General features: G+C 43.4%; 5 protein-coding genes across 10 annotated transcripts; 4 read left to right on the top strand and 1 right to left on the bottom strand.

Moving 5' to 3' along the window:
* The first annotated feature begins 74,461 nt into the window (after positions 1 to 74,461).
* On the top strand, positions 74,462 to 195,190 carry PIK3AP1 (phosphoinositide-3-kinase adaptor protein 1). 2 transcript variants are annotated; one of them, XM_070781277.1, is made up of 17 exons: positions 74,462 to 74,789; positions 84,900 to 85,316; positions 132,722 to 132,861; positions 138,094 to 138,238; positions 140,016 to 140,158; positions 140,677 to 140,809; positions 143,616 to 143,812; positions 146,682 to 146,871; positions 161,073 to 161,168; positions 166,943 to 167,134; positions 169,377 to 169,442; positions 171,832 to 172,037; positions 175,033 to 175,105; positions 179,845 to 180,000; positions 184,870 to 184,940; positions 186,139 to 186,257; positions 193,875 to 195,190. In XM_070781277.1, the coding sequence occupies exons 1-17, from the start codon at positions 74,477 to 74,479 to the stop codon at positions 193,930 to 193,932; spliced, it is 2,715 nt and encodes a 904-aa protein (XP_070637378.1). In that variant the 5' UTR covers positions 74,462 to 74,476; the 3' UTR covers positions 193,933 to 195,190. The 2 variants fall into 2 exon arrangements, with proteins under 2 accessions (XP_070637378.1, XP_070637379.1); XM_070781278.1 differs by lacking the exon at positions 169,377 to 169,442.
* Positions 195,191 to 201,616: 6,426 nt separating this feature from the next.
* Positions 201,617 to 260,636, top strand: TM9SF3 (transmembrane 9 superfamily member 3). The gene is made up of 15 exons (XM_070781279.1): positions 201,617 to 201,873; positions 210,975 to 211,170; positions 223,892 to 224,014; positions 226,814 to 226,974; positions 227,987 to 228,064; positions 231,119 to 231,250; positions 233,433 to 233,599; positions 238,416 to 238,510; positions 240,038 to 240,168; positions 248,829 to 248,968; positions 251,802 to 251,870; positions 254,719 to 254,865; positions 255,317 to 255,400; positions 255,528 to 255,604; positions 259,276 to 260,636. Exons 1-15 carry the CDS (start codon positions 201,778 to 201,780, stop codon positions 259,341 to 259,343), a joined length of 1,764 nt encoding a protein of 587 aa, XP_070637380.1. The 5' UTR covers positions 201,617 to 201,777; the 3' UTR covers positions 259,344 to 260,636.
* A 496-nt stretch (positions 260,637 to 261,132) lies between these two features.
* TLL2 (tolloid like 2) lies at positions 261,133 to 412,656 on the top strand. Its single transcript, XM_019953203.2, has 21 exons — positions 261,133 to 268,263; positions 306,724 to 306,834; positions 334,996 to 335,073; positions 350,107 to 350,262; positions 351,909 to 352,026; positions 357,543 to 357,721; positions 358,692 to 358,797; positions 367,281 to 367,405; positions 369,998 to 370,113; positions 376,025 to 376,127; positions 384,032 to 384,148; positions 385,314 to 385,459; positions 386,184 to 386,379; positions 395,066 to 395,191; positions 395,914 to 396,074; positions 396,728 to 396,908; positions 398,712 to 398,837; positions 400,870 to 400,997; positions 403,841 to 404,054; positions 407,129 to 407,379; positions 409,376 to 412,656. Exons 1-21 carry the CDS (start codon positions 268,074 to 268,076, stop codon positions 409,508 to 409,510), a joined length of 3,063 nt encoding a protein of 1,020 aa, XP_019808762.2. The 5' UTR covers positions 261,133 to 268,073; the 3' UTR covers positions 409,511 to 412,656.
* A 2,592-nt stretch (positions 412,657 to 415,248) lies between these two features.
* On the top strand, positions 415,249 to 429,884 carry OPALIN (oligodendrocytic myelin paranodal and inner loop protein). Of its 5 annotated transcripts, none has more exons than XM_070780585.1 (7): positions 415,249 to 415,733; positions 419,868 to 419,903; positions 423,296 to 423,400; positions 423,775 to 423,810; positions 424,943 to 425,062; positions 426,708 to 426,764; positions 428,101 to 429,884. In XM_070780585.1, the coding sequence occupies exons 1-7, from the start codon at positions 415,731 to 415,733 to the stop codon at positions 428,275 to 428,277; spliced, it is 534 nt and encodes a 177-aa protein (XP_070636686.1). In that variant the 5' UTR covers positions 415,249 to 415,730; the 3' UTR covers positions 428,278 to 429,884. The 5 variants fall into 5 exon arrangements, with proteins under 5 accessions (XP_070636686.1, XP_070636685.1, XP_019844123.2 ...); XM_070780584.1 differs by having other exon boundaries at positions 419,868 to 419,930; XM_019988564.2 differs by lacking the exon at positions 423,296 to 423,400 and having other exon boundaries at positions 415,271 to 415,733; positions 419,868 to 419,930.
* A 6,724-nt stretch (positions 429,885 to 436,608) lies between these two features.
* DNTT (DNA nucleotidylexotransferase) lies at positions 436,609 to 469,315 on the bottom strand. The gene is made up of 11 exons (XM_019988567.2): positions 469,113 to 469,315; positions 458,685 to 458,859; positions 457,883 to 458,011; positions 456,459 to 456,629; positions 455,127 to 455,198; positions 453,796 to 453,919; positions 450,986 to 451,118; positions 449,623 to 449,728; positions 444,327 to 444,572; positions 438,842 to 438,925; positions 436,609 to 436,980 (listed from the first exon to the last, which is right to left on the bottom strand). Exons 1-11 carry the CDS (start codon positions 469,313 to 469,315, stop codon positions 436,894 to 436,896), a joined length of 1,530 nt encoding a protein of 509 aa, XP_019844126.2. The 3' UTR covers positions 436,609 to 436,893.
* Positions 469,316 to 503,850: the final 34,535 nt, after the last annotated feature.

Genomic DNA, 503,850 nt, shown 5'->3' with positions numbered 1-503,850 from the left:
AAAGCATCGAAGTCATTAATTATAAATATGATTTGTCCACTTATCTTATGGTTTTGGTTTCACATGACCAGAAATTGTTGCTAGATATTGTGTATAAAGGACCATGACCATATTGTGCTCTAATGACGTTATCTTGCATCATAGAGGATTCATCCTTTCATTTGTTGGTCTGATAGAGGAGGTGGCTAATCATCTCATTTCAGTCTGGGACTGAGTGTTGACAGTAGGGAGGGTACAGTGAAAATAGATTACAGTTTTACTTAGACTCAGCCTATCTCTGATTTATTCTTTCCTAGGGAAGACCTTCCAGAGCTTTAATGAGAAACAAGAGTTTGTTTTCTCTGAGGTTTTCTACAGATTAAGTTCTGACTTAAAAGGTTTTGAGGAGGGCATAGCAACCCACTCCAGTATTCTTGCCTGGAGAATCCCCATGGACAGAGGAGCCTGGCAGACTACAGTCCATGGAGTCACAAAGAGTCAGACATGACTGAGTGACTAAGCACTAAAAGGTTTTCAGCTTCTGGTATTCAGTCTCCTACACCAAGCAACTTTAAAATTTGGCACATATCTTAAGGGGATGTGGAGACTAGATATCTCCATTTGACTCCTGAAATGTTCTTGTTCAGTCGCCCAGTCGTGTCCGACTCTTTATGATCCTATGAACTCCAGCGCACCAGTCCTCCCTGTCCCTCACCATCTCCTGGAGTTTGCCCAATTTCATGTTCATTGCATCAGTAATGCCATCCAGCCATCTCATCCTCTGATGCCCTCTTCTCCTTCTGCCCTCAATCTTTCTCAGCATCGGGGACTTTTCCAGTGAGTTGTCTGTTGGTATCAAACGACCAAAAGAGTAGAGTTTCAGCTTTAGCATTAGTCCTTCCAGCGAATATTCAGGGTTGATATCCCTTAAGATTGACTGGTTTGATCTCTTTGCTGTCCAAGGGATTTTCAGGAGTCTTTTCCAGCACCACAGTTCGAGGGCATCAATTCTTTGGTGTTCTGCCTTTATGATCCAACTCTCACAACCATGTGTGACCACTGGAAAGACCTTCAGACCTGGGGGACTCATCTTTTGGTGTCATATCTTTTTGGCCTTTTATATAGTTCATGAGATTCTCACAGCAAGTATACTGGTTTGCCATTCCTTCCTCCAGCACTCTCTGCTATGACCCATCTGTCTTGAGTGGCCCTGCACGGCATGGCTCATAGCTTCATTGACTTATGCAGGCCCCTTTGCCATGAGAAGGCAGTGATCTGTGAAGTGTTGTCTCCTTTGGCTCTACATATATACCAACATCTCTGCTGATTTACTTGTTCCCTGCCCTAAGACCCCTGTCCCAGGGCCAACCCTAGATGCTTCAGTTCAGTTCAGTCACTCAGTCGTGTCTGACTCTTTACAACCCATGAACTGCAGCAGACCAGGTTTTCCCATCCATCACCAACTCCCAGAGCTTGCTCAAACTCATGTCCGTTGAGTCGGTGATGCCATCCAATTATCTCATCATCTGTCATCCCCTTCTCCTCCTGCCTTCAGTCTTTCCCAGAATCAGGGTCTTTTCCAATGAGTCAGGTCTTTGCATCAGGTGGCCAAAGTATTTATTGGAGCTTCAGCTTCAGCATCAGTCCTTCCAATGAATATTCAGGACTGATTTTCTTTAGATCTTTACGATTTTCTTGTTTGATCTCCTTGAAGTCCAGGGGATTCTCAAGGGTCTTCTCCAACACCACAGTTCAAAAGCATCAATTCCTGGATGCTTAGCCTACAGCTATAATCAGTAAATATCTCCAGGGTAAATATATCTACAGATCCTCAGTGTAATTCCTCCCTCCCTCCAAGGCCCTCAACTCCTACACATTGTAGTTTCACTCCCCTGTTACTGGTGGATACCGTGCTGTGCTTTCTTTTCAAATTTATATCTAGAAAAACTACTCAGATGCATACTTTACCTTGTTTATTGTGATTTTACTGTTGATTATATATCATCAATGTTCAGATGCATATTTCACATTATTTACTGTTGTCACACGAGTGTATGTTCCTCGGTTCTTTGTCTCGTCACAACAAAGATTTGGAGCAACGGACATTATTTAGAAGATAGCAGGAGAATCCAAGACTCGAAGAGAAGAGAGTGGAGTGCGTGGGGAGGGAGGGAGGGAGAGAGAGAGAAAGAGTGCAGGCACGCGGGAGAGAGAGTCCATGAGAAAGCGCTTTGGCTCCTCCTTTTATATGTTTTTTCCTCCACCTGGGCCTGCCCTATGTAAATTGGGCTTAGCCAGGAGTGCTGTTTGTTTTGCCTGAAGTCTTCACTCTGGTCCTCAGACCTTCCTTTGCCCTTCCTTGTCTTTTAGCCACCGCCATTTTGGACTCCTTTTCCCTATTCTACCTACCTAACATTTGGTAGTCCTGAATAGGTATCTGAGATCTCCCAGGGGCTCACAGGTGTATCGAGTGTCCTCTGTTTTCTTCCATGGCTTGACTCATGAGTAGTGAATCCAGGAGTCATGTCCTGGTACCTTGACTGCTGTGGGGGTAGAAAGTAATACAGGGTAGGGGCCCTTCCATGTGGGCTGGAGTTGAGCCTTTGGGGACCCATCTTTCCAGACTTTAATTAGGACTTGAGTCCCTGGAGCATATAGTGGTAACTCTTTAGAATCTTTTGGGTCCTGGTTCATACCCTACAAGCATATATCCTGTTGGAATTGCCCAGTGGCCATGGTATAAGACTGGAGGGTCTGAACCTCTGGATCTAGAAGAGGGCATTGACATAAACAAAAGGTCTCCCATATAGCATCTCATAAGGACTAAGACCAACCTGTTCCTTAGGGGCAATGGGGGTGCAGAGGAGAGCTATTGGTAAAGCCTCCTTCCATCCCAGGGACTCTCCTGGATTATCTTTTTTTAAGAATTGATTGGCTCTTTCTACTTTTCCTGAAGATTGAGGCCTCCAGGCACAATGGAGATAATAAGTAATGCCCAATGCTTTCGAGACTCCTTGGGTGACCTTAGAAGTAAATGATGTCCCACTGTCACTTTGTAATGACCTGGGCAGACCAAATCTTGAAATGATTTCATGGAGCAGTTTTTTTACACCTCACAACCTTTCGAAGACAGATCCCTAGGCAGGTCAAGGCGTGATGATCTCCTGGGACCCCCCGGACTGGAGTTTGGGCAGCCCCAAGATCTCCAGTGTGACCAATGCTGGGTAGAATTAAGAGGTTTGTAACTCATTGCTAGTTTGCTCACCGTGGGCGGGAATAGATATGATGTAAGTTCATCCTACCCAGAACTGTTGCAACCTAAGAGCCAGGCATCCCTGGGTCAGGATGCACATCCCCAGGCAGGTCGAAGCATGACCGCCTCACAAGAATTGGGTCCCTGGGCAGGTCGAGGCGTGATGACCTCCTGGGACCCCTGGGACTAGAGGGTCCCCGAACAGGTTGAGGCGTGACAACCTTTCTAAGACTGATCCCTAGGCAGGTCAAGGCGTGATGACCTCCTGGGATCCCCCGGACTGGAGTTTGGGCGTCCCCAAGATCTCCAGTGTGACCAGTATTGGGTAGGATTAGGGGTTGGATATTATAGAGTATTTCCCTCCCAAGGCCAGCTATTTTCTGGTTGTCTCTCCAGAAGATTGTAGAGGCAGCCTTGTGGGTCTGGATGGGGCTCAGGAAAAGAGCATGAAACAGGAGAGAAGGAGGCAGAGCACAACCTTTGAAAGAATGACATAGCATAAGGGTATAATGTAAACCAATTAAAATCAATTGGATCCAAGATGACAAGTCAAATTCAAGTAAACCTTAATCCCCAATCTATAAGACAACAGACACCCAGAGGTGGCAGGGCAGCTCCAAGGCACAAGGTCAAAAGAGGGAGGAGTGGGTGGTTCCCCAATGGCTGGGATGATCCTCTCACTCATTAGCATATGAATTCCATCCCCTCACAAAACCTAGCCCGGCCTAATACCATGGCCCCAGCCCTTGCCCTTGGCAATGGTTCACACCCTGAAGAGTGGCTTCTCTCTGGATCCTAACAAATCCACCTCTTATCGCTTTGTCTCTCAATGAATTTTTGCATCAGAGCCTGAGTTTCATTAGTTTTGGCCGGGCTTGAGTCCCAGGAGAGAGCTGAAGGACAGGAGGAAAAAGCTGTGGGAAAAACATGCCAAGGAATCCCTTTCAAAGCCCGCTGGAAAATTTGCTAAATATCTGACCGGTGCTCAGTTTCATTGGTCTGATGCTTGGCACAGAGAAGAGAAAGGACAGAAGAACCACCCCCACCCCCCACCCCCCGCCGCCTTGTGTAACAGCTACTGGGGCTCAGCAGATAGCGCCTCTGGGACATGCTGAGGAGTAGCCTCTCCAGAGTCCCTCAGTTGTGCCCCTGCCGCCCGCCTTTTTGTCGGAGGTTCGAGGAAACAAACGGGAGATTGTAAAGGTCCCTCCAGCCATAGGAGCGAGGACCTCTTACCTTCACCGGAGGTCTTCTGGAATCTGAGACTGGGTCGCATGAGCTTTCTGCTGAGTTCGTTTTTCGCTGTCCCGGTTTCCAGCACAATGGGCCTTCCCCTGCGCTGGGTTTCTTCACCTTCCACTTCTAGTGCGGGAGCTTCGCTGAGTTGGTCTCCTGCTGTGCTTGGCCTCTGCGTGGAAGAGGTTGTTTCAGCCAGGTTAAATCTGAGTCAGGGCACCATAGATGTTACGCGAGTGTATGTTCCTCGGTTCTTTGTCTCCTCACAACAAAGATTTGGAGCAACGGACATTAAAGCCCTCGCCGCGTCACAGCTCTCGGGTCTTGGACAAACCGTGCTACAGCTCTTAGGCAAGTCAGTGTTACAGCTCCATTTTATTTAGAAGATAGCAGGAGAATCCAAGACTCGAAGAGAAGAGAGTGGAGGAGTGCGTGGGGAGGGAGAAAGAAAGAAAGAGCGCGGGCACGCGGGAGAGAGAGTCCGTGAGAAAGCACTTTGGCTCCTCCTTTTATATGTTTTTTCCTCCATGTGGGCCTGCCCTGTGCAAATTGGGCTTAGCCAGGAGTGCTGTTTGTTCTGCCTGAAGTCTTCACTCTGGTCCTTGGACCTTCTTTTGACCTTCCTTGTCTTTTAGCCACCACCATTTTGGACTCCTTTTCCCTATTCTACCTACCTAACACTGTTACTATCCCCAAAGGCACATAATTTTTCAAAAAACAAAAACAAAAACATGCAGCCGTTTTCAGGACTTTGACTTCTGTCAGTATGGAAAAGTGTTTGTCACTCAGTTGTATCTGACTCTTTGCAACCTCACGAACTGTAGCCCACCAGGCTCCTCTGTGCATAGAGTTTTCCAGGCAAGAATACTGGAGTGGGCTGCCAATTCCATCTCCAGGGTATCTTCCCAATCCAGGGATCAAACCCAGGTCTCCTGCATTGCAGGAGGATTCTTTACCCACCAAGCTACCAGGGAAGCCCTGTGAATATGGGAAGGTAGATAATATAAAAAACCTGTTACTCCAAAGCAAGGAGATTCTGGAAGAGGTTAATTTTTTTTAAGGTATTACAGGACTTTCAATAAATAAAGAAATTCTTCAAGTAACCCCTAGTAAAATGTATCCTGAAACTGTAACAGGAGGGAAGGGGGCAGGGCACAACCTTCAAAAGAATGATAAACCCTGAGGACATGACATAAATTGATTAGAACCAAATAGGTCTAAAATGGCAGACTAGTTGACTTCCAGTAGACTTTTAAATTTTTTTTTTAATCACTTGATTTTTTTTTTCATCAAAAGTCTTTCCCAACCTCATAACTTTATCTGGAAAATAAATCAAGCAATTGTCAATGTAGCTATAAACACTTAACTTCAAAATTTCTATCACAAAGTTCCAGTGGATATAAACGTTAGAATAAAACATTTTTTAAATAATGTGCTTCTAAAAACTAAGCTTTTCATGGACTTCCTCTAGACCTTGAGTCTCAGTATATGCTCATGGTAACACATCAGCAAGCTTCATGGCACACCCACTGCACCATGACAGTTTCAAGGCTGACAATAAAGGTGATTATCACTTTGTCTCTCACTAAATTCTTCTGCAATGAGACATCAAGAACCTGAACTTAAGTCCTGAGACCAGGTGTGTGATCTCAGTTAAAAGACCACAGATTCAAGTCCCAGTCTGTTACAGGGTTTCAAAACCAGAATGGGAATGTGAGTAGCAAGGTGCCAGGAGATTGGTGTTGATATATGTCTACATTTATCCTTGGTAAAGTGTATATATATATGTGTGTGTGTGTGTGTGTGTGTTCTGTTCTGTGCTAAGTTGCTTCAGTCATGTCCAACTTTTTGCAACCGTATGGACTGTAGCCTGTCAGGCTCCTCTGTTCATGGGATTCCCCAGGCAAGAATACTGGAGTGGGTTGTCATAAATATAAGCCATACACACATATATGGCTTCCCTGGAGCCTCAGATGATAAAGAATCTGCCTGTAATGCAGGAGACCCGGGTTTGATCCCTGAGTCTGGAAGATCCCCTGGAGAAGGGAATGGCAACCCAATCCAGTATTCTTGCCTGGAGAATTCCATGGACATAGGAGCCTAACAGGCTATACTCTATGGGGTTGCAAAGAGTCATACACGACTGAACGAACAACACTTTCACACTTTCACACACACATATATATGGTGTATCAGTATGTCAACTGATCAGAGACCAAACCTGGACTAGTTCCAAATACACTTCTTGAAACTGAGATTCTTAAATAAGAAAAAAAAAAAAGCTTAAGTACTATCCCAAGATGGTAGTGTAACAGGAGGGAAGGGGGAAGGGCACGACTTTTGAAAGAATGACAGCCCAAGGACACAGCATAAGCCAGTTAGAATCAACTGGGTCCAAGATGGCAGACAAGTCAGCTTCAACTAGACCTTGATCCTCAATCAGCAAGCTAAATGACACACCAGAGGCACCATGACAATTCCAAGGCACTGTCAAAAGACCAAGGGGTGGGTGATGGCCCAATTCCTGGAAATCTCCATCCCTTCCTCAAAATAGTTGAAATAATCCTCCCACTCATTAGTTTATAACCATGCCACATTTCAGGGTCACCAGATTCACCCTCTGCAATGGCTCACACTCTGAATTTGAATAAACCCATTTCTTACCTATCACTTTGTCTCTCACTGAATTCTTTATGCGATGAGACATTAAGAACCTGAACTCCATTAGGTCCTGAAGCCAGGTAGCAAGGGTTTTGCTGCTGCTGCTGCTGCTGCTAAGTCGCTTCAGTCGTGTCCGACTCTGTGTGACCCCATAGACAGCAGCCCACCAGGCTCCCCCGTCCCTGGGATTCTCCAGGCAAGAACACTGAAGTGGGTTCCATTTCCTTCTCCAATGCATGAAAGTGAAAAGTGAAAGTGAAGTCGCTCAGTCGTGTCCGACTCTTAGTGACCCCATGGACTGTAGCCTACCAGGCTCCTCCGTCCATGGGATTTTCCAGGCAAGAGTACTGGCTGGGTTCAATTCACAGTGTATGGGTTCAAGTCTCAATCTGAGGTAAATGGTTTCAGTAGTCCTGTTTGCTTGTAGTAGAAGCATCAAAAAACCCCCAGTTTAGGCCTGTAGGATCCCCAAAGATAAATACATATGACTGGACAATCAGAGATTAATAAACATGAGGAAAAAAGCTACTATGATCATGACCCAGAAAAAAAACAAAACAGATTTGGACCTCTGTGGTCTTCAAATATTGGAATTACAAAATCAAAATATAAAATAACTTTGTATAAAATACTGGAAGAAAGTTTAAAATGAAATTACAAAACTGATCAAGAAACAAGAGACTGGGAATTTATGAAATAAAAATAAATAATATATTTGAAAATAAAAAATATAATTGTTGACATTTTAAAACTTCAGAAAGCCATGGATTAAATAGCAGCTTAGACATGGATGAAAAAAATACAGTGAAAGTTGGAGCTAAATAAATTACCCAGAGGTAATACAGGAAAACAAGGAGATGGATTATTAAAGTGTGATTGGGAGACAAAGAAAATAAAATAATAAACTTAGTTTATGGATTTCTAGGAGATAAATTGATGAGAATAGAAATAAATATTTGATGAGTTAATGGATAATAATTTTTCAATTCTGATGAAGGCTGTAAATCCATAAATATCCAAAACATGATTTATAGCAAGCTTGATATAAAGAAATCTGGACCTAGACACTTTATTTAAAACTCTAGAACACAAAGGTTAAAATATTTTAAAACAGCTTAAGAGAAAAAAAATTATCTATAAATGATAATTTGACTGACTGCAGATTTCACAACTCCGGTTAGAAAACATTTTTTGATAATATCTTCAGTGTGCCAAAAGAACATAATTGTCAACCTAGAATTAACTGTTCATTCCAAATTATGTTCAACAAAAGAAACTACAAGCCCAAAATGGAGTCACTTGTGCTAAACCTCAAGACTTAATGCTGCTCAGTTTCCCAGTCATATCTGACTCTCTGTGACCCTGTGAACTGCAGTATGCCAGGCCTCTCTGTCCCTCACCATCTCTTGAAGTTTGCCCAAGGTCATATCCATTGCCTCAATGGTGCCATCCAGCCATCTCATCCTCTGACACCCTCTTCTCCTTCTGCCCTCAATCTTTCCCAGCATCAGGGGCTTTTCCAACAGGTCCGCTGTTCACATCAGATAATCAAAATACTGGAGTTTCAACTTCAGTATCAGTCCTTCTAATGAGTGTTCAGGGTTGATTTGATTGACTGGTTTGATCTCCTTGCTGTCCAAGGGACTCTCAGGAGTCTTGTCCAGCACCACAGTTCAAAGGCATCAATTCTTCTGCACTCCACCTTCTTTGTAGTCCAGCTCTCACAACCCTATGTGACCACTAGGAAGACCATTGCCTTGACTTACGGACCTTTGTTGGCAGAGTAATGTCTCCGCTTTTAAACACACTGTCTAGGTTTGTCATAGCTTTCCTGCCAAGAAGCAAACATCTTCTGATTTCATGGCTGCAGTCACCATCTGCAGTGATTTTAGAGCCCCAAAAGAGGAAACCTATCACTACTTCCACCTTTTCCCCTCTATTTGCCATGGAGCTGGATGCCATGGTCTTAGTTTATGGTTTTTTGGTTTTTTAATTTTATTTTATTTTTAAACTTTACATAATTGTATTAGTTTTGCCAAATATCGAAATGAATCCACCACAGGTATACATGTGTTCCCCATCCTGAACCCTCCTCCCTCCTCCCTCCCCATACCATCCCTCTGGGTTGTTCCAATGCACTAGCCCCAAGCATCCAGCATCGTGCATCGAACCTGGACTGGCAACTCGTTTCTTACATGATATTTTACATGTTTCAATGTCATTCTCCCAAATCTTCCCACCCTCTCCCTCTCCCACAGAGTCCATAAGACTGTTCTATACATCAGTGTCTCTTTTGCTGTCTCGTACAAAGGGTTATTGTTACCATCTTTCTAAATTCCATATATATGCGTTAGTATACTGTATTTATGTTTTTCCTTCTGGCTTACTTCACTCTGTATAATAGACTCCAGTTTCATCCACCTCATTAGAACTGATTCAAATGTATTCTTTTTAATGGCTGAGTAATACTCCATTGTGTATATGTACCACAGCTTTCTTATCCATTCATCTGCTGATGGACATCTAGGTTGCTTCCATGTCCTGGATATTATAAACAGTGCTGCGATGAACATTGGGGTACACGTGTCTCTTTCCCTTCTGGTTTCCTCAGTGTGTATGCCCAGCAGTGGGATTGCTGGATCATAAGGCAGTTCTATTTCCAGTTTTTTAAGGAATCTCCACACTGTTCTCCATAGTGGCTGTACTAGTTTGCATTCCCACCAACAGTGTAAGAGGGTTCCCTTTTCTCCACACCCTCTCCAGCATTTATTATTTGTAGACTTTTGGATGGCAGCCATTCTGAGGTTTTTTAAAATATTTAGTTTTAAGCTGGCTTTTTTCACTCTCCTTCACCCTCATCAAGAGGCTCTTTAGTTCCTCTTTGCTTCCTGCCATTGTGGTGGTATCATCCGAATATCTAAGTTTGTTGATGTTTCTCCTGCCTATCTTGATCCCAGCTTGTAACTCAATTCAGCCTCGAATTTCTCATGATGTGCTCAGCGTATAGATTAAGACTTATAACCTATTCTAATTGTAGTTTCACCCTCTCCCAGGAGCAGCCTTTTAAACAAAGCAGTATGGAATTTCCTGGTCAGCACTAGGCAGGTAATCTGCCTAAGATTTCCTGCCTCCCCCTAACCTTGTCTGAAGTAATCCACTCTTTTAAATCCTTGTCCCACCTCTTGCTGTCTCTGAAAACCTTCCATTTTGTACATCTCCTAACAATGCTTTTCTACATGCTGAATGGGATGCTGCTTAATTCATGAATCATCTAATGAAACCAATTATGCCTTCAAACTGAGTCAAATTTCTGTTCTTTAACAGTATGAGGGCAGAGTACACTATGTTGAGATTGTTATCTGAGGGAATCTGCCCCAGTGGACCTTCACCAAAAGAGCTTCTAAAAAATGACTTCAGGAAGAAGAAAGATTGTCTCAGTACAAAGACCTGAGATCCAAAGGGTAACAGTGAGCAAGTGAAAAGTGAAAGTGTTAGTTGCTCAGTCGTGTCCGACTCCTTGCGACCCCATGGAGCCCACCAGGCTCCTCTGTCTATGGGATTTCCCAGGCAAGAATAACTGAGTGGGTTGCCATTCCCTTTTCCAGGGGATCTTCCCGACTCAATGATCAAACCCATGTCTCCCGCATTGCAGGCAGATTCTTTACTGTCTGAGCCACCAGGGAAGCCCAGGTAAACCTAAATAAACATTATTTATATGAAGTTAAGCTGTTATACAATTTGTGTGTTTTTTAAAGGACTCAGTGAAAATAGTGGAAAACAATTATGAATTAAGAGTGGAGCATTTAGAGGTCTTCTAAAGACTTTGTACTGTTCAGCAGAGGAGCAGATATGAACTATAAGTAAGTAAGTGAAGTCGCTCAGTCGTGTCCGACTCTTTGCGACCCCATGGACTGCAGCCTACCAGGCTCCTCTGTCCATGGGATTTTCCAGGCAATAGTACTGGAGTGGATTGCCATTTCCTTCTCCAGCGGATCTTCCTGACCCAGGGATTGAACCTGGGTCTACTTTTCGAGAATAACTAGTAAAAGAATGGAAATAAAATGTAGACCTTAAAAACTTGTAGAGAAGTGAACTGAAATTAAAAAAATACAAACAAAACTACTTTCATGATTTTTAAAGGAAAAAACTGAGGAAAGAAAATAATTGAAAAAATAAAACATATTCAACCAAAAGGTAGACAACAGAAAAAAAAATAGATGGATCAATAAGCGCAATAAATGTAATCAGACTAAAATTCCAGTTAAAATTCAGAGATAGTCAGATTGAACAAAAAAAAGAAATGTCCAAGTTTTCCAGGTCGGACTATAATGGAGCAACAGATATTAGACTTACTCTCCCATCATATACAACTATAAAATTGGCAAAATGCCTGAAACAACTGTTTTTAGATACTGACCAACAAGCAGTGCTTATGTGTGACTTTCAAGGAAATAGAAATATATGAGGTGAGAGCCATATTCAACCCAACTGTCTGGGCACACTTTCCAAATTGTGGTGCAGGGAAGTAGAGCCAAAACGGACCACAGAGATCTTGCAGAGCTGAGGAGGCAGGAATCAGAATTCCAGACCATTGTGGAGGCTATAATTTGTGAGGCAAGTGGAAGACAGGAGAGATCTGCATTTAAAAGGTAGTTCAAAAATATGCAAAAGGATTCCCTTATTGGAAATCAAGTCTTCGTTTGAATGCCAAACTGCGTGTATACAGGAAAGCATCCAGAAGGCCTGCAAGAAAGCAGCTACCAGTGGGTTGTGAGAACAGAGACCCTTGGGTCGCAGCATGCTGGCAGAGTAGTTAGAGTTCTGATCAGAGAACCTTACCTTAATGTAAACTCAGGCCTTAAGATTGGATTTCTTAAACACATGCCTTAGGCACAGGGCTTTTTCACCTGTAGGATAAAGGGTCTCTAAAAGGGTTAAAAAAAAAAGTTGTGATCAAATCAAACTAATCCCAAGTAAATTAACTTATTTTCAGGAAAAAAAATAGTGTACATTTTTTAAAGGGAGACAACAATATTCAGCTGCTCTACAACGTAACATCTGTAATGTACAACATTCAATAAACTCTGCATGTTATGAGAAAGAGGAGAATATGATAAACCCCTAAGAGAGACAGACAAAAAATAGAAACATATCCAGAGATGGCAGAGATTTTTAAAAGACTTCAAAATAGCTATCATAAATATGTGAACTCCTTGAGGGTAAAAACCATCCCTTCTCCCAAGGCAAGGGAGGGTAGGGGCTAAGAGTATATGCTTTGCTGTTAAGTATATGCCTGGGTTCAAATCTCATATCTGACATGTGTTAATTACAGAAAATTTGGAAAGGTATTTAAGTTGTCTAAGCCCTAGTTTACTTAATCTTAAAATGGGAAAAAGAATATCTTCCTTACAGAATTATCCTAGGATTAAGTGGAATAATGTACAGGCATGCTAAGTTGCTTCAGTCATGTCTTACTCTTTGCAATCCTTTGGACTGTAGCCCACCAGCCTCCTCTGACCATGGGATTCTCCAGTCCAGAATATTGGAATGGGTTGCCATATCCTTTTCCAGGGAATCTTCCCAACCCAGGGATTAAACCCAAGTCGCTTATGTTTCCTGCATTGGCAAGGGTTCTGTACCACTAGCACCAGCTGGGAAAGTGGGATAATGTACCAGGAGTAACTTAAACAGAAACAAGAGCTCTGTAAGGGTAAGGGCTAAGAGCAATACTTACCTATTATTACTCATTACACAGCACAAACTGGATTATTTTAGGTGTCTAATATTATGAATGAGAAAAGGCTATCAAGTCCAATGGCACTCATGTCTGGTCTGAATGTTGGAAACCAGCTGGGGTAGGATTAGTGAGCATTAGTTGTCAAATCCACTCATAGCATTGAGCAACTGGCCAAGTGGAGAAGGAGAGAGGAGCACCTGTGGTCTAGCCCCTTGGGATGAGAAGACAGCCGAGAACACTCTGAGTTGAATCGAGTACTCACATTTCAGGGGCCACTTTAGGGAGAACTGAGGACCAAACAGTGCCTGGCCCAGCCGAAAGCACCTTGTTTATCTGCCACTCTCTGTTACTGATTAACAGTAGCTTCCCCTCTTGCCACACCCTTTTGCTCAAACACAATTAAATTTTAAAATAACATGACTTTGGGAAGAACTGTTCAAAGTGCAGGTACCTGGTCTATGAATGAGAGTTGGTTGGGCGTAGCTGGGAATCAGAAAACACTTTGTACCTGTTTACTTTGACAAAGAATCAGATCCAAGTTCTCTCCCTGTAGGAAACGTGGAGTAAAACAGGGAGCTTTTAGACCTGGGTTTGGAAATCTGTTTAAAACCCCAAATGTGTGATCACAACCTGATCACGTAGAATCAGGATTTCTTGTGTTACAAACATTGACCCCCCAAGGAACCTCTTTTGGCCATGCCCAGGAAACATCTGAAACTCAGAGCTTGAGAAGGGTTGTGAGGGGACCACTCGAGTTTTAATCTGGGCTTTACCACTAGCTTCCTGTGCATGTTTTCTGATCTTCTGGGTCTTGGAGATAGAACAACTAGATCATAATTTCCCAAAGTATCTCCCTAGGATGTTAACAGGGGATAGAGAAAAAGCAGTTCTGTTAACCAGTATTTCCCAAACTGTCATGTGAACCACTGGAGTTAGATGAGTTGACTTCAGGAGGCTTCCCTGGTGGCTCAGATGGTAAAGAACCTGCCTGCAATGCAATAGACCCGGGTTCCATCCCTGGGTCAGGAAGATTCCCTGGAGGAGGGAATGGCAACCCACTCCAGTATTCTTGGACAGAATATCCGTGGACAGGAGGGCTCCTCTGGAACTCCATGAGGTCACAAAGAGTTGGACGCAACCGAGCTACTTTCACTTTCACTTGGTTGAAATTAACATTTTTTTTTCTAATTAATTTTGGCAAATGATCCTAATTTTCCATTTGTAATAATGATATAGAAGTGCTTTAGAATGTTCCTTTTAAAATGTGAGTGGATTTAAAGGAAAAGATTAAATCAATAACTATAAATTGTAGGTATGGCAAAGACTGTGAAGGTGGTACACAAATGACTGAAATTTGAGGAAAGTTCTGTCAAATCAGATAAAATTGGTTTATTTGTTGCGGGACTTTGCAGAGATTTTATCATGTTGATAGAAATTTTGCCTCTTCAAGAAGGGAATTGGCATTTAGCACTTCTTTAACTCATTTGACTATAGAAACCTTCTTTTCTTTAAAATAACAACCTCTTGTTACACTTATGTTCTGGAAATTTCACTTCAACAAATGTTTATGAGAAATTCTGAGACAGTTTTATTAAACTTGACCATTTTAGGATTTTGGGTCCTCTACATTTGATAGAAAGTCTTAGAAGAAAGTACAGGAATAGAGCTAGAAATGGTCATTTAAGAAGGTTTATACAGTAGTCAAAAGCACGTTAGCCCCAAGTGCAATGTGCTATCCTGGATTGGGTGCTGAAGCAGAAAAAGGACATTAGTTGGAAAAGACTAGTGAAGTCTAACTGGGATTTTAGTTAATACTAGTGACATAGTTTTACCACCAAGTCTGGTAACATTCCCTACTCACTCCATTGCCTGGTCTCACAGTGCTCAGCATCAAAGTACAAAGTCTAAGCTAAGAAAGAGGAATCACGTTCCTCACTAACCCTCAGTGAGATCCATGTACCTTTCCTGGTACCAAATTTAGCCCAGGAAGAAGATCCAGGCAGCAGTGAAGAAATGGGCATTTTTCACACTCTTCTACATTCTGATCTCGGAGAAGGCAATGGCAACTCACTCCAGTGTTCTTGCCTGGAGAATCCCAGGGACGGGGGAGCCTGGTGGGCTGCCGTCTGTGGGGTCGCACAGAGTCAGACACAACTGAAGTGACTTAGCAGCTACATTCTGATCTAGCTGCTCAGCCCTCCCAGTCACAGCCTAGCCCCTTCAACATTCTTCAACTTCGAACTAAAATCAGGGCCAAAGTCCCCTTGGGGCCAGAGAGGGTAAATTTCTTCAGACCAAGGACTTGAGTGTGCTTACCCATCTAACTGCAGAGTGCTGCAGGCAGTCAGACTGTGGCCATAAAATCCTCAGCAGGTGTTGGTGGACAAGGCAGATAGATTGGGAGAGGAATGTTCTGGCTGAGGGAGGCTGTGAGTATATAATTCTGCTAACCCTCCCCACAGCCTTTGTCTAGATGATAAATGGGTGGAGACAAGAAAGGAGTAACCATTTCTTCCATGTACAGACAGACACTGGCATTTATTGCCAGCTTATCACAAAAGTCTACAAGTTATTATATTTCACAGCAAACAGTTATTGGAGGGACGAAAGGAAAGCAAGACCCAAGAGAAACTGAAAGGGAGATAAGCCTTAATAAAAACAACAAAAGCATTACATGAAGGGCCTCTCATAATCACTTGTCTTATTAGAGAATCCTGATCCACCCACATCGTTAACACAGAATCTTTAGGATAAATTTTTAATTTCATTGATCCTAATTAACATGAATATATGTAATGCATGAGACTGTCCTCAGGGCAGTGGCAATGGGGTGGGAAGGAAGGACAGGACAGTGAAAAGACCTGGCTTGGAAAATAATTTCACGAATCTTTTCCAGCTGGTTAGAGAAATGCTAAAAAAATTTTATTTTTATTTTTTGGCCACAGGATACAGGATCTTTGCTCCTGGATTAGGGGCTGAAACTGTGCCCTACCCACACCCTTGGAAGTGAAAGTGCAGAGTAGACTGCACTGCCAGGGGATTCCCTATTGCTTCTTTACATATTAATTTCTTTCTAGTTATCTTAGCTAACACATTTATTAATTTCAAAACTCTTGATCAATTCTTTTTAGTTTTCTAGCACTGAAACTGCATGATTTACAAATAATGATTTTTTAAAAATACATTTTTTTCTAATACACATTTATTTTTACTTACTTATTTGGCTGCACCAGTTCTTTGTTTTGGCATGAGAACTCTTAGCTGTGGCTCATGGGATCTAGTTCCCTGACCAGGGATTGAACCTGGGCCCCCCTTGCATTGGGAGCATGGAGTCTTAGCCACTGGACAACTAGGGAAGTTCCTACAAATAATTTTGGTTTCCTCCTTTTGTTGTTCATTCCTCTCATTTCTATTTCATATCTTACTGCATTAGGAAGGATTTTTGAGGCAGTAGGTAATGATAATATTAATACTCAGTTCAGTTCAGTTCAGTTGCTCAGTCGTGTCCGACTCTTAGTGACCCCATGAATCGCAGCACGCCAGGCCTCCCTGTCCATCACCAACTCCCGGAATTCACTCAGACTCACGTCCATTGAGTCAGTGATGCCATCCAGTCATCTCATCCTCTGTCGTCCCCTTCTCCTCTTGCCCCCAATCCCTCCCAGCATCAGAGTCTTTTCCAATGAGTCAACTCTTTGCATGAGGTGGCCAAAGTACTGGGGTTTCAGCTTTAGTATCATTCCTTCCAAAGAAATCCCAGGGCTAATCTCCTTCCGAATGGACTGGTTGGACCTCCTTGCAGTCCAAGGGACTCTCAAGAGTCTTCTCCAACACCACAGTTCAAAAGCATCAATTCTTCGGCGCTCAGCTTTCTTCACAGTCCAACTCTCACATCCACACATGACCACAGGAAAAACCATAGCCTTGACTAGACGGACCTTTGTTGGCAAAGTAATGTCTCTGCTTTTGAATATGCTATCTAGGTTGGACATAACTTTCCTTCCAAGGAGTAAGCGTCTTTTAATTTCATGGCTGCAGTCACCATCTGCAGTGATTTTGGAGCCCCCAAAAATAAAGTCTGACACTGTTTCCACTGTTTCCCCATCTATTTCCCATGAAGTGATGGGGCCGGATGCCATGATCTTTGTTTTCTGAATGTTGAGCTTTAAGCCAACTTTTTCACTCTCCACTTTCATCAAGAGGCTTTTTAGTTCCTCTTCACTTTCTAAGTATCATTATTTTAGAAAGAGTGCCTCTCATATTACTCTTTTAATTGTGTTTCGTTTGGGTTAATTGCTCTTTATCATAGCATTACCATTTCCCCCCACATACTAATTCATCTCTTCTCTGGCAATTTAACTCCTACCCATTCTACAAAGATCATCTGAAATCCCATTACTCTGTACAAAAGCACATATAAATGAACACCAAGCTAATCTTAAAGTAGTTTTTTGGACTTTACAAAGAACTTTCATATACAGATTCTTATTTGATGCTCTTGACAGATCATTGAGTAGGTATTGTTAAGACTCTCATTTTAGATATAAAAAAGTTCACTCTGTGAGTGGCTGAGCAACTGGCTCTAGGACATTAGCTGACTACAATTTTGTGTTTTCTCTCTTCAGTACCACCTTGCCCTGTTGCTGAAGAACTTTCTCCAACATCCTCCTCAGTCTCTGTACTTACTGTGCTCCTTTTCCACCCCTCCCAACTGCCATATAGGTTCTGTAACTGGATTTATCCTCTCTCTGAGAAGGGTGCTCTAGGGTTCATGACATGCATAAGGTACACTTCCCTTCCACCTGAGGCACTGGTGATACCAAGGTGAAAGAGTCAATAAAGACTGAGTTAGAAAAGATATATATTTATATATTTTACATCCCAAGGAATTGCAAGAGCTGATGCAGTCCAAACAATCACAAACAACTTGTTAAACAAGTTATTGAAAAGCATCTTTCAGACTCAGTAAAAGTCAACAGGCTTGGCTCGAAGTTCACTCACTCAGTCATGTCCCACTCTTTGCAACCACATGGACTTCCAGGAAGCATGCCAGGCTTCCTTGTCCTTCAGCATCTCCCAGACCGTGCTCAATTGAGTCAGTGATGCCATCCAACCGTCTCATCCTCTGTTGTCCCCTTCTCCTCCTACCTTCAATCTTTCCCAGCATCAGGGTCTTTTCAATAAGGAACTGGGGTAGCAGTGGGAAATCTCAGGTTATCGTTGCTCATCCATTCACTTTTGCTCAGAAATGTAAATATCTGAAAAAAAAATTTTTCAGCAGTTGTTTATAAAGTTGAACTTAGTTGGCCATCCTATCAATGATTGATCTTGGACTAGAAGAAGGGTAAAGATGTGGTGTGGGAGGGATGGTGATAGTCCTGCCCTTGCCAATCTCACAGACCTGAAATAAGAAAGTGTCAGGGACAGTTCTTCCAATCTGTAGTGAGCAGCAAAGTATTATTTCAATCTTCTGATATATGGATTATCTTCCAGCTAGACTATGAGCTCTTTGAGCTTGCGTGTCTTATCTTGTTCCCCTATTTACCTCTTTAATCAAACACCTATCACACTAAAGAAGACTGTTGTAGTAAATGTGCACCATTTTTATTTATTATGGTAAAATATACATAACATAAAATTTACCATTTGAACCACTTTTAAGTATACTGTTCAATGGCATTAAGTACATTCACATTATTGAGTACTCATCACCCCTATTCATCTCCACAAATTTCACATCATCCCAAAATGAAACTCTAAACACGTTAAAATATAACTTCCTATTCTCCCCTTCCCCAGTCCCGAATAACTACCATTCTATTTTCTGCCTCTATGAATTTGACTATTCTAAGTACCCCATACAAGTGAAACCATACAACATTTGTCATTTTGTGTCTGGCTTATTTCACTTGATGTCTTCAAGGTTCATCCATGTTGTATATTTTTAAAATAAATAAACTCATTTTATTCCATACCTCCCAATCTTGGCCATAAGTGCAGACTAGAATGGAATTCCGAAGGAGGAAGGCAGAAAGCCTTAGAGGTTTTAGGGGAGGAGAATAGAAAGGTAAATAAGGCCCGGTGCTCTCTAGACCAGGAAACAGTGGACCAAGGGTGAGGAGAGGGTATGTAGCGGGACCGGGTAATGGGAAGGAAGGGAATAATCCAGAGGAAGTTGGGTCACTCCTGCTTCTCACCAGGAAATCCCCCTGGATCAACTTCCAAAGCTGTCATTAGATCAGGAGTTCTTAACCCTGGGATCTATGAACCCCTAGGAGATTCATGAATGGACTTTAGGGGTATGCTTGCCAAGAGTATATGTAATTATTCTGAGCATATATATATTTGGGGGGACAAGGTTTATAAATACAGTAGATCCTTAAAGTCATAGAAGCTGAGAACTATTGTGCCAGAGGAACACATTGTCCTTCTTTACATTCAAAATTGTTGAAGGGTGGGCCAGTCAGAGAAACTCGTTTCCTTTGATTGTCCCTGAGACAAACTGAGAGTGTTTTGAAGAAGAATCTTTACTATGTAAATAATGCAAACAACAGCAGAATCTCATAAATCCAAGAAAAGAAACTATTTTACAGTGCTATTTGTCTGATGGTAGATCAATTAAAGTCCAGTCATAGATGAAAATGATCACCAAGACTTAAGAACTTTATGTCTGCTTGTGATTCTCTAATTCTCATCTTTTATCGCTACTTTGTTTTTCTTTCCTGATAAGAATTGCTGTCTCTTGAGGGAGGCTTGGCTACCTGATAGGAACTCTGAGGCCAATAAATGAGAAAGCGGTTCTCCCATACGGGACCACCTATATCTCCAGGTGTTTTCTGAACACTGTTTTTGTTCAGTTGCTAAGTTGTGTCCAACTCTTTGCAACTTCCATGGACTGCAGCACACCAGGCTTCCCTGTCCATCACTGACTTCCAGAGCTTTTCTCAAACTCATGTTCATTGAGTCGATGATGCCATCCAACCATCTCATCCTCTGTTGTCCCCCTTCTCCTCCTGCCCTCAACCTTTCCCAGCATCAAGGTCTTTTCCAGTGAGTCGGCTCTTCGCATCAGGTGGCCAAAGTATTGAAGCTTCTGCTTCAGCATCAATCCTTCCAGTGAATATTCAGGGTTGATTTCCTCCAGGATTTACTAGTGTGATCTCCTTGCTGTCCAAGGGACTCCCAAGAGTCTTCTTCAGCACCACAGTTCAAAAACATCAGTTCTTCAGTGCTCAGCCTTCCTTATAGTCCAACTCTCACATCCACACATGACTGCTGGAAAAAACCACAGCTTTGACTATTCAGACCTTTGTCAGCAAAGTGATGTCTCTGTTTTTTAACACACTGTCTAGGTTGGTCATATCTTTTCTTCCAAAGAGCAAGCATCTTTTAATTTCATGGCTGCAGTCACCATCTGCAGGGGTTTTGGAGCCAAGAAAATAAAATCTTCCACTGTTTCCATTTTCCCCCATCTGTTTACTATTAAGTCATGGGACCAGATGCCATGATCTTAGTTTTTTAAATGTAGAGTTTGAAGCCAGCTTTTTCACTCTCCTCTTTCACTTTAATCAAGAGGCTCTTTAGTTCCTCTTCCTTTTCTGCCATTAAGGTAGTATCATCTGCATATCTGAGGTTGTTGATATTTTTCCCGGCAATCTTGATTCCAGCTTGTGATTCCTTCAGCCTGGCATTTCACATGATGTATTCTGCATATAAGTTAAATAAGCAGGGTGACAATACACAGCCTTGACATACTCCTTTCCCAATTTTGAACCACTCCATTGTTCCATGCCCAGTTCTAACTATTGTTTTCTTGACTTTCGTACAGGTTTCTCAGGAGGCAGGTAAGGTGGTCTGGTATTCCAGTCTCTTTAAGAATTTTCCACAGTTTGTTGTGATCCACACAGTCAAAGGCTTTAGTGTAGTCAATGAAACAAAAGTAGATGTTTTTCTAGAACTCTCTTGCTTTTTCTATGATCCAACGGATGTTGGCAATTTGATCTCTGATTCCTCTGCCTTTTCTAAATCCAGCTTGTACATCTAGAAGTTCTCAGTTCATGTACTGTTGAAGCCTAGCCTGAAGGATTTTGAGCATTACCTTGCTAACATGTGAAATTAGCACAATTGAGCATTGACTTTTCAGAATCTCACTGTTGTAGGTGCTGCCAAGGATACTGAACTTCTTTGTAAAGACACTGCAAATTCAGGATGAATTTCTAAGGTGGACTCTACCAACCAACATACCTGGGGTCCATCATTGGTATTTATAATAGGAGATTACAAGTGTATAAGTCTTATCATTCTAGTGGATATGATTACATGAGATCAAATCATAGAGGTAAAGATAAATTACGCTACGCTACGCTAAGTCACTTCAGTCGTGTCCGACCCTATGCGACCCCACAGACGGCAGCCCACCAGGCTCCTCCGTCCCTGGGATTCTCCAGGCAAGAACACTGGAGTGGGTTGCCATTTCCTTCTCCAATGCATGAAAGTGAAAAGTGAAAGTGAAGTCGCTTAGTCGTGTCTGACTCTTAGCGACCCCATGGACTGTAGCCTACCAGGCTCCTCCATCCATGGGATTTTCCAGGCAAGAGTACTGGAGTGGGGTGCCATTGCCTTCTCCAAAAGATAGATTAAGAACTGTCAAAAATCCAGAAATAGTAAAATTAAAACCACCAGATCAGTAAGATAGTATTTGATAAGTTTATTGTGCGTATAACAACAGTTTGCAAACCAGGAGCTTTCAAATACAAAACTGATATGAAGCTCAGAAGTTGTAAAATGATTAGCCTCCAATTAAAATAAAAAAATAAAATAAATGAAAGCTGACACACACAAAAAAGCTCAGAAGCATGACCTTACAGGATGCTTTATAAAGTGAAAATGAGGAAGTACCTTAAGCTTTGCCTTGATTGGTTACTGCAATCAGGGAGTTTCCAGATGGTAGGGGATTGGTTAAAAGTAATTATTTTATACCACTTTGAGGAAGATGACTTAAGTTTCTATTATGATTATCCAAGACATTTACAAGAAATAACCTACATTTCACTTATGTTCATGATTTAGTTTTTCTTACATGGCTCAGGAAATTTTCAAGTTTGGCTTCCATGTTTTATACTTTAACAGAAGAAAAGGAATGTTCTTTTGTAAGTATTTCTAGTACTTAGAAGTATTTCTAGTATGTTCTTTTAGAAGTATTTCTCTTAAACTTAACAATAAATTGTCCTTCTTGACTAAAAAAATTTTTTTAATTGAAGTATTTAGGACCAGCCATTTCAGGTCAGTATATTCTTTCCTCTGAGGACTACTGACGAAACAATGGCAAGTCATTTGTGTCTAGATCTTTTCTTCATTATTTGTGCAGACCAAAATCTAACTTTACTAAATCTCATCCTTAGTATTAATTCATGTTACAATTAATAAAAGATACTCACCTTATTTTAATTTTAGATCTAGACTGTGATTTCCCTAGGGAATTTGAAAACATTTTGATTCCTCAAAAGCATTCACAAGAAGAGGATCGCTTCATTTCGATGTTGGGTAAAACTAATACAATATTGTAAAGTTTAAAAATAAAATAAAATTTAAAAAAATTTAAAAAAAAGAAAAAAAGAAGAGGATCGCTTTTGGGACTATTTCCATAGGTAGCTAATCCCAGACGTTTTATATTGGTTCTCTTAACTTTAGATTTCTAGATATACATTTTCCTGCTTATAATTAAATTTTAGGGGTACATTTATTTGTTTTTTTGCCTCCTGTAAACTGTCTTTACCTAAAATTACAGTTTTAAAATATTATTAATTTTAATTATATTGAAATTACTAAATGAATTATAATAAAATTATTATTTAAAATGCTAATTAATAATTAAAATATTGTTTTTTTTTTAATTTAGTTTTTATTCTAAAGGTCTATGTTCTCATTGTAGACAGTTTAGAAAAAGATAGAAAAGTTGAAGAAAGAAAAGTGGAAAAAAGTGAAAGTTGCTCAGTTTTGTCCGACTTTTTGAGACCCAATGGACTATACAGTCCATGGAATTCTCCAGGCCAGAATACTGGAGTGGGTAGCTGTCCCCTTCTCCTGGGGATCTTCCCAACCCAGGGACTGAACCCAGGTCTCCCGCATTACAGGTGGATTCTTTACCTGCTGAGCCAGCAGGGGAGCCAAGTAAACCACTGAATCTACCATTAAGAACAAAGGCACACTTAATATATATTTGGGGGTGTATTTTGTCTCTTTTTTTTTCTCCTTGAGACAATGCTAAATATTTAATTTTATATTCTGATTGGTTCAACTGTCAGGAAAAGTCATAAGACTTTGACATGGGGGGAGAAAGGGAAAAGAAAAAATGATGACTTAATGTCCTGTTTGTCCCAAGTCTCTGCTAACCAGTAACAAGACAAAGGACTCTGGTCCATAGATACGCAAATGATTTCTGTTGGGTGGAGGGACAAAGGACTCCAAAATTCCCAAGTAGCTTTGTTATCTATTTGTAAATTCTTTAAAGTATTCCTGATTGACCTATTCCTGCGGGATTCTTTGAATTCTCTTTGGAACTGATTATAACTTACTGTTTTCTCATTAATTAATAAGTTGAGTTAAACTCTTGATGGGTGTTAAAGTCTCTTGAAAGATGCTGCCAAGCTGCATTCCGGTAAGAGATGCTTCTATCAGCAATGGTGGTGAGATTACTCTTCATTAAACTCTCACCAACATTTAACATTAGTGAAACTGTGTAACTCAGATTGGGATTTAAACTCATGTGCCATGACTCGAACCCAGCCAAAACCCAGACTGAGACTTGAATACCTGGTCTTTTAACTGAGAAGGACACACTTGGCTTCAGGACTTAATGAAGCTCAGGTTCTTAATATCTCATCACAGAAAAAAATTCACTGAGAGGCAAAGAGATAGCTAAGGAGTGGATTTATTTAAAGAGAAACACACTCCACAGATAAGGACTGTGGGCCATCTCAAAAAGTGAGAGTGGCCCAGGACAGGGATTGTCAGGTTTTGGGGTGTGGGAGGAGACTCTTGAGAGTCCCCTGGACAGCAAAGAGATCAAATCAGTGAATCCTAAAGGAAATCAACCCTGAATATTCATTGGAAAGATTGATGCTAAAGCTGAAACTCCACTATTTTGGCCACCTGATGTGAAGAGCCTATTCATTGGAAAAGACCCTGAGAGATAGTGAAGACCAGGGAAGCCTGGCCTTCTGCAGTCCTTGGGGTCGCAAAGAGTTGGACTTGACAGTGACTGAACAACAAAAAATCTCATAGGCTAATGAGTGGGCTTGAACCAGATGTTTCAGCTGGTTTTAGAAAAGGCAGAGAAACCAGAGATCAAATTGCCAACATCCACTGGATCATGGGAAAAGCAAGAGAGTTCCAGAAAAACATCTATTTCTGCTTTATTGACTGTGCCAAAGCCTTTGACTGTGTGGATCACAACTGTGGAAAATTCTGAAAGAGATGGGAATACCAGACCACCTGACCTGCCTCTTGAGAAACCTCTATGCAGCTCAGGAAGCAACAGTTAGAACTGGACATGGAACAGACTGGTTCCAAATAGGAAGAGGAATACATCAAGGTGACATATTGTCACCCTGCTTATTTAACTTCTATGCAGAGTACATCATGAGAAACGCTGGGCTGGAAGAAACACAAGCTGGAATCAAGATTGCCAGGAAAAATATCAATAACCTCAGATATACAGATGACACCACCCTTATGGCAGAAAGTGAAGACCTAAAAAGCCTCTTGATAAAGGTGAAAGAGGAGAGTGAAAAAGTTGGCTTAAAGCTCAACATTCAGAAAACTAAGATCATGGCATTCAGTCCCATCACTTCATGGCAAATAGATGGGGAAACAGTGGAAACAGTGTCAGACTTTATTTTTTTGGGCTCCACAATCACTGCAGATGGTGATTGTAGCCATGAAATTAAAAGACGCTTACTCCTTGGCAGGAAAGTTATGACCAACCTAGATAGCATATTGAAAAGCAGAGACAATACTTTGCCAACAAAGGTCCGTCTAGTCAAGGCTATGGTTTTTCCAGTAGTCATGTATGGATGTGAGAGTCAGACTGTGAAGAAAGCTGAGCGCCGAAGAATTGATGCTTTTGAGCTGTGGTGTTGGAGAAGACTCTTGAGAGTCCCTTGGACTGCAAGGAGATCCAGCCAGTCCATCCTAAAGGAGATCAGTCCTGGGTGTTCACTGGAGGGACTGATGCTAAAGCTGAAACTCCAGTACTTTGGCCACCTCATGTGAAGAGTTCATTCATTGGAAAAGAGTCTGATTCTGGTATATATGGAATTTAGAAAGATGGCAACAATAACCCTTTGTATATGAGACAGCAAAAGAGACACTGATGTGTAGAACAGTCTTTTGGACTCTGTGGGTGGGATGATTTGGGAGAATGGCATTGAAGCATGTATAATATCATACATAAAATGAGTTGCCAGTCCAGGTTCGATGAACGATACTGGATACTTGGGGCTGGTGCACTGGGACGACCCAGAGGGATGGTGCGGGGAGGGAGGAGGGTTCAGGATGGGGAGCATGTGTATACCTGTGGCGGATTCATGTTGATATGTGGCAAAACCAATACAATATTGTAAAGTTAAAAAATAAAATAAAAGAAAGAAATTAAAAAAAAAAGAGTCTGATGCTGGGAGGGATTGGGGGCAGGAGGAGGGGAGGAGAAGGGGACGACAGAGGATGAGATGGGTGGATGGCATCACCAACTCAATGGACATGAGTTTCAGTGAACTCCGGGAGATGGTGATGGACAGGGAGGCCTGGCATGCTGCGATTCATGGGGTCGCAAAGAGTAGGACACGACTGAGCGACTGAACTGAACTAAACTGAATGAGTGGGAAGCGTTTTCCAGCTATTTCAGGGAAGGGGTGGGGATTTCTAGGAATTGTGGTACTGCCCACTTTTTGAATGTTATGGTCAGCCTTGAAACTGCCATGGTGCCTGTGGGTATGTCATTTAGCTTGCTGATGTGTTACAATGAGCAGTTTACTAAGGCTCAAGGTCTAGTGGAAGTTGATTTGTCTGCCATCTTGGACCTACTCTGTTCTAATCAGTTTATATCATGTCCTTGGGCTATGTCATTCTTTTAAAGATTGTGCCTTGCCCAGTTTCCTCTTGTTTCATTAGCATTTAAAAGTTTTGAGAGGTTAATAACAAGGTACACAAAGTACAACAGTTTCTTCACATTCCTGCCAATGCTTGTTAATTTCGGGGTCTTTTTTTTTTTTTTGGTGGGGGGAGTGATTTTGAGTTGCATTTCTCTAATGATTAGTGATGTTGAGTGTTTTTTATATGCTTGTTGACAATTTGTATATCATCTTTGGAGAAATGTCTGTTCAAGTCCTTTTCCCATTTTTAATATTGGATTTTCTGTTTTGGTGTTGCTGATGTCGAGTTATAGGAGTTCTGTTTATATTCTGGATACTAAGAGCTTATCAGCAGTATGATTTACAAATATTTTCTCCCCATCTGTAGGTAACTCTGTTGAATGTATCCTTTGATGCACAGAAGTTTTCAATTTGATGTAGTAGCATTTAGACAAACAGTATCTTGAATTATCTCTATTTACTTCTACTGTGAGGTTGAATTATTTTAATGTTTACACTGAAGTCACATTTTACCCAAAATTTGGGTTCTAAAAGTTAACTGCTAATGCAAAAAAAAAAACCAATATTTCTTTCTCTACCATTAATTTTTAAAAAAATGCTGATACCCTGTAAAGTGATCTTAAAACCCACTAATGGATCATAACCCATAGTTTGAAAACACCATCTTAACTCATCCATAAAATATTAATAGTATCTTCTGTAGCTGATACTATCAGTTTCTCTGACTCTTTATCAGTGTTTCTCTGTGGGTCATAATTTATTCCGCCATTTGTTTCTTGAAGACAAAGTCATCCTAACCCACTTTATAAGACCATCTGAACAAGGGTCTGCATTGCCCATGACATACACTCATAACAGGGAATAATAGAATTGAATCATCTGCCTCTCTTTTATCTTGAGCATTGACAATCAATCAGATTTCAAACTTAACTATGATTTGAACCTACTGAATTTGTTAATTCTAATTCCAAATTTAGATTAAATTGTATTTTTGTGTATTTTGACCATTTAATCTTTGAGGACTTCTAAATTTTTCTTATTCCTATTTTATAAGCTTCTCCTATTATACACCATAACTACTGAGAGACTGAGTATACAAATAGACAATAAAACAAACAAACAAAAAATAGACAATAGCCAGGCCAGGTATGACAATAGAATTCTGTTTTACATCCTCTGTAGTGGCCAGTCCAGGCCACCAAACCAGAACTTCTGTAGAAAGTGACCCAGGGCCATCAAGAGTTGAACAAGGACTATTAGTTTTCCTTTTTCCTGTTTGTTTCTTCTCCCCAATTTCCAACTCAGGACCAACCAGAGAAAGCCAAATATACTCCCCAAACGAATCTCGTAAGATACCCTGCTTCTAGTTAGTCTGCCTCCAGCTTCTCTGTGACGAAAGTCTCATCAAAGCACACCTTAAGCTTTTTATTTTTTCACCATAAGGCTTTCCCCACTCCCGAGACACTTTGAATCTCTGCCAAAAACATGTGGTGGTGATGACTTCTTTGCTCAGTAAAGCTCTGAGTCCTCATTTGAATAGGTTTTTATTTCCACATTGCATTTATTTCTACACAGCAAATTGTTTTCACATTTGGTTGTTTATCTTTATTTTTAAAATAATGTTATGGTTTTAATATCCTTTTGACATATATGATTTAAATTTTTTATGTAATCAGATCTATTCAGTGCCTCAGTGGTGAGACTTTTCATTGCGCTTTTGCTTGGCAAATCCTTCCCAAAGAATGTAGAATATATAAAGGTGACCTTAGGGTGATTTTCAGAGGGTTTAAATGCGTTTGTATGTTTTGGCTAATTTTTACAAGTTATGATTGTTTTATAGGAAGTTCCTCAGAGATCTTCATGTCACCATGATAAAAATGTTTCTCAGGAAATGCTCCTTTGCATTTTGCTTATTTCATTTAGTGAAATATCCTGGAAATCACTTTATATCAGTTCTTCCTCATTCTTTTTACAGTAGCAAAGTACTTCACTGTGTGAATATGCCATAATTTATTCAAACACTCGCTTATGTAGGGGAATTTAGGTTGTTTCCAATCTCTTGCAATTGCAAACAATACTGCAGTGAACAACCTTTTCATATTGATGGAGGTGTAAATTCAGGGTAGATTCCTAGAGTGGCATTGCTAGGACAAAAGGTAAGTACATATGTATTTTGTCAGATATTGGCAAGTTCCCCTGTAAAAGGATTGCACCAATTTTGATTTCTATCCGTGATGTGTGAGAGTACCAGTTTCCCCACAGCCTTATCAACAGAATGTGCTGTCATTTCACATTTCCCCCCACATTTTCCCAATCTAATAGGTGACAAATGATATATCATTGTAGCTTCAATTTGCACTTCCCTAATTATAAGTGAGCCTGAACATCTTTACATACTTTAAAGACCATTTGTAGATCTTTTTGTGAAGTATCAGTTCATATCTTTCTCCCTCTGGTTTTTGTTTTTAATCAAGTTTTTGGTCCTTTATTCCTCAATTTAAGAGTTGAGTCCTTTATCTGTAATGCATGTTGCAAATATTTTCTCCCAGTTGATCAATTATCCTCTTACTTTGTTTATGGTGTTCTTTGTTTTTTTCCATTCAAAAGTTTATTTTATGTAGTTGAATTTATCAATCTTTTCTTTTATTATTCTTGGATCTTAAATCAGTTTGATAGCTTTCTCCCATACTTAGGTTAAAAAGAAATATAACCATATTTTTTTTCTAGTAGGTAAAGTGTTTCTTTTTCTCATTTAGATATTTGATTGGGTTGAAGTTTTTTCTCATCCATCAATGAGGTATGGAATTTTATTTTTCCAAAAGGTTCCTGGATTTCCTCATATCATTTATTTATCCCAGTGATTTCAGATGCCACTTTTGTTGTATACAAAAAAGTTTTCATATCTACTAGAATTTCTTTCTGGAATTTCTGTTCAACTCTGCTGTCAAGCTATTTGTACCAATTGCTTTAATTATAGTGGCTTTATTGCATGCTTTAAGGTCTGGTAGGTTTAGGTCCCCCTTTTATTTCTTTTTCAGTTTTTTTTTTTTTTTAATGTTTATTTATTTTTGTCTGTGCTGGGTGTTCATTGCTGTACTTGGACTTTCTCTAGTTGCAAAGATGGGGGCTACTCGCGGCAGTGCGTGGGCTTTTCTGTTGCAGTGGCTTCTCCTGTTGCAGAGTACAGGCTCCAGGGTGCACAGGCTTCAGTAGTCATGGCACGTGGGCTCAGTAGTTGAGGCTCTTGGGATCCAGAGCGCAGGCTCATTAGTTACATTCACTAACTAGGGAAGATCAGATCAGATCAGATCAGTCACTCAGTTGTGTCCGACTCTTTGCTACTCCATGAATCGCAGCACGCCAGGCCTCCCTGTCCATCACCAACTCCCGGAGATCACTCAGACTCACGTCCATCGAGTCAGTGATGCCATCCACCCATCTCATCCTCTGTCGTCCCCTTCTCCTCTTGCCCCCAATCCCTCCCAGCATCAGAGTCTTTTACAATGAGTCCACTCTTCACATGAGGTGGCCAAAGTACTGGAGTTTCAGCTTTAGCATCATTCCTTCCAAAGAAATCCCAGGGCTAATCTCCTTCAGAATGGACTGGTCGGATCTCCTTGCAGTCCAAGGGACTCTCAAGAGTCTTCTCCAACACCACAGTTCAAAAGCATCAGTTCTTCGGCGCTCAGCCTTCTTCACAGTCCAACTCTCACATCCATACATGACCACAGGAAAAACCATAGCCTTGACTAGACGAACCTTTGTTGGCAAAGTAATGTCTCTGCTTTTGAATATGCTATCTAGGTTGGACATAACTTTCCTTCCAAGGAGTAAGCGTCTTTTAATTTCATGGCTGCAAAACTTACTCCAAAAAGTATTTAGAGTGGAAGTCCCTTCCATGCCACAAACCAAAATTCTTTATTTTCTGATAAAAATGATATGGTTCTTAAAGTTAACTGAGTTTATGGATTTTGAAGGAGAGTTGTGATTTGGTAGGCCTGAGAAGGAAATGGCAACACACTCCAGTGTTCCTGCCTGGAGAATCCCAGGGATGAGGGAGCCTGGTGGGTGCCGTCTATTGGGTCGCACAAAGTCGGACACGATTGAAGCGACTTAGCAGCAGTACCAGCAGGCCTGAGATCTTATCTGTAGAAATGGGAGCCCTGTCTCAGCTGGGAAGGGGATGGTTCACCCAACAGTGCACAGTGCCACCTAGTGGTCAGCCTCCACCAGACCGCTCTTTCTTCTGCGAGATCTGTGACCTCGGAGAAGTAGCTGGACAAAAGGGCAAAACCTCTTAGGAATGATCTGTAACAAAGTCCAGTGGCGACTGACACATATGTACATCCTTTCTGGTTTTTGAGGTCTTGCCTCCCTTAGCTGACACTGTTCTGGTCTGCACCGTAGGACAACCTGGTGGATCTGTGTTTCCTTTCTGGACTGTGTTGCCTTCTTTCTTTATGTGAATCAAAATCTCCTCCTAAAGTTTCCTGTGATACTTCCTCTTTTCTTACTTGCAAGTAAAGAAGGAAATAAAATGAAAGGCTTTATTTTGAAATGAGAGTTCATGTTATTAGAGAGTGCTTAGTTATAAGATTCATTTGGCAGAAGTGAAATGCAATATAGACTGCATAATTAGGTTCCAAAACAAGCAGCAGAATCAGCAAAGAATATGAGAACATTAATTTTTTTCTTGCTATTTTTTTTTCTTGAATTGTGAAAACTGCATTAAAATTTTGCAAAGTGGAAGAAGGAGCTTCACTTCTGTCACTTATTACTATGAGCAGGCTTCTAGTGCTACTGCTTCTGATTCGTGTGGTTTCACGCCTTCATTCAGCAGCTGGTGATATAATTAATACCATTTGCTTGGAAATACAGTCAATGAACCAAAAAAAAAAAAGTAAGGTGTGAAAGTACAATTGCCTAATTGATTACTTAAAATGATTTCTTTGTCAGAGTGACCAAGAGCGTCTATTACTCAACAGCATTAGACATTAGCAATATTTTCCATTTTCCCTATCTTACAGGCTATAGTGATGACTAGGTATATGAGTGTGTCTTGCTTTTTTGGGGGGTAAGAAGTGCATTTATTCAGAGAGAAGCACACTCCACAAACAGTGTGGGCCATCTCAGACGGCAAGTGCGGTGGCTGAGTGTGTCTTTCTTGTATTACCTCTGAGGATGAACATTTCATAAATTGACTATTTATAGTCCTCTTTTTTAAAATTTTTGTTCCTAGTCTTTGTCCATTTTTCAGTTTGCTTATTTACATATTTTGTTCTTATTAATTGGAAAGAATTATTCACAGTAATGTTTACACTTTTTTGTATCTTACCAGTTTCTTTCCCAGTCTCTTCATTTATCTTTGGGCTTTGTTTATGGTGTTTGAAATGTTAATGTGGTTGAATCCATAAATTTTCTTTTTATGATGTCTAAGTTTTCAGTCTTTCTTAAAAGGACCAACTCCATTGTAAGGTTAAACGAATGTTATCTTTTATTTTCTCCTATTTTAATTGTTCTTTTTTAATTTGCATCTTTAATTTCTATGGAATTTATTGTTATAGTGCAAAGCAAGGTTCCAACTTAAATTTCTTCCAGATAGAGAACCATATCACCCCCTGCTTTTTCCAGACAGAGTAGAAATTGCCCTAATCCTCTTGGAAAACAAGCTCACCCAAACTACTTAAGTTTAAAATGCACATACCATTTTAGAAAAAAAATCAGTGAAACCAAGAGTTGGTTTTTTAAAAAAGGAAGTAAAAATTGTCAAACCCTTAGCTAGGCCAATAAGGAGAGACGGAAGATTCAAATAAATAAAATAAGAAATGAAAGGGGAGAAGTTACAACTGATGCCACAGAAATGAAAAGATCATAAGAGACTACTACGAACAATTGTAACAAAGTGGATAACCTAGAAGCAATGGATGCATTCCTAGAAACATACAAAACTGAATCATGAAGAAATAGGAAATCTGAATAGGTCTATAAGAAGCATAGAGATTGCATTAGTAGCTAAAATCCTCCCAACAGAGAAAAGTGCAATATCAGATGATTTCACTGATGAATCCTGCTGCTGCTGCTAAGTCGCTTCAGTCGTATCCGACTCTGTGCGACCCTAGAGACCGCAGCCCGCCAGGTTCCGCCATCCCTGGGATTCTCCAGGCAAGAACACTGGAGTGGGTTGCCATTTCCTTCTCTAATGCATGAAAGTAAAAAGTGAAAGTGAAGTCGCTCAGTTGCGTCCGACTCCCAGCGACCCCACGGACCGCAGCCCACCAGGCTCCTCCATCCGTGGGATTTTCTAGGCAATAGTACTGGAGTGGGTTGCTATTGCCTTCTCCGATGAATCCTACCAAGTGCTTAAAGAAGAATTAACACCAGTTGTTCTCAATCCCTTCCACAGACTAGAAGAGGGAACACTTCTTTTTTTTTTTTTTTTTAATCACCCCATTATATATTCTTTTTTTTTTCTTTTTTTTTTAAAATTTTATTTTATTTTTAAACTTTACAATATTGTACTGGTTTTGCCAAATATCGAAATGAATCCTCCACAGGTATACATGCGTTCCCCATCCTGAACCCTCCTCCCTCCTCCCTCCCCTCCCTCGCCAGTCCAGGTTCGATGCATAAGGGATGCTTGGGGCTGGTGCACTGGGACGACCCAGAGGGATGGTATGGAGAGGGAACACTTCTAAACTCATTTTACAAGGTCAGTTTTACTTTGATACCAAAGCCACACGAAGATACCACTAGAAAACTATAGGCCAATAGCTCTGATAACTATAGATGTAAAAATCCTCAACAAAATATTAGCACACTGAATCTAACAGCTCATACACCATGACCAAGTGGGAAGCAAGGATGAGATGCAAGAATGGTTCAACATATGAAAATAAATTAATATATGATACACCACATTAAATATAATAAAGGATAAAAATCACATGGTCATCTCAATAGATACAGAAAAAGCATTTGATAAAATTCAATACCGTTTCATGGTTAAAAAAAAAAAAAAAAACTTTCAACAAACTAGGAGTTTGGGAATGGAAGGAAAGTACTTTGACATAATAAAGTCAAAATATGGAAAATTCACAGCTAACATCATACTCAGCTGTGAAAGGATAGGAAACATGAACAATACAATGGTTGTTCTAAGCCATTACTTTTGGGGATGTTCTGTGATAGGTACAGCAATAGATAAATGACACAGATAAATAGATAAATGTAGCTACTTGGGCAACTTTTGGGACTACAGTTAAGTTTATTTGGGAGATAATGGATATTACCTGTGGAAGTGGGTCATTCTTGATTAGACCACAGTTGTCTGGGCTGTGATCTGTGATACAGACAGGGAAAAGTCTTTGGTAGTACTGATAAGCCCACTGGGGGAGGTCTTCCAAATTGGGAAGGGTGAATTTCGACCAATCATGAGAGGGTTTGAGGGATTAAGTTAGTTTTAATATGATTGTAAAAAATAAAAAAATGTGATGTTTCTTGCACTCAAGTGTTACAGAGAAAATGCAAATAGGATTACATAAACCTGTTTATATATGCAATATTTATTATATTAGATGGTCTCTTTAATTTCTTCTTTTTGCTTCAAAACTTCGTATAGAGTATAATTTTAAGCAGCACTAGCTCACAAGGCAAAGAAGCCTATTCAGTCTTCACTTTTGTGGCAGAAATGTCACTGTTTCTTCATCTCTTTCTTTTCTAAATAAAAGGGTGTCTATTTATTTATTTTACATCCAGTGAGATTATATTGAATTTTAAACTTGTTAACAACAAAACAAGTCAGGGAAGAAGAAGAGGCATGGAAGGGAATTGTGTTGTTTTCCTTTTTCTGCCCCTATTCATTGAGCTTCTGAACTCTGAACACAGAGGCATAGAGAGTGAGCTAGTTCCAGTTCCAGTTCAGTCGCTCAGTCTTGTCCGACTCTTTGCGACCCCATGAACCACAGCACTCCAGGCCTCCCTGTCCATCATCAACTCCCGGGGTCCACCCAAACCCATGCCCATTGAGTCAGTGATGCCATTCAGCCATCTCATCCTCTATTGTCCCCTTCTCCTCCTGCCCTCAATCTTTCCCAGCATCAGGGTCTTTTCAAATGAGTCAGCTCTTCCCATCAGATGGCCAAAGTATTGGAGTTTCAGCTTCAACATCAGTCCTTCCAATGAACACCCAGGACTGATCTCCTTCAGGATGGACTGGTTGGATCTCCTTGCAGTCCAAGGGACTCTCAAGAGTCTTCTCCAACACCACAGTTCAAAAGCATCAATTCTTTGGCGCTCAGCTTTCTTTATAGTCCAACTCTCACATCCATACATGACCACTGGAAAAACCATAGCCTTGATTAGACGGACCTTTGTTGGCAATGTCTCTGCTTTTCAATATATATCTAGGTTGGTCATAACTTTCCTTCCAAGGAGTAAGCGTCTTTTAATTTCATGGCTGCAATCACCATCTGCAGTGATTTTGGAGCCCAAAAAATAAAGTCAGCCACTGTTCCCACTGTTTCCCCATCTATTTGCCATGAAGTGATAGGACCAGATGCCATGATCTTCGTTTTCTGAATGTTGAGCTTTAAGCCAACTTTTTCGCTCTCCACTTTCACTTTCATCAAGAGGCTTTTTAGTTCCTCTTCACTTTCTGCCATAATGGTGGTGTCACCTGCATATCTGAGGTTATTGATATTTCTCCCAGCAATCTTGATTCCAGCTTGTGCTTCTTCCAGCCCAGCGTTTCTCATGATGTACTCTGCATAGAAGTTAAATAAGCAGGGTGACAATATACACCCTTGACGTACTCCTTTTCCTATTTGGAACCAGTCTGTTGTTCCATGTCCAGTTCTGACTGTTGCTTCCTGACCTGCATACAGGTTTCTCAAGAGGCAGGTCAGGTGGTCTGGTATTCCCATCTCTTTCAGAATTTTCCACAATTTATTATGATCCACACAGTCAAAGGCTTTGGCATAGTCAATAAAGCAGAAATAGATGTTTTCCCGGAACTCTTTTGCTTTTTGCATGATCCAGCGGATGTTGGCAATTTGATCTCTGGTTCCTCTGCCTTTTCTAAAACCAGCTTGAACATCTGAAAGTTCACAGTTCACGTATTGCTGAAGCCTGGCTTGGAGAATTTTGAGCATCACTTTTCTAGCGTGTGAGATGAGTGCAATTATGCGGTAGTTTGAGCATTCTTTGAGATTGCCTTTCTTTGGGATTGGAATGAAAACTGACCTTTTCCAGTCCAGTGGCCACTGCTGAGTTTTCCAAATTTGCTGGCATATTGAGTGCAGCACTTTCACAGCATCATCTTTTAGGATTTGAAATAGCTCAACTGGAATTCCATCACCTCCACCAGCTTTGTTCGTAGTGATGCTTTCTAAGGCCCACTTGATTTCACATTCCAAGATGTCTGGCTCTTGGTGAGTGTGAGTGATCGCATCCTTGTGATTATCTGGTTTGTGAAGATCTTTTTTTGTGAGCCAATTCAGTGGCTTCATAATTTTTTACTTTCTTACTAAGCTGTTTGTTACTTTTAACATTGTACCCAGGTTTTTCTGTTCATCCTTAGTGGACATGTAGTCTAAATTACCTAGTGTTCTAACCTTGCTTTTATGAACAGTCCCCACTTCGTTGAACATAGGGACTTGTTTGCCATTCATCTATACCCATATCTCACTGGCAGGGTGATTCTAAAATACTTAACACTGATTTGATAGATGTACAACCATCAGAATAGATGCTGTTTCAGTGTTGGAGTGGGATGCTGGCAGCCCCTGGCTCTGCCAGACATCACTCCTGTAGGTGGACCATCACGGAAAGATCCAGGGGTTCCTGAGGAAGGGATGGCAAAGGCCCTTGGAAGGACTGGGCAGTGATTATTGATGAACTGTTGAGTAAAGCTGTTTTCACTTTCATGTACTGCCTTAGTTTCCCTAGAAAGAAAATTCTGAGACTAAGGACATGTATGCAGGTGGTTACTCTGAAAGGTGATTCCAGAGAGCAGGAGTGAGGGACTAGGGAGACTGGCTGGGCAAGGAGGGAAAGTCAAGCCAGTTGCATTGGTCACTGCTGTGGGCAACTGTGTCCTGATTTCAACAGGAACTTCTGAATGTGCCTGCAACTGACCAGCCAACGGAGAAGTGTTTTTAAATCTTCATCCATCGACTCCCATTAAGCATTGGCAGAGGGTTGGTTGCCCCAATGGGTCATAATGCGCTTTGCACCTCTGGGTTGTACACAAGCAAGTATCAAGTATGCTCATGTAGGCATCCCATACCAGCACATTGGAGAAGCACTTCGGGAGTCAGGGGAGATGGGCAGTGCATACTTGGGCCGAGGCATGGCCAAGGAGGCAGGCTGAAGCCAACGTGGAATCGTGTCCCTGAACAATAGCTGGGGTTGAAGGCAAGACCAAGAGAATACGAGGACATTTATGTACACAGGGGCCCAACACTTTTGCATTCCTCTGAAAAATCTTGTTTTCTGCAAAACTGAACTGTACGAATAATAGGGCTTATGGGCAAAATGAGGTTAGAGGCAGATCACTTCAAATGTTTAAATGGAATGCTAATAAAAATAGTAGTTTGCATATAAGGAGATAACCTGGATGCCCGGACATGCATCTTGGTGTGGCTGGAGGCTGTCACAATGGATAATTTCTAATGCACAATATGTTAGAGTGGGAAAATGCTGGCAATACTGTACTTAGAGCTGGCCCAGCAGCTGCTGAAACAGTGCAGATGGCAGTGGGCTCTGAGTGCTGCTCACCTGGATCCAGGAGGCAGCACAACCTGGCCTGGAGCTGGGGAAAGGGGCTCAGTTTTAATTTTCCTAAAGAACAGCTGAGAGGCTCATGGAGTTCATTGTAGCGATGGAGCCGGGGGCTTCCTGCTTTCCTGATGGTCGTAATTTTCCTCCGTTAGTGAGCTGGCACCCTTCCAGAAGTATGCATTCTAGCAGAACGAATGTATACCAGTGTGTCACTGAACACCACTGTGATGCATACTGGCTAAATATTGGCCAACTTCACTGTGCCTGTGGGCATCAGCTCACACCGTGTTGGTGCTACACTTCGTCATTTGTCAGATGCTGAGCCGTTATCCATTTGGGTTTATAAGTACATTACCATCTGTGGCTCCTTGCATGCCATTCTGGCTCCTGTTCACTGGCAGGTGTTACTCTGGACAACCTATTTACTAACTAACCTCTTTGACTTTATGTGTAAGCCCCACGTTCCCATGGGAATGCCCCCATTACCCTCGTGACTGCCCCGTTAGAATCCCTGATGGATGTGGCCAAGTGCTTAGATTACACTTCCTTCTCCTGGTTCTTATTCACCCATCATATACACATGAACACAGGCTATGTATAAACTGTTGAGATTAAAAAGAAAACTAATAAAAAAGAGTTGGTCATTTATCACAACTAGGGGAAAACAACCAGTTTTTGAGCTATTGAAGGAATAAAAAGATTATGATAGTAAAAGTGATGAACTACTTTAATTAATTGCTATGCAGTAAACATTTTTTTTTTTTTTGCATTATCTCCTCTAAGGCTCATAAGACTCTATGAGCTCAGTGCCATTGCAAGTGGTATCTGGTCCTTGTAGATGGGAAGAGGTATTTGAGAGACTAAGTAATCTGTCCAGTCACTCACAGTGGCAGAGCAAGAACAGGAATGGTGGAATTTAAATTTATACACTTTTAACTATCCTTTTCTACCTTCTAACATAGATAAATGAATAAATAATGCGGAAAAAGTTGAATGATTAGGACATAGTAAAAGTGAAGAAGATCTAAGTACAAAATAGAAAAGATCGGAGGAAACAGTTCCAGCAGATATGAAGTATTAACAACTGTGTGTGAATGAGAGTATCAGGAAGTCAGTTACAACTGGACAAGGACATAGGCAACATACAGAAGAGAGAGCAAAAGTTTTAAATAAGTGGCACACTTTTCAACAGTGCTGGAAATCATGAACATGAAAATGGAAATTATCACTATGTGTAACTTGCATCAAGAAACTTGACTTTTTTGAAAACAAAATCTGACATAAATGAGGCTATGGAGAAATTTTCATAACTCATGGCATTGTAAATTGGTAGGCTTGTATGGTGTAAAAATTTAACAGTATACACTGAGGGTAATAAACATGTAAACTTCCCATTCCACATTTCACATATTCCCAGGGGTTTGCTTTGAGAAAATAATTTGATAGGAAGAGGAGTTCAATTGTTTAAAAATGTTTTATTACAAATTTTACCAAGCAAAAAAGAGGAAATATCTTCGATGTCAACACTAGAGAAATGGGTGTCGATTATGTCATTTCTACATGATGGAACAATACAGATTTTAAAGATAAGACTCATGATGAGAAGACTACTTTTGAAAAATCAAATTAAAAAGTAGAACACAAATTTGTATGCATATACAAATGATGTTACTTCATCAAATGAAAGTAGAACACAAATTTCTTACGCACAAAAATTGTGATTACAGCTCTGTGAGAACCATGCATATGGAGCAGGAAAAAAAGTTGTCCGTCTAAAGAGCTGGAGACTGACACTTCCTTGACGGTCCAGTGGTTAAGAATCTAGGGGACATGGGTTCCATGCCTAGTCGGGGAACTAGGATCCCAGGTGATGAAGGGCAAGTAAGCCAGAGTGCCACAACTAGAGAAAGCCTGAGCACTGAAATGAAGAACCTGCTTGCTACAATGAAGACCCAGCACAACCAAAAATTAAGAAAAATAAATTAGAATAACAACATTTTTTAAGCTGGAGACAGAAATCTTCAGAATGTGAGATATCTTGCTTTGCCAAATACTTTGGTAGACCCTCATGGTTGTAGTCATCTAGAACTTCATGGTGGCCTGGATTAGAGTGAGATAAGTAATATAGTGTTGTGCTTTACAATAAATAAATATGAATTTTTAATTTCCTGGGACAAGGGAAGGGGGAAGGGGAGGAGTGGGTAGAGGCTGGTGGAGATGAAGACTAAGATCAGAGAAAGAAAAACAGACAAAAGGATGAGAAAAAGTGGCCCATTAAATTGTTCTAGGAACAACCATGAAACAGGAGTGCAAGAGGCAGCTAGGGAGAGGCAAAAAACAAGAAAAGTATCTGCAGAAAGCAGGCAAATTTGAGATAATCAAGAGGTGGACCTTTGGGTTACACAGATGAAATGTGGAAGATAAGATAAAGTACTAGAATACAACTACACTTTTAACTGTTTTTATGTACTCATTTGGGAATACACCATACTCTGATGAAAAGAACAGCATTATAGAAAATTTTAGCTTTTAGTATGTCAAGTCTACTCAAAAGATTTTTTCATGAATTTCTTGGCTGTTCTCTCACTTTGCAGACCTTGGTTCTTTCTTACATGTTCTTATTTGCTTTCATTCCTTACTACCCCAGCACAGCACTGACTCAAACCAGTAATGGAATCGTACAGGAAGCTCAGAAACGAATTTAAAGTGTATATTCCAAGCTAATATAGCAAAGTTGTTATTTTATATCAGTGGAGAAAGTATGATTATGGCTAGCATAATTGACCCTTCATCTGGAGAAAACAAAGAGACTCTCTACTTCATGCTCTATACTAAAGTAAATTCAAAGCAAGTAAAGATGCAAGAGTCAGAAAAAGAAAACTTTTGAAAATAGCGTAGAAGACAATTTATCAAACCTTGTGGATGATGGTAGAGACTGTGTTAAGCAAAATAGAATCCAAGCCTATAAAAATGGTTTCTATGAAAAAATAAACTATAGACAAGAGTCAATAGATGGTGATGGATGGGGGAAATCATTTGCACACATATTATAGACAAAGGATTAATATCCCTAGTGTTTGACAAGTTCCTGGGTGGCTCAGTGGTAAAGAATCTGCCTGCCACTTTACCATTCTTGGTAAAGAATTGAGATGTGAGTTCGATCCCTGGGTTGGGAAGATCTCCTGAAAAAGGAAATGGCAACCCCCTCCAGTATTCTTGCCTGGGAAATCCCGTGGACAGAGGAGCCTGGCAGGCTACGGTCCCTGGGGTCGCAAAGAGTCAGACACTTAGCGACTAAGCAACAACAACATCAGTTGATAGGGAGTGAACACACGCCCAGTAGAAAAAGGATGCTGTGCTGGCCTTGCTGTCTGGTCCTCAGATCTGTTCTCCGCCCTGAGAGGATGCTCTGTGGATCTGCATCACTGGGGATCCTTGCTGGCTGTCTAGTTCATTAGGTTTGACCAATGGGCAAAACCAGTAAAAGATTTAAGGGCTGAAAGAGAAAAAAAGTCAGGATGTTTCTCCTTTCTGGTGATATGTTTCTGGCATGAGTGAAATGCTTCCACCCCAGGAGCTCCTACAGGACATCTTTTCCTTCATGGTAAGTACTCACTGGGTTTAGTGGGTAACACTAGTTCCTTGTCTTGTCCTTATGGCTTTGGGAGGAAGCAACAGATCCCCTCCACTTCATTTCTGGGTGTCTCACCAGCTCTTCATCTTTTATTTACCCTCTTAGTTCTGCCCTCAGCTCTGTTAGTAAGGCCTTCATTACAACTCCTTCATTTGAACCATCCCAGATGAATTCGGTTTCCTGCTGGGATCCTAACAGATACATAGGTAAATCAGGAATACACAGAAGAGGAAATTAAAATCATCAATAAAGAGGATGATTTAAATAGCCTCAACCTCACTTATACTCAGAGAAATTCAAATTTAAGTGACATGGGCAAAAAATAAGATCATTAATGATAACATGACGGAATGAGGACTCTCATTTATTGCTGATGAATGTACAACTTAGCATTACATCATTTGGGGGGAGTAATTTGTCAATATACATTAAGATTAAAGGGCTTCCCTAGTGGCTCAAGACAGTAAAGAATCTACCTGCAATGCAAGAGACCTGGGTTTGATCCCTGGATCAGAATGATCCCTGGAGAAGGGAATGGCTACCCATAAAATTTCACACATCCTTTGACTCATTTTGGGCAATTCATCCTCAGAAACAAAAGTTGTAGGAAGCCAGGAATCTATCAACAAGCATGTTCACTAAAGAAACTTTTTGGGTATAGAAAGGTGAACTTGACTCACCAATACAGGAGTATTGAAGATAGTACATTATAACTGTACAATGAGATATTAGGTTGGCTGCTATTAAAGCAAATTGGATATAAATTTATTGACTTGAAAGTTCATCATGAAATAAACATGTTGCAGTGCATGCATGCTAAGTCGCTTCAGTTGAGCACTGTCTATAGTCTGCATGGGGAAAGTGAAAGTGCTATTCTGTCAGTGATGTCTGACTCTTTGTTACCCCATGGACTATAGCCCGCCAGGCTCCTCTGTCCACAGATTTCTCCAGGAAAGAATATCGAGTGGATAGCCATTCCCTTCTCCAGGGGAATCTTCCTGACCCAGGGATAGAACTTGGGTCTCCTGCATTGCAGGTGGATTCTTTACCATCTGAGCCACCAGTCTGTGTGGTAGAGATGATTAAATGTCCCCCCCAACGCCCAAGATCCCTTCTTCCCCCTTCTTTTCCTTTGGTAACAGAATCTCTAAATTTTAACCAGGCATGCTTGATCAGCTAAATACTGTCTTTCTAAGCCTCCTTTGCAGTTAGTTGGTTTTAAATTATGGCCAAAGGAGAATGATTAGAAGTGATCTTTCCTTCTTTGAGAATCTGTTCTTAAAAGGAAAGGACCACCACCCTTTCCCCTTCCTGTTGCCTGGAATACAGACATGGTGTGAACCACCTTGGATAATATGGTTGAAACAACCCCCAAGGACGGTGGAGTTGAAAGATGTAAGAAGCTTGGATTCCAAGTTGACTTCCCAGAACAGAACCACCTCACCAGTTTTGGACTACCCACCTTGGGCCTGATACTCAAAAGAGAAGCAAATTCCCATCTTGTTTAAGCCACAGATATGTTGATCTATATTATAGGAGCAGAATCAGAATCCTAGCTCAAAATAATTTAATTTCTGTAAAAAAAAATAGTAAAGCCCTTGCATATATGTAAATATGGAGCTTAGAGAAAGATATGAAAAGATGCATACCAACCTTTTACCTTGGTAACATAGAAAGTGGTTTGGAATAGAGTTAGGGATAATGCACTTTGTCTCTATGGAAGGACACAAAATTCTTTCAACTGTGTTCTAGAGAAGCTTTCAGGTTGCAAGGAGACTCCAGTGAAATGAAAGGAACTTTAATATAAGGATTACAGAAAGGTCCAATAGAATCTAAAATCAGGAACTCAAGTACAGCTGCGCTCATGGGAATTGGAAAGTAGTCAGGAACCACGTCTGGTCTCCGCTTCTCTCTGTGGTCTTCTCCATCCTCCTCCCTTCTGCACACATGCTTGTCCATTGTCCAAAAATAGTTCCACTTTGGCAATGTCTTCATCAGTGGTCCTTGGTCCACCAGCATCAGAATTTCTTGAAGCTTGTTAGAAATACCAATCCTTGTGCCCCAATCCAGACCTAGCCAATTGCAAGCTCTGCAGTCTGTATTTTAACAAGCTCTTTGGGTGATTGTCAGGCACATTAAAATTAGAGAACCACTGGTCTAGATAACGTTTCACCTCTAAGCCCTAAACTCAGTGGGCAATAGATGTTGCTTAATGTAAAAAGGAGAGACTCTTAATAGGCTCAGTTTATCTTTTTTTTTTTTTAAACCATGTCACACAAATGATAGGTCACTGGCTGGTTGATGGATTGTGTCAGGCATCTGTCCTTACTCCAATCAGTCTTTGAGAGGGGTCAGGCTTACAATGTAATGCTTATTGTGTTACTGTACATTTGAAAAGTACAATTTTTTTTTGCCATTATAGATATTACTAATAATGAATATCTTCAGACATACACACATGTGTATCTTCACACAGACATGCACGTTCACAGGATAAAAAATAATGCATAATTTTATGGCTGTGTATTATTTTCTACCCCCATTAGAAATATGACATTATACCAGAGAGCTAGCATCAAATATTATAATTAACTTATTTTTGCTTCTTAGTTAACTGTGTCATTTAAAAAATAAAACAAGAATATGTTGTTTTATTAATAAAAGGGAGGGGGGATTCACAGTGAGTCAGAGGAGAGGTTCATTTCAGAGAGGCACTGCCTGTGTTGTGAGAAGCAAATCTGTGAAAAGCACATAGCTGAAGGAAGGAGAAAGGGTTCATGGAGTGATGTTGAGCAGGGGTCTTGGAAAGAATGCAAGACAGGAGATAAGATGGTTGGATGGCATTACCGACTCAATGGACATAAATCTGAGCAATCTCTGGGAGATGGTGAAGGACAGGGAAGCCTGGCGTGCTACAGTACATGGGTCACAAACAGTCCAACACTGAGCAACTGAACAACTGAAGACTGAGCAAGACTGAGCAACTGAACAACAAAAAGACTGAGCAAGACTGAGCAACTGAACAACAAAAAAGCATATAAATAAATGTAATGGCTTTTTAATCTTAATTTTGTTTACTTGTCAAGACTTAAAAATGAAAAAAATTATGCATTTGAATATCTGGGTTTAGTGATACTTTTTTTCTAATTGCATTTTGAGTTGAGAAAGTTACCAGTCCTTCAAAGAGCTAATGAATACTCCATTCTCATTTCTCTTTTGGTTTGTTTAATATGATTATTAAATTTAACACTTCAATTGATCTGGAGTATCTTTTTGCAGTGTGTTGTAAGATATGGGTCTGACTTAATTTCATCCCTCAATTACTGATTATTCTAGCACTATTCATTAAAGAATAGGCCAAAGCCTTTGACTGTGTGGATCACAAGAAATTGTGGAAAATTCTGAAAGAGATGGGAATACCAGACCACCTGACCTGCCTCTTGAGAAATCTGTATGCAGGTCAGGAAGCAACAGTTAGAACTGGACATGGAACAACAGACTGGTTCCAAATAGGAAAAGGAGTACGTCAAGGGTGTATATTGTCACCCTGCTGATTTAACTTATATTCAGAGTATATCATGAGAAACCCTGGGCTGGGGGAAGCACAAGCTGGAATCAAGATTGCCAGGAGAACTATCAATAACCCCAGACATGCAGATGACACCACCCTTATGGCAGAAAGTGAAGAAGAACTAAAAAGCCTCTAGATGAAAGTGAAAGAAGAGAGTGAAAACATTGGCTTAAAGCTCAACATTCATAAAACTAAGATCATGGCATTCAGTCCCATCACTTCATGGCAAATAGATGGAGAAACAGTGGAAACAGTGTCACACTTTATTTTGGGGGGCTCCAAAATGACTGCAGATGGTGACTGCAGCCATGAAATTAAAAGACTCTTACTCCTTGGGAGAAAAGATATGACCAACCTTGAAAGCGTATTAAAATGCAGAGACATTATTTTGCCAACAAAGGTCTGTCTAATCAAGGCTATGGTTTTTCCAGTAGTCATGTATGGATGTGAGAGTTGGACTAGAAAGAAAGCTGAACACCAAAGAATTGACGCTTTTGAACTATGGTGTTGGAGAAGACTCTTGAGAGTCCCTGGACTGCAAGGAGATCCAACCAGTCAGTCCTAAAGGAAATCAGTCCTGAATATTCACTGGAAGGACTGATGTTGAAGCTGAAACTCCAATACTTTGGCCACCTGATGTGAAGAGCTGACTCATTTGAAAAAACCTGGATGCTGGGAAAGATTGAAGATGGGAGGAGAAGGGGACGACAGAAGATGAGGTGGTTGGATGGCATCACTGAGTCAATGGATATGAATTTGAGTAAACTCTGGGAGCTGGTGATCGACAGGGAGGCCTGGTGTGCTGCAGTCCATGGGGTCGAAAAGAGTCGGACATGACTGAGTGACTGAACTGAACTGAATTAATTCATTAAAGAAAGAGTCCTCACCCAGGAATTTTAAAAAGCTTACAGTATCATATAATGTCTTTATGTTTAGCTGAGTCTATTTCCAGACTCTCATCTTTGTTCACTGCTGTATGTTGATTTTCTTTTTCTTTTCTTTTTGCCAGTAATGTATTATATTCCTTCTTGCTTTTGTTAGATAATCTTCCTACTTATAAAAGTAATTATCCAAGGGACTCAAGACAGAATCCTATTATAAAATTTTGGATATTTGGGGGGTGAATATTTAATATATAACAAATCTATATAATATTAATAATATGTACATTTAGCAGATAAAATCACTAATTTTTATTAGTATAAAATAGTACATATCCTTTGTAAAGTTTTTATTAAAATTTTATTGAGATATAATTTGGATGTAATACAGTTGACCTGTTTAATGGCTTTTAGCTCCACAGTCAGTTTTAGAACATTTTTATTATCCCCCAAAGAAACCTCATATCCCTTAGCTGTCGCTTCCCACCCTGCCCTCCATTTCCCCCAACCTGGGCAAGACCAATCTACTTTCTGTCATATTCTGAACTTTCCATATAAATGGAATCATATAATATGTGACTGGCTTTCAGAGATCATTTGTATTGCAACACATGTCAATATTTCATTTATTTTTATTGACTAACAGTAATCTACTATAAAGGATATAATACATTTTATTTATTTACTCATCAGTTGATGGACATTTGGTTTATTTCTACTTTTTGGCTATTATATTTTTAAAAATTAATTATTATTGAAGTCCTGTTGATTTTTAAGCTTGTGCTAAATTCTGCTGTGCAGCAAAGTGAATCAGTTGTATGTATACATATGTGTGTGCTGTGTTAAGTTGCTTCAGTTGTGTCTGACTCTGTGTGACGCTATGGATTATAGCCCACCACGCTTCTCTATCCATGGGATTCTCCAGGCAAGAATACTGGAGTGGTGTGGCATGGGCTTCTCCAGGGGATCTTCCCCACCCAGGGATCGAAGTTGAATCTCTTACATCCTTACATCTCGTGCAATGACAGGTGGGTTTTTTACCACTATGCCATCTGGGAAGCCCTATATATATCCACTCTTGTTTAGATTCTATTCCATATAGGTCATCATGGAGTATTGAGTAGCACAGTTCCCTGTGCTATACAGTAGGTTCTTATTAGTTATTTATTTTATATTAGGAATATGTATATGTCAATCCCAGTCTCCCAATTTATCCCTTTCCTACTTCCCTCCTTGGTAACTATAAGCTTGTTTTCTATATCCATGACAATTGTTTTCATTGTCATTGAAATGAAATAAGATTCATTGTTTCATAAATAGGTTCATTGCAATTCGTTTTGTAAATAAGTCCATTTGCACCATTTTTTTTTTTTAGTTTCCACATATTAGCAGTATCACATGATATTTGTGTTTCTCCGTGTGACTTCCTTCTGGGGAATTATAAACAATGCTGCCTGAACATGTGTGGATTTTTTTTGTGCGGACATTCGCCTTCATTTGTCTTGAGAAGACACCCAAGAGTAGAGTTGCTTGTTCATATTGTAAAGTTTTTATAATATAGAATTATATGAAGTGAAAGTCATCTGATACCCTTCCAACCTCCTCCACCCTCCAAATGAACCAAGTACTTTAACATTTGGTATCATATCTTTTTTTTCTAAGTGTATGTACCCCCTTTTCTTCCTTGTTTTAATATTCTTCTTATACTTTCTTTTTAAAATTTTACTTTATCCTTTCCTTTTCCTCCCTGCTCCCTCTCTTTAACAAGAATGGGAAAGGACTCAATAGAGGAATAACCAGGGGCAAAGCCCTCCATGCAGGCTGTCCATTATTGAGAATGTGAGCCTCACTCTCCCACTACTCAACAGTTCCTCTCTGTACCTCCATAGGAAATAACCGTTGCTCAGAGTGAAATCATTGCATGTAGCAGAAGAGACACTCATGGACAACTCTTAATCTTCATCACCACCCTCTGTCCTGTCCCTGCTAGTGTCAGGTTAAGGTGGGGAGTGGGGCTTGCAAAGCACAGTTGATATTTATCAAGAAAAACAAAACCATTGCATATTCATTATATTGCAGTAATAAGACCCTTTACAGTTATCTGTAATCTCTCACCAATCCTAATAGATTTTAGTTGACTCTTGGGTTTTCTAAGAATACAATTATATCTCTGACAAACAGCTTCTATTTTTCTTTTCCTATATTTTCCCTCACTCTGCTTGTTACACCAGAACGATGGTTCTCTATTCCATCATACTTGTAACAAAAATTATGCAACAACATCTTTACTAATCTGAAATTAGTAAACATCTGAATTCATGGGTACTAATCTCATGATTTCTAAACATCAATATATGTCATAATGTAAAGGAGAAAGAAAGGATAATTAGTTTATAATAAGATAGTAGTATTTCAATATGTAAAAGTTTGGCACACAAATACACCAACAGTCATAACAAAGTTGCAGATGCCTCTATCTATGAACATTATTACTGGGAATGTGACAATTACACATTTGTATAAACACAGACATGGCATATTCAGATACCTATAGTGGTGACAGGAAACAGCAACCCACTCCAGTATTCATGCCTGGAAAATCCCATGGACCAAGGAGCCTGGTGGGCTACAATCCATGGGGTCGCAAAGAGTTGGACACTACTGAGCGACTTCTGTGTGTGTTCTGTATAGTGGTGACAAGGTTTTTCTAAATAGTCAACAACTCAGAAAAACTTGAAAAAAAAAACGAAAGTATAATACTCCATCAAATTATGTTGTAGTTTTATTCCTGGAAAATTTTCATTACATGTTGTTGTTGTTTAGGCACTAAGTCGTGTCCAACTCTTTGCAACCCCATGGACTGTAGCCCACCAGACTTCTCTGTCTGTGGGATTTCCCAGGCAAGAATACTGCAGTAGGTTGCCATTTCCTTCTCCAAGGGATCTTCCCAACTCAAGGATCGAACCTGCATCTCCTGCATTGGCAGGCGGATTCTTTACCATTGAGCCACCAGAGAAGCTCCTCATTATATGTTAAGTCCTTGAAAAAAATGCCTTGTGTTTATATATACAGATGTATGAAACAAAGTAGCAGGACATGAGAAAGTTGTGTGGAATGTGGGGCAGTTTTTTGGTCTGTAGAACTGTTCTTGTATTGCAAATATCTAGTATCTGGGGTTCCTACCCAATGTTTACATTATCATACCCCCCCCACCCCGATCATTATGTTAACCAAATATGCTACCTCATTCTTCCCTCACATTTCCTAGGATGTATATGTATATGGCTCTCCTAGGATGAGTCCCAGTGATGCCTTTAGAAAGATCCTCCAATGCAATGGCACTTGTAATTGAAATATTTTCTTCGTCAGATGAATAATCTTTATCCGGTCAAGGAAGTTTGCTATTACTAGTTTCTACTTGTGTTTTTGTATCTGGAATGTGAGTTTTAACTCGTATTAAATATTTATTTAGTGCTTATTGAGGTGGTCTTGGAGTTATATTCCCTTATGAATAGAATGATTTATATTAACAACTTTTCTATTATCCGTCTCACAGTTTTAATATAAATTACAATATGTTAAAGTAGCTGGAAAGTTAAAACTTCTGGGTTTCATTTGCTTTTATATTTTTCTTTAAAATATTTGCCTACATACTTTGTTTTTCAATCAACTTTTGGAGGAATAATTTGCATACAATGAAATCCATTTATTTAAAGTACACAGTTTAATGGATTTTGACAAATGTATATACCCATGAAATCACCACCATAGTTGAGATTAAAATATTTCCATCATTTTTCTTATGTCCTCCTATCATCAGTTTCCTTCTACCTTTAACCCCAGGCATCTACGGATTGCTTTCTGTCGATATAGATTAAATTGATTTCTTAGAGTTTCACATAAATGGAATCATACAGTATGTACCCCTATGTCTGACCTCTTTCATTCAGCATGTTTCTGAGGTTCATTCATGCTTTGTGTATATCCTTTTATAGTTTTGTGTATCTCCTTTTAAAAAGGAATAGTTTATTCCTTCTTACTGATGATTAATATTCTATAATTTTATCTGATTAACATTTGGATTGTCTCCAGCTTGAGCTATTATAAATAAAGCTGCTATAAACATTCATGTGAAGGTTTCCCCGGCGGCTCAGCAGTAAAAATCTGCCTGCAATGCAGGAGACTTAGGTTTGATCCCTGGGTCAGGAAGAACCCCTGGACTAGGAAGGGCAATCCACTCTAGTATTCTTGTCTGGGAAATCCCATGGACAGAGGAGCCTGGAGGGCTACAGTCCGTGAGGTCACAAAGAGGCAGACACAACTGAGCACACACGCACGCATTCGTGTACAAATCTGCATGTGAACGTGGGTTTTCCTTTATCTGTGGCTGGAATGACTGGCTCCTGTGGTGTTTAACTTTATAAGAAGCTGCCAAACTGCTTTCAAAATGGTTTGAAATGCTATATTCCCATCAGTAATATTGATTAATGGAGAAAGAAATGGAAATCCACTCCAGTATTCTTGCCTGAAAATTTTCATGGACAGAGGAGCCTGGTGGGTTATAGTCCACGGAGTAGCAAAGAGTCGGCCGCTACTAAGCACACAGCACACACACGCACAATATTGATTAGAGCCTAATTCTTGCTTTCAAGCAGGTCTCCATGCCCAGGATGGAGTCTAGTCTACCCTTTCTCAATCCTTGTCATTCTGTGGATAAGCGGATGCCTAAATTTGAGGGAGGAAAGAAGAGGGAAGGGCGGGGAAGGTGTGGGGTCACAGTGTGGGTGTGCTGAGTTGCACAGTAGCCCCATTGGTGGGCACTGCCGGGGCATCTATCTTCTCAGACAATGTGGCAATGACTCCAGATTCTCACCTTGGGACTTGATTCAGCAAGTGCTGGACAAAGATAAATACTACAGGGGAAGAGGAAGTCAATAGAAAGGGCCCACTGTCATGTACGTGAATGACCCTTTGTGCTTGTTTTTTATAGAATGGGAATCCTCAGCCTCTTTCTTTTTTTCGCTGTCAGAGAAATGTGCTTGCTTAATTGCATCCCCTCCCCCAGCCCTTCACCATATTCCCAGCCAAAGAGGAACCAAAAGTTCTGCTGTCGAAAGGGGAAGACAAGGTAAAGTGACTGTCCCCAGACAGTAAAAACTCACATAAAGCTAATTCTCAGTTTACACAGCCCCAAGCAGCTTCAGTCACTAGGTCTGCAGGACATAGGTCTTCCAGTCGTTAGACAAATCGGCCGTGGTGGTTGTGTACCATTATTTCATCCGAGTTTTTCTGGCATTTTGGGCAGCTGCAGGCTGTGTCTTGCTAAGTCATCTCAGTGTTACTGAGATGTTAAGTGGGCACGGAATGCACTGATGGATACCCAATCAGAAGGACTTGTCCAACTGCAGCAGCAGCTTAGCTGTCACTCCGGCACAGATGGCCTCAGCTGCAGAGAGTTGCCTTGTCCCAGGGCGTGCCTTCCCAGGCTGGCCCGCTGATAGTGGGGGTGCAGAGGTTGCTGAAGCCCAGGTCTTTGGGACCAGCAAGGCATGGGGCAATTCTGATGGTCTGGTTAACTCTGGAGCTCCAGTTAACTGAGTTAACTGGTTGGCTGAGGCTATCCAAAATCTTTTTTTTTTTTTCTTTAATACTTTATTTATTGACTGGCCTGGGTCTTTGTTGCTACATGTGGGCTTTCTCTAGTTGTGGTGCGTGGGCTTCTTATTGTGATGGCTTCTCTTGTTGCAGAGCAGGGGCTTCAAGATGCTTGGGCTTCCGTAGTTGCAGCATGCGGGCTCAGTATCTGCAGCTCTGGGGCTCAGTAGTTGTGGGACATTGGCTTAGTTACCCTGCGGCAGGTGGAATCTTCCCAGAGAAGGGATCAAATCTCTGTCCCCTGCACTGGGAGGTGGATTCTTAACCACTGGACCATGAGGGAAGTCCAAGGCTGTCCAAGATCTTGACTTCTTCTGTCCACTCTTGCTCCTGCCTTCCTTCCTTTCCACAGATGTTACTTCCAAGAGCACTTCCTAGTAAGCATTTGGCACCCTAAAGTCTGTCTCAGAGTCTGCTTCCTGAGAACACACCTGGAGCAATGATTTAGTAAAAAGTACAATGGCAACCCACTCCAGTACTCTTGCTTAGAGAATCCAACGGATGGAGGAGCCTGGTAGGCTGCAGTCCATGGGGTCGCTGAGAGTTGGACACGACTGAGCGACTTCACTTTCAGGCATTGGAGAAGGCAATGGCAACCCACTCCAGTGTTCTTGCCTGGAGAGTCCCAGGGACGGGGGAGCCTGTTGGGCTGCCATCTATGGGGTCGCACAGAGTTGGACATGACTGAAGCGACTTAGCAGCAGCAGTAGCAGCAAGCTGTGAATTTGTATGAACCTATTTGTGCAATGAATGAATATATACTTCAGTTCAGTTCAGTTCAGTCGCTCAGTTGTGTCTGACTCTTTGTGACCCCATGCACCACAGCACACCTGGCCTCCCTGTTCATCACCAACTGCTGGAGTCTACCCAAACCCATGTCCATTGAGTCGGTGAATATATACTTACAAATGCACAAAAAATTTGTGGAATCATACTGAAAATACTGTTAACAATACCTACCTCCACAGACAAGTGCTAGGATCTTTGGGGAGTGGAGAGGTTTTACTTTATACTCTTTACTATAAGCATGAATTTCTTTTTCTTATATAATTAAAAAAAATCTTTAATTTTAAAGAGACATTGGATTGCAATATTCAGAGTTGTCACAGCTACCATTTGGGGAACACCTTCACTCCCTATACATTAGGATGCATTCTCTAACCCTCTCAGCAATGTGGGGAGGTGAGTTTCATTATCATGCCATTTTACAGAGGAGGAAGCTGAACTTCAAAGGTGCCAAATGACTGGTCCAGGAGCATCTGTCACCCAGCAGTGGAGACAGAATAGAATCAGGCTCACCTATCAAAGTTCAGGCACTTTCTGAGCTCAATCAGGGTGCGTGTCCTTCTGCCAGTTCAAATGGTAACCTCTCTTCTACGGGGACAGTGTGGTGTGATGGAAAGAACAACGAACTGGCAGTTGAGTCGAGCTTCTGGTCCTGTCACTATCATTAGTGACCTCTGAGGCATTTACTGTCTCGGTGCTGCACTTATCTATAAAAACTCAAAAGGCAGTTTGGTGTAGAGAAGAGATCTAAGGGCCACTGGGTTTGACAGAGCTGAGTCCTGCTAGTTACTGTGTGATTTTTAACAAGTTATTTAACCTTTCTGAGCCTCAGTTTTCGATTCTCTAAAGCAGAGAAAATGGTCTGCAAGTCTCAGGGTTGTTATGAGAGTTAAACAAGGTAATGTAACAGCACTTAATATATTGCAGACACTCAAGAAAAAATTTTCTCCTCCTTGGAATGTAACCTTTGGTCCTTACAGTAAAGAAAAAAAATTGTCCATAGATTTAGCATAAGCAGCAACACTTAGTTTGGCAAAGAAAATATATTTAATGTATGTGAGAGAACTGGTTTGGGATTCTTTTGTAGATTAGCCGAACAAAGGAACCATTTTTCTCCTGACCATTGTTTAACCTCATAAGCTCCAGGAGTGAAACATCTCTGAGGGGGATGGGCTACCTTGGATGGGAACAAGAAGGGCAAGAGATTCCACTCAGAAAGTGTGAAGGGAGAAAAATCATTCCCTAGATTTGGGGAGAGTGGTGCTGTCATGGATTCAATGGTGCCCCTGAAAGGTATGCCCACGTCATGGCCCCTGAAACCTGTGAGTGTGACCTACTTGGGCAAAAAGGTGTATGCAGATGTGATGTCAAGGTGACATCATCCTGAATTACCCAGTGGACCCTAAATCCAATCTCAAGTGTCCTCAAGAGAGATGTGGAAGAGAGACAAAGGGACAAAAAGTCCATGTGAAGATGGAGATGGAGATCTGGGTTACGCAGCCTACATGCAACTCCTGGAACCACCAGGAGACGGAAGAGGCAGGATTGTCCTCCAGCCCTTCAAGGGGTCTTGACTCTGAGAACACCTAGACTTCAGACCCTGCTCAAACCTTGATTTTGGACTTTTGATCTCCTGAACTGTAAGGATGAATTTCTGTTGTTTTAAGCTCCTCAGATTGGGGTAATTTATCACAGCAGCCACAGGAAACAAATCCAAATGCAAAATAAGCTTTTAGTGCCAAATCTGGGAAAAGAATCAAGGTTAAAAGACATCCCCAAAAGGACCTATTTGACTAAATATTTAGGGTTAAGGAGTAAGAATCAGATGTCATCTAGATGACATGTTGACCCTCTGAAACTAAGTCAGATGAAGAAGGAAGTAGACTGGTGGAACCGCAAGGAGTTAAGGGCAGAAAACAGAAGAGGCCGTGTTTCATGAAGTGAGAGTCACATCATTTCAGATCCTGACCCAATAATGGCAGAATGGATTCTCCAAACACTGGGAAATCCGATAAGGGCATATAGAGATGTGACCATGTTCCTGCTAGGATAAAAAATATATATGTATCATAGGAGATGTTCAAGAAGCACGAAGGGTTTCCTTTCAAGGAGCCAATGAGTAGTGTCACGTGCTTTCCTCAAAGTCAAAGGTGTGAGAGGAGCAACCGACTGATCTCTAGAGAAAGATCTCATGGAGAAATGCATCAAAGAGAAAGGGTGTGAAAACAACCTAAATGTCCAACGCCAGAGGGCTAGCTAAGGGACGGCATGGCCACACAATGGGACACAATGCAGTCACTAAAGACAAGGCTTCTGATCAATAGTCACTCAAATGAAAGATGTTCAAGGCATATTAAGTGCAGAGAGCAAGCGATAAAACAGTAGGTACAATATATCCTCTTCTCATGTGAAGATAACAGTACCTGCCTTGTGGGGGTGCTATAAGAATTTAATTAATATATGTAATGGGCTGAGGAGTACCTGGAACTTTGTAGACGCCATACATCATGACAATTATTATACTAGCATCATTTCTTTCTAGTATTCAGGTCCATAATTCTGACCTCTGGGGGTGTTTTGGAATTTAGAGTTTTTCAGATTTTACAAAGGTGCTCAATTATAGAACACATTCAGTCTGTTTGAGGCAGCAACCAGACCTGTTAATCTTTCTGCAGTGAAGCATAACTCTTCATACTAATTGGGATAAGTAAAGACTGTAAACAGCACTACTTCCATTTGGATTAGGCTGCATAGCCAGATTTGCCGCAAACATAAAGAACAAAAGCAAAAAGGTTTTACCTTCTGAATCATAGATGAGGGGTTGTAAGCCTGTGTTTCACATGGGCATCAGGAAAACAAATGCTGTTGCTGGTTGATGGCATTACAGACCGTTTTTATTTTCACTTTTGACTTAGTCATGTTTTAAATTTTTCTGAAATTAAAATTTATTATGTTGCTATAGTTTCCTAAATTTTAATCTATTTTGATAAACATAACACAGGAGGAATAATGCATGGACCTCAAAAGGATCTTAGTCAATACCAGGCTCACAATTCTCATTTTTGCCCTTAAGAAAATATTTTTCTGGTGAAAGTGGAACACTTAAGTAGATGGAATGGAGTTTTCAAATCCTTTTCTTGGGCCTTTAAGCCAATCCCAGCCAACAGTCAATATCCTGGAAGATCAAGCCCCCAGGAATCTTAATTTAACCAGGGCTTACCAAATGTCTGCTGCTAAGTATGTACTTGTTTTATATTAAAAGGTAAAACAACAACAGCAACAGACTGGAAGAGAATCGTGAGAATGTGGGAGGGAAGAGGGAAGTCTGTGTGGACAGTGTCAAAGGAATAAAGGAAAAAGGAGCTGGTGAGGCAGAGTTCTCTTCCCTGCCTTCTGAGGAAGGGATAGGAGGGGTTTCAGTGGAGCAAGGAAGCAGGCAGAGGGACAGTGAGTGAGAAGCAGAGAAGAGTGAACTGTGTCAAGAGCCAGGAAGGAGGTGTAGGTAGTTGAGCAAAGCTGTGGTCCAGCGAAGCGGGGTGAGGTTGCTGCTGGAGGCTGACTTTGCAGCTGAGGAGACGACAGGGCCCCAAGGGGAAGTGTCCATGTTAGAAGGTCTGCAGAGGCCCTGCTGGGTCCTACAGACAGTAGAACTGGGGCCCTTTCCTGCCCAGCTACTTGGGCGCTTGAACAATTTGAGGACGGAAATTACAAAATCAGGAGGAAATTTCAATGAGTGTATGTAGAATTTTCTAGTGGCTGAGAATTTCTTAGAGTGAAAAACTAGGAATGTGAAAAATATATGTATAAGATTTTAAATAATATGCTGTATTTCTATATAATATATAAGATTGGATTGCTGATTGTAGAGGGACTTTTGCCAGAAGGATGGGCAGCCTTGAAAAATGAAGTGACCCTAAGCCAATGGAAATCCCAGAAGGAGAGGGATGCAAAGCACCTGCAGAAAATCTAAACAGAAATGGAGCTTTTGATTAGGCAAGTCATGGCACAAACGTCAAAGACACTGAAAGTTATCAATCAAGAAAGTCAAATATGACTAAACTGTGAAGGGGAAGAGAGAGGGAGACAGACATGTTTAAATAATAATGGGAAAGAACCGAAATTCCCTGGCAATTCAGTACACTTTCACTACCAAGGGTTAGGGTTCAATCCCTGGTCAGGGAACTAAGATCCTGAAAGTCATGCAGCATGGTCAAAAGAAAAAAGGACAGCCTGTCTGAGAGGAAGAATCTGAAGATGGAGGAGACACAAAGACCCACAATCATCTTGTTTGATGATGATGATGATGATGATGGCTTATCCCAATGTTTTATCCCTGACTATGTATCAGAAAATTTGTTATGTTTTTAAAGTAATTTTAGAAATCTTTCCATGATGGAGATTTTCACAATCACAGACCTAACAAATGTTAACATTTTGCCAATCTTGTTTCCTCTAATAAATAAATAAACAGGACCAAGGGATTGGAAAGTTCATATAAAACTATATTTCTGGGACATAAAATACATTTTAACAAATTTTAAAAAATAGAAATCATATAGAAGTATGCCCTCAGTCCACAGTGGATTTAAGCTAGAAATCAGTACAGAGAGACAGGAAAATTTGGATTGGAAAAAATTGGATTGGAAAAAATTGGATTGGAAAATTCCAATATATTTGGAGATTAAATAATGTACTTCTAAGTAATGCCTGGGTTAAAAAAGAAATGTCAAGAGAAATTTAAAAAACATGCTGAACTAAATGAAAACAAAAATACATCTTACCAAAATTTGTGAGTTGTAGCAAAAAGAGGGCTTAAAGGCAAATTATAGCATTATATGTATATATTAGAAAAGAAGCAAGATATTCCACCTTATAAAATTAGAGGAAGTAAAGAAATGTTAGCCTAAAGCAACCAGAAAGAAAGAAAAAATGTAAAAGCAAACATTAATGCCCTTGAAGACAGAAAAGCAATAGAGAAAAATTAATGGAAAAAAAAAATCCTGTCTTTTGAAAAAAATCAATAAAAATGATAAACCTCTTGCCAGGTCAAGTTTTAAAAAAAAAGCTAGAGAAGACACAAAAAATGAATATCAGAAATGGAAAAGGAGTCATCTCTACTAGACATTGAAAGAATAAAAGGATATTATTAAAAAAGAACAAACTCGGTACCCACAAATTTGCTACCTTAGATGAAATAGACAAATGCATTGAAAGACAGAAACTACAAAAATTCATACAAGGAGAAGTAGCTAATATAAACAGACCTATAGCTATTAAAGAAATTGGATCGATAACTAGTAACCTTCCAAAACAGAAAACACCAGACCCATGTGGGTTCTCTGGCGAACTCTGCCAAACATTTAAAAAATAAATGATACCCATTCTATATAATCTCCTCCAGAAAATAGAAGTAGAGGGGACACATCTTAACTCATTGTAAGATTCCAGCATAACCCTAATGCCAAAGCCAGATAAATATAAGAAAACTATGAACCAATATCTCTTATTAATGTAGATGTAAAAGTCCTCAACAAGATATTAGCAAATCAAACTCAACAATGTATACAAAATTATACATCACAACACAGTGGGATTTATTCCAAGCATACCAGCCTGGCTCAACATTAAAAAAATCAATTAATGTAACACATCACATCAACAGGCTAAAAAGAAAAAAACGTATGACTATGTCAGTAGGTGAAGGAACAGCATTTGACAAAATCTAATTCTCATTCATTATAAAAACCCTCAGAAAACTAAGACCAGAAGAGAACTTTCTCAAGTTAATAAAGAACATCTACAAAAATTTACAGCATTTTCTCTTTTTTTGGCCCTGCTATGTGGCTTGCAGGATCTCAGTATCCAGACCAGGGATTGAATCTGGGACCACAGAAGTTAGAGTGCAGAGTTCTAACCACTGAATTGCCAGGGAATTCTCAAGCTAGCATCACTCTAATGATGAGAAAATAGATGTTTTTCCCCTATGACTAGGAACAAAGCAAAGATGTTCCCTCTTACCACTCTTATTAAATATTTTACTGAAACTCCTAGATAACACAAAAAGATAATAAAAGGAAGTAAAAGGTATACAGATTGGTAAGGAAGAAATAAAACTGTTTTTGCTCACAGATGACATGCTTGTCTATGTAGAAAGTCCCAAAGAATTGACACAAAAACTCCTAGAACTAATAAGCTATAATAATAGCAAGATTCCAAGATAAAAGGTCCATTGCTTTCCTATATATAGCAATGAACAATTGGAATTTGAAATGAAAAACACAGTATCATTTACCTTAGCACTGAAAGAAAGAGAAATTCTTAGATGTAAACCTAACAAAAATATACATAATCTACATGAGGAAAACTACAAAACTTGATGAAAGAAATCAAGTGAAAGTGAGTCTCTCAGTCGTGTCCAACTCTTTGTGACTCCATGGACTGTAGCCCACCAGACTCCTCTGTCCATAGAATTCTTCAGGCAAGAATACTGGAATGGGTTGCCATGCCCTCCTCCAGGAGATCTTCCCAACCCAGGGATTGAACACAGGTCTCCCACATTGCAGGTGGATTCTTTACTGTCTGAGCCACCTGGGAAGCCCAAGAATATCTGGAATGGGTAGCCTGTCCCTTCTCCAGGGGATTTTCCTGATCCAGGGATAGAACTGGGGTATCCTGCATTGCAGGCAGATTCTTTACCAGTTGAGCTACCAGGAAAGAAATCAAAGAAGAGCTTAAAAAATGGAGAAATGTTTCATGTTCATGAATAGGAAGACTCAATACTGTTAAGATATCAATTCTTCCTAAACTGATTTATAGATTCAATTTAATCCCAGTCAAAATTCCAGCAAGTTTGTGTGTGTGTGTGTGTGTGTGTGTGGATAGCAACAGATTTATTTTAAAGTTTATGTAGAAAAGCACAAGACTGAGAATAGGCAGTTCAGTGCTGAAAAAAGACCAAAGTTGGAGAACTGACAAGACTTACTTTAATGTTACAAGAATCAAGATGAGGTGGTATTGACAAAAGAATAGACAAATAGATCAATAGAACAGAGTAGATAGTCCAAACATAGACTGACACAAATATAGTCAATTGATCTTTGACAAAGGGGAACAGGTAATTCAACGGAGAAAGGACAGTCTTTTCAACAAATTGTGATGGAAAATTGGAACTTCATACGCAAGAAAATGAATTTAGACACAGATCTAACACATTTCACAGAAATTAACTCAAAATGAATCACAGACATAGCTGTAAACCAAAAAAACTAAAATTTCTAGGCAATAATATAGGGGAGAATCTAGGTCCCCACAGGATTAGCTATTACTTTTTCAATACAACACTAAAAGCATAAAACACAAAAGAAAAAATTGATTAAACAGTCTTTATTAAAATAAAAAAAATTTACAAAAGACATTTCAGAGAATAGAAAGACAAGGTACAGGTTGAGAGGAAATGTTTTCAAACACCTATCTGATAAAAGACTTGTATACAAAATATAAAATACAAAAACAACTCTTAAAACTCAACAATAAGAAAACAACCTGATTGAAAAAATGGGCAAAAGATCTGAACAGACACTCCACACAGATGACAAACATATGAAGTGATACTGAACATCATACCTATATCATTCAGTTCAGTTCAGTCACTTAGTCGTGTCCGACTGTCTGCGACCCCATGAATCGCAGCACGCCAGGCCTCCCTGTCCATCACCATCTCTCGGAGTTCACTCAAACTCACGTCCACTGAGTCGGTGATGCCATCCAGCCATCTCGTCCTCTGTTGTTCCCTTCTCCTCCTGCCCCCAATCCCTCCCAGCATCAGAGTCTTTTCCAATGAGTCAACTCTTCACATGAGGTGGCCAAAGTACTGGAGTTTCAGCTTTAGCATCATTCCTTCCAAAGAAATCCCAGGGCTGATCTCCTTCAGGATGGACTGGTCGGATCTCCTTGCAGTCCAAGGGACTCTCAAGAGTCTTCTCCAACACCACAGTTCAAAAGCATCAATTCTTCGGCGCTCAGCTTTCTTCACAGTCCGACTTTCACATCCATACATGACCACTGGAAAAACCATAGCCTTGACTAGATGGACCTTTGTTGGCAAAGTAGTGTCTCTGCTTTTCAATATGCTATCTAGGTTGGTCATAACTTTTCTTCCAAGGAGTAAGCGTCTTTTAGTTTCATGGCTGCAGTCACCATCTGCAGTGATTTTGGAGCGCTCCGCCCGCAAAAAAAAAGAGTCTGATACTGTTTCCCCATCTATTTCCCATGAAGTGATAGGACCGGATGCCATGATCTTCAACCTATATCATTAGAGAGCTGTAAATTAAAACAACAATGAAATTACAAAACTGTGAGAATAGCTAGAATTCAAAGCACTGACAATACTAAATATCAGAGAGGATGCAGGGCAACAGGAACTCTCATTCACTGCTGATACGAATGCAAACTGGTACGTAGGAGACAGTTGGGCAGTTTCTCACAAAGCCGAATATAATCTTGCCATACAGTTGTGCTCTTAGGTATTAATATTTCCCCAAATGAATTGAGCTTATGTCCAGATAAAAACCTACACACAAACATTTATAGTAGTTTAAATCATAATTGCTAAAGACTGGAAGCAACCAAGACGTCCTTTAATATGTGAATGGATTAACTGTGGTATATCCGTATAATACAATATAATATTACTTAGTGATAAAAAGAAATAGTTCTCAACCACAAAGAGACGTGATGGAAAGTTAAATGTGTATTTTTGTTAAAGAAGCTGAAAGGGCTATGTACTGCATGACATTTGGAAAAAGGCAACTATAGAGACTGTAAAAAGGCAAGTGATTAGCATGAGTTCAGAGGCATTGGGAGTGGGATGAATAAATGGAGCACAGTAAATTTCTAGTATGGTAACTATGTGATATTGTAATGGTGGACACATGGCCCTATGCATTTACCAAAACTCACAGATGTGCAACACAGAGAACCTTAATGCAAGCTCTGTACTTCAGTTAATAGTAGCACTATCAATACTGGTTCGTCAGTTGTTAACAAATGTACCATATTAATGCATGATGTTAATAACAGATTCTGTGTGTGTGTGTGTGAGTGTGTGTGGTGGGAGGGTGAGAGAGTATATGGGAAGAGGGTAGATGCAAAGTCTCTGCACCATATCCCTAATTTTTCTGTAAATCTAAAACTGTTCTAAAAAATAAAGTATTAACTAAGAAACATAAATGTCTGAGATCAATTTTTAAAAAATTGAAAAGGATATGGGAGGGGAGAGGGCTGAGACTAGCTAGAATTAATATCCAGCTACTAAAAGACTAAAATGCTTCACTTTCAGATACGGATATAAATAAACTTGTTAGATGGGACTTCCAGAAACTTCCTAAAAGGGATGTTGGACAGCTGCATGTACTTTTTTGCCCTTCCCTGCTCTGCTTGCTTCATAACTGGGATAAGGGATATATAGATGGAGTTTCTGGAGAAGGAAATGGCAACCCACTCGAGTGTTCTTGCCTGGAGAATCCCAGGGACGGGGGAGCCTGGTGGGCTGCCGTCTATGGGGTCGCACAGAGTCGGACACGACTGAAGTGACTTAGCAGCAGCAGCAGCTGGAGTTTCAGTAGCCATCTTGGAACATGAGGCAATCCTCAGCGTGAAAGTCGATGCTAAAGGATGGCTGAGCAGAGCAATAGAAGGAGATTGGATTCTTAATGAACATGGTGCTACCATGCCAACCCTAGCCTAGGGTACCAGACTTCTTCTACATGAAAGAAATAAACTTATTTCTTGGTTAAGCTTCTGTTATTTGTATCTATGCTACTAACTAAACACAATTCCTACGTTACATACAAGATAATAAAATTTATTGTAATACTATTATAATAAAACCATACATAGCATAAGAATGAATAAGACAAGTGGAACATAATAAAGAGTCCAGAAACAAATTCAAGTGGGGACTCAATATAAATAAAGATGACATTTTGTTTAGAGGGGAAAGATGGTTTACTTAATATATGGTGCTGGCAGAACTGACGATCCATCTGGAAGAAAACATGGTTACACTTCTACCCCACATCACATGCAAAAATAAACTCCAGATGGATTAAAAATCTAAATGTGAAATATAAAAATATTAGATACAAATGTGAGGAATTATTTATAAGATCATAAAGAAGAGCTTCTGAAGGAAAAGATAAAATGCTGAAACTAAGAGTCGCCACCTGAAAATAATGGGCTTCCCAGATGGCTCTGTGGTAAAGAATCTGCCTGCCAATGCAGGAGATGTGGGTTCAATCTCTGCATCCAAAAGATCCCCTGGAGGAGGAAATGGCAACTCACTCCAGTATTCTTGCCTGGGAAATCCCGTGGACAAAGGAGCCTGGAGGACTTCAGTCCATGTGGTCACAGAGTCAGACACGACTGAGTGATTGAATACCTGAAAATAACAGTCATACATTACCTCTTAAAAGTAAACGCATTTTTATATATCAAAAGAAACTATAAACAAAATCAACAGACAAAAGATGAAGAAAAATAACTTACTTTGAATTTCATCAGTAGAAAAGAATTGATATATTATGGTGACCACAGAGTATTATACAACTTTTAAAAGAATGACTTAGAGATGTATTGACCTAGAGTCATGTCTGAATCAATGAACTTTTTAAGTTCTCCAGTGTCTATTTGAGAACTGTGTTTACTTAAGCAACAGAAGAAACAATTTGTATTTCATCTATTATGGAAGGAGTAACCTGAGGAAACTTGAGCAAATTGTCACCATATTTCTTTTTTTTCAGTTTTTTTAAAAAAATTGAAGTATAGTTAATTTATAACATTGTGCTAATTTCTACAGAAAAATGATTTAGTTACACATATATATATATATATATTTTAGATTCTTTTCCATTATTGGTTATTACAAAATATTAAGTATAGCTCCCTGGGCTATACTGTAGGTCCATGATTACCTATTTTATATATTGTTGTTTAGTTGCTAAGTCGTATCCAACTCTTTCACGACCCCACGGACTACAGCCCAGTAGGCTCCTCTGTCCATGGGATTTCCCAGGCTAGAATTACTGGAGTGGGTTGCCAGTTCTTTCTCTAGGGGATCTTCCTGACTCAAGGATCAAATCACGTCTCCTGTATTGGCAGGCAGATTCTTTACCACTGAACCACCTGGGAAGCCCTATTTTATACATAGTTGTATATGTATGTTAATCCTAAACTCCTAATTTATCTCTCCCCCTCCAACCCCCACTGTTCTCTTTGGTAACCGTAGTTGGTTTTCTATGTCTGTGAGCCTATTTCTGTTTTGTGAATAAGTTCACCTGTATCAGTTTTTAAGATTCCACGCATAAGTGATATGTGATATTGGTCTTTCTCTGCCTGGCTTATTTCACTTAATATGATAATCTCCAGGTGCATTCATATGGCTGCACATGGCATTATTTCATTCTTCTACCATATTTCTGATTTATTCCTGTGATGCTTCAACATTCCTTAGAGAGCAGCACCTCAGGAGACTGTCCAGCTGATCTGTCTCTTTAATGGGCCCAAAATGCTAGTGATTTTAGATCTGACAATAGGGGGATAACTCGATTGGATCAATTTTTCCATGATAAACTCTGGACAAAAAAACAGAAACAACCAGTACCTAAGTGCTGTAGAGAGTAATAAGAAGAAGGCAGACGTTGAGTTGAGTCAATATTTAGAAGGGAATAGCACTGGGTTTCTCAGTTTTATGGCTCTTTGCCCCAGGTCTGGCTCCAGTCTGCATCCTGTGAGGCAGTTAAAATTCAGGTGGATCATACACCGTCACAAACAACCAACTGCTGCCTGACAGTTTCCCTGAAGTGCTTCCCTGACAGGGAAGTTTCCCTGAAGTGCTTCCCTGATAGTTCAGTTGGTTAAGAATCCGTCTGCAAGGCAGGATCCGCCTTCAATGCAGGAGATCCTGGTTCAATTCCTGGGTCAGGAAGATCCCCTGGAGAAGGGACAGGCTGCCCACTCCAGTATTCTTGGGCTTCCCTTGTGGCTCAGCTGGTAAAGAATCCGCCTGCAATGTGGGAGACCTGGGTTTGATCCCTGGGTTGGGAAGATCCCCTGGAGAGGGAAAAGTTACCCACTCCAGTATTCTGGCCTGGAGAATTCCATGGACTATAGTCCATGGGGTCCCAAAGAGTTGGACACAACTGAGCGACTTTCACTTCTTTTTTCTTTCTATACAGCGTCAAGCTGGTTTTCTTAAAAAGTGAAATAAAGTTGAAACAATTATAATAGATAAAATTACAAGGAAGCGTAATTTAATAGGCATAAATGACTTTAATTTTCTCCTAAATCAACAAGCTCAGCTACCATATTTGCAGCTTTTCACTCTTGCTCTGTACCCACAGTTTTATTTCATCTATCAGCTTCTTTCTGGTGGATGCAAGCATACATTGATTTACCTGTTATGCAGCAGTTGTTTGTCTATGAGAAGCAACTGTTTATAAAGGAGTCATGAATAGTTATGGACTTTGTTATTAGAAGAATCAAAGAGATGGCAAATATTTTGCTATCTGCCACTGATCAAGAATAAAAATATCAGGAAACAGAAATGTCATGATATAATTTTATATAGAATATTAAATTTTTAAAAAGGTGTATTAAAATAGAGCTTTCATATTTAAGGATAGAGTCACAAATTATGCATGTATGTGAAATGGATTAAACTACAGGCAGATTGCTGTTAAATAAAAGCTCAAATTTTTCTATAAGTAACTACAATATATACCAACAGTTTCAATTGCTTATTAATAAATAACATCCATGTAATAGGGCTCATTGATATTTGGTAGTAGAAGTATAATTGAACTGTTTTGAAGACTCAGAGGATACAGCAGCTGTAAAGGAGAGAAAACAAAGTGAAAGTGAAGTCGCTCAGTCGTGTCCGACTCTTTGCGACCTGGTGGAAAGGGACAGCAAAGGGACTTAACCATATCAGGCTCCTCCGTCCATGGGACTCTCCAGGCAAGAATACTGGAGTGGGTTGTCAGTTCCTTCTCCAGGGGATCTTCCTGACCCAGGGGTCAAACCCAGGTCTCCTGCATTGCAGGCAGATGCTTTATCCTCTGAGCCACCAGGAAAGCCAATGAGAGGGGTTATCTCAAAAGGAGAGAGCAGGAGAAGGGAGCTCCAAACTGCCCAAACCTCTGCTGAATTTTCTTTTTTTAATTTAGCCAATGCTCTTAATTACAGTGTGATAATGCCTCCAATTCAATAGACTATCTACCAAGATATTATTATTTGGCATAAGAGATGATTTTATTTTATTTTTCAATACTGGGGGAAGGAGTTTCTTGTACTATTGCAACTTTTCTATATGTATTTTAAATTTTTTATGAAATAACTCTCATCTCATTATAATATCTCTTTCAAAGAAGGCTTTGATATGGTATATAACATTTTTATATATAATATATAATTATAATATATATAATGTGAAAAGTGAAAGTTGCTCAGTCGTGTCCAACTCTTTGCGACCCTATGGACTCTAGTCCATGGAATTCTCCAGGCCAGAATACTGGAATGGGTAGCCTTTCCCTTCTCCAGGGAATCTCCCCAACCAAGAGATTGAACCCAGGTCTCCAGCATTGCAGGCAGATTCTTTACCAACTGAGCCACAAGGAAAAGGCAAGAATACTAGAGTGGGTAGCCTATCCCTTCGCCAGCAGATCTTCCCGACCCAGGAATCGAACCAGGGTCTCTGGGCATTGCAGGTGGATTCTTTACCAACTGAGCTATGAGGGAAGTCCAATATATGTAACATAATTATATAATATAATAAATAATTGAAGTTCCATTCCCCTTTATACACTTCCTTGTTTTTTAGCTTTTTATTTTATATTGGAATATAGCCAATTAACAATGCTGTGATAGTTTCAGGTGGAACTAAGCAAAGGGACTTAACCATACATATACATGTACCCATTCTCTGGCAAACCCCACCCAGGCTGCCATATAACATTGAACAGGGTTCTCTGTGCTATATAGAAGAATCTTGTTGGTTATCCATTTTAAATATAGCAGTGTGTACATACTGATCCCAAACTCCCTAACTATCCCTTCCCCCATCCATAAGTTCACCAGGAGGTGATTTTAGACGGTACGTGAACATGGCATTGAACGACATTTAATTACACAAAGAGAAAATTTTTCTTTTCAATTCTTTTGTCCTTAAATTTAAATCAAACAGAAAGTTTCATTCTGGTGCAGGTATGACTTGAACCCCTAATCTCTGCTAATCTCCCCTTTCAACAGAGGGGTGGCAGACTGAGGGCCTTCCAGCATTTTGTGTTTTCTTGATTTTATGGCAAGGGATATGGCTTTCCATTTATGGTGTTCATGTAAGACTTTCATTTTAAAATAAACTTAAGTAAACAAATGACACATTGAAAGTAAATAAAGCAGGTGAATGCAGCCATGGCAATATTTGTGATGGTATTTTCACATGATTGAAGTTTGGGAAACACTGTCCTGATTTTTCTGTTTTAAAACTTCCTTTAAAGCAAAGGTTTTGGCAAACATTGAGATCCTTAGTACTTTCATCACAAAAATTCTCAGCTTCCCTTCCTAGGTTGGGAACCCAGCTGGGATGGAATTTTCATCAAGTCATCAAGGGAGAAAAGTAATGCAATGTGGTGAATTTTTACTAACACAGAATACATTCAGTTTAAAATATATTTCTTTTTTTAAAATATTTCTTTTTCTACTTTTTTTGGTGTTAAAAATCCCTTTCCTTTCTTGTGAAATGATAGTGATAATATGGATAGATTTTGTTTTGTTTTTTAATGTCCTTGCTTAGCAAAATTAAAAAGTTGGAAATTAAGAAATTGTACTTATCCAGAAAACACAAAATTTGGGTGCATTGCTCAGTCACTTTCTATTCATGGTATGAGTCTTCTCGGTCACCTAGCAGCCTTGAGTATTTCAGGAAGGATGATATGGTCTGCTAACCCTTGAACTATACTATACTATATATGGCAGACTCTGTGCACCCCAGTTAAGGCTGAAAGAACTGGACAGAGATCTGCTGTTGCTCACCACAGTGGAGAAGACAGAGTTGGAGCCAGAATCACTACCTTCTCTAGAAGAATACTTTTCAAAGCCAAAGTAGAAATCAGTCTCACCAAATATCACTTACAATATCTACGCCACCATCCAGTGTTACTAGGTACATGAAGAAATAGGAAAATGGGATTCACCTCAAGAAAAAAGGCAATCAGTGAAGACTGACCCCAAGATGTACTACATCTTACAATGAGCAGATAAGAGTTTTCAAAGAACTATTATAACTATATTCAAGGATGTAAAGAAAGATGTATTCAGAGTGATTGAACAAAGAGAAACTATCAGCAGAGAAATGGAAATTTTAATAAAGAACCAAATGGAAATTCTAAAACTGAAAAATCCATTGGTCGGGCTTAAAAGCATTTTAGAGACAACAGCAGAAAGAATCAGTGAACTGACTACAGATTAATAGGAATTGTTCAATATGAAGAACACAGAGGCAAAAAAGACTAGAAAAAAATGAACAGAGACATAAGTGTCTGTCAGATCAGATCAGATCAGATCAGTCGTGTCCGACTCTTTGTGAGCCCATGAAAAGCAGCACGCCAGGCCTCCCTGTCCATCACCAACTCCCGGAGTTCACTGAGACTCACATCCATTGAGTCAGTGATGCCATCCAGCCATCTCATCCTCTGTCATCCCCTTCTCCTCCTGCCCCTAATCCCTCCCAGCATAAGTGTCTATAGGATAATATTAACAGGTCTAACACATGTGTTAATGAAAGCTGAGAAGAGATGAATAAAAAAAAAACGATGCAGAAAAAATGTCTGAAGCTTCCCCATATTTGGTAAGACACATAAAATTACAGACTCAGTGAGCAGCCCAGACTGGTCATGAGATCTGACAAAACACACCTAGTTCTTCCTGGTCACATCAGGGAAGGGACTTCCCAGCCAACTGAAATTCATAATTTCAGTTAAAATTGATCATTATCTGGGTCTTTGGAGACATTTCAAAATAGGGTGTCATTGTCTATTAAGCTGGCAAAATTGAGCGTACTTATAAACCTCTCAGTTTGAGTTTCTCCATCAAGTGTCCAAGAGAGATGAACACTGAAAAATAATCATAAGCATGTCTTAAACTTTGCAAATTGGGTGATGTTGAAACTGGCCAGTGATGGCCAGTGACAGAGCAGCTCCATTAGCAATTTAATTAGAGTGCTTTTGAAGCCTCCTGTGGCAGTGAGGGTAGAACTGTGGTCATTTGGTCATGTGGTCATGTGGTCATTTGGTTGAACGCATCTCAGTTTTGGATTTGTGATAGAGAAGGACATTGACAGGTGGTTAGCACTGTGTATCGCACAAACTGATGATGTCAGCCTCGCCCTCTGGATTTACCTCTCCAACCTTCCCTGACACACCACTGAACATCTGGCAGGGGTGACGGAGCTCTACAGGGTTAACAAAAAATCAGAAGGAAGTTTTCATGTCCCCCAGCTGCCCTACAAGAGGTTTGCTGTTACAAATGTCACAAAACTTGGATTATGTAGCCTGGAAGTGAATTGTACCTATATATATTAAAGAAAACTGGGGTTGAGGGGGCTTCTCTGGTGGTCCATTGGCTAAAACTTCACACTCCCAATGCAGGGGGCCTGGGTTCAATCACTGGTGAGGGAACTAGATCCCGCATTCCACATCTAAAACTCAGTGCAGCCAAATAAACATTAAAAAAAAAAAAATTACAGACTCAGGAAGCTTAGTTGACCTTATACAGAATAATACAGAGAAAAATCACATCTGAGCTTATTATACTCAAACTGCTGAAAATCAAAGATGAAAAAAAAATATCAGATTGGCCAAAAAGTTCATTCCAGATTTTTCCATACCATCTTATGGAAGAAATTGAACAAACTTTTTGGCCAACCCAATATATTATTTAATGTAATTATTATACATAATATTAATATACATTTAATGTCATTAATATTAAGATAGTGATTAATATGTAGTTCCACCATTTTACTATTTATTTATTATTGGTCCCTTCTGTATTTTGCTCTTCTGATCCTCTCTTCCTGACTACTCACATTTATTAGCTATACGTAAGAATTCCATTTTAATTTATTTATTGACTATTTAGCCATACTTTTTAAAATGAACTTTTAGTGGCTGTTCTTGGGATGAAAATGTACTGTGCATTCTTAATTTTTTACAGTCCACTTAGAATTAATGTTTTAATGCTTCTCATAAAATGTAAGAAATTAGACACTCTAGTCAAGGCTATGGTTTTTCCAGTGGTCATGTATAGATGTGAGAGTTGGACTATAAAGAAAGCTGAGAGCAGAAGAATTGATGCTTTTGAACTGTGATGTTGGAGAAGACTCTTGAGAGTCCCTTGGACTGCAAGGAGATCCAACCAGTCCATCCTAAAGGAGATCAGTCCTGGGTGTTCACTGGTAGGACTGATGTTGAAGCTGAAACTCCAATACTTTGGCTACCTGATGTGAAGAGCTAACTCATTTGAAAAGACCCTGGGAAAGATTGAGGGCAGGAGGAAAAGGGGATGACAGAGGATGAGATGGTTGGATGGCGTCACCGACTCAATGGACATGGCTTTGTGTGGACTCCAGGAGTTGGTGATGGACAGGGAGGCCTGGCAAGCTGCGGTTCATGGGGTCACAAAGAGTCAGACATGACTGAGCAACTGAACTGAACTGAGAACAATTTACTCTCTCCTGAGCCCCTTACTTTATGCTGGTGTTGTTCAGTCACTAAGTCATGTCTGACTCTTCTGCAACCCCATGGACTGTAGCCTGCCAAGCTCCTTTGTCCATGGGATTTTCCAGGCAAGAATACTGGAGTGGGTTCCCATTTCCTTCTCCAGGGGGGTCTCTCAGACCCAGGGATCAAACCCATGTCTCCTGCATTGGCAGGTAGATTCTTTACCACAGAGCCACCAGGGAAGCCCTACTTTATGCTACAGTTGTCATATAGATAACATCTACATGTTTATAATATGTGTATCTGCAAGCAGAATCTGCTTTCTGACCATAATGGATCTAAACTGGAAATCAGCAACATCAAGCTATCTTAAAAAATAGCCAAATATCTGGAAATCTCACTTGTAAATTACCCATAACTTGAAGAAATTACAGGGGACATTAGAAAACATTTTTTTACCAAATCATAACAAAAATAGAACATATAAAATCTGGGGGATGCAGCCAAAGCATTGAATGGGGTAAACTTATAGCTTTAAATGTTTATATCATAAAAGACGAATGGAATAAAAACAGTGGCCACATGTTCAACCTTAGGAAGCTAGATAAGTGCAAAGTGAACTCAAAGTAAATAGGCAGAAGGAAATAATAAAGACCTCAAATCAATGAAGTAGGAAACAAAAAATAGAAAAATTATCGAACCCAAAAGTTGATTCTTTGGAAAGATTAATAAAATTGATAAACAGCTATTTAGAATGATAGAGATTGAGAGGATAAGATTGAGAGAGAAAGACAGAAGACATAAATGACCAATATCAGAAATAAAACAGGGGCTATCATTATGAATCCTACAGACATTCAAAGGATAATAAGAAAATATTAAGACTGATTTCATATCAATAAATTTTTGAAACTGATGAAATGGACAAATTCCTTGAAAAATACAACATATCAATACTGGCACACCTCAAGAACCCTGTCTTTTGAGGGGGCTATAGAACTGGCTAGCAAAACCTCACAAAAGAAATTTTAGACATGGCTAGTTTTAGCGGTTAAGTCTATTAAACATTTATGTCAAGTGTTCTCTGTTAGAAAATAGAGGAGAAAAGAATACTTTCAAACTTGTTTTATGAGGCCAGATTAACCTGGATACAAAAACTAACAAAAGATGTTACCAAAAAGAAAATTATAGACCAACTTCCCCCATGAACACAGATAGAAAAATCCTTAACAAAATATTAGCAAGTTGCTGCTGCTGCTGCTGCTAAGTCGCATCAGTCATGTCCGACTCTGTGTGACCCCATAGACGGCAGTCCACCAGGCTCCCCGATCCCTGGGATTCTCCAGGCAAGAAGCCTGGAGTGAGTTGCCATTTCCTTCTCCAATGCATGAAAGTGAAAAGTGAAAGTGAAGTCGCTCAGTCTTGTCGGACTCTTAACAACCCCATGGACTGCAGCCCATCAGGCTCCTCTCTCCATGGGATTTTCCAGGCAAGAGTACTGGAGTGGGGTGCCATTGCCTTCTCCAATTAGCAAGTTAACAACATGTAAAAAGGATGGTAATCATGACCAAATGGGGTTTATTCCAAACATTCAAGATTGATTTAACCCTCTAGGAACTTGTGGCAGACAAAGATGAAACATCAGATTAAGGAAAACATTTTTCTACAATTGCTTTCTTTTACTAATAGGGAGGAAAAGTGGTCAGATATAGCTAAAAACACCAGACTAAGAATCAAGACCAGGATTCTAATCCTGGTTGTGCTTCCAACTCAGAGTATGTTAGAAAGGTCACTTTGCCTCTCTTGGTCTTAGTTTTCACACGTGTCCAATAATGACCTCTTAGGGCCTTTCCCGTTTTAATATTCTAAGAGCATATGAGGCCAAGTCCTAAACTTTTTCTCACAGCTGCTTAAACTTTCTGCTTCAACACCTCAGAAGGAAGAAGTAGAAAACGTGCAAGACTTGCTTTCATGCACAAATGAAGACACCATCTGTGTGAGACTTGAAGTGCTGAGGACTCAAGGGAGACCCCTCACTTGAGAGCACCTGTGTGTCCTCAGGAAGTAGTTTTAATTTACTCTCTGAAGTCATCCAGTATGTCCTTATGCCATGGAAAAGACCATGGACTTAGGGTTTAGAATCAGTTGGATTTGAATCACAGTTATGCTAACTACTGAATGACCCTGGAAAAACTAACATCTCTGAATCTTAGTTTCTTTATCTCTGAAGTGGAGATAATACTTGTGATTCAGAATTATTTTGAGGGATGATTATAAGATAGTATAAGAAAATTCATGAATTATAGTTGGTGCTCAATAAATGTTAGCTTCCATTCCCATTTCAATAAAGAATTAAGTTTGGTTACGTATAGCAGAATACACAAATAATCATGGCTCTAGCAAGACAGAGATGTGTTTATTTCTCTTTCATGTAAAAGAATTCGAAGGTGGGAAGGCTGGAGTTTGTATGAGAGCGCCATGATCAGTAAGGAACCAGATTCTGTCCACCTTTGTTCTCTGCTCTCTTTAGTGTGTGACTTCCATTCACGTGGTCATCTTGAAATCTAACAGGGCTGTCAGCTCTCCAGCCATCCATTCACATTCCAAGTAGGCGCTAAAGAGAGAAAAAGGCAAAAGGAGTATCTGGCAGCAGAGTTAAGCACACAATAGAGAACTTTGTGGATCCTGCAGCTAATGACTTCCACTTACTCCTTAGCCTCCTCTAAGTTGGGGAATGAAGTCTTTTAGTGGGGCATATTACTGTCTCCAAATAAAGGGGTGATTGTGTTACTAAGGACAATAGATATTGGGTATGCAGTCAGCGATCTCCACAGAACTCCTTTTTCCTGTTATTACAGTCACTTTGGTTTGGAGATTGTGGAACTGGCATGGAATAGGTGGTGTGGCTTCTGAGTCACAATTCATGACAAGAGAGTCAGCTCCTGCGTAGCACATGGATTTGAATTCAAAATCTAGTTTTGATCCTTCTAAATACGTAACCATGGATCAGGCAGATTACCTTTTTGGAGCCTAGTTTCTTCCCCTGTGAAATAGGATGATAATAACATGCCTACCTCACGGGTTTCAGGTAAAGATTCATGCAAGCTGAATAAGTGATCACACTCTGTGCAGAGCTGGCCACAGAGCAGATGCCCAATAATTTGTTTCCCTGAACTGGAGGTCCAGCCTGGAAATGGCCTCTGCCATTGCTCAAAATGCCCCAAGGAGACAAGTGGCAGAAACTTCATGGGGAGTGGCCATTTTGGTAGGTAAGGAAGGAACTCAAAAGAGGGCTAGGTTCTTAGGCTTTGTCTAAAAAGCTGCTTGTAATTGCAGAAAACGATCTATGTAAGTTCTACGAAAGAACTTCACAGAGTTGTGACAGTGCATTGATAGGGGGCTGGGGGTGGGTAGGAGGTGTGGCTGACAGGGTCTGGAGGCCAGAGAAATCCTGAACGTGAGGAATAGCTATCACGTATAGCAGATAGTAAGCTTACCTTCTCTTTCAGAATTCCAGGTCTGTGGTAGGCAGAATAATGCCCCTGTCCCCCAAAGATGTCCACACCCTAACCCCTAGAACCTGGGAATATACTGTTACACGGCAAAAGAGAATTAAGGCTGTAGACGATAATACGGTTGCTAGTCTGCTGACCTTAAAAGAGGGAGATTTTCCTGGATTATCTGTGTGGGACCAATGTAACTGCTAGGCCCTTAAAAGCGAAAGGCAAAGGAAACACAAAAATATGTGATGAGGGAAGAAGGGTCAGAAAGATGTTATGTTACTGGATTTGAAGATTGAGGGGGGCATGAATCAAGAAATGTGTGTAATTTCCTCTAGAAGCTGAAAAAGGCAAGGAAATGCATTCTCTTCTAGAGACTCCAGAAAGGAACCAAAACCTGCCAACACCTTGATTTTAGCCTGGTGTGGCTCATGTTGGACTTCTGAAATATAGAAGAGTAAGATAGTCAGTCAGTTCAGTCACTCAGTCATGTCTAACTCTTTGCAATCCCATGGACGGCAGCATGTCAGGCTTCCCTGTCCATCACCAACTCCTGAAGCTTGCTCAAACTCATGTCCATGAGTTGGATGGCATGAGTTGGTCATGCCATCCAACCATCTCATCCTCTGTCGTTCCCTTCTCCTCCTTCAATCTTTCCCAGCATCAGGGTCTTTTCCAATGACTCAGTTCTTCAAATCATGTGGCCAAAGTATTGGCGCTTCAGCTTCAGCATCAGTCCTTCCAGTGAATATTCAGGATTGATTTCCTTTAGGATTGACTAGTTGGATCTCCTAGCAATCCAAGGGACTCTCAAGAATCTTCTCCAACACCACAGTTCAAAAGCATCAATTCTTCAACGCTCAGCTTTCCTTATAGCCCAACTCTCACATCCATACATGGCTACTGGAAAAACCAAAGCTTTGACTAGACCGACCTTTGTTGGCAAAGTAATGTCTCTGCTTTTTAATATGCTGTCTAGGTTTGTAATAGCTTTTCTTCCAAGGAGCAAGCATCTTCTGATTTTATGACTGCATCTTTTAATTTCATATCTTACTCATGTAAGATAATAAATTTGTTTTATTTTAGGCCATTGAATTTGTAGTAATCTGTTATGGCAACAGTAGAAAACTAGTTCTTGGACTGAACCCTGATACTTCCATTATTAAATGTCTTTCATTTCTTTCCACTTGCACAGAAAACCTATCTCTCTGTCATCTCTGCTCTCTGGACATCGCTGAGGGCTGCAAGGGCACAGCTCCCTTCAGATCCACTACAGAGCGGCAAAGGGAGGAGGGTAAGACGTGGCAGGCGAGTGCGAGGGTTAAGGGAGAGCTCTAGCTCTGGTCTCAAACAGGCGTGGTATAGAACCTCGGGGAGCATCTGCTCTCTGTGGGAGTCTGAGTAAGAGATTTGGCTTCTTTCTTCAGCGCTAACCTGAAGGCCATGATAGGTGCTACCTCAAAGGCACAAAAGGCAATGACGACGATACCTTCCGTTTGACATATGAGATTATCATTAACGCTCTTGTGCCGTCTGGAGATCAGGAATTACAGGAAGGTCACTGGAGGGTAATCAAGGGCAACATCAAGCACCAGGGCCAGGTGCCAGAGAAGATGCCTCTTCCCCTTCCTGCCCCCTCCCCTTCCTGCCAGGGCAGCGGCTCAGGGAGAAAGCCCCAGGGAATGGGGAGATGGCTGGGCCACCTGTGCACACTGACAGCCCCCGCCCCAGATCGCAGAGGCCGTGCAGCTAACCCTTCTGCCTCCGTCCTCTCTCAATGCTCCCTCACTCGGGCTGCCCTTTGGTGGCCGACCCGGCTGATTTCACGGGGAGCGGGGCGCACGAAGCCCCTCTGCCTCCTCCCTACCCTGAGTGAGCGATGAGGGGAACGCTGGAAGGCTGGCCGGCTGCGGGCCGATGGGGGGTAGTTCTCACTTCCCCTCCCCAACCGCCCGGGGAGCAGGTGCCGGGGGCCGAGCCCCGCCGGCGAGGCGGGCCTTGTGGACACGCCCTCTCGGCGAGTCCTCGCTGCCCCGCAGGAGGAAGCGCCAGAGCCGCGGCTGGTGCTGCGCGGAGCCGGGCGCGCCGCTCCCGTCCTGCGCCAGGGCCGCCGCCGAGCCCGCTCCGGCCCCGGCCCCCGCGCGCAGCGAGCCGGGCACGGAGGACCGCGGCCGGCGGCATGGCAGCCTCAGGTGCGTAGGCCGGACGCCGGTCCCTCTCCCCCGCCTCCCTTCCGCGCGCCCTCTCGCCGCCGCCGCCCGCCGTCCGCTGTCTCCTCTCGCTGTCCCCGGCTGCTCCCTCGGCTCGGCGCGGGATCTGTGTTCTGTTCTTTCCTCTCTTCTTGTCGCAGACTTCCCTCCCCAACTTTCTCACGTTCCCCTTCCCAAGCTGTTGCGCGATTTTCTTCGGCCCCTGCCCTACCTTCCCCTGTCCCTCATCTTCTGAGTCTCCTTTTCTCCCTCTAGCACTGGCCCTTGAGCTTCTGAGGGTCGATCTCCCTCTTGAACTAACTCTGTGAGCCAAGAGTCAAATTTAAAGAATGTGGAGAGCCCTCTGGTCTCTCCGCTGGCTAAATGCTTCTCTTCGGATCCTATCGGGCCAATAGGGGGCGCTCAGACAGTCCGAGTTTGGAGATGGGCTTTGGGCCGCCTTCCTTAACCGGCTTCCTCTTCCTTCCTGGGCTTTTTTTTTTTTTTTTTGTCTAGAATTTCGGTAGGACTCTAGGAACACCACTCCTTTAGTTTTACTTTTCTTATGTCCTTGTCAGAACTTTGGGGACTGGGGATAGGTGAGGGTAACTGGGTAATCTACCCATCAAAAGGTGCCAGGAGTCTGTTCTAATTAGCCTTGGGCTCCCTTCTGGTCCATAAAGTGTACCCTTGGCAAGCCTCTCACTCACTGAGATCCAGAACAAGCACAGTAATGATGATGAGAATAGAGACAACCAATGAGCACTAACTATGCAATGGAGTGGATATTGTGCACCTAAATATGTCCTCACTGGTGACCAGGACACCCTAATCTCTGCTCTCAAGGAGTTTATAGTCTGTGAAGGCAAGCCATAAGTACAACAGGGAATTATTAAATGAGAAGATTAGAGTTACCATGTTTGCAAGTGCGTTTACTAGTATTTTTCCACCCCATCTTATAATGTTTTAGTAGAGATAACATGTGAAAACAGGATGTAAAATCTTCTTGAAAAATAATATCTAATTGGCTGGGAGGACGTGCTACATTTGGAGAAATTGTGGGCAGATGCTAGAATGAAGGGCCAGCTCTCCCCAGGTGCCCTGAGATAGTCTTCTAATTGTGACTTGAAAGAAAAGGCCAATCAACGGTGACAGTTCCCTTAGATTTGGTAATGCAAACTTCGTATTTAAGGGAATTGGGAAGGTAGCTAACCTTAGCCTCCTGGTTCTCTAGCTGGGCACTAGAGGTTAGAAGAACTTGTACTATGAATAAGGTAATAGTAGGTTCATAGTCCACACAATCCATTTGAAAGCCCGTGCAGAGTTAACTGCTGCTGCTGCTGCTGCTAAGTCACTTCAGTCGTATCCGACTCTGCGACCCCATAGACGGCAGCCTACCAGGCTTCCCCATCCCTGGGATTCTCCAGGCAAGAACGCTGCAGTGGGTTGCCATTTCCTTCTCCAATGCATGAAAGTGAAAAGTGAAAGTGAAGTCGCTCTGTCGTGTCCGACTCTTCATGACCCCATGGACTGCAGCCCACCAGGCTCCTCCATCCATGGGATTTTCCAGGCGAGAGTACTGGAGTGGGGTGCCATCGCCTTCTCCGGCAGAGTTAACTAGAGGGAATCAATTCATTCAACATATATTTATTGCAGGCACAGTTCTAGGTGTCAGGTGTATATTTAATAAAGCAGACGTAAGCCATGACTCCTTGAAGCTTATGGAACAGCGAGGGAAGGCAGGCAATACACTGAATAAGGAAAGTGCCATGTGCCTGCGTGCTTAGTCATGTCTGACTCTTTGTGACACCATGGACCATAGCCCTCCATGCTCCTCTGTCCATGGGATTTTCCAGGCAAGAATACTAGAGTGGGTTGCCATTTCCTCCTCCAGGGGATCCTCCCAACCCAGGGATTGAACCTGTATCTCCTGTGTCTCTGGCATTGGCAGGCAGATTCTTTACCACTGAACCAGCGGGGAAGCCCAAGGAAAGTACATTATGTGATGGCAAAACAGTAGAGAGGTAAAGGGGGTTGGAGATACATTTTTAAAGGAAGCTGCCAGGTTAAGTCTCATGGAGAAAGGGGCATCTGAGCAAAGACCTGAAGGAGCACAGGAGAGGAGGCATGTGGGGGAAGAGGGCTTTAGGCAGGGAAACAATAAATGGGCGGATATGACATATTTCTGGAACAGGGAGCAGGCCAGAGTGGCCACAGTAGGTGGGTGACTGGGGAGAAGTAGGAGATAAGATCAGTGATGCTCCCACCTCCGTCTATTGCTAGGAACAGTTCCTGGGCTGCTTAGACCAGGAAATAGCATACTTTGGGTGGAGAAAACCACCCCCGACCAGTGTCCAGTAGGCGTGGCCAAAGGGGCTGGAATTGTGTGCTTCTATTCTTACAGGGATTCAAGCCCAGTGGCCAAACCTGGGCCCATTTATGGGCTCTGTAGTGTCTGTAATCTCTTTATGTCTGTAATGGTTAAAGCTGTCAAATCTTCTTGCCATAAACATCCTTTGTGGTGAGTCACCACTCCAGTTTCTGAAAGTGGAAGACTTTCTGAGGTCTGGAAGTACCGGGTCCCATGGTGGATGGCACACTGGTGGGAGTGGTGAGACTGTCTCTCTGTCAGGATGCTGTAGTCTCTGGAGCCATCCAGGCCACTCTCCTATGTGTCTTCCTCTTTTTCTCCTCTTCCTTTGCCTCTTCGCAGGGTTAAAGAATCATGGGTTTGATCCCTGGGTCGGGAGGATCCTCTGGAGTAGGAAATGGCAACCCACTCCAGGATTCTTGCCTGAAAAAAATCCATGGACAGAGAAGCCTGGTGGGCTACACTCCATGGGACTGCAAAGAATCAGACACAATTGTACAACCATCATCACAGTCAATTTTAGAACATTTTCATTACCTCAAAAAGAAATTCCATACGCTTCAGCCATCACTCTGTTGTTCCCTCTTCCTCTCTAGCCTTAAGTTCTACTTTCTGTCTCTGTAGATTACATTTCCCTACTCTGGACTTTCATATAAATGGGATTATATATTATGTGGCCTTTTGTGACTAACTTCTTTCACGTTGTACGTTTTCAAGGTTCATCCAAGCTGTAGCATGCATCAGTACTTCGTTTCTTCTTATGATCCAATCATGTGGTCTTCTTCAATTCCCTTCCACTGGAAGGATGAGCATTAGTTTCTTTCTTTCTTTTTTTTTTTTTTTTGGAAATGCATATTTGCTTGTTGAAATTGAGGAGAATCTTGACTGTCTGAAAAACACTTGGAAAATGAGGTGAAATGAAATGGAGTCAGCCTACCCTGGAATATTCTGCAGGCTTCTGATGATGTCTGTTGTATTTACTCTTGAGAGAGAGGAAAGAGAAGCCATAAGTGATTTTCCCAAGTGGCCAAGCCTGGTTGAGTGAAAACTAGAATCCTTTCCTCTGTGTATCAGCCTCTAGGTATTTGAAGAAAGCTCTCATACCTTTTTCTACCCCCACAAGGCTTCTCTTACCTCTAGATCCTTCTTCCATTCCTGGACTTATAGGACAAAAGAGCTTGAAGGGACCTAAAATTTTTTTGTCATGTTACCTTCTGTCTGATCCTCAAAGTCCCTCAGTATTCCTGTGAAGTCTCTAAACTTGAAACTTTCAGAGTCTGGAAGCTCCTCATGTTGTTTCCAGATCTCTCCCTATTCGAGTCGCCTTCCTTGTGTCACACCCTGCTTCAATATGGTGCCCAGATTCAGACTCGGACTCCAGGTTGGATGAATGGAGTGGTCTGGGCTGGATAGTTTGAGGAGCTGCCAAGCTCTTTCTTCTCAGGTCTTTTCTGGGGTGGATTCTTAAAAGGAAGCTGTCTTTCGGTCACCGTGTTTCTTACCACCACTGTCACTCCCTGTTGCCACCAGCCAGCCCTGCCTCTGCTGTTCTCCACTCCTTTCTCCGTTGATAGCCAGTCCTGGTCTCTAAGCTCCTCAAGGATAGAGATCCTTCCTTATTTCTGTCTGGAATTTATGGACTCCTTATTGGCTCATGTATTTCATTTCTCTAAATAAACAAACAAAAATGAAGGAAGGATTTGGCACGTGTGAAGAGTGACTTATGATTAAAGGAAGGGACTCATTGAAGAAAAGGGTGTCCCTACGCATGAGAGAGAGTCCCCGACAAAACATTTAGTCCCAGCAGGTTGTGGAAGGACTTTGACTTCCACTTTGGACTTTTCTAGAATTTCCCCAAGTTTCAATTTCAGCACCAGAGTGAAATTCAGGAAGGTGATAGATCTCGTTGTCCTCATTTACACTGAGGCAAAATTGCTTAGACAGAGTATATTGGTCTGAAGTCACACCAGGAGTTGGTGACCAAGTAGGTTGTGATGTTAACTAGCCTGAGGTATTAACCACTTCCTTCTCAAGTACTAGCATACCTCATTTTATTGCACATGGCTTTATTGCGCTTTGCAGATATTGCATTTTACTTTTGACGAATTGAAGGTTTGTGGCAACCCTGCATCAAGCAAGAATGTTGGCGTTATTTTTTTTTTCCAACAGTGTTTGCTCACTTCCTGTCTCTCTTTCACATTTTGGTAATTCTTGCAATATTTCAAGCTTTTTCATTATTTACTATATTTGTTATGATGATTTGTAATCAGTGACCTTTGATTTTACTATTGCAAAACATGGTTAAGGCTGAGAGGGTAGTATTTTTTAGTGATAAAACATTTTTAAATTAAGGTATGTACATTGGGATTTTTTTTTTTTTAGACTTAATGTTCTCACACAGTTAACAGACTACACAGTATAGTATAACTATAACTTTTATATGCACTGGGAAACCCTCAAATTTGGGAGACTTGATTTTGCGGTATTCGCTTTATTATGGTGGTCTAGAACCAAACCTTCCATGGGGTCACGAAGAGTCGGACATGACTGAACGACTTCACTTTCACTTTTCACTTTCATGCATTGGAGAAGGAAATGGCAAGCCACTTCAGTGTTCTTGCCTGGAGAATCCCAGGGACGGGGGAGCCTGGTGGGCTGCTGTCTATAGGGTTGCACAGAGTCAGACACGACTGAAGCAACTTAGCAACAGCAGCATCAGAACCAAACCTGCAATTACTCTGAAGGATGCCTATACTTTCACTCAAAGGGGGTGAGTGAAATTTAGCACCAGAACCTCAGGAATGAGACATTTTAAGTAGATTTCCATTTAGAAGAGTCTAACTCTGGGAAAGACTAGAGATCTCTTCAAGAAAATTAGAGATACCAAGGGAACATTTCATGCAAAGATGGGCTCGATAAAGGACAGAAATGGTATGGACCTAACAGAAGCAGAAGATTTTAAGAAAAGGTGGCAAGAATACACAGAAGAATTGTACAAAAAAGATCTTCATGACCCAGATAATCACAATGGTGTGACCACTCACCTAGAGCCAGACATCCTGGAAAGTGAAGTCAAGTGGGCCTTAGAAAGCATCACTACGAACAAAGCTAGTGGCGGTGATGGAATTCCACTTGAGCTGTTTCAAATCCTGGAAGATGATGCTGTGAAAGTGCTGAACTCAATATGCCAGCAAATTTGGAAAACTCAGCAGTGGCCACAGGACTGCAAAAGGTCAGTTTTCATTCCAATCCCAAAGAAAGGCAATGCCAAAGAATGCTCCAACTACCACACAATTGCACTCATCTCACACTCTAGTAAAGTAATGCTCAAAATTCTCCAAGCCAGGCTTCAGCAATATGTGAACCATGAACTTCCAGATGTTCATGGTGGTTTTAGAAAAGGCAGAGGAACCAGAGATAAAATTGCCAACATCCGCTGGATCATGGAAAAAGCAAGAGAGTTCCAGAAAAACATCTACATCTGCTTTATTGACTATGCCAAAGACTTTGACTGTATGGATTACAATAAACTGTGGAAAATTCTGAAAGAGATGGGAATACCAGACCACCTGATCTGCCTCTTGAGAAAACTGTATGCAGGTCAGGAAGCAACAGTTAGAACTGGGCATGGAACACAGACTGGTTCCAAATAGGAAAAGGAGTACGTCAAGGCTGTATATTGTCACCCTGATTATTTAACTTATATGCAGAGTACATCATGAGAAACGCTGGGCTGGAAGAAACGCAAGCTGGAATCAAGATTGCCGGGAGAAATATCAATAACCTCAGATATGCAGATGACACCACCCTATGGCAGAAAGTGAAGAGGAACTAAAAAGCCTGTTGATGAAAGTGAAAGAGGAGAGTGAAAAAGTTGGCTTAAAGCTCAACACTCAGAAAACTAAGATCATGGCATCTTGTCCCATCACCTCATGGGGAATAGATGGGGAAACAGTAGAAACAGTGTCAGACTTTATTTTTGGGGGCTCCAAAATCACTGTAGATGGTGATTGCAGCCATGAAATTAAAAGACACCTACTCCTTGGAAGGAAAGTTATGACCAACCTAGATAGCATATTGAAAAGCAGAGACATTACTTTGCCAACAAAGATTCGTCTAGTCAAGGCTATGGTTTTTCCAGTGGTCATGTATGGATATGAGAATTGGACTGTGAAGAAGGCTGAGCGCCGAAGAATTGATGCTTTTGAACTGTGGTGTTGGAGAAGACTCTTGAGAGTCCCTTGGACTACAAGGAGATCCAACCAGTCCATGCTAAAGGAGATCAGTCCTGGGTGTTCTTTGGAAGGACTGATGCTAAAGCTGAAACTCCAATACTTTGGCCACCTCATGCAAAGAGTTGACTCATTGCAAAAGACTCTGATGCTGGGAGGGATTGGGGGCAGGAGGAGAAGGGGACGACGGAGGATGAGATGGCTGAATGGCATCACTGACTCAATGGACATGAGTTTGAGCAAGCTCCAGGAGATAGTGAAGGCAGGGAAGCCTGGCAATCTGTTATCCACGGCGTCACAAAGAGTCAGACATGACTTAGCAACTGAACAGACTCCTTAGAAAAGTGGTATAAATCACTCATATCTACATAGTCAGGCAATGTACTGTTGCTGCTTTCCTGCTAAGACAATCAGTGCTCTGAGACCCAAGTTTCCTTCTTAAGGGTATTTCTTAAGTACCTTTTAAGGGTGCTCTCAGAAATCACTTTCTTCCTTCTTCGTCACTCTTTAGCCATCACTTGTCAACCCTGTTGAAAACATTACCCCTTGTTTCTCCATCACTAATGTATGGGACCACAGCCAGCCTCTTCTGAGACCTTACTCTCCTTCTAGTTCTTTTGCACAAACTATTGACATGATATTTGCTAATATATTTGTCTCTGTGTGTATGTGGAGGGAGGGTATGTGACTACAGCTTCTTACTTTTATACTTTTAAGTAAACCCTGAGCACAGCATCACTAACTTTGCATCCTTAATACTGTAATGAAATGTAGTCTTGCACACTGCCTACCTGATGGGCCATATTCATGCCCATTCATATACAATTACCCTTTACATTTAGAAGAACATTTGCTTCTTAGTATAAAACAGCCACGTAGGGAGGAGGAGCATAAAGAAGACAGATATATTTGGATGTTAATTCTGCTTGTTCTCAGTATGAGCTCCATAGTTATGTAGATTTGCCAATTTTATTCCTTTTGTAGTTCAGAAATTATTTTTCCATCGAGGTTCAAAGAAATATTCTACACAGAAGAAAAAAGATTCAATTGGCAAAGATTTCATTTTATGGAAGGCTGCACCACTGATACGTTTAAATTTTGTCCTTGATCTACTTAACTCTGGAACCAGAGTAAGCATTCCTAAAAGGGACTGTTTTATTCCAAACTGAGGAAACAGACCATGTTCAGAATTGAGTTTGCTACAGAGCTACAGACATCCATGGTGTCTTCAGAATTGCTGACTTTTATTCCAGTCTCAAATTGCCTTCTTTTAAAATTTGCGCACCTTCCCTTCAAAAGGACTCACAGGCTGATGCTCTTGTTCCTACTGGAAACCTATTGGGTTTTATATTAGTACTGAATGAGGGGCTCTGAAAAGAAACAGCACATTTTTGTTTTATTTACTGTTTTAAAAGATTTGGTACTGTCATCCTGGGGGGATATCAGAACTGTGTTGGGTTTACATTTTATATGTCATTATTTTTATTTTGAATATGGAGATGGATGGGGCCAGGAATGGGACTTCCTTCCATGATGTTTTCAGAGCTGAGAAGCTCAGGTCTTGCCCCAGTCCTACCTCTGACATTGAGATAAATGTGGCCCAAGGATGGCATTTAATTGTGCTAATCCACAACTTAGATGAATCCCATTTCACAAAATTCCCTGCTTCCATCTCTGAGTGGGAGGAGGGCTCCCTATTGCCTTGTAGATTCGTAGGTGCTTCTCTGTGCTCACCCCTTCCAAATCCCTTAGAATAGTTCATTGAATTAATGGGAGATGAGGACTCACAAGTGTTACGTTAAGAGCCAAGCTTCTTTGAACTTCCATAATGGAAAACAAGAGTTATTGCTCATAAGATTCTTGACAGAATTCCTGATGGGAGGTAGCAAGTAAAGTCGGCAAGAGGATGGGATAGGAAACCAGGGGGCAACCTGAGTTTCAGTCCGGACTCTGAACTAATTTGCTGAATGTAAATTTAAATAAATTCCTTTATCTTCTCAGATGAAGTATATCTTTTATCTGTAAATGAGGAGTTTGGGATCACTTTGTGATCCCCCAAAGATTCAGCACATCTCTGAGGCTTTGGACTCCGTTTCTGGCATTTGTGCTTTATTACAGGAAGAATAAAGCCTGTGTGACAGACCATGTGGTGAGGGGCACCTTATAAAAGACACTGTATAGGTCAATGTGTTAGTTCAACCATGGTTACCTTTACGTTAATGCACTGTTTATATTACTGGAAGGATAATGACACCGGCTGCCAATCACTTGGTATTAGGAGAAGGCGATGGCACCCCACTCCAGTACTCTTGCCTGGCAAATCCCATGGACGGAGGAGCCTGGTGGGCTGCAGTCCATGGGGTCGCTAGGAGTCAGACACGACTGAGCGACTTCACTTTCACTTTTAACTTTCATGCATTGAAGAAGGAAATGGCAACCCACTCCAGTGTTCTTGCCTGGAGAATCTCAGGGACAGGGGAGCCTGGTAGGCTGCCGTCTATGGGGTCGCACAGAGTCGGACACGACTGAAGCGACTTAGCAGCAGCAGCAGCAACCAATCACTGAGGGTTTACTACATGCCAACCACTATGCTCAGCAATTTACATAAAATATTTAATTCTCACAAAACACTGATAAATATTGCCTTTATATTGCCATTTACAGATAAGTACATGAGGTTTAAAAAATGGAAGCAACTTGCCCAGGGTTTCATGGCTACTACTTCAGAAAGCCAAGATGCTAAGTCTGGCTGCCTGATTCCAGGTCTGTGCTTGTAACCACTGTGTTTGGGAAAGCTAGGTTCTGGGGATCAAACTGAAAGTGTTAGGCGCTCCGTCATGTCTGACTCTTTGTGACCCCATGGACTGTAGCCCACCAGGCTCCTCTGTCCATGGGATTCTCCAGGCAAGAATACTGGAGTGGATAACCGTTCCTTTCTCCAGGGTATCTTCCCAACCCCGGAATCAAACCTGGGTCTCCTGCACTACAGGCAGATTCTTTACCATCTGAGCCACCAGGGATCAAACTGCCTTGGTTCAAATTTTTAACTCTGCCACTGGGGCTCTTGGGTAAATTACTTATTCTGCCATACCTCAATTTTCTCATCTTTAGAATCTGGCTAGTAGTGGTACCTTGGAAGTTTGCTGTGATGATCTAATGAATTTTCTAGGCAATAAGCTGGAATGTAGTAAGCTCTAAGTAAGTGCTTGCAGTTTCTTTCATCATTGTCATCCTATACTACATCAGCCATTTGCAGGAGAGGATACCAGCAGAAGCAACAGCGTATGCAAAGATCTAAAACAGCATGGGGTGTTTGGACAATGGCAGGGAGTCTGGAATGGTAGGAACACAGGCTGTAAGTGGGAAAGAAGTTGGGCAGATATGCTGGGGGTGGAGCGTGAGAGATTGTGGGTTCCAGGCCCCTCGTCTGGATGGTGACTCTTGCAGGTCATGGGAAGCCCTAGTGGGAGCAGGCATGTTAACATGCTTCCGTGTCTCCTTCTTGCTCAGGGATGCCGGGAGGATGCGACATCCTCATCGTTTATAGCCGAGATGCTGAGGAGTGGTGCCAGTACCTCCAGGACCTTTTCCTTTCCAGTCGGCAGGTCCGCAGCCAGAAGACGCTGACTTACAGGCTGAGCCCCAAGACGTCCTTCTCCGCCGAGGACCTGAGCTTCTTTCTCCATGTGCGCTGCGTTATGGTGCTGCTCTCTGCAGAGCTGGTGCAGTGCTTCTGCCAGCCAAGCTTGCTGCCCCTGCTGCAGAGAGCCTTTTACCCTCCACGCCGCGTGGTGCGGCTGCTCTGTGGGGTACAGGATAGCGAGGAGTTCCTGGACTTCTTTCCAGACTGGGCACACTGGCAGGAGCTCACCTGTGACGATGAGCCTGAGACTTACGTAGCAGCTGTGAAGAAGGCCATTTCTGAAGGTAAATGTCTCTTCTGGAGTACAGATATGCAAGCCCTGGAAAAAATGACCCATCCAGGCCTCAGGCATTTCAGGCGAGATGTTGTGGTGTTAATGGTCATCATTCCTATTACAGACTGAATCTAGACCTCACTATGCTAAGAGCCCCAGTCGTATTTACTGGTTTAGAGCAGACTATTTCTGGGATGGGATTGTCCCATCCCAGAATAGGGTAGGTTAGGTCTCCTGGATAGGGTAGAATAGGGTGGGTCTCCTGGACCACAGGAAAGAAAGATGACACTTTTCCTTGGGTTCTGTGCTAGGATAAGCCCTCTTTTTAGAATTGTCTACACCTCAGAAGACATTGGACAGAGACTCCAGCCTAGACGGCAGTGGGGGTGGGAGTCTGAGACTTAGTTTGGTGGGGATGTGAGGACTATGACTTCCAACCTTCCTGTTGCAAGGCACTTCCATTTTTTATCATCAGGTGACCTTAAGATTTTGGTTGAAAAGGTGTCACTTTTGGGTAACATGGTTATAGAGAAACACATGCCTTCTCTATTTTCCACCAGCCTAGTTTCTGTCCTTTGCCTTGTTTCTCCTTTTCAAATGGGAGAATTCCGAGCCTCTCTGCCAGGACTAATGACTTCAGTGGCCCCAGGAAGTATGACAAGTGCTCCGATTAGCAGTACCGGAAGATGTGCTCTGGGATGGACGTGTGTCACAGCTTTTCTTCCTCTTTTTGATTTCTATTTTTTGCTTCACTGTGAGCTATGAGCAAGCTATGTGTTTATCTTCTATTCTCTTGCCATTTGAGCTCTGATACACCTGATGCCAGCAAAGAAACCTGGAAAATAATGGAGCGATGTAACTATGCTCAGTTATCCCTGGTGTGCCTTGGGCATTAAAATTTGACTCATCCACCCCATGTCGTTTGATTTGTGAATCAAGAATTCACAAATTCTTAGTGACCTTAAAAAGCTAGTAGAGTTCCTAGATATTTTTATCCCAGGAATGGCCTGCTCCAAACCAATAAGTATGACCAGGTGACCTAACACAGTAGGATCCCAGGCCATTCTGTAATATAAATGACAAGTGTGAGTGTAGAAGATGTCTCACTTGAAACTCCCGGGACCTGGATTTTTCCAGAGTTTACTTATCTTTACTTCAGAAGGACACAAGGATAGAAAAAAATGCATAATTCATACTTGCACGATTGTACTTCATTGGTTTGAGGGGTCTGCTGAAACTTACAGAGAAGTCAGGTACAACTGGTTGTTGCAGCGGACAAGCTTCTGTCACTGCTTAGCATGAGCTTATGATCTGGTGGGCAGGCTGCTGTGACCCACCTGTCCATCATCCCACACACCATGGCTGTGTTGTTACTGTACTGGCCTCATGGTGTGTGCGCTAACAGACTGGTCTTTCAAATACTACAGTGGTATTGTTTTTAAAAATAGATGCTAAAAGGGATTCTCTGACTATTGTTTGGCAGTGTCTGATGTTCAGATGCCTAGATAAATTGATCGCTTATAATATTATACTTTTCACTAATGACTCTGGCTCAGTGTGCTGTGAGCCCTTAGCTTCAAGTGTTTCAGAAGGAATGACATGTTTCACAGTGGTATTTCTGTTCTGAAAGCAAATAACCTCTCATCAGAAAGAGATATTTTAAATGGGAGATTAAAACCAACTGCTTAGTGGAAAATCTGGGTGGTTCAGAATCAATGGAAATGTAGGGACAAATGGAATCATAGAAAACTGTATGAGGCAGGATGGCTTGTGCCTCCAATGTCATTTACTTATCTGATATTAGATTTGTGAATTTGGGGATTAGAGGTCTCTGTGTGGGGAGGCTAGAATGGCTTAGGTTTGCTTTGGGAATGGCCATGGCCATCACCCTCAGTTGGCCCAGAAATGGGGGGCTGTATCTCTGATTTTTGTGCTGAACAAGCTTTCTTAACAAACGGAAGACTTAAAGTCTAATGTTGTAGCAAAAATGAGTGACGACACTCTATTGCCTGGCTCCGATGCTAACTGAATGCCCAATATTGGGCAATCTATGTAGCCTCTTTGGGTTTCAGTTTCCTTTTTTATGGGACTTCCCCAGTGGCTGAGCCTGTAAAGAATCTATCTGCAATGCAGGAGACCTGAGTTTGATCCCTGGGTTAGGAACATCCCCTGGAGAAGGGAATTAGCTACCCACTCCAGTATTCTTGCTTGGAGAATTTCATGGACAGAGGAGCCTGGCAGGCTACAGTCCATGGGGTCACAAAGAGTCGGACACGACTGAGCATCTAACACTAACACTTCCTTCTCTTTAAGAGGCGGGCTTACACTTGTTCTAAGACACTTTCCAGGGCTGAAACCTATGAGTCCCTTAGGCCAGAGAGTCTCAAATACTTTTGAAGCACCACCATCTTGTCCTATTTCATACCTGCTTTGACTCCCCAGAAGCTTAGAGCTAAAACAGTGTTTAAGGATCAAATTATCCCTATGCTATGTTTCTGGTATGAGTATGTCCTTAGTTATAGTCTGTATAACTTGTGATAATTTATTTTAATATCCCTGTTGTACACATGAGGTTTTCCTAAGGTAGTTCAAAATAAAAGTCAAAAATAAAATTTTCATACACCCCACTAGTACAAGCTGGCCCAGTCCTATGAGAAATAAATACATGAAACTTATTTCTTTGACTTCCTCTGTTAAAACAATTCCAGTGGGAGACATAATGGAAAATTGATAATGGGGATGCACTAATGGTAGAAACAATAATTGTGGGGTTACTGATTGTACAGCTATTAAAAGCTACAGGGAGACACATTTCAGGCATCTTTCTAATAACTGAAGTGTGCAAAGATGGGATGGGTGGCCCTTGGAGGTGGTAAGTTCCACATCACCAGGAGTGTGCAAGCAGAGACTGCCTGTATGGTGTAAAAGGAATTCATCTTTGGAACCATGGTTATACCATGTGACCTTCACAATCTTTGATCATAAAATTCTCTTACCTTAAGTTTCTGGGGTTTTTTTGCTAGGGAAACATGTCTATACTGAATCCAGTCTTCCTCCTTCACCAGATTTTCCTGGGGTTTCTAATTCCCAACTGAAGAAATATTGGTCATATTCCTACTGTAACCCCAACAGAAAATAGCAGGGAAAAAGATTTCAGTTCATAATCTATGTAACCCTTGAAAACAGTAAAACTCCAAGAATATTTATATACATATATATTTTTTAAATTTTAAGGTCTTTTCTGAGAAAACGTGATGAAATGAAATTTTTATTTTAAGGCAGGGCAAGAAAAAATTAAACATCAAACTCTCTCTGTATTTGGACCTCTCCTCCCCTCCCATGTGTACAGTGGGCATCCGCATTGCGCATTGACCCACGTTAGCCTGAGTTTCTCAGGAATGGGAGTGCCTGCTCAACCATAAAGATCAATTTTTTCTTTCTTCTGACACTAACAATGTAACTTAAAATAATAGTGTTCTTTCCCAGCTTTGTACAGGGTCATGATGACTTGTTGCTTGCTTTGTCTGTGCCTACCTGGACCATGTATCCTTGATGAACTTTATGTAAAACATCAGCATGTCATTTTGATGCACAGTCCTTTGTCTCAAAAATGTTTGTGACTGTGCCTTTGACTTCTAGCAGGTAGGAGAGTTCTTAGAGCTTTCTGAGAATCTACTTGCTAGGTTATAATCCTCCATATGGCTCAAATAAAATTCTTTTTGTCTTCTTAACTTGATAATTAGTTGAATTTTTGTCAACAAATATTACTACTTAGTAAGATATTCATTGAGACCATTTAAAATTTAGGCTAAATTTTAGACCACTTAAAATTTAAAATAAGGCTTAAAGATTAAAAGCTTTAGAGAATAGAACTGGTAATAGAAGTAATAATTCCAGAAACTGGGATCGATTGTGGTGGTTGTTGTTCGTGTCTAACTCTTTTGCCACCCCATTTACTGTAACCCACTAGGTTCTTCTGTCCATGGGATTTCCCAGGCAAGAATACTGGAATGGGTTTCCATGCCCGCCTCCAGGGGATCTTCCCAACCCAAGGATTGAACCCACATCTTCTGCATTAACAGGCAGGTTCTTTACCACTGAGCCACCAGGGAAGCCCTGAATGAGGTTACAAGTAGTTAATTATACTTTCTCTTGCTGCTGTGTTATCTAAATAAGTACTTCTCAAACTTTAATGAGGGTGGGAAGACCTGGGATTCTTGTCAATATACAGATTCTTACTCTATGAGTCTGGATGGGACCCAAGATTCTGCATTTCTAACAAGCAACCAGGTGATGCTGATGCTGCTGGTTAGGGGTCTGCTGAAAACTGAGCTAAGGTCTAAGTCACCCTTCCTTTGTCAAGTCAGTTGTCTTGTACTTCTGTTATGCCTGGATCATTTTCTCAGATATCTACTTTTCTGGAAATGAAGGCACTATCTCATAAGGTTGACTCCTGGACCAGTGTTTACGTATAAAATAAGACCAGTGTTTGGTGCTTAGGCCAGTAGACTTCAGGATAGGGCTCTGGAGTTCTCTTCCTGGTCCTTGACTCACAGATTCAATGTTAGCTCTGACAGCTTTCAGCCTCTCCATTTTCCAGATGTAAATGGTCCTGACATCGGAATGGGGGTATACTTCCATCACAGTCCTTACTGCTTCTTCATTTAACAGGCGTGTTGATCATAATTACTATGCCACTAAAAATGTTTGGGAGGTTTTATTTCCTACCCCCTCTCTCCAAATTTGTCAGTCACCTTAAAACTGAGCAGATGTTTTAATTATAGAGGCTTCAGTGTGTCGTAACAGCCAGTTTATTTCCCAAGGCCTTCATCTGTAAAATGATGGGGTTGGACCAGGTGATTGGAAGGTTTCTTCCAGTACCCCAGCACTGTAAGATATCATTGTGAGTTTTCTGGGCAAATTACCCAGAACCTTTTAACCTGTTCAGTTTAGTTCCAAAATGTTTGCAGGGTTATATACCCAGGGCATAGAAGACTGTACTATTGTTCTGAATTGTTTGGATTTGTTAGGTGATTATTTTAAAATAAGGAAGTGAGAAAAACCAGGGTACAGCACCGAAATTATTTCCTCTTTTTATAGGCGCTCTGTTTTTTTTTTTTTTTTCAGGCGCTCTATTCTTTACTGCAAATCTCATTGGAATGTAAAAATAGATTCTGTTAGTCTGTGTGGGAGAGGTCTTGATGGGTAACACTGAGTTTTATTTCAAAAGTTCTCATAATTTAGTGTGTCCATATTTGTGTGTGTATGTGTTGAGGGGGAAGGGAAGCGCTGAACCAGTTCTTCCAGTATTATTCAGTATTACGTTGGAGATCTTGTCTGCTTTCTTATATGTATTTTCTTTTTACCTCCCCTATCTTTTCTCATGCCCTTTGTGCTTCTCATGCCCAGAATCATCATGAATTTTGCCTTTTTCACATGGGGAAAATTTAGAGGGATTTGTCCACATCTGGCCTTCCTTTGTTGATATTAGTATTCTAATCTGATTGTTAAACTGGAGTTTAAAAGGAAAACAATTGAGATACAAATACTTTTAGCTAATCAGATGGATTCCAAAGTCTTCTCCCAGATTTAAAAAGGAACATTTTCTTTTCTGAAATAAAATACAATTGACCCTGGAACAACATGTGGGTTAGGGGTACTGACTCCCCTGCCCCCACCCATGTAGGCAAAAATCTTTGTGTCATCCTTTAGTATTGGTGGGCGATTGTTGCCAGGACCCATGTAGGACGCCAAAATCCATGGATGGTCAAGTCCCACACAGGCCCTTGGTATCTGTGGTTCTGCATTTATGGATTGAACCAACAGGGGATCATGTAGTTGATCATTTTTATTGAAAATAAAATCTGCGTATAACTTGTCAGTGCAGTTAAACCCATGTTGTTCAGAGGTCAACTGTAATGTATGTTTATCATAATGTTTAAAAAAAGAAAATGAAAAATACACCTGTAGGCTATTTCCAATTTAAAAAATAATAATGTTGCAATAAATCTCCACACAGCTTTATGCCTAAATCTTTGTCAATCTCTGTGGATTTCCTCTTAGCCAGTCTCCGTAGAGCTCCTAGAGATGGTGCTCACCTGCTCTGTGCATCTCCCCACTCTCCCCATGTGACCTGAATTCATGGCCCCTTACTTGGTTTTTTGTTGTTGCAATTTATCTACTTATTTTTCTTTCCCTTTATGCCTAAGTCAGTGATTTACGTTTGCAGTTTCTCTTGCAAAGATACTCATATGGAGAACTGCCCTGAACCACTCCTTCTCCTCATGGAAAGAGCTAACACTAAGGTGATGCTGTGTCATTTGCTGTGTGTAATACACTGGTCACTTCATGGGTATTTATCCCCCACCACAACCCTGAGTGGGTAGATGGTTTTACCACCAGTTCACAGGTGAGAAAACTGAGGTTCAGCAAGGTTCAATAACTTGCATGATGACTGGGAGCAGCTCACATGGAAACATAGGGCCTTCAGACTCATGCTCTGCTTTGTCTTGCTTCCTTCTAAGCCTCTCCCCCCTCATCCTCCTCTTCCTCATGGAGACAAGAAGCAGGAAGAAAGCCTGGGAAAGAGAAAGGATTAAGGACAATGAGGCTTCCCTGAGTTCTCTAGACCACAGGATCCCAAGTCAGACTGGATATTGGCATTGCCCCCCTACTTTGTTTAACATGCTGGTGTCCCCGCCTTACCCTAGGCTGACTGAACAAGAATCTCAGAGGTTGGTTCAGACAAAATGAATTTCAAAAAGACTCCGCAGCGGATTATGCTCTGCAGCCATGCTCTGGAGACTCTGTTCCATGCCTGCAGCCCTGTCCATTGGTTTTCTGGTTGGAGGAGCTGGCAACAACTCAGGCCTTGTGGGCTGTCACAGGGCAGGTCACGGGGCAGTGTTCCCAGGGGCTTAGAGCCTGGCCAGGTCACAGCTCACTTCCACGTCACAGGCGGCAGCTTTTAGACAGGGGAAGAGAGACAGACCCTCCCAGCAAAGGGGAAGTGACTGCACCCTCCTTGCTGTCCTTGCTGTGGCAGCCTCGCTGATGGTAAGTCCGTGATGGCTTCTGGGGCTTCTGTGCTGCCTTGCAGAGACTGAGGGGAGAATCTGATCTGGGGCCTCTTGAAATAGTCAATTTTTGTTCTGCTGTCCTCCTGCCTTGTGGCCTTGGGTTGTTGGTTCTGCTCTCTCTCTGCTGTGGTTTAATTCGCACTTAAGGTTCCCCCTTAAATGACCCTTGCAGAAATATGTTTCCTTCACACAGTCTTCCCTTTTGAAATAATCTTTGATTTGGAGAGACGATGCCCAGCTGGGATGGAAAAATCTGTCCCAGTGTCACTAAAAAGCTGCAACATGTCCAAAGGTCGTTTGGATTTCCCTTGCCAGGTATCTTGACCACCTCATAGAACGAGATGCTTCCTCCTAGCTACACCTAAAAACAATCAATGAGGACTAATGTGCAAGATAGATTTTTGTACCCATGGATCTGTATGAATTTCCCACAGAGCTGTGGGCCCAGGTGGTGTTGTGGAATTGGCCACCCTGCTGCTTCAAAAGCCACCCAGAGACAGCCTTCTGCTCCCAGCTAGACTTTCTGTGGTCCCTCAAGGAAAATATCTGCAAGTCACTTTGTCAACTGTGGTTGCTGAGCTGCAGTGAAAAGGGAGTGATGAATGCTGAAGTTTCCACTAGTGTGAGAATCTCAAGTTTGCACCTGTTTTTGTATGAATTGTCTAAATGCAGGCCAGGATGGAAATATCAGATGTAGGGATTTTTTCGGTTGGTTTCTTACCCTGTAGTTTCTGTAGTTTTTGCAACTCACTTCTCCTGCGATTATTGCTAGAGGAGAATACTAGAATGGAGGAGCGATCTGACATCTGTTTTACCCCTTCAAAGCCCTTTTGTAAACATTATCTCATTTGGTCAGTGCTATTTTCTTGTAGTGTTAGTAGCTCAGTCGTGTCCAACTCTTTTCGACCGCATGGACTGTAGCCTGCCAGGCTCCTCTGTCCATGGGATTCTCCAGGCAAGAATACTGGAGGGGGTTGTCATTTCCTTCTCCATTCCCAACCCAGGGATCGAACCTGGCTCTCCTGCATTGCATTTTCTTATAAGGCACACAGTATTCTCATCACCACTTTACAGATGAGGAAAACAAGGCCTGGCAGGTTCACACAGCTGTTGTTCCATTAGAGCAGGATCAGGTCAAGCCCTCCTGCCTTGTAGTCCCAGGCCTAACTCTTTTCTTATCCAGATGTTGCAGTGAGCCTTCCATTCTCAAGACCCTGTGCTAGGTGCTGAAACAGAGCAGGGAAGCCAGATATAGTCATTGCTTTAATAGTCCCTGCGTTCTAAACCAGCACTATTCAAAAAACGTATAACACAAGCTACATGTGAAATTTCAAGCTTTCTAGTAGCCATAGTAAAAAAAAATTAAATACTAGAATAAAAAGAAACAAGTGAGTAAATTTCAATAATGTGGTTTACTTAGCCCAATATATCTAAAATTTCAACCTATAACCAATGTAAAATTGTTAATGAAATGTTTTCTATCCTTTTCCTCATACTAAATCTTTGAAATCTGGTTTGTGTTTTACACATAGAGCACACGTTTCAACTGTTCAATAGCCACATGTGGCCAGTAGCTATCATATTGGACAGTATAGATCAAGAATGATGCTGCTTAGAGAACTGGGGGCCATATCTGTTACTATTTTAATACATGAAATGTCGTATATGTTTTTAGAAATGACTGTCCTGGTTTTTTTATTAATTTATTCAATCAGTCATTCAGCAAGTATTGAATGAGCATCTGTCATGTGCTAGTCTGTAAGGAATATCTGTTCATTGTTTTCTTTCCTTTCTCATCTCCTCTTTCTGGCTTTTCTTCCTCATTCCTCCCCTTTCTTTGTCTCTTTCTATATTTTGTCAGCTATTTGGCTATGTTCCCAGGCTCTGCAAGTATACATTGGGTAAGACAAAATTAACTTTGATTAACAACGGCGTTTCTATCCTTGGAATGACCAGTTTATCATATGTACTGGTGAGACTGGACTCCTGGCAACCTATCATATCTGAAGGCAGAAACTAACCAGGGTGCTTCTGTCTATCTGTTTACCTACCTGTCTACCTACTCATCTATCTAAATTTTGCAAGTATGTATAGAGCAGCATTTATATATATTTATGCCAGTGTATATGTATCTATGTATTTTACACTGGTTTATGAACTTTTTCACTGCAAGGATACACAAGGAATTGTTAATAGTGGTTGCCTTTTGGTGGATGGAGGACATTTTGAACTTTTTATTTTAGACATTTCTCCAGTGTTTAAATTTTTCTGTGATGCTAATTTTTACTCTTTGAGATTTTAAAAGAGAAAACTGATGGGTCATGGGGATTTTATGAATCTAGAGGAAGGAGTTGGACTAATACCCAACTACTCCAAGTAGGTTGAGTTTCAGGTTAAATTCCTTTCTGCAAACTCCTTGGCCTTTTTTTCAGCTTCGTTAGATTGATCTTCTGGGTAAGGGGAAGTGACACTGGTTTGTTTATTGCTGTAATGACTGTCCCATCAGTCACTCCATGTGGGCTCTGCTTGAAAAGAGGGAACAGCCACTTATCACTGAGTCATAGTTTTACTCTTCTCAAATGGAATTTGACTCTTGTGGAATTTAGATTGATGTCTCCTTAGGTTACTTCAGTCTTTGTGACAAAAAGTAAGAGAATGTGGGTGTATATTTCACAGACTTTGACACCAACTGGCTGTGCCACTGTGGTCAAGTCACCTGGCCACCCTGGACCTGTTCTTGTCCTTGTTAAAATGCCGGGAGGTGCTCAGATCGACATCTCAGACCTTTAAAGTCATGAAATTCCATGGTTACAACCACATGTAATTTAAATATCTTACATTTCATTGTTCTCAATCTAATATTTTTCAAAATCCCATCAAGGTATTGTATATTATTTCAGCTAATAAGTTATTCTTTCCAACAGAATTTAAATAGAATTTTAAATGACATAAGAGTAGCTTCCTGTTTATGGACATTAGCCTAAATTCAGCCTTAGAAGAACATAGCAGTATGCCATTATCTGTGTGGGAATGAAAGAATGCACGTATTTCCCACTTTGTATATATTGTTTACTGTGGGTGTGTAGATACACGGTTGTGGCTCACAGGAAGATAATGGGGGCAAGGGAAACGGGGGCAAATGTGCATGACAGAATGGCTCTGTTAACTTCCCTATTTTTGCAGGATGTTTTCACAGTTTTTCAATTTAGTTTCCATTGCCATTCACATGACTGAGAGTGTGTCTGAGATGGCTGAGGAAATAGGATGATTCATGCTGTAAATGATTTTTTATCATTGGAGAAATTACTGAAGCCATGGCAGCCTTGTCATATAGACTTCTGGGCAGAAAACTTGCTAATGTAGCCAGTTTGGTAAAATTTAGATGTGAACAGTGGTCAGCTGATTTTCTAAGATACAGAAAAATGAACAAAATTAATAATCGATAAAGTTGCCTTTTCTCTAGGGGAAAAAGCCATTTGGAGACTGTTTTACTTTCACTGTATTTATGTTTTTAAAGAAAATACTTGTCTCCACTGACAGATGTTGTGTGCTCAGTAAATGGTAGTGGATGGATGAGTGGCTCGGTGGGTGCATCCATGGATTGTTGCCATTTTCCTTATTCTTGAGCCCATTTTGAAGGTCCTAGTTGGAGAAAAAGATATCCTTCCTGTGAGCATCCTTCTTAAGGAGCCTGTGCTGCTGGTGCTGTGTGGATCATCAGCTGTTTGCATGGAGCAGATTTGTCTGTGGTCACATAGTTAGTATGTGTCTGAACAGAAACTTGTCAAACTGATTCAGAGCAAGACAGCATCTACTGAGTGCATCTTTTTTCGCTGTGTCCATACAACCTAGATAGCATATTCAAAAGCAGAGACATTACTTTACCAGCAAAGGTTTGTCTAGTCAAGGCTATGGTTTTTCCAGTTGTCATGTATGGATGTGAGAGTTGGACTGTGAAGAAGGCTGAGTGCCGAAGAATTGATGCTTTTGAACTGTGGTGTTGGAGAAGACTCTTGAGAGTCCCTTGGACTGCAAGGAGGTCCAACCAGTCCATTCTAAAGGAGATCAGCCCTGGGAATTCTTTGGAAGGAATGATGCTAAAGCTTAGTACTGGATGCTAAACTAAGCTCCAATACTTTGGCCACCTCATGAGAAGAGTTGACTCATTGGAAAAAACTCTGATGCTGGGAGGGACTGGGGGCAGGAGGAGAAGGGGACCACAGAGGATGAGATGGCTGGATGGCATCACTGACTTGATGGACGTGAGTCTGGGTGAACTCCGGGAGTTGGTGATGGACAGGGAGGCCTAGCATGCTGCGATTCATGGGGTCGCAAAGAGCTGGACGTGACTGAGCAACTGAACTGAACTGAACTGAATACTTAAACGTATACCAGATATGACAGCCTATCCCAGAAAAGAACCAGGTATGCTATTATAGAGGCCAGCTAGTAACTTGAATTGTTAACTCCATGGGGGTGTGCATGGATCATTAGTAGCAGAAATTGAGTGTGTCCTTTTGAAGGAGAGCATTGAAGTGAAGAAATCTGAAGTGTTCAGAAGAAACCTCTAGAACTGGCTTAGTGGTTTTGGGAATTCCTTGATTTCCCGCCCCCCCACCGGGTTTGTACCTTCTGCATTTGTGTATCTTCCTTATCACTCTTTCAAGATTAGACCCATACTAGCCTTTCATTTAAAACAATGCTGGTTGAACGTGCGTATTTTGTCTGCCAAGTTGCCAGTTTCATAAGCAGATTGCTGGCTCGCTCTCTAACATCTGATAACACAGGAAATAGAGGGGAAGCTGATGATGAAATAAAAATACTCTACTTTTAAACTGGACTAAAACAAGTTTCCTTTTATATATATCAGCTAATGTTTGAAGCTGTAACTAAAGTTAAAGCATGCAGTGGAATTGACATTCATCAAGACTAGCAGATAGAATATCAGTGTTAGCTGTTGACTTTTTTTTTTTTTTTTGAGTGTGTGAAATGTGGGGAAACATTTTTTGTTGCAGGATATGGTATTTAGCATCACAAGTGGAGTTGTAACCTGAAAAGAAAACTGAATTCTTGGTTGGTGTTGAACCAAAAGACACAACCTAGGCAATGGCAACCCACTCCAGTACTCTTGCCTGGAAAATCCATGGATGGAGGAGCCTGGCAGGATACAGTTCATGGGGTCACTACGAGTTGGACACGACTGAGCGACTTCACTTTCACTTTTCACTTTCATACATTGGAGAAAGAAATGGCAACCCACTCCAGGGTTCTTGCCTGGAGAATCCCAGGGACAGGGGAGCCTGGTAGGCTGCCGTCTATGGGGTCGCACAGAGTCGGACACGACTGAAGTGATTTAGCAGCAGCAGTAGCCAAAGATCAAGAGAACAATTTATTCTTGCTTGTAGCAAGTAAGGAGAACTCTGGGGATCTTTCCGGAAGCAGTGTCTCCCTGAACAGCAAAACTGGGGAAGCTTAGAATACATGCATATTCATGAAAGGGCTGGAGCAGAGGCGAATTCAGCGTGGAACTGGGGCAAATGTGGACAGAGTCCAAGCTTTAGTTGACTGAATTCAGGAGGGTCAGCTTCATCACTCCATCCTCCACCTGGGTTGGCGCCTTAGTTCCTATAGAACTCAAAGATATGTTATTATGTATAGCCCTTGAGGAGGAACTAGGACTCTGCTTTATCACTGCACTATTGTTTGACTGCCTTCTCTTTGTTTCCTTAAGATCATAGTTTACTGGAAATTACCTGGCAGTCCAGTGGTCCTGCTTTCATTGCTGGGGCCTGGAGTTCAATCTCCAGTTGGGAAACTAAGATCCCATAAGCCACATGGCACAGCCTAAAAAGAAAAAGGAAAACAAAAAGGTCATAGATTACTGTTCAAGGGCAAGCACTGCGGCCAGGCTGAGGTCACAAAAGGACTTAGGCCGAAAGGGCTTCTCTAAAGTCAAGAAAGTCGTTCCTGGTTTTCTTTCCAGGGACCCTCTGACCCATTTGCTTACAGAGACAGCCTGTTACTTTTTCTAAAACAGAGCCCCCCTTTTCATTTTCTACAACTGTCTGAATATCATCTCTTAAAGCCTTGGTTTGTTGCTAGAGAAGGTCTCCAGCTCTGATTATAAAGCATTTTTATAGGAGAAGTTTTTGGGCAAAATGTAATGTTGAAATAATCGTACAGTAGTTGGGCAGCCTAAATGTTTATTTTCATTTTGAAATCAGAGTCCTGTAGATTATAGAAATCCTTTGACATTGTTTCACTCCAATCTCTTCCATGGTACAGGGTGTTCATTTGATTAAAACTTGCCCATGCTCTGGAAACAGTCTAGCTTTAGAGTCTCTAATGGCAAAAGAGGGACAGGGAGCCGTGCAGACAACAAGATGGAAATATAGAATATTAACATGAGAAAAGGCAACTGTGGGATCCTCTGGCTCAGTCTCTCTAGTTTGAAAGGAATAAAGTAGGACTCAGAGAGGTAGAAGAACTGCCCAGTGTTACACAGTTAATGGCAGAGATGAGCATGTTAATTTATGTTTCTAGTCAGCAAATATTTATTGAGCTAATGGAGTGCCTGCCATGGCGGTGGCACTCTGCAAGGTACTGGGAAGACCTGATGGAAAAGTCATACTCAAGTCCTGCTCTTCAGGAGTTTATGTGTCCTGGAGGTAGAGGACGGCTAAACAGCCAGTTGTTCTTTTAATTACTTAATGCCAAGAGGGTACAGCATTATGAAGCAGAAGGCAGGAAGCTCCCTATGAATAATAAAGGGGATCTGTGGTTTTCTAAGGGCCCTTTTGATAGTTCCTTACTCTCATCCATTAAGGAAAGAATGAGTTTCCTGAGCATCCATCTTGGAAAAAAGAAGAAAGGCATGGCTGTAGACATGGCAGATATTATACACCTGCTTATCTAATGGTAATGTATTGCCGAAATTAACCATGGCTCTCAGGCAGGGCTTTCATGTTCTCCAAGTAGTGATTAGGACTGTCTAAAATTTTGCATAGTTTTACTTAATTTTAAAATGAGCATTTTGATCATTTCTTTAAGTTTATAGACAGCAGTGACGTTGAGAGGTATTTATTACCATGTTCCCACAATTTGGAACTTTTACATTCTTGTTTCCCTAAATGTGAGTTGGTTGGAAGGACAGGCTAAAGATAAGTTGAAAATGAATAAGAATCAATATAAAATCCTATTCAGCATTCAAGAAAATAATTAAGCAGTTGTACAAGAGCAGGATGAAGGAATATATATGTAAGAGTTGTGCATGTGAGGTCTGGTGGTTTTAGCTGAAGGCAAGCTAAGCATGGTCAACAGAGCTTGATCATGGTCAACATGTTGCCTCCAACTGGGAATGACCATTTGGGAAGCTTTGCCACTGATGATGGAACCTTGAGTCAAAACAATTTGGACAGGCAGGAACCTGGCTCCAATCCAACATACAACATTTTACAAGGCTAGGTGTTTATTTGCAATTAGGTCTCAAACCTCGTCTCCCACCCCCAAACAAAACTGAACTATAGAATTAAAGCATGGTGGAGGAAAAATCCTGGCTTCCATAGTTTACATGAAGAAGAGGTGGGGATTTGAGGTAACCACATGCTCAGTATGAATCAGCAAGGTGGCACACCTGCTTTAAGATGCAGTCTTGAGCTTCCCTTCTGAACAACAGCCAGGCTGGAAGAAATGACGGCCCTTCTTGTATTATACCCAGACTGTAGCTACCCATCTGGAGTAGCTGTTGGCAGAAGGTGAGGGAGGGGAAAGTTAGGTTAGGGGGATGAGGAGACCTATAAGCCAAAGCTGTCTCTTTTGGGGGCCTACTTAGAAAGCTGAGTGTATTACTCTGGACTTTTTTTGCTTGTAAGGAGAGAGCCCTGCCCTGGGCCCAAGAGGAATTAATTAAGCTATGGGAAGGGTAGGAGTGTTAGTCCTTGGAGATAATGTGGAACTAAAGATTTGAACTCCAGAGTTACCTCTCCACCTCTCTCTCTCTGTGTCTCTCTGCAAACTAGAATCATTCTCTGATGAGGCATCTCCAAGAAGGATAATTAAAGCTCCTAGGAATGGCCACTCCTCAGTCCTCCCAGTTCCAGCTCCAGAGAGGAATTGACACTTATTCTCTCAGGTCCACGATTTAAACATCCCGGGTAGGATCTAACTAGTTGAACTTGGGTCAGGTGCCTAACTCTAGGCCAAGGACTATGAATGGCCCATTATGAATGGCCCATTTGATAGCCCAGGGAGTGGGATTTCTAAAAAACTTGACAGCTTCCACTCAAACCACTGGTGACAGTGGAGGGATAGAGAATTTTCCCGAAGAGGATCTGATATTCTGTCCTTATCAATCGATGCAAAAGACAGTTGCCACGTAGCCTGGATGGAAGTGGAGTTTGGGGGAGAATGATGTATGTATGGCTGTCTTTTTGCTGTCCGCCTGACCATCACAACATTGTTAATTGGCTATTGTTGTTTAGTTGCTAAGTTGTGTCTGACTCTTTGTGACCCCATGGACTGTAACCCTCCAGGCTTCTCTGTCTATGGGATTTCCCAGGCAAAATACTGGAGTGGGTTGCTATGCCCTTCTCCTGGGCTTCTTCCCAACCCTGGGATCGAACCTGCATCTTCCGCATTGGCAGACAGATTCTGTACCACTGAGCTACCAGGGAAGCCATTAATTGGCTATACTCCAATACAAAATGAAAAGTTTGTTTTTTGTTTTTTATTTAAAGACAGTTGTCTCAGTGAGGGATCTGGAAACATGCCTGTGCCTAAAGAAACAGAGGAACTAACTGAGGGTATTATAGAATTATAGAATTTGGGGCTAGAGTAAAAGGGAGGCTCACTTTTGTCAAAGGACTTGCCCAAGGATGCTCAGCTGGGTGGAGACAAAAGCCCAGGCCTCTAACTCTGAACTTGGAGTTTCATCCAGTATACTTGATTGTCTTCCTAAGAAGAAAATATCAAGGGAAGACAAGAAAATTACCTTCAAACATTTGAAGGACTGGTGTGTGGAAATAAGAATGGTGTTGTTTGATGATGCTTCAAAGGTTAGGTGAGAATTCACAGGCAGTGGTAACCGAAAAGCAGAATTCTACTAGATTTAAGGAAGAATGTCAACACCTGAAGTGGCTAAGCAATGGAGCCCGCTTCCTCAGAAGGTGGTGGCCAGAAGTCCTGTTGTCAGAAGCCTTCGGGCTAAAGACTAAATCTTAGAGCAGTCATGCTACTGTGCTAATCCATACTGAGCATGTGGTCACCTCAAAACCCCAGATAAAGATGTTTATCCAAACGTCTGCCAGTGGTGCTAAAGAAGGAGTCCCTCAAATCCCTCCCAACCCAGAGACACTGTCAATTAAAAACCTGGGCGGTGGTGTTTTTTACTTTTTTCCTACAGCTTCCTCCAGTTGTATCGTGTTTACGGTGTGAGATGCTGTGCTGATCGTTCATAATGATTATCTCACTGAATCTTCACCTATCATGTAGACACTCTTATCATCTCCATTATCACATCTGAGCCACAGAAACATAAAGTTACTTTCCCAATGGCACGTGAAAACTTTGTTTTTGCTCCAACGCCCCTAGACTTAACCGCTACATTCAATGACGTCTCAAAAACTACTTGTTTCTAGTTCCATTTTTACAGTGTCTCTATCAGGTGTCCTCAAAGTGTGATCCTGAAAATACCCGTGTGAGAACCGTATATTTTGGGGTTTGTTGGAGAGCCAAATATTTTTGAAACTCATATTTTTGTAAATATTGACATTCCCCATGTATTTGAACCCTACATTTTTGGTAAATGTTTATGTTCCTGAGCCCTACCTGGTACCCAAGGAACCAGAATGTTTGTGTGGAATGTATTGGAAATATGTATTTCGATTTGGAAATACATATGTATTTCCAATACATCCAAGTACTCAGTATGATTCCGATGGACAGTAAAGTTTGAGAACCACTGGTCTAGATCTTTCTAGGGAAAGCTGGAGGGTAGACCAGATCCTGAAAAGCCCCATAATTCTCTAAACAGCTTAGACTATCTTCTGAAGGCCATGGGCAGACGTTGAAGAGCTAAAAGTTGAATTTGACGTGATCTGGATTGATTTTCAGTAAGTTCAGTCTGGAGGCTGTGTGGGGATGGCTGGAGGCCAGAGAGCGAGCAGAAGTGTCTTGTATCCTTCACGGGAGAGGGTGGGTGTAGGGCTAAATGTAAACAGGTACTACTGAAATGAGAAATGGAACCCAGGTTACGTGCAGATTTTCTGATGAGATATTACAGTCAATTTCCAAAGCCTCGTGTGAGCATTTTCTTGAGATAGCATCAAATGCTAAGTTCCTCTGACATCTTATTCTTGACCTTTGATTCTTATCACCAGCCCCCCTTTACTATCAGTGGTGCATACCCTAGAGAGCTCAGGCGGTGTGTTTGTGCAAGGCCTCATCTCCGGTGGGTGGGGAGTGATGGTTGGCTTGAAGCAGCAGAGACCTAGTATAGCCTATTGAATAAACAAGGGAAACACCATGGTGTGTTGGGGTGGGATGGGGTTGTTTGTCCCTAAATCTGTACATAACCAAGGGTTAGTAGTGTTAGTCACTCAATCGTGTCCGACTCTTTGCAACCTGATAGACAGTACCCCGCCAGACTTTTCTGTCCATGGAATTCTCCAGGCAAGAATACTGGATTGGATTGCCATTCTCTTCTCCAGGGATCTTCCCGATCCAGGGATTGAACCCAGGTCTCCCACATTGCAGGCAGATTCTTTACCATCTGAGGTATCAGGGAAACCAAGGGTGGTGAGAGCATTAAATAGTTGTGACCAAGCAGCCATACCATACAGAGGGTGAATTACCTGAGAGCTGTGGGTGTTTTAATGGATACTGTGAAATGCCATTATGCTTCTAAGAGGCTAAGGAAAGCCCTGGTTTTTCTCTCTATCCTGTACTCCACTGGCTTCCCTGAAAAGAATCCACCTGCAATGCAGGAGACCGGGTTCTATCCCTGAGTCGGGCAGATCCCCTGGAGGAGAGCATGGCAACCCACTCCAGTATTCTTGCCTGGAAAGTCTCATGGATAGAGGAGCCTGGTGGGCTACAGTCCATGGGATCATAGAGTCAGACATGAGTGAGCAACTGAGCACCCATGTCCATCTCCTTTAGACTCTGATATCCACGGTTTTTCCTCTCTCTGGACTTTAGGACTCGTTTGCAGGACATCCACAGGTAACACTCATTTATCTAGTCATTTCCTGAATTTCGAATGGGTTCCCCAGGTAAGAGTTTAAATTCTGTAGGAGTGGGGCCTGTGTATTATTCCATGGGATTCTCCACTGTGCCTAGCACAGTGTGGGAACACAGAGATCTTAGTAAATGCTACTGAGTTGGTTGGCTGCTTGGTTGAAGTCTTGGAGGACAGATATTATAGCTACTTTGCAACTGAAGCCGCTTTGACAGAGTGATTAAATTACTCTCTCAGTAGGGTCACAGTCATTATCCATCACAAATGTGCATTGACTGCCTACATCTTGAATTGTTCAGAAAAAAAAATGCTTTCAGAACACTCATGCTCTAAATAAGGAATCAAATGCAGTTTCATATTTGCTTCAGGTGATCTTGCTGCCCTTCCATTAATATGTATTTATTAAACACCCACTCAGTGAATGCAGTGAGGACTTGGCGCTCTATTAGATGCTCTGGAGGCATTACAGATTCTGTAGGAAACACAGGCTGTGCTCTCAAGAATCCTCGTGAACGAAGCTGGTATGTGGGCATTTCTCTGTCAAAGAACAGTTTCAGCGTCTAGGACTCACTGCCTGCTGTGGGGGATGGGGACAGGTTCTGGCCTTGCCGTTCTCCGCTTGTCCCACCTGTGTTGTCAGAACTAGCTCCCTGTTTCCTTCTGCTGCCTGGGATCAGGACTTGAGCACAGAAGAGGGCCCTGGAGAGGAAGAAACCAGTTGACCAAGGCAGTTAAGTCCAAGGCCTGGAGGCAGGAGGGCCAGGATTCTAGTCCTGGCTTTGGTACCCAGTTCTGGGGTTGGGGGCAAAATTCTCCAAGACTCCATTTCATTATCTGTAAAATGCGGTGAAAATGCCCACCTCACAAGAGCAGAGGATGGAAACACCGGGCCCCCACTCCCCCACAGTCTCCTCCTTCCCCCGGGTTCATATCTGCTCTTTGATCAGCATTTGTCTGATGAGTTTGTTCCCCTCTTTCTATCTTCATGACGACTGGTTTGGTTTTAAGCCCTGATCATTTCTTGTCGAAGAAACTGTTTATTTTATTTTATGGTAATTTTTAATTTTTTTTTAAGTTTTAGAAATCTCAAAAATTATAAAGGTAATACATGCTTGTTATAAAAAAGTTTTTGACCATTAGAAATCTGTAGAGGAAAAAGTGGAAATATTTGTCTGCTTCCCCAAATCCTCGTTCTCTTAGAGGGAATGACCATAAACAGTTCAGTGTGCCTTTCCAGATCATCCTTATAAATTTATAAAATCCATACAGACTTTTTTCTCTATAAATAGAATCACTGTATACATATTATTCTTGATTTTCTTTCAATTAATTGATCCTTTCTTGTGAATTTATAACATATATACACGTAAACTCTTTTTTTAAACAAAGTAGATTATTATAGACATTGTTTTGCAGCTTGCTTTTTATCTGACCTCATGGACAACTGTCTTTTAATTGGTCTTCATGTTTCCATTTCATACCTCTCCAGCCCATCCTCCACTAGACTGCCAGAAGACTTTTCTAAATCCAGCTGGAGAACCATTGACTACAGGATAAAATCTAGACTTCTTAATATGAAGAGTTCAAAGCTCTGTACCATCTGTCCCCCTGCTGACTTCTATAATTTTACTGCAGTATTAGATTTGTTGTTGTTCGCAGCAGAAACTTTTTGTTCTCTGAACAAAACCTGTGTATACCCACAGTGTTTAAAACAGGCAAACATGGAGCTCTTGGGGTTCATGTGTCCATTGGTGGGGCCTATAGACCCCAGCTGCTCAGGGACCCTCCCTGTACCCTAAGCACAATTCTGTATCTTGCTTTATATTCTCTTACGGCCTGTTGGTCCTTCTGAAATCAGCCTAAAAAGATCAGAGATGTATACATACTTTTCCAATTTCTCTTTATTCATTACAGGACTGCAGCTCAATAAAGAACAAATCTGGGGGAGTTCGCTGGTGGTTTGGTGGTTAGGATTCAGTGCTTTCACTGCCATAGCCCTGGGTTCAATCCCTGGTCAGGGAACTAAGATTCGTCGAGTCACACGGTTCACGGCCAAAAAAACCCCAATAAATTTGGGAGCTTTTTGTTAACCTTGTTACTGGGAAAAAATGAATTCCATATGTGTTAACTTTTTGTGACATGTCCTGAATGATTCCTTGAAGATTCTAAGATGTCCAAACTTAGACATGGAGATTTAGAAAGCCATTTTTGGGGACTCATTCTTGTCGCATTAGGCATTCTCCTATTATTGACCTTTCTCTTTGTTCTAGAGTAACTATTGTATTATGTTTCAATCTTTATGATCCAAAGACTGTGAGATTCTTTAGGATTGAAATAAGAAGATCTATTAGAGAACAGCTGTCCATGAGCTAGGAAAGAGAGCTGCAAAACAAAATGAATCCAGCTGAGTAGTCGCAGTGTCTGGCTCAGTGCCTGGCACATAATAAATGTTCAATAATCTTTTCATCCCCAGAAAGCATGTTGGGTATGACAGTTCCCTTGTCAACACGGAGGAAGAGATACAGTCATTCCTATCACCAGGCGTGTGAGGCCCATAGTTTGCTGTTGATATAGCTTTGGAAATGGCCCCCAGGACTGTAGCAGGTGAGGCTGGTCAGCATCTCTTCTTGCCAAACCGCAGCCAGGCTTCCTTTGCTCCTCCCAGCTGCATGGACCGTAACACAAAGGGGAAACTTGAGGTGCTCTCTCTTTGCTTAATTCACACCAGTGATAGGCTTGTGCATCTTGAATTTGATGACCACTGAATGACCACCCAAAAACCATGCTGGGATTATTTTAGATTCAACACCAGTCATAAGAAACTCTGAAAAAAAATCAAGACATAAATAACTCAAGCTGAATTTTGTGGTTTTTGTGGATCTATTTATTTATATTTTTCAATAGCAGTAAATCTACAGCCTTAAGATACTCAAAATAACATTCTTTGCTTCTTTTGACCTCAAAAGCCACAGGTCTGTTTTATTACTAGGAGGCTGTGTTGAGGGAGATTGAAATCTTCCTACTTATCTTTAAAAAAACGAAAACAAATGAAAAGCCAAGAACCCCTCTGTTGGTTGCAATGCACGTATTGGATAGGCTCTTCAACTGTTAGAAAAGGATTTGAACTTTATCCTCACGCGGTCTTATTAATTGGCAACTGGCATATCAAAGGGTGTCATCTCAAATGTTCTGACCTCTGAATTCTGTGATCATATTTATGTTTTACATTTCTTACCCTTGGTCCATTTTTTTCTAATATGGAATGTGTTCAGTTGGTCCATCTTTTCTGGTCAGTTGGAAGGTACCCATTCTGTCTTAAATTCTGCTGATTCTGCCTCAACCTTTTTTATTAAGGTCGTTGACACCAGTTCATTGGTCTTTAAGTGCATTGGGGGGTCTTCTTTTTGATTATTCCTCTACACTGCCCTAGGTAACTCAGTGGCATGTATCTCCTCACTCCTCCTCCAGCACTGCCCAGGCTCCCCACACCATGGTCTTGTAGAGCAGCATATATTGTACAGTACTGCCTGCCTGCTCCCAGATTAGACTTCATAGATCAAGCCATCTTTTCTCAGTGATCTGGGATTGGCTTCAGCATTGGTCTCACTCAGGGGTCTGGACATCCAACCCCATCCACTGGAGTTGGCACTTGATGTGAAACCAGCATCCCATTCCTGGTCTTGCACTCTCCACATTTATTAAGTGAGATGACACTCTCTTAATATGTAAGGTTTCTCACTTCTGGGCATGTAAGATATTTTGGCCATTATCTGTAAATACCCCTATCTTTTGCTTATGTTGCCTAACTAGCTATGTCAACACTTAAGTGGAAAAGGATGACTGAATACCTTCAAGAGCTGCCTTGATTCCCACAGCACCTGACTGTTAGAAGTGTTTGGGGAGGCTTCCTTATCATTTATCATTTAGGGTAGAATTCATCCATATTTCCTGAGTAGCAGAGTTGCACTGGGAACAAGTCAGGACAGTTTCAGAAACTTCAAAATGAATGTCCTCTGGTGAGCTCTACTAGGTCTTAGTAGTAAAGCTGAGCCATTGTCTAGTCTCTGGTGTCCATACTGAGGTCATGGGTACAGCCAAGTGATGGGCATCACCTCCTGTGTACAGACAGAACCTTGAGAGAATTCACTGAGAGAAAAGGTGTTAAGACTTCACTGGCATTTTGGTGTAAAACATCTGCCATCCGAAAGAATTATAAAAGTAAAGCTCTCAAGGTCTTGGATGAAGTTTCACTCATCTTTGTGAGATGTAGTTCTCAGCATATGGTAGCATCTAAATATTTGATAAATGTTTGATAAATGAATAAATGAACAATTGGAGTATCACATTATAGTTTGGTTTTCAGGAAATAAGCAAGACCAAATTATTTGGCTTATGAAAAATGACAATTTTGTTGTCTAAATTTTCAGTTCATCTGAATTGCCAATTTCTGGGACTTTAAGTAGCAAGGGAATGAGAGGAAATGATGAGATGGGTGTGTATTAATTTGTTATTGAGGTTATTAGTGTCATAAGTAGATTTTTTTGTCTCAGTAAAATTTAGAAAGATATCTTTTCTTACCTTTGTCTAAATCTGAAATATATTTCCAACAGCTGCAAATACTCAGGGCTCTTGTGGCATTGTACTCTAAACTAAGAAAAAAGTAGATCTCTTGGGTGGGGATATTTATCCTTTTTTATCTCTAGTTTACTCTCCATTACCTTTGCATATTTCCACATGGCCCTGAGCCACACCCACAATTGAATATCTCCTCTTCAGTCAACAGGTGAATCCTGAAAATTTCAGATTTGCTGACTGCACATTGAATATTCAAACCAAAACCTTGTTTTAGTAAAAAAAAAAAATTTTTTTCAACATGATGCAAATCCATTTTGAAATTAGCAGAATTTTCTGCCTTAGCTCAGGGTCATCATCTTGGGGCACTTTTTATGAGATGGTTGTCACAATTATAAGTGAAGCCTTGTTTTGATTTTAACAGTTCTCAGTGCAGAGGCAAACCCTTGAGACTTCAGCAATGTACAGCCACCAGTTGAGGGAGAAAGTGTATGGTGCTAAGTGTCTGAAATCCACTTCAAATGGCTGTTTTTAGAACCTTGTTACAATCTTTTTAAATGCAGTTTTCAAAATAGATTTTTAATGGTTATCTTCTGAATAGCTTGGATTTGCAACTGAAAAGAAAAACAGCTCTTAAAAAAAGTAGATGATATCAGAGTGGGAAAAGTTGTATTTAATTCTCTGTGGTGGTTGCTATGGTGATGGTTGAATGTAAATTTCAGTTTATATAAAACCCTGCTAAGGTTTTGATTAGAGACCAGAGGCAAGACTTGGTGTCAGTTGGTGAAGTGGCTAAAAAGCATCTATTAATGAGACAAAAAGGAAAAAAGAAGAATGGGGTCACACAGCTCTCTCCCCACCCAGGTATCATGTCAGCACATACTAACCATGTAGTGGTGACTAAGGCAGTACAAGTTAGAGCAGGGAATGAAAAATGGTGCTTTTCTCCCTTGACAATTTCTTCCTTGAGGAAAATGAAGACCAGAGTGCTTCCTCATAGAAGAGGCAGCTCTTGCAAAGATGAACTCGCATGTGCCAGTTTCATTAGTTTGAAATAGGCATTTGGTTGTAGGAAAGCAATTCAAGCATTGGATGTAGGAGCTGGGCTGAATGTCCTCTGCAGACCCTCTAGTCTCTACTCCCCATCTTTTGAGTGCTTGCTCAAATCAATAGGAAGGAAAAACAAGCAAACACCTGGCCAGAGGGGTTAATAACATTATGTTACCCTACAGCTTCAGGCACTAGAGCTGTAAATCTACCTAGAGAGTAGGCTTTTGCCTCTTAAATTAATGGATTTAATCTAAGAAGGAATAGTTAAGAATCAGTAAGTAACGGAGCAAATTATTATACAAATAGGTATTTGTTTACTCTTACTCTTTATTGCTACCTACTTAATTCTTTTGTATTTATGTGTAGTTGCTCTAATAGTACACACAATAATAAGTATACTTAATATTTAGGTATAATAAATATACTTATTTATTATTCATATTTGTGTGTATGTTTTTTAAAGAGGGTTACAGTGAGAAAGCCTAGCAATTGCTTTCTATTCATCATGTCTATAGAGACAGGGGTCTTCAAGTCCCTAGGCAGAATACCAAGTTGTTGCTGCCCACCTGACTAATTACAGACCAGAGTAGTGAAGACAGGCATGGCCAATCTATGCTATGGACAAAAAGGTCAAAAAAAGCTCAAACTCAGTTGCTAAGTCGTGTCGGACTCTTTGTGACCCCATGGACTATAGCCCGGCAGGCTCCTCTGTCCATGGGATTGTCCCAGCAAGAATCCTGGAGTGGGTTGTCATTTTCTTCTCCAAGGGAACTTCCTGGACCGGTTACTGAATCCTCACCTCCTGCCCAGGCAGATTCTTTACCACTGAGCCACCAGGGAAGCCCATGCTATGGACACTCAGGGTAATTGTCAGTGTCTCAACTTCATTTTCCACTACTTATGTCCTAAGTAAAATTGGGAAGTAACTGAACTTGCCTTTTGATAACCTTGTAGCTCTTTTCCCTCCAATCTCCATACAACTCACTGCTCAGCAGGCCCTTGATTCAGCACCTTCATGTCCAAAGTCATGCACTCCGACTGTGGAAACACTCTAGTAGAAATGCCCCAGGTTCCAGAACAATCTTTCTCTCTAAAACTCTCCTTGATATAGTCCAGATGTCCTCTCCAAAGTGACTGATGTCAGCTGAACCAGAGAAGGTAATTAGATTAGGCTGTCCATTAACGGCCTTTTTTAAAGGATTATCTAGTGGAGTACCAGACTCTGGTCTTAGATTTCCTTTCCAGAAAGCAGACCTGCTGATATATTGATTTTGGATTTAGCCTCCAGAACTGTGAGGAAATAGATTTCTCTTGTTTAAGCCACCTAGTCTGTGTTATTTTGTTATGGCAATGCTAGCAAACTAATACAGATTTATATTAATAGATGGATAACATTTATAGGTGGCTAGATAGTTATTACATTGAGTGCGTGTATGCTAAGTTATTTCAGTCATGTCCAACTCTTTGCAACTCTATGGACTGTAGCCCTCCAGGCTCCCCGGTCCATGAGATTTTCTAAGCAACAATACTGGAGTGGGTTGCCATGTCCTCCTCCAGGGGGTCTTCCTGACCCAGGTATCAAACCCACATATCTATGTCTACACTGGCAGGTGGGTTCTTTACCATTAGCGCCACTTGAGTGGCAGAAGCATCATTCAAAATTATCTTGATCTAGTTCAGTGGGGATGATCCTACGTTCTATTCTGATGTCATAAAAGAACTCAGTTTGTGCAACAGATTAGAAATCCGGTGTGGCATTCACTTGTAAAGATGAAGTGTAGGTTAAGGTTGACTACTTGATTGATAAGGAGCAATAGTATGATCTTGCCACCGAAAGCTATTACAAAACTAAGCTACATTAATAAAAAGATAGCTCCCCAGTTGTGAAATATTGTAATTTCACTCTATTCTACCTAGAAAAGTGTTTCATTCTGGATGACACCTGTTTAGGAGGAAATGGACCAACTAGATTATGTACACAGAAGGACAACCAGGGAGTTTGGAAATATGTATGAACCATGGTTTTGTGGAAAGGGCTGAGGCTGTGTTCTGAATTGTAGGGGAAAGGAAAACTCTATTTGAGGTGGTTGTTTCTAGGAGGTAGGGATGGTGGAGTTACAGTGGAAGTTCTAACATCCTTTCCATGCTGGATGGTGAGTGGAGCCAATGAGTACATGGCATCCCCTTGGTGACAGTTATTGTGCATATAGTAGAAGCTGAAACAGAGTGACAAGAAGAGTTTATATTCCATGCTTGCTGCTGCTACTGCTGCTAAGTCGCTTCAGTCGTGTCTGACTCTGTGCGACCCCAGAGACGGCAGCCCACCAGGCTCCCCCGTCCCTGGGATTCTCCAGGCAAGAACACTGGAGTGGGTTGCCATTTCCTTCTCCAATGCATGAAAGTGAAAAGTGAAAGTGAAGTCGCTCAGTCGTGTCCTACTCTTCAAGACCCCATGGACTGCAGCCTACCAGGCTCCTCCATCCATGGGGTTTTCCAGGCAAGAATACTGGAGTGGGGTGCCATCGCCTTCTCCATATTCCATGCTTGGGGGAATACTTTTCTCTTTTTCTTCTGGTGCAAGTGAATCTGCAACTGCCACAGCCATCTTGCTACCAACCTGAGAATGAAGCTCAAGCTGAAGATGATAGACTAGAGAAATGGAAAGGACCTGGGGCCTTGAGGATGTTGTTTTTCAGTTGCTCAGTTGAGTCTGACTCTTTACAACCCTTGGACTGCAGCACGCAAGGCCTCCCTGTCTATCACCATCTCCTGGAGCTTGCTCAAACTCATGTCCATTGAGTCGGTGATGCCATCCAACCATCTCATTCTTTGTCATCCCGTTCTCCTCCTGCCTTCAATCTTTCCCAGCATCAGGGTCTTTCCCAATGAGTCAGTTCTTCAAATCAGGTGGCCAAAGTATCAGAGCTTCAGTTTTAGCATCCTTCCTTCCAGTGATTACTCAGGACTAATTTCCTTTAGGATTGACTGGTTTGATCTCCTTGCAATCCAAGGGACTCTCAAGAGTCTTCTCCAACACCACAGTTCAAAAGCATCACTTCTTCAGCGCTCAGCCTTCTTTATGGTCCAACTCTCACACCCATACATGACTACACCTCTTCTTAAAATCTTCTGCTTCTATTAGGTCCATACTGTTTCTGTCCTTTATTGTGCCCATCTTTGCATGAAATTTTGAGGATGTTACTGAATCCCTATGTCTGTCACCCCCAAACTCCCCACTGTTGGACTTGCTATTCTGAGAGATAAATGTCCTTATTGTTTAAGGCATCTTGAGTTGGAATTCCCTTTACTTGCAGCAAAACCATCTTAATAGATTCTACAGAGTTGGGCTGAAGATAAGGATGAGTTTTCACACAAAATTCCAAATGCCCATCAGTGGAGTTAGACCCTTTCAAGAAGGGAACTTTTGTTACTGTTAACTATTCAAATAGAGATTGACTATGATTTTCTTTAAAAAGCCTTTATTGAGTGGAATTTTGCTCTAAATGATTCTCAAGTGTCGTTCAAACTCTGATGATCTAAGATTCAAAAATAATTCTTACTAAGGTGTGAGTGACCATGAAGCTGAACTTTTCCCCGGGGCATTTGCATTATCTCCAGGGTAGCTCAGATGAGACTTTTATTAGTCGAATGTGGAGGTGGGGGAGGTTTTGTGCATGAGAGCCTTCCAGGTGCTCCTTGGCTGCGTCATGTGAGTGAGCCACGGTCCTCTTTGCCTACAGGAGTCTGTGTCTGGGCTGTCCACTTTTGGAAGGTTGCTGAACCCTAACCAAAAGGGAAATAAACCATATTGTGACTGCTGGGTTTGCAAAACACAGCATGCAAAGGGCTGCAATATAGAGAGGAAAAGTGAGCAAGACAAGGTTCTGTGGACTGTGGGCTCTTAGTGGGAGGGGCCCAGAGGCTGGGAGAGGGGAAGAAGTAGACAAAACATTGCCGGGTTTACAGGGATGCAGTTTTCCTCCCATTTTATAATAACTCATGGTCTCTTTCGATAAACATCCCCCTTCCATAGTTCATATTACAAAATTATAGTTTAAAAATTTTAAACATAATAGAATATTGACTGTGCTTTACAAGCTATACAGCTTCTCCATCCTAATCCATCACATTTGCAAACACTCCTCTCTCCCCTCCAAAGACGTGAATCACCGAAATAGATTTTTCTTAATACTGGTCCCAATATTGATTAGGTTTCTAGTGGTTTCTGTAATTAAACATAAAATAGTAATGAAAACTATATTTGCCCTCATGCTCATGACTCTGACAGAAAGGGAGAAATTTCACAGAAGCTGAGAATGTAGTTGGGGAGGCTGGTGTGGTGTCACTCACAGAGGTCAAGGCTGGACAGAGAACCCAAAATACAACTGTATTGTCCACTCTACCTTAGCACAGAGGAGGCACTCTGTGAGCAGGGATGTGACTCCCTGGGGGCCCGGTGGTTAATGAATCACTGATCTGAAGGTGGGAGTGTGAGAATGTCCAGGTTTTACTTCAGGGGATCATGTTTTAAGAATTTGGATTTGCAGGGAAACCAAATCTGATTGATTTTCCAGTTAGTGAGAGGGATCAATGTGAACAAGAGGCCAAGTGGTATGAAGAGGCTAATTACAAAGCTTGTGGATATTTTCCTGTGTAATGCGGCCAGAAGACTGTCCAACCAGTGTCACCTCCCTGGTGGTGGCAGCTCTCTGTCCTGGGCACTGGGCATATCTGGTGGCCAGTGCTTTCCCAGCTCTGATTGAATAACCAGAGGAGAAGAAGAAGCCAAGTTCAGAGATGGGCTTGGTGCTTTTGTTGGTTGTGTGTACAATGGCCAGCATGGTTACTGCTCTGAGGCTTTACCTCCACTTCTGAGAAACCTCATGTTCTCTCAGATGGGAAAGCCTGCTCAGCCTGGTTGTGGGCACTCAACCGGTTTCTTAACTTCCTGCCCTTAACTCTGACCTCAGGCTGACACATAGCAGCTCAAGCATTGGATTCCAGCTCCAAACCGGAAGCTTAAAATTCCCTGAAAAAGTCCCTGAAAAATGGAGAATATCATTCTGGAAGAAACAGTTTGATCAGCTCTGTTAAGAGGTTAATTATTAAACAAAATCAATAATCTTTAGTTTGATTTTGACTCTTTTCAGTTTAAAAAAACAACTGAAGGTCATTCCTTCAAAGATTAAAAAAAGAAAAACAAGCGAAACCCAGAAAACCCAGCATGTTTTTGGTGACCCTCTGGGAAGTGGAGGTTAGAGAAAAAGCCTGTGAGGTGGCAGTGGAAGGGATCAGACTGTGGTTTTCAGTTTGGGGGCTCCTTTTTGTGGGTTCTTAGTTGTTACTGCCACATGGCACAGAGTCTGCCAGGCCGGGGAGAGGCTCAAGCCCACTGAACTGAGGCCATGAACGCTGTGACTGCCTCGGGTCAGAGCCAGTCCAGCAAGGGGACACTGTGGACTCCAGTCAGATGGAGTGGCCAGAAGCCAGCAGCGGCCAGCAGTGACCACTGCCAGAAAGTCAGCCAAGGTTTTAAAGAAAGAATTAAGGTCACAAAGGCAAGCAAGGAGTCCCACACAGGTGCTCAGAACATACAGCATAGCAGGGTCATGCCTCTCAGAGCCTGTTCTTGGGGGGAAAGTGTGCAAATGGTGGTTTCCTTCAAAGGTGGACAGCTGGCAGGGGATGGGCCAAGGACACTGCAGGTGAAGTGCAACCAGTGGAAGAAAGCGGAGGGATTTGTGGCTGTAGGTGGATTCTGGCACAAGACCTACCCTTCCCCTTCAGGAAATAGCCAAACTAGAAAAGTCCCTATGACCTTTCATTTGTAGACAAACTGGTTTGCTTGTTTGGATTGAGATCACGCCAAACCATGGTTTTAAGGCTTACATAGACTCATGAAACTCAAATTCATGCTGTTCTCATATCCTAATTGCTAATAGAAGTACTTCATGGTTAGTAATAATAATGGTCAAGGAAAGGACAGCTGCCTTTTTATTGAGCACTTAATATGTGTAGGCACAGTGCTCAGTAATAACAATCCTAAGAGGCTGAAATTGTAATTTTCATTTTACAAATAAGGAAAATGAGGCATGGAGGGGTTGAGTTACTCGTTTAAGGTAGCCAGCCAGTAAAAGCGAGGATTCACCTTCGATTGGCAAGAGCACCAAATCCCCGTGCTCTTAAGGGCTACCACGTGATGGCCATGAGAATGCACCTGGCAGACCTCCAGCTCTAGGAGTGCAACTGACCAGGGGCCTCAGGCCTGCGCTCTGAATCCATCATGGTGTTTGACCAAGGCCCTGCTTCCCACTGGCTGTTCCCAGCCAATGACCACATGATGGGGATGCCGCAGCAGACTGGCTCCCAGACAGCACAGGATTCCTCCAATAGCCAGCCTCAGCTTGTGGAACTTTCTAGAATGCTTCCACCCATCCTTCCTTCCTGCTGTTCTTCATTCAGGCTCAGACCATCTGGTGTTTCTCCCAGCCTCCCTCCTCCTTTTCTGCTGCAGGCACTTTCTCTAGTAAAATCCTTGCATATTTAATCCCATTTAAGTGTTTGTTTCTCAGAAGACTGACACAGTGTACCACACCAAATGTTGAGGACAGCTTGGTTCAGCCTGCCAATGTAAACTGGGGATTAGACAGTTTCCTGTTTGTCTTTAAATTCCACACTAAAAGGCTTGAGGCCGTGCAGTGGTCCTCCCTGTTTGCATTTTCTCCCCTCTGGCACTAAGGTGGTTGGTCGTATGTCTTTCATCAATTCATCCATTCACACAAGAAGCATTTATTGATTTCTCACTGTGATTTCTAGACCCTGGGGATCCAGAGATAAATGTCAGGGAATTTGCCCTCAAAGAAATCACAGTCCAGTGGAAGAACAATTTGGTTGACAAACAAACGACTCTGATTGCTGATCACTCTTCAGTACTTACTCTTCCTCAGGTGCTCCTTTAAGTGTTGCATATGAATCAGCTCACTGCACGCTATTGAGTGAGGCAGGTGGTATTATCGTCGCCATTTGCACATGGGGGAAACTGAGGCACAGGGAATTAAGTGACAGAGTTAGAGTTTGAATGCATAGAGTCCTCACACTCACTGCTGTGCCATGCTACCCCTCGCCATGCCACCTCTTAGAGAGTGTGATTGTGCCCGGGGAAGGCAGGCTTCTATTGTGACCGAACCCTAAGCCCAAAGCAGCTCAGTTTCCCCTTTAAAAATCCATATCAGCTGCCACAGTGATCTGCTGAGCAGTCTGGTGGGTGCAGATGCCTGCTCATTGTGGATAATCAAGGCTTGCTGTTCCTGCCTGCCTGGAGGTAGGAGGATCTCTGCTGGTGTCTGTCTCCATGGTTACCCAGAGCATCCCTGGGTTGCCTGACAGTCACTTCCTGGGTCACGTATGACTGGCTAGCCCTGCACTACTGTATGCTCACTTCCACACAGAGAATCATTTCATAGGAACTGCCACTCGTTAAATGACTAATAACAAATACTTAACTTTGTCTAGTACTTTTCAGTTTTCAAAGGGCTTCGTTTATCACTTCATCCCAGTAACCCTGTACAGCAGACCAGGCAGGTGTGAATATTCCCATTTTAAAGAAAATGATATTGAAGCTTTGAAAAGTTATGATACTCTGTGACTTGGGAGAGGGGACTTGAATCCAGGCCTCCCTCTTTGACTCTTATCTCTTCCAGAGCTCCTCAGTCATTGCATTTATGTTGCTAGAAGATATTATACCGAATCTTTAGAGCTTTGCCCCTCATAGCCCAGATTTTAATTATTGGGGGGCAGTCAGCAGCTCCTGTGTTAAAGAAATTTTCATTTTGGCCCACAATTATTTAAGCTGATTTGGATGCCATCTTGTTCTGTATTTTTTAAGCCAATCACCGAAGAGAGCATGCTCCCATCCTAGCTTGACTGTACTTGGAACCCAGATACAACATCTCAGGGTAAAGAGTGACAGAAAGTTACCCATTCCGGAAATGGAAAGTGAAACTGACCAGTCCAGTTTCATAGTTTCAGCTGGTCAGAATGCTAAAGATCTGCAAAAGTGGGGGAAGGTAAATGCCCACTTGGCCTTTCCTAGAAGTGTGACGACTGAGCGGCAGACAGACGAACGAGGAATTTTCTTTACAATTTCTTAAGCTTGGTTCTGCTATCAAGAGTTGCCTTCAGCCTCAGTTCTTGGCTGGGGGAAAATGAACTGCATTGTCATGGTCTGCCCCAAACAAAGCCCATTTGTCTGTCCTCATACCAGCAAATCCAGATATCAGTGTCTGCTTAGATTAGAATTGATTCCTGAACCAGGAAACCAAGAAGAAGCTGTTTAAAAGCTAGTTATTAATGGCCTGATTACAAACCTGTGTCATGCCATTTGAACGAAATTTACATAGAGAAAGGAAGCACGTTTATAAGTGTTGGAAAGAGATGAAGAAAGAGGAAGCTTTCATGGGGGGCTGTGGTAGCCCCTGCTTTGTTAGCAACACTGGGGTTTCCTGAACGATGAAACAGGGGCCTGCTGGCCTCCAGCCCTGAGAGCCCTGGTGGAGAACTTTCTCCCTAGTGGTGGCCTTTGAAATGTAGTTATGGACAGTGCATCTTAAGGCTCTTGATAAACTTGGCCAGTGAGCAGCCCCACTCACTGAAGCAGCCCCAAAGATCATGGGTTCAGGATAGAATGGGTTTCTATGGAACCTGGTTCCAACGGTGGGGCAGCAGATTTTTCCCCCCAACCCTTTCCAGATTTATCCCAGAGACTGGTTGAGGGCACTTCAGCCTATGGCCAGAAAGCAGCTCATACGAGGAAATGATTTCCCCACTGGCACTGTGTTTCCCAAGTGCAGCTGTTCATTTGATCTTGGAACTGGAGTGGAGATGGGAGCCTTGAATTCTTAATGGGGTTCTACCATTAATCCAGAAGCTAATGACGGAGGGCATTGACATCAGTTCATGTCCCTATTCCTCCAGTTATCCATCTGCAAAAGGGAGGTGGTCATATCTGTCATATGTGCCTGGGGATACTGAAAGAAACAAACGAAAACACATTAAAAAGTTCTGAGGTACTGGGTGGTGCAAGAGCTCCAAATATCCCTCGGCTTCTCAGTTGAGTATGGAGCGACTTGGCTCTGGCACTCACAGAAGTTTTTCCTGAAGGTTGAACTCGGGAGAGGGCTGGAGGGCCCCAACCCCAGCTGGATGGGTGGGAAGGCTGCAGGCAGATTTTTATCATCGGTGGACAAGGGTGAGCCCACACTTTCATCGGTTGTCATGGCAGCCTCAGCTGTGGGGCTATTTTTACTCAAGCTGAAGAGCAAGTGGGGTGAGTTGGGGAGGGGACGGGAAGAACCATCATCCTTTGCTTTAAAGCTCCGCTAAACTGACACTTTGAATAGCTCACTTAGAGCAGCTAGGTGGGGCTGCGTAAAGGTCTTAGCCCTGTCCTCTTTTCCTGAACTTTGAGGACCTTGAGGAGGGCCTGGGGAATTGCCTGGTGAATGAAAGAAAAATGATTGCTTGTCTGTGTGAGCTGGAAAAGACTGGGGTTGATGTACAGTAGATTGCTGATCCAGAACCCTCTGCCAAGTGCTGGGACGCCATCGATGTGTGGTGAAACCCGGCAGCCTAGGGAATCTGCAGCTAGCACGGACCACTGGATGGCAGAGCAGGTCGGATGTGACAGGTGAGCCAGCCTGTGCGGGGAAGATCAGCAGCATCGACTGCCTCAGGAAGTCAGTGTGGACTTACAGGAGGAGCAGATCCATCCCTCCTTCTCCTTTCTACTTCTTTCTCCTTATTTCCAGGGAGGTAGAGAGGCCGCCATGGGTTCATTTAAAGTCTGGGTCACGGCTCTGTCCATAGGGCTCTCTCTGCCTTACCTTTTTGGCATCATGAGGATGATGATGATGAAGATGACAAGGACAACGATTGATGTCACTGTAATGAATTCACACTGGCACCACTAAATAATCATCACCTCCTCCCCATACCCCAGCCATGCCAGTAAGACCTGTGGTCTTACTGAGTCTTAACATCGTTCTGATTCATGACTGTGTATGACTTAAGGGGGTAGCTGGTGACTTGCTGGCTGGGTATACTTACTATGTTTGGGGCTTTTTAAGTGAAAACGGTTAGTTGGACGGGAAATTTGATACCTATTAACCGAGGTGGGTGAAAAATGGAGAAGAAAGACCCATGGGTGATGACTAAAACGAAAAAGCAGTCTTGATGTTTGTCAGGAAGCTGCAAAAAGGTGGGGTTGTTGAAACTCAAGATCTGAGTCCCTCTCACCTCCCCCCGAGAACCCACACGCTTTTGCAGTGGAACGGAAGCTCCTTCATTGGGATCCCCACATTTGGAATCTGGGGACAAGGCCAGGATTGAGGTCTCTCTTTGTACTAAGGACATACCACTAGCAATGACACTGATTTCTTTAAGCTTATAGCTAGTGTAAACAAGATAAACAGTAGGAGAAGTGTTTTGTCTACTCAAGAAGCATTTTTCTAAGCATTTTGTGAACTGTGCCTGTGGTATGCTTTCAGACACTGGGTTAATTATAGCATCTTATTTGCTCACGCAGGCAGGTAGAGCAGGATGTTGGCTTGGTAACACTTTGTTAGACAGGCTCATGTTGTTTCACAGATTTAAAGGCACTGCTTGCTCAAGGTGTGATGGGTGGTCAGCTGCTCGACTTCTCCATTCTGAGTAAGATTTAGAAACGAGCTGACATGCTCTGCTTGTGTGTCTGGAATTATTTCAAAAACAAGCAAAGAAAATTCTTAAACTTCGGGTTTGGGAATTCCCTAACAGTGCAATGGTTAGAGCTCTGCACTTCCGCTACAGTGGGCCTGGGTTCATTCCTGGTTGGGAAACTAAAATCCTACAAGCCACATGGCACAGCTAAAACATAAAACAAAACAAAAAAACCTATGGTGTTAATCTGTATTTTACAGAATTTCCTTTTCTCATGAATACTGTTTGCTGACAGGTTTTCATTGTGCAGACCAAACCCCTAACATGGCATTTGGGATTCCTTTCCTGTCCTCCTCTCTCCCATCAGCCTCCCTCCGCACATCGTACGGAAGGTGCCTCTCGCCCTTGCTTCCTGCGGCCCACGCACATCATTTGCTCTTGTGCCTTTGTTTCCTTAAGCTTGCCTTTGCCTCTGCCAGGATAGTCTTTCCAGCCCCATGTCCGCGTTCCCTGTGCCTTTCAAGGCCCTACTTGTCACATCTTTGGGGAGACCCTTCTTTGATCCTCTAGTGGCCATAAAATGTGTTTTATAAATCCCTGCTTGTCCATTTGAAGTTATTCCTGTTCTCTTCTGTCTCTGGAAGATGGAGAGAACCAGTTTCTCTCCTCTGTGGTCCCTCCACTTTCAGTGAAGCGGAAATGTTCTCACTGTGACATTTCCTGGAAGGCCTAGGCTAGGGTTTGAATATTTGTTTTTCATTGAAAGGCATTGGATGTTTGTTGAAGGAATAAAGGAATAAATTACTAGTTATTTTATTAATTTAAATGGAAAATATGCTTTTTTCATCAAAAGGGTAATCCCAGCACCCAAATGCTATTTGCTTTGGTTAAAGTAAACTAACTTCTTCATCCTTCAGGAGGTTTTTCTCAACTTCTCTAAACTTCTGGTATGTTTTTTCATGTGCCAGCACTTTTATAAATAGCTGGAAATACAGCTCACTTTATTTAGTTGTATTTATGGTCTCATAATGCTTCCTGGTGTCACATAGTTCTCTCAGCTGTTTCATGTGAAGCCTTATCTTCCAGTTCAGCTGCCATCTCCTTAAGGCTGATGCTCTCCAGGTGCACCCTTGGGATCCCCTGTGGCATCCTTGCCATGCATATTCAGTGGATACTTACTTGGTGATTAGGAAGTTCAGGCTTCAGAACATTGTATGTTGGACTTTGAGAAATAGTTGTTTTGTGATTTCATCATCATGGTTTAGATACGATGGATGAGTGTCAGAACAGCTGAGAAATTTCATCCTGAATGGAGAAGTCTCTGGAAGTTTGTCCAGACCTCAGACAACTCTCTAGACCTCTGCCCCATCTGTGTGGTGGTTAAATTTGGGCCCTGACCTGGGATACAAATGCAGAGGGAACATGGCTCCTTTTCCTTCATGGGCCACGCTGCCTAGGTTGTTTGACTATTGATTTTTGCTTTCTTCCAAGAACCTTTGTCTTGTCTAGTCAAGGCTATAGTTTTTCCAGTGGTCGTGTATGGATGTGAGAGTTGGACTATAAAGAAAGCTGAGCGCCGAAGAATTGATGCTTTTGAACTGTGGTGTTGGAGAAGACTCTTGAGAGTCCCTTGGACTGCAAGGAGATCCAACCAGTCCATCCTAAAGGAGATCAGTCCTGGGTGTTCATTGGTAGGACTGATTTTGAAGCTGAAACTCCAATACTTTGGTCACCTGATGCAAAGAGCTGACTCATTTGAAAAGACCCTGATGCTGGGAAAGATTGAAGGCAGGAGGAGAAGGGGACGACAGAGGATGAGATGGTTGGATAGCATTACCGACTCAGTGGACATGGGTTTCTGTGGACTCTGGGAGTTGGTGATGGACAGGAACCACATGCTGCGGTTCATGGGGTCGCAAAGAATCAGACACGACTGAGCTACTAAAGTAAACTGAACTGAAAAAACTTTGAATCTTCTTCACTCTTTCTTTCATCAGACACAGTAGAATCCTGAGCGCAAAATGATGGTATCCTACTTCAAATCAGCCTAGAGACACCCATGAGCCCCTGACTGGCCCCGATGACCACTTCTATTTCATCCCATTTTCAGCTCAATTGGTAGAAAGCTCTTAATTCTCAATTGAAATTTATCTCCTTAGTTTCCTTCTTTGTTCACTTTCTTTTTCCTTGTCATCTAAAACTTGGAGAAAATAATTTGGCATGTTAATGCTACAGGCCTTTTTCCTGCTTTCCCAGCTTTGCTTTACCTTGTTCTAATTTAATTTGTCAAATTTAATTTGACAAAATGAAAGCTGCTGCTGCTAAGTCACTTCAGTTGTGTCCAACTCTGTGTGACCCCATAGACGGCAGCCCACTAGGCTCCCCCGTCCCAGGGATTCTCCAGGCAAGAACACTGGAGTGGGTTGCCATTTCCTTCTCTAATGCGTGAAGGTGAAAAGTGAAAGTGAAGTCCCTCAGTCGTGTCCGACTCTTCGCAACCCCATGGGCTGTAGCCCACCAGGCTCCTCCATCCATGGGATTTTCCAGGCAAGAGTACTGGGGTGGAGTGCCATTGCCTTCTATGAATTTATCCATACAGAGTGTGCAATTCAGTGATTTGGGGGTATATTGCATTATCAAGTTTTTAAAAAATTGTGACAATATATATAACATAATATTTGCCATTTTAACCAATTTTAAATTACAATTTGGCAGCATTAATTACATTCACAATGCGCAGCCATTACTAGTATTTATTTCCAGATTTTTCCATGGTACTTTTAACAATACTTTAAGTCAATTCCTGTTTTTTCATGTAAATAAATTTATTTTTAAAAGGAAAGTTTGCTGCTGTAAATTAAAAACCAATATCTCTGGATAGAAACATGGTAACTATAAACATAAAGACAATAAAAACAGAACAGTGGTACTAAATTCTACTAGACACTAATGCCTGCAGAAGCCTATGGGCTTAGTGCCTTGTTTTCTCCGTGGTTCAGAGGGAGGTAAGCATGTTAAGGAGAAGTTAAAGGCATCCTCTTACCAAATTGAGCCTTTCTTCTTGATATGAGTGAGACTGAAAGGGTTGACAGGGGACTGCTTTCTTACATGTGGCTCACTGTCAGCGCATGTTTGCTGTACACTTTGAAATCATCTCCTGTGTACTTGTCACATGGTCCCCCGTGTGGGAAACACTATCATAGTGCATGAGAGTGTGGATCTGGGGGTTACCTTTCTATACAGCACACACTGTGTGACTTGGACAATTTATTTCAATTTTGGTGCCCTCATTTTTCATCTGTGAAATGGGCAGAATTATTCTAATCTATCAGTTGTGATCAAATAGAATCATTTATGTCAAGGGTTTTGCCTGGTTCCTGGCCTATAGTAGATGCTCAACAATGGCATTTGTGGTCGTTTTGAAGAATGGTATTTGTTTATGGTGGGGTTTCTCTGATGGCTCAGTGGTAAATGAACTTGCTGCCAATGCAGGAGATATAGGTTTGATCCCTGGGTCGGGAAGACCCCCTGGAGAAGGAAATGGCAACCTACTCCAATATTCTTGCCTCGGAAATCCCATGGACAGAGGAGTCTGGCAGCAACAGTCCATGGGGTCGCAGAGTCAGACACACTTATTGACCAAACGACAACCACCTGTCTATGGTACTTTCCCCAAAGCTTAGCATTCTCTTACAAGAGAAGTGAGCCTGTATATTCTGGGAACGGGGTAAGGAGAAAATGTTTCAAGATCAGCAAACATCATTCTCTGGCCGTCCTTACCCTTCCTGTCCCTCAGACTATTAAAAAATTGTCCCGATGGCGTGCTAGACAATGTACAGGGAAGAAGCAGTCAGCCCTGTGGTCTGAAAACTTGTTTGGAAACTGAGACCATGCAGCTTCGGGCAGAGGCCCCTGGAGCACACGGAACTCTGACTGGTCCTGCTGGAATTCAGTGTCTTCTGACTTAAACTCTATCCTTCGGATGTGCCTGTTTGCCCTGGTGGTGGGTCATGACACACCTAACCAAGGCAGCATCGTTCAGAACAGGGCAGGACCACCAGCTGTTGGTGAACAAAAGCCCATGTCATGTCTCTTGAGCTACAGTGAGAACCTCAGACCGGGAATAATGAGCGATGCTCTTCCTGCCGTCATCCACATCCACAGAGAAGGCAGGGCACAGTCGCCTCGGGGCAAATTCCCACGCTGCCCCTTGCTTGCCTGTGGCACAGCCTGGCCTGGGTTACTTCAATCCTTCAGGCACAGTGTTTCCATCTATAAAATAGGAATAGGTTGTTGATTTCTATCTCACAGGGTGGATGTAAGAATTAAATGAGATTGTCTAGTAAGGCAGTCACCACAATATTCAATGAATGATAACTTTTATTGTTATCATTGTTAGTAATATTGAGTCTGTCACCAAGCCCTCTTATTAAAATATTGAATAAATGGTAACTTTTATTGTTATCAATATTAGTAATAGTCACCAGCCTTCTTACCTAGTATGAGATTGTCCAGGTGGCTTGGTGTGACTCCAAGTACATAAAGTGAAAGTGAAAGTGTTAGTCGCTCAGTCATGTCCAACTCTTCGCGATCCTTTGAACTGTAGCCTGCCAGGCTCCTCTGTCTATGGAATTCTCCAGGCAAGAATACTGGAGTGGGGAGCTATTCCCTTCTCTAGAGGATCTTCCCGACCCAGGGTTCGAAACCCAGTCTCCTGCATTGCAGGCAGATGCTTTACCATCTGAGCCACCAGGAAAGCCCCAGATCCAAATACATACACACACTCAATTCATTTAAAATTAATAGTTCCTTTAGACTCAAATAATGTTAAATAACTATTTAGACTCCCTTGTAAAGGACAAAAAAATTATGAACCTTTAGTGTGATAAGTTATTTTGATGTTGTTCAAATATGTATAAACATATTCAACTCCTAATGCTTATTGTTCTTTCCCAACTCCAAAAGCAAAACAAATGAACCAGATTTACACAGTACATGTGTAGAACAAATACAGGGCAAACTGATGACCTTTGTTTTGCATAGATCATGGTCATTTTCTGAAACAGCATCATGAACGTGACACGAAGCTCTGGTGCTTGCTGATTCTGTCAAAGGGCCTTGTACAGCTCCCCTGTGTTATTGGGGGACTTACTTCCTGCTGCATTATTCATTGTGGAGTGGTATGTGGGGAAACCTCCTTGGGTTCACTTGGTACAAATCCCTCATGTACACGTCATCCTGCCCCCGTCTTCTTTCCTCATTAGCCCCTGACAGTCAGCTTAGCATGACCTAGCTGCAAAATGATTACACACACACACATATACACATGGGCACCACAATCCTGTGGCTGGGCCCAACTATTATTATTATTTTAATGTTTGTTTCTTGCTTGTACCAGATCCTAGTTGCGGCATGTGGGATCTTTGGCCTTCATTGTGGCATGCAGGATCTTTAATTGTGGCATGAGGGACCTAGTTCCCTGACCAGGGAGCCCCTTGCATTGGGAATGCAGAATCTTAGCCACTGGACCACCAGGGGACCATTTATAATATGGTCACCTGGATAATCTGGAATGTCTTTGCATCACAGTTTAAAGGCACTGTCATCTAAATGAAAAGTCCAAGCACTAATTATTGTAAGGACTGTATCTGAGAACTTTTGGCAGATACCAGTTTTGAGAAGCATTGATTCACACCCTACCTAGATCCCCAAAATGTCTGAAGCAACCTCCAAAATTAAACACAATATAAAAAAGAAAGATGGCAAGAGCAAGACCTGGATGAAAATGTTAACAGTGGTTAAAAACCAGAATGGAAACAGCTACCTGGCAGCAAGGGCGGAAAATGAAACACACCATGTTAGCTTGTGCTGATGAGAGAAAGCAGGCAAGTTCTCCGGAGACACAGACTTTCTGCCACTGGATTCGAGGAGTGTTTTGCCACATGGGTCCTTTATAGATGAGCTAGATGCGCAAAGCCTTTTTCTATACTTTTTCCACAGTTGCTCCAGGCCTCATAAAAGCTGAGAGGAATATTGTTAAATTTTAAAGCAATAAGGACACTATTTTTGGTGTTAGTTCTGGAAGGTCTAGTGGTCTTCATAGAACTGTTCAACTTCAACTTCTTTGGCATTAGTGGTTGGGGCATAGACCTGGATTACTGTGTGTTGAATGATTTGCCTTGGAAATGAACTGAGATCAATTCTGTCATTTTTGAGACTGCATCAAAGTACTACATTTCAGACTCTTTTGTTGACTATAAAGGCTAGTCCATTTTCTTCTAAGGGATTCTTGCCCGCAGTAGTGGATAAAAAGGTCATCTGAATTAAATTAGCCTATTCTCACACATTTTAGTTCACTGATTCCCAAAACGTTGATGTTCATAAACTCCAGGAGACAGTGAAGGACAGGGAAGCCTGGCATGCTGCAGTCCATGGGGTTGCAAAGAGTCAGATATGACTTAGCGATTGAACAAGGATACTATTGGTGTGTTGATAATACTTTAACTGGGGAGGATCCTTGGGGTTTTCAGTGTTTTGTTTTCACTCAAACATTTATTTATTTGAGTCTCAGGACAGTAAGGATAGTATTATCGTCAGTGTGGGGAGGGAGTGAAAGGAATTTACGTGTGTAAGTGGGAAACTTTGGTGGCATCTCACTCTTTCAGGTGGGTTTTGATGGTGCTTTTGTCTGGGTTGGTATTTCCTTCAAAGGAAACTGAATCTGCTGAAGTGGTTGGACCCTGACCCAGTCCACAGTGGGCTGGGAAGAGGGCCAATGTGGCTGAAGAAATGAAAGTGATGCTCGATTGGCGCCACCAGAACTGCCCTGCAGAGTGAATGGCACCCTGCCTGACTTCTTGAAATGAATTAGCCTCCAGCAGCTTGTTCATTTCGGCTGACTAAATGAACAGATCTACTAGAAGGAGTTGTTTCTAGGGCCGACCTGAATACTGGAGAATATCTGCCATGTGCTGTACTACTAGGACCAATCTCATCATAAATGATGCCAAGCTGATGGAGTGATTAGTCAAAAGACTTAGCTGCTATTTTTCTTTCTGCCCATCTTCATCTATCCCCATTATCAAAGTGCTTTCTCACTGTGGAGAATATGAAAATGTATGAATGGTTGGAAGGTAGAAAAGATGGAGGGAAGAGTCATGCACAGTTTATCCACACATTTTCTTTTTTTAAAAAATTAATTTAAGTGGAGGCTAATTACTTTAAATTATTGTGGTGGTTTTTGTCATACGTTGGCACGAATCAGCCACAGTATCCACATTTTTTTTTTTCTTCTGACTTTTTTTTTCTTTTTCAATTTTTGGTTGCGCTGGGTCTTTGTTGCTGTGTGAGAGCTTTCTCTAGTTGCAGAGAGCAGAGGCTACTCTCTGGTTGCAGTCTGCGGGCTTATCATTGCGGCGGCTTCTCCTGCTGCAGAGCATAGGCTCCGCAACATGCAGGCTTCAGTCGTTGCAGCCAGACTCAGTAGTTGGGGCACACCATCCCAGCTGGAGGGCTTCCCTGGTGTCTCAGACGGTAAAAAGCGTCTGCCTACAATGAAACCCGGGTACGTTCCCTGGGTCGGGAAGATCCCCTGGAGAAGGAAATGGCAACCTACACCAGTACTCTTGCCTGGAAAATCCCATGGACAGAGGATCAGTCTTCCTGGACCAGGGATTGAATCTGCGTCCCCTGCAATGGCAGGCAGATTCCCACCCACTGTACCACTGGGGCAGTCCTCTTCCAACCTTTTAAAATGCACTTTCCTTTATTTAACTGGTATCTTATGCTCTGAGATGTATGATTTTACATTCTGCTTTTTTTGCTTAACATGTCATAAACTTTTACTTAAAATAATATTTAAAGTGAAATATACTTGTAATATTCTTTTATCAGATAGGTTGTTCTTTGTTTCTCAGAGATGCAAAGAATGATTTAGCAGACATCTTGGTTCATTATTTTTGTCTACATTTTGAACATTTATTTTCCTACCTTAAGAGAGATTTCTAGAAGTAGAATTGTGTGGTCAAAGACACGAACACTGTAAAGACTTGCTCTCTCTCTCTGTATATGGTCACATGGCTTTCCAGAAAGAGTGTGCCAGTTTATACTTTCTTCATCAACCAGTACAAGTACCTGTCCTACCTGACCTTTGACTATTTCCTAATTGGAAAAAGGTGAAATAACAGTATATTATTTTTACTTGCATTTCCATGATGATTAGTGATAATGAATGATTTAATTTTTCTGAATGGGGAGGTAAGTTTTGTTTCTTCCTTTGCGAATCATCTACTTATTTGGCTTTAGGTATTTTTAAAGAGATTTCTATGATCTCTTCATATATTAAAGAGATCGTCCCCTTGGCCTATTTATTTCAAATTTTCAACCAGTTTGTGGTTTGCCGTTGAATGTTTGGTAACAGCTTTATTGATATATAATTCACATAGCAAACAATTTACCCATTTATAGTATACAATTCTATGATCTTCTTGGTATCTTCACAGACCAGTTCAACTGTCACTATAATCAATTCTAAAATATTTTCATCACCTCAAAAAGAAACTTCACACCCTTTAGCTGTTATCTCCCAACCTCCCCACCCCTTCCCAAGAGTCCCCAGCCCTAGGCAATTACTAGTCTATTTTCTCTTTTTATGGATGTGATGATTCTGGACATATGTTTGAAAGCATGTAATATGTGATCTTTGTGGCTGGCTTCTTTCACTCAGCATAATGTTTTCAACATTCATCTATGTTGTAGCATGTATTAGTATTTTATTATTCTTTTCTGTGGTGAATAATTTGTCAATCCGTTCATCAAAGAATGGGTAATTTGGGTTGTTTCCACCTTTGACTATTATGACTAATGCTGCTAAAGCATTACACTTTTATTTTTAATTAAATTTGTTTACCTAAGTTTTAAATTAATGTCATCAATGCTATTGCTTGTTTCAATTGTATTTTACAGTTGTTTTTAAGATAAACAAGTCTTCTCTCAAAACAATGATAAAATTTTTGCCCATGTTTTGATATACTTTTATCTTTTTAAAATTTGTTTTATTGTTCATTTCCGTCAATAATCCATCTAAATTTTCTTTTGGAGTGTATAAGACTTAAGATTCTAAACAGTCTCTCTGTCCCTCTATGTCCATCCCATATAACTAAATTTTTTCAGCACCACCTGCTGAGTCATCCTTTTCACCAACCATTTTCTTTATTCTGTACTGATTTTTAGTGCTTTCTTTATCACATATTTAGGTGTTTTTGTTTTTGATTTTTTTGGCGGTTCAGTAACTTTTGGACAATTAGCAGTTAATTTTCATCCACATTAACTGTAGATTTTTGAAAGCTGCGACAGGCACATAGGTAACCAATGTATGGTTTGTTAGGTGAATGTCTTCTGACAAGTGCACACAAATAGGGTATGGGGCATTCCTTATTCCGCTGGCCCAGACAGGGCTGTTGAGCCTTGTGTCAATGTGCACGCCTAGGGCTCCCATCTCCTTCATGGCAAATTTCTAGGTTTCTCTGAGTGCCCGAGGGGCACACTTCTTGGAACCCGCTCCAAGGATGAGCTTGTGAATGTTGATAGTGTATTATTTGGTCACTCCGTTGATGGCAGGTCAGCCCTTTTTCTTCTCGCCGCCCTTCTTTGTGGGAGCCATCCTGCAGGGGTGGGGTTGGAAAGAAAGTGCAAGGGATTGTCTCATATTAAGTTTTTGTGAGAATGAAACTTGGTTTGGGAGTTGTCTATTGTATTTAATTGCTCTGTTAAATTTTTTTTATACATTTAATATAAAATAAGACTATCCTTTATTGTTTTTGTAAACTTTAGTAGGAGACAGAAAACCTATATAAATGGAATTTTTCTAGATAGGAAACACTGTGGCAACTACAATTTAAAATTCAGTGCAGAGAGGGTGTGTGGCCTGACTTTACATTTTATTTGAAAGTCAGAAAAATTTGTAATTATTGTTTTAGTCAAATTTTCTACTTATTTTGAAACATTTTTGATAGTTTATATATTCTCTGTAAAAATTGTATTGAAATTAAAAAAAAAACTATTAGCAACAAGTTTTCACATCAGTATGTTTATAACGTTTTCTCCATATTTGTTATCATCTCTGTCTTGTTTGGCTTATTTCTATTTCTCTATTCTTTTCTTGATTGTATTTTTTAGAGCCTTAATTCTTTGGCTAGCCAACTAACTGGGTCAGTAATTAGGGAGAAATGAAGAGATTTTCTTTTTTGAAGCAATAGACCGTACTGTGAGTCTATCCTAAGGCAATTATATCTGTACAGTAAATTAGAATAGGTAGTTGGCAAAAGTTGGTACCCACTCAGGGTAGTATATAAACAATTCTAGATCCATGAGTAGATCCAGGGAGTTTCTTGCCATTTTAAGTGACTGATGAATGTTGTAAGTCAATGAGGTTATTTTCTCATCCAGGAAGAACCACAGAAATGAAAAACTGATGTTTAGGCATCGGATGACACAAAACTAAAGCTTGATGTGGTGTTATATAGTTATTAACAGGAAGAATATGAATTGCCCCTGGTTTTTTGGCTCTTTCTTTCACAAGTTCCCGTCGTAGGTGGGAGTGTGCCTGGGTAGCATGTGTAGCTCTTTTCATGGGGATGGGCCCTGGCCATTTTAATAGTGACCGGTCAAGGAGAAGGGCTTCCCTCATAGCTCAGTTGGTAAAGAATCTGCCTGCAATGCAGGAGACCCCAGTTCAATTTCTGGGTCAGGAAGATCCGCTGGAGCAGGGATAGGCCACCCATGCCAGTATTCTTGCGCTTCCCTTGTGGCTCAGCTGGTAAAGAATCTGCCTGCAATGCAGGAGACCTGGGTTCGATCCCTCCCTGGTTGGGAAGATCCCGTGGAGAAGGGAAAGGCTACCCACTCCAGTACTCTGGCCTCAAGAATTCCATGGATCATATAGTTCATGGGGTTGCAAAGAGTCAGACACAACTGAGTGACTTTCACTTTTCACTTTCAAGGAGAAAGTGTTGTGGAGAAGGGCAGATCCAGCAAAGAAAATGTCAGCCTTCCGTTAATTTGACTCAGATGGCACGGAGGTGGAAAGACTACTGCACTTAGCCTTTGTGAAGGGGTCGAGGGGCATTGGTCATTAGCACTGAGTGAGAGGGGAGTCAGTAGGCCTGAAAGGAAAGGAGAGATAGAGGTGATTATGGCTCTGGCACAGAGTGAAAAACAGTATCTGTCTCCTTAGGGCTCAGCACTAACTTCTGCCTGGATTCCCATTGTGCTAACAAGGTCAGAGACCAGGCTGCACTCACAGCCCCGCCTTCTGGACTAGTGCGTCTTGGGTGAGATCACAGAGAGGGACCAAGCGGCGGGAGTACCTGCCTCACTGTCCATCACACTCTGGACCTGTGTGTAGACATCTGTCAGAACCCATGTCAGGCTCCAGGACCAGACCCCTGCCCAAGGCTATGGAGCTTTTAAGTGGCATATCTGGGAGGCCTTGGGCCCTCCCCTGGCCTGGGCAGGTTCCAGAAACCCTTGCCTCACAGGTATAGCCCTAGGACAAGGTGGTGATTGGTCCCCCACACCTGCTCTGGCACCTCAGCCATCATGGTGGTGGGAGCACAGCCCTCCCCTGGCATGACCTGGGATCTAGAGAGCAAGCCTGTGTTACAGCTTTCTTTGGGGACATATTGGTGGCCTGATCTGCCATCCCAGCTTTCTCCCAGGACAGATGTCACTCTTCCATGGGAGGCCAGCCTGCTGGAATCAGCCAAATTAACCTCTCTCCAGCCCTTCTAGAAGATGGGCTCTCTGAAGGCAGGATGGGTGTTTGGTTCACGCTCGTGTTCTCGCAGCACCTAGCACAGTTGGCTGGCTCTGTCGGTGGTTTAGAAATGGAGAAGAACAAGCCTGAGGAACGGGCTAGATGGACCTTCCTGTTCCTCGCAGCCGTTCTTAACCATTTTGTTCCTCTTTGAGGATCTGATGAAGCTCTGGACTATCTCCAGGGAAGTTTAGGCAAACACACACACATGCACACACACAGACACACAGAGAATCTCGCACACAGGCACCCCATCAGTTGTTGAGCCCTGGTTAAGAGTCCGTGCTTTAGCGCTCTGTTAGGGTGCATCTACCCCATCTCGGCATCATCTCATTCCATGCCATGCTCTATCTGCATACCCCTACTCACCTGCTCCAAACCCGAGCATGCTCCTGTCTTCCCATGGCAGGGGTGTGGCTGTGATACTGATTTGGGACCTAGTGACACGCTAAGGTTTGTTGAAAGTGATTGCCTTTTACCACTGCCCTGGAGGGAGTAGGCTGGCTAGCCACGACCTTGAGGAATAATGACTTCCCGGAAAGCACAGGATTTACCTGATGTTCAAAAGACGACCTTTAAGTGGACAGCCTATTCTTGACACCCCTCCCCTTGAGGAGAAGGGGCCTCTTTCCTCACAGTCACCAAAGCCGGCCCTGCAAGAAGAGGTAACACCTGTAGAAGTCGGTTGTTTGCGACCAGACCTGCCAGCCTCAGACAGCAGCCCACCCCAGACGTCTTGGCCTTTCTCTCCACCATCATCTTCCTGCTGTCACCCTATCCTCGTGGCCGCCATGGGGGTTGACTTTTCCCCAGGAGGTCCTCTCTCATGATTTCCTGAGTCACTCCCTTCAGCCTGTATTTGTTTGGAGCCATTTCCTATTTGGTAACATTTGGGGTTTTAACGAGGGTGGGACATGCCCAGCTCTGCTTCCTTTTCTTTCCATTCAGCTGTGTTCTCTGTGCCGTAGATTCTGGCTGCGACTCAGTCACTGACACTGAGACTGAGGACGAGAAGGTCCTTCCCTACTCGAAGCAGCAGAGCCTGCCGCCGCCGGAGACTCCGCCTGGGAACCTGATGGTGGTGCAGCCGGAGCGCATCCGCTGTGGGGTAGGCACCTCTGGGGCTGGTGGGTGAATGTCGGAGCACAAGCCTCAGGGCTTTTCAGTGAATGTAGTAAAGGGAGCGGTGTTCTCCTGTCCCACCTTCGTGTAATCCCAGCTTTCTTGTAGGGCTTCCATATACATTAGCCACCCTGGGACCCCCAGTGCCTGGGCCCTGGACATTCCTCACTCCTTTAAGTCAAAGGGAGAAGAGCCCAGGAATGTACGTGTCATCAATCCAAGACATTAAGTTCATGAGACAAAAACTTAGAATGTGTTGAAGATCAGCAGACATGAACATTACAATACATTATATGCCAACCCTGGAGTTCGAGGCCTGGGTCTGGTCCTTTCAGCCCAGTGCTGAGCATTTTGACAGCTTGCTTCTCTGTCAGCTGTCTCCTTGTATAGCCCGAAAGTGCCTCAAAGCTTGATGGCTGAAACTTGCTGGCCAGTATCACTTGCAAAAGGAAGTGATAAGTGATAAACTCAGCTTAATGCCTGAGCTGCTGCTGCTGCTAAGTCGCTTCAGTCGTGTCTGACTCTGTGCGACCCCATAGACAGCAGCCCACCAGGCTCCCCCGTCCCTGGGATTCTCCAGGCAAGAACACTGGAGTGGGTTGCCCTTTTCTTCTCCAATGCCTGAAAGTGAAAAGTGAAAGTGAAGTCGCTCAGTCGTGTCCGACTCTTCGCAACCCCATGGACTGCAGCCTACCAGGCTCCTCCATCCATGGGATTTTCCAGGCAAGAGTACTGGAGTGGGGTGCCATTGCCTTCTCCGTAATGCCTGAGCATAACGTGACTAACATTTTCAGGGGTAGGACCCACGTTAAGAGATGATTTGAATGTGATAACCAACTGGTGAGCCACTATCATTTGAATACTACCACAGTATTGATAGTTTTTCATTATCTTTCCTTTTCTGATAAAAAAAAAATGTGCACTATTGGTTCAGAGCCGTGAAATGCTTTCTTGTGGGTAGGAGCCTGTGCTAGGTTTGCCACTGCGGGCTCCTGGAGGCAAGAGGGCGGAAGGGCCGTGGAAATGGGAAGTCTTAGCTTCTCTGCACTTGTGAGTGGCTTTCTGTGTAGTCTGAGACCACAAGGCGTTGGGCAAGGATGCCCTCCATGGGGTTGCAAGCTGCTTCTTTGGACTCGATTGAACTCATAGATGTGTTTGGTTTGAGCTGCTCAGTGTTTTAAAAATTAGGCATGAAAATCCGTTTCCAGCTTCCTTTGGACCAGAATCTGGTAATAACCAGGTCTGAGATGAGCAGCTGGGCCATTAGATGCATCCCCGGTTCTCATTAGTCCCTTTTCTTTGTACCCACTTCACTCCTTTTCCTGACCAGCCAGGCTTTGTGGTGGGCATGCAGTTTCTAGTCTCCCTATACTCTTTCCTGCCTTCCCCGTGCCCCTCTCATCCTGACATCAGACTGGAGACTGTGAGGAGGGTTTGGAACTGAAGGATAATGCCACATCCATAGCCCCGTGATTTTCCAGGCTTTGGCTCCTTCTCTTGTGCTGGCTCCTACTGACCCAGGATTCTCTCTGCTGCCTGTTCCAGGTCTCTGGATCCTGGGGCAGGTGGGCTGGTGTTGGGTCATGACTGTCAAGGGGGAGACACACTCATTTTCAGTGGCTCCCCCGCCTCCTTGGGAGAAGGAGCAGGTTGGACAGGGCTGGACCCGCAGTGGGAAACAGGTCCACCACAAACACACTCACATTCACCCTCAGCAGGCCTCTGTGAGCCAGGACCACAGCCCCCGTCCCACTTGCTCTGGAATCAAGAGTGGCCCTCATTACAAAGGCCTATTGTAAAGGCTTGATAGCAGAATTTTACAATCAACATCTGGGGAATAGCTATGGTGAGAAATTTCTCCTTTTCGCCTGTTTTTTGGACAGCCTGTCCTTTCTAGTTCAATGTCTTAAGAACTTAACCAGCATAAACATCACAGTAAAATAGATAATTCCATTTGGCAGGTTTGACAAGAGATCTCAAAACAATATAAAACTGCACTCAGGTTGCTCAATGCCTTGGGAAAATTAATCCTCCAATCAGTTATTTTTGTCCATCTGTTCAGTTCAGTTGCTCAGTCATGTCCGACTCTTTGCGACCCCATGAATCACAGCACTCCAGGCCTCCCTGTCCATCACCAACTCCCAGAGTTTACCCAAACTCATGTCCATTGAGTCATCGATGCCATCCAGCCATTTCATCCTCTGTTGTCCCCTTCTCCTCCTGCCCTCAATCTCTCCCAGCATCAGTCTTTTCCAGTGAGTCAACTCTTCGCATGAGGTGGCCAAAGTACTGGAGTTTCAGCTTTAGCATCAGTCCCTCCAATGAACACCCTGATCTCCTTTAGAATGGACTGGTTGGGTCTCCTTACAGTTCAAGGGACTCTCAAGAGTCTTCTCCAGCACCACAGTTCAAAAACATCAGTATTCGGCACTCTGCTTTCTTCACAGTCCAACTCTCACATCCATACATGACCACTCGAAAAACCGTAGCCTTGACTAGATGGACCTTTGTTGGCAAAGTAATGTCTCTGCTTTTGAATATTCTATCTAGGTTGGTCATAACTTTCCTTCCAAGGAGTAAGCGTCTTTTAATTTCATGGCTGCAATCACCATCTGCAGTGATTTTGGAGCCCCAAAGAATAAAGTCTGACACTGTTTCCACTGTTTCCCCATCTATTTCCCATGAAGTGATGGGACCAGATGCCATGATCTTAGTTTTCTGAATGTTGAGCTTTAAGCCAACTTTTTCACTCTCCTCTTTCACTTTCCTGGCAATCTTGATTCTAGCTTGTGCTTCTTTGAGCCCAGCGTTTCTCATGATGTTCTCTGCATATAAGTTAAATAAGCAGGATGACAATATACAGCCTTGACATACTCATTTTCCTATTTGGAACCAGTCTGTTGTTCCATGTCCAGTTCTAACTGTTGCTTCCTGACCTGCATACAGGTTTCTCAAGAGGCAGGTCAGGTGGTCTGGTATTCCCATCTCTTTAAGAATTTTCCACAGTTTATTGTGAGCCACACAGTCAAAGGCTTTGGCATAGTCAATAAAGCAGAAATAAATGTTTCTCTGGAACTCTCTTGCTTTTTTGATGATCCAGCAGATGTTGGCAATTTGATTTCTGGTTCCTCTGCCTTTTCTAAAACCAGCTTGAACATCTGGAAGTTCACGGTTCACGTATTGCTGAAGCCTGGCTTGGAGAATTTTGAGCATCACTTTACTAGAGTGTGAGATGAGTGCAATTATGTGGTAGTTTGGGCATTCTTTGGCATATTCTTTGGGATAGGAATGAAAACTGACCTTTTCCAGTCCTGTGGCCACTGCTGAGTTTTCCAAATTTGCTGGCATATTGAGTGCAGCACTTTCACAGCATCATCTTCCAGGATTTGAAATAGCTCAACTGGAATTCCATCACCTCCACTAGCTTTGTTTGTAGTGATGCTTTCTAAGGTCCACTTGACTTCACATTCCAGGATGTCTGGCTCTAGGTCAGTGATCACACCATTGTGATTATCTGGGTCGTGAAGATCTTTTTTGTACAGCTCTTCTGTGTATTCTTGCCACCTCTTCTTAATATCTTCTGCTTCTGTTAGGTCCATACCATTTCTGTCCTTTATTGAGCCCATCTTTGTGTGAAATGTTCCCTTGGTATCTCTAATTTTCTTGAAGAGATCTCTAGTCTTTCCCATTCTGTTGTTTTCCTCTATTCTTTGCATTGATTGCTGAGGAAGGCTTTTTATCTCTCCTTGTTATTCTTTGGAACTCTGCATTCAGATGCTTATATCTTTCCTTTTCTCCTTTGCTTTTCGCTTCTCTTCTTTTCACAGCTATTTGTAAGGCCTCCCCAGACAGCCATTTTGCTTTTTTGCATTTCTTTTCCATGGGGTTGGTCTTGATCCCTGTCTCCTGTACAATGTCACGAACCTCTGTCCATAGTTCATCAGGCACTCTGTCTATCAAATCTAGTCCCTTAAATCTATTTCTCACTTCCACTGTATAATCATAAGGGATTTGATTTAGGTCATACCTGAATGGTCTAGTGGTTTTCCCTACTTTCTTCAATTTCAGTCTGAATTTGGCAATAAGGAGTTCATGATCTGAGCCACAGTCAGCTTCTGGTCTTGTTTTTGCTGACTGTATAGAGCTTCTCCATCTTTGTCCATCTGAGAAGAGCATAAATTCAAAAACTCAAGAAGTCTTCTGTAAATCAGTGCCTCTTGCTCTGTAAGGCTGAGTCACCCACAGGTCTTGGTAAAATGCAGACTCCAGTGTGGTGTCTGGTGGGTCCAGGCAGGGCTTGAGATTCTGCGTTTCTAACAAGCTTCCACAGATACCAATGCTGCTGATCCCTTGGCCTCACTTTGGATACCAAGGCTGATCTTGAATCAGTTCAGTTCAGTTGCTCAGTCGTGTCTGAGTCTTTGCCACCCCATGGACTGGAGCACGCCAGGCTTCCCTGTCCATCACCAACTCCCAGAGCTTGTTCAAACGCATGTCCATCACGTTGGCAATGCCATCAAACCATCTCATCCTCTGTCATCCCCTCTCCTCCCAGCTTCAATCTTTCCCAGCATCAGGGTATTTTCCAGTAATTGTGTATGGATGTAAGAGTTGGACTATAAAGAAAGCTGAGTGCTGAAAAATTGATGCTTTTGAACTGTGGTTTTGGGGAAAATTCTTGAGCGTCCCTTGGACTGCAGGGAGATCCAACCAGTTCATCCTAAAGGAAATCAGTCCTGAATATTCTTTGGAAGGACTGATGCTGAAGCTGAAACTCCAATACTTTGGCCACTTAATGCGAAGAACTGACTCATTGGAAAATGCCCTGATCTAGAATACTGCTTCTCAAACTATCTGTGGTGAAGAACTTTTTAAAAATGTTGTTCTTTCAAGTTTCCAATTATGCCATGGACCAATACTTTTATAATGTACAACAAAAAAAGAAATGCTATGAAAAAGTAAATAAACAGACATATAAAATACCAGCCCCAGGTTTTAAAATTATTATTAGGTTTGACAGACATAAGATGATCAAATTGCTATTAAGGGTTATAAATGTTCACTCTTGGGCTTTGTAATTGGTCTTTTGGGACCTGTGGCAAGCAGTCACTGCCTGGCACTGGACTGCAGACCCCACCCTGCCTGGAGCAGCTTCACTGGGGAGAGCTGGGGCTCCAAAAACCAGGGAGAAGGAACAATGACTGGTCTCCCATTCCAGGCCGAAACCACTGTCTACGTCATCGTGAGATGTAAGTTGGATGAGAAGGTGACAACAGAAGCCGAATTTTCTCGTGAGGATTCTCCCTCGATAAGGGTGGAAGCCAAGCTGGAGAATGAGTACACTGTTTCCGTGAAAGCTCCCAGTAAGTAGCCCCATTGACCTCCAGAAATTAGGCCTCATGTGAAGAGGCCCCTTTTTTCTTTACCTTATTGACAGCTGTCTTTATCAGTCACTGAGAAAAGTGACAACCAAAATTTGGATTGGTTGTCATATTCTCTTGAAAGGAAAAAGAAATTGTAGAAGCATACATGTGTGATGGGGAGGAAATGGATATAGTGCAATGTTTACAAAGTTAATGTATTAACATTTTTTAAAATTAGAGAAAAATAGGAAAAGTAGGGATAAAGTCATCTGGTACCCTACCACTAGGTCTTCTTTGCCTTTTTTCCTAATTTTTAAAAACATAGTTGTTCCAGTAGTATCTATTACCTTATATTCTGGTTTTCTTTAGGTAACCTTAATTTATCCTGTCTCCATCCTTTTACCACTGTACTATTACATGGACTTTGAAACTCTCAATTTTATAATTTTTTTTTCTATTACGAAAGTAATGTGTGCTCAATATAGAAAACCTGGAGAATACAGTAACCATAAAAGAAAGTAGGTGGAAAATTACCCATGCCCCCAAAAGAAATCACTGGTTTCTGTGTTTTCCCACATCTGTGTACAAAACTGTCTTGCAACCAACTTTCGTTACTTGAAAATACACTGTGAATATTTTCCCGTGTTAATAAATATTCTTTTGACAAAATGATGCTTAATGGTTGCAAGGTAATCCAAGGTGTAGATGTACCATAATTTATAAAACTAGTCCCTTGAATTGGACCTGTATCTTAAAACCATAACTTTTAAAGCTATATAATACTCAGCTGAATAGAAATATCTTTTTAATTTTCATTTCCTCATTATTGCCTATTTATGTCATTTTTGATTTCTTATTGTCTTCTTGTTATTTTAAATGATGATGTATTGAGCATCTTTATGCATGCAGGTTTTGTGTTTAGCGTAGCGTCCTCAAGATGGAATTCCTCAAACATTGGGCGTTTTTAAGGGTCCTGAAAGATGATGCTTAGTTGCTTAATGGAATATTACTACTATCAAGTTTATCTGCTATCTCATCACCAACACAGGCCTTATCACTTTGAATATTTTTGCTAATTTAATATGTTTCTAAAAAGTAGTCCACTGTTTTAATTTGCCTTTCTTTGATTACTAGTGAGGTTAAATATTTTTCCATGTTCTCTACTTGTCACATTTCCTCTTTTGTGAATCGAATCTTTGTGGTTGGTGTATTTTTAATTTTTTCTTTCCCCCTCAAAACCCCTTCCTGTGGTGTAGAAGAGAGAGCACTCAGGGAGAGCACACAGTAATGATGGCAGCCCAGCAAGTGAATCAGTTCTACTGGTGCGATGGGCGGAAGTGTGGAGTCCCACCGCCAGCATCCCCCCTGCCTAGGTGACCGCTGGCCAGCATCCCCCCTGCCTAGGTGACCGCTGGCCAGCATCTCCCCTGCCTCTGGTGACCACTGGCCTTTATATAAAGTGCTTTCAATTCAGCTCTTCTTCCTGTCTATTGTGACTCGGGGCCTGCAGTAGTGAGTAAAGCAGATGAAAATCTTCAAAAAGTTAAATTGCAGACCCAGTGCAGATGATCCCTCTGACACAGAGCTCTCCTGTGTGTCGGTCTGCTCACTGCTTCTTCTGCTCTGTCCCTCACTTCCCAACCCTGCAGTTCACCTCCAAACCCTTTCTTCCAGTCCCCAATTCATTTCTTTACCATTTAAGTAATCTAGGAACACTTTCCCCTGTACTCTTAAAAACAAAACAAAACAGTTTTATAGTATCTTTTCTTCCATCCAGACCTTTCATCTGGGAATGTTTCTCTGAAGATATATTCCGGGGACTTAGTGGTGTGTGACACCATTATCAGCTATTATACTGACATGGAGGAAATTGGGAATTTATTGTCCAATGCTGCAAATCCTGTGGAGTTCATGTGCCAGGTAAGGATGATGAAAGGACCCCAGAGTTTTCTGTGCCTGTAGTTTCTGCTCATGGTTCACAATCTGAAATCTGTTGGGGGGGAGATTGTTGTTGTTCAGTTACTCAGTTGGACTGTGGCACGCCAGACTTCCCTGTCCTTCACCATCTCCCAGAACTTGCTCAAACTCATGTCCATTGAGTCGGTGATGCCATCCAACCATCTCATCCTCTGTCATCCCCTTCTTCTCCTGACCTCAATCTTTCCCAGCATCAGGGTCTTTTCCAATGAGTTGGCTCTTTGCATCAAGTGGCCAAAGTATTGGAGTTCCAGCTTCAGCATCAGTCCTTTCAATGAATATTCAGGGTTGATTCCCTTTAGGACTGACTGATTTGATCTCCTTGTTGTCCAAGGGACCCTCAAGAGTCTTCTCCAACACCACAGTTCGAAAGCATCAATTAAGGCAAAAAGATGTAACAGTATGAAAAGGGTGGGAGATAGCTGGATTTAAAATCTGACCATCTTCACTTTTGTATTTAGGCCTTTAAAATTGTGCCCTACAACACGGAGACCCTTGATAAACTGCTAACGGAGTCCCTGAAGAACAACATTCCTGCAAGTGGGCTGCACCTCTTTGGAATCAACCAGCTGGAAGAAGAAGACATGATGACGAGTAAGTCGCCAGTTAAAACTCAAGAAAAAGGCCACAGGTCGATTTCAGGTGGTCGGTTTCAGCATGCAGTCAGCCTGTGCTCATGCTTTCTACTGGATCCTGCTCTTCCGTTCATCCTCTGAGAAACAGTCATTCTTCTCTGGTCAGCCTGGGATTCTAAATTATAAGCCCAAATATCTCACTCCCTTACTAAATACCCTCTGTGGTTCCCATTTGTCTTCTAAGGTCCAAACTGCTTAACCTTTCACAAGCCCTTCCCCAGGGGCTCCTGCAGTGTTTCTGCTCTCACCCCTCTCTGTTCTCTCCCTTGGCTTCTATGCTCTGCTCTACGGAAGGTATGAACGTCTTTTACCTAATGAAGGTTCCACCCTGCCTCTTGCTACCTCAACCTTTGAGAGTACAGCTTCTTCCTCCCCTCCTCCTGCAGCAGCTTAGGAAGCACTTCCTCAGGTAGGTCCCACCTACATGCTGTAGGTGCAAGCTCCCCTTGCATGTCGGGTTCTTGTACTCTTCAGCTTTGTCTGTCTTTTTTGCTGGTCTGTCAGCTGGATGATGGAGAAGGCAATGGCACCCCACTCCAGTACTCTTGCCTGGAAAATCCCATGGACGGAGGAGCCTGGTAGGCTGCAGTCCATGGAGTCACAAAGAGTCAGGCATGACTGAGCGACTTCACTTTCACTTTTCACTTTCATGCATTGGAGAAGGAAATGGAAACCCACTCCAGTGTTCTTTCCTGGAGAATCCCAGGGACGGCAGAGCCTGGTGGGCTGCTGTCTATGGGGTCACACAGAGTCGGACACAACTGAAGCGACTTGGCAGCAGCAGCAGCTGGATGAACACAGGGACTGTGCCTGGTGGCTCACAGTAGGCACAAAACAGTTATTTGTTTGACGAGGGAGGAGCAGTCTTGTGGGCATGTGTGCCTTGCTGGGAGCTGGGAGAACCACTTGCATGGGGATGGTGCCCTGCATGCTGGACTGGATGCTTGTTACGGCACTTTTGTGGATGCCATTTTTCCTTCATGCCGCAGCTGCACTGCCTAGGAGGAACCCAAGTCTCTGGTTACTCACTGCCTGCATTTTATCCTTCCACAGCCTCTGAGAGCCATAAGGATGAGGTTATATTACCTTCAAGTACTTCTCCTGGGGGCATTTTCTTGTTGCCTCTCCCCATTTTCCTACTGTGAAATATTCTTGCATCACTTTCAGCGGGTGTTAATATTCCCTATTCGGGCTCAGGAGAGAATATTTTGTAGCTTGACAATCATGGGCGATCCTGGGAACGTTTTCAGACCTTCATTCCAAAGATTATATCCTGGTGGATAGGATGCTGGGCTTGTCTTTTTGTTTTTTTTTTTTTTTTTAGATTTTTTTTTCAACATGGACCATTTAAAAAGTTTTATTGAATTTATTGCAGTGTTGTTTTTGTTGTTTATGTTCTGTTTTTTTGGTTGCAAGGCATGTAGGATGTTAGCTCCCTGCCCAGGGATTGAGCCCAAACCCCCTGCATTGTAAGGCAAAGTCTTAACCACTGGACCACCAGGATGTCCCTGGGTTTGTCTTATTAAAAAAATACATATACGTATTTACTTATACATACACACACACACACACACACACATATATAAGACGTATGTATATATACATATATTTATCTGTTTATTTATCTATCACTTTTGTGCTTCCCTCATGGCTCAGTTGGTAAAGAATCTGCCTGCAGTGCAGGACACCTCGATTCGATTCCTGGGTCAGGAAGATCCCCTGGAGAAGGGAAAGTCTACCCACTCCAGTATTCTGGCCTGGAGAATTCCATGGACTGTATAATCCATGGGGTCACAGAGAGTTGGATACGACTGAGTGACCCTCATTTTCACTTTCACTTTGGGCTTAGAAATCAACTTTTATAAAAATTAAAAAAGAGATTTGTCCCCAACTTCCCCAAACAAGCATGTCTATTTCCTTGGTTGAGTTTGACTTGCTGTATCACATATTAGTAGGTGGAGGGCTCATGGGGACCAATGACTCTCAGGAGCACTTTGTTTCTCATGAATCAGAAGGTTCGTGGACATCCTGGGGTTTGTGTATGTTAATAACATCACTCAAAGCCTGTCCTTAACAAAGAGCTCACCGAAAACCACCTCATTAATCCTCCCAGATCCCTTTGAGATAGTATGGAAATATTTTCTAGTTCAAAACTAAAGGTCATGGACCGTCTAAGTAACAGCCTCAGGATTACCTGGCACATGTTATGAAACTGGGCATAAGAGCTAAGAAGATGGATTTTTTTTTTCCCTCCACGCCCACACAGTTTGCGGGATCTTAGTTCCCTGACTAGAAATTGAACATGTGCCCACAGTAGTGAGAGCACCGAGTCCTAACCACTGGATTACCAGGGAAGTCCCAGGATTTCTTTTTGTTTAATCAGCATACCTAAAGCGGTTATTTTAAAGTGTTCTGAAATTTGAAGATGTTCAAAACACGATCCCTGTTGCTCTTCATGGCTGCTTTTTAAAAAAAAATCCTTAGACTATCCACATATTTTGAACTGGTGTTATTTCTCAGGATTCGCCAATCCTTTTAGAGAAAGGAGGCAGGATATTAATGATAGATTTGGTAATCAATTGACACATCATTTCCTCTGTCATCTTCAGCGGTGCCCCAGAGGAAGCCGTTAGATGTTAGGTCAGTCAACCAAGAAGCAATGGTTGAGCATGGCTGGGTGCCGCATTAGGTTTCCAGTGTCATCTCCATGAGCCTGGTGCCCTGGGCTTTCTCTGATCATTTCATTTTGCTTGACAATTTTTCAGATCAAAGGGATGAAGAGCTGCCCACTTTGTTGCACTTTGCTGCCAAGTACGGCCTGAAGAACCTCACTGCCTTGTTGCTCACCTGCCCGGGAGCCATACAGGCCTACAGCGTTGCCAACAAGCACGGCCACTATCCGAATACCATCGCCGAGAAGCACGGCTTCCGGGACCTGCGGCAGTTCATCGACGAGTACGTGGTAAGGTCAAGGCGGGAGAGGCCCCGGGAATGGGAAATGTACCATGTGGTCCCCAGGGCTGCCTTTGCACCAAAGATCTGGGTGGACTTCATCTCTAGCATGTCCTCGTGTACCTCTGCTGGCAGGGCCAGTATACACGGGCTGAAGAGATGGGCCCTGGAGTCACATGTCGTGCACGTGTGTGTTCTAAGTCACTTCACTTGTGTCCAGCTTTTTGCGACCCATGGACTGTAGCCCACCAGGTTCCTCTGTCCATGGGATTCTCCAAGCAACACTGGAGTGGGTTGCCATGCCCTCCTCCTCCAGGGGATCTTCCTCACCCAGGATTGAACGCAGGATCAAACCCGCATCTCTTAACGTCTCCTGCATCGGCAGGCAGGTTCTTTGTGTCCCCTGGGAAGCCTGGAGTCACATGGACCTGGGTCCAGTTTCCTTATCAATACTTGTTAGCCACATGACTTTGGGCACATCATGTATCTATACTCTTTCTCTTTCAGTTTTCTAATATGCGGGAGAAAGATGATAATAGTTCTACTTTTAGGGTTGTTTTGAGGATAAAAAGAGATAATGTAGGTAAAGCACTAAGATCCACCCTTGAAAAATTTACAGAGTCATTTGTCGAGTGAATCTGCTGAGGGCAGATGCCAACTCCTCTTTCCAGCTGCCTCCCCACCCACCTCCAAGGCACTTGGCAGGATGTTCCCAGCTGCTTCGCCCACCGTCAAGCCGAGGTTAACTGTTAAGCTCGGTTCCTTTCTTAGCACTGACCACAGTAAAACTCTGCATCTGAGCCTACAGGGAGGCCAGCCGTGAGGCCCCGCCTCCTGACAACCTCTCTCACTTTCTGAGCCTCTGCCTGTCTTTAGGTTTAACTGTTTCTCTAGTTTAGGATCCACAGATCCTCCTCGATCATTGACTTGGGGGTCCTTCTTTGAGTGTAATCTCATCCTGTATCTTGGCCTTGATACATGCCCCAAAATTCCTTCCATTGTTTTGGAGGCAGATGCCCTTTGTGACTCCACCCTTTTCTGGTTTTCTTCCGTTTTCACGATTCACAGCAGCAACGCGGAAATAGCTCAGCCTCTCATATGAGGCTATGACCTCAGAAGGAACAATGAACACAATCCAGTCTTGTTTTCTACCTCCAGATAGGAGTGAGCCTGACACCTCCCCCAGAAACTTACCCCTCTGCTCTGGACTTGACAATCTACAAGGCAGTGACTCACTGAGATATATGGAGAGGCCCCCAAATTTGGGGGGTGATTAAACATATTGAATGAATAGAACAGCATGAGTGCTTATTTGGTGTATCATTGGCATAAATGAAGCTAAAAGGTACTTACAGTCTAGAAGCATTTACTTGGCTTCACTTTGGAGTCAAAAATGTATAAAAGGCAGTGTTAGGTTTCCCTGCCAATAGTTTTTGTTAAGAGCATAGTGTGTTCAGATTAATGACCACTATTTATTGCATTTATTTGATTGGCAAATGCATTGTCTCCTTGAGACCTCCCCACTATTCTTTGAAGTTGACAGTATTGTTATCTTTAGCAAAGGAGGAAAAGGGCCTCAAAAGGCAGAGTAGTTGTGCCAAGGGCCCCACACTTGTCAGGGTGGAGATAGGATGTGAACCTAGTTGATGCTAAAGCTGGGGCCCGTTATCCTACTTTATGTCACAGGGACGTGGAAAGCTGCATGTCCAGTTTGCACTGAAGTTAATCTGGTTCACATGTGTCGTATCATCATTGTTCTCAGACTATAATCCCTTCAACCAATGCATCTCCAGTTTTGCCCCACAAAGGTCATCCCTCCATGTTGTTCGTGATTCCAGAGAACCATCCCATTTCCTCTTTCCATCATATCAAAACCAAAAGCCAGGCTCTGAGTCTCCAATACTCCACAGCTGTCACCTGGTCCGTTCCCTGGGATTCATCAGAAAACCAACGCAGAGTGTCAAGAGCAGATTAGTGCTCTTGGGGTAGTGATGATGAAAATGAGGATTTTTGTGGGTTGATGCTGAAATAAGGATTGTGAAACACCAGAGTTTCTTACCAGGAGAAGTTGTGCAGGGGTTTCAGAGAAGTCACCTCTCTGGCTTCATCACCACCTGGAGGCAGAATGACAGAAGGGGGTGGGTCTCTCTGACTTCAGTGCATTTCACCCAAGACCACCTCTCTTTCTGGACACAGGATTTAAAACTGAGGTGGGCACTTTGAAGTGAGCTCAGGCACTTTGGAGCAGCCTAATAGAAGGAACAAGGACAGGTGAACCAAGTTCCCAAGGGACTTCTGACTATGCAACTTAGCTGCAGCCCTGTTTAGCCCATTTGACTGTCCATCTGGCTAATCAGCAAAGGTTCCACCTTTGTGGCCATGTGTTCCCATCTGAGGAACCACTAAGGTATGGTAGGAAAGTCAGAAGCCAGGATTGCAGATCCTTGAGTAAGGCACTGGATTTTTCTGAGCTTTGGTTTTCTCGTCTGTGAACGAGAAGCAGCAGTGGAAAGGATGTCAGGATAGACTGCGTAAGCACATCCCTAGCCTTTCCCTGACACATCAAAGGCACTCATGAGAAGGTGGCAGATTTGTATCCTTCAGGCATTGGACATTTAACAGACGTCCCCTCTGAGTGCCTAATTGCTCCTTGGTGTTGGAGGAAGATACAAAGGTGAAAACGAAGGACATACAGCAACGACTTGGAGCCTGGCTCCTCAAGGAGCTTTCAGTCTGGTGGGAAATCGACCTGCACACCCAGTTGCAACCCTGATTCTTGTGAGCCTTTACTCGACTGTCACGAGGCCACTCGCGCCCCTGACGCTGCCCAGAGAGCCCGGCTGTGTCAGCGTGCCTGTGGGGCCCTCCCTCTCTTTCAGGAAACTGTGGACATGCTGAAGAGTCACATTAAGGAGGAGCTGATGCAAGGGGAGGAGGCTGACTCTGTGTATGAGTCCATGGCCCACCTGTCCACGGACCTGCTCATGAAGTGCTCCCTCAACCCCGGCTGTGACGAGGAGCTGTACGAGTCCATGGCGGCCTTCGTCCCAGCTGCCACCGAGGACCTCTGTAAGTCGCCTGGCTCAGTTCTGCTTCTGTCTTTCTGCTGACAAAAGCGTTTCTTCCTTCTGCTACGTGTGGGGGAAGTCGCTCACTTACCCTTACCCCAACTCCGGAGAGATGAAGATCCCATTTTACACAAAGTTAGACAGATCATCATGTACTATGACAAGCAGAATTGTTCTCCAAACTTCCTGCTTTGTTACGGGAAAGTTTAAGCAGGGGCCTGGAAGGCAGAGTTGATGAAAAGTGTTGCCTTCAGATCCCAGAAGTGAAATCAGTGGCTTTTGACTCTTATCAGTCCCAACAGTCCCTTTTTTATAGCACACATTCTGTAATGCTCCCCCATCCACTATGCTAACATGAGATTTGTATAATATAACCTATCTATTAATACACATGAAATTTTTAGAAATCAAATATTGCCCTGATTGAAATATAGAAGAGAACTAGGAGAGGAGGACATGGTGCATTAGGCAGATGCGGTCACCTACTCTCTGAGTCACTGGCACTGTCACGGCTGCAAATGCTGGCTGATATGTTCATTGTTTAGGTGACTTGGCTACTGCCAGCAGTGCTGGCATCAATGCCTGGGTTTTCCTAAATAGTGAGTGATTTCTCGCATTCTCCTCCCCATTTTTATAGTAATGGAATTCCTGGAAAGTTTAATATATATGAAAATGATGCAAAAGTACAAGTTGTATTTTATAAATCAAGTAGTTTAGCTTCTAGGCTCAGAAAATTATGAAAAGCTTTTTACTAGATTAATGTATAATAAACTTATTTCCAAAATATCATATCTCTAGGACATGATTTTTTTTTGTAAATTGCTTAACAAATTTTACCCTTTTTTGTTTATCTTGTTTTATTCAATAGCAAAAATAGCACATACTTCCAAAAATTGGAAACAAAAATGTAGAACCAAGTTATTAAAAGTCTATGACTCCACTCCACCAACCACTATAGCACTTTCGTTTGGTAGATATATTTTGCCCATATTTTTCCTTATACCTGCTGATATTAATTTTAAAAATATATACACGTGTATATGTATAAACAGATCTGTATGAGTACACACATATGTATAAATACATATCATAAGCAGTTATTGTTTAAACTCGTGTGTGGGTCTAGCGAAATATTTTAAAGTCATTGGGGACCCAAAATAGCGCTGTCCCCCTGCACTGAAGGTGTTGTAGCCTCTTTCTGCCTTCTGCTCAATGCTAGTCGTGTATCATAGGGACAACCCAAAATACCCTCACAGATTTCCCAAATACCCTGTAGAGGGCAGTGCCAGTCCCCTGGAGAACCACTGGTCTAAATCACATTGGGTTTCAATGCACATATCAGCGCTGAAGCAGGAGGACCACACACCTGGCCCTCCAAGAGCCTTCTTTTCATGTTACCATTATTTGCTCTGAGATGCTAAGAACCCTGAAACACTGCCTACATCTTCGCTGTCCTTCCCTCTGGTCTAATTAGTAGATTCAAGAAAGACAAGACAAATACTCATCAGCACATCTATCAGCTCTTTGATGGAGGACTTTCTAGAATGAACTGAATTGAGTATTGCCAACTTTCAGCCTGAGAAGAAGACCGTAGGGATCTGGCCCCATAGGGAGTGGAGCCTGATTTTCCCACCTATGAACAGAAAAGCAGACACAAAGAGGGTGTTTTGGAGCCGCAAATGTGGGCAGGTTGGGTGGCCAGAAGCGAACCCTGATACTGCAGGGCCTTTGACGCTGCAACCCCAACATCTGGAAGGTGTGGTCCTGTGGTTGTTAGGTGCTTCCCCGTCAGACTGGCTGCTGCTCTGGGGGCGGGGAAGAAAGAGGGAAAGAGTGGTAGAAACTCTCTCCCAGCACCTGACTGGGAGGACCGAGGTGCTGATGGAAGCTCTTCCCAAATGAGCCATGACCCAGCAGGGAGGTGAGGAGAGAAGGCGTCATCCCCACCGTCCGCATCCTCTCCCTCCCTGAATCCTCTAAGCAGCCAGACGGGGGTACTCTTAATTACCTGCACTTTACAAATGGGGAAACTGAGACACAGAGAAGTTAAGCAGCTCTCCCAAGGTCTCACAGCTAATAAGTGATACAGCCCAGGGTTGAACCCAGGTCTCTCTGTCTCTAGGACTACATTCCTTACTCTGCACCAGAAATTTTCATCTAAAACCACAAATTTGTAGTCCTGGTTTCTGTTTAGAAAAACCATCCAGCAGCTCCAGCCAGGCTTCCTCTTTCTGTGGCCCAGATGTTGGCTCATGAAACAGCCTCTGGTGCCCTCTGGCCCTTGCACACCCATCCCTCTCTCCATGGACCCAGCAAACAATTCTGGAGCATCGGTGTTTCAGCCACTTACCTCTCCCCGTTGTTGGTGAGAAAACGGGGTGCAGGGGAGACGCGGTCCTCTGCAGTCTGGAACACAGGCCCATTCACGAAAGAACATTTGGAGAACAAGAAGTACCCCTGTGGGAAGCCAGAGACCACGCATCAACATTTCTGCCCTGGGTCCCTACGGTGGAGCAGCTGGACAACGAGAGAAGCCCCACTTTACTGGCAGTTGATTTAGTGTCGACAGAGAGCCTTAACCCCCGTTATGCCTCTGGATGTTCCAGCACACAAATCCTCCTACCACATCGGTGCAGAGCTGGCCGGAACACTAAGGGCAGCCATCCCACTCCTCCTGGTCTGCCAGGCCTCTCACAGTGGGAGCCCTGAGCCTCTCCAGCACTTTCCAAGGCAGCGGAGTGCTAGGGAGCTTGCCTGGTCTGCGGCCAGTTGGCAACTTGTAAAGTTACATGGGGCCAGGATAGGGTGGGGGGAGATTCTGGTTGCCTTGGAGCTAACAGGAGGCCACAGACAGGCAGGCTATAAAATTCGGCTGTTTGGGGAATGGGCAAAGGAAACCCAGTGCATTTTTCACTTTCCAGATCATATAAACTCTGAATTTTCTGAATCTAGATATGATTTGTGTTTCTGTCTGTGGTTTAACCTTGAGAATGACTACTGGCCCAGAAGCAGCAGTCACTGGTACCTGGGGAGGAACCATTCATTTTACTACCAGTGGCCAGCAACTCTAGGAGAGAAGGCAGGTTAGGTCGTAAACAAGCAGGGCAAACCGATCAGTCTAAGACGTATGTTTCTAACAGCATCCAGCACAGTTATCACTGGGAACATCTGCCTTTCGTGCACTGCTTTTATCTCTGTGATCTCATGTGATCATCCTGGGGCTTGGCGGATAATCCTCTTCATTTTAAAGAGAAATGGCTGCCAAGGTGCCAAAACTAAGTAACTTTCTTAAGTCCCGTCGAGAAAGAACTGGGTCAGGAAGCTGGGTTTGCAGATTCCCAGGGATCCAGGCTCTCAGCTGCCCACTGGGTTGGAGGACCCTCCTGGCCTGCCCTTCCTCTTAGGTCTACACTTGCCTGCCATGGGACAGATACAGGAGAGTTATTTCTAAATTGAATAGCAGAGGGTATCAGTGTCTTGCCTTGTTACAATTCAACCCTAGAAGCTGAAAATAAATATATTAAGGAAACTAGGCTGTGTTTATTCACTAACTGACTCGCTGACTCATTCACTCATCCGCTCACAGGACAACATAGTGGATACAGCTAGGCCAGCTCATACCATTGCTCCAGAGTTCATCTAACTATGTTGGGACAAATCTGCCCCTTTCTTTTTTTTTTTAATTTTTATTTTTTAACACCAAAAACATTTTGTATTGGGGTATAGCCAATTAACAATGTTGTGATAATTTCAAGTGAACAGTGAAGGGACTCAGCCATACATGTATCTATTCTCCCCCAGCCCCTTCTCCCATCCAGGGTGGCACATATCATTGAGCAGAGTTCCATGTGCCATACAATAGGTTTTGTTGGTTCAGTTCAGCTCAGTTCAGTTGCTCAGTCATGTCCGACTCTTTGCGACCCCATGAACTGAAGCACTCCAGGCCTCCCTGTCCATCACCAACTCCCGGAGTTCACCCAAACTCATGTCCATCGAGTCGGTGATGCTATCCAGCCATCTCATCCTCCGTCATCCCCTTCTCCTCCTGCCCCCAACCCATCCCAGCATCAGAGTCTTTTCCAGTGAGTCAACTCTTCGCATGAGGTAGCCAAAGTATTGGAGTTTCAGCTTTAGCATTTCTAAAGAAATGCTAAGAAATGTTTCCAAAAAACACCCAGGACTGATCTCCTTTAGAATGGACTGGTTGGATCTCCTTGCAGTCCAAGGGACTCTCAAGAGTCTTCTCCAACACCACAGTTCAAAAGCATCAATTCTTCGGTGCTCAGCTTTCTTCACAGTCCAACTCTCACATCCATACATGACACAGGACAAACCATAGCCTTGACCAGATGGACCTTTGTTGGCAAAGTAATGTCTCTGCTTTTGAATATGCTATCTAGGTTGGTCATAACTTTCCTTCCAAGGAGTAAGCGTCTTTTAATTTCATGGCTGCAATCACCATCTGCAGTGATTTTGGAGCCCCCCAAAATAAAGTCTGACACTGTTTCCCCTGTTTCCCCATCTATTTCCCATGAAGTGATGGGACCAGATGCCATGATCTTCGTTTTCTGAATGTTGAGCTTTAAACCAACTTTTTCACTCTCCTCTTTCACTTGCATCAAGAGGCTTTTTAGTTCCTCTTCACTTTCTGCCATAAGGGTGGTGTCATCTGCATATCTGCGGTTATTGATATTTCACCCAGCAATCTTGATTCCAGTTTGTGCTTATCTTCCAGCCCAGTGTTTCTCATGATGTACTCAGCATATAAGTTAAATAAGCAGGGTGACAATATACAGCCTTGACGTACTCCTTTTCCTGTTTGGAACCAGTCTGTTGTTCCATGTCCAGTTCTAACTGTTGCTTCCTGACCTGCATATAGGTTTATCCATTTTAAATCTGCCCCTTTCTGACTTAAGTTTTGGAAAGGGGATAGTAATAAGGTCCCCAAAGGAAATCCAACCAACTACTAAGTAGGAGGGTTGTCAGAGAGGCTCCCAGTGTTGAATTAAAGGGGCTGGGGAGCAGTGTTGAGTTCTGATCCTGAGATTTTGGGGCCCTTCCCCTGAACTTGTGCGTGTGCGTGCATGTACACACACACACACACACACACACACACACACACACACACTCCTCACCATCGCTGTCTTTAGTTTAGATATGCTGCCACCAAGTGGTAGCTGCGTGTGTTTGTTATTATCAGACTTTCAACTTTGCTCCCAGTTCTCTTGAAAAGTTTGTGTTCAAGAGCCCCACAGATTTAAACCATCATGTTCCACACCACACTATATAATAAGTAAATGTTTTTAGGGTAAGCTTATGGAAACACTAGACGAAAATTATGGCCCATCTCTCTCTGGGTGACTTCACTATCTGTTGATCTTTTACTCATTTACTTCTTTTGCTTCTGTCTTTGCCTTCAGAGAATGGTACAGTGGTCCTGTCGGTCCTTTGACTTAGGTAATACATTTAGGTCACTTTGTTGAGGCTCTGGGTGCTAAGGCCTCAGGAGCCTCTCTGGGTCCAGCTGTTTCCCAGGTAATCCACTTGTGGAGTTAGCGCTGCTTGAATATCTCAGAGGATTGTCTTCCTCCATCAGGAGAAAGGAAGAAAAGGAGAAACATGCGGTGTCTTGCTACTGGGAACTAAACCCACACGTGTCACTCTAATCCATCCCAGAGGGCTGTTGCGCTTCTGGGACTCCTGCTTTGAGCCTTCCTCTTGCGCCCCTGCTCCCTCCACCTGGTTCTGTGGATCAAGTTTGCCTTCAGTGGAGAGAGCCAACTCAGCCCAAGCTAACGGCCCAAGCTAACTAACGTGCTGACTTCTCTTAGCAACCTCCTTGGTAACTGGCATCTTTGGAACAGATAATCTCCAGTAGTGTTTTCTTTACCTGAGCTCTCTGGTTACAGTCCCTCTCTGCCAGCTGGGTCCCCTCTGAGATGGGGCATAGCTGGGCCCAGTGAAGGTCCTCACAGCCCTGATATGTAAGATCTGAGCCCCACGAAGGACCATTTGTAAGCAGTCCATTAAGTTACTGAAACATGCCGCCTTCCCCATCTGCGCGCTTTTCTCTCAAGATCTTCCTTCCTGCAGCGGCATGAGTTCTTACCCGCAGGGAACTCACTCTGAGGCAGGGCTGGCCCTTCTTGTCTTGTGTGGGGCTGAAACTGACCTAGTGAAGCCAAGGGAGCCTCAAGACACTTCTGACTTCCGTAGCTTTTCCCTCCTTTAGATGTACAAGAACTGTGTTGCAAATATAGGCACTTAGTGAAAGAGCACTGGATTGAATGTTTTCAAGTTAATTAAGTTAAACTCCTCACCACCAGCAGCGACCTTGCCCACCTCTGCAGCTGCACAGCTGTGGGCAGGCCTTCCTCAGGGCACTGCCCACAAGTCAGTTTGCAACTGGACATGTACCTGCTTCTCTGGTACCTGCTCCTACTAACGTTAGCAAATATCATCCACAGGCCCTACACCACAGACATTTGATTATTTCTTGACTTTGAGGGTTGCCAGAAAATAAGAAGTCATCCTAGATGTTGTGGTGTGAAATCACTTGTCGACATTACAACGCAAGGACTTCACTTCTCCAACAAGTGGTAGTGAGACATCTGTGAGATGCCCCCAAAGGTGGGACATCTGTGGCTGCTCCCGGCTGCCCATTTTTTTGGCTGTGTCTCCATCCATCAGCCCGTGCTGGTTCTGCTGCCTGCATTGCCCTTCTCTTTTCTCAGCTTGTAAAATGCCCAGATCCCTTCCCAAAGCCCAAAGACCTCCATAGCCATGTATTTGTTTGCTTCTTCCTCATTAGTCTGTTCACTTTCACATTCATTCAACAACATTTATCAGTCTACTCAAGTGTTTAAGTCACCACACCAGGTAACAAGGAGTCAGCAAATAAGCCAGCATGGTCCCTGCCTTCTAACACTTCCCTTCTAGTGGGAGAGCTGGATATTAAACAAAGAGACTGCCTGCTGCTGCCTCTGCTGCTGCTGCTAAGTCGCTTCAGTCGTGTCCTACTCTGTGCGACCCCATAGACGGCAGCCTACCAGGCTTCCCCATCCCTGGGATTCTCCAGGCGAGAACACTGCCTAACCGAATATGTAACTACAAACCGTGACAGTGTCGCAGAGGAAAACGACATGATGCCCTCGAGAGGGCAGCTAGTAGAGAATGGATCTTAGCAAGTCCTAGTACCCACTGCACCCCACCAGGAAACTGACCTGTGAACTCCTTGCTGCAAGGCAGAGGGTATGTGTGCTCACCAGGAGCACCGCATTGAGGCCTTGCTTGTCTGCTAAGAAATTTACAGAACTTGACATGCTGCTTCGCCTAACCCTTTCATGTTAGCCTCTTTGTCATTGCAAATCACCTCTCAGTCTCTCTAATTTCAGACTACCGTTCTCCTCTCTCTGTCCGTGTGTCTCTGTCTCTCCCCTCCACAACTCCGTCTTCCTGTCTGTCTCACTGTCTCTCTCCTTCTCCTTCTCCCCTCCTCTGACTCCCACGTCTGCATGTGTGTGACTATCTCTTTCTCTCTGTCCCTGTTTCTGCCTCTCTGTCACTGTCTCTCACCTTCCCCTCACTTCTCCATGAGGGTATAGGAAGGTTGGACTTTCCTGTTGACATGGTCAATCATAGCCATCCTTCTACCTGTGAGCAAATAGAACCAATCAGGTTTCAAGTTTGTTTGTTTGTTTTCAACTGTTTCACCATACAGCTCCTTGCTCTAAGCCTCTTTTCTATTCAAAATAGCACTTGCTGGAAAAAAAAAAAAAAGCCTTTGGCCAGGTTTCAGGGTTTGAGAGCCTTTCCAGAAGAACAGTCACTCAGTATCTGATATTTTACTGGATTATATACTCAGATTAGGTTTCCTATTAAATTAGTAACACATAATCTGAATGGAGTTTCCACTGCAGCTAAGTGATCTAGATTTATGTCCCAGGAAGAGTATCACATGAGCGTCTTTGAAAATTCATTATTTCTCTTGACTCGTTCCTTAATTAAGTGCCTTCCTGCCTTCACTCATCTGTTCCAGCTTCTTTCTGCCCAGGAATGGTTTCTCTGGGATGGACTCCTGTAAAAAACTGTAGTGTAACTCTGCAACTGGCTTTCCCAGAAGGAGACTGTGGCCCCAGAATCTCCTTTTATTGTTTTGGGTTATATTTTTTTCCCCAATGAAATGAAAGAACTCTGCATTTTTTCCTTAGATCAGCAGGTTTCAGCACATTTCAGTTTATTTTTAACTGACCAGTGGTGAAGGTTAAATGCTTAGAATCTGAAGTACAAGCCCTGAGCATCCAGGGATGCAGGATCTGTTGCTGTTGCTGTCCTTTTCAAAATGTCCTTTGTCTGGAAACTGACTCCATTCCCCTCTAGAATTTCTATGTATTTCAGTTACTCATGTGTTACTGTATGCTTGGGTTGTATGCATACATGGGTTGTGCAATTTAGAGTCTGAGGGTTTGAACTGTCATTAACTTGAAATAACCAGGAGCTTTTTCTTTTCTTTGTTCTTATGAAGGTAGTATCTGCTACTGCTTGGACTTACTGCCGAATACAGCTATGGCAAATAGTGTTTTAAAAATTAATTTCCGTGTCGGTTAGCTGGTGTTGAGATCCTGGGAAGCTGTTTTGAGAAGGATCCTGAGGCCACAAAGAAGGTGGTGATTGAATAAAGATATTTACCTTGAATATGGAGTAGTGGTGTGGAGGCCAGTGTGTATCTGCTGTTCCTTGTCTAATTTAAAGACTGTTTTGTTGTTGTTTATTCGCTAAATCATGTCTGACTCTTTTGTGACCCCATGGACTATAGCTCACCAGGCTCTTCTGTCCATGGAATTTTCCAAGCAAGAGTACTGGAGTGGGTTGCCATTTCCTTCTCCAGGGGATCTTCCCAACCCAGGGATCAAACCCGCATCTCTTGAATTGGCAGGAGGATTCTTTACCGTTGAGCCACCAGAATAGCCAATTCAAAGATACTTATGCAGTCCAGCGGTTAACACTTCATGTTTTCACTGCAGGTGGCATGGGTTTGATCCCAGGTCAGGGAGCTAGGATCCTGTGTGCCCCACCGTGTGGCAAAAAAAAAAAAAGAAAACCCTCATGACAAACCTATGTGATATGTACTATTATTGATGCAGAAAGCTTAGTTTCTCTGTACACCAGTGCTAAATCAAATCTTAGAGACAGAGTTTTGGGTGAAGTAGAAAAAGACAGCTTTATGGCTTTGCCAGGCAAAAGAGGACATAGTGGGTTGATGCCCTCAAAACTGAGTTTCCCAAGTTGGGGAAGATAGAAGTTTTATAGTAAAAGTGGGAGTGATCAGCTTGTGAACATTCTTCTGATAGGGTGGTGATGAGCTAAGTAGAAGTCAGCATTGTCAACCTTCAGGGTCAATTGGCCTTGGGTCTACATGCTTATGGGCAGCACTTCTCCCACCTGGAAGGAGTTTCAGTATCTGCAGAATAGCTCAAAGTTAATGTTGTGTGTATCCATTGATGGGGAAACAGGACCTTGTCCCAAGGGGCTCTTGACTGTTTCTCCCTGGTCTCACATCTCCGCCCTTCCCTGATTAACAACTGCTTGAATCTGCCCTATAGAAGGTCACGGAGGCTGAATGAAGGCTGTTTCCTATGATCCATGAATCTGGGACACAGAAAGGCTCTGTGCCCAGGAGCCCCACAGGGCCCTGCAAGGTATCATTATTATCACCATTTTAGAGACAGGAAAACGAACCTGAGAGGATGTAAACAACTTGGCCCAAGATAATCGTGGGCAAAGAGTTAATGTAACAGCTCTCATTTCCCTTCTCCAGGAGAATTTGACCTTCGTTGACTTCTGCTCTGTTACCCTGGTAACCTGATAAGAGCCATATGTCAATTATGTCTCTAGGCAACATTGCCTATGATAAAAATGACCCCTAATTGGTTGGCAAATTGCATCTGGAACTAGGAGGAGTTGTATGTAAACTATAAATACTTGAAAAGGACACCATACTTTGGGCTTCCCTGAAGGCAGTGTCTCTGGATGCCTCTTAAGGGGCTCTTGAAAGCTGTGCCTCAGGAGGTGCTGATATAACTCAGGAGTTGCGAGATGCTGCTCCTCTGAGACACCAGGGCATCTCCTCCACCTGCCTGATATGGCTCTGGTTTCCTTGCATGAGAGTTGCGAGACTGGCCAGAAACTCCCTGAATGAGGAAGGCTACTTGGTACCGTCCTGCTGGTCTGTATCCTCCAACCTTCTGCGTAGGTTGGCGCCAGCATAGCCCATGGTCATCTTGTAAGTCCCAATGATCAGCTGGATCTAAAAGTTGGATCTAGAAGTGAATTGGCCCCGGGGTGTTGCAGTCCTACAGTCAGAAGTGGAGCAATCAAAATTGGAACCTATGCATTCTGACCCAAATGCCCATATCTGTCACCATCCAGCTAGGGTGCCTCAAGGAGGAGAAATAATTCTACAACTGTCTCAGGACTGATGTTTATCTGATCCTAGTTTGTCTACTTCCAAAACTATGCTCTTAACCACCAGTGAAGGCGTGGCTGTAGAATAAAAAGAAGTGTTTGTCACAGGTAGCCCTGCCTTGTTCATCGAACCCATGGATGCATGGCTCACGAGACTTCCTGGAAGGTGACTTAATAGTGTAGGCGGACAAGAAGGGGTCAGTGTAGGTCATTGCCAGAGCTTATGCTTGCATTTCTTCCTCTCCTTTTCTCTTTCCTTTCCCTCTTCTCTGTTCTTCTTCGTTTAAAAAAAAAAAAACAAACAACTTTTGAACTACTTTTAGATTTTGAGAAAAGTTGCAAAAGTGTTACCCTTCCTATATGCCTTTCATCCAGATTTCTCAGATAGTAACATCTTACATAACCATAGTTACTAAAGCTGTGCAATGAGCATTGGTGCAATACCACCAACTGAACTCCAGACCTTGTTCACATTTCACCAGTGTTTCCCCAAGGCTCTTTTTCTGTTCGTCGGTGGGACTAGATGCTGATCCTAGAAAGGGAGCCGCAGTGTCTGCTGTTGTTCTCCTTAGTCTCCTCTAATGGATAACGACAGTTTCTCAGTCATTCCTCCTCTTGGATACTTTGGAAGAACACCAATCAGTTATTTTGTAGAATGCCCTGTAGTTGAGTTTGTCAGATGCTTTCTATGAGTGGACTGAGTGAGGTTATAAGTTTTGAGCAAGAATACCATAGCAATCCTCCTCCATGCATTGTATTAAGGGGCCATGATGTTGATATGTCTTATTCCTGGGTCTCATTCTTTTCTTCTCTCTTTCCTTTCTTAACTTCTTTCTTTAACCCACAAAAAACTCAGCACATTAAGATGGGGTCATAGTACCAGGACAGAAGCCCTCATCCTTATTATAGAAGTGTGAAAGATCCAGCCAGGGATGCTCTGGCTGCTTTCATTTTTCTTCTACATTTTGTTTTTCTAACTCTTTGTAGCTCCTTCAGTTTTTCAGCTATGTCTTGAATATGGAAATCAGTTCTGTCAAACTGAACTTTGTTAATGAAATAGCTAGGCCATGCGTGACTCTTTTACTGCTGTCAGTGGGGGTGGCTGATTATACCTGTGAGGTTTGCACTCCGGTATTGCCAGCCTGGGAGGTTTGATTATTGGTGATCGACACTGTCCCAATGCTGCTCTTCCCTCACCAAATTCTTAAAGATGCTGGAGCCTGAGGGGGCTGCGGTTCCTGGAGGATGCAGCACTGGGTGTAAGAGAGTCCAATGTAAAGCCCATCCTCATCTCTAGGAGTGTCTGATGCAAGCAAGTCTCTCCTACGGGGTCTTTTCCTCTGTGTTTTATTGCTTTGTGAGTTAGGAGTTTCAAAAGTTGTCTGGGTCAGGGTCAGGCAGCTGAGGGGTGAAGAGGTGTAGGAATAGGAGTGGGGAGGGTAGAGGAGGGCCCTGTGACCAGCAGGGCACATCTGTATGGTGTGTCTTTCTAACTTCAGGGGGAAAGTGTTCCATAAAACCATAGTTAAGCAATTTAAATAGAAATCTCAAATAAGCGGAATTTCTCTCGTCTTCAGTTTTTGAGAAATGGATTGTGAGTTCTTATCTGAAATTTATTTTAAAAATACTTCTAGGTATGTTTCAGGATCAGTACAGTTACCCTAATCTCTACAGTTTACTTTATAGAATGCGGTGTTGACCAGAGATGTTCACTGAGTTAACAGTTTTCCATATTTGGAATCACAGGGCTTTGGACTAGAGGGTATCAAGGTAGATTATATTCAATGTAATGTCTTTACTACATTTATTTCAAGAAATATTAAACTGACAAAGTAGAAAGAAGGAAAGGAATTGGAAAAAAGATTCATCAAGAGTATATATTTCTTTTTTTTGTTTGTCTCAGATCTTTTTTTTTTAACTACATATTATATCCCCCTATGAGCCCCTTCTGGAACCTAATTGTCCTCCCTCCCAGAGGTAACCACTACCATGAATTCAGCATTTATCCTTTCCAGCATGTCAGCAAGTTTTCATATGTGTATTAGATATTTATGAATTCATGAACCACATGTAGTATCATTTTACAGGTCTTAAAATGCATATAAGCTACTATATATACTGCAAAGTGCTTTCCATTAAATACTTTATGTACAGTCTGCAACTTTTTCACTCAATATTGTGTCTTGTTTTATGGTCACAAAGTTTATATTTTGATTATCAAAAGATTATCAAAGTTTGAAATACTGTCAAGTAAAAGCTATGCTATGTAATAATGCCATATCTGCTCACTGGAAAGTTTAAAAATCAGCATTTTTATAATTAAATCAATAACCTGGTAATTGACAGGTGAGCCATAATTTTTTTTTAATAACCTAAAATTATTTTTGCTTTGGGAATCTAATTGTACAGACTTGATCATAATTACCTAGACCTTAAAGTGTTAATATGGTTTTTCTCATATGTGAATGCAACACAAGCCACTGTGGATAATCTGGAAGACAAAGAAAAGCATAAAGTAGAAAATAAAATGTTCACAATCTGAATTGTCCATGATCTACATATACTAATTCAGAAAGAGTCACTCTACGCATTTTGATGTATTTTTTTCCAGGCTTTCTTCTATGTACATACAAATATTTTGTTTCAAAACTAGAATTATGTCATGTGAAGTTCATTATCCTTAACATGATTTTATGAACATGACCTCTTTTCAGTGAACATTCTTGGGAAATGTGATATAAATTTTTCATACAGATTCACCAGATTGTATTTAACTGGTCCCCAAAGATTAAAGTAGTAGGAAACAAGTATATCTATGTATAGTGATTAAATTCAAATGATTTTTTTTCTCAAAGCATAGTATTCAAATTACATATTTTGCCTGAGGAAACAAATCCCCAGTAATTGTATGATATGACTTACTGAATGCAAACTCTTGATAATATCAAAGCTCTACTTTGAAACGCAAGGCTGTAATTTTGCTCCCAAAATGCATACTTCAGAGTCATAAAGTAACAGCTACAGCTGGTTACTCAGATTTAAGTAGAATCTGCTACAGTAATTGAATAGTTTTCACATAGTTTTGGTCTCCATGGGTTTATGCTTAATAGTGAAAAATCAAAGGTCTGTGAACTTCCTCCTTATAAATGACCAATTACATGGATGACCTAAAAAGAGTTCTGGTGGTTTTGTTTATGAGATAGTACTAGAGTAGCTCCAATACATGCTTTTAACTGTAACAAAATGGTTCATAGTTTAAATAAATTACAATTTATCTATTCTTTGTTGTTTTTGCTTTTAATTTTTTTTCTGTCATGCAAAAGACTACAATTATATATTTAAAAATTAAGCCTATTCTTTCCAATGCAAATGAGCATATCTATACCTTTTGAGTCCTGTGGTCCAGGAAAAGTCCTGAAGATTGTAAATATTGCTACCTACTTACTAGGTAGCCTTGCTGAGTAGATAAATTGAATGGATGCATGCGTGCATGGATCCATGGATGCATGGATGATTAGATGGATGGATGGATAGATGGATGGTTTAATCAATTCTTGAATCTCTTAATTTGTCAAAACTTTTATTGGGTTGGCCAAAAAGTTTATTCAAGTTTTCCATAAGATGTTACACAAAAAACTTGAACAAACTTTTTTGGCCAAGCAATGTATCCATTTACAAAATGTCTTTGCATGTGTGGAAGAACAACATATAAATTCTTAGTCTCCTTTTTCCTTCTAGATGTTGAGATGCTTCAGGCCAGTACATCTAATCCAATCCCCAGGGATGGTTTCTCTCGGACTACGAAGGACTCTATGATTCGCAAGTTTTTAGAAGGTATGTTGCATCAGTGAGCAGGAAAGCAAAAAGAAGGAAAGAGAAACAAATGTAGACATTGCCTGGCTACCTATGAGGGTTGTTCCACTCAACAAATGCACATGGCCCGTGGTGTGATAGGAGACCCATGAGCTCCCCCATCAGCCTGTTACAAGTAGGCCCGAAGTTCCCACCAGCAGAGCCACTGCTTTGGGTAAACAAGTTGCCTTTAGCAAGACCTCTTTTGAAATACACAGGTTCATTTTTATTTTACCAAAATTTCATGAGTACCTACTATAAGCAAAGAACTATTTTAGATACTGGGCTAGGGTCACAAAGGAAAATAAGATATGATCAATACCCTCAAGAGACTTTACTTTCTGGTGAAGGAGGAGAGCATGGGGGACATACATAGGTTCAAGGTTGCATTAAATCAAGGCTGTATTGTATAGTGATTTTATATATATATATGGCCCAGTTTTCCCACTATTTATGAAGAGCTTGTCTTTGCCTCCCTTTGTATTCTTGGCTCCTTTGTCATAAATAACTGATCATATAAGCATGAGTTTATTTTTGACTTTTGATTCTTTTCCATTGGTCTACAGTGGTCTGTTTTTATGCCAGTGCTATACTGTTTTGATTACTGTAGCTTTGTAGTGTAGTTTGAGATCAGGGAGCATGATACTTTTAGCTTTCTTCATCTTTTTCAAGATTACTTTGGTTATTTGGGGTCTTCTTTGTTTCTGTACACATTTTAGAATTATTTGTCCTAATTCTGTGAAAAATGCCATTGGTATTTTGATAGAGATTGCATTGAGTCTATAGATTGCCTTGGGGAATATGGTCATTTTAGCAATATTAATTCTTCTAATCCATGAATGTGGTTTATCTTTCCATTTGTTTGTGTTGTCTTCAATTAGTTTCATAAACGTCATAATGTTCAGAGTACAGATCTTTTACCTCCTTGGTTAGATTTATTCCTAGGTATTTTATTCTTTTTGATGCAGCTGTTAATGGATTGTTTTAATTTCCCTTTCTCACAGTTCATTATTCGTGAATGCAACAGATTTCTGTATATTAATTTTGAATTCTGCAACCTTCCTGAATTCATTGACTAGTTCTAATAGCTTTTTTATGGCATCTTTAGGACTTCCTATATACAGTCTCATGTTATCTGCAATCAGTGACAGTTTTTCTATTTCTTTTCTGATTTGGATTCCTTTTATTTCTTTTTCTAATGTGATTACTATGACTGGGACTTCCAAGACTATGTTGTATGAAATTGTCTTGTTCTTCATCTTAGCAGAAATGCTTTCAGCTTTTCACCGTTTGTATGATGTTAGCCGTATGATATGGCCTTTATTATGCTGAATTATGTTTCTTCCATACTCATTCTGTTGAGAGTTTTTTAAAATTATAAATGGATGTCGGATTTTGTCAAAAGATTTCTATGCATCTGTTGAAATGATTACACAGTTTTATTCTTTAATTTGTTAATATGACATATCACATTCACTGATTTGCAGATACTGAATCATTTTGCATCCCTTGGATTAAATCCCACTTTATCATAATGCATGATCCTTTTAGTACTTTGTTGAATTCCATTTGCTAATATTTTGTTGAGGACAATTTTGCATCTATGTTCATCAAGGATATTGACCATAATATTCTTTTTCGTGGTGTCTTTGTCTGCTTTAGGTGTCAGTGTGATGCTGGCCTCATAGATGAATTCAGAAGCATTCCTTCCTCTGCAAATTTTTAATGTGAACTCTTCTTTAAATGTTTTCTAGAATTTACTTATAATCTGCCTGGTCCTGGACTTTTGTTTGTTGCAGATTTGTAAAGTTACTTCTTCAGTTTCATTCTTGATAATTGGTCTGTTCATATTTTCAATTTCTTCCTGATTAAGTCTGGGAAGATTGTATGTTTCTAGGAATTTATCCATTTCTTCTAGATTGTCCATTTTATTGGTGTATAATTGTTTGTAGTAATCTCTTGTGATCCTTTGTATTTCTGTGATATCAGTTGTAACTTCTCTGGTTTCATTTCTGATGTTATTTATTTGGGACTTCTTTCTTTGTTTCTTGATGAGTCTGGCTAAATACTTATCAGTCTCTATTTTATTTATTTTTGCTCTTATCTTTATTGTTTCTTTCCCTCTACTAACTTTAGGTTTTGTTGTTCTTTTTCTAATTCCTTTAGGTATAAGGTTAAGTTGTTTATCTGAGACTTTTCTTGCTTCCTGAGGTAGGCCTGAAGCTCCCTCTTCGAACTGCTTTTGATATGTCGCCTAGACTTTGGATTATTGTGTTTCCATTTTCATTTGTCTCCAGGTATTTTTTATTTCCTCTTTGATTTCTTCAGTGACCCATTAGTTGTTTAGTAGAATATTGTTTAGCCTCCATGGTTTTTGTTTTTGTTTTTTTTTAGTTTTTCTTGTAGTTGATTTCTGGTTCCATCCTGTTATAGTTTGGAAGATCAGATCAGATCAGTCGCTCAGTCGTGTCCCACTCTTTGCGACCCCATGAATCGCAGCATGCCAGGCCTCCCTGTCCATCGCCAACTCCCGGAGTTCACCCAGACTCACATCCATTGAGTCAGTGATGCCATCCAGCCATCTCATCCTCTGTCGTCCCCTTCTCCTCCCGCCCCCAATCCCTCCCAGCATCAGAGTCTTTTCCAATGAGTCAGCTCTTCGCATGAGGTGGCCAAAGTACTGGAGTTTCAGCCTCAGCATCAGTCCTTCCAAAGAACACCCAGGACTGATCTCCTTTAGAATGGACTGGTTGGATCTCCTTGCAGTCCAAGGGACTCTCAAGAGTCTTCTCCAGCACCACAGTTCAAAAGCATCAATTCTTCGGCGCTCAGCCTTCTTCACAGTCCAACTCTCACATCCATACATGACCACAGGAAAAACCATAGTCAGATGCTTGATACAATTTAAATCTTTATAAATTTATTGAGGCTAGTTTTGTGGCCTATCATGTGATCTACCCTGGGGAATAGCCCATGTGTACTTCAAAAAAGTGTGTATTCTGCTCCTTTTGGACTCAGTGTTGTATCATTCAGTTAGTTCTGTTGCTCAGTCATGTCCGACTCTTAGTGACCCCATGGACTGCAGCATGCTAGGCTTCCCTGTCCATCACCAACTTCTGGAGCTTGCTCGAACTCATGTCCATTGAGTCGGTGATGCCATCTAACCATCTCATTTTCTGCCATCCCTCTCTCCTGCTTTCAATCTTTTCTAGCATCAAGTTCTTTTCTAATAAGTCAGTTCTTTGCATCAGGTGACCCAAGTATCAGAGCTTCAGCTTCAGCATCAGTCCTTCCAATGAATATTCAGGACTGATTTCCTTTAGGATTGACTGGTTTGATCTCCTTGTAGTCCAAGGGACTCTCAAGAGTCTTCTCCAACACCACAGTTCGAAAGCATCATTTCTTTGGCACTCAGCTTTCTTTTTTTGTTTTAATTTATATATTGTAGTTGGAGGCTAATTACTTTACAATATTGTAGTGGTTTTTGCCATACATTGATATGAATCAGCCATGGGGTTACATGTGTTCCCCATCCTGAGCCCCCCTCCCACCTCCCTCTCCACCCCATCCCTCTGGATCATCCCAGTGCACCAGCCCTGAGCACTATGTCTTATGCATTGAACCTGGACTGGCAATCTGTTTCATATATGATAATATACATGTTTCAGTGCTATTCTCTCAGATCTTCCCACCCTCGCCTTCTCCCACAGAGTCCAGAAGACTGTTCTATACATCTATGTCTCTTTTGCTGTCTCGCATATAGGGTTATCATTACCATCTTTCTAAATTTCATATATATGTGTTAGTATATTGTATTGGTGTTTTTCTTTCTGACTTACTTCACTCTGTATAATAGGCTCCAGTTTCATCCACCTCATTAGAACTGATTCAAATGTACTCTTTTTAATGGTTGAGTAATATACCATTGTGTATATGTACCACAGCTTTCTTATCCATTCGTCTGCCGATGGACATCTAGGTTGCTTCCATGTCCTGGCTATTATAAACAGTGCTGCAATGAACATTGGGGTACACGTGTCTCTTTCAGTTCTGGTTTCCTCAGTATATATGCCCAGCAGTGAGATTGCTGGGTCATATGGCAGTTGTATTTCCAGTTTTTTAAGGAATCTCCACACTGTTCTCCATAGTGGCTGTACTAGTTTGCATTCCCACCAACAGTGTAAGAGGGTTCCCTTTTCTCCACACCCTCTCCAGCATTTATTGCTTGTAGACTTTTGGATTGCAGCCATTCTGACTGATGTGAGATGGTACCTTATTGTGGTTTTGATTTGCATTTCTCTGATAATGAGTGATGTTGCGCATCTTTTCATGTGTTTGTTAGCTCTCTGTATGTCTTCTTTGGAGAACTGTCTATTTAGTTCTTTGGCCCATTTTTTGATTGGGTCATTTGGTTTCCTGGAATTGAGCTTCAGGAGTTGCTTGTATATTTTTGAGATTAATTCTTTGTCAGTTGTTTCATTTGCTATTATTTTCTCCCATTCTGAAGGCTGTCTTTTCACCTTGCTTATAGTTTCCTTTGTGGTGCAAAAGCTTTTAAGTTTAATTAGGTCCCATTTGTTTATTTTTGCTTTTATTTCCAATACACTGGGAGGTGGCTCATAGAGGATCCTGCTCTGATTTATGTCAGAGAGTGTTTTGCCTATGTTTTCCACTAGGAGTTTTATAGTTTCTGGTCTTATGTTTAGATCTTTAATCCATTTTGAGTTTATTTTTGTGCATGGTTTTAGAAAGTGTTCTAGTTTCATTCTTTTAAAAGTGATTGACCAGTTTTCCTAGCACCACTTATTAAAGAGATTGTCTTTTCTCCATTATATATTCTTGCCTCCTTTGTCAAAAATAAGGTGTCCATAGTTGCATGGATTTATCTCTGGGATTTCTATTTTGTTCCATTGATCTATATTTCTGTTTTTGGCACTCAGCTTTCTTTATAGTCCAACTCTCACATCAATACATGACTACTGGAAAAACCATAGATTTAACTGTATGGACCTTTATATAATCTATTAAGTCTACCTGGTCTAATATGTCATTTACAGCCAGTGTTTCCTTACTGAATTTTTGGCTAGATGATGTATCTGTTGATGTAAGTGATGTGTTAAAGCCTCCTATTATTGTATTATATTATTGTATTACTGTCAATTTTTCCATTTATGCTGGTAATATTTTCTGTATGTATTTAGTGCTCCTATGTTAGATGCATCTATACTTTTAATTGTTATATCTTCTTATTGGATTGTTCTCTTTATCATTAGATACTGTCTGTATTTGTCTATTGTTACAGTCTTTGCTTTAAAATCTACTTTGTCTAGTCTTCTTCTTCTTCTTCTTGTTCCTTTGTTTAGCATGTATTTCTCTGCCCCTCATTTTGAATAATTCTCTCTTTTAATTTTTGTGCATTTGGTAGCTTGGAAATGTTTCCCAATCTTAGAGAAGTGGCCTTGTATAGCAGATATTTATGGGGCCCAGTAGCATAGCCCTTTTGGTCGCCAGAGCTATATACTCTAGTTGTGCCTTCTACTTGGGCTATATGGGCCTTTCTGTTGTGGCAGGGCCAACTGCTGTGGAGGTGCTGGTAGGTGGGGCTGGTCCCTGGCCTGATTGGTTGCCAGGCCCTACCTAATGCAGAGGCCATCAGCTTACTGATGGGCAGGGCTGGGATCCAGGGCAGCTGGTTGCAGGAGTTGGGGATCTCAGGGTTTGACAATTGTTTTAATCACCTTTCTCTCTGCTTCTAGGCAACAGCATGGGAATGTCCAGTTTGGAAAGAGACCATCTTGATCAGGAAGAAGATGTGTATCACACAGTGGATGATGATGAGGCCTTGTCAGTGGACTTGACCAACAGGCCCCCTGTCCCAGTGCCCAGACCGGAGGCCAGCGCATCTGCCACTCACCAGCTACCTGACAATGAATCATACATTTCTAAAGGCAAGTTTGGCAGGGAATGATGCCCAGTGGGGTCTTCAGGGCCTCTGAGCAGGAATTCCCTGGATCCTCTACCTCCTGAATTATCGCTTAGAGAGTATTCCCTCCTGAATGGTCTCCAACCAGTCCCCGGAGACAGGGTCAGTGTTTGGGGCAGATTCTGGAACTAGACTAGGGGCAGTGGTCAAATTCAGTTCTGGCCTTCCTGCAGGAATTGGCGCATAATGGGAAGAAAGAGATAAATAAGATGTCTCTCTACTCCAAATAGCAAGATCCCTGGTAATTGTTATCTCCTGAAACTATTACTATTATTATTTATTTTAAATATGCTTCCCTGGTGGCTCAGAGGATAAAGTGTCTGCCTGCAATGCAGGAGACCCGGGTTTGATCCCTGGGTTGGGAAAATCCCCTGGAGAAGGAAATGGCAATCCACTCCAGTATTCTTGCCTGGAGAATCCCATGGAGAGAGGAGCCTGGCGGGCTACAGTCCATGGGGTCACAAAGAGTCGGACACGACTGAGTGACTTCACACACAACATTTATTGAAACCTACTGAATGCTTTATTTGGAATATGTCATAATAGTCTATTAGGTACAGGCCATTATCATTTCTATTTTACAGATGAGAAAAATGGAGGCTCACGGAGGTTGCTTGATAACCATATAGCAGAGCTAGGATTTGAATTCAGGGAGTCTCCCTCTACAACCTTGGTTTTCAACCACAATGCTAGGCTATCTACCTACCTACCTACATTGATAAAAGTTGATGATGAGTTTTGAGTTCTTCACAATGACCCCTGGGACATTAGATGCTCATAGCATTGTAAGTTTCACTATCTTTCAGGACTTGATTTTATTAATATGATTACAAATACTATATGAGTATAAGAATTGCCAGATCTGTGCACTTGACCTCCATTTCATGTTTAATAGTATAACAGGTTGTGGAAGGTATGGCAAAAGATTATAAACTGGGAAGATAGCCCTCAACCAGAGCCCCAGGTAATTGGGCTATGGTTGTCAAATAAAAATACAATCATATCTCATTAAGTATGAATTCCAGAAAAACAACAAATAATTTCTTAGTGTAAGTGTGTCCCAAATATGGCACTCTTTTTTTCAGTTTTTTTAGCAATCCACTCCAGTATTCTTGCCTAGAGAATTCCATGGACAGAGGAACCTGGTGGGCTACAGTCCATGGGGCTGCAAAGAGTCAGACACGACCAATGTGACTGAGCACGCATGCAATGATAATAAAAGCTTACATGAAGTGCTTGCACATGCCAGGCACTTTTCTAAGCACTTTCATATATTAACTCATATAATCCCCACAACAACCCATAGCCAAGGGTACAATATCATCCTCATGCTACAGATCAGAAAACTGAGGCAAGAGTTCAAGCTTCTTGTCTTAAATCATGTGGCTCATAAATGGTAGAGATAGGGTTTAAATGTAGGGAGTCATGTGCAGAGCCCAAGGAGCCTTAATCACTTGTTAGTCCTACCACTGAGTGAACGTTTGTCACTTCTCAGCGTTCCCTCGGAGGCTTTATGGATTCCCTGTGCATGAGTGACATCATCGAAGTCACTTTGGAGCCTTGCACACATTTTACATGTCCCACTGCTCTGAGTTCTGTCTTATGGAACTTGCTGACGTGTTAAGTGGCACTTCCTTTTATTCTCACACTTCGGGGTGTTCCATGGCTTGCTTCAAACATTCAAGGATCCAGCACACGTCCTTGTTCACATTACCCTTTTCTTTAATGATCTCATAAATGCCGATTATATCCTCTGCCTGGCCTTGTCTTTCTGGTTTGAGACCTTGTCTGTTTGATCTGTCTTCATGTTGTAATCCCTAGAGCTTCCATTCATTGGCTGCCTCCTTTAAAGGGGCTTGTCTGGTGGCTCAGTGAAAAGAATCTGCCTGCAATGCAGGAGACCCAGGTTTAATCCCTGAGTTGGGAAGATCTCCTGGAGAAGGGAATGGCAACTCATTCCAGTATTTGAGGAGCCTGGCGGGCTACAGTCCATGGGGTTGCAAAGAGTCAGACCCAACTGAGCAACTAACACTTCACTTTCTAGAATTTTTATTTACAGAACTGCATGCAGTGGTCCAAGTTGTGATCCATTATTATTTATTTTGGACAAGATTTTGGTAATTTTTCTGCTAAATGTATAAAATATTATAAAGCTTCTTAGAAAGAGGTACTATTTGGCTTTACTTAGAATGCTGTTTATCTCACAGTTTTTGCAGAAAAAAGTCAAGAGAAGCCTGGGAATTTCTATGTTACCTCAGAGAGCATCAGGAAAGGTAAGCAGATGTCCTCAGCTTTCTTTTGCAGAACCTGGACTTCTTGGTGGCAGTGATCATGTTTCAGAGATTTCCAGGGATAATCACTCCTGAGCCTTGAAAAACAGAGGTTCAAGAAATACCTGAAGTGGAACCGTACCGAAGGTGAAAGGAGAGAAGAGATTGAGGTGCCTTAGAACATTGTACAAATTGATCATGCCAATGACTTTAATACCTGAGAAAGTGTCTGTAACAGCACACTAGAATACTATTTAGACATTGAAACTAATACCAACAGGATGAAAGCGGGCAGCCCTGCAGCCAGTCTTTACCTAGTGATCCAGCCCTACTGTGCTATTTACCTAGGCTAGCTGTATTAGCTAAAGTATACTTTAATTCAACTTTTACTTGAGACATTTTGTTTGTCACTGGGTGACATTTTTTTTGAAAGCTTTTTAAAGGAAGTTTGAAGAGACAAGTGCTCCTTTGTTCTTGATACATTTCCTTGTGCTAAACAGAGGCATTCAGTAGTATCCCAATGACGATTCTTTTGAAAAGGAGCCATGACACCATCTAAACATTGGAAAGCATCCCTAAAGACTTTGGTAGTAGGAGACTGGAACTGACTGACTTGTGCATTTTTATTTTGCCCCCACATTCCATCTCCCAATATAATTAAAGATTATAGGGCAAACCTGGGAGAAAGGCATGTGAGTGTGTGTGGATGGAGAGAATGGTGGTAAGAATGATGGATAAGTTTCTCTGAAGCTTTTTCAGTACCCACTGGGTGAAGTCATCTCTCTTTTTCCTTTATGCCACCTCCTTGAATCGCAATGTCCAAATCGGGTCCTCCTGGAGAAATTTAGAATCAAAGATAGCCCTACAGGGATGAGCAGTGGAAGGTCACGCTGTTTTCATGTGCTTCAGTGGCTCCATCACTTCTGCAAGTCTAGCTTGCTCCCCACCGAACTTAGAGGAGCCATTCGGCCTGGAGAGAGAGGAGCTGCCGTCATACTTCCCTACAACATTTAAAGCATGAACAACCCAAGGAGAGTCACTTGGGACCCAGCACCTAATTTTTACCTGGTGACTTTGGACCTGGGTCATGATTCCATTAGCCTTCCAGTCTCCTCAGGCATTTCGTGCCTGTAGGTTCACAATCATGTGCCCTATGCTGCTTGGAGGCAGGCAGGATGGGGAGGGCTGGAAGTGCTGGAAGAAGCATCCTGGTTAGCCTTTCCTGTATATTCTCTTCTGGGAGTGGATTTTAGTCTAAATCAATGGTTCTCAACTGGGGGTGATTTCTCCTCCACTGGCCAGCACCGCCCCACCCTGCCATTTGGCAACATCTGGGGCATTTTTTTAAAAGATTATTTATTTATTTATTTTGGCTTCACTGGGTCTTCTTGCTGCGCCCAGGCTTTCTGAGCTTTCTGTGGTGAGCAGGAGCTACTCTCTACCTGTGTGTGGGTTTCTCATTATGGTGGTTTCTCTTGTTGCAAATCATGGGCTCTCGGGCATGTGGGCTCAGTAGCTGTGTCTCTTGGCCTCTAGAGCACAGGCTCAGTAGTTGTGATGCATAGACTTAGTTGTCCCGTGGCATGTGGAGTCTTCCCAGAGCAGGGAGAGAACCTGTGTCCCCTGCATTAGCAGGAAGATTCTTTTTTTTTTTTTTTTTGGCAGGAAGATTCTTAATCTCTGGACCACCAAGGAAGCCCTGGGACATTTCTTGTTGTTGTTGTGGCAGCTGAGGAAGGAGATGCTATTATCATCAAGTGGGTAGAGGCCAGGGATAAGGTTAAACATCCTACAGTGTACAAGACAGCCAGCCAACCCCAACCAAGAATTACCTAGTCCAAAATGTCAGTAGTGCTAAGGTTGAGAAATGCTGGTCTAAAGACTTCTCAGTAATTCATGTTGACTTATCTACTGGATGCTGTGTGCATGCATGTGTGCTAAGTCATTCAATTGTGTCCAACTTTTTACGACCCCATGGACTGTAGCCTACCAGGCTCCTCTGTCCATGGGATTTCTCCAGACAAGAATACTGGAGTGGGTTGCCATGCCCTCCTCCAGAGAATCTTCGCCACCCAGGGATTGGACCCGCATCTCTTATGTCTCTCTTGGCAGGCGGGTTCTTTACCACCAGCACCACCTGGGAAGCCCTCCTGGTTGCTATACCTTTCTAAAATGTTGTGACCTTGTCTACTTTAGTGTCATAGGCTTTGAAAGTATTAGCTGCTTCCCTCTCTCTGATTCCATGTAGCATCTCCCTTGTCTTGATTCCACATGCGATTGTTCTTCTGAGACATGTCCTCTTGAGACCACAGCCAGCATCATGAACCCCATTCACCCGGTCAGCTCTCTCCAGTGGAGGAGCCTGGAAACTGAGTTTCTCTTTCCTTTCCAGAGCCACTTGTCAGACCGTGGAGGGACAGGCCTCAGTCGAGCATATATGATCCCTTTGCTGGGATGAAAACACCAGGCCAGCGGCAACTCATTACCCTCCAGGAGCAGGTGAAGCTGGGCATCGTCAACGTGGACGAGGCCGTGCTGCACTTCAAAGAGTGGCAGCTCAACCAGAAGAGGCGGTCAGAGTCCTTCCGCTTCCAGCAGGTAACTGGCTCTGGATGGACTTTGTATCATGTCTGACTCTCCGCTAGACGGTAGAGAAGGGCTGAGTCCATGCTGTAACTGCACACCTGGGCTGGGTCTGAGAACGTCTGTTTGAGTGTCGTGATGAGTCACTGCATACTTGCGTTTGTCACCTGTTGTCTGGAACCATATGGCTCCCTGGCCGAGCGCTGGTTGGCCTTTCTTGTTGTCATGAGGCTCCAGATCAGGAACCGAGACTCAATTATAACCCCCAGTTCTGCCCTGCCACTTCCCTCTGCATGTGGCCCTCTACTTTTGCTTTCTAGCTTTTTGCTTTTCAGAGGCCTTCTCTCTACTCCTAGTGCCGACACACCCACAGAACTACCACACCTTAGAACTCAAAGAGAACTTGGATGGCTCCCAAGAATTACGCTTAAGTGAGCAAAGCAAGTCACTGACATAAAACCACTCAAGTTAAAACACACTCTCGTATATACACTCCCACCTCCCGCCCCCCCACACACAGATGCACACACAAACTGTAGCCATGTTTGCAAATGCAAAGATCTGGAAAGGACGACCCTATACCCACCCCAATGGTCACCACTCAAGAGGAAACTGGGATCAGAGGGCTTGGCTGTCAGGAGAGTCCTGCTGTTACATGAGGACATGTAGTTACATGGTGACACACACTGTGACACATGGGGACGTGAGTCCTAAAGCTGCATTCGTCCAGCTCTGACAACAGTCTGTGGCACTGTGCTAAGTGCTGAGTGGACCCAATCTCTTCCACCCCTCACAGCAGGCATGGACATAAGTGTCATTGGGCTTCCCTGGTGGCTCAGACAAAAAAGAATCTGCCTGCAATGGAGGAGACCTGGGTTCAGTTCCTGGGTAGGGAAGATCCCCTGGAGAAGAGAATGGCTACCCATCCTTGCCTGGAGAATTCAATGGACTGAGGAGCCTGGTCAGCTACTGTCTGTAAGGCCACAAAGAGTCAAGACACAGCTGAGCTACTAACACTTTCACTTCACTTTACAGAACACCGAGGCTCAGAGAGGTAGGGAGGCAGGGTCAGGATTCAAAGGAAACCTTTCTCATTTCAGAGCCTGTGCTCCCTTCGCAATGCTGTGTCTGCCCTCTGAGTGCTCCTAAAGCACTCTCTCCCAGCCTGTCTCCCTCCCTCTGGGGGTCTGGATGCAGGAACCCAGGGCCCTCCTCACCCAGGAGACCCAGGGAGGCTGCAGTACTGCTGGGAACAGGCTGGTCTTGGCCAAACACTGATCTTCTGAGTCCTTGCCAAGTTGGTGCCACGCAGCATGGTCATCAGGAGTAGCCAGAGCTCCAGTGCCAGGCAGCCTGAGTCCAGCCTTACTCTGCCTCTTTAGACTGGGCGACCACAGCCTCTCTGTACCTCTGCTTTCCCATCTCTGAAGTGTGAGGGAAGAGGGCTAGACAACGTCAACCTTGTGAAGCCCTTGGCATGCCTGGCACATAGTAAATGCTGAGAGTACTCCATGCTCTGATTGCCTCCTGGCACTTACAGAGCCAAGGAGTCCGAGGACTGGACAGTGTGAAGACCATACCAGGGGCTGCCCCATTGTGCCCCATTTTCCTCTGTCTCTGTCCCTTACTTCCCCTCTCGTGAGCAGGCACCTTCCCTTCAGCTCCTTCTCTCTTCAGGTGACTCTTGCTTCTGTGTCTCTGGTAACGTCTTTTCAGCCACCAGCTGGGCATGTCCCCCGAGGTATCCTAGACCTGCAGCACACCCAACAACACACAGGCCCTTGAGGCCTCTTCCCTGGCCTGGCTCCCTGTGTCTGTTCACTCACTGTTATCTTCCAGAGGCCGATGTCCGGACTTCAGACTCTCCTGGGCTCTTCTCCACACTCCCCCACATCCAGCCCGCTGTGTGTCTTACTTGGTCTTGCTCCATGCGTTCTTCCTCTCGCCTCTGCTCCTATCTTTGCGCTCCCTCTGCCACATCCTCATGCTGACCTGTATCACCTACATCTGCCCTATCACATCGTCTTCAGGTAGGTCTCCTTGCCTCCAACTCCTTCCCCCTCCTCTCTGCCCGACCTTACGGCTATGGCCAGCCCCCAACTTCCAGTGTCTCCCTGCTGCTTCCTGGCCCAAGCTCAGTCTCTCAGCTGCAGTCACAACCCAACCAGTCTTTCTGTCCTGCCTCTGTGGCTCCCTCACAGGAACGTTCTGCTCCAGCCAGATGGTCTGAGTGTTAGTCCCTGGGGCATTTCCCTAGAATGCTCAGACACTTCACTTCAAGGTGATTGTTGTTTATGAACTAAAATAGCAACAAATATTGCTCCTCACATGTCTGTTTAACATTTATTGAATGACTGTGATAGCCCAAACAGAAGGATGACAGGAAGGTGCAAGACCTGGTCTCTTGCCCTTTAAGAGCTCAGTGCCTCTGAAGAGACTACACACACACACACACACACACACACACACACACACGACACACGCATGCACACATGCACATGGCACACACATCATAACCCAGTGCCACATGGCATGGGCATCACTAAAGACTGGGACAGTCTGCTATAGGGGGAGGTGCTTTAGAAGGTGGGCCTTGACCCAGGCTGGGAACAGAGTCATGGAATCAGTGTCCCTCAAGGTCAGGGGAATGTGCGAGAACACAGTCTCAGAGGTGGGAATGAGGGTGGAGAGCTTATAAGCAGGTAGGAGACTGGCCTGTCTAAGGGGCGTGCAAGGTGGGGGTGGGTTATATGGCTGGGAAGGAACTGGGAACCAGAGAGGAGGGGAGACCCTTTGTTGTGGACAAGATGTCTTGTCTTCAGGCATAGCTTCTAAGAGGACTTGAATTTCTCTGGGAGCTGATTGCAAATGCACCCGGCCTCATTTGCATGTTGGAAATGTTATTGCAATGTGATATATCTTGCAAATGTCATAAAATCAGAAAGAAACTCTAATGCCTTGAGGGTATAATTCTGGTGTATATTTTTAAAAACAAACTAAATTTTTCCAGGAAAATCTTAAACGGCTAAGAGATAGCATCACCCGAAGACAGAGAGAGAAACAAAAATCAGGAAAGCAGACAGGTATGTGGCTTCCTGGGGCTCCTGCACGCTGGGGGACTTTGCTATGGTCTGTTTTCCTTGACTGTCTTTTCTGCTGGGGCCTGAATGGGCAGACCACTCGCCCAGCACCTGTCACCCTCTTTACAGATCTGGTCCCCCAATAGGCTGTAAGGTCCTTTGGAACAATGACTTTGTCTTGTTAATTCTGTAAATCTAGTACCTGGCTGGCACATAAGGCATGTCAGCAAATGAAAGAAAGGAAGGCTTAAACGCTATACCCCTCTCTCCTCCCATGAGAGAGGACGATAATGCTTTCTCCTAGGCACCTGACTCTCCCCTTGGCATTTAGGAAGACATGTTTCTCTGAGCAGAGAAAGGAGAAAGTCCCATTCACGTAGTGTCAGTATCTGGTTCAAGCAGGTCTACTGTGTCATCGGTGTCCACACCACACGGATCTCAGGTGCAGCAGAGCTCCTGCCGTGTGTAGCGGAGGTCCAATAGCAGGACCATGGATTCCAGTTGTGCGCACTGAGAACCCTCTGCTCCCCTTGACCCTCCCTCCTCCAGGTGCTACCCATGTGGCACCACCATCCCTGGGCAAGGAGTGGGCGGAAGGTCAGAGGGGTCATCCTCAGACTCCTGCCTGGGTGACGAGGTTTTAAATGTGTGCTGCCACTAGCCACACTCATACTTGTCTGCCTTCTGGTTGGGAAGAGGACAAAGGAGAGGAGGAAGAAAGTCGTTCAAGAGCTGTATTCATCCTAGGGTCAGACGGCAGGGTACCCGGTGGTAGAAGGCGGAGGTGCTTTTTAAAACTATGGCACAAGAACCATGGGACATCCCTGGTGGTCCAGTGGTCAGGACTCCATACTTCCATTGAAGGTCATGGGTTTGAGCCCTGGTTGGGGGACTAAGATCCCACAATCTGCACAACATGGCTAAAAAAAGAAGAAGAAGAAGACTTGATTGAATGAAACATTTCACACTTTTAAATATACACAGTGTCAAGAAAGCTGTGATTTGGTGGGGCATGTGGGGGCATCCTTGGTGGCTCAGTCGGTAAAGAATCCACCTGCAATGTGGGAGACCTGGATTCTATCCCTCCATTGGGAAGATTCCCTGGAGGAGGGCATGGCAACCCACTCCAGTATTCTTGCCTGGAGAATCCCCAAGGACAGAGGAGCCTGGTGGGCCTCAGTCCATGGGGTTGCAAAGAGTTGGACACAACTGAGCGACTAAGCACACACACCCACAGCTGATTTGGGAGGTGACCCTGGGGAGCATGGTAGGGGGTGGGGAAGTGAGAGAGGAAGAAAAGGTGGCCAGCAGCCTGCAGTTAGCACCGCGGAGACTGCAGCTTCCTCTCCACAAAGACACTAGGAGTCAACGGAGAACACTCTGGAATGGCTATCCCTCCCATGGGGCATTTAGACACCAGCTCCTGTGTTTTTGGGTGAGGCCTGCTGGGAGATGGGCGCTTGGAATCTGGCTCCCAGAAAAAGCTCATGCAGGTGGAAGCTGGACCCTGCACGACCTGGCCAGGTCCCCGGGCATCAGAGCATCTGCCAAAGGAAAGTCGCCATTTGTGGCTGAGTAAGTGTGATGTATTAGTTAATTGCATAAAGCTCAATCATGTATTTAGTGACATACTAACTTAAAATTGCCTATTCCAGGGTTTTCACATTCAGCTGCCCCAGCACTGGTGCATCCATGCTTGTAAGGGTAGCAGGTAGGAGCAGAGTGGCAGTTAGGGATGGGGTAGGGGGTAGGTTAAGAATGGGACAGGACTTGGGGCCCCTTACTCCGCTTCAACCATTGCAACTCCTTTACAAAAAAATCTGTTTCTATTTTGAGCTTCTGTTTTCTTTAGAGGAAAGAATTCTGCTTTACAAAAAACAAAAAAAAAAAAAACATTTGAAAATTGTCCACACAGGATAACATTGACCTATAGGAGAATTGGGGCTGATGAATGGCATTTCTGCTTGAACAATCTTTTCAAAGAATGGAGGTCACCCCACTCAAGGACTGACTCTATTCATTTGGAAACCTCATTTGCCTTAGAAAAGAAAAACAATGATGATTTTTCTTTAATTTGGGTTAAAAGACCAAGGACGATTAAGAAGTAACAGTCTGTTCATAATAACCTGCCAGTCTGTTCTCAGCCCTGGGAGTTGGCTTACTCTCACTGAGACTGTGCAGAGCACTGATAATGTAGGAAGTCAGAAGAGGGCTGGTTGGCCCAGGACTTACTGAATGCCCTGACCCCACAGAGAAGAATACCAATATTTGTGTTCTGGGTGTGTCTGTGGTCAGTGCAGGGCAGGACCTAAAGGAGCAAGCTGGGTCCCAGGAAACCTGGATTCTGATCCCAGCTTTGTCTCCAAATCATTTCATGATCCAAGACTTTTCCATTAACCGCTTCATGCCTCAGTTTCCCCATCTGTGGTCACACCCAGTTTATCTGCTTAACAGAGTTGTTGTTTAGTCTCTAAATTGTGTCCAACTCTTTGTGGCCCCATGGACTACAGCTTGCCAGGCTCCTCTGTCTGTGGGATTTCCCAGGCAAGAATATTGGAGTGGGTTTGCCATTTCCTTCTTCAAGGGATCTTCCTGACCCCGGGGTCAAACCCACATTGGCAGGAAAGTTCTTTACCACTGAACCACCAGAAAAGCCCACTTACCAGAGTAGCAAAGTTCAGAGGAGGAATATTAGCACATGTGAATGCACTTTGGGAAAAGTGATTCCCAGTATAGTGATGATAATTATTTTTCCTGGCACTGTTCCTCTGTTCAAAGAATATCAGGATTTTGTGGACATTTAGCCTGGATCTACTTGATTTTTTTGAACTTTGATTCCCAACTTTTTTCCTGTGTATTTTACTTATCTTTCCTTGAACTGGTTGTGAGCTGAAAACTGCTTCACTGAAGTGAATTAAGCAGTCACGAATTTACCTTGAAAAGATTGTCATTAAAAACGTCAGCCAAAGCTGAGGGGGAGAATGCGTTACCTGTTTGGGCTCTGAGACACTGTGGGTTCACACCCATGTGGGGTTCACTGACTAGTCTCTGCCCACGCACTTTCAAGCTTGGGCACCCAAGTGGGTGGGAGCTTCCACTGCTCAGTTATAACCAAAGGAGGCTAAGGATGTGAAAAAGATCTGTGTTACACAGAGGTCTGGAAAGCTAGGACCATACACTACCCTTGAGATCGGGGTCTCTAGAATGAGGCAAGCTCGAGCCCACGCAAGCCGGCAATCTGCTGTTTTAATACTCTCCATGCGAATGCCGAGCACACGCTCCATCCAGCCCATCCCCACCCCGCTCTTCCCTGCTGTGCTAGTGTACACAGTCACCCTTCTTGGCAGACCTCTGGCTTTGGCAGGTGCCACACTCCCTAGACTTCCTGCCACACCTGCTCCCTAACAGAGGGGAGGCAGAGGAGGAAGTAGTTCCTTGAGATTAAGGGCACACATCTCCGAAAGCCCACCCACGCTTACACCTCTTCCTAGAGTCTCTGCCCCGAGACTTGGGAAGGTCCGGGGCCTCAAGGGGAGCCCTGTGACAGGAGCTCACCTGGCTTTCACACTTTCCTGGGGAGGAAGCTGGGTCGGGCACCCACAGATACTTTGTTCCACTTGTCAGCTGGGGTTGTTTTCTGCTCATAGCAACCAGGGGTGGAAATCCCCAGGGCACAGGGAAGAAAGACCAGTCACTGATCGGGCTAAGCCAGTGAAGAGGCCAGGTTAATGCTTTGCAGGACAAAGGAATTATCTTGATGAATCTGTGGGGTCTCAAACCAGTGATCAGTCTTGCAAGTCACAAAATCTTTCATGGATCTTATGGACCTCTTTCCATGAATTCTCTGGATCATTACTGTCATTGTGGACCACCCACCGTCTCTATGGGAGGCAACCGAGTCCTTAAGGGCCTGGACTTTGGAGCCTGGGTTCACATCCCAGCTATCCCACTTACCAGCTGCTTGATGGGGACTTGGGAGACGCTACTTCATGTCTCTATACCTTAGTTTCTATTGAGCATGCTGACAATAGTATTTATTTCATGGGTGTTGGAGGACTGAAGAAGCTAAGAATATGTAGGCTCTCGGAACTATGCATGACGTGCAGGATAACCTAGTATTACAATCAATGGCATTCGTAACCCGTCCTTAGAAAAGGAAGAAATCAGAGGGGTTGGCCGACTAACTCAAGTTCCACAGTTGAGTGGCAGAGCTGGGGCACCCATGAACGTGTTAGTCGCTCAGTTGTGTCCGACTCCCAGGCTCTTCTGTCCATTAAATTCTCCAGGCAAGAATATTGGAGTGGGTAGCCATTCCCTTCTCCAGGGCACCTTCCTGACCCAGGGATTGAACCCCAGTCTGCTGCACTGCAGGGGAATTCTTTACAGTCTAAGCCACCAACCTTTCCCTAATTGCACATTCTTTCTGTCACCTGATGGAAAAGTACTTCTCTGCCCTTTCCAACATTCCTCCACCCAACCTTCTGCCAGTGATTGCCATGCATGGTTCTGTGGAGCTTCCGTGCTGATTGGGCAGGGTCCCCACCCTCCTGCCCCTCTTTCCCCGCGGCTCCTCCCCTTCTCCTTCTCCCCCTCCCCTCCCCTCCTCTCCTTTCCTTCCCCTCCCCTCCAGGTTCAGGGGAAGGAGGCGGGTAGAGAGGAAGCAGCTTCGCAGTTTGGTAACTGGCAGTTTGGTAACTGGCATCCCGGTTCCTTAAAGCTGATCCCTTTCTCTCTAATTCCAGACTTGGAGATCACGGTCCCAATTCGGCACTCACAGCACATGCCTGGGAAAGTGGAGTATGGAGTCTATGAGAGTGGCCCCAGGAAAAGCGTCTTTCCCCCAAGGACAGAGCTAAGACGAGGAGACTGGAAAACAGACAGTACCTCCAGCACAGCAAGTAAGCAGGTGGCCCCAGGTGCCTTCACAGCTGGACTCCAGCAGGTGCCTTTGGGTCTTGGAAACATGCTCTATGATGAGCCCAGAAGATCTTAACTGGAGCCTGGTTTGGGCCTAGGAGGTGTAAGAAATGAGGGACATTTAGCCTGTGAGGTTTGCCTTTTTTTGAGGGCACAGAAGACCCTTTACATTAATATCCCCGGAAGGCAGAGTGTGTGATAATTATTACTCTATCACTTTTATAAATGAAAAATCCTAGTAATAGTACTGGTTAATATTTATTGAGCATTCACTATCTGCTAAGCCTTTTCCACAGATTCTCTGATTTAATTATCGTAATCACTCTGCAGGATAGGTACTATCACCTCTTTTTACTGAGGAGGAAACAGGCAGCCTAGGGCCTTCCTCTAGGTTAAATAGCCAACAAGGGGTAGCGCTTGGATTTGAGCTCAGGCAGACTGGATCAGGGTCAAGACTCTTGCTTACTGTTCTTTTTGCTTCAACCGTGGTCAGGGAAAGGAAAAGTCACAAAGTCAAAAACATTAGGTAACAGTGGATTCAGATTTGAGAATTCCAACTGTATAGGCAGTTGAGGATCTGATTTGGAAATGTTTTTCTTTTGGCTTGAAAGCTTGAATAGGAGTCTGATTGCGACAGACAATACCCGCTGATGTGCAGGCAGGAGCTGAGGCTTTGTTTCCGGATCCAGGGCAATGTTAACTGACTGCAGACACGCCCGCTTCACAAGCCAAATAGATTGAGTTTCCCTGCTTTCTTACATTTCAGTGTTAACAAAAGTGGCTAGGGGCAAAAAAATAAAAGAGCAAGAGACAAGCTGAATTTCAGGACTCAAAGTCTCCTTGAATGTCAGGTGGAAGACTGCCATGTGGAGGTAGGAACTGGAAGCTCATCTAACCCAGGGCTTCTTTATCTTTTCTGTATCACGAACCCCTTTGAGAATCTGACGTATGCTGTGCATGTCCTTCTGATAAAAATACACTTGCACGTGTTTTAACACACACACAGTTTTGCCCATCTGTGGACTTAGGTCAAGAGCCTCTGAACTGTTCCTCCTCCTTACTTTTTTAGCAGGGTATTTGTAACCCAGAAAGAGAAAGAGTTTTGCCCAAGGTCCCACAACCAGTCAATGGCAGTAGGAGTAGAAGCCAGCTCTTCCCTCTGCCACTGTTACCTGTTGAAACATACCCAAAGCGTATCACACAGCTATGTTAAGTCTGGACTTGATAGAGATGAAAATCTCCCTTACATAATGAGGGTAATAATATATACTACCCCCTTGAGGCAAGTTAGAGAATTCTGACAAGTTCAGAAATGGGAGAGATTTTCCCAGTGATCACAGATGGCAGAGGAAGCAAGGAGCAGGCAACCCATCTCAGCTGTGCTGTGGAGGAGAGAAGGAGTGTAGACACTCTCGGGGTGAAGGCAGGGCTTTCTGGGGTAAGGGAAGGGGAAATTTAACAAGATAAACACAGAATACTCATTTCGGGTTTGGATTCATTCAAACTATTTTATCTGTATGTTTTACTTTGAGTTACTTTGGAGTGAGAATAGAATGGAAAGCATAAACTCTGCTTTTTACCTTGTGTGGTGGTTTACTGCCCAGGGATCGCTAGCTGATTGGGTAAGAAATGTATTAAATGACAGGCCAGAGGGTTTTATTTTGCTCCGTGGCTGTAGATTGCATCCGGTCCCTGTTATTCAGTTATCTATTGCTGTATAACAAACTATCCAAAAATGCAACGGCTTTAAACACAATCATTTATTTAAGCCTGATTCTAAACTTGGCCAGGAGGCCGTGGGGATGGTTCACCTCTGCCCCATGTGGCCAGTTGGGGTCACTTGTGCAACTGTACTCAGCTGTAAGCTTGGCACGGACTGGAGCATCCATGATGGCCTCTCATTCTTCAGGGCCTCTCTGTATATGGCCTCTAATTCAATAGCCTGAACTTCTTGTGTGATAACAAGATCCATATAGGGAGCATTCCAGAAAAGCAAGCCCCGGTGTGCAAGTGCTTATCGAGCTTTGCCTTACATCACACTTGATAATGTCATATTGGCGAAAGTGAGTCCTGTGGCTAAGCCAAGAGGGAGGTGAGGAGGAGGCAGTACAAAGGTGTGGATACTGGAGGTGGCGTCCTTGAGTCACTAATGGATAATCTGCCATCTTGAAATTGATGATGATGATAGCTGCGGTAATTAATTAAATGCTTGCTCTTACAGGCTCTGTGCCAAGCATGTTACCATACGATCTCATCCTATACAGTAGTGCTCTGAGATCAGGAAACCGAGACATAGGCTAAGCATCTAATCCTGGGTCACTTGACAATTAAGCAGAGGATCGGGGGTTCACATACAGATCTTTCTGTGTACTCAACCTTGGGGACATATTTCCTTCCAAAGAGAGAGAGTTCACAGGGCAAGGAGAGAGAATGAGGATAGTCCAGCTCCGAGCCACCAATAGCCCTTCAACCCCCAGAATCATGCCCTAAAAACAGCACTATTTTATCGTGCTGCAGCTGCCATCTCTTGGAAACTAGAGGAAAACAGTTTCAGGTTAAATCTAGTTATATCTACAATTTTAAGCACAAGATATTAGTCTTATGTTTAAGAGAACAAAAGTTTCATTAAAGAAAGACCATTGAGCTCCTTCTTGTTTGCCTGACTCAAGTTTCTTAACAATCATATACATGATCATTTTTTTCTCTCATTCATACCCCTATCAATCTGTGCATGTGGAGCTAGACTGTACACTGGAGACATAAAGCTAAAAAAGAAACAGGGTCTGTCCTCTGGGAGCTTATAATGGAGGAGAGAAAGTGTAAAAAGAGTGCAAGAGGCTTGTCTGATCCTTCTTCCCTGGTGACAGAAGCCTGGCAAGGCGTGGGCACTGCCCCTTTCCCCCAACAAGAGTGAATGTGATGGGGGCCCGGGGCCAGAACCTCCCACCAACGGTGCCATCCAGGTGGGTTGGGGCCAACCAGGCCATCGGCCTTGGAGAAGGGAGAGGGCCAGGGCAGATAAACCAGGAGTGAGGGTTCAAAGTCAAGCACTGGGGGTTAAAAATTCAACAACACCAAGGGAAAGGATAGTGGGAGCTGGTAGGTATGAATTTCCAGGATCCTAAAATCAGCTCCTGGACACCTTTTTGCTCCCTCCCAGCAGATAATCTCTGGAAGGAGTCTGGTTGGTTGTAAAGGAATAAGATGAACAATGATGAATGACGTGGAGGCTTGGCCCCACAGGGATGGAAGCCCATGCACAGGAGGGGTTACTTCCATTTGGGGGAATCAGGAAAGGTTTTGATAGCATTTGTCCTGAGCATTGGAGCCTGAGGAGGTTTCAAATTTGTGGATGGAGTGGCTGGGGGAGTGGGAAGGAAAGGACGTTCTAGCTGAGCGAACAGTGTTATATGTGGGCAACTGGATAGAAAGAGACAGGGTCATGTTGTCCTTAACTCTGAAACAAACTCTCAATCCCCTGGTTTCTAGAAATATTTTGACACATTATCTTAAATTTAAAAATCTGCCTCCAAGAAATAATCCAAAATTATAATCTCAACCTGCTTTTGTGAAGCTGGTATCTAAATTAATTAGGTCAAAGTTGATGCCATAATAAAGTCAAAACTAAGACAGTTTGCTGCTGCTGCTAAGCCGCTGCAGTCATGTCCGACTCTGTGTGACCCCATAGACGGCAGCCCACCAGGCTGCCCCATCCCTGGGATTCTCCAGGCAAGAACACTGGAGTGGGTTGCCATTTCCTTCTCCAGTGCATGAAAGTGAAAAGTGAAAGCGAAGTCACTCAGTCATGTCCAACTCAGCGATCCCATGGACTGCAGCCCACCAGGCTCCTCTGTCCTTGGAATTTTCCAGGCAAGAGTACTGGAGTGGGATGCCATTGCCTTCTCCATAAGACAGTTTACCTATAATCTAATATAAGTAGCTATTTTGAGTGAAAATTCAGCTAAACCTAAGTGCTGGCAATACTGTTAACAGCATATATTGGAAAAATTAAAGTCAAAGTTTTAGTTGATTGACTGTTAATCTTCCTTCTTCACTGCCAAACCATCACGTCCTTGAGCTTGTTCTAATGCTGTCCTGCCCAGTACAGTAGCCCATAACTGCATGTGACTATGTAAATCTGTTCGTTAAAACTAAATAAAATTTAAAATTCCGTTCCTCAGTTGCGCTGTGTCACATTAGCTACCAAACTGAACAGCACACAGCAGAACATTTCCAGAAAACTCAATTGGATAATGCTGTTTCAGTGATTTAGGTGATAAATCCCCAACTTACATCTCTAAGCAGCTGAACTCACACAGTCATAGTTCCTATCTGGTGTGTAAATCATACTTTTGAATTTGTGCTTTGTGTTTTGTGTCACACTGGCCCTTTTAGAAGGTGTGTATACATGCGTGATGCTTGCACGTGCTTGCTGTAATTCCTAAATAGGTAAAAAAACTTCAGTAACAAAGTTTGTTTGCAGATTTAAGAAACACCACTGAACAGGTGAGAAACAGAGCACCTCTGCTTCCTAGTCTGTCAAATCGAAGTACTAGCATCAGATAAGGTTTTCCTAGGGATTAAAGGCAGTCATGCTTTTAAAGCATAGAACGTGGGGTGAGCTCTTGGTAAATGGTAGCTATAAAGCGAAACGTGGTCATAAAAAGATGACCCATTTTTATGCTGAAAGAAGTGAACTCTAATAACATGGTATATTATTAGATAGCAGCATTTTGAAGAATCCTGCATTCACAGCTTATGTACTGTTTCTATCAGTAAGTGCTAGATTTTTGACTTTTACTTCATCTCGATAGCCTGCATAGTCCAGCTGACTCTGTTTGCACCCTTAGGCAGCGCGAGTAACCGGTCCAGCACCCGGAGCCTCCTCAGTGTGAGCAGCGGGATGGAGGGGGACAACGAGGTGAGAGCTGGGGCACCCCCACCCACATAGGTCTTTGTCTCAGGGGTCATTTCACTGCAGGAAAGAGAAATCCAAGAGAAAGAAGCCAGACACAAAAGATCATCCATGTGGGACTTCATTTATTTGAGACGTCCAGAATAGGTAGATCCATCGAGATAGAAGGCTGGTGGTTACCAGGGCTGGGGATAGGGAAAATGGGGAGAAACTGCCTAAGGGATAGTGTTTCCTTTAGGGGGTGTCGGGAAAATTTCTGGGACTAGACAGAAATGGTGGTTGCACGATATTGTGAACGTACTGAATGGCACTGATTGTTCACTTTAAAATGATCGCTTTATGTTATATTAATTTCCCATCAATAAAAAGAGGAGAAGAAAGGAAGGGAGGGAGGGAAGGAAGGAGGGAGAGGGTTAAACCAAAAGGGTTGTCTGAGAGAGGGAACTGGGTGAGTATCTGGGAATCCAGGGGTGGCGGTCACCTTTCTGGGCCTGGGTCAGGAGCGGCAGGCATGCAGAGCTGGGGCTGGTGGTTTGTGTCCCCCCACCACCGCCCCCAGGCCACACACTCTCTGGTCTCCTTTTTCCTGTGGGTGTCTGCTTTTTCTCTCACCATGCTTTTCTGCTTCTCCACGGGTGGGGGTCACACGAGTCACTGCCAACCTGGGAGACTCCCTGAGGTAGGGTCCTAGGGTGGGCCACCCACCAGCGCATAGCTTGTATTGTCCTGTGACGGAGGACCAATCACAGTCCCCCAAAGGGACTTCTGCTTAAAAAGAAAATTTCTCCAGCCCTACCTGGTTCCCCTAGAGCAATGCTCCTCAAACTTTACTATGCATAAGGATCACCTAGGATCTTGTGAAAATGCAGGTGTGAGGAGGGGCCTGAAACCCTGTGGTTCTCATAAGCTGCCAGGTGGTGCTCGCTGTTGGTGGCCCACAAATCACGCTGAGCAGCAAGGAACGAGAGCTCAGGTCACTAATAATGTCAGTAACTCAGGTCCCATCGTCTCTTCAGTGACTCTGGTTGTCAGAGTCAGTGGAAAACTGCCCCCCGTGTTGCTGGGTTATTGATTTTCAGTCAGTGAGTAATCTTCCACCAAAGCCTGGGGAGAGCCGAGGAGCTTGTGGGATGGCTCTGTCCCGCTGTGTTGCTGCTTAATGTCATTTTCAGCCTTCTCTCTCATCTTTTTTTTTTTGCTGTAGGATAATGAAGCTCCCGAGGTTACCAGGAGTCGTAGTCCAGGCCCTCTACAAGTGGACAGCATGCCCACCGTGCCCCTTGAGAGGCCCCCCAGGGTGCCACCGCGAGCCGCCTCACAGAGGTAACAAGGAAGCTGACAGAACATTTTTTTCCTTGCTTGTTGAGTCTCAGGGCAGAGTAGGGTCTGGGGACATCTAAGGTGACCCAAGAGTGAGTACAGAGCTAAACTCACTGAAATGCATACTTTGGACACATTTCAACGTGGACTCTTCATTCACTTAAGTGATGCTTTATTCAGTTGCAGACTCTAAGTAACAAATTCAGTATTTTGTCAGTGAAATACACTGGGAAAGGTCAACATTTTGCATATTTTTTTTTAAATCTGTTTGGCTAGAATTCAACTCCTGAATAATTAATTCCCTTGGTTGTATTGTGGGGACAGTGCTTCTGGAGGACCAGGAGATAAGAAGGACTTGGGGATGAAATGCAGATGAGAGACAGGATGGTGTGGTAGAGGGGAAACACCACCTGGGAATACCCTGGCAGCCTATTGTGTACATGGATGAATTGTTTAACTTTCCTGAGACTTTATTTCTGTGTCCAATAAATGGAGATAATAAATGGACTTCCTCACAGAGTTGTAAGGATTGAGTTTCTGGCCCTAAATAAGACCACAACTGCCTGTATGATTCTTATACAGAAGGATGAGCCTATGGAGATTGGGGGCTGGGCATTAGACAAAAGAGTGTGACTGACTTATGGGGCTTTGATGTGTGTTCTGGCTCCTGGCAGGAACCTTTCTGAGGTCTTGTGGAACCACTGAAAAGGTGGTCAAAGCTAGCTTGTGTAACTGTCTACTAAGGCAGAAAGGAAGCTTTGGGAATAAAAGCCTAGGCTTGTCTTAGGAGTTTAATTCTTTGATGTCTAAAATACAGTGTGTGGGTAAGGGGTGATTAACTAGGGTTGTTTTTTTTGTTTTTTGTTTTTTTTTTACATTTTGAATCTTTTAACTCAAATAAACCTCATCAGTGAAATTTGTTGAGAAAGTGCCACAGGGAGGTATTTCTTATGTTTCTCTGGAAAGAGCAGCTGACTGTGCACTGAGGATCTCTCCATTTCTGTCTTAGCTGTTACCACTTTTCTGTGTGTTCCTGGCAACATTCACCTACTGACACTTGCTATGAAAACCTCCCACAGTCCCAAAATGCTTTACACTCACCAAACATGTTTCCCTGTTGTAGACTAGAGGTCACATATTAGAGCATTAGCCCTAGAAGGAACTTTAGTGATAATCTAGTCCTGTCTGCTGAATTTGCATTATGTTCTGTTACTTGAAAATTATATATAGTTGGTGACTGGGGAGGGATGTTTATGGAGAGCAGTTATGGTAATAAATGCTTGTATTTATTGGCACTTACTATGTGCTGGGTATTCTGGTAAACTCACTAAATGCATTAACTCATTTAATTCTCTCCACAACTTCAAGTGGTAGATATTTAGAGTTATCCCATTTTGCAGAGGTAGAAACTGGGGCTTGAGACTGGATGGAGACTTTATCTGTGTGATAAACCTAGGTGTGCCTGACTCCAGGGTCCAGTCGTTTAGTCATTGTGTTTTACCTGTCCAAGGAGGTCCAGGCGTCATGGGAGAAGATCTAAGACCTTTTGTTCTTGAAGGTAAAGGAGGGAGTTATCTAATTGTTCCAAGATTAAAAAGAATGTCAGTCTTGAATGCAGAGCTTCAAAGACTCTGTGGAACTTTGTCTGCAGGAGAGAGAACAACTAGGGAAGTGGATTCCAGAAATTAAAGACTGGAAACGGGGATGCATTTAATGTGTAAAGAGAGATGGCAGTTGAATTGTTTGGGAGATTCTGGAAGCATGTTGTGATAAAGATGGGGAGAGAAAAAGGAGGAAAACACATTTGACTAAAGAAATGGTGTTTACAAAGAAATCTGTAATTGATAGAAAAAGGGTTTGGGTGCATTTTTGGTGTGAAGATTGGAAAAGATGCAATTGTTCTGAAACTGTATATAATGTTCATAATTAAATGAGGAGATGTTTGAGCGACGAATAACATGGGCCTTTGTCCTGAATGCTTGACCCACTGATGGATAAGACGGGAGGCTGACTGGATATTCTCCACTTCACTTCCAGATCTGGGAACTGGCACAACTCTTCCCCCTTTATGTTCTCCTGAACTTCCCTTCCCCAAACAGCACATCCCACTCATCACTCTCTCCAGTCCTGGTCCCTGCCTCTCCTCACTCTTCATGCTGTCCCCAGAGCTTGAACTGTCAGCTCTAAGTCCATCTCTGTCTCTACCTGGGCCTTCTATTTCCTGCTCTTCACTGGGGACCTCACCAGGGGTCCCAGAGATCTCAAGTTCAGTTCAGTTGAGTCACTCAGTCGTGTCCGACTCTTTGTGACCCCCTGAACCGCAGCATGCCAGGCCTCCCTGTCCATCACCAACTCCCGGAGTCTATTGTGTCCATTGTGTCAGTGATGCCATCTAACCGTCTCATCCTCTGTCGTCCCCTTCTCCTCCTGCCCTCAATCTTTCCCAGCATCAGGGTCTTTTCAAATGAGTCAGCTCTTCGCATCAGGTGGCCAAAGTATTGGAGTTTCAGTTTCAACATCAGTCCCTCCAATGAACACCCAGGACTGATCTCCTTTAGGATGGACTGGTTGGATCTCCTTGCAGTCCAAGGGACTCTCAAGAGTCTTCTCCAACACCACAGTTCAAAAGCATCAATTCTTCGGTGCTCAGCTTTCTTTATAGTCCAACTCTCACATTCATACCTGACTACTGGAAAAACCATAGCCTTGACTAGATGGACCTTTGTTGGCAAAGTAATGTCTCTGCTTTTTAATATGCTGTCTAGGTTGGTCATAACTTTCTTTCCAAGGAGCAAGAGTCTTTTAATTTCATGGCTGCAGTCACCATCCCCAGTGATTTTGGAGCCCAGAAAAATAAAGTCAGCCACTGTTTCCCCATCTATTTGCCATGAAGTGATGGGACCGGATGCCATATCTCAGTTTTCTGAATGTTGGGCTTTTCTGGCTGGAAGTCATGAGAAGAAGGCAGTTCGGGGCAGAGGAAGGCAGGTGGGATGATGAGCTCAGTTTTTGCACTCACGATCTCATTGAACTCATCATCCCACCTGCCTTCCTCTGCCCTGAACTGCCTTCTTCTCATGACTTCCCAGCCAGAGACAAGACACTATTTTCTTTCTTCCGCAAGTCCCTAACCCCGGAGGCAGCCTCCATTCTTGCTCCTTTGCAGCCCCCCAGGCTCTGTTCATTCTGCTGCCCTTGCAGCTCTCAGATCCACCCCCTCCTCTCCATCTGCCCATGCCTAAGTTCATCCCTGCATTTACCTCCCTGTCTCCATCAGTCCCTCCTCCACATTGCACAAGAGTGCACTTTCTAGAACAGAAATAGCTGATGATGTCACTTCCTGGCATAAAAGCCTTGCATTTATTTCTGTATTTTTTAGCATGCTGTAGCCCTAAGTCCCATCTCTCTCCTGTATTCATTGATGTTTCACCCCTTAAGCATTCCTAGTGAGCTGTGCCATTTTGTACAGTCTTTGCCCAATATGTTCCTTTTGCCTAGAATGCTGTCTTCCTACTCCTTTCCAATCTCTGCTTAGAAGATTCCTACACATCCTTTAGGACTCTGTCAAGACTTCACCTCTTCTTTGAAGCCTCCCCTGATGTTCCTCTGTAGCGTGAACTTTCTGTGTTCCCCAAATACCTCTATTATAACTCACTCCACATGGTGGCCCTTGTTTGCATATCTATCTCGCCAAGTAGATGGTAAACCTCAAAATGATAAAGACTGTTTTGATTTTTAAAGTTTTTTCTACTCTCCCCAGTGCAATATGGAGTTAACTCAGTAGTTGGCACATGCTAGGAACTTAGCAAATATTTATCATGCAAGTAAGTGAATGGGCAGATGATAGATTGATACAGATTGGGTTGACAGCTAGCCATCAAGTCATGTACCGCAGTGCAGGTGGGTTACACATCAGAAGAAAGAAGCTTCACATTCCCACAGGCTGTAAGTTCCCAACAGACTTCAAAGTTAGGGAAGGCAGATGGTAACATGAACAGGAGCAGATGCATTATATCCTTGTGTGGCGTTTCCCTTGCAGCTCCCACAGAGTGGGCAGCTGACAGTGTCACATTCTTCATAGGTATAAAGTCCTGCCAGTAGAGGAAGAAAGACCCAGTATCTTGCTGAGACATTGCCCCTTTGTTTTTGAATACGTTTTGCTGTTTCCTAGTGATTTAGCCAATCACTATGGGCTTCCCAGGTGGTGCGGTGGTAAAAAGTCCTCCTGCCAGTGCAGGAGAAGCAAGAGTTGCAGGTTCGATCCCCGGGTGGGGAAGATCCCCTGGAGAGGGAAATGGCAACCCACTCCAGTATTCTTGCCTAGAAAATTCCATGGACAGAGGAGCCTGGTAGGCTATAGTCCATGCAGTTGCAAAGAGTCAGACACGACTGAGCACAATGAGCTCAGCACAACAATCTGTGCACTCCCCTTTAAGGCACAGCCTAGGTACTGACAAATCAGAGCATATTTATGAAGGCCTCCTGGAGTACCAAGAGTTAACCTTTTAGCTGCTTGGACTTCCCTGGTGGCTCAGCTGGTAAAGAATCTGCCCTTAATGTGAGAGACCTGGGTTCAATTCCCGGGTTGGGAAGATCCCCTGGGGAAGGGAAAGACTACCCACTCCAATATTCTGGCCTGGAGAATTCCATGGACTGTATAGTCCCTGGGGTTGCAAAGAGTCAAGCACAACTGAGCGACTTTCACTTGTAAAGATATCTGTGGAATCCCTAGGCAGGAGCAGGGGGAGTGGTCAGAGAGTAAGGGGACTTGGACCTGAGACTATTTACTAATAGGGAAGCTTAAAAATATTTTTTAACAATGTTGTGATCATACAAAAGCATACTGTCTAAATAACAGACCTGCTTTAAAACAATGCTAACCAACATTAGGATTGCTGGGTTCTTGAACCAAAGTTATCTCCTCAGCACAGAGGAGAAAGCAGCCAGTGCCCAGGTCTCTGGACTGGCCAATCCTGTGTCCAACTCCAGCTTCCCAGTGTCCTTGGAGGCCGTTTCCCCACAGACCACCCCTCAATTCTGATTTGATACATTTTACTTCCGTGGTTTTGATATGCATATAATCACAAATCCATTCCCAAAGACAGGGCTTCCAATCTTTAGCTGGGCTGTTCACCAGAAAGAAATATGGAGATGGTTTGTTTGCTGCTGCTAAGTTGCTTCAGTCATGTCTGACTCTGTGTGACCCCATAGACAGCAGCCCACCAGACTCCTCTGTCTCGGGGATTCTCCAGGCAAGAATACTGGAGTGGATTGCCATTTCCTTCTCCAATGCATGCATACATGCTAAGTCACTTCAGTCGTGTCTGACTCTGTGCGACCCCGTGGACAGCAGCCCACCAGGCTCCTCTGTCCACAGAACTCTCCAGGCAGGAGTACTGGAGTGGGTTGCCATTTCCTTCTCCAGGTTTGCTTACAGACCTGCTCAATTGCAGAGTGGGTCAACAGAGGAAGAGTGACCAGGAGGGAATCATGCCTCTCTTTGTGATGGAAGGTAAAATGTAAGACTCATGGGGCATTATTGGGGAAAAGGTCTAAGAACAGGTCTTTCACCACAAATAATAAAATTATTAGCTTTACCTCTTGAGTGCCTACTCTAAGCCAGAAAGTGCTCTCCATCTTCCACCTGTCATCTCCGGGCGGCACACATTACTCCAGCGTGGGCATCTTTACTTCTCTCTGGCAGATAAGAAACAGAAAAGTTTGAACTTGTCCTTCAGATGTGCGCATGAATGCCTCTGCCATGTGTTCATAGGTTACAAACGTCCCCTAACAAAACATTCAGTACAGTGCACTGACTTTCCCTATTGTCTGTCTCATCCATTATAGTCTTTAAGGGTGGGATCAATGCCCACTTTACTTACTGTTATATCCCACACCAGAGGTTAATGCACAGTAGATACATGTTTGTTGAGAGGAAGGAAGGAAACCATCAAGCCAGCCTTAGCTCATTTAGGTGATGACTGGTAGCACCTGAGGGTTCTTCAGCTTTCTCCTCTAAGCTCATGGTTCATAGGGCCGGTTGGGGCAATGGAAGGAGACTGTCTATTTTCTCTGGATAAAGAGACAATCACACAAAACCATCTACGCCCAGGTGCTGTAGGACTTCTTGAGGATATCTGTTGTTATTCTTTTCTACTTCTGCCTCCCTCTCTGCCTTCTGAGATGGCCCGTCTTTTCCCAACTCCTTTATTGTTTCCTTGACCTATGCAAAACTTGCATTCAAGAGACATTTAATAAATATTTACTCATCGATTCATTCAATCAAGTATGTAGTTCCAGGGTAGCACAGTTCAATTACAGCACTTGACAAAGCGCTCTTTCTTGACTTATTGACTTACTTCCAAGAGAATTAAATATTGGTTTTACAGCACACATATGGAAATACCATCTCGATTGTTGAACCTGTTGTAAATATATTCCCCCAGGTCTATCTGGAGTGTCATTTAGCACTGTTCAAAAACCATCTAGGCAATGTGGAGGGAGGCTTCTAGGAAAGAGGACGTGGAGTTGAGACAACACTGAGTGATCCCAAGTAGAAGTAGTTGTGAGAAGCTGACTTCAGAAATTCTTAAGTCCTCTCTCAAGGATCTCCCTACTGCAGTGTGTCTGCTGCCTGGCTGCATATTTGAATCACTGGAGTTTTAAAATATAGATTTTATTATTATTTAGGTGTGGCAAGATCAGCATATCAGGAGACAACTACCATTGAATAGGTGGTTTGTTATACTCCTAGATCTCAAGAGGAGGCGGGCACATTATGCTGGGAAACCAGGAAAGCCCCAGGTTTAGGCAGAAGAAAGGGCAGGTAGGGCAGAAAGAGGGGCAGGAACTTTTCTTGTGGGTTCTGCAGGAAGGAACCAGTGAGGCAGGCTAGGCAGATTTGGCAACCCACTCCAGTGTTCTTGCCTGGAGAATCCCAGGGACGGGGAAGCCTGGTGGGCTGCCATCTGTGGGATCGCACAGAGTCGGACTTAGCAGCAGCAGCAGCAGTTTGAGTAATTTCTGCAGGCTTTGGGGCTCAGGGGCTGTCTCCAGTTGCCCAACACCTGGCCCTGGGGTGATTAGTGCGGGTGGATAGAGGCCTGGACTTTGAGAGTCCCGGTGCTGGAGGTGATTGGGATATGGACTCTGGATTGGTTAGTTTGCGTGTGAAATGTGTGCTAACTGCAGGCTATTTAGAGGAATTAGCCCCCTCAGAGGGGCAGGCCTTCCAGGATCAGCCAGGACCCGGATGTCAAAGCTTCACAAAATAAACCACATGGTTAATACAACTGGTTGAAGGAGGAACGCTATTTACATGTTGTCATGCTTGAGCCTTATCCTCCAGAGATTATGATGGAATAGGTCTGGGATTGAGCCTGGGAACTGGTATTTCTCAAAGCCCCCCACCTGGAGTGATTCTAATGTTGGCTAGGATTGCAATCCACAGATTAGCATGTATGCCACTGAAAGGTCCGTATGTCTCTCCAGTTTTATTAATTGAAGGATGTGTCCTTTGCATAGTATACCATAGTATACCAAGTTTGCAACATATCATGGATTCCTAAGAAGTAGTTCATCGAATCTGTTTGATCATAATTGCTTTGTCTTCCATTTCAGGCCTCCGACCAGGGAGACCTTCCATCCTCCTCCACCTGTTCCACCCAGAGGCCGCTGATTCCACCTCCTAAAGGCTACCTCCTTCTGGACTTTGAGACTTGCAGTTTTCAGCCTGTTAATGATGTCTTCATGTTGAGTTTTATGGCCTGACTGCTGACCTTAAGACCCACTCTCATCACTGATATTGCTGCGGCCCTGCTGGTTTGGGCTTACCTTGCAGAAGATATTATTAAGGCACAAAGAATCAAAAAACTAAGAACTTCATTCACCATCATCTATTGATCCATATCCTCGTTTGCCAAGAGGATGATGACTTAATTGGAACTGGACTAATTTGGCATGTCAGGAGCCTGAAAAGATTGATCAGAAATGTACAAGTGATTTTACAGAAATGCACTTATATTAGGTCTTACTTATTTGCTAGTCCAATCTAACTTCTGTGGTTATGATTTAAAACTTACAGTATTCAAGCAAGAAGGTATATCCTAATTTTTAAATGATTCTTCAGCTTTTCTGTAGCTTCAGGAGTGTGTTTAAATGCCAGGGCTGGTCACATACAGCAAACTCAAAAGGACTTTAGAGAGGGATTAATCCTAACTCCTTTTAGATAGAAGGAAAATCTAATTTCACTGAAGCCTGGAGCCAAGAGTACTCAGTTGGTTAGAGGAAGAGGTGGGTCTAGAATCTGGACCTGCTGATTCCAGGTCATCACACTTCCCATATCCAAATGGCCAAGCTCTCTCCCTCAAAAGATGCCCAGATGTAGAAATGTGTTCAGTGACTATTGACCTTCTAGAAGTTTCCTTTTTCCATATCTCCCAGGTATGGAATTATCAAGTATTTGGGGCATTTATAATTCAGTATGCTTGCCAAGGAACATCTAAAAATGGTTGGGAACCAGAAGCTTGGCATGCCAGGGACCCTACTTATTGCTCTGCATCCTTTATAGATCTTAGTTCTGGCCATAAGAGACAGGGGGGATCCTTGAATTTCACTCTGCTGAGGGGTCAGAAGAAGAAGGAAGAACTTAAAATAGAAATAGTCCTCTGTTTTACTATACACTTGTTAATAACACCAGGTTTGGGAAATCTGTGCAGAGAATGTAGAGCCTTAGGTATATCATTAATTTTGAGTTCCTAGCACATAAATCTACCTTGAAAACACATGTCTTTAATTTGATGCTTAAATATACAGTAAAATTAATGTCAGACCCATTTCTTTAAAAATTATCAGAACTCTGATAGTTCTCCATGAAATTATTATCCATCCCACACAAATATATAAAAACTATACTATTAAAGATCCATTTAAGTACAGTTTTATTGAGTCCTTTTCTAATGATGAATGGTTCTTTTTCAGTCGAATTCCTCAGTTCAGCAAACAATGATTGAGTGAAGTTAATAGCTTCTGGGATCTTGGGTTTTTGTTTTTCTGCTTTTTTTTCCTGACATAAAATACACTATTGGCACTGGCCTTGAAGAGAGTATTTGTGCAAATTACCTACCACAATTCCTGGCACACAGTAGCTGTTTTGGAATGGTCCCTTTACTCTCCTTGTCACTTATCTGGGAGAAATAAGGAAATATGAGATAAAAGGAGAACAAGAAGTACAAGACCGTATTCCTCTTATTCACAGACAGTCTCTATTTTAAGCATGCTTGATTTGATAAAGCTATACTTTTAAAAATATTTAATGCCTCTAATCCTCCTTTTGGATGCCAAATTTAAATTTTTTTTAAGATTCTTTGATAAATAAACGTTTAGATCAGTAACATGGCAAAACGTACTGCTAGCCAGTGGTGTTACCATCTTTGAATGCACATCACTGTGCAATATTGGAATATTTTATGGCATTTTATTCTTGTAGGAAAATAAGTGGAAAACATAAAATTGAAAGTACTTATGAGAAATCTGGGTTTCATAAATATGGTACGCTTGGGATGTGGGCTGAAAGGATCAGGAGTACCAAGTCAAAAATGGCAAGTCTTAAATCCTCATTGAATGTTCATTGAACATCCAAAATGATTGTGTGTAAAAGAAGAAAATGAAAAATTTGTATGAAGCATGGGGACCATGTTATCAAGGAATATCTCTAAATGATGGGGCGAAATTTTTCATTCTCCAGAAACAGAACCACTCATTATAATTTAAATTTACTCAATTTCCACACACTCAACCTTAGTATACATTTTTAGGACTACAGTACGTAACACAATTTAAGTACAATGAGAATCAGAAACTAAATTGTAACTAGGTAATCCAAAGAGACAGTGAAAAAGTTCCCTACATGATGCCTCTCCTTCCCCAAGATTTTACAAACTGGCTCAATAGACAGTGAAGCTGTTAGTCATACTCACTGCCATTGCCTTTGCCTTTCTGACTGTGCAGGCACATTGTCCTCCAGTTCCCAGTCCAGCACTGTTCCTTCATCTTGTGTCAAAACCTGTGAGCAGATAACCCAACTGTATGAGCAACAAAGTATGAATACTGAGAGACTCTAAACAGGAGGTTTGTACTACAATCAAATCATTTAACTTGACATATTTAATGATGTGAATAATCCCTAAGGCTTTGCCATAATTAGGTAAAGCAATAGTATGTAAATGACTTAAATGAATATTTTTCACATCAAGCTAAGTTACCTGCTCTTTCCCCCTCCTTTTGTCTTTCTTTGTTATTAAAAAACAGGGATCCTAGTCCACCCTACTGGGATTTTTAGATCCCTCTCCCATTTCTCCAGGAAGTAAATCCCTCTCCCATTTGCTCCAGGAAGTAAGTTGGTTTTCTATGCTTGTCTTTCAAAGCATACTGTGTGGATTTGCAACTGGTTGGCTGAAGAAGCATTAGTAATGGATTTATTTCTAAGAAAGACAAGTAGCTAATTTGGATATCTCTAGAAGACTCATCCTAAAAATCGATCCTCAATTTTGAGGACTCTGACTGTATAAATATTTGCTTTGGTTTGATAAACAAATTGTGTTCTATTCATTTCCAAGTATAATAAGTTATTAAGAATTAAAAACGGTCTTCTCCATTCATTCCTGTGGCCAGATACTATGTTCACCAGAGTGGTGAGAGGATGAGTAGGAGGTTGAAAGATGTATTCTGAATTCTGAGCACAACTCAGAATTAGTTTTCTCATAGAAACTGTAATAAATCGTGGGTTCCCTGGCTAGCCTGCCAAAGCCCATTTAAAATGTCTTAGCTAGCCATGCAGTAAGAGTTAGCATGATGAAGGGAAAGAACATTGGCTTGGAAGTCAGGAAAATGATTTTATTTTGGACTGCTGCTGACTTGATGAATTCACCCACCTTGACTACCCATCATCTGTAAAATAAAATGTTTTGTGTTTAGTAATAACCTAAGTCCCTTCAACTCTGTAAGTTTAGGACTAAGGCTAGGGGTAAGGAATCACTCATTCTGAAGAAGGAAGGAGACAGCCATACTGGAGTGACCACCTAGTTAGCAAGGGGTCTTATTATGTGGCAGCTCCTGTTCCATGCCCTCTATCATTGGTATGACAGATTAGTTAAAAGAAATGTGTGAGAAACAGTAAAATGGGAACTTAGTTGTATCATAATACAACTTATAATATTATAACTTATAATAGCCTTAGTTGTTCTTTGGTCTAAGAACCAAATGTTTTAAGTGCTTGCTTCCTAAAGAAAGAATTCAAAACAATTTTAAAGTTCCTCGGTATCTAGAACATTTCAGCTAGAACAGAAAAGGTAGAGGCTGAAGGTGATAAACAACAATAGAAAAGTAGATTACTAGCAAGACAAACATAACACAGTAGAAAGAAGAAATAGAATTTCAAAGAAAAGGTAGCTGAGGATGGAAGTCACAGGATATTTTGTCATCTATAGACCAAACTTTTGATGGTCGTGTTTACCAAAAATAAAAGATTGAAACTGGTTTTCTGGATCATTCGGTAGTTATAAACTCCTTAACCAATTGAGTCGTATTGAGTCTTATTAGAACTACCACAAAAAGGTTTTACAACCATTTTGGAGGGGTTGCCTTTCACTGGCATTTCCCCCTCAATCTTTTTGGTGTCAGGGAAGGAGGTCATTAATCTCGATGAAGAAACTGATGAAATAAGACTAATCAATGTTTTTCACTCCCCAGTTTGGCAGAACAACCCTGATTTTGATGGTGCCCTTGGGTACTAATGATTTTTTTTAATATATTTATTTATTTTTTGGTGTGTTTTGTTTGGGTCTTTGTTGCTCTGCATGGGCCTTTTCTAGCTGTGGAGAGTGGGGGATACTCTCTAGTTACTGTGTGTAGACTTACTCATTGTGGCGGCTTCTCTGGTTGGAGAGCACAGGCTCTAGGCACATGGCTTCAGTAGCTGCGGCTTGCAGGCTCCAGAGCGCAGGCTTGATTATTACGTGGTGCGTGGGCTTAGTTGCCCTGTGGCATGTGGGATCTTCCCAAACCAGGGATCGAACTGGTGTCCAGTGCGTTGCAAGGCAGATTCTTAACCACTGGGCCACCAGGGAAGCCCAGTACTAATGAGTTTTGAGCCTTGAAGTCATCAGGCTCCAAGAATCTTTGAAGCCATATTCCTTTTCCTCTAATTAGTTACTTTATCTCCTATTCTTTCTTCCCAAGCCTACTCATTATCAGACTTTTATCACCTAAAGCTATTTATCATTTCCTTGTTACCTACCAGAGTTCCTGGCACATAACAGGTGTCCAATAAATATTCCTTGCATTAATGGCCCTATATGCTCTTTCCCTCATTAAACTTTCCCAAATATGCTGCCAAAACAGGGTCTGCTTTTCTCTTCTTGCTCATTGTTCATATTGCCTTTTGCACATTTGCACTGTTGGTCACATTTTGCACAATTCCTTTTTTGTACACTGCTATGCCTGTTGTCTGTTATGTATGTAATGTTTCCTAGTTCTAAGTCTACACTCCCCAAATGAATACTTTTTCTTGTGTCCTCCCTCCCTCAGTCGTGTCCGACCCTTTGTGACCCCCATGGACTGTAGCCCGCCAGGCTCCTCTGTCCATGGAATTCTCCAGGCAAGAATACTGGAGTGGGCTGCCATTTCCTTCTCCAGGGGATCTTCCTGACCCAGAGATTGAACCTGAGTCTCCTGCATTATTGGGCAGATTTTTTTTTACAGTCTGAGCAACCAGGGAAGCCCTGTGTTCTCCCCACCCTCAAGCAATTGCCAACCTAGTGCTCCTGACAATATGGAGCAAATGCTTAATGCCTCAAATCCGTGGAGGCTGGTGATGGATGTTAAGCAAGAAACTACTCATCCATCTTAATTCAGCACTTACACTGCTTATTCTTCAATTGCCCATCATCACTTGATTCAAGAGCTGTGATTATTCATTCACGGAGCATTCACTGAGCTTACACTATGAGCAAGTCACAGTGCTAGGTGCTCTAAGGGATATATAAAGATGGATAAGACACCTCCTCTGACTTCTATTGCAATTACTGGTGTATGATTCATTCAGCAATTAATCAGGTACTGCCTTTGTGATGCCTCTTAGACTATTTGGAAAGTGTTCTTTAAATCCTTCTATGCTATTTGACTTTTCACTTATGGATGTCTTCAGTAAATAGTTATTGAATGTCTATGATGTGACAAGCACTGCCCCAACAGCTGCCATCAAAAAGGGTCAAAAAGGCAGTGGCTGCCATCAAAAAGGGTCAGAATGCAGTACAGAAGAGGAAATGAGACTATGGTAATTCTGACATAAATGCAGCTGGAATCCTGAAGAAGGGATACTTAACTTCCTGAGGGCATCATGCAAGGTTTCACTGAAGAGGTCATTCATTTAGGCCAGGAAAATGAGTAAACAAAGGTTGTCCATTCATTTCCATTCTAGGCAAAGGGAACATTGAAGAATCTAAAAAAGAGTGGATGAATGTGTATATACAACCGATTCACTTTGCTGTACAGCAAAAACTAATATAACATTGTAAATCAACTATACTCCAAAAAAAAAGAAAAAATCAAGAGCAAAGGTACAGAGGTATAAAAGAATCTGGTGTATTTGGGAAATATAGGGATGTAGCCTGAGCAGACATCAGTGCGAGGCAAAGTTGAGGAGATAAATTGGGAACTGATTCTGCAGTTGCATGCTAATAGGATTATCCTTTAGGAAGGAATTTTTTTTTCTAATTACACATATAGCACATACCCATTGTGTAAAACACTCAAATATTGGCAGTCACGTACTCTGTTAATGGTTTGAGTCATAATCTTTCAGATTATTTTCTGTGGTTAGACTAATACCATTCAAAATGGAATTAGAGTCTATATTTGCAAATTTTTTTCACTTAAAATTGTCTCTTGGCTATCATTCCATGCCAGCATATACAAGTCTACTTCATTTCTTAAAATGATTGTATGGATGGCAGTCCATTAGTAGTAAGAAATACTGATTCTGGGGCTTTCTTGGTGGTTCAGTGGCTAAGACTCCACACTCCCAATGCAGGGGGCCCGGGTTAGATCCCTGGTGGAGGAATTAAATTCCACGTGCCACAACTAAGTGTTCATATGCTGCAAATAAAAAACGCAAGTGCCACAATGAAGACCGAATACAGCCAAATAATAAATAAATAAAAATATTAAAAACAAGACTGATTCTGAAGCCAGATGCTTGGATCAAGTCCTTCAGTAACCACTTAACCCTTCTGTGCTTCTGTTACCATTTCTGTAAAATGAACATACAGTGCCTGTTGCCTAAGGATTGAATCAATACATGTGAAGTGCTCACAACAGTGCCTGGCAGATGAAAACATTAGCTGTGATTTCTTGATTTATGTAGACAATGTACCAGGAGTATTTTAAGCAAGGCAGTAATATAGTTAGCTTTCTTCATAGAAGAATCACTCTGGTACCTGCTGGGGAGCATAAATAGGTAAGGACGACCGGTAATAAGAATCCTGTTAGGAGGTTGTTGCAATACATGGTGAGTGAGGTGTAGACGACTGGCTGTTACTAGGAGGGGAGAGGAAAAATAAATTCTTTAGATACTTCTAAGATAACAAATTCTAGAACTTGTTGACTGCTGATGGCTGATAGACACAACTCGACTCCAGGGTCCAGATGTTTATATATTTGACAAATAACTTTTGAGTTTCCACAATGGGCTTGACACTGTTCTAGTACATGTCAGTGAACAGGATTTCTGCTTAGGAAAGAAGCTGATTTTAAGAGGTGTTTCTATCTGTGGACGGGAGATTCAACAAACCAACGAGAATTGTAAAAAGATTGAATAGTAGAGGTTCAATAAATATTCAGGGATTTTATGACACTCATCCAACCCGGCACCAGTTTAGCAACCTCTCTTAAAGACGGTTATGGAGCTGGTGATTCATTCTCGGTGGGAGACGAACTCCTGTGAGAGTTATTTGATCTGACCCGCAACCGAGAGGGGGCAGGTCAGACTATTACCCCACTTCACAGCCGAGGAAAATGAGGCCAGGTACAGTTAAGCGTTTTGACCCAGGTCGCACAACTTGAACGGAGGCAGCTTCGGCCCTGCGCTGAGGGCCAGGCAGCCGCAAGGGGCACGAGGCCGGGGCCAGTATGCGTGCCGCCGGCCCCTCGGGCGGCCCTCAGCGGCCACGGACTCGCGCCTCCCGGGCGGGGCGGCCGGCGGCGGTTGCGGCCCCGCGTCGCGAGGCACTTCCGGCGTGTGCCGGGGTGGCCGGATGACGTGGCTGAGTCAGAGGAAGAGGCAGGGAGGCGCGGGGGGCGGGGGAGGCTCCGGAGCGGGCGGTGACGGCGGCGGCGCGGAGGAGCCAGCGGCTGGGCCCGGGCCCCGTGCGTCTGTCCGCGCCCCGTGGATGCGAATCGGCCGCGGCGGAGGCGGCGGCGGAGGAGGAGTCGGTGGGCCGGCGCCGGTCCGGTGGGAGCGCGGAGGATGAGGCCGCTGCCGGGCGCTCCCGGCGTGGCGGCGGCCGCCGCGCTGTTGCTGCTGCTGCTGCCCCGGGCCCGGGCGGATGAGCACGAGCACACGGTGAGAAGAAGCGCTCCCTGCCGGCGCGGCCGCCTCCGCCCGTTCCCCCCGGCCCGCCGCCTCGGCAGGCCTGGCGCGGCCTGGACGGCCCGGCTGCCCGGCCGAGCCCCGCGGCCGCCTTCCGGTTGGGCCTGGCAGAGCAGGAACCCCGGGAGCGGGGAGGAGGCATTTCCGTGTGTTCCCGGGACAGGACTCCACTCTCGAGTGCCTGGGCCTCATTTCCCCAACCCGGACCTAATGGCGCCGAACCTCTGGGTCCAGGGGCCACGGGAGCCGGGAAAGAAGCGGAGTCTGAGGGTCGGGGCTTACTTGGCCGCGGCATTGAGGGCCGCAGGCAGCCAGTCTCGGGGCTGGTGTCCCCCAGGGAAGGGAGCTGCGCCCGTGCTGCTGGGGGGCTACGACACGGCGGAAGATGGATGCACCACCTATTACTCGTCATACACTAACCAGGAAATATCCACCACTTACTGGCGCTCACCGGCATTTATTTCCCCCTCCTGCCCAAACCGGAATCTAACCCTGGCGTGGGGACAACCTTGATAAACTTGAGGTGAAGAGCACTTTACACGTGTACAGGCCCTCAGCCACCCGCATCCGCCTTGGAGGCCTTGTAACTTTCTCCTCACCTCTTGTGGCCCCTAGATGAGGCTCGCGTCCCAGTGGTCTAGGGCAGCTTCTGATTGTGCGGAGTCTTAAGTTGCCCAGCCCTCTTGTCTTGCTGGGAACAGTCCGTTTTTGCATTTAGCCTAAAATTGACCGACTGTTTGTTTAATTGGCATTTTCCACATCAGAGCTTGGATATTAACGACTTCTCTTGTGACTTTCACTTAGGAATGTAATTCAGTGACTTTCTGAATGGTAGATGTGAGCAGAGCAGTAAAGTCATGTAAATTAGAGGGTGAGTGTGAGTAGTTTGTGTTTTTAGACCTTAACTCATGATACGACTTTGCATCAGAGGTTGTGTAGTACTAAATCTGAAAGTCTTCTGTCATTTCTGACAAGTGAGGAAATGAAACGGCCAGAAAAGTCTGTAGGTTAGCTGTGCTCTTCATTTAGTAAACACGAGTTCTGAGCTTTCAGGTGCAGCGACTTGAGTCACAGCAACTTCTTATCTGTATATTTTTTAAGTCCTGGGCTCGGTGACATTTTTGTACTGTATTTGTGACTTTTCACCTTAAGATAGTTTTTATTCGCAGGTTAAATAGTTTAAAAACTTGTCTCAAAGAGTAAGAAGTGTTCATTTCCAATGGGCATTCTTTTGGCCAATGAGTACTAATATTTTTCCAGTTTTTTTGGGCACTTTGGAAAAGTTACCATGTAAAACTCGGAATTGTCTCTTTAGTTCCACCGTACAGGCATATAAGCTTAAGAGTAGTATTTTACTTTTTTAAAGTGAAAGTCGCTCAGTCTTGTCGGACTCTCTGCGACCTCGTGGAAATTATACGGTCCATGGAATTCTCCAGAACAGAATACTGGAGTGGGTAGCCTTTCCCTTGTCCAGGGGATCTTCCCAACACAGGAATCGAACCCAAGTCTCCCGCATTGCAGGCGGATTCTTTACCAGCTGAGCCATAAAGGAAGCCCAAGAACACTGGAGTGGGTAGCCTATCCTCCATTGGATCTTCCCGCCCCAGGAATGGAACTGGGGTCTCCTGCTTTGCAGGCACATTCTTTACCAACTGAGCTATCAGGGAAACCCCTTTTTATATTGTGTTTTATATAAACCGCTGTAATAGGGAAAAGAACATTAAAATGTTACAAATTGGATGTGAATAAAAATATTAGATTAATTTACAGGTTTAAAATGTAAATGGCAATTTAACTGAAATTTTATGGTAGGAACGTTTAGTATTTTAAAGCTAGAAATTGAATATAAAATACTTGATAAAAGGTTTTTGAGAGAATATGTCATGTATGAGAAGATTGTTGGACAAAAAAATTTGACTTTTATTTCAGTCATGTTTACATTGAACTGCTCTCACTTGTTAACACCTATTTTAAAAATTTAGGTATTTAAAAATTATAGGAAAAATAGCATGAAGATATATGTAAAAAATTTAAGTGTCATTATATATTTTTTGGCTATTAGCCAAGATATTTTATTTCTTAAAAGTTTCTTGAAAATATTTTTGAAAACTAGGCATTCACCTCAAACCAATAATAATACTGAAAAGGCTATGGTCAAGTGATTTTTGTTTTTTTCCACCAAGAAGGCAGAAGTAGCTAATGAAGACAGAATGATACTGAAGGGAGAGAAAAACTGTCAAGGGAAGGTTACTGAGTAAGTGTTTAATAAATACTTGTGAAATTGGATTGTTAACCAAAGAACCATCTAGAAGTTAAAGTTTGCCCTTCAGATTAACTTTCTGTGAAGACAGTTTCCAGATAGAAATAATAGCTAAGCTTTAAAAAAAAAAAAAAAGGAAAGAATAGCTAAGCTTTTGTAGCAGTATGTGGTAGGTAGTGTCCTAAGTACTTAATATGTATTAACTTGTATTTTAAACACATATTGATAATTTTGTGAAATGAATGGGATTATGTTCTCTGCATAGATGAGAAAATGGGATGGCGAAGAAGTTACTTGCTTGAGGCTGCACAGCTAGTAACAGGTAGAGGTAGCATTTGAATTTAGGCAAACTGAATTAATAATCTGCTGCACTCTCATAGGATATGCTCTACAGCCTTTTATCCTTAAAAGACAGGACAGTAAAACACTTGGTATCAAATTGAGTAATTTTCTGTGTTGATAATACTTTTAAGTGCTTAAAAGAAATGTTTGGGTAAGCCTGGTTTCATAGGGAATTGTTACTGAGGTTGTTTCAGTGAGGTTGGTTTAGTGTTAAGGAGGGACAGAAATGGGCATGTGACCCATGCAGCCACTTGGTGTGTGCAAGACATAAAGACTGCTTAGCGGAATGCTGTGCTGTCACCATTTGAAGTTCTTAATACTTGTTTAGAAAGGAGTCTTGCATGTTTATTTTGTGCTGGGCCCCACAAATTATGTAACTGATCCCAAGAAGGAGCAACTACCTACTTAATGCAGTTCCTCAAAGCCCTTGATTTCTCTTACTTTACCTGCTGGATTAGGATTCAGCTGACCGTTTGAGTCATACAGTATTTTTTTATGTGCTTATTTGTCCAATGCTCTTAATATTCTCAGAAGAATAATGGGAAGGAAACATACTGCTGGCTTCTAGAATATATACACATGCAGAATATATAAAATGAGTTCCTTTCAGTTTTTAAATTACAGAACATACTCTTAAAAATTAAAGAACACTTTCATGAAAGACAGGTTACTAATAAGTGACTGAAGAGTCATAAAAAGAACACTTAAGAGTGAAAGGTGTATAGGATATGGCTCATGCTTGTTTGGATTTCTGAAAGTTGGAGCCCTTGGAAACAACTAGAGTTAGATTATCATGTCTCCTAAGATTCCAGAGGACTCGGTAGAAAGATTGCAAATTGAGAATAGAATTTTAAAACTGGAAAGACTTAGGACCATTGAATTCAAGACTCATTTTCCTAATGACCTGAAGAGGCCCAGTGGCTGGCCCAGGGCCACAGGAAGAGTCTGAGCTACATGATTTCTAGTCCTTGTTTTTTTCCACCTGTCTTGTACATATAATTTCCATAGTAATACTATGTAAAAATATCAGCATCAAAAAATCAACAATCAGTGGCACAGGAATCTTAAAAGCATTTTATCATTTACACTGAAGCCTTGACTTATTTTGGGCTCTGTTTCCTCAAGGTCACAAAATCAAAAAATTTTTTCTGGGTCTGTCATATACCAGGCTCTGTGCTTGGCACAACAAGTGGTATTTAATCAGTGCTTGTTGAGTGACTTGAGTAATTGGGGAGCCGCCAGGGGTAAGAATATGCAAGGTTGGAAGTTTGATAACCCTGTTGCTTAACACAGACCATTGTTATTTAAGATGCATGGTCTTGGGGGTGCCTGTTGTGTTTTAGGGGCCCTACTAGGTTACAGTTCCATTTCTTTGTGGCCCATTGTACCTCCTATGGGTAATGTTGGAAGGACCCACTCTGTGCTTAGGATAGCCTTTGCTCAACACCTGCCATAAGCACTATTACACCACTGGGTTAAAAAAAAAAGATGTTTTGTTTGGTTAGACAAATGGAAGCCTTTAGTCTTTATCTCTTTTGGGAGTATGGAACTCTTAAAACATGTGAAGATTTATAAAGAGGATAAACTATTTACTACAAGTGAATTTGTGAGTGTTTTAATATAGATCTAGTTTTAGGAAGTGCCAGAATTCATTGTCCTATTTTCAGCTGTACTCTATGGTAGACTAAAAGTTTATTTAGGAATAGAGTTATTTTGAGAGAGGGCAGTTATCTCAAGAGATTATCCAAAAATACACTAATAATTTGTTTGTATTCACATTCTGATGTATGTGTTTTAAATAATTAAAAGTCATTGAAACTGTGATTTTTGAAACATTTCAGAACTGGATTTTGCTTTCTCAGATATGTGTTTTAAAGTAAGCATATATCTTTTCCCTCATCTCATAAAAGTAATGGCATTTGGGAACTTAGTCTGAGTCTTCAGTTCTTCGCCTGTCTACAGAAATTCTGATTTATTTGGATTTTACATGAGATCGTCAGTAACCTTATCTCCTGAAGTGTTCCTCCTGAGAAAAGGTAATTCACCATGTCTATCAAGGAGGGAAACTTCTGTACCTGCACTTTCCCAGCACATATGCTGTGCTATGCTAAGTCACTTCAGTCATGTGCGACCCCATAGATGGCATCTCACCAGGCTCCTCCCTCCCTGGGATTCTCCAGGCAAGAACACTGGAGTGGGTTGCCATTTCCTTCTCCAGTTCATGAAAGTGAAAGTGAAGTTGCTCAGTCGTGTCGGACTCTTCATGACCCCATGGACTGCAGCCTACCAGGCTCCTCCGTCCATGGGATTTTCCAAGCAAGAGTACTGGAGTGGGTCCGTATTTAAATGAGAGACCCAACATTGGTGACTTCTTGAGAACAAAGGTCATTACTTTTGAGATTAGAGCACCAGGAGCTTCTTAGGAAGGTTTTTTTTCCTGTTGGGCAGTTTAAAGGCTCAAATGGAAAAGTTGTTCAGTGTTTAGCACATCCTTAGGTGCTTTGTACAACTGTACTTTTCCCAAATTCCTTTATTTAGTGTTTGCTCTTCAGTTAATGAAGCTGATTAGGGATTAGCAAAAGTGTAGTCCTAAATTTATAAATGCGATGCAAATTAGAATGATCTTGGACAAATTATGTAACATCTCTTTTTAGTTTTTTTGTATCTGTAAAATGGGGAAAATCATAGGAGCTGTCATATAAAGCTTTGAGAGATTAAATGTTTATATATATAAAGACCTTAGAACTGTGCCCAGCACATGGTATGTCCTTAAGAAGCCTCATGGAAGGAATCACCCCCATGCCCAGGGATCCTCTGATCCACTGCTATGCTTTACTTTTTCTCTCCCCTACTTCTGATTACACCCTGCAGGTAAGTTATTAAATTCCATCTTGCTCTTTGACAATTCAGTTTTTCCGAGGAAAGTATTTATAAAGAGCTTGCTAAGACATGAGATGTTTTGAAAGCAAATTAGACTAGCCTTTTGGCCACACCACTGGTGTCTTAGATGGTAAAGAATCTGCCTGCAATGCCGGAGACCCGGGTTTGATCCGTGGGTTGTGAAGATCCCCTGCAGAAGGGAATGGCAACTCCAGTATTCTTGCCTGGAGAATTTAATGGACAGAGGAGCCTGGCGGGCTACAGTCCATGGGGTTGCAAAGAGTTGGACATGACTGAGCGACTCACACTTGTGACCGCCACAGGTGGAGGGGAGAGCCTTACCAGTCCTGTCTATCCACCGAGTTGGGGAGCCCAGGGACTCTTCCAGCAGCTTAGCAGAAGGAAAGGTTTTTCTCCTTAAAACGTTTCTTCCTTTTGGTATTTTCTTATTTCAAGATCTTTTAAGACACAGTTTTCTCTCTCGAAAAAGAACTCTCCCCTTGACCTTGTCTTGGAAATACTTATTCTCAGGGATAATCAAAAACTATAATGAAAAGTAAACATTTTAAGTTCTTGAAATCTGTGATCTGTATAAGGAGCAATGTAAAAGAAACATTTTTAACCTTAATATTCACCCTAATCTGTGTGTGTGTATGCGTGTTTATGTCTATATAACATATATATATATATATATATATATATGTATTTTCCCCCCCAATCCCTGCTTCAGTCCTCTTCCCAGAAGGAATCCTAGGCTACAGAATTGTACACATTTTGTTATAGTACAATTTGCATCATGTCATCAGAACTCTACTACCCCATTAAAGGTTTCATGAATGTTTAAAATGAGTGACTTCAGAATGTGTAGTTAACACACACTATGACCTTTAAATTATTTTAGTCTTATGTTTCAATCTGTATGAAATAAATGAATGCTCTGTTTTAACAAGTGTTAGTGTTCAAGTTTTTGTCTATTTTTAGAGGAATATGAGTATTAGGATTTATAGAGAAGGTGTTCTGTTTATTTTTACAAGTTGTTAACGTTTATAAAATTTCTGCAGACTCTCAGCAGGATTAATGACAAGAATCGTTCCTCTCTTTCAGGGTTATAATCCTGAATGGGTACATGTGATTACCTCTCCTTACTTCTTTCAAAGGATACCATTGCATTCAGTGCACATACTTAAAACTTCTAAGTTGCTAATGACCTTTCATTTCAGCCTTTCTTCAGTGTTTTTTCATCATATTTATTAAATATTTTTTGTGTACATGATACTGTGCCAAAAGGTTTCTACTCTGTGAACAGGTCTCAATTCTATTATAATACCAGCTCTGTTCAGTGGATACTGATTGGTTTAGAGAACTCTTCTGAGACTTGTTATGCTGTATCTATATCTGTGCAGAAAGGAATACCTTGATTGACTAGTGCAGTGAGACCTTGAACGTTGGACAGAAGGGTGATGTCATATGGATATTTTTCAAGCCCCTAAAGTAACAAGAATAGTTATGAATGGGGATCTATGGGTACATTAAGACTTTTGATTGGTTTCTTCATGCATAAAGATTATGTACAGTTTTTCTGGATTCACTTGAAACAGCTTGTGATTTTCCATATTATTATTCATCCCAATCCTTCTGTGCCAAAGCAAAAATAATCATTCTTTTACTGTTGTTACAATACTCTTTTCACCTTAATTGTAACACTATTTCTTCACTGTAAATCATTTACTTTTTTGGCTCCACTTTGGACTGTGATTTTCCTTTATACACTTAGGACAAGATTTACCTTTATAGCCTTAACACCTAGTACTGTGCTTAGTACATGTGTCATGTATTCAAAAAGTCAGGTAGTTTTTTATTTCCTTGATGAGGTATCCGAATGATGTCTTAGGACAATGAGACATTATGTTTGAAGGTGATTAGATCTAAGTCCTAGTTTGATGGTGGTACGAATCAAAAGAGGCAGATGCTTTATATAAGAATAGACAAGTCAATGGTTTTTGGAATGCAGAGGGACTTGGGGGTTGAGTCTCCATGTCTGAGAGGATAATACCATTAGAAAAAGTTTTGAGGGGTTGCATTGGGGTGGGATGAGTTTGTTTGGGAGATCTTGGATTTTGATGGAAAATGTTTTTTCATTTTAGATGGAGGAAAAGTGAAGTGAAAGTCGCTCAGTTGTGTCCAACTTTGCAACCCCATGGACTGTATAGTCCATGGGATTCTCTAGGCCAGAATACTGGAGTGGGTAGCCTTTCCCTTCTCCAGGGAATCTTCCCAACCCAGGGATCGAACCCAGGTCTTCTGCATTGTGGGCGATTCTTTATCAGCTGAGCCACAAGGGAAGCCCGAGAATATTGGAGAGGGTAGCCTATCCCTTCTCCAGGGGATCTTCCTGACCCGGGAATCGAACCAGGGTCTCCTGCATTGCAGACGGATTCTTTACCAACTGAGCTATGAAGGAAGCCATTAGATGGAGGACTGGGAGTAATGTTTGGTATTTGGGCTGGTTGGTCAGGTTTCTCTTTTATATGCTCCATAGCACCCTGCCTGATTATAATTGCTCATTCAGTGTCCATCTTTGTTTAGGCTCTAAGCTCTAGTAGGGCAGGAAATGTGTCTTGTTCAAAGCTGTCTCAGTTATGAACACAATTATTGGCACATAGTAGGTACTCAGTAAATAATTGGTGATATAAGTTCTTCACTGTTTGTTGACAAGCTGCATCTTATGTTGTCTTTCATTTATATTGCTAATTAGGATTATTAGTTTTAAAATCACTTGGTAACTACTCTTCATAGAATCATTGGAATTTTAAACTTGGGGAGATCTTAGAAATCTTTATTAGTTTCCCCAGTCAGACCCTGGAAATGTGAAGTCACTTACCCAAAGTCATTGGACCACAGCCCAAGTTTAGCTACATAAAGTATTCACTGATGGGTAAAGCCATAATTGTTAATTCAAAAAAATTTGCATGCAGTAGCTGTGTTTCAGGCTGATAAAGGGAAAGACAGAATGATGGCTTGGATGAGGTGTGGAGGTTTCACAGTATGGCTTTCTCTTCCTCTTCTTTGGTCATTTCCTCCCTTTGACCAATGATTGTGGGGGGCGGGGGGAAAGGTAAAATTTTATTTGTGCTTGCTGACAACATTAGATTTTTGGAGTTTCCAGTGATTAACATAGGTTCCGGATAAACTGCTGATTTTGTTTCCTCCTCCTTTGTCCACATTAGCATGGTGAATCATGTTGGTTCTAGGTTTATCATTATTTGATAGTGTAAATTTTAAGTCTAAACATATTCTTACAGGTTATTGGGGTTTATTTAAACAGTATCTTCTATAAAACAAAGTCTGGAAAACATGAATCTGCCTGAGACCATAATCAGAATATATCATTTTAAAATTCACCAAATTTCATTTTTAATGTGTAGAAACTGATCATCATTTTGAAACAAGCTTCCAGCATTTTATTTTAAACCTTCCAAAACTGAGATAGTACATTTTTGTTTAGAATAAATAGCAAAATATTCCCTTAATTTGAATTAGATTTTTTTTTTAAACATATTCTTAACTTGCTTTTTTGGTTTGTTTGTTTCAGTATCAGGATAAAGAGGAAGTTGTCTTATGGATGAATACTGTTGGGCCCTACCATAATCGCCAAGAGACATATAAGTACTTTTCACTTCCATTCTGTGTGGGGTCAAAAAAAAGTATTAGTCATTACCATGAAACTCTGGGAGAAGCACTTCAAGGAGTTGAATTGGAATTTAGTGGTCTGGATATTAAATTCAAAGGTACGTAAACCTTAATAGTCCTTGTGATAAAACAGGGTTTCTCAACTTTGGCACTGTTGACATTGGGTCCAGATGATTCTTTGTGGGGGTGTGGGGGTGAGTTGTCTTGAGCATGGTGGGACGCTGAGCAGAGTTCCTGGCCTCTACCCACCAGATGCCAGTAGCACTTCCCAGTTGTGACAATCAAAAACATTTTTAAACTTTGGTAATCACCCTTGTTTGAGATCCACTGCTCCAGACTCTAACCCTAAAAGTCTCATCTAACCCTAAAAGATGTTTTTATCTTTAAGTTATGTGTGTTATATTTAGAAAAGTATACTAGTAACTAACAAAGATTTGTTTTGAATATTTATAAAATATTCATGGATCTTGTTAATAAAATTACATTTCCTTAGCATATTTATTTCTGAAAGGTGTTTTCTAGTAAATTCTTTAGTGATTGGACATAATGTGTTTGGGGAAAGCTTTCATAGATTCCTAATGGAGTCATTTCCAGAGGTACAGAGATGTAATGGGCTGTATGGATACTTAAAAATTATGTGTAAAGTCTCAAATTCAAATTTGTACTATTGGCTCAATGTATTTATCAGTGTTGTATTGCTTTATCCTCTCAATACCTGTTTAGTGTGGTTTAATATTTTAAGTCATGGACTTGTTAAAATTAGGGGGGAAAATCCCCTGTAGCTATTTATTATTTGTTTTATCAGTGCCCAAGAGTGTGTTTATACTTTTGATTTTTCTCTGTGAAGTTTGTCTCAGCAGGTATTTCCTGCATGGACATTTTTACCTGGTGGGCAGACACCTGAGTAATTGAATTTTTGCAGGATCTTTGATTAGGTATCTTGATGTCTGAATACAGCATGAATCTTGTAATCAGAAGCTTTGAATTTTAATCTTGTTTCTTTTACTCTATTGATTTTAGTAAAGTTGTTTACTCCAGTTTTAACTTTATTGTCTACATGTATGAAATGATTAGTAATGGCCCTCTGATATTTTTAGCCTTTTGGGAAGAGAGTGTGAAAAGAGGTATTTTAAAGATAATATTTTGAATGTAATGTTTAATTTTGATTTGTTAAATTCTGTTGTTTTTAGGATGTTTTTCCTTATTGTTGAAAATAGGTATAAGCATTTACATTTTTTTTCCATACTTTCCTTGGGATTTAATTATAAAATTAAGTTATAAATTTAAACCACAATGGCATGGCCTGTAACTTTATGAATTATTATAAACGTGCCCTGAGGCTTGTTTTAATTTAATGAGGTAATTTATTTAATCAGAAATAAGGAGGAAACTTAGAATATATGGTCTTCAAGAGCCTCAGTACTACATTTATTCACATATTCTCTCCCCTCCCATATTTGATGAACTTCCCTGGTGGCTTGATACTCATGTCTAATTTATTAAAAAGGATCCAGAGAAAGAATAGGCAAAAACCCTGAGTCCTTCGTTGCTACTATGAACAGATTTCATCCCTTTTTGAAATCTTCACTTGTACTTACTAAATAAGAGTTACTCTTTCAGCTGTCTTAATGATTCTTATTTTATTAGTTTCTTGAGGCTGAAATGGAAAGATTACTTAGATAGAGGGGGATGGTTTTCATGGGCTGTAGAAGTGGAATTTATTTTCCTTTCAGACTAAACACTTTTAGATGAAAAGAATCAGAACTGGCTGATGTCACTCCCTAAGAGCCGACAGTTCCTTGAAGTTCTGTCAACCCTGCACTATAGCATGGATATGCTGCTAAAGGAGCTGCCACGTTACGTGGTCCAGATGCAATAGAAAATGCTAATTAGACTTCTCTTTCAGTTGTAGATCCTTGGTCTCCCTGTTCAGAGATAAAGTTGATCACGCTTTGAAAAGTGTTTTGTGGGGTTTCTTGGTTGTTCTTGTATCGTAGAATTTTAAAGGTGGAATGGACCTTACAGATGGTGACGTCTGATTTCCTCTTAGGGAGGCCCAGAGATGAAACGATTTACCTAAGGCATACTGCAGCATGCTAATACTTGTCGAAACTTGAGCCCTCTGTCCCTGTGTGAATTGTAGAAGTATTTATATTGTTAATCTTTCATCCCTTAAGTATTTGATTTTTAAAGGTTCTTCTGAAGGCATACTCAAGTAAGACAATACAATTTTGGAAATACTGTGACACTAGGAAAAACTATCTATATACAAATACAGATACACACTTAGGCGTGCATTCACACAAATGTAAGTTGTTTTTTTTTTTTTACCTAGTAGATTCTGTCAGGCTAAATGGATCGGTGGTGTTTCGTAAAATGAAGGTCACTAAATAGATGCTTTTAGGAAACTGATAGTGGCGCAGTGGTAAAGACCCGCCTGCTAGTGTAGGCAGACAGGAGAGACTCTGGCTTGGTCCCTGCGTCAGGAAGATGCCCTGGAGTAGGAAATGGCAACTCTCTCCGTCTTCTTGCCTGGAGAATCCCATGGGCGGAGGAGCCTGGAGGGCTACAGTCTGTGGGGTTGCCAAGAGTCAGACATGACTAAGCATTCTTAGAGGAGAAGATGGTAGTTTTGAGTCTAATGTAGGATACCCCTCTTTCAAGATTTTATGTACAACTTAGTTTTTTCCTTCCTTAATAGTTTTTATACTACCACTTAACAAAATGCTACATTGAGAACATTTAGAGAAAGTTAGAAAGAAAAGGGCATACTCAAATTGGGTATCTTTGAGACTTGAAATCATTACCCTTTAATTTTCAAGGGTACCTCTCTCTTGGAGTCTTGCTTTTATGGAGTGGAAAGAACATGTGCTTTAGAGTCAGAGAGACTTGATGCATCTCAGCGCTGCCTCTGCCTGTCTGTATGGTTCTGGACAAATTATTCAGCCTCTTTAATCTTACTTCTTCATCTTTGAAATGAGGGAAATATTCACTTGATAGAATTATCAGATTTAAATGAGATGATGCATATACATCATTTATCAAAGTTCCTGAAAGTTTACATTCAGGAAAAGGTCATTGTTATGAATACTAATAGCACATAGTATGTGTCTGTACTTCAAACTTGATTTTGTATTAGCAATTACAAAATGCTAATTGACTAAATTATAAAATTCAATTATAAAACAATAATTGAGTTTATTGACTATAGTATAGGATTTGACTTATCCTCAAGCTGCTGGGTGGTTTAGTTAATTCCACAGGGGCAAGGACAATTGAATTCTTGTTCACTGTTGCATCCTTAGCTATTAAGTTATAGTGAGCTCTAATTGTCTGGCACCTGGTTTGTGCCTACTTGTTGTTTATGATAACTGGTTCATTAGTTATTTTTCTTTGTTTAAGTTTAAAGTTTTTATTTTGTATTGGGGTATAACGAATTAACAATGTTGGGGTAGTTTCAGGTAAACAGCAAAGGGACTCAGCCATACAGACACATGTATCTCTTCTCTCCCAAACACCCCTCCCATCCAGGCTGGCACTTAACACTGAGCAAGACTTCCATGTCCCATACAGTGGGTCTTTATTAGTCATCCATTTTAAATAGAGCAGTGTGTACATGACCTTCCCGAAGTCCTTAGCTGTCTCTCCCCACTGGCAACTATAAGTTTGTTTCCTAAGTCTGTGAGTCTCTTTCTGTTTAGTAGGTGAAGTTCATTTGTATCGTTTCTTTTTAGATCCCACATGAGGGATGTCATTTGATATTCCTTTGTCTGGCTTACTTCACTCAGTAAGATGTAAGATGGATTCTCTAGGTCCATCCATGTTGCTGCAAATGGCATTATTTCATTCTTTTTAAAGGCTGAGTGATATTCCATTGTAGATATGTCCTACATCTTCTTTTTCTATTCCCTGCTCAGTGGACATTTAGGTTGCTTCCATGTCTTGGCTATTGTAAACAGTGCTGCGATGAACATTGGGGTGCATGTATCCTTTTGGATCATGCTTTTCTACGGTTATATGCCTAGGAGTGGGATTGCAGGGTCATGTGGTAGCTCTATTTTTAGTTTTTTAAGGAACCTTCATACTACTCTCCATAGTGGCTCTACTAACTTACATCCCCACCAACAGTGCAGGAGAATTCCCTTCTCTCCACATCCTCTCCAGCATTTGTTGTTTGTGGATTTTTTTGGTGATAGCCTTTCTGACTGGTGTGAGCTGGTATCTCACTGTAGTTTTGATTTGCATTTCTCTAATAACTAGCAGTGCAGAACTAGAATAGTAATTCTTAAGCAGGGGAGGTGACCAACCACTCCATTCCCTCTCTTACAAGAATTCGTGTGGTATAATGAACAAAGTTGATGGTTCTAGAGGGTTCCTCGGAGAAGGCAATGGCACCCCACTCCAGTACTCTTGCCTGGAAAATCCCATGGACGGAGGAGCCTGGTAGGCTGCAGTCCATGGGGTCGCTAAGAGTCGGACACGACTGAGCGACTTCACTTTCACTTTTCACTTTCATGCATTGGAGAAGGAAATGGCAACCCACTCCAGTGCTCTTGCCTAGAGAATCTCAGGGACAGGGGAGCCTGGTGGGCTGCCATCTATGGGGTCACACAGAGTCGGACATGACTGAAGTGACTTAGCATAGCATAGCATAGAGGGTTCCTTCCTCCTGTTTATTTTATTGATCTTCCCTTGAATTTTCTCTTCCTTGAATATTTCAAGTTAACAGAGGGGTTAACTTATTTTACTGGTATTTCTTCTACTTCTGTAGAGTGAAATGGTGAGTACTGCAGATATGGAGATATACCAGGGACTGTTTAAGACTCTTTTGTATTTCTAATTCAGTGATTCTCAATCTTGTCTATTTTCATCCTTGAAATAAACTTATAGAGGTGTGTTATACCTATTTTTCAGACTAGGAAGTTGGGGCCCAGAGGTGAAGTAAACTTGTCTAAGGATTCACAGGTGAAAAGTGGGAAAGTGAGAATGTGAACTAAGCAGCCCAGCGTTAGAGTTTGAGCTTTAACCAATTTGAGTTTTAACGACTCTGCAGTATTTCCCTTCAGATATCTGACTGGGGTGGTAAAGCCTGATTGCCAAAGGGTGGGGAAAGGGCTTGGGAAGCTGCAGGTCCTTTCTTTCAGCCTGAATGAAGATTTTTGTTTTTGGTAACCCCACCCCATCTCCAGTCCCTGGATTCCTGCTCATAATGTTCCTGCTCTTCTGAGGCTGGAGCCTCTCTGCTGAAGTTCTCTAGGGCAAGTGCCTTTGGTCAGCGGCAGGGGCAAGTTGAGGGTATTCATCTGGTTGTGTGGTGGGTTGGGGAGGGGACCTGGGCTTCCAAGTCCTCCAAACACGTAGTCTCATACAGTGTATTCAGCCCTGTGTCTGTCTGTCCTCCACCTTTCCACGTGTGTGGTGCCTCCAGGTCCTGAGAGAGCCTCCTGTGTCCTGTGACGACAGTCCTAGCGTCCCTTCTGTTACAGCTTCCTCTGGCTTATTAGTCGTTGCCATCTTCCATTTGTTTTCCATTTCCTCAACATTTATTGAAATCTTTTCTCACTGTCTTCCTTTCTGTCCTTGTGCGCCTACGTTTTTTTTCTTCCTCTATTGACATTTTAATGGAGTTTCGGAAGGTAAAAGACACTTGTGGTCAGGCTGCCTTGTTTAGTTGGAAGTCTGGGAACTTGATGCAGTGTTCTGTCCTGTTGGTTTCAACTGAAGTGTTGTAGCTCAACCAGGCAGTTTGAATCTTACATTGAATCTGGACTAGATATTTTGAATTCATGGTGTTAGCAATTTTTTAAACTTTACACTGAAAATTTAACTGAAAATTTGATAAGCACAGTCTTTCTATAAGTTCTTATTCAAACCATTGCTAACATTGTTTTCTTCAGATTGACATCTGTCTCTCTTGTTTTCAAAACAATGTGTGTGTGTATATATATAATTCTTTTTATTTTAACAGTGCGATAGGATCAATGTACAAAATTTAGAAACTACAGAGAAGTGTAAAGAGTATAAAAATCACCTGGATATAAATACCAGTAATAGTTTCCTCTTTTTTTTCTGAGCATCTTTACAATCATTTGCATTATTTAAGATTTTGAATATTGGGTTCATGTTATTAGTATGATTTTAAAAATGTATTTAATGAGCACTTACATTATGTTTATTATGTGCCAGATACTGTTCTGAGCACTTGCTCATTTAATGTTATGTATTAATTAGTTTTTAATCTTTTTTTCTTAACATCTTATGAGCTTGTCCTCAGATTGTTAATTACTGTTTAAATGTGTTTGTTTAGTTTTCTGTGAGTGGATATTATAATTTCCCCCATTTCCCAGTGGCAGTTTACTCATTATTTTCTTCCTTCCCCCCTCCCCTTTTTTTTCTGTTAGAAATAATGATGCATTTGTCTATACTAGCACATAGGTACTTTATTTCATCTTTGACTCTTTCATTAGGTTAAATTCTTAGAAGTTGAATTACTGAATCCAGAGGTATACATGGCAGTTGTTTTTACATGTTGCCAGATAGCCACCTGGAAAAAAATTATACAGTTTATCCTGCCAGTCAGTTGGGTCAGTTAATATTGTTTATGTTTATGGTTATTAATTAACAGTGAAAATGCCAGTTTTTCAGTCCTTTTTTAAAAGGTTCATTCAGCAGTTTTTGAGTGCTTACTGTATTCCAGAGCCCTGCAGTAGGCTCTGGGTATACAAAGTTGAGTAACAAGCTCTGGCTTCAGGGGTCTGTAGACCCTCTGGAATTGTAGTCTTAATTTTGAGTGAATATGCATTTTCAGGGGATAAGGGAGATATCACTTTCATTGGATTTTCAGAGAGGTACTTATAGTCACTATCTGTGACTATATGGGCACTTGTCCTTAAAACAGCTCTGGGACAGAGATAGCATAGATGTTATCTCTTTTACAGCTGAGAGACCTGAGGATCACAGAGGTTAAGTGAATTGCTTTTATTCACAAAGATAGTAAGTAATGATACCCAGACTAAAATCCAAGTTCTGCCCATTTCTCTATCATTTGTCTAAAGTGACTTCATGAGAAACTTTGCTGAGTGCTGCTGAATTTCAGATAGAATATTTTTGATTTTCCATTCAGTAATGCTATCAAAAGAAAAAGTAAACAAAGGAAGGCGTGATATGTTCTTAGAGAACTCATGAATAATTATCACATTCTTTTTTCAGTGCTTTCACTGTCTATTCAGTTATTAGTCTGGAGTGTTGTTGAGAATTGATTTACTGAAAATTGATTGAGAATGACAGATTTACTGGCATGTAGTTTCCAGAATCTACCCTTGCTTTCTGTTTGGAAGATCAGTGTTACATTTGCTGCTTTATATAACTTCGGTTTTCTTCTTTTTCCCCCATAAAAAAATTTGCGCTGGTAAGATCCCGAATCCTCCTCAGGGTTCACGGCGTGTCTCTCATGTGAAAAGAGCGCGTTGTTGTTGTTGTTTCGTCGCGAAGTTGTGTGCGGATCTTCTGCGACCCCATGGACTGTAGGCCACCAGGCTCTCTGTCCATGGAATTTCTCAGGCAGGAATACTGGAGCAGGTGAGAAAGGTATATCCTATTGTAATTTTAAAGTTGTGATTTGTGGTGATGGATTTTTCAGGTTGTGTTCCAGTCATGTAGAGTGCTGAGTGGCGATTTGGTATATTCAGAGACATTACGTTCCTTGTCTTCGAAGTGGCTTCCTCCAGAGGGAAGTGCTTGTTTCAGTTGAGCGACCAAGCTCTTCAGTTATTGGTGATGTTTGTATTTGCTTACATGCCTGCAAGAGGAATTTCATTCAAATATGACGAACCTAGGTCCTTATTATAGCCTTCCATAATGATGTTGTCTCTTTTACCTCAGTATTTGTTTTCTAGACTTTATATCACTGAAAGATACTCTTCAAGACTTCTGTATCGATCCTTCTGAGATACTCAGCTGAAAAATTTCATTTGTTTATATTGGTATTTTTTCCTTACACCCACACACTTCCACACCCCCTCCCCCGCCCCCATTCACAGGCAGATGCATGTCTGTGTGCATACTTAGTAATTTCCTTTGTCAAATAAATGGAAAATCATGCTCTTAAAATTTGTTAAAATGTTTTGTTTATTTGTTCAGTGCTTGCTCGGTGCAGGATACTGAAACAGGCAGAGCTGGGGCTGAAAAAGGTTATGATCAGTTATAGACGTTGCTCTCAAGACCTGGTGGTCTTTTTGAGAAGCTGAGTACTGGTGTGAGGTTCTAGGTGGTGCAGGCCTAGGTGCTGTAGGAGGTATGGAAAGAAAGCCGTGGGGCTTCAGCGAAGGGGCAGGCTGCGTGGTTTCAGCAGTGAAAGGGCTGGGGAATCAGAGATCACTCTGCGAGGGACATAGTTGAGGAGTGGGAAAGATTTTAGGATAGACACGTGAGGTGGGGTTTACTGTACAAACCAAAGTCCAGAGGCCCCGGCAGCACAAGGTGTGTGGGAACTGCAGGTGGTTGACTTTGGCTAGAGTATAGGGAGAGAGGATGGTAGATAGTTGGAAAAGAGAGGGTTAAGCTAAAGTTCAGACTGTGAGGAATCTTTTCAAAGCTTTGTATGGGTAAATGTCATATTGTATACCTCATAACTTCATCAGAGAAACTACTACATTGTTAATGACAGTTATCAGTGGATGTCTGATTTAACACACGGAATTTGATGGCCTTGCAGAGGTAGCTGTGAGTTCTCCCACGGCCACTGGGGCCATTTGTTGCTGCTCAACCTGGACCTTCCTGTGGTTCTTGCTGTCCCCTCTGTAGCTCCAGTTGCCTGCTGCCCTTGGTGCATTAACACAATCTGTGGAAATCCCATTTGGAGCCCTCTTGCTGGTAGTTCTCTTAGCTCCTTTTGTAGTAATCTCTTTCTTAATTCTTCCTTCCTTCTCCTGTGTTCAGTCTCAGTTTTTGCCGTTATGAAAACCCTAAATTTCTTGCTGCCTTGAAAGGGCCTGGGCAGACAGAAAACATGTATAGGAGCCATTGTTGTTGGATTGTCGTTGTTCAGTCGCCCAGTCATGTCTGACTCTTTACGATCGCATGAACTGGAGCACGCCAGGCCTCCCTATCCCCCACCATCTCCCAAAGTTTGCCCAAGTTCATGTCTGTTGCTTCAGTGATGCCATCCAGCCTCTCATCCTCTGACACCCTCTTCCCCTTCTGCCCTCAATCTTTTCCGGCATCAGGGACTTTTCCAGTGAGTCAGTTGGTCGCATCAGGTGCCCAAAATACTGGAGTTTCAGCATCAGTCCTTCCAATGAGTATTCAGGGTTGATTTCCCTGAAGATTGACTGGTTTGATCTCCTTGCTGTCCCCTGGAAGACTCTCAGGAGTCTTCTCCAGCACCACTGTTCAAAGGCATCAGTTCTTCGGTGCTCCACCTTCTTTATGGTCCAGCTCTCATAACCCTATATGACCACTGGGAAGACCATAGCCTTGACTATACAGACCTTTGCTGGCAGAGTAATGTCTTAGCTTTTCAACACACTGTCTAGGTTTGTCATAGCTTTCCTGCCAAGAAGCAAATGTCCTCTGATTTCATGGCTGCTGTCACCATCCGCAGTGACTTTAGAGCCTAAGAAGAGGAAATCTGTCACTGCTTCCACCTTTTCCCCTTCTATTTGCCATGAACTAATGGGGCCGGATGCCATGATCTTAGTTTTTTCAGTATTCAGTTTTAAGCCAGTTCTTTCACTCTCCTTTTTCACGCTCATCAAGAGGCTCTTTAGTTCCTCTTCGCTTTCTGCCATTAGAGTGGTATCATCCACATATCTGAAGTTATTGAGGGTTGTTCTCTCACCCCTCTTGATTCCAGCCTGTAACTCATTCAGCCCGGCATTTCTCATGATGTGTTCAGCATATAGATTAAACAAACAGGGAGATAGCAGACAGCCCTGTCTACTCCTTTCTCAATCCTGAACCAGTCAGTTGTTCCATACTGGGGTCTAACTGTTGCTTCTTGACCCACATACAGGTTTCTCAGGAAACAGGTAGGAAGATCTAGTATTCCCATCTCTTTAAGAGCTTTCCACAGTTTATTATGATCCACACAGTCAAAGGCTTCGGCATAGTCAATGAAACAGAGGTAGACGCTTTTCTGGAATTACCTTGGCAGTTTGATCTCTGGTTCCTCTTCCTTTTCTAAACCCAGCTTGGACATCTGGAAGTTCTTGGTTTGCATAATGCTTTAGCCTAGCATACAAGATTTTAAGCATGACCTTACTAGCATGAAGGGCTTCCCTGGTGGCTCAGACAGTAAAGAATCTGCCAGTGATGTGGAAGACGCGGGTTCAGTCCCTGGTTGGGAAGATGCCCTGGAGAAGGGAATGGCAACCCATTCTGGTGTTCTTGGCTGGAGAATTCCATTGACAGAGGAGTCTGGTGGGCCAGAGTCCATGGGGTCCCAAAGAATTGGACACGACTGAGCAACTCCCTTTACTGGCCTGGAGATGAATGCAGTTGTCTGATGGTTAGCACATTCTTTAGTACTACCCTTCTTGGGAATTGGGATGAGGAATGACCTTTTCCAGTCCCATGGCCACTGCTGGGTCTTCCAGATTTGCTGACATATTGAATGCAACACCTTGATGGCATCATCCTTTAGGGTTTTGAATAGTTCTACTAGAATTTGTCACATCCACTAGTTTTATTAACTAATTATTATTCATATTTATTATTCTTATCTAAGGTTTATTCCTAAGGCCCACTTGACTTCGCTCTCCAGAATTTCTGGCTCTGGATGACTGACCACACAATTGTAGTAATCTGGTTCATTTGGATCCTTTTTGTACAGTTCTGTGCATTATTTCCATCTTTTCTTGATCTCTTCAGCGTCTACTAGGTCTCTACCGTTTCTGCCATTTACTGTACCCTTCTTTGGACAAAATGTTGCCTTGATGTCTCCAATTTTCTGAAGAGATCTCTAGTCTTTCCCCTTCTGTTGTTTTCTTCTAATTTTATACACTGTTCATTGAAGAAGGCCTTCTTGTGTCTCCATGCAGTTCTTTGGAAATCTGCGTTTAGTTGGATATACCTTTCTCTTTCTTCCTTGCTTTTCATTTCTCTTCTGTTTTTTAGCTATTTGTAAGGCCTCCTCATATAACCACTTTGCCTTCTTGCTCTTCTTTTTCTTTGGAATGGTTTTGTTCATTGCTTCCTGTACAATATTGTGGACCTTCTTCCATAGTTTTTCAGGCACACTATTTACAAGTTCTAATCCCTTAAATCTATTTGTTACCTCTATTGCATGTTCACAGGGAATTTAAGTCGTACTTGGCTGGCCTAGTGGTTTTCCCTGCTTTCTTTAGTTTAAGCTTGAATTTTGCTATGAGAAGCTGATGATCTGAGCCACAGTCAGCTCCAGGTCTTGTTTTTGCTGACTGTATACAGCTTCTTTATCTTTGGCTACAAAGAATGTAATCAGTTTGATTTTGGTATTGACCATTTGTTGATGTCCATATGTAAGGTTGTCTCTTGTGTTGATTTGCTATGACCAGTGCATTCTCTTGGCAGAATTGAGTTAGCCTTTGCACTGCTTCATTTTGTTCTCCAAGCCAAACTTGCCTGTTTTTGGATACAAAGCAATTTTCTTCTCCCACTTTGAGAGTGAGAGTATTACCCTGTCCTTGTTTCATGGGACTTCAGTGTTTCTTGCTATCTTTGGTTTTATAGTTTTGGGGTATCCACTCTGGGCTGAGCAGTAATGAGGGGAAGCTGTTCTCTCTGTTGAGGGCTCGGGAGACATGGTGGTGATATCTGGAGTTACACCTCAGATTGTTACTTCTGGTCTAAATAACATAGATGGCTGTTATTATGGTTTGGCTGCACTTTATGTTTAAGTTGTTTTAGTCAGCATTGAAAAATTTGAGAAATTTAACATTGTTTCTTGGAGGAAGTTGTTTTTCATGTTCTAAGTAACCAGTATTATAGTACAGGAGAACTTAAAAACAAACATCTATGCTTTCTTTTTTGTTGTTGTTAAGGTTTATTTCTCTCTTTTTTCCCCTCATTGCCTAAGTAACATAAAAAAAACTGTTCAATCCTTTGGTTGGTCATATAGAGTGTTTTTCAGATTTTGTTTTGTTTTGTGTAGAAACTGATGATCCTAAGCACATTTTTGAAAGGTTTATAAGTTAGAGAGCATCTGAGCAGTATTTTCAGATAGGAGTATTTTTAAAAGCAGTCAAGAATGGAGATGACTCATCTTGAGGGAACTTTCCAGTAATTTATATACAGTGACACCTGCTGGATAGAGGTTTGCCTTTTAATCTTCCGAATTATGAAAAGTCACTGGCATTTCTCATAGAATCTGTGGCCTCCAGTGACTTGCACTTCCAAGAACGTTCAGATGAACACTTATTTCAGAGATCGTATAGCTAGAAATTGTTGGCTTTACTTAGGATTATATTCTTGAGTTTTTTTAATAAAATGAAGCTTTCCTATGTGTTTTAAGCTTTTCATATCTGTTTTAAATCAGTTTATTCATTTGAAAGTTTTTCTGTAAATGTTATATATAATTTTCTTTCTATAAGAGACGCATTCTTCACTAAGAAGATATCTTTGAAAATAAAGATGATTAAAATTCTTCTATTGTGAAAATCTTAAACATACACAGAAGAGGAAAGAATTGGATACTGAATTCCCATATATATATATATTACCCAGGTTCATCTGTTACGAGTAGAAATTTCAACTTCAATAAATGTTGTTTTTGTGTGTGCTAATTTTCCTGTAACTCTTCTGCAAGCGAGAGTACTGATTTGCAGTTTTTATTTTATGTAGATGATGTGATGCCAGGCACTTACTGTGAAATTGACTTAGATAAAGAAAAGAGAGATGCATTTGTGTATGCTATCAAAAATCATTACTGGTACCAGATGTACATAGATGACTTACCAATATGGGGTAAGTACCGTATGTTACATTTAAAGTTTGGGGGATATTTGCATAATAAGCAAGATTTCTGTAATGACTATTCAGGTGATTGTACACCAAATCAATAAATGTGTTTTCACTCTTTTCCACAGAATTATTTCAATACCAATTTTATATGGTCTCCTGTTGCTTGAAAGATTTTTGACATTGTGTCAAACTTTACATGAAAATTCCTGAAAATGTAACTTTTATAATTTTTCAGATTCAATAAATTAAAAGGTGCTTTGAACAGTCTGAAATATTCCTCTTGCCCCCATTTTTTTCAAATCTTATTTTGATTTATCAAATACAATCAAGGGGACTGAATAGATTTTAAAATTATATTCTGGCTTTATCTTATGCAGAACTGTGGTGGTATGATTTTTAGGTTCAAGAGTCTCCTGAATGACTTGTTTTGCTAGTTCTGTGTTATTTTCCAAAAGTCTATTATGTTTAAAAATTTTTTAAACTTTTTTATGTTTTATTTTTTTATATTGTATGTCCTTGTTCATCGCTGTTGATAGAGAGGAGCAATAGAATAGTAATACCAGTTTATGCATAATCCAAACATTGTTTATGCTGGACTTGATTAAATTACTTATATGCAAAAAGTACAGCCATCTATCACAGCCAGCATGTTTGAGCACATTTTTCTCTTAGTGGCGTTTGTTGTTGTTTGTTTTTTGATCTTTGTTGTTTGTTTTTGATTTGTTTTTATATATAATTAGTACATATAGTTAATATTCTAATTCTTAAAACTATTAGCAGACTGCTGTATTCATGAGAAGCAAATTGAAAGACTGAACATATCAACTCAAGAGTTTAATATGGTACTAAGATGGAATTAAGGATCTTCCCTGTAGCTCAGACGGTAAAGAATCTGCCTGCAATGCAGGAGACCCAGGTTTGATCCTTGGGTTGGGAAGATCCTCTGGAGAAGGGAATGGCAATCCACTCCAGTATTCTTGCCTGGAGAATCCCATGGAGAGAGGAGCCTGGCGGGCCACAGTCCATGGGGTCGCAAAGAGTTGGACGTGACTGAGTGACTAACACTATGGCTAAGATGGAATTTATAAGAAAGTTACTCTCAAGATATAATTGCATGCAGCATCATTACTGTGTTGCATGTTAATTAGGTATAAATAGGAAGCATTTCATGTAAATGACTGTAATTAGTATAACAGACATTTCTCTGATCAACTCTGAGGGTAGCAGGAAGATCTGCTGAATATTCGCTGAAGATTTCTGAGCCTGTAGTTTAGGAGAATCCTTTAATCTGGGTTTCCTCTTTTTGGTGAGAGAGCAAGTCCCTCTCCTGCTCTTTTGCATTGCTTATGGGTTTCCTGCCTGGAACCTTAGGCTTTTCCACTCATTTCTTGGGCCGCCATAGCAACATGGCAGCTGTGTTTTCCTGTCTTAACATAAATCTTTTTTAGTTCTGGGTTTCTGCCATGTTTAGGGCAGATACTTTTGAATGTCCTAGAATATCTGAACCATGGAAAGCCTTGTCAGAAATAAATCTATACCTGGCTTTTCTTGGGATAAAGGTTTTAGATCTTTTAAAAGTGCCTCAGAGAATTTCCTATTTAGTGTAATTGTGTCTCCACCCTCAGAGTTTTCAGAGTAGATGAGTAAATAAACTTCCATGAAATTAATTATTCGGAGGATTTTATTATCCCTCTGCAACCTCAAAAAATGCATCTGTATTCCTTGAACTTGTACCAATTAGAACAACTTTGGTTAATAAGCAAATGATTCTTAATAAAAAAATGATCCCCCTCCCCCCAACATGCTTTCTTGAGTTGCATTGACCATAGAGGGAAGACCCAAGGAGTAACTTTTAGAAGCTAAGATTTTCTAATGAATTTATAGGCTTGGGTGGAGGGAACATCGGATAACTAATCGACAGTGTGAGGGCACAAGATACGGTCCTCAGCTACTACCTGCTTCCTTGTTTGGGTCTTCTCCTTCAGTATCCCAAATTGGGATCAAAATGATCATTTTAACTATTGCCTCAGTACCATTTATCTTCAACATTTCTGTCATTTTGTTGACAAAATCCTGGGGATAATTCTAAGACTTGAGGTGTAAAGACGAGGCATTTTAAGTTAGGCTTCCCTGGTGGTTCAGATGGTAAAGAATCAGCCTGCAGTGTAGGAGATGCGGGTTTGATCCTTGGATCGGGAAGATCCCCTGGAAAGAAAATAGCAGGCCACTCCAGTATTCTTGCCTGGAGAATTCCATGCACAGAGGAGCCTCGTGGGCTCCAGCCCATGGAGTCACAAAGAGCTGGACATGACTGAGCAACTAATACTTATATACATATGTGCAACTATTAGGAATGGATTGATCATAGGTTATTAGAGAAAATACAAGACTGGAACTCTGGAAACCTTGGTTTCAATTTTAGTTTGGCCACTAAACTGAGAACCTTGCCAAATGGTAATATAGTGCTTCCTTGAAATTTTGAGATATCAGGGAATATAAAGTATATGGTCATAATTACTACAGTGGAAGGTGTACTTTGAGGATCAAAGTATGAACTTTGAAGATCAAAGTAATGATAGACTATGCTGAGCTTTTTTACCATGAAGTGAAAATGGTTTGGGTTTGCCAAGTACTTAACAAAGAGAAGTCCAGCCTGCAGCTCTTCTTTGTTCTAACTGTAAGGAATAATGGGAATGTTGCTGTTTTTTTATAAAAATGCTTTTTACTGAGCTTTAGTTTCTAATGTGTTTTAAATATTAAGTGATGTTACATACCTTGCATGAAGTGTTATTTCTTTTGTAGGTATAGTTGGTGAAGCAGATGAAAATGGAGAAGATTATTATCTTTGGACCTATAAAAAACTTGAAATAGGTTTTAATGGAAATCGAATTGTTGATGTTAATCTTACTAGTGAAGGAAAGGTGAAACTGGTTCCCAATACTAAAATCCAGATGTCATATTCAGTAAGTATGAAAATAATTGTATACAGGAAGAAGTGTTTGTAAAGTTTTAACATCAAAAGTTAAGTTTTACAACCTCAGTAAATGAAAATGTAGCTTGAAATGGGGTGCAACAGAAATACTGCTCAGTATTTATATAGTAAAAATCTTATTAGACTATATTTCCCCACTGTCTGTAAGTAAGCCTCCTGAAAACAAGGAGATTTACTTTAGGTCTGTAGTAATAGATACCTGTTATGCAATGGCAGGACTTACCAGTTGCTTCAGCAAAGTTTACCATTATAACTGAGCAGTTAGCTAACCCAGCCATGTATTCTCATGGTTACTTTTTAGCAGTACTCCTTGTCTTTCCTTTTACTGTTGCACATGAAGAGATGATGCTATGTTGAAAATTTCTGGATGAGTAGTTTACCATATTTTGCTTTATCAGCTGGAATAAGATGCTCTTGCAGAGTAAGAGCCCTTTGTAGCTGTCAAGTTAATTCTGTTCTATTAGGATTAAAAGTAGTGGAAAGAAGAGAAATCTGATGTAGGTAGCCTCTCTCTTTGTGAGTTTCCTTTCCTGGTAACCAGAATGAGTCCATTGCTATTAGATAGTTTTGAAAGTTTTTCAAGCTCTGTGCATATGTACCTAGTACAAATAATATTTGCATAGCTGTATTTATAAAGAAACACAATCTTTGTAATAAAACTAATGAAATCTAAAGACAAAGATGTTCAGATTCTTAATTTATTTTGTCTATTTAATTATTACCACATTTATGAGGTCAGAGAATTTAACAGTTAATAATCCTTGAAAACTGAAATGATCACTCTAAGTAAAGTTATAAGTTTTGTTAATACACAGAAAGGGAAGTTAGGTAGTTTTTTAATCATATATTTCAACTTCTCAGATTGGTAGTAACTTTCTACCATTTCTCAAATTTCTTATTCTTAGAGTGTAAATCTTCTAATTTTGCTCAGAGTATTGTTTACTCTGAGCAAATGTCCTTAATATTCAAAATTTTTTTTTCAGGTAAAATGGAAAAAATCAGATGTAAAATTTGAAGATCGATTTGACAAATATCTTGATCCATCCTTTTTTCAACACAGGGTAGGTAAATTGTGTACTTAAGACATTCAGTATGTGCTTCAATCAGTCACACAGTAAGCAGTTGCCATCTATAGGGCACAGTGTGAGGGGTGTGAATTTCAAAGGTTTAACTATAATGCTGATTTCAGATGTGAGCTCAGAGGGCCCTGAGCACCTGTTAAAGTGGAGCTGCTGTCTTCGGGGCAAAAAACTGTGTTTGGAGAGTTGGAGGGGAAGATCAGAGTACAGTTTGGGACATGGTAGTTTTGAAGTGTCTTCAAGACATCCAGATGGAGATAATGATCAGCTAGTTGGATCTGTCAAATGGAGTTCAGAAGAGAGGCCTGGGCTAGAGATAGAAGTTTTGTGGTGGTTGGCATGTAAGTAGTATTTAAAGCTGTGAGACTGAATGCAGTTACCAAGAAAGAGTGTATAGAAATAGAAGAGCACTAAGGACGGAGCACCGGGAGCAGTAGTGTAAATGTAGAGAGAAAAGCAAAACCCAGCTTAGAGCTCTGAAGAGATTCTTGTATGGTGTGAAAAAAGAATTGTATGGTATCCTGAAAGCCAAGAGAAGAAAGTCTGTCATGGAGGATAGAAAGATTAGTTCTGAATTGTTGCTGATGGGTCAGTAAGGTGAGTACTGACAATAACTGTGGACTCACCTGGAGTCATCGGTGAACTTGACAGAGAACAAGGTTGGTATAGTAGCGGGGCACAGTCTCAACAGAGCTGCTGTAAGAGGGTGAGGGGAGGGTAATTGGAGGCAACAAGTCTGGCTATTAATGGGAGTGAAGAAATGGTACAGTAGTCAGCAGGAAAGATGGGATCAGGAGGGAGTTGGGGTGTTTTTTGTTTTGTTTTGTTTCTTGAAATGTAAGGAAAACACGTTTGTATGTTGATGGGGTTCCGTAAAGAATACAAAACTGACGATGCAGAAGATGGGGAGAATTAATGAACCTTTTTCCTTGAGTAGGCAGGAGTGGATGGGGTCTACTGTGAAGCATTGGGATTGTTTGTTATACAGTGACTTACAAGCACAGACTTAGGAGCTCCAAATGCATGTAAACTCAGTCTCTGTCATTTACTGTAACCTTGGTGAGAGGACTCAGTTCTTTAGCTTTGTTTCAACAGTGAAGCGAGGGTTATACTACCTTTCAGAGTTGTTGTGAAACTCCATTTGACCGTGTTTATAAAACCTCTGGTATAAAACCTTCCACAGCAGGTGCTCAGGAAGAAGCAGCGCTGGTGGTGTATTAATCTCCACGGTTCAGTGTTTGTGGTAAACCTGGAGTGCTGCTTTTAGGATTAGCAACACTAGAGGGCGCTGGAGGCAGCACTTCATAGGGTCAGTCACTGCTGTGTGACATCTCATTGCTTTATTGTTTCAAGGAAGTATTTCCCTTGGTTAATAACTTCAGAATCATACAACATTTTATAATTTGGGGGATAAAGAAATATTATAAACTGTCAGGTTATTAGTAGTACATTATAATAGGTATTAAAGTTTGCATCTTTGATTAGAAAATAGAGAGCTTTGCCAGAAATTTTAACATTTGGGGGCATATCTTTCTTACTACCAAACAGTAACTATATAAAACTTCTTTTCAAAAATTTGATAAATTGACTGAAAAAAGTCAGTCATGAGTTATGAGGTGTGTGTGTGTGTGTATATATATGTATATATAATTTTTTCTCTCTTATCCTTTTCTGGGTCATTAATTTCCAGAGTAGCAACAAAAGCAAATCTTTGTGAAAACCTATTATTATATAGTGCATTTATAAATCTTAAGAGATACTTTTGTGATAAACTTTATATGTGAATAGTTTAGGTTTGATATGCAAGCTTCCTTGGTGGCTCAGAAGGTAAAGAGTCTGTCTGCAGTTCAGGAGACCTGAGTTTGATCCCTGAAGTCAGGAAGATTCCCTGGAGAAGGAAATGGCAACCCATTCCAGAATTCTTGTCTGGAAAATCCCATGGACAGAGGAGCCTAGTGGGCTACCATCCATGGGGTCGCAAAGAGTTGGACACAACTGAGCGACTAACGCTTTCTCTTTGATATGTTAAAAAATAGGGAATGTCACTGTAAGTTTTAGAATAGAGAAGCGATATATGAACATGATGTTTCAGAAACATGTACTGGATTAGCTGTTACAGGATAGACTGAGAGGAAGGGGAAAGACCAAACATGAAGGTCATCACTAGGAGGCCATTAGAGCTATCAGGTGAGAGGTGATGGCTCGGGAATGGAGAGGAAGGGGGAAAAAATGAAATGAGAGAGAAGAGAAATTTTGAAACTATCCATAAGGAAGAATTTTGGGGAATTAAAATATAAAGAAATTGCTGGACAGTGCCACAGACATAGTTGGAAGTCAGATGTGCTGCATCTGAACGTAATTTTTTGACAAATGTATGGGTGAAATCAAAGTCAAGAGCCTTGGGGATGTTGAGAACTATGGAGTACGTCAGAGTTCTCTGTACTGTGGTTAGGAAGGTAGCTCAAGTCCATGGCACCCAACTATGATGGTTTAGTCTTGTCATTTTGGTGAGGTTTTCAGGTTGTTGCTCAGTTAGAGGGAAGGGAACTAATATTTATTGAGTATTCACTGACCTGTGCCAGACAATGGTGACATGTGGCTTACATATATATTAAAATGTACAAATGACTTATGATATAGTATCATTTCCTTCATTTTTGATGAAGGAAAACTGGGGTCAGGGCCTATGTTTGAACTGTGTTTTGATTCCAAAACCCATGTTCTTTCTCTGTAATACTGAATAGCATACTCCGTGTGGCCAAATTGTACTTTATTTGTACAATTTGATTGTGATAATCTATATATATAGTATCATACTTTTAATGCATCTGAAGCTTACTGGAAAGAAAGCCAATCCCTTTGATTACTCTTCTCTAGTGTATTTTAATTATGGATTTTCATGTAAAAGTTTTAGTAGATTTTTGTGTTTGGTTTGTTTTTTTTTCTTTTACGTAAACATTCTATTGTCATCATGAAACCTATGAATTTTGTAACTGGTATTTCTTGTAAGTAATACTTTATTTTCTGTTATTCTAGATTCATTGGTTTTCAATTTTCAACTCCTTCATGATGGTTATCTTCTTGGTAGGCTTAGTTTCCATGATTTTAATGAGAACTTTAAGAAAAGATTATGCCCGGTATAGTAAAGAAGAAGAAATGGATGACATGGTAAGCAAACATTTTATTAATACATTGTATTTACAAAACAATTTAACTCAAGTGTTTTTAAATGTTGGAGGTAGGTTTATAATCCTGAGATCAGCTGATCTTTAGAATTCAGAATTTTCAGGCTTTAGAAAGATATAAACTCCAATTAAATATTTTAATGTTTTTAAGTGCCCTGATTAAATGTCCTATAATCAAATACATTAATGTGTTTTCAGCAAAACATATGACTGTTCATCCTAAGTGGGACAAATAAAATAAACAGTGTAAGTAATCTCTTGTTAGTTCAGTCTTGAGATTTGCCACCAGATATGTCCAGCTTGTGAAACAGACTCACTTTTCAGAGCTTTTGATTTCAGAATTGCAGCTAGGAGGTTGTCGACTTGTATTGGTATCTTTCTAATGCTGCTAAATATTGCATAAAATGAAGAGTGGGTGGAAGGATTAATTTACATTTAGTTCACATGGTTCAGAGGTTTGCTTTTGAAATTATTTTTACAAAATTATAGAACAGTGTTATAAATAAGCAAAAGTGTGTTTTGTTTGTTTGTTTGTTAATTTTTTTGACCACACTGCACGACTTGTGGGATCTTAGTTCCTTGACAAGGGTTTGAACCCATGCTCTTAACAAAGCACAGAGTCCTGACCATCAGGGAATGTTAATGGCTAATCTTTTTTTTTTTCCCTTTTTTAAAAATGAAGTGTGATTTACAATGTTGTATTAGTATCAAATGTACAGCAAAGTGATTCAGTTGTTAATGAATATTCTGTGTAGATATGCTCCATCATTAAATGAGCTTGGAAAACAGTTAAATTAAACTTCAATATGCATATGTGTCTTGTGAAATATCAGAGGATAGATGAACTATTTCAGTTCAGTTCAATTGCTGACAAAACATGGTCCACTGAAGAAGGGAATGGCAAACCACTGCAGTATTCTTGCCTTGAGAACCCCAAGAACAGTATGAAAACATGAAATATTTGCTGCCTCTCAAATATAGCTGACCCAGACCACTCCCCCTCCCCTGCCACCACCAAAAGAAACCCAGAGATTATCTTGAGGGACTGATTGATATTTCTTAAGAAACTCTGTTTTAGATACTTGCTTACTCAGGTTGAAAAGGCATAATTGAATGTTTTGTTTAAAAAAGCACTATAGACAGCATATTAAAAAGCAGAGACATTACTCTGCCAACGAAGGTCTGTCTAGTCAAAGCTATGGTTTTTCCAGTAGTCATGTATGGGTGTGAGAGTTGGACCATAAAGAAAGCTGAGCGCCAAAGAATTGATGCTTTTAACTGTGGTGTTGGAGAAGACTCTTGAGAGTCCCTTGGACTGCAAGGAGATCCAACCAGTCCATCCTAAAGGAAATGAGTCCTGAATATTCACTGGAAGGACTGATGCTGAAGCTGAAACTTCAGTAATTTGGCCACCTGATGTGAAAAACTGACTCATTGGAAAAGACCCTGATGCTGGGAAAGATTGAAGGCAGAAGGAGAAGGGGACGACAGGATGAGATAGTTGAATGGCATCACTGACTCAATGGAGATGAGTTTGAGCAAACTGTGGGAGTTGGTGATGGACAGGGAAGCCTGGCATGCTGCTATCCATGGGGTTGCAAGGAGTAGGACATGACTGAGCGACTGAACTGACTGATAGACAGTTAAATAATATTTAACTATTCGATATATTCCCCGTGTATTTTCTTAGGCTCCAGGCTATAAGGGGCATTTCTGCATTGCTAGGGCATCTAGTACTGGTTTTAATTTTCTCTTTTGCTCTCCACCTGGGCCCTGGTCATATGTGAGCCATAGTCATGATGTAATGTCAAGAATAGCATCTGTAGGTAATGTTCAAAGAGCCTCTGGGCTTTTCTCCCTGTGTTACCATTTCTTTTTGCTCCTAGACCTTTTCTTTTTCCATTCTTTGAGATTTTCTGAGTTTCAGTTTCTCAGGAGCCACCTTTCTGAGTTTCAGTAATATCACACTTTATAACATAATAAGTTATAAAGGCAGAAATTATTTTAAATTTGAAATGTCTTTTCTTGATATTTTGAAACTTTTAACAGCTCTAAGTTTGTAGGAAGGGAACTTACAACTGTAGTTGTAATTTTTTAAGTTGTTGTATGTATTTTAATTTCACTCTGGATTATTTTCTTTTCTCTCAACACGTATATATGTATAGGATAGAGACCTTGGAGATGAGTATGGATGGAAGCAGGTGCATGGAGATGTATTTAGACCATCAAGTCACCCACTGATATTTTCCTCTCTCATTGGTTCTGGATGTCAGATATTTGCTGTATCTCTCATTGTTATTATTGTTGCAATGATAGAAGATTTGTATACAGAGTAAGTTCATATGTTTATAACTTTATTAATTTTTCATTGTTCTTGAATAGTTTTAATAATTGAACCTTTAAGTCAATCATTAAATATCTGCTGATTCTAGTTATCTTAGAATTTGAAAAGCATAAGTGCCATACTGATTCTAATTATCTTAGAATTTAAAAAGCATAAGTTCCATTATTGTAAACAAATAATGAACAGTATTCTGTAGCTATAATAAGTATACTTTCCTGTTATCTTCTAAAATTACTAACCTTACTGAACACTTTGCTTGGTTATAAAGATTGGTTTTCATTAGAGGTATGAGCAGAATTACAAATCAAGAGTTCTTTGACAAATTGAGTAGACACTTTTATGAAAGCTGAAGTCCAATTAGGTCTTCCTAAGAAGCACACAAGGATTACCCATTTACTGAGTTAGTACTTCATATTTGCCTCCAAAACTTGGAGCTCTACAGAATAGAAGAAAGCATTATAAATAACACTAAAAAGAGTGGTGGAAAAGGCACACGAGGTTAGAAAAATAATTGCATGGTTTTTCCTTTATTCTGTCTTTACATGGTTTCTGGTACACTGTTTCTTTGAAGACAAAACCAGTTGCAAGAAATCTTTAATGTGAGGCCTTTGGATCCTAAGAAAAAGTAGTACATTCATGGAGATCTTAAGTCTTTATTGGGTAGTCCTATAACCTTGTGCTCAGAGAGCCATGACCTCAACAAAGCAAAAACACTCTGAGCCTGGGTGTAGATGCCGCCCTATGAACGACACTTGTCTCCTGTTACATCTCATACCCCTATTTCAGTTCCTGATGGTGCTTGCTTAGAAATGCCTGGCACTTGGTGGACAAGTGACAAATTGTTGCTGAACGCACGGCTCTTGCGTTACATATTAAATGTTTAACTGTAAATTATTTCTTGCACTGGACAGTAAGTTCTTTGAGAGTAGAGAGTCTTATCTTTGCATTCCCTGAGTACCTGAAGAACTTTGCGTATTCAGGTTTCTCAGTCAGTACTTATTGAACTGAAATGAATGATGTATTAATTGACAAAGGTATTTCTCTGTAGTTTGTTATATTTCTTTAATATAACCTTTGTACTTCAGTTACCACATAAACCTTAAAATGGCCAAAAGCTAAACTTCAGTGTTTTGTAGGTAGTTCTAATTTTAGGATATAATATATTTCAAGTAAATTAAATCTCAAATTCAAGAAAAGCTACACTGGTAGGCAGATTCTTTATCACTAGTGCCACCTGTGAAGCCCCTTCCTACATGAAACTACATCATCCTTCACATTAAATACTGGATTAAATTCATCACTATGGAATTGACGCTGACTATATAGTCACAGTGTTAGAATTTAGTAGTGGGCATGTATGGATGTGAGAGTTGGACTGTGAAGAAGGCTGAGCGCCGAAGAATTGATGCTTTTGAACTGTGGTGTTAGAGAAGACTCTTGAGAGCCCCTTGGACTGCAAGGAGATCCAATCAGTCCATTCTAAAGGAGATCAGCCCTGGGATTTCTTTGGAAGGAATGATGCTGAAGCTGAACTCCAGTACTTTGGCCACCTCATGTGAAGAGTTGACTCATTGGAAAAGACTCTGATGCTGGGAGGGATTGGGGGCAGGAGGAGAAGGGGACAACAGAGGATGAGATGGCTGGATGGCATCACTGACTCGATGGACGTGAGTCTGGTTGAACTCCGGGAGTTGGTGATAGACAGGGAGGCCTGGCGTGCTGCAATTCATGGGGTCACAAAGAGTCAGACATGACTGAGCGACTGAACTGAACTGAACTGAACCTCTGCTAGGGGTTTCCCAGATGGTGCTAGTGGTAAAGAACTTGCCTGCCAGTGTAGGTAGACATGAGACACAGGTTTGATCCCTGGGTTGGGAAGATCTCCTGGAGGAGGAAGTGACAACCCACTCCAGTACTCTTGCCTGGAGAATCCCATGGACAGAGGAGCCCGCAGGCTGCAGTCCATAGGGTCGCACAGAGTCAGACATGACTGAAGTGACTTAGCACACACACATGCAGCCTCTCCTAGAATCCAAATTTTTGCTTTGTTCTTTCTCAAATGTTAATGTTTCAGTGTTGGCAGTTCATTTTTTAATGCTGAAGCTGTTCTGCTTATAGACCTTCAGCTTTTGGAAATAAGAAACTGCACCTAATAGATGCTTATTAGCAGGCTAGTAGGGTGCAGTCCATGAGGTTGCTAAGAGTCGGACACGACTGAGCGACTTCACTGTCACTTTTCACTTTCGTGCATTGGAGAAGGAAATGGCAACCCAGTCCAGTGTTCTTGCCTGGAGAATCCCAGGGACGGGGGAGCCTAGTGGGCTGCCGTCTATGGGGTTGCACAGAGTTGGACACGCTGAAGCGACTTAGCAGCAGCAGCATGAATTTTATTATTTAAGCCTGTCATTGTTATCAGTGGTTTTTCTACCATTTGAAGTGAACATACTTAATGACTTACATGTTAAGTACTACACCTATGAATATTATTATGAGATCAAAGTGACTAACCTTACTGAGGTTCCATGTTAGTAGCTTTATGCTCATTAGCTCATTTAATCCTCACATCAGCCCTGTGAAGGGACTATTATCTTCAGCCCACAGATGAGAAAGGTGAAGCTCAGGGAGGTTGAGTAATTTGAGTAAGATAACACAGCTATTAGTAAGGTGTGTTAGTAAGATGAGATCTGAACCTCGACACTCTTCCCTGATAGCTTAGATGGTAAAAAGTCTGCCTGCAGTGTGGGAGACTGAGGTTCAATCCCTTGGTCAGGAAGATCCCCTGAAGAAGGAAATGGCAACCCACTCCAGTATTCCTGTCTGGAAAATCCTATAGACAGAGGAGCCTGACGGACTACAGTCCATGGGCTTGCTAACAGTCAGACACGACTGAGCAACTGACACTCACCGCTTTCACTCTGACTCCAGAACTTGACTCTTAACTTTCAGTGCCCTAGATATGAAGATAGAGATAATAAAAATGCATAGTGATGAGAAAATGAAAAAACTTGCATGTAAAAATTTGTAAGACTCACTCCAGGAGTAGATATCTGAAGGATTCTAGAGGTTAAAAAGCAGATAAATGTATAACCTGAGAAAATTACTTTGTTCAATGATGATCATGGCAATCAGGGAAGAAGAAAATACTTAGATAGATAGAAGATCAGCATCAATGTGGATGTGCCAATTAGTGTGATATTAACCGTGGAGAAAGCATGGTGTTTAAGAAGGTATGAGTAAGCCTGGTAAAATGCTCTGCAGTGGTGGGATGGCAAGTGTAGGTAAAGCAGCTACTTAGATATCACCCTCTCTCCCCCCACCCCCAGTCTTAGAGAGATAAGCAAGGATGGTTCTCTACTTCAGTAGATTTCTTCATTGTAGATGGAAGTGGTCTATTTTGGGTGGAAAATGCCCATAAGATGTTTTTGAAGAAAGAGATGCAAGGGTATATCTGATTTTTAAAACTGTAACTTATTCTCACAGTTCCACTTAGTGGAAATCTCTCTGGGGGCTGCAAATTTAACTCTCTAGTCATTTTGGACTCTTAGTTGCATGACAGCAGCCTGAACTCTGTCATCGTCTGTGTCAGTATCCACACACCCGGTAATAAGCAAAATGATCAATTTTTTAATGATAGCCTGGAAAAAAAAGTACTTGCAGTGTTTAATTATATTCTTGAAAAAACAAATTTGGCTTTTCAAACTGATTAACTTTGAGGGACTCACAATCTTTTAAACATGGGAAACAAACATATTGCTGCCACGTTTCTCTTTAGCTGTATATTTATGTAATTGAATATTATATAGTGTTTTAACGTACACATTACTTTAAGAAATTGAGCTTAAGTGTTTGAGCAGAAGAGTGGTACATGTTTCAAGACTGTGTGATGCCTTTGTAAGTCTACGTAGACGGACAATGGAATGTAATAATTATTATCCAGAAGATGGTTAATTTTTGAAAGTTGTATATCCTTCCAGAGCACACATTAGTGTGATATTCTTGTAAGTTGTGTTTAAAAGATTATTCTTTAACTCAAATTAACAAGGCTATATGTTCTGTCTACAGATTTTTACCTTCCTAGTTGTGGTGAGTTTCAGAAATGGTCTTTATTTTTAGTTAAGTACATGTCTGTATTATGGCAGATGATGCTGTCATTTTATTGTTTTAATATTTCTCTTTGCTATTAGGCATTTAACATATTTTTGTCCAGTTTTGTTCAATAGGAGAGTTGATCTGTATTGCCTAGATAGCATTACTGGAAGAAGAGGTTAGAAATTATTGATCAAAACAATTTTAACAGTGTAAGGGAAACTACATAGAAGTCTCAGTACTATACCATTTAAAGTAATAGTAGTCATATAGGTTACAGTACTTCCATTTTATTTCTGTCAGCAGGCAAGACTCTTTAAGCAGTTAAACTATAAAGAGAAATATTCTAATTAATTTTCTTAACAGATGAATATTCTTTGCCATGTGATGTGATTGGTTCACAAGGTTGTGAAACAGTTTTAGTGCCAGCTTCTAGTATGTTTGCCAAAGAAATGTGAAATGTTTGTTAGGAATATTATGAAATTTAACTTCAAATTAAAAAAAAGTAGGATCAGTCTGTTACCATTTACATGCAATTTTAGCTAGAAATTCATTCACTGGGCAACCTTTTGAGGTCCGCTGAAATCCAGGAATACATTTTTTCTGTTACTGCTAAATTTGTCTTTGGTATTAAACTGATGCTAATGTGATAGACTGTATGATATTTTCTTTAAATCATTGGTTTTAGTTTATCATATATGTTGTTTTGCCTTTTTAGGAGGGGGTCAATGCTCAGTACAGCCATATTTGTCTATGCTGCTACATCTCCAGTGAATGGTTATTTTGGAGGAAGTCTGTATGCTAGACAAGGAGGTAATTTCTGAGTTACTGTTTGTGTTTTTAATTACAGATGCTAATATTTCACTGTGAGGTATATGGAGTTTACAATGGGCAGGATAGCCGTTATAAAGCCATTTGTTATCCAGTTTCACATAATCTCCACCAAACCTGTTACATGTTCTCATCTACTTTTTATGGAATCCTTACATTTTATTTCCTAAAATTATGAATAATTAGTAGATTATCTCCATTGTCCACTGTGAAGTTAGGCCTAAGGAAGCTGTGGGAGAGAATGTATTTAAGTTATTATTTTGCTTTGAGGTGTCTAGTTCCCTAGCAGTGCTCCACAGGAGGCTTCCTCATGGACTCTATACCTTTACAGCTGACCATAAAGGCATGTTTCATGGTTTATGGATATATGTCTGGGCAGTGGAAGGCTAATAGGAAGGAAAGCTATTTATTTCTGTTGACCCTTAAATACTTATCAAAGGATCCTGTAGAAAGATTTTCTGTCACAATCTTTTGCTAAGGGAGCTTCATCTGAAATACCCCCTTGCTTCTTTACTGTTGTGACCTGAAAGTGATGGGTGTTCATGTATGATGTGAGGTTTCTGCCTCGTGGTGTTTCTTTCTGTGATGGCATTTAAGGTCTTTAAGTTCCTTTGTTTTTCCTATAATTGGTTGGGGTCAGAAAAGTGATAAAAGTAGTAGATTTGCATATTTCAGTTTATGAATGAAAGTTTGTTGAAAGATGTTAAAATTATATTCCTCAGAATAGAGACTTCCTAATGTGATTTTCCCAGCCCTTCCTAAGCAGTGTCAGCATTAGAGGATCCTGCCCTTCTTTTAGTAGGCTAGACATATAGGCTAGAGGAGCTCAGAGCATAGGATCATTTAAAATTCCCCCAGGATATCCTGATTTACCATGGCTTTAAAAAAAATTGGTCCTGTCGACTTAATGTGCTCTGTACTGTAAACAGATAATTCTTTGGATTGCCTGAAGGAGTATCATTGCAGATTCCTGACTGTTTTAGTTAGCTGTTCAGTTTCTCTGTTCTCCCTCTGGATATGGGAAATGAGTCTTAGCACACAGGTCTATCATCCTGAGGAAGTAAGGATGCCTGAGGTAATGCCTGCTTTGAGTTTGATCTGAAAACTAGTTAGGCTAAGAGCTGTACAGTTTATCGTCTCTAGAATAGTCTCCACAGCAGGAACAGGTTACTCAAAACAGGAAATTGAACATAAACGCGCTTTTAGTCTGATTGCAAGTGAAGAACACCCAACCAAACTTAACTTTACTACACTTGTTCTTGAAAGTTGGCAGAGTTCAGACTTAAGCGTAGGAGTATCAGATCTTACCGAGAGTAACCGAAAAGTTCTTTTCTGATTGACAGTGTCTTAAGGAGATCTGATCATGTCCATGTCCTACATTGAAAGTGTAGGAAAAGAGAGTGCTAGAAAAGAGTTGGAACTTAATAAGAGAAATAGCCACCTTTCAAACACTGATGTATGTCTGTCTACCTAGCTTCTCTGATTGTTACAGTTTCCCCTTTCTTTCAGGAAGGAGATGGATAAAGCAGATGTTCATTGGTGCATTCCTTATCCCCGCTATGGTGTGTGGCACTGCCTTCTTCATCAATTTCATAGCCATTTATTACCATGCTTCAAGAGCCATTCCTTTTGGAACAATGGTGAGTTGCTCGAATCTTACTTTTAAACTGAGAGTATATTGGTGATGGACAGGGAGGCCTGGCATGCAGTCCCTGGGGTCGCAAAGAGTCGGACACAGCTGAACTGACTGACTGACTGATAAGCATTGTAATATGAGGTCTACTGTCTCTCCAGGGTACCTCTAGACTAGGAGGTACCTTAAGTATAATAGCTGCCTTTTACTATTTGCAGCCAGTCCCCACTCAGTCCTGGAAAGTTAGGTAAAGAAAATTTTTTCTTGATTTTGTCAACCAATGAAGTGGAAGGTCAACTTAAAGTAAGACAAAAGAGAACACTGTTTATTAGAAATGAGGGAAACTGGTGAGTATGTTGCAGAGGAAGGATGATGACACACAAGAAACCTGGGTGTGTTAAGGTGATCGTTGAGTGCAGTGAAGTGAAGACTGCCTCTAACTTTTTTTTTTTTTTTGGTAACTACTATTTTTAGAACTTCACAAAAGCATTTATATTAATATTGATAACTTACATGCTATAAATATTAAAATCCTATTTTATATCTTACATGTTATCACAGAGTTTGAAATGTTGTAAAATTTTTAAGTATATTAAAACTAATGCACAGGAATACTGGTGCTTTATAGAGGTAACTCACAGTCTCTTGATTCTTCCAGTTGTTATCATTTTACTAGAAACAGAATTTTAGGCCTAGAGTAGACTTTAGTCTTGGTGTACACTTGTGCAGACAGGCACACACACATACACACACACATGTAAGTTGCAAGGTGGTTACTGTTTTTCAGAGAGGTCATATAAGGTTTAACGTCATATAGATTTAATGGCAGAACTGCAACTGGAACCCATATCTCTGTCTGAATTTTAACCTTGTTTTGGGTTTCTTTCTATCATATGGGAGTTATTGAATGGTCTGAGAAAAGTCCAAATGATTGGTTGTTTTACAGTCAAAGTTTTTCAGAGATACCTTGCATATATGTTTTTATTAAATCTTTAATAATTTTTATTTAGGAATATTTTGCAGATTGCTTCAAAATTGGAAGCTTTTTTTGGTTTATATTTTGTTTTTGCAAGCCATGGATACTGATAATGGTTAGGAAAGGGTAAAAGAATTAGTAACATTGAGAACTGGAAAATAATTTGCTTTATAGTAGTTCTAGGCCATCAGAAATTATATAGAGTCAAGTTACTTAGAGGTGATCTGCCAAATGAATTACTATCATAGTGCTTTAAAAACTAAAATTCAGATTCCATTATAATTTTTACTGTAAAGTTTTTAATTTGTTATGGTGAAAATGTTATTTCAAAGTTGCTTTGTTTCACAAAAATTATAAATTTTGCCACTCTAGATGGGGTTTTAAATGTTAATGTTCAATGTAATTTACCTTTAGATACTTTAATAATTACTGATTACTCAAATATAGTATCAGACTCTATGCTGAGCAAGAGATGATCTATAAAATTGATCTTTATTGTATAAAAGACTGACTGTTGGTGCTTAGCATCCTCCTACAATGTCCTGGTCTTAATGTCCTGGTCTTTGTAATGAAGGAATACTCCTTTGAGGTTGTAATCAGGTGTTTGGTCTAAAATTTTTTATTCCTTTTAAGAGTATCAGAATTTGTTTAGAACATGAAATGTAAGAATTGAGATATTTGACCTAGTTGTCCCTTAAGTGTTAACTACTTAAATTTGTATTTTAAGTTATTTGACTTGTTGACAATATGAAGGAAATGGTTATATTATTCTCATAAACTCCATGGTCCCTAACCTTGGATACACATAGAATCACTTGGAAGCTTAAAAATTTCAATGCCCAGGGCTTCATCCTATGCCAGTTTATCTGTCCTACTTTAAACTCAATCTCTAGTGTTTACCTGATTCTAGTTCTCAGCATCTGAGGGTGGATCTGTTAGCTGTAAAGTTCCCAAGTCCCAAATGTCTGATAAACTGGATCCCTGACTTTATTACCCTCATTTAAAATCAGAGTCTTCAAATACTCCTGTATACTCTTCCCCAGGCTTATTCTGTCCCCTTCCTTTGATCTCGTGGCTGTTGAGCCCTTTCTCTGGGTAATCTTCACTCCAGTTCTGTTTTCTCAGAGAGTCCACAATTGAGGGCTTAATTCATTCTTAGTAAGAATGACTTCAGCTTCTGTGTTGCCCTGTAGAGGCACCAGAACAATGGGGATTTGTCCAGTTGGAGTCTGGATTTTTGTCAGAATACTTCTGTTGTCCCCAGGACTAGCCCAAGGTAACATTGAAAGTGGGAGAAGTTTGTCTCTGGACCCCAGATTCTCTGGTCCTATGTACCTGTATGTAAAAGCCATTAAATCCATGCCAGATTAAACTTGTTGAGTACTTGTCAATCTTAGCAGCTTATTAAAGGTAAAAGAAACATAAATAGAGGGTGGTAGCGGTAATCTAAGCTAATGTCTAGCGTCTCGTCTTAAGGCATGATTCCTAGAGAATATTACAAAACTCTATAAGAGAGCATTTAAATGAAATTTGGGGTCGAAGATGGTTCAGAGATGAACATACCTGTTCCTGAAGTTGGCTTATCTGGCCAAGGTACTACAGAGAGTTGGAGAGAGTGTACTTCAAATTAAATTGAATCTGGTAAAGTAAAACCTTTTTCCTTTGGAATTTGTTAAAAAATGATTTAAGTGCCATACCCAGAGTTTTTGGTTCTGTGAGGGTTTCTTGGGAATGAGGAAAGGTTTGCCAGGGTATTCTGAAAAAATGTTTTAGGCATCAGGTCTTTTCTGGGTTGTAAATCTTAGATTCTTGATGGTGTTGGAGGTTTTCAAAGGACAGAGAACCAAATTGCAGTTTTAAACTCATGGAGACAAAGTAGCATAGAAACTGATAACCTTTCAATCTAAATATCATTCACTTCAGAATGCACTGATAGATTCGTGACTTATCATACTTCATGATTTTGTCTCTCAGTGGGTAGAATAGTTGATGGAGAAGTAACAGGTCATGAGCCATGTTTATCATTTTAAGGTTTGTTTTATCTTGGGAGAGGAAATACCAGAAATGTGCCCTAGGTTTTAGGAAAAAGATTTCACAAATATTTAGGGAAATGCTCTCTCATGATCCAAATATTTTACCATAACTGGGAAAATGTCATGAGAATTCAAGGGTCTCAGAAATGAAATTCATGATGTATAATCAGAAATTAACACAGTGAGGAAAGAATGGAGACGAAGATTAATGGATGGGTGCTATTTTGTGATCTCTCAAAGGTTATGAGAAGAGTACAATCAATTGACCATATATCTGTGTGGATCTATTTCTGGACTTTCTTTTCTGCTTTGCTGTTGCATTGATTGATTTGGGTTTGTTTGTTTGCTTTTCCAATATCACACTGTGTTGATTATTGTAGCTTTACAATAAGTCTTGAAATCAATTCTTTTTCAAAGTTGTTTTGGAGTTTTTAGGTTCTTTGCATTTCCCTGTAAAGTTTAGAATTGGTTTGTCAAATTCTACAGAAAAACCTGATTAGAATTCCATTAAATCTGTGGATAAACTTGGAAAGAATTCACATCTCAACGACATTGAGTCTTGACTAATGAACATGGTATATCTCTTGACTTATTTAGACATCTTTTTCTTTGTAATGTTTTGTAGATTTTAATGTTCTGGTTTTGTACAGCTTTTATTGAAATTACTCCTAAGTATTTCATATTTTTTTATTGTATTTGTAAATGGTATTTCTTAAATTAAAAATTTTGGTTGCTTTTTGCTAGTGTATAGAAAAACAGTTGATTTATGCATATTGGCTTTGCATCCTGCAACTTGGTTAAACTCACTTATTAGTTCTCATTTCTTTTTTGTAGATTCCCAGAGATTTTTTGCATATATTGTTGTGTTGTCTAAGAATAAACAGTTTTACTTCTGCTTTTCTAATCTGTATACCTTTTATTGCCTCACTGCACTGGTTAGAACCTCTAGTTCTTTTCTTTTTCTTGCCTTATTGCACTGGCTAGAACCTCCAGCACAGTGTTGAACAGAAGAGGTGAGAGCAGACTCTTTATCTTGTTCCCAGTCTTCGGGGCAAGGTATTCAGCCTTATGCCATCAAGAAATGTTACCTCTAGTTTTTTCATACATGTCCTTCATCACATTGATGAAGTTTCCCTCTATTCCTGATTTTCTGAGTTTGTTTTATTGTGAAGGGAGGTTGTCTCTTGCAACAGTTTTTTTCTGCACCTTTTGAGATGATCTATGATTTTTCTTTTTTTAGTCTGATAATATGGTGGATTGCATTGATTGATTTTTGAATCTTAAACCAATCTGGAATTCCATTGATAAACCTCAATTTGTTATGATGTGTTATCCATTTTATATATAGCTTGATTTAATTTGCTAAAATTTGTTCTTTTTGTTGTTTTGCATCTATGTTTATGAGAAATATTGATCTGCAGTTTTCTTATGTCTTTTTTTAATGGTTTGGTATCAGGATATTACTAGCTTTATATTGGATTGGCCAAAAAATTCATTCAGATTTTTCCATACCAGCTTACAGAAAAGCTCAAACTTTTTGGCCAGCCTGGTAGAATAAGTTCTTAACTTCAAATCTAGTGTTTTCTTCTATCATAGTATTGAAGTTGTCAGGAATCAGAATGAGAAGTGTTGAAAATATCTATAAGATAGGCTTCTTATAAGTATTTGTGTTTGAGTTGGCAGTGTCCTGTTTATTAGGTTGATTATTGTCAGCATGCTTAAATTGAAGCTAATTTTTATATACGTATAAAGGTATAAAATGTATAAGTAGAAAAGGAGTGATAAAAATTGTCTGCTCTGAGCACATGTCAAGGAAATACCTAAACATAATGACTGAGAAGATGATGTATTTTCTGAGAATCACCTTGTGCTAAGTTGATTCAGTTGTGTCCAACTCTGCAACCCCATGAACTGTAGCCCACTAGGCTCTTCTGTCCATGGGATGTTCCAGGCAATACTGGAGTGGGTTGCTGTGCCCTCCCCCAAGGGATCTTCCCAACCCAGGGATTGAACCTCAGTCTCTTATGTCTCCTGCATTGGCAGGAGGGTTTTTTAATCACTGGCACAACCCGGGAAGCCTGAGAATCACCCCACCTGTAAGCAATTACTGTCTTTCATCCTCAGACAGTGAAATCTATATCCTTTAGCATTCCAAAATAGCACATTTTAGCCTGCCTTTTCCCTTTCCATTTCACTCACACCACAGATTTCCTTAAAAGGCCAGTTTGGAGACAAAGATAAAATAATATTCACAATCTTGACTTGTGACTGAGATTGAGAATACTTGAGCAGTTGGTACATCTTCGGGATATTAAGGAGTACGCAGTTTTTGTTTCTAACTTGTTCTTCTTGTCGCTAGGGGACGCCCTCAACCTGGAGTGAGTCCTTCCTTTCCTACTCCCTGTTTTCACTTTACATTGATCCATGAACAAAGGCAAGAAGCTCTAAGGGAAGGCCCTATATTAGTTTGAGTTCCAGGGTTTTCACCAGTATTTTAGGCTAATAATTTTTTAACTCTTAGTTGCTAAATTTCAAGTTAAATGAAAGCTTAATGCAGAAGCCCAAGAAAGAAAGCAGATAATAAGCATGATTCTATTAATATAAATAAATTTTGCTAATTCAGTACTTAACATTTTAAGTTTAATGAAGCCAAGAAAATTGTGATGAATGCAGACCTAATATCAAGGGGTAAGATAACATTCTTCTTTAGTAACCAGTTTATTTGGTTGAGTATCAGTACTGAGAAAAATTCTGACTTCACAGATGATTTAGTTCCCTGTGACTCTTTTTTTTTTAACAGCTCGCCTTGCAGTCTCAGAGTATTTCTTCAAGTAAACTCATCCAGAACTAGGACATAAAGGAGCAGGAAATTGGTTTTACAGTTTAGTCACTAATAGTTTCCAACATACTGCTCGCATTTTTACCATGTATTAAAGTCAGGAAAAGGGGGAGGGGGAATTAAACAAATATAAACAGTTGATAATGTCTTGAGACTGTTTATAGGTTCCTTTATTGACTGTTGTTAATGCTTTGACTGAGCACACAGGCAAGGTATGCCTTCACTTCACCTGCCACCTAATTGCGTATGACATGCATGTACTGTAGTGCATTTGCTTATAAAGCTTTTAATGAGCAAATATGTGCAGGCCAGAATTGGCTGGGAGTGGGGTATGGGAAGGAAGAACAAAAGACCAGTGTAGGCCTTCCTAATCAGTGATACATTTACTAGGAGTCCAAAGATGTATATATACAGAGATAGCAGAAGAAACTTTATTCTGAAGTTTGCGTGAAATGAGTTAACCTGATTGTGGTATCCAGGTATTAATATTTGGTATAAAATGAATTTGAGTCTGTTTATTTAGTTGTTCGGAGAAGGCAGTGGCACCCCACTCCAGTACTCTTGCCTGGAAAACCCCTTGGGGGGAGGAGCCTGGTAGGCTGCAGTCCATGGGGTTGCTAGAGTCAGACACGACTGAGCGACTTCACTTTGACTTTTCACTTTCACTCATTGGAGAAGGAAATGGCAACCCACTCCAGTGTTCTTGCCTGGAGAATCCCAGGGACGGGGGAGCCTGGTAGGCTGCCGTCTATGGGGTTGCACAGAGTCGGACACGACTGAAGCGACTCAGCAGCAGCAGTAGCAGCATTTTGTTGTTGTTGTTCTTTATTTTTATTTTATTTTTATAATTTATTTTTAATTGATGGATGATCGCTTTACAACACTGTGTTGGTTTCTGCCATGCATCAACTATTACTCAGCCATAGGTGTACATCTGTCTCCTCCCTCCTGACCTTCCTCTTGCCTTATTTTTTTTTTACAGTTAAAAATAATTGTTTTAAAAAGCTATTTTCAAAAGGATATTCAAATCAAGTGCTTGTGGAATTCCTAACTAAGACTTTTTTCAGCAGGACTTGAGGGTTGTTCTGCGGAACAGATGGAAGCTACTTTGCTAGACCATGTCATCCCCATGTGAATGTTTTCTCAACAACTTCTCTTCAGGCCTTGTTTGAAATTAGAGTTCTGGTAAATTAGGGGAAATATGTAGGTCTCTATTACAGTGTTTTAATATTTATGAATTTTATATATTTAATGGTAGCAAAATAATAATTTAAAAAACAACAAAAATTGAGACAGAATTCAACCCCTAAATATGGGATATGTATAATTCACAATATATCCTAGCATTTAAAATATCTTTAAAACATCTGCCTTTTTTTATGTTTCACCTTTTCTTATTATTCATATAAGCAAAAATTCATATTATTAACAGGTCTGTACGGAGATACCACTGATTTGAGTTTCTAAGTCTGAGCTTTAAAATGGAATGTCAGAACTCGTAACTCTCCTACTTTTATACAAGTTTTGCTGGGCTTCCCTGGTGGCTCAGATGGTAGAGTCCGCCTGCAATGCAGGAGACCTGGGTTTGATCCCTGGGTTGGGAAGATTCTCTGGAGGAGGACATGGCAACCCGCTCCAGTGTTCTTGCCTGGAGAATCCCCATGGACAGAGGGGTTTGGTGGGCTACAGTCCCTGGAGTCACAAAGAATTGGACACGACTTGAGCGACTAAGCACTACCTGAAAGGAAAATGTTGATACTCTTTGGTTTGTTTGAATACATGCAAGCACACATCAGGATATAATGAAGATGTGGAGTTTTCAGTAATGTTGCTTCCAGGTAGATTCTTTCCTTCTCATGTCATCACTGTGGATTTTCTACCCCACACCTCTTCATTTCTCTCACAATTTTCTTCACAATTTCCATTCAGCTTTTCTCTCACTTTTACTTTTTATTTATTAGAACCCCAAAATATATATTTGAGAGATACTAGAGGTGATTCAGTTCTGTTTCAGTTCCAGAAGTTCAGAGTGAACTAATCCTAATTTACATGCTGGCTGGAAGGAACTTGAGTGTGTCTTCGTAAGAATACAAGTTTATATAAAAAAGAAGAAAAAAATCACAAAAATAAATGCTTCCTTAACTTTGGTTCTAGAATCTCTGTATGGTCTCCCCTGTAATGTTAGACTTTGGATTACTAATAGGCAGAGAAATACTCATTTTAGTAATATACTATATGCATAAATAGTGATGTTCTCTTATTTGTAAGATCCTAAGGCACTGTAGAATAGAAACGAGCAGACAGAATGAGACAGGAGGTCTGAATTGAAATCTTAGTTTGGCTGCCTACTAAACTGTGTGATCAAGGGAAGTCATGTAGCCTCTCTGTCTCATTTTCTTCACCTGGGAAGTAGGAAAATAACACTTGTAAAGGTCCTTGAGCTTATTAGGAGCTCAGTGAAGTGCAGGCAAGTAAATAAGTTGGTTATAATGATAAAAGATAAAGGATATGATAAAATCATGACAGCTGAAACTGAGAAAAAAGGACTGTGGCAGGGGCAGTGTGAAAGAACAGGAAATAGCAGGAACCACAGTTGATAGGAAATATGGTTTAACTTGTATTTAGTTTAATTCTAATATTTTAAAGCACATTCTTTTCCTATTGCTATTAGTATGTATTCTGCACAATTTTAACCCATTTTGAATTTAAACATTTTCTTTTATAATCAAATTGCATTTAAATTTTTCTATCCTTTTTATTTGTTTTTGTTAATATTATTGTTCTCTGAGTAATCACACACATCTTAATTTAATTTACAGGTGGCTGTTTGTTGCATCTGTTTTTTTGTCATCCTTCCTCTAAATCTTGTTGGTACAATACTTGGCCGAAATCTATCAGGTCAGCCCAACTTCCCTTGTCGTGTCAATGCTGTGCCTCGTCCCATACCGGAGAAAAAATGGTAAAGAGAATGTTAAATTTTTTTGATTGCTTCTCACAATATATAAATTCTTAAGGCTATTGCATATACATAACTTTTAGAATTGGCATGTATTTATAAGTTTAAACTTAACATTTGTCTTTTTCTTTCTCCTTCAACTTATATTGTTAGGAGTGGTAATAAATGATATCTTTATTTTACTTTTTGAATATTAGTGCCATTCACAGAGAAATCAAATGCTTTGGTCAGTACACTATTTCATAGAGGGGGATAGAACCTAATGCAGCAGCTGTTGTATTACTGCAGCCTATAAACCAAATCTGTTTTTATAAATAAAATTTTGTTGGAATATAGCCACGCCTGTTTGTTCCCATATTGTCTGTGATTGCTTTTCCACTATAGCATCAGAGTTAAACAGTTATGACAGACACCAACCATTATCACCTGTAGAACAAGAAATATTATCTGAGCCTTTACAGAAAAAGTTTGCCAACTCCTGGCTTACAGTTTCAGTGTCCTTTCCACATTTTTTATTCAAAACAAAATTGACACACATTTAGCCATATATATTTTGAATCAGGTGAGAGATGAACTGGGGCTTCCCAGGTGGCACTAGTGTTAAAGAATCTGTCTGCCAATGCCAGAGATGCGAGAGGCCAGTTCAATCCCTGGGTCAGAAAGATCCCCTGGAGTAGGAAATGGCACCCCACTTCAGTATTCTTGCCTGGAAAATTCTATGGGCAGAGGAGCCTGGCAGCCTCCAATCCATAGGGCCACAAAGAGCTGAATGTGACTGAGCACATAATTTACTGACCTACATTCTTTATCTTCACTTCTGGGATAATATAGTAATCTCTTAGATACAGTTTGTCATTTTATGCACAGAATGTGGTTTTGAGGATCTCCCATAATTCAAGGTTTAATCCTGACAAAAGGTGACAGGTATTTCTGTTTAACAGCTAAAGCTATTCTTCTACTGCAGTAGTTTATAGTTTATAGTTCATTTAGTCAGCTTTGAAATAGTGATTCTTGATGGATTTTTAACTTGAGATGGTTTATATTTTTTCAACCTTGGACATAAAATGAGATATCACTAATATATTTAGATTTCTAATTTTTGTAATTCAAATTTGAATAAAATGTGAACTCACTGTGTATATGTTTTGCCCTTTTAAATTAGTATATTGAATGGTTTAGTGCTGATTTATGCCATTCTGCATTCTTTATTTTACTAATTCTTCTGGACATAAATAGAACAATCTTACTGCATATTTTTTTATTTCCCATCTCGTTTAAACAGCTGTATGGTAGACTCTACATATTCATAATAGGGGATATGTATTGAAATGCTTCTGTTCATAGATATTTTGCTATATTATAAATATTACTTATTTTCAAGTACTTATACAGTCTTTTGAAGACCTGGAGGTATGTAGACATTTGTAGAAGTGGAAGCTGGATAAAATAGCCCCATAGTTTAAAGGAGAATGATCTGTTCTAGTCTTAGGAATTATACATGTTCTTTTTTTCCTCTTTTTTTTTAGATTAGTGCTTATGAGAACGTCTGTAGCCTGTGTTTTAAAGTCAGTTTTATCTTCTTCAAATTCAAGATTAGCCTGTTAAAGCCCATTGATAACCTGATCTTCCTTCACTCATTACTGAGGAGGATAAGATTAAAGGAAAAGCCTAGTCAGAAATCACAAAAGTTCCTCTGGGTCACTAGGCTGGTGAAAGAGAGGAAGGAGTAACCTGTACCCTTGCTAACCATGGGTCACATTTAGGTGTAGGAAAAGCTCACGTGTCTCTTCATTTTCTACATGTCATTATATGGGAACCGAAATCCATATCCTAGATCTGACAGGCAAGTTGTTTTTAACCTCTGTGGATCTTGACTTTTTATAAAAGAAGGAAAGGAGACAGGATAAATGATCTTTAATTTTTTTTTTCAACTCTCAAACTCATTTTCTTCGTAATTTTGTAGTTTGTTCATGTCAGAAATGGTAGTTTGCTGTCTTTCATGTGCTGTGGACTGTGCCAGGCACTGGGAATACCTAGATGAATAGCTTCTGCCTGCCAGAGTTTATAATCTAGTGAGTAATTATATAAGTAATTAGTATAGTATAGTGTGGTAAGTGCAGCCTTGGAGTTACGTTCAGGAGGCAGTGGAAGAACGCACCTCTGCCTGGGAGACTTGGGAAGGGCTTTATAGGGAGAACACTTGAGCCAGTACTTGCAGGAAAAGAAATATGAGACAAGGGAAGGCATTCAGGGTTGGAGAATTACTGACTGCAATCAGTAAATATTTGTTGAGTGAATGAATGAGGTTTGAATTTTATTTTTGAGTCATTCTGTGATTCCTTTTACAACTTAGAACTCATAATACTTGAATAGTATAATTCAAGCGAAAAGGAAACACTGAAGCAAGGAAAGCGTGAGCACAGACACTGGCAAGGCCGCACTTGGGGAAGCGCTATTTCAGATGGGGAGGCAGTTCCAAAACGTAGACTGGCTTTCTGTAAGTAAAGGACTGCAATGTTTAGAAGTTCCTGGGAAGTACAGATCAGGAGGAGAAAGAGCTTTTCTTGAGTTCTGCCAGTAGCAAGAATTTTTGTTCCTGAAATTCTTATCTTGGGCTTTAATGCCCAAAAGAATTTTAACTATAAAATTCTAACTATGGCTAATTTGAAATCCCCTTTCAATATTGTGCCTCTTTGAATTTTTGTTTTTCTCTTTACTGGCTTATTTCTGTCCTTTAGATTATTTTTAAGTACCAAGTATTCTGATTCCTGTTATCAGAGTTAATATAATGTGGAAATCATACTAGAAGTTTACTGTTAATTTTAATATTTTCCAGGTTCATGGAGCCTGCAGTTATTGTTTGCCTAGGAGGAATTTTACCTTTTGGCTCAATCTTTATTGAAATGTAAGTTTTGGCAATGTATTTATGTTTCAAGAGATTTCATTGTAATAAGATACAGGAGAGATAGGAGTTAGGGTGGCTCCCCCTTCCCTCGCCCAGAGCCCTGCTTAGACGCTCCTCGTAGGTGCTTTGGTGAAGCACCTGTCATGGTGTGTCATGACTGTCCCTCTACTGATGTTTCTCACTAAACTCCTCTCCTTGAGGGTAGAGACTAATTCTGTTCTCACTGTTTCTCTAATATGTGTAGCGCTTCTGTAAATATCTGTTGAAAGAATGGGTAATAGATAAGGTAACTAACAAGCAGAAGGGAACAAGAAAAAGAAAAGAGGTTAAAAAAACCCTTTTTGTTTTAATGATTGCTTCGTGACATTGTACAGGAGACAGGGATCAAGACCATCCCCATGAAAAAGAAATGCAAAAAAAGCAAAATGGCTGTCTGGGGAGGCCTTACAAATAGCTGTGAAAAGAAGAGAAGTGAAAAGGAAAGATATAAGCATCTGAATGCAGAGTTCCAAAGAATAGCAAGGAGAGATAAGAAAGCCTTCCTCAGTGATCAATGCAAAGAAATAGAGGAAAACAACAGAATGGGAAAGACTAGAGATCTCTTCAAGAAAATTAGAGATACCAAGGGAACATTTCATGCAAAGATGGGCTCAATAAAGGACAGAAACGGTATGGACCTAACAGAAGCAGAAGATATTAAGAAGAGGTGGCAAGAATACACAGAAGAACTGTACAAAAAAGATCTTCATGACCCAGATAATCACGATGGTGTGATCACTTACCTAGAGCCAGACATCCTGGAATGTGAAGTCAAGTGGGCCTTAGAAAGCATCACTACGAACAAAGCTAGTGGAGGTGATGGAATTCCAGTTGAGCTATTTCAAATCCTGAAAGATGATGCTGTGAAAGTGCTGCACTCAATATGCCAGCAAATTTGGAAAACTCAGCAGTGGCCACAGGACTGGAAAAGGTCAGTTTTCATTCCAATCCCAAAGAAAGGCAATGCCAAAGAATGCTCCAACTACCGCACAATTGCACTCATCTTACACGCTAGTAAATTAATGCTCAAAATTCTCCAAGCCAAGCTTCAGCAATATGTGAACCGTGAAATTCCAGATGTTCAAGCTGGTTTTAGAAAAGGCAGAGGAACCAGAGATCAAATCGCCAACATCCGCTGGATCATTGAAAAAGCAAGAGAGTTGCAGAAAAGCATCTATTTCTGCTTTATTGACTATGCCAAAGCCTTTGACTGTGGGGATCACAATAAACTGTGGAAAATTCTGAAAGAAATGGGAATACCAGACCACCTGACCTGCCTCTTAAGAAACCTGTATGCAGGTCAGGAAGCAACAGTTAGCACTGGACATGGAACAACAGACTGGTTCCAAATAGGAAAAGGAGTACGTCAAGGCTGTATATTGTCACCCTGCTTATTTAACTTATATGTAGAGTACATCATGAGAAACACTGGGCTGGAAGAGGCACAAGCTGGAATCAAGATTGCCGGGAGAAATATCAATAACCCCAGATATGCATATGACACCACCCTTACGGCAGAACGTGCAGAGGAACTCAAAAGCCTCTTGATGAAAGTGAAAGAGGAGAGTGAAAAAGTTGGCTTAAAGCTCAACATTCAGAAAACGAAGATCATGGCATCTGGTCCCATCACTTCATGGGAAATAGATGGGGAAACAGTGTCAGACTTTATTTTTCTGGGCTCCAAAATCACTGCAGATGGTGACTGCAGCCATGAAATTAAAAGACGCTTACTCCTTGGAAGGAAAATTATGACCAACCTAGATAGCATATTCAAAAGCAGAGACATTACTTTGCCAACAAAGGTCCGTCTAGTCAAGGCTATGGTTTTTCCAATGGTCATGTATGGATATGAGAGTTGGACTGTGAAGAAAGCTGAGCGCCGAAGAATTGATGCTTTTGAACTGTGGTGTTGGAGAAGACTCTTGAGAGTCCCTTGGACTGCAAGGAGATCCAACCAGTCCATTCTAAAGGAGATCAGTCCTGGGTGTTCTTTGGAAGGACTGATGCCAAAGCTGAAACTCCAATACTTTGGCCACCTCATGCGAAGAGTTGACTCATTTGAAAAGACCCTGATGCTGGGAGGGATTGGGGGCAGGAGGAGAAGGGGACGACAGAGGATGAGATGGCTGGATGGCATCACTGACTCAATGGACGTGAGTTTGAGTGAACTCCGGGAGTTGGTGATGGACAGGGAGGCCTGGAGTGCTGCAGTTCATGGGGTCGCAAAGAGTTGGACAAGACTTAGCAACTGTGTAGTGGAATTAGAGGAAAGGATCTTTTTTGGTGTAAAATCATAGTGCCCTTTCTCTTGCAGTCCTGTGAAAATGACATCGAGCTTTCTTAGGCTTTCTTTTCCTAATTATTTTTATTTTTCTAATTTTATACATTATTATCATATCAAACCTTTTTAAAAAATTTAATTGGGTGTTTTATAAACTGCATTGCTTGTATAGTATTGTATGTAGAAAAAAATAAATGAGAATTCATTTTTAAAATATGAATTTTTAGCTATTTTCATTTTTCTTTTCCACAATACACTCGTAAAGCTTCAAATTTATTCAGTTTACTTAGAGATGAATACCCTACCCTGCTAATGAATCTGTTCTTGACAGATTATCTAAGAAAATATTTTTGACGGAATTGTAAATGATTTAATGAAAGGGGAGGAAGGGAAACTGTTGAGAAAGTTGTTTGAAAGAAAAATACTGAGATTTAAGTGATAACTAAGGTGCAAATGAGATTTAGCAAGAACAGGGTGAGTTTTATGAATAAAGACTGGAAAACTATGTCTGTGTTGGGTTGCATTTAGGTATTTCATCTTCACCTCTTTCTGGGCGTATAAGATCTATTATGTCTATGGCTTCATGATGCTGGTGCTGGTCATCCTGTGCATTGTGACTGTCTGTGTGACCATCGTGTGCACATACTTTCTACTAAATGCAGAGGATTACAGGTGGTGAGTACTTACTTCTGGGAAGAACTTCTGGGGACCGTATAATTTAAAATAAGATTGCATTTGAAATGTATCATGTGGAGTAAAAATCTATATACAAATTTTCTTAAGATAGTGTAGGAGTTTTTTCAATTATAAAAATACTGACGATTTTAGAGAAAAAAATAGTATCAGTCAAAAAAATTGGGAGTATTAATGAGGGTCACTATTTTAAACATGAGGAGACATTTGAAAAAGGAAATGGTTTATTTAGGGTCATTTATAATCGGAAATCTGGCAAAATTTAGGATCTCTCCTTCCATTTCTTAGGCTTTCTCCTTGTTGATATATTTAAATGCCATTATACATGCATTTGTTTTTAAATATATAGAATCATAAAGGATGTTTTTATAAAATGCTTTGCTTTAAAATCTTCCAGTGCCATCCATTCAAAAGAGTTCCTTTTTTTCTTCAGGCAATGGACAAGTTTTCTCTCTGCTGCATCCACTGCAATTTATGTTTACATGTATTCCTTTTACTACTATTTTTTCAAAACAAAGTAAGTGGAGACATTTTCTCATTTTGTATTTTGGAAACTAAGTTTATCATTTTAAATGCTAGGATTTAGGCCTTATGTTGAAAGTAAAAATGGATATACTATATATAAGTTTTTGGTTTTATTTCAGGATGTATGGCTTATTTCAAACATCATTTTACTTTGGATATATGGCGGTATTTAGCACAGCCTTGGGGATAATGTGTGGTAAGTTCTGAAATTCTTGGAATATCATGAGTAAATCTGAGTGTTTCTGAATCAGAAAAATACAGTATTGGAAACTGAGAAATAACCTTCTATTGTTTGATCAGGAACACCAAAAGAAGCTCAAACATCTGATTTCAGTCCTTTTAACTATTCCTCAAAATCTAATTTATTAACTCTCTGATTTCTTTAATTTCCTGTTTTTAATAATTGTGTATAGCACTATTTCCCATACCACAATTAGTTTTTCATTCATGTTGAGAATTGCCTTTTTTTTTAATAAGCTTAGATTTTTTGGAACAGATTATTATGTAAACAAGTTAAGGTTTTGGCTGAATGATTTTTGTTTGGAAGTTTCTGTTCCCCTGTTCATTGAGGTAAAAGTGTCCAGGAGGCAGCACAATTGACTGATTATGATACATACTTGGGTGCTTGCAGACTGAGCTTACGTTCTGGCAGTGCAGTCTGTGGTTCTATACCTTGATCCAATTCCCCAAGGTCTCCAAGCATCTATAAAAGGAGGATAATATCAGAGTCTTCCATTAAATGGAAGAGGTAATAGTTTTCACCATAAATAGCGTGTATAGTACATATGAAATAGCTAGAAAATGAAGAAAACTTTTTAGAAGCACCATGAAAAATGGAAAAGACATGGTCTGGAAAGCCTAAGAGACCTGGAGTAAATCTCCATGCTGCCACTTAACCTTCTTTGTGGCCGTGGGAGGGCATATTAACCTAAGTCTCATTTTCTAATCTATAAAATGGGCATATCTTTCAGAGTAATTATCTGTAATAGTGTCATGTGTATAAAGCAACAGGTATAATGCAGGCCTGTTACTAGGTGGTGAGACATATGAGACGTGATGGGGAGTTTTGGTGAGGAGCAAGACTTTGGGGGGCCAGTCTTGATTGTGAATCCTAGTGCCCCTACTTAATAGCTAAATTTTTTGAATGCTTTTCCTGTTGAAATTTCATCTTGCTGCCTGACAGTCCTGGCACGTTTACAGTTCCCTGCTGTTCTGGCAATGTCCCAGCATTTATTCTTTAATGGGTTTATATGCCTTTAGTGCTAATCTGTTTTTGTCGGGGAGGGGAACGAGTTCACACTGAAAATGATTAAAATGTCATCATAATACAAAAATTACACGTACTCATCGGGTTATGTTGCTGATATGCTTTTTCAGTCAGTAATTGAAAGAAAAAAATATTTTTGTTTAATGTAGGAAAAAATAATTATGTGAAGGGGAAATAATTAGATTGCTGCAGATTTTATGTTTTGAGCATAGCATTTTAGTTTTAAAAAAAATTAAGTTTGGTGTTACTCCCAAGACATTTATTTTTCTAGAGAGCATATTCAGTCTCTTCCTTTTATAAAGTAATATTTTATAAGATTATTCTTGATACTCATAAGATTAAGAAAAATGATTCTCTAGATTGACACTATTTTGCTTTTAAGCATATCTCTGCTGAAAAGGGAACAATATTTTAAAAGTCTCGAAAATTGAATTTGCTTATTGGACTAGTACTGTATTATACTAGTTAAATTTTTGATTCTACCTAAAATTTTACAAATACTTTAAAAAGAATTCAGGTTTTTAAAATTGAATGGTTATTTCCAATTATCTTGTAAGGACTTGTATATAGCTATTTTAAAATGAATTACCACTATTTTCAAGTATAATATAATAATTTAATATTTAAAAATAAGTGTCTTTATTACAAAAATAGGTTTCCTTTATTGTCTGGGTGGGTTTTAAAAATATTTTCGATATTTTATTATGGGGAATTTTCAAATATATACAAAAAGAGAAACAGTAGTATATATGTAGTGAGTCCTCATGTACCTAACACACCTAACATCAGTAATTGTCAGCTTGTAGCCAGTCTTGTCTTATTTTTGTTTCCACTTTACCTCCTTTTTTTCTGATGTAAATCTCGAACTTCATGTCATTTTAGCTGTAAATATTTGTGTGTGTGTGTGTATGCATGTGGGTATATTGATACATCAAATGTGCAGTGTTTATATAATTATTATATAGCTATAATATATAAGAATGCAGTTATATAATATATATATATATAATTTCCTAATGTGCTCAAAAATTCACTTAGTATTCACTTTTATCCCACACGTCCTCATTTCTTTTTTAATACAGTTTGCATCAAGATCCAGTTAAAAGTCCATGCATTGCTTGATAAAACTGTCTTTTAAGCAGCTTTAAATCTATTGACGTTTACTCTCTTTTCCCTTGCAGTTACTTAAGAAACTTAGGTTTTGGTTGGTTGGTTTGTTTGAAATCCTGTTGAGTTTTTCACACTCTGGGTTAGGCTGATTGTATCCCTAAGGTGTTATTTAATGTTTCTCTGTGTGCTTCCCCCCATATTTCCCGTAAAGTGGTAGTTAAATCTATAGACCTGATCGTACTCAAGAATACTTGTCCAAGAACACTTAACAGGTGTTTTGTAAACTTTTATAAGGAGGCACTTAAATGTCTGATTGTCTCTGTGAGGTTAGCAGCCGTTGATAATTATTGCCTAGTTCTTCCATTAAGTCATTAGTGGTTACAATATTCTCATTCCATTGTTCCTTTTATATTTATTAGCTGGGACACTTCTCTAAGGAGAAACCCTTTCATCAGCCATTTGGTTCCCTTGAGGTACAGTTTTCATATGTATAGGAAAGGCAGAAAGACTTATTTTTTCCTTGCGTACACCAGTTGGGTGAATAAAAGTTAGTTCAAGTTAGTCAGTTAGGTGTATGTGTGTATCATTAACTCATGGAAGACTGACTTTTAGACTTGATGGTAAATTCCTAAATCTAGTGTAGAATCTTCTCTATCATACGAATGACCACCTGTCTTGTCCTAAAGATCTCTTAGTATTTACAGTAAAGAACAATACAGTTCATTCATTCATTCAACAAATATTTATTGAGTATCTTATCATGTGCCGAGCACTTTTTAAGGGCCAAGAGGCAGAAACTTAATTTAACAAAACAGATTAATTTAACACCCCTGCTTTCTGGTATTTTGGGCCCTGTTTGAGGCTAATTATTTCAAAAACAGCATTTCAGGATTCCTGATCTACTTATCTGTGTCTCTCATCCATGCCCTCAAATGCCTACCTTTCTACCAATCACAGCTTCTACAATTTAAATGTAAAAAAGAAGCCATCAGAAATGTGTCCTCTCTAGAGCTTCAGATGCTGTTGGGCCATGGGTCTCAGTCCTTCCCTGAGAGAACCCCCAGTCACTTCTTACTAAATTATCCATAAGTGTATCATATTGTTTGGAGAACATGTTAGTATTGTTTTAATAATCTAGAATAATCTATGCTTAAATTTTTAAAAAACTTATTTTTTTCATTTAATGAATGTCATTCTGAAATTATTCTCTTTTTAAGAGATCATTTTAATTCATATAGTTCATAATTCATGTAATAATTGATATTTAACTATAAAAATGTTACATCAGGCCGCACTTGGTATATGACAGCAACAGGGGATTTGCAAAACAAGTGACACTATTTTAGTAAGTTTAGGGAGGATGCTAACATTAGATGTTATCTTGCAAAAAGAATAACTTTCTAGAGCAGAGAGCATTTAGTGTGTGTTTGTAAATGAGGGGTACTGCTCTGTGTGTATTTGTTTCAAAACATCTTGTTTTATCTTTATAGGAGCAATTGGTTACATGGGAACAAGTGCCTTTGTCCGAAAAATCTATACTAATGTGAAAATTGACTAAAGACCCAAGAAAGCCTGGAACTTCGGATCAATTTCTCTTTCACAGGGGTGGAACTTGGACAGCGAAAAAAAAAAAGCGCAAGAAGATTTGGGCTTTAACTCTGGGTACTTTGTGGGTCTCTTTCGTGGATGGCTTAAGTAACATCTATTTCCATTGATCCTAGGTTCTTACTGACTGCTTTCTCCAACTGTTCACAGCAAATGCTTGGATTTTATGCAGTAGGCATTACTACAGTACATGGCTAAACTTCCCAAAAACTAGCTCATTAAAGATGAAATAGACCTGCTCTCTTCAGTGAAGAGGACAAATAGTTTATTTAAAGCATTTGTTCCAATAAAATAAATAGAGGGAAACTTGGATGCTAAAATTACATGAATAGAAATCTTCCTGGCACTAGTGTTTCTACAATACTGAAAAATGATGTTCCAGAAAGATTACTTTTTTCTCTTATTTTTACTGCCATCATCAACCTATTGTGGGACATTTTTATATATTGAACCTGGGTTCTTTTTTGACCTGCTTTCCGCGCCCCCACCCCCCCCCCCCAATTCAACTGCATCTTTTTTTTTTTAAGAGAAAATTTAAAAATATTAAATCCTGCATGTAATATATCTGCTGTCATCTTAGTTGGACCAACTTCCCATTTATTTATCTTAAAACTATACAGTTACATCTTAATTCCATCCAAAGAAGATACAGTTTGAAGATAGAGGTGTACTCTCTACAATGCAATTTACTGTACAGTTAGAAAGCAACTTGTTAAATGGAGAAGATATTTGTTTTTATTAAACATTTTGAGATTTAGATAAACTACATTTTAACTGAATGTCTAAAGTGATTATCTGCCCCCTCCCCCCAAGTTAGTCTTACATCTTTTTTGGGTTTGAATGAAGGTTTTACATAAGAAATTATTAAAAACAAGGGGGGGTGGGTAATAAATGTATATAACATTAAATAATGTAATGTAGGTGTAGATTCCCAAATGCATTTGGATGTACAGATTGACTACGGAGTACTTTTTTCTGATGATGATTGGTGTAGAAATGTGTGAATTTGGGTGGCTTTTTACATCTTGCCTACCACTGCATGAAACATTGGGGTTTCTTCAAAATGTGCGTGTCATTCTTCTTTTGGGAGGGGGGATTATTTTCTTTTGTTTTTCTTCTGAGACTCCCAAAAGGAGCCAAATTTGTAATTTAGAAACATTTAATTTTGTTAATCCTGTCTGGGGCACTTAAGTAACATCTAAAGCATTACTGCTTTAGAATGTTAAAATAAAATTTCCTGACCAAATTGTTTTGTGAAAATACATGTGTTTGCAATTTGAAGATATCTTTTCAAAAGACAGTATTACTGAATGCAGGGTTGTTTTTTTTTTTTTTATCATGCTTTTCTGATACAAGGGACCCATACTTTAAAATCCCCAATATTGCTTTCATCTAGATTATCCAGTGCAGTCACAAAATGAATGAGAAGCCCTTTGAATGAAATTGTGGTACAAAATCTGTTCAGGTCAGTGTACTGTGTAAAGTGGGGGTGGGTAAAAGTGGTCCGTGTACTAGAGGATGAGCAAATAAAGCTTACAGTTTTCTAAGAGAAGTAATTTTAATTTTGAATACATCTTTCTGGAACAGTCCATAATGTGAAGTTTTCCTAGAACCATTGAGTTTCTAGTTTAATAGTTTGCTATGCAAATGACCACCTAAAAACTATACTGTATATTGGTATTTTTAGAAAGACTCAAAACATTTTAACCTTAATGTATTTAAACCTTAACATGAAGTTCATGCCATTCAGAGTTACATAAGGTGTTTTCATTGCAAAATACGTTTCTGTACATTAATAGACTGCATCCTATAATGTAGCATTAAAGACTATAAAGGGTGGCAAGTTTGATTTCTTACCACTTAAGTATGACTGACATGAACAAATAGAAATTTGATCAAAAGCTGTCGGTAAATCCTCTTCTTTAAGCCAAAATATTATATGAAGTGTAACCTGCTAGTTCCTTCATTTTCTTTTTTTTCTCACACCTGCCTTTAAGATCTAATAAGAAAAAGAACTAAAAGTTAGTACTTAATGGCTTATATTATATAACTTTTAAACTACATGTAAAATTCTTATACGAACATAGAGTCTCTCTGATAGATTGTAAATTGGCTGGCAAGCTTGTATCTTCATAAAATGGAATTTGTTTCTCATGAGTCTTTCAGGTAAGACAGGGTTTTTAAAGAATGAGTGCTTTAGCTGCATTCAGGTACACCAGTTCTTTTACTAAACTAATCTGTATTTGAAATCCTTTGGAATCTTCACCGAAAAATAGTTTTGTGATATCCAAATACATTAAGAACTTTATTAAAATGAGTATAAGTCACTTGAAAAGTCCTTTAGAAAATAGGTATTGGTTTATGGCTTTTTAGAGGGGCTGGGTTGTGTGTGTGTGTGTGTGTGTGTGTGTGTGTGTGTGTGTGTGTGTGTGTCTTGAAGATGTAATCCACAAATAGTTTAGTTCCACAGCTTTCAGTTGTAGAATAGCAAAATATATTATTTAAGTTAATCAAAGGGTAGGATTTTTCCACTTCATAAATGCCGTTTGTCTTTCATTTATTAACATTTGCTCAACTTAGCAACTGAAGTTTTGAATACTCTGAAAAACTGGGGATTTGTAAGTACGCTTCACCTGAAATTTAGCTACATTAGTGACATTGTTAATAAGTATACCCTAGTACAAGAGTGGGCTTCCCTGGTGGCTCTGATGATAAAGAATCTGCCTGCCATGCAGGAGACCTGGGTTTGATCCCTGGGTTGGGAAGATCCCCTGGAGGAGAGCATGACAGCCCACTCCAGTATTCTCGCCTGGAGAATCTCATTGACAAAGGAGCCTGGCAGTGCAAGAGTAGGATAAGGTGGAAATGTAGTGACTGGAAAACTGGGAAGACATTCTCTTGTATGGAGTTTGCCCATAAATTAAGCCCCATGCCCTTGGAATTAATTACATTGTGGTAATTTCTGAACCTAGTGAAAGGTATGCTTGAGTGTTTTCCATTGAGAGTGGATGGATCCCTTTATAAAGGTGGTTGCTGCAAACTCCAGTTCTTCCAAAAGCCACTTTATTCAGGGTTTATCCACAAATTGTATTCATTTTGATAAAGCTTTTGTTTCCTAAATGTTTACTGATCACCATATGCCAAATGTTTTGCAAATAAATATTAGTTTAAGATTTCCTGATTTTTTTTTTTTTTTACATTTGTAAAAAAAGAAATAATGTATTAGTGTAATTTGTTCAGGAAAAGCTACATATCGAAGGGCTTCTATATAGGAATTTTGAGAAAGAAAAGCCTATTTGTAATCTATACACTGCAGTTTCATCTGGGTTTTAAGCTTAGGTTTCAGTGTGTCTTAGTGCTTCATCTGTTGATTTATTGGCACACATAATAAGAGTAGTGACATGAAAATACAAATATTCATTAATGTTTTATATCTTCATAAAAATTGCATAGTTATGAAGCTCCTTAACAATACGTTAAGGAGATCAGAGAAGTGAAAATTTATCAAGACTGGAAGTGTGTGTAGAAATAGACTAGATTTAGAGGTCAGGTAGATCAGAAAGTTGACATACCGCTGCAGAAAGTTTATAAGATTTAAATTCGGTTTGAGGAATAACTTTTGTTCTGTGAGCGTTTTCTAAAAGCCATCTGATTTGACCTCTTTGAGCTGTAGGCAGACTTGTGCAGACAAAGGAAAAAGTACATTCTTGTTTCACTGTTATTAGGATATGGAAACAAACTGTTGTGAAAAGTGTTTATCTTGAAGAATTTGTGAACGGGGCTAATAATTGATACAGCAGCGTTTTGTGTGCTTGCCCCAGTTCATCAGTGTAGGTCATTTGAAGCTTATAAACATTATAAGTAAGAGCTTAAAGGAAAGGAGGAAATAACATGTCATTCTATTTGAAGGACAACAGGGTATCTTTGGAAAAGCAGTCCCACTTGGGCTTTTCAGCTGTGTCAGACTTGAACCTATAAATCCCTGGAGTACGGACAATTGGTGACAGAGTTGGGAGGAAACAGTTACTACTCAGTGATGACTTCCATTTTTGTACTCACCCGTGATTTGTGTAGGCCATGTTCCAACTGGCTTTTTAGTAATAGAAATCCAGTGCAGTATAAAATGTATCACGTTTGAAGTTCTAATCTAGTCTGTTAATCTAACTGAAGTTGAATTTTTAAAAAGTAATAAAAAGTCAATGTTCTTCCCTTGGATGCTTTCTTTCTTTCCTTTTTGAAACAGATGATCCAAGCATAAAGGATAACCCATTATTATTGGCACGCATATGAAGAGATTACTAATAGCTTTCCACAATTAAATAAAGCAGGGGTCAGCAAGCTTTCTGTAAAAAGCCCAATAGGAAATATTTGAGGCTTTGAGAGCCATACAGTCTGTGTCACGACTGCTCTACCATTGTAGCACAACAGCCATGGGAGACAGTACATCAGCTAACGAGCATGGCTGTGTTCCAGTAAAACAACAGCAACAGCCAGCAGGTCATAGTGTGCTGACCCCTGAAACAAAGGATTTAAAATTTGAGATTTGGGTATTTTCCCCAACTTCATACTTTGAGGGAAAAAAATACACAGAAAATGGGAAGAACGGTATAATGAATAAGATTTGTCTTTTTAAGAAATGATTTTTTTCTCTCATTACCATTCTTTTGCCTTTCTTTGTATACAAACTCTGACACCAGCATTCAAACTCCTCTGTCCCTGTCATTCTCCTGATTGAGAATACTTTGTATTTGTCTAGTACTACTGTTGCACAAGTTTCACTTGTGTCCTCTCACAACTGTCCTGTGAAGCTGATAGCATAGGCAGCTAGATTTTAAGAAACTAGAGCAGCTAAAGAGTTCCTTGTTTTTAGCCCAGAAGTAATCAAAATTAGGTCCTATTGTTTTGACGGCTGTAACTGTAAAATGGGGGTGTCACTTTTCCAGCTTGTGGAAGAGGTATTCATAGAGGTCACGCTGGAAATGAGTGTTGTATAGCAATGGATGGGGTTATTTTTATTGTACTACTAATACATCAAAAGTAGCGGCGAACTTCTCCAAGTCTATTTGTAGTTTTTTTCGTCTTTAGTTTTAACTGGTTATTTAAATTCTTGTCAGCCTCCTTGACTCTTTTCTCCCCCTGATTTTATTACCAGCTCCAGTTGACACCTTACTTGAAAATTCCTGTTAGCTGCATAGTTTAAATTGCTGCAAATTTGAGTACTTTAAATATCTTTAGTGGGCACTTTTTTCTGGTTGGAGAACTAGGAGTTTAATAGAGGAAACTGTTACACAACCAACTTCTGAATTTCACAGTGAGAGCTTCTATTAAATAGCTAATCAATAGTTTAACATTAGAAGGGGAGGGAATAAATTTGTGTTGGGACACATGGAGTCAATGGTAATGCAGTCTAGAAATGTTTTTAAAGTTATGTTCAAGGTTTTGCATACTTAAGGTGGTAGCAGTTTCAAATTTTTTAAATGAAGGACACAGTTGTAGGGGGAATTTTGACATAAGTCATTTAAACTGGCCCATGTCACAGTTCTTATGGCTCTGGGTAAGCCACTAAATTATGGGACCTAACCTTGGAGGTCACTGAAGGGAAGAGAGAGTCCAAAGAGGGTCCAGAGAGTAAGACAGATCTGATACAGGTTAGAGACCCAGAAGGGTAGGACAGAAATAGGTTAAATGTCATAGGTGTGGTAGCTGCTGTAATGTTGGCATGAAGATGCAGCCTGTGTAGTTACGAAGTTGTGCTCGGCAAAGACGTGGAGCAGCAAGGCCCTATTAGGATGAATGCAAGATGTTTAATGCAGTGTGAGTAGACATAATGGAGATGGCAAGAGCTCAAGGCTGGAATACACACGTAAGGACAGCCTGATGGGGGATGGAGGGCCTGATGTGCCACGCTTAAACGGGCTTAGGTAGGGATCCCAGCCACAGAAGGTTTTAAAAAGCTGCTGAAAATCGTTAACAGTATGAAATAGTTTAAAAACTCAAATACTGTCTCAGTGGTCAGTTCATGTAAACCAAAAATAAACCAGCAAATGAGAGTGCCCTCTACCCTGAAGGGTCTGCTCCCTGCCTTGGAGAAGGTGGTGTGTGGTAACCTGGAAAGGCATCAAGAGGAAGAAGGGACCTCTGCGGAGTAGTTATGGAAAACTCGGTAGGGGTGGAGGCGTTTGAGAGCTGCTGCAAGAGAGCCGTGGAACTCGGCATAGGGCGTAGCAGCAAAGAGTTGGGTGGATGACAGACATCTGACTGAAAAGGGACAGTTGTATGGACTTGCGATCATGAGCTGTGGAGGAGGAAACCCACAGATAACTAATGGAACTGAGTTGCGTGGCTTTAGATCCCAAAGCCTTTTATTCCAAATCTATCTCGTTTTTTTTTTTTTTTCCCCATGGAAATTAAAAAATACATTTATAAAATTTGAGCCCCGATTAGAGTTTAAAATATAAAAGTAGTAAGTGAAATCATAAAACATGAAGCTGAGAAAAAATATTAACCATCGCTTTGGATTGTTTCTAACTTTTCTGTACTATGACTCAAGTGGTTTGTTCATACTTGTTTGATAGCCTTTAAGATAGTATTCAAACAGGGCATCTGACGTAAAGATGCAGTCTGCTCATCCTAGAGCACGACTGTCTTCAAAATATTTGGGCAAAGAATGTTGGTGAGAAGCCTGGCAGCTACTCACGAGGTGGGGATTAGAGGCAATAAAAGCTCACAACCTCGGTGCTTGCACAAGAGGTCGCCTGTAATGTCTATTTTCCGGAGGAATTCCCTGCTAATGAGGCCAGTTGGCTGTTCGCCTAGTGCCATCTGGAGACCTGGAAGTGTCACAGAAGTTTGTTAGGCTTTTGAGATGTTGACGTTGTGGACTTGTCTACTGACAGGTGGTGACCTTCACTGGGTTAAATGCAGAGACCTATGGCGTTGGGTTTGACTCCTTCCAGTGTTAAGGCAGAAATGACATTCAACTCCTTCCCATACCTATTTGATGGCCACTTGGTCTTCCCTGCCATTTGGTGGCATCCATTCCCCTCCCGCCGTTCGCCTGCCCCAGATACTCCCTCCCCTGTCAGTTCTTGCCCAGTCTGGCTCCATCCTATATATATATGCCCATTTGATGAAGGCTCAGCATGAAACGGTCAGCTTACATTTCTAAGGGCCAAGACAAAACAGCCAGTAGTTAAACCTTTACTGGGTTGTAGGACTTGTCACCCTACTTATTAGATGATCATAATGCAAGAAATTCAGAATCCTGTGTAAAGCCCAGCTCTGGGCTCCCTGTCTGCTGTTTTGTCATTGGTGACTGTGAAACCATGTGGAAATCCCAAAGGAAATCTTGTTCCTTTTTTCTGCTTGCAGTTTAAATGGAAAAAGGATTCTGCTGGGTGTGATGCTAACTACACATTGATGTATTTTACTTCTTAATGGGGCAATTTTGCTTTTGTAGAAAGGTTTTTGAAAAGCCTCTTGGTAATAGCATTTTTATGTCTATAAATCAAATTGGCTCAGTTTTAACAATTTTTACATTTAAGGTACAGCATAGGAGGGGGTTTCAAATATCTCTTGATTATTCTCACATTATTTGGGCATATGTTTTTAATTAGCAAAAAATTAACCAGACTTCAGAAATTGGTTGTTTTTATTCCATCAAGTTAATGGTGAATGGCTTATTTAATAAAACATGCCTGTAATTTAACACAAATAGTAGGTATAGCTGTTCGTTTGTCAGTCTTTTTGCCTGTATGAAGCGTCTTGCACTGTTTTCCTAAAGGATAGGGTCACGTAGAGGGGAAATCCGTCATTTTAAATCATTATTTTCTAAGCCACTCTATCACCAGCCATACCTTAGGTTAGGTGGTTACTGCAGCAAGCGCCAGTCACGGCTGGACGAGGGAATGTGGAGAAAGCTGAGAGGATCGTAATCGTCGGGTTTTTTCTGCGCCGAAAGCGACCCAAAGAGAAGATTCGCTTCATCCCTACAAGGAAATGATTCTCCGAAAAGCACATAGCGAGCTGGTCGTAGTGGGAATCGTTCGCATTGGGTTTCTGGTCCGGCGCCCAGAGCTTTAGCCACTGCCTCCTGTCTTCACCCACGTGTGCACCGGGGAGTTGTAAAGTGAATTTTGAGAATAAAGCAAGGCGGGAAATCCAGCCTTGATCTTCAGGAGCAGCGTTGAAGGGAGGGTGGGCCAGAGGCGCTGTAACACCCAGAGAAGGGCACCCTTTGCTCGGTGGGAGCTCGGCAGGCCCTGGGTCCTTGGCTTCAGCTTCTGCACCTCGCTCCCCTTCCTCCGAAGTTGCGGAGGTGCCGGGAAGAGGAGGGGCCTCGCTTCGGGCGCCCGAGTGATTGGCTGCCCAGGGCCCCTGGCGAGGGCTGTGCGGTCCAGCCCGGGTGGAGAGGGGCGGAGCGGCCACTGTTCAACCACTGCCACAGTCGCAGCCGCCGCAGCCTCGGCCGACGAGCAAGTAGCTCCGAGCAGCGGCTTCCTAGGCGCGCGGACGCGGACCGGGACGCCGCGCTCTGGGGGTTCCGCGCCCGAGCCATGCCCGGCAGCCGCGCGTAATCGCCGTGACCGGTTGCCGCCGACCCGATTCTGTACGCGGTCCCTCGCCCGAGAGTCCAGCTTTTGGTGCACTCAGGTCCCTTGGTCTTGGCCGGCCGCTCGCAACCATGCCCCGTGTGACTGCGCTCGGGGCCCTTGTGCCATTGCTGCTGCCTCTCCTGCTACTGCTGCTGCCGCTGCCCCGCGACGCCGGGGGGCTCGGGGAGCGCTCGGACGCCACCTGGGACTCCTCGGCGCTGGAAGGCGAGGAGAGCGCGGAGCAGCAGCTGGAGCATTACCATGACCCGTGCAAAGCCGGTAGGTGCTGCCGCCGGGAAGTCCGGCACAAGTTTGCCTTTGAAATGCAAACGAGGTAGTGGGCAAGCCAGCGCGGCAGTCTGTGGGGGCGGGTCACCCTTCCCCTCCGCTGAGTTCTCCGGACTCCCCGGGAAAACAATGCCCCAGAGGGACTGCTTAAATACCTCTCCGGCTGGGACGTCCTGGCCCCTGGTGTGCGGCGCGCACCGGGTGGCGGCCGCGGGAATGTTCCCAAAGTGTCCGAGGCCGAGAGGGCGCCCAGGAGCTGGGGCGGGTCCCGGGGTCTCCTGACAGCCAGGTGGTCAGCACGGGCCACCGCCGGACGCGCTGAGCTGGAGCAGAGGGGAGGGAACAGGGCTGGGCGCAGCGTTCCCAGGCTTAGACGGAGTCTCTGGTTCCGATTTCATGACATTTGTAAGTTTCACGCAAAGTTTCCCAAGATCTTGTGGTTACTCTTGGGAAGAGAGTTTAAAAAGGGAAAAGCTTCACAGCGGGCAAAAGGAAAGCGATAGCCGATGGAGAATGAGCATGACTCGAGTTGCTGCAGACTTCCGCGTAGCCTGTTCTGTGGTCGCGGCTGGGGGTCGTCCTGGGCGGGCAGAGATGGAAGCCGTCAGGTGTTCTAATCCGGACAGGAAGCCGCGCCCCGGGACGCGCGGGTGTTTCTGGCGCTAATCGCAGCCCGGGCGCTGCAGCTTGTTTCCCCCTAGGGGCTCGTGTGTCCCAAGGGTAGCGGTTTCAGCCGCTGCAAAGCCCGAGCGCATGTTCCAAAGAAAGCCTTGGGTCTGGGGCAGTTCCCAGCTGGAACCGAGGGGTGCTCACACTCCCCAAGGGGTGCTCATACTCCCGAGAGGGTTGGTCTGAAGCCCGCCGAGCAGCTCCTGGCCCGGGGCCGCGGGTAGCGGTGTTTATCTGTGGGCAGGGTCCGGCTGGTTCTGTGGGCGGCCCGCAGAGACGAGCGGACCGAAGGAAGCTCGCATCCTCCACGCGCAGAAGGGCAAGGTGCTTTACTTCTGTTGAATGAGGGCGTGCCGTGAGCCAGTGTGGGCCCCGTTCCCTCACTCCCTGAAGAGGCTCAGTCTCCCTCTAGTAGGCTCAGTTTTCTCTTCTGCACTGGGGAAGTAATAATTGTCGGAGGATTCAGATAATTTATGGGGAAATTCTCTGCACATGGAATAATGATGAAGACACTGCTTGTGGTGGTGTTACTGTGGCCAGTGTAGTCTAGGCTCTGAGTTGGACAGGTCAGAAGTCGGTGAAATCTGGGGCAGACCAGGTTACTCCGAGGCCAGAGAACCTAGGAGAGTGTGAGAATCTTGTGGAGGGTGCCGATCAAACCAGGCTTGAGGGCCTGGGCTTACCCTGAAGGAAGATTTCTCCAGAATAATAGTCCACTGCTGTACCTTGTGGGGTTTCTGAGTTAGGAAGGAGGACAAAGAGTTGATCCCTGGGTAATTTGAGAGAAAATCCACAGGTAGCATGTCCTGACAGAGGTGTCTCGGTTCCTCACTGGACCTAGGTCCCAACCAGGCTTGAAGAGCCTCTGGAGCACTGAATGGTGGCCTTGCCTGAGAAGAAGGACACTGAGGATACAAAACTGGGATGGGGGCTAAATGGAGTAGATCAGCCATCGGCCATCACCTGCACCTGTCAGAACCTGGATTTTACTGGATGTGAACCAGGGGCCTGTGGGAGGCAGTGTGGGCCTGGACTGGGGTAGCAGTCAGTGTGCCAGAGAATGTATCGAGCTCCTCTAGGACGCTGAGTGCTCATCTGGGCCCTGTGAATCTGGGTGAAAGAGATATAGGTCTTGTCTGGGAGCTCTCCAGTTGCTGATCTCAGCTTTGTGGAATAACACTAAGGCAGCTTGGGGCCTCATTTTTCTCCAATAATTTTGGAGAAATTGCTAGATAACCAGGGCATGCATGTTCTGCGACTCTTCCCAGATGGGATGGGAAGGGCGGGCAGGGCTGGAAAAGTAGGTGTAGGGTTTCAGCCAGCTCTGAGCATCCTCGACAGCGGTCGTCCATCCTCCCAACCCCCTGACCTCTCCCTCATCCATGCCAATGCTAAGAGTGTCCAGAAGAGGGCGATGGCAAGGGAGACATCAATAGGCTCAGACTTCTGGAAATTCCCTGAGCAAGGGAACAGCCTTCTAAGGACAATAAGCAGTTCACCAAGGACTGGCATCTCAGTGAAAGGACGTGCCTCTCGGCTTGTGAAGAACACTGCCTTTGCTGGTTTTATATTCAAACCAAACCTTAAAGGGTAGCCTGTCCTCCTATCCCAGTCACATGCTAACCCCTGACTCCTCTTGGCTAGAGCCCCTTGCCTAGGACCTGCCTTGGGTCTTCAAATCTGAAACACCTCCCACTTGCCCTTCTTGAGCCAGGGGTCTCCATTTTGTGGAGGATGCAGAGTGCAGACAGAGAGTCTGGGGTCTGTTCCTAGCCTCTCAGGAGCTGTGTTCCTTGGCATGTTCCTCTCTGGGTCTTAGTTCCTCATCCATAGAGTGAAACTGTTGGACTAGTTAGGGTGGCAGGCTGCCAGGTCCAGGGAGCTGGCTCCCTTAGTCCACATCAGCCCCGTTCACACCTTGCGAGCCCTTGAGTTTGTGCCCCTGGCTCCTTCTTTCCGTATGGTTCGATGACCTTTGCTTCCAGCTCGGGCTCTCAGAGGCTGCCCAAACTGGTCAGTGTTCTGTCATTTACACTTTTACCATTTGCTCATTTTACTATTTACTCTGTCATTTACAAACTGTGTGACCTTGGGCAAGTCACTTGATTTCTCTGTGCCTTAGTTTCCTCATTCCTACTAGGTTAGTGTGCTTAGGACAGTACCTGACTTATAGTGAAGTACTTAATAAACAGATTTCCTAGAAACTTGTTGAAAGAACATCTTCATGCTGATCTTTGGAGTACGTTTTGAATTGTGAAATTTAAATTTACTAATAGACAATCTAATTGAGGAACTTCACTGGTGGTCCGGTGGTTAAGAATCCATCTTCCAATGCAGGAAACTCAGGTTCAATCCCTGATCAGGGAACTAAGATCCCACATACCTATAATCGAACAAATAAATAAATATATTTTTTAAAACCAATCTATTTAATGCTGTAAAAAGGAATGCTTTCGAATCATATGATCTTGAAATAGGAGTGGACCTGAAAAGTGCTCCTGACCTGGGGCTGGTAAGATGTGTGGGGCTTCATGGGTGTGGTCTCTGTCTGGTGGCCCATGGGTGTGCTGTTTGCTTTTCATCTGACGCTGCAAATGAGGTCAAGAGTTCGACTGAGTAAATTTCAAGACATCCTTTCAACCACCATGTCCCTGAGAACAACTTCTGCAAAGCTTCTGAGAGCTTCTCCAGCCTGCTTGCCCTCACTCATAATTCCTTAGCTGCACCCAGAGCCAGAGGCCTGGATCCTTATCCTGACCCTGCCTCTTACTCTTCCTACAGCCTGGAGCAAGTCCTTCACCTCTCTGTGCCTCAGTTTTCTCATCTGCAAAATGGGGATGGGGACAAAACTGCTTCTAGGGCAGACATAAGGCTAGTTGTAGCTGTATTTCTGAGAGGGCAGGGTCTCAGGCAGGACTTCTGTGTCGATAGATTGTTTAGGAGGTGATCCCAAGCAGCAGGGTGAGGGAGCAGGGCACGTATGACCAGGAAAGAGGAAATCCAATGAAGGAAGAGGAATCTAGGTAACTGCCTTAAGTTAATAGGGCCGTGTTCCCACCTAGCCGTGTTCCCACCTAGCCCTTCCATAAGTCCTCCCAGAATTATCTGCCCAGGAAACAGGAGGCTGGAACATTTATACAAAAGCTGCTGTTCTTCGTTGTTTGCTCCCTTTTCCAGCTTCTATCCCTGTGTGAAAAACCACCCAAACTCTGTAGTATGGAACAAGCGCCATTTGACTCTGTAGGTGAGTCTGTAGATACGGAGTTTGGAAAGGGCACAGCAGAAATGATCTGCCTCTGCTCCACAGTGTCTGAGCCTCTGCTGGGTAGGCGTGCAGGCTGAGGGTGACTTGACAGCTGGGAGCTGGCATCATTGGAGGCTCACTGGTTCTCTCACATCTGGCAGCTGAGGCTGGCTATTGCCCAGGGCCTCAGTTGAACTGTTGGCCAGAACCTGCAGGTGGCCTCTCTGTGTGGTCTCTCCATGTGGGCTGGTTAGGCTTCCTCACAGCACAGCAACTGGATTCTAGGTGCATGCATCCTAAGGGAACCAGATGGCCTCTGTATTTCCTCATGACCTTGCCTCGGGAGCTACGTAACATCTCTTCTGCCATGGTTACAAGCTCTCCCAGGTTCAAGGGACATGAACATAGCCCACCTATCCAGGGGAGGAGTGTTAAAGTCACATTGTTAAAAGAACATGTGGAGTGACTTCCCTGGTGGTCCAGTGGCTAAGACTCCATGCTCCCAACGCGGGGGGTCCGAGTTCAAGCCCTGATTGGTGAACTAGGATCCCACATACTGCAACTAAGCACATACTCCACAGATACTGAGCCCAGGTGTGCTCTAGAGCCTGCGTGTAGCAACTAGAGAAGCGGGTACACTGCAGAGAAGAACCCAACACAGTCTAAATTGATAAATAAATATATAAAACACCTTAAAAAAAAAAAAAGAGCATGTGGAATGGAGGATGTTGTTGCTGCCAGTTTGGGAGAATGTGACACTCCTTGAGGCATGAACTTCCCTGCCCTTCTGTATATGGTTGCCATGGGCTCTAGATTCAGAAAAAGTTCTCAAGTAGAAAAGTGGGAAGCCGTGCAGCGGATGCATGGGACTGAGGATCTGGGACTCAGGTCACCAGCAGTGTCTACCTAAGGCTGAAACAATATGCAAATACCTTGTAAACTGTAAAGTGCTGCATAGCCTTTTGGGTTCATAAAAGTAAAGTTGACAGCCAGCTTTACTTTTCAGTTGGTGGCTTAATAAATGCCAGGCCTTCACATATGATAAACATATATATTCCTCCATGAATAAATACAGTCAGCAGTCCCTGACGGCTAATGGCAGCAGAGCTGGGGTAAGGAGCCTGGCCTGGGAACTAATTCATTTCCCAGGAGCAAGTTTGCAGGCCTTCCTCACACTTTGAGACCTGACTTCTGCCTGGAATTTGGGGCCCCACTCCGTCTTGTCATTCTCTCCCAGAGACAGTGACCTTACATTCAGTTCCTCATTTGGGGGTCACCAGAGCCCTCTTTAAGATGGCCCTCTCTGGGGCAGCTCCTACCTGCAAGCCCTCACGTTGCTGATGTGAGGCTGGAATGTCAGACTGTGTGAGGCCAGTGATGGTTGTCCGCCTCGGTCACTGCTGTAAGCCCAGAGCCCCGCAGCACATCGCAGGTACTTGTCAATATTCATTGAATGAGGGAAGGATGATTCTGCCTGGCCCTGTGTGGCCTGGGTCCGCGGCTGAAGGACCCTCCAAGCTTGCTGTCAGCCTGGAAAGGGAAGCGGAGCCAGCCGGATGGGCAGCAGCCCCTCCTGAGAGAGCTCCAGGTGGAGAGTGGAGTCCTGGGCAGCACTCCCAGGGTTCCCTTCCTTCGTGGCAGGGGCACGCACCCCAGATTCTTAAGCACAGGTGTGAGGTTCCCGTGGTGCCTCCTAGAAGCCTGTCTCCCTGGCATAGCCTGTCCCTAGTGCGGGACCATCTCCCTGGTGCCCACCATCTCCCTGGTGCCCACCATCTCCCTGGCGCCTTGTCTTTCCCCAGGTGGCCACACCCAGGTGAGGGCAGCTGGCAGTTTTACAACTTTGCTTTTATCCCTGCTTGTCTTGGTGTCCTTGCTGATTCAGGCAGGTGCTGATTTGATGGAGTCAAAATATTCCAGAGCTGCATGGAAATGAAATGTTGATCTTTCCCTCTTCTCCAGGCAGGAGCTGCATCTAGTCCACCTTAGTTTCCAATTTTTTACCCCTAAAGTGCCCCAGGGCAGGGCATGAGGTGGTTAAGAGCCCTGGCTTTGACAGTTGATGGACTGGGGTGCAAAATCTGCTGCCGGTGCAAGGCTTTGTGACCTTTAGAAAATTAGCCTCTCTGAGCCTCAATTTCCTCCCTTGAGAAGACTGTAAATATTCATTTCTCAGGGTTGCCAGGGATTGAGTGATGCAGTGTTTGTCACGTGTTCAGCACTGTTTCTGGACAAGGCAAGAGTTCAGGGATGGGTATGCACGTCCCTAGAGCACAGAGCAGGTGCTCCCAAGTACTTCCTGAACTTGTGGTGAAACACTCCAGAGGAATTTGAATTTTTGTGATATGTGAACAAGTGATTTCATGTAGTAGAGTTAGTTAGAGATTCTTAAATTCAGATCTGATAATTATTGGCAAACAGCGTCTCAAAAGTAAGTGAAGGGTGAATTTTAGGAAAAAGTTGAGGATGGGCCAAGGCAGAGCTAGGGTAGGAAACACACTGTTTTGGCTTCTGCAGAGAGACACAGCTGCCCACGCTGAGGATTCAGCTAACCGAGCCGGTAGAGAACAGGTGGCCTTCAGGTGCCCAACAGAGCCAAGAGGTCCCAGCCAGGGCCATGACTCAGGCTAGGGCACAGCATCTGGGGGAGGGGAGGTCAGAGGGGAAGGCATCAGCCCCTTTTGGGCTAGGATGTTCCGAGAGCTGAAAGATAGCAAGGACACCACCCCATTGACCTCCAGTCCAGGCCCCAGAGCAGACAAACAGCTGGGACTGTCCAGATCCATTTTGCATCTGGAGACACACCCTCAGGCCGAGACCTTCTGCCCAACATTGGTGCTCCTTTGAAAAGGAAAGATATAAACATCTGAATGCAGAGTTCCAAAGAATAGCAAGAAGAGATAAGAAAGACTTCTTCAGCGATCAATGCAAAGAAATAGAGGAAAACAACAGAATGGGGAAGACTAGAGATCTCTTCAAGAAAATCAGAGATACCAAAGGAACATTTCATGCAAAGATGGGCTTGATAAAGGACAGAAACGGTATGGACCTAACAGAAGCAGAAGATATTAAGAAGAGGTGGCAAGAATACACAAAATAACTGTACAAAAAAGATCTTCACGACCCAGATAATCACGATGTGATCACTGACCTAGAGCCAGACATCCTGGAATGTGAAGTCAAGTGGGCCTTAGAAAGCATCACTACAAACAAAGCTAGTGGAGGTGATAGAATTCCAGTTGAGCTATTCTAAATCCTGAAAGATGATGCTGTGAAAGTGCTGCACTCCATATGCCAGCAAATTTGGAAAACTCAGCAGTGGCCACAGGACTGCAAAAGGTCAGTTTTCATTCCGACCCCAAAGAAAGGCAATGCCAAAGAATGCTCAAACTACCACACAATTGCACTCATCTCACACGCTAGTAAAGTAATGCTCAAAATTCTCCAAGCCAGGCTTCAGCAATATGTGAACCGTGAACTTCCAGATGTTCAAGCTGGTTTTAGAAAAGGCAGAGGAACCAGAGATCAAATTGCCAACATCTGCTGGATCATGGAAAAAGCAAGAGAGTTCCAGAAAAACATCTCTTTCTGCTTTATTGACTATGCCAAAGCCTTTGACTGTGTGGGTCACAATAAACTGTGGAAAATTCTGAAAGAGATGGGAATACCAGACCACCTGATCTGCCTCTTGAGAAGTTTGTATGCAGGTCAGGAAGCAACAGTTAGAACTGGACATGGAACATCAGACTGGTTCCAAATAGGAAAAGGAGTACGTCAAGGCTGTATATTGTCACCCTGTTTATTCAGCTTATATGCAGAGTACATCATGAGAAACGCTGGGCTGGAAGAAGCACAAGCTGGCATCAAGATTGCCGGGAGAAATATCAATAACCTCAGATATGCAGATGACACCACCCTTATGGCAGAAAGTGAAGAGGAACTCAAAAGCCTCTTGATGAAAGTGAACGTGGAGAGTGAAAAAGTTGGCTTACAGCTCAACATTCAGAAAACGAAGATCATGGCATCCGGTCCCATCACTTCATGGGAAATAGATGGGGAAACAGTGGAAACAGTGTCAGACTTTATTTTTGGGGGCTCCAAAATCACTGCAGATGGTGACTGCAGCCATGAAATTAAAAGACGCTTACTCCTTGGAAGGAAAGTTATGACCAACCTAAATAGCATATTCAAAAGCAGAGACATTACTTTGCCCACAAAGGTTCGTCTAGTCAAGGCTATGGTTTTTCCTGTGGTCATGTATGGATGTGAGAGTTGGACTGTGAAGAAGGCTGAGTGCCGAAGAATTGATGCTTTTGAACTGTGGTGTTGGAGAAGACTCTTGGGAGTCCCTTGGACTGCAAGGAGATCCAACCAGTGCATTCTGAAGGAGATCAGCCCTGGGATTTCTTTGGAAGGACTGATGCTAAAGCTCAAAATCCAGTACTTTGACCACCTCATGCGAAGAGTTGACTCATTGGAAAAGACTGATGCTGGGAGGGATTGGGGGCAAGAGGAGAAGGGGATGACAGAGGATGAGATGACTGGATGGCATCACTGACTCCGTGGACGTGAGTCTGGGTGAACTCTGGGAGTTGGTGATGGACAGGGAGGCCTGGCGTGCTGCGATTCATGGGGTCGCAAAGAGTCGGACACGACTGAGCGACTGATCTGATCTGATCTGACTTATGATGCTGGCTCTGTAGGTAGAGCTCAACAGTGGAGGCAGAAAACTCCAAGAGTGTCCCCAACTCTCACGTCAGTGGGACCCGTGTTTCCATCTTTCTCCTGCCCAGTGATGCTGTAGTCAGCATCTTGCAGCCTCTGCTGGGGGTGGCATGTGTGTGGGGGAGTGTCCTTTATTCCTCTGTCCAGCATAGAGAGAGGAAAGGAGGAGCCATCACAACAGCCTTCCATCTGCAGGGTGCCTGGCACCTGCAGGGCTAGGTCCTGGGTGCTAAGGAGCTAACTGCCAATCAGACCTCAGAACTGTCCCAGGAGCTCCTGGGCATGGCCTCCTCAGCGGGAAGATGCTCCTGATGGAAGCCGAGTGCAGACGGGCAGCAGCCCCCCACCAGGCAGCGCCTCCCGTCAGACCTGGACCTCCCCTTACCACTGCTTTTCCTGCCACTCTCGGGGTTCTCCCCATCCTGGGTTGTGGTTGTTTGAGCACCTGGCTCCTCGCCTGATGTTTGACCACCTAGCCTGTTGCTTTGGTACCCAAGCTTCGGAGTCAGGCTGACTTGTATTTCCCTTTTCAGCTCTGTCACTTACTAGCTGTGAGAGCTTGAGCAAGTCCTGCAGCTGTAAAGCCTCAGTTTCCTCTTCTACATAATGCAGTTAATAGAAACTCCTATTTCACAGGCAGTTGTTGAATGAAAGGCAGTTGATACTGTGCTTAGCAAATAGAAGCACTCAATATTGCTATCATTTTGTGGCCTCCGAAACACCTGTCATGCGCATTAAATTGAATTACATGAACCACATCACTTTCTATTCCTCTTGAGAGCTCTGAGAAGTGAGCCAACTCTGGAGACAAATTGCCTGGGTTCAGATCCCAGCTCTTGCACTAAATGACTTTGGGACCCTAAGCGAGCTGCTTAAGCTTTCTGGGTCTCCATTTCTTCACCCATAAAATGTGATTACTAATACCTACCACAGAGGGTGATTATAAGGGTTAGATGAGTTAATATAGATAAAGCACTTAGAATAGTACTTGGAACATGGTAAACTGAATATTTAATATTCAATAAATATTATTGTTTTTATTATTATCATTCCATAGAAATCCAGCAAGTTTTCAAAGAGCAGGAAACAACTGGAGCAGATGATGATTTCAGAGTTTTATGTTTCCTAATGATGCTGATGGCAGTAATTCTATATCCAGACCTTGCCCTATAAACAAACCTTCGATGGCTCTCATTGGCTTCCTTGATGTTTGGCTGGGTTGGGAGGTAGTTCCCTGTGCAGCAAGCCAAACAGATGTCCAGGTCTCACTCTAGAAGCCAGCCCTTGACTGGAGATGTGTGATTGGTGTTAATCTGAGCCTCCGTTCAGTCCGTGGTTCTCCCAGCTACTCGTCTTTCCGAAAGCATTCCTCCAGGGTCCAAATAGCCAAGATGCAAGCTGGATTTGGGCTCACATTGCATTCGATGGCAGTGCACATCCTTCTGGCACACATGGTCGAGCAATCTAAATAGAGGCTGTAACTCCACTGGGCTCCAAACCTTTGCCTTCTCACCCTTCACTCTGTTTTTCAAGAGGAAGAATAACAGCATTAACCCCCACAGTGGTTACAGCATTGCCTTAGCATTGTTTATAAAGCTCTTTTCCTTCCACTTTCTCCAGTGGTCTTTCAAAGAGCCAGGAGATGATCCAGGCACTCATGAGAGGTGCTCCGAGATCTTACGATCTTGTGGGTATTGCAGGATAGGTGTCTGCCCAGAGAATGCTGGGCAAAATGCTAGGACCCACACAGGACACTGAACTTGTAATCTGTGAGACGAACACCGCAAACACCTGTTCTCCCCTTGAAACCATGGTCTCTCCAACCCTGGAACAGCTTCCCTTCTCCTGCCTCCCCCACCCCAAATCAACAAGCATCTCTCACTGCTCATTCTGATGGTCATATTTTCCACTTGTTCCCCAGAGCACCATAACCCTCCACCTTCTCCCTACCCTCTTCTCTGTCCTTGGCTAACAACCCAACAAGGATGAGACAGTTCTGGCCTTCAAAGTATTCTTAGTCCCAAAGCAGAGGGAAGAATAAATGAATAATACAGGGTGTTGAAATGTATCTTTCATCCTCTCTGTTGCCCCATCCCTTTCCTACCAGGCCCAGATAAGTGCCTGGGGGTCAGGTCAGTTGAGGACAATGGGTCCAGCCACTCACCCCTCCCCAGAAGGAGAGGACTTCAATGGCCCATGATTTCCAAAGAGGCTCTGGTTGAGTGGCAGCCTGGGTGGCGGAGCAGAGCAATGAAATATCCTGTATAAGAGACTACTTTTGGCATCAGGCAGCCCGTGGCCTAAAGCCTGCCTATGTCCTCATTGCTTGTGTGGCTTTGACTAAGTTTCTTAACCTCTCTGAGCTTCGGTTTCCTTATTGGGAAAATGATATGAAAACCCGTCAACTAGATTTGTTTGCAGATCGAATGAGGTAGTGAACAAAAAGTGTTTAGCAAGTGGTCATTAATTGTTAGCTCTTCTCTTTGCTATTATGATTACACCTGTTATTGTTCCCCATTTAAGAATTTGCCTATAAGTGATAATCTCTCTGTGGCCTGTGCAGGCTTATCTCTCCCTCTGCAGAGAGTTCTCTTGGGATCCAGAGTGTGCGGCAAGTGATAATTTATTGCTCCACAGCTCGCTTGCTCTCATCCATGAAGCAGGGAGCGGATAACAGATAAACCAAATGCATAGAAGCAGGTTTCTCATGGTGTCCTCTTAGCCCGCTCGTAATACAGTTCTGCCTGGATGCAAACATAGCAACAGGAACTGAGCTTTCCTGCTGATTGGTTACAGACCTATCCGTGATCACGCCACCCTCTAACCACTTCTGTCAATTACCAATAAATATTCTCAAGCTCGCCTGCGCGGGCGCTTGAGTGTTGATGTTCAGCCCTGAGTCTTTGCCCGCTCCGCCAGCTGGGCCACTTATCTCGTGGCTCATCCTGCAATTTGCACTGAGCCTCCTCTCCTTCCTCCCACCTGGGTTTCTGGCCTTGAGTTGATATGAGTCCTGCCTGAGCCAGTTTCCCACAGGAGCAGGCTACCTTCCTCCCTGACTCTTTATTATCTCATGCCTGGGTCAATTCTCCTTCCCGCTGAGCCGGCACTGGTTCACCGTCCTCTCCCCCTGGGCTCAACCATGGCTTGCTGGGGTCTGGGCCCTGTGGTGGCACCTGGTGGTGATGCCCATCCTGGATATCGGTCTCTCCCTGCTTCTCTCAGGCAGTCCCACCCAAGTCCTGCCAATTCTGTTTCCAAATTTCAGCCCATCCACTTCTCTCCCTCTTTACTGCCCCCGTTTGATCTGAACCCCACTGACTCCCACGTGGGCTACTGTGATGGTACCTGTACCCATCTCCCTGCTGCCCCCTGGTCTCCCAGTCTGTTTAGGACCCTCGATTTAGGTGTCCTTTCCCCCTAATGCCTTCCCAGGCCTGATCTCAATCATGTCCCTTCTCTTAAATCTCTCATCACCTTTTTTCCCTTGTACCACAGGTTTTACAATCAGTAACTAGGTATGGTCATTGGAGTGACTTTATCTGCTCAGTGTCTGTCTCCATATCAGACAATGAACTTCAAGGAGGAGACTCGTTTGGTTCCCCACTCACCAGTGCAGTGCTTGGCATATGATGAGTGCTCAACCAATAATTGCCAAATGAAAAACTGAGCAAATGAGATACCATAGCAATTTGGAAAAGGTAGCAGTCACTGTAGGACAATCAAGGAAGGCTTCTGGTAAGGGAGGTGATGAGCCCTGAGTTTGGCCTGGAAGGATGGATGGGATTAAAAAAAAAAGGGGGGATTCAGGGGAAAGCATTTCAGGTAAAATAAACATTATGAGTCAAGACTAGGTAGCAGGAATGCTTTGAAGTTTCCTGGAGCTGTGGCATTACCTGGCTTACTCTGCTGGATACTAGTGACAAGATTGAAAGAGGTTAGAAACAGTGAAGTCAACCTGAGACATTTAAAACATGCCCCTTAAGCAAGGGGGAGCTATTGATGTGTTTTAAGCAGACAACCGTTGTAAGACAAGTGATGTTTAGGATCTGTAGAAGCAGGAAATAGGAGGACCACCAGGAGTTCTAGGCTTGGGAGCATGGAGTCCAGACTTGGGCCCCAGGAATGGAAAGGAAGGGAAGGTGGGGGAGAGATCGTGGCTCTGTGTGTAGGACAGGTCCCAAGCTGAGTTCTGCCTCAAAGGCGAGTGAAACATAAATGAGTTCATCCAGAGATGCTCAGCAAGCTTTGGGGTGCTCTTGAGATGGGCAGGAAAGGGAAATTATATATATATTTTTAACATAAAACAGTTTTCTTAATTATACAGCAAATACGCATCCACTGGAGAACATTCAGAAAATATAGAGAGAGCCAGCAAGAGTAAAAACTTCAGGCAATTCCATTGCCTAGGAGTCACTGTTGTTAATATTTGCTGTATAGTCTCCCAAAGGTTTTCCATGCATGCTACATATATTGTTTTGGACTGCTTGTATTTCACTTTCCCTTAGTACCATGAACCTTCTTCCGTGACAATAAAGATGCTTAGGTAATAAATGTACTCGTATAGCATCTATTTTAAGTTGTTTCGTATAGATGCACTTAGCGGCGGCAGCAGCAGCAGCAGCAGCACCATATTTAATTTAATCAATCCCCTATTGTTGGACATACAGATTTTTTTCCCAGTCTTTTCTTTTGCTTTTGTAAATAATCATGCTGGAGTTATCCTTATTGCCTGATTTATGTGTATGTTTTAAATTATTTTCTCAGAAAAAATTCTACCCATTGAATTGCTGGGTCAAAAGTATAGATCTTTTAGGGCTTCTGACTCTTATTTTCAAATTGCCCTTCAAATTATATATATATATTTTTTTTACTCTTTGTATCTCATTAAGATTAACATTAACATTTTTATATTCTAGGTTTTAAAGTCTTTGTAGATTTGATAAGAGAAAAATAATTTACATTTTTTGCAATTTGCATTTATATTATAATTGTATTTCTTTTTCAAATAATTTTGAGACTTTGAAAATATATTTTGGTCATTTGTATTTATTTTTCTGTGTGCATTTCCTATTTATGGGCTTTTCCCCTCCTTATTTATGGACTTTCTTTTTTCTTTCTGTTTATGCTCATTTTTCTAATTAGATAGTCATTTTTTAAACATTTTGCAGGAACCATGAAAGATTAAGACTTCAACCTTTTATCTGTCATGTTTGTTGCAAATAATTTTTGGAGAGAAGATTTTTGAAAAGCAGAAAGCTTATCCCATCTTTATTACTCACTTGCTCCATGGCGATGACTGCATGGCTCAGTCAGTTAAGATTAGGTTGAACTGCTAGTAATGAACCCATGTTAATTGGCTGTGGCCACCAGGATCCAGTTGGGAGACTGAAACCACATCGGTAATTTCAGAAGTAATTCAAAAATTTAATATAAGGATTATTAACTCGCAAAAGGGGATGACTACTAAAAGAGGCAGAGAGAACTTTAAAGAAAACAGGGATGGTAGATATAGGGAGCAATTATTAGGGAAGGAATATATTTGAAAGAGGTCCCTCTGCCCCCACAACCCTCCCAGGCTGTGACTTAATAGGAAATGATGTGGCTGTGGCCCCCTGACAGCTGGAGAAGTTTGTTGAGATACTGCAGGAAAAGGCTGACAAGTGGGGAATTGCCCTTTGGAGTTTGGTCAAAACTCTGAAGGTTGGGTGCCAGTGGGTCTCCTGAGCACTGCTGGTGACCACTTTATAGGAGCAAGAAAGATGAGACCCCCCAGAACGAGGAAATCCCTTCCTCTTGTCATGTCCCTCTAGTGCCCTCTACTGACAAAAAACGTTTTCAGGGTTCGGATCTAGCACAAAACATAACAAGGGTGGATCTAGAGCTGATAAGCAATATATTGATAGCCAGACCCCTGCCCTAAACAAGCCAGAAGTTGCTTTCTCACTTCAAAGTCGGGAGTTCTGCTATCTATGACCAGGATGGCGGTTCTGCTCCAGGAAGTCCCCCAGGGTCTGCTCCTCCACTCTCCCTAGGCTGACGCCCTTCATGGTCCATGACAGTAGCCCAAGCTAAAACCATCACAAACACAGTCTGGAGATGGAAGGCATGGACAAGAAAAAGGACAAAGAATGCGAGAGAAGGTTCCCAGGAGATGCCATCTGTTTTCATCTCATTGGTTGAAAGTTAGTCACATGACCACAGGTGGCTATATGGGATTCTGGGAAATACTTCTTCTGGAAGGCCTGGAACTGAACATCAGAGGTTGTGTTATTTAGGGAAGAAGCGAGAAAATTGGTGGATAATAAACAGCCTCTGCCACTAGAGCCCACACTTGCTGTACCTTTATGAAGAAAATTTAGGCAAAATCATGATATGCTTATGACCATTAGTGAACATTAACTAGACACACAAGCTGAGATCTTAGGGTAAAATCTTTTAGAATGCTTGAGTTGGAAGTCACCATTGAGATTATTTATTCTGTCTTATGAAAACCCTTAGGGCCTAGAAGGGCAGTAATGTGTCCAAGGTCACATGGTAGCTCCTGGCATGCCTGGAGGTGGACCCCAGGTCCCCTTCACTTTCCGCCTAGTGTATCTGTCCATTCTCTGCACTGCTCAGGCTCTCCAGTGGCTTTTGTCTTCAGAATGAGTCCTGCTTAATTGCACTGGTAACTTAAAGTTCGACAAGAGATCATTCCACACTGGAGATATCAGGGCTTATGAGATATGCCTGGTCCTGAAATCAGGCACGTAAGATGCAAAATTAGAGTCCAGGAACCCTCTGGCTTTTAGAACCTAAACTGCACCCTTTTCTCCATGACTTATTGGAGGCCATGTGAGCTTAGGCTATGGGAACACAGCAGGTGTGAGACCGCAGTAAGTCCTTTGCTGCTGGAATTAAGCAGTAAGAAGTGTTATCTTAGGCTAAAGTAGCCATTCACCTTGCTGCTGCTGCTGCTGCTAAGTCACTTCAGTCATGTCCGACTCTGTGCGACCCCATAGACGGCAGCCCATCAGGCCCCGCCATTCCTGGGATTCTCCAGGCAAGAACGCTGGAGTGGGTTGCCATTTCCTCCTCCAATGCATGAAAGTGAAAAGTGAAAGTGAAGTCGCTCAGTCGTGTCCGACTCTTAGCGACCCCATGGACTGCAGCCTACCAGGCTCCTCCGTCCATGGCAGGAGGAGCATTTTCATTTCCTCCATCCATTTTCTAGGCAAGAATACTGGAGTGGGTTGCCATTGCCTTCTTCGAGCCATTCACCTTACCAGTCAGAATGCCATCTTCCTATTTAGCCATGGAAATAATGGGAGGACTTTCTTAGAACAGGATATAAGATGGCAGCAGGAAACAAACTTTACCCCAGATGTTTCAACTGAAGAGATTTTCACGAAGGGGCTACTGTCAGAGGCAGGGTTAGGGAACAGAGAAGAGCACAAGGGACCCAGAGACTACCAAGTCTCCCCTGGGGCTGAAGAAACGGGAAGTGAGCTGTGTTACAGGAGCTCCAGCTCCTGTGCAGGAGGGTAGGTGCCTGAGTCACTTAAAGTATAGCTGATTTCATTTATTGTGTTAGTTTCACGTACACAGCATAATGATTCAGGGTTTGTTTGTTTGTTTGTTTGTTTTGCAGGTTATATTCCAGTATAGATAGCTATCAGACAATGGGTATAATTCCTTATGCTATACGGTGTATCCTCCTTGCCTATCTATTTTATATATAGTAGTTTTAATCTGGCACCAAAGTAGGGAGAAAACAGGGAAGAAATGCCTGCAGCTCTCTCCCCTCTTCACTCTGATCAGCCAGGGTGTCCTCCTGATTGAATGCAACCAGAAGCCAGAGAGCAGGGAGATGTGGAGGAAGCAGTCCACAGGCTCTGCCTTCCTGGGCACAGAGCAGGGCAGAGAGGGTGGAAATAAGTATGAAAAGGATAGCTTGAGTCAGAGCTCAGGCCTTGCTGCAAGTGTTCTTTTCTGTGGATGGAACTGTTTTTAGTATCTTTACAATATACATTTGTAAATGGCCAGGTGTGGCACCTCCAATGCCACTCCTTCTTTTAGGCCAGTGGCAGACATGACTAATTGATCACGGCTCCTTTTCCTGTGGGTCCAAGAAGTCACCTGTGGGCATGTGAGGGGCTTCCCAGTGGTAAAGAGCCCACCTGCCAGTTCAGGAGACCTAAGAGACTGGGGTTCGATCCCTGTGTTGGGAAGATCCCCTGGAGGAGGAAGTGGCAACCCACTCCAGTATTCTTGCCTGGAGAATCCCAAGGACAGAGGAGCCTGGTATGCTGTAGCCTATAGGGTCTCAAAGAGCCAGACACAGCTGAAGGGACAGCACACACACACACATGCACAGACAAGTGAGGTGAAATAGATTTGGAGCTGTAAAACTTAACTAGCCTTGCAGATATGGCCTATCTGCTCATGCCAGACCGGTAGAGAATCTTTTTTTCTGGAGAATTAGCTGAGCAGGTATTTCTTAAGCCAAGTGAGTCCTGCTTGGAACATGGCTCTAAAGTGCATTGGTGCAAACTTACGGTAATATAGATAAAGAGGCAAGACAGAAGGTAATGTCTGCCTTGAGCAAGGTAGCTTCTTGGCTCCTCTGGAAAGTAGGATGATGCCAACCAAGGCAGAAAGCAAAACTGGGTGTTCTTTTGAGATGGGATCAGCTTTCAGAGCGGAGTTGCTCTGTGGTACCCATCTGTTTGTGGTGCTCTCCTAGGTCCTGACTGACCTTAAAAAGATTTTTGTTTAGTATAGTTGATTTACAGTATTGTGTTGGTTTCAGGTTTACAGCACAATGATTCAGTTTTTTGCGTATTATATTCATTATAGGTTATTACAAGATAATAGGTAAATTTCCATATCCTATACAGTATATCCTTGTTGCCTATTTTATATATAGTAGTTTGTATCTGTTATTCCTCAGAGGAGTCAATGGCACCCCACTCCAGTACTCTTGCCTGGAAAATCCCATGGACGGAGGAGCCTGGTGGGCTGCAGTCCATGGGGTCACGAAGAGTCCGACACAACTGAGCGATTTCACATTCACTTTTCACTTTCATGAATTGGAGAAGGAAATGGCAAGCCACTCCAGTGTTCTCGCCTGGAGAATCCCAGGGACGGGGGAGCCTGGTGGGCTGCCGTCTATGGGGTCGCACAGAGTCAGACACAACTGAAGCGACTTAGCAGCAGCAGCATTTGTTATTCCTATACCTCTCATTTGTCCTTCCCTCTCCCCTGTTTGTTTTGTAATGATCTTGTTTGTAACCACAAGTTTGTTTTCTCTGTCTGTGAGTCTGTTTCTGTTTTGTACATACATTCATTTCTACTATTTTTTAGATTCCGAAGTGATACCATATAGTATCTGTCTTTGACTTATTTCACTAAGCATAATATTCTCTGGGGCTACCTACATTGCTGCAAATGGCAGTATTTCATTCTTTTTATGGTTGAGTACTATTCCATTGTATATGTATAAAATGAAATATCTTCTTAATCCACTCATCTGTTGATAGGCACTTGAATTGCTCCCATATCTTGGCTATTGTAAAACAGCACTGCTACAGACATTGTGATGCACGCACCTTTTTGAATTAGTGTTTTCATTTCCACCCAGAAGTGGAATTGTTGGATCGTATGGTAGTTCTGAGCTTCCCAGGTTGCGCTAGTGGTAAAGAACCTACCTGCCAATACAGGAGACCTAAGAGACGTAGGTTTGATCCCTGGGTCAGGAAGACCCTCTGGAGGAGGGCATGACAACCCACTCCAATGTTCTTGCCTAGAGAATCCCACGGACAAAGGAGCTTGGCGGGCTATGAGCCATAGGGTCGCACAGAGTCGGACACAACTGAAGCAACTTAGCATGCAAGGATGCATGATAGTTCTATTTTTGTTCTTATAAGGAACCTGCATACTGTTTTCCATAATGGCTGCACCAATTTACATTCCCAACAATGGTCAAGGGCTCCCATTTCTCGAACATTTCTTATTTGTAGATTTTTTGATGATAGCCATTCTGACAAGTGAGAAGGGATACCGTATTGTGATTTTTGATGTGCATTTCTCTGATAATTAGTGATGCTAAGCATTCTTTCATGATTGACCTTTAACACAGGAAGTTCTATGGATTCTTAGGTCCTGCTGCTTTTCTGGTGTGCATGCTCAGACCCCTGAGTTCAGACTGTAAGTGGCTTCGAATAGAAAACTCTTGGCTGGAACAAATGGCCAATGGGTTATGGACGTTGCCAGCATGATTTAGGACATAGATGGCAAATAGGTCCCAACTCACCTGGCATCTCCATCCATTTGTGCTGGCTGTCTGTAGACTGTGTTGAGATGGATATGAAGGCTGTGGCCTCCTGTCCAGGGCAGTAGGGCTGTGATTAGCTAAGGATAATTGCCCTGGGATAGACGGGCTAAGAGGGGTGCATGTTTGTCTCATATTTGCCATCACTGGTTGATAGTCAGCAGATGTGGCTTCTAGATGTGATATTTTAAGCAAGTCAATTAACCTTCCTGGATCTTAGTTTCCTCATATGGAAAACAAGGGCATTGCTTGGGTGACTTTTAAACTCTCTCCATCTTAGAAATGCCATGATTCAAACTTGTTTATGTGTGTGTGTGTTCATGTAGAACCTGCAGCAAATCTGCTTGATCCAATTAAACTGTTTCCTTTTCCCCACCCATCTCTACCATATGCTTGAGTAACTAAGTTCTCCATGCCTATGAAGGCTATTTCCCCAGGCTGGAGCAGCTGGAGACCCTGGAGACAAGAGGCCTCCCATACTAAACAGATTCTCTTTTTTAATCTCAACCAAAAGATCCAGGAGGCATGATTCACAGGTCCTCTGGTTTCCTCCCCTCTGTCCTCTGCCAGCCTGAACCTCTCCCTCCTGCTCTGCAAACATGCCTGAATGCAGAGTCCTGAAATTTAGGTTCATGGTTTCAAAGTTCATGGTCCTGAGAATAAACAAAAAAACTATTGTGGTTGCATAGAGCTGCGGACCCCATTAACACCACCCCATGAATATTTATGGCGTGGAACTACAAAAGAACATAGAGGCCATATTGTATTTCCTAGAACTTTCTTTCCATCAGGTCCTTTCTCCGTGGGTCACTTTCATGTAAGCTTTGCTTATTTAGTTGCACACTTTAAGCCGATTAACTTTTCACTAAAAAAAAAACCCTCCCTGTTTGTTTGTACATACACTCCCTTGACAAAGATTCACAGAAAACTGCTTTAAACCTGGTAAATCCCTCTGCTGGAAACTTGACGTGAACTAAATGTGTCTCTGGGTAGGATTTCCCTGTTACCCTCCCCGCCTCTGGCCCCTCCACCCCACCTCAGCCTGTTCCCTGAGATGAATTCCAATGGTCTGAAGGCTCTTCCAATGGTCTGAAGACTCTTCCGGGAGTCTCTGCTCCCCTCCAGGTGACCGTCTTGTGGAGCATTAGAGAGGTCCTTCCTGAGTGGCAGATTATTGGGATGGACAAACAGTAGGTCCTGGGTAGATGCCCTGTGCTTCTCTAATAGAAATTGGAGTGAAATCAACATGACAGCCAGAGGGACCTGGAGACATCACCTCCACTGCTCTCCAGACTTCAGTGAGTGAGTCCCCTGTGGGGCTGGGCAGGATATGAACTTAACACGCATATTCCTGGACCCTGTCCCTAGAGATTCTGATTCCATAAATGTGGGCAGGGCCTGGGAATCTGCATATCAACCCTCTCCTTAGAGACTTCTAACACAGTGGTCTGTGGCCCTGCCTCCAGAATCCCTGAGCTAGTTCACTTGTCTCATTGTATGAGTGAAACAAATCCCACCAAAGGGAAAAGTGGCCTGCTCAATGTCACACGCAGCCTCCCAGCGCCCTCTTCCCAGGGTAGACCATGCCTGTGGTTCCATTACTGCTTTAACTCTGGCCTTTTATGTCCTGAGAGGCAGCTGTACTGTGGAACATTTGTGATTAGGACTGTGAGTGGATAATTGAAAAATAAACTTCCTGCAAGGCCAGGCCGTAGGTGTAGAAATGAAAATCAAGGACTGGCCTGGTTGATGGAGGTGAGGTGAGATGAGGTCAGGCGAGTACTTGCTGGAGGTCACTCCTATGGGATAAATCCGGGACCCTGTTGGTTTTGGAGTGAACCCTGGGAGGGGGCAGGCCTGTGGTCAGGATGGACAGGAAGGTGGTGGGGAGCCGGGCAGGGAGTGGGTATCCCCCAGCTGTGGCAGCCCTCCCCGGGCCTCCTGCTCTCTGGGTGGTGGGAAGCAGTCCTGGGAGGGTGTGGCTGGGGACAGAAGGCAACAGCAGAGTTGAAGGGGCCTCCCTCTGACTGGCTGGGCTTCTGCCCGCCTCACAGACTCCCCAGCTCTGTAGGCTTCAAGCCAAGGGCCACTTAACATCCCCTGAATCCTCCCTCGAGATTCTCTGGATCTCAGGGGGACCACTGGGGAGAGGGTTGTGAAGGACCCTCTGGCTAGCCTCTTCTGCTCTCTGTCTCCTCCATTCACCCTGACCAGACTGTCCAGTCCAGGCTGGCCAGCAGCTCCTCTGGGAACAGAGCTCTTACCGCTGACCATGAGATCAGCTCCCACCTTGCATCTCAGTTCTAGAAATAGGTCCCATATGAGGCAGTGAACTGGGCTCCAAGTTCAGAGCTGAGAGGTCTGCGTTCCCCCTTTCTCACAGTTGTAAGCTAACAGGCTGGTCATGAACTCCCCTGAGCCTGGCTTTCCCCGTGAAATGGAGCTGACGGTCTGTGCCCTGCCTTCTCCTAGGACTTGGGCGAGGAGCGTTCATTCACTCACTGGTTCCATATTTATGACTACGGAAGGTCCTAGAACTGAAGGTCCTTGCCCTCAGCAGGGTGTTGGGGTGGGAAGAATGTGTGGGTGGAAGGGATGCAAACTGGGAAGTGCTGCACCCAGTGAGGGACTCCTGTGCCCAGTTCCACCTTGGGTGTTCTAATAGCGCTGGAGCTGCATTCCCTGTGTCTGAGCCTTCCTTTCCGCCCTGCCCAGGCCCGAAGTTCCTGCAGCCCTATCTCCTATCTCACTATCGTTGACGGTCCACATGACTGGTCCTCACTTCAGCCAGGCCCTCTCACCTGGATCCTTCTGCTCCTGCCCTGACAGTGCTGTTTCTCCCCTCAGGGTCTTTGCACATGCTGACTCTTTGACCAGCATGCTCCTGTCCCTTGTTATCCACTTGCCAGACTTCTGCCTACGTGTCAACCTCCTATTCAAGTGTCACCCCTTCTGTGAGGTCTGCCACAGACTCAGCCCACCCCCGAGGCTGAGCTGGTCCCTCTTCCTCTCCACACTTCCATCCCTGCCTGAGCAGCAGGGGTCACTTCAAAGCAAAGATGGGAGTTAGAACTGAGATGTGGCCTGGAAAGTGAAAGTGAAAAGTGAAAGTGAAGTCGCTCAGTCGTGTCCGACTCTTTGCGACCCCATGGACTGTAGCCTATCAGGCTCCTCCCTCCATGGGATTCTCCAGGCAAGAGTACTGGAGTGGGGTGCCATTGCCTTCTCCAGGGGGTCTTCCTAACCCAGGGATTGAACCTGGGTCTCCTGAATTCCAGGCAGATGCTTTAACCTCTGAGCCACCAGTGTCCTGGAACACTTTGCCTAATCTCTCTCAGCCGACTTTCCTCATCTGGAAAAAGAGCATGGTGATGCTGATGGCACAGAGTTGCAGCTGTGAGAGTGTGGAGAGCTTGGTATGTGGCTGGTGCTCAGGAAGTATCAGTCCTGGGACTCTCTTGGCAGTCGGTGGTTAAGACTCCATGCTTTCACTGCCAGGAGTGCAGGTTCAATCCCTGGTCAGGGAATTCAGATCCTACATGCCACGCAGCAAGACCAAAAAAAAAAAAAGTTGTCAGTCCCTTTCTTTTCTCTTGGTCCAGAGAGAACAATTAGAACACTAGATTTGGATGAAACAGACCTTGAGCTCCCTGTCACAGGAGGAGAGGTGTAGGAGAGGCCACTCAGGCATCACATGGTGGGTTGGACCCGGTAGCCCCTTCTGGTCCTAGGATGATTGCTGAGCAGTGCAGCAGTATTCACAGGTGTTCCTTAGGATGGAAGATTTGGTGAGAAGGAATGCCAGGGCAACCGCATTGGCAAATGTTGCATTCTCTTTCCCTTGGAGGGTTGTGATAATTTTGGGGAGCTTGCTCCTTGGAAGAGAAGCTATAACAAACCTAGACCATGTACTAAAAACACGGTCAGAGCAAAGGTCTAGTATAATGTTGCACCCAGTATAGTCAAACAGAGGTATAGTCAAAGCTATGTTTTTTTCCAGTGGTCATATATAGATGTGAGAGTTGGACCATAAAGAAGGCTGAGCACTGAAGAATTGATGCTTTCAAACTGTGGTGTTGGAGAAGACTCTTGAGAGTCCCTTGGACTGCAAGGAGATCCAACCAGTCCATCCTGAAGGAGATCAGTCCTGGGTGTTCATTGGAGGGACTGATGTTGAAGCTGAAACTCCAGTACTTTGGCCACCTGATGAGAAGAACTGACTCATTGGAAAAGACACCAATGCTGGGAAGGACTGAAGGCAAAAAGAGAAGGGGACGACAGAGGACGAGATGGTTGGATGACTTCACCAACTCAGTGGACGTGAATTTGAGCAAGCTCCAGGAGATGGTGAATGACAGAGAAGCCTGGCGTGCTGCAGTCCACGGAGTCGCAAAGAGTCAGACGTGACTGAGAGGCTGAACAACAACAACAAAAGGCTTTGAGAAGTACTGCAGTAAAGAAAGCTATTCATCTTATTTCGCTTTACTTCATTTTCTTTATTGCGGTATAGCTGATTTACAATGTTACGTTTCAGGTGTACATCATAGTGATGAGCAATTTTTAAAGATTATACTCCATTTATAGTTATTATAAAATTTGACTGTATTCCCTGTGCTGTACAATACGTCCTTGTAGCTTATTTATTTTATACATTGTAGTTTGTACCTCTTAATTCCCTACCCCTATCTTGCCTTCCCCAATTCTCTCTCTCCACGGTAACCACCAGTTTGTTCTGTCTATCTGTTTCTGTTTTGTTATATCTACAAATTAAGAAAGCAGTTTAAATAGCGTTGCGGAAGTTTGACCGGTGCTGGCTTAAATCTCGGGGATGAATTTTGGGTGAAGTAGAAAAAAACAGTTTGAAATTTCATGGCGGTTCAGTGGTTAGGACTTAGTTTTCACTGCCAGGGATCTGGGTGTGATTCCTGATCAGAGAACTAAGATCCTGCAAGCCATGCAGTGTGGCCAAAAAACATAAAAGAACCTGCCTATGAAACAGAAACAGAATCAGGGATGTAGAGAATAGGCTGGTGGTTGTCAAGGAGGAAGCAGGTGGGAGAGGGCTAGATGCAGACTGGTATAGAACGGATAAACAATAAGGTTCTGCTCTACAGTGCAGGGAACTATATTCAATTTCCTGTGATAAACCATAATGGAAAAGCAGTAATTGATACAAAATTGCAACTTGATGACACTTCAATAAAAATAAATTTTAAAAAGTTTTATTGTTTTGCCAGGCAAAGTTGGCCATACCTGACTAATACCTTCAACACTGTGTGTCTCACCCTGGAGGGGTAGTGAGGAGTCTCACAGTGTTCAAGGAGCGGGGCGTGATCAGCTCATGGACATGCTTCTGATTGGTTGGTGGTGATGTAATTGGGAGTCAGCATCATCAACCTTCTGGGGTCTGGGATCTACGTGCTTGTGGGCAGCATCCGTGAATACAGTCTTCCTCCTGGTGGGGGTTTCAGTATCTGCAAAACAGCTCAAAGGACGTGGCTCAGAATATTATCTATAGTCCTTGAGAAAGAACTAAAGGTCCTTGGCTTTGTTTAATGGCTAAAGTATTATTATTTTGTCTTGCTTGACTGTTTTCCTTTCTTTCTGCCTTTTCTTACGTCTCTGATGAAATTTATACTTTGACTAAAGTTTTTCTACAGACAAAAGGCAGGTGGAGGACATGGGTGGTGGTCTATTCTGAGAAAGCCTCGTAGGGTCTGCTTGTTTACAATAGTGTTTATTACTAACGTCTTAGAATGTGAAACTTTGGGAGAAGTTGACTTGGTGGAGGGGGCTGTGATTTGGGAATCAGGAAGGCATTTTTTACTTAAAACACCCATGAAGCCTCATCCTGCCTACATGACCTTGGCCAATTCCTACCTCCCCTCTGGGCCTTCCTTTGAAGGTAATGTATAGGAGGCATTTATCCTGATCCCTGGGACAGAGTGCTGTGTGCTTCAGTCAAGATGCTGTGCTATGGGGACCCTGAGATGGGACCTTCTGTGATGGGCCTTTCCCTGCAAGGATTAGTTCATGGTCATCTTTTGCAGCCTTGAGTTCAGGCTCGTGGAATCAGATGGGGAACATGACATAACTGTAGAAACTGAGAGACTTTACAGTTATTTATTGTTATTACAGAAGTGTGCTGAAGCTGGCTCTTGCCTGCGTGTGAGAGCTGAATGTACACATATCCTCCATCTCCATGTTCTGTGACCATGAAGTCAGCCACAGTGGGTGTATTTATACCAGAGAAATAAGACTTTCTTCTCCCCCAGCCAGTTGTTAAATATCAGCACATCCTTGATTATATATCATTAGAAAGTATTTCTTTAAAATGTCTCTTTTATTTTTAAATTTATTATATAATAGCTTTACATTTTTATTTGACTACTTTCAAGGTTTCTATTTTTGATTTCTGAAAGGCAGTTTTCCAGTTGAATTTCATAATCTTTTCCTGATAGTCAGTGTCCAGAGCTTCATAACCAAACTCCACCACCAGGTGACAACTCCCTGAATTGCAGGTTGGAGGTCCACTGGGGTCAGCCAGGACTGGAAAATATGGCATTTTCTTTTTTTTTAATTAATTAATTAATTTTAATTAGAGGCTAATTACTTAACAATATTGTAGTGATTTTTGCCATACATTGACATGAATCAGCCATGGTGTACATGTGTCCCCCATCCTGAACCCTCTCCCCCGTCCCTCCCCATCCCATCCCTCAGGGTCATCCCAGTGCACCAGCCCTGAGCGCCCTGTCTCATGCATCGAACCTGGACTGGCAATCTCTTTCACATATGGTAATATACATGTTTCAATGTTATTCTCTCAAATCATCCCACCCTTGCCTTCTCCCACAGAGTCCAAAAGTCTGTTCTTTATCTCTGTGTCTCTTTTGCTGTCTCGCATATAGGGTCATCATTACCATCTTTCTAAATTCCATATATATGTGTTCCGGTTCCAGTTACAGTTCGGTCTCTCAGTCATATCTCACTCTTTGCGACCCCATAAATCGCAATACACCAGGCCTCCCTGTCCATCACCAACTCCCGGAGTTCACTCAAACTCATGTCCATCGAGTCGGTGATACCGTCCAGCCATCTCATCCTCTGTCATCCCCTTCTCCTCCCGTCCCCAATCCCTCCAAGCATCAGAGTCTTTTCCAATAAGTCAACTCTTTGCATGAGGTGGCCAAAGTACTGGAGTTTCAGCTTTAGCATCAGTCCTTCCAATGAATACCTAGGACTGATCTCCTTCAGAATGGACTGGTTGGATCTACTTGCAGTCCAAGGAACTCTTAAGAGTCTTCTCCAACACCACAGTTCAAAAGAATCAATTCTTCGGCACTCAGCTTTCTTCACAGTCCAACTCTCACATCCATACATGACCACTGGAAAAACCATAGCCTTGACTAGATGAACCTTTGTTGGCAAAGAATGTCTCTGCTTTTTAATATGCTATCTAGGTTGGTCATTTCCTTCCAAGGAGTAAGCGTCTTTTAATTTCATGGCTGCAGTCACCATCTGCAGTGATTTTGGAGCCCAGAAAAATAAAGTCTGACACTGTTTCCACGCTTTCCCTATCTATTTGCCATGAAGTGATGGGAATGTGAAGTCAAGTGGGCCTTAGAATGCATCACTATGAACAAAGCTAGTGGAGGTGATAGAATTCCAGTTGAGCTATTCCAAATCCTGAAAGATGATGCTGTGAAAGTGCTGCACTCCATATGCCAGCAAATTTGGAAAACTCAGCAGTGGCCACAGGACTGCAAAAGGTCAGTTTTCATTCCAATCCCAAAGAAAGGCAATGCCAAGGAATGCTCAAACAACCACACAATTGCACTCATCTCACACTCTAGTAAAGTAATGCTCAAAATTCTCCAAGCCAGGCTTCAGCAATATGTGAACTGTGAACTTCCTGATGTTCAAGCTGGTTTTAGAAAAGGCAGAGGAACCAGAGATCAAATTGCCAACATCCGCTGGATCATGGAAAAAGCAAGAGAGTTGCAGAAAAACATCTCTTTCTGCTTTATTGACTATGCCAAAGCCTTTGACTGTGTGGCTCACAATAAACTGTGGAAAATTCTGAAAGAGATGGGAATACCAGACCACCTGATCTGCCTCTTGAGAAATCTGTATGCAGGTCAGGAAGCAATAGTTAGAACTGGACATGGAACAACAGACTGGTTCCAAATAGGAAAAGGAGTACATCAAGGCTGTATATTGTCACCCTGCTTATTTAACTTATATGCAGAGTACATCATGAGAAACACTGGACTGGAAGAAACACAAGCTGGAATCAAGATTGCTGGGAGAAATATCGATAACCTCAGATATGCAGATGACACCACCCTTATGGCAGAAAGTGAAGAGGAACTAAAAAGCCTTTGATGAAAGTGAACGTGGAGAGTGAAAAAGTTGGCTTACAGCTCAACATTCAGAAAACGAAGATCATGGTATCCGGTCCCATCACTTCATGGGAAATAGATGGGGAAACAGTGGAAACAGTATCAGACTTTATTTTTCTGGGCTCCAAAATCACTGCAGATGGTGACTGCAGCCATGAAATTAAAAGACGCTTACTCCTTGGAAGGAAAGTTATGACCAACCTAAATAGCATATTCAAAAGCAGAGACATTACTCTGCCAACAAAGGTTCGTCTAGTCAAGGCTATGGTTTTTCCTGTGGTCATGTATGGATGTGAGAGTTGGACTGTGAAGAAGGCTGAGCGCCGAAGAATTGATGCTTTTGAACTGTGGTGTTGGAGAAGACTCTTGAGAGTCCCTTGGACTGCAAGGAGATCCAAACAGTCCGTTCTGAAGGAGATCAGCCCTGGGATTTCTTTGGAAGGAATGATGCTAAAGTTGAAACTCCAGTACTTTGGCCACCTCATGCAAAGAGTTGACTCATTGGAAAAGACTCTGATGCTGGGAGGGATTGGGGGCAAGAGGAGAAGGGGACAACAGAGGATGAGATGGCTGGATGGCATCACTGACTCGATGGACATGAGTCTCAGTGAACTCCGGGAGTTGGTGATGGACAGGGAGGCCTGGCATGCTGCGATTCATGGGGTCACAAAGAGTCGGACACGACTGAGCGACTGATCTGATCTGATCTGATGGGACCAGATGCCATGCTCTTAGTTTTCCTTTCTGACTTACTTCACTCTGTATAATAGGCCCCAGTTTCATCCACCTCATTAGAACTGATTCAAATGCATTCTTTTTAATAGCTGAGTAATATTCCATTGTGTATATGTACCACAGCTTTCTTATCCATTCGTCTGCCGATGGACATCTAGGTTGCTTCCATGTCCTGGCTATTATAAACAGTGCTGCAATGAACATTGGGGTACACATGTCTCTTTCAGTTCTGGTTTCCTCAGTGTGTATGCCCAGCAGTGGGATTTCTGGGTCATATGGCAGTTCTATTTCCAGTTTTTTAAGGAATCTCCACACTGTTCTCCATAGTGGCTGTACTAGTTTGCATTCCCACCAACAGTATTAGAGGGTTCTCTTTTCTCCACACCCTCTCCAACATTTATTGTTTGTAGACTTTTTGATAGCAGCCATTCTGACCGGCATGAGATGGTACCTCATTGTGGTTTTGATTTGCATTTCTCTGATAATGAGTGATGTTGAGCATCTTTTCATGTGTTTGTTAGCCAAAAAGATAGCATTTTCATTGGTGTACATTTTAGATCTTTCCTATGGCCTATACACCCATGTTCTACATTTCTGTGAAGAATTACCCTGCTTGACCTTTTCCTTACAGCCATGACAGGCACAGAGGGGTAGAGGAGAGCCCGTGGCCCCAGGGGCATGGTCGCTGGAGGCAAAGCCTCTGGTGCTTTGAGTCAGTGCTTCTCAGACTTCACAGTGTACATGTTCCACCTGGGGATCCAGTTAACATGCAGCCTCTGATTCAGCAGGTTTGGGACAGGCCCTGGGAGTGGGTGTTTCTATCAAGTTTCAAGATGAGGTCAGTGCTGCCCATCTAGTGTGTGTGTGCTCAGTCGCTCAATCGTGTCCAACTCTTTATGATTCCTTGGACTGTAGCCTGCCAGGATCCTCTGACTGTGGGGATTCTCCAGGCAAGAACACTGGAATGGGTTGCCAGTAGCCAGGGGTCGGTGGTGGAAGAAGCAAGTTACCCAAGTGGTAGGAATCCTTCCTTCAAGAGTCTTCTCCTAGGAGGCTGATGGGTCTTGCCTTTTGGTAACCATTCAATAGCTGTGTGTTTTGAATGTGTAGACTTAGCTCATTACATTGTAAATACTGTTCCGCTGATATGTTGGTTTCAATTATTTATTTGTGATTTATTTTGGTGAGAGGTTCAAAACCAACTTGACTTTTCCTCAAAGAGCTAACCCATTGTCTCCATGTAATTTACTGATTTTGATTAATCCCCCTCTTTCCACAATTTTGTGAGACCTCTTTTGTCATATATACATTTTCTTATATAGACTAAGGATTGCTTCCAGACTATTCCATGTTGCAGGTTCGTCTAAGATTTATAACGTATTTTCTTGTTTTATGAGGCCAGTCATCCTTTGGTACTCTTCTCCTTGACTTTTATCACCTAATTATGCAAATGAACTTTAATATTCTTTTGTAAAATAATAGGAAAAAATGTATTGAACTTTTGATTAAAATATATTAAACCTACACATTAGTTCAGAAAGAATGTTTCAGAAACAGAGTATATCTTTCTTTTCATGTCACTGTTTATAAGTTTTAGTAGAATTTTACAGTGTCAGCGTGGTACTACTTTTTTTTTTTTTGGCTTCACTTTTCAGCCTGGAGGATCTTAGTTCCCTGACCAAGGATTGATCCTGTGACCCCTGCATTGGGAGTTTGGAGTCCTAATCACTGGACCAAGGAAGTCCCAACATAGGACTACTAGTTATGTCAAGGTTTTTCCTAGATATATGATCCTTTTTTGCTGCTATTTTAATTAAACAGAATTTGTTATTTTATATTACTATATTGTATGTTACACAATATTTTATTTTATATTATTTATATTGTATACTTAGGCTTCCTCGGTGGCTCAGTGGTGAAGACACTCCCTGCAATGCAAGAGACACAGGAGATGTGGGTTCAGTCTCTGGGTTGGGAAGATCCCCTGGAGGAGGGCATGGCAACCCACTCCAGTATTCTTGCCTAGAGAATCCCATGGACAGAGAAACCTGGTGGGCTACAGTCCATAGGGTTGTAAAGAGTCAGACACAACGGGAGCAACTGAACATGCATGTAGACGTGCACATACTGTATACTTACAATGGCAGCCCACTCCAGTACTCTTGCCTGGAAAATCCCATGGACGGAGGAGCCTGGTAGGCTGCAGTCCATGGGGTCGCTAAGAGTTGGACATGACTGAGCGACTTCACTTTCACTTTTCACTTTCCTGCATTGGAGAAGGAAATGGCAACCCACTCCAGTGTTCTTGCCTGGAGAATCCCAGGGATGGAGGAGCCTGGTGGGCTGCCATCTATGGGGTCGCACAGAGTTGGACACGACTGAAGCGACTTAGCAGCAGCAGCAGCAATTAGCCACATGTGGCAATTTAAATTAATTAAAATAATATAAAATACTGAGGGGTATCTGCTTAGCTCTAGCATTTCAGCCTGACATGCTGATCCCGCTGGTAAAGGCTATACTCTTGATCCTTTGGCTTTGGTTGTCAATCATCCTCTATGGCCTGTCATGTTGACCTCAGGCCTCTGCTGTTCCACTGGCCCTCTTGACGCCCTTGCATCCTCCCTAGGCATGTGGGAGCACCCAGAGTCCCAGACACCAGGTGCTGGGACCAGATTTGGAAGCACCCTTGGCCCAGGTCTCTGGACATTGCCCTCCGCTCCCATTGTCCCATTGCCCCTGTGTGTGGTGGGTGGGCGGCTTCTAGACTTGCAGCCGCACTGGGCTATACCTTGGGGAACTTCCTAAGAGCCTTGTGTGCACAGGCTCCCTCACACCACATGGCCCATTCATATCCTCTGATGTGGAAGGCTTCTTCCTACTCACCCTTCTGCTGATGGGGACTCCCCAGGTCATATCCAACTCCTTCCCTGAAGTAGCCTTCACCTTCTTCCCTCCCTGGGGCCACAATGGCAGAATAGATGCAGGAAACAAGACTCACTATCTATTGAAAATTTAATGTTTTCAGATATGCCTGTCATTTCAAAAGGAAGGAGACCTGGTTACTTCCCAGGCAGGTGGTTGAAGAATAATTTAGCCAGGCTTTGGGCATTGAACTTACATAAATAGAATTTGGAACACACTTTCCTTTCATTAATTTATCACTAAATATTTTGTGAGCATATTCTCGATGTCAGACATTGTTCTGGGCACTAGGGATATTTGTAGCAAAAAAAGTAGACAAAAATCTTTGCCCGCATTAACAGAGCTTCTAGTGGTACCTTGGGTCCTGGTTTTATGGTGGGTAGTTATTCAACCTGAGTTTTATGCATCATACTTTTTGCTCATCTTGAGAGTGGCTTGGTGACTATCTCCTATGGGGTTTAGAGCTAATGGCCTGTCCTCATTTTCTGATATGCCTTAGTCCGTTGGATAGAGACATAGTGACCATCCCTATAGAAGAATGTGCACTTTCTATTTCACATATAAAAAACCCTTAAAGGAGGGTCGAGAAGCTCTTTCTGGGTCTCAGATTTCATCTTCGGGTGTAGAGACTCAGGCTAGAAGACAGTCTTCTGAAGTTCCTCAAGGCTTTCATTCAACAGATGTTTCCTGCTCTCTGTGCTGAAGATGGACCTACAGGACAGGCAGACAATCTTTGCCTTCATGAAACTTCGAAGATAGAAGTTAATTAAATTCTGTTGTGATGAAACCCCTGGTGGCTCAGATGGTAAAGAATCTGCCTGCCAATGCAGAAGATGAGGGTTCAATCCCTGGGTCAGGAAGATCCCCTGGAGAGGGAAATGGCAACCCACTCCAGTATTCTTGCCTGGGAAATCTCATGGACAGAGGAGCCTGGAGAGCTACTCCATAGGGTCACAAAGAGTTGGACATGACTGAGCGACTGAACGTGATGAGACTGTAGAGGAGAATTTCTAGTAGAATGGCCTGGCCCTAGGACTCAGAGCAGCTCAGGTGTGGTAGAACGTCCTGTGACTCTTCTGGAACAAGAGGACTCTCCAGTCTATTCAAGAGAGACCCACAAGTTGTCTTGGAAAAAAAAACAGGAGACAAAAGCTTTGTCTAGTTGAGAGGAGAGGCTATTTCAGAAATGGACTCCCTCTGTAACTCCATGGATGCAGCCCTCAGAGTCCCTGCAGTCAGATGGAGCCCACCTCTGAAGATGGGAGCGTGGCAGGAGGCTCTGTTGGCATCCTTCTCTTGCAGGCAGAGCCCGTCCTGTGTGCTTGGCTCAGTAAATGTGTACATCCTGCCTTCCTTCCTCAGTCTGCTCTTTATCGTGCCTTTCTGCTGGAGGAGGAGCCATAAACCCACAGTAGATACTGTGTTGACATGAAGTTGTGACCTCTGGGTCACAGCACCTGCCTCCAAGCTGACTCCTGAGCATTCTTGAGTTCTCGTATGGGGCACTGGTTGAGATTGTTGAAGGAACTAGGTGCAGAAGAGCATGCACGTTGTCACTGGAGTCTGGGGTGATGGCTCCCCACTGTTGCGTCAGGCTTATTTTGAATATCCAAAGCCCATGTCTTCCCCCTTTGGCATTGGGATTTTCACTCTTGGCTCCCAGATGCATGTGGACAGATTCTACTGTACTAGTTAAGATGACAGCATAATGAGAATCGTCCTGGACTGGAGCCTTGGCTGTGTGAAATGCCTTGTTTAGGGACCTTGAACAAATCACTCAGCCTCTCTCCACATCATGCTCATGTCTATGGAATGGGATCAGAGTAGGACTGGAGATGACAAGCTGATTCTGGACCTCTCTTCTGGGGTACCACTTACTCTGGTCTGAGGCCTGATGTTGGGGAGCTTCCAGAGCCTAGTGCAGTGCTGGTGAATCATTCTAGGAGAGGCATCTAGGTGACAGGCAGCAGCCTTCTCGGACTGTGTCTTTGAGGGACAGGTTTCAGTCACTCAGTCGTGTCTGACTCTTTGTGACCCCATGGACTGCAGCATGCCAGGCTTCCCTGTCCATCTTCAACTCCCGGAGCTCAAACTCAAGACCATCAGATCGGTGATGCCATCCAACTATCTCATCCTCTGTTGTCCCCTTCTCCTCCTGCCTTAAATCCTTCCCAGCATCAGGTCTTTTCTAAGGAGTCAGTTCTTCACACCAGGTGGCCAAAGTATTGGAGTTTCAGCTTCAGCATCAGTCCTTCCAGTGAATATTCAGGACTGATTTCCCTTAGGAAGGACTGGTTTGATCTCCTTGAGGGACAAAGGAGCTGCCTTTAGGATTCCAAGACAGCATCCGTTAGACAGAAGGGCAGTGTGTGAGATCAGATTTGGTGTCAGGGACCCTCCAGGACCACAGGAGAGGAGGCTAGGCTGGTGTGGGAGGGGGCTCTCTGGGTCCTGAGATGGACAGTCCGGTGACAGACCCTGTGGTCTTCCCAGTGTGTGCTCCCAGGGGCAGGCTGGGCCAGCCCCTTCTGTGGGGCTGTGGGTAAGGGCTGCCTTGGGCTGGGTGCTAGTGGTAAGTCAATGACCCCCTTGTGGGCGTGGGAGAGGTCATACCTGTTACAGCCTCTCCTGATCTCACTGTCCATCACCATTAATGGGAGCCATTGCTGAGGATCTTCACGTCTGGAAGGTGCAGCTCAGCTGAGCATCTTATATTTACCCAGTGGTGCCTGGTGCCAACTTTACTCACAGTATCTGACTTGATGCTCACAACAACCTTGTGGGGAAGCTATTATAATTATTTATTCTCATGTGAAAGATGAGGTAACTGAGATTCAGAGAGGCTATTTGTTCACGGTTACACAGGCACAACTTGGACATTTTGTCTCATTCAGTACTTCACTCTGAGCCAGAGCACCTATATGATGGCTTTTCTTAGTATAAAGTGAGATTTGCTGTATGAAATATGTGTACAGCTGGAGCCTGTCCTCAAGGCACTTGGAATCTGGTAGAATGGGAAACTGAGGAAGGAAACGTGGGAACTGAAAAAAGCCCGGGTTTGGTTGTTTTGGCTCTGCCACTCGCTGGCTGTGTGACCCCAAACAAGTCATTCTCTTCTCGGAATTTCAGTTTCTTCATCTATAAAATGGGAATGAGAAAGGTCAAGAATTACTGCATATGGACAATCCAATATTAATTTAAAGCATTATAGAATACACTATTCCTCCCCACACCCCCAGCTTCACTTCCTGTACTCCCACCCTTGCATTTGTGGGCTCAGTAAATATTTGTTAGGTAGATGCACAGACACAATTTAGCTCCTGTGGTCTGGTTGATGTGGTCTGGTTGGGACTGTTTTTCCTAAAGGAACACAGAGAAAGGCTGGCATGTTTCAGGAGTGGGAGGAATACTTTCATTCAGAGATATGGCTGTTGGGAGCTCAGTGAGCTTCACAGGAAAGGGGCTTCTGGATGAAGACAGAGCAGAGTAGGAGAAAGACAGGGAACCCAGTGAAAATTACAGTGACGCGACTCCTCACTGAATGCTCCCTGAGGGCCAGGACCTGTCGTACTGAGTGTTTAACACACTTACTTCATTTAGTTCTTGCCAACTCTGCAAGGTAGGTAATTCTATCTCAAGATGAGGAAACCGAGGCTCAGCAAGGTCAAATGATATGTTTAAGGTCACACAGCTATCAAATGGCCATAACAGGATTTGAACCCAGGACTCCTCTGGCTTAAAATTAATGTTTTTAATCAACCTACCTCCCCAGGTGAACAATACAACACATGCAGGCTGGAAGTGATTTCAGGAAGAATTCCTTATGTGGGAAGCAGCCTGGGACTCCTTCCCTTTGAAGCAGGACTCCTGAGTGCTGGGCCTTGAAGGGCTGGAAAACAGATGGAGACCAAGGCGGGCTGAGGAAGCCCAGGAGGAGTTTCTCGGCAGCCCTCTGACTTAGGAAGCTCCCTTGCCCTGACCTCTGTTACTCTCTGGTTTGCAAACTGGTGTGTGCAGGGGTACCAGAGACTTAGAAAGGGCTGCACTGTGCAGAGAATTTAAGGGAATGAATATCCAGATTCTAAAGCTTCCACACAAGATTCTGCATTAAAACTGCTGGAGGATGCCCTGGTCACGGTGGTCCCTCCCCAGCTTTACTGAAGAAAGCATCACTCGTCACTCATCCTGGAGTACAAAAGCCTCTGAGCACTAAAGGGAAAATGAGGAATGACTGCTCACAGAGCAGCCTTCTCTGATGATGAGTCAAGGTATCTTGGAAAAGGAAATGGCAGCCCACTCCAGTATTCTTGCCCGGAGAGTCCCATGGACAGAGGAGCCTGGCAGGCTACCATCCATGGGTCGCAAAGAGGTGAACACAACTAAAAACAAGGCACTTTAGACCTGGCATTCTCCTGTCTTTTCCTATCTGTATGAGTCTCTGTCTAGGGGGATGCATGGTGCTTAGTGGAATATTTTGAATTCAAAACAACTGAAATAAGAGTTAACGACAGTGATTCTTTTAAGTATAACTGAAATGGTTTCTGAACTTTCATTATTTCAAGATATGTTGATAAAACCCAAGATGAATATTTCCTTGTTTTCTTTCTGATGTAGCATGTGCTATTCAATAAGATGGTTAAATCTATTTTACCAAATCACGTTCTGAAACATTTATTATAATTATAGTCAATCTTCATCGTATAAAATGTTCACTATTTTTTTTTTTTTTTTTACTTCTTGTGAACAAAATTAAAAATGTATTTAAACTCATGGGGGGAAATCTTAAATGTTAGGCTCACAATATACATAAGGATATTGGGCTTTTAAAAATTATTTTGGGGACTTCCCTGTGGTCCACTGGCTAAGACTACATGCTCCCAAGGCAAGGGCCTGGGATTCATGAGGTTGCAAAGAGTCAGACACGACTGAGCAACTGATCTGATCTGATCTGATCAGGGAATTAGATCCCACATGCCCCAACTAAGACCTAACACAGTCAAAAAATAATTAATAAATAAAATATTTGAAAAATTATGTGGGCACAAAAGCTTGAACATCATTGTGCTACTTCCTTGGCTTGTTGAAGTCTTCCCAGGTCCTGTTATATCCTCCCTTTGCCTTCTGCCCTCTTGCTTCTCTGTCTGCTCTCAGAATGTGAGGGGTGCTCCTGATCACACTGTGAAGGCATCATTGACAAGGATGTTTTTCCTTGGAGGAAAAGATGGCCCTGTATTGTGGACCTGTGCTAAATCTTCAGAAAGGTGAGAGGGGCGCAGGACCCTCAGCTGGAAACCATCTTTGGCTGAGCCAACTTTGTTACACTATTTAACAAGGTGAAAAGAAGTGCAAATTTCAAAGGGTTAAGCCAATCGGTAGTTGTGCAAACCATCACCACAGTCCAATTTTAGAACATTTCTACTACCTGGAAAAATTCCTTCATGGCAACTTATAGTCTGATCTCATCCACACCCCCAGCCATAAGCAATCACTATTCTTTCTGGCTCTATAAACTTGTCTTTCTAGATGCTTCATATAAATGGAATCGTATAAGATGTAGTCTTCTGCATCTGGTTTCTTTCACTTAGCATGATGTTTTTTAGAATCACGTATTGTAGCCTGTGTCAAGACTTCTTTTTTTTTTTTAAGTTTGTTCTTTTTAATTGCTAGATAGTTTTCCATCATATATATAGACCACATTTTGTTTATCCATTCAACAGTTGATAGACATTTAGGTTGTGTTCAAGTTTGGGGCAATTATTAATAAGGCTCCTAGAGCCTGGCGGGCTGCAGTCTATGAGGTTGCAAAGAGTTGGGCACAACTGAGCGACTAAGCACAGCACAGCACATTAATAAGGCTGCTGTTAACATTTGAGTACATGTCTTTATGTGGACCTATATTTTCATTTCCTTTGTGGAGATCTCTAGGAGTGAAATTGCTGGGTCTTGTGATAAATTTAACTTTGTAGAAAAATGCCAAACACCTTCCATAGGGAGTATACCATTTTATACCTCTGCTGGCATTGACTGAGGGTTCCCAGTTCTCTACACCATGAGCCTGAGTTTTAATCAGTCTTTGTTACTCAAAGGCCTTCTCAGTTTTTCTTTTACTGTTTAGTGATAAGAATAGGTTGGCTCTTCCAACTCCCCAAGTTCCTGATTTTCCAGATTCTCTCCATTCCTTTTCATTCCCACTATGAATTGCTTGATTCTTTTTTTTTAACTCAACTTATTTAAACAACAACAAAATAAAAACAATAAAAATAATTTACCTATTTATCCCACACCTGCCCCACTCCCTGCCTCTGGCAACCATGTTTGTATATATATATACATATAAGCTTTCATGTGGAATATATATATTCTGCATGTAAAAGAGATCATGTGATGTTTGTCTTTCTCTGTCTGACTTATTTCACTTAGCCTAATGCCCTCCACATCCATCCATGTTGTTGCAGCTGGCAAGACTTTGTTCTTTTTTCATGGCTGACACTTAACGTTGTTTCCATATCTTGGCTATTGTAAATAACGCTGCAATGAACGTGGAGATACAGATATTGTTTCAAGTCAGTGTTTTCATTTTCTTTAGGTAAGTACTCAGAAGTGGAACCGCTAGGTCACATAGTAGTTCTGTTTTTCATTTTTGGGGGAAACTGCCATATTGTTTTCCATGGCTTTTGTCGTTTAGTCACTAAGTCATGTCTGATTCTTTTGCAACCCCATAGACTGTAGCCTGCCAGGCTCCATTTTCAGTGGGATTTCCCAGGCAAGCATACTGGAGTGGGTTGGCATTTCTTTCTCCAGAGAATCTTCCTGACCCAGGGATTGAACCTGTGTCCTCAGCATTGGAAGGCGGGTTCTTTACCACTGAGCCACCAGGAAAGCTTGTTTTCCATAAGAGCTGTACCAATTTACATGCCCACCAACAGTGCACAAAGGTTTTTTTTTTTTTTTTTAATATTTATTTATTTGGCTGTGCTGGGTCTTAGTTGTAGCATGTGGGATCTAGTTCCCTGACCAGGGATCAAACTCAGGACCCCTGCACTGGGAGCTCAGAGTCTTAGCCACTGGACCACCAGGGAAGTCTCCACAAAGGTTGCTTTTTCTCCACATCTTTGCCCACACTTCCTTTTCTAGTGTTTTTGATAACAGCCATTCTAACAGACGTGAGACAATATTTCACTCTGGTTTTGCATTTTCCTGACCTAGGCCTTTAATCTTCAGTTCAGTTGGCCCCAGCCCTGTGGCTTTGATGCACAGATTTATTATCTGTTGTTCTCTCTCTACCAGTCCTGTCTCTTAGGCTCAGGGAGAAATTTGATTGGATGGACTATCTTTTCTAGAGTTTGCTACTTAGCTTCCAATACCCTCTGGGCCACTAGTAAATTCATTCTTTGATCTCCAGCTTAAATTGATACACTTCTATTTTTCCTTCCCAGCTGTCTTTTGGGGAGACATTGCCTTAGATGAAGAGGACCTGAAGCTATTTCACATCGACAAAGCCCATGACTGGGTCAAGCAGTCAGTGGAGGACATGGGACACAGCACAGGTAAGTACAGTGTCCCCTCCACCCCTGCCCTGGAAGGAAGGGCCAGGGGCTTGGACCCAGGTAGGTGTCCCCTCCGCCCCTGCCCTGGAGGAAAGGGCGGGGACTCAGACGTGGGTAGATGTGGACCACAAATCATTGGTATTTGGCCTGTTGGTCCAGGGCCCACCTGTCAATGGAAAACCAGAGGGACCACTTCTTCTCCATTGCAGGCTGGGAAGCTGAAATTTACCTGTCCTTCTAAGAAGACCTCCATTTGCCTCTTTATCCAAAGGTTCAACCCTAAGCTCAGAGACTTGAACTCAACACAGGTTCTCAGGACTCTGGCCTCAGGGTCTGGCACCTCCCAAATGGAGAGAATTCCTAGAGAGGCTCCACTGAGGGCATGTGGTGGTGATGCTGATGCTGATTAGTAGTGGGAAGATGCTTGTGGCGGGAGATGGCGAGGAAACAGGGGTATTGTGCACTTGCTTGGCCTACAAACCAGGTGGAAATCCCCCCTGGGCCAGGAAACACTGACAAGGCGTATAAAGCTTGGACAGCACCTCTCCCACCCTCCTTGCATGCCTTCACCTTGGGGTAGGCAGTGACGAGACTGGTTTCCTGAGTTCTCCTCACCCCCCTGCCCCCTGTACTCAGACGCCTCCCCTCTGTGGAATCTCCAATCTCAGAAAGAAGCCCAGGGTTCTGCACTGTGGAGATGATAGGCTGTGTGGCTGACAGTGACCAAGGCTCCTGTGTGCCAGATGCTACACTTTCTGTCCTACCTGTGACCCCTCTACCCACCCTCCTTTCCTTTCTTTTGAGGCTTTAAAAAATTGTGGTAAGAACACTTAACGTGAGATCTATTGTCTTAACAAAATGTTAAATGTACAACACAATACTGGAAACTACAAGCTCGATGTGATACAGCAGATCTCCAGAGCATTCGTCTTGCATAACTGATGACACTCTGCTGCTGCTGCTGCTGCTGCTAAGTCGCTTCAGCCGTGTCTGACTCTGTGCGACCCCATAGACGGCAGCCCACCAGGCTCCCCCGTCCCTGGGATTCTCCAGGCAAGAACACTGGAGTGGGTTGCCATTTCCTTCCCCAATGCATGAAAGTGAAAAGTGAAAGTGAAGTCGCTCAGTCGTGTCCGACTCTTAGCGACCCCATGGACTGCAGCCTACCAGGCTCCTCCGTCCATGGGATTTTCCAGGCAAGAGTACTGGAGTGGGGTGCCATTTCCTCTCCAATGACACTCTACTGTATTATAATACTGGATACTTCCCTTTTTAGACCTCTCATGGGTCTAGTGCAGTGCTGGTAAGAGAAAGAGGAATAGCGTGTGGCCTCCGCCTTCAAGGAGAGCTTTCATGCCAGGCAGACAGAGCTTAGACCTGGTCGAGCTCACTAACATCTCAGAGTTCAGTCTTCCTGTCTCTAAAATGAGGATGAAACCAGCACACCGGTCAGTAGGGGTTGGGAGGATTTACTCCAAAAGGAATGGGCTAACCTGGTGCCTGGCACGTGGCATGTTCTCAGGCAATGACAGATGGAATCACTAAGGCACCCAGTCCAGCGGAATGAAACTGAAGCGTAGATAGATAAACTGTCATTCCTCCGGGCAAGGGTTACAACGAATCAAGAGCAGTGGGGCCAAGAAAGTCATCATGGGAATGGTCTTGTGTCTTGAAGGATGAATAGGAGTTCATTAGGTGAAGAATCAAGAAGAGACATTTCAGCCAGAGGAGAGACTGTGTGCAGAGACAGGGAGTATGAAAGGGGCTGCCTTAAGGAACAGAGGAAGCTGTGCATCACTGGAGGGTGGCTCTTTGGGGAGCTATTGAAGATAGAGGCACCTGGAGAAGTTGGGGTAGATGATCGAGGTGCCTGTTGACAGGGTGGGTGGGAATGTGCCCAGAGTGGAGGCAACTCCCATGGTACCCAGTGTCTGTGGCCTGAGAGAGCTGGGGCTTTCCTCTGTGGGTGGCAGGGGTCCTGCCTAATGTTTCTTAATGGAAATGTAATTTGCTTATCTATGGCTAGGGGAGCTTGATGGAGTCCCCTCTACCACTGCTCTCAACATCCCATCTGCAGCCCTGAGGTTGCTGGGTTCCTGGCTGGATGCTTGGGTAGCCTTACCATGCCACTCGCTGGTGGTGACGGTGGAAGAGGGGTTGTCAGGGCCACCCCTTCCCCTCTGCTTGGTGGCATTCAAGAACATCCCCAAAGCCCCCCCGCCCCCACAGCTCAAAGATTCCACTAGAACTAATTTACCAATTCTCCATTTCAGCATCTCCTGGCACAAAAGGCCCTGGGATCTGTATTCATTTGGGAGGGAAGGCGAATACACTGTATTCATATTTCTGGGTATGGTCCCAGTTGACTCACTCGCTCACTCACTCAATTATTAATTGAAACCTACACTGAGTGTTCATTTTGTGCCAGGTCTAGTGCCAAATCCTGAGAAGGTATAGACTGAGGTGTCTCTTAAGGGTTCACCAGCTCGTGGAGGAAATAGATGCAAAACGAATGAAGAGTTAGAGGCAGAGGTCCCAGGAAGCACAGGGGGAGTAGGGACACCGAGAAGGGTGCCATTGCTGGTGTGGGGGAGTCAGAAAGGCTTCCCAGAGGAGGAGGTCCTGGGGAGGTGGACGGGATTCCCATATTGGAGAAGGAGTCGAAGAGGAGAGAAGGACATTCCATACCGAGGGAGGGGTCATTCTTGGGGTGGGAAATGGGATGGCAACCTCTGCTGAATTGGTGATAAGCTCCCTTCTTGTCCAAGGTCTGCTCCTTCTTTATGTTGGGGGGGGGGCGGGGTGCGGTAGGACTGTGCTCAGCAGGGTGGGGGCAACTGCCAGGGCTCATGGGGAACATGAGCAGCTTGCAAGAACTAGGCCAAGCTCCACACAGGATGTAGGGCTGAGAGGAAGGCAAGAGGGCAAAGGTTGTCAGGAGGTCAGGGGTCCTCATCGCCTGTGGCCGGGAGAAGGGAGGAACAAGCTTCTTTTGGTGTCTGGCTTTATGATTATCACTTCTTTGGATTTGAGGGGACCTCTCCTGTACGGTTTGAAAAGTCCATTTGAATGTTAAATGGGATTTCAGAACCCAAATTATTTCTCACACCGTTATTTACATGGTGTGTAAATTGCATCATAATTGAGCTCCAACCAAAGGAAGCATCTCTTCATAATTCTCTCATTCCAGCTCATCATATATGCCCCCCCATCCCCGCCCCCTGCCAGATTCTTACTGGTGTCCTAGAGAAGTTGATCAGATTGTAAGTTCTGTGTGATTAATTTTTTTTTAATTTTCTTTTTTGCTATATTGGGCTTCCCTGGTAGCTCAGCTCGTAAAGAATCCACCTGCAATGCAGGAGACTCTGGTTCAATTCCTGGGTCAGGAAGATCTGCTGGAGAAGGGATAGGTTACCCACTCCAGTATTCCTGGGCTTCCTTTGCGGCTCAGCTGGTAAAGAATCTGCCTGCAATATCGGAGACCTGGGTTTGATCCCTAGGTTGGGAAGATCCCCTGGAGAAGGGAATGGCTACCCACTCCAGTATTCTGGCCTGGAGAATTCCACGGACTGTATAGTCCATGGGGTTGCAAAGAGTTGGACACAACTGAGCGACTTTCACTCACTTCACTTTTGTTATATTATTTTAGTACTTATAACTAGGAAACCTTGCTATGGCCCGGGTTCAATCCCTGGTCAGGGAACTGAGGTCCCGTGAGCCATGCAATGCGAACAAAAAATTAGTGAACTTCACATAGCTCAGACACGCAGTATGATGTAGTTTTCTGTGTCCAGTCCACGTGGCCACCACCCAGACCAAGGGGTGGAATATTTCCAGAGCCCCGAGACTCCCTCTCATGCCCCCTCCCAGCCAGCACCCACCGCACGGCAGCCGTTCGTCTGACCTCTTTCCACACGGATGCATTTCGCCAACGTGAATGGACCCGGGCAGTGTGTGCTGTTTGTGTCTCCTCCCCCTCAGTTTTGTGACTGTGGAATTTCCTCCATGTTGTGTGTGAAGCTCTAGTTTGTCCTCTTTGGTTCTTGTGCTGTGTTCTTCTGCATGAAAATACCCCAGTTTATTCATTATTCCATTGAGAGCCATTTGGACATTTGACCGTTTAGGGATATGATAACTGAAACTACTACTCACAGTCTTGTATCTGCCTTTCGGTGGACATAAGCACTCATTTCTGTTTATGTACCCAGGAGTGGAATTGCTGGGTCACAGGGTATTTGTAAGTTATTAGTAGATGCAGTCAGATTTCCCAAGTGGTTGCACCAATTTACAGCTGTGTGAGTACGTGTTGATTTGGAAAGCAGGCGGAGGTGACCATGCAGGACCCAGGGAGACCTCTGGGTCTTGGTCTTTCCAGCTTGGGGACCCCACTCATCCCTCCAGAACTGCACAGCATCATCATCATGAATGCTCAGGGTGGCTCCTCTCAGCAATCCTCCTGCTGTTCTTGGGGGACCTGCCATGGCACAGCATGGGGACCCAGGCTTGCAAATGTAAGTAAAAGACCTCAAAGAGAGGCTGGGCTGTGACCAGCCACCATGCCAGCTGAATGACCAGCTGCCTGAGAGTCGCCTGTCTGGGAGGTTGCCTGAAGGATGTGCAGGGAAGGGAAGCCTAGCAGCCCTGCTGCTGACTCCTTTATGGTGCTCTAAGGCTACCATGGTGAGCCTCATGCTCTAAAAACCTGAGAATCTGTCTTCTCGTTCCTTCTCCCCTGTGAGCTGAGAGAGAACAGAGTCCACACAGATTCAACTTTGGATCCCCCAGAGGTGGCCCAGCACTTTTGTATGTAGAAGGTTGGCGAGAGGAGAAGGAAGAAGTAGATGGAGACTGGCAGGCCCTGAATCATCTCCCAGGGGCCTTAGGGGTGAAAAGCTCCCACAGGGCATTGCTCTCAGGAGTGTAGTCAAAGCACTGGTCACCATCACTAGCTTTGACCTCAGACTGTCTGGGCTTGAATCCTTGAGTGGGGCCTCAGTATCTTCATCTGTTAAATGGGTAGAGTAATACTCCTCACCTTGGAGTGATGTTGTGAGGACCAAAGGAAAGAATACATGCAGAGTGCTGAGCACAGTGCCTGGCACATGAGAAATGCTCGATAAATATCAGCCCTTCCTGTTCTTCCTCATTGTTAGTAGTGGTATTTGTAGAAAGAACACTGACATAGGTGGGTTCAAGGTTAAAGTAGAGGATGATGGACATCTGTTATGTGCAGGAGGGAACTTTGGGGGCTCGGGCATGAGGCTTTTGAAACATAAACCTTCCTGATATTTCCTCCTTCCCAAGCTAGAGATATATAGTTTTTTTCTGGTGTGTTTTTATGCAAGGTTATTTTTATCTTGATTACTTTTCTCTGAGGGCCTATAGGACTTTGCATCTATGTAAAACAGTTATTTTATTTTCATAATGGGAATATTTTAAATTGTTTTTGCTGATTAAACTAATACCACTGGTTGTTAAAAAAAAAAAAGTCCAATAGCTCAAAACTGTAAAAAGTATAAAGTGAAAATCCCCTTTTCTCCCAGCGTTAGGGGTCCGCATCAGGATCTGTTTGCTGGATCCCTTCCAGCCTTACTGCTCTCAGGTCATGTGAAGATATTTTTTAAACATAAAAGGAATTTCTCTTAACACCCTCTTGCGTAACCTGCGTCTTTAACACCATACCCTGGGCATCTTTTCATGTGGTATTTTGAGGTTGATCACATTTCATGTACAACTTTGCCACCATTTATCAAATTAATCTATACAGATGGACATGATGGCTGTTTTTCTTCTTTTCTGTAATGTTTTTTTGTTGTTGTTTTCTATTAGAGACATTGCTACTGTGAACAACGCTGTGCATAGATCTTTAAACGTTTGCTTTGGTTAAAAAAAAAAATTTAAAAGGAACCACACCTTTATCCGCTCTTTGTACTTCCAAATGTGTGAAAGGATGTATTCTTAGATATTGGTTATCTCATTTCCAAGTTTGGGTAATTACCCCTGAGTTTTTGGGAGGGTGGGGTGGGAACAGGGCTAAATCCCTGGAGGGGGATGGGATGCATTGTGGCCCCAGATCCCTCCTTTCCCTGCTCTCTCCTGTGAACTTGGAGCTGCTTTCCTGGTTGCTGAATGAAACAGTGTCCTTGTTCTAGAAATGATCTGGTCTGCCTCGTTCTCTAGATGTGCCCTGTGTCCCAAATTCAGCCAGTTGCAGTGTCAGGACTAGAACCCAAGGCTTCCAGTCTCCCAGGCTGTGTCCTCCGTGGTACCAGCCTGTCTGCCATGTTGCCAGAAGGAAGGAATGGAAACCAGCAGGGTGCATGTAGCCATGCCTTTGCTAGCCCTGGGAAAGGAGCTGGAGTCTTTCTGGACCAGGCAGTGAGCCAAGACCTTGTACCTAGGTGGGTTTGAGAGCCCACTCAGTGTGCTGGGCTGGCCACAAAAATAGCTGCTGAGGGCTCTGGGTCCCCAGAAGGGAGCTCCCTTGCTGGTCATTTAGGATCCTAGGCTATTGGTAATTATTTCTGATTAGATCAGTCTCCCTGCCTCCAGTTTCTGCTTCCCCATCCTGCTTCCAAGTGATCTTCCTGGACCTGACCTTGCAACCCATGTGCTAGATTGGATAGTGTTCCCCTAGATTTATGTCTATCCAAACCCCAGAATACAACCTTGTTTGAAAAGAGTCTTTGCAGATCTAACTAGTTAAGCATCTTGAGATCATCCTTGATTTGGGGGGCCCTGAGTCCAGTGACTAGAATCTTTATAAGAAGAGGAGAGGACACAGAAGAACACAGAGAGGAAGACCACATGAAGAGTGATGTAGCTACAAGCCAATGGACACCAAGGATTGCGGAGAGGTAGCTCAACTGGTAAAGAATCCGTCTGCAATGCAGGAGACCCCGGTTCAATTCCTGGATTGGGAAAATCCACTGGAGAAGGGATAGGCTACCCACTTCAGAATTCTTGGGCTTCCTTGGTGGCTCAGCTGGTAAAGAATCCACCTGCAATGTGGGAGACCCGGGTTTGATCCCTGGGTTGGGAAGATCCCTTGGAGAAGGGAAAGGCTACCCACTCCAGTATTCTGGCCTGGAGAATTCCATGGACTGTGTAGTCCATGGGGTTGCAAAGAGTCGGACACGACTGAGCGACTTTCAGTTAATCACTTAATCACCACGAGCTAGGATGAGGCGAGGAAGGATTCTCCCCTAGAGCCTAGAGCAGAGGGAGCATAGCCCTGCTGACCTCCTGATTTCAGACTGCTCTCCTTTGGAACTGGGAAAGAATAGATAGCTGTTTGTAAGCCGCCCACTCTGTGGTAACTTGTCATGGCATCCTGAGAAAATTGATGCACTGCTTTTTAAAACCCTTCCATGACTCCCCATCCCTTATCAGAAACATTCCTTATCTGGTGCCACAGGTCCTCGATGCTTTATCCACAGCCCACACACTCATTCCCTTCCCTCTCTTCATCCTCCAGCGAAACACTATGGCATCGTGTCTGTACAGACCCCCAGTGTCCTTCCTTCTGATCTTCTGTCCCAGCTACGCCCTCTGCTCCAAGTCCCCACACTACAGAAAAAGAAGTGAAGGTCCACAGACAACCAATGGCTTGCCCAGGGCCCTATGACTGGGGAGATTCATGACACCCTTTCAGCACAGATGCTGGCTTCAGTGGCCACCTGGGTTGACAGTGCTGTTAATATCAACCTGATTTTGTGCTTGACATGGAGAGAGTACTGTTCTTCTGCCCATTTTCAGACAGTCCCATTCCCCCCACCATGAGAAGTGGCAGCAGCCTTTCGAATGTGTGTGGGGGTAAGGAGGCGAGAGTGCATTCTTCAGGGAGAGAACGTCCTTCTGTGAGCGTTTTATGTGCAGTGAGAAGAATGGGAGTTCTGGGCAGGCATGGGCCAAGCTGTTCTATGAATGGGGCCCTTGAATTAACATTGCAGAGTTTCCTAAAGCTGCTAATCGGATTAGCTGTGTAGTGAAGGAAGTACTTAGCGGGACACACACACAGTCACACACGCAGGCACACACACATTCTCCCATCCTTTTGCATCCTCTCTGATGTGGGTGTGCAGAGCCTGACAACCCATTTCTGAATTCTGGGATATCTCTCCCCCTAACCACACAAGATGTGGAGAAAAGGCCTGTGCTCTTGACTTTTTGGGACTTTCTGGTTGTTTGTTTCTGTCCTAAAGCGTCCAGGAAGTGAAGTTGAACATTCTCATCTTTGCAAATGTTTAGAAACTTGGAGAGGAAATCTCATCTTGCCGTTCTCTCCATCCGGGTAATGGATCTGATTTCTTGCTCTTTGTAATGAAGACTCTGGAAGGGGAAATGGCTTTAATTACTTACTGGCTCTGATGGAAGCTGACGTTTCCCGCCTTGCCTATTTTTGAGCCACTGGGCCATGTCCATCTCTTTTTAAAGAACCAACCTAACTCTTAATTCCTGCCATCTGTGTAGGATGTCCACATAAGCCCAACAGTTTGGGCATTTGAGTTCAAAACAATAAATCAGCTGGAGAGAGTCAAAGATTTAAGTTAGGGTAACTTGCCTCCTCTCCTTAGGCCTTATCTCTCACAGATGGACCCCACAGAGCCTTCAACTCCTTGAGTTCCTTCTCCTACTTTGTCTGTGACTCATAGGAGTATGTGCTACCATCACCTGGTCTCAGAGTCTCCTCTGAATAGAGGGTCTCATGAAACCACATCCTGACTTCCTTCAAGCCAGTTTGAACCCTGTATTTGAGCTCTGGTGCTTCAAGCTGGAGAAAAGAGAGGAAGCAGAGGCCATTGAGCATTGAGGGGCTAAATTTAGGCACAAAAGGCTAAAGCGTACCCATGAGAGACCCACACATACCACACGGGTTCCTGGGCCCTGCCTTCCAAGGGACCCAACATGTCTCTGTTCCTGGACACATTTTTAGCTGTGAGGCCCTTGAGAGAACTTGTGAGTGGGGGTTGCTTTGAGCAGTCCCATCAACAGGCTGTGGTTTTTTTTGACTGTCCTCCCATGGAGACATTTCCCATGCTGGGTAGACGTGGCTTTAGCTTTTCATTAATCTTTATTGGCGGTGGGCATGCTTGCTACTAACTGACCAGCATCCAGGAAAGAAATGGGGGCAGTGGTGGCTCCCTGTGACATCCTGTAGAAGGGACGGTGTCCTGAGCTTATGGATGAATGGCAGGTTAGGCTTGCTGAGATGGAGACGGTTGTGTTCAAAACTGTCTTCTGTCACATCAGAAAACATCATCTGGGTGAGATCACTCTTGCTGGGGCCACTGGTTTAGAGGAACAAGAAGCTGTCGGGAGCAATCTTATTCATCTTTTCCACTATCTCCTCCAGAGCTTGGGAATAAGGTCTTGGGGACTTCTTTTTCTCTCTTTATATTGGACTTGATATTTTGTGCTTCACAAATTCCTCTGAGAGTCTGATGAGTATTTTCAGCACTTCTTTGAGAAAAAGATACATACACAGTTTTGCTTGCAGTTTTAAGAAGTTTACTCTATGAATTCCAAGTTATGAAACTTAGGTCCTGTCTGTTTCCACTCTATCAGAGATGTTCTCACGGGGACATACTGGATCCTAGAGCTGCAGGATAGAAAGGCATGGATGCTGGGGTCAGGCGGGCCTCCCTGGCTCTATACTGATTAACTGTAGGAGTTAGGGGATTCCTTCCTTATTTGGAAATTGGAAATGTGGGGGGAATGGGAAAGTGTGGGAGGTAAAGCACTCAGCCTGGAGTCTGAGGAATAGTAGGTGCTCAAGGAATAATACCATATGACTATCTGTATGCTGGCTCCTGCCTTCTCATCTCCCAGCCCACCTGTGTCCCAGACTCCACACTCCCTAGATGCCTTGGAGTCGTTTCCTTTGCAGTAGCCTGCCTGCATGCCGCTGGGGTTTCTGGAGCTGGGCCTGCACCAGTGTCATCTGATCAGATCCTTGGATTTAGATCCCACCAGTCATGGGGAATCTCTATCAATCTCCAACATAAAGCCTTCCCTAGTCCACCTGAGCCAAACTCTAGGTCATGAAGTTGGCCAAACAAAATCTGAGAATGGATTAGATGTTGGTTCTTCTTTGATGGCAACAGCCAAAAGAGTAACTACTGTTTGTGGTATGCTAATTGTCTTGTTTAGTCGCTTAGTCACGTCCAACTCTTTGTGACCCCATGGACTGCAACCTGCCAGGCTCCTCTGTCCACAGGATTTTCCAGGCAAGAATACTGGAGTGGGCTGCTATTTCCTTCTCCAAATAATGTCTTAAATGATCTCATTTAATCTTCATACAACAGCTCTATGTGGCAGGTACTGTTGATAACCTACAGATATGTAAGCTAATGTTCAGAGAAGTGTGTAACCTTTCTTTGATCACACAACTATTGGTAGAGCCAAGATTAGGACTTAACTTTGTCTAATGTCAAAGGTTGCTTTTAGCCTCCACACTGCATCACTTCTAGAAATAGTTGCTGGCTTCACCACTAACCCTGTTACCTTGAGCTGTGAAGGCTTGGTTTCCCCACCACTACCTTTGAGAGGTGAAGATAGAAGACAAGGGCGAGTTCTAGGCACTTATGGAGCTGCTCTTCATCCTGCCCCCTGCCATCTCAGGTTGCTGTGTTCATGTTCAGTGTGTGCCTTGCTTTGCCCACCAAACTGTCAACAGCTGTGACTTCTCTTTGTTTGCTTTTGGCGCTCTCTCTTTAGTTCCAGCATCAGCCTGGGCACAGGGACAGTAGCAGACAAACCCTTGTGAGTTGAAGATGGAGCCTCAGGATTGCATGGTGGCCTCCTTGCTCCTCTGCTCCCGCAGGCCACTTGGGGTTAGGACTGTTCATTTGAATGTGGGTGCCTGGCATGGGATCCAGCAATGAAGAAAGGCGCATGCTCAGGGGTGGTGCTCTCGGGCTGGGCAAGCCCAGATCACCCTGCAAGAGTATCTGAAGAAGGTATCCTTTGGCCACATGGTCAGTAGCTTACCTTTACTGATACCTTCGTACAGAGCCTTGGAGTGGTCCTTGGGTCTTTTCCAAGCCAGAGACAAAGTGCCAGCCTTTCTTCCCACTCCTCCAGAGCTCCTCTCAGCTCTTTTCTTTGCGGATCTGAGCTCACCCTTCGCTGATGGCTCTATTTCACCCCTTCTCTTCCAGAGAGAATTTGCCTCGGCTCCCACAGTCTAGAACTTGATCTTTATAGCTGCACTGTGACTTAGGCATGTCTTACACTCCCCTTGTGTCTGCCCACAGCTCTGCTGAACGCTGTGTTCTTGGTAAGAGTCCCTTTCCCTCTCTCTCCCTCCACTCCCTCTCTTCTTCCTTTAAGGACCAGATGCTAACTGGGAACCTCTTCTGTGCTCAGCACCAAGGGTACAGCTGTATCCACTTTTTCTTCCGCCATTAAGGAGATGGAATTTTAATGATGGGCGTGATTATGGTCCTGCTTTGGCAGTACTGCAAGAATGGGGCAGGCTGAGGTGGGGGAGGACCTGGAACCAAAAGACCCCATGGGTTTGGGGGCCCTACCGACTTCCCAGAGGAGGTGAGGTCCAGTGGGCAGAACTCACCCCTGGAGAGAAGGTGTGACAGCTGTCATCAGGCAGAAGTCGGTATTGGGCATCCAGCCTGGGACCCAAGACCTGATGGAGAAGGCAGGAATGTTCGTTTGAGGCCAGAGAGCCAGGCAGACAGCATCAGAGAGGCCTGTAATAAAACTCACAGAGGGTTCCAGTGCCATGCTGGAAGCTGGGAAGAAAAGGCAAGGACCCTGGTTCTTCCGCGAAGTAGGTACTAAGGAGGACAAGAAGTCAGAGCCTTGGCCTGAGAGAATAAGGTGGGGACGGGGGTCAGACATTAAGCAGAATTCCTTAGATCAAAATCGGAGCCAAAGGCGATGTGCCGCTGTGACCCTCAAGTGTGGAGCCCAAACTCCCTAAATCCCCCCGCCTGAGGACAGGGCTGGCTCCGCGTGCAGTCAGCAACTGGAGAGGACTGGGGCGAGGAACCGGGCGAGGCCTGGCAGTTATTCCGCCCATAAAGTTTTCAATTTAGTGAGATGATTTGAGATGAAAAAGAGGCATCTGATAGAGTGCACATCTGCTCTTTGGGAAGGAAAAAAGAACGCAACATAAGGATTCTATCATCTCTCTCCCTGAGGCCTCGTTCAGAGGCTGACTTATACCTTGGACTGAAGCCAGAGTTCTCTGTGAATTTGAAGTGTTGGGAAAAGTTAATTCACCTTTGGATTGATTTTTGTTATGACTGCGTTTGTCAGAATTTGGAGAAACTGGGCCGGAAGGCTACTTGGAGTCACAACAGGGTGCAGACCAGGTTGGGGAAGGGCAGGGACCACCCTTGGGCATCTGTGCAGGGAGCCGCTATCCCAGCCCCGCCACCTCACCTCCCCTCCACCCGGCCCGTGCCAACAAAGGACCTTGAATCTGGGACCCCAAGTCAAAACTGAGAGATATAACTTGAGAAACCAGGACCAAGAGGAGTTTACTGCCTGACCTTCTAGGCAAGGTCCTTTCAGTTTAGAGATACAGAATCCTACTCAATATAGCTCGATAGAAGAGTTTATTTAGGAATATATTTTCTTGGCCATCTAAGGACAGAAGCACAAGAGCTGGGCTCTGGTGACTCGACGAGAGAGAAAAGAAGGCTGGCTTCTCTCAGGGGCCACAGAGAATCTCCTTCCTGCTTTTTCTCTTCTCCTTGCACCTGACCATCATGGCCACCGTGCCCGAGTCTGCATCATGATCCCTCTGCTTGAGTGTTCCCCACTGAATGCCTGCAGTACCCATCTATGTAGGGGTACTGGGGAAGCCCTCAGAGTGGAAGAAATCACCAAAGGAAGGAGTAAGAAGTGAACTGATCAGTGCCCCGGGGAGGCAGGAGGAAGAAACAAAGTGATGAGAGAAGCAGGTGGTGGGTGTGTTTCTGTGGCTTCAGAGAGGAGGGAAGGCTGGAGCCTCCTCTGGGTAGTGGAGGGGACAGATGAGTGAACTGATCTCCGGTGAATGGAGATGTGGAAGGAGCTCCCTTTGGAGTTAACTTGGTCTTGGGGTCAAGCCTATTAACCTCACACCCTCTTTGCCATTTATACTATTTTCATGGGAAAATACAAGTTCCCATCAGTCATCTTAATACCTGCAATTCGGGAACACAGCCTCATGAGAGCTGGGGATGGCTAGTCTCGGGTGAGGATGCAGCCTTTGCCACTCACTTTCGGCCAACAGAAAGACTGTGCCTCACCTGTCCAAGCATCACTCTTTGCTTCTCTTTAATCTGATTCTATTTTCATGCTCTGTTAACTGTGTATTTTTTTTTTAATTTATTGAATAGAAATCTGTTTTCTGTTAATTTAAACAGTAGGTGATCCCTAAAGCAACATGAAATTAAATAAATCTACTCTAAGGCTTTTTATTTATGCAGCTCTCCGATTGATTGTTCTAGCATCAGTGGCCTCAATATAAACAATATTCCCCACCCTGACCTAAGAGCACACTGTAGTGAATCCTTTTTGACAAAACAAAGGATGTGTTTATCCAATAATTCACCACCCTTAAAATTTTTTAGCGTAGCGTTTTTAGTTTTCTCGCACCCTTGCTTTGTTTTTCTTGGCCTCTTTTGGGTGTGTACATTTTGTTACAGCTGAAACTGACCTTTGTTTCAAATGCATTTACTACTCAAATATTTTCTTGTTGGGCATGATAATGAACTAAACTGTCTTCAGACAAAACCGGTGCCACACCCCTTCAGTTAACCATTGCGTGGCAGACCTTGACATGTCAATTCGCCTCATGGGACCTCCTTGTCTGTAGAACGGAGGGTTGGACTTTAAGCTTCCTGAGGGCCAAGAATGATTCTCTCAGTTCTTTTGACAAAATAATCCATGAATGTATGTGGACTCAGTGATGGTGTCAGCAGTACTCATGGTTGATCAGGTATCTGTATGTCTTCAGCTCCTCCATCATTGGCTGCCTCTTGGGATTTTAGAACGGTCTGCTCAAATTGGATCTAGCATGAGACCTTCTAGAGACCCTCCAATGGGCTCCCACAGGTGTTGACAGCAATGTGACTGTGGCCCCACTTTGCCAGTGGAATCTCATCCTGCATTCAGGTCGACATATTTCTCTTTGGTATCCTTTACTGACCCTGTTTGCCCACAAACAGTGAGAGAAAAGCACCTCCTGACCCAGAAACTGAGCCTCTGAACTTTGTTAGTCCCCATCCTGCTCCCTGCCTCTGCTTCAGAGATTCTCCATGACTCTCCTGCATCCCTGGACCTTGCTGCCGTGGCCTGAGGAATTCCCATCTTGCCTGACACGGGCACCCCCTAGAGGCATTCCCATTTGCTCCACAGCCCAGAGGTCCTAAGCAGTCAGCCCACCAGCCAAATCTGGTCTGCAGATGTGCTTTGTTTGTTTTGTAGAGCTTACATTTTTAAAAAATTTACTGCCAAAATTTAAAAATCAAATTTCTTATAAAAACCCAGAACTCTGGCTTCTCATGAAAAGTTGGAAGTTCTGGCCCCACTGGTCCAGCAGTCCCACATGGCAACAAGAAAAGGGGTTGCGTAACGATGGACTGGACTGTGGAGGAGCAGGTGCTCTGCGGTTTGCTGCAGACCTCACTGCTCCCCAAGCATTTTTCACACCCTGATGTATTACTTGCCTTGGCCCCTAACTCTGGGCATTGGAGTTGGCACTTCAGGCCGGTGGGTAAGGGTCAACATCCTTGGGCCCTAATTCAGGTCCCATGACAACAGCCAGGGCTGCGCCTCTCTAGTCCATCAAGGGAGGAGGTCCTAAGTGTTAACTATTGCCTGGTAATCTGGAAGACCAACCTTCTCCTGGAGTCTCTTTTCTTCCTTTCTTGGAACTTTCGATCAAAGTCCTCATCCTAGTCCTCATCCCATCCCCTCTTTACCCCCACAGCACAGCATGCCCTATCCCAGGCTCTGATTGGCATTAGGGTGCCAACAGGACAGTGTCCCGCAGCAGGTGGTTTATGGCCCAGCATGTGCTGCTTGGCATCAGAATACATTCTTTCTGGCCCAGGGAATCAGAGGAATGGGACCCTTAGGTATTAATCTTTCTGAAACAAAGGGCTCATTCCACATCACTGACATACACCATCACCCAGAAAAAACTAGTCACCCTAATCTCTATTCACCTAGGTTATCTCTTAAAGATGAAGTAATTGCTCTGTACTTTTTCTTGAACTAAGCTGACTTCGGTCCCAAAAGGTCAAAGATAGGCTGTGGAGCTCCATGGTCCTCTTTCTGCTTCTCTCCTCCAGTTCCCTGAAGAGGGCTTGGGCTGGTCTTCCTTTCCATGATTCCTGAGTTCCTTGCTGCTCTTCCTGTGACCCACTTCATGGGGTTTGTCCTTTGAGACATCTATAGATCTGTAAATCTTTATCAGTCATTTGGTCACCTGTGAAAAGGTCACGTGCTAAAATTCTTCTAAGATGTTCAATGAGGACAAATGTGTGTCTCTTCCAAGGAACGTTATACGAGGTAGTGAGAAAGACTTAACCCTTGGATGTCAGTTACCCTTTCTTTATTGTCAGGGGTTTTAGGGACAGAGCAGTGAGGCAAAGAGTTGGACCCTCCCAGCTCTGCTACATACCAGGTGGTGACCACAGATCTAGTACTTTAACCTCCTCGAGCCTCAGTTTCCTTATCTGTAAAATGGGGGTAGCCATAATAATTTACCACACTCAGGTGCAGCGAGAATACACACAATTGAGATAATACATGCAGGTATCAGTCAGTCTTATTCAGTCCAGTTCAAATGGACATACTTGTTAAGCCTCTTGTGAAACCACGCAGTGGAAATAGACAAGCTATGGTCTCGGTCCTCAGGAATTACGTGTCTCATATTGAACAACAGACTTGGTCTGCAAATTGTTATACTCAGGAGATAGTATGATCAGGGCTGGGAGCTCCTTGAGAGGAGGGACTGTGTCTGATCTGGTTTTCTATCTCTGACACCTGGTACAGTGCCTGGCACTGAGAGGTGCCCCTTAGAAGCTTGCTGAATGAAAGAATGAATGAACGGGTGAATGAGTAAAGGGCCACTGGAGGTTTGTAGGTGAAACACAGAGACAAGAGATGGCTTCACAGAGCAGGCTGAGCTGAGCTGTGGAGGATTTTGATTAGGGTTGAGGTGGGGAGGGCATTGCAGGTGGAAGGCAGAGCCTGAACACAGTCATGGACTGGGGAGCTTGGGGTGAGAACTGAGCGGCTTAGGGTGGTTGGCAGGTGGGTGAGGAGGTAGGACTCGGGGGAGAAGGGAAGCTGGAAAGGCTTGTTGGGACCAGACTCCGGTGGGACTTGGGCTGAGGACTTAAACTCCCCTCCCTTTTCTGCCTCAGTGCCCAGAAAGCTGTGTGACTGTGAGTGAATTATTTAAAGTTTTCCATGCCTCAGTTCTTTCATTTTTAAGTAAAGTCAGTAATAGTCCTTACCTCACTGGACTATGCTGAGAATTAAATGAGAAAATACACATAAGGCAGCAAGTATAGTCCTTGGAAAACAAGGTCCCCAATAAATAATTTCTCTCAGCAAAGCTCTAACTTGTAATTTGGGACCCACTATTAAGTGAATGAGTAGATGGGGAAAAAAAGGATAGAAGGGGAAAAAATGGAAACAGTGGCAGATTTTATTTTCTTGGGCTCCGTAATCACTGCAGATGGTGACTGCAGCCATGAAATTAGAAGACGCTTGCTCCTTGGGAAAAAAGCTATGACAAACCTAGACAGCATATTGAAAAGCAGAGACATCATTTTACCCACAAAATCTGTATAGTCAAAGCTATGGTTTTTCCAGTAGTCATGTACAGATGTGAGTGCTGGACCATAAAGAAGGCTGAGTGCTGAAGAATTGATGCTTTCAAACTGTGGTGCTGGAGAAGACTCTTGAAAGCCCCTTAGAGAGTAAAGAGATCAAACCAGTCAATCCTAAAGAGAATCAACCATGAATATTCATTAGAAGGACTGATGCTTAAGCTGAGGTTCCAGTATTTTGGCCACCTGATGTCAAGAGCATTGGAAAAGACTCTAGTGCTGGGAAAGATTGAGGGCAGGAGGAGACGGGGACGACAGAGGATGAGATGGTTGGATGGCATCGCTGACTAAATGGATATGAGTTTGAGCAAACTCCAGGGAAGTCTGATGTGCTGCAGTCTCTGGGGTCGCAAAGAGTCAAACACAACTTAGCAACTGCACAACAACTCAGTGAATGACACTTACTTATCTTGGCCAATCCACTCTACTCTCCCAGGAATAACAGGATGATAACACGGAAGCTAGTCACCCGAGTCTTTTCTTAATGTATGTGTGCATCCTAAGTTACCTGAGTTGTATCCGACTCTTTGCGACCCAATGGACTGCAGCCCGCCAGGCTCCTCTGTCCATGGGATTCTCCAAGCAAGAATACTGGAATGGGTTGCCATGCCAGGGATCAAACCCAAGTCTCTTCTGCCTCCGGCATTGTCAGGCAGGTTCTTTACCACTAGCGCTACCTGGGAAGCCCACTCCAGTATTCCCAAGGGCAGAGTGGCCTAATGGACTATAGTCCATGGGGTAACAGGATGTATATCTTCTTAATGTATATCTTTGGTTAATGTTTTAGTTATTTGATGCCTCAAGTTGTTATGGAGCAATGTTTAAAGAAATACCATGCTTGGGTGCAAAGAAGATCTGGTTTTCACTGACTCCCATTGACTATTAATGGATCCTCAGCCTAAATTTCGTTCTCTTAAGTGCGTTTGAAGGAGAACTTGAACTTTTTACTTCATTTGGGGTATTTCTGGTATAAAATGTCTTGTCTCCATGGCTTATTGTTTCACCCCATTTCAGACTTCAGAATAGTTTTAGAACCAATATAATAATAGCTAACTTTCAGTTCAGTTTAGTCACTCAGTCGTGTCCGACTCTTTGTGACCCCATGAATTGCAGCACGCCAGGCCTCCCTGTTCATCACTAACTCCTGGAGTTCACTCAAACTCACGTCCATCGAGTCGGTGATGCCATCCAACCATCTCATCCTCTGTCGTCCCCTTCCTCCAATCCCTCCCAGCATCAGAGTCTTTTCCAATGAGTCAACTCTTTGCATGAGGTGGCCAAAGTATTGGAGTTTCAGCTTTAACATCAGTCCTTCCAATGAACACCCAGGACTGATCTCCTTTAGAATGAACTGGTTGGATCTCCTTGCAGTCCAAGGGACTCTCAAGAGTCTTCTCCAACACCACAGTTCAAAAGCATCAATTCTTCGGCACTCAGCTTTCTTCACACTCCAGCTCTCACATCCTTACATGACTACTGGAAAAACCATAGCCTTGACTAGACGGACCTTTGTTGGCAAAGTAATGTCTCTGCTTTTGAATATGCTATCTAGGTTGGTCATAACTTTCCTTCCAAGGAGTAAGCGTCTTTTAATTTCATGGCTGCAGTCACCATCTGCACTGATTTTGGAGCCCAGAAAAATAAAGTCTGACACTGTTTCCACTGTTTCCCCATCTATTTCCCATGAAGTGATGGGACCAGATGCCATGATCTTCGTTTTCTGAATGTTGAGCTGTAAGCCAACTTTTTCACTCTCCACTTTCACTTTCATCAAGAGGCTTTTTAGTTCCTCTTCACTTTCTGCCATAAGGGTGGTGTCATCTGCATATCTGAGGTTACTGATATTTCTCCCAGCAATCTTGATTCCAGCTTGTGCTTCTTCCAGCCCAGCATTTCTCATGATGTACTCTGCATATAAGTTAAGTAAGCAGGGTGACAATATACAGCCTTGACGTACTCCTTTTCCTATTTGGAAGCAGTCTGTTGTTCTTAGTGAGTGCTGACTCTGAACCAGCCATTGCTCTATGGCTTACATGCATCATCGCTTTTAATCTGGATGGTGACCCTATGAGGTGAATGCTCTCATTCTTATTTTATGGATGAGGAGACTGAAACATAGAGACATTAAGTGAGTTAAGATCACATGGCTAGTAAGTGACAGAGTAAAGGTTTAGCCTTGGACAGTCTGACTCCAGAGCTAGTCCTCTAGGTCCATCTTGCAAACCACCTGACTTGCTAGAACTTTCAGCATCTAGAGATCAGTCTAGGGGTAGGCTGTTCCATTTGCGGTCCCTGAGAAACCTCACCTGGCATAGTCATTCCTCGTGACTCTAGGCTTGGTTTTGACTGGCTTTGGCCAGCAGGACATTAGGAAGATTGCATTACGCTGTAAGCAGAAGGTGCAAAAACACCTGCACAGTGGGGCTCATCCTTTTGGAATGCTGCCTCCACGTGAGCCATCCCTCAACCTTTCATCCCAGCTCAGGCCACAGAACAGAGACCAGTCAGCCCCATTTGTTCCTCACCCTAACTCCTGGCCCTCAAAGGAAGGATAGAATGGTGGTTGTTTTAACCCACTCTGTTTAGAGGAATAGTTTGTTGTGCAATAACACATCATGGAAATGGCCAAGAAGCCAAGGCCAGGCTTGTATGAAAGATATGGGCCAAGTGTACAAGAATACCTAGAGTCCGGGGCTTAGGAGAGCAATGGAGGTTTGAAGCCAGGTGAGCAACAAGTACTCCAAGAGCATCTTTAAGCAGCAGGCCTGACGTAGCTCAACCCACAGTCAGGGACTAGGAAAAATGCACTCACAGGCACTCACAGTGGGCGGAGGGCCCAATACCAGGCAAGATGGACATCTGGCTGGAGGCTCCGGGCAAGAGTAGCTCAAATTTGCACAATAAGAAGGCTCTCATGAGCTTCTGCCTGGAGTCAGAGCAAATTCCGAGGCCTCTTCAGCCAATGCAAGGACACAGGTGGGAGTCAGTTAACAGAGTGGGGAAGGGCGGACTGGGTCTCCCCGGAGCCCATCCCACACTGTCTGAAGGAAGGTTTCAACAAGCCTTCTCTCATTCTCACCAATGAGCTTTCCTCTCTTCCATCTTGCCAGGGTGTGGGCTCATTATTTTCTCTTTCCATGATCAGAGCAGAAAATCAGAAAAAAAAAAAAAAAGGCTGGACCACAACTTTTCCATCTGCATAAACACAAGTATGTTTCTTTCTCATCAGAAAAGGGTTTCCCAGCAACTGTGTGTGTGTGTGTGTGTGTGTGTGTGTGTGTGCAGACATACACTATGAAGTGCAGAACACATGTTCTTAGGCAAAATATGTGATGTAATCTAGTTCTTCATTTGAAAATCCTTTTATTTCCTGATTATAAAAGTAAGATGTTGAACAAGATTTAGAAATTACAGAAAGTACATAAAAAAATTAACATTTGTCCAAAAATCACCCATCAGAGATCATCACCATGGACACTGTGGTGATTTCCTTCCAGTATTTTTTCCACATTGTTTTGTATTTCCTCTGTATCATAATTCCTTTGCTGCCCCCTCTGGAGGGTGTGATTGACACAGTCTGTCTTTAAAATGTTGGGGATGAACATCTGTTGTTTTTCATTGTTAGTTCCTTTGTACTGATATCTAGAAGTCATATTATTGGGTCAAAGTCATTATTATTGCTTGTTTTAAAAGACGTTGATGCATCTTGCTAAATTACCTCAAAACATGTTACTAATTTATATTTCTACTCCAACAGCAGTATCTAAGAATTCCTATTTTATTATACACTGGCCAGTAGTAAATCATTTCATTAACAAAAACTGGCAGTGATCTTTTAACTTATTCTCCCTTCCCCTTCTGTAGCATTTGAAATTTGGCATAGATATAAAATTGCTTGGCACCGAGTTGCTTAGGATTACACATTGATTACTGCAGTGGTTGCCTAGCGCATTCCTAAATCAACCTGTTAAATGGTCTTTGCCTTGCTTTTTTTTCCCCTAATAAATAAATAAAAGCTCTGGTGAGTAGGTGTGCCTTGCCTGTAGTTTTCTGACAGAGGTATGTGGATACTTCATCCATTGGCCTTGCCTGCTTGCTCAGACCCTACCTGTACAGGTGTAGAGCAGGCTTAGGAACATGGATTCTGGAGTCACAAGGGCCTGCTTTGCAAGGCAAATTCCGTCACTTACCAGCTGGGTGACCTTGGACAACTTATTCACGAACCTCAGCTGTCTCTTCTGTAGAAGAGGAATGATGTTACTTATTCATAGCATTGCCTTGTGTGTTACATATGACCAAAGGGCATGGCGAGTTGACTCTAAGGCTAAGAGTCTAATGCCCTGCATGAACTGGCCTTGCATCTCTCAGGTGTTAGCCTCACTTCCAGCTCCACTGGACGCTTATTTTCCCCCTCTGGACTTTTTTTACTTGCTGATTTTTTTTTTCCTTCTAGAATACGCTCCCCAGATAGATGTCTACCTCATCATTTAGGTGTCAGCTCAAATGTCACCAACTCAGATCTTCCCTGTGATCCCATCCCCCATTGTTCTTTGAAAAACTTTTAATTTCTTGAAAGTGCTGAATCCTTCCATGGAATGGTCTTTTTTGCTTTGTTTTGTTATTTGTTTTTTGGCCGTGCCATTCAGCTTGCGGGATCTTATTTCCCTGACCAGGGATCAAACCGAGGCCCATGGCATGAAAATGTTGGTCGAAACCACTGGACCGCCAGGGGAGTACGATGATCCCGTTGTCGACTGTGGATATTCTTCCCTCCACTGGCACCAGGAAGGCACCATGAAGAGAGGCGCTGCCTGTCTCTGTCTTCAGGAACCCAGCATGGTGCTGCCCAAAGCCGGCACTCAATCAGTGCTTAGGGAGTGGACTGGCAATAAAGTGATTTTTAAGATCTTGTGCTGGAAATTTTATTTTTTTTTCCTTAGAGTGAGCAAAGTAGTTTTCTGCTAGATTTACCACTAATGGGTCAGAGCTGGAAATACAGGTATTAAAAAGTCAGTAAAAATGTGAGAGCTAAGGTTGTCCTGGCAGGGTTACTTGTGTTGTATCTTGAAAGTTTTGACTTTAGACTGATCTGGGAGACTCTCAGCCTCTTCATCCAGTGGCTGTGTCCACAGTGATGTCTTAACTGCCCTAAAACCTCAGTTACCCTGCATGTAAAGTGAGAATAACACCCACCTCAGAGGATTGGCTTGAGGATTAAATACAGGTAACATGTGAGTACCTGAAGATAATCAAGCACTTTTTTTTTTTTTTTTGGCCTCGTTGGCATGTGGCAGCTTAGTTCCCCAACCAGGGATTGAACCCACGCCCCCTGCACTGGATGGCAGTCTTAATCACTCCAGCAAAGTCCTAGTCAACATTTTTTAAGTGGTAGTTATTTTTGTGTTTAAGAAAAGCAAGAACCAAGTAACGCTGGGCTCTGAGAATGATACAGAAGGAATAATTACTATGAGGTTCTGTTTATTAATTACCATATTCATGAATATTAATTTATAGTCCCAATGAGTGATCGTATATTCAAATAAACAATACTAATCTATGACTCTGTCCTCTTGGGCTTTGGAAAAGCCCATCCCTTTCTACCTAGATGTCTTTGGATGTATATGGTTAATATTTCGTTAATTATGGTGGAGGGGCGTTGTGTGTACATCAGTGTCTCATATGATGCATATAATTAAGCCACTTTTTGCTGGGAGCAGAAGAAAATTGGGCTTTCCCGAAGAAAAGCAGCTTGCTCCCAAAGTTGCTAACAGATTGCTTCTTAATTGAACTTGGGAGGTGAATTATATGGTGAATTAGAAAAAAGAACATCTCTGAATTTAGTGAATTGTTCCATAAAGGAAACTGTGGGATTGAATTGCAAATGCTGGATGGAAACATTTCAGCCTGGCCCCATGCATCACGGGCCGCTGACCTCGGCTGTGTTTCAGTGAGAGCGGTGAACAGGCCTGGAGCTCTCTTTTCAAGGCCTGGAGGGCATTCTTTCCCAGAGACCAGCTGTAAGCCTGGGTTTCTTATGCAAAGGAGACGTTTGAATAAACCACTGTGACTAATGAAATCTACAAGGTCTTTGCATAGCCTCTTACTGAAGAGGTAATTAACCAAAGATTAAATATGGGCATATATATGTATTTTTTCAAGTTTTTTTTTTTGTCTTGCAGTCACGTGGAAGGAAAATATATCCGCAGTCTCTGAATACTCCCTGTCCCCATTGCCCCCAATCTTTGTCTGCATCAGGCTGTATTTCTCTCTGCCTTGTTCTGTGTGCTTGTGGCTACAGTTATAGCCACAGCCACACCTGTCTCACTCATTCGATTGCTTTTACTGAAATAGATGTGAAAAATGACTTTCTTAGTACTCAGTGTCTGTCTCCAGCTCCACATTTTCCATTCCTGGTGAGCTTGGGAGGAAAAGAGATTGGTTATAAGAACACATCATGAGATGAGGCTACCTTTTACAGGGTTCTCTCAGTAGAGAATCTCAATTTTGGCTGCACCTTAGAATCACCTGGGGAGCTTTTTAAACTCCCAAGGCCTAGGCCATGCCTCAGACCAATCAAATAAGAATCTCTGGAGAGGGATGCATACATTGGTATTTTTCTAAAAGGCTTCCCAAGATGATCCCAAAGTGCAGCTAAGGTTGAAAGCCATTGTTCCAAGAATATCTATTCCCCTCTCTCTGTAAGCTGAAAAAGACAATATTTTTCCATCAGTGATGCTGAGTTAGAAATGATTGGGGTTTTCTTTTTAAGCACTGTCTACCTGATTCATCCATCTACCTATGCATCCATCCATCAATCCATCCATCAGTCACATATTTTATTGAGTGTCCGCTATGATGTGCTAAGGGCAGTGCTGGGTGTTTATTATTGGGCAAGACAAGGTCCTCTCTTCAGGATGCTAAAAACTAGACAAGGGGATCAGCCAAATAGACGGGAGATGCCAATGACTTGTGGTGAGGGATGTGACTAAGCCCAGGGCGCTAGAGACAGAGAAGAGGGGGCTTCTATCTCTAGAGGAGCAACAGGGCTTCCCAGAGGAAGTGGTATTCAAGTTGAGCCTTGAAGATCCAGAAGGATTTGGCCAGGCGAAGAGGTGGGTGTGACAGAGGAAGAAGCATCAGCAAGAAGAGAATGGAAATCCGAGCCACCACCGTGAGTAGCTGAGGTGACTGAGCACAGAGCAGGAAGCCCTGAGGTACCAGGTGGAAGAGGCCAGCAGAGCCACATCACAAGGGGCTCAGGGGTCCTGTCGGGGTTTGGAACTCATCCCAAGGGCAGTGGGAAACCTTGGGAGAGTTTTCCTCAGGGGAGCAGTCAAACCATATTCACTCCAAGTCGACCCTCAGGCTTAGCTGTAGTGGAAGCAGGAGTTTGGCTGCCCTTCTGAGAAAAGATTAGACCCGCCAATCTCTTGCTGGTAAGGGTGACAGAGAAAGGATGTGTGTTCTTAACTGCTGTGACCCCCATCTCAGTGGTGACCTTGGATGTACCCTCAAGACCTCCTGGAAAATGCCCTAGGTCCCTCGGGAACAGCCAGCCACCCCTGCTAGATAACCCAACTTGTTCCTTGTTCTTTCTGGGTCTGAGGCAGAGGGGAAGGAGCTCAAATCTGGGGGCTCCGTCAGGACCCACCTTCAGCTTCTCCATTACTAACCATCTCTGTACCATCAGGGCAGACAATTCACACCTTTTGGAACCTTGTCTCCTCATCTGTGAGATGGGGATGTTTGTGGCTTTTTTGCCACTGAGTCTTCGTGAGGCTGGACTTCCAGGTGGCGCTCGTGGTAAAGAACCCGCCTGCTAACGCAAGAGATATAAGAGACACAGTTTTGATCCCTAGGTCTGGAAGATCGCCTGGCGGAGGGCATGACAACTCATTCCAGTATTCCTGCCTGGAGAATCTCATGCACAGAGGAGCCTGGGGGGGTCACAAAGAGTCGGATAGGACTGAAGCGACTTAGTGCACACACATGCAAATAGCGATGCTTTCCCTGCCTTCATCTGCTGGGGCACCTGGTCTCCTCCTCCTCGACTCCAGGGCTTTGCTTCTATTGTAACACCAAGGACCAAGGGGCCAAAGGAATCAGAAGTCCTCAGCCTCCACCTCCTTGGCCTCCTGCAAAACGGAATAGCAATCTCTCCCAACCATCGCTTCCTCAGCCACAGCCTCCAGCTAACCTTGAACCAGGCTGTGCCCAGCTATCCTTAAAGGACTATATATATATTATATACATATATATAGTATGCTATTATATATAGTGTGTATATATATATATAGTGTGTATATATATATATAGTGTGTATATATATATATATGTTTGTAGGAACCGAGCAGGTCTAATTATTCTAACTCTGTATGCTAGACTGGAACTACATGGAAATCTTTCAAATCCCAGCGTCTCTGCCCCCTACTGCCCACTACTAATACCCCTGATTATATTCAGAGCCAGTGCAGTTACAGAATCCTTTCATGCCCTCTGGCTCCCATTTATATCTCTCAGAATAAAAGCCCTTATTTTGAAAATGGCCTGCACGGTCCCCCACAGCTCCAGACCCTGCACTGCTCACTGACCTCAGCGCCTGCTGTTCTTTGCCTAGCTCATTCCATTACAGTCACACCCACCTCCCTGCTGCCAAGCACACTCTCACCCCAGGGCCTTTGCATCTGCTGTTCCTTCAGTTGGAATGCTCTTCCCCAAATATCTGCAGACCCTTTCCCTCACTTTCTCCAGGGTCCTGCTTTTCTACCTTGTGTGAAATGGTAACCCTCACCCCCAGCATTCCCTATTCCCCTCCACTCTTTTCTTCATAGAGCTTATCAACAACCGACACATATTGAGTCTTCTATTTGTTATCTCCTCTACTATCCACTGGAATATAATTTCCATGAGGTCAGAGTAGAGATTGTTCAGTCATATCCTGAGCAGCAGAAACAGCATCTGGCATGTAGCAGGTGTTGGATAAATATCTGTTGAATGAGTGAATGCCTAAACAAACCATTACCTCATTCGAAACACGCAATGGCCCATTTGACAGATGAAAAGTCCTAGCGCTCAAGGTCCCATCCATGCTCACACAGGGAGTAAAGACGAAGCTGGCCTTGGCCTCAGGCTCTCCTTCAGTCCACTCACCGGCACATTCCTCTGCTGGCCAGAGATTTTCATACCATCGGGATTTCCCCTGACCTTTAGCCCAAGAGGAAATGATATTGCAACTGGAAGAATACCCAGAGGGCTGGGAGCTGGCAGCGAAGTCCCCAGCAGCTGCAGGGAGCGTGTGATTGGATTCGGAGTTGGCCAGAAAGGCAGCGGACAGCAGAATGAAGGCACGCAAAAATATCCGCGTGCGCCTGGGCCGCCGCCCGCGTCAGTCACCAGAGGGAAAGAGGTGGTCTGCGAGTCAGGAGTTGGGATTCTGGAACAGCCGAGCAGTCTATCGGGGTTGTCCGGGGCCAGGGCATTAGGTTCCATGTTTAGGACCCTTCTTCGGGCAGCACTGGAAGCCTGTGACCTCTGGGACACAGGAAACATCATTGAGCTTGTGACCAGGAAACTGTCTTGAGCCCTCGGCTTCCCTTATGGGCTGGCAACCCCAGGCTGATCATTTTGTGTCTCAGTTTTCTCCTCTGTAAAATGGGGTTACACTTCTGCCATGGAGTTTTTTAAGCAAAGTCAAAGGGGAGATGGGGAAACTTCTTTGTAAGCTGAACTTTTCTAAACAATGCAAGAAGAAATAATTTTGCACCAGTAGCTTGTTCTGTAGAGGTTTTGATGTGGTTTCATAGTCTCCTGGACACAGGATTTGTCCTTAAATCTGCTTTGGGGTATCCTGACCCACCCAACTGCTCAACCACTGAATGCGGGAGACACTGGGGGCCCCTCTCAGCCCCTCATGTCTAAGCCATCAGCCTCTCCTGTTGCTCTGCCTCCAACTCTTAATGTATTCCTGATATCCCTGTGGATCCAGCCTCCCTGCCTGCCTAACACGGTCAACACCTCGACACCACATGCCCATTCCCAAACTAGTGTCTTTTCCAGATCCTCCTTCTGCTGGGATGCGCTGGCCCGGATCTCCATGTGGCCGGCTCCTTGTCTTCCAAGTCTCAACCCAAATGTCATCTCCCTGAAGGGCCTTCTCTAACCACTTTCTAAGGCTGCTCCAGTCCACTTTATCACATGCTGCATTCGGTCTTCAGAGCATTTTCTGAACCTGCAATCATATCCTTTATTTTCTTACCTACCATGTATCGTCCAGCCGCCCATTTGGAACTGATGCACCATCCGTCTTGTTCACTGCTGGATTCCTGCTCCCTGGGGCTGTATCTGGTTCACAGTCGGTCTAATAGTGGACGATGATAGACCATCTTCCTGGTGGGTCAGGTGGGAACCTGGTTTCCAGATGATGCTAGCAAATGAGATTGTGCATCACTGCTCTTGACTGAGGCAGTGTCTGCAGAGTCTGATTTATAAAGTAAACAGGGAAATTTCTAAAAGGAGACTCATCCCAAAGAGGAAGCCAGGTTACCTAAGTTTAAGCCGAGGCAGCAGCCACTGTCACATCACACAGTCAGGAGCAGCGCTGGTGATGTTTCCCTGCATCCCACACCAGGGGCTTTAGAAGCAGAGAGCATACTTTGTGTACTGGGCTTTCTCAGGGAGGCGAGGGTGAAGAAGCTGTCGATAGTATTCATCTGTTCACTTTGTATATTTCACTCCAAGTACCCTGAACTGATTGAGGAAAGGCTACTTTATTAATAATCTGTGTACTATGTGCATGGTTGTAAGAAAGCAAGTTCTTTTTTAGCTTCAGCATTGAGAACAGCACCAACCTCCCACCCCCCCCCCCCCCCCCCCCCCCCCGCCCCTCCGCCACCCCCCTCCTCCGCACGTGGTAGGAGCCTGGATATCCTTTGTTAAACAAATCTTTGGGGACTTCCCCTGGTGGTCTTGTGGTTAAGAATTTGCCTTGTAATGCATGAGTCAGGGAACTAAGATCCCTACATGCCACACAGCAACTAAGACTAAGCACTCTGGAGCCCTTGCACCACACCTAGAGAGTCCATGCACCACAATGAAAGATCCCACACGACTCGAATAAGACCAGAAGCATCTGAATGAATAAATATTTAAAAGAAAAAAAAACAAAAACCCCCCCACAAACCTTTACTGATCCACTGGTGATTCTGATTGTTACCCAGGAGACCAGGTTTGTCCCCTCATTCATGGTGCTGATGCAAAGAAGGCTAGTATGTCCTCACGTGTCTCTTCTTTGTTCCTTTAGGTGGGCTTGGAGAGCAGCCATCTGGGACCTGGCCCAATGCTACAGCCACGAATGCCAGCAGCGAGGAAGCCAGAGAGGGTAATGTGAGACCCCACCAGGCCTGGGGGTACTTTTTCTTTCAGTTGTTGTAAATTTCACATAACGTAAGATTTTTAGCCATTTTAACGTGTCCCATTTCATGGCATTAATTACCTATAGAATGCTGTGCCACCGTCACCACTATCTGGTTCCTGCCACTCCCCGTGTCTCTCCTGCCTCCCTGATGCCAGCTTTGGGAACCTCATGTGTGTTAGTGGCTGTGCCATGTCTGACCCTTTGTGACCCCATGGACTGTACCCGCCAGCCTCCTCTGTCCATGGAATTCTCCAGGCAAGAATACTGGAGTGGGTAGCCATTCCCTTCTCCAGGGGATCTTCCTAACCCAGGGATCAAACTCGGGTCTCCTGCCTTGCAAGTGGATTCTTTACCATCTGAGCCACCAGGGAAGCCCTTTGGGAACCTTGTCTTGTACCTTTTACTTTCAACCTTAGTGGACTAGAAGCAGCAAAGGCTGTGGGTGAGAGAGCGAGTCCTCTGGTTGAGTGAGGTGGGCCGGTTGCCAGAGAAAGGTATAAGGATGGGGTTTGGTTGCTCGGGGACTGGATGACCTCCAGTTAAACCCTACAGTCTGGACTTGATTTTTCTCTTTGGTGCTTGGCTGGTGGGCTGAGGGCCCCAAGAATCAAGAGGTGGCATGATGAGGCTATGGGCACTGGAGGTCTTACCGAATGAATGGGCCGGAGAGGCAAGGAAGGAAAATAAAGCTGGAGTTGGGGCTGGGGAGGCAGGTGTAGAGACCCCTGTGGGCTTCTCTGGGGGCGGGGGTGCTGTGGGAGTGGCTGGCTGTGGGCAGGGCCACTGTCAGCAGGGGTCTGCCTGGAGGTACCACCTCCACCTGTCTGCACACCAGCGCCCAGATGTGCATGTGCTCTAAGAGATTCTAGCCTGGAGATTACAGGAGGTGCCTCACTGCAAGCATCTCACTTTGGATGAAGTTTTTCCTGTTCAGAAAGTGTGCTGGAGGAGAAAGGCTGCTGGGCTTGTTTCTGGCCTGCATCCTGCAGGAATCAGGGCTGTTGTCGAGAGTAGCATGTCTTCTACATAAAATCAACACAGAGCAAAGGGAATCATTTAAAATGCTAGAATCCTATGTTTTAGGGATGCCTCTGTAGAGATGACTGCAGCCATGAGATTAAAAGACGCTTACTCCTTGGAAGGAAAGTTATGACCAATCTAGATAGCATATTCAAAAGCAGAGACATTACTTTGCCAACAAAGGTCCGTCTAGTCAAGGCTATGGTTTTTCCAATGGTCATGTATGGGTGTGAGAGTTGGACTGTGAAGAAGGCTGAGCACCGAAGAATTGATGCTTTTGAACTGTGGTGTTGGAGAAGACTCTTGAGAGTCTCTTGGACTGCAAGGAGATCCAACCAGTCCATTCTAAAGGAGATCAGCCCTGGGTGTTCTTTGGAAGGAATGATGCTAAAGCTGAAACTCCAGTACTTTGGCCACCTCATGTGAAGAGTTGACTCATTGGAAAAGACTCTGATGCTGGGAGGGATTGGGGGCAGGAGGAGAAGGGGACGACAGAGGATGAGATGGCTGGATGGCATCACTGACTCGATGGACGTGAATCTGGGTGAACTCCGGGAGTTGGTGATGGACAGGGAGGCCTGGCGTGCTGCGATTCATGGAGTCGCAAAGAGTCGGACACGACTGAGCGACTTAACTGAACTGAACTGTAGAGATGAAATACAAATCATTATTTGCTTTATGTTTTTTCTTTAATGTTATTTTATAGTTTACACATACACATATATATGTATAATTTCACGCTAATGTATATAAGTATATGATAGCATCATATATTTCCATTAGTTGTGGATTTTTTCTTTTCCCTTCAATTTGACTACCTTCTTCACTTCTTTTTTCCCACATATTATCACTCTCTCTTCCCCAGGTAATGCATGCTAATAACTTTGTATGCACCCTTCCATGTGTTTCTCAATGCACATATATTCACATATACATTGATACAGAGATACACACATATATAAACATACATATAAACCCATAAACATATATACAGATATATTTTATCACTTAAAAATGGGATCATATTTGATACATCTTTTTATGCATTATGTTTTTCTCACTCATCAATCCTTCATGGCAAACCTAAGACCCTTATGACAATTTCAATTTATTCGTTTTTTAAATGTTATTTATTCACTTACTTTTGCCACTGCTGGATCTTCATTGCTGCGCTCAGGTTTTCTCTGGTTGCATCAAGCGGAGGCTACTCTCCAGTCGTGCTGCGTGGGCTTCTCATTGTGATGGCTTTTCTTGTTGCAGAGCACAGGCTCTAGAGCAAGTGGGCTTCAACTGCTGTGGCCCACGGGCTTAGTGGCCCTGACACAAGTGAAATTTTCTGGGAGCAGGGATCAAACCCATGTCCCTTGCACCAAGAGGTGGATTCCCAACTCCTGGACCACCAAGCAAGTCCTCAATTTATTTTTGTTGTTGTTGTTGTTCAGTCACTCAGTTGTGTCTGACTCTTTACGACCTCATGGTTTGCAGCACTCCAGGCTTCCCTGTCCTTTACCGTCTCCAGAGCTTGCTCAGACTCATGTCCATTGAGTCGGTGATGCCATCCAACCATCTCATCCTCTGTCGTCCCCTTCTCCTCCTGCCTTCAATCTTTCCCAACATCAGGGTCTTTTCAAATGAGTCAGCTCTTCGCATCAGGTGGCCAAAATTTTGGAGTTTCAGCTTCAACATCAGTCCTTCCAATGAACACCCAGGACTGGTTTCCTTTAGGATGGACTGGTTGGATCTCCCTGCAGTCCAAGGGACTCTCAAGAGTCTTCTCCAACACCACAGTTCAAAAGCATAGTAGTTATTATTATTTAATTTGTATTTCTCTTATTCCTGGTGACTTTCAGTGTCTTTTATCTTCACCAGTGACTTGGGCGTGCGCTTCTGTGAATCACCTCTTGCTGTCCTTGGGTCATTTTTCTCTTGGCTTGCTGACCCCTCTTATCCATCTGACCTCATTCAGAGAGAGGCAGAGTCTTCTCCCACCCCCCACCACCACCATTTGACAAACGTACATCTTATCTTAGTCACATGAAAAATCTGCATTTTTCTGCTTTGCTTTCTTGAAGGTATTTTGACTTAGGCATTTTCAGGCTCCTAGACACCTGATAAACTCAGTGTCACTTCATTTTGGCCACAGACGACCAGCCCTTAATGGTAAAAATGATGCACAGGGTATGAGGGTGAAATCAGAGGGACTTGCCATTACTCTTTGCTGATAGCGCAGATAGTTAAGAATCTGCCTGTAATGTAGGAGACCTAGGTTTGATCCCTGGTTTGGGAAGATCCCCTGGAGAAGGGAACGGCTTACCCACTCCAGTATCCTTGCCTGGAGAATTCTGTGGAACAAGGAGCCTGGCGGGCTATAATCCTGTGGTCACAAAGAGTTGGACACGACTGAGCAACTAACACTTTCACTTTTCACTTTCAGTGATGTAGACACCATACCTAATTTAACTGATTTATTTTTGCATTAAAAACTACCCCCAAACGTAGTGACTTCAAACTGTGATTCATTATCTTGCATGATTCTGTGTGTTGACTAGGCTTCATGGGGTGGGTCTTTGGCTGACATCATTCAGCCAAAGTCGTTCACTTGACTACATTCATCTAGTAGCTGAGTTGGGTTGAGAGGTCTAGAAAAAGCTTTAGTCACATATTTAGCACCTCAGCTTGCCCCAACATGGCTCCTCTCTCTGAGTGGACCTTTGCCACGGAGTTGTATGTGCTGTGCTTAGTCTCTCAGTCATGTCCAACTCTTTGGGACCCCATGGACTGTAGCCCGCCAGGCTCCTCTGTCCATGAGCTTCTCCAGGCAAGAATACTGGAATGGTTGCCATGCCCTCCTCCAGAGGATCTTCTCACCCTGGGATCAAACCCAGGCCTGCTGCATTGCAGGCAGTTTCTTTACCTTCTGAGCCACCAGGGAAGCCCAAGAATACTGGAGTGGGTAGTCTATCCCTTCTCCAGGGGAACTTCCCAACCCAGGAATCAAACTGGGATCTTCTGCATTGTAGGCAGATTCTTTACTGGCTGAGCTACCAGAGAAGCCCTAACTTAGGTGGTCTAACTAAGTTGTTAACTAGTTGTCTAACTAAGATTTTTTACAGGTGGCAGCTGGCTTCCCAGAGAAAGGAAGCAGAAGCCACCAGTCCACTTGAGGCTGGGACTCAGAACTTTCAGAAAGCTACTTCTGCCACATCATATTGGTCAAAAAAAGCCAAAGGGCCAGCTTAGCCTCAAGAAGAAAATAGATTTCCTCCTTAGTGTGAGAAGTGGTGTGAGCTTACAGAAATGAGAGCTATGGCCATATTTAGAGACCATCTACTGTCTTCCCTCATTGTATCTTGTCTGCTCACCAGCAATAGTTAGTGTCAGGATTTTTAATATTTGCTAGTTTGTTACGTATAAAATGACCCAACCAAATAAACTTGAACAGTCAGGCACACTTGGGTTTGCATCCCAGCTCAGCCACTTTGTAGCTATGACCTTGGATAAGTTATCCAGTTAACCTCATCTAAGGTTTGGCAAGGATTAGAAACAATATTTATACAAAGCACATAGCCATGTGTCTGGAACATAAGAGGGATTCAATGAGCGTAGCCCTTCCACTTCTTTCTCTCCACCTTCACTTCCAAGAATTCTATGATCCAACACTGGAAGTGCGTTGTCCACCTCTGGACTGGGATTTCACAGCTGTTCAGCAGCTGTACAGAAACACAATTAAGGAGGACAGGAAGGAATAAAGCTGCCGAAACCCATTAAAATTCTGCCTCTGGCTGGGTTGTACACGGTATTCACATTGTGATGAGAGATCTTCTTGGGTGTTTTAGGGAGGATGACAGCACTGCCCCACCCATGCCCCACGCCCCTGTATATGGCTACATCCATAGTCTGCAGCCCCTTAGATGACCCTGGTGTGTTTGAAGAGGGTAACGTCAAGGTTAGGCCAATCCTTCCAGTCTGAATCCCTCCAGTATTACCACAGCAGATGAGTAAATCTTTAAGCATCCAGGGCGAGCTGGAGGAGGAAGGAGACCTCCAGGGTGAGTTGAGGATGGTCCCTTCTAGCTTGTTCCTCCAGCCCTCCCATCTGTCCCTCCAGGACACTGTCAGGCACCAAACTGGGTACCTCTTGTTTTGTTTGAATTAAAGATAAGACAAGTTGTGTCAATCTCAGATTCCCCTTTAATCACAACCGGTGCCCCCTTCTGCCACCCCCCAGAAAAAGAGACCGCCCAAGCAGGATAAAGGATCTGAAGGGAGCCTCTGGTTGGCCGGCTGCAGCAGCAGGTTTATTTCCTGGCATTATGTGGCTCCCCTCAGCCTTGACGGCGGGGATTTGTGCTTCCAGCCTTGGGGAGTGCTGGGGGGCTTGGGGAACTACTCACTTGGCACCCCCCGGCAGACCCTTTGGTCTGAGAGCCTTCCTTCTCTGGAGATGAGAGCTCAGCATGCATTTGGGGGCTGATAATGGGATTAATGAAATGAAGTGTGTAACTGTTCCTCAAATGAAGCTGTGACTATTTTGATAGAGGCTGATTTCCAGAACCATATTCATAAAACAGAAGGGACTTTTCCCTTTCTGTAGCAGTCCCTTAAGGGCTTTGGTCTGAACAACCTGATTCGGTTGTCCCAGAGAATAGGGATCCCTCAAACTTGGGCACAGAGCATCCAGACCCTTAAATGTCTCTCAGGTCAGCGTATCTGGGTGTAAACTGAACCTGACTTTGGACGTTCTTTTTAGCCTATCCCCAAATGCAGACATGATGGTGATGCTTGCAGCTCATGCTGAGCTCTTACTGTAGCAGGCGTTTTTTTGTTCACCGCCTGGCTCCACACCCATGACACCACCACACAGCAGGCAGGAGGGCTCAGGGGACAGTGGCTTGTCTAAAGCAACACAGGTAGTGAATGGCAGCATTTATCTTCAGCCTGAGTGCCCCAGACCCCAGGCCTCTTGCTCCTAATCTCTGGGCTACCTCATTGATTCTCAAGCTTCCTTTTGTGTCCAAATCACCTGGGGAGCTTGAAAAAGCACAGACATCTTGACAGTCCTCTAGGTTAATTGAGTCCCAGTCTCCCAATCTCAAGGCAGGGGTGCGGACACCAGAATTTTTAAAAAGCTCCTTGATCAAACCATTGTGCAGAAGCCACAGTCTCTGCTCTCACCCAGCCTTTCGGAATCACCGCAGGCAAGGTGTGAGTTTGCCCATCACCTGCGAGATGAGGGTTATACAGATGGCTGGACCGTCGGCGTGTTTACTTCCAGTGTGGGAGGGACCGGTTTTTTTTTCTGACTAATCGAAAATCTGCAGTTCCTCGGGTGAGAAGTCTGGGTCAGGCCTGGTTCTGTTTATGACGTGGCTGTGCCTTCAGCTGGAAACGGAACATTGAATAGCTGGAGCCGCTCTGCTTTTTCAGAGAGGAGAGGGTACACTCCCAGAGCCAGGGAATTTAAATGGACTTTATCCCCCAGCCCACCCCACCCCCAGCGTGTTAAATCCTTTCAGACACCCCTGTGCTCCTCTTCAAATGCAAGACTCTTGGACCATAATACATAATTACATCCTTCTATTTGGACTCCGATTCCAGATAGTAGTAATCCAAGAAAATCCAATAATGACAGTTGCATTAAGATCCTTCTTCCAGGCTAAGCAGAACATCTGTTTAGACATATTTTTAATCGGCAAATGCTTCCTGTGTTGAGTCCTCAGCAAATTAAATTTCTCACTGGACCGAGAGGGAAGCTGTCATTCAATAACCCATCTCTGGAAATTACACTCCAGCCTCTTTCCAGGTGCACTTAAGATTTTCCCATGCTGACTCGGCTGCACATAGGCCCTTATAACACCAGGTCACAAGTATGGATAAGCGCAGCTTCTCTGAGAAACATCAGATTCCTTAGAGTTAGTCCCTCAAACACAGAAGTATTTTTGCCCATTCTCCAAGCGGGAGTTGGTGGCAGAGGAAAATTAAGAGACTTGTTGAAAACCATATGGGGAATGAATAACAAACTTCCACTTGCTACATCACTGCCTGTGATTACTTAAGACAGGATGATTCTCAGGATTTAAACATTAAGGACTTCAGGGCTGCCAACATTTTGGAGAGGTTTCCACCGCAGAATTGTTTGGACTGTTGGTTGTTTATTTTTAGAATAACTCATCCATTCTTTAATTAATTAATTGAAAACCTAAAAGCACCCCCATGCTTACCACCAGCCAGACACTGTGCTGGGTGTGAATAGAGTGGTAAATGAGCCAGCCACAGTCTCTGCCCCCATGGAGCTTCCAGTCTACTGGGGCAACTCACATTTGAAGCTTTCCCAATGGCTCAGCGGGAAAGAATCAGCCTGAAATGCAGGAGACGTGGGTCTGATCCCTGGGTCTGGAAGATCTCCTGGAGGAGGAAAGAGCCATCACTCCAGTATTCTTGCTGGGAAAATCCCATTGACAGAGGAGCCTGGTGGGCTATAGTCCACAGGGTTGCAAAGAGTCCGACACTACTGAGCACATATGCATTTGGAATCTGGATGCAATCTGTAGTCCTGGGCTGGGATAGCAAGTTAAAATATCTGTAGAGGCCCAGCAGGTAATGTCAGTGGGTGAAGTGGCCGGAGGGAACCGTGCGTGTGAAGGTGGGAGATAGATTCTAGCAACCAGGAAAACGTGTGCCTTGACTGTGAGGAGCAGATGCTACTTAACTGCTGTGGCTTGAAGATGGGCCACTGTTGCCACATCTTTCCATTTTTGAAGAAAAACTAGAAAATTGGGATTTCTATGTGAAAGTCCTTGATTTTTAAAAGTTGGCTTCTCAAGTGAGATTTAAGAAAAAACAAAACAAAGTGTGATCCAAAAGCATCCAGGCCAAACAAAACACATCTGTGGGTTGGGTTTATCCCAAGAGCTGCAAGTGTGTGACTCCCCATCTAGAAATTCTAGCAGTAAAACAATTATGTTCAGGCTGAAAAATGTGTTACACGCCAACTTTCTGATTCTAGTGACTGAACTGGCATGGATCTCTTTTACAAACGGAGAACTACTAGGAAAAAAAATAAAATCTTCCCCTTACCCCAAATTAAAAATACAGAGTTACACTCAGAGAAAAGAAGGGGAAATTGTCATGATCAGGAAGGAATAGCTATTTGCTTTTAATGATGGATGCCTAAAGCTAACTACACTTAGATACGGAGGGCTGATGGTATATAATTACAGTACTAAGACAGTGTTATATTAGCAGAGGGATAAGCAATGGAACAGGATAGAGAATGCAGCAATAAACCCAACTGCTGTATGACCCAGAAGTTCCACTCTTCAGTATTTATTACAGAGAAATAAAAATCTTCATGCAAATACCTGCACATTAATGTTCATAACAGCTTTCTTTGTAAGAGCTGGAAACAACTCATGTGTCCTTCAATCAGTGAATGATTAAACAAACCGTGGTGCATACATACCATGAAGTACTACTGCTGCTGCTGCTAAGTCTCTTCAGTCGTGTCCGACTCTGTGCGACCCCACAGACGGCAGCCCACCAGGCTCCCCTGTCCCTGGGATTCTCCAGGCAAGAACACTGGAGTGGGTTGCCATTTCCTTCTCCAATGCATGAAAGTGAAAAGTGAACGTGAAGTCACTCAGTCGTGTCCGAGTCTGAGCGACCCCATGGACTGCAGCCTACCGGGCTCCTCCGTCCATGGGATTTTCCAGGCAAGAGTACTGGAGTGGGGTGCCATACTCAGCAATAAAAAGGAACTACTGATACATGCAACAGCTTGAACGAATCTCCAGGGAATGGCGCTGAGTGAGAAAAGCCAATTCCCAAAGGTTATACACTGTAGGATTCCATTTAAATAATATTCTTCAAATGAAAACATTTTAGAAGTAGAGAACAGATTAGTGGTTGAGAGTTTAGGAGTGGGTTGGGAGGGAGGGGGAAGGAAGTTGGATGTGATTGTAAAATGGCAACATGAGGGATCCTTATGGTGATGGCACTATTTAGTATCATGAATGTGATGGTGGGTACACAAACCTGTACACATAATAAATTGGGTAGAACTGTACACACACACACGAGTATATATAATGCTGGGTAAATCTGAACGAGATCCCCTGAGTAGATGTCCATATCCCAGTAGTGATGTTGTACTATAGTTTTATAAAATGTTGGGAGAAGCCATCAAGGATACACAAAATCTGTCTGTATTATTTCTTGAAACTGCATATGGATCTATCATTATTTCCAAAAAGTTTTCAATTTACAAAAACTATTTCATATACTTCCTGGTAAAGAAGCTCCTGGCAATGCAGGAGACGTAAGAGATGTGGGTTCGATCCCTGGGTCAGGAAGATTCCCTGGAGGAGGGCATGGCAACCCATTCCAGTATTCTTGCCTGGGGAATCCCATGGACAGAGGAGCCTGGTGGGCTACAGTCCATAGGGTAACAAAGAATCGGACATGACTGGAGTGACTTAGCACACATTTCATATACAACAAAAAGAATATTCAACCTCAATAGTATGACTATTGCAAAGCTTGTATTATTGTTTGTGGTGGGAAATGTATTGCTCACAGAAAACACCTGTTGAATGACTCATTTAAAGCAAAAAACATAATTACACAAAAAGATTGAAAGTAAGTGATGAAGGAAAACTATACGAGGCAAACACTAATCAAAATAAAATTAACAGCAATATTAATATCAGTCAAAATAATCTTTATTATGGATGAACATTATTACAGATAAAGAGGGTATTTATTGATAAAAGATACAGTTTAGCTGGAACATTTAACAATCCTTACCTTGTATTACTTAACCAACATAGCCTTGAAAAATATAAAGCAAAAATTAAAAATAAAGATGACATTCACAATCTTAGTTCTCAAGGTTGTTTAAAGCACTTTTCTTGATAGCAGATATACCAAGAGGTCAAAAATATTTGTAAGGAAAATATTTAAACAACATATGTAGAACCCTTCAACCATCAGTTTTAGAAACTGATGCACTTTATTTCAAGGATATATGAAACATTTATAAAAAGCGATCATGTTGTTGTTCAGTCATTCAGTTGTGTCCAACGCTTTGCAACCCCATGGACTGCAGCACTCCAGGCTTCCCTGTCCATCACCAACTCTCGGAGCTTGCTCAAACTCTTGTCCATTGAGTCAGTGATGCCATCCAACTATCTCATCCTCTGTCATCCCTTCCCCTTCTCCTTCTGCCCTCAATCTTTCCCAGCATCAGTCTTTTCCAATGAGTCAGTTCTTTGCACCAGGTGGCCAAAGTATTGGATCTGCAGCTTTAGCATCTGTCCTTCAAATGGATATTTAGGATTGATTTCCTTTAGGATTGATTGCTTTGATCTCCTCGCAGTCCAAGGGACCCTCAAGAGTTTTCTCCAACACCACAGTTCAGAAGCATTTGGCATTCAGCCTTCTTTATGGTTCAACTCTCACATTCATACATGACTACTGGAAAAACCATAGCTATGACTATATGGACCTTTATTGGTAAAGTAATGTCTCTGCTTTTTAATATGCTGTCTAGGTTTATCATAGCTTTTCTTCCAACAAGCAAGCATCTTTTAATTTCATGGCTACAGTCACTGTCTGCAGTGATTTTGGAGCCCAAGAAAATAAAGTCTGTCACTGTTTCCATAAAGCAAGGCTCAAGACACCAAAGAATTGATACCTTGAAGCACAGGCCAGCATCCATGGCCAGAAGGCCAAATCTAGCCTGCCATCTGTTTTTGGAAATGCAGCGTTATGGGAACACACCCACTCATTTACATAGTGTCTATGGCTGATTTCACACTACAGTAGCAGAGTTAGGTAGTTGCAACAGAGAAGGTATTAACCTCAAAATGTAAAAATATTTACTATATGGCTTTTTACAGAAAAAGTTTACTGACCCCTGCCTTGGAGAATAAGTCCTTGGAACGCAAAGCGATGCTAGAGATCAATAACACACACACACAGAGACAAGTATTTTAGATATTAAAAATCACACCTCTAAATAATTCAAGAACCAAAGAAGAAAGTCCAGATGGAACTTACAGAATGTATCAAGGTCTAACATTGAAATGTACATGTCAGACTTCCCTGGGGGTCCGGGGGTTGAGACTTCACCCTCCAATGCAGGGGGTGCGGGTTTGATCCCTGGTCAGGGGGTTAAGATACCACATACATCTTGGCCAAAAAAACCAAAACATAAAACAGAAGCAATAGTGTAACAAATTTAATGAAAAAAAAAATTTTTTTAAGAAATGTACATGTCAAAAGATGGGATGTAGATAAAAAGGAACTCAGCGAAATTTCAGTGTTAAAATGGTAATATTAGAATATAAGAACAATTGAAAATTAACGTGCCAAACATTTAACTTAAGAAGCTGGAAAGGCAAGGCCAATTGATTTTTTTATATGTTGCCAAGACAATCCCATGGAGGGAAAACTAGTCTTTTCACCAAATGGTGCTAGTATAACAAGATATTGCACACAAAAGAATGAAATTAGACCCCTACCTCACACTATATACAAAAATTAATTTAAAATGTTTGGAGATCTAAATACAAGAGATTAAACTATAGAACTCTAAAAGAAAATATGGATGTGAATTGTTATGAGGTTGGATTATGCTGCACCTTGGAATATCATGACCTTGATGTCTCGTGGCCCCAGACTACTGCAATAAAGTGAGTTGCACACATTTTTTGGTTTCCTTCTGTGTATGAAAGTTATGTCTATACCCTACTGTAGTCCATTAAGTTTGCAGAAGCATTACATTTGAAAAAAATTTTACATAATTTTAAAATACTGCTAAAAAATGCTAACCATTGTCTGACAACTCAGGGTTACCACAAACCTTCCATTTGTAAAAAACACTCAATAAAGTGAAGTACAATTAAACAAGGTATGTTTGTAATTTATTATGTATGACACAAAAAGCAACAAAAGAAAAAAATGAATAAATTGGACTGCATAAAAGTTAAAAACTTCTGTGCTTCAAAGGATACTATCATAAAAATGAGAAGACAACCTACAAAATAGGAAAATATTCGAATTTATCTGATAAGGATATGGTCTCCAGAATATACAAAGAGTAACTATAATGCAACAATAAAAAGAAAACCCAGTTGAGAAATGGACAAAGGATTTGAATAGACATTTCTCCAAAGAAGATATGTTGTTGTTGTTAGTTGGTAAGTCATGTCTGACTTTTTTGACCCCATGGACTGTAGCCTGCCAGGCTCCTCTGTCCATGGGATTTCCCAGGCAAGAATACTAAAGTGGGTTACCGTTTCCTTTTCCAGGGGATCTTCCCAACCTAGGGATCGAACACAAGTCTCCTGCATTAGAAAGTGCATTCTTTACCACTGAGCCACCAGGGAAGACCCCAGAGAGGATATACAAATAACTAACAAGCACACAAAGATATATTCAACATCATTAGTCATTCAGTTCAGTCGCTCAGTCCTGTCCGACTCTTTGTGACCTCATGAATTGCAGCACGCCAGGCCTCCCTGTCCATCACCAACTCCTGGAGTTCACCCAGACTCACGTCCATCGAGTCTGTGATGCCATCCAGCCATCTCGTCCTCTGTCGTCCCCTTCTCCTCCTGCCCCCAATCCCTCCCAGCATCAGAGTCTTTTCCAATGAGTCAACTCTTCGCATGAGGTGGCCAAAGTACTGGAATTTCAGCTTTAGCATCATTCCTCCGAAGAAATCCCAGGGCTGCTCTCCTTCAGAATGGACTGGTTGGATCTCCTTGCAGTCCAAGGGACTCTCAAGAGTCTTCTCCAACACCACAGTTCAAAAGCATCAATTCTTCGGCGCTCAGCTTTCTTCACAGTCCAACTCTCACATCCATACACGACCACTGGAAAAACCATAGCCTTGACTAGACGGACCTTTGGTGGCAAAGTAATGTCTCTGCTTTTCAATATGCTATCTAGTCATTAGGGAAATGTAAATCAGAACCACAGTGAGATGCCACTGCACAGCCTTAGGATAGCTATAATAAAAAAGATTGATGTTGACAAGGACATGGAGATACTGGGACCCTGATACTTTGCTGGTGGCAACATAGTGCAGCTCCTTTGGAAAACAGTCTGGTGGTTCTCTAAAAGGTTAAACATAGAGTTATTATGTGCATTGGGATGCTTCCACTCTTTGGCATATACCCAAAAGAACTGAAAAATATATGTCCACACCAAAATGTGTACATTAATGTTCAGACCAGCATTATTCATAATAGCCAAAAAAGTGGAAACAACCCAGATATCCACCAACTAAAGGACAGGTAAACAAAATGTGGTGTACCTACACAGCGGATTATTATTTAGCCATAAAATGTAGTGAAGTGCTAACACATGCTACAACACAAATGAGCCTTGAAAACATGCTAAGTGAAAAAGGCTAGACACAAAAAGCCACATATTGCATGATTCCATTTATATGAAATGTCTAGAGTAGGCAAATCCATAGAAACAGAAAGAAGATTACTGATTACCAAGGGCTGGAGGGATTGACTGATAATGGATACAGGGTTTCTTTGGGAGGTGATGAAAATGTGGAATTCTATAGAGGTGGTGGTTGTACAAGTTTGTGAATATACAAAACCAGTAAACTCTACACTTTAAAGTGGTGGCTATTATGATGTGTGAACTGTATCTCAATTTTTTTTTTAAAGAGAGAAAAGAAGCTAGAAAGGAAACATCAGAATAAAATAAGTGAAAATAGAAGGATGTAAATAAAAGTAATGAAATAATGAAAACAAAAAGAATAAACAAAACCAAGTCTAATTTTTAGGGGAAAAAATATAAAAACGAAAGAGAAAATGCCCCAAAGTGAGCTTAGTGAGTATAAGCAAGTAGATTGAAAACAAAACCTTAAACTCTGAATGATGAATGAAACAAATGTGGATTCAATTGTTCAGTTGCCTCAAGGTTAAGCGATTCTACCCACCCATCTATCTCTACTGTTTTTAGGGATCATAACTTGAATTCAGGGCCTTAAATAGAGTCCCCGTTTCTTTCCCATAGTCTTCCCTCAAAGGTCCAGATGTACAGACAGATCCAGAAGAGCTGGGGGATTCTACAGGGCTCTGCATTTTACAGGGGTTTATCTTGCAAATAATTTATTTTCCCAGCATCACAGACTTGTTCACTTTGTCACACTGGCCAAATTATTTCCAGTATTTGCAGCATTGACAATATTTGGTCAAGAGAGGGGACCGATGCAGCTTGTTCTCCCCAATGTCTGTGGCTCTGAGAAGAGAGTACATCCCCAACTTGGCTTTAAAGGGCTGTGAGTTGTCCCAGTCGCTTAATTCTGTGGCCCACAGTCTGCCCTTGAGTCCCATGGGGCTTCTTTCAAGACCTCCTACAAGCCAGACCCACTTCCATCCTAGGCCTGGGATACTTACTACACTTACTCTTAAAAAAAATAATAATAATATTTTTTCTTTTTTTTTGGCTGCGCTAGGTCTTCACTGCTGTGTGGGCTTTTCTCGAGCTTTTCTCTAGTTGTGGCAAGTGGGGTCTACTCTTCATTGCAGTGCACGGTCTTCTTATTGCAATGGCTTCTCTCTTGTTGTGGAGCACGCACTCTAGGGCATGGGGGCTTCAGTGGTTGCAGCACGTGGGCTCAGTAGTTTGCAGCTCCCTGGCTCTAGAGCACAGGTTCAACAGGCACATGGGTTTGCTTGCTCCAAGGCGCGTGGCATCTTCCTGGATCAAGGATAGAACCAGTCCGTGTCTCCTGCACTGGCAAGTGAATTCTTTACCACTGAGCCCCAGCGAAGCCCTATACTTTCTCTTGCTCCACTCAGGTTTAAAACCCTGAACAGATCCAATATCCCCTTTAGAATACATGTTCTGAATTTCTCCTTTTGCGGATTCATGGGTGATATAATCTTCACTATATGCCCAGGAGGAATTAAAAGCAAAGTAAATGGCAGCCCAACTCTCTTGCAGATGGAAAGGAGAACGCCCTGCTTCCACAGAGCCCTGGGACCTTGCATGCTGGAGCTGAGACCTTCTCTCCCCGGGTCCGAAGAGCCACAACCTCAAGGACAGAGAGGATATGGCCGGGAGGGGTCATCCCGTACGTCATTGGCGGGAACTTCACTGGTCAGTAGCTCCAGATGAGGCTTGCTTGGGGCTGGGGGCTTTGTCTTCCCTGGTGGGAAAAGTCCTCCCTGCAAGGACTCAGGTGGGATGGAACAGATGCTGGGGTCATAGCAGTCGCCGTGCTTCAGGCTTCCTTATGACCAGTGGGTCTCATGCACTCAGCCTGGAGAAACTGCAGTCTCATTTGGGGCTATGTCCTCAGAGGTGGTCACCTGGTCCCTAAGGCATTATCCCAGAGCCTCCAGTAAGATGCCACTCTGCCCCTCAAGGAGTCCCCAGTTCTAATAAGAGAGAGAAAGAGATGTGTGTTCTTAAGAACTAAAATGTAGGAATTGTCATCAGCTACTAACTTTTGTTCCTTGGTATCTTTTTTGTTTTTGTTTTCTTTTTTTTGACCTTGCCATGTGGCTCATGGGGTCTTAGTTCCCTGACCAGGGATCAAATCCATATCCAGTGCCGTGAACGCTCAGATTCTTAACCACTGGACTGTCAGGGAAGTCCCTGTTTCTTGGCATCTTAACCGTGTTCTTTCAGATCTAGTGTGCTTATCTTGCCAAAGATTTATATAACTTTCATCAAAAATTAACTAATTTTATAGAGAAAACTTTCTTTACAAAGAGATTTTTTTATTCTATAATTAGTAGGATTGCTGTTTTGGTGAATCACTGTTCTATAAACAATTTTAACTTAAAGTGTCAAGATGGCTTTCCCAAAATGGACAGCTAAGTTACTCCTTATTCTGTATATATGTTTTAGGGGGGCAATGAAATGACACTACACCCACATCTTCTAGATCATCATGGGACCCTTCCAGTGGTTTGTTGGTTTTCTGCAACAAAGTCATTCCAGAATTCAGATCCCATCCACAACCTTCCTGTGTACTTCCCAAACGACTCTTTTTTTCTAGATCTTTCTCATTCCTTCTACCAAAATCAAAATACAGTTGTCTTATTTATTTCAGACTGATATATTTTGAAAAGAATACTTATTGAGTGGATGAAACTATCAGCCTAGAGTTTGCAACTACTTTATTCTTGCTCCCAATTTACTTGTTGCTTTATTTTCAATGTCTAATCAAGGACATATGAAAAGTTCGGAGGAAGTATGAAATTCATCTGTTCTCAAAGGCCTTGTAGAACATTAGACTCAAGGATCCCCCAGCAAACACTGAATCCTGATGCAAAAACATCATGAGTGTACCTACAAATAGAATTTTTAGAGCATGTGGGAATATACTCTCCCATAGGTAGAAAGTAAAACTAAAGGGTGGAATGCAGTGCTGCGATTTACTTGAAAGGCCAGAAATTTCCAAATTGAATAACCTAAGTAACATTTTTTTAAAGTTTAGGAAAGTACTTTCAATGCAAAGGAAAAGTTGGGAGGCTGGGGGCATTTGAAAATCTATTTTTACCCTCTCTTCCAATTCAAAAACTCCTACTCTCTAAGTTTTGGTTATTTGGGAAAGTTATATTGTATTCTTAGCCAGGGAAATCCTTAGTCCTAGTTCACTTTAATTCTGGGTCACTGAAACAAGCTTTTTTTTGATCATTGGAACAAGCTTTGTTAATGAACCAGCATGCTCTAGAACATCTAAGGAAGCTATGGACCCACGAGTGAGTTGATGAGCACCTGTCCTGTCGTTTCAGGAAGCCAGAGGGCCATTTTTAAGCAGGCCATGAGACACTGGGAGAAGCACACCTGCGTGACCTTTATAGAGAGGACAGATGAAGAAAGCTTCATTGTGTTCAGTTACAGAACGTGTGGGTAAGTCAAAGTGAGTTCACCTCAATGGAGATTGAGGCAGACAAGTCAGATGGCCCAGGAGCCTTGAATTTTTTCTCTAAAACAATATGTGTTCTAATACGCTGTAATATATAGGAGTCCAGAATTTGTCAGAAACTCTTGCCCTCAACGAACTCACAGTCCAGGGACAAAGTAGGTAGGTCAAGAGGAAGACTCCAGAATGACAAGGTGTCTGTATTTCCTGTCATGGGAGCAAGCTGAAGGAATTGGGAATGTTTCATACAGAGAAGTGATTCTGAACCAACTTGGGGCCGGTGATCCCACTGAGAATCTGATGGAGCTATGTGCTCCCTCTGGATGGATGTACATTTATGCAAAATTCTGTATATAATTTTGTGAGCTCCATGGGCTTACAGACTTCCTCCAGAAAACATAATAAATAATAAGATGATTGGATTATAACTAAACTTATCTGTTATGCCAATAAATATAACTGTGGTGTATTTTCCTGAAAGGAAAACATTCTCATATTAGTTCAAAATCTTAAACCCAACGACATGCTATATATGTGAGAGGACTACTGAAGAAAATGATCCAGAAATGTTTAAAAGTAAAAGGTAAGAAGGCATACAGGCAAATACTAACAAAAATAAAGCTGAGATCACAATTCTAGTTGTAGACAACACTTTTTTGTTGTTTCTTCAATTAATTTTTAAAGTAAGAAAGTGCCAAAAAAAAAAAAAGTGAGACACTTTATAATGAGAAAGAGTACAAGCTACGGTGAGAATATAACAGTCATAAATCTTTATGCACAAAATAGCATAGCATTAAGAGTCATAAAACAAGCCCCGAGGGTTTCAAGGGGAAATCAACAGAAATACCAACGGCAGAAGATTTTATTTCATTGCTGTCAACCCAAGTAGATCAATGTCAAGTTAACCAAAAAATAAGTAGAGATTTGTAGAGGACTGGAAAAAATGTAATTAATAGAGTTGAACCTGTGGGTCCACCAGATTCTATAACCTGTAACACATTTAAAAAATGCCTCTTAAACATTTATAGACATGGTTCATTTACTAAGTATTAAGAACACCTCATTGTATTCTAAAAGTCCAAAATAAAATATTCTCTGATTGTAAACCAATGAAACTGGACATAATAACAACAACAAAAATAGAATAAATACTCCTGCATTACCTGTTAAGACCTCTCTCCCCTCCCTTTTTTTACAACTCTTAGATTTTAAAGAAATCAGGATTAAAATTATAAGACATCTAGATAGCAAAAGCCCCACAGTTCAAAATTGAAGAGAGCTACAAATCTGAGAATTACGAATGACAGTGAAATATTCAATTTGAAGAAGTTAGCAAAACAAATGAATACATAAAACCCTCCACCACAACAAAGTAAACTTCAAGAGAGCAAGAAAATGGACAAGGTAACACATTATAGAACTGATAAATTGGAGAGTGACTTCTTTGAATAAACAAACAATAAACTATAGATAAACTAATTACTTGTTAGTCTAAGACAAAAAGGTGACTGCGGAAACATACAAAATCAGGCATGCAAAAGGGAGACGTAACCACAGAGTCAGCAGCATCATAAAAAAGAGCTGTATAAACTCTTCGGGAAAGAAGTGTTGAAACCTGGATGATGTGATTGACTTCAAGGTAGATATAAAGGACTGGCACAGACCAGTAACTTTGAAAGAAACTGGAAAATTGATGGAAAAACTTTCTCCTCCATACCACCAACCTAGAGTTTCACAGATGAATTCTTTCAAAACTTCAAGAAACAGATTATTCTGGTACTATTTAAGTTTTTTAGAGCATAGAAAAACACATTCTTCCAATTTACTTTTAACGAACTATCACGGTGTTGCTACCTCAAAATGAAAAAGATGGCACTAAAAAAGAGAAAATTATAAACTCATCTAACTTATGAATAGCCATGCAAAACCCTAACTAAAATGTTGGCACATAGAACACAGCAGTAAAAGAATAGAAGAGTGGCCTGCCAAAAAGGTTTATCTAAGGAATACAGGAGTAGTTCAACATTAAGAAATCTATCTTCATGATTCAACATATTGATAGCTCAGAGGAGAGAAGCCATATTCGTGTCTCAATAGATGCTAAAAAGACATCTGCACATTTCAATACCTTCATGATAGATCCTTGACTTAACACACACACATATACACATTAACATAACACACACAAATCAAATATATATATATATATCCTCAAAGCCCACATCATGTTTATCAATAATAATTCTAGAAGCATTTCTATTAGAATCAGTAACAAAAGATATTTATGATCACCATAGTTATTTCATTTTTTTTTTCTGGAAATACTAGCTAATGTAATTTGACACGAGAAAGACAAACACAATGAATATTGGCAAGAACAAGTATTGTTTGAAGTTAATGTGACACGTGGTGAAAAAACCCAGAAAATCAATAGGAAAACTGTCAGAAATAAAAGGAGACTCTGTTAAGGTAACTGACTACAAAATTAATCAACAGGAAATAACTTTTGCCTTAATGAAATAATTTGATAAAGTAATACTTTCATAATGGGGGACATCACAAGTTTAGTAGAAACATAGTAGATAATATATCTAAGAATAAACCATAACAAAAATGCAAAAATATGCCAGCCATATAGGAAGAAAACAACAAAATTCTAAGGAAACTTTAAAAAAGAAGTAAAAATGGAAATACATACTGTTTCCTCGTATGGAAATGCCCAACATAGTAAAGATGTCAGGACTTCCTAAAATAACCTATAAATTCATGCCATTCTGATTTAAACAGCAACTTCATATATGTATTTCTGGGTGTGTAGGTACACATATTTTAAGAGCTTGAACAAATGATATTAGAGTTTTTCATGTAGAAATAACAGAACAAACAGCAGTGATAGGGACAGAGGTAGGGGAGGAGAAGAGGTCTGATATTCTGTCCCAACATATGTGATATCAAAATGCAAATGAAGGGCTTCCCTGGTGGCTCAGTGGTAAAGAATCTGTCTGCCAATGCAGGAGACATGGGTTCGATCCCTGACAAGACCCCACATGCCACAGAGCAGCTAAGCCGGTGTACAACTATTGAGCTGTGCTCTAGAGCCTGGGAACCACAAGAGAAGCTACCACAAGGAGAAGCCCACATACCACAGTTAGAAAGAAGCCCGTGCAGCAACGTAGACCCAGCAGAGCCAAAGATAGATAAATACAATTATTTTTAAAATGCAAATGAAGATAATAATTAAAACCATTTTGGAACTCAAGAAAAAAATAGGTATATGGAACGAAAGAGCTTAAAATGAATATGTTTATACACTAATTTAGGTAGCATTTTAAATGAGAGAAAGATGGATTAGTCAGGGATATGTGAATATTGGAATAATTCAGTAGCTCATTTTAAAGAAAATAAAGCTGGGATACTACCACACTTCACATACCAAAAATGATTTTGGCCAGATCAAAGATGTAGGCATTTTAAACATTTTACTTATGTATTTGTTTTTGGCTTTGCTGGGTCTCCATTGCTGTGCAGCCTTTTCTTGGTTGCAGCAAGCAGGGGCTGCTCTCCAGTTGCGGTGCACAGGCTCCTCGTTGCAGTGGCTCCTCTGGTTGCCAAGCACCAGCTCTAGGCACATAGGCTCAGTAGCCACAGCTCTCACTCTCTACAGCACAAGCTCAATAGTTGTGGCGCACAGGCTTAGTTGCTCCACGGCATGTGGGATCTTCCCAGACCAGGCACTGAATCCATGGCTCCTGATTCTTTACTACTGAGCCACCAGGGAAGTCCAAAGATGTAAGGATTTTTAAAAGAAAAAAAAAAAAAAAGAAAAAGAAATGTGAAATGTACTAGAAAGAAGCAAGATTGCATATTAATTATAATCTTGCAGTGTAGATGGCCTTTCTAAATAACACATAAGAAAATAAAGACATCGCATTAAAATTTTAAACCTTTATACGGCTAAAACAGAAATAACAAAGGGAGAAAAACATTTGTAATGCATTTAATAGTCAAAGATTTAATCCCCTAATTTTCAAAAGGTTCTTCAGTTCAGTTCAGTTCAGTTCAGTCGCTCAGTCACGTCCGACTCTTTGCGACCCCATGAATCACAGCACGCCAGGCCTCCCTGTCCATCACCAACTCCCGGAGTTCATTCAAACTCACATCCATCGAGTCGGTGATGCCATCCAGCCATCTCATCCTCTGTCGTCCCCTTTTCCTCCTGCCCCCAATCCCTCCCAACATCAGAGTCTTTTCCAATGAGTCAACTCTTCGCATGAGGTGGCCAAAGTACTGGAGTTTCAGCTTTAGCATCATTCCTTCCAAAGAAATCCTGGGGCTGATCTCCTTCAGAATGGACTGGTTCTTACCAAATCAGTAATAAAAAGATGGACAACCCTCCCCGCTCCCCAACTGGGGGGACATGTGATCTCATAGTTGAAAAGAAAAAATATAAATATCACATAAAACATGGAAAACTATCCGACTTCAGTGAAATACCACTTTTCATCTATCAAATCGGCAAAAGTAGTTTGGCAAAAGCAGGGCTGGCCTGGTTGTGGGGAAATAGGGCTACTTAACATACTATTAATGGACATATAAAAAGACACAACATTTTGGGATTGCAATTGATAGTATCTATCAAAATATCAAATGCACATATGCTCTTATCCATTTATCCCATTGCTTGGAATTTACCCTACCAAAGGCAAGTAAGAAAGACCTCAACGGTTTCTTTGTTTTGTATTTTGTTGTTTGTCTCCCTCTTTCCTGAGGCTTCGGTTCAATAGAAAAAACTGAAGTCAGTCTAAATGTGTGTTAGTAAGAGACTGATTAAATAAATTTTAATACTATGTCGCTTTGAAAAAAATTAGGTGAACATTTACTGTTATGAAAATATCTATGAATTAAGGAGGAAAACAGGCAAGATGAAGGACAATGTACATGATGTATTTTGTAATTAAAATTATATGTGTATATACAGATGTATTACATTTTTTGGACTAGAATTCAAGAAGCTGTCAACAATAGTTATCTTTGGAACCTTAATACTGTACTTAAATCTTTTGTGACATGGGCATGTATTTTTAAAACATTTTATAGAAGTTATCTGAGTGGTGGGATTATGGGCCATTTTAATTTACTTTTTACAGCTTTCTATATTAGGAACAATGAATATATATTTTAAAAAATAATTGTGCCCAGAAGGGAAGTCATCTCTAAGGCTCCTCTGATAATAGCAAAAAGACTCATGCTTTACAGAAACTCAGGGGCTCCTTCCTTTGTCTCTTCCTTGTCATCAGAGACTTAGGGGTAAAAGGGTGGGGGAAGGTATGTACTTTTTTCCTGGAGGAGAGGCTGTATCTTTCTAAGGATTCTCCAGGCCACCAAAAAGGTCAAGAGCCATTTTTGGAGGGAATTCCTGCCTTGGGAGGGAAGTTGGACAATGAGATTGTTTTCAAGCTTCATTCCCTGATCTGCTGACCTGGGTATTTCTGCAATTGTCCAGCTGTTGTTCCTATGTTGGGCGCCGAGGTGGAGGCCCACAGGCCATATCCATTGGAAAAAACTGTGACAAGTTTGGCATTGTGGCCCACGAGCTGGGCCATGTGGTTGGGTTCTGGCATGAACACACCCGGCCAGACAGAGACCAGCATGTAACCATCATCAGAGAAAACATCCAGCCAGGTAAGGAGTCTGTATGGAGCCTAGAAGCCAGCGGTCAGGCAGGTAGCATCATGGGGTCAGGAGGGAGGAAAGAGAGGGGTTGCTGGGGGTCAGGCAGGTAGCATCATGGGGTCAGGAGGGAGGAAAGAGAGGGGTTGCTAGGGGCAGACCGACACTCATTTGTAAGTATGGAGGCCTTTGTCACCAGCACTTTGTCCTTCATCCATGCGTGGTCCTTCTTGGGAGGTCATCTGCTAGAGCTTTCAGGTTAGAGCAGAAGCAAAATGATTCCATGTTGTAAAGGACAGTGAAATCCAACTCCATTTCCTAACAGGAACAGAATCGACCAGAACACTGTTGCAGCATCAAAGCTACTCATCCAAAAAAAGAATTCTCCCAGTTGCTTTTCGAAGACTCATTTTTGCTGATGTAGGCAACACATATTTTTGAAACTGAAATATAATTAGGACACAAGTACATGAAAAACAGTATTTCTGCCTATCCCAAGGCAGATAAAGTGTCTAGATTTCTTAAAAATACCTCCCCGTGTTAAGCAGTTTTATACAGAAATTCATAATGAACATGAAAGTCACTGATTGAATAATATATTTGCCTTAAAAATGCTTTCAAGAGTCTGAATAGTGAATTTGAGATTGAACCTAAATATTGGATTTCTTTTCTTTGTTCCTTCAATAACAAGACTAGAGATTTAAAGGCAATTTTTTCCCATAACTAACCTATTAACTTACTTTAATTTTGAGAGGCATTTTGGGAAGGGTGTTGGGTGGTGGGGTTGGGAGCACATAGAGCTGTTCTAAGTTTCAAATTTCTAATCTGTCAAAAACAACAAGAAGAACCACCACCAAGCCTGTCGTTTGACTGACTGACAGAGCTCTCAGAAGTCGCTATGGGCCCTCCTTCTCCCCTCCTCTGCCTCCTTTCAGGTGCCTGCCTTGGTTTTCAAAGACGTTAACAGAGTGTTGTGTCACAGGTCAGGAGTATAATTTCTTAAAAATGGAAGCTGGGGAAGTGAGCTCTCTGGGAGAGATGTACGACTTTGACAGCATCATGCACTACGCCCGGAACACCTTCTCAAGGTCGGAATCTATGGTTACGCCTCATCTGTGTTGTACTGTGCCTGCCGCAGGCGGGGGTCGGATTCCAGGAGGTCTGCGGAGAGCAGGTCTCTGCATGTTCCTAGCACAGTTGGCATGTCTGTCCTTGAAATACGGTGGCCTCTGGGCTGCAGTGAAATATAATCTAATCAGGTTCCTGCTAATAAGATTGAATCCCATAGTGAAGCTGGCGTTTCATCATGCCCTCATGTCACAAGCAGCAAACTGGAAAAGGGAAATTATTGAGGGGTTGGCTGGAATCATAACTTAGAGGCTCTGTATAAAATTTCCTCTTCTAAAGTACATCCAACCAGGTCTCCTAGAAGAGGTGTGGTTTATTGGAAGCTAGACCGTGTCAGAGTTGGGAAGGTGGTAAATCAGGGGTTCATTTTAGAAGAAAGTGGGGCTCTAGCCAGTTGGGGGGCTCACAGGTAGCGGAGGTTGGAATGAGAACAAAAATCCAGGTCTCCTGCCTGCTGGCCACACGTGATGGTAGCTGGTGTCCTCAAGCCTGGGCAGGCCAGTTATTTATGGCTGGCCTCAGCAAGATCGGTTTTGATGAGCTCAGGCTGTGCTGGGCCCAGTATTAAGTATTTTGCATATTACCCTTGCTTCTGTATTACCGTATTACTTTACCCTTATCATGTAAGTATTTTGTATAGAGAAGTGTTTCACTGCTTATCCCAGTTTTGTAGATCTTTCCACTCGAGTTATTTTTCTCTCTTGGCATTTTTTCCCCCTAGTTTCAGCCTAAAATCAGCTTTTTATTTATTTATTGAATCATTAAATAAGATTTAAGGTGATTCCCAATATAGACAAGAAAAAAAAATTACATGAGGAGACTCGGAGATGTGAAGAGGGAAAAAATAAGGGTAGACAGCTAAGTTGAAGCTTGGAATCTATTTGGTATTCAGAATATATGCCACAAAGTCATGTACCCTTTGTTAGGGTTGGCAGCAAATCCTGCCCCGTGCTTCCTAGCAGGTCATAGCAAAGAGGGAAACAGTTCATTTCATGAGTCTCTATGTCCATCAAGATCAAAGGAAACCATTGGTTCAAGAGACACACAGATCTTGGGAGTGGAAAGGACACTGTTTACCCAGGCTGCTTGGCCCTTGGGTACAGCTTCTGAAACTATCCTGTCGATAAGGTAATACTACCATGGGTGACGTCCTCTACATCTCAGCATCCCAAGTTCCAAGGGGCACTGGTCCTCTGGCCACACAACTGAGTTAGTTATGATCGGCATCCTGCACTCAGGCAGGAGCTCTCCAGTGCTTTAATGGGTGGAGTTTGTCAGCATCTTGGAACACCTGGGATGGGAGTGACCTACCCAGTTCTCTTTACTCTTCTTCTGGCTCTTTATCAGAAGATACAAAAGGCAATATGATGTAATGAAGAGACCACTGACCTGAGAGTCGAAGGCTGAATTCTAGCCCTCGTTCACCCATGCACCTTGCTGTTGAAGGAGGTATAGATAGTAATTAGGGGCAGCTTTGTGTGGGATCAGATCTCCACCTTCCTGGGCCTCAGTTCCCTCATGAGAGAGTTGGAGCAGATGTTTTCTGAGCCCTTCCAGCTCTAACATTTCATGTTGTAATTTATTAACCAGAATGGGTGAAGGATTGACACACTGATCTCACACATTGCCATATGGGAATCTGAGGCTTCCTCTTCCACATTGGGAAATGGAGACTGAAGGACCTAACCTGGGGGTCTGAGAGGCAGGATGAGTGCCCCCTCTGCAGATGTTGGAGGTGGGATGCTTGGATGTGGGGGTGGGACCGACTCACAGGGTTGGGAAGTGGTGCAGGGAATAGCCAACTTGCACCTCATTAGCTCTGGGGGTTGCTAAGTGGAGTCAAAGTATTGATTTTTTCAGGGAATCAAGGTCAAGTTGGTCCAAGTGAGAAGCTTGTACCTTATTGTTGAGTTGCTCAGTCATGTCCTACTCTTTGCGGCCCCATGGACTGAAGCATGCTAGGCTTCCCTGTCCTTCACCATCTCCTGGAGCTTGCTCAAACTCATGTCCATTGAGTCAGTGATCCCATCCATCCATCTTGTCCTCTGTATGCCTTTCTCCTCCTGCCTTCAATCTTCCCCAGCATCAGGGTCTTTTCCAACGAGTCAGCTCTTGGCATCAGGTGGCCAAAGTATTGAAGCTTCAGCATCAGTCCTTCCCATGAATCTTCAGGGTTGATTTCCTTTAAGATTGACTGGTTTGTTCTTCTTGCAGTCCAAGGGACTCGCAAGAGTCTTCTCCAACACCACAGTTCAAAAGCATCAGTTCTTCGGCATTCAGCTTTCTTTATGGTTCAACTCTCACATCCATACATGACTACTGGAAAAATGATTGCTTTGACTAGATGGACCTTTGTTGGCAAAGTAATGTCTCTACCTTTTAATACACTGTCTAGGTTGGTCATAGCTTTTCTTCCAAGAAGCAAGTGTCTTTTAATTTCATGGCTGTGGTCACCATCTGCAGTGATTTTGGAGCCCCCCAAAAATAAAATATCTCACTGTTTCCATTGTTTCCCCATCTATTGCCATGAAATGATGGGACTGGATGCCATGATCTTCAGTTTTTGAATGTTGAGTTTTAAGCCAGCTGTTTCACTCTCCTCTTTCACTTTCATCAAGAGGTTCTTTAGTTCTTCTTCACTTTCTGCCATAAGGGTGGTGTCATCTGCATGTCTGAGGTTATTGATATTTATTCTGGCAATCTTGATTCCAGCTTGTGCTTTATCCAGCCCAGCATTTCACATGATGTACTCTGCATATAAGTTAAACAAGCAGGGTGACAATATACAGCCTTGATTTTCTCCTTTCCCAATTTGGAACCAATCCATTGTTCCATGTCTTTGTACCTTGGGTCTTGTTTTTATAGATGCCAAAACTCTTCATATTGCTTTATAACTTATCTATTAATTATTCATATAAATTTATTATTATTTGTTGGGACTTCCCTGGTGGTCCACTGGTTAAGACTTCACCTTCCAATACAGAAGGTGCAGATTTGATCCTTGGTTGGGAAACAAGGATCCCACATGCCTCATGGCGAGAAAACCAAAGCATAAAACAGAAACAGCATCAAAACAAATTCAATAAAGACTTTCAAAATAATCCACATCAAAAAAATATTTATCTGTTGTATTCCTCTCTCCCTCACTGAACTGAGGTCTTTATGGATAGAGACCACCTCGTTCTCTTCTACTCCCCAGCACTCAAGACAGTGCCTGACACAGAGTTCAATAAATATTTGTCAAATGAACAAATTAATGAATGAGTCCAAGGAGACAGGAAATCTGTAGTGCTGGGGACTAGGTGAGGGAATAAATGTCCATCATCTCACTACAATTCTTCCCATATACAGATACCGCAGTCACTTCATTAAGAAGAATCTACACGTTTCTATTATGTAGGAAATTTCAGATAGATTACTACTAATGGGTTGTAGAAGCTTAATTGCCTTCCCCATGCCTGCAATGTACCAGTTACTATGCAAAGTTCTGTAACTAGAGCCCATGGCAAGAATGCAGACAAATCTTCTCTTCTGGCACCAACATTTCTTTTCTTGTCTTTTCAGAAAAAAAAATTCTGTCTTTTTTTTCTTATTTCTAACCCAGCAGGGAAGCCCACCCCTCCTGTTACCATGATGTTACCTATTGTCACTGTGCCTTGCGTGCATGCTAAGTCCCTTCAGTTGTGTCCAACTTTTTGCAAACCTATGCACCGTAGCCTGCCAGGCTTCTCTGTCCATGGCTTCAGGCAAGAATATTGGAGTGAGTTGCCATGCCCTCCTCTGGGACTCTTCCCAACCCAGGGACTGAACCCAAGTCTCTTCCTTCTTCTGCACTGGCAGACAGGTTCTTTACCACTAGTGCCACCTGGGAAACCCTGTCACAGCACCATCTACCCCCAAACTTGGCAGTTTATAACAGCTTATTTTTTTTTATGACACTGTGTGGGTCATCCTGATTCATTCCTTGCTGGGCTTGCCTGGGATTGCTGCCACAGAAATAACCATTAAAACTCCCAAGACCCAGGCTTTAGAATGTGCATGACATTACCTCTGTCACATTTTATTGACCAGAGCAAGGCACAAGTCTAGCCCGGATTCAAGTGATGATGAAAGACATCCTACTCCTAATGGGAGTACTTGCAACTTCACACTGCCAAGAGATATGGCTGTTAGGAGGCACAATTTATTATTTTAACAATCCACCGTAGTTACCTTCACACCCTGCCCCAGAACTGAGAATGGTCCCAGCAAATCTATTTTGTTGCTGTGTCTTCTATGCTAATTTTCTTTATGGATTTTCAGAAAACTACTTTGTTCAATGGGGATATTTATCAATGGAGTCTTTAATTAGGGGTCTTTCCTGGTCTACTTTTTGTTAAATTCCCCACCCCCTGCTTCTTAACCCTCTGTCATTACTCTTGGTCAGGTGTCCCCTGGATCTAGCCTGCCTATCATCTTTGATTCTGCCAAAGAGCAGAAAATGCCTACAGAACATTCGCTCATCTCTGGGGCAAATGCTATTCTTGCTGTTGGGAAACTCAGTCTTCGTGTGTCTTTACAACTGAGCTGTCTGCTTCCAACTTCATTCCCTCTAGTTTATTGCAGTTCTTGCCTCCTCCCCTTGGTTGGACCGAGGCTGTGGGGAGTGATATCTTTGGAGGTTTTCGTGGGCAAGAGTCCAGGAGATGAGGAGACAGTTCTCTGGTACAGGAGCGTCTTTGTTTGGAGAACTCTGAGCTGACAGTTTTATACCCTAAGGGCATCTGCCAAAGCTGTTCTTAGTTTAGCAGAGTGTCAATGCTAAGGGTTGTCCTACATAAAAGGGGGGATGTGACTGCAGCAGTTTACACAGGGACGTCTCTTGTGGTAAACATCTTCCGGAGCCCACCGCAGTGCTGCCCGCCCCAGGATGTGCTTGGGGGGAGGTGGGAAGGGGCCCTCAGCCTGCAGAGCCATCTGACTGTGAGCCGTGGTTGTTCCTGCTGCTTTGGTTTTTGAAGTCTCCACACTTCCTAACTTTATCGGGCATCTAACGCACTTTAAGATCTGTTTCTTGGGTGGTGGGAAACACTGGCTGGAGAGAGGACGATGTCAGGAGGGGTGTCCAGGCCTGCCTGCGTTCGGGTCCAGGGTTGGCTCCCCATCACTAGCTTTATACTCGGGTGAGTCTCTGAGGCTCTGCAGGTTGGTATTCTCACCTGTAGAGAGGACCCCGCATAACAACAGCACCTGCTTCTTCGGGTGTTACGATGATTAAATGAGATGGTGCGTTTAAAGGGTTCAGCCAGGTCCTGGCACGTAGGCAGTTCCCATGAATGGACAGCGTGTGTGAGCGCACACTGCCCTCACAGCAGGCTGCTGGCCGAGTCGCCTGCACCGTGTGAGTTTCCACAGTGTCAGTTAGTCTGAGTTGCCAAGAGATTATACAGAGCCCTGCATTTTGTGCAGCAAAATGTCTTTCTCCAGGGGAATCAAGACAACAACTACAAGTGAAAACGTTTTATATTGGAGCAGAAGCACCCACTTTTAGATTCATAGGTGATTGGATTTAGAATTTTATGTAGTCAGCCTTTGTGGTTTCACTGTTGGTGAAACCGGCGAGGTCAGTGAGGGAGACCAGGGATTCCACAAAAGTGTCTCTAAAGGACCCAGAGACGAAGCAATAGTGAGAGACAGGCCAGGTGGTGAAATGTTGGGGCAAGCGCTCGTGAAACAGACATCGGCAGACAATCTGGTTCACAGTGAAAAGAAAGGGAGCTTGAAATCTGATTTAGAAAAAAAAGGAAGTATACACAAAAACAAAAAGGAAGAAACAGGGGCTAATAAATATTTTCAAAGGTAATGCTGACCTTAGGGAAAAGGAAACATTTGAAAGTGAGAGAGAAGAGAAAGGAGAGAGCAGCTAATAACTAGGTAACAAGCATTTTTTGCATTCCCTTTTGAGTCTAAATAGCTGTTTTGCAAAACCTTTTGATGCCAGTGTCCTGTCTTGGCTGTGGGATTTAATTCAAGAAGCCTTTGTTGAGGTCTGCTCTGCTATATTTCCCCTGAGGACAGAGATGAAGGACCTGGTCTCTCTGCTGGAGGAACTTACTGTTTAGCACAGAAGATAATTATCATCAATCCCAAAAGATAATACAGTTTGATAAGAAGAATCATATCAAATTAGACAAGAAAGGCCCAGAGGAGGGAACGACTCACTCAGGATGGGAGGGACAGAACTTCTAAAAGGGATAGCCATCTGACAGAGTTTTGAAGATATGAACAAGAGTTTGGTAGTGGTCAAGAAGATGGGTGGTGGGCAGCCTTGGCAGAGGACAGCTTGCTTAAGGGCATGTTTGGGGCAAGAAGGAGGATGAAGTTGTTTATGGTAAAGGTGGAAGAGTCAGGAGAGGAAGGCTGAAGCCAGTGAGCCCTGGGTCTGGAGCTTCAGGTGATGGTTGGAAGTGGGTGAAGGCCTCCAAGCGGAGCGGGCACATGCATGCCCTTATATTCAGGATGATCACATTGCTGCACTGGGTGGGGAGAGAAGAGTGGCTGAGCCTACAGTGGGGTGACTACTGGAAAAAGTTGAGGAAGGGAATGCTGATAGCTAAGGCAGTAGTCTGGAATGAGGAGGACGGCATAGATTCAAGGGATGGATAAAGGGTGCTACAGACAGGCCCTGGTTCCTGGTTTCAACAAGGGAGTGAAAAGGAGAAGACAAAGCCAAGGGCACCTTCAAATTCAGTCTCAGGTTCATGGAAAGAGCAGAAAAATGGAGTGCATTAGGTTTTGAATGAATTGGATTTAAGAACTCCATAGGACAGTGCAGTGGAGGGGTCACTAGACGTGTCTCTTAGCAGATGGTTCTAGAGCTGGAATCAGAGAATTAGCTGTCAGCCTATAGGTGTTCCCTGGTGGCTTAGACAGTAAAGAATCTGCCTGTGTTGTGAGAGACCTGGGTTCGATCCCTGGGTCGGGAAGATCCCCTGGAAAAAAGAAATGGCAACCCACTCCAGTATTCTTGCCTGGAAAATTCCATGGACAGAGACTGGTGGACTACAATCCATGGAGTTGCAAAAAGTCAGACATGACTGAGCGACTAACACTATAGGTGTTGGTTAAAACCCAGAGAGCAGGTGGAGCGGAGCAGTAGAGAGGAGAGAAGAAGGAGAGGGCAGAATTCTAGAAATAGCATTTCCAGGAGGCAGGAGAAATAGATCCTAACTTGAGAGAGCTGTGTCTGGGGAACCAGGGAGAGGAGAGTCCGAGAGGGGAGGGCCCGGCAAAGGTGACCATGCTGCAGAGAGAGCCGCTGAGCATTGACAAGGGTTCACCCAACTTGTTTGGTCACTGGCTGGTGACTGGTGACCATTGCTGGGGTAGTCAGACCACAATTGGATTGAGGACTAAAGGAGCAGTAGGCAGCCGGACTTAGTATGGTGATGATTCTTTCCAGATTTTTGGTTAAGAAGGGATGGAAAGGAACAGGGTGGTAACTGGAGAAGGCCCTGCCCTCCAGGAGAGGTCCCTGATCAGGGTCTGGAAGCAGAGTGGGAGGGTCAGGCAAGGGGTTAACCACGCCCATGACTGGGAGATGTGGAGAGAGCCAGTGTCAGCCAGGCAGCCTAGTGGGCTTTTGTCTGCTTTGCTCCTCTTGATTTCATTCCCACTGGAGCAGAGCGAGATGGTTAAGTTCAAAGAGGCTGCCATGACCATCTAAACCAACCTCTCACCATCCAGAAGGGCGAACTGAGGCTCAGAGAGGGAAGGGACTAGTCTGAGCTCACCAGGTGGCAGTCAGGCCTTAGACAGAGGTCTCTAGGCCAGAGCTCTCTTGACTACCTCCTGTCCTCTGTATTCAGCCCATTTTCCATCTGATTATCCCTCCTGCCAGCAAGGCCCCCAAACCCTGAACGCCTTCTTTCACCAACCCGTCAACCAGCTCTTGCTGACCAGCCCCTCCCTGAGAACCTCTCACTGTACTGGTTCCCAAGCTCTCTCTGGAGCCTCTCCAAGACCTATCCACATTGGGAGCTGCCTGTTGCACAACTCCAGAGGGCGCCACTCACACGGTCATCTCTGAATGGTGCTCCATGCAACTGTGCAGTGGGGGTGGGCTGGGGGACCCTGGGGCCTGGACCTGTCCGGGAATATGTGGAGATGCTCAGGACACTTCGGTAAGGAAGCCCTCAGGGCCACTGGGCTAGGGCATATTTTTAAACTTGGCAGAGTCATTTTCCCATTGGAAAGGGAGCTGGCAGCTGAGGAAATGGAATGCTAACATGCCAGCGCCAGGCAAGGCAGCCCCGTGAGTCACACCACCAGGGGTGGGCAGGCCAGGGGGTAGGAATGTGCATGGGGTGTGGACAAGGACAGGAAGACTCTAAACCCCCACACGGACAGCCTGGCAGCCTTGACTTTTCATTCTCCTTTCTCCCTCTCTCCTTTCTTCCTGTAGAGGAGTTTTCTTGGACACCATCCTCCCCCGACGAGATGACAACGGTGTCAGGCCAACCATCGGCCAGCGCGTGCGGCTCAGTCAGGGAGACATAGCTCAAGCCAGGAAGCTGTACAAATGCCCAGGTAACTGTAAATCACTGGGTTCCAGGGCCTCCGGAGCACCACAGAGACCTCTCAACCACTGTTTGCCAGCATCCCTGGGGCTGGGAAGACACCTCGGGGAGTGTGAAGAGTCTCTCCCTGGGCAGCTGTCATTCCCAGTGTGCTGCTGGTAGGAGGTGGTAGACAGTGCGGAAAGTCCAACTGGTGGAGTGGTTGCAGGCAATGAAGCAGATGGTGGCTCTTAGAGGCCACAACTTAACTTGCGGGAAGCTTTGGAACTCTCTGGCAAAGCCCTGATGGTCAGAAGAGGAAGAAGTCGTAGTGGAACGACAGTGAATGGGGGTCCAACATGGTGTGCGTGCCACAGGGGGAAAGTGCTCTCCTTGCTAAGGGAGTAGGGGAGTGGGTTTAATAAAACAATAACCCAGGGTTTTGTAGAAAGGCAGAGTGAGGGAGCATGTTTTTGGAAGGGTGGAAGCCAGCTTCCCAAACACTGGAAGGCAGAGGGTATCTCCGTGCGGTAAATGAAGTCACTTCTGTGATCTCGGGCTCTCCTAACCATCCAAGGTGCTGGACAGTGGCCAATATTCTGCCCTTGGAGGCTGGACAGGACACTGGATCCCAGCAGATGTCTGTTTCTCTTCCTGTTCAGAAGCCCCGCCCCTTGAGTTTGCCCTCTTTGCTTCCATCTCATCGGCTTCAGCATCATCACCTCCCGCCCCCCCACCCGCTTGCCACCCTAGGAGAAACTCACGTCAGTCCCTTTAAGTTGCTGAGCTTCAGTGGAAAGTACTACTTTACAGCAGGCACGTTTTCACCAGTGATAGGAGAAAAGGCAGTTTGGTGGCTTGGAGAGGAAAAAGGAAATTCCACTCCCAAAACGTCTGGTTATCTTTTCCAAACTCTTAGACCAGACCTGCATATGATCATAGGACAGAATATTTGATATAGGGGCAATCTTAGAAAATTGGCCTATCACTTTTTTTTTTAACCACACTGCCGGCAGGATGCACTTACTCATAAAGCCACAACCGTGCTCGGTCCCCGTAGGACGGCCGTGCTGGCGCTGCTCCCCTCCCAGGCCACCGTTCTGGGAGACTTGCTTCCTCCTACAACCCACTTCCCGACCATCTGTGTCCTGAACCTGCCCAGGAAAGCCCTCTGGCTGCCCCAGCTTGTGTGCAGAGGACCGTGTGGGACTGCTCCATCATGAAACTCTAGGAAATGTGTCCATCCAGCTATTAGTCGTCTGGGGGTGTGTTAGGGCTGAATTACAGGACACGTGTATCATATAACCCTGCTGCATTGAAAGAGAAATCTTATAGCATTCCCTGGGAAATGCCTCAGTATTTATTTAGTTATAATGTATATATGTATGCCTCTTACTTCCCCCCGAAGGATTGGAAGCAGCTGGTAAATACCATGGAGCCATACAGTAATGTGTCTGTCCCTGCAGAATGTTGATGATTATTCTAAAATAATTTCCACAGAGCCCTCGGGGGTGTTGACTGCTGGGCGTAATCCTCACGATGCCTGGCAGTTGTTCAGTAACATGATATCGGAGCCCCGATATCCAGGATTTCCTGAGGTCAAGGATGGGCCGTTCTCCAGCCATCCCTTCCTGCAGCTCCCCAAACTGCATCTTCAAGTAGTTTCAAGCAGTCACTGAAAGCAAAGGTGGTTGCCACGCAGAGGCCGCGTTGAGTGGAGGAAAAGAAGCGTAAGGAAGTATGTGTCCCACACTTTGGAGGTGGCCCCACGAGTCGAGGGGCGCTCAGCAAACCAACGCTCTTGTCTTTGAGTTCTGAATCCCTCGAGGTGAAGGGATATGAACCCCACAGTTTCCAAGTTTATGCCTACAGACATTGTTTCTTTTGAGAACAGATTAGGGGAAATACTGCTCACATGCATAGGACTAGGTTCCAGACTCCAGGCAACCCTCAAACATTCAAGGGAAGAATATCCCACTGTAGAATGAGCCAGCTTCCTGTCCCGCTGGTCATTTTCCTTCCTTTTCTTGACTATTCCATGCTCTTTCAGAGGTGGGTAGCAGAAAAAGAAGAGACAAGATCTCACTTAACAGCTGATGTACATTGCAAAGTATTTTGTTTTCTCTTTCTTTTTGCTCCGCATGCTTGCCCTTTCATATTCTCTCTGCCACAGATGTTATTAGCAGTAATTATAATGGCTGTTATGCAGGGGGTACTCATGGTATGTCAAGCACTGTGCTGGGCTGTTTCATGTAAAGCAGATGGTTTCATTAACCCTCTAAGCAGGTCCCACCCATTTCACAGATAAAGAAAACTGAGGCCCAGCAAAGCTGGGACATGTACCAACCCCCCAACAGCCAGCTGGAGAGCTGAATTCAAAGCCAGCTCTAGGCTGTGCTCAATCCTGAGAGCCTCAGGGGAAACACTTAGGGTGTTACTTTTTGGCACCCGGGCCTAGTTTTTGCTTTTATTGGTCAGAAAAATGTCAATCTGCCTGCCATGCTTTTCAGCAAGGTGTTCCTGGGGCTTTGGCTGGTTAACAGTGAATTTGCTTAGCAGCCCTGTCCATGGGCGGGAAGCGTGTGCACATGCCTGAATCACGTGTGTTGTTTTGCTTGTGCAGCATGTGGGGAGACCCTGCAGGACACGATGGGGAACTTTTCTGCACCTGGTTTCCCGAACGGCTACCCTTCTTACTCCCACTGTGTCTGGAGGATATCAGTCACTCCAGGGGAAAAGGTAGGTATGAAACCACCTCGGGAAATGACGTTGCATTCTTTGAGTTGGGCGAGGCATGAGGAATTAATGTTATTATTCATAGTAGTAATGGTATCTGTTATGTTATGTTATGAGCACCTACTATGTGCCAGTTACTGGGCAAGCTTGCTGAACGTTCATGATTTCTGGACTTTCCCCCCCGCCCCCTCCGTCCCGCCCCGCCCATACAAATGGAGGCCTATGTACTACATGTCCACTGGAGTTCTAACTCAAGCTGACGTCTGGTCAAACAAAGTAGGCGCTATCCTCCTACCTTGATAAAGACACCAGCAGGATGCTCTGGAAGGCAAGAGACCAACTTAGAATTTCTGGACACCTCAGACTGCTGTGTATCAAAGTGGTACTATAAGGAAAGTTAGCCCCCAACCATGGCTGTCCCCTCCTCCTCTTCCCAGCCCCAGTTCCATCTAGGAGCAACTAGGGCACCCCCCAGCCCACAGTCCCAAGCATTCTCCACACCTACCTTGCAAACAGCTGTTGCTGGGCTCCCCTTCCAGTGGAAGTGGACTGGCCGTCTGTGTTGTCCACCTTTGGGAGGGTGGATCCGAGGCAGAGATCATTGCACACCCTGGATTCCTGTCCTGGGTGCAGTTTAAGGTGTAGGACCTGGGAAAATCCTGGGAAGGCACATTCCTTTGGTTCTGAAAATTCCACAGCCCTCTAAAGTTGAGCCCAGGGCAGGTCTCTTTTGCCCTGGTGCAGGGGTGGTGTATTCTGAACCCTTCTGCCGGGTTCATCTTCTTGTTTCCCTTATATGAACAAAGGATCTGAGTCTCAGACATTTAAAAAATTGCCCCTATCCACTATAGGATATAGAACTGGGAACTGGGGCTTCTGCACCTCGAAGTTTGGTTTTTTCCCCTACACCTCTCTACAAAACCAAAGGTCCTTCAGGTCCTCTTGTTGCAGGAAGGAGGACCCCTTCCAGGGCCCGAAACTGGGCTCTTGTCTAACACTTGGAAATGAATTGTCCGAGGAGACACATGTGCTGACAAAGCCAGAGATTTTATTGGGCAAGGGCACCCGGGTGGAGAGCAGTAGGGTAAGGGAACCCAGGAGAACTGCTCTGCCGCGTGGCTTGCAGTCTCGGGTTTTATGGTGATGGGTTTAGTTTCCAGGTGGTCTGTGGCCAATCACTCTAATTCAGAGTCTTTCCTGGAGACACTGCGTGTCCGTCCACTTCCCAGAATCCCTCTTGCTAGCATCCGTTTTGGCTGAGCGATGCGTGCGCCACCAGGAAAGACTCTGAATTAGAGTGATTGGCCAAAGACCACCGGAAACTAATCCCATCACCGTAAAACCCGAGACTGCGAGCCACGCGGCAGAGCAGTTCTCCCGGGTTCCCTTACCCTACTGCTCTCCACCCGGGTGCCCTTGCCCAATAAAATCTCTGGCTTTGTCAGCACATGTGTCTCCTCGGACAATTCATTTCCGAGTGTTAGACAAGAGCCCAGTTTCGGGCCCTGGAAGGGGTTCTCCTTCCTGCAACACTCTCAACCTAGACGCAGCTACCTGTGAAATGTCCTCTCTGCCCCTTGAGTCTAGCTTCCTACAGTTATACCTGTCATGACTTGCCTCACAGTATCTTGACTGCTGACTTGTATGGCTCTTCCCTTTCTAGACCCTAAATTCCTTGACCATAGACATGGTCCACCCCCAACACTCAATACAGCCCGTGGTACAGAGTCACACAATAAGTATTTGTGGACGTGTAGATAGATGAGTGGCCGAATGGAAAAAATTATAGTTGGGGGTGCAGTGGGGGGGGGGTTTAGATTTTCAGGTACCTGTAGCCATTCTTCAGAATATTCCTAATTCATCAATTCAAAAAAATGTCCACTTAAATGTTAAGTTAAAAATATTGTGGTAACTAGAGAGAAGTGATGGTTCGGAACCACTGTGAGCACTTTCTACGGGCTAGGCATTGTTCTCCGCCTAGCATGTGGAGTCTCTCATTTAATCCTCACTTCCTGTGACTATTACCACACTCATTTTGCAGGTAAGGAAATGAACTTACCTAAGGCTACTCCTTTGTTGTAGAGCTGGGACTTGACCCCAGGCAATTTGATTTGGAGAGCCTGGATAGTTAATCATCCTAAATTATTCCACAAAGGGGACAGGCTAGACATTTAAACATGCATTCACACACACAGACTCACATGCACACACACACAGCAGCCACATGCTCACATCCTTCCTTTGGCTCTAGGCATTTATAACAGTGCGGTTATCATCTTGAACCTAAGAGACTTCAGACCAGTCTGCCTTGAGCAGGTTTGCTGTCCTTGTGCCTGCAGGAGGCTTCAGGGGAGGGAGGCAGGAAGGAGGAGGAGGAGGAAGAGGAAGGGATGTGGTAATCCCTAAATTGTTGAATTGCCCTGAATAGCAGAGGCTATGTGATATGTGTGAACAGCAGAAGATTCACCAAGCCCTAATTATAAATGCTGACTGGGGCAGGGAGAATATATATGCTGACTGGAGCAGGGAGAATATATCATTGAAATTCCAGCCCCAGTTATTTCAACTTTGGCTTCATCCAGCCTTCTCCAGAGGTGTTAGTAATCAGCAAACTTGATTGATTTGAGTTTCACCTCCTGTGCATCAACCTCTTCCCCTGTGGTCTTTGTGGTTCACTAATATACCTAAATAATTAGCCTGAATAATTATCCTTTCATTTACATTGTGAACATGTTGCTGAGGAGGTTGCAATAACATTTCCGTTCTGAAATTTTTCAAAGCAAAGGCTAAAGAATTATATTGCAACCAGTTAGCAAGGATTACCGATCCCTTCCTTCCTGAATTCCAGCACTATGAGAGAGATGAAAGAAATCTAAGGTATAACCTCTGTCTTCAAGAGACAGAGTTGAGAGTCCTTTCTTCACCCCTAGGGAGTCTGATTTAATTGAAGGAGGGGCATTTGCTCAGCACCAGTACTTTTTTTAACTTCTGAAGTGAGTTCAATCCACAGGCAGGTTGAAAGAAGAGTATCTCTCACACACACACACACACACACACACACACACACACACACACACACACTCTACAGCACAGGAGGTGAGCTGGCCAGTTATTTTCCGGTACTGACTTCACTTCCTAGGAGATTATAGGGCTTTGTCGAAGATGGTGCTGCTTGTCCTGAGACCTGAACTGTGGCGCTGTGGGCACTCTCAAGATAGGCTACAAAGAGCCCTTAGTACACCATGTACACGCAGTGTGGCTTGATTTTTTTAAATCACCCTTTATCGAGTGTCTGTGATGTCCAGGCATGGCACTATATATACCATATACAGTTTCTCATGCAGTCCCGTCAAAAATCCAGTGGTGGGCATGTTGTTTTACAGGTGAGAAAGCTAAAGGTCCAAGGGGAAAGTATTTTCCCAAGATTTCAGAGCTGGAAAGAAATCCAGATCTTCCTGCCCCTAAAAACACCTGCTCTAGAATCACTCTAAGAGAGAGGGGAGAGTTCACCTGCTCTAGAATCACTCTAAGAGAGAGGGGGGAGTTCACCTGCTCTAGAATCACTCTAAGAGAGGGGGGGAGTTCACCTGCTCTAGAATCACTCTAAGAGAGAGGGGGGAGTTCACCTGCTCTAGAATCACTCTAAGAGAGAGGGGGGAGTTCACCTGCTCTAGAATCACTCTAAGAGGGGGTAAGCTCCAAAGAGGGAAAGTCAGGTTTATCTGGGCAATCAGGGAAGGCCTCAGGGAGGAGGGAGGGGCCCCCGATCTGGGTCTGGGAAGGACCCATTAGCACAGATACATCAGGGTGTACCTGGAAAACAAGGTCAGGTAGGCTGGGTGCTGGAGGCTCTGAAAAGTAAGCCAAGTTTAGTTTATGAGACAGGTGTGTAGGTAGCCACTGAAGTTTTCTGAGCACAGGAGGGAGCTGGTAAACATGAGCTGTAAGTGCAGGACTGATCCAGAAGACCTTGTGTGCAGAATGGATGGGGGCGCAGCAGGCCTGGTGAAGGGGAGCGAGATGGCTCATAGCAGGGACTCCGACATCTCAAAAGAAGAAAGTCCATCAGCGCTGGCCTAAACAGTGGAGGCCGAGGAGAACTAACTCCGAGGTAGGGCACCTCAGTGACTGGGGTGAAGGTGTCCCCTACAGACAGGGAAGCTGGGAGGACGATGTTTTTCTTTTGAGGTGCCCTCTAGTTATTGGCATCACCGATTCAATGGATATGAGTTTGAGCAAACTCTGGGAGATGGTGAGGGACAGGGAAGCATGTGTGCTGCAGTCCATGGGGTCGCGAAGAGTCAGACACGACTCGGTGACTGAACAACACAGTGAATGGGCCAACAGAAGAGAGAGAACAGTGGACAGAGCACAGGCTGCCGTGGCAAAAACCAGAGAGGAGAGATTCCAAGCAGAGAGGCCAGGGAATGAGGACAAGACCCAAGTGCTTTCCATGTGGCCAGGAGAGCACCGCAAAGCCTCCAGCCCAAAGTTTTACTTAGAGATGTAAGACCCAGGGCTATAAGAACAGAAAAGAAAGTGGTCAGTGGAGGCAGGAGAGTGAAGATGCTAGAAAAAGATGAACTGACTGTGAGCAAACCCCCCACCGCCCTGGGTGGGAAAACTTCAGGGGTTGCAGGGGCTGGGGCATTGGCCTTATGCAGGACTCTAGAGAGAAGAAGAGCTGAGAGGTGACAGATGAGGACACGTCAAGCACAACAGACAAGGAGCCCACCGGAGAGCTGCAGCCAGACAGTCCTGGGCACCATGCAAGGTGGGGTCCAAGCAGGGGTGAGGGGAGAGAGCAAACTTGACCTCGGTCTGGGCTGGAAGGGGCGCAGGGCCCACGTGCTGAGCCTGCAGGGCCACCCAGCCCCTTCCATCACTTGTGGACTAAGGCACCGACTGAATGGCCTCAGGAGGGTCTGAAGATTGTCCAAAGGAACTGAAGCCTCCCTCCTCGCCTCTCCTGCCCCTTCACTCCAGACGTGCACACAATGACCTCTACTGAACACTCAGCACAGTTCCCTAGGTGTCTCCTTGGTCTGCTCCTGTCAAGGCCTCGCACCAAAATTCCATCTGGCCCTCCTCTACCCCTTCGTCCCCGTTCCCCTTAGGTTAAATGCCACCTCCTCCAAGAAACCTTCTCCTTGTCCCCAGGGCAGAATCTAGTTCTCCTTCCTCGAAGCTCCAGAATGCCTTTCTGTCCATCCCTGTCTTCAGCATTTCTTCCATAGTGTTCTAATTGATTTAGCACATCTGTCCTCCTTCTCTGAGTTTTGGCAGAGAACTTACAGGCAAGAGCTTACAGGCAAGAACTCTGTCTTACTGACCTTTCTATCTTGATTGGCCGACACAGACTGGCACACAGTAGGCGGTCAGCTAACAATGGTGGAATGAATGAATGAATGAACGAAACTGTAGGAAGGTTATTAACACACCACACCTCAGAAGAGTGAGGTCACAACCAGGGGAACATTGATCACAGAGATGCTCGGATGCACTCAGGCTCACCCCGGGCCCTTTAGAATGATTGATGATGTTTTAAGATCTTTTCGTATCTCTAAACTTCACTGACCCCTTACCTCCTCCCAAATCCCCAGTCTCAACGCATCCTGGCCTGTGTTTTTAATGCGTCTTGCTTTCTGTAAACCACTAAGCGACTTCAAAAGCTCAAGTTATTCCCCAGACAGAACCATAGAACCCATCTCCTCTGTTTACTCCTCATCCTGTTTAAGGTTTATTATTTAATGTCACGAGGTTTCCTGTGAATGCATTTTTGAGAGGACACTCCTACTGTGGTCTGAGAGCTCTGTATGCTAAAGGGTAACGTGAGAACACCGCTATGCAAGATGTATCTTCAAAACTCCTCAGACTTGGCTGCCAAAACTCACTTTATGGTAACTCTTTACAGATCGTCTTAAACTTCACATCCATGGATTTGTTTAAAAGCCGCCTGTGCTGGTACGACTACGTGGAGGTCCGGGATGGTTACTGGAGAAAAGCCCCCCTGTTGGGTGAGTTGACTTCAGAGAGCCTCAAGAGGGGCGTGCTCAGATGCTCTCTGGGATGCTCTTAAATGTTTGGAAGGGGCCATCCACCAGTCACAGGAAGCTCTCACGGGTTGGTGTCGTTGTAAAACTCTGAACACTCCATTTGGCCGCACATGTTAAAAGCTTTTAAAACTGCGAATACTCTTTGACCCAGCCGTTCCACTTCTTGGAGTTTATCCTAGGGAACTAATTAAGGAAGTGTGCAAAGCTCTCGCTACAGGGACATTCATTGAAGCAGGAAACATTGAAAACAATTTAAATATTCAACAGTAGGGGTTAGATGAATAAATTATAATACATCTTTTCCATGGAAAACTATCCAGCCATTAAAAACAAAGTTGGACTATTTATTGATACAGAGAGATGTTTGTTGTACGTTGCTATGCAAAAAGTGTTGCAAAATGGATATGCAGTAAGATTCTGTTTTAACAAAAGCATATATATTATGAAGCATTGCAAAATCAGATGCCTTCAGGGCTGCTTTCCATAGGGTTGCACAGAGTTGGACACGACTGAAGCGACTTAGCATGCATCCATGCATTGGAGAAGGAAATGGCCACCCACTCCAGTATTCTTGCCTGGAGAATCCCAGGGACAGAGGAGCCTGGTAGGCTGCCGTCTATGGGGTCGCACAGAGTCAGACATGACTGAAGCGACTTAGCAGCAGCAGTGGGAGTAAGGTATAAATGAGAGAGATGGCATTGGTATAATAAAGTAAGGAGTGGTGGGGAGTGTGGCAAACTAAACAGAAAATATTCTGACTCGAGTTACCCAAAGCAAAATTACTTAAAACAATCATGCAGGCTGGATTCAACTGAAAGGAACCATTTTATGACCTACAATATAAATATTAAGTAAAGTTAGAAATGTAAATAAATAACAGTGGTTATTTCAGGATGATGGATATAAAAATTTATTCTCTGTTCCTGGTTTAGCTGTATTTTCTAATTCTTCTCTGATAAACATGTATTCTTTTGAGAAGATGAACAGTACATGAACTCATCGATGAAAAGGCAGGTGGGCCTTTGAGTGAGAGGCAGTGGGCAGGTGGCATAAAGAGAAAGGTCGGTTCACTCAGGATTGATCACCAGAAGAGAGATCTCTAAGGGTGACCAGGGAAAGTTAAGGTCATATAGAGGCTTGATGGCATTGGTGTCAGGACAGTGGACATGAGGGCTCATTTGGCCCAGGAATGTCAACCATGGTGGAACCAGAAAGAGGAGCAGAGCCTAAGGAGTCAGTTGGGAGGGTCTCTACTGACAGCGGGCTGTTTATAGATGGCAGTTCAGGGTGGGCTTCTGAGGTGGACCACTCTAAGTTCTCTCTGCAAACTTTGTCCCTGGCAGATCTTCACGTGGGCAAAAAGCCATACTTGTGATACTTCTAGTGAGCTGGCTAAAGATGGAAGCAGGAAAGAGTGGAGAGCGCTAAGGTGGGGAGTTTCCCTGCCAGACCAAGCCCAGCTTCCTGTCAGATTTCAGAATAGCTCAGGAGAGACAGGGATGGAAGGTCTGGCTGGACCCAGGGGGCCTGGCAGATACTAAGCTTCCATATGGCCAAAGGGTCTCAGCCAGGTCAGCTACTGCTGCGAAGGGCACACAAGTCCTCTCAGTCCAGAGGGCCATGAGCTTAACTTCCTAGAGGTACAAATAGGTAGGTATTTGTGTCCTCTGGGGTGGGAACATAGCCAGAGCCGGCTTTGAGTGCAGGGTGCCAGGTTATCACTGGTAGGGGGGTCAGTCAGGTAGTCGGTGGTCCAGGAAAGCAGGGCAAGAAACTGATTCCCAGGCCAGGCACAGACAGACAGGAGTGTGTGCAGTTCGGGACAGATGGGCTGTGCCCCCCGATGGCAGGGTGGAGGCTGTCTGCCCTGGGTTTCTGCTTCCTGTCCAACGTGAGCAGACGCAGTGTGTTTGGGGAGGCATGGCTTTGTAGGTAGCACCGACTGGGTGCAACAAAATAAAAACAGGACTGCTGTCCTGGTCGCAGAGGTTCCAAACCTGACTGCACCCTAGCGTCAGCGGGGAAGATTCCTATGAGATTCCTGGGAAACTGTTGAATCAGGATCTCCACGTGGTGGGTCAGGGAATGATCCCACTTACCGATAATATTTGTGCATGTGTACTTGTCTAGTACCAAATACACAGAAACGGGGCTGCAAGGGCTCTCAGCAAACTAAAGAAGGTGGTTGCCTTGGAGAAAGAAAGCTGGGGAGGGGGCAACCTCATGGTTTGGTTTGTGTACTTCTGGATTATTTGGCTTTTTTATAAGAATGCAACCAAATATTTCATAATTGAATTTTAAAAAATGCTGTGTGGGAGGAGTTTCTTGAGAATGTGGAATCGTGTGGACCTTTGAGTCCCTTCATCACACACCCTCATGAGAAACCCACACTCCCCAGAGCGGGCTGACTCACCAGGGCCACACAGCCTGCCAGTGGCTTGAGATCAGTTCAGAACTTAGAAGTCCCGCTGATGGGGTGAGGGGACTGTGAACCTAGAAGGGACTCCCCATAGGACTGCCAGATAAAAATGCGTGATTCGTTGTTTATCTGAAATTCAAATTGAACTGGGCTTCCTGTATTTTTGTTTGTTAAATCTGGCACCCCATACCCCCTAGGGAACGTGATAGACTTGAAAAGCTCTGGAGGGGGGACGCTCTCTGTTCCTAAAGTTCCCTGGAGAGGGCCAAGGCACGCTCCTGAAAATGGGCACAGACAGAAGGATTTCCAGCCACCCCTTGAACTTGAAACAAGAATTTTCTCACTACAGATCCTGGGAACTCTGACCACACGTTCATTGATTCGATGGGGCTTTTGCTGTTCGTCTTTGTCAGTGATGGTTTTTGTGTGTGGGTTTTTTGTTTTGCTCAGATTTTACACTTTTGCAGTGAGTGTGTGTAGGTATTTGTGTGTGTGCGTCTGTGTGTGTGTGTGCCAAGTGTGCTGCAGCCAAGGCATGGCCCAGCGCCTGTAACCGTCATTCTTCATTTGCAGGAGTTCTCCTTTGCCAACTATTTGGCCTGCTCTGATGTTTCCAAATGCAGTTGTTAGTGAACTTTTGTGTTTGGAACAAGTGCATTGTGTAGGCCGAGCTGGTCCCTGGGAGGGGTCAGTGCCATGAAATCTGCCGCGAGGAGGCAGGTCAATGCCCCTTTGGCAGGAGGGAGAGCGGATTAGAGCGGATTGTGAAAGTATGCATCTTGCTCTGAAAAACTGTGCATTGCATATTTTCCCAGGGCAGTGTGTGAAACTCCAGGCATAATGGACGCATAACTTTTTATGAATGAACCCTTTATGACTCCCCATGGAGTCCTCTTGTAGTGTCCTCATCTGCATTTCCTCTTCTTGATATCCTTATTAAACTCCTCCTCCAAAGGCGGGAACCAGAGTTCAGTTTAGGAATTTGACACCTTTCTCTCGTCCAATTTCTGTCCAGCCTGTTAGTCTCCCTGGGAGGAGGCTGTTTGGGACCCGGCTTTTCACATCCTGATTAAAGGGAAATGTAAGTAGATTGAGAACATTTCACGCCTGCTTAAAGGTAGCAGATTCAGTTTTTCAGTTGCGAGGGTCACTGATGAGTTTGCACCTACAGAGGGGAGAAAGATGGCTGCACAGAACTCATCCAGTAACCTGAAATGCAGGCCTATTAATTGGATTCTCCTCCCTTCTTTCTGCTAGAGGCATTACTCTAACAATGCACTTTTGTATGCAGAACCATCCTTGGGCATTCTGTACCACCACAATGCGCACAAAAGCCTTTTTCCCCCCCTTTCCCTGAAGTGGGGAGGGAAGTTCAGAAAGGCCAGGCCGGCCAATCAGTGTCGCGTGGCCCCACTACTGGGGGCTCCCTGGGCCGGGGGCAGCCTCCCAAATGAGCAGAACCCATGGCATGAGGCAAGTTGGCATGCCCGGCATTGCCACAGGCTTGCTCTATGGTTTGAGTCTTTGATCATCATTCCAATGTGTCTGTTTCCAAATTGGGAAATGGAAATAGTGATTACATTCCCAGAGAACAGATTTGATGTCTATTGATCCAAAAATGTACAGTATTTAGAACCGAGTCCTAAACAGAGACGTTCCTTTGGATGGTGGGCGGCACTAATGGTGAGCATGATGAAGAGGGTTAGACTGGGGCTGAAGGTCAAGATCTCAGGCTGCTTAGGTTCGAATCCTGCTGCACTTACAATCTTGAATGTGCACCCGTGTGCTCAGTCGCTCAGTCATGTCTGACTCTTTGTGACCCCATGGACTGCAGCCTGCAAGGTCCTCTGTCCATGTAATTTTCCAGGCAAGAATACTGGAGTGGGTTGCCATTTCCTACTCCAGGGTTACAATCTTGAGCATAACTTGAGTATGGTGGTAGTGGTTTAGTCGCTCGGTCGTGTCTGACTCTGGTGACCCCATGGACTGTAGCCTTCCAGGCTCCTCTGTCCATGGGATTCTCCAGGCAAGAATACTGGAGTGGGTTGCCATTTCCTCCTCTATAAATTGAATATAATTCAACTCAAATTCTCCAAGGCTCAGTTTTTTTTCAGAAACGAGATTAATAATAGCACCTACTTCAAAAGGTAGTAGGGAGACAAATAGATAATCTATATAAAGTGCATAGGACAGTGTCTGGTATAGAGTAGCTCAGTTTAAAAGGGGGCTTTTATTAGAACCATTACTGTGAAGGTAAGAGTCTGGTGACACCAGTCTAGGGACAGTGCAGGAGGTTCAGATTAAGAATTGCAAGGTGATTTGGGGAGATTTTGCTTAGAAATAATTTGTGATTTATTCTACCAAGTCTAGCTCTGCCAAGGCAGTAAAGGGGCTTCCTTGGTGTCTCAGACAGTAAAGAATCTGCAATGCAGGAGACTTGGGTTCAGCCTCTGGTTTGGGAAGATCCTTTGGAGGGGAGGGCATGGCAACCCACTCCAGTATTCTTGCCTGGAGAATCCCCATGGACAGAGGAGCCTGGCGGGCTACAGTCCACGGGGCTGTGAAGAGTGAGCGACTGAGCACACGAGCACAAGGCAGTAAATCCAGCTGAGCTGCTCATTTCTACCTCCTCCCAGATAGTGGAGCGGAGGCAGGTGTCCTGTGGCCCCAGGGTGGGTGGTTCAGTCTCATCTGGTTGGGTTCTTAAGCAACAAGGCGGTGGAAGTCCCTCTCTCTTTTGGAAACATCCCCAGCAGCTGTGACAGCTGGGATTTTAAAAGGAGGAATTTGGACTTGAAACTGGGTTTGGCTGAGAAACCGTTCCTTTTGTGAACCAGCATTCAGCGGCTCTGTCTCCTCACTGGTGAGAAATACCTCCCCAGGTTTACATGTTGTTTTCCAAAAACTAATTGGTACTAACTGGTGATGCTGAAGGAGCTGTTACTGGAAGTGTAGAAGCATCTGATGGATTTTTCCCTGCTTGATTCTCCACAACAGTTTCAGCTCATCTTATTAAGCTCTCCAGATCCAAAAGGCTACAGGCAGCCAGAATTGGAAGGTTAGGAGCCTTCCAAGATACTTGCTCCTTGGAAGAAAAGCTATGACCAACCTAGACAGCATATTAAAAAGCAGAGACGTTACTTTGCCAACAAAGGTCCGTCTAGTCAAAGCTATGGTTTTCCCAGTGGTCATGTATGGATGTGAGAGTTGGACTATAATGAAAGCTGAGCACCAAAGAATTGATGCTTTTGAATGTGGTGTTGGAGAAGACTCTTGAGAGTCCCTTGGACTACAAGGAGATCCAACCAGTCCATCCTAAAGGAGGCTGAAACTCCAATACTTTGGCCACCTGTTGTGAAGAATTGACTCACTGGAAAAGACCCCGATGCTGGGCAAGATTGAAGGCAGGAGGAGAAGGTGACAACAGAGGATGAGGTGGTTGGATGGCATCACTGACTCGATGGACATGAGTTTGAGCAAGCTCCAGGAGTTGGTGATGGACAGGGTAGCCTGGCGTGCTGCAGTCCATGGGGTCGCAAAGTCGGACACGACTGAGCGACTGAACTGAGCTGAACTAGGAGCCTCTACCCTCTGTGTCACCCTTAACACCTCTGTGTTGACCCCCGTTGGCCAATAGCAAGTGGCTTTTATTATATAGTGGCTTTTATTCCTCCCCATCTCACTCCTGCATTTCTCAGAAGGGCAATAGAAGGATACCCATTAACTACCTGTCAAATGAACTTTAAAATGGTTTTTGGAGATGAAATTCACGCACCATACAACTCTGCATTTAAAGCACGCATGTCAGCAGTGTTAGCATGCTCACAGATTTGTACAGCCGTCACCACAGATGTAGAACATCTTCATCAGCCCTCAAAGAAGACCCATACCCATTCACAGTCATTCCCCATTCCCCCACAATGTTAAATGGACTTTTGAGTGACTCATACTGTTAGCACTCGGCAGAACCATGGGCTTTCCATCCAAATAGACCTTGGCTGGTCTGTGTTGTGAGCTGATCAGTGTGACTCAGCCCACCTCCCGCCCCACCCCCATCTCTGTTCTTGCTGTGCTGCTGTCCTTATGTGGCATTGGAAGTGACAATAGTCAAGGATGACCGTGCTCTGGGAAGGCCTGACCTTCCCCCTTTTCCTCTGTCAAAGGTCCGGATTTCATAGAATGTATTCATAAGCTTAAGTAATACACATTTATTTGTATATTCAATAACACAAGTTCAATAGCAATTATGAGCCCCTTTGCATCAGATAGTGGGAACTTAATTGAATTCAATTTGTGTCCCCCCACCAGAGTGCCGGTAGGGGGCACACTTTGTGCCAGGGCCTGGTGTCCCAGGGGCATCTGCATTGCTATCCCGACTGGCATTCCTGGTTCGGCCTCATCCCCCTCTAGTCTCCAGTCCTCTGGCATCTAAGTGGCTGTTGTGCCTTATCCTGTCTCAACTTCTCCAGGCCCATGTAGATCAGTGCCGAGTCTGTATCTCCCTAGAAGACGTTCTATGGGAGACAGTCAATGACTGTCCAGGCCCTCTGGGCCATGGGAAGGTTCCTTCTATCCCCTTCCCAGGAGTTCTGTTGCTGCCATCCTGTCCTGCTTTTCCTGAAGAACTCTGCCTGCCTGTCTCCTGCCCTAATGTCCTAAGAAACCATATAGACACTCCTGTTCTGAGCCCAGGTGGGACATGGGGGATCCAGGGTCTTGTTGCCCTCAAGGCTCTGCCAGGAACTGCTCCCGGGGTTACAGATCTCTGCTCCTCCCAACTCCTTAAACCTCCCTGGGGCATCGATCACCCTTGTCCACCTGGGGCACCAGGTCCTTTCGGAGGTCCCATGGTGCCCTCTCCAATTCTCTGCCCCCTAGCCCCTTGCTTCTCCATCCCAGGAATCTTTCTAAGACAACAAGGGGAAGGCAATGTGCTCTTATTTACTGAGTACTTCCCTAAATTTTTGGTGTTGTGACCAGACTCGTGGAATTCAAAAGCCAAGAAGATCTGATCACGTCATCTTGTGTCCTCTGGCAACCCTTCCTGGGGCAAGGAAGGTATAAGGCATGCCCCTCAAATAGAAGGCTATGTATGTAGTAGAAATACAATGGGGGACCCTCATCACTCGCTCAGACCACCACCCCACCCCTGGCCTTGCTGAGATGTCCTCCTACCCCTTAGCACTCATCGTGACCCCCTGGCAGGGGAGAGGCCACATGCTGGGTATTCGTTGATGGGCGTCTGAGACTCTCCGGAAGGAGGCACACCAGCAGTCACTGTTTCCATTCCAGCTTTTCATCCTTCAGTGCTACAGGATGAGTCCTCCAGTGAGGACTGCTCCCCTTGAACCTCATCTGAAGCAGCACCGCCCTCTCTCTCTCTCTGCTTGTGCTGAGCCCCTCCTTGCCATCTGCCAGCAGCCTGACAGTTCTTTCCCTTTCCCAGGTAGGTTTTGTGGCGACAAAGTCCCAGAGCCCCTCACCTCCACGGACAGCCGCCTCTGGGTGGAATTCCGGAGCAGCAGCAACATCCTGGGCAAGGGCTTCTTCGCGGTATATGAAGGTTTGTTCAGGAGGGGAGAGGCCGCCAGTATGGCTCCTGACGTACCTCTGTTCTTCCCGTGCAGCCCTTCCCACCCTGGCCCGGGAAGCAGCTGCCGGTGCCATGAGGGTGGGGTAGCCACCACTCCCTCTCTCCATGTCTGGAAGCAGAGAGGCCAGCTGGGCTCCCTTCAGCACAGGCAGTCTACCTGTCACTACACTGCTCAACGCCCATTAGACTCCAGCGGGGACAGTGCTGGGGGCTTAGAGAACCTGTGGAAATGCAAGCCACCTCTGAGTAGCTTTGAGTTGGATTCTGAGCAAAGAATCCAACCTCTCTGAGTTTCATTTGTGAAACAAGGACTTTGGACAATGTCCAGAAATTTCCAACTAATTTCTTGGAAGGGCCTGTGAGGCCACCATGGTGGTTGAAGAAACCAAGAGGTCTGGGCTCTAGGCAGCAGCGACCAGGGCAGTTCTGCTTCCGTCTATTCTACATATTGGGTCTCTCTGGCTACATAACCCTGTGCCCTCCCTCCCCCAGAGGAAAAGTCCCTTGGGGACTTAGATCGTGATTTTGGAGAGGCCCATGTTTTTGTTTTTTATTTACTTATTTGGATGCACCGGGTCTTAGTTACAGCATGTGGGACATTTTTAGTTGTGGCATGTGGGGTCTACTTCCCCGACTAGGGTATCAAACCTGAGCCCCTTGCATTAGGAGCTCAGAGTCTTAGCCACTGGACCACCCAGGAAGTCCCAAGTTTTGTTTTTATAAAGGAAATAGCACGAGTGTGCATATGTATACATCAGTCTCTACCCGTGGCCCTCCTTCCTCTGCATCAGGGTCACGAGGGAAGTCAGACATCACTGCTTCTGGGACCCCTCCCTCAACACCACCCCCCCATACCTGCACACTATTGGAACTTCTGGGGGTGTGGCCCCTGTTCCCAGAGCTTGAAAAAATCTCCCAGGTGATTGTGATGCCCAGCAAAGGTAGAGAGCCACTACTCTCCATGGTTATTTTCTTTATATGAGAAAAATTCAGAGTTGTAAACACAGGGAACTATGCCTTTCTGGAGGCATCAGTCCATTGGAAATGAAAATGTTGGCAAGTGGAGCCACCTAGCGGTGTACTCCCTTAATAAGCTCTGACGGGGACCCCCTTCCTCCTGGCTCTTTTTCTAAAGCTACCTGTGGGGGAGAGATTAACAAAGACGCCGGTCAGATTCAATCTCCTAACTACCCGGATGATTACAGACCTTCCAAGGAATGTGTTTGGAGGATTACCGTTTCTGAGGGGTATCACGTGGGGCTTACCTTCCAAGCTTTTGAGGTGAGTACTGCTGGTCGACAATGGCACCCCACTCCAGTACTCTTGCCTGGAAAATCCCATGGATGGAGGAGCCTGGTAGGCTGCAGTCCATGGGGTCGCTAAGAGTCGGACACGACTGAGCGACTTCACTTTCACTTTTCACTTTCATGCATTGGAGAAGGAAATGGCAACCCACTCCAGTGTTCTTGCCTGGAGAATCCCAGGGACGGGGGAGCCTGGTGGGCTGCTGTCTATGGGGTCGCACAGAGTCGGACACCACTGAAGTGACTTAGCAGCAGCAACTGCTGGTCTTAGACACTGCTCTACACAGACGAGTTTCCAGTTTGGGGTTGAAAACAGGAACCCAAGAGGCTATTTCAAGTCCAAGGCGCATTTTGCCAGGACATCTGGTATCAAAACCTCTGCAGGTTTTGAAATTGCATCTGCCTTCTTTCTGAAGGCTGCTGCTGGAGAGCCTTCAGAAGCAAAAGCCTTCATTGAAGCAAAAGTCTAGAATGGGATCCCAGGGCATTTTATTGACTCTTTTTTCCCAGTTTATCATGACTTAATGTCTTTGCAGCTTGATTCATCCTTGCCTTAAGCAAGTAGGAGACAGCTTGGAAAAGTTTCAGGACACACTTGGGCCCTTGGCCTCCTGGTTAGGTTTTTAAGAGTGATATTTATTAGATTGAAAACCTTGAGGCCGAGCTGCTATCTTCCACGTTGCCTCTGTTTCTCCATTTAGATCGAAAGGCATGACAGCTGTGCATATGACTACCTGGAAATCCGTGACGGCTTCACGGAAGACAGCGCCCTGATCGGCCACTTCTGTGGCTATGAGAAGCCAGACGATGTGAAGTCCAGCTCCAATAGAATGTGGATGAAGTTCGTGTCCGACGGCTCTATCAATAAAGCTGGCTTTGCAGCCAATTTTTTCAAGGGTATGAATTAGCAGTTGTTTCCATTTTAGACACAGGAAGAGGTATTGCCCCCCGGCCTAAGAATCACTAAACTCACAAACCTTAGCACCAAACAAAGCTCCCTGCAGTGGGGAGGCAGCGAGCCGTTTATGCAAAGAGCTGTGCATAGATTCCCCAATAGAGAGAGTTCTCCACTGACTCAGGAACAGGCTTAGCCTTGGCTTCTGTCTTTGTGGCAGAAAGTTTTGCTGCTGCACTTGGAAATTAGGTTTATTAGTTTACAAGTTCAGCTTCATGAACCTTAGTGAAACTGAGCATTGATAACAATTTTTGCTTGTGTGGTCACTATCATTAATAGAGCACCTATTGTGTCAGGAACTGTGCAAGGTACTTGATTTACACTATGTCATTTAATGCCCTCGATCAAGATTTAAAAAGGCAGGCTCGGACTACAGCCTGGGTTCCAATCCTGGCCCTGCCCCTTGCTGTGGGAAGTCACCTAAGCTGTCGTGCCTCAGCCCACCACCCCCCACCCATCTGTCAAATGGGAATGGCGATTATCCCACCTCAGAAGGTGATGAGGATACATGACATAAAACTCGTGAAGCCTCTAACACAGCACTGGCACTTAATCAGTAGGGACTGTTACCGTTATTAATAGGAAAATCTTAAAAAAAAAAAAAAAAAAAAAGGCAGGCTCGGGGTTGTTCAGATAGTTAAGCGGCAGACCAAGAATCCAGTCACAGTCTGACTCCTAAACAAACTCTCTCCAAAACACTGCCTTGCATTCCCTGATATGGGGTAGAGAGGCAGCCCAGGTCTTTGGCTCCTGAAGCATCAGCTCCCAGCTTGCAAGTCTACGCTCAAGTGGGCAGGGCTTGTTGGGGAGATTGAGAGGGTTTGGTGCTCAGGAAATGAATATCTGTGCTGCATTAGGGACTGACTGCTCTGCAAGTTCTTGATAAAATCAGACCCAGAGTGGTATGGGAAGACCATCATTCCTGGCCCCAGCAGAACAGCTTCCTAAGACACTTTTCAATGGACAGGTCTGCCTTCTCCACTCTCAGCACCCTGGAATTCCTCAGACCACTTGCTAAGAAGGAATATAGGCTATTCCACAATGCATTTGGGTTGGGCGCCCACCAGCACACCAGTAGCCACTGAACGGATATATCCAGTCTGTAACTGGAGTGACAGATCAGTAACTCCCTCCCTCTTCCCTCCTTTCCCGGGCTCCTGGCTGTGCTGACCCAGAAATCTTGGTCCCTTCCTTACTCCGTCTCTCCATCTGCCCCCTTTCTATCCCATTCTCCCAGGTTTTAGGTGAGCAGATGGTGTCAGAAGAGCCCATTTCCAGCTGTGTGACCTGAGCCGGCATCCCTTTGTCCTTGCTGAAGCCTCAGTGTTCCTCTCTGTAAAACAAGGAGAAGGAAATCTGCCCATTTTCCCCAACCAGCAGTGAAGCCCCAGTGAACTAATGGCTGTGGAGACACTTCATAAGCTGAGAAGCGCCACACGAGTATGTGGGAATGTTATTTTTTCCTGCTTTGAGGCGTCTGACGACAGCAAACCAAAACAGAGCAAGAAGCATACCATTCTGAATAACTGGAGACAAAGTCTCCAGTTACTTTCCCAGGCAAATCGAAGCAAAAAACAGAAAACCAAGCCACAGCACGTGTATTGCAGATGCAGTTAGGTTAGTGATCGTAGTGGAAAGAAGAACGTGGGGGTCTTAGTAGAGATCCCAGGAAAGTCACAGCCCCCTCCCCACCCTAGCCCAGACTGCACGTGCGTCTCCCAGCCTGGGGAAACCCCCGTCTGACTTAGCAGCCACGGCGGCTGGGTGGTCTTAAGCAAGTTACAAATCCTGAGTCCCAGTCTCTCCACCTGTAGAAATGACAGTACTACTTTATCTCAGAGTTATTGTCAGGAAGAAATGAAATAGCGTTACGTGAGTAGACATGGTATCCTGTCTAGTCCTGTTAATTTCTTTGCTGAGGAAGGGATCTCTGAAGTAGTTATTTTCTTCTCTGGAAAAAATGCTGTGACAGTTTTTTCTTGCTGTCACCATGTATCAGTTTTTTATCGATGCTGTAACAAATCAGCACAAATGTGATCACCTTCCAGTTCTCGAGCTCAGACATCCTTGCCTTTTCCAGCTTCTGGGAGGAGGCGCCTGCACTTCTTGACTGGTGGTGTTTTTGGTCTTCAGGCCAGCAAGGGTGTCTGGGACCTTCTCAGGCTGCATCATAGACCTCAATCTCCATCATTATGTTTCCTTTTCTGACCCTGATCCTCCTCTTGCTGCTTTCAGTTGGAAGGATCCTTGTTACTGTGGGCCCACCAAGCTGATCCAGCATAACCTCCCATTTTAAGAACCCGAATCTAATCACATCTGCAAAGTCCTTTTGCCATGTAAGGGTAAGGTGACAGATTCTAGGTTCCAGGACTGTGATATAAATGACTTTGTTAACCTGTTAACTTAGTTAACCTGTTTAACTTAGTTAATCTGTCACCCATAATCATGAGGTTTTATTCTAATTCTCTTTGTCCTAATTCTCCTGTCCTCCTCCTTCCCTGTTTTCCACCCCCAGGTCTTAGGTGTTGGGACTTCTTTGCAGTAAGATAACTGGTAACCAGTTGGCACTGGCCCACTCACATCTCATTCCTGGTTCTACTGATGATCAGCATTATAATTTTTGAGAAGACCAGCTAAAATTGAAGGGTTTCCAAATTGAACAAGTTAAAATAGTTTGCCCAGTTAAATTCAAAATGCCGATAAGAATGATCTTTTTAGTGTGTGTCCCAAATATTGCATACTGTACTAAGAAATAATTGTTCATCTGAAATTCAACTTTAACTGAACCTTCTGCTTTTTTTGTGGCAGCCCTAGTGGAGATAGCAGGCATTGCGATGGGGTGGGGGAAGTTTCTCTCTGTGATGCTAAACTGGTTTGTAAAGGACTGAGTCGAGAGCCTTGACCTGCTCTGACCAGCTGTGATAACTGGCTCTGTTTTGCTGGTTACAAAATACCATCTTCTCCCCACTCCACATTTAACGTTTATTCAGCAGTCATCAAACTGTGTGTCAGGGGCTGTGGGAAAGAGGAAAACATGGTCATTGTCTTCAAGAGCTCAAGCTGACCAAGGGGACCTGTAAGCCAATGGGCAGTGATGTTGTGTGAAGTGTGGACGTTGGAGGAGGGTCTCACTCAGTGTGGGGTTGGGGTGAGTGAGTACCCAGACAAGGTTCAAAGACCTTTCAGTTGGCAGACATCCTTTTAGATGCTCGTCAAGGTGTTGAGGCCCATGTATACTAACTGCACAGTTAAGACATCTTTTTTGAGCTTGTCTTTATGTCAAGAAGGGCTGCAGAGAACCACATTTAGAAAAGGAGAACTATACAGCATTGACCTTGACCCCTGAGTCTTCAAAGAGGAGCCAGGTCTGGTGGAAGCCTCTTTGGGACCTATCTATTAAAGGAGAAAGAAAAGACATTTATTGAGTGCCAGAAGCTGCATTAATTACCTCCCTTTGTCTTCGGAAAAACTCCTTGCTTGGTGTTATTACCCCCATTTTAAAACAGAAGAAACTGAAGCTCTAAGGCGGCTGAGCTAGAACTAGACCCCAGACATGTAGGATTCCACAGCTCACTGTCTTTCCTCTACAGAGACCTGAAAGCCACAGGGAAGTAAAGTGAAGGGATTTGAATTTTTCATCTGATTCTGACGCTCATCATCTTTCTACCTTCTCTACACATGAGAGAATAGGGAAAAGGGCCCTGGCTTCAGCCTCTGCAGTGTGGGGTCTAGTCCTGCCCACGCCCCTTGCCAGCTCCCTGCTCTCAGGCAGGTCAGTTTTCCTTTCTGAGACTCAATCCTGCCTGCTTTGTCCTCCACCGTATTCCTAGTGCCAGACCCACAGTGAGTTCAGTAAATACTTATGGGGCAAAGGATGAATGAATAAGGCTCAGATTCTCATTTGTGGATTGGGCTTCTTGCTCCCTGCTCTGCCTACCTTTCAGGGTTCCCACGAGGATGAATGAAGCCAGAGAACACAGTGCAGAGCAGTGCTGTCCAACAGAAATAGGAGGCGAGTCACAAATGCAAGCCGTGCATGTAACTTTAAACCTTCTAGCAGCTACCTTATAAAACAGATAGAAGAAGAAGAGGAAAGAAAGAGGCAAAATTAGTTTTAATACCATGTTTTATTTAACCCACCGTATCAAACCTAGTGTCACGTTAATCTGTAATCAATACACACAGTATTTTTTAAGGTTTTTAAATTTTTTATATGTTTTTATTTATTTATTTTTGGCTGCACTGGGTCTTTGCTGCTAAACACAGGCTTTTTTTCCAGGGGCGATGAGTGAGAGCTACTCTCTGGTTGGGGTGCAGACGCTTCTCATTGCAGTGGCTCCTCGTTTCGGAGCACAGGCTCCGGGTGCATGGGCTCAGTAGTGGTGGTTACACAGGCTTAGTTGTCCCGTGGCATGTGGGATCATCCCAGACCAGGGATCAAACCCTTGTCCACTGCATTGGCAGCCAATTCTTAACCACTGGACCGGACCACCGGGTAGGATCCAATATACAAATATTGGGAGAGATTTTATGGCTTTTTTCGCCCCACACTAAGTGGACATCCAGCGTGTCTTACCCTCGCAGCAGGTCTGAACTTAGACTAGCTGTGTTTCAAGGGCTCTGCAGTTACGTGGGGTCTAGCACAGTTTGGTAGAGGTCTGGACACAGCCAGCTTCTTTGCCAGCCTTTTCCCTACAAGGCCATCAGTAGGATGTCCTGTGAGCACACAGGGGCCAGCGCGTGTGTCAGGAACTCTCCAGTGCAAGAAACTAGAAGAGCAACTACAGAGGCCATGCAGAGGAGTTGGACCAGCCACCGAAGCTCTGGCCTTGGTGCCAGTTGGCAGGAATCTCTGCCCAGGGCCCAGCTGGCACATGGCTCTGTCCAGGGTGCCAGTTGGCCTCTGCATCCCTCCTCTGGTGCCAGATGGCTTTCCTGCTCAGAGCCTGCTGGCCGGGCAGCAGGCAGAGCACCTCACGTCCCTGCTTACTTGGGGAGATAGTGAGTGCATTTGCAGGTTGGCAGGGTCAGTTTGGTGATACGTTCCTCACATCAAAGGTAGGAGGGTCTCCCACCTTGATCCCCATATTCCCGGTCCCAGTGCTGCGGGCCCACCACAGAGTGTTTGATGTGGGGGGCGGGGGCTGGCTTTCTTCAAGGTGCCTTAGAAGCTTAGGGATGTGCCCTGCCTTCCCTTTCCTTAACTCTCTCTGAAATAGCTTTGGGATCCTGCCTGAGTCATCTCATTATCTAACCTCAGAATGGTTCCTTCTGTCACTGGTACCACTTGGAGAAGGCAAAAAAGAGTCAGAATCCCACTCTGTGAAGCTGGTCTCTGGTTCAGCCTCTTCTCCCACCACCCTTCCCTACTCCCCAACTTTTCCTGGGGTACTTAGTCTTGACCACTGTAGCCGAGAGCAAGCACAAGCCTGTTGACTTCAAGTAGGTGCTACTTCAGTCCAGTGGGAGGTGACGCAGAGTACACCCAGGCCCACCCCTTCAGGGGCAGGGCCCTAGTACACTTCCATGACACCCACCCGAGCTGGAGCAGGGGTGGAAATGGCGAAACATCCCATCACCCTTCTAGTCTTCAGGGGAACTATACTCCCTCCGGTTAAGTACAAACCTAACCCACCAGCCTCTTGCCCTCCACATGGCTAAGGATGCCAGGAGGCGTAACAGTGGTCCTCCTTTCTTGCCTATGTGTGTCCTGTCCATGGCCATAGCATATTCTGGCATAGGTCTCCCCCCACCCCGGCCACCCATCTGGGCCCTTCACCTTGTTCTAGGTTGATGGGCTCTTTCCACGCTTCCTTTTATCCCTCCTCCTATGCCCTCCAGCCAGTTTCTTGACTCTGTGTGCTGCCTTCTTGCCCATCTAGTCTTCCTTCACTGGCCCATCCTTGCTGCCTTTTTCTTCTTTCTGTCCCTATCTCCCTCCCTTCCCCAGGCCCACACTACTCCACTCGGCCCTGACTCAGAGATGTCTGGTTACCTTATCTTTTTCACTACTCCCATCATTGTGTCTCCACCCACTGAAATTTCAAAAGCAACCCTGCTCTTGTCTAGAGCAATAACTACTGTGTACCTAGAGTCTATATGCTGGGTGTTTCACAGGCATCATTTTCAATCCCCACAACCCTGAAAGCAGGTATTATCCTCATGTTAAAGCTGGAGGAAGGCTCAGAGAGGTCAAATCACCCAGTTTATTGAAGGATGATTCACCTGGTGAATCCAACCCGGGTCTGTTTGGCTCATGCTAAAGACTGGACTCTTTCTATTTCTCATTATTAATGCTTCTCCTCATTTTATACTTCTTAGCAAATGTATAGGAAAGTGCTTTGCCTATTATAAAGTAGTAAATAATTGTAGGGTTGTTACTCCTTTAGCATACTTAGTACGTATGTTTGTTTGTGACTATGGGGCTTCCCCGATAGCTCAGTTAGTAAACAATCTGCCTGCAATGCAGGAGACCCTGGTTTGATTCCTGGGTCAGGAAGATCCATTAGAGGAGGGATAGGATCCTCCAGCACATCCTGGAGGGGGGATAGGTTACCCACTCCAGTACTCTTGGGCTTCCCTTGTGGCTCAGCTGGTAAAGAATCCGCCTGCAGTGCGGGAGACCTGGGTTTGATCCTTGGGTTGGGAAGATCCCCTGGAGAAGGGAAAGGCTACCCACTCCAGTATTCTGGCCTGGAGAATTCCATGGACTCTATAGTCCATGGGGTTGCAAAGAGTCGGACACAACTGAGCGACTTTCACTTCACAAGGACAACTTCAACCCCTTGCCTACAGGATGTTCCCTAAACCCAGTTCTCCCTACTGACCAACTTATTTGAGCTTTTGTTGAACCCAAGGACACATCACTCTTAGAGCCACCATCTAAATCTGCTTCCCACTATAGGAAACGATGGGGGATTTACAAACTGTCCTTTACCCAGTGATGAGCCACCAGGTTGATGAGTGTTTTGTGCATCGTGGATCAGGGAGATTGGAAGGCAGTGAGTTTATTTGAGTTGGAATTTTTGAATTGAAAAAAGGAGACTTGACGGTGAAAAGTTTTGCATTTTCTGCAGGACCACTATGTTAGAAGTTGCCAGGAGTCAGAGTTGTTAACAATTCAAATTTCAAAGAACAAGAAATACTTTTAAAAACAGTGAGAGTTGTATCTCTGGGTGTTTTCCAACCGGGTCTGAAAAGCTCTCAACCAGAAATCTTATTAAGTGGATCCGTGCTGAGGTGGTGGGACTGGGAATCTTTTCAAGTTTTTATCAACTTGAAAATGTCCTCATTCTTTTTATTTTATGTATGATGTGAGGTCTGGTGAGATTTTGTGAACTCCGTCCTTGCTCTGTTCTTACCTTCCCTGGTATTAGGAAACCAACACTTCTACCCACTCCCCAACCCTTCCTTTCCTAGAGTGGGCTCTTGTTGTTTGAAGATCTCTCCGTGTCTCATCGTCCTTTCACTAGACTGCAGCTCTGTTAGGCCACAATCTGCATGCTCTTTTTTTTTTTTTGTAATCTGCATGCTCTTTAGGGCACAAATTGATTACAGAAAATAATGTTTTTTTCCTTTTACGTCTGACACTCTTTTTGGAGACATCCGGTGCCTGAGGTTTTTCTTTCCTCATTGGTGCAGGGCTGACAGTCTGGGTGATTCTCCAGTGAGTTCTGTGTTCTCTCTCTGCACAGCATCCTGCTTGCTGCTCTTTAATTGCCCCAGACACATCAATGGACACTTGACGGAACTGAACCCCATCTAACTCCCCTGCTAACTCAGTCTCACTGTGGCCTCTTCCTGCAGTTTCTCCTGGGAGCATCGGCTCACCTCAGAGCCAGTGTTTTCTGTAAATTTGACGATCACCCAGGACACATCTTCAAATTAGTAATAAAAGTTTAACTCATAGCTTCCAGCTCTCTCCCTAAAGAATAATTGTATCTTAATCTAGGAGTGTGTTTCTTTGTCCCTGTGTGTGTGTGTGTGTGTGTGTATGTGTGTGCATACTCATGCCCACATGCGTGCATGGTCCGTTGTGTCTAACTATTTGTGACCCCATGAACTGTAGCCCACCAGGCTCCTCTGTCCATGGAATTCTCCAGGCAGGAATACTGGAGTGGTTTGCCATTTCCTTCTCCAGGGGATCTTCCCAACCCAGCCTTTGAACTCATGTCTCTTGCATTGGCAGGTGGAGTCTTTACCACTGCTCCACCATGCTCTTGGTCCTTACCCTTTGCTTAATGTCCTGAGAAGTCCACATTTATGGAGGGAGCCCCAGTTTTATGGCATTGAAGTCGATCATCTTTGGTATGGAAGCTTTGAGATTTATTAAGGTCACAAACGAACACTGCTGATTAAACTCTTCAAAGAGCACAGTTATCCAAGTTATCCAGGCCCGATCATCTCTCAGAGGAGTCCTGTTTCCCGCTAACAGGTTACTCGCGTGTGCTGTCAAGACTCACTCGCTGCTGTAGCTGCTGCCAGTTTCTGTGGACAGGGGACTCCTTGGAAGGCGGGCACCAGGAGTTGTTCTTGTTCTTAGAGGGAATCCTGGGATGTGGACCACGATGGGGAACAGACCTGACGGCTGTTTGATGACTTAACCAGGGTCACCTTCCTCCCCAACAGAGGTGGATGAGTGTTCCTGGCCAGATCATGGCGGGTGTGAGCAGCGCTGCATGAACACTCTGGGCAGCTACAAGTGCATGTGTGATCCTGGCTATGAGCTGGCTGCAGACAAGAAGGCCTGTGAAGGTTAGTATTGGACCTGCCGAGCTGGAGTGAGAGGGGACGGGGGACAAGTCTTAGGAGAAGGGGAACAGATGGAGATGGGGCAGCTGGTCAGCTGTGAAGAAACAATTGTGGGGGATGATTCACCTCCTTCCTGGAGGGAAAAACAACTCGATAAGGCCACAAACATGAGATGACTTTATCGGACTTCACCCCAGCAACTGAGCAAATGGAATCATGGAATTTCATTTTCTTCTGTGACCATGTGAAATTCACATGATTATAAAGATGGAAAATGAAAACAAAAGAATAAATGTGAGCGCTTCGGTTTGACACGACGAAGAGCGCATTTCATTCATTTCATTCCAACCCGGCTGGCGGTGTCTCCCTTGCCTGCCTGCATGACTCTGCCTGTTCATGGAAGCCAGGGACATCACATAGCTTGGTGCAAACATTTCTTGGCCCAAGTCATGTGAAGTCCCCAACTATGCCCCTGAGTGAGAGGTAAGCACAAACGCCTCGTCTTCTTTTTAAAAAAGCAGTAAAAAATTGTCCTCAACTCCATCCCTCCAAAGCCTCAGTTGAAACAGACCAGAAGAAAGGACGTGAATTAATCAGTTCAGATTGTCTATTTTTTGTTGTTGTTGATGTTATTAAAGAACAGCAGGGCTTATTGCTGCTTGGGGGAAATCGCAGTCACTTGGAACTAAAACCAAATGAATCTTGCTTCTTTTCCTCCCGTGCAGTGGCCTGTGGCGGTTTCATTACCAAGCTGAATGGAACCATCACCAGTCCCGGGTGGCCAAAGGAGTACCCTACGAACAAAAACTGTGTCTGGCAAGTGGTGGCCCCCGCCCAGTACCGGATCTCCCTTCAGTTTGAAGTGTTTGAACTGGAAGGCAATGATGTATGTGTCCAGGCTCTGATTGACTGGGGATGCTGTTGGGATGTGACCCAGGGCTGGGAACTGGGGAGGGGATCAGCAGGCAGGGAGGTGGCCTCCAATGGTCGTGGGGTTGTAGCTGGGCAGAATCTAGGGTGTTTGTCAAGGTGATTTCAACTGCACACCCTCGGCAGATGGAGTGCTCTGGTCCTCTCATCACTGATAAATCCAAGAAGAAGCAGGACAAGAGAGGAGGAGGGGGGTCTTGGGAGTGGGATGTGGTCAGGACAGGTACATCCCCTGGGGTTAGAATGTGGGGCTTAGTGTCCAGCTGGGAAGAATGGAGGGAGTGAGATGCATCTGGGGACCAGGGTAGCATAAACAGCCCATTCCCTCCCGTGGGCAGTGGTCATGGGATGACTGCATCAGCCAGTCAAGGCCCAGGCAGAGCCCACTGCTGGACAGCAGGTCCAACGTGCCCCCTGTCTGCACCTTGGGCTGGAGGGATCCCAGTGAGAGTCGAGAGGACCCTCCTGCCAGACCCGGTCAAACCCATCTGCTCACCTGGAGGGTGCAGCTCTTAGGAAGGGGCCCCTGCAGGGTGCCAGGATCTGAGGGGAGGGAAGTGGGAGCCCCCGACGGCTCCCCACGGTGCTCCCTTGCTTGGTGCTCCCCAGGTGTGTAAGTATGACTTCGTGGAGGTGCGCAGTGGCCTGTCCCCTGATGCCAGGCTGCACGGCAAGTTCTGCGGCTCTGAGACGCCCGAGGTCATTACCTCACAGAGCAACAACATGCGTGTGGAGTTCAAGTCCGACAACACGGTCTCCAAACGCGGCTTCAGGGCCCACTTCTTCTCAGGTGTGCAGGTTTGGGGGCAAGACTACAGACTGAGGGAGACAGGGTTTTGCAGGCTCCCAGCCTCAGGGCAGCCACCTACCCCTCTCTGTCCGTTGCCCCTGCCCTCACAGTGTCTCTGCCTCGGTCTGGGTTTTATATAGCGGTAGCTATTTCACTTTCACTTTTCACGTTCGTGCATTGGAGAAGGAAATGGCAACCCACTCCAGTGTTCTTGCCTGGAGAATCCCAGGGACAGAGGAGCCTAGTGGGCTGCTGTCTATGGGGTCACACAGAGTCGGACACGACTGACGCGACTTAGCAGCAGCAGCAGCGGCAGCTATATTATTATAGGACTGCCAAAACAAACGACCACACACTAAGTGGCCTAAAACAACAGAACTGTTGTCTCTCACAGCTCTGGGGGCCAGAGGTCTGAAATTGAGGTGTGGGAAAGGCTGGACTCCCCCAAAGGACTTGAAGAAGAGCCTGGCTTGTCTCTTTGTAGTCCCTGGTTTTAGTAGTGAGGTGCTGGGTGGTCTTCAGTTCTTTATTTGTTAAGGGTCCTTGAAGGATTCTTGGTTGTCCTCATGGAATCAGAGGCTAAAACACTGAGTGTCTGGTGACCCATTATGGGCAGCAGGCAGAGGGTCCAGAGCGAAGGGAGACATCTGAGCCCTGAGGTCATCCTTGGGGGAGGGCTGGGAGTGGAGGCTGACCCTCGGTAGGCTGGCTTAGGCAAGGGCTGCACACTACTGGCTTGAGGCACAGGAACCACGGTGACGACAGCAGCTGACGCTTGAGTCCATCCATGATAGTAAATGAAAACTAACAGGGACGTGGGGGCTGGACACTGTTCTAAGTGTTTTTTCTTATACTACTTCATTTTTCTCCTCTCAGCAACCCTATGAGGTAAGGACACCATGACTGACTCCATTTTACAGGCGAGGTAACTGAGGCACAGAGGTCAAGGACTCCCCAAGGTCACAACAGCTGGAAGCAGAGGAGCGGGGCTGCCACTGGGCTGTCTGGCTCACGGCTCACATGCTTATCTGCTCCACAGGCAGGAGGAGGCGTGGAGTCGTGGAATAAGAGCCCGGCCTCCAGGTCACACCGGCTGCTTGCTCACTGAGTAACCTTGGGCACCTTAGTGGTCTCAGCCTCAGTTTCCCTACCTGTAAAATGGGGACACAGGCCCCTCCCTCCTAAGGTTGTGTGACAATTAAGTGAGGTAATATAAAAAGTATGTGCCACGTTGCTTTAGTTGTGTCCAGCTGTTTGCAATCCTATGGACTGTAGTCCACCAGGCTTCTCTGTCCAAGGGGTTCTCCAGGCAAGAATACTGGAGTGGGTTGCCATGCCCTTCTCCAGGGGATCTTCCCAACCCGAGGATCGAACCCACATCTCCTGTCTCCTGCACTGGATGCAGATTCTTCACCACTAGCACCACCTCAGAGGCCCAGAGAGTATAGTATAGAGTGATTAGTGTCCACCACATAGTAAATAATTCATGGTAGCTGTTTTTTTATTGTTAATATTATTACTAATATTAGCCTATCCTTTAGGGAGCTCCTTGGTTTGGGTGGGGAGCAGGGGTGGAGACACATGTACACATGAAGCGCTTTAGGAGCATGGGGAATTCAGAATATACAGGGCCAGGTCATGCCCAAGGAATCTGCCCCACCCTCCCCCTCGGGGAGGAAGAATCAGCGTTGGCGATGCTCAGGGAGGCTCCCTGGCAGAGGCTCCTTTTGAGCGGGGTCCTGGGCTGTGAGGAGCGCTCCCATGTCGGTGGTTCCCCTTAGGATAGTCCGTTGATCCCCACAGACAAGGACGAGTGCGCCAAGGACAATGGCGGCTGCCAGCACGAGTGTGTCAACACCTTTGGGAGCTACCTATGCAGGTGCAGGAACGGCTACCGGCTCCACGAGAACGGGCAGGACTGCAAAGAGGGTGAGGCTGGACCGTGGCCGGGGCCAGGGGTGGGGGGTCACCTTGGCTGCCCGAGTATACCCATGCTCAAGAGCCAGGGGCGCTTCTTCCCCGGTTGGCCAAGCCCGGAAACGAGGCTCAGCTTCTGCCTGCCTTCCCTTCTCCCAGCCTCCTGCTCATGAGTGAATTCCCCCAGGGTAGTCACTCCTTCAGGGGGCTTGTAGGGGCCCTCAAGTGCTCTTCTACACATATTGTTGGAAAGAAGTTAAACCCCAGGTTCCAGAATCAGACCCCCAAGGTTTAAATCTTGGCTCCGCTACTTACTAGCTATGTGACCTTGGGCGAGTCACTTAACCTCTCTGAGCCTCAGTTTCCACTTCTGTTTAAAAAGGACTAAACATACCTCCTTCTTAATGTTTTTATGAGGGTTAAATGAGAGAATGCTTAGCAAGTATTTCATATAGGCTGACATATAGTAAGCACTTGAAATGTCCATAGATATCAGCTATCTCTGTTGTAATCTTATTTGCCATGCACGAGTCTAGTAAAATAGAATTTGGGAAAGACTTTGTTCCCTGCTCCATTTGCTCCTGAGAGTCCTTCAGAGCCAGATGGCTTTTGATGTCCAGCCACTCTGAGAAAGGCCTTCCCTGTGTTCCTACTCCACCCTGCAAAGGGGGTTTGAGCATCTCGATAAACACACAAGCCTGCTGGCCTTGGCCCCACCACAAAGCCCTGCATGCATGCACAGCAGGGAAGGGAAGAGGTGAAGACTTCATGCCCCATCTGGGACAAGCACTTCAGACTTAGGGGATTCGGGCTGGCCAGGGCCTCCCTGGAAAATGAGCTAAATAAAGAATTAAAAAATGAGCTCAGACATCTTCTGAAGCCCACCCTCAAGGCCCACGTTCTGACCTGGACACAGGGAGTCACAGGTTGGGTTGAAAGGTGGGTTGGAAGAACTTGGAAGGACTGTCATTCTGAAACTTAAGAAAACTAAAAAAAAAACCCCACCTTCCTCTAGCCCCTGTGGTGCAGGGGAGGCCAGGAGCATTATAAAGTCAGCTAAGGTTCCATCAGGTGAATGGGATGGGTCCCCATCGGTGGGTGGGGTGTCCAGAAGCAGACACCCTGCTGGCACCTGTTCTCCTCATGGCTACAGGGCAGAGGCAGCAAGGAGGTGGAACCTCCACACAGCCGCCCCCAACCCTGACCTGCCCTCAACTGCCCCCTCCAGCTGCCTCAGCCTGAAGCACCCACAACCTACAGCCTAGGAGACAGCAGCAGTACCTCCTCGGGGTCCTCTCCTTCCTAATCAGCAATAGCAAAGGCAGTCCTGGCTCCACCCTTGACCAACAGGTCGCTTGCCTTCTCTCAGCTTATTTTCTCAATTAGAAGGTGGAAAGGATTAAATGAGAGGATGCAATCAAAGTGCTTACCACAGCGCTCAACACAGAGGGAGACATATTCTAGCTATTGGCCAAAACGGTACTTACTGAGCAAGTCGTGGCACCACTCTTTGCAAATTGCACAGTAACCAGGGCAACATTTGTAGCCTCCAATTGAAACTACTTTGGAAACTAAAAGACAGAGGGCGTGGTGATGGAGACCTTTGTTAGCACTCGCTGCGCCTTTCACATGCATTATCTCATTTAATCCATGCACTCACCCCCCTCCAAAGGTTGGCACTTCTTTTACAAACAAGGACACCAAGGCTTACAGAAGTCCCCAAAGTCCCCCAGCTTGTATGCAGTGGAACCAGGACTTGAGATGAGGCCCATCTGACCCCAGGGCCTGTGGTCTTAACCAACTCTACCATATTTCCAATGACAACTGCAAAGCAAATAGCAATAGTTAAAAAGCTAACCCCAGGAAGGTAGCAAAGAAAAATACATCAGCAGATCTCTGAGCCGGGGAACCCTTGATTCAGGCCAGCCTCTGCCCCCACGTTCAATGACCATGTGACACGAGCTCGGGGAGGAGACTCTTCCAGAACACCTCTTCTGCTGTCTGCTACCTCTCTCTCTCTCACTCTGTCTCTGCCTGTCCCCAGCCGGCTGTGTACACAAGATCAGCAGCACAGAGGGGTCCCTGGTGAGCCCCAACTGGCCTGACAAATACCCAAGCCGGAGGGAGTGCACCTGGAACATCTCTTCAACCGCGGGCCACAGGGTGAAACTCGTGAGTTATTTTCAAAGTCTGTGAACAACCCAGATTTCAGTATCAGACCGACATGGGTCTGGGTCTCTGCCCTGTCTTTTCCCAGCTCTGAAACCTGGTGATGTTAATCAACATTTCTAGGACTCACTTTTGTATTCCGGAAAATGGGGCTGCTGGCAAAAGCTACCTCAAGTAGCTGTTGTGCAGATTAAAAAAGAGGGTGTACCTGAAGCCATCAGCACAGGGCGGTGGGTGAGCAGCACTGTGTAAACAGCATCTGTTCACGGTGGTGTCACTCTGAACTGGCACCCTTTACACAGACCTGAAGTGTTGTTTGTGATTCCATTGTTTGCAGTTATAACATTTTACCAAATGATACATTCTCGAGATATAAAAAAAATATAGTCAGAGGGTTGGAAAGTGAAAACCAAATTTCCAGACACCCATGCTCACTCTAGAAATTACTTTTCTGAACATTTTTTTGTGAATTCTTCCAGAAATTTCTGTGTTTGTATGCACAGGAAAAAAACATATATCCTTTTCTTGCTCACATTTCTCAAAAGCACTCTATTATTCATATTCCTCTACAACTTACATTTTTCCCATTAACAAAGAGTTGGACATGGCTGAGCAACTAAGCACTTCGCACCTCACTGTTGTTAGCCAATTAACAATGGATTAAGTTATGTATGCTAATTCTCTCTTGCATTAAACATATATGTCTTCCAAGCCTCTCTTTGAGCTTCCCTGGTGGCTCAGATGGTAAAGAATCTGCCTGCAATGCAGGTGACCCGGGTTCGATCCCTGGGTTGGAAAGATTCCCTGGAGAAGGAAATGGCAGCCCACTCCAGTATTCTTGCCTGGAAAATCCCATGGACCGCAGAGCCCGGTAGGTTACCGTCCATGGGGCCACAAAGAGCTGGACAAGACTGAGCGACTTCACTTTCACTTGGATTAATATATATGAGTGTCCCCTTGACTGGGGCATCGGGGGTAAAGGCAGGTTCCCTGACCAAGGGTGCTCATGTGGGCACCTCCTATGCGTGGCTGTCTCTGTAGTAAGCACTTTCAGTTGCTCTCCTGCGTCAATCAGAAGCCTTGAATCTGGGCGAGGGCGAATTAAAGCTAGTGCGTTGGAGAAAGGCTGCCATCTGCTGGACGATGTTCGTCATGGCAACAGGAATCTCTGAAGCGGCGGGGGAATGGCTCCCCCCGGGGTTGGGAACGCGCAATATACACTCTTGGAACCGGTGCTTCCGTGGAAGGGTCACAAGATTTCAGTAATTGCCCCCAAAGTCTTATCCTGTTCTCTGCAGTGCTGAAGAACTAAAACAACAGATCACAGTGGCCAGGGTGAGCCCAGACCTCCAGTTTATCTGAGGCTCATACATATGTGCTAGCTCTTAAATATTTCCTTGGGAAGTGGATAGTGGATGTTGATCACACTCTACCGTTTTGCTGCCACAGAGTGTGAGCTGAATGCTTACCAGGAAGCTGGTGTCTGACTGCATGGGGGCAGCCATAGGGCATCCCATGAACTTTGGGGAGCTCACTGGCCCGCTATCCACCTCCCATTGCCCTGCCCTCCCTGTTACCACCGGCCTCCCCTTCCTACTCCTGCCCACATGCCTAGCCCCACTCTCTGGCCCCACCTCCCTGTCTGTAAGTGTGAAGAATCTTTCCCATGTCAAGTGTGTTTAACATCCTTACAAAAGCCAGTGGCCCCTCTATTTCTACCTCTCTACCTCCATCTCTGACCTGTTGCCCCCCCTTCGTGTGAACTGAGACGCCTTCCCAACCCCTCCTGGTAATGTTCTCTCTCCCTCTCTGTCATTTGGTCCAAGTCTTCATTTAAAGTGTCCCCCCTCACCTTGTCCCATGCCCCTGATAGCCACGGGCAGGCCATCATCTGCCCAGAGCCTGAGAAGTCCTACATGTGGAGCTGCAGAGCCTGGCACACAGCCTGAAATTATGAGGTTGCCCTGGCCTGCTTTGGGGGACAGACTTGGGGGGGGCAAGAAGAAGAGAGGCGGTACAGGCTAGTGATGGTTCAAGTGTGGTCTGGAGTCAGGCTGCCTGGGAGTCAAGTTCAGCTCCGTCCTCTAGCTGTGGGAGCGTGCACAGATCCCTTAACCTCCCTAAGACTCATTTTCCCCTTCTGCACACTGGGGCTAATCATAGCCCTTCCCTGACAGCATCATCAGAATTAAGTAACAAAATGCAGGGCTCTGCATGGAAAGCAAACACTCAACTCAGGCCAGCCTTTCTGACCATGAGCACGTGGAGCAGCGGGCACTTCATAAAAGCGCCGTTCACGTCATCTGTGCTCAGGGGGCTGCGCAGTGCAGTGCAGAGGTTGAGGGCAGGGGCTCCGGACCTCCTGGTCCTGGCCCAGCCAGTGGGTGGCCCTTGGGCAAGTTATGCGACAGCTCTGTGCCGCGGTTTCCTCATCTGTAAAGTGGTGGTTATCACAGCAGACACCTCACAAGGTCGTGAGGACTGCTACTTACAAAACACTGAGAATAGTGCCTGGCTCAGAGGAAGCACTTTGGTCTCATGGTTAAGCGAGGGAGACGCCGCGAGACATAACAGAGGAGCACAGACACCAACACGCGTTGACACTCTCCGACCCCAGCTGTCTTATCCGCCAAGGGGCCGTGGTAGCAGTAGTTCTCAGGGCTGCTCTGGAGACCAAAAGAGGCCAGGTGGTGACCCTCACCACAAGTGTGACCATCATCGCCATGGGCACCACGCCCCCCGCACAGCTGGCTGGGCAGATGTGTGTCCTTGTGTTCCCAGAGAGGGGGCCTGCACCCACCTCAGCTGAAAGGACCTGGGCTCACTCGCTGCTCTTTCACCCCCAGACATTTAATGAATTTGAGATCGAGCAGCACCAGGAATGTGCCTACGACCACCTGGAACTGTACGACGGGCCTGACAGCCAGGCCCCCATCCTCGGCCGTTTCTGTGGCAGCAAGAAGCCGGACCCTGTGGTGGCCTCGGGCAGCAGCCTGTTTCTCCGGTTTTATTCGGACGCCTCGGTGCAGAGGAGAGGATTCCAGGCTGTGCACAGCACAGGTGCGTGGGCTGGGGCCCTGGCCTTCAGCTTATCCCCATGTGGACCCGAGATAGATGAGTGATGAAGGCAGGGAAAGGATCACCTTTAATTCTGATTATTGTGGGGATGGGAGGTGTGTGATGACGTGTCCCTTTTAAAATGAAACATGAACAGCCATGGGGGGAGGGTTATAGCAACCTATTAAGTGAGCAACCCTTTTTCGGTGCCAAACTTCCTACATCTCTTCCTTTCTTCCTCCTTCCCTCCTTTTAAACTTTTATTTGTAATTTTGCTGTTTTGTGAAACCCTGGGTCTGGGTGCTGAATGGTGGAAAGAAGTCCTCTGTACCCCCCCAAGAAGCAGTTACAAAAAACGAAAAGTGTTTCTGCTTCCCATTATTTTTCTCACTTGAAATAAACAGCCTTAATCAGCCCTTTGGAGGAAAATGTTTATGCTTATAACTTACATTATTTACCATGCTAAACAGAAGAAAGTCAGTAAGAACACTGGCTCTGTTGTTTAGCCACTTAAAGGATACAGCCTGGGACTTGTTGTTCAGTCACTAAGTCGTGTCCAACTCTTTGAGACTCCTCTTTGCAGCACCACAGGCTTCCCTGTCCTTCACCATCTCCGGGAGCTTGCTCAAACTCACGTCCATGGAGTTGGTGATGCCATCAACCATCTCATCCTCTGTCGCCCCCTTCTCCTGCCCTCATACAGTCTGGGACTAGAATCCATGAAGCAACCTTGACTTTCTGATCCCCGCCCTCTGACAAAGCAATGGCAGTGAGGCTCACTCAGAGCCTGCGATGATGATCGTGATCTCTGTGAGGTTTTCTGATCCCTTTAACAGCCCCTCCTCCCAGTTTTTTCCTAGAGTCAGAAAATATGAATCACATGAGACAAAGCAACAGCCAGCATCTTGGAAGCCTGGCTGACCCTGGCCGCAAATTCCCCACTGTTCACGGCTGCATCACCACTTCCCTGGTGACGTTTAAAAGCCACTCACTAGTGACTTCACCCTCTTGTCCCTGCAGACTGAGTGTGGGTGCTCAGGGTGGGTCAGGGTCCTGCAGGAAACGGGCACACTCAGGTGGAGTCATTATTTGAGAAGCTACTAAGGGACCATTTACAGAGGGGTGGACAAGATGTGGGGACTCCACAGGGGCTGTGCAGCAACCATGGCTAAGATGCAAGGCTGTCACTCCCCTCGGTCTCAACGACAGAGGCGGGGGATCAGTTCCTGAAGCCTAGAGACAAAAGCTGGCAAGCAGAGGGCCCCCAAACAGGAGCTGTGACATGCAGTCAAAGGACACAGTCTGTGGTGACCAGGCAAGGAGGGGCCTGGAACTAGTGCCCTGACCTCTCTCTTCCCTGATCTGCTAGTGCTGGCTGTGGCCGGATCAGGGAGCCAAGGGGCTGGTCCAAGTAGACCCAGAGGTCTGCCTCCAGGGGCCAGGGCAGGTGGGAAGAGGAGAGGAGATCTGGCAGGATGGGTGGGAGGCATCCTACCCTGCTCAGCCCTCATTTCATTGCCAGCCACATCTCAAGAATTTGAAATTTTCCAAAGACAGCTCAGACCTAAGCCAGAGCACACTCGGGACTGAGAGTTGGCAGTCGGACAGGACTGGGGCCAGGCTGGATGTGGAGGTCCAGCCGGGGGTGGGTGGGGAAGGGGGGCAGGGACCTCAGGGCAAAGTGAACGTTACCGCACAGTGTGGAAGGCACACCATGGGGAGGAGGCTGGGAGCACACTAAGAACTGCGGTGGGGGAATTTACCTGCACAATTCCATTGCTCTCTAATGGCCCATCACTCTCATGTACATATTTTTATCATGTGTTATGTAGGATGGGCTCAGGCCAACCAGAGTTACCATCCTAGTAAAAAATAGGAGCTAAAGCTACAGAATACAAGTCCAAAGTTTGGAGGCATAGCTCACCTGTAACACCTGCAGAGGGTTTTTGAAAGCTAGCCTGTGGCCAGGCTCTCAAATGCAGGTGCTGCTGCTGCTGCTTGGTGGCGTCCAACTCTTTGGGACCCTATGGGCTGTAGCTCACCAGGTTCCTCTGTCCATGGTGATTCTCCAGGCAGGAACACTGGAGAAGGTTGCCATGCCCTCCTCCACCGTCTGGACCATCAGGAAAGCCCAGAAATACTGGAGTGGGTAGACTATCCCTTCTCCAGGGGATGGGGATCTTCCAGGAATCGACCCAGGAATAGAACCGGGGTCTCCCGCTTTGGGGGCAGATACTTTACCAGCGGAACTATCAGGGAAGCCCAGATACAGGTGCAATCCAGATCTATTCTGAGGTTTCAGGTTTAAGCCCTCACCAGCAGTTTTGAACCCACTCCAGTGTTCTTGCCTGGAGAATCCCAGGGACAGCGGAGTCTGGTGAGCTGCCGTCAATGGGGTCGCACAGAGTCAGACACGACTGAAGCGACTTAGCAGCAGCAGCAGTTTTGATGCGCTTTGGGCGCCCTCTGCTGGCAAAAATAACAGATTACGGTAAGTCTGTCGGCAGGAGTGAGCCCTTTTCAGATGCTTCCAGACAACAAAGTGGTAAAGATCCAACCACATCCCGGCGACCAGTAGGACAAACCATCCCTTGGCCCCATATATCCATAACTGGAGAGAAGGAAAGGCTTTTATTATGGCATCTCTGGTGTTCCCCGAGGCTCCCTATAGCCCAATCTGGGAACATAGGTCCTGGGTGTGTATGTAAGGGCTAATTTGGATTCCCCAGCGAATCCTAGAAACTCCTGGATCTCTTTTATTTCTCTGTAAAATGGGTTTTTTTGGAGGAGGAAATGGCAACCCACTCCAGTATTCTTGCCTGGAAAATTCCATGGACAGAGGAACCTGACAGGCTACAGTCCATGGGTTGCAAAGAGTTGGACACGACTGAGCGACTAACAAAGTGGGGTGATGAAACTTGCCTGGCCTTTCGCACAGAGCAAACACTAGGCTTTGTAGAGAAAACGGGCCTGTACAGAGGGTGCGAAGAGAGACAGGGTTGCTGGGGGTGGGGTGCGCAGTGCGGAGCGTGCCCTCTCTGTGCCGAGGGCGCATCGCGCTTCTCTCTCTGCTCCAGAGTGTGGGGGCAGGCTGAAGGCCGAAGTGCAGACCAAAGAGCTCTATTCCCATGCCCAGTTTGGGGACAACAACTACCCGAGCCAAGCCCGCTGCGACTGGGTGATCGTGGCGGAGGACGGCTACGGCGTGGAGTTGATCTTCCGCACGTTTGAGGTCGAGGAGGAGGCCGACTGCGGCTACGACTACATGGAGGCGTTCGACGGCTATGACAGCACGGCGCCCAGGCTCGGCCGCTTCTGCGGCTCCGGGGTGAGTCCTGGGGATGCTGGGGTGGTGGTAGGCGGTCACTGCGGGGACCCAGAGCATGAACTGAGGGGTCAGACACACATGGGTCACAGCCCTGGTGGCCCCTGCGGCTGCTTAGGGCACCAGGCAAGAGGCCCGTCCTGCTGGAGCAGAGGGAAACCCGGAGGGTAGCTGGAGAGGAGGTTGGGAAGTAACGGGGACCAGGTCAGGAAGGCCTAATGCAGAGGCCAGCTAGGGAAGAGCATCTTCCTTTTAGGGCTGCCTTTTTGCAGACTGGGCTTCCCTGGTAGCTCAGCTGGTAAAGAATCCGCCTGTAATGCAGGAGACCCTGGTTTGATTCTTAGGTGGGAAAGATCCCCTGGAGAAGGGATAGGCTACCCATTCCAGTATTCTGGTGGCTCAGCTACCCACTCCATTATTCTGGCCTGGAGAATGTCATGGATTGTATAGTCCATAGGGTCACAAAGAGACCCAAGCAACTTTCACTTCAATTCACTTTTGCAGAGGGTTTGTCTTACTTTTGCAGAGGATTTGTCTCCCCACACCCCCATTTTTATTTAGCCTCCAGGCCTTTTTATTATCCTCTTGTGTATTCCATATACTCCCAATTCTCTCTCCCAGTAGAAACCAAATGCTTATACAAATTACGAATCACTCTTTTAACTATAAACATTAGTTATGTTCAAGGTCATTGTGATTGTTTTCATTATCATCTTTTTCCTGGGTCACCTCCTCAGGACAGGGCAGGCCTGTTTTCATCACTATTTCCCCAGCACCTGCCATAGGGCCTGGCACTGAGTTGGCGCTCAGTGAGAGCATAGGCCAGTTCAGTGTCCTGGTCCTCCTCCATCTGCATCACACTCCCCACACTGGGCTCCCAGCTCTGTCTTTTCCTTCACCTGCAGAGCTGATCACTCAAGGCTCTGCAACTGGCCCAATTTACAATAAATCATTTTGGAGTCATTATTAGTGCATGTGGTAAATGAACCTCAAACTGGCCTTTGTATGGATCTTTGAATAATTTCCCTTCATCTTCTCTCACCCTCCAAAAGAGAAAGGATGACACAGTGTGGCTTAGCTGATGCAGTGCCTTTGAGAGATAAAGGGTCCAGAGGAGAACTTTGAAGGGTCCTGAGCAGTGAAATATACAGGAAGCCCAGTTTGGTTCCATTAGAATCTGGCAGATGGCAGTCTGGGATCCTGGCTCCCTTTCACCTACCACCTGGCGAAACCTTTCTGTCAAACGTAACAACTCCATCCCACGTTTTGTCCTTGGACAAGGCAGAGGCCTCAATGATGGTCTTTGTCTTAGATCTCCTGGGAGAACATCACAGCGGTGACCCTAGTGCTGGGTGATTCATGATATACACTTTATAGTCAGAAGACCTGAGATTGGGGACTATTGAGTTGTGAACTAGATTTTCAACTAGATTTTCAAGCATAGAATGGAGATAGTGCCTGCCTTATAAAGCGGCTGTAACTTTACATGAGATGAAATCTGAAAATGCTTCAGCATGTGTGTGTGTTAATCACTCAGTCATGTCCAACTCGTTGCTACCCCGTGGACTGTAGCCCGCCAGGCTCCTCTGTCCATGGGATTCTCCAGGCAAGAGTACTGTAGTGGGTTGCCATTCCCTTCTCCAGGGGATCTTGGAGGGATCAAACCCAGGTCCCCTGCATTGCAGGAGATTCTTTACCATCTGAGCCACCAGGGAAGCCCTGAAAGTGCTTAGGTGCACTTAATTAACTGATGCACTTCATAATAATAGATTCTATAAGAGTTGTGCATTTAGAATTGTCTTTGGAAAAGTAGAGCTGGGGCAGGGGGCTGGGGGTGCTCTTGGGAGCAGAATTTGAAAAGCTTTTCTTTGAAAAAACAGCTTGTTTTGATGCCCTTCAGCGTCTCTCCTGTGTCTTTGTCTCATCCTCCTTATTTTAATACTACAACCACAGCCAACTGGCTTAAAGTCTCCCTGGTTTTCCTTTCTCCCCGCCTCAGCCATTGGAAGAAATCTACTCTGCAGGGGATTCTCTGATGATTCGATTCCACACTGATGACACCATTAACAAGAAAGGCTTTCATGCCCGGTATACCAGTACCAAGTTCCAGGATGCCCTACACATGAAGAAATAATGTTGTTCTTGAAAAACAGGAACTGAGAATGTTTTTATAACAATAGCACCTTGTGAATCTGCCCTAAAGCAGTGTACAGTATTATTCTCAAACAAAAACTCAAAATCTAGCCTTGGAATTGTGTGTATCGGATGAATTTGGCTGATCTGGCCAGAACAAGGAGGGGAGAAGATATTTCTTTGATTCCAGCCTCGGTGTTACCAATCATGCAGTTTTAAAGATTAAGATTTGATGTCACTGGCTATTTAAGCGTTGCCTGTTTGTCTCCTTGCCCTTTGCCCCTGTGAGGCAGAAGCCTACCCTTGGGTGGCTCTGTTTCTGGATGTGCTTCCGTAGGTGGAAGGCAGGCTGACCGTGTCTTGGGAGTCGGGGCATCTTCCATCAGCGCTAGGCAATGAGGATAAAAGACTGGCCATAGCTTACGTGTTCCTCACAGCTTTGGCTGGAGACATTAACTCTCTGCCAGGGACACATCACCCAAGAAGCCCAAGAATATGGGCACTGGGACTAAAACAGGCATCGCAGCAAGCATCATGCAGAGAAAGCTGGTGTTTGAGGATCACTGTCACATAGCAAGGAGACCCCCAACTTGTCCTCTGTGTCTTCAGCTCTCCTTGCTCATGTTGGGTTTTCCCCATTCCTAATTGCATTAAGGATCCAAGGCATCTGCTGTGACTTCAGCAGAACAGTTGCTGGTGAGAGTCCCTAGTCTTCCGAAAAGAAGACGTCCTGACTTGTCCTCCTGCCCTCGCTGACTTGGAGAAGATTCCACGTGGCCTTGGGATTCCATGGGCCAATATTATCTCTTTCTCCAGCTTTGGAGGCCCTTGCTGTGGTTGACTTCCACTCTTGACAACCAATACCAACTGTATTTGCAAAACGTGCAAAGACATCTTATGGGGGACCATTCAGGTCCCTCATGAACATCATTGAAAACTGGTTAATTATAAGTTATGTAAGAATCAACACTTTGTGGAACAAGTCTACCTGTGACTAACTTCCTGAAGCTGGTTAGGTTAAAGAGTGCATTGGTGACTTACTCAGACTAACCAGCATTCAGTCACCAACTTTCAATTAGAATTCATCACATTGGGCACTCGCTTTGAAGAAGTGGAGAGGATGTTGTTTACATAATTTTAGAACCTCCAGGTGTACTTTAAAGTTTTGAATGGCATTTCATTAAGGCATCTATGGGCATTATGAGCTAAAAGCTGTGGTATGTTAGCTTTAAAAAAGAGTATTTATGTTGGAATAATTTTAAAATAATGTTTACATAGCTGTAAGTCCTGTGTGGTTGGTATTGAACACAGGATCGCACACGAGAAGATTTTTGGTGAGAGTTGAAATTGCTCCCAAGCACCAGAATTCTTGGGGATGAATCAACATCATTTGAAACAAAATATTTGCAAAACATTTAAAGGTGATATTTTTGAAAATCAGAATATGGCCCCAGAGGACTATGTTTAGTTAAAAAGATTGCTGGGAGTTAAAATAAAAAGACATAAAAAAATAAGAATACAAGAAAGGTAGAAAAAAATGCATGGGAATATTTTTTCCTTAAAATAGAAAAAAATCAAAGTATTATTATTAATAATATATGTCTGTATATATGTATGTATGTAAAGGATCAACTGTCAGAGCCTTAACCAGTGCAGTGTGATAAATGCTGACCCACAGACTTGACTGAATAGGCCCTCCTGGACCGGCCTTGTGTTTTATGGTTCTACTTTTACCAAGCCTCTCTTGGCCTTTCTTGGCCCTGGAGGGAGGTTCAACCTACATTCTTATATTGTGATCTTTCACAGCCCCTGTCTTGGAAGATCTTTGTTTCAGCACATGGAACAGCTTGTCATGTGGTTCGGGTCTTACCCGCCTCACAGGGTGGATTCCATTTCTCTGATTTTTTGTTTGGGGGCTTTTATTTTGTCCCATCTGATCTTCAAAATTGACACCAAAATCAGGATGCAGAAGGTGGCTGTTAAGGGTCTCTCGCTGAGGACTTGAAAATTCTGTAGTTTCAGCCTTTAGAAGTCTGAATAAGATTGATGAATTCCCTGGAAAAGTGAGAAGGAGTCAGAAACAGAGTCAGCTCTGCCTCTGTCTTTGCTGCTCTCGTGAAACAATGGTACTTGTTTTTCTCTCTCTAGTATGATTTTCAAAAACACACAGCTTCAACCATTATCAACCTGTGGCCAGTTGGAAACAATGAGACGCTTATGAAAACCTTTCTTTAGGCCTTCTGTGAGTGACGTATTCCCAGAAAAGACAAGCTCTGATTCAGCTGGGGCTGGCCAGACAGCTCCCCTGGAAGCTCAGACTCATGGGACATAAACACAATGTAGGTTCTGCAAAGAACTGAACAGATGGCTTCACGAGAGAAAGTCCACTCAGCAGAAAGACCCAGGCCCCTGCCTTGGCTCTTCCAAATGCTCAGCGACCTTTCTGTACACATCCCACGGGACGTTACCCCTGCCTGCTTTGTCCTTGGGGCTGTTGCAAAGCTCCAAGCAGGTTGACTTCAACTCAGAGAATTCTCTTGATGACCTGGTGAAACATTTGGGGTCCAGGTCTTCAGCCTGATCGAATTCTAGTGTCATCTGGTCTAGCAAATGCTAGAACCTGGATCCCAGGGCGGGGTGAAGATCTGGAATTAACTTCAGCCTGTGGAATTTCTCCAATCAGAGAAGGAGGCTGTGCATTGATTCACCATAAGATGGTTTTCCTCTAAAGTTAAGTTTTATGTTACTCATGAAATGCTCAACCTGGTTACATCATTTGTAAAATCTTGTTAACTAGCAAATCACCCTGGGGTTTGCCGTCAATCTGGTCCATTTGATAAATCTCAGATAATTCGTGGTATTGTCATTGTTCAGTGTGTGAACAAGTATTCCCTAGGCTTTGGCAGATGGTTTTCAAGTTTCCTTTGTAGACTGAACTTCTGAAAAATAATCCCAAATGCCTAGAAGATTTCTTTAAAAAAAAAAAAAAAAAGAAAAACCGTTTAGAGGATTATCTATAAATATACTGTATTTTTTATCTTGTGTAATTGTACGTTTCATGAAATGTCAGTTTCAAAAAGAAAGTGGAAAGGAGCTAACATATGTCTAGAAAGAATTGTTTCATTAAAGAATGTGGATTTATCGGCATGTCCTGGGTTTGTATGACAAGCTCAGTCCTCTCGGCGATCTTTTTCTCCAATATCACAGGAACTTGGGAAGCATGTACAAAAAGGGGGGCCTTCTCTCTGGCCTTCTATGATCTGGTGAATACCCAGAGCCTGGCTCCAGAACAGGGCTCCTATTGGACCCAGAAAGTCACGAGCAAAGCTGAAGAGGGCTACAAAGTCGCGCCCCTTCTTGGACCCAGACAGGCTGGAAATCTAACAACATGAACATCGAGGAGATGGTTTCTGCTGTAACCACGCTAGCTTAGGCGTGGTAGCCACCTTCCCTTTGTCCCCCAGCAATTCTCCATCTGGTTTTGAGCCTGAGGACCACATGTGGCCTCTAAAACTGAAGGTCACAGTTCTTATAAGGGGGCTTGCTTACAAGTGGCAATTGTGGTTTTGGTCTTTTGGGATCTTGTTGTTCATGATTTGCCCCAGCTGCCCATGCACACGGTCGTTTTTAGTTCCTTATAGTTTCTTTGTGTTTGGTTGCGTTTGGTTTCTCAAGGAGACATTTGTCCAGGTGCAAGCACGCAGTGTAACAAGGGGTCCCAGGTCCCAGACCCCAGCCTGGCTCAAGACACATCAGATTCTCCTCCTGAAACTAGAGTCCTGTCAAGGGGCGAGAGGGCTGAGCTTCTTCAGGGCTGGTTTTCCCTGGGAGGATGTCCTGAGAGCACCATCTAGGAGTTCTTGCTGCTGAAGCCTCAGGAGTGACCCAGAGCCGGGGTCCCCGACCTCTCTTCTTTCTGTTGGCATCCCTACACCCACCCAACCAATTTCATTTCTTCTTAAATTAAAGGTTAGGCATCTGAAAAAAAAATTCGACTTCTCTTTTGATGCTATGACTGGAAAACCATGACTGACCCAGACTCTTAGGCCAGAGCACCCGTTTACTGACTTTCTTAGCAATTCTTCCAAAGGAGTAACATGTCCATTGGAGAATGAGTTGGTGATCAGTGGATGCAAAGCAAAGACAGAGTTAAAAAGGCCCTCGCTGGCCTTGTCCATCTGGAGACAGCTTAGCCAGAGGGGGCAGGGCCACCAAGGCCAGTTCCTTGGTCCAGATCTCTGGTCCGGGTGTGATTTCATGCCTACCAAGCAAAGATAGAACACACTTTGTACCAGTTGTGCTGATTTAAATAGTAACCTGTATTGTAAACATGTTGTCTCTACTTTATAGATTGAGCCGGAGGTTGGAAGAAGTTACTTCACTTGCCTAAGACCACACAGGGTGCAGAAGTGTGGTCAAGGAGTTACAAACAGGCGTCTCTGAGCTGCGTTGTCCCCGACTTCTGGGCGCCAGTGGATTCAGTTTAAGCCTCACTGAGTCTTGGGGACCTGAAGCCCCATGAGGCAAAGGCCATGCTGGTCTTGTTAAGCAAGGCATCCAATGCCTGGATCCTCACACCCCATTTTCCAGGATCATCTGCCTGAACAGATGGTGTCTCCACCCCCGTTAGTTATATCCCAACCCCAGGCATTGGCTTTCTTCCCATCTCCCCCTCCCTTTCTTCCCTCCCCCCCGCCCCCCGCACGTTTCTTCCATCAAGTCTCACTGCCTCTGCTTCCTCAGTAAGCCACAGCCCCCTTCACTGCTCTCCACTGCCACTGCTCTCATCCCAGGGCAGCCAGTGTCACCGCTCACGTCGACTCTACTAACCAGAGTCTGGGTTAACCCTTGTATCCCTTGGAATCCAGGCAGTGCAGGTAATCATTGTCAGCCCCACTTAGGTCATCCTCTCCTCAAAACCCCGAAAGTCTTTCCTTTGCTGCACCGTGGAAATCTTACCATGCCCTGCTGCTCACATCACAGGCCCCAAACTCGCTCTGCTTTTAACCTCCAGGTTTTCCAGGTCCCTCCCACCAGGTTCACAGCCTCCCTCCTATCCCAGCACACTAAGCCTGCTTTAGAACCAGGCCTTTGAATTTCCTGTTCCCTCTGCCTGGAACCCTCTTCTTATTTTTCATATGCATCTTAAATGTCATGTCTCAGAGACTGCTGCCTCCCCATCACTCCAGGCCCCCTTCCCTTATACACCCCACTTGCTCCTCCATAATGATTTTCCCTGTGCTGTCCTGACTGGTGTCCATCTGCCTCACTGGAACATACATTCCCTTAGAGTTGAAGTCTCATTTGTCTTTGTCACCAAGCCCAGAACAGAGCCCAGAATAATGCTTGACAGAGAAGTTAAAGATTTGTTGAATGAATGAATAAATGCACTCATTGTAATGACCAAATTATTGGTTTTAATTTTGTTGTTTTGTTGACATGAGATTCCAACCCCTTCATTGTTTTAAAGAAGTGAACTTCTAACAGAGAACTAACTCATAAGAAATATAAGGCAGTCCATGTCAACAGCTTGGACTCCAGCTCTGTGAGGCTCTGCATCAAAATGTGAGAAAAGAATGAGGGTGAGGCTCAACTCATGCTCATCACCTAAAGCAGGTACAGCCCTGCCTCCAACACAGAGCAGGCTCCAGCCCCCATCCCCAGGCACCCCCTCCATCGATGCTGGTGATGTGTTGACTCCCTCATTGCTGGGACGGTGATCAATGCCACTGCGGGGCCACTGGGGGTGGAGTGGCCAGCCTCACTCAGCCTGTGTGTAACCCATTGTTTCTAAAGAGCTGCTGGCTGCAGGAGTCACTGAGGTCTCGGGCCAGCTCTGAGTTCTTTGCTGAGATGAAGATGTAACCAAGGAAGGAGCTTGAAAGTGAAAAGGACAGAAAATGAAAGCAGAGAGCATAGGTGACCCGGGTCATACACGGTGGCCACGGAGCAGGAGAGCATCTCCCCTGAGGGATGGGCCAACCACTCGGCTACTGCCCTGACCATAAACGGCTTGGCCTGAGGGATGGGCCAACCACTCGGCTACTCCCCTGACCATAAACGGCTTGGCCAGAGCTCTGGTGGAGCCATCTCTTCTCTTGGCACCCTTACTCTCCCAGTTGGATGTTCCTACAAATGCAAGACACAAGCCAATAACACCAGCAAAAAGTCGAGGTTGCCAAGGGCAGCGTTCGGAGAAGGCTGTTGGGAAGCTGTTGGAAATGGTGAGTGAAACTGAGCATCTTTCCTCTGCCTAGCCTTCATTTCTTTCTATAAACAACAATACCCAGGCTTTTAAAGCTCACATCTTCTAATTCAAATATAATTACCTTCAGTGAAAGGAAGTTAAGGAGCTTGGCTTTTAATTATTTTCCTATTAGTATGAAATTATTTTCCTGTTAGTACGAAATACTAATCATTAAAATATGAAATTATTTTCCTACTGGTATGAAATACTAATCATTAAAAATTCTCATCTGATATTTGCTGATGCCGCCTATATTTTAATATTAAGGTTTTGTTTTTAAAACCCCACCTACAAGGGTGCAGAGTAAATGTTTCAGCTAAACTCATTTCCCAGTTGGAGCAATGAGTCCTTTATCCTTATTTGTTTAGTCTGCCTTTTGCTGTGTGATCCAAAACAGAGAGACTCATAAGTTGCATCAGAAACTGTCCACCTTTCTTACTGACTTGTGGTACATGTTTGGTTGTGACTCAATCAAATGAAGTTTGCTGAGTTAGAAGGGGCTTCTGTGATTCCTTTATTAAAGAGATTAGTAAAAGGGGCTGTTCAGATTTGGAGTTAGGAAGATCTGTGAAATAAGATTTTTTATTTAGACGATCCAGCCTCTTCTTATCCAGCCTCTCCCTATCCAGCCTCTCCCACTGACCAGCTGGGGACCTTGAGAAGCCTGTCTTGGTCTCTTGGTTCCCTCACCCATGATGTAGGGGTGAGAGTGTGCCCCTTGTGGGGATGCGTACAGTGTGTGACACATGGGGTATCCTCAGTCAACGTGAGTAGTTAGCCCATCTCCCCTCATTCCCATCACAAACAGCAGACTCATAACAAGTGACACTCAACCACTGAGCTCCTGATGTCCCTTTGGAACCACTATGTAGATATCAACACAGTGCTTAGACTAGCGATGAGTGTCTTGTACCAAATTCCTGTACTTTGAATATTGTAAATTCATGCAGACAATTGCACCCAACAAGATTGTCCTAGTGACTTCCCTGTGCCTTGCTCCATGCTGGTCAGGCCATGAAGAATATGACACCATGGGATCCCCCACCTGGAATAATTTATAGTTTTGAAGGAGCTGCCACAGACATTAGTTCCTTTGAGTTTATCCCATGAGATAGGCAGGGCAAGTTAATGGTATCCCAGTTTTGAGGATGGAATAACTGCCTGGGAGAATAGATTTGTTATGAAGAAAAGGAAACCAGAGAGCCTGAGTCACTTTCCCCAGGCCACACAGCTACTAAGTGGCAAAGTGGACTTGAATCCAGATCAGGGGACTCCAAGGTCAGAGTTGCCTCGCCCCAATCAGCTTTCTCTCTAAAGGACACTGAGTCAGATTCTTCTCCACCCACATTTACGTGATGTTGTTTTCTCCGTGAGAGTACTGTAGTGTGTTTCTACAAAATAGAAATGTCTTTCTGAAGTTGGCCAAAATCTTCGTCATCCAAATGTTGATAAACAGCACGTGCAGTGGCCCCCTTGTTGCTGCTCCTCCCTTCTGTTGTCCCCCAAAGAAAGCTTTGTCCTGGGCCCGCTGACATCAGTAGCTAGTGTTTGCTGATGAGATAAGGCTCTGGGCAGCTGCATTTGATGCCGTGACCAGCCAGCATCCTCTGTGGGCTTGGTCGATGTTAGCATGAAGGTCGGTCCCTTGAGCAAAAAGACCTAAGTAGCTCAGATGTCTTTCTAATACTGTCTTGGAAGAGGAGGTGCAAAGTGCTGTGAGCCTGGGGGCTCCAGTTATTCTGAAGAAACTCCAGGAGTCCTGAGGAAGCCTGTGACCTGGGAGAAAGAGGCCGCTGGGACTTCCCTGGTGGTCCATTGGCTAACACTCTGCACTCCCAAAGCAGGGGTCCTGGGTTCTATCCCTGGTCAGGAAACTAGATCCCACATACCGCAACCAAGAGTTTGAATGCCCCAACTTAAAGATCCTGCATGCTATAACTAAGACCCAGCACAGCCCGATAAGTAAATAAATTTTTTTTTTTTTCTAAAAAAAGAAAGAAATAGGCTGTCACCAGAAGACCCAAGTCCTAGTGACAGCCAACAGATCATGTGAACTTGGGCAATCCATTCAAATTCTCACCTCAATTTTCTTTTCTATAAAGTAAGGGTTTCCTGTTGCTAAAAGACAGGGAAGTGAACAGTTGCCACTGAAGGGTGCTGGCCTGCTGGGGCCATCCTGATTGAAAGACAATCTCTGGGGCAGGCGACAGTGGGAACTATACCTTGTAGGTGCTTGAAACATTTTTAGTTGACAAAAGAGTTTCTCATTCATTGACCTCTCTGAATTCCAACCTACCTGAAAGCTAGCTAGAGTAGGTGTTTCATCAATTTTGTATATATTGGTGCTATCGTCTCTAGACCCATCTTCCAGGTTGGATTTGAGTCACATGGACCAATCTCATTTGTCTGTTTTAAGAGATAAGCCCTAAATCTTCTCATTTATCCATGAGGGAATTTCTGAGAAGTCCCTGGGCTTCAGCTTCCTCTTCTGTAAAATGAAGGTCTGAGGTAGACAATCTTGGAGGCACTTCAGTTCTGAAATCTTAGGATTCTCTAATCCATCCCAATCTTCTCATTATTGGCTAACATTTCATTTTAAATCTTAGTAAGCACATTGCTTCTAGAATGACAAAACCAGGTTTCAGAGGCTTCAGGAAGATCAGGAGCTGGAGTTTAAGCCAAGTTGTCAGGGACTGGGGAGGCTGGGGCTGAATGAGAGAGAGCCCGGCCAGGAGGCATGATTCAAGGGTGACTGGACACGGAGAGGGGCCAATCAGGTAGAAACAAGACCACTCCAGCCCCTTGAACCAGGGGCAGAAACTGTCACCAGCTGAGTTGGAGCAGAGTCCACCCATTTTTCACATCCAGGCAGGAAAGGCACTGGTTAAAGAGCAGCTGGAAGAAACTGACATGAAAGAGTCCAAACTGGAAGGATGGAAGATGGGAACAGGGAGGAGGAAAGAGCCACCAGAGGCCCTGGGCAGGACCTGATCCTGGAAAGTGGACACCTGGGTAGGCTAACAAGTTGGTGCCCTGTTGAGTCCATGATTTTTTTTTTTAATTTTTATTGGAGTATAGTTGCTTTACAATGTTGGTTAGTTTCTGGCAAAGTGAATCAAATATATATATATCCCCTCTTTTTCTATTTGCTTCCCATTTAGGTCACCTCAGAGCACTGAGTAGAGTTCTCTGTGCTATACAGCAGGTTCTTATTAATCACCTATTTGATACATGCGCTCAGTCACTGAGTCATGTCCAGCTCTTTGCAACTCCGTGGACTGTAGCCTGCCAGGCTCCTCGGTCCATGGAATTTTTCAGGCAAAAATACTGCAGTGGGTTGCCATTTCCTACTTCTGGGGATCTTCCCAATCCAGGGAGCGAACCCATATCTCTTGCGTCTCCTGCATTGGCAGGTGGATTCTTTACCACTAGCACCACGTGCAAAGGTCATTTTATACTTGGTAGTGTGTATAAAGCCCACGATCTTTAAATATTGACCCCATATTTGAGGGAGACGTGAGGCTGGGTTCTACGTGAGGGGAGGTCACAGAGCATTAGCCCCTTTCCTCTGTCATCCCAACCAGCTCAGCTCCAGCCTGAAACCCCTGCCTTGGACTCAGTAAAAAGGGAAACATAGCTTTCTCAAATTCTCCTCCAGTGAGGGAGTTGAAGTGGGAGCCCCTGGGGTCTTACTTCCCACCCCAAGAAGAAGTGGCATCAGTCTACACAGTTTGCTTCCTGAGGGGAGTTCCAGGGAGAGAAAGGAAAAAACAAAACAACTTTCAGCACTCTGCTGAACGTTTCTAGTCATGTTTTTGCTGCCCTTTTGAGTCAGGACCTCTCAGGAAGTAGCTTGACTGGCTGGTCCCTTAAACTGGCCCTGGTGCGGGCCTGGGAGGGGAGGAAGGGGAGGACTGCCTTGATGCTGAGGGGGGATCTCATGACCCCTGACTCACCTGCTCCCCTGCCTCTTCAGGGGCCAAGATTGGGAGGGGAGGCTGGAGCTGACTGAGCCTGTGGGGTCAGCACATTCTCCTCACTTGGTGGAGGGGTCAGACAATGGCCTGGCTGACCATTACTGGAACCTTTAAGGTTTCCTTCTCTCTTGCAGAGTTTTTCACTGAACTTCACACTGCCGGCCAACACGGTGAGTACAGCGGCCCCCGCTTACCAGGTAGGTGAGCAGAGATCAGTGCAGAGTTGACATTGGGCCTCCGGGACACCATCACATAAACCTCATGTAAAGCTGTAATGTTACACAGGTTTCAAAGCACTACAAAGAGCTGGGGGTGCTGAGAGACATATTCTCAATGATAAGAATTATAAATACACGTTTTGAAAAGGAATATAGCAAGAAACCAAAAAACACTTAAATTGCCATCAGCAGAAAACACGGGGGTCACTCCTTCCAGTCCTGTTTGGCCCTACATAAATTTTGACTTCTGTTGTCTTCATACCATGATCTTCTCACCTGTAATTTTATATAACAAATGTTTTCTATCAGCCTTTATAAAAGTAACTGAGGATGGTCTCATGACATTTCTTCAAGCGAATTATTTAACTAAATGACCAATCACAATTAAGAATTCTTTTGTGATAAGCATAGGTATAAATAAATCCTTGTTGGCACTTAACCTGATTTCCTTAGAATGAAGTCTAGAAGGGAAATCATTGGGTCAAGATGAATGAACATCTTATGGCTCTGGGTTATGACAGTTCCAAGTCCACATGGAGATTTTCAATTGATGATGGCGGACAGTTTCAATCCAGAATTGACCCTCCGTCTTTTGTTCTCCTGTTGTTTAGAAGATAACATGCCAGGATTGTTTTCTGACCAGAATTGCTGCTCTGATGGAACTAGGCATTTTCCTGGCCCAGGTTTTTAGTGGTTTGGGCTATGCCAAGTTTTTCTAAGTCACATAGTTATTCAAAGAAAATAGACTGAGACTGCCAGGAAAGAGGACGCCTAAGCTGGTGCTCACGTGTACTGTAACATGAGGGCAGCGTCCTGGAGAGCACTGGAAATGCAGACCCTCGTGACCCACTGCTGCCTTCGCTGCCCACACTGGCGACCCTGACCCTATCCCTGACTTCCCGGCCCCTGCTCCACCCTCCTGGTGAAGGCCCTGTCTTCTGAACCTCCCTGACTCACTCAGCTCCCTGCTTCAGCCTCTGCCTATTGTCTGCAGAGGCTGACAGTAGCCTATTGTCAATATTGTCAATAGCCTATTCCCCTATCCTTGTCCTTCCCTGTCCAAATCTTTCAATATGCAACTGGTGGCACTTCCTACCTGGCTACTCGAAGCCAGCCGGTCTGTAGAGATCCCAGGTTCTGTCTTATCCTGGCTTGGCTCAGCCTAGGAAGGTAACTCAGAGAAGCAAGGAGCCGTTGCTTAGGGCCGTGAGGGTGAGGGGGTTAGAGGGAGGCACTAATGCTGCAAGTCAGCACCTTTTGGAGTGTCTTCTTGGTTAACAGCCTATTTCTCTGAGAACTGTCCCTCCTCCCTTTGAATCTATGTAGGACAACAGCCACCCCAGTCTGCCTGGGACTGTCTGGTTTTAGCACTGAATGTGTTGCAACCTAGGCAACTTTTCTGAACAACCAGGACATCTGGCCACCCTATCTGTGATTATATTTCTGCCACATAATCCTTCCCTTTTGGTGTAGCTGGATGCCCTGGAAAGTGGGGGGAGGTGGATGCCAGGTGCGTCAGAGCCTCTCTGCAGGGAGTGGGGAACAGGGCCACATATGCAAGTCAGCCCCTGCTGGGCCACACTGAACTGTCTAGTATGAAAATTAGGGATGGGGTACTGCATTTGTCATGGAAGGCAGAGCCTGGACCCTGAAGTCAGACCACTTGGCATCTACCACTGAGGGCTGTGTGACTCACACAAGTTACTTCACTTCTTTGTGCCTCACTCTTCTCTACTGTAAAATGGGGATCATTTTAGTCCTGCTTCACTGGCTGTTGTGAAGAATAAATGAGCTGATAGAGGGAAAGTATTTGAACAGCCTGGCACATAATAAGTGTTTCATATGCATTTGCTGGTACACTTAGCAGGTGTTCATGAGGGCAGAAAAATCCATCCAGGGAGAGAAAGAAGGAAGCAAACAGGCAGAGAAGAGCACAAGTCAAAGGCCATGCTGTCCAGGAGTGATGGAGCGATCCCAGGAAGAAGGGATCTTTGGTCATGACAGAGTCTCAGGCCCCAGCTCCAGTGCCTGGGGAAGCCAGATTCCCACCACCTGTGGGATCCACGAGGAACCCCTGAATCACTAGAGTTAACTCATTCTGGGAGCGGGGCAAAGGCAGCTCAAATGAATTTCTGTAACCTGAAAGCAGAACATCTTACCTGAAACAATATCTAAGTCTCCCCATCACCCTGAGAAACAGAACACTTTAGGCAAACACAGCATTAGGGTCATATTGTGGGGTGGTGAGACTGTGTTTCAGTAAAACTAAAACCATTTAAGTACCAAGTGTCAATACCAAGTTAAGCAAATATTTCTTTGATCGGAGCTCTCTGGGAAAGAGGTCTAGGCTTGAATGCAAACATCCAAGTTCAGGTTAAATTTATCTGTGAAACCTGGGAGAAGACCCATAACTTCTCTGAGATCTGGATCATTTTTTTTTTTTTTTTTGTAAAATAGAGAAAACTATCAAAAAGACAAAGCCACTGAAATTCCAATGTACTCACTGAAGTTGATGAGTGAAAGTGAAGTCCCTCTGCTGTGTCCTACTCTTTGTGACCCCCTGGACTGTAGCCCTCCAGGCTCCTCTGTCTATGGGATTTTCTAGGCGAGAAAACTAGAGTAGTTTGCCATTTCCTTCTCCAGGAGATCTTCCCAACCCAGGGGTTGAACCTGGGTCTACTGCAGAGCAGGCAGACTTTTCACTATCTGAGCCACTGGGGAAGCCCATGGTTGATGAGAATATTCAATAAATAACAGGTCTGGCCAGAGCTTTGCCAAGTTTAAAGGAATGATCAAAGCTTCTACTCCTGGTGCACATTTGATCCTCCAAACAACCCTAGAGGTAGGTGCTCACAGCCCTATTTTATGAATGAAGAAATGAGGCCCATGAGCTTGTGAGTGGAGAAATCAACACCCCATTCCAGAAGGAGACTTAACCCCACACTCCACCACCTAGCATAGCTTACATGAGTTAGTTGCTAACGTGGAACTTTGTGCCCTGAGATTTATCCATCCAGGTAAGACTCTCATCTGAAATATCTCATAAATGGGTAAAATTCAGTGCCCCTCTTTGAGTGGAGCCGTGAACTAGAAACATGTATTCATTCAACATGGAATTATGCCAGGAATATGGATAATTCACAGCTTCAGAGACCTGCCCAAGCCATCTGCTTCACTGTGGTAAGGGAAGAAGTAAGGCCTTCTTAGAAACAAGTTGTCTTCCCTTATGGCTCAGATGGTAAAGAATCTGCCTGCAATGCAGGAGACCTGGGTTTAATTCCTGGGTTGGGAAGATACTCTGGAGGAGGATGTGGCAACCCACACCATGATTCTCGCCTGGACAGAGGAGCCTAGTGAGCTACAGTCCATGGGGTCACAAAGAGTTGGACACGACGGAGCAACTCAGACTTCCTTCCTCCAAGGTCTTCTTAAAGAGCCTGGCTCCACCGGTATTTATATTTTTTCCTTTCTAGCAGTGGGGACAAGTAGGCCCAAAGTGTGCTGGGAAGGGTGTGGGAACTTGGGACAGGATAAAGCCTTTTTGAGTTGTAAAATGTATTATGGCAAATCCACAGGGTGAATAACGAAGCTCTCACCTGAATTTCTGATTTCTCATGCCTTGTAACCGATTGTATTCCTTCTTACCTGGGAAGGATTGAGGAAGGTTCTAGTCCACAGTTGTTATCTTCTGTTGTTTTTAATAGAAATTTTAGCAAAGGGATATACTTTAGGCATTTACAGCTTAACCTTGGGCAGACTATCTTATATGATGTGCATGCTATAGATTTTGTTCTCTTAAGATGTATGTTCTTTTTCTACGCAGACTTCCTCTCCAGTTGTGACTGATGGAAAAGGAACCGTAAGTATGCCACTTAAATTATGGAGCCTTGGTTCAGTCGCTTAGAAACAGGATAATGCTGTACCCATCTTGTGCATTCATTTTGAAGATTAGATGACGTTTGCTATGTGACCTGTCACCAAGCACATAATCTGCTCAACTGTGTTTCTTACAACCAACTCAGTTCGAAAGGGAAGGAGAACGTGAACAATCATAGATGGTTCCACAAAGTCTGGAACAAAAGAAGCTAGACGTGAGAGAGTACATACTTTCTACTTTCATCAAGATAACACTACTGTTCTTGATAGAAAGATAACACTATCTTTCTACTGTTCAAGATAACACTGAAAAATAGACCAAGCTAAACTACAGTGATAGATTTCGGGATACACATGCAGTGGCTGGATAGGAGCCCAAGGGGGCTTCTCAGGGGCTCGCAATGTTCTGTTTCCTCATCTAGGGGCAGGTTACCTGGATGGGTTCATCACATGACGTCATCAAGCCACATATTTGTAATTTATATACTTTTCTGTGTTTTGTCATTCTTTAACAAAATCACCCCCTCAAAAGTGACGAAGACTCGAGTGTCATATGATCGTTGCACATTTACAGGGCTTCTCAATACTCTCTGCAAGTAATTACAAATATGAAAACTTATGGGGCTACGAGCATGGCTACTTCCACTCGGATCAAAGCAAATGTGAATTTGGAAATTAATCAGTTCATGCATTTATTGTACATAAATTTAAAAAATTCATATCAAAATGGTGTGGTATACAGTAAAACTTTTTGGTATATATTTTACTTTTTGCTGAACTAACAGATAAGGATGCTAATTTTTGCTTTGAACTGTTTTTCAGCTTTTCCTGTATTGATACGACACACATTTCTGTTTCTAGGAATGGCCTGTTCATATGTTTGTCCAATTTTCTACTGAATTATTGTCCTTTTCCTATCAATTTAAACAACGTGAATTAAGTATAATGAAAATCAGCCATTTGTCATGTACATTGGAAAGAATTTTTCACTGTATTTCATTCCCCCTTTGATTTTGTGTAGGACACTGAGAATCCATGCAGAGTTTTGTTTTAATTTTAATCTTTTGAACTCTTCCCTTTTTTTCCGGGAGAACCTGACTGTTTTCTCTGTGCAGGACTGTGGGCCTTCTCTTGGGTTGGCAGCAGGCATCCCGTCCCTGGTGGCCACGGCCCTGCTGGTAGCCTTACTGTTTACTCTGATTCACCGAAGAAGAAGCAGCAGTGAGTCCACTGAGGTGACTGGCAGTTTCTTTGGGTCGCGACATGTTGGCGGGAATCAGTATTCAATAAACTGGCTTTGGGCTGGGGGTGTCAGGACTTGTGTCTGTTTTCTGAGGACACAAGGGTGGGTGTTTCTGAGCCTCAGTTTCTGCCTCAGACTCATGACCCTACCCTCCCGGCAGAGCTGATATATCATCCGATCCTCAGGTCCCTTGACAGTACTGGGGTGGCACAAGTAGGAGCAGAGAGGGATGCTTGTTGCCATGGAAACACGTCTGTGCAGTGAGTGTGTTTTCTAACCTTGAGAAACAAGGACACAAGCTTCTCAAAGAAAATGGAGGTGAACTTACGAAAGACGAGAGACAGTTGCTGAGCTGTCCATCACAAGGATATGTCCAGGAGCATGTGACTCTATTTATCTTTGTACTTTTTCTACATCCTAACACACATCGGTCACGCACATCTGACCCCACCCGTTACAAATACCAGAGTTCTCTGGAGACCAGGCTCAGAATTCAAGGGCCACTCTGACCCATATCCAACCAGAGGCCATGGTTGTGATACAGTGGTATTGTGTGGTCTCTGTGTTCTAATTCCATCCTTATTTATAAGCATTTCTGATTGTTCTCACACTGGTGTTGCTGCTGCTGCTGCTGCTAAGTCACTTCAGTCATGTCTGACTCTGTGCGACCCCATAGACGGCAGCCCACCAGGCTCCCCCGTCCCTGGGATTCTCCAGGCAAGAACACTGGAGTGGGTTGCCATTTCCTTCTCCAGTGCATGAAAGAGGGAAGTGAACGTGAAGTTGCTCAGTCATGTCCGACTCTAGCGACCCCATGGACTGCAGCCCACCAGGCTCCTCCATCCATGGGATTTCCAGGCAAGAGTACTGGAGTGGGGTGCCATTGGGAGTAAAAAACCTAGGTACTATCCCTGAGTCTGCCACTTTACAATTTATATGTGAACCTGGGCAAGTGATAGAACATTTTCTGTTTCTTGGTTATTTCAACTCCAAAATAACTCCAATTAAATCAGAATCTCTGTATGATAGAGCTGTGGCACTGGTATCAAAAAACCTTCAACAAACAGATACTAAAGTAGCTGCTACTGCTGCTAAGTCGCTTCAGTCGTGTCTGACTCTATGCGACCCCATAGACGGCAGCCCACCAGGCTCCCGAGTCCCTGGGATTCTCCAGGCAAGAACACTGGAGTGGGTTGCCATTTCCTTCTCCAATGCATGAAAGTGAAAAGTGAAAGTGAAAGTGAAGTCGCGTCTGACTCGTAGCGACCCCATGAACTGCAGCCTACCAGGCTCCTCCATCCATGGTATTTTCCAGGCAAGAGTACTGGAGACTAAAGTAGAGGGGATAGTATAAAGAATCTAGTTATCCACAGCGGCCAATCTCGTTTCATTTCTACTCCCACCCACTTCTCCCCAGTGTTAACCTACATTATTTCTCAAGTAACTCACAATGGTATCTCTTGTTTGTGGGTTTTTAGGGGCCAGTTATTATCCTTTTGTTTATTTTGTTTTTAAAGCACTCTACTGATCCTAATGTGTGGCTAGGTTTAAGAACCACTGATTTTAATCATGGTCATAGGCAAATGTTGTAACCTTTCATTTCTTCTTCTTTTTTATTTTATTCTTAACCAACTTAGGAAAGTGAGAGGCCTTGTGAAATTACAGAAATCTATGACAGTCCCCAGATAGCTGAGGTAAGAACTCTTGATTATAGTCACTATACATCATTCACACAACAAACAAGCTAAGGGTCTTCAGGCCTGTTGTGTACAGGAGCACAGTGTGAGCACAGAGGAGGTTCTCATTATACTTCTATTGGCTGGACAGGAATTTAAGGTTGAATTCCTATTAGAAAACTAATTTACTATTATTTGTTCCACTGACAAAAGAGAAAACCGTGTGATCATTTCCAGAGGAGATGAGAGTTCGAAAACATTAAACAGCCATTTGTGATATGAATTCCGAGCAAACTAAAAATTTTAAAGGAATTTTTTTAACTTGAAACAAGACATCTTTTTTTAAAAAAAAATCACAGCAAATATCGTACCTAAAGGTGAAATGTTAATGATTCTCTTTCAGATCAGAAATGAAACAAGGATGCTCACTGTTTCCATTTCTACTGAGACGTTACATTTTGGTCCTAGCCAGGGCAGCATGTTGAGAAAAAAAAAGTAGAAATTAACTCAATGAAGTGGAATTCTTTCACAGTGTATACATATGTCAAATAATCACACTGTACTCTTTAAATATCCTTCATTTGTCAAGTATACCTCAACAAAGAGGAAAAGAAAAAAGAAGCAGAAAGCATAAAACTGTAAAAGAAGAAAGAAAAGTGTCATTATTTGCAGATAATATGATTATCTACATACAAAGCCAAATTATCTACAGATATATCGCTAGAATTAGCAAGATATTTTAACAAGTTTACTGGAGGTAAAAGTCAATATTAAAGAGTAATTTTTGTTTCTAAAAATCAGTAACAATTAATTTTAAAAAGTAATTTTTTAAAAATACAATTTTATAGTGGTAATAAAAATATATAGAATGATGAGGAATCAATCTAACAAAAACATATAATCCTTTCATGGAGAATAATAAAATTTCAGTAAAAGATATTTAAATAAAACCTCAATAATGGGAGTTTATATACAATGCTCCTGGATTGAAGAACTCAATAGTATATAGATATCAAACAACTTCAAATTGATCTGTATATTACAATATAAATTTTAACAGGTATTTTTCACAGAACTCAATAGGGTGCTTCTAAAATTCATATAGAAAAAAAGACAGGAAAAAATTTAAGTACCAAAACAACAGATAGAACAAATAGCAAACAAATAGGAAGATAATAGATTAAAACCCATCCAGTGATGATGTTCAATGTCTTTAAAACTATGTTTCAAATGTTTTGTCTGAAGGTTGGTTGTTTCAGGTGGGAGGGTAAATCTGGTTGCTGTTACTCCAACTTGGCCAGAAGCAAAAGTCTTTGATGTATTTTTTTTTTTTAAACCTGTTTGTTTTCTAAAGAATCCTAGGAGGTTACCTACCCAGGAGAAGAATATGATGGGAGGAGGAGAAGCCCACATATATGTGAAGACAGTATCAGGAAGTGAGGAGTCCATGCATGACACTTACCACCCTCCTGTTGAAGTGGAGAGAAGGAGGGGCCTGTGGTGGCTTATTCCAAGACTGAGCCTGGAGTGATGAAGCGAGCCAAGGAGCAGAGCTGGAGCTGGAAGCAAGCTAAACACACAGGGATCGATCGTGCCTGGAGCGAGTAGAGAAGCCAAGCTGCTTCTTAACCACTCCAAACTTCATTTGCAGATCTGGAAAATTTAGGGGTTGATTTTATTCTTTAAGCGACTGATCTGATACAGTACATTCTGACTCTCAGACCTTGTGGTTTAATAATCAGTGAAGTCGCTGTGCATTCAAAGGAGCCCTTGAACCCTGCTCCTGACCCCACATGGGGATTTGCTTTTCTTTATGATTTGGGGAAAAGAGTTTGATTTCTCAGTGGCTCACCTTTTCATCTTTTTTCACATCCATTTTCTCAAAAATGCCATTAGACCTGGCTTCCATGGACAGGTTGGCCAAGGCTAACATGGTGCAGGTTGGGATAAATAATATAATATAATATAAATAATATAAATGATACTCAAGGGGGACATGTGAGAAGGAGCAGTTCTTTATCTCTGAACACCTCAGGGTAGAAATCAGGGGGAGCCACATGTTCCCTGACCACAGGGGAAGCCCGTGGCTGGGTCATTCATCACTCTCTCTTGTGATCAGAGAGTATTCAAAGTTTGTGAGCACATGTGTGTGCTGAGGGTAAAGAGGGTGGAAGGAAGGCAGAGATTACTTCAAAAGATTATTAGAAAGAGGGGCTGTACCTATTTTGTGGGAATAGAGAGAAAGGTCCAAGTCCTTGGACCATCAATGGGGAAAAACTCATGAGCAGGAAGAGAGGTCAAGAGTACTCTGGGTGGGTGAACACAGGACCAAAGGGATGATTCAGGCACCAGCCTGACTGTCATCTGAGGGGAGCCCATGAACAGCGGCAGCTGGATCAGGTGAGGTGTTCACCATCGCTCCTGGGAGGAGGCTTCTGGGAACCCTGGTTCCCTAGCGCAGGTCCATTGTCACCTGATGGGAGAACCTGGGTCCAGGAGATCCCGGGTCTGCCCACCAGCTGCACGGGCCCCCTTGAAGAGCTGTGGAGATACTCCTTTCTCACATGGGGCCCCTAAATGCTCAAACACGGCTCCTCTGATTCAAACAACCCAGGACAGGTTCTGCACACCCCATCACTGCCATGCCAGCACGTGCTCTTCAGAGTTCCTTGTGAAATTCATTTTGTGCTAAGTCCCCTGAGTCTAGACCTGTTAACAAGCAGATCTGGCTGTGTTTAAGCAGACCTGCCCAGTGATCCAGGTGCTACTTCTCTTACCTGTTGAGAAGGACCTTGAATTTGCTGAGAACATGATTGTGGCCCTGGCCTTGACACTCATAAGTGTGAGCTCTGGGGCAGATCATGGACCTTAGCTCTGTAGGTACAAAATGGAGACTGTTCTTCCTTTTACCCTTAGGAGTGTTGTGAGGGTGAACAGAAACATGACTTATAGTCTATAAAGTAAGGTGTGACTTATATTTTGGACCACTTATTTTATGTAATTCTGCTTACAATCCATTGCTTATTACCTTATTTTAAATGGTTTCTACTAAACTATCAAGGTTCAATATTTCTTTCACCTTTTTTCTGCTGTGATGCACAAGGGCTTATTTTGGAATAAAGTGAAAAGCAAAAATGAGCATTCTTGTGGCCCTCCAACATGTCTGTGGTTTTTCTTTGCCTATATTAAAGCATATGACATTGGCCCTAGAGTTGGAATCAAGGTCATCTCCAGGATATAGCTGGTGCTAGCACTTTGTCGGCTCGGCTGATGATGGAGATGTTCAAGCTGTTTACAGAGGGCAGCCCAGGTTGTGAGCAAAATGCTGAGACTGGAAGTCAGAAGCTCTGGCTCCCCAACCTAGGGCCTGTGCTAGCATTGGGATGGCCTTGGCCAGTCATGTTCTGGAAAATGCAAATGAATTAATAGTGACAGAAAGTGTATCAACCATTGCCTGGGGATGGTGAGGTGAGGAAAGGTGGAGGGAGAGATTCCAAAGGGCCACAGAGAAACTCTAAGGGGTAATGGATGTCTTCTCCATCTTGATTGTGGTGATAACTTTATGGGTGTGTCACATGTCAACACTTTTTAATGGTACACTTTAAACATACAATTATTGTATCTCAGTTATACCACTATAAAGCTGTTTTAAAACAAATAGCATCAAAAGCACACAGAGCAATAATCTCTGCCCTCTGGGTTTTGCTTTGTTTTTTTTTTATTTGACCAGATGAGGTCACAGAGAAGGCAATGGCAACCCACTCCAGTACTCTTGCCTGGAAAATCCCATGGACGGAGGAGCCTGGTGGGCTGCAGTCCATGGGGTCATGAAGAGTCGGACACAAATGAACGACTTCATTTTCACTTTTCACTTTCATGCATTGGAGAAGGAAATGGCAACCCATGTTGGGGTCCTTTAATGGACCAGAACCTGGTGGTCCAGAGTCGATGATAAGAAAGTGAAAGAAGGAAAGAGGCTAATATTCCCTGGGTTATGCAGGGAGCCTTCGAGCTCCAGGGGATCAGCCAATAGAGAGAGAGAGAGAAGGAAGGATACAGGGACCCAAGTCTCTGGTGGAGCAAGCGTGCTTTATTGAATTCTGTGTGAGTATATATACCATATTACAAGGTGGCTTCTTCAGATAAAGATCAGAAGACCAGGCTTTACAGGTTACCAAGGAGACAGGGAGCAATAGAGGCCATAAGGCCAAAAGGCAATCCATATCAAAAGAGGGTCGTAGATAGTCCCTTTCACCGTATGGAAAGGCTAATGAAGGGAATCCTATGCAAGCATCCCATCTCTATGATCTCAGTCCTGGGACTGGCTTGCCACTCCTCTCTCTCCTGACAGGAACTGATCAGGAACAGAGGGCTCAAGAGAGATAGGAAACAGCACACAGTAATCCTACTGTTAAACATTCCCTGACAAACCCACTCCAGTGTTCTTGCCTGGAGAATCCCAGGGACGGCAGAGCCTGGTGGGCTGCCATCTATGGGGTCGCACAGAGTCGGACACGACTGAAGCGACTTAGCAGCAGACGGGGTTAGGATCTTCATTGCTTAGGGCAAGCTCTTGGTTGTGGCATGCAGGATCTAAGTTCCCTGATCAGGGATCGAACCCAAACCTCTTGGGTTGGGAGCTCAGAGTCTTAACCACTAGACCACCAGGGAAATCCCGACCTCTCTTTTTTCAGTCTGCATTTTGCCAGGAGAACAAGAGGATATGGGAATGTGGTTGGTGTCCTTTCTAGGACAAGCACAGTCTTCCTCTGGAGAAGTTGGAATTACACAAAAATAGATTCACATACTTGGTGCCTAAAAGGTGGAATGAAATCCACTCTCAAGAGCTTTCAGTGTCATCCTGAACTGAGGACCCGAAAACCTCCCCAAACCACGCACACTGTAGAAGCACTTTACCTGAAGGAATGATGGGTGAATTATCCAAACTTGAGGCAAAATTAGAATTCCTTTAAACCTAGGTTTAAGAAGATATGAATTCCCTGAAGTTGTATGCAAATTTTATATGAATAATCATCACTCATGGGATGAGATTCCATTAATCTCTTCAGATTCTCAAAGCAATCTGCAATACCCCTACCAACAGTTAAATATAAACAGTGATAATTACAGCTGAAGGTTAGTGACAAAGATATCAAATTCAACCTTTCTTAAGTGACTTGTTGCCACACTTTTAATACAAACTGACTTGAAATTAGTAATGGTTGTGCCTTTTTAGTTTTATAGAAAAAGGAAAACGGAGTGAAAAAAATTAAACTTTCCTATATAGATGCCTGTTTACATGAAAGTCATGGAGATTGTTTGTTAAGAATACCTCATAAGAATTATAGACAAGAAGGCTGAGTGTGGGTTTTAGTGTACTTCACACTAGATGCGTCATGTTGGAAACTCCGTCAGCCTCCAAGGGGCATCCTGTCCATTATCATCTTCATCATTAATTTTGCAGCAAGAAGGTAGAGATGGTAAAAGTAACCTCACGTCATTCTGCTTCCTGCTCCTGGGTTAGAGAAGGCTAAACACATTTTTGGACTTGTTTCTTGTGAGAATGTTATACTCTACATACCAGCGACATGTAGGATGTAAAATGCATTGCAGTTCTGTTCAAAAGGCCATGAAGAGTCTTTTTCATTTCCAGCTACAGTATAGGAGCTGGGTTTCTCTAAAGAATAGAATATTTTTGTCCTTGGATTTACAACACCAGTCCATGAGAGACTGATTTGGGTTCTTATATCATATGCCTGCTTTTCTGGGAAGTAGTCCTCAGGTTCCTGAACTACGCCCAGATTATATGAAAAAGACTAATCCCTATTACATTTATAGCACTTTTTAGTTTTCAAAGCACTTTTCATGCATTATTTTGTTTGATTTTTTACACCAAATCCAGGAGGTAATGTAGTGTGGGTGTTACTCATGCCTGTTTTACAGATGAGAAAACTGAAACTCTACAAAGATAATTTTATTGGTCCTCGAGATTGTAAAGCAAATTGGTTTCAGAGATGATTTAACTTTGCAAAAAGAGTTAAGAATAATGAATTTAATTGATGATGGAGACAGGTTTCTGTACTGTTCTGGGTCCTTTGATATACACATTGCAAGGAAAGGTTTAAAACATGATAGTGTGAATTAATTGATAAAAAGTGCATTCAAAACAGATAAAATTGACTCCCACTATGGCTCCCATCTGTCCCTAAGAGATGAAGGTCAGGGAGTACCCGAAAGTCCTTGTAAAGTAGCCTTTGACTTCCAAGAAACTACCAAAGTCATGGGACAGAGCCCTTGCCCCTATCACCGTCAGGCTCGTGCGTAGAGAGTTTCAGCTGGTGTAGCTGGTCCCGGCCAGATCCAGACAGTCTCAGGTCTGGGAGTCCAAGAACCAGCACACTGGTCCTAATCTTTACTACCTCCTGTTCTGGCTTCAGGGGCTTGGTACTTACTGGTACAAACCACCGCATGTGAAGTCCTGGCAGTGTACAGACAGGTCACTTTCCAAGGGAAGTAACTTGCTCTTTGTTGTTGCTGCTGTTGTCATCTAGTGGCCTGGTCGTGTCCAGCTCTGTCTCTTTTGCAACCCTGTGGACTGTAGCCCGCCAGCCTCCTCTGTCCATGGGATTTCCCAGGCAAGAATACTGGAGTGGGTTGCCGTTTCCTTCTCCAGGGGATCTTCCCCACCCAGGGATTGAACCTGTGTCTCCCCGCTGAGCCACTAGATGTCCTTCCGAGTCCAAGGGATCACAGATGAAGCACTTTACAGTGTTAGCTCACCTATCCTCCAGCAGAGGCAAAGGGAGGAACCATTACCATCTTGATTTCACAAAAGAGGAAATCGAGGATCAGAGAGGTTAGGTAACTTGTTCAAGGTCACACAGCTAGTAATTAGGAAGCCTGGTCTATGTGCATATTTTCTGCTGAATCAACAGAAACTCTGGCATTAACTGTGTGACGTTGGGCAGGCCAAGTCTTCTTTCCAGACCTTTGTTCGTCACCTGCACAGCAAGAAGGGTAGACTAGGATGTTTCCGAGTTCCTGCTCAATAATCTTGGGCTTCTGACTTGTGTTTTTATTGTAGTAATACTTGCTGTTGACGGTTCTTTTTTTCTGCCACCAGAGGGTGCTCTGCTCCCAAAGCAGGAGGCACTGGGGAAGGCTGAGTTCCAATTAGTAGTTGACACCCTGATTGATAAAATTCTGATCAAAAGCAAAAATTCCTGTGTAGCTTTAAGAATTTGTGGAATTCTTAACAAGCCTTTCCAACTAAGAAAATTAGCTCAAGAAACCCCTTAGAATTTTTTGCTGTTCTCACGGGGTAACTCCTCCCTCATGGACCTCCTGGGGCTTTTGTATGATGAGGACCTTGAGAGCCTCAGCACAGGGCAGTTGGTGTGTTAAAGCAAGCAGCCCACCTGCACATTTCCCAGGCATCAGCTCCTCCTTCCTGTGCTCCTCTCTCCTCTCTCCCAGTTCTTGCCATGTCCCCATCCCACTGGTAATATTTATTACATGTTTTCCCTTACACTGATTTTCTTTTTTTACTTACGTGTACTCAAAAGGGAAGCTTTCTGCCACTACCATAAATGGAAAAGCATTATTTTTGTAACACATATGAAAATAAATAGCTTTCTAGAATATAAGTCCCATACTTATAATCAGAGAGGTTTTTAAGTTCTATCCATGTCCTATGTCTAGATGAATGAGTTACCTAGTAGGCACTCAATGAATATATAATAAATAGGTCATATAGATATTAATCTACATGCTACCTAAATGATCTCAAATATCATATGTGGGCAATACTGGGGCAGTGGAAGAGACTACAAGAAAACCTGGTAGATTTGGGGAGTTGAGGCTGATGAACATGACCTGCCATGTGATCAGACCATGAGCCCTTTCTCAGGGGGAGTGGCTGCGTCCACTCCCCACCCCACCCCCATTTCCCCAGCTCACCTTTGCCAGAAACCCCAGGTGTATATACCCGAAGCCTGGTCCAGTGTACAACTGTGTTCAACCTGAACCATCAGGAGAGGCAAAAAGTCTTCATCTGCCACTTCACATCCTCTAGAATCACTCTCATCAAAAACAAGCAAATCAAAAAACAACAGAAAACCAAAAGAGAAAATAAATCTTGGCAAGGATGTGGAGAAACTAGAAACCTTGTATACCGCTGGTAGAAAGGCAAAATGGTGCAGCCACTACAGAAAAGAGTAAGTGGTTCCTCCGTAAAGTATAGATTTACCCTGTGATCCAGCAACTCCCCTTCTAGGTTTATATTTAAAAGCAAGCAGGGTCTTAAAGAGATACTGTATAGCAGTGTTCACAGGGCACGATTCACAATAGCCAAAAGGTGGAAAGAACCCAAATGCCCATCAACTGATGAGTGAATAAATAAAATGTGGCATATTAGATATACAATGGACTATTACTTGGCCTTCTAAAGGGATGATAGGCTTCCGTGGTAGCTTGGTCAGTAAAGAATCTGCCTTCTCTGTGCAGGAGATCCAGGTTCCATCCCTGGACCAGGAAGATCCCCTGGAGAAGGAAATGGCAACCCGCCCCAGTATTCTTGCCTGGAAAAATCCTATGGAGAGAGGAGCCTGGGGGGATACAGTCAATGGGGTCACATAGAGTAGGACACGGCTTAGTGACTAAACCACCACCAAAGGGATGATGGCTACACCTAGATGAACCTTGAAAACATTATGCTAAGCAAAATAAGCCAGAAACAAAACAGGTACTGCATGATTCACTTACATGAGGTACCCAGAAGAGGCAAATTCATACAGAAAGAAATTAGAACTGAGGTTACCAGGGGCCCAGGGGAAGGGGAATTGGGGAGTTATTGTTTAATGAACACAGAGTTTCCGTTTAGGGTGGTGAGGCATTTCTGGAAACGAATGGTGACAACAGTTGCACAACTTGAAAAGCACTTGCCCACTGGGGTTTGCTTGCTCCCGTGTCTCGGCTGGCATGGTGAGAAGGAGAGGGCTGGGTTACCCCAAGGGTCCCAGGGGCAGGAGGAGGATGAATCAGAGAAGCAGAAGCCTGCCTAGCTCAGCCAAACACCCAGCTCGCATGCAGAGCTGTTCTGTGTTACGCAACTGAGTTTGGGGATAGTTTGCTTTGGGGGCAATACTAGCTGATACACACCCCACCCCCAGGCTCCAGCACCAGGAAGGGAAGGAGGCTCTTTGCCTGTGCCCAGGGCAGGGGATCATGCTTCTCTAGGGGGTCCCGAATCTCGCCATCCTCTCTTCTGAGGGAGCTAGAAGGAAGGGGCTGGGACCACGGGGAGGCTTCCCAGTCCTCTAGCAGGCTGGGGACACAGAAGCAGCTGGAACAGATGGCCTTTAGGGTCCTTTCCAGTCACAGAGTCGATGCCCTCCTAGAGGAGGCCGGCATTCCGAATGGGTCTGCAACCTTGCAGTTCCAAAGGCTGCCTCCCTTCCCATGGGTACCATAAGGTGAAGAGGGCAAGAGAGATCAGCTCCTTGGAAAGACTCAGAGATGGCCATTTGGGAGATTGTGCTTCCTTCTGTGTGAAGGCAGTGAGAATACATTCCGCACGTGGCCTCCTGCCAGGACGCGTAGGGGCACAGCTGCTTTGAGAAGCAGGCTTTGACCTCAGCTGAGAGTCAGTCCCTCTCCTCCAGAAACCCCCCTTACAATCTCTGACCTTCTAATGAAACCTGTTCCTCCTCTCAAGGTAAACCTTACATCGTTATTCTTTCATTTTGTTACATTTTTGCTTAAGAATATTTTAAAATATGTGGGAGAATAAAAAGACTCAGCCATCTTGTTTTTTCCTATTTTTATTGGAAGTATACAGTATTTCAGCTACACTGTGGGCAAAGTGGGCTTTGATGAACTTCCCTGGAAATGAGCCACCAATTCCAACACTGTTTCTATGGAAAATGCATTGCGAGTTCTACACATCAGTCCTACAAATGGCTTGCCAGAGCATAACCCAGGGGGTGCCTGATCACGTTTCCAAAACTACTTATTTCTAGAAGCAATCTACATCTTGGTAAAATGTAAAGAATCCCAAACTTGACTAAGGTATCTTTCATGATAATATGAAGCATAATTTGTCTAACCTGAAAAAAAGAACAGAAAAAAAAAAGTTGACAGCTTTCTCCTAAGCATTTCTTTCCCATGGTTCAATGTAGTCCAATCCCAGATGTGCAAAGATTTCTTCTTCACTTTCCGCTTTGAGAAATACCCTCTGAAAGCATAAGAAGACATATGTGCACTATGATATTTTTGTTAAGTATCTCCGAGCTGACATAGTAAAAACGTTACTTGTAAAATTGTCTTGTCAGAATGAATTACTGCCAAAACACAGTTCCCTGATTCTGAGGATAAAAATTCATTTTACCTGACTTCTGTAATTTTTATATTTTCACCCCCAAAAAACTTAATGAATTAAGGTAAAATTATGACAGCCTTATATATTCAACTAGAAGCATTTGATACTTTTCCTATTGGTCTGTAGTGTTCATTGGAACTACCTGAAGGAGCCTTTTAAAAGAATGTTGAAAACGGAGCTGTAACCCAGCCCAAGGAAATCAGAAGATCCAGAGAGTTCTTGTTATTCATCTGTTTAAGGGGTCTGGGAAATTCTCACGTGCAGCCAGAATTACATACTGCTGCCATTGGTAAGGAGGAAGGGCGATCATGGGATGCTTGGAGATGCCGGATTCTCCTCCTGGCCTTCCACCCTGCCCCACTCCCACCAGGCTCCCAACCCCACGGTCTGTTACATCGAGCAGCACTTCCCCTCCAGTGCTTCTTGTCTATAGCACAACGTTGGGCACATAGGAGGCACTCTCTTACTTTGAACTATTTGTTACATGTCAGTTTGTAAGTTTCCTAGATCATGTTAGGTGACGATGCCTCCACTCATATGCTACATAACTGAGGCTTTCTTGCCAGCATCCACAGCCCTCTCTTATGACAGCAGCACCTTGATTTCTCTTTGGAAAACCACACCTCCCTATTCTCAGTCTCTGAGGGTCACCTCCAAGGAGGGGCACATGACACAAGCCTGATCAATCAGAGCCATGGAAAGGGGTTCAAGGATGGCTACATGGCCCAGGTCTGGCCTGTGAGCATTAGCTAGGGCTTGCTGGAACTATTAGGAAAGAAGTTCTTTTCTGTTGGCATAGCTAAGCTAGAAGGATAGGATTCACAGGAAAACCTGCCTGAGAGTGACACGGACACTGAGGGAAAATTGCATGAGCACCTAGATACAGGTGCTTGAAGTCCACCACACCTGAAGTCCATGTTACCCCGGATGCCACAGTACATAAGCCAAATTTTTTTTTTTTTGCCACTGCCATTTTGTATTGGGTTTCTGATTTTTTGTGAGATGGGCTCTAACTAAATACACTTCATTTAGACTAAACTCCTAGAGGATAAAAACCATTACTTCTACTTATTTTGTATCTTCTTCCTACTCAGAGCTTCCTACAGTGTCCTTGATCACTGTAAGTGCAGTTGAATATTTATAATAACTCTTCCTAATTCATGCAGCAATCATTTTGCTGAAGCAGCGTTTGGATCATGACACTGTAGGAACAGCACACCAAGCGAGCCTCTATGATGTGTGAGTCCAGCTGACCGCACATCTCCCTCTCAGGACAGCTCTGTTGCTCTCCTTCTTGCAGCTGACTCTCATTAATGACCCATGTGGTCACTCAGAATTCTACTTGCCACTGCATTTGAGGGATACTTGAGTGACATTTGTGATTTGGGGGGATCTTTGGTTTGCTTTGGAGTTACACAATGCAAACACCAAGGATATACCAAGCTCAATTCAAATTCATTGCTGGCCTGGTTCTGGAGACCCAACTAGCTCAGCATCATTGGGCTCAAAACCTCCAAGGTGCATTGTGGGCCCTGTGGGGGTTGTGTTCCTGTCAGGATCTTTCCAGCTGCCCTCACCTGTGATCTGTGGGAACGGGACACCTGGGGCAAAGGAAGCTGAACCTGGAAACTAGAATCAGTTCAGGAAAAGTGCTCAGGGAGCCAGACTTGGGGATGAGGATTAAAGTGGCCCATCTCAGGGAGACAGCGCTCCCTACCTTGGTCTTGTCATATAAAGCGTGGTTATCCAGCATCATCTTCCGCTCGTGTGTGGCATAGCGCCGGATGTCTCTCTCAAACTGCTGGATAAGAAAGAGATCATTAAAATAAATCACTATCAAGTCTAGAATGTCTTCAGTATTATCTGTTTAAAGATATTTAAATCCCTATAATGAAACATCTTAGGGCTTCCCTGGTGGATCAGTGGTAAAGAATCTACCTGTCAATGCTGGAAATGTGGGTTTGATCCCTAGGTTGGAAAGATCCCCTGGAGAAGGAAATGGCAACCCACTCCAGTATTCTTGCCTGGAAAACCCCATGGAGACAGGAGCCTGGCAGGCCACAGTCCATGGGGTCGTAAAAGAGTCGGACACAACTTAACAACTAAACAACAACAACAATGAAATATCTATCTCCACTAAACACTCTCCAAGTGAATTTCCGCCCCACCAGGGCAACATTCCACCATGACAAAGCTCCATGCTCACACGTAAGCATTGGATTGTAAGCTCCATGAAAACAGGAACCTGATTTGTTCTGTTCACAACCATATTCCTTCCTAATGATGCCTGGCACACAGATGATGTACAGTAAATGTTGCTCAGTGAATAAACAGGTATTATGAGGATTGTGTCCAGAATAATTCCTGATCCAGAGTAAACACTACATAAATAATAGTTTGGTGTTGTTTTCTATTTGGAATACAACTACTGTAAAAGAGGATGAGGAGTCAGGAGACCAGGTTCCAGCCTGGATTTTGTCCCTATCTGGCTCTGTATCTTTCGGCAAGTCACCCAACCTCTCTGAATCTTGGTTGGTCAAATAGGAGGGTGGAGGAAGTGTGTGAGTAAGGTCCTCTGGCTATAACATCCTCTCATGTGAACTTCTATAAAACTGATGGTCTGGGCCAGCTGCTTCAGAGTAGCATCTCCTATGATCAGCATGGGCTCTGAGGCTCCAGGGAGAAAAACTTGAAGCCTTAGATGGATGACAGGAAAACCTTGGGAAAAGAACGACAATGAATGGAGTTGTTGAGATTAATTTTCCTGAGAGAAGCATAGATCTAGAAATGTCCTTTACATGTAGGATTAGGGAGCAAACTTGGAATCATTGAACATGAACTTGGGCAAACTTTGGGAGATGGTGAGGGACATGGAGGATGGCATGCTACAATCCATTGGGTCGCAAAGAATCAGACACGACTGGGCAACTGAACAACAACACCATGGAATAATTGTACTAAAGTGAAAGAGGAGAGTGAAAAATTTGTCTTAAAACTCAACGTGCAGAAAACTAAGATCATGGCATCTGGTCCCTTTCACTTCATGGCAAATAGATGGGGAAATAGTGGAAACAGTGACAGACTTTATTTTTTGGACTCCAAAATCACTGCAGATGGTGACTGTAGCCATGAAATTAAAAGATGCTTACTCCTTGGAAGCAAAGTTATTACCAACCTAGACAGCATATTAAAAAGCAGAGACATTACTTTGCCAACAAAGGTCCATCTAGTCAAGGCTATGGTTTTTCCAGTGGTCATGTATGGATGTGAGAGTTGGACTATAAAGAGAGCTGAGCACCGAAGAATTGATGCTTTTAAACTGTGGCGTTGGAGAAGACTCTTGAGAGTCCCTTGGACAGCAAGGAGATCCAACCAGTCCATCCTAAAGGAAATCAGTCCTGAATGTTCATTGGAAGGACTGATGATGAAGCTGAAGCTCCAATACTTTGTTTACCTGATGCGAAGAACTGACTCATTTGAAAAGACCCTGATGCTGGGAAAGACTGAGGGTAGGAGGAGAAGGGGACGTCAGAGGATGAGATGGTTTGATGGCATCACCGACTCGATGGACATGGATTTGAGTTAATTCCAGGAGTTGGTGATGGACAGGGAGGCCTGGCGTGCTGCAGTCATCGGGGTCTCAAAGAGTCAGACAGACCGAGTGACTGAAAACTGAACTGAAGTGGTGAGTATGGGAAAGCTGGCAAAGACTGGGACCTGCCCTTCCTGACTTGGATGTGTGAAGACAGACTTTCCAACCCGAAGTCCTTTACAAGGCAGTGGGGTGGGGGGCGGAGCTAGGGCTGTGGAAGAGTCAGGGTGAAGCAGATTCTGGGTGTAGTAGCTGCTGGTCTGTGAAAGTATGGGGGTGCTGCTTAGCACATGGCCTCCACAGCCCAGGGCTTCAAGTTCCCCCAGCACTTAGGGCAATGGCTGCTCACACTGGGCATGGGGAGGCTGGAGAGGACTGGGTAACTGGAGCAGTGAAAGGCTGCCCCGGGATCCTCAGTTCTGTGTGCTGAGAGACCTATTCCTGGACTCCTCTGCCAAACCCCCTGAAGCATTTTTGTTTGGATTGTTAGGAATTATCATGATGTCTTCAATTTGGAGAGTAATAATATTGATTAAATCAACACTTATTGAGCACCTACTGTGTACCAGGTGTGTTCTGGGTGCTTGGAATATAACAGTGAAGAAAACAATGATGTCTGCCCTGGTGGGGCTTGGATTCAAGCAGGGGACACAGATAAGACACGGTAACAGCATAAGTAAAGTACATGATGGACATGAGTTTGAGCAAGCTCTGGGAGTTGGTGATGGAAAGGGAAGCCTGGTATGCTGCAGTTCATGGAGTCATAGAGTCGGCCATGACTGAGTGACTGAACTGACCAAAAGTACATGATGTGTTAACAGGTAATGCTGGGTACAGGGCAGGCCTCATGAAGGAGACAGGATCTGAGGAGAGACTTGCCCAAGGTGAAGGAGTTAGCCAGGTGGACTCAGGAAGGACACTCCATGCAGAGGGAACAGCTAGAACATAGGCCTTAGGGAGGGGTGAGCCTGGCCCGGGTAGGGAGAGCAGTGGGAGGAGTCCAGAGAGATGAGTGGGTGAGAAGAGCACGCAGGGCCTTGTGACCACCGGAAGGCTTTTACTGTGAGTTGAATGGGGAACCCCTGCCAGGTTTTGAGCAGGGGAGTGATGGTCTGACTTATGATGACAGGATCACTCAGGGGGCAAGCGACCAGTTCAAATGGCCACAGCTATAATCCAGGCGATGATATCCTAGTTAATGTTTACAGAGTGCTTACCCTGTGCTGGGCGCAGCGCTGATTTCTTGCTTTATATTAATTTCTGATTTGCTCTATTATCACTAGTACTTAACAACTTCTAAAAGAGTCTAACATTATCTCTAAAAGAACAGTACTACATATACAATTAGCCTCAGAATTGTGTTAAGATGAAGGCACTGTCTCATTCAGTTCTCATGACAATCCCATGAGGTTGGTACTGTTATTAGCTCCATTTTTCAAATGAAGAAAGGAAGCCCAGAGAGCCTCAGCAATTTACCCAAGGCCACACAGCCAAAGATAGAGCTAGGATTCAGACTCCTGAATCCCAGACTCTTTACCCTGGATGTTTCTGCCTTCTGCTTTACAAGCTCTTTGGTTTCTCTCAACAACCTGTGAAATAGGAAGGGTAAGGAAGTTGTCTTTTGTTTCAGATAAAGAAGGGCAGTGGCACTAAGCCTGGCTGTATCATTCGCCGGGCACAACAGACTTCAGAGATTCGCCTACTGCTGCTGCATGCAGCTGTGCAAGTTGTGCCGCAAAACTCGAGAGGGCGCGATTCACACGTGTAGCCTTTGTAAATATGCAGGTTTCTTCTGACAATTTTCTGGGAAATGGCAATTAGGTGTTTTAAGGAGGAGTTGCTTTTTAAAGTTGGTGAAAGGGAGCCATCTGGGCTAGTAAAGAGGCTGGGTTAGCCTGGGCACCTGGGCAGCATCGTTCATGTGTTTCCAAAGCAGAGTGTGCCTCCTCTCAGCATCTGACGCAAACACGGACAATACTCTTGAAGGAACCTCAGCCAATAAAGCCATGCTGGCAAACAGTTCGAGTTTGAAGAAATAAGATTCAGAGGAAAACAGAAGCTTCTTTTTAAAAAAAAAACAAGCAACAAACTAATGAACTCTGGACCCAGTCCAGAAATTGTACCATACTTGGATGGCTCTAGAAAAATCTCAGCTTAATGTATCCCTCCGGATATATTCAGCTCTGGAAATCTTTAGTGCACAAAGGTATGAAGGAAGCTTTGTCAGCTTAGTAGACGAGACAACCTGGTAAATTAATGAACCCAAACTGGGGTGAGATTAACAGATTAATTGGCTTGAGGACATTTCCCAGGCTCTGAAATCTTTGGGTAAAAAGGCGAAATTAAATTTCCCAAGCTGCATATATGATGTATGTATTGTTTCATCAGGTTTCCTACTTTTTATGAATGAAAGATGCCAGCCAACATTTTTGATTAGGGTAAGAAGTTCTAGCCGAGATTGTGCGCTGAAATAATTCCAGCCCAAGGCAAACACACTTGACATTTAATTCAAGGTTGCTGCTGCTGCTGCTGCTAAGTCGCTTCAGTCGTGTCTGACTCTCTGCGACCCCTTAGACGGCAGCCCACCAGGCTCTGCTGTCCCTGGGATTCTCCAGGCAAGAACACTGGAGTGGGTTGCCATTGCCTTCTCCATTGTGTGAAAGTGAAAAGTGAAAGTGAAGTCGCTTAGTCGTGTCTGACTCCTAGCGACCCCATGGACTGCAGCCTACCAGGCTCCTCCATCCATGGGATTTTCTAGGCAAGAGTACTGGAGTGGCTTGCCATTGCCTTCTCCAAATTCAAGATTAAGGACAATGAATTTCTAAGTCGTTTATCCTACAAAATCCTCTAATGGCGTTGTGCCACTCAAAGCAACAGCTAGCTACATGGGAAAACAGAGTGGGGTGTTGGTAGGAGGGTAGAGTACAAGCTAATGGCACAGAACACGGGTACCATGTCTGTGAATATCACACGATGGGAGCTGGGGACTGCCGCTTGGCCAGCACTGGTCCCAAGGGGCTTTGCCAGCTTCATCTCACTGGATCCCTGCAACCCAGGGGGGTAGCGCTGTCTTTGCCCTAACATTCCAGATGGAAAACTGAGTCTTAAAGGCTATGGGGAACTTGACGAAGATCACCTAGCTGGTCAGAGGCAGAGCAAGGGCTTGTGACCAGGTCTGGCATGAGTCAAACCTGTGCCCTTAGTCACCAGGCTGCTTTCTCTGCTTCAGTGGTTCTCATACCTGCAGGGTTCTTTCAAACACAAATTGCTAGGCTCCACCCCCAGAGTGCCTGAGTCAGTAGGTCTGGGGTGGGGTGGAGTGTTCACATGTCTAACCTGGTAAGCAGGTAAGGCTGATGCTGCTGGTCAGGGTATTACATTTTGAAAATACCTATTCTAAAGGCATCTGTCTCAGTTGACCGTGCGCAAGTGGAATGCCCTGATTCAGAGATTTCTGGGCACTTTCTTCTCTCCTGCCCACCATCTCCTCCTTCCCTGTCCATCCTCTCGCCACCACCACCCCCGCCATTGTCTCTCCCCTGGCCCCAGGTAGACCTAGTCTACCTCTTATGAAAGCTAAGGCCACCCCAGGGATGAAGGCTGCACTTACCCGGGAGCCAGTCCAGCCTAGCAGGGCAAACGCACGGTTTTCGTAGGGGCACATAACCAGGTCCACACGGATGGCCTTCCAGGTCTTTCCTTCCTGCTGGTTGGACTTGCTACTGTCTACTCTCTGATGGTGCAATTTTAAAATCAGAAAGCATTTTTGAAAATGATCTAAAGTATCCACCTGCCTGCTTGGCAACTTGAACTTTTCAAATGTTGACTCCACAAGGTCATAATATAAAAGTAATCCCTGAAAATAAACAAAAAGACGTCAGGAAGAGTCCCTGATGAAGAGTCCCTGAGACAGAGGGTCAGAGACTTTATATTGGGCTCTTAACAAATGCTCTTAAAGAAAGCTTTGCACATTTGAGAATATGGGTACGTCTGTCCTTGCATTGTGAGCCCACTTGGTGACTCTAGCAGGGGAAGGCAAGGAGTGGGTGCATTACCCTCCTTCTACAGCAGAGGAATTTAACGATTAGAGGGGCCACGCCAAGGCCACTTCATGGCAAAGCTGCCAGAAGATCCACTCCCTGAACACCTGATCGCAGACAGTGCTCAGAAACTTGCCTCACTCCCTTAAGTACAAACCAACCTTGAACAAAAACCCGAGACCTTGTATGCAGTTGTTTTGACTTAGTGTCCCTCCATATTATCCTAGTCGACCATAGTAGGTCGACTTGGGCCCAGAGGATTGTGGCTGGAGGCTCAGCCTGCTTTGGGGCCTGATGACTCACTCTTTCTAGCAAGCACTTTGGGATTGTTACTCTGCCTCCCTTGGAGACAGGGACAAAATTAGTGGTACATCACCAAACGCTGCCTAGTCAGAAGGTCACACCCAGCGATCTGCCATCCTCCAATTTATCTGCTCCGTGGGAATTTCTCACCACACAGGGCAGATGTGGGGTAGGGAGAAGCAGAAATACGCAATTAACTGCTAAATCTGAGTTGCAACTAAAAGAACAAATAGCCTTAAAACAATCTAATCACAGCCATTAGGATGTAGGATTTGTTCTTGGGTTCTTTAGGTCTGATGTTCTCAAATATTATCATCAGGAGCATTTGAAAGGTTTGTTTCAGCACAGTTTTGGAGGCCCTGTCCCCAGAGTGATTCATGGGCGGTGGGGGTGGGGGAACTTCCCAGGTGGTGCTCTTGGTAAAGAACACACCCACCAGTGCAGGACACACAAAGAAAGCAAGTTTGATCCCTGGGTCTGGAAGATCCCCTGGAAAGGGGCATGGCAACCCACTCCAGTATTCTTGCCTGGAGAATCCCCATGGACCGAGGAGCCTGGTGGGTTACAGTTCAGGGGGTTGCAGAGTCAGAGAGACTAAAGCAACTTAGCACACACGGGGGTGGGGTGGGGTGGGATGGGGTCGGGGTGGTGCATTTCTGGTAAATTCCCAGGTGTTGCTGATGCTTCTGATCCAGGGACCACACTTGGAGCAGGCCTGGTTCCCTGTACTATTATTATTAGACACATTTCCATTTCTTCTGCAATCCACCCCCACCCCCAAGAGACATTGTTTCAACCGGACTCAACACTTGGAGGAGGGGGTACTTTTGTGGATCTCAGAAGAGGGAGCACTCTGCCCTCAGGGCCTATCCCAGAAAAGGTGAGAGGAAGAATCTACCACATCTGCAGGGCGGAACACTAATGTCAGGAAGAGCCTCTGGTGCAGGAGGTAACTGTTGCCCTAAACAGATCTGATAACCAGCTGGGGGAAGACACAATCCTGCTTTCTAATGAAACTTACTAAGATTAGTTAGTATAGCAGCCTTTCATGGCCATTTGAATTATGTAAATTTGAAAAGGAAGCTATTAAAATATCAACCAGTCTTACCTTGAAGCCAAATTTATAAAACAACCTTTCCCCCTTAAAAAAAAATTCACAAAGCTGGCTTCCTAAAAGTCGTAAACTGTGTGTGCACTGTGGCCACACAATAGTCACACTTTGGCTGGTCATAGACAGAAGGGCCACCCACCAGGCATGAACCTGGACCACACTCAGTCAGCCCTCCCCTTTGGGTTGAATTGCTGGCAGCCAGTGGAGCTTTCTGGATGATGCCCTCCCGCCAGGATCCGTATCTCCAAACTCTTTTCCTCCCACAAGAAGTCTTTCAACTGGTGGAAGACTCAAACTCATACCCATCCTTGGCTGTTCATTAGTTCTTCAGGTGTTTTAAAACATTGGTTGTGTATATGTGTGTTGTGTGAGTATGTGCTCGAGTGTGCCTGTGAGACAGGCTGGGACCGGGACCCTTTGCTGTACAGCTTGCACCTGGACATACCTCTCCTTGAGCAACAAAATACAAAGAAACTATATAGGACTAAAAATAATTGTGTGCATGCACAGTTGGGCAAATTCTGGATCCAAAAGATACAAAGAGACCAAAAAAACCCAACTGCCACTTTTGAGGAGCCTGGAGCTAAAGAGCACAAGTAGGGTACTGCTCAAGCCCGCTGCACACACCACCAACTAAGAGGTGAGCAAGCTGCCTAAACCACCCCTTGAGCTCGACCTGGACACACCCCTACCCTCACACCACAGAAGGAACAAGCTCACGCCCCCACCCCCCACCCCCCACTCAGGGAGTGAGCAAGTAAGGGAATTTGTTGTTTGTTCCTGATCCCCTGTGCTGCTGCAGGGCCCCCAGTAAAGCCTGGTCTAGATTTCTTGTTTGCTGCTGCTGCTGCTAAGTCGCTTCAGTCATGTCCGACTCTGTGCGACCCCATAGACGGCAGCCCACCAGGCTCCCCCGTCCCTGGGATTCTCCAGGCAAGAACACTGGAGTAGGCTGCCATTTCCTTCTCCAATGCAGGAAAGTGAAAAGTGAAAAGTGAAAGTGAAGTCGCTCAGTCGTGTCCGACTCTTAGCGACCCCATGGACTGTGGCCCACCAGGGTCCTCCGTCCATGGGATTTTCCAGGCAAGAGTACTGGAGTGGGGTGTCATTGCCTTCTCCAAGATTTCTTGTTTGGCCTTAATCAATTTCTATGTGTTGGGGAATACCAAGAACCCTGGTCGGTAACACCTGCGTGAGATAGAATCATTTTAATCTGGAAAGTACAGATTCTTGTAAGAAAGGCAGGGGTGGGAGGTATTGGGAACAGGGAGTGAGGCAGAGGTGGAAATTAACCACCATGATTCACAGCTGAGGCGCTGGGGGCAGCCGGGCCACAGTGGGGCAGGAAGGTAGTGCTGAGACACACACTGCCCCAGCCGGTTTCCTCCCTGAGGTCCTGTTTGTCAGAGAGCAAAGGGGAGCAGCTAGCTGCCTGTGCTCTCGCCTGGGTCCCCTCACCCGGCAAGGTCTGGCCCTCTGCAGAATTCAATATGCGACTATGCAGGAGAGGTCACAATAGCCACGGTTTTGCTGTTCAGTTGTTCAGTTGTGTCTGCCTCTTTGCGACCCCATGGACTGCAGCACGCCAGGCTTCCCTGTCCTTCACCATCTCCTGAAGCTTGCTCAAACTCCGACCACTGTTTAAGCCACTGTTTAATAGACATTTATCAGGCGCTGTGCCAAGGGCCTTATCTAATGCCCTCAGTTAATCCTCTGACTAATGACAGAAGCTTGCTATCCCGGTTTCACAGATAAGGAAAGAGAAACTTGGAAAGATTAAAAGCATAGTCCCAGGTCATATAGCCAGTCAGTGGCAGGGCTGTGCTTGGACACTCCCAAATCTAAACCCCCGCCATGCCTAATGCCCATCTCCTCCCTCACTTGCCCACCTCTTTGCTTGGTGACCAGCAGGATGGCTGCCTGGTGACTAAAGAAAGACCAATGAAAAGGAGGCTCCTTGTCCCCGTCTCCCAACCCCACCGCATCTTGGGTCGGGACAGTCTCAGAGCATGGGGATGGTGGGGCCTCTATACCTAGGTCAAACCGGCCCACCCCTGCCGGCTGAGAAGCCAGGCAGCCCCCTCTCAGCCCAGGCCATGGCTGCCGGGGTGCATCAGAGTGATGTCTGTCCACCAAAGTTTCTCAGCTTTCCTGGTTGAGCGGAGCAGGGGGGCCAGCCTCAGTGGAGCTGACACTTCCCCATTCAGCCTTTCCCTGGCTCAGCCTATGATGTTCATTTTCAGGGCTCTTGGCCACCTGGATCCACTCTCCCGACAGATGGTGGGGTGGGTGGGGGAGGGTGGGGGTGGCTCATGGCTGAATTTGGATCTGGTTCCAAAGCTGGGTCTTTATTAGTAATTCTAATGTTCCCGGCACCAGGGTTGTGTGTTTCTTATTCTCACTGTATCTGAGGTCTTCTCTCTCTGGTATATCAGAGAGCTTTGTCCACACCCAGAAGATGCTAGATCACTCAGGAAAAATAAAGCTATGCCAGAAAAACACCAGCCTCCTCAACCCACCCAGGCCTGTAGGTCTTTGGATAAGGGCCCTCTGGTCTTGGGAAGCGGAGCTCTCACTGGAGTGGGGCAGGAGTCAGGGCCCTGCAGGCGGCTGTGGCCACAGGGTCATCCCTAGCTTCCTCCACTGGGCAATAGGTGGCCCGTGGCAAGTCTGATTTTAGTGGGTGGGGGGCCCTGAGCCATGACCTCTGCTGGACCCAGCCTACCCTCATTAGCTTCCTTCTTCCCATCTCAGCACAAAATCAAGGTGGTTATCAACCAAGATATTGTTCAAGGCAGCAGGGCACCTCTTAGACTGCTTTTATCCCAGTCTGATCCCCACCCCTTAGCTTGCTCTGCCCTGGCTCACCCCTCCCAGATCTTTGTAGCACATGCTGTTCACATTGTTTAGGGCTCCGAGCTGTCTGAATGGCCTGCACAGAGAGTTGCCCTCGGCCCTTTTGGTAACAGGACACATGCATATACACAAGTTCATAACCTGGATTCTAGGACCCAAAGCAGGGAAGTCTCACCTCATGTCACTGGCACTGTGCAAACTATTATAAACCATTGAGACTGCGTTAGATGCTCATGGCACAATTACACGGAGAAGGCAATGGCACCCCACTCCAGTACTCTTGCCTGGAAAATCCCATGGGCGGAGGAGCCCCGTAGGCTGCAGTCCATGGGGTCACTAAGAGTCGGACACGACTGACCAACTTCACCTTCACTTTTCACTTTCATGCATTGGAGAAAGAAATGGCAACCCACTCCAGTGTTCTTGCCTGGAGAATCCCAGGGACGGTAGAGCCTGGTGAGCTGCCGTCTATGGGGTCTCACAGAGTCAGACACGACTGAAGTGACTTAGCAGCAGCACAATTACAAGGTCGATAAGTGTGTCAAATTCAGCATTACTCCTATAATGCCTGAGTGTCCAAACATCTTTCTTCTTACCTTTTTTTCCCATAAGTTTATCACTTTAGGCAAAAGTTGCTCTTCATCCTCTGCTGATCCTGGACTGGTAATTAAAAAATCTACATCATGCCCAATCTTCTTACCCCTGATTTTAAAAAATAAGATAAGATGGAAATAAATTAGATTTTTAGCTCTCAATTTTTAAAAGTCACCTGTGTTTCTATGCCCCATACTTAAGGTTTGTGACACAAAATGCTCATGACATGCTTTTTAAACAAAAGATCCTTGTTTACACAAGTCTACTCCTTGCAAAATAAATTTATGACACAGAAAAATTTAAGATCATAACATGGTATGTATGTGATTATATTGTTGTTTAGTGCTGAGTCCTGTCTGTCTCTTTGAGACCCTAAGGACTATAGCCTGCCAGTGGGATTTCCCAGGCAAGAATACTGGAGTGGGTTGCCATTTCCTCCTCTAGGAGATCTTTCCAACCCAGGGATTGAACCCACGTCTCTTGCGTCTCCTCGTTGGCAGGTGCATTCTTTACCACTGAGCCACCAGGGGAGCCCATATGATTATATATGGGTGGCTAAAAACTAACAAAGGTTATTTCTTCTCCATGCCCACATGTGCACACACACTCACACAGAGACAAGTGTGACAACAAGCAAACCAAGAACTATACTTGCATAATACAAGATAGGACTCTTGAAATTATGACCTAGACTAAAGGCATCTTCTTGGATTCTGTGTTCTCTTCTCACTTTCTCTGTCACCTCCCACAGCCAACAGCCCCCATGTAACAGGACCACAAGGAGAGATGGAAGAGGGTGTGGGAGGGAAAGAGGCTCTGAAATGGAGGCTTCAATATCCAACAATTGCATACATCTCTGTGAAGAGTTCATGCATTCACTGACTTCACCAATATTTCTCACATGCCTATTTTGTGCTAGGCACCACGCACTGGCTCTCATCAAGCACTAAGTTCTGAAAACTTAGTGGGGAAAACATGCGTGGAAGCAATACAAACAAATTACTTGACAGCTGTCCAAGGAGTGCTGAGGAGGGGTGTCTCACCCAGTATGGGGAGAAGGAAGTCAAGGAAGGCTTTCTGGAGGAGGTGGCATCTGAATTGAAGCTTAAAGGATGAGGTGAAGTGAGCCAGGTGACAAATTGAGGAAAACCAGTCCAAGCAGAAAGATAGGACTGAGCAAAATCGCAGAGGAAAGAAAGCTCTGTGTGTGCAGAGAATGACAAGCCACTTGGGGTTGCTGGAGTGAAACATGAGCAGCAGGAGATGAGGCTGCAGAGAGAGACCTCCGTAGGCCTTTTGTGCCACAACTCCTGAGCATGGGAAGGCCCTGAAGGGGAGGCAAAAGCAGCTTTTATCATCATTTACCTGCGGAATCCTCCTGTCATGGTGACAAAGGCATCCGGCAGAAATGCCCACACAGCCTCTTTAACCAGCACGCCAACCGCCTCTGCTTCGGCCCTGGTCACGCAGCTGACAAGGTCTTCATAATAGAGAAATCCTGAGAGGCCATAGACAGGTGAGTGGGGAAAGGGACATGTCCCATGTGAAATGACCAGCCCTCAGGGAGGGGATTTGGCCCTCACACATAGCTAACGGGGCCACAGACATCAACCCCAAACTGTTCCACAGAGACTGGGTGATCTGTGTTCTCTTGGCTGTGAATTTTTCATGTTAACAATGGCTCCTATTTTCCTACAAATTCCTGACTGAGAAAGAGGCAATATTATATCCTAGAACCATGCTATTCCAATCTGGCTTCCTACTGAAGAACCAGCCCTCTTGATCAATAAGCTGTAGATTTGGGATAGGAAGTTTTGGGGTTGGAACGTGATAGATGAATTAAAGAAGTGAAGTCAAGAATAGGAAGAGTTGATTTGCATCTGAGGAGAGTTAGGAAATGTCACTGGTGGTCTGGTTTGCTTCTTTGCCTGACCATCACAGATTAATGAGAGCTCCAACAGCGTGGTTATGATGAAGAGTTGTTTTAATGACTTGTTTATTCCCACAGATCCACAGAGGAAGGCATAGAGTGGAAGAGTAATGGAGATGGGAGCTGTATCTCCAAGAACTGGGATGAAGCATAGGAGGGGTGGGGAGCAGGGCGCAGGGGAGATCCATAGAGCCTGAGGGCCAGCTAATGGTTCTTCCATACAAGGCTCTGGTCTCTTCTCTAGGATCCCCAGAGGGAGTGTTCCAACTCTGCCGGAATCTTTCTAATAATGAGAGGCTTTGGATACCTACAGAGGCTGCCCATTTCCTAATTGAAAGGTCTCTCGGGGGCAGTTCTTTATCTTTTTTCCAGCTTTATTGAGGTATAGTTGACAAAAATTGTATAAATTTAAGGTGTACAACCTGAAGTTTTGATATATGTGAAACGGTTAACTGTCGACTAATTAGCCCACAATGGAATGTTTTTCAACCTTAAAAAAGAAGACAGTCTTGTCATTTGCAACAACAAGGATGAACCCCAGCTATTTGCTAAGTGAAATAAACCAGAATGAAAGACAAGCAGGCTACAGTCCATAGGGTTGCAAAGAGTCGGACATGACTGAAGTGACTTAGGGCGCGCATGCGCGCGTGTGCGCGCTTGCGCGCGCGCGCACACACACACACACACACACACACACACACACACACACACAGTCTCTTAGAAGCAGAGAGTAGAATTGCGACTACTAGGGGCTGGAAGGTGGGGAAAATGGATAGATGTGTGTCAAAGGGCACAGGATGAATAAGTTCTGCAAATCTGACGTACAGCATAGTGACTACAGTTAATAACACTGTATAGTATACATCAACACAGTCATAGAATTCCCTAGTCATCTTTCATGGGAGAAGGCAATGGCATCCCGCTCCAGTGATCTTGCCTGGAGAATCCCATGGACGGAGAAGCCTGGTAGGCTGCAGTCCATGGGTCACACAGAGTCGGACATGACTGAAGCGACTTAGCAACAGCAGCAGCAGCAGTCATCTTTCATAAAGTTGCTAACTTCTGAAAGACTGCTAATAAGTTTTATAAGATGCCACATAAGAACTAGAAGAATTTAAAGGAAAAAAGACCCATATTCTTATTCTGGACTCCTGAAGATTCATGCTTAATAAGCATTGATGTGAACCACCAAGAAATGCTTTCTTTGTCTCCTCCTGCTGTTTCTTTCCATCACTTAAACAGAAGATAGCAGGTTTTCTTTGCGTTGTTGTTGTTTTCTGGCCTTTTCTTATAGACGATCCCCTTTTTTTCATATTATTAAAAATGTTGATGACTTCCTCATTCTTTATAACTCAGAAGCCACAGTGCTCAGAACTGTGGCTATGACTTCCTTTCAAATCCCAATAATATTATGTTCTACTGCATATTAAAAATAAATGTTTTTAAAAGGTAAATGTTTAAAAGATGTATATTTTTTTACCTTGTTTCCAGGAATTTGGTCATTAAAAAAAATGACAAGTACCCTGTATAAATGGAAGTAACCAAGCCATCTTCAACCTCCTGGAAGCCTTGTCAGTCTTTCAGATATCTGTCTCTACTCTCTTATAGGTTAACAAGTCCTGATTGGGTAGACAAACCCCATGTCTAGGTTTCCACAATTTCCCCTATATGTCTTGGTATTTTACAGTTTCTAAAGCTGATCCATATTTGTGCCAAGCAACACCTCCACTTTGTTCAAATATTATTTACTCCAAAGTTCTCTATGTCAACTTTCTGACCTGGATTCCTTCCTTACCCACTCCTTTTACCCAGCTGGGACCCAAATACCTGGAAGGGTCAGTCCAGTAAGAACAGATCAACGGTGCAGCCAGTTTTGACGTCTAGATAAAGGAATGACAACAGCCATCAGGCAGGGCCTATTTGCTCTGTGCCAAGTTAATTGTTTTGCCTCCAAGATCTGATCTATTCCCTACTTACATACTGATGTATAGATGAGGTAAAGAAGGCTCAAAGATTTTAAGTAACTGTCTCAAGATCACACAGCTGGAGAGTGCAAGAGCCAGGATTTGGATCCAGGTCTATCTGATTTCAAAAGCTTGGGCTTTTAGCCATAGCATGAAGAGAGGCCAAGGAAGTGACCAGATCACCAAGACTGGAGGTGACATTTGAAGTACAGCGGACAGATCCTTACCAAAACCTGACCAGCCCATGGCAATTATGGGAATCTTTAGGAGAGACAATTCACCTGCTTTCTGCATTTTTGTGAATTTCAGGGTTTTGTCCGACATTATTTTACTCAGAGATCTGAACCCCATCCTGAACCATTTCTCAGATGTCTTCAGTCCCACTCCAAAAACAGAAGTAAAGAGCTGAAACAAAGGGAAAGACATGTCTTTAGTTTTTAAAACAGTCATTATGACAACAAAGTGATACTTTTCAAGGTCAAGCAATTAAGAAAAAGCATAAGCAAATCTCTGACCTAGTGTCTCTTGAATATGACAAGCAGGGGGCAGTGGTAATTTTTCAGAGGCGTTTCTGTTTCAGGACATATGGTATAACTAAATGAAGCAGAAGTCAGGAGGCAGCTTCTGGAACTGCCCAGGGATTCTGTATAACCAATAAGGATTGCCTTCACTGTCAGTGCATGACAACAGGTATCCATACCCACACCCCTCCTCTGCCAAAGGTCTGTTACACACACTCATGCATATTCACCCTCACAATTTAATGAGGGATGCACATGTAGGTTGCATAAATTCCCCACCATCACACACCTGGTAAGCGGCAGAGCCCAGACTCAACTCAGTCTGTCTGTACTCTGAGCCTGGGCTTCTGCCCTCAACTACCTTTGAGGCCTGAGCATCACTTCTGATCCAAAGGGATTGGTAGAAGTCTCAGCCTACTGCAACTCAGAGATAGGGAACACTGGGAGGTAATAAATCCTGCTTCAGAGTAGACAAGATGCAGTGAGGAGCTTTCCAGCACAGGTTGATTCTCTGAGAACAGGTTTGTTTTGTCTCATAGTCCTAGTATACCCAGAAGTGACAACCTCTGGGAGGTAAGGTCATTTGTATCTCACCATAGCATGGCAATAAGCTCAAGCACCTGTATTTATTCAGGCATTTGCTTCCTAGATCACTGCTATAGACTGAGTTGTGACCCTTCCTCCCAAATTCATATGTTGAAATCCTAACCTCCAATATGATGGTATCTGGAGATGGGGTTTGGGGAAGATAATCAGGTTAAATGAGGTCATGAGGATGGGGTCCTCGTGGTGGGATTAGTGCCTTTATAGGAAGAGACCAGAGAATTTGCTCTCTCCTTGTGTGTGTCATATGAGGGGACGTTGAGAAGGAGGCTGTCTGCAAACCAAGAAGAGAGCCCTAACCAGAGCGCAGTCATGCCAACACCTTGATCTCAGAATTCCAGGCTTTAAAACTGAAAAAATAATCATGTGCTAAGTCACTCAGTCTGTGGCTTTGTGTTATGGCACCCCAAGCTGATCAGTACAACTACTTAGAATAATGGGATCAACTGAAAACCTATTTTTGATAAATACATGTACAAATCACTTACTTTGAAGGACTGATATCGTTCGTCATTTAACACAGCTTTAACTTCAGAACTTTCTCCATCTTCAATAATTTCCTGCATGGACATTTGCAAAGCATTTTACACTAGTGATGTTAATCACAATCTGAGATTTTCAAATCCCCAGATATAGTAGCTTAATTTTTCACTAAATACACCTATGCCATAAAGGATGTTTCCTTAGCTGATCTAGAGAAAACAAGACAGTTCTTGCTTGAAAATCTCAGGTTATTATATTTCCAAGGACCCCTTTATAATCCTCGGGGAGGAAGGTACAGAATGATTGGAACACCAAACCAAAATGTTCACTGACAAAGGGGTGTCTAAATATTTGAGATAATTTTCTTTTTAATGGATATGAACTAGCTGAAACAAAAGGACTTTTCATCTGATTGGGTTAGTTCCGGACCTATTGAAAAGCTAATTCAAGTCCTTATGATGTCTAGCTCAGAGCCACCCGTGCATGCTAAGCCACTTCAGTCATGTCCAACTCTTTGCGACCCCATCAACTGTAGCCTGCCCAGCTCCGCTGTCCATGGAATTTTCCAGGCAAGAATATTGGAGCGGGTTGCCATTTCCTTCTCCAAGGGATCTTCCCAACCCAGGAATCAAATCCATGTTTCCTCTGTCTTCTACATTGGCAGGTGGATTCTTTACTATTGCGCCACCTGGGTAGCCCCTGGGAAACCCCACCAGAGCCATCCAACCTCCTTTAAATAGAGTTGAGATTAATTTCCCTCCCTTGAATAATTTGCCTTGCATCTGACTATACTGAAACTTCCTCTTGGATGACTAATTTGCCTTGCCAGGAACCCTTAAACATTATTTAATAACTAACTAACCATCCTTGGCTCTCCTCTTAGAACACACAGGCGGGGATGTGGAATCAGCTCCATTGTCCCTCATACCCACCACCATTCTGGAGGGCAATGTCTGCTGAACGGAACTGAGGTTCTTCACACAGCCTGGGTTTTAACTCATAGCATCCCCTCCTGTTGAGCTTTTAGGTCATTAGAGACTTTCACTGTGATTAATAATACAGGAGAGTTATTTTCTTACTAGCTGGCCCCACATAGCTCCAAGTGAGATAATAATGGGGTATGAATGACACATATACATGTGTAGCTATCTATGTTATACATATATATATATATATGTGATATAATATATATCCATATAATATAAATCAGAGATAAATGAAAATAAGTAATGAATACCACATCTATATAGTTAACAGGAAAATTTATTAATTGCGTCTCTCTCCCTCCCTCAGTAGCTACCTATTAGGAGCTGAAATGAATCACCTTTCACCCTTACCTCTATGATACACTTCACCTTGTCCCCCAGGCAGGGAATTCCTTCTGTATCCTTCATACTGATGATTGTGAATGGCAGAGATTTAAGTACAGAAGCTGCTCTCATAAATGTCACATAAGAGACTTCATTTTCTTTAAACTCAGAATTTTCAGCCAGTATCTCAAAGGCATCCTAAAGAATAAAACCAGATGAGCAAAACACAGTCTGTTTCCTAGCCCCTAACCCCCAAGCCAGCAGTCCCTTGCAAATGCCTCTTGTTCTCTGTTAAATATTAGAATGCCTCGTGACTGTTCCCTCAAAGGTCAGGATTGGGTGTCCTGTACGTTTTCACTTCTCCCTGGTTGGATGAGCGGAGTTGAGTTGAAAAGACAGGCCACAGCATGCTTTGTAAGGAAACTTGGAATTCTCTGCCATTAGATATTTAGGAATGATTTAACTAAAAAATGACTTCTTGCTCATTGCATCTTCCTAGTCATTACTTGGCATGATCCTTCCCTGTTTGCTGACTTTCCCACCAGCCTGTGGCCAGGATTCTGCCTTGATCACTGGAAAATCCTCTCTCTTAGCTTGTTGGTGAAACAGAGTCAGCACTTAGTATAGACTTGTTGAATGAATGGGTATGATCAGAAGTGGCACAAACCCGAAGGCAGGGTTATTTAAGGTAGGGCATGTCTGCATTTCTGGCAGAGGAGGAAGTAGCTACAGCTGTGTGGCATGATCCTCAGGGTGCTCAGTAGCTGCAATTTCCTGGTCGTCCTTGGACACCTGGGGCTAGAATTTTAGAAAGGAGAAGTTCTGTATTCAATCTACTAATGCATGTTTTATCCATTTGACTACTGATTGTAGGCTGGAGGATAAGCAGTTATGGTTTTGTTCGGGTCATTTTGAAGCATAATTATGAAACTTCAAGGCTAAATGGGGCTTTAGAGATGATCTACCTAATTGTTTATTAAGCAGATGAGGAAACAGGCTCAGAGAGAGAAAATGACTTGCCCAAGATAGTTACTACCAGGCTGAACCCAGGTCTACTGATTCTCAATCTTATGTCTTCCCAACAAAGCTGTTTATGCACAATTGCCATTTCTATGCAATTTGCTCTTACTATGTAGTGGACTAATTACAGTATGTATTTAGTTATTCAGAATATTTGCCTTTGATAAGTGTTGCATCCATTAATAACAACTCCCAATAAATCATTAAGTTACTTTGTCTAAAGACTATGCTCTAAATATATTGTCTATTTCCGTAATAGAAGGAGACCCATTCTTGACAGAAAGAGGAACCAGAGATCATGTTAGGGGAGTGAGTAAGAATGGGGAAAACCTTCCTAGATTTTCAAGAGAGCTCATAGTTTAATCGGAGATCCACAGAAAGAAGCAGCAAGCCTTACGTTTGCTATAGTTGTTGTTGTAAAGCTCCATTACCGTGAATATGTGGTTATAGTTGTTCAAAGTGGTTTTTCTTTGACACGCGTACTGGGAGATCTTTTTTACAGCAAGTGGTGGAGTCTTCTGGAAGCCTGGGTTTGGGGTAGCTGAATAGTCTGTTCTCACCTAAACAAATGTATAAGCATCTATTTTAAATTAAAAAATTAGTAGTAATAGATGTATATGAAGAAAAATAAGAGGCAGTTCAATGGTAATTGTCTCTGGAAAGAGAATAATACTATAGGAGGCTCAAGTTTTATGTTATATGCATTTCTAATATTTGAAATTGCTATAATTAACATGTATTATTTTTGTGATCTGAAAAAGTAACATGAAAAAGAACTACCGATTAAATATTATTTTCCTTTTCTGTGAACTTACATAGTTAGGATCCATTGGTGAAGGGTTTGGAACTAAGAATTTAATTTTTTTCTTTATAAATTATCATGGTAAGAAAAAAATAAGAACCTTCTACTTTTCTGGCTGCTAGAACATCAAGACTTCAATATTTTGAAATATTTGTGTATAGACTTGTTTGTAAAAATAGCTACCATTTATTAAGTGCATATATAGATCAGGCTCAGTCTTAAGCACTTTCCATGTGTGTTATTCTAATCCTCATAAGCCATCTTACAAGATAGGCAGACACTACTGTTCTCATAATGTAAAGGAAGAAACTGAAGCTCGGAGAAGCTAAGTGACTTGCCAAAGTTCACACAGGGAGCAAGCAGAGAACCTGGGGTTTAACTCAAGTCTGTTGAGTCTATAGCCCACATACAACCACTTTCAGGACACTTACAACAAGCTGGTGTTTTCCTGTAATCTCCACTGGTTTTCCTGCTCCCATACTTTCGATCAGCCAGGAGACATCAAGGAGTTCTAGCTGCGAGCTGGCTCTTATGTTCTGTACCTGAAGCCACTCGAGAACCTCTGAACCAGAGTTGTTTTCTGCTACAATGTGGGTGACAGAATCACTGCAGAATAAGACAGAGACTTTCAAAATGAGAACCTCTCCTCTTTTCCCTGAGGTGTTCAGAGCATTCCATCTGATGGAGAAAGATGCACAGTAGACCTGACCATAGGCATGGAGAACCTAGGCGTCCATGCCAGAGAATTCAACTTCAATTAGCATAGCGACATGGTCTATGTTACATATCAGATGCAAGAAAACTTAAGAAAACATTAGTAAGATTGTGATGTTAGTGGAAAACAAAGGTCCAGAACGGATAGAGGATGAAATCGTTCTTAAATTAGCACCTTGCACTCTGCCTGTGGCTTTGGTGTACTGTTTCATTTTTATTTTGCAGAGGGTTTTAATCTGGTGCCTTTCAAACTTGTATGTGATCCACAGTTAGAAACACATTTTATATCATGACCCAAAATAGATATAGATGTAGATGCTGATATAGATGTAACATCCCACTAAATTCATCTCACAAGCCATTAATAGGTGGTGGCCAGCCTTTGGGAAATAGTGCTTTACATGTTTTTCAAAGCACAACTCTGTGTTGTAAGACCCTGTATCTTTTCCCTAAAAAAGTACTGAGCACTTAGCATGCTTCAGCACTGTCCAAGTACTTCACATACATCATCTCTTTTAATACTCACATAACTTTTAAGTAAATATTATACTAGCCACACTTCAAAAATGAGGAAACTGAAGAACAGAGAGGTTAAGGACACCCTGAAGGTCACACAGCTGGTAAATGACATTTATCCTTTTTGATTGTCTTTTCTGGTCAATATGTTATTTCTATTTTTAAACAAATCTTCGAAATCAGCATTATATCACTGCAACTAATAATTTTTAGGGCTCCTTCAGTTCAAATTGTCTACAAATCTGGGAAATAGCAAAAGCAAATAGCGTATATAGGCATTGAAGAGAAAAACATAGAATTGTTTTTTCTTCTTTTCCCCACTTCTCTTGCTTGACTTCTTCTTCCTCCTTCTCCTTTTCTTGATTGACTCTTAGATTCACTAAGTATTTCTTGGTTCACTGTTCTAGTCACAGCCCTAGGTTCCCTGTGGTGGTGATGGGAAGGGGTTGGGTACCAAACAAGAAAAGGAATGTTTCTGGGCATCAGCATCTTCTGTGAAACAGCTGGTTAATACGTTATGGCATAGGCAGGACCTGCAAGTGGTATACAAAGAGGGAAAATAATTTAGTGTGGGCTGGGAGAGGTGGATGGCTTTGTAGAAAAGCAGGATTTGTTTGTGCCTAGTCTGGATGCATGGGAGGGATAAGGTACCAAGAAAGTAGCACTATAGATCCTCCTGGAAGAAAAGGTTCAAAGGTCAGAGGAAAGGAAGGAGAGTGGCCTGGATTGGAATGAAGAATTTCTGTTGGGAAGTAGTTGTAGATGTGACTGAGCAAGTGGGTTAACCACATTACAGAGGGTCTTAGAAGCCTGGCTGAGAAAGCTGGATCTTATGTTCTAGGATTATGGAGCCACTGAAGTTTTTTGTGAGCAGGACACGGATAGCATTCCAGTGTTATTTTAAAAGACTAATCTGGTATACACAATGATTTGGAGGGGGAGTCATGGGTTGGGGAGCTTTGAGGAGCTACTTAAGAAGATGAATCACTGGACCAGATATAAGATGATTTAAACCTCAGTCTGGTTCCTACAGTGCTAGAAAGGAAGGCAAAGGAGACATATGATGGACAGCTGGCATCACCTATAAAAGGTGAAGTGGGGAACAGACTCAACTATTACTCCAGCTTATCTATCACACTCAAGTGTTATCACTTTTGGTAGAAATAGGGATTTAGGAAGTTCCATCTCTTTGGAGGAAGGGGTGGGGGAACAAAATTGAAGTTTATTTCAAGCTGCCTTGAAAGGATGGCTGGAGATCCAAATAAAAATATTTGGTTGACAGTTGGGTTCTGGGGCTGGTGCCAGGAGGGAAGTGGGACTGGAGACCAGAGCTGAGACCATCTAGATGGCAGGATGTGCAGCAGGCCCAGGCAGAAAATAGTCGAGATAAAACCACCTTTTAAAAGGGCCAAGGGAAGACAGCTAGCTGCTGCCCTATTCCAGGTGCATATGATTCCAAAGACTACTTATAGTCAACTTCTTGGAAGATTGTCTATCTCAAGACTTGAAGAAAACCACAGAAGAATCAATAGGGTTAGACAGTATTATTCTTTCTATGTTTCTGCCCTTTGAAGAGAAACGTTATTAATATATTATTTATCATGCTTATTAGTACTATTATTCTTCTAAATAGGGTTTTGTCTAAACCTCAGAGAGAGATGGGAGCGCTGAGGAAGAGCTCTGGGGCTCAACTTCTAAATTTAGGCCCCTCATCATCCAGTCATGTACCACCACCCACAGTGCCTCCTCACCTGGGACTCCCCAGGACAGTGTGGGGGTGTCTGAGCTCACCCTATTTATGAGGACCATGTGCATCTCCTATTGAATTCATATAAGCTTATTCAGGAATATAAGCTATGCAGCGTATGAAAGAAGATTCTGATTTGGATTTCCAACCCCTGCTCATTAAGCAACCAGCAAACAAAACAACAACAATAATTATCAAGTACATACAAAAACAAAAAAAAAATCAAACAAACCACACATTGTGCTATTCAGAGTTCATTACTGTTTGTCACCGGTTCCCACAAAGTAAGAGATTGAAAGTCAGTCTTAGAAACTTTGACATCACAGTACAGGCGCATCTCAGAGATATTGTGGGTTCCATTGCAGACCATGACAATAAAGCATTTGTTCACTGTCTATGCTGAGCCATTAGCAGACAGGATTACCAAGGAGGGTCACCCGCTTTGGTGTGTTCTGCACATAATGTCTTACTGCTGTGTTGTGACAGCTGTTTGCTGATATAATGGTTTTCTCTCTGCCCTGAGCACTCTGGTATTGAAGATACTAATAGAACATCACCATGTGCCAGAATCATTGTAGATCAATTTCATACACTACTTCATTTAATTGTAAATAATTCTATGAGATAGGTAGGTATGATTGTCTCTAATAATAAGAAAAGAGAGCTTGGGAGACATTAAAAATTCACCCAGCTAATATCTGGTGGAGCAAGGATTTAATCTGAGGTCCATTTTAATCTAGAACCTGTGTTCTGGGGGCTTCCCTCATGGTCCGTGGTTAAGACTAGTAGGGGGCATGGGTTCAGTCCCTGGTCAGGAACTAAGATCTCACATCCCGCGTGGCGTGGCCAAAAAATAAAATAAAACCCGTGTGCTGGGCCACACTTAGCTACCCCTCTGTGACTCTGTGCTTTTTCCAATGAGAACATTTCCTTTTCTCAAAAGGAATAACATCAGAATGAATATCATCATCATCAACATCACCATCATTATCACAATGAAGATGAGAAAACCAAGGCCTGCAGAGGTCACATGGAGGCAAGATTCAAACCCAGGTGTGCAATCTCCTAACGTTCTGCTAGACTGTGGTTAGACCCCTGTGTGAGGTTTTGTTTGTTTGCTTTAAGTATTTTTCTATATTTTCTCACTTTCTGTCATGAATTGTTTATTGTCAGTTTTCTGTGTAAGGGAACAAATATGCATGAATGTCATTTTCAAAGACAAATAAACCTGGGATTGCGGCAGAGGTAGTCTGTGCCTTGCCCTTGAAGGCCTGGGCTTTCTTCCTAAGATAAAAGGTGGCAGCAAGCTTCAGGCAGCCATCTTCAACATCTTCTAAAGACCCCAAGGCCCTGCTGAGATGGCCATTCCTGAAATATCAGTGGATTCCCTTCTCTAAGTCACCTGGTTTCTTAGCCATGACAAATTAATAGTGCCTTGGACGAGGTTTGGGAAGTTGTGAACCAATTACAAATATTCTGAACTAGGCTTTGGCCTTCAGCTTCCCGCAGGGAAAACCATGCAGGGCCCTCTTCTTTAAGTGGTGCTGAATTGAAATGTACTTGGCTTGGTCCTTGGCATCCTTGAGGGCAGGGACAGTGTTATAACCTGCCTGGTGATAATCATGTCTGGTGCCCAGCTCATGGCAATATTCATAGTAATGGTCAACAAAGAGACCACTGGTACAATGAATTGATCATGTGTGAATGTGAGAGTTGGACTAGAAAGAAAGCTTAGCACCGAAGAATTGATGCTTTTGAACTGTGGTGTTGGAGAGGACTCTTGAGAGTCCCTTGGATTGCAAGGAGATCCAACCAGTCAATCCTAAAGGAAATCAGTCCTGAATATTCATTGGAAGGACTGATGCTGAAGCTGAACCGCCAATACTTTGGCTACCTGATGTGAAGAACTGACTCATTGGAAAAGACCCTGATGCTGGGAAAGATTGAAAGCAGGAGGAGAAGGGGACAACAGAGGATAAGATGGTTGGATGGCATCACCGACTCCACGGACATGAGTTTGAGCAAGCTCTGGGAGTTGGTGATGGACAGGGAAGCCTGGTGTGCTACAGTCCATGGGGTTGCAAAGAGTTGGACACAATTGAGTGACTGAAATGAACTGAACTGAACTGAATAGCTCTGAAAGAATGTTTCTAAAATTGTAGTGTCTGCTAGAGGCACCAAGGATGCTGGCCTAAAATTCAGATGCCTGGGTCCTATTACCAAAGATTCAGATTCAGTAAATCTCACCTAGGGCCCAGAAATACACATTTTGACAAGTTCCCTTGGTGATTCTGACATATGGTAGTCAGTCACTTCTAGTTATCTACTGGTGCAACACCAACTATCCCCAAATGTAATAGCTTTTAAAATGCAATGTCTCACAATTTGTGGGTCAGGAATTCAGGCAGCTCAGTTGGGGCCATCCTTCTGTTCCATACGCAGCTGATGGAGGCACTGACGTTCCATGCAGCCCAAGAGTCTGGCACCTTGGTGAGGGTGGCTGGGAGCCTGGGCTCAGCAGCATCTGCCACCTGAGCACCTTTAAGTGGCCTCTCTCAGGGGCAACTCAGACGTCTTACCTGAGGCTCTGGGTCCAAGGAACAGCAGAAGCCTCGAGGCCTTTTATGACCCAGCCCCTAAAAGTCACATGGTGCCGTTTCTGCTGGGTCCACCAGCCCTCCCAAGGCAAGGGAAGGGAAAGTAGTCCTTGTCGCTCCATGGGGTCTGCCGTATTTCAAAACCATCTCACAGCCCAATAACTCCACCTTGTGAAATAGTGCTGGAGGAAGATCAGTCTTTACCTGCCCCAGCTTAGGTGGGATCCCCATGCTGGACTCGGGGCTCAGTTAGAGCAATGTTTCCCCATCCAGTACTCATTTCTCTGCAGGTACCTGAGACAATTTTAGGGAGTACACAACAGATTATCTTAGAAGTTTATGTGTTAATTAAATCTATATTTTTAAGTTATGTATATCAGACCCATGATTTTTATGGCTATTATTCCTTAAGCTAGAGATAAATTATAATGACTCAGACTAAGGGCAGTTAAAAGAAACACAGTAGTTATATAATAATACACATAATAAAAGATATTACAAGAATCATGAGTATGACCCTCAGATGTTAGAAAGCTCTAAGTTTGAGAGATTATTAACTCACACATCTCAGTTTTGATTTTTTTTTCTGAGATACCAATATCCCTGATTTTTCTTTTTTCTTCCCCTAGTTTCTCTTGCCTCTTGACACAATTAGAAAAAGTCTTCATGAAGAAATAGGCAGCCATCTTTTTGTGTGTGTGTGAGAAGCCAGACTGATGATATCTCTGATTCCCCCAGTTCTCATGAATGGTCATCTGCTTTTTTCTTTGTCTTTAAAACTGTTTTCTTTCCCTGGAGAAGTCATTCTTAATTCTTTCCATCTGACACAGGACTTATTTTGTCAACAATAACTTTAAAAATAGTTATTTACAGTTGAACTTGGATGTTTACAGTTTTAAAAAAAATCCTCTTGCCAATTTCCCTAGCAATTAATCTGTTTCAGAATCCCTGACACTGAAAAATCAAGGTAGTTTTATTTGGTTTTATCCCACACTCTTATGGGGCTTCCCTGGTGGCTCAGATGGTAAAAAAAAAAAAAAAAAATCTGCCTGCAATATAGGAGACCTGGGTTCTATTCCTGGGTCGGGAAGATTCCTGGAGAAGAGAATGGCAACCCACTCCAGTATCCCAGAATCTTGCCTGGAGAATTCCACGGACAGAGGAGCCTGGCAGGCTACAGTCCATGGAGTTGCAAAGAGTCGGACATGACTGAGTGACTAACACCAGCAACAGTGAAAACAAGCTTTTATTTCCAGCCCTTGATATACTGAAGACTGAGAGGGTCTTGCCCTGATTTTTTGGCCCATATTAAATGAGACCGTGAACATTTACATTAATTTAAAGTTCACAAATTTTGAAATAAGTAATTTGAACCAAAGCAGGACAAACTCCAGGAGATAGTGAAAGACAGGGAAGCCTGGCATGCTGCAGTTCATGGGGTCACAAAGAGTCAGACACAATTAGTGACTGAAGAACAACAACAGGACTCGAGTCTACACTGCATGCTCTTGAACTTACAAAAATAAAATCTTCATCATTTCATTGATTACAAAGGTAATACTGTAACCAAAAGGTAACCAAACATTGTAAAAAAATTTCAGTGACAAAAATTACTCTTGGTAGTCATAAGTTCCTTTGGTTGGTTTTATATTCTCCAGATAAAGTATTCTTTGAGCAAATATTTCCTGAAGCCTACTCTGTGTAAGAAAATTGTCAAAAGTATGAAGCTGAGGTATACACAGTGGCTGAGATGACACCCTTTCCCTTGTGGAGTTGGGGAGGAATAAGAGAAAAGCCAAGTGGAAGAGTCAGGGGCCAACCCTAAGCCATGGCTCACCCCGTGTCCAGGAAGGAAGTTCCCTCCCCTAGGAAGGCTTCCATGGGTCTTAGGTCTTACATGCAGAGAAGTGTAAGGAGAAGCCATTCAAAGTTGGAGGAGAAAAAGTGAGGGAAACAACATAATGAGAAACCAGTGAAGATGTGTTTGGACACTGAGCTTAGAAGAAGCCTAGAGAAAGACTAGTTCACTATCATATTTTCTGGAGCAGACAATAGCTCTTTGATCTGGTGTTCAGTTTCTTTTCCAAACAATGACTTTTAATATTTTTATTTCAAACACCAAAAATCTGAAGTGATAAGGCATTGTCAAAGATAAACAAAGCTGGACACTCATTAAGGCAGTAAGAATAGAGTTTATTCAGTAATGACTATTGCAAAAGGGAAGAGGGTTCAGCATGAAAGACACAAGGAGGCTCGAAGTAAAGCGTTGGGTAGGAAAATTCTAATTTTTTTAAAAAGAGGAAAATGAGTACATGCCAAGGAAATACATTATGCTATCTTTTCATGCTAAGTGAAAACAAAGGCACAATTCCTGGCTCTCTTGTCTGATTTTAAACTCTTTGCTCACAAGGTGCAAGCCTTCTACTTGGGTCCTAACAGAACCCTTAACTTGTGATGGCATGGTGGTATATTTTGCTTTCATTCAAACAATGCCTTTCAAAGACAGCCTTGTAGACAAACTATGGAGGTGCAAGCAGGGGAAATGTATCCTCTGATGGGTTTCTTCTGCTTGAACAGTGGAACTCAGAAAAAGTGATCATCTGCTGGCTGATGTAACCATGGAAAGCCACCCTTCCTATCCGGCTCTTTCTTTTTCAGCATCAACAATTTAGGTCAAGACAGAAATGGTAAGCTTAGCGAGTATGCAAAAAGAGGAGAGTTGACGCTGATAAAGTTTTAAAACAGCTCAAAGTACTGGAATCAAGGATAAAAGAAGAACGTGACAAACACTAGATTCCGACCCTTCTCTAGCTTGTCCCAGAGAACTGGAATATTATGAAATTGTTCTAAAATTTAGGATGTTGGCCATGGAATAAAATTCAGTAACCTTTATAATGAATGTGCAAAAATGCCTCAAAGAACTTGACACCTCCCTTTATTTATATTTTAAGAACCAGCTTCCTATGGTACTTGGAATAGCATGTCTTTTGCAATATAGCATAAATATTAATGAAGTCCAATCCAACTATAAAGATACAGTATACATATGCTGGAAAATTAAGTAGTTCCAGATAGCTCAATACATTCAGGCACACCAATTCTAAGCTGTGTGTTCAGGTTCAGGTAAAGTAGGGATCAGATTTTTCCTCATATTTAAACCCTCCTGGCAGCCAAAGAATGCACTAGAAATTATGGAGATTACTGTCTACTTTCAGAACTTTTTTTAGCTCCTCTTTCTCTGAATCTTTTATATCAAAAGGTGAGGTCTAGCTGTTCCTCTTAAGAAGTATCCTTTCTTTTAAAATAACAATTTCCTTTATTTTCACTTAAAAAATATGTTCATTGTAAAAAAATTGGAAAACATAGAGCATAAAAGCAGCCATAATCTCTCACTACTACCCTCATGCCCACAAATAACCAGTTTGATGGGTTTCCTTCCTGTCTTTGTTCTATCGGTTTGTGTCACTCGACCTCGTTCATATTGTGGAGAGAAAGCCCTCTTCTTAGGATTTTACTAGAAAGGTCAATGGATTCAGCTAAGTAACGAGAAAACAGCCACACTACAATTATATAGCTGTTCTAATTTATCCAAGTACACTGATATCCATCATGGCATCTGGTATCACATCAGGCAGACTAGACGATTTATCAAGAATCTAAGGTCAGAGAGGAGAGAGGGGGTCTTCCCCACATCACATGGCTGGGAAGGGTCAGAGTCAGACTCTGAGGTCTAGAGATTTTTTTATCTAGAGATTTTCCCCTGTAATAATCTTCATTGTCCTTTCCAATTAAAGTCTATATAGCTAACTATGGAAATTCCGTTTGAGAGCTAGAACTTGTGCTTCCTGTGGTTTATATTTGTGTCATAAAACACATTTGCATTTAATGTGTCTTCTGAGCAGCCAGCCTGGGAACTTTGCCACAGTCACATCGCAGCAGCAGTTGGCTTGCTGTGCACCAGTTTCCTCTGTCGCCCGAGCAGCTGGGCTCAATCCCTGGCAGCAGAGCTGCCTCTTGGGTTTTCTTGTCAAAAGAAGAAACTTGCCTCTAGTCGTCTCTTCACCTACCTGCCTCAGCCACTGTGTGCATTACTCGTAGCTGTGCTGTAACTAAACCAGTCAGCTCTTGCTGGAAGTGTAGAGAAATTGGGTGAGGAAATCCATGGGATACTCAGGAATTTCTGAATGGGGCATTTTAGTAAAAAAAATTAAATGTTTCTATGAGATTTGACTCATATTTGATGATTGACTTTTGACATATGTTTCTCTAGCAATTTGTAACTGACACTTCATCAGGATATGCTTGTCAGTTTTACTTATTTTTTTCAAGACAAAAATTTATTTTCACATAGAATTCTTATACATTTTCCTGAAAAAAAAAAATGATCAACCTATTCCTTGGACAATCAAGGCCAGGCAATTGCATCAATTATCATTGTTTATTCACTACAAGCCCTCTGGCAATTCTGTTTGGAATTATTTATGCCAAGCTTCTAATACCATTTGTGTCTGGATTTTGTTTGGTTTTCTCTTCCATCTATTTGAGACCCATGAAGAGCTTACATAACTGTTAGAAAAAGAGCAAGGCCAGGCTGGGATGTGAGTGGGTGAACATTCGAGGCACCCTGCATGGTTGCTTCAGTTGCCTTCTTATTTGGGCTCTGAGCTCATCACTCTCAGCAAGGCGTCTTTCACACTTGGACAGAGCCACCCATGAATCTTTAACCAGCATCCCTCTCTCTATGAATCCCACTCAGACTGCAGTTCAGAAAAACATGATCAAAGCCACATTTGGGTGCCTGTGGTGAGCCAACTACAGTCCTAGCCCATCACAGACACTCCCCACTTCCGCCCAGCCAGATGTGCAGCTTACTGGCCAACCAACCAAACTATTCTTTCTGCCTCCAAGCAGCTGCCAGTTTTTGTTTGGACTCAGTGATGCTTTTGTTCAGCTCAGTCAAGAGTAAACCTCAGTGGTTTCAGCATTGAACTTTCCAACTAGGTTTCTGTTTATCATTCCTTGATACTTCATCTCATAATAATGAAAGGCAAAAAAAAAATTACTTTATCTTTTGGTGCCAACTGGTTTCAATATAATTGTATCAAATTCCCACTGATCTTATTTCCCTTAAGTAACTGCCTCAGATTTGTTCTTTGATCTCATACCTGTTCTCCCAGTGGGAGCATCACCTCTTCTGTTTGCAGAGGAAAACACAGATTCCTTGGGTTCCAAAGAAGTTGTTCACAAAAACCCTGCTTATTCACAAGCTGAAATTCATGTCTTACCTGAGCTCATTTTCAACCCTGAAACCTTTCCTTCGAGCCAGCTCCATGAGGAAGTTTCTGCGGGTGGTTCCCATTTTCTTCTCCAAAATGAAGAGGACCAAATTTTGAAACTTGATGTCATGAGGAGGGGAGGCCATTGAGGCACCCACCTGCCTGGGTCTCTTCTTCCGAGGGCCTGAGGAGGCTGTGCACAGCGGATCCATGGGAAGACGCTGATGCTGCCTCTGGCTGTGCCATCAAGTGGTATCTCCAGAAGAGAGGGAGAGCTTGCCCCTCCTTCACGAGGAGCCCTGATGTCATCTCACCATCCCACCCAGCCCTGCCCTGCTCATAGCTTCCTGCCCAAGATCCAGGGGGAACTGCTATCTCTGTTCATCTGTCCAGTCTGGGGATCATAATGGGAATGGTAAATTAACTTTGGCTTTCCTATGCATAATCTCATCAGACCCTAAGAATAACTTTGTGAGGAAGGTAGGGAAGCATCATTCTTCCCATGTTATTAATTAATTAATCAATTTACTGGTTACAAATTTCTTTAGACCCCTCTTGTCTTTATTTTTGATGCTTTTTTAAATCTCCTGAATAGTTTGCATTCTCTGCTCTCACTGCAATACATTGGATTTCTATAGCTTGCATGGGTGTTATTCGTTGTGTGTGGTTGTTTTGATTTTACATAAATGGCAATGTTATATTTCCCACCCTGCTGATTACTTTTTTTTTTTTTTACTCAGAACTCTGCTTTCAGATCCATTCACTCTGCTCTGTGTTCTAATCTGTTGCCTCTGATTGTTTCATTGTATTTCATGGTGGGCATTTTAGCTATGCTGGTGCATTTATAAGTGATAAAACAAAGGCTCAGTGTACTAAATATCATAGAACAAGAGGCAGAACAAGATCTTGACTTAAGTCTTCAGGTTCCAAATGATATATATCTCAGGTTTTTCAGTAGACTGAGGTTGTCTGTTCAGGAGATTGAGTAATCTGTTACATAAGCCTAAAATCAATGGGATGAAATGGGATGGTCTTTAGGTGAGAATTACTTCCATAAAGAGACATTTTCACAACTTTATGGGAAAATAAAATTAGTGTCTTTCATCAATACACTTCATGGATCTCATTTTCTGAGCACCTACAAGCTTAGCTGATTGAATCCCACAGCAACACTGTCTAGCATCCCCACTGGGTTTAACAACTTGCTAAGGGTCACAGAACTAGTCAACAGGAAATTATTGAATTTAATCTCATTATAAAACCTGGGCTTTAACTACCAAGAAGCCATCCTCTACACATGTCTCCCCCATTGGCAAATCTAAACTCTGCTCACGCTTGCTCCTTGGAAGAAAAGCTATGACAAACCTAGACAGTGTATTAAAAAACAGAGACATTACTTTGCCGAAAAAGGTCCGTATAGTCAAAGCTATGGTTTTTACGGTAGTCATGTATGGATGTGAGAGCTGGACCATAAAGAAGCCTGAGTGCTGAACAATTGATGTTTTCAAATTGTGGTGTTGGAAAAGAGTCCCTTGGACAGCAAAGAGATCATACCAGTCTATCCTAAAGGAAACCAATCCTGAATATTCATTGAAGGACTGAAGTTAAAGCTGAAGCTCCAATACTTTGGCTACCTGATGCAAAAAGCAGACTCACTGGAAAAGACCCTGATGCTGGGAAAGATTGAATGCAGGAGGAGAAGGGGACGACAGAGGACCAGATGGTTGGATGGTATCACTGACTCAATGAACATGAGTTTGAGCAAGCTCCGGGAATAGGTAAAGGACAGAGAAGCCTGTCATGCTGCAGTCCATGAGGTCCCAAAGAGTCGTACACGACTGAGTGACTGAACAACCACAAGATTCACTCTGCCATGTTTGAGACTGTTGCTATCTTCAAGTACATGAGCTCCTCACCATAATACCAGGGAAAAGGGATGTAACATCTTCCTTCAAACATCTGCAAAACTGCGTTGCTTAAGAGAGAAAGATAAAAAATCTTCAGGTTGAATTTGCAGAGTAATAGCTTTTAACTCTCTGCAAGTAAGAACTTTTTATTTACTGCTGCTGCTGCTAAGTCACTTCAGTCATGTCCGACTCTGTGCGACCTCATAGATGGCAGCCCACCAGGCTCCATCGTCCCTGGGATTCTCCAGGCAAGAACACTGGAGTGGGTTGCCATTTCCCTCTCCAATGCAGGAAAGTGAAAAGTGAATGTGAAGCCACTTAGTCATGTTCGACCCTCAGCGACCCCATGGACTGCAGCCTACCAGGCTCCTCTGTCCATAGGATTTTCCAGGGCTGGCTAAAAATAGAGAGGCCACATTGCACAGTGAAATATTACTAGTCATGAAATTTGTTTCAGTAGAGTCTAGACAAGCACTTGTTGAAATGTTACAGAAGGGATTCGTGCATCTGGTAAAACCATCACTTCAGTTCTGCTGTTCCAGTGTGCTGTGACTGCTCAACCGAGGATGAGAGTCCACTGTGGTCCTCACTGGTGGGTGTTTGGTCACTGAAGTGCTGAACGCTTCACGTGAGAATGCCAACTTCCCCCAAGGCATGGCATAAGCAAAAGATTCTGGCAAGAGTCTGGGACTGATATGTTCACCCCCAGGAGATGGCGAAAGGAGGAACCAGTATGTCATCTAAATGGTAAAGGGGATGGAGAAGTATAGAGACATGGCTCTGACCTCGGGCTGCCAATTCAAATCTCATCATCTCCATTGCTTTGAAGCTGTGACCTTGAGGATGGTGTTTCACTTCTCTAAGCCTCAGATTTTCCAATCCATAAAATAAAGAGTAACTGAGATAACCACAGAACAGCTGAGTGAAGTGCTTGGCACAGTGGAAGCACTTTAAATAAAGGTCAGTTGATAGTGATTTGATGTTTTGTTTTTAGGGAAGTGCCAGTTTGACCTGAAATCAGAACTATATGTTTTATAAAGCTATTAAATCATCAAAATATTATTTGAACCAATGTCTTGTTTAATTTGCTTTGAATCACTAGTATGCTGAAGACATAAGACATGCAGATTCGATCCCTGAGTTAGGAAGATCCCCTGGAGGAGGTCATGGCAATCCACTCCAGTATTTTTGCCTGGAAATTCCATAGACAGAGAAGCCAGGTGGCCTATAGTCTATAGGATCGCAAAGAGTCAGACACTACTGAAGTGACTTAGCATGCATCAAAAATTAAAAATATGATGATGCTTATCTAGTCAGTCTCTCAGCCAAGAAACCTATCTTTCTATGATCTGCTCTATGAGGTTGGGGATGGGACTGTCAGATCAGATCAGATCAAATCAGTCGCTCAGTTGTGTCCGACTCTTTGTGACCCATGAATCGCAGCACGCCAGGCCTCCCTGTCCATCACCAACTCCTGGAGTTCACTGAGACTCACGTCCATCGAGTCAGTGATGCCATCCAGCCATCTCATCCTCTGTCATCCCCTTCTCCTCTTGCCCCCAATCCCTCCCAGCATCAGAGTCTTTCCCAATGAGTCAACTCTTCGCATGAGGTGGCCAAAGTACTGGAGTTTCAGCTTTAGCATCATTCCTTCCAAAGAAATCCCAGGGCTGATCTCCTTCAGAATGCACTGGTTGGATCTCCTTGCAGTCCAAGGGACTCTCAAGACTCTTCTTCAGTACCACAGTTCAAAAGCATCAATTCTTCGGCACTCAGCCTTCTTCACAGTCCAACTCTCACATCCATACATGACGACAGGAAAAACCATAGCCTTGACTAGACGGACCTTTGTTGGCAAAGTAAAGTCTCTGCTTTAGAATATGCTATCTAGGTTGGTCATAACTTTCCTTCCAAGGAGTAAGCGTCTTTTAATTTCATGGCTTCAGTCACCATCTGCAGTGATTTTGGAGCCCAGAAAAATAAAGTCTGACACTGTTTCCACTGTTTCCCCATCTATTTCCCCTGAAGTGATGGGACCGGATGCCATGATCTTCGTTTTCTGAATGTTGAGCTTTAAGCCAACTTTTTCACTCTCCACTTTCACTTTCATCAAGAGGCTTTCGAGCTCCTCTTCACTTTCTGCCATAAGGGTGATATCATCTGCATATCTGAGGTTATTGATATTTCTCCCGGCAATCTTGATGCCAGCTTGTGTTTCTTCCAGTCCAGCGTTTCTCATGATGTACTCTGCATATAAGTTAAATAAACAGGGTGACAATATACAGCCTTGACGTACTCCTTTTCCTATTTGGAACCAGTCTGTTGTCCCATGTCCAGTTCAAACTGTTGCTTCCTGACCTGCAAACAAATTTCTCAAGAGGCAGATCAGGTGGTCTGGTATTCCCATCTCTTTCAGAACTTTCCACAGACTGTACAAGCTCTTAATCTATCAGTTGGCTAATGTTGGGACCTGCCAGTAGGGGGCACTAGAGAGAGAAAGACTGGAAGGCTGGAGTGAGAAGCACTCGACCCTTTTGATTTGCTTGTTGATACTTTCAGAGTCTTCTCAGTGACGGGTCTTCATTCTGGCATCTCCAGCATTTTTTTTTTTAACCTCTCTCTTTTCTTTTTTTTGCATAACCAGACAAAGCTTCAACATACCTTTCAGGGGCACCAACACTAGCCAGGAACATCTACTTCTCAGAGGTCTGAATTCCAGCTCTGCAAGGATTTTCCTATGAATTCTCACAGCATCACCAGCAACAAGCAGCTCCCTCTTCTCATAGATCTATGTTCCAGCACCATGGGAATCTCCTGCTCCAAACTTGCAGATTTCAACTATATCCACTCTGTCCCTGTGTTCTTACAGCCCTAGGGGTGGGACACACTTCCTATTGTTACTCTCTCTGAGTTATCTCAATGTTCTCATTTTGCTTTGGAGCCCTCTGATGCCTGTTAAACCAATCCCCTGTATTAAATTCTCTCTGTCGAAATAACTGGCACGCTTTCCTTTTTCCTAATTGAACCCTGACTGATAAATATATTGTCCAATGAAAGTGAGGGTGTAGGAAATGGGGACTGACCTACACTGCTGGAGGCATACTCATTTCTCTAAGGGTAAATTTGTCTCATAAAAGATACACATATTACGGCTGGTTATAACCCCTTGGCTAGAATCAGTCACATTGTTCCACTAACTTCAGCAGGGCTTGGAAATGCAGGGAAGTACATAGGATTTATGGGGAGTGTTCCTGTTCCTGCCATGTCCAGGATCAAGCTAAGTGCTGGCTGATGAGTGTGGAGACTGTCAGTCAAGGAGATATGACTGCATCTGCACCAAGCCTGGGGCAGAGACTAGGGAGGACAGGAGCCCGTAATTCCTGGAGGAGAAGCTCTTGGGACCACACGGTGCAGTGGTCAGGCCATTCCCAACCTTGCTAGAATTTCAAATCATGAGTTTGGCTTGGAATAAAACACAAGAATATGTGATCCCTCTGAAATAACTTCATACCAATTGCTCCTTCTTTAAAGCATCACATAGAGGTGAAATGTCCAAGGGCTATCCTGAGTTTAGGTCAGGGGTCTCCCTGCTCTCACAGTCTTCTGTGCCTCCTTGCCCGGAAGAGCACATTATTCTATGCTGCTGCTGCTGCTGCTGCTGCTAAGTCGCTTCAGTCGTGTCTGACTCTGTGCGACCCCATAGACAGCAGCCCACCAGGCTCCCCCATCCCTGAGATTCTCCAGGCAAGAACACTGGAGTAGGTTGCCATTTCCTTCTCCAATGCAGGAAAGTGAAAAGTGAAAGTGAAGTCGCTCAGTCGTGTCTGACTCTTCACGACCCCATGGACTGCAGCCCACCAGGCTCCTCCATCCATGGGATTTTCCAGGCAAGAGTACTGGAGTGAGGTGCCATTGCCTTCTCCGTATGCTATGCTAAAATACACTAACCCCTTCTGCGTTCCTTCCACTGGACTGTAAGTCCTGCTTACAGTCCTGCTTACAGGAATCATGTAAGTTGTATTGTTAACAACATCTGAATCCCCAGCATCTAACACAGCTCCTTGTACAGTAGGCACCAGTATAAACTATAAATCAAATCTAAATTGGTGTTTTTAACTTTTTATGCTGTTTGGGTAACTATGATATAATCTTACATATATACGCATATAAAGATTGAAGGCAGGAGGAGAAGAGGTTGACAAAGGTTGAGATAGTTGGATGGCATCACTGACTCAATGGACATGAGTTTGAGCAAACTCAGGGAGATAGTGAAGGACAGGAAAGCCTGGCGTGCTGCAGTCCATGGGTTGGCAAAGAGTCAGACACGACTTAGTGACTGAAAAACAGCAACAATCTTCTATCTCTGCCCTTCTCATGCTACAAATTCCCACCTAAATGTGAGCAAGTACAACACAATTGTAAAGGAGCCAGACTACCTGAATTCAACACTCAGACGTTTATGAGCTGTGTGGCTGTGGGTAAGTTGTAACACCTCTCTGTGCAATTCCCTCATGTGTACAATGGAGGTTATAATGATTTCTATCTTATAGGTGGTTATAAGGAAGAGTCCTGGTAGGCAGCAAGTGATAAAAAGCGTTCATTGTTCACTGTAATAGCTCAGCTTTCTCGCCCTCTGTCCTCCTCTGTTCCCTTGTGGTATTCCCACATAACTGAGAAGTATTTCTACCGGAGAACTTCTCACTGGACTTTTGATTTCCCTAGATTCTACAAAAGTGGTGTGAGGCCCAGTTAGAACCAGGATCAATGAGACTGGAAGGGTGTCCTGCCATGATTCCCAACATGGGTGCTGGGCGACACTAGTTCTATGAAGTGTTCCATGCAAAACAAAAAGTTCTGTGATGTCTTAAGGGAAACCAGACAAACTTTATGTGTGTTAGCGCACCAAAGACTTCGTGAAGCCTTGCAGTAAAGAAACCTGTTTAGTTTTGGTTTGTCCAGTGTATTCCCGACTTGCTTGTTTGGTTTGCTTGTTTTCTAGAACGCCCTATTGAACACCGCAGGTGCTGACAGCTACATACACACTGTCTCAGGGCTTGGAGTTAGGTCTGGCAACCACCGGCCACTCACCACACTCACCAGGTATGTGGTGTTGGGCAAGTCACTTAACCTGTGGGCGCCTCAGCTTCCAATCAGTAAAATGGCGATCATGGTGCTGACTTCATGGCATCGTAAGTGATGAAGAAGATAACACGAACATAGCCACTGGCTTCCTGTGGGTGCTTGGTCCCTATTCTACCTTAACCTTCGTCCTGCCAGTCCTGTGTGCCAGGGACACGACCTGCGGTCCTGTGTGCTGGGGACACGACCTGTGGTCCTGGCTTGGGTGGACGATGGCCGCTGTGAGGAAGCAGAGAGTATTCCTAGCCATTGGCTACCACTCCTTGGCCCCTATGCAGTTGTTGCTCTTCTTCATTTAACCTTGATTTGTTTTTCCATCTGGGGTAATCCTTGGTATCTGCATGATTGATCTTAGAGACCTTTATTGAGTGTGAGTTTCTGGCACAGAAAAGAAGGGAGAGGGTTTCAGTTTCTCCCTGGTTGGCTGGAGAAGTGGGCTTCTTCTAGCAAAAAACAAAACAAAAAAAACATTATTTTTATCCCGAAAAGTCGTGTTGTTCTAACGTTTCTGTGCATTAGAAGAAGTCAGTTTGAGACAGAAAACTTCTGCTTCCGGCAGTTTTATTTTCTTTTATATAAAAAATCTGGTATCATGTACTCACTTCAAGCTGTTGATCTGGGAACTCTGCCATCCCCAAATGTGTGGGCAGGGTTTTGTTTTGGTTTGGTTTCTTACCAAGCACCAGTTTCCTCTGCTGCCTGAACAGCTGTGTTTGGTTCTTGGCAGTGAGTGTTTTCTGGAGCTTCGAACTGCCTCCTTGGGAAAACTCGTAGAGTTTCTTGAGTGGTAAAAATCTTGGAAAATTTGCTTCTCGCTGCTGAGAAGCAATCTGTAGCGATGTATCCTTCATGCCAATAAACACACGAAAATCCTATATTTTAGTTAGAACTTGAGATTTCCCCTTTGTCCACAGGGTGAGAAATGATGGCAAGAATAAGGAAATCAATGGAAACAGCAGCTTATTTGTGACTTCTGGTCTTCATTCAAAAATATTTACTAAACTCTATGACGCAAATGAACCTAACTACGAAACAAAAACGGATTCACAGACATAGAGAACAGACTGATGGTTGCCAAGAGGACAGGGGAGGGATGGAGTAGGAGGTTGGGATTAGCAGATGTAAGCTTTTATATATAGAATGGATACACAACAAGATCCTTCTGTAAAGCACAGGGAACCATATTCAATATCCAGTGATAAACCATAATGGGAAAGAATATTTAAAAAGAATGTATCCATCTATGTATTTCTGAATCCCCTTGGTGTACAGCAGAAATCAACACAATATTTTAAGTCAACCATACTTCGATTTAAAAAAAAATCTATATATTTATTAAACTGCAGCTGACCACAAAATAGCAGGAGAAAGCATGGGTGTTGAGCCTGGAGGTAAGAAAGTACAGGTATTTGTCTTAAAGAAGAGTTTGAAGAGGAGAGTTGGGATTTTATTTGCAAAGAATTGCTCAAAAGTGTTTGAGCAAAGGCAGAAGGTGATGAAAGGGAGCCTCAGGAAAATCAACCAGTCAGGCATGAATGGGAAGAACTGGAGAGAGAGAGAGAGAAGGGAAGACATTAGGAGACAGTTGGAATAGTCTAGGCATGACGTACTCAAAGGTTGACCTGGGGCAGCTGGAGGGAATTGAACAGTTTGAAGTGACAGAGGCAGGTCCTGGGGGCTGTGCTGTGGCCGTGGGTGGGACAGAACTGGGTCAGCAAGGGCGGCTGGATGCCTGAGGCGAGTCCTCCTGTGCTGCCAGAATGAGGGGCACTTCCTCCAGCTCATTCCTCGCCCTTGAATGTCCAGCCCATTTAGGCTCCTTTTATAGGTCTTACTCAAAATGCCTAAAACAGAACTCCTTACTTCCCAAACGTCTCCTTCACCTCTCTCCCCAGACCCTTTGACTCCTTCTCACTTGTTGGTGTTTCTGAGGTAACTAGTAACACCTCTGTTCCCCCTGGATTGCAAACCAGAAATAAGCGCAGGAGTCAGATAGGTGCCCGGGAACATGAGCATGTTTAACAGTCAGCTCCCAAAGTTCCAGAATGTTTAACATTTAGATCTTGTTAACTGGCACTAGCCGGCTCCAGTACACCACTGTGACCTGAATCACTAGATCAGCTTTGTTTCTAGTAAACTGGAGAAGCTGACTTGACTTTCAGCTTCAGGACATGAATAATTTAATTGAGAGGTTGATGACAGAATCATACGGCGATGATGGCAAAGTAGTTGTGGTCATCTGTGAAGATGTTAGGCTCTAGGAAGTACATTATCATTTAGCCTCATGATCACTCTTCAGAGCACCCAGAAGGATGTTTTAACTTACCTCTCTTATAGCCTCCTGCTGGAGGAATTCAGGGCAGAGAGGGGTTGGGGAGAGGCAAGGATGATTCTCACAGAGAAGGGAGCCTGTCCAGGGCCGGGAGGCATGCTCTAGGTCTCAGAGAGCGCTGAAAGCCTGAGTTGGCATTGGGAAGCCATGGAGACCTTCTGAGCAGAGAAGTGTCAAAAACAATTCAGCCTAGTAGTGATGTGTGTTATAGTCTAGAAAGGGGCCACCTCAGAGATGTGGAGACAGAGAAGAGAGCATTGGTGGGAGCCTTAACTGGAGTTATTCATTCATTTGTTCATTCATTCATTCACAAGTATTTGTTGTGTGGTTACTATGTTATAGGCACTATCCTATACAATAAGAATACAGAATGAACAGTAAGAAATTAACACAACATTTTAAAGCGATTATACTCCAGTAAAAAATAAATAAAATAAAGATGTACAGATGCTAGAAGAGAAAAAAAAAAAGAATACAGAGTGAATAATACAGACTATCCTTGCCCTCATGGAATTTACATTCTATTCAGTGGAGAAAAAAATCAATAAATACAGTTAATACGCTTTAACCTCTGAGCCAGCAGGGAAGCCCCCAGTAAAAGAACTAGAGTAGGCTAGATGGTGGTAAGTACTAGGGAAAGAATAAAGAAGATAGGGTGGCGTGGGGATGGCATCTTAACTAAGGCGATCAGAAGGCCTCACTGAGGAGGGGACCTTTGAACAAAGACTTGAAAGAAGCTAATGACAGCAGGAATGGAGACGGGGGATAAATGTGGCAGACCATGGGGGCAAATTTGAAAGAAACAACTTTAAAAAGACAATCTCACAATCATTTAGACAAGGATTTGGAAAATATTAGGATCATAACTCCAATTGTAAAATATAGAATTCAACCAAATTTGGAATGTGTTTGACCTTTATGGTTTGAAAAGAGTTGGTTGAAGTTTCAGTTAACTGTTACTAGATTGTATGGGGCAAATGTTACACTGCAAGAATATCAATATTTGTAAATCTAAGGATCTGAGATGGACTTAGGTCAGAGTGAAATGAACAGCAAACCAAGGCTGATGATAATAATAATGTGCTCTGAATTCCTGGTTGCTCCTAGTCCCTTAGGAATGGGCCTTTCCCTGCTCCTGCTATAAACATTTATCATGAAGGTCATGACCCCACCCCTGCAGTGGGTGCTGTGGTGTACCGCCTAGAGCCCCCACCTCAGGACCCACGCACCCGTTTCCTCTGCTGCTGGGAGTGCTGCTGGCGCATGGCTTACTGCCAAAGGGAGCCACCTGGCTTGAGGTCAGGACCCTCTCTGGGGACAGCTGCATCCAATTCCTGGTGGGGGAGGGTTATGAAGGCGAGGCCATCTTGTTTCAAGGGGTGACAATTCTGAAGGGCCCCCCAACTCCAGAGCATCCTATAGGATTGGCTGAGGCCTGTCTTGTGACTGTGTTGTGGCTCAACTGTTCCCTCTGCCTAGGTCACTCCCTTCATTCCCCGCAAGGTGTGGATCCCAAGAGCATCCTTAATAGACTGCCTGTACACAAATCCCACTCCAGGGCCAGCTTCCTGAGAATTTGCCCAAAGAATACCCCTTTGTTACTTAGCCTATTTTGATTGCCTTCTGATCCTCACTACCTTTCTTTATGCAAAGAAGCTCGGCCTGTCTTCCTACCCAGGTCATAACCTCCTTGAAAGCAAGGAGACTGTCTCTGATCTCTTCGTGTACCCTCCAGAGTCCTTGTACATACGTGATGGTCCCTAACTACAGGTGCAAGAACCCATTTCTGCTTTCGTCCAGGAGACCAATGAGAACCATGTGCATGGCACACCCTTGGTGCATAGCAGCAGAGAGCTCAGGCCCACAGATGTTTTTGCCAAACCATTTCTCTAAAGCTGGTTTTGCTGGGGATGCAGCCAAAACCCTCTCTCATTCCCTGCCAGGAAGTGAAAGTCTTTTATCACCACCTGGGAGGAAAAAGGGGTTCAACCGCTCAGGCCCAGTAGAAAAAAAAAAAAATCTCTCATTGGTGAATATGGCCTGAAACTCAGTTCTTGATACAACTTTGAGAAGTTTCTTTTGAATGCATGCTTCTCAAAGGGAATCATTGAGAGGGTGAGAAGCAGGGTCTCACTTAAAACATATAGCCTTTTTTTCATAAAGGTTTGTGAGCAATTGTTTACTTTCTGCTCAGGCACTCAGTCATGTCCGACTCTTTGTAGCCCCCTGGATTGTAGCCATCCAGGCTCCTTCTGTCCAGGGAGTTTTCCTGGCAAGTACACTGGAGCGATGGCTTCCTCACTGGCTCAGTGATAAAGAACACACCCTGTTCCCTCAATGCAGGAAACATAAGAGATGTGGGTTCAATCCCTGGGTCGGGAAGATCCCCTGGAGGAGGTCATGACAACCCATTCCAGTATCCTCTCCCCTGGAGAATCCTCATGGGCAGAGGAACCTGGCAGGCTACAGTCCATGGGGTCACAGAGTCGGACACAATTGAAGCAACTCAGCACGCAGCACACACAGGCTGGAGTGGGTTGCCATTTTCTACTCCAGGGAATCTTCCTGACCCAGAGATCAAACCCACGTCTCTTGCATCTCCGGCATTGTCAGGAAGATTCTTTACCATTAGCGCCACCTGGGAAGCCCTTACTTTCTAAACATAATCTCCCCAAATTCATATGCCATGTTTTAAAATAGTGGACACAATAGCTTAGCTTGTAGTTCTGTGCTAAATTGTATGATTAAATTTAATCAAAGTGTTTTAACTTGTAGAAGCTATATGCTATTCTGGTACAAAGAGGCTAACTCCTTTCAGAAGTTTTCTGAGGTAGTAGGTTACTTAGCCTCAGAGAAAATAAACCCATGCTCTACTAGTAAGTGTGAGTTTTATTAGAAAAGGTAGGAGAGAGCACAGAAGAAAGAGCTTTGGTGGAAGGAAGAAGTTTGCTTCAGAGAGCTTTAGGGGAGGACATGGGGAGAGAAGAAGGGGAAGTCCCAGGAAAATCAAAGCTGAGACTGGCAACTCAGAGATGAAAACTCAGTAAATTCTAGATGTTAGAGTCTCCTGGGGCTTGTGGGTGTTTTAGTCAGCTCAGGCTGCTGTAACAAAAATAATAGATGGAGAGGCTTAAACAACAGAAATATATTTCTCACAATTCTGGAGACTGAGAAGTCCAAGATCAAGGTGCTGACCAATGTGGTTTCTGATGAAGGCCTTCGTCCTGGTTTGCAGACTGCCACCTTCTTGGTGTATCCTCACGTGGCAGAAAGTGATCATGTCTTTTGTGTCTCTTCTTTTTTTAATTTTTAATTTTTTGGCTATACCACACAGCTTGTGGGATTTCAGTTTTCTGACCAGAGACTGAACGTGGGCCCTTGCAGTAAAAGTCCTGAATCCTAACCACTAGGCCACCAAGGAACTGCCTGTATCTCTTACTCAATCAGTAAGTCTTGTCAAACTCTTTGTGACCCCATCCACTGCAGCATACCAGGCTTTCCTATCCTTTACTATTTCCCGAAGTTTGCTCAAACTCATGTCCGTTGAGTCAGTGATGCCATCCAACCATCTCATCCTCTGCTACCCCCTTCTCCTCCTGTCCTCAATCTTTCCCAGCATCAGGGTCTTTTCCAATGAATCGGCTCCACTACCTGAGCTTTTATAAAATATCAGAGGTCCGGCTCTCAGATATCAGACTAATGGAATCTGAATCTCAGAAGGTGGGGGTGGGACTTTGGTCATTTGTGTTTTATAAGCTCCATAATTATCTTCCTGTGCTGCGAAGTTTGAGAAACAGCTTAGAATTTCATGTGTACAGCTGTTATTGCTAACTCTATTTTATTCTCCTTTATATATAGCTAAATACATAGAGAGACATAGACGCCTTCTCTACTGCTTTTTGATATTTGGATTTGCTAAATCAAATCACTCCTTTTAATAAGTGGAACATTTTCCTCAGTATTCTGGGCAGCTCAAACCTGTACCAGGCAACACCTATCAGATGGCATCAAGCAGAGCATAGGGAAAAGGCATTGCCCACTCTGAGTACCAGCTCCCTCCATCACCACTCCATGAGAAGATGTCATAAGGACACATGATCACGTGTTCCTTCCATGTACCCACGTGCTATCTTGGGGGTGTCATGTTTCCTGGAATTTTCCAAGCATGGGACAAGTTTAAATTCTTGGATTGGACCAAAATGACCAGAGGGAACTAAACTTTAGTTCTTTCCCCATATTCCAACAAGAAGAAAGAAAATCAGCTCTTCTGTAGACAAAATAACAAAACTCACATTTGCTCTGCTCATATAATGTGAGTGATCTTGTACCCTGACACATGAGCTTATAAATCCATGTGCATATGCCTATGTCTATATCTATGTATATGCATATGTATATGTATATATCTGTCTCTGTAGACAGAGAACTGAGAAGTTCAGGCCAGCAGTAGGCAGCACCTGGCATGGTGCAGGATTCTGGTTGCAGAGAAGAAATATCAGCCTCTTTGAGGCAAATCTTGACATATGCATATGGGAAGTGGCTGCAAAATGAAACTCATCAGTGGTGCCATTGACAATCCAGTCTGCCAGGGAACTGCTCCCATCGTTCAGTGAGCAGGCCAGATACAGGGTGGCTTCACTCCCAGTGATGCTGCTGCCCCACTCACGGAAGTTCTTGTTGTCACCATTTGGTGTCACTATTTTCTCTCTTAAAATGTCTCTAGGTTGTAAAGCAAAGTTCCTGCGGGAGAAAGTCTGGAGCATTCAATTGTAAATAAATTAATTTCAAGTTTTAAAAATATTCTTTTAGCAGTTTCTCAATCTTGGAAGCCCAGAAGGTAACTGTGGAGCTTGTGAAAAAGCACACAGATGCCCAGCCTCACCCTCACCTTCTGAGATTCAGATGCCATTGGTCTGAGGTTTGACTGTGTGGATCACCACAAACTGTGGAAAATTCTGAAAGATATGGGAATACCAGACCACCTGACCTGCCTCTTGAGAAATCTCAGGAAGCAATTAGTTAGAACTGGACATGGAACAATAGACTGGTTCCAAATAGGAAAAGGAGTACGTCAAGGCTGTATATCGTCACTCTTTTTATTTAACTTATATGCAGAGTACATCATGAGAAACGCTGGGCTGGATGAAGCACAAGCTGGAATCAAGATTTCCAGGAGAAATATCAATAACCTCAGATATGCAGATGACACCACCCTTATGGCAGAAAGCAAAGAAGAACTAAAGAGCCTCTTGATGAAAGTGAAAGAAGAGAGTGAAAAAGTTGGCTTAAAGCTCAACATTCAGAAAACGAAGATCATGGCATCTGGTCCCATCACTTCATGGCAAATAGACAGGGAAACAATGGAAATGGTGAGAGACTTTGTTTTTTGGGGCTCCAAAATCACTGCAGATGGTGACTGCAGCCATGAAATTAAGAGACTCTTACTCCTTGGGAGAAAAGTTATGACCAACCTAGACAGAATATTCAAAAGCAGAGACATTACTTTGCCAACAAATGTCCGTCTAGTCAAGGCTATGGTTTTTCCAGCAGTAGTGTATGGATGTGACAGTTGGACTATAAAGAAAGCTGAGAGCCAAAGAACCGACGCTTTTGAACTGTGGTTTTGGAGAAGACTCTTGAGAGTTCCTTGGACTGCAAGGAGATCCAACCAGTTCATCCTAAAGGAATTCAGTCCTGAATGTTCATTGGAAGGACTGATGCTGAAGCTGAAACTCCAATACTTTGGCCACCTGATGCGAAGAATTGACTCATTTGAAAAGACCCTTATGCTGGGAAAGACTGAAGACAGGAGGAGAAGGGGATGACAAAGGAGGAGATGGTTGGATAGCATCATCAACTCAACACACATGAGTTTGAGTAAACTCTGGGAGTTGTTGGTGGACAGGGAGGCCTGGCGTGCTGCAGTCCATGGGGTTGCAAAGAGTCGGCCACCACTGAGCGACTGAACTGAACTGAACTGAAGTGGAGTCTGGTTCCTGATATTTTAGAAGCACAGGTAGTTCTATTGTGTAGCCAGTGTTGTGAACCAAAGTCCTAAGTAGAGAACAAGTATTTATGTAACAATGTGTGCATGTAACATGCAAACAGTGGTTTATGGTTTTGCTTTCATTTTTTTACCCATTGTTGTGGGCTCAGTGTTTGTCTCAATGAAATTCACTCCTTCGTTTTCTGCTTTAGAATTTTTTTCTCTTTGTGCAGAAAAAGGATAGCATCTTCTTTATCTACAAAAAACAATGTAGGATTCAGTTCAGTTCAGTCGCTCAGTTGTGTCCAACTCTTTGCGACCCCATGAATCACAGAACGCCAGGCCTCCCTGTCCATCACCAACTCCCGGAGTTCACTCAAACTCACGTCCATCGAGTCGGTGATGCCATCCAGCCATCTCATCCTCTGTCGTCCCCTTCTCCTCCTGCCCACAATCCCTCCCAGCATCAGAGTCTTTTCCAATGAGTCAACTCTTCCCATGAGGTGGCCAAAGTACTGGAGTTTCAGCTTTAGCATCATTCCTTCCAAAGAACACCCAGGGCTGATCTCCTTCAGAATGGACTGGTTGGATCTCCTTGCAGTCCAAGGGACTCTCAAGAGTCTTCTCCAACACCACAGTTCAAAAGCATCAACTCTTCGGCACTCAGCCTTCTTCACAGTCCAACTCTCACATCCATACATGACCACTGGAAAAACCATAGCCTTGACTAGACGGACCTTTGTTGGTAAAATAATGTCTCTGCTTTTCAATATGCTATCTAGGTTGGTCATAACTTTCCTTCCAAGGAGTAAGCGTCTTTTAATTTCATTACACCATTCATTTATTTGACAAACAGAAGTTGAAGATCAGCATGGTATAACACAGGTTCCTCCTCTTAGAGAACTTTTCTTTCCGACCCAGGGATTGAACCCAGGTCCCCCATACCGCAGGTAGACTCTTTACTGTCTGAGCCACCAGGGAAGCCTTTGAGGTTCCAGCTGTCAGCATAAACTGGGCAGAGGCCATAAGGAAAGAGGCTGGCCCTGGGTTTGAGTCTGGCTTTGTCATTTAGCAACTTTTGTCCTTGGGTAAGAAACTTAACCTCTCTGAGCCAGTATCCTCACACATAAAACATGCATAATAAATATTCAGTTTACCCTGAAAATTAAAGGGGTTAACTTGCACTAATGGGTGCATGTTGAATGTCTGTTTAATATGTAGGTAAGGGTTACTCTGGCCTCATGGTCCTCCAGTTCTGAGGCTGTGCAATAGTGTGGGGTTTGAAGCCTAGTCTAGGTTCCATCACTTACACCCAATGACAGGTAAATGGCTGAAATCCTCCATGTGTGAATTTAAATCGTTATAGATATTGCCCATCTACAAATTGCTCTCCATGAGGGTGTACTACGTTATGCTCAGATTATACATCATTTTCTCACACTCAACACAGTGCATTATCAAATATTATTATTTGGGATCTTTGACAATCTGACATGTGGAAAGGGATCTCAGTGGTGTTTGCTTTTGCATTTTCTTTAATATAAGTGAGTTTATCCCTCTTTTTCATCTGTTTTTATAAACTATCCATCTATATATTTGTCTATTTTTCTATTGCATGTGTTGGGTTTTTCTTACTGATTTGTGAGATTTGTTTACCTATTACAAAATAAGACCTTTTTGATTTGGTTAATGGTGATTTTTTTTCAAACATACAGATTTTTTAACATAGTCAGTATGTCAATCTTATCTTTTATGACTTCCATGTTTTGTTTCTTTATTTTATTTTTTTAATATAAATTTATTTATTTTAATTGGAGGCTAATTACTTTACAATATTGTATTGTTTTGCCATACATCAACATGAACCTGCCAGGGGTGTAGATGTGTTCCCCATCCTGAACCCCCCTCCCACCTCCCTCCCCATACCATCCCTCTAGGTCATCCCAGTGCACCAGCCCAGAGCATCCTGTATCATGCATTGAACCTGGACTGTTGATTTGTTTCACATTTGATATTATACATGTTTCAATGCCATTCCCCCAAATCATCCCACCCTCGCCCTCTCCCACAGAGTCCATAAGACTGTTCTATACATCAGTGTCTCTTTTGCTGTCTCGTACACAGGGTTATTGTTACCATCTTTCTAAATTCCATATATATGCGTTACTATACTGTATTGGTGTTTTTCTTTCTGGCTTACTTCACTCTGTATAATAGGCTCCAGTTTCATCCACCTCATTAGAACTGATTCAAATGTATTCTTTGTAATGGCTGAGTAATACTCCATTGTGTATATGTACCAGAGCTTTCTTATCCATTCATCTGCTGATGGACATCTAGGTTGCTTCCATGTCCTGGCTATTATAAACAGTGCTGCGATGAACATTGGGGTACACGTGTCTCTTTCCCTTCTGGTTTCCTCAGTGTGTATGCCCAGCAGTGGGATTGCTGGATCATAAGGCAGTTCTATTTCCAGTTTTTTAAGGAATCTCCACACTGTTCTCCATAGTGGCTGTACTAGTTTGCATTCCCACCAACAGTGTAAGAGGGTTCCCTTTTCTCCACACGCCCTTCAGCATTTATTGCTTGTAGACTTTTGGATAGCAGCCATTCTGACCAGTGTGAGATGGTACCTCATTGTGGTTTTGATTTGCATTTCTCTGATAATGAGTGATGTTGAGCATCTTTTCATGTGTTTGTTAGCCATCTGTATGTCTTCTTTGGAGAAATGTCTGTTTAGTTCTTTGGCCCATTTTTTGATTGGGTCGTTTATTTTTCTGGAATTGAGCTGCAGGAGTTGCTTGTATATTTTTGGGATTAATTCTTTGTCAGTTGCTTCATTTGCTATTATTTTCTCCCATTCTGAAGGCTGTCTTTTCACCTTGCTTATAGTTTCCTTTGTTGTGCAGAAGCTTTTAAGCTTAATTAGGTCCCATTTGTTTATTTTTGCTTTTATTTCCAATATTCTGGGAGGTGGGTCATAGAGGATCCTGCTGTGATTTATGTTTCTTATTTAGAAAGCCCCTTTACCATGCTGAGATTCTAAAAGAGGGGGAAAAAATCTCATGTTCTCTTTTAGTTTTCTTCTGGTTTTATTTTTATGTTTAAATCTTTAATCTACTTGGGACTTATTTTTGTGTACAAAGTGAGGTGTTGGATCCAAGTTTCTTCTCCTCCAAGAAGCTTTGAGTTGTCCTAGATCCTTTTATTAAATAAGCCATATTTTCTCCACAGATTCGAAACCTACTTAGGTTTTGAAAGAAGGTCAGTGGCTTCTAAATTTGGCAGCAGGAGGAGATCCAAGCAGCAGAACCTCAGACTAGGCTCTTAGTTTTTTCTGAATTGTGTCTCTCTTCATTTGGAAAAAGAAGAAATAAATGTGCATTGATCTGAAATTTTAGTTCAACAAATAGCTGTGCGGGAGAATGGAAAGAACATGAGCTCAGGAACCTGACTTCATTTCTCCTGTTGAGTAATTGTGGGCAAGTCACCTCACTGTTCCATGCCTCAGTTTCCTCCTCTGTAAAACAGACCTAATAATATCTTCTATGCTGTACTGTATTGTGAAGTTGAAGTGTGTTCATATACGTGAAAGAGCTTTACAAATTATGAAGGGCAGTAGATATCTTAGTTGTTCTTTGAACTTTTACAAGTTGGTACAGCATTACCACTCGACTTAGGCAACAAAATTCTAGATTTTTCAATGTATCCACTTTCTTGAAATCCTTCCACCTTCTTTGGAGATGCTTAACTTCTTTCTCCTTGCTGGTGAACATTCTGGGTTTGCTAGTTTTGTTTATTTGTGTGTTTTCTGACAGCATCTGTGTTGGGGGAGATAGTGAGAGGAAGAGTAGGGAAGTCTAGGAAGTTAGAATCACCCATTTGGTGTTGAGGAAGAGGGAAGTGAATCTGCATGGGAGAGTGATTTGGTGGAGGGATAGAAAACAGGGAGAATCACAGTGACAATGAATCGGTTTACCTGCCATCTTAGAATTATTTCCTAGAAAATGTGAAAATGTTCTGCTTCATAATTTAATTTACAAGAGGGCAGAACAGCATAAAATGGAAGAGTCAGATAGTGCAGTGGTTGAATCAAAATCCCTTCTCTTTTTGCAGGCCCAGTTTTCTCATCTTTGAAATGGCAATACTTACATATGCATTCCTCATGCTTGTGTGAGACTAAATCAGGGACTGAAGCAGGCAGTCAAAGAAAAAGCATAAATCTCATAATAATGACCCTTGTGAAAAGAAGCAGAATCCGTCTGCACCCAGTCTTGCTGGAGTCCAGGCAATTACCCTTGCCCATCCTGCAGACAAATACCTCTCTCCACTTTGAAGCCAGTGGCAAACTGGATGGAGGAAGGTGCCTCTGATATCTCACCAAATTTACAGGAAAGGACATAGGATGATGACTCCATCACCACAAGGGGAAGGTAGAACTTTCAGGAGGAGAAGGGGTGGGGCCACTAAATGTGTGCCCCTAAGTTGCTTCAGTCGTGTCTGACTCTTTGCAACCCTAAAGACCATAGCCCACCAGGCTCCTCTGTTCGTGGGATTCTCCAGGCAAGAATACTGGAGTGGGTTGCCATGCCTTCCTCTAGGGGATCTTCCCAACCCAGAGATCAAACCTGCATCTCTTATGTCTCCTGCATTGGCAGGCAGGTTCTTTACCACTAGGGCCACCTGGGAAGCCCGGGGCCACCAGATGGGAATTTAAAAGAGAGGTGTCCTTGGGGCCAGTAGGAGAAGGCCCAGCAGAGAATCCAATCACCATTTGTGTTGCAGCTGTGGGACACTTGAAGAAAAACGTGACTGTGACTTAATTGGCTGGAGCCAGAGAAATCTGTTCAAAATTTTCTCTGCTATAAAGTCAGTTTTAGCAACCATTCTGTAGATATGTTAGATGATAGCTAAGGTTGATCATGGCTCTCAATTCTCAGAGCCCTTCCACATACATTATTGCAAATGCTTCTAGCCTCAGGGAAAGGTGAACTCAAAACTCCTTTTCCACATTTAGCACATTTTATCAAGTTCTAAAACTTTGAAAACAGGTCACCAAAAAACTCATCAGCTGGCCCAGATGTTACAAATTACAATAACAATTAACAAATTACAATATTTTCTCTGTGTCAGTTGTTATGAATAAGTGAATTGTAAGGAAGTAAATTGGAAACCACCAAAGGGTGTCTGCACTTTTTTGTAAGGTCACATTACTAAATTTTCAATGTAAATTTTCTGGTTAATTCTATACCAGCCTAGAGAAATGTGCATGTGTCTATGTGTGTGGGCTCTCATTAATAAACCTCCCCCCCGCCCTAGCAGGGCCAGCTCCATGGGCACGTGGCCTGTGTGGTCACATAGGGTCCTGACACTCAGAAGAACCCCAGGGTTGGTTCAGGGCTCTGCTGTCACAATCCTGAAATTCTTCACTTGTTAACAAGAGGTCTCACATTTCCATTTTGCACTGGATCCCAGAAAATAGTAGCCAGTCCTGTCCTGTTCACTGTGAAATATTGGACTTTGTTCAAATGGCCAAACAAGTTTGTGTGTGTGTGTTTAATTTCCTAGTTATCAGTATCTATTTTTTTAAATGCCTACTCTTCATAAGATATGTATAAAATCATATGCTAATGCTTACAGGGAAAAATGCTTCATCACACCAATGTACACACAAATGGTATGCATTTTGAATAAACAACAATAGATAAAAGGTTTTGAAAGAAAAAAATGTAGTTGAATTAATTTCTTTGGTTCAGGAGGATTAATTCTAAACACATCATCTCCTATCATTAGTGGAAGTGAAAGAGAAAGAGAGACTGAATAGAGATCAGTCAAGGGTCTAGAAAAGAAACAGAGAGGAATTAGGGTGAGAGAAAGAAATGAATCAGGTACTGAGCCCTATAGTCTTCTTTCCATGGAAAAAAAAGCATTTCGCATAGTTTACCCCTTCCTAACACGTGCCATATCTGATGATATTTTTTGACTTACCAGGGAGACAGATTATATGCTCTCTTTACTGTGTGGTTTTTAAATTTTTCTGTGTCTGGCTTGCTTCAAAGTGGACTAGAAACCTCATCTTGGCGATCTCCTTGGGTGACTGGACTCAAAGTAAAACCAAGCTGTTCAGGTGGCTTTGATCTCTTAACTCTCCCTGTGCTTGGAGACACTTTACTCTTTTGCCCGAACCTGAAATAATAAGGTTTACACATAAGTTAACCTCTTCTCTTATACTGTGCAAATATATATCTTTACCCCCCTGAATTTTCAGCACTGCTCTTTTCGTTTTTCAGCCCCAGGCATGTCTTTCATCAAATTAAATGGATATGTGTTAGCTAAAAAATGATTCTGTTGCTTTAAGAGGGGAAAAAAAAAGTTACACTTGGTCAGTCTGAAAATGTAACACCTGGCACCCATATTTAGAAATTTTTAAACACACACACACACCAGCCTCTAGCACTGAAGTGTGCAAAACATTACAGGAAGCTCATTGCTTAAAAGCAGTGTGAGTTCAACAATTTATTTGTAAGTCTGTTGTTTGGAACGCGAAAGCACTGTTCCCCGTAGAAGCAAAGCTATAAATGGTGCTTTGGTCCCCAGGCTCAAAAAGACTGTTGGAAAAAAGGCTGCTCTGGTGATGAAAATAGAAAACGACTCTCTGCAATATAGTAACTGAGCCAAAAAGAAAAACTAACAAAGTAAGAACTTGTTTGCTTTGAATGCTTGTGCTTGAAGAGGACTGGGTTTCATCTGAGGAGGCAGTACTATAGACCTAACGAGATTCCAGGGTGATCAGGGGTCATTTCCATAACCCAGGCTCTTTGAAAGTTTAAAGCCTTGGTGTTCTCTGTCCCCCGCGCAAGAAGGACTGGAAACCACAGCGTTTTGCTGCAACTTCCATGGTTGGGTTCTGTTTTGGGCACAGAATAGAATGGAGAGCAAGAGAGGAAGGAAATTTTCCTGAGATGTCTGAAGTATTGGAGAAAAAGAGAGAAGGGGTAAATAAAGCTCTTTGACCTTGTGGTACCACAACTCCCACTGTTCCTTTGGTATAGAAAGTTCCCTTTCTGCCTCTCCTGCCGCACAGGGAACTTCCTACTTGTATGTAAAATGCCAGCTCATAGGTCCTTTTCTCTGGGGAACTGTCCCCATTTTTCTCACTTCCCCACTAGCTCTCAGCACAGCTTATAAATATCTCTAAGAAATCATACTTCACCTCTCTGTGTAATTATGTATTTGTATGTCTCCTTCACTTGACCAGGACCCATCACAGGAAGAAATCATTTAAATTGATTTTTTTAAGTCTCAGGACCCCACACAACACGAGAATGTGCATTTCATTTATCTAAGTAGGAAGCAGGCTGTGAGCAGAAGGAAACAAGACTAGGGGAGATAGTGGGGACATCATTCTGCCAAAGGGGAATATTGGAGACTGTGGGGAACAGGTTTCCGGTCAGAGCCTTCCTGTCTCCCACCGTTTACTTTGTTGGTCTAGAACCACTTGCTTCTTGCTCAAGATGAATGCGGAAAAGACACCTTGAGGTGGGTTAGGTGAGATGGAGATTGCATGGAAGCCACTGCTTTATGTGCTATGGTGATAATATTTTGAAGTTTCTCTAATAGCCAAACTCCCTTCTTCCAGTGAAAGCTTCTGATTTTCATGTGGGGATCAACCACATGATAGCTTCTGACTCAGGCTATAGGGCACAGGATAGCCTCTGACTGAGGTCCAGGATGGAGCACAGGTTACCACTCTCCCTCTGACTTTGGAGTTTGGTTCAGGGAAGAGATGTGACCAAAATATCCAATCAGGGTAGATCTCACTTTTGAAGGTGCTGTCACGATTCTGTTGTACTTGAGCCTGAGGGTCTGTGAGGCTGAAGTAGAACAGTGGTATCCTGGCGAATGTTTAATAATTGGCTCTCAAAAAAAAAAAAAAACCACACAAAAAACCCATCTGTAACTTGAGATATTTGCCAATTCCTATGCTATAAACATTTCCACCATAGCTGATTTCAAGCTCCAACCTCATATTGCTGTGATGGTAAGGTAGAATCACCATCACAGGGTCCTTCCACCACAGTCAGAGATACAATGGATTTAAATAACCTCAAGAGCACAGATAAAAACAAAATGTAATAAAATAACTAGGAAATATGGGTTTTGAGTATCTATTACCTTTGTTTAATTACAACTTAATTGTATGCTTAAATAATTTATCTCTTTCAAACAATGACTGTTAACAACAGGCTCACAAAGTGCCTAGAGTTTTAACAGTTGTTTCTCAAAAGCTGATATGAACTCGATCCAGCAACCCACTGAGTCCCAGCCATCCAACTTGTAAGGAATTAACCAGGAGACCCAGGGTGTGTAAAACAGTCCTAACCATAATGTTCACTATATAACTCTGTAACCTGTTCAGCCCAGGAAAGTTCTGCCATTCATGGCTTTAATCAAGTGATTGATTAATGTGATTCCATTTTTTCCTTTATTACCATATTGCTTATGTGTCCTTCTTTGCTTTTCTTTGTGATTGAGCTAGAGTTTGCAGTATATATGTACAGCTAATAAAATTCCACTTTAAAAAACACTATGCCACTTCACAAGTAGTGTCAGTACATTATAATAAAATAATTCTAATTTATTTCCTCTCATCCCTTGTATTATTGCTGTCATTCATTTCACTTATATATAAGTATGTATAACCATATTCATTGAAAAAGACCCTGATTCTGGGAAAGATTGAAGGCAGGAGAAGAAGGTGACAAGATAAGATGGTAGGATGGCATCACTGATTCAATGGACATGAACTTGGGCAAACTCCGGGAGATGGTGAGGGACAGGGAAGCCTGGTGTGCTGTAGTTCCTGGGGTTGCAAAGAATTGGACATGACTTGGCGACTGAACAACAACAAAGCATATACATAAAATGTATACTTAAACACACATACATTGTTGATATTATTTGGAATAAACTGTTATCTGTTAGACCAATTAAGAATAAGAAAAATAAAAGTTTTAATTTCACCTTTACCTATTCCTTCTTCAGTTCTCTTCCATACTTTATGTAAAATGATTTTGACCAATATTATTTTCCTTCTCTCTAGAGAACTTATTTGGGCTCCCCTGGTGGCTCAGTGGTAAAGAAACTGCCTGTCAGTGCAAGAGACACAGGTTTGATCCCTGGGTGGGAAAGATCCCCTGGAGAAGGAAATAGCAACCCACTCCAGTATTCTGGCCTGGGAAATCCCATGGACAGAGGAGCCTGCTGCTGCTGCTGCTGCTGCTGCTAAGTCGCTTTAGTCGTGTCCGACTCTGTGTGACCCCATAGACGGCAGCCCACCAGGCTCCCCTGTCCCTGGGATTCTCCAGGCAAGAACACTGGAGTGGGTTGCCATTTTCTTCTTCAATGCATGAAAGTGAAAAGTGAAGGTGAAGTCGCTCAGTCATGTCTGACTCCCAGCGACCCCATGGACTGCAGCCTACCAGGCTCCTCCATCCATGGGATTTTCCAGGCAAGAGTACTGGAGTGGGGTGCCATTGCCTTCTCCCAGAGGAGCCTGGTGGGTTACAGTCCATGGGGTCGCAAAAGAACTGGACACAACTTATCAACTAAAGAACAACAAAAAACTTATTTCAACTGTTCTTGCAAGGCAATTCTAATGGCAACAAATTCTCACTGCGTGTGCTACAACTTTTTTAGTTATCCCATAATCCTTGAGTACTCTGTTCTGGTTTGGATTTTTTTTTTCCCCCTAATCTTTGTCCTCTCGGCTTTTCAGATTTGAGGATTCTATTGAAATCTACTCTAGCTTTGAGATTCTTTCCCGAGCCGAGTTCAGTCTACAAATAAGTCCATCAAAAGCATTCTTTATTTCTGTCACAGTGTTTTTTAATGTCTTACATTTGTTTTTGATTCTTTCTTAGGACTTCTATCTCTCTGTTTACATTGCCTACCTGATTTTGCATGCTGGTTCCTTTATCCATTTGAGCCGTTAACATGTTAATTATAGATGTTTTAATTTCTAGTCTGATAATTCCAACATCTCTGCCATGTCTGGCTATAATGTTTGCTATGTCTCTTCAGATTGTGGGGTTTTGCCTTTTGGTATGCCTTGTAATTTATTTTTTTGACAGCTAGACATGATGTATGAGATAAAAGGAACTGCTGTAAATAGGCCTTTAGTTCCATAGTAGTGAGGTATGGGGGAGGGGGAACATTCTGTGGTCCTAGGATCAGGTCTCAGCAGTTCAATGAACCTATTCCTCTGGACCATGAACTTCACAAACGCTTCTCTTTTTTATTCGTCCCCCTTAGGTGGAACAGCATGACTCAAGTGAGCTGGAATTGGGTACTTCCCTTTCCCAGGTCAGTTAGGCTCTGATAATACACCAGCAGGTTAGGCTGTGGTTAACTAGTTTCCACTGGGGGCGGGGCTTGTTACTAATGGAGTGCTCTGATTTATTTCAAAATGTTTTCTTTTCTCCACCCTGACCGGAAGCTCAAGGGGATTTTTCTCTGCTGTTTACTGTGGGAACTTGGTCAAACTCCTTAACGTAAATCTCACAATATTGTTGGGGTCTCCTTAGGCCTGGGTCCTGCTGCAGTTTTTAACTCTCAAGAGTTGTCCCCATTGAGCCTCCAGCAACTCATCAATCACAGTTCAGGCTTTCCTACACCCTCACTTGTTCCTACAGTGAACTTGCTGGTTTTGCCAGCAAGTTTCTGCTCTAGTACGCCGTGATGGCCTGTACTCACTTGTCTGCCTCTCCAACCTTGGGGGCAGTAGTTTGCACAGTATCCTTCCTCTCTTTCAGAACAAAGAATTGTTGATTTCTTTCAGTCTGTTCAGTTTTTCACTGTTGTTAGGATGGAGTGACAACTGGCAAACTCCTTACATATGAAACCAGCAATGTCAATGATTATTTATTAGTCTTCATTGAATTTGTTACAATATTGTTTCTGTTCAGTGTTTTGGTGTTTTGGCCTTGGGGCATGTGGGATCTTAGCTCCCCAACCAGGGAACGAACCCACACCCCCTACATTGGAAGGTGCCAGCATGCTTAGCTGTATCCAACTCTTTGTGGTCTTATAAATGTAGCCCGCCAGGCTCCTCTGTCCACGCAATTCTCCAGGCAAGAATATTGAAGTGGGTTCCACATCTCCCGCAGCGGGAGGCACATTCTTTACCACTTGCACCACCTGGGAAGCCCTGCATTGGAAACTGAGGTCATAACCACTGGATCACCAGAGAAGCCCCAATGTCAATAAGTTTTAACATCAATTCAGTTCCTGAATTGGAATAGTAGTTGCATCTCACATAATTTTTACTTTATTTGCACATATCTTTTAATAACTGTCAGGCTTAATTCAGAAAGCATTTATTATATACAAATAATAGTGTCGTTTTGTGCTTGCTCTAGAGAAAGACCAAAAAAATAGAATACAGTCCTTTCACTGGAATGTTCATAATCTCATCAAGATAATAGGATACACACTTAGGAAAATAATATATTAGAAAGTTGGCATATGGCTAAAAGTAAAGACTGTGGTCCAAGAACCAAGAGCTTGAGGAGGTTAGAGTAGCAGCCCAGGTGGATCAGAAGACAGGACAAGCTTCCAGGAAGAATGTACCTTGAAGGTGAGTGGGACTTGGACAGGCCACAGGAAGTTAGAAAATGGTCAAAATTGGGGCCATAAAACAGAGATGGAAAGACTGTGCCCGGGAACTCCTGAGTAGCATTCTCTTTTTGATGGAGATGGCATTAATGAGGAGGCCTGGGGCACCAGGCAGTTGAGCATTCCTGATGGCTCTGTAGAGGGGCTTGAGGTTGCCAAACATTTGGAGTCCTGCCATTTTTTAAACTCTTACATGAAAATGTCAAATGTATAGAAAAGCTGAAAGAATAGTACTATAAATTTCTGTATACCTACCACTAGCTTGTCATTGCTAAAATTTTTTTTTCTGAATAATTTGAAAGTAAGCTGCAGACATTAAACCTCCCCAAAGTGTCCTTATAAGCCTTATAAGGATCTTTCTATACTACCTCAATACCATAACCATTCTTAAGAATGTTAACAATTCTAGTATCATCTAATTGCCAGACCATATTAAAATGTTCCTGATGGTCCCCAAATATCTTCTAGAGTTCACTTCTTTCCACCAGCATCCTATTTGGGTTCATGCATTGCACTTGGCTGTTATGACTCTTGAGTGAACATCTCCACTATGTCTCTTTTTATCTTTTTTTTTGAACCCAGGTGGTTATCTTGTAGAATTCCCCACATCTGGATTTTTAAAAATTGTATTCTTTCCTCTTCGTGCTGCCCAATTTGTTTCTCTACCACCTTTACTGCCTGTAAACTGGGCAAGACTTCATATTTTGGTTTATCTGGGAATGTCCTGCCTGTCTGTACACATAGTCCTGGTGTAATTGTTAAATGAGTCATCTTTCACTCTCAAAAGTACCTTAGTTCGGATGATTAATTTTATGTTCACTTTCTGGAAACGGGAAGTTAGGTCTAAAAATTGATTCGATTGGAATCAAATATTTGTGGCAACAGTGCTTCTTAGTGAAATGCTTTTAGTTTTGCATCACGTTAGGAAGAAGTGTGGATCATAGTGAGTTTGATCACTCAAAGCAATGACAGCTAGATTTCATCTCTGCAAACATTGGTTTTTCCCTTCACAATTAGCTAGCAGCCCTTGAGAGGAGCCTTTACACCTTGAGAATATCCTTTTCCTTAACATTTCACCTACCAGTTTTAGCATTAATCAATGATCCTCACCTTAATCAATTATTTATTTGCAATTGCAAAATGATGACTTTTCTTATTCTGTAATTCTTTCTACATTTACTAGCTAGCATTCTTAGAAAATCGAGGAAGATTTTCAATTCCTCTTTTAAAAGATACTTCATTCCTTTTTAATTTATTAAAATTAAGTAAGTAAGGAGTTGATGGACTAGTTATTTTTAATTGTGGCAAATGGCTTTGGGTTTTGGTTTTATTATTGTAGGCCAGTGAATTTTAATTTGTTCAACATTTTAAAATAAATTACAGTTGGAAGGAATGATGCTAAAGCTGAAACTCCAGTACTTTGGCCACCTCATGCGAAGAGTTGACTCATTGGAAAAGACTCTGATGCTGGGAGGGATTGGGGGCAAGAGGAGAAGGGGACGACAGAGGATGAGATGGCTGGATGGCATCACTGACTCAATGGACATGAGTCTGAGTGAACTCCAGGAGATGGTGATGGACAGGGAGGCCTGGCGTGCTGTGATTCATGGGGTCGAAAAGAGTCGGACACGACTGAGCGACTGAACTGAACTGAACTGAACAGCCATTATTCATTTCTGTTGCTCAAATCGCCTTCTTCAAAGATCTGCTCCCGTGTCTTTGATGCCCTCCCCACCCATTCACTATCCTGAGTGTATCTGTGTTTTTTGGCACAAAATGTTCCATGTTCATCTTCTATTGTCTACCTTCCAGACCTGAAATCAACCCTTCCTTCTAGCCTCTAGCTCCTGCCAGTGGGGATTCTGCCTGTTTCTTGATAAAATTATAATTGAGCAACTTTTCATGTGTTTAAAATCTGGAATGTCATTGCTTTCAGGTCCTTTCAATATTTTATACTAGGAAATCATCAGTTAGGATTGATACTTCTAATTAAATTTAACATTACCAAGTTTTTCTTTGATTTTATGTTTGTATTTCTCCCCTCATACTAAGAACATTTGTTTCTACTAATATTAATGTATTTATTAGCTTTATCTACATTATATAAAAACACTTCAAAAATTATAATACACACTTTATTACTGAAAATATGAAGTACAGTTTGAGATTTCTTTGTAACATTTTCATTTTTAGAATATATTTCACTGAGGATACACAGAGGATTACATTCAAAAGTCAAAATAATTCTCTTTTCCAGGGTATGTTACTATTTACATTCATTTGTTTCTATTTATTTTTATTCTAAAGTTTGCCTTTTTAAATTTTTTGTGCTAATTTTGTTTCTAATGTATGTCAAACCATTATCTAGCTTAAAAGTCAAAACTGAAAAGATAGATCCAGAGAATCAAGCTGTATCACTTCTGCTCTATTTCCAGTTCCCTTCTGCCTCCTATAGGTGATTATTTGTATTAGTTTATGATTTATCCTTCTAATGTTTGTGGCTCAGACAGTAAAGCTTCTGCCTGCAATGCAGGAGACCTAGGTTTGATCCCTGGGTCAGGAAGATCCCCTGGAAAAGGAAATGGCAACCTACTCCAGCACTCTTGCCTGGAAAATTCCATGGATGTAGGAGCCTGGTGGGCTACAGTCCATGGGGTTGTAAAGAGTCGGACACAACTGAGCAACTTCACTTTCTTTCTTCTTTCTTTCAAAGATAAGTGTGTGTGTTTCCTGTATCTTCTTTTTTTAAAAAAAGAAGGAGCTTACACTGTCCTGACCTTATCTATTCCACTTATCATAGTCCAGCGGTCACACCATTTTTATGGCTTCACAGAACTCTGCTGTAAGGATGAACTAAAATTGATTTAACCAGTCCCCCACTCTAAAGCATTTAGGCTTTTCTGATTTTGGTTGCTGCAAATAAAACTAAAATAAATAATTCTGTGTAGATGTTGCACACATGTGTATGTGAACGTGTACCTTCAGGAGAGGGTCCTCAAATTGAGATTGCTGGGTTACAAGGTCAATGCATCTATTTTAAAGTTAGATATCCCCAGTACCCCTCCATGAAGATTGTAACATGTTATTAGCAAAGAGCACCTGTTTCCTAAGAATCTCCTATCATCAGACTTTCAGACTTTTAAAATCTGATATGTAAACATCTATATGGTCTGGTTATAAACTTCCTCTTAATAGGAGATGGATTAAGCATCTTTTCATCCATCTAAAGGCTTTTCAAGGTCTTGGGTTTTGCCCACTTTTTTTCCATCTCAATTTTTAGTAAGTCTTTATCTACTAGGGAGATTAATCTTTTATCTGTGACCCATGAGGCAATTCTTTATTCCCAATTTGTCCTTTGTCTTTTGATATTGTTGATAATACTTTCTTCCCACATGAAAATGTTCTTTATGCTTTTCTAGTTAAATTTATTAATCCTTCTCTGATTGCTTCTGGATTTTAAGTCATAGATATGGTTATAAAAAAAAAATTTAACAGTGTCTTCTTTTGGTACAGGCATGGCTTTATTTTTATAGTTAGATTTCTGATCCATTGGGAGTTTTTCAAATGGTTTGAGGTATAAATCTAAGTTTTATCTTTTTCCTAAGTAGCTTTGCAATTGCCCTGCTTATTAAAAAGTCTAGCTTTCTCTTATTAGGCATGCCACATTCATAACAATTAATCTCCTTACATTTTTCTTATTTGTGTCTACACTTTCTCTTTAGTTCCAGTGGTCATGCAGAAATACCATGCCATTTTTATTAGAGAGGCTTCATAGCATGCTTTAGGCTTCCCAGGTAGCTCTAGTGGTAAAGAATCTGCCTGCTAATGCAGGAAATGCAAGAGACTTGGGTTTGATCCCTGGGTAGGAAAGATCCCATGGTGGAGGGCATGGCAACCCACTCCAGTATTCTTGCCTGGAGAATCCCATGGACAGAGGAGCCTGGTGGGCTACAGTCCATGGGGTCACAAAAGAGTTGGACATGACTGAAAATACCCTGATGCTGGGAAAAATTGAAGGCAGGAGGAGAAGGGGACGACAGAGGATGAGATGGTTGGAGGGCATCACCAACTCGATGGACATGAGTTTGAGTAAGCTTTGGGAGTTGACGATGGATAGGGAAGCCTGGACTGCTGCAGTCCATGGGGTCTCAGTCGACATAACTGAGTGACTGAACTGACTGACTGACTGAAGCAACTTAGCATACACGCACGCGTGCATAGCGTGTTTTCAATCTGAAAAGTCTGTCTCCTTCCACTCCCTTGATCTACTTTGTCAGAGATGTCTTGGCAATTTTTGCTTGTTTTTATAGACAGAAGAACTGTAGAGTCTACTTGCTTCTGGCATGGTCGGAGAAGAGGATCTTGCTATTTTTCTCGGCATCACATTAAACTTATACATTAAATTGGACCTAATGGCATTCATGACGTTGAGTCATTCTATGCGAGAACATAAACTGTCTCCCCATTTGCTCAAGTCTGCTTTTATTGGGGGCCCTCTGAATCTAGATAGTCTGTTTGGGTAGGAAGATTAGGAGACTAGTCAAGCTTCAGATAAAAGGTAATAGAAAATTCTAATCAATAGTTCCCACATCTGTTATCAAGGACTTCTCCTGGCATCCAGGACCTCAACCCCTGCAGGCTCTGAGCCTTATCTTGGCTTTCTACTTCTCTGATGCACCCATTCCTTGGACAAATCCTCTCCACCCTTGCCTGCTCTCTGGCTTCTTCATGGCTCTGACTAACAGGGAAGACCTGACCTCTTGACTGTCTAGGACCCCACATATCTGCCTCCCACCTTGCCTTTGGATGGCAGTTTCTGGCTGGTGGCTGGTCCATGTGACTAATGAGGAGAATGGATGTTTGAGAACCAGTCTGCCCAAAAGGATGGTCATGTGCAGGGAATTAGTCAGGAATAAGATGGATCCCCAAGGTGAGACTCAGTGACAAGGCATGAATGACATTCATACTTGGTTCTAAAACAAAGGAAAACTCTCTGAAATCCTTTTTTAAGAGTCAGCAGTTGGAAACATAGCCTGGAATGAGAGTGAGTGTGCATCTTGCCACAGAGAAGAAGCAGGAGGCTGAGCAGTGATCCAGGTGAGGATGTAGGTTGGAGTGAGAGCAGGGTGAAGGTGGAAAGATTACAAAGGAGAGTCCTGTTGTCAGACTGGCTCTGTGGGCTGAAGGCAAGGGAGCACGTGAAGGTGAGACACGGGCAAGGAGTTGTCTGTCCTAACAACAGGCTATTGTAATGCTCTAACTGACCGAGGACTAGGACTGATTACTGGACTGTTTTCTTCTAAGTTGTTCCCCTCATAAAACAGATACTGCACTCCAGGCAATTTGATATACAGAATATTGAGTTTAAGACGTCCCTGGTGGTCCAGGGGTAAAAAATCTGCCTGCCAGTGCAGGGGACGTGGGTTCTATCCCTGGTCTGGGAGGATTCCACATGCCGGGAGGCAACTAAGCTTGTGTGCCACAACTACTGAAGCCCGAGCTCTACAGCTCGTGCTCTGCAAGAAGAGAAGCCACCGCAATGAGAAGCCCGTGCACGAAACTAGAGTCTAGCCACAACTAGAGAAAGCCCATACACAGCAACGAAGACCCAGCACAGGCAAAACTAAAACAAATAAATAAATATTTGAAAAGAATATTTAGTTTATTGGACAGATAAAATAAGGAACTGATTTGTCTCTCAAAAGAGAAGCCCCGAGCTTCAAAGAGCCTTTGCCCATTTGTTCAAGTCACAGATGTGCTCTCTCCTTCCCTCTTCCTCCCTTCCTGCCCCTTCCCCACAAAGGAGAGCAGATAGACCATGAGCAGCATCTGCCTCACTTCCTATTTTCTCTTGGCCTTTACCTGGCCTCTTCTGTTATTTTTTGCTGGTGGTTTACCCAGGCTCCCTAACTTCCTCCCAGATCTTCCTCCATCTGGGCCCTTAACTGGCGCTGGCCAACTAACGAGGCATGGGCCTGACCAACCGCAAACTCCTGCCACTTCAGGCTGCAGGTGTCAGAAAGCCACCAGGGCCACTGTTCCTATATGACAGCCTCCCCAACCCTACCCCAAGAAAGGGGGCCAGCACAGGGGAAAGAAAGTGAATGGTTTGGGGCTTAAAAGGCCCTGGCTCATGGATCATGAAGACTGAGTGGCCTTAGGTAAGTGCTGTCACCTATCTGAGGCTCAGACTTCACATCATAAATCACAGTAGTACCCCTTTCATAGAGTTGTTGTGGGGCTAATCTTCATGGGAATAGTTATGATTAGAACCAAAGAGCCACACTGCATATATCAATGCCACACCTTGCCTACTTCCTTTGGCAATTTGCCTAAACCAGCCCTGGCAGGGGAAAAGCCATCAGCAGGTGGGTGGCAGACCAGAAGAAGTGAACCGTGACTGACCTTCCAGTTTCAGTGAGGACTTGGACTACTTCCAAGGCTCTGTCAACTGCCACAACCAACTAGCCTCACTTTGGGAAGCAACCTAGCATAGTGCATCAAAGGCAGCTCTTCTGGAAGCTATGAAAGTATTTCCACTGATGGAAACCAATTTCTGTACACATTGGCCCATGTCCAAATGCCAAGTCAGAAGGAGTCTGAATCCTCCTTGAATACCCTTTCTCATCCACTAAAAATGGAAGTTGAGGTTGAGGAGATTACATGATTCCCCTGAGGTCATGGTTAAGGTGATACCTCGATGTCAGGGCAGGGCCTTCTGCTGAATCACAGATCTCTCTTGTGATGGCAAAACTGTGTGATTGTCAGATAAGACTATGGAAACAAGCCCAGGTTTGAATCCCAGCACTGAAGAATGGTGGTACTTTGGGTCAGTTACTTAACCTCTCTATGAATCAGTTTCTTCACATGTAAAATGAATGGTGTCATAGTACAGGGACATAAAAAACATCCGAGAAGCATGCTGTGAGTTGTCATCAATGGATACATGGAAAATTTGTTGTTCAGTCTCTCAGTTGTGTCCTACTCTTTGTGACACCATGGACTGCAGCACGCCAGGCTTCCTTGTCCTTCACCATCTCCGGGAGCTTGCTCAAACTCATGTCCATTGAGTCAATGATGCCACCCAACCATCTTACCCTCTATCATCCCCTTCTCCTTCTTCCTTCAACCTTTCTCAGCATCAGGGTCTCTTCCAATGAGTTGGCTCTTCTCAATAGGTGGCCAAAGTATTGGAACTTCAGCTTCAGCATCAGTCCTTCCAATGAATATTCATGGTTCTTTCTTTTAGGATTGACTGATTTGATCTCTATGCCATCCAAGGGACTCTCAAGAGACTTCTCCAGCACCACAATTTGAAAGCATTAATTATTTGATGCTCAGCCTTTTTTATTGCCCAGCTCTCATATCCATACATAACTACTGGAAAAACCATAACTTTGACTATATGAACCTTTGTAGGCATGGAAAGGAGCCCAAGAGAAACCAGTGCTGGTCGATCTCATCCCCAAACTCCAGTATTAATATCTTCTTGTTCTCAAACCTCACCATCTCACAGGGCTAACTGAGACTTGGGGAGGGGGGTGTTTGTCTTGGCTTTGCCCCATAGCTCTAGAGCAGATGTTAATTTACATATTTTTGTTAAATATTTAATACCTACAACAAGTACCTATAGACCCACCATGCAACTTAAGAAATAGAACACTACCATTGCCTTTGAAATCCTGTGTATCCCTTCACTCCGATTCT

The sequence above is a fragment of the Bos indicus genome, chromosome 26 (assembly GCF_029378745.1).
Source record: "Bos indicus isolate NIAB-ARS_2022 breed Sahiwal x Tharparkar chromosome 26, NIAB-ARS_B.indTharparkar_mat_pri_1.0, whole genome shotgun sequence".
NCBI classification, from domain to species: domain Eukaryota; kingdom Metazoa; phylum Chordata; class Mammalia; order Artiodactyla; family Bovidae; genus Bos; species Bos indicus.
This window is presented reverse-complemented; position numbering and strand designations above follow the sequence as displayed.

Coding starts and splice junctions, on each gene's coding strand:
- PIK3AP1 (XM_070781277.1), top strand. CDS start 74,477: ATGAGGGGAACGCTGGAAGGCTGGCCGGCTGCGGGCCGATGGGGGGTA. Junction 85,317..132,721: donor GAAGAAGGCCATTTCTGAAG/GTAAATGTCTCT, acceptor TCTGTGCCGTAG/ATTCTGGCTGCGACTCAGTC. Junction 167,135..169,376: donor TGAATCATACATTTCTAAAG/GCAAGTTTGGCA, acceptor TTTATCTCACAG/TTTTTGCAGAAAAAAGTCAA.
- TM9SF3 (XM_070781279.1), top strand. CDS start 201,778: ATGAGGCCGCTGCCGGGCGCTCCCGGCGTGGCGGCGGCCGCCGCGCTG. Junction 233,600..238,415: donor ATAGAAGATTTGTATACAGA/GTAAGTTCATAT, acceptor TTGCCTTTTTAG/GAGGGGGTCAATGCTCAGTA. Junction 254,866..255,316: donor AATGCAGAGGATTACAGGTG/GTGAGTACTTAC, acceptor TTTTTTCTTCAG/GCAATGGACAAGTTTTCTCT.
- TLL2 (XM_019953203.2), top strand. CDS start 268,074: ATGCCCCGTGTGACTGCGCTCGGGGCCCTTGTGCCATTGCTGCTGCCT. Junction 386,380..395,065: donor TGCAGCCAATTTTTTCAAGG/GTATGAATTAGC, acceptor CCTCCCCAACAG/AGGTGGATGAGTGTTCCTGG. Junction 400,998..403,840: donor CGGGCCACAGGGTGAAACTC/GTGAGTTATTTT, acceptor TTTCACCCCCAG/ACATTTAATGAATTTGAGAT.
- OPALIN (XM_070780584.1), top strand. Junction 423,811..424,942: donor TGACTGATGGAAAAGGAACC/GTAAGTATGCCA, acceptor TTCTCTGTGCAG/GACTGTGGGCCTTCTCTTGG. Junction 425,063..426,707: donor GCAGCAGTGAGTCCACTGAG/GTGACTGGCAGT, acceptor TAACCAACTTAG/GAAAGTGAGAGGCCTTGTGA.
- DNTT (XM_019988567.2), bottom strand. CDS start 469,315: ATGGATCCGCTGTGCACAGCCTCCTCAGGCCCTCGGAAGAAGAGACCC. Junction 458,860..469,112: donor AGGGTTGAAAATGAGCTCAG/GTAAGACATGAA, acceptor CTTATTCTGCAG/TGATTCTGTCACCCACATTG. Junction 438,926..444,326: donor TAGGCTGGACTGGCTCCCGG/GTAAGTGCAGCC, acceptor TTTCTTATCCAG/CAGTTTGAGAGAGACATCCG.